At 43.0% G+C, this 576,716-nt stretch overlaps 2 protein-coding genes across 3 annotated transcripts; both read left to right on the top strand.

The window, feature by feature from the left end:
- The first annotated feature begins 105,158 nt into the window (after nt 1-105,158).
- On the top strand, nt 105,159-383,820 carry LOC126204359 (ubiquitin carboxyl-terminal hydrolase 2-like). Its single transcript, XM_049938734.1, has 10 exons — nt 105,159-105,277; nt 187,087-187,254; nt 262,552-262,963; nt 328,806-328,901; nt 331,321-331,447; nt 355,481-355,709; nt 358,162-358,408; nt 360,265-360,343; nt 368,044-368,272; nt 380,887-383,820. Exons 1-10 carry the CDS (start codon nt 105,159-105,161, stop codon nt 380,972-380,974), a joined length of 1,794 nt encoding a protein of 597 aa, XP_049794691.1. The 3' UTR covers nt 380,975-383,820.
- Nucleotides 383,821-408,724: 24,904 nt separating this feature from the next.
- On the top strand, nt 408,725-507,307 carry LOC126203376 (transmembrane protein 145-like). 2 transcript variants are annotated; one of them, XM_049937673.1, is made up of 12 exons: nt 408,725-408,870; nt 408,946-409,020; nt 409,216-409,290; nt 409,930-410,130; nt 421,016-421,100; nt 423,310-423,381; nt 459,209-459,358; nt 469,147-469,319; nt 493,731-493,903; nt 494,181-494,301; nt 495,400-495,657; nt 507,090-507,307. In XM_049937673.1, the coding sequence occupies exons 1-12, from the start codon at nt 408,772-408,774 to the stop codon at nt 507,231-507,233; spliced, it is 1,626 nt and encodes a 541-aa protein (XP_049793630.1). In that variant the 5' UTR covers nt 408,725-408,771; the 3' UTR covers nt 507,234-507,307. The 2 variants fall into 2 exon arrangements, with proteins under 2 accessions (XP_049793630.1, XP_049793629.1); XM_049937672.1 differs by having other exon boundaries at nt 409,924-410,130.
- The last annotated feature ends 69,409 nt before the right edge of the window (nt 507,308-576,716 follow it).

Below are 576,716 nucleotides of genomic sequence, written 5' to 3'. Positions count from 1 at the left end.
TCAGAAATTTGCCATCAGGGATCATATGCGCCATAACTAAATATATCTGCTTTGATGTTTCCAGAATGTTGTCTACCTCCTACATTAATCTGAAGCAGTAGTTTCATAACACATTGTATAAACGGTTTTTGAGGCAACATCAGGAGCGCTATAAGACTGTTCGCTGACAGTGTTAATGTGTAGAGAAAAAGTATCGTCCTTGGACGTTCTTAAGGAACTGGAGAAAGACCTGGCGAAAATTATCCCTCGGACTACTGAAATTCAGTTCACTTTACATGTGTATAGAGGTAAGATAATGAATATAACAAACAGCAGTACAGTATATGATTAGCCCGCCCGGCTAGCCGCGCGGTCTAACGCGCTGCTTCCAGAGGGGGAAGGCGTGCCGGTCCCCGGCACGAATCCGCCCGGCGGGTTAGTGTCGAGGTCCGGTGTGCCGGCCAGCCTGTGGATGGTTTTTAAGGCGGTTTTCCATCTGCCTCAGCGAATGCGGACTGGTTCCTCTTATTCCGCCTCAGTTACACTGTGTTGGCGATTGCTGCGCAAACACTGTCTCTACATACGCGTACACCATAATTTCCCATAATTTCTCTACCAGGCAATCATTTGCGGTTACACTCATCTGGTATGAGACGTTCCGCGTGGGGGGGGGGGGGGGGGGGGTCCACTGGGGGCCGGACCGCACAATAACCCTGGATTCGGTGTGGGGTGTGTGGACTGCTGTAGCCTGTTGTGGGGTTCTGAACCATCGAGGGCTACGGCGGGGACGACGCCTCTCTGTCGTTTCTAGGTCCCCAGTTCCATATTCAATACACACAGTATCTGATTACAAGATTAGTCGCCAACATGTTGAACACGCTACATCGTATAAGTATTTAGGACTATTATTAATAAGGATGTGAAATGTGTCGACCACGTAAAATCAGTATTAGTGAAGGAAAATGGAAGACAGGTTTATTGGCATTGTTGGGAAGGTTGTGTGAGAGTGCGGTGCATATGTTAAGGAAATGGCACACAAGACGAAAGCGCGATAAATTCTATTGTTCTAGTGTTTGGAGTCTTTATCCAGTAGGCGTGACAAACGACGGCGGACGAATTCGGAGATGCCCTGCTAGTCTCGCAAGCCGTCGGTACAAATCATAGGGAAGCGTAAGAGTGATGCTTGCAAAAGTTGAATGGGAATCTAAGAAGAAAGACGACATAGTTGTCGTCAAGCCCTGTTGGGTGAGTTTAGAGAGCCTGTGTTCGAAGGTGACTGTTCATCGTGCTGCCGTCAACGTATATCTCGCGTAGGGAGCGTGAGAAGGAAATGAAGTGAGATTATGGCGCCTACAGAGGCATACAGACTGTCGTTTTTTTCTCGCGTAATTCGCGAATGAATAGAACGGAAAATCGACTATATTTGTTCGATGTACTCTCTGCCACGCACCGTACTGAGGCTTGCAGAGTGTATACAGGATGTTCGGAAATTCCCGTTACAAAGTTCTAGGACTTGTAGAGGAAGTGAGTACATAATATTTTGAATAGGAACCTATGTCATTCGACAGGAGATCTCGTTGATTCCGTATTTCTAGATTTCCGGAGAGCTTTTGACACCGTTCCTCAGAGGCGACTTCTAATCAAGCTGCGGGTCTATGGGGTATCGTCTCAGTTGTGCGACTGGATTCGTGATTTCCTGTCAGGAAGGTCGCAGTTCGTAGTAATAGACGGGGGGACCTCTGCTGTTCCTGATCTATATAAATGACCTGTGTGACAATCTGAGCAGTTCTCTTAGGTTGTTCGCAGATAATGCTGTAATATACCGTCTAGTAATGTCATCCGAAGACCAGTATCAGTTGCAAAGCGATTTAGAAAAGATTGCTGTATGGTGTGGCAGGTGGCAGTTGACGCTAAATAACGAAAAGTGTGAGGTGATCCACATGAGTTCCAAAAGAAATCCGTTAGAATTCGATTACTCGAGTCAACTAAGTACCTGGGTGTAAAAATTACGAACTACTTCAGTTGGAAAGACCACATACATAATATTGTGGGGAAGGCGAGCCAAAGGTTGCGTTTCATTGGCAGGACACTTAGAAGATGCAACAAGTCCACTAAAGAGACAGCTTACACTACACTCGTTCGTCCTCTGTTAGAATATCGCTGCGCGGTGTGGGATCCTTACCAGGTGGGATTGACAGAGGACATCGAAAGGGTGCAAAAAAGGGCAGCTCGTTTTGTATTGTCACGTAATAGGGGAGAGAGTGTGGCAGACATGATACGCGAGTTGGGATGGAAGTCATTAAAGCAAAGACGTTTTCGTCGCGGCGAGATCTATTTACGAAATTTCAGTCACCAACTTTCTCTTGCGAATGCGAAATTATTTTGTTGAGCCCATCCTACAGAGGTAGGAATGATCATCAAAATAAAATAAGAGAAATCAGAGCTCGAACAGAAAGGTTTAGGTGTTCGTTTTTCCCGCGCGCTGTTCGGGAGTGGAATGGTAGGGAGATAGTATGATTGTGGTTCGATGAACCGTCTGCCAAGCACTTAAATGTGAATTGCAGAGTAATCATGTAGATGTAGATGTCGGGAAACATACTGTTTTACAGTTTGTAATTAAGATTTTATTTATGCCCATTGTTTATGAATAGGGGATTGTCTTACCAGTGGTTATGGTTGGAACGTGTGTAGCAGAAAGTCGCAGATGAAAAGGAATGTTCGGTACTGTTTCCGATCTGCGTCGGTTTCAATTCAGATGTGTAACGCTTCCGCATCTGATGAGAGAAAAAGAAAAGTCTCGGAGATGCTTGTGGTGGTATGCAGCAGGGTAGACGGCATGATGAGTACCGCGTCGGACCGTCCCCTGATGTCTTTTAACGCCTGCTCTACTGCGACACAGAGGAAGACCTGCTGGCACGAGTTCTGGCCGCTGCACTAAACACTGGAGAGACACCAGGTGGGGTGGGGAGAGTGCACCAGAACATGCTTCGGAGGTGCAATGTCCGTAACAAGGCTGGTAGTCGCCACATCGAGTAGGTACCATGTCTGCCACATCGAGCCAGTGTTGCAATGCATCAGTTCTGTTCTGTACGTACAGTGTGCTGGGTTCTTTTCTGTTTTCGAATAATGAAAACATGTAATGTTTAAGTGTTGATACCAACAAATGTTCTTCAGTGATAAATGGATGTTTCGTTATGTTCCCTTTCGAATTATTGTCTAATAACCGTGCTGCGTCACAGCTAATTCAGTTCGTGAAGCAGAAGTGGATGAGTTATACATCTGCACTGGAATGACAATAGAAGGGAAACGGTACGTTTCCGGACATGGCATCCTATTCACAATACTGTGCACTCACTGTCCTCTACATGCCCTTGAAGTTTGTAACGGGAATTTCCGAACACACTGTATGTAGATGTAGACGTAGAAAAACGCTAAGATGCACTTTGGTTCGGAGTCGACGTTAAATTGTAGGTCTCCTTACAACTAAATGACAGCGCAAGCCAGTTGAAAGGTGGGAGAAAGGTCAGGTGATAGAACCTGTGGAAGGAACTTGCCTCGTAAACACCTACCCTGTTCAGATAAACCTCCTGAATCAGACAGCTTCTAACATGGCGAGGCACTGCGAGGGCCTGAAGGCTGGCGTCACCAGTTGCGCGGCATTTAAAGCCCGTGCGCTGCTGCGTCATCTCAAATACTTCTGCACCGATTCAAGTGGGAGATGGCAGTTGCGCCTCCGAGTGACTCTCGGAAGACGTTGTGTGGACGACGCATCACCTCAGATATAGAGCAGCAGACTATTGCGAAGGCTCGGCTCGATAGCCTGATCCTCTGTACAGGGATGACGGAATTTGGTACAGCGTTACAGTACACGTCTCAATGGCCGTGACGATTGTAGCCGAAATGACTCTGTAGTATCTGTACATAACCCTACTTAATATTTACACTTCTTTTACAGGATGAACAAAAACAGGTCGATAAAAAGAAATTTAAAGTCAAATAATGTGAGTCAACAATGGCGGCCGGGGTGGCCGAGTGGTTCTAGCCGCTACAGTCTAGAACCGCGCGACCGCTACGGTCGCAGGTTCGAATACTACCTCGGGCATGGATGTGTGTGATGTCCTTAGGTTAGTTAGGTTTAAGTAGTTCTAAGTTCTAGGGGACTGATGACCTCAGAAGTTAAGTCCCATAGTGCTGAGAGCCATTTGAACCATTTTTTAAGTCAACAATATGGCGGCTGTTTTGAAAGCCGCCGTCTTGGATGCAACTCGTAATTTTCGAATTAAAAGCTGCTCATGTGACATGTCGAACATGTAGTATAACACGCGAGAAAAACAATGGTGTATTTCTTTCGAGCATAGCTTTGTTCATTCTCGAGTCATGTGACATGTTGCACAGAACAAAGTAAATACTGGCGATAACATCTACATCTACGTGAGTACTCCGCCATTGACAATAAAGTGCCTGGCAGAGGGTTCAGTGAACCACCTTCAAGCTGTCTCTCTACCGTTCCACTCTCGAACGGCACGCGGGAAAAACGAGCACTTAAATTTTTCTGTGCGAGCCCGGATTTCTCTTATATTATCGTGATGATCATTTCTTGCAATGTAGGTGGGTGCCAACAGAATGTTTTCGCAATTGGAGGAGAAAACTGCTGATTGAAATTTCTTGAGAAGATCCCGTCGCAACGAAAAACACCTTTGTTTTAGTGATTGCCGCTCCAATTCACGTATCATGCTGTGACACGATCTCCCCTATTTCGCGATAATACAAAACGAACTGCCCTTCTTTGTACTTTTTCGATGTCATCCGTCAGTCCCACCTGATGCGGATCCCACACCGCACGGCAATACTCCAGATTAGGGCGGACAAGCGTGGTGTAAGCAGTCTCTTTAGTAGACCTGTTGCACCTTCTGAGTGTTCTGCCAATGAATCGCAGTCTTTCGTTTGCTCTACCCACAATATTATTTATGTGATCGTTCCAATTTTGGTTATTTGCAATTGTAATCCCTAAGTAGCTGAATTTACAACCTTCATGTTTGTGTGACTTATCGCGTAATCGAAATTTAGCTGATTTCTTTTAGTACTCATGTGAATAACTTCACACTTTTCTTTATTCAGGGTCAATTGTCACTTTTCGCACCATACAGATATCTTATCTAAATCATTTTGCAAGTCGTTTTGATCATCTGATGACTTTACAAGACGATAGTTTGTATAGATCAGGAACAATAGAGGGCCGAAAACACTTCCTTGGGGAATGCCGGATATAACTTCTGTTTTACTCGATGACTTTCCGTTTATTACTGCGAACTGTGACCTTTCTGACAGGAAATCACGAATCCATTCGCACAATTGAGGCGATACTCCGTAGGCACGCAGTTTGGTTAGAAGACGCTTGTGAGTAACGGTATCGAAAGCGTTCTGGAAATGTAAAAATATGGAATCAATTTGACATCCCGTGTCGATAGCACTTATTACTTCATGAGTATAAAGAGCTAGTTGTGTTTCACAAGAATGACATTGTCTGAATCCGTGCTGACTATGTGTCAATAAATCGTTTTCTTCGAGGTACTTCATAATGTTAGAATACAGTATATGTTCCAAAACCCTACTGCAAACCGACGTTAGTGATATAGGCCTGTAATTCAGCGGATTACTCGTACTTCCATACTTAACCCACAAAGAGTACAAAAGGTTCAAAAATGGTTCAAATGGCTCTGAGCACTATGGGACTCAACTGCTGTGGTCATCAGTCCCCTAGAACTTAGAACTACTTAAACCTAACTAACCTAATGACATCACACACATCCATGCCCGAGGCAGGATTCGAACCTGCGACCGTAGCAGTCGCACGGTTCCGGACTGCTCGCCTAGAACCGGGAGACCACCGCGGCCGGCTGTACAAAAGGTGATGTCCAGCACGTTATAAGGTTGTTGTTATGTTCTCCGCACGTTACTCATGGAGTTTAACCAAAAAACGTGCTATATGCGAACACAAGAATCAGTAATCTGCTTCGTGATGTGTACAAGGTTTCTCATCTTCACCGCATACAGGATTGCCTTCACGTGTTCCTACAGATGGGCATGTAAGGGACTTAAATACGAGGAAAGTGGCAGCCATTTCATGTGTCCCCTATGATCGATACATTTCCGGGCAAGCTCGATATCCCAGCTATGTCTGAATAGCAAACCCACAGTGAGGTGGATCAGCAACTTCCAGAAACAAAGCTGGAAACGTCCGTATCGAGACAGCAGTGATTTCTGCACATCTCCGTCCAACAACTGCAGGTACCGGGCTGCTGTTATTAGATCCTGAAGCTGGGCAGCAACACGAGAAAACCATATTCCACACCAGACTATCACTTCAGTAACGCCAATTACCCTTGACTTAGTTTCATGACCGCACTATCAGTAACGGATAATCTGTGAGGGTGGCGCTGGTTGAAATCCTCTGCTATATCACGGGTCCTCCGCTCACCTCGTATCTGAATGCTTGTATTAACGCCGTCAGCTTTCACCTCGCCTGTAAGTAAGAAACGTTAGCCATAACTTGAGAATGAATGAAGCTGCGCTCAAACGAAAGACAGGATTGTATTTCTCGTGCGATCCTCTCTGTTTGATATGACGCATGACCCACTTTTCATTCGAAAGTTTTGGGATTCTCTGCACACTTTTGGCACAGTGGATCTCGGAATATTGAATTCTCTAACAATTTCCGAAATGGGATGTCCCAACGTCTAGCAGCAACTGCCATCCGCGTTCATAATCTGTTAATTCGCGTCGTGCGGCTATAATCACGCCGGAAACCTTTTCACATGAATCGCCGTAGTAAGCTTCGCCAATAGACAGTCCTTTTATACCTTGCATGCGCGATACTACCGCCACCTGTATATGTGCATGTCGCTATCCCGTGACTTTTTGCCACCTCAGTGTACACCTACATCACTGCTCTGCAGCCGGCCGGAATGGCCGAGCGGTTGTAGGCGCTTCAGTCTGGAACCGCGCGACCGCTACGGTCGCAGGTTCGAATCCTGCCTCGGGCGTGGATGTGTGTGATGTCCTTAGGTTAGTTAGGTTTAAGTAGTTCTAAGTTCAAGGGACTGATGACCTCGGCTGTTAAGTCCCATAGTGCTCAGAGCCATTTGAGCCATCACTGCTCTGTACTTCACAATTAAATGCTTGGCAGAGATTTCACAGAACAAATTTGACACTATTTCTCGACCGTTATACTCTCACTCAGCCCGTGGGAGAAATGAACAAGTAAATCTTTCCGTGAGCGATCTAATTTCTTTTATCTTACTACGGGTTTCGTATCTCCTTCTGCAGACGGAACGCAACAAAATATTTCCGCGTTCACAGGACAAAGTTGGTGATCGAAATTTTGTGAAAAGATCTCGCCACAAGCAGAAAAGCCTAAGTTTCAATGATTACCACCCTAGATCGGGTAAAATACTGCGAATGGCAACTTAGGTTAAGACATTGAACTGCACGGGATTAGATACTGCTGTTAACATTATGAAAGTTGTTACTGTTGGAAAAGCCTCGCTTATCCCAGTTAAAAATAAGGCCCGCATGCCCGTTCTTTCACCGCTGTGATGCTGCTTACATTTTGGTCGTCATGCGGGCCGACTGAATGGTATGACAACCCAGCGACGACGATTGGAGTTCACCGACCATCTGGGTTGTTACGACAGAAAATAGACCATTTTTATTCATGTTTTCTGTGGTATTTCTAAATCGACTCAGGCCGGTTCGTATCCTTACCCCCCTTCCCCTCCCGGTTCACCTCCAGAAGCGCTATTGCTTTGTGTGTTTTAACAAGGTATATTACATTATAACCTATTTTTCCTCGAATCGTGGAAATTTCAGAGGACAAGGTATACCTTTTCCTCAAGAAAGTTAACTTGTCTGATGTGTTGAAACTGTCTTCGAAGCAGACCACATATCCCAGTCTGTCTTCTGGTGAGAGATGTCGTCGGTTCAAAGCGTGTGTGATGATGACACTAACCAATACGACCACCACTGTTCCGTGGAACACATTTTCAGTTACCCTCAGACACGAATAAAGATGCGGCTTTTGAAACACGTCAGCAGTAAAATCAATTACGAAGCTGTAAAGCAGAAATGTTGACGGTCGACAACGTGTGGAATAAAGTCACTTAACTACTTAATTATTCCTGTTCCCCACAAATCTTTTCCACTCAACCTCAGTCACGGGTAATGATGGAATTTTTGAAACACAACGTGGACAGTAAAAGAAACTACAAAAGTACAACAGTAGCAGACATGTACACGACAGCAGCCACTCTTCGACCATCTACATCACATTACCGTAACATAAATGTAATATAATCGACTTAAGATTTTTCCAAACCGAAAGAAACCATGATACACACACAGAACATCTTGAAATTCCTGTGCAGAAAGCATACTATAGAGCTTAAAACGAGGCATAGTAGTTCCACAGTTGCTACGCTTAGTCCAGTCGCAGTCGAGCGGTTCCTGAAGCGTTTGGACTCTCATTGAACCATCTAGATTAGTTTTTCCGTGGACACACAAAATTACTTAAGACAAATGCCGGGATAGATCTGTTGGATACTCCAGTTGTAGCTTTTGTTTTGTCTTCGGAAACCTTGTTCTCGACTAGAATATGGGCCTTACACTATTCCTCCCATTCGTAAAGCGTTGACATTTGTTTTGGCGGCAACATTCTTCCCTACATTTTATAATTCTGCTTTCAAGGGTTCTTGAATGAAATACATATTTCGATTTCCAAAAACACAGCTGCTTTAATACATCGGCAGATAAAAAGGTACGGTCATTGACCATTTAGAAAAATATTCAATGTTTTGCGTAATGTGACTCGCCGCAAAACTTGTTTCGTGATCATCACGGTTCCGGAAATATCTAATGAACATTTATAGATTTGTAGATTTAGAATAATCTGTGGACAGTTTTGACTGGAATACAATCTTTAAAGTTCTGATGTTATCACGAATAAAATACAGGAATCAGATGTTTATGTACCACTTGTATAGAAATCAAACTGCAGTTACAAGAGGCCGGTGACATAGAAACGAGGTAGTAACTCGGAAACGAGTGTGCCAAAGCCCCACGTTATTCGATCTGTACCAGGCGAAAGCTAATGAAGGAAACCAAAAAGAAATGTGGACTAGGAATTAAATTTCTGGAAGAAGGAACATTAATGTTTGCCAATGATATTGTAATTATGTCAGAGACGACAGAACAATTGGAAGATCATTTGAACGTAATGAATGAAATTCTGAAACGAAGTTATAAGATAAAAATTAATAAATGTAAAAGAAGAGTAGTGAGAGGTAGTCAGATTAAATCAGGTGATAGTGAGGGAATTGGGTTCGGATATGAGACTGACTATATACGAATAAAATACAGAGATGTTTATGTACCACCCGCACAGAACTCAAACTGCAGTTACAAGAGGCCGGTGACATAGAAACGAGGTAGTAACTGGGAAACGAGTGTACATAGTTGTAGCCAAAGCCCCACGTTATTCGATCAGTGACGAATTAAAATGCAGATCGGAAATAGCAAGGAAAGCTTTTCTTAAAAAGAGAGATACCTTGACAGCTAATATAAATTTACATGTTGAGAAGCCTTATTTGGAACAAATCGTTCGAAACTTAATATCGAAAAGTGGGGAAACGTGGGCGATAAACATTTCAGACAATAAGAGGATATAAACTTCTGAAATATCGTGCTACAGAAGAATGCTGTGTGTTAGACATGCAGGTCGAGTAACTAATGAGGGACGACCTGGCAACGAGTTGTAGAGAAAGAATTTTACAGGATAGCCAGACTGAAAAAGGTGAACGGTTGGTAGGATCCATTCCGAATATGCTGAAATATTTAATTTAGTTTTCGATGAGGATGGAAGCTGAAGTAATGAACTAAAATTTGTGCCAAAGCTGGGACTTGAACCCGGCTCCCTTGGCTGTTAGACAGGTGTGGAACCACAGCAACACAGTAGCATTGGGGCGACCGCAGCTGCACCAGTCCAGTGCCATCCCTAACAGAAACTTCAATTCACGCCTTCAGCGCATATTCCACTCCTTCAATCGGAAGTATTGCCGAGGCTGTCCCATATTGGAATAGGACCCTAGTTTTGTACGTAGTGGGGAAATTCTACTGTAATCCCATCAGATCACCTACACCTCAGGTGCAGTCGGGATTTCCCCATTGCCTTCAAGACCTGTGGTGCTATTCCGATACCGGAGAGCGTCGGCAGTACTTACGATTTAAGAAGGGGAAAATGGGCTGAAGGCGTGAATTGAAGTTTACATTACGGAGGCCATTGGACTAGCGTAATCCGTGCAGCTGTGGTAACCACATTCCTACGGTGTTGGAGTGGGTAGCACGTTCAAGTCAGTTTTCGTTCATTATTTCTGCTTCTATCCTTATCAAAGATTCGTACGCCCCTGTAAAAATGTAACTCCATTAGATTTAATTTAGTTCTAGGGAGAGTATGTGGGGAAGTTAGTGTAACAATTGTTGACAGATATCGAGACTTTGAACGCAGTGAGCAGCTTCAGGTGGTTGTAGGTTGTGGTAGCTACGCAGGAATACATGCGGTCTTCATGTCGTCATTGATGTTGCGAAAATTTGAATATTTCAAATGTATTCGGTAAAGCAACTCGTAAATTAAACATTCATGTCACGTATTTTGTTTTGGTATGTCTGTAGTTAGCAACCGAAGGTCCTCAGACAACATCGGCCCTTGCTGTCTGCGACCAGCGAAAGAGCACGCCCGCCGTCGTATCGAGCTATTGATTTGACGCTGCTCGCCGAATGCCGGGACAGCACAGAATTATTGAAGTCGGTTTGGCGGACGTCCCCTATTACCTGCGGGAATGCCGTTAGGGCAGAAATAGACCTGCCCCGGTAGCAGCAAGGCTTCGAAGGAGAAGTAGTTTTATGTTTAGTCCAAAGGCAACTGCCTGAAGAGCATAACGCTCGTATTAATGGGTTCAGTCGTTGGAGCTTAGCAGAACCATTTAATTATTACAAATAAGTAAATAAACACAACTGCTGTGAGCCGAAAGACAGGTTAGAAAACTCCCCTGATTTACTAGGCTGACTGTTAAATTAGTGTACATTTGCCTCGCCCAACTTCACAAACTGTAAACACAACAATTATTAAAATGTAAAATCATCAGAATGAAGGAAACAGTTATATAGTGATTGTAGAATATTAAGCAGTCTTTGATCGCGATTTTTAGAATCTCGCGCACTATCTCTTGTTTCGCTCGAATGTGGAATGTTACATTATCACAATGAAGAACTTCATCTACAGCGGTCCACGATTGCGAAACTGTTGCCGGTGCAGGATTTTGTTCACAAACTGACCTCTGGAGTATGTCCCATGAATGTTCGTTGGGATTCTTGTCGGGCGATCTTGGTGGCCAAATCATTCGCTCGAATTGTTTAGAATGCTCTTCAAACCAGTCGCAAACAATTTTGGCACAGTGACATGGCGGATTCTCATGCATAAAAATTGCATCGTTGTTTGGGAACATGAAGTCCATCAATGGCTGCAAATGGTCTCCAAGTAGTGAAACATAATCATTTCATGTTAATGATCGTTTCAGTTGGACTAGAGGACCCTGTCTGTTCCATGTAAAAGCAACCGAAACCATTATGGAGCCAGTACCAGCTCGCACAGAACGTTGTTGATAACTTGGTCCATGGCTTCGTGCTGTATGCGGCATACTCGAACCGTACCGTCAGCTCTTACGAAATGAAATCGGGACTCATCTGATTAGACCACGGTTTTTCAGTGGTCTAAGGTCCGATCACTATGGTCACGAGCCTAGGACAGGAGCTGCAGGCGATGTCGTGCTTTTAGCAAAAGCACTAACGTCAGTCCTCTGTATGCATAGCCCATTAACGCCAGAATTCGCCGCACTGTCCTAACGTACAGTCGTACGTCCCACATTGACTTCTGCGGTTATTGCTTGTCTGTTAGCACTAACAACTCTGTCCAAACGCTGCTGCTCTCGGTCGTTAAGTGAAGGCTGTCGGCCGCCGCGTTGTCCGTAGTGAGAGGTAATGCGTGAAATTTGGTATTCTTGGCACACTCTTGACACTGTGGTTGTCGGAATATTGAATTCCCTGACGATGGAATGTCCCATGTGTCCAGCTCCAATTACAGTTCCACATACAGTCTGTTAATTCGCGTCGTGCGGCCGTAATCACTTCGGAAACCTTTTCAAATGAAACACCTGAGCACAAATGACGGCTCTGCCAATGCAGTGTCGTTTTATATCTTGTGTGCGGGATACTACCGCCTTGTGTGTATGTGCATATAGCTACCCCATTTTCATGGTGTTCAGTGCGGAAGTAATTAGTGTTCACCGATTGTAACGGAACTATTTGTGTAACCGGTAATGTGAATGTTTACAGTAATTGGTGGCGATATTGAACTAATAAATTATTGTATAATCAGTGACGCCACTGATCCACTGGCGACGTGGTGTCGACGGCTGATTTGTACATAGGCACGTGACGCGCACCCAGCAAGAGTTGTCGATCTTTGCCAAAGAGCCACTCGTGTAAAACGGGCTTATTAAGACTTGGCGGCCGTGGGGCTATTCCCAAGTAGCAGGCGAGGCGCTGCCCGGTGCCCGTGCGCCTGTAGCCTGGTATTTGCCGTGCGACTGACCTACAAAAGCCGCCGCGGCCGCCTGGTGGGGGTTGAGCGGTCGAGGGTGGGGGTACAGTTGGTAGGAATGGGGCGGGAGGGGGGCCGCGGCACCAGCGCTGCCTGCTGGAAATAGCTGTTTACTCACAGAGCGCCAGTGGCGTGCGACACACTGCTGCAGAGCTCGCGACATCGAGTGCCATGTGCGCGCTGTGATCGTTTGTGCGACGAGTGATATACTTCTGCCTTAGAGGTAAGCCTGGCCCACCCGCCTGCTTGCTGCGTCACGCTGGAGCGGCGCTGTGATGACGTGAGCTGCCCGCAGCCGTCCGCCTTCACTTGCTCAACGTCCTGCCGCCACTCGTTCCAGATGCGTTCCGTTTTACTTTCGGTGCGCTGAGGGTTGCTGTCGGGTGACGTCGAACTGCAGTAATGACTCGAGGCTCTGTGTGTGTGTGTGTGTGTGTGTCAGGATATTTATTTACCTGCTCCTCCACTGTTGGAAAAGACCTTGACGAGGAAATGCCTGAAGTATTACGTACTAAGTAGTCTTCGTATCGCTTTAGAAACGTCCGAAAACTAGACTGTAATTATACTGGTAATGTATGAACGACGCATTGCAAAAGCCGTGATAAAACAAGCAGGATCGTTGGTGCAAAACTCAAGATCGGATTAGGCGATTGACCCTGTTTTATAATAAATGTCTCACCGAAACACGTGTTGGCAACGAATTACCACAGTCATTGCTGTTTTTCTTTTTTTTTTTATTTCATAAGGTACGACAAATACAGAAGGTGTGGAGTGAAAATAGGCGTATAATTACTTCCTTGACCATAATTTTTTCATAAGAACGCACAGTTTCTAAAATACTGCATTCTCTCTGTAAATCAGCGTTTTCATGTTTTTCGGAAAGAAAAAGAGAGAACTCTGTTATGTTACAATGGCGAAATAAGTTTCAGCGTGGTGTGGTTTGCTTCAGATCGAACCCGCAAATACTGCACTGTTTTCTCCAGACACGGATCAATTTAGAATAGGTATGAAATGTATAAAGACACAACCGTTAGTACACTATTTATGACAGGGCTTCTGGCATCGTGCACTACCCAGAGGACAAGCGCCGCGGTTTGCGCACAACCTCCGTCACACTTCCAACTCTGTCGGAATGAGAGCAGCACGACCTCGGAGTAATGGCATCGTCTGAAACTCTGTTGCGCCGTTTTATGCATTGTATGCAATACCAGCCCTTAGGAATAACGTGGTTGGAATTCAGAAACTTACCAGAGTTAATTCTTACGCTGTAGCTGCTGACAGTCTGCTTCGCGCGTTATTCGTCAGGGTACAGGGAGCTCTTATGACGTGATGGTGCATGAAGTAACCGGTTCGCTTCTCAGAAGTGGTAGGTCGTCGTCGCCGCCTACGACAGAGGAAGGAGGAGCCGTCATCCAGCTGCTAAGATTCGCGAGCGTGCAAGTTTGGCTAAAGGCCACGCCTCGCGTGTCAGACGGCTGGCTTCGCTGCCCCTTACTGATCAAAGCGGTGAGTCGATTAACGCGCCGCACCAATACCGCCATGGAGCTGGATTCGAATAACTTGTTGGCAAATTTAATTCAATCGCACTTCAAATCGCTACTGACGAATAACGGGAAAGGCTGCAGTTCATTTTTTTTTCCTTGTGCTGTTTCCCCAAGACCGGCTTGTGTACTGTGTCTAATGATCTAAATACGGACGGACAATGAACTCTGACCTTCCTTCTTCAATTATCGGTTGCATTACCATGACAAGTGAGTGCCTATAATTTTTTTATATATGCCTAATTATTTTTTATACTTTACGACCTACTGTTGTTGCTACAAATGCTTCCAGCGTCGATAATTCGATATGAGGGACCTCTCCGTACGGTCAGCATGTTCCGCCGGCTACTTTGTTGTCAGTAGAAGGGTGTAAACTTTGTAGAAGCCCACACGATTTTGTAATTTAGTATTCGAATCTCCGATGGGCTTGTAATGCTATCAAATGCATCGGTTGCTCCTGTCGTACGTGTCATGCACGTAGAAAAATCATGCAGAGTTGACTACAGTGTGCAGCGTTGTCAGATGGCCGTGTACACGCTGGATTTATACTGGCAAGCTGCGGTTATAAGGGTGTTACCTTGTAAATACCTATGAGAGGATACAGTGTTGAGGCACTGACCTCGCCTCGTAGGTGAAAGTTCTGTGCCTTCGAATTCGCAGGTCTGACGTCAGAGAGAGGGGGGGGGGGGGCGCCAGGGCAGTAGTATTAAAGAGATTTTCTGCTCTCAGCGTGATGGGTGGTGGGCTGCCATGTACGTACCTCATCTGCTTGGTCGGCTACGTCTTCAGTCAGTGTTGTTCGCTCCTAGGACAGGGATTAGCCAGAAGTGTGGAACATCAGCGTGTTTTCTTCTTGCAGTGTTTCGTTTTGTTTTCGACTTTCCTGTCTGAAGCGAAACTTAAATGGTTCAAATGGCTCTGAGCACTATGGGACTCAACTGCTGAGGTCATTAGTCCCCTAGAACTTAGAACTAGTTAAACCTAACTAACCTAAGGACATCACAAACATCCATGCCCGAGGCAGGATTCGAACCTGCGACCGTAGCGAAACTTAAAATTTTACAATGAAATTGTTTGTGAAAGATGGAAATGCGAGCTCTATTCAAGCTCCAGCATCTCTGGAAGATTAGGAGTGCGTCAACGAGTACTAGATTATGGCCCCACATTTGCAGCAGTTTCGCTTTACAGATAAACCGATGACTATCGATTTGCTCGCAAAATATTACCAAATGCAGCCGAAGAAGTATTACACTGCTTAGTGGAATCGACCTCTGTTCAAAGACTCCGGCAGAGTTTGTTTGCCTCCCGCCCCCCCCCTTTCCTTCTCCTCCCCCTCCTCCTCCAGAGCGGCTCTTCACACAACCTCTCTCTCTTCCACTCTGCCTCTAGCCACCCATTATGGGTACAGCATCGGCCTTTATTGCGTCGAAGACACCAGGGAGGTGTTGCTTCTCAGTCCGGACCACCCAGATATTCGTCAGCAGAGACAACAAATGAAACACTCGCAGAGGTCCATGAAACGCTCTTACAAGGGGAGGCCGCCAATTGTGAAATTCAGATTGGATTCTTACTGCGCATAATAAAAGCTCATGGCCAGAGATGTAATGTGGCAAAGCACCAAGATGCACTTCTAAGCCGTTGTCGAGAAAATCGACAGTTAAAAGAAACCGTTGCGGTGAAATAATCTCTACGATTAATAATTTTCTACAGCGTCGTGGCGCAGCGGTAAGCGCTCGGGTTCGTAATCCGAAGGTCGCTGGATCGAATCTCGCGTGTTCCTAAATAATATTTAGATACGAAAGACGAGCGAGGATGAATTGGAAGAGATGGCCCCGACTGTTCACTAGATTAAGGTACCGTGCAGCCGGCGGAAAGTGGCTAAGTAGTGCCAAAGACAGCGGAGGAATGTCGTGTTGGGGGCCGCCGGTTGCCAGGCCGTACAGTATTCCTCCGCCTAACGAGAAAAACTGACATCCTTTTTACCGGCGTAGGCTTCCGAGGCAGCTCTTTCGCCCTTATTTCCTAATGTTCTGTTCATGTCGCATTTCATGCGGTGAGACTATCTGCTCTGGCAATTTACAATTAATATGTTTCATTGGCTTATTATTTCGATATTTAAACAATAACTTTTCAAATATAGGACGGCAACTTTTCTTTGGCACCCGTTTTAGAAACGAAGGGCTACACACTTAGCGACGTCGAACAGTTTACACGTAATTTCACACTTTGCCGAAACTCTTTTCTCGCTGACACCGTCCATAAAATACTGAAAGGAGCGTAAGTTTAACTCTTACTGCATTTTTGCTCTTCAAGCAGTGCACTTACAGGTTGAGGCACAGTGTTTTAATTTATTGCTTACGAGCCTTTTTCTCGTGTCTTCGCCCGCAAGCATGTTCGAAATGTATATGCCACACATCTCTTGGCTCCGCTCTCTCTCCTGGACCATCCCCTCCCCTTCTCTGCCCATCTCTTCCTCCCTCTCTATTTACCCACCTCCTCGTTCCCCCCTCTCTCCCTGTCCACCATGTCTTCCTGTCCATGTCTTCCTTCCTGTCCATGTCTTCCTTCCTGTCCATGTCGTCCTTCCTGTCCATGTCGTCCTCCATCTATCTTCTGCTTGGCCCTTGGCCCTTCTCTATGCATTTGGTCTGGCTCCTCCTCTCTCTATCCATCCCCTCCCGCCCCTCTATCGGTCCCTCATCTGTCCATCTCAGTCATTCAATCCACATGTGGAGCCTCTGTGAAAGTGATGAATAAAATAGGCCGATACTACTTCCACAACACTCTTTCGCACATGGCAGCCTACACAGCAGGGGCTGAAGGAACATGTATTTGCCTGGATCTCCGTTCTCATTGGAGCTAGGAGGTTCTAAACCTCACAGTGCTGATACTCACGAAGTTCGCTGTTCGTATGTCAGATTTCATTGAAATCGATGCAGGGGTTTGGAAAGAGATCTCTGACATACATACATAAATACATACATACAGTGATACGCCAAAACATTATGAACACTGCCCACTGAGATGTTGCATGCCACCTAATGGTGTTGTGGACACTTGATGCTGTAGCAAAAGTATGTAAGCAGAGCAGACATTGACAGGGGATCATCCTAGCGATGATATTGGCTGCATGTGGGGAAATCTAGTGAGATGAGTGACTTTGACAAAGAACAGATAATAATAATCTGTTGTACATTGTTGAACGTGGTGCTCCACAGCAGACTAACCCCTACGTGTTCATATGTTGACCCAACGACATCGACGACTGCGATTGCAATGGGCACGAGACCATCGGGATTCGGCCGTCGATCAGAGGGAGCGTGTCGGCTCTTTCTGTGATTCACATTTTTGTAACACTAGGTCGACGGTCGCCTCCACAAAGGCTGTCACCGACGTGAACGGCGGCTCGAAACGTGCAGCGCGCCACGGATGCATGCTGGTTGGAACAGTATTATTCTATGGGGGACATTCTCCTGCGCTTGCATGGTAGAAATCGAAACACGCTGACAGCTGTGAACGACGTGTATCCTTTCATGCTTTATGTCTTCATCGACGGTGATGTCATTCTTCCAGCAGTATAATTGCCCTATCTCGGAGCCAGAACCGGTCTACAGTGGTTTGAGGAGCACTATAGTGAATTAACGTTAATTTCTCGTCGACCAAATTCGCCTGATGTAAAATGGAAAGCATCTGGATCGCTGTCGGGAGCCATCAACGCGTTCACAAATCAACGGCCCATTATTTACGCGAATTACATGACCTACGCGTAGACATCTAATGCCACGTACCTCCACAAATGTACCAACACAGTCGGATCCCTGATGCGTAGAGTCATTGATGTTTTTAGTTCCAAAGACGGACAAGCAAGCTATTAAGTAGGTGGTCGTGATGTGGCTCATCAGTGTACATACTTACAGCGTGCTTTATATATCTCTGTAATATATATAGAAGTACCGGTAATTCTATTCGCAACACATTTTGCAGACAGTGATACTGTGTACCACAGAATGTACCTGCAAAAATATTTCATTGTCTGATATATAAATCAGGAGATATGACGTCAACAACAGCTAGGTGCGTGAAAAACTAGCTGCAATACGGAAAGAAGTTCGACTCGTTGAAGAGTAGGGGTATGGTGGAGAGGGGGTGTACTGGTGCAGTACGTGCAGTGTGATGGCGGTATTCTGTGTCAGCTACTGTGCGTTGACCTTTGTTGTTGTCTTTTTGACCTAATTTACGGAAAGCGCACGTGCAGAGTGCGAGCTGCACACTCAGAGTAGTGTACGCGGGATACGAACTTTGGAGGCAGCCGCCTCGCCGCGTCCTCGCCCACGCGGGCGACCTTGCGGCGCACGGCCGCCAGTCGAGGCCGGCGCGCATCTAGGCCAGCCCGCGCCTCACCTCGCACCGAGGCCGGGACCGACCCACGGCTCAGATTCACTTCAGCAGCGTCGTCTTTACCAAATATTCTCGTCGTCCAACATCGGTGTGGAGGGGAGATAACTCCGTACCGCAAAAGGTAGTTTCTTTTGTTGACGTGGTTCGCTAGCACACAGGAAGTAAGCAGGAACGTCACAACTAGGTTTCGGCAGAAATTGGCAATACATATTAACAGTACTTACCAGTAACCACTAGTTTATTAAAGGAAATAGCTGAGTGTCCAGCATTCCCCAGGCACGTATTTATTTCAGTCTTCTATTACTCCACCTCCTCCTTCCTCTTTTCTGTGTCCATCTCCTCCTGTAGCCCCCTCACCATCTTCCCCATCTGCTCCACTCCTTCTCTCTGTTCATTTGCTCCACTCCTTCTCTCTGTTCGTTTGCTCCACTCCCTCTCTCTGTCCATCAACTCTTCCTGTGCATCTCTGTCCATTCCCTCCCTCCCCCTCTCTCCTCTTGTCCCCTTACTTCCATCCCCTCCTCCCCCTCTATCTTCCCTTGCCCCCTCCGTATAATTCCCCTAATTTTCCCTACCTCTGTCTCTCTCCCCCCTGCATCCATCCCCTCCTCCACCTCTCTCTGTAACTCCCCCTCTATCTTCTCCTCCCTCTTTCTCAATCCGTCTGCTGCTCTCGCCTTCCCCCTCTCTGTCTATCACTCATTCCCCCCACCTCTCTCTGACCCATCTGCATCTTCTTCCTTCTCTCTGTTAGTTTCCTCCTCCCCTCTCTCTCTGTCCGTCTCCTGCGCCCCTATCTGTGTCCACCTGCTGCTTTCTCCTCCCTGTCTCTCCATCCCCCCCCCCCCTGATTCCTTTCTCTCTCCATCACCACATTATCTTCGCCACCCCTATAGGAAGTAGATCTTCGCCACCCCTATAGGAAGTAGATGGTCCTCACCCCTACAGTATTTATTTTCCCGACAGTAAGTAACATGTGTACCAAATTTGGTTGAAATCAATGCACCTCTTTGCCCAAGTTCGCACATGTCACATACAATATGCAATCACATTAATGTTACCGTCTGTGAAAAGCCTGAATTTGGTTCCCTAGAGGAAATGCATAATTGTGCTGATTCATAGTGCTTTCCAGAATGACGATATCACCAAAGGAATGCCACGGAAACATTCTCCAGACCATAAATCTCCCTCCTCAGGCCTCGACATTCTGACGATTGTTGCAGAGTGTTTTATTTATTTATTTATTTTTAGATGCTTCACACCGTACACGGCAAGGGGTATATGTCCAATGGAGTATAAAACGATTCATCTGAAAGTCCACTCGCGGTACGTCCAGTTCGGGTATTGGCGTGTAACGTCTGTTGACCGTTCGTCGAGGAGACACTACAGGTAGCCGCTCGGTTCATTTGCGCGGTTGGTGCTCAACACTTGCATGTCTGTTCGCCAGTAAACATCTGCGCAGACATCGTTCACCCCTGTGGTCTATGGTCCGGGGTGCACCTCAGTTGCTTCGGCGCCGGGTGTGGATAGGGCCATTTTCCCATGCACGGTATACTTTAACCACGAAGGCAGGCTAACAGTTTACAAACTTGACTGTTCCTGAATTGCTTCCACGCTTGGCCCGAAACCCAGTAATCATGCCCTTCTGGAAGTCAGATAAATCGCTCCGTTTCCGCATTACAACAAGTACTGCAATGTTTTACACGCCCCCCCCCCCCCCCCCCCCGTTCTCCAACGGCCCCTGCCCTCCCCCGACAAGCTTCCTACACCCTCCACTGATAATGCTGCCACCTTCCGTCTGTGAATGCTTATTGTACATTGAAATCTAACATAGACTGTGGTCACATTAATGTGACTGGACCGTGTACGTAGTAAGGGTGCATGTTTCGTTCCTGTACTTGATGGATCGAATCTACCCTTAAACGCTTTTTTGCTACAGCAGCAGAGTCGCTGTTAGAAGAGACAGGTTGGCGCTAGGAAATCGTTTGGCGCGAACGAGTGAGTCAGTTGCACCTGAGCCAACACGCGAGCGGGACGCATATGTATGTGAGTAAAGCGATCGTGGTTAATGTAACAACCTCGAAGCACAGGATTAATTTCGTATCAAGGGAGTTTTTGTATAATAAAAAGGCCACCGTATTCAAAGGAATCGGCATGCAATCTCGTCCCTGTAATTGTAGTGAGAGTGCGATCTGAACAAGTAGGAACGTGATACTTGACATTAAAGTAAAGTTAAATATATCGTACAAAAATGTTCACTTATTGCAACCTCTGCATTATTATTAAATATATTGGCAGATGATGAGAACTGGGTAGGCACCAATCTGCGACTAGTTCCTGACGACGTTGCAGTATGCGGGAAACTGTCGTCGTCGATTATATGTGGGAGAATACAGGATGACTTGGACACAATTTCTGTTTGGTGTGATGAATGACAGTTTGCTCTACATATGCAAACGTGTAAGTTAACGACGATTTGTAGGAAAATCAATCCTGTAATGTTCAAATGCAGTATTAGTAGTGTGCTCCTCGACACAGCAACGTCGATTAAAAATCTACACGTAACACTGGGAAGCAACATCAAGAGCAACGAGCACATAGGGCGCGTTGCAGGGAAGTTGAATGATCGACTTCTGTTTTTTTGGGGGAGAATTATATGAAAGTATAATTCATCTATAAATCAGACCGCATACAAAACACTTCTGCGGTCCATTTGTGAGTTCTGCTCGAGTGATTGGGATCCCGTCCTCCCCCCCCCCCCCCCGCCCCCCCCTCCCCTACGCGGGTCGGAGGAAAACACAGAAGCAATTCAGAGGCGTGGTCTAGATTTGCCACCAATAGGCTCACTCAGCGCTCCAGGGCTCCACAAGATCAAACGGTAGTTCGTGGAGGAAAGAAGACATTGTATTGTATGGAACTGGGGACCTAGAAACGATGGAGAGGCTTCGTCCCCGCCATAGCCTCAGTGGTACACAACAGGCTACAGCAGTCGACTCACCCCACCGGCGCCCCACACCGAACCCAGGGTTATTGTGTGGTTGGGCCCCCAGTGGACCTCCGCCTCTCGGGAACGTCTCATACCAGACGAGTGTAACCTCAAATGATTGCGCGGTAGAGTATTTATGGTGTTCGCGTAGGTGGAGACAGTGTATGCGCAGCAATCGCCGACATAGTGTAACTGGGACGGGATAAGGGGAACCAGCCCGCATTCGCCGAGGCAGATGGAAAACCGCCTTGTAAACCAACCACAGGCTGGCCGGCACACCGGACCTCGACACAGATCCGCCGGCCGGATTCGCACCGGGTACCGGCACGCCTTCCCGCCCGGAAAGTAGTGCGTTTGATCGCACGGCTAACCAGGCGGGGAAAGAAGACATACTATTTGCCAAACACTATTAAGAAAATTAAGAGGACCAGTGTTTGATATGTATTGGAGATTGACGCCACTGCCTCCGACGTATGTCTGGGGTAAAGATTACGACGACAAGATTTGAGGAACTGACCCTCGTACGGAAGCATGTACCTTGTCGTTTTTCCTCCGCTCTTTTGTGAGTGATAAAGAAAGGGGAACTAGTTGTACAGCTTCGTACACAATGATAAGGAGTGTTGAGCTACAAAGTGCTGTGGTAGCTGTCGTTGTAGGAAAGCTGGAAAGGAGCAGAAATGATCAGCGAACAAGTTAATGCAACAAACAGAAGATTTACTTGTATTTCTCCAAGCGAAACTGGACTGATTGCAAACAACAAAGAAACAGAGTCTGTGGCATACAATAGCAACAACGATGTAGTCGGAGCAGCGACTAGGCAGCTTCTGTGTAGTTTCCCATAGAGAAGTGGGTTGAGTCGCTGCCACGGCCATCCTATGTCGCGGTGGCAGATAACAATCGCAGTACGGAGCCCCTAGAGGCATGGCGCAGCGAGCCTGCTCCATTGGGTCCGACACGCACGACAACTGTCGGCGTCTGACGGTAACTTGCAGTTCCGTTTCTATGACGCCTGTGAGGTGGTACGGATATGCGGTACCGAAGGAACGACTAGCAGCGGTACGAGGTACCCTCAGCCGTGCACTGTACGATGGCACGTGGGAAGCGCACACATACATAGAAGGGCAGCAGGAATGGTCACCGTTTTCGACATACATAAGAGGTACAGAGAGATGCTGAAAGAACTCATGTGGCGGAAGCTCGAAGACAGACGCGGATTATTCTGTGAAAGCTTAGTTACAAAGTTTCAAGAACCAGATTTAAGTGAGGACTCTAGCACTATACTACTCGTATTACTCCCTACGCATCGCTCCCATAGGCAATGCGAGGTCAAGATCGGGGTAACTGCAGTGTTCATAGAAGCCTTTCAGCAATCATTATGCTCTCGTGCCGCGCGGGAAAGAAACGGGACGAAGGCCGTAACAAGTAATAGCGTCGAAAGTACGCTGTACCGTACAGAGTGTAGGTGCAGATGAAGAACTTGAACCTAGGATGAAAGTTTTGCTCAAATTACCTGTGCAAATCGCGTTCATTTCGTTGTGCGTGTTTTCGTATTTCAATTGCTTTCGCAGATTTTCTGAGGCAGGTGTGGAGAAACAGCGCAGCATTTGCGTGGCTGAATGTGGGCAGTCGTCCGGTGGGAGCCGTCGGGTGACGTGGCTGCGCTGGGTAATTGACAGCAAGCAGGGGCCGAGAGCTGGAACCGTCGCGTCGTCACACGGGGCGAGGCAGCTAACGTTGACGTGACGCGGACTTGGGCGGGCGGCGTGTCCGGCGATGCGAGATACACGCCACCAGCTGCTTGACGTCACTTTGAGCTCTCAGCGCTCCAGCGCTAGTTGTCAGCTTTAATTCGCTCACAGACAATACAGTTTGTTCACGAAAGTGGTCGCGCATAAAAATCCTACTCTGTTGTTGTTGTGGTCTTCAGTCCAGAGACTGGTTTCCTGTAACTCCCCACGCTACTCTATCCTGTGCAAGCCTCATCTCCGAGTAACCCACATCCTTCTGAATCTGCTTAGTGTATTCATCTCTTGGTCTCGCTCTACGATTTTTACCTTCCACACTTCCCTCCAGTAGTAAACTAGTGATCCCTTGATACCTCAGAACGTCTCCTACGAGCCGATCCCTTCCTCCAGTGAGGTTGTGCCACAAATTCCTTTCCTCCCCAATTCTATTCAGTACCTCATCAATAGTCACGTGGTCTACCCATCTAATCTTCAACATTCTTCTGTAGCACCACATTTCGCAAGCTTGTATTCTCTTCTTATCTAAACTATTTATCTTCCATGTTTCACTTCCAACGCTACACTCCACACAAATACTTTCCAAAAGACTTCCTGACACTTAAATCTGTACTCGATGTTAGTAAATTTCTCTTCTTCAGAAACGCTTTCCTTGCCATTGCCAGTCTACATTTTATATCCTCTCTCTACTTCGACCATCATCAGTTATTGTGCAACTGATGCATCATCACTTATAGCAAAACACAGCCACTATTTTAAGTGTCTCATATCCTAATCTAATTCCCTCAGCATCACCCGATTTACTTCGACTACATGCTATTATCCCCGTTATGCTTTTGTTGATGTTCATCCGATATCCTCCTTTCAGGACACTGTCCATTCCATTCAGCTGCTCTTCCAGGTCCTTTGCTATCTCTGACAGAATAACAATGTTATCGGCAAACCTCACAGTTCTTATTTCTTCACCATGCATTTTAATTCCTACTCCAAATTTTTCTTTTGTTTCCCTTACTGTTTGCTCAATATACAGATTGAATAACACCGGGGATAGGCTTCAACCCTGTCTCACTCCATTCCCAACCACTGCTTCCCTTTCATGCCCCTCGACTATTATAACTACCATCTGGTTTCTATACAAATTGTAAATAATCTTTCGCTCCCTGTATTTTACACCTGCCATCTTCAGAATTTGAAAGAGAGTATTCCAGTCATCATTGTCAAAAGCTTTCTCTATAGAAATGCTAGAAACGTAGGTTTGCCTTTCCTTAATCTATCATGCTAGATAAGTTGTAGGGTCAGTATTGCCTGGGTGTTTGTGTTGTCCTCATCATATCATCATCATTCATCCACGTGGCGAAATTGGACTGAGAAAAGGTTCGGTATTTGCACGGGCGCAGTGGAGTGCCCACAAATCAAACATCATCATCATCATCATCAGTATTGCCTCACGTATTCTAACATTTCTACGGAATCCAAACTGATTTTCCCCGAGGTCGGCTTCTACCAGTTTTTCCATTGCTCTGTAAAGAATTTGTGTTATTATTTTGCAGCCGTGACTTATTAAACTGATAGTTCGGTAATTTTCACACCTGTTTACACCTTTCTTTGGGACTGGAAATATTACATTCTTCTTGAAGTCTGAGGTTATTTCCCCTGTCCCATACATCTTGCTCACCAGATGGTAGAGTTTTGTCATGGCTTACTCTCGCAAGGCTATCAGTATTTCTAATGGAATGTTGTCTACTCCCGGGGCCTTGTTTCGATTCAGGTCTTTCAGTGCTCTGTCAAACACTTCACGCAGTATCAATCTCCCATTTCATCTTCATCTACGTCGTGTTCTGTTTCCGTAATATTGCCCTCAAGTACATCGCCCTTGTATAGACCCTCTGTGTACTCCTTCCTGCTTACCCTTGCCCTCAAGTACATCGCCCGTTTATAAACCCTCTGTATACTGCTTCGCCCTTCCTGCTTACTCTTCTTTGCTTAGGACAGGTTTTCTCTTGATATTCATACAGGTTGCTCTCTTTCTGCAAAAGTCTCTTAAATTGCCCTGTAGGCAGTATCTATCTTACCCTTAGTGATATATGCCTCTGCATCCATACATTTTAGCCATGCCTGCCTAAGCATTTTGCACTTTCTGTCGATTTCCTTTTTGAGACTTTTGTATTCCTTTTCGCCTGCTTCGTTTACTGGATTTTTATATTTTCTCCTTTCATCAGTTAAATTCTGTTACCCCAGTATTTGTACTAGCACTCCTCTCTTTACCTACTGGATCCTCCGCTGCCTTCACTATTTCATCTCTCAAAGCTACCCATTCTTCAAGTGAATTTTTCCCCCCATTCTTGTCAATCGTTCCCTATGGCTCTCTCTGAAAATCTCTACAACCTCTGGTTCTTTCAGTTTATGCAGTCCCCATCTCCTTAAAATCTTTTTGCAGTTTCTTCAGTTTTAATCTAGTTCATTCTACGTTAGCTGTATTAAAACACACATTTCGTCTCTTGTCCATATGCTAGTCATGTTGTTCTGTCTGTGGTGTACATAAATAAAAGCTTCAGTTTCCATGAACATGTAATAAGACAAAAAGAAAAGGTACACGTCCGGGTCAGTAGGGACATCAGCTGACAACATTTCACCAAACCGGACAGACTTACTCCTGACAGAGCGCACTTATATTTACATAACATTAAGCATTACAGAAATTATATCCATTAATTTCGTAAGAAAGTTCCATAACCTTTCGGAGAACGCGAAGGTGAAGGAAAAAACAGATACAACAGGACTCGAACCCAACAACAACCCAATTTCTGCAGCGTAACCTGGTGCTTCTACACACTATGCTAGGCTGTAGCTTCTTTATAAGAGACCTTTGTTTTTATCTTATTCGTCTGTAGGCTTTAATGATACATACGTTATTAATTTACATTTAATTATAACAAATCCTAACAAGAACTACACGTTTTTCATGAATTTTTAATGCGCCGTTGCCATAACACGGCTTACTGTAATAATGCGAGTTATATCGCGATAATAACTAAACAAGAAAATTCTTTAACTGCGGGTATGACGTTTCTCGTAGTTTTATTACTACAAATCGTACCAATAACGATTCGTTTTCGAGACATTCAGTCTACTAGAGCTTAGAAACAGTATATACTCATGGTGTGTAAGGTAAAACCCCCCGAATATGGGTTTCTGTTGAACAGGACAAGTACAATATGGCGTCTTGCTTTCTCCAGGGTGCAAGCTTTCTACTTGTGACGTCGCCGAAATATCGCAGAATGTATTTTGTGTTTCACGCGACGAAGTGGCTGCTCAACGTGAAACAGGAGGAAGTAATGCCGCAAAACTCGTTGATCGGCGGTTATGTGACTCGTCCCGCGTGCCGATGGCTTAAGCGCCTCTGCCGTACGGAGGTGCGGATTTCGATCCCCGATACCACGGCGGTGCAGGTAGCTGTCTCAGCGTCGTGAGGACTGTTGAAGAGGTTGTGACATTTTCATTGTCCACTCCATATTGACGGTGCCGTTTTTTTGCAGGTAATACGAGCAATTAATTTTCTTAGATACAACACCATCACGGGCGGAGAGAGATACACTGCAGTCGGTGAGAGAAGGTCCTTGACAGCTACCAGATATCAGCTCACATGTGAGATGCGAAGTGCAGAAGGCTGTCGCCACCTCTGGCTGGTTGCCTAACGGTTGCCCAACGCTGCGTCAGTGACGGAGCGTTGCCGTAAAAGGCAGAATCGTAATACGCGGTCGGTTGCGAGAGACGTCCACTCTAGTTGTCACGGATTTTCGCTGACTGGCTCAGTCGTTCGAGTATTGTCCACGAAAATCGAGTCGTAACACGAAAGGCGAACCGATTCCGCCTTTGAAAATTAGAAGGTTGTCGAACACTGTGAAGTACAATATATTTCCATCATTTTGCAATATTCTCGCGTAGCTGAGTGTTGCGTAGCGTAATGTTCGATTCTGTCTAAAAACAAGTATTCTCCTTCAGCTGAACTCTATCTTTACCATAGAATCGAAGTGTTGATTAAGAAATATTGAATCAAGTTTTTAATTACTGATCGCTCGGAAATGGATTAGAATTTTATACAAACATGCGCGCCCGCATCTCGTGGTCGTGCGGTAGCGTTCTCGCTTCCCACGCCCGGGTTCCCGGGTTCGATTCCTGGCGGGGTCAGGGATTTTCTCTGCCTCGTGATGGCTGGGTGTTGTGTGATGTCCTTAGGTTAGTTAGGTTTAAGTAGTTCTAAGTTCTAGGGGACTGATGACCATAGCTGTTAAGTCCCATAGTGCTCAGAGCCATGTGAGCCACAAACATGCGCAATTTGTTTTCTTTTCTATTTGATGTTTGACGTTTTGCACCAAATTTGAATACTCTCGTTTTGACATGGCCGTGGTAGCCTGGTTGGTAGAGCACAAGCCTGTGACGCTGGATGCCTCGGCGCTCAGTGCCTCAGCCCCGGGTCCACTCGCCTGCTGCCAAACTGAGAGGCGGCGAGCTTTCGCGGAGCGATGCGCTAACCCCCCGTCCCCCCCTTTCTCCCTGCCTTCTACTGCCGCGGCGAACAGTCAAGTCAATAAATAGGCTGTTCACTGGCGTGCGTCTCACATTTTACTTTTTACTCGCATTTACTTGCTACTTGTAATAAAAAAATAGAAATAGTGCAGACAATCTGGTCACGGGGCGATCTGCAGATTCTAATATTTAAAGAAACATTTCAGAGCCAAGATCGTATTTAAATATTTATTTTGAATTGATGACCGGTTTCAACAGTACTTTACTGTCATGTTCGGACCGTCCGCGGCTTGTGGTATTGCGGTAGCGTTCTTGCTTCCCGCGCACGGGGTCCCGGGTTCGATTCCCGGCGGGGTCAGGGATTTTCTCTGCCTCGAGATGACTGGGTGCTGTGTGTCTTTCATTATCATTTCATCCTCATTCACTCGCAAGTCGCGTTAAAGAAATTGTTGAGCGGGCGGCCGAACCGCCCCGCGTGGGGTCTTCCGGCCACCAATGCCATACGCTCATTATTTATCTTCGGATCTGCAGTACGACATTTGTACGCATTACATTTTTAAACATATTTTCTGTGCCAGTAGTAAAGAAATACGTAAGTATAATACATAACTAAATAACATTTTACACGCAGGTAACGTACCTCTTCTTTTTCAAAATTATGCCATATATTTTGACTGTGTTGAAAATTCAAACGGTTTGGAAGTACAAGCTCTACCAACAGCTAGATCACAACCAACTAGCATGTCATTAATAAAAATACTTCCAGAATGAGATTTTCACTCTGCAGCGGAGTGTGCGCTGATATGAAACTTTCTGGCAGATTAAAACTGTGTGCCGCACAAGCTCTACCAACAGCTAGATCACAACCAACTAGCATGTCATTAATAAAAATACTTCCAGAATGAGATTTTCACTCTGCAGCGGACTGAGCGCTGATATGAAACTTTCTGGCAGATTAAAACTGTGTGCCGGCACACAGTTTTAATCTGCCAGAAAGTTTCAATAAAAATACTGTTTACAGTCATGTTTCCATGGAACTTTCGTGGCCACATCCACATGCTCGTCTGCAGCTCTACTGAGTTGGGTGCTGTGACAGGCAAGCTACCTCTTATCTCCACTAGACGGCAGCGTGGTAAGAGATTTTACTGTTTGTATTTTCATTAGATAAATTATACAATTTGTATATTAGAAATTTGTATAGTTGCGATCTACCTGCCGGTAGAGCTCGTGTTTCCAGACTCTCTAAGTTTTCAACTCTGTCATAATAATGAAAAAGATGAAAGGTGTTACCTGCGGCATCACCACTGGTCTTCCCTTCATGGCAACAAGCTCCGGGTTATTAAACGTCTCCCAGCGGCTCGGACGACCTCCTCTCGGTCCTTTCGCCGCGTTGAGATCATTTTAACTAGGTTGCTTATTGGGCACTGTCTTTCTAGCCATCGCCATTGTTGAGTAGTGCTCCCCCAGCACTTTCTGCAAACTGACCTCAACTTTTGACGGTCCGCCATTTCCCGACGGAATGCCTTTTTTTAAAAAACCGGTTACATTCTCGTTTCTGTTCACCCTCTGAGTTATCAGCCGTTTTAGCGAACGACGCGCGGGCTGTCGACCGCGTTTTACATTTTATCCGCCGTAGCAATATGGGGAAGGCCATTTAATTTTTAGTTCTGGACCACTGTTTCTCTGTGGCGTATTTTATACACCTTTCTCAGAGTCCCTGTTTTTAGCTGTCTTCTCTTCCGTCGATCGGGATGGACGTGTAGTTGTTTCTAACTTGTCTCTTTTTCTTCGTGTTGTACAGTTTTGACATGGGCGCGTATGACTCTTGTTGATTTTGCGCCCTAGAACGAAACAAAACAATTACTACTGGCATAGAAATCTGGTTACAGATGCATTGTGTGTCAATGACGTATTATAGATCTGAAGATGAAAGCAAAGTAGTCTGCTCTTCAAACTGGTCATCATTTCAAAATAAATATTGAAAATCTTTGTTATGAAGAGTTTCTTCAAAAATAAAAAGTTTTTTCGTTAAACCTATAATTTGGTATTTGTTAATAAATATTACTGTTCAGTGACAAATATAGAGTTTAAATTAAAATGTCACTACTACGCGAATCGAGCCGGTGATCGTGCATTGACAAGACTGACATGCTTTGCACTTTTTTTAACTAAAATTTTTTATTGTACCAACTTTCAATGATTTACTGTGTTGTACTAAATTTGCTGCAAAGCCTAAGCACCAAACATATCGTTCAAAATACTGCATAAAGCAAGGAATAATTGAAAAATAAACAAACAAGAGAAAGTGGGCAATAGTAGTGTACTTTTGTATCCACAAGCATACGCCCCTTTTAACAACTCACATTTATTTTAAACATTTGTTGCAGAACATTTCTCCGTGGTACAGGTACCGACGACTCTGTTAAAATGGTAGAAATGTATTGTACTTACTAGCGCTCGAAAATCTTTTAATCTTGAAAGGCGCATTATTTCTTTTTTTTCTAAAAAATTGCATCGTACTACTTCAGTAAACTGATGGTCAGGCACTGACCTTTACATTCAGTAAGTATGTAAAAAAATCGAAGAGGGCCAGTCGGTAAAGTCGGCTTATTAAATCGCTGCCGAACGGTTGACGGGGTTAGTTGAGGTAGCGATTCCTATACTCTGCATCTGTTATGTAAGAGGGACTTTCAATAAGTAATGCAACACATTTTTTGTGAAAGCGGGCTGGTTTTATTCAGGATTGCAATGCAGCATATTATTAGCCACTGTTTTGATTTCCAAACCGTATTTCTGTACATAATTTCCGTTCAGTGCGACGACGTTACGTCACTTTGCAGAGGTGATCAGTATGGCCACGCAGTGCCGCCCTATTGGTCCACGTCGGAGCCAACGTCTTGTCTCACCAAAACCTCCCCAGCAACCACGTACTCCTTCCCGCGGAGCGCATCCTTAGTTGGACCAAATAGGTGGGAGTCGGAAAGCGCGAGATCCGGGCTGTACGGTGCATGAGAAACAAGTCCAGTCAAGTTTCGTGAGCATCTCTCGGGTGCGCAGACTTGTGTCGAACCTTGCGTTCACATGGCGAAGGAGAAGTTAGTTTGCGTTTTTGTGGCCCTTCTGGCAGGTGGAATGAGAGTGTACGCACGTTCCGGTATTTCAGCAGCCACACCTGTGTGCGGCAGGCTAGCACGCCGCAGTTCGGACAGGCTTGCGCGACCTTGTTGAATTGAGACAGACGCCTTACACAACTGTGCACCGTGCTTCTGTTCACTGCCACCTTTCCGTTGACATTGTGCAAGCAGCCGTGAATATTTGCGATGGTCGGGTTTTCCGCCAGAAGAAACTCGATGACAGCTCTCTGCTTGGAACACGTGTCTATTATAGGCGCCATTTTGAAGACTACGTATAGCGCGGCCACCTATTGGAACTTTACGAAACTATGAGGGTGAAACGGGAATATTCCACGATGTCCCCCAACAAGTTTCGCATATTTTCAATTGAAACTGACGAGATAAAATGTATTACATTACATATGGAACGCCCCTCGTGTTAATGGTTGCCAGATCCATGTGCTGACCACATGTCTCTCGAGTAGTCTACTTTGTGGCAGCTGTTCGGTATTTCGATACCTGTTTGTTATTTCTCGTTACTGTCCTTGAACCGTGCTGAAGACAAATAGTTCGAACAGAAAAGACTCTGCGAGCATTCTTCTCAGGAACTACGCGGCTGACAATCGTTCAATTTTTTAAACGATGTCATGTTGGCTTTTGGCTGTAACTTTTTTATGTTAATATTTCGATTTGAAAATTTGTTCCATTTTCGAGCATGAACTTTGATATTAGACCATGTCAGAACATGGTTTAAAAATGATGTTCTGGAAGGACTGTGTTGCTCTTCTACATGTCATCTCGTTGTCCCTGTAGAGCTGTACCGTGGGAAGCTAGGAGAGGGTGTTGTTTGGTGGCCGGTATCCTCTTTCTATAACACAAACTGCACGCGTATATTAACTGGGTTCTTTATTCATAAGAACAGAAAGTTACTTAACTAAAGATAGTCGTTGTGGTACAAGCAGTCTGTAGTATTCCCCTTAGCCTGACTGCTGGTGAAGTAGACAGTCCCGCTGTGTCCACTGTTCTGATCGCTATGTGCTGCCTGCCTCAGAGCTAGTGGCGACTCACAGTCGGTGGCTCCTGGATAACAGACTGAAACTCTCTCGCCGTAGCAGACTGCGACAGACTGGCCCTCCGGTCCGCGGCGGCGATCTAAATACTGGTGGCCGAGAGGGCGTTGGCGGCGCGTTTCCTGCGAGTCTGTCGTTGGCTCCTATCGATCTTCTCACACAGGTGACATGATGTACGCTGAGAAAAACAGCAACAGAAAAAACACAGAAAATATGCCGCAAACGGCGAGAATAGTTCTTAAAAACATGCCATAACCTACAATAAATAAGTATCCGTAGAAAACTGTATTTCAAAAAACGAACAGTAAAAATGTAATAAATGTGTCACTATGTCTCTATAACTATGCTATTTTCTGCATGTTTTACATTTTAAAAAACGCACTGATAACGATAATATTTGTCGCCGAAACTAGTTTGGGAAATAAATAACTAAACAAATAACAAGGTGTTTTGCATCAAGGCGGACTCGATTTCTGATACTGTTGTCTTTCTCACAACCTCTTTGCCACCTGGTGTGCTGGCGCCAGCTTACGCCAGCACACTCTTGACGATAGTTTAACCATTGGTTGTTTTTTGTATTTGACGACATAAGCAGATCTGTTGTTATCGTGCGCGTTGAAGTCAGTCAGCGTAGGGCAGACTTTTGCCTGAATGTCAGTGACAGGTCTGTCTTTGTCATTAATAACAACAACCGATGGCTGTGTTGCCACCCAGAGTAACAGACTCTTACTAGAAGATTTTTTTAACAAGTTGGAATAGCGAAGTGAAAGAGTACAGCTAAGATAAAAGCCAACATGATGACATAAAAAAAATTGTGGAAGCTGTGGACCCACATTGCAAGAAAATTGATTTTCCCACACATCGCCAGCACGAGCGGCTCGCGATGTGGAAGGTTCACCTCGCATCATTGCTGGTGGACTGTGTTCGACGGTTAATCATTTCTGAGACGTAATTTCCGAAAAGAATATCCCAAGCCAGCTCAACTAATTGGGGTCTTCACGGTCCAAACGATTCCGAAATAGGTTCAGGCGAGCCTTATTTTCCTGACTTCTGCTTCTCGAGACCATCAGTCGTTTACCTGCTTGTGCTGCGTTTGCTCAGTGTTATTTCTCTCTGTGTCAGCAATCGACGGAAGCGAGTGTGAATAGGGAATCCGGCGGCCTGTGGCCCGTGCGTGGCTGAGCAGCGGCCGCCAGACAGCGGGTAGCCCAGCCCAGCCCAGCCCAGCCCAGCCCATCGTCGCACTCTTACCGCTTGTTTCAGAGCTCCATAACGTGCGGCGACTTCCCGTTTCAAGCGGAAACGGCGTTACATTCCCGCGCCCCGAAGCGAGATGACGACGCCGCTTCGCTAACCCGAAAAGAGTGCACCGGGGCCGCAGCAGACCGAGGTACCACCAGCATGCCCGTAGACTGTCTGTGTAGCATGTGCTAGCCTCGCCTCTCTGACTCTCTCTCTCTGGCTCGCTACAGCTGCCTTGCGTCTTAGCTGCATCCTTACTTGTCGCCGGGTGCTCTCCTCCTGTAAAACACCTCTACCCATTACCGATAAGAAATTGTTCCGATTATTAGGTTGGTGCATACAAGTTCGTAGCATTTTTTGTTTTGCATGCCGGTATTGCGGTTGCTATGGGTTTATTTATAGATTGTCTTTTTTTATTTGTAGTCCAATGTTGCTGTTTGAGTTTACATATCGTCATTTTGTCATTTGGAGATAGTGAGTCGAGCTGTAGACGATGTAAAATAGAGTGCCACATGGAAAAATCGGAAATGTTCCGACATATTCTTCTGTTTCAGCTCAGTAGAGGACTGACAGCAGCGGAGGCACCCAGAAACATTTGGATGGGATTAACGCCATTCGACAGAGCCCGGCAAGGTTAAAAAATGGTTCAAATGGCTCTGAGCACTATGGGACTTAACTTCTGAGGTCATAACTCTCCAAGAACTTAGAACTACTTAAACCTAACTGACCTAAGGACATCACACACATCCATGTCCGAGACAGGATTCGAACCTGCGACCGTAGCGGTCGCTCGGTTCCAGACTGTAGCGCCTAGAACCGCACGGCCACTCTGGCCGGATTGACATTTAGTGTCAACAACTGAGATGTCTTGCAGACGGCATCCGAGAACAACGACCAAGGAAAGTGCTGAAGTGATGCTACTCCACGATAACGGCTCTCCGCATTCTGCTAGACCGACAAAACAGCACTACATAGGAGTTGGGCTGGGAAGTCATTATGCACTCACCTTATTCACCTGATCTTGCGCCATCAGATCTTCACCTTTTCCGCTCTCCAGGAACTTCCTTTCCATAAGAAAATCCGCTCCTAAAATGGCTCGTTGAGTTCTCCGCCTCAGGACCACCTGATTTCCACAGTCACGGAATCGAAAAGTTACCACAGCGTGGGCAGACTGTTGCAGTAATGAAGGAGAATATATTTTGATCATCAAAGTGTCATGTGTATCCGCTCAGTTTATTAAACGTAGGGGAAAATGGTACGAACTTATCCACCAACCCAGTAAATGCACTGATGAGCCAAAACATTAGCACCGCCTCCTTAATAGCGAGCTGGCCCACACTTTGAATGCTGTACTGCAGCCATTTTGCGTGTCGTGCACTCGACAAGTCGTCGGTTCGTTTCGGGAGGTATGTGGCACTACATCCCTACGCACAGGTCGCGCAATTCCTGTAAATTTCGAGCCCGTTCGACGCGGACCTGGCACTCCATAACTTCTCAGATGTCTCTGTCGGGATCAAATCAGGGGAATTTTGTGGCCAAAGCACCAGCATGAGTTCATTATCATCCCCCTCAAACCACTGTAGTATGACTACAGCTTTATGGCAGGGGCAGTTACACTGCTGGAAGAATCCATTTCCATCGGGGAAGTCATCAAGAGGTGGTCCGCAATAGTGCTCATGTAGTACACAGATATCTTGGTACCGTCGATTACTACCACAGGTGCCCAGGTGAATGACCCCTGTAGTACAATACTGCCAGTACCAGCCTGCGTCCGTGGCGTGTCACAAGCAGCCCTTCGCCTTCAAGAGACCATATACGATCATCGACCTCGTGTAACAGGAAACGTCGCTCATCTAACCAGGCGATACGTTTTGATTGATCCACGGGCCAGTCTTGATGATCCCTTACCCACTGCAACCGTAACGACGAAGACGTTGGGTGAACATGGAAAAACGCAGGCGTTGTTTGCTACGAAACCACATGTTCAGCAAAATGCTGTAAGTAGTGTGCTCCGAAACACTTCAGCCTGCACCAGCGCCATGTCCTGTCGTCACATTTTCGACAGATAGCTGCCTGTACTGATCTACAGACCGGGCAAGCCTGCGACCTCCACGATCTGAGAAGAAGCGTGGACTTCCAGAAGTCTGTCGCTTCGCCGTCCTTCAAACACTTGCCGTAGATGCTCACGACAGCAGCACGCCAGCAGCCAACGAGCTTTTCTGTACAGGGTCTGGAGCCTTCTGCGTAAGCAAGGCAGAGTCTCCAATAAACCCGGTCAGAAGCATGTAATTTCAGGTAACCAAATCGCTAACCATATAGTTGAAACATCTAGATCATTCCGTGACAAACAACATACTTCCAAAACAGCACGAGAACATACGTCTCTAAAATCTCAGTGCCCGAACGAATCCAATTTCCCTTCACCATTTACATTGACTGAATTGGATGGGACCTCGAAACAAATTAAACATGGTAAATCACCTGGACTGTAAACACACATTCGGATTTTTGTATAATGGTAGGAGGGAGTGCCACGAACAAGATATTAAACAAAAACCTGACTGGTGAGCGATATGCGTGGGGTGAAGGTGCGTTTGAAGGTGACTTTTGTTCTTGAATAACTCGAAAACTACTGTCTCCAGCGAAAACTTTTTCCGGTACAAAATTTAACTAAATTTCCTACTGAAGGTACTCTTCATTTTTTGTGTAGGACAAGTAGTTCGCGTGTAGCAAATGAGAGAATATGAAAATCTCGCTCGGGGTTTTTGAAGGCTAGATGTAACATCGCGAGTTCCATAAAATGACAGCTGGATCACTCTGTTCCTAGGCGCGAGGCGAGAACTATCGGCACTTTATCAGAGTCGCTTCTGGCAGTGTATTTCCCCACTTGCGGCGCGTATCGTCGCTAGAACGATTGCCCCTTCCTACGTTTATGTACTTTCCTTACCGCGTGACGTGTCCGCAAAGCCAGCGGGTGACTTTTACTCTCGCTGTGGGCAGTGATGATAATTTATTGGCTTATCCGTGTGCTTTCACAGCTATTAGCGTCATCGTTCGTCATTATTCACTTTTAGTCGTAGGGATTTGATGCTAATTCTGTTCAATAATATCAGTTTCTGTTTAGTGTACATTTATGAACATCACAGTAAATTACCGTGGTGCATGGTTGTATATGAACAGTGTATCATGGTAGAATTAGTAATGGTGTAAGTAAAGGTGTCTCCGACTTGCTCGGGGACCGGTACTCAAAAAAATGTTCAAATCTGTGTGTGAAATCTTATGGGACTTAACTGCTAAGGTCATCAGTCCCTAAGCTTACACACTACTTAACCTAAATTATCCTAAGGATAAACACACACACACATGCCCGAGGGAGGACTCGAACCTCCGCCGGGAGGGACCGGTACTCCCATAGGCAGTAGGCATAGGAGGTTGGTACACCACAGGACACTGCGGTTCGTTGTTCGGTCATTGTAGGCGGCGCCGTATCGGTTCTAACCGAGGGGAAAGAAAGAAAGAAAGAAAGAAAAACGCCCAGGAAAGAAGTCCATGAAAATCTTTGACCTGCTCACACAGCTGTGCACAAACGCAAAGTGAAGCCTTACACAGTAACGTAAGTCCATCGAGTGACCAGTTCAGATGCTTTTGCTCAAAGCCAACACTGCAGCCAGCTGCTGCAGTCTGAGCGCGATGGAGAGGTTGCTACTGAAATAATTTCTTCTTGTTATCCTGTCAGCAGCAACAGCGCGCAATACCGCTATAGAGGTTCTGGCGGTGCGTGCCCTTGATTTTCCTGGGTGAAATATCCGATGATATTTTCGTTACTCGTTAGCTTTTCGAGAAAACGTAGTAGTGTATTGTTAACAAGCCTATGGGATGTTTAGTTTGGTGGAAAAAGTTATTTTTATGGCGCTGGTTATACGCAACTATCCTGTTCCACATCACGGAGAGAACCTTGATGTATGTGATCGCGACTTTGAGAACTACAGCGTCGAATGTTCTGCGAGGTTATCTACGCTGATAAATGCAGGCGTGCTTCATCAGAGAAACTGAGAGCATTCTGGGGTCAGCCCCTGTATGGCGCTCAGATTGCAGTAGCCAGTGGCAGCCCTGGTGTGACGCAACGGTATCCGAGCTGGTGAGTCGGTGCTCTGCCGTCACTCTGCTAGGATTCAGTTTTACTTCGTGCACAGCTGTGTCAGCAGCCGCTGCTGGCTCACTAGTCTGGACTATTAAGTAGCGCGACGAGTCTCTCCGACTTCTTTTCGAGGCCATTCATAACTCGCGTCGGCTAAACCGAAACGCCACCTGCTACAGTGTCCGAACAATTATACGGTGACGGCTGCCTGCGCATCGCCGGAACCAGCGCTTGCGAAACGCCGTGCATTTTACTGACGCTACGCTGACAGGGAAACGATTCGAGATGTGAATGAACTAGGATAAGCGAGAGATCCGAAGAGTAGGATTATTTTCTGGGTTTTCGAAGTTTCTCATGTAACGGTTTCTCCTGTACATGGTAAAAAAAAAAAATCTCCTTTGGCACAGTATTTCGGAAAGTTAGTAATCCATCTTCAGGCATCTATTAAACGTAACTGTAGCTCTGAACAGTCGAGCTATAAAGTAAACGGAAATAATTAAGATTCACAGCTCGCCTGGAATCGCAATAGGGTTACATAGTTCCAAATTACAATTCATTCATTGTGAAGAGTCATAACAACATCTCGTAGGATGGATTACCTACGTGCAGTGGTACGGTGTGTGGCATAATTTAAGAACATCAAGGTATTTCGGCTAAGATGTTTTTCTTTTAACTTCCAAAGTAATAAGTGAGAGAAACATTTAATTCAAAAATGGTTCAAATGGCTCTGAGCACTATGGGACTCAACTGCTGAGGTCATTAGTCCCCTAGAACTTAGAACTAGTTAAACCTAACTAACCTAAGGACTTCACAAACATCCATGCCCGAGGCAGGATTCGAACCTGCGACCGTAGCGGTCTTGCGGTTCCAGACTGCAGCGCCTTTAACCGCACGGCCACTTCGGCCGGCAAAACATTTAATTAATGAGGTAAACTAAGAAACGTTTCAATTTCTGGGGGGTTTGAACATTGTTTATTAGCTATTTTCAAGAGAGTTACAACAACGAGTTATAATTTTTTAAATACAATACTATTTTCTTCTGTCATGTAACTAATGTATTTAAAAGAATTGGGTACAAATCAGTTTAAATCAAATTTTTATCAGTTTTAATTAGGGAACGCGAAACGTTCAAATTTTCACAGCTGGATGCTGTATGCTGTACATAATTGGCTGTGTTCAGATGAGTGTTCTGGTGCCATAATGTCATCTACGTGAAGTGTTCAGAGTAGTGTGGAAGCACAACTTAATGCGCCTGTATGCGGCCTGCAGACGAGATGTAAAGTCGCTGGTGTCACCGTGCGATAAGTTCCCTCAATGTGCAGTTGGAAGTCATGTTTGGTTACATTGTAAAATCTTTTCACTCCGGAGTGATTTTCCACTCTGCAGCGATTAAATCTGTATATCGGACCGGGACTCGAACCAAGGACGTTTGCCTTGGTCTGCAAATGCTCAACCGACTGAGCTATCAAAGCACGACCCACGCCCCCTTTCTCCACCTCACAGCTTTTACTTCCACCAGTACATAATTTCCTACCTTCCAAACTAAGCAAAGCTTTGAGCAAGGATCGTGAGTCGTGCTTGAATAGCGCAGTCGGCAGAGCACATGCCCACGAAGACAAAGGTCCTAGGCCGGACTCCTGATCCGGAACAATCAGCCAGTTGCAATCAGCCAGCAAGTTTCATTATCGTTAGAGTGCCGTATACAAGGTACGCCTGAATGCAAAGACAAATGAGGTTTAGTCTGCTACGTATATTGACGTGGAATAACGATGCCATACACGACCAATGATTGCGTTGACATGTTCATGATGCTCAAGAAGCTAATGAAGTAGCAATGGCTTATGGCGTGAAATATCATGTTCGAAGACTTCCATCAGCGATTTTGTTGTGCATTCAGAAACGTGGGCTCTCCTTTCAATACCCCACTTACATGAACATCCATCGTAAGTTAGCCATTATAAACAGCTTGTTGCACGACCCCTAAAACTATATAAACCATGTTCATACCTCCTCAGACTGATGACTTTTTTTACGTCTATCTGTCTAAATGATTGTTCCTTTTACATATTGTATTGCAAGTTTCGGAGAAAAACGCCTTATCTTATACATCATATGTACAATGCAGTTTACATCTTCAGTCTCCATAAGAATAGTAGTTCAGTCCGTTATACAATTACTAGCTGTAACTGCGAAGTTGTCACTTCTCTAAAGCACCATGACGACGTTACGGAATAACCATGAACATAAAGAGAGAACAATCAGAACCGTAAATTAAACGGTGTCAGTTTTTTTTTTTTTTTCTCTAAAGGCACCTGACGATTGACAGTAAATCTTCACAAAGCTGTAGCCTGAATGAACGGCATTGTGGCAGAGGCGAATTTTATTGACTGCGGCTACACTACTGTGCGAAACTGGAGGACACGGTGTGTCACAGTTAAGCAATAGAGCTCGTTGAAAATTGGACCATAAACAGAAAGACTGCTACAGTATATACAAAACCTAATTGAAAGAACGGTTTATCAAAGAAAATAATTACACCTTGATCATTGCGCGATTTGTGATGATCCCCTGACGTGTGATAACCGAGGACGGCAATTCGTTCTCAGCAACGAGCTCCCACGCTGGCACAAGGCAGGTAAGGAGTTGTCGAGGCAGGCCGTCGCACTGCGCCACCTAGGGGCGGTTCACAACAGCTGCATGGTCGTTGGCGCATGTGGACGTGCTGAGTACGTCTCCCCGAAGCAACCGTTGTTTCGAGACCTCCTCCACCTGCGGTCGCGCCTTGATATCCGTCAGAACAAAGTCAGGCCGAATGCAGTCCTGAAGAGACGGAACACGTGGAAGGACTATAGTGTCGCCGGCCGGTGTGGCCGCCGGTTCTAGGAACCACTACGGTCGCGTGTTCGAATCCTGCCTCCGGCATGGATGTGTGTGATGTCCTTAGGGTAGTGAGGTTTAAGTAGTTCTAAGTTCTAGGGGACTGATGAACTCAGATGTTGTCCCATAGTGCTCAGAGCCACTTGAACCATTTGAACTACAGTGTCACAATAACGTTGATTGGTGAGTGTACCGTTGGAGATGCACCATCATGCCTTCCCACGCCATAACACCTAGACCGTGAAAATGATCATGTTCGATAACTTTCCTGGATGCTTTTAATGTTCCCGCCTCTCGCGGTATGAGGATGCGTACAGCGTTGTCGAATATGATCGTTTTGGTGGACCAGCTGTTATGGTACTGGCGAAGCATTACGTTGCGTGGGCGTACTGAACTCCACATCGTGGAACACCGTACACTCAACGGTAAAAGTTATTGAGACAAGGGTCTCCTTCCTCATGTACGTCTTTTCAAAGGAGCCTTCAGCGCTGACTTCGTTTTTATGGATAAGAATGCACAGCTCTCGGAATGAGAGCACAAACGGAGCGGCCTGCCGGTTTCCCTCAACCTAAATCCCAGCGAGCGCTGGGGAGAGTCGTTTTGCAGCACGCCCACATGCATCAACAGCCATACAGCAGTTGTCAGTCTCGCTGGAGGAGGAATGGAACGCACTACCACAACAACTCCTTGCCAACTTTATGGTCGAAAGAGGATCGCGTTGCAGACCATGGACTGCCATCCGTGGTGATCAGACACGCTGAGAAGAACCGTGTAACGCTGTTCGTAATATCCAGGGGACCATCATAACTGACTTCATTCTAATTATTGTCTTTGAGCAGGTTTCATTTCTGTTCCTCTCATTGCGTATTTCTTTCGGTTATCATCTGCACCATACTGTAGCAGTTGTTTCTAAGTACGGTCCAAGTTTCATCGAGCTATGCTACGAGACAGTGACATGTCACGCAGAACTTTCCTTCTTAAATTTTGCACACCCCCTTCCCTCTCCCCCCCCCCTTCCCTCTCCCCTTAAAAGAATTCAGCGAGCGCCAATGGACCTTTGCGTAGAAATTTGCTGTTACATACGAGGGCAGTTCAATAAGTAATGCAACACATTTTTTTTTCTGAAACAGGGGTTGTTTTACTCAGCATTGAAATACACCAGGTTATTCCCCAATCTTTTAGCTACACAACACTATTTTTCAACGTAATCTCCATTCAATGCTACGGCCTTACGCCACCTTGAAATGAGGGCCTGTATGCCTGCACGGTACCATTCCACTGGTCGATGTCGGAGCCAACGTCGTACTGCATCAATAACTTCTTCATCATCCGCGTAGTGCCTCCCATGGATTGCGTCCTTCATTGGGCCAAACATATGGAAATCCGACGGTGCGAGACCGGGGCTGTAGGGTGCATGAGGAAGAACAGTCCACTGAAGTTTTGTGAGCTCCTCTCGGGTGCGAAGACTTGTGTGAGGTCTTGTGTTGTCATGAAGAAGGAGAAGTTCGTTCAGATTTTTGTGCCTACGAACACGCTGAAGTCGTTTCTTCAATTTCTGAAGAGTAGCACAATACACTTCAGAGTTGATCGTTTGACCATGGGGAAGGACATCGAACAGAATAACCCCTTCAGCGTCCCAGAAGACTGTAACCGTGACTTTACCGGCTGAGGGTATGGCTTTAAACTTTTTCTTGGTAGGGGAGTGGGTGTGGCGCCACTCCATTGATTGCCGTTTTGTTTCAGGTTCGAAGTGATGAACCCATGTTTCATCGCCAGTAACAATCTTTGACAAGAAATTGTCACCCTCAGCCACATGACGAGCAAGCAATTCCGCACAGATGGTTCTCCTTTGCTCTTTATGGTGTTCGGTTAGAAAACGAGGGAGCCAGCGGGAACAAACCTTTGAATATCCCAACTGGTGAACAATTGTGACAGCACTACCAACAGAGATGTCAAGTTGAGCACTGAGTTGTTTGATGGTGATCCGTCGATCATCTGGAACGAGTGTGTTCGCGCGCTCCGCCATTGCAGGAGTCACAGCTGTGCACGGCCGGCCCGCACGCGGGAGATCAGACAGTCTTGCTTGACCTTGCGGCGATGATGACACACGCTTTGCCCAACGACTCACCGTGCTTTTGTCCACTGCCAGATCACCGTAGACATTCTGCAAGCGCCTATGAATATCTGAGATGCCCTGGTTTTCCGCCAAAAGAAACTCGATCACTGCCCGTTGTTTGCAACGCACATCCGTTACAGACGCCATTTTAACAGCTCCGTACAGCGCTGCCACCTGTCGGAAGTCAATGAAACTATACGAGACGAAGCGGGAATGTTTGAAAATATTCCACAAAAAATTTCCGTTTTTTTCAACCAAAATTGGCCGAGAAAAAAAATGTGTTGCATTACTTATTGAACTGCCCTCGTACCTCCCGGAACTTACCAAGCATATCGCAAATCATATTACGTGGAATCGATGCTGTATTGTGTTTCAAAGGGTTGGCCAACATGCTGTTAAGCAGCTGGTCACAGTGTTTTGACACGTCGATATAATACAAGGTGCACAGCTTTGCTTCCGCCGTTTTTTCCTCAGCATTTGAGGCTTAAATGAAACAAATTGGTTACACATGCATCATTCAATATATTTTCCATCGCTGGCCATCTTTCGGGCAGTGTACGAATCCCCCGTCGAAAAAATTGTTCGTATTTAGAAGCGATCCACGAATCGATTCAATTTGTGACTTCTTCATGAGATCTGAAGTATGGATAAAATCAAAGATCGGAAGTGTTGGTCAGCCAGGCCATGCGCCATTGATCTAAACAGGTGATAGAGGGAGCAATGTCGTGGGGTTGGACGTCCCATTTTAACGTTTCCAAGTACGTTTTGACCTCTTTTGCAACGTGGGATTGAGCGTTGTCGTGCTGCAAAAACACTTTATCGTGCCTCTCGCTGTATTGCGGCCGTTTGTCTTTTAATGCTCTGCACAAACGCATTAATTGCGTTCGATAACGAGCACCTGTGATTGTTTCACTTGGTTTTAACACGTCATAGCGCACGCCGCCGAGCTGGTCCCACCAAATGCAGAGCATGATTTCGGAGCCTTGAATATTCGGTTTGGCCGTCGACGTGGAAGAACGGACGGGATATCCCCTTGATTTTTTGCGTTTAGGGTTATCTTAATGAACCCATTTTTCGTCCCTGCTCACAATGCGATGCAAAAATCCCTTCCGTTTTTGCCTCTGAAGCAACTGTTCACAAACGCCGCTCAACGTCTCCTTCTTTCTAAATCATGGCCATAGCGTCGCGACGTTTTGGAATGGCTTACTGTGTCACCCCCACTAATCGTGGCAATTGTTCTTGACGCGAGTCTTCACTCAGCAATGCCTCCAATTATGCATCTTCGGAAACATTCTCTCCTCCACCACTATGCCGGTCTACGACGTTACAATCACTGTTCTTGAAGCGTTGCAACCACCCACGACACGTTCTTTCACTAATAGCGTCCTCACCATACGTACTCGAGAGCATTCGATGAGACTCAGCCGCTATTTTCTTCATACTGGAACAAAACAGTAACACCTCCCGCAAGTGACGAGAATTAGGCTCGTAAACTATTTTCAATCAAGAACAACTTTATGATGCAGACACAAATCGACTTATGTTAGAATGAGATTATGTTGACCGAGGTCCAAGCTAATTGCCTGACGTCTGCGATCTTTCTTTCGACTGCTACTTACCGTTGTCGCCACTTATCGGCAAACGGCGGAAGTAAAGTTGTACACCTTATAGCAGCGACTCGAAAAGGAAACATAATCAGTGTGGGCTTTCGCAAACAACGACACGAAAAATATTCAAGTTTTCCGTTTTATTCGAAGAGTTTGGTATCCTTAAAGTGTGAGGAGTTTTTCTTAGACGTGCTGTTATACATTTGTTTTGTGCTATTCTTTGCTGACGCGCGCTTATAGTGGTAACTCTTAAACTCTTCTCGTGCGTATACGTACGTCGACGTGTGACGGAGGCGACAGAACAGACACGGAAGTAGGCGCTTTCTTGTGTAAGTGCCGTGCGTGGAGCGTACCGGTGGCTGCGTGATCAGTAAACAACTGTTTGTTTAATTAGTCACAGCAAGCGACGGAGCACACGAATCTGCATCTGTTGCGCAAACTGGTAAAAAATTCTGCCAATTCTGTATATTTAGGCGTATTTTACTTCATACAAATAGTTGTACCCGCGTGGGGCTCTTCATTTACTATATCTAATTTTTTTTCCTAGAACGAATGAAAGCCCTCTTGTTTCCACAACTAAGTTTATTTATTATTAAAGGGACTGTAAAAAACAGTATCTCTGAAAAAAAAACTATACTTAACTAACCAGTATGATTCACAAATTTTAATATCCTGCGCTCCTTTCCTGATTTCAACAGTACGCACTGAAAGAAGTTGAGACAAATCACACGACATAAACACGACTTTTTAACAGAAAATATTTTACAAGTAGTATGAGTCTTGCTATTAAAAAGGGAAAAATGATGAGGATTGAGCGTCCTGTCGACGACGACGACGAAAATCTCGCATAGGACAAGAATGGCCTGAAGTGATTTACGGAAGCAACGAGTAAAGGCAATCCAGGAATAATTTGTTATCTGAGCTTGCCAGAGGCTGTGCTTCACGTTTTTATTTTTGAAGAATACTGTGCCAGTTGTGTTGCGTGAATTTGTTTCTATCTTTTATACTAGTTCAGAATATCTCTTTGAAATTAGTGTAATTATTTAAGCCTTATTTATGCTGTTTTTTCGTATAGTATAAATGTTACTACTCTGGCAAATCTCGATTCATGCCATTACCTCCTGCATGCATCTAAATGAGGAGATTCTCTAGCAATGTTTCTTACGGTCACGTGCATGTATTTATGTGTTGTTGTTTCTCCTTGATCGTTTAGTATTTACGCATCTATTCGGAGGCCTTACTATTTTTTGTACTTGTTTTCTGCATGTGGCATGCAGGACAGCCATGTCATGTTAGTTTACAAATCATATCTGATACGTTCTGTTAATGATATATTTGTTGTGTCGCTTGTTTTAATCAGGATTGTTTTGAGGTAAAAAGATTAAAAGTCATTATTTTTAAGACCTACTTGCGGCAAAAGACCACAGCTATAATATTGGCAGAGGAGGACTTTGTATTCTCTATACATGTAGTACCTTTCTGTGAAATAGCTGGTTGGTTAATGTCAACAAACATTTCAACTTTCCGTTCATTTGTGCTTCTAATGTTTCGAGTGATTTTCATAGACTGTCTCTTAACAGTTTTTCCAGGGAATGTTTGATAGTCTGTGGTAGCTGCTAAATCTTTTTATTCATAATATAATGATGTCTGATTTTCATCGTGTAGATGGCACCGTCCAATGTTTATAATTAGCGGTTTGAATGCTGCTAAAAACGGGCTATAATAATGTAATTCCGGTTTGAAGCTGCATTGGTGTTATTTCGTTGTAATGTCGAGGTAAAATGAAACTGCTGAGTGTACTTTTTTAAACACACTTGTGAGCTTCACGTGCATTGGCAGTATGAAAAGCAAATGAAGCGCCTTGACGAGTTATTGGTGGCATCAAATAGTAACAAAATATTCTATTCTCATTTGAAATTGTGTATTAATTTAAAATCATTGGTTTCGTTGGAAAGTTTATTTTATTTGGCACTGTGCAGCTCGTGTCGATATCAAGTCGGGGCCTCTGTAAAGCTTTGCGTTACATGAAAAGTAGATGACTGGAGGTAGCTGTGTCGCCTCCAGCATGTAAATGATTTTTTATGAAAATCTAGTAAATTTTTAAATATTTGCGCTCGTCGATGCGCAGTAGTTGAGCGGAATGTGGTCCAGTTATACTGCGTAATAGTGGAGAAAATGTGTTGTATTCATTCAAGTACGTTTGGTTTGACGCAGGTGCCAACGTTAGTCTGCCCTACGAAAGCAACGCTGCCTCCTCATATCTGCCGCGACCTGTGTCCATTTTTAGCTGCTTATTGTGTTCGAGTCTTGGTCTGCCTCTACACTTTCTGCCGTTGTGTCACCTCGTATCTATCCATTTAATCTTCAGCTTCTATAAGAACACATTTCGAAAGATTCCTTTCTCTTCTTGTTCGAACTGCCATTCATCCAACTTTCGTACAAGACTATGCTTCGGAAACGACTTTTTAACAGATTTATATTCGATGTTAGCGCATTTTTCCTTCTTTCGTTGCCATTGCGTTTAATATACTCTGTACTTCGGCCATCATCAGTTATTTTCGTGCCCAAACAGCGAAAATCACCTACTTCCTTTCGCATCTCATTTCCTAACCTAATTCCCTCAGCATCGTCTGATTTCATTCGAATACAAACCAGTACCTTTTTCTTGAAGTCCATCTAGTAAGCTATTTTTCAGGAAAGCATTCATTCCGTTCACCAAATGTTTAATGACCTTAGCCATCTCTGACAGCTTGAACGTCATGGGCAAACCTCAAAATTTTTTGATTGCCTAATTTTGTAATTTTGATGCTCTTTGTAGTTGGCCACGTACCACGGTAGGATACCTCTGTCATTTCTTTTTTACCTTTACCACGTTCCATGATCACAGTTTTTTTTTAGATGTTGATGAATACCCCGCTTAACGTGTACAGCTGCATCGAATTAATGCTCGGACTGAAGCACACCGCTGCTGAGCAGTAATATGTGGCTACATTTTCAATATTTGGATGCCAGAATGTGGTGGAGGATATTGTCCGTTGAGATTTTCTCCAACTGTGTTGGGTTTTGGGTTTCTCTCATTTGGATTTGTCATGGTTTTTGATCTGAAGGACAATTACAGTGTACTTGAAGCATACTTAGTACAACGCGTATATTTCCTGTCTAATGAATAATTAGGGTCTTTGGTCTCTTATGTGTAAATTATCTGTGTTCATGTCGCCATAATCCGCTGATCAATTCGTTTGGGTAACGGCTTACGTGCACGTTCAACGATTTAGCAGTCATTTGAAATTCTTTGTCCAGTTTTTCGATGTCCGCGATAGGTCCTAGGTCGCCTGTAGTGAACCTCTTATCTACATGTAGTGCCCTGTGCAGAGCCCTACTCGGCACTGTTCGCAGCCTTTTTATGTGGGATTGTGCGGCGTATTCACACACGAGAATGTACATCGGTATGCATACGACAGCGTCGAGGTACCATTAGTTCATGTGCGGTTCCTCGGGAAATCCCCCAAAAAGCTTTTTTTGCACAATCACCAGCGGAACAAAACCTAGATGAGAATTCCAAGACAGATATGCACAGCAGATGGCTGAAATTTTCCCGATGGATTCCTAAGATACTTGTCTCGAATAAACTTGAAAATTTTCTTGATATCCTTGTCTGTTTCCACGACACAGAGGTTCAAGGTTACCCTACTTCTACTCTAAAATCCGTTGTGACGCGCAAGTTAAATAGTAAATAACAGCAGCAAATTACTCAATTTGTAACAGTATATTCGCTAGGCGCTTATCTAGAAAAGCCATCTCCCCAGGTTTCAAAAGTCCTTATCCGTTATCGAGAAACACACCAAAAACTTGTTTTTTGATTACCAAAACCCTACCGTGGACTCCGAGACGTCTGTGTACGGTAAATGACTGTTTTTAACATCCCGATCCTGGGAAACCTTGAGAATGTTCTTCATATCTTTACCCGTTTCCGAGATATGGAAGTTCAAACTTATTCTACTTGTGAAATACGCATGTAACAAGCTTTACGCCTCGCCTGGGCCCATCAACACCGACATTGGACTCTTGATGACTGGAATCATGTTGCCTGGTCGGACGAGTGTCATTTCAAATTGAATCTACCGGATGGACGTGTATGGGTATGGAGACAACCTCATGAATCCATGGACTCTGCGTGTCAGTGGGGGACTGTTCAAGCTGGTGAAGGCTCTGTAATGTTGTGGGGCGTGTGCAGTTGGAGTGATTGGGACCCGTGATACATGTAGATACGATACTGACAGGTGACACGTATTTAGGCGTCCTGTTTGATCACCTGCATCCCTTCATGTCCATTGTGCATTCCGACGGTCAGTTCCAGCAGGACAATGCGGCACCCCACACGTCGAAAATTGCTACAGCGTGGCACCAGGAACATTCTTCTAAGTTTAAACACTTCCGCTGGCCACCAAACTCCCCAGGCATGAACATTATTGAGCATATTTGGGATGCCTTGCGACGTGCTGTTCAGAAGAGACCTCCACCCACCTCGTACTGTTGCGGATTTACCGACAGCTCTGCAGCCCACCAGCACTACTTCAGACATTGGTCGAGTCCATGCCACGTCGTGTTGTGGGACTTGCTCGTGCTCCCAGGTGCCGTACACGACATAAGGTGGTTTCTTTGGCTTTTCAGTGTAAAAAGACCGAAGGAGACGATGGCGGTCTGAGAGAAATAGAGGGACACAGTGGCAGTGCAACATAGGTGACAGTGACAGAACAGCGCTAGAAAAACAGTGGAGGAGACAGTGCCGGCAGGGGGGAGGGGAGTTGAAGTGGGTGAGAGTCAGTATACTGAGAGACAGAGTACATGATAATGAGAGGAAGAGAGTGATAGAGAAGAGACAGCAGCAGCAGGGAGGAAGGAATGAGATATTAGCACCAAGAGAGAGAAAGAGGGGGACAGTGACAGTGAGAGGAAGCTGTAACAGTAGAACGAAAGGGATTGTGGCTGTGACACAGGTGACAATGACACAAACAGATAATGACAGTGAGTTGTGTTGAATGAGTGAAAGAGCAATTGGGAGTGGAACGTTGTAAGCGACTCACAGCGTTGGACTAGGAGGTATGAGTGAGTTACAGATAGCTGTGTTTGTCGGAATTTGATGTGAGTTTCATGTTTAAAAAAAGCGCGATTATTTTTGCATGCGAAAATTTTTGGGAAAATTTCTAAAGGTGGTGTGGAAGATTGTATGAGATAGCTGGTACCCCACTCTTCAATCAGAGTCTTTCAACTAAACAGGAAGACATTCAAATTTTTGATGGATGAAATATGGAGCAAGTTTTTTTAAATAAACAGGAACACATTCCCATTTTGGCTCGCTGAAACATGGGACAGGTGTGGCTGCAATGAACGCTCACTCCGACACTTGCTGCCAACACGCTGTTCGTGTTTATTATGGGGTAGAGTACGTTCAGCATCCATCTGGCTTTCCTTCGGAGCTTTTCTCTGTGCGTCTGTCGTTTTGGACGTCGGTGTATTGTGACCTAAAGTTAGTTGACTAGATGTGCCGTATAAGTTCCGACCTTGGAGCAATTGTGGGGGGCGGTGCTTGAGTGGTCGTTGCCGAGTTTTCCTCGTAGTTCCGCTGTTGAGTGTTGTGTTCCACTCATCTACGTTCAGACTGCCTCGGAGGCGGCTAACGCCGCGAGTCGGCGTCCGCACGCGCGGGGTCGCGGGCGCTCGAGTAATGACTGCCCCGGGCGGGTCGCCGTCTGACGTCACGCGGGCGGCCGCACTTGCGTGGGCGGCGCAGCGGCCTGCCGTGCGCCGTGCCGGCAGCCGGCGGCCGCGAGTCTGCTGCGCTTCTGCGGCCACTGCGGAAAGCGCCGTAGGGACTCGGCCGTGTAGCACGTGGGGAGGGTAGGTCGCTGACGGGGCGCTTCCGCACCGCGCTCTGCCTCTCCCGCAGGTGAGTCTCGCCAGGTGTCGGGCACTCGTGTAAGTGTAAGCTCTCGGTACCAACATCTTTTGCGTATAGCAGTGCTGCTTCATTTCATCGCTTTCGACGAATGATTGAAAAATAGTTCCGCATTTTGCAAGACTTTTTATTTCTTTTACTAGCACATATTTCAGTACTTCAACCTAACGTCAGCGCTATATTCATATTAACGTGTGACAAAACGTGTTGTACGTGATAAAAAATTGTGCACGTTGTAGTAAACTCGAAGCTCTATAAAGCAGTCACGGATTGATCTCAATTCACCTACGATACATATGCATTGTGTTTCAAGGCTCCTAGCGGCTGTAGAAGAGGTTATTAGGTAAGATCCTCATAAATGTATTGTTTCCATATAAAGTAAGTCCGAAGATCGGATCACTTTAAAATCCCCTCTTCACGGCACGCACACAAACTGGAAAGAGGCCGCTGTCGTCAGTGCGTGTTGTAATTACGACAGAACACACCATTTTGGTCCGACTGCGAGGAACTGGTACGTACCCGACCCGGAGGGTTGATTGTGGGACCCCGCACTACCGTATTGAAGATGACGCCTTTCGTCACGTAGACAACATCACGACCAGTACTCGCGACATCGCACGTGCCGTGAGCTCCTCTGGACCACACTGGTCAGAGCTCGTTGTATCCATCGTGTGCGTACCGTGAAACGGGACATGTGAAAGCGAATTTTATATTTGGACGGTACGTTTCCGGACATGGCATTCCTATTAAAACTGTATCTACTAAGTCGCCTCTACAACCCCTAGTGTCAAAAGTCCTGTATAGATACAGGTGTGACACGCGTTACATAGCATAGGTCTCTCTTGTTTATGTTCTACTTTAAGTATCGAATTTTGAAAATAGTATCGTAAGCCAATTTACACCCGGCGTGACATGTACGGATAGAAAGAGAGAGGAAAGAAATTAGATATAAATACACCTCTGACAGAGAGAGAGGAAAAAAAGAATTTATTATAAATATACCTCTCTGTCACTTTTGAAATATTACAAATGTCACAGTTCCTAGTTATCTGTATTTTTATTCAATAAATACATAGTCTCCTGTTCTTACGGCGGAAAGCTTCTCCAATATTTCCGAGCTACTGCTGTCTTCTTTCATGATATACACTGACCATCCAAAACACTACGTCCTCCTACTTGCTTAATAGCATGCTGGTCCACTTTTCTGCCCGGCAAGGGTCCGATAATTCTTTGGCAGGTTTCTGGTGATATCTGTGCGTGCACCCGGCTCCGAGACGATTCCCAGACGTGTGCGTCTACTTCAGATCAGGCGAGATTGGTGACCCGAGACATCAACACGAGTTCTCTATCGTGCTCCTCAGACAAATACTGCCCCCACCGGCCTGCCCGTCCCTGGTACGGTGCATACTTCCTGTTCCACTGGATGACGGCGTATATGGAGACGACCGTCGACCTTGTGCAACGAGGAACGACATTCGTCAGACCGGGCGTCGTTCCCATTGATCCACGGTCCAGTCTCGAATGTCGTGTGCCCACAGCGATCGTAACTATGTCGTTGGGTCGACGTGAGCTGCTGCCGTGTGCTCTGAAACATTTGTGCCTGATGCAAGACTACACTGTGTCGTCACAACTGCCACAGACCGCCATCTGTCTTGCTTTACAGGCTTCTACCTCGACGTTCAGTGACAGGGCGTCGACACGCAACACCTTGTCTGTGGCCCACTCGTGGTTTCAGCGTGCTTCAAGCTCTCTCCATAGATACCAACGACAGCAGCATGCCAACAGACGACCAGCTTCGTCATTTACAAGGCAATCGTTCCCAGATGCCAGTGGATAGCAATCTTCCCTCCGTCAGACTGGCTTATGTCAATGAATATCCCAATTTGCGGTTCCTGTCGTCGCTACAATGGTTAACCATTTGTCTCTACCTTCCTTGTATATCTTCCTTTCCGGCCGGGGTGGCCGAGCGGTTCTAGGCGCTACAGTCTGGAACCGCACGACCTCTACGGTCGTAGGTTCGAATCCTGCTTCGGGCATGGATGTGTGTGATGTCCTTAGGTTAGTTAGGTTTAACTAGTTCTAAGTTCTAGGGGACTGATGACCACAGCTGTTGAGTCTCATAGTGCTCAGAGCCATTTGAACCATTTGAACCTGCCTCGGGCATGGATGTGTGTGACGTCCTTAGGTTAGTTAGGTTTAAGTAGTTCTAAGTTCAATGGGACTTATGACCTCAGCAGTTGAGTCCCATAGTGCTCAGAGCCATTTGAACCATTTATATCTTCCTTAGTGCGTCACATGTCCGCAAAGTCTCCTGGCGGTATTCGCCGTTCACGACGGTGACGGTATTTTGAGTCATCATTGTATGATTTTAAGGAACACAGGCCGTCTTTATAGGCAAAACCGATTTCCTACCTTTTACTCTCCTGTTGTGACAGATGTCGTCAAAGACTGTGGATATCGGTGTTATAAGAGCCACATGTTTACGGATTCGGTACATTTGGTCGAACCGTTCACTCGTATTAATCGGAGAACTGAAATCTGTATCTCCAGTGGCCTCCTATGAAATTTCCTGCAACGGAAGACGAACTTTTAGTCGGAAAATTATGTCCTAGACCACTGCCTAACGCCGAAAAATCAGCGTGCACAAGTCCTAAATTATTCTCGTTGAGTATTTCTTACTGTAGTGCCCGTATCTTGGCTCACTAACGAGCCCATACTACTTTGCCAACGACTCTGACCGTGTGCCAAGCTATGAAGTCAGCTACAGCCAGCGGGAAGTGGACCTGACGGCATTCACGTATTTATGGCCATCCGAACATCCCTTCAAAAAATGTAAGAAAAATCTGCTGTATGCTACATTTGACTTTTTAGACACCTTCGGAGCGGACTAATCCATACAGTGCACTCACGTCTGTGTTACCGTTAGGACTACGATCGCACGAAAGCAACACTACTCTTGTGTCCGGGCTGTGAAATAGCGACGAAGCGGCCATCATCAGTGTTCTGCAAGAGGGAGCCAGCCGTCTGCGCATGACGTCATGTATTAAACAGAGTTCCGTAATGTGTGTATCGCGCGAGACGAGATGGTAGCTGCTGGAATAGCTTCCAAACAACAGACTGTTGTTTTCGTCTGGAAATTTAATGTGTTTGTCAATGCCATTGGAATGCCGGCATTGTTTGGTAGTGTCGGACGCAGCAGATAAAAGCACTATCACTGGTACCTGTAAACAGAATGAAGCTGGTACAAACACTTGTGCAATCCTTCGATGTCGGTGTCGAATTGCGGAGAATAAAGAGACGCGTATCATTCGTTTTATATTGCAATTAACACGTGACGCAACTTTCGAAGTCGCAGACAAATAGTTTAAAAAAGTGCCTGGAGAGCACCCGAAGCCGTAAATGGTTCAAAACTCTTTGGGACACATCATCGCTATACATGGAACAAGTGTAATCTTCCTCTTTTACGTTTGAAACATGTACAGTCCGTTAGGATGCTTGGGTATGTAATCTTCGTTTTAGGCAGTCACTATTATGCTAAAAATGTTCGTCTTGTTTATTTTTGTGTGTGTTTCGGTACGTAGTGAAACCAGGAAGATAACTTGCTATAGATAGCTTTATACACTCCTGGAAATTGAAATAAGAACACCGTGAATTCATTGTCCCAGGAAGGGGAAACTTTATTGACACATTCCTGGGGTCAGATACATCACATGATCACACTGACAGAACCACAGGCACATAGACACAGGCAACAGAGCATGCACAATGTCGGCACTAGTACAGTGTATATCCACCTTTCGCAGCAATGCAGGCTGCTATTCTCCCACGGAGACGATCGTAGAGATGCTGGATGTAGTCCTGTGGAACGGCTTGCCATGCCATTTCCACCTGGCGCCTCAGTTGGACCAGCGTTCGTGCTGGACGTGCAGACCGCGTGAGACGACGCTTCATCCAGTCCCAAACATGCTCAATGGGGGACAGATCCGGAGATCTTGCTGGCCAGGATAGTTGACTTACACCTTCTAGAGCACGTTGGGTGGCACGGGATACATGCGGACGTGCATTGTCCTGTTGGAACAGCAAGTTCCCTTGCCGGGCTAGGAATGGTAGAACGATGGGTTCGATGACGGTTTGGATGTACCGTGCACTATTCAGTGTCCCCTCGACGATCACCAGTGGTGTTCGGCCAGTGTAGGAGATCGCTCCCCACACCATGATGCCGGGTGTTGGCCCTGTGTGCCTCGGTCGTATGCAGTCCTGATTGTGGCGCTCACCTGCACGGCGCCAAACACGCATACGACCATCATTGGCACCAAGGCAGAAGCGACTCTCATCGCTGAAGACGACACGTCTCCATTCGTCCCTCCATTCACGCCTGTCGCGACACCACTGGAGGCGGGCTGCACGATGTTGGGGCGTGAGCGGAAGACGGCCTAACGGTGTGCGGGACCGTAGCCCAGCTTCATGGAGACGGTTGCGAATGGTCCTCGCCGATACCCCAGGAGCAACAGTGTCCCTAATTTGCTGGGAAGTGGCGGTGCGGTCCCCTACGGCACTGCGTAGGATCCTACGGTCTTGGCGTGCATCCGTGCGTCGCTGCGGTCCGGTCCCAGGTCGACGGGCACGTGCACCTTCCGCCGACCACTGGCGACAACATCGATGTACTGTGGAGACCTCACGCCCCACGTGTTGAGCAATTCGGCGGTACGTCCACCCGGCCTCCCGCATGCCCACTATACGCCCTCGCTCAAAGTCCGTCAACTGCACATACGGTTCACGTCCACACTGTCGCGGCATGCTACCAGTGTTAGAGACTGCGATGGAGCTCCGTATGCCACGGCAAACTGGCTGACACTGACGGCGGCGGTGCACAAATGCTGCGCAGCTAGCGCCATTCGACGGCCAACACCGCGGTTCCTGGTGTGTCCGCTGTGCTGTGCGTGTGATCATTGCTTGTACAGCCCTCTCGCAGTGTCCGGAGCAAGTATGGTGGGTCTGACACACCGGTGTCAATGTGTTCTTTTTTCCATTTCCAGGAGTGTATTAGAGGCGGAGTACAAGCTCGGATTGGGGAAAGTAGGAGAGAAAAGCGATCTTGTCCATTCGAAGGAACCGTCCCTGCATTCACCTAAAGCGATGTAGGAAGCGCACGGAGAACATGAATCTAGATGGCCGTAGGGAACTCGAACTCCGTCCTCCAGAATATGAGTCCAAAGTCTTGCCACTGCATTACGTAGTTTGGTGAGGACGAAAGCGCACCAAATACACTGGCGAGCAGAACTTAAAAGACGAAACTCGCTTTCGCGTGATGTGTCACTGCCGAGTAACTTAGCCCTATGAAACTTGGAGCATACATAGAAACAACTGCTACCGTATAGTACAGAAGATAACTGAAAAGATAACTTAAGGAAATAAGCAATAAAACGAACAAAAATAACACTTTTGTTCAAAGACAATAATTACATATAAGTCACCGCGAACTGTGATTGTCCCCTGGCTATTACAAAAGGCGCGACATGGTTCTTACTAGGGTGTTGTGATCACGACGGAGGGCACTGGGTACTGTGTAATGTGCTTGCATGCTGGTCACAAGGTCGGTAGGAGTCCTTGTGGGAGGGAGTTCCATACCTCAACCAGCGGGGTGACAACTGCTTGAATGGTCGTTGGTGCATGTGGACGTGCTGCAGTACGTAAACCCTCCAGAACGCATCCCGCATGTCACACGTGCTCGATGGGAGCGGGCAGGTCAGTCCAATCGTCGAATGTGACCTCGTTCCAAGAGCTGCGATGTTCGATGCAGTCGCGCATTGTTATCTTTAAAAGAGCCGAATCGCCGGCCGCTGTGGCCGAGCGGTTCTAGGCGCTGCAGTCCGGAACCGCGGGACTGGTACGGTCGCAGGTTCGAATCCTGCCTCGGGCATGGATGTGTGTGATGTCCTTAGGTTAGTTGGGTTTAAGTAGTTCTAAGTTCTAGGGGACTGATGATCTCAGATGGTAAGTCCCATAGTGCCCAGAGCTATTTTGAACCATTTAGAGCCGAATGCACCCCTGGAAAGACATACATGGGAAAGGTGTACATTCTTACAGTAACTTGGTCCGGTGAATGTAACGTGTTCGATCGTTTTGAGCTCAGTACACCAGTGAAACATTGCGCCTCCCCACGCCATAAGACCTGGAACACGAAAACTGTCATGTTCGACATGTTCCTGGTTCCGTTTTGTTGGAAAGTTGTGGTAAGATCTTATGGGACCAGACTGCTGAGGTCATCGGTCCGTAAGCCTACACACTACTTAATCTTACACTAACTTACGCTATGGACAACACACACACATACACACCCAGGCCCGAGAGAGGACTCGAACTTCCGACGGGGAGAGCCACACGGACCGTGACAAGGCGGCTAGACCGAGCGGCTTCCCCGCGCGGCGGTCCATTTTGTGTTCCGACCTGTCGTCACATGAGGGCGCGTCCAGGATCACTATTCAGACTGTCCGCTCTCATCCGAGAAGAGAACACTGCCCCACTGCTTGGCGGGCCAGTTGGTATCTCTTGGCATCATCGTAAACGATGTGCGGGTGTCACCGGAACACAACGTACTGGTCGTCGGGAAAGGAGACCATCCCTCATGCAGTCGCTTGCCACTGTGGCGAGTGAGACTGCGTGCCTAGCAGCCCTGTCAAATGTGGTTGCTATTGCACCCGCCGGTTTCTCTTCTTGCATGTTGCATAACATGGCCGTCTTCCGCTGCTGTAGTTGACCGCGGATGGTCATCTCCTGTTTTTTGTGCAGCAGTGTCTGTCGTTCGGAACTTTCCTTATCCACACGAAACAGTGCTTTGAGCAGCATCAAACTCCCAGACTACATCCTTCTTTCAGTCTGCCAATGATTCTGTCCCATTTAGCCACCCATCTGTTGTCTCCGGGCCATGTTGTGATGAAGAATACCACCACAGTGTACCGTAACCGCTCGCTGGTGGGCTCACACAGTCGTTTTCCAGTTCCTTCAGCTGGTTGCGCTGTAGCCACCCGTACTTTTATTCATCCGCTGAAATGTTAATGTGTTGCGGTACCGTTCCTATGTCGCCATCAGGTTCTGGAGAGCAATGTACACTGAGGTGACAAAAGTCACGGGGTACCTCCTAATTGATGTCGGAGCTCCTTTTGCCCGGAGTAGTGCAGAAACTCGACATGGCATGCACTCAAATCGTTGGAAGTCCCCTGAAGGAATATTGAGCCATGCTGCCTCTATAGGCGCCCATAATTGCCAAAGTGTTGCCGTTGTAGGAACTGTGCACGAACTGACTTTTGGATTATCTCCAATAAATATTGGATGCGATAGATGTCAGACTATCTGCGTGGCCAAACCATTCGCTTGACTTGCCCAGAATGTTCTTCAAACCACTCGCAAACATTTGTGGCCCGGTGACGTTGCGCATTGTTATCCATAAAAGTGTTTGGAAAAATGGAGTCGAGGAATGGCTGCAGATAGTTTCCATCTAGCCGAACATAACTATTTCCGGTCAATGATCGGTTCAGTCGGACAGTAGCACCCAGTCCACTGCATGTAAACGTGGCCCATCATGGAGCCACCACCAGCTTGCACGGTGCCTTGTTGACAATTTGGGCCCACGGTTTCGTAGGATCTGCGGCACACTCGAACCCTACAATCAGCTCTTACCAACTGAAATCGGGACTCATCTGACCAGGCTACGGTGTTTACAGTCGCGTAGCGGCCAACCGATGTGGTCAGGAGCTCAGGAGAGGCGCTGCAGGCGATATCGTGCTGTTAGGAAAGCCACTGTCTATTTTTCCGCCGTTGCCCTCGGTCGTTAAGTGAATGCTGTCGGCCACTGCGTTGTCGGTGGTGAGAGGTAATCTCTGAAATGTACGCTCTTGACACTGTTGATCTCGGAATATTGAATTCACTAACGATTTCTGAAATGAAAAGTTGCACGAATGTAGCTCGAGCTACTATTTCGCGTTCGAAGTCTGTTAATTTCCGTCGTTCGGCCTTAATCATATCAGGCACCTTTTCACATGAATGACCTGAGTAAAAATGACAGCTCTGCCAATGTGTTGCCCTTTTATACCTTGTGTACGCGACACTAGCGCCAGCCACGTAAGTGCATTTCGCTATCGCATCAGTTTTGTCACCTCAGTGACTATTACGTAGCTAGGGGCAGTCCTACATTGGGCGCCGTTAAGGTAGTGGTGACTGAATTTTTAGAGCCGGCCGGAGTGGCCGAGCGGTTCTAGGCGCTACAGTCCGGAACCGCGCGACCGCTACGGTCGCAGGTTCGAATCCTGCCTCGGGCATGGATGTGTGTGATGTCCTTAGGTTAGTAAGGTTTAAGTAGTTCTAAGTTCTAGGGGACTTATGACCTCAGCAGTTGAGTCCCATAGTGCTCAGAGCCACTTGAACCATTTTTGAATTTTTAGATTTATTCACAATTAGTGATTATGATTTTATTTTACGAGTATTTGCGGCTGAGTTCGGCATTTGCATAGTAAATGAAGGGAATGGGAGCGCCATTCGCAAGAACGTAGTTAGATTGTAACAAACGTTTATTTTGACGTGCAAAACTACACTATTTTGGAATGCTAATAGATCTCTTCCTGTTACAACAAGTGAAATAAAATACTAAAATACTCATTGTAAGCGAAAAATTTTTCAATGTCGTTACCGTGGTTTTAAATCTTGGTTATTAAGAGACAAACGGAACTAGCAGGCGGAGTTAGGTGGTAGCGCGGTGCTGTGTTCAACCCATTCACGTACTAGTAGATTGTCGCGCCGCTAGACCAGCACTGTAGCCTGCTGGCGGAGTTGACGAGGCGGCGTGTGAGTGTCTCGTATTTCGGCTCTTGCCAGAGCTGGACGTCCGTCGTTAGTAGTAGTGGCGCTGAGGCATCAAGCCACATTAAGGGCGCCGTCGAAGTCTCTATTCTGGATTCCAAGTCGAGGTCCCACCGTCGAGTCTCGCTGGGAATTGTTTGCCTCTCAGTCCCAACTCAAGTCCGCCCAGACCCAGACGATCTTTCTCCTAACGATCTGCAGAACACTCTCTCTCTCTCTCTCTCTCTCTCTCTCTCTCTCTCTCTCTCTCTCATGCACCCGACTGGCCAGCACGTGTTCTTCTTATGGCCCAAGTAATTGCTTTTGCTGCGACATCTTTGTTAACAGTTGCTTACCGGCCACAGTTCTCACGGCAGGACGACCCCACGCAACTGCCAAGGAAGTTATTGCTAGCAGGTATTTCCGTCGTTTTTCAGGTTGCGTGTCGTCCGATAAGTGTTGCCCTATATCATGTCGAGGCAAAGGCCTTGCCACAGTGGATACACCGGTTCCCGTCAGATCACCGAAGTTAAGCGCTGTGGGGCTTGGCCGGCACTTGGGTAGGTGACCATCCGGGCCGTCATGCTCTGTTGCCATTTTTCGTGGTGCACTCAGCCTCGTGATGCCAATTGAGGAGCTGCTCGACCGAATAGTAGCGGCTCCGGTCACAGAAAACCATCATAACGATTGGGAGAGCGGTGTGCTGACCCCACGCCCCTCCTATCCGCATCCTCAGCTGACGATGACACGGCGGTCGGATGGTCCCAATGGGCCACTTGTGGCCTGAAGACGGAGTGCTTTATGTCATGTCGACGTGTGCACGTGTTTGCCTCCAAATACTTCCTTTTGCACCGGCTTCACAATATGAGGTCAGGACCGCGTCCACTTCGGTACTTCTCCGGACATCCAGCAGAGGCTGGGTGGAATGCCTTGTGGCGTCCCTGGGCCTGGGACACCAACCTCCACAGCTGGTTGCTGACCTCTTGAGTCTTGATTCATTGTGGCTGCAAGATCTAAATGGTGTCTGTTTTTTTAGGCATGTCCAAAATAACAGCCACCACATATATAACAATGTTACCGACTTCTTCTCCCTGGATTTTAATTGGGTTACGAAACTTCTTTTTGGCTGCCTTTATTGCTTGCTCAGAATAGAAGGTGGAGCATATGATACGACTCCCAGTTCTCAGTTACTGCGTCCTCCCGTACAACGTGTGCCCGTGGCGTGCCGCTGCTGCTGACCCCGCTGCCCACAGGACGCCACGCCGCAGCCCTCGCCCCGCTCGTGTGTTCCGCGCACGGCCGGCGCTGCCGCTCGCCCCCCTGCGCCGCCTTCTGCCCGGCTGGCCCTCCTCTCGCCGGCCTTGCTGGCTGGAGCGGCAGAGCGGCCAAGGCCGCTTCCGCTTGTCGCACAGCTGCCCGCCCTGTCCCTGCAAGCAGTATCTGCTACGCCGCCGTTCACTGGCCTTCCACCGCTGCTGAGTCTACCGACAACATTTAGACCTCTGCATCAGCGACATTTACACAGACAGCGGTGCAGGAAAATTAAGTTGTGCGGGCTGTCTTCAGACATACTTGCAGTACTTATACACTAAGGTGACGCCGGCCGGTGTGGCCGTGCGGTTCTAGGCGCTTCAGTGTGGAACCGCTCGACCGCTGCGGTAGCAGGTTCGAATCCTGCCTCGGGCATGGATGTGTGTGACGTCCTTAGGTTAGTTAGGTTTAAGTAGTTCTAAATTCTAGGGGACTGATGACCTCAGATGTTAAGTCCCATAGTGCTCAGAGCCATTTGAACACTAAGGTGACAAAAGTCATGGGATAGCGATATGGATATATACAGTTGGCGGTAGTATCGCCTACATAAGATATGAAAGGGCACTGCATTGGCGGAGCTATCCAAAGTGATAGTGGCTGCACGAGACGACTTTGAACGCGGAATAGTAATTGGAGCTAGACGCATCGGATATTCCATTCCGACAATTGTTAGGGAATTCAATAGCCGAGATCCACTATGTGAAGACTGTACCGACAATACCAAATTTCAGGCATTATCACTCACAGCAGACAACGCAGTGGGCGACGGAATTCGCCTGCCGACAGAGAGCAGCGGCGTTTGCGTGTGGTTCTCAGTGCTAACAGACAAGCAACACTGCATTAAATAACCACAGAAATCAATGTGGGATGTTCGACGAACGTGCCCGCTGAGGGAGTCCAGTGAAATCTGGTGTTAATGGGCTTTGGCAGCAGACGACCGATGCGAGTGTGTTTGCTAACAGCACGACATCGCCTACAGCGCCGGTCTGGTATCCGTATCGCTGGGACCCACATGACTGGAGAAACCTTGGCCCCATTTCGTCTGGTAAGAGCTGATGGTAGGGTTAGAGTGTGGCTCGGACCCCACGAAACCAAGCACCCAGTTTGTCAACAAGGCGCTCTGCACGCTGTCGGTTGCTCTGTAATGGTATGAGGTGTGTTTACGTGGCACGGACTGGGTCCTCTTGTCCACCTTAACCAACTGAGACCATTTGCAGCCATTCACGGTCTTGATGTTCCCAAACAACGATGTAATTTTTTATGATGACAAAGCTCTATATCACCAGGCCACAATTGTTTAAAGAACATTCTGGACAATTCGAACCAATGAGTTGGCCACACACACATCGCCCGACATGAATCCCAGCGAACATTAATCGAGAGGTCAGTTCGTGCACTAAATCCTGCACCGGGAACAATTTCGGAATTATGGACGGCTGTAGAGGCAGCATGGTTCAGTTTTTCTACAGGGGACTTCCACCGACTACTGCCGGCTAAAGAAGGCCCGACACCATATTAGGAGCTATCCCGCCGGCCGAAGTGGCCGCGCGGTTCTGGCGCTGCAGTCTGGAGCCGCGAGACCGCTACGGTCGCAGGTTCGAATCCTGCCTCGGGCATGGATGTGTGTGATGTCCTTAGGTTAGTTTGGTTTAACTAGTTCTAAGTCCTAGGGGACTAATGACCTCAGCAGTTGAGTCCCATAGTGCTCAGAGCCATTTTTGGAGCTATCCCGTGATGTTTGTCGCCTCAGTGCAAACACAAACACTGATACAGTGAAACTAAGGTGTGCGCGCTGTCTGCTTACACATGCCTAGATTATTTATACAGTGAAGCCTCCGTGGATTGAATCGTGATGCGTGTTGCTTACGTTATCTAACCGTAATCTTAAATTTTTGTAGTTTAAAAGTTCACAAATTTAATATGTTACCTCATTGTGTTGGTCTTGTGTATTGGAATCCATCAAAGAACTACCTTGTTCGCACCCATCCGCGCACCTCCGTAACTAACATGACATGGAAGTGGGCGTCGTCCGCTGCTTCGGAGCTTCCGTGACGTCGTGAAGAGCCATACTGGCGGCCGTGGCCAGACCCCAGAGCGCTCTGGTAGGCGGTTTGCTGCACAGGCTCAGTCGGAAACGTTTGTAGGCGGATCCGGATTGTTTCTCTGCACTGACGTACGTGTGAAATGACTCTGAATACGGGTCAGCACTGTCGCTTTGACCCCGTGAGACTGGGTAAACTTCAGGCACTCCGAAATCGATAATTAACAACCGTGTGGCAGTTCGGCCGCCTTCAGGAAGCTTTCGAGATCCGGCCTCTGGGTTGGACTGTGTCCACCGTTAACATTTCAGTACACCGCCTCCATCTGGGCATTATTAGCAACTTCCGTCAATAATCTCCACAACAAAACACGAATACAGTTAGGCAGCAGGGGAGTGCTCACACAAAAACAACACCCTCAAATTTCCACGGAAACAAGTCATGTATATTGGCATCAATTAACTGGAGACTAGGGTGACCATACATCCGAAACCAAAATATTAGAAGTTGGAATGAATTGACATTTTGTGCGTACATTTGTTAGCACTATATCTATACAGTAGATTTTTATTACTTGGTTTGCGCTACAACTACGAAGATCAGAGTACCTCTTTGTTAAAATTCACACTAAAAAAAAAAAAAAGAACTCAATACCTTGCATAACTAATCGAGTAAATACTTTATTGTTTTGTTATTGTCACTTGCAAGCACAGTCAATTACTTTAAAATGTAACCTGCGTCCTAACTAGGTAGAAAATGAGTATTATTTACGTTTCTGACTCTCAATTGGCCTGGGAGTTTCGCCGTGGGTAGTTACTGAAAAATGTATTTTCTTGTATTTTACAGAAGAATGTATGTCATTCACAAGTTTGATATTGTCAAATAGAATTTTGTAAGAAATAACACACGAAGGATCCTGAAAACGAGACTTAGACCTTACAGGTTCCCCTCTACACCTATTCTTTTCATCAGTCCATAAAGCGTTTGTCTCAGACAATAGTGTTTCTGCTGTTGCATTACTGCCAGCTAGAGCTAGCACAAACACAGTAATGAGCTGTAAATTGAGAGGCATGGAAATTCAAAATGATTGATCTAGTCCAGATTGGTATTCTTTAGGTTTGACGATATTCGTTCTCCATTTGGCAGTGTTACAGATCACTTAAAACTGCGCTGCTTCAAAATAAACAGCGATGTTAATTATAAACGGCACAACATTCGTCCCGTACGTACTTTGTCGCGCAACGCGACACTTACGCTAAATAAGAGACGATCCCGTGAAACACGTGACGCCTGTCACCGCACTCCAGCCAGCTCCGTCACTTTTATCCAACACCACCCCCAGCTGCCTAATCCGTCCACCCCCTGCCGTGAGGCAAAGCACGAAAGTGACCAAGCAGAATTCCACTCCCTGGGTCGAGAACACACTTTGTTGTACTGAAAAAGTAACCTCGTTCATCACGAATTATCTGTAACTTGTGTTACCAAAATGATAACCATTTTGAAACAGAACGTACCCCCCACGGGAACCACGAATGGCCCGGAGCACTATGGGACTTAACAGCTGTGGCCATCAGTCCCCTAGAACTTAGAACTACTTAAACCTAACTAACCTAAGGACATCACACACATCCATGCCGGGGGAACCACGACTCGACACCTTAGTCCCACCAGGGCTCCTGGCCGACTTCCCAATTTAGTGAGCACCAAACAGCGCCACAAAATTGTTTAATCTGCTGGTCTTCCAGCCATTTAGAATGTAGGCATTTTCATTGGGCATTTCCTGCTACCGATTATATTTCTGTAAGGTTCTTGGGAGGTCTAGGGCAAGACTGAGCCATCAGACTTGGGCCAAACAAACACTCACTTCCTCCGGCATCCCGAAACAAGTCTATGCAACTGCGATAGGGAACAGGGCTGGCACACAGATGCGGCCAGGTAATGAATGATAAGTTACACGAGATGAGACCGTCCCGTTCCATGCATCTCCCTGACGGCGGCGTGTTCAAATGCACTTCCTTGCTGCGTCTCGCTCGTGCTGTGCGTGACTGTCATGCCGATGGCCAGCAGGGTGCGCACAAAATAACTGCTAGTACCTGTGCGTACGGCGCGCTGGGGGAGGAAGGTACAAAAGGCAGTGGCGGGGGCGGCGGCGGGGGAGAGGGGCGGCTCTGTTGCCAATGGCCGTGGCGCAGCTCGACAGCTGAAGCCGTCACACAATTGTGTATCTTACGTGAGTTGCAAGCTGAAGCTAGTGAATCTGCAGACAATTGTATTACCAGGTTATCTCAGTATGACCAATAAGTTGACAAGTATGGGCATAGAAAGTCAACAGTCCCTCAGTACAACAGCAAAATAGAAATAATCGCATGAACAAAGGATCAACCAGAGCAAAGAAAGATCAGCCACTCATGCCAGGAGGGAATTTCATTGAAGAAAAAAGGGGTAAAAATGTTGCGTATGGGACAGTGTCGCTTACTAAGATACTGACAGTGTAAAATAAAGTACGTGTGTCACCTGGAAATTATGTATCAGTCCTCAGATAATCCTTTTGGCAGTATTTCTTAAATATAAAATTTTGCTCTCCTCGGATAGTGAAACCATGGGAAGTTCAAAATTGCCTCTGAGCACTATGGGACTTAACATCTATGGTCATCAGTCCCCTAGAACTTAGAACTACTTAAACCTAACTAACCTAAGGACAGCACACAACACCCAGTCATCACGAGGCAGAGAAATTCCCTGACCCCGCCGGGAATCGAACCCGGGCGCGGGAAGCGAGAACGCTACCATGGGAAGTACTTAGAACTGTGTGTTCCCCATCCTTTTTCATTCTCTTTATTGTGTGACGGGAACAGCTAAGGATTCCTGTAGTCCTGTGAAGCACAGTTTTTAATTTTTCTTCCTCGTTTGTCACTTCAGCACAAATTTGAAGCCATTGCATGTAACCACACACGCCTAATTTGAGACAGCAAGGAGTACGCACATAGTGTGCAGGTCGGCAGGCGAAAAGTAAAAGCAAGTGAGGCAGTCGCCTCTTCACAGCAGCGGGGTGGGGACTCACAACGAGAATGTGTGTGTGTGTGGGGGGGGGGGGGGGGGGGGGCGGTGCGGGTTTACTGTGCGTAAGCTCTACAAGGTCTGGCCTTCAGGCGAGACGCCGATCTACTCTCTCGTGACAGGCCGTCACGAATGAATTGGGTTCTGCACAGACGATAAATGATATGATCAGTACACGCGTAAAATGTAAGAATTGTAGTATATTTACGCCACAGTGAACACTTATATTTTGTTATACAACTTGTTCTTCGCTGTGACTGTGGGTGAGAGCGTAAGTACATTGATATACGTTGACAGAACCAGTTTGACACTTGTAATTAAACAGACTGTCGCTGGTAATACAACTCGAAACACTGTGCTGTAGAAACTCTTTCTCGCAGCACTGTTCAAAGACAAAGTTCACAAACATATGCAAGGATTGCAGATTAACTTGAGAGCGTAATTGGTTGTTTCTAACTCTGCAGTCGCCGTTGCTGTGGACTCGACGGTGACTGGAACGTAACCTAGCGAGGAACTCTGCTCGTGTTCGTGCGTAGGTCTATTTCAAGGCAGGCCGCCGACGGTGTCACAGAGAACTGCTGTGGGCGTGTCTTGCTGCTTCCGTCCCAGTGATGTCGAACGCAGTGTTCCGATAGCACGGGACATCTTCGTGGGGTCGGTTGAAGGCGCCAGCTCTATGCTCATCGACTAATCACATACCCCATTTGCCGTAGGGTCAGTAGTGCTCTTCCTCCTATATGCTGAACACTACCACCAGTATGGCAAAGACACACCAGCCCTCTTCTGTTCCAGTCCTATGGTGTCATTTCCCAGTTTATTGGTCATAAGTCTCTTTTGTTTTTTCTGGACATTATTCTATTAGTTTCAGCAGTACTATGATAGTTTTACTGAGGGTCTTGATGACGATAAACCGCACAATAGAGTCTGTAAAACGGAATGGTGGGTCACAGATATTTGACTTTAGGCGCATTACTGCTACACAAAAAAATACATCTTGTGGAGTGTGAAGCAGACGAGATGCTGTTAAGCGAAATATCTATGTAACGAAAAATATTAGCCATCTGAAGAAGACAGTAAAATAAAACATTCAAAAAGTATTTGTGACTGGTGCGTCATTCATCAACTATCATCCCAACGGCCGCGGCGTTCGAAACATACAAGATGGATAAAATAATATTTAAATACATTACGAATGAAATATGGCGTAAGTCATCAGTTTCGATAAATACTTGCACTGGAACTTCAAGTTAACCAGGACTTGTGTTTAGGCACAGGTTCCTACTTTCAACAAGACACTGACCGTAAGCATACAGCGGAAATCGTTCATCTGTGGTTGTTATACCAAACTCGCCATATTCTCGCGTTTCCAGCACATAGCGCAGTCCTTAATACGCCTGAACATCTCTGCAGAACGCTTGAAAGAGTGGTCATATAAAATGAAATACCAAGTAGGACTGCTCTGAAGCGACGTCCACACCATGAATGGCAAAATACTACCGCACAAATGACCAACACAGGTCCACTCCATGCCAAAGAGGTTAACAGAATTGATACTAGAAGGGAAATGCTTACAAACTACTAATACTGTCATTATATTTCTGTAGTTTCTAATTTTTTTTGTACGAGTATGTATGAATACTTGTTTCCCCAGGTGTGGTGGTGGTGGTTAGTGTTTAACGTCCCGTCGACAACGAGGTCATTAGAGACGGAGCGCAAGCTCGGGTTAGGGAAGGATTGGGAAGGAAATCGGCCGTGCCCTCTTGAAAGGAACCATCCCGGCATTTGCCTGAAACGATTTAGGGAAATCACGGAAAACCTAAATCAGGATGGCCGGAGACGGGATTGAACCGTCGTCCTCCCGAATGCGAGTCCAGTGTGCGAACCACTGCGCCACATCGCTCGGTCCCCCAGGTGTGACGCCAACGGTTACAGAATAATAACGTCTCTGGTTGTGATGTTTAGTTTAGTAAATAAAGTTGTTTTACATGAACAGTGGTGTACGAATAATGTTTTCCACGACTGTAGTTGGCTCTTCAGGACGGCGGCTGTCTCTAGTTCACCGTCTTCCGTCTCTCGTTTTTCGAGCGCCAGTCGCTCACTTTTCTTGCTTCAATGCTCACACGCAGACGGGAAGTGTGGCGGCGATAATATCTCCCCGTGAGCTTGTTTACGAACTTGTTTACGTTCTGTTTTCTGGAGATATTCCAGTCAGGAAACGTCTGAATGGTGGCGTGCCGCACCCGCTAGTGACAAAGACATTCTACTTCCGGTAGCCCACAGTCGAGGTAAAGCGTCATCCCGGAAGCATGTGCGATTCATATTCTCTGGAGGCTATAACTGGGTGGTAGCGTGGTGGGAGGAAGAGGAGGGGGGAGAAGACGGTTTGACAGCGCCGATCTCGGTCTGCTGTCGACAGCCAAGGATGCGATACATGGTAGGAGCACGGAGCTGTCGCCAAGGCCGGACGCGGTCGCACTGGAACACAGTGGCCAGCAGCCTCATTGCGGGCGTACCGCACTACGCGAATCATCATCTGCCGAACATCCCTAAACAGATGTAGCTCTTTTTGCTCACAATGCGAGTATTCTAAATAAGCCTAATGCACTAACTCAAAACTATTTTCTTAGGAAGTAGTAACTGCTTCACTCCGGATGGACAGTCACTGAACAGACGTAGAACAAAACACACGCAGTTCAGTATTGCACAACGCCTCGCCAAATCAGTAGACATAACGCACGAGGGTCAATCAGTAAGTGAAAGAGAATATTCTAAATTCTTAGGCGTTTTTATTGATACGAGAGATGCTCAGTAAGTAATGCAACACTTTTTTTTCTGAAGCAGATTGATTGTATTCAGGATTACAATACACCGTGTTATTCCCCTCTCTGTTGGCTACAAAACACAATTCTCACCATAATCTCCGTTCAGTACGACGGCGTTACGCCGCGTTGCTGGAAGGGCCAGTACAGCCGCGTGAAACCACACTACTGTCGACGTCAGAACCAACGTCTCGCTGCATCAATAACATCCCCATGATGCAGGTAACGCTCCCGCGGAGCGCATCTTTCATTGGGCCAGACAGATGAAAGTCGGAAGCTGCGTGATCCGGGCTGTGGGGTGGACGAGGGAGAATAGTCCAGTGATGTTTTGTGAGCTCTTCTCGGGTGCGCAGACTTCTGTGAGGCCTTTCGTTGTCATGGAGAACGACAAGTTCGTTTGCATTTTTGTGGGGACGAATACCGTGAAATCGTTTCTTCAACTCTCTAAAGGAAGCATGCGGGAGATCGGACAGGTTTGCGCTAACTTGTTTGCGATGATTAGACATCTCGCCCGACGGCTAACCTTTCTTTTATTTCCTGCCAGATCTCCTGAGACATTCTGCATTCTGCATTCTGTGGTCATCTGAGATGTTGTGGTTTCCCGCCAAATGAAACGATGACAGGTCTCTGCTCGGAGCACACCTCCGGTACAGACGCCATTTTGAAGGCTACGTATAGCGCTGCCATCTATCGGGACTCCTTGAAACTATAGGGACTGATGCGGGACTATTCCACGATGTACCACGACTTTCCCGTTTTTTTTTTAACCGAAATTTTCCGAGAAAAACATGTGTTGCATTATTTATTGAACGCACCCACGTAAGAACTTGAACGGGAAGTCACGTGTTACACATCATCTTAAATGCCTAAGTTCTGCAATTTTTTCACTGTGGATAATATCAGAACTTGCAGATGAAAATCTAAAAAAGAAGTAGATTTCTTTCTCGTATTTCATTAACTGATGCCTTGCGTCATCATTTTCTGGCTAAGTCATCGTTGAGGAAAAAAGTGTTTGTTGCACAGAACAGTATAATAAGAATAAATTGTGGTGTCCACTCTGGAACGTCTTGCAGTCAACTGTTTAAACAGTTGGGCATACTGTCAACAGCTCTACAGTACATAGTAGATTATCTCAGTCTCTTGTGAAGTTTGTTGTCGACAACTAATCGCAGTCAGAAAACAACAGTAACATTCCTAAATGTAATATTAGGACGAGAAATGATTTAGACTAGCCATCACACAGTCGTAGTGTGAGACAAAGGTGTGACGTTTTCAGTCATAAAAATCTTTTGATGTATATGGTGAGCACATTCCCTATTTTCCGCTGAGAAGATATACCGTAACTGGAAGAGCGACTCGTTCCATGTCACAGTGAGAGGTCGCAATTCTGATGCACGGAACGTGCGAATAGCTAGTTAATTATGTAACTTATTTCACACGCGATCCCATAAGCACGTTCACTACGGGAGGACACCACGGTGGTGTCGCACCCTGTAGTCAAAAATGTTCAAATGTGTGTGAATTCCTGTGGGACCAAACTGCTGAGGTCATCGGTCCCTAGACTTACGCACTACTTAAACTAACTTACGGTAAAGACAACACACACACCCATGCCCGAGGGAGGACTCGAACCTCCGGCGGGTGTGGCCGCCCGAGTCGTGACATGGCGGCCACTCTGCGCGTCGCACCCTGTAGTCATTCACCGTCGTCCGTCCTCTTTCACGTGCAATTGGCGGAAAATATTTCAAATATTTTTGTGATCCTCTAGAGCCTTCAAAATAGCGCAGGTGTCAAAACAGCGCTATTCCGTGGCGATTGAGATATTTGGATGGTATGCTGAAGGTAATCGGTTCGAGTCTTATGCCATTTTCCTTTTTTTACTTATCGAAACGACTGTAATCATTACGCTTATTCAGAAAATTAGATTAATTTTTTGAATTTCAAAATCTTTGCTTCATCATTTTACTCTCCGTGTTATTTTTTTATTTGCTGTTGCATTTTACTTCCTTTATACTTTTTAATTTAGAATCTTAGTCCATATAATACAAATAACGATTAAAATAACATGGACAGAAATCGAAGTAAATACATAAACTAATTAAATCACATGAGCAAAGATAACAAATGAAAAAAGAATAAGAGAAAATTGAGCAGTTAAGAAAGTTAAAACGATGATTACAATGACGCCGCAAAGGATTAGAAATAAAAAAATGTACTTAACCCATTTACTCGAATAAAAGTAATGATCGCAGGAGTTTGCATAAAGATCTAAAAAGAGTATGTTGCAGGCGACTGCATTCGAACCCCCAACTCTCAGCATGTCACGCAAGGCTACGGCGCCGTTTTATTACTGATGTTATTTCGTGATTTATTTGGTCACAATAAATTCTGAAATTCTTTTTTCTTGATCAGTAACAAACTATGGCCCATCAGGGTAAATGGCTGAAGTGTCTTATACTGTCAGCCTAACCTTCATCATGAACGGACAATATTTTCAGCAACATCTCTAACAAGCAGTATTGATCCACGGTAGCTCTAATGACATATTTTGACTTGTTATTTTTATGTCATCATTTTGTCTATTTTTCCTCTGCCTTATATATGGGTACCTTCATGTACTTTTGGTACATTGGTTTGCATATATGTATTTTAATTTTGGTTTTACGTAGTTTTTGTATCTCGCCGGTGACGCGTACCACCTGGCCACCTCTTGTCGCACTACACGCGGGGTTTGCATTTTGATCTGTCGCAGCAATACTTGTGTGCTGCCGGCCGAGGTGGCCGAGCGGTTCTGGGCGCTACAATCTGGAGCCGCGCGGCCGCTGCGGTCGCGGGTTCGAGTCCTGCCTCGAGCATGGGTGTGTGTGATGTCCTTGGGTTGGTTGGGTTTAAGTAGTTCTAAGTTATAGTGGACTGATGACCTCAGAAGTTAAGTACCACAGTGCTCAGAGCCATATGAACCACTTGTGTGCTCGTGAAACGGACACTGCTGTGTGCGGCTCACACTGCGTTTACTTTTTTAACCGTGGTTCTATACTGCGGAATCAGCTGGTGTACTCAGGGTAACATGCTGTAGTAGATGAAATATTTTTCTACCACCTTCTTGTACATTCTTGATGATATATTAGCGGATTTCTTTTCTTTTAACTAGGTCCATCTTGCATCTGACATGTTTTTGTGACCGGTGGATTTTCTATCCAGTTATTATTGCGTCCATTTTGCATTTCATATGGCTTTATGGCGGATGGGTTTCATATACATCTACTTCAGCAGCCTAGTCGTACGAGACAGGACCATGTCCCTTCCTCTATTTCTTTAGAACTGACTGGTTTCTTGTCTTTGTAGGCAATCTGATGGTGTCCCAAAAGGGTGAAACGCGTCGCTGATATTAAATAACTTAGCAAGCAAGATGTTTTTATTCTGAAATGATTCGAAACTGCTTGCTGTAACACCCTGCCACAATGGGATGAAAATTTTTTTTTACATCCGCGGCAATTTGAACACCGTTTGTAAACATAACTTCCATCTAAAGCTCACGCACAATAAAAATTCACCTGGGGTAGTATTTTTGTGAGATAAATGGTGTTTCTTTGTGTCGTGACTGAATAGTCTAAAATTTTGTATACGGAGCATTTTCACACAGTCCGTGTAAAAGTAGTGGCTCGGCGACACAGCAGAGAGCCTAAGTGGGGTAGAGTGACGTCCAGAGGGTTTCTTCCTTGTGGTGGCAGATGTTGCGGTATGAGGCCCAGCAGAGGGGGGCGGAGTTGGCCAGGTGTGGCGGTAGGTAGCTGGCTGGCGCAGCTGCTGTCCTCTGTGGCGGGGCTCTGCTGTGGCGCAAACCGCGGTTTCCCAACAGCTGCCGGCTGCCGAGGCGGTGACGCACCCCGCCTCTGACTGCTGCAGCGCGCTGCTGCTCTCTGGCTCAGTGGCGGCGGCGAGTAAACTCTCCTGCCTACACAGTCATCTTGCAGGGCGTGAAGCCTCCTGTTGTCCCCGGGTTGGCGATTTTAATTCTGTTGAACTCCGTCTTCGCCAAGACACAATGTACACTGACGAAAATAAATGGCAACATCAAATAATAATTAGTGTACAGTAATGAAATTCGGCAATACGTTTGTCTAGGAAACGTGTAAGTAATTAACATTGCAAGACAACACGTTAACGTAAGCGTGCGATAAGCCTTGCAAATATGATATGATGGTACATTAATAATTGGTGCTAACTGCCAGCCGGCCGGTGTGGCCGTGCGGTTCTAGGCGCGTCAGTCTGGAACCGCGTGACCGCTACGGTCGCAGGTTCGAATCCTGCCTCGGGCATGGATGTGTGTGATGTCCTTAGGTTAGTTGGGTTTAAGTAGTTCTAAGTTCTAGGGGATTGATGACCACAGATGTTGAGTCCCATAGTGCTCAGAGCCATTTGAACCATTTGCTAACTGCCAGAAAGCAACCATGGAAACGTGCATGAATTGTGTTGTACAGGCGCCGGATGTCTGTTTGTGGGATGGAAATCCAGGTCTGTTGCACATAGTCGTTGAATACAGGGACAGTTAATGCTGGTTGTGGACGACGCTGAAATTCTCGTCCGATAATGTCCCATATGTGATCGATTGGAGAACCCATCAGGGTAGCCGAGAGCCCTAATGCGCTGCTTCCTGGACTCGGGTAGGCGCGCCGGCCCCGGATCGAATCCGCTCGGCGGATTAACGACGACGGCCGGTATGCCGGCCAGCCTGGATGTGGTTTTTAGGCGGTTTTCCACATCCCGCTAGGTGAATACCGGGCTGGTTCCCATGTTCCGCCTCAGTTACACGACTCACAGACATTTGAAACACTTCCGCACTGTTCCATGGCTTACACTGGACGCAGACAGCTGTGGTACACTAATTCTTTCGTGGGTGGGGGAGGGGAGGTGGTTCAGGCAGGCAGCAGGAAGGCCATCCCGCCCACCCTCTGCAACTAAAACTGCCAAATCAATAGTAACAAGGCCGACCCCGCCCACATTGCAGTGGGAATAAGGCCTCAAGAAAATGATAATCATGTGATCGACTGGAGACAAATCTGGTGATCGAGTAAGCCAGAGCAACATGTCCACACTCTGTAAAGAGTATTGGGTGCAACAGACGTACGATGTGGGCGAGCGTTATACTTGTGGAAAACACCCTGTGGAATGCTGTTCACGAATTGCAGCACAACAGGTCGAATCACAAGACTGACGTACAAATTAGCAGTCAGGGTGCCGTGGGATAACCACTAGAGTGCTCCTGCTATCATATGAAATCGCACCTTAGACCTTGTCTCCAGGTGTAGGTCCATTGAGTCTAGGACTCAAAAGGTTGGCTGCAGACCTTCGATTAGCCATCACTGGCACCGAGGCACCAACCAGCTTTCGTTAGAAAACAAGGCAGACGTCCACCGTACCCTTTAGTGACATCTCGCATGACACCACTGAAGTCACAAGTAGTGGTTGTATGGAATCAGCGGAATGCACGCACAGGACATCTGGCTCGAAGCTGTCCTTGACATAAGCGGTTTGTAACTCGTTGTTTCAGTGACGTGCCAGTTGCTGCTGCAGATGCAGTACGATCGCCAGAGCCATACACCTAGCACGACGTTCTTCCTGGCGTCCAGAGCCCCGTCTTTCTGCGACTTTACATTCCCGACCCCACGCTTCCCATCTGTCATGTACATTGGCTACTAGCTGCCAAGTCTTTCAGCAATATCGCAGAAGGAGCGTGCAGCTTCTTCTGTCCCTATTACCGACCTCGTTCCAAATCAGTGAGGTGTTGATAATGACGTTTTTGTCGCCTTAAAGGCATTGTTGACCAACATCAACTTACAGCGTCCAATTTCAAAGGTAACTAACGCTCACGACCCTTACACCGTGTATTTAAAGCAAAGCTGATTTGCAAAAAGTGGCTCTGAGCACTATGGGACTTAACATCTGAGGTCATCAGTCCCCTAGAACTTGGAACTACTTAAACCTAACTAACCTAAGGACATCACACACATCCATGCCCTAGGCAGGATTCGAACCTGCGACCCAGCGATCGCGCATCCTCATATTGATGCTACTAGCGCCACTCTTATGCGAATTGCGCGAAATTTGTATAGACATCATGTTGGAGGTGTACAAACGCGTCTGCGAACCTTTGTTTACGTCGCACAACCCCTTCTTGGAATTTTTTTCCTTCGTATCATCTTGAGAGGTCTCAATTTATTTCTGTAAGAATACTATACATAGTTCATTTTTTCTATTTTAGGCCTAAAATAAGCTGTTGGTAGATGTAGATTATGTCTTGATCACAATGGTATGAGAATAAACAAGCGAAAGACAAAACTGATAGTCTGCAGTAATGCTGGCAAATATGAGCCTTTAAGATTAAGAAATGGAAGAGAGGAGTTAGACAGAAGTGTCAATGGAATTTACCCATCTGAGAAGCAGATTCACAAGGAATGGCGGAAGCCGGAAAGAAATTGTGAGCGGAATAGAGCAGGCTAAAATCTGAATTAATTTCAAAAAGAACTTAATCACGAGCAAGGAGACGGATCATGAAAGCGTTTGTTTGAAATAGGGCTTTATATGGGTGTGGGACAATATGAGAACAAGGGAGAATACTGCTGGAAGCCCTAGAGGTACTACAGTCACTATGCAACCACCTGGGCGAAGCTTCGTCGGATTGTCGGGAAGGATCTCTCCTTAGGGACCATATCGTCTCCTGATTAGTACGGCGACATACATTTTCTACCAAATATCGTTCTTGTGTACGAATACGTGTGATACCGGGTGAGAATGGTGTGTAAAAAATAGTGTATGTAATTACGAAGCGAAAAAGAAAACACACCAAGATGTTCAAGAGAACAGAAAACGTAAGTGAGGGGGATACACCTAGCACTGCTCTCGCTAAAAGTATTTCAGAATTTATAACTCTTTAAGCAAATTCTTCCATATTTATTTATTCTCGTATCAGGAAAATACGCATTACACACACAGTTATGACTATATTACTTTTCGCCAAAACTTGGCCACTTCCAGTTCATTTTGTGCTCCTTGATCAAGTTCAGCTTCTGTGTAGCAGGCTGGACACAGTCGGCATTGAAGCATGTGATTAACATTCTGGTCTTCTCCACAGTCACACTGGATACCCTCTTGATCAGTGTTGCCCCACCTTGCCAAATTAACCTCTGAGTTGCCAACTCCAGATCTCAGTCTGTCCAGGGACTTGCAAGTCGTCCATTTCTCATCATAGCCAGGAGGTAGAGTTTCTGAAACTATTCCAGCCTAGGGGAAGGTAAGTCCTAGTCCCCAATAGTTGCAGCCTAGCAATAGTTCCAAACTTCGTCGGTGTTCTTAAGAAACTGCTCTTAGACTTCAGTCGTTGCTGGTGCGGTTCGTGTCCATACAGGGGTGCGTTCTCCCCTGTTCTGGTATCTTTCTCTCTTCATTCTTCCTTTATTCAACTAATAAGGAAGACATGAGCATACACAGGATGCTGACAGATTTGAAATTGACTGTTTGAATTACGATCGCAACAGGTTGGTATAGCCCATATGAAAGTATAACAGAGGGGCTCGGGTAAGTGAAGTTATTAAAATTCTTGGAAGGAAAGTGACACTGTTTTTGCGAATCACTGTTGGGTAAACTTACAGAATCGGTGCTCAAGAACGACAGTGTGACACTCACGCTGCCGACATCATCTACGTGTATTTCGCCTAGAGGTCTTGAGAAGAGAGAGCGCTTACAGAGCTGTATACAATAGATGGTCATTTCTGCCTCGCTCAGTACGCTAACAGGATAAAGAGTCCATAATATCGATAGGAATTACTCTCCCACAAACATCTTACAATAGGTTCCGAAGTGGATAGGTAAATGTGGGCTTTTCCAGCTAGACAAAATGAAGCGTCATTATCAGCATATCCCAGTAAAGGTCCAACAAGGAGTCCTTAGTGAAGTAGAAGAAATGACAATCTATTATAACAATACAGACACAGTTGTACGGTTGCCTCAGGCGAATAGACTGCAGTAATTTAGTTAAAAAGCTATTACTGCGATATACACCGGATTGTTGAGTTTTTGTGCGCGTTGCAATCTTGTGAACCAGCAGGGCTTTCATGCTCTTATTTTCTTCACAGGTCTTTGACCAGCAAAACCACACGGCATCTATAGGGATCTGAAGAACTTGCTTAGTACGCGTCGGATTTTTAGGAAGGTGTGCTTCTCGTGTTAAGGTGTCCGTTGGAATGGAGCATTGTTTTTGGAGAAGGCTGCGTGCGCAGTGTCCCATTCACAGTCCTCGTGAACATCACGTGGTGTAAAGCACGCCCCCCCCCTCCCCTCAACCTATATACATGCGTGTGGGCTCAGTGTGTTTAGCGGATCCATATGTGTGCTGTGATACCGAGCTTGAAGGACTTTGGACGCACTGGAAACCACGTGATCTTCATGAGGAGTATGTATGGGCCCGTGCGCACGCAGCTTACTCGGAAAACAATGCTCCAGACCAACAGGCGCTTTCACACGAGGTGTACAGCCTGCCAAAAACTCGACACATGCAAAGAAGGTTCTTAAGATTGCATAACGACCACCGCATACACCACTCTCCAATGCAGAGGCAATGAAGATTCACTGCGGCACTATTTATTTTGTGATTCGTTTCTAAATGCAAAGATACCTTTGGCAACCAGACCTTAAGTACCATGCATTACGTTAGTCCGTAAAAACCAAGAGGTGTTTTCGACATCTTACCTTATGTTCCGAGCAAATAGTCGTAATACTGCGTGCGTTTGTTGTTATGCGGCTTGTTGGATTGAACGCACCTGGGAACATTGTACTTGCACTGAACGGCGGTTCACAACTTTCTATCATCTGAGTGACACGAAGAGAAGTTAACACCTCGTGGCGTGCGTTTGTTACTTGACATCAGCACCGTTGAAGTTTGCAGGCTCTCCGTAAATCACTTGGGGCGAATGACGGGATACTTCATTCGAAAACACCCATCATCAAACATCCTCCATGCCAGAGACGTCAAATTCTAACCTTAGCTGCTTTTTTTGTAGTCTGCAAAATAATGTTCTGCTGTTTGATTCAGGTGTCTTCTGTATAGAAACGTAAGGGTTTCGGTCGCTAGTATGAAAAAGAAGTTCTTGTTCTTGAACCAGTATCTCTCCCATTACCTGTTAACAGCCTTACATTTTGAGCTATTTGCTCAGAGGGTATAAAAGTAAGATGTAAAAACTAAACTATCTGATTTCCACAGAACAGCGTAATGCATGGACTTGTTGCTATGGTTGCCATTGTCATTTTCGCCTTTGCCTACGAAACAAAGAATGCCGGAGTCAAGATTAGCTTCATTTCCTCTGCTTTTGTCATCTGTTACACCACAAGGAGAGTGGTGTATCAGCTTTGGAAGTAATAATCGAAATCTACTTTGTATTCAAAGAAGTTTGTATGATCAATAGTATCAGTCGATGGGATTGAAAGCGTCCACGGATTTCCGGACTAGGTCATGATTTTTGCCTGTGACCTGTCTCGTGGTAAGTTTTCAGTATTCTGAATTGTAACAGAACTCTTCATCGCAGCATTCCACATCGTCTAGGAGGATAGATTAGTAAGAAAACATATAACATATTGGACTAAAGTTTTATATAAACATTAAAGTAAATTTTAGTCCAAAATTATTTGCAGCACAGATAATATCTTCACCAAAAAAAATCTTCCTCAAGTTTTTCTTCCTTTTTTGCACTTACAGAAAAAAGTCGTTTCGCGCAGAATCTGGTGAATGGAGTGTACGGTAAACTGCTTCGCACCCCAGTTAGTCTTCATTCATCATAGCAACGCATTTCCAAACTCAAGCTTGAAGTGTCCTTTTTGGAAGTTTTTTTTTTGTCTGCAGTCAACAAAGAGGTGAGATCTGTAAGTCTGTCACGTTCGTCATATCTGTTTCATCAGTCAGAATATTATACATACCTTTACATTAGTCTTACCATTAAAAAAAAAAATACCGAACTCGTAATGCGACGGCCTTCTGTCGCAACGCCACGGATTTCGACCATTTCCATGGAAGTCTCTAATCGCGCATTTGGTACACGGAAGTTGTGTGGTGCTCGTAAGGCTGCGTTCGAACTCACTAATCCAGTGATTACCGGCCCTGAGTGATGCTGACAAGTCCCACGAGCTCTGAGTCTGTAGTACCTGGGTTGCACTGCTCTCTTTTTACATGTAGATGCTGACCACTACGAGATGCTAGTCTTATAAATTCCTCCGAAGTGCGGGACACTGGTAAATTAATACACCGATAAACCAAAAAATTGTGGCTGCTGCCCGCCGCGACGTTAGATGCCACCTGGTGGCTTTGCGGGAATCTGACTCGGTAACAAAATTATGTAAGCGGAGCAGACATGAACGGGGAATCACCTTAGCGATGATATGGGCTGCAAATGCATTGAGATAAGCGACTTTGACGAAGGGCAGATTATTATAACGCAGAGTCTGTGAACTAGTATCTCGAAAATGACGAAACTGGCCGAATGTTCACGTGCCACTGTCGTGATCATCTAGGGAAAGAGGCAGAAGGACAGTTAAATACCACTCGGCGCTAAATGGGTGGACATCCACGACTCTTCATACAACGTGGTGTTCGTAGGCTAGTCTGCTCTGTAAAGTAGGATAGATGGTGACCTGTGGCATCTATGTCGAAAGTACACAGTGCTGGTGCACGCACAAGTGTTACGCAGCACACCGTTCATGGTACATTGTTGAACATGGAGCTCCGCAGCAGACCATCTCTACAGGTTCACATGTTCACCCAACGACATCGTCAATTACGATTGCAGTGGGCACGGGACCATCTGGATTCGACCGTCGATCAATGGAAACCTGTCGGCTCTTCGAATGAATCACGTTTCTGCTACACCAGGTCGATGATCGTATGCTCAGTGACGTCATCAGGTGAACGGCGGCTCGTAACTTGCAGCGAGCCACGGACGGGATACATTCTCTTGGGCTTGCATGGGACCTGCGGTAGTAATCGAAGACATGCTGACAGCTGCGAACCCACCTGCATCCATTCATGCTTCATGTCTTCTCCGACGGCGATGTCATCTTCCAGCAGCGTAATTATCCATTTCTAGGAGCCACAACCATGTTATAGTGGTCTTAGGAGCATTACAGTGACTTCACGTTGATATCCCAGCGACCAAATTCGCACGATGTAAATCGTGTGTAACCCATTTGCGTCGCTATCGGGTGCCATCACCACGTACGAAAATCAACGGCCCACTATTTACGCGAATTACATGACCTATGCGTAAACACCTAATGTCACATACATCCACAAACCTACCAACAACGTATCGGATCCTTGATTCGCAGAATGAGTGATGTATTTCGTTCCAAAGACACCCAAGCTATTAAGTAGGTGGACAGACTATTAAGAAGGTGGTGTTTTGGCACAAATGGCAGTTAAACAAACTTCATAGATTTTGTCTGACTTTTTATGACACACTTGCTCTGAGGGTGATCATATTGTTGGGGCTAGTTCGGGGAGAGGTGTTGTGGGTGACACGCAGAAACATCTCGACCATCCCAGTGTGTCAAGTCTCGCCTTAAAGTAATCACACTGTACCTCGTCGCTTCTCTTCTCTAGACTGTATGCTGATGGTCGCGTGCTGTTGGTACGGTAATAAAGATAACGCAGACCTGTCGCCTCGCAGTGTTTGCCTACGTTAAGTGAAGTGGGCGGCATTCCCTGATGTTTGTGTGTCGGCTGATAAACAGAAGTGCAAATATTAACACGGCTACTCCTTCGTACGACAGTCATGAGGTAACGACGGCAGCTTTACGCCATCGTGTTCTGAGCTTCCATTCTTTCCTCAGTGTCTGGAAAAGAAGAGAATCTGTTATTTAATAACTTGTCCACGTTATTCTGCACAGCCGCAAGTAACTTAGTAACAGATAGATGCCGTATGGGCTTAGATGAGCAGTTAAAAGGAGTGGATCGGCTGTTGAAAATACACTCCTGGAAATGGAAAAAAGAACACATTGACACCGGTGTGTCAGACCCACCATACTTGCTCCGGACACTGCGAGAGGGCTGTACAAGCAATGATCACACGCACGGCACAGCGGACACACCAGGACCCGCGGTGTTGGCCGTCGAATGGCGCTAGCTGCGCAGCATTTGTGCACCGCCGCCGTCAGTGTCAGCCAGTTTGCCGTGGCATACGGAGCTCCATCGCAGTCTTTAACACTGGTAGCATGCCGCGACAGCGTGGACGTGAACCGTGTGTGCAGTTGACGGACTTTGAGCGAGGGCGTATAGTGGGCATGCGGGAGGCCGGGTGGACGTACCGCCGAATTGCTCAACACGTGGGGCGTGAGGTCTCCACAGTACATCGATGTTGTCGCCAGTGCTCGGCGGAAGGTGCACGTGCCCGTCGACCTGGGACCGGACCGCAGCGACGCACGGATGCACGCCAAGACCGAAGGATCCTACGCAGTGCCGTAGGGGACCGCACCGCCACTTCCCAGCAAATTAGGGACACTGTTGCTCCTGGGGTATCGGCGAGGACCATTCGCAACCGTCTCCATGAAGCTGGGCTACGGTCCCGCACACCGTTAGGCCGTCTTCCGCTCACGCCCCAACATCGTGCAGCCCGCCTCCAGTGGTGTCGCGACAGGCGTGAATGGAGGGACGAATGGAGACGTGTCGTCTTCAGCGATGAGAGTCGCTTCTGCCTTGGTGCCAATGATGGTCGTATGCGTGTTTGGCGCCGTGCAGGTGAGCGCCACAATCAGGACTGCATACGACCGAGGCACACAGGGCCAACACCCGGCATCATGGTGTGGGGAGCGATCTCCTACACTGGCCGTACACCACTGGTGATCGTCGAGGGGACACTGAATAGTGCACGGTACATCCAAACCGTCATCGAACCCATCGTTCTACCATTCCTAGACCGGCAAGGGAACTTGCTGTTCCAACAGGACAATGCACGTCCGCATGTATCCCGTGCCACCCAACGTGCTCTAGAAGGTGTAAGTCAACTACCCTGGCCAGCAAGATCTCCGGATCTGTCCCCCATTGAGCATGTTTGGGACTGGATGAAGCGTCGTCTCACGCGGTCTGCACGTCCAGCACGAACGCTGGTCCAACTGAGGCACCAGGTGGAAATGGCATGGCAAGCCGTTCCACAGGACTACATCCAGCATCTCTACGATCGTCTCCATGGGAGAATAGCAGCCTGCATTGCTGCGAAAGGTGGATATACACTGTACTAGTGCCGACATTGTGCATGCTCTGTTGCCTGTGTCTATGTGCCCGTGGTTCTGTCAGTGTGATCATGTGATGTATCTGACCCCAGGAATGTGTCAATAAAGTTTCCCCTTCCTGGGACAATGAATTCACGGTGTTCTTATTTCAATTTCCAGGAGTGTAGATTGTAAGATGAATATCAACAAAAGTAAAATAAGAGTAATGGAATGTAGTAGAACTGAATCAGACATGGTGATATAATTAGATAAGGAAATGAGACACTAAAAGTAGAAGATTAATTTTGCTATTTGACCAGCAAAATAACTGACCATGACCAAAGTAGAGAGGATATAAAATATAGACAGGCAATGAGAAAAAACACGTTTTGGACAGAAAGAACTGTATTAGCATCGAATATAAGTTTAAGGGGTAGTAGTACGTAATGTAGTATCGTACGGGATTCGAGGGCGACAAACAGTTAAGACAAGAAGAGAATAGAAGCTTCTGTAATGTTGTGCTACAGAAGAATATTGAAGATTAGATGAGTTGATTGGTCGAGTGACAAATGAAACGGAACTGAATCGAATTGGGGAAAAAGAAATAAGTGCCACTACTCGGCTAAACTAAGGGTTCGTTTGAGAGGACAAATTCTGAGACATCAAGAGATCACTAATTTCGTACTGGAAGTGTGTGTGTGTGTGTGTGTGTGTGTGTGTGTGTGTGTGTGTGTGTGTGGAGGGGGGGGGGTTAAAATTGTAGGGGGAGACAAACATTTAATCACAGTGAGCATGTTCAGATGGATGTGTACTGCAGTAGTTATGCACAGATGAAGGGACTTGCACAGAATAAAGTGGCGTGGAGAGCTGCGTCAAACCAGTCTTGTAACTGAAGACCACAGCAGCAACATTATTTGACGTTGTACTGACGGTCGACATGACTGCGGCTCGCAGGACAGACAATTCGCCCAGTGTAATAACAGAATGGATTCCGCAAACATCGCTCAAGCGATGTCCTGCTCGCGTTTTTATCACCCGACGTCCTGAAAGACAGCAGAGTGCAGTACTTCTTGACTCGCAAGCAGACGACGCGGCAGCGGCAGCCGGATTTTTGTATTTATTTTATATTTATGATACATGTAGTTCAGAACCCAGACACCAATATCGCTGAGCAATTCGATGCAACTTCCAGAAATTCTCGAGGAAATCGAGTTCGAAGTTTTCCAAGGAACTTGAGGTACCTGAAAACACCAATCCAAGGAACTTGAGGTACCTGAAAACACCAATCCAAGGAACTTGAGGTACCTGAAAACACCAATCAGTCTTGATCGCAAAGATTTATTAAAAACTAAAAATCACGCGTCAGATGGTAACGGGTTTCGATTTTCTCATAAATCATCTTCAGGACATGTCTCATCAGTTGGTGAGCGGACTCGAAGACGGAGCATTGGTAAATGTCTGAGGGCGCCGCTGTGACCAACCACTCCCTGCCGCCCGACACTTAGCAATGGTCCATCATCGTCTCTGATCATCACCTGATGGTTTTTTACAAAGTCGAAACCCGTTACCATCTTAGGTGTGATCTTTAGTTTTTAGTAAATCATTGCGATCAAAAGTGATTATTATTTTAATTATCTAGCAGATCGCCGTCAGTTTCCAACAATGTTTTCAATGTGTAATCTATTTTTGAGTTACTTTAATTCTTTAGAATGGAGGCGATTTTAACAAAGCTGATTATTCGATAGCGTTGGAGAATTGTATTCAGGTAATCAATGGATTGCTCGTTGCAGTCTAGTTATGGTCTCTTTCATTTTTTTCGAACAGTTCAAATACCTGAATCATTTAAATATCACATAGTAATCATTATTTTTATGAAATTGTACGACTTTTTGTTTCTGATTACTATCGCGTGCAAAGTATCAGTTTTTACTGCAAATATAAGTTCTTAATTAACGATATTTTATAAAAGATTGTTAATTAATCTATAATTTTTTAATTTAAACAATCTTTATAAACAGTATTTCATATAATATCGGTAGCTAAGATTTTATATTTGCAATGAAAATTGAACTATTGCATGCGTTTTGTAATTAGAAAGAAGAAGACGCGCACTTTTCATAACAGTAGTAATTAGATACGTGTTAATTAGCATATATTTGATGAATTTTACATTGAGTTATGTAGGTATTCGAATTGAGCAAAAAAATAGAATGAAAAAAAGGACCGGCGAAGATTGTTTGTCCACTTACCATTCTCCGACGCTGCCTACCAAGCCACACACACTGTCGTGAAAAACGCGTACATTGTAAGAAATTAAAGTTCCTGAAGTTCCTCGGAAAGCTTGAGAGTCTTATTTTCTCGAGAATTTTTGAGGGTTGTATCGAACGGCTTAGGGGGTGATTAATATTTGAGTTCTGAACTTCGCGTACCGCAAATATAAAAAATTACAAAAATAGGTATGCTGGGTGGTCCCTTTGTGGGTACCACAGCAACGCCTATTAACTATAGCACGATCATTTGGGGTGACCAACGACGTTTGTGGCTGGACTGAGGTATTTTAGCTAGGGAAGGTGCAGTGCGGTGTCTCGGATGGCTAGACAGCAACAGAGTTGAAAATAAACTCAAGATTGCTCACGCTCTTCATCTTTTACATTAATCACTCGGATATTGATAATATTTCTAAGTAGTGCAAGATTGACAACTTACATTTAAATGTTCAGAAACGTGAAGTGTTCAGCGTGGGATGAAATGGCAGCAGTGAACAGTCTCGCATCGTGTCCCGCCAGCAAACGACGCGGCAACCTACCGCCCGGCCACAGCGTCACTCAGCCGACCTGAACTCGTATATTCAGCACTGCGCAGACACCCCACCGCTACTGGCCTGTGTCAGGAATACCACTCGGTCACTAGGTGTGCCGCATCCCTCCTTGCGGGCCTCTCAGTGGATCACGGCATCACCGATCGAGGCATTCGCACGTTTGGACGCTGCTCGTATTCTCCCAGAGGCAACAAAAATTTGATTTTCAGTATTTCCTATAATTATACCGAATGTAAAATTTTAAAAACGCTGTCATAAGCTACTCATTTATACAGGGTGTTACAAAAAGGTACGGCCAAACTTTCAGGAAACATTCCTCATACAAAAAGAAACAAAATATGTTATGTGGACATGTGTCCGGAAACGCTTACTTTGCATGTTAGAGCTCATTTTATTACTTCTCTTCAAATCACATTAATCATGGAATGGAAACACACAGCAACAGAACGTACCAGCGTGACTTCAAACACTTTGTTACAGGAAATGTTCAAAAAGTCCTCCGTTAGCGAGGATACATGCAACCACCCTCCGTCGCATGGAATCCCTGATGCGCTGATGCAGCCCTGGAGAATGGTGTATTGTATCACAGCCGTCAACAATACGAGCACGAAAAGTCTCTACATTTGGTACCGGGGTTGCGTAGACAAGGGCTTTCAAATGCCCCCATATATGAAAGTCAAGAGGGTTGAGGTCAGGAGAGCGTGCAGGCCATGGAATTGGTCCGCCTCTACCAATCCATCGGTCAACGAATCTGTTGTTGAGAAGCGTACGAACGCTTCGACTGAAATGTGCAGGAGCTCCATCTTGCATGAACCACATGTTGTGTCGTACTTGTAGAGGCACATGTTCTAGCAGCACAGGTAGAGTATCCCGTATGAAATCATGATAACGTGCTCCATTGAGTGTAGGTGGAAGAACATGGGGCCCAATCAAGACATCACCAACAATGCCTGCCCAAACGTTCACAGAAAATCTGTGTTGATGACGTGATTGCACAATTCCGTGCGGATTCTCGTCAGCCCACACATGTTGACTGTGAAAATTTACAATTTGATCACATTGGAATGGAGCCTCATCCGTAAAGAGGACATTTGCACTGAAATGAGGATTGACACATTGTTGGATGTACCATTCGCAGAAGTGTACCCGTGGAGGCCAATCAGCTGCTGATAGTGCCTGCACACGCTGTACATGGTACGGAAACAACTGGTTCTCCCGTAGCACTCCCGATACAGTGACGTGGTCAACGTTACCTTGTACAGCAGCAACTTCTCTGATCCTGACATTAGGGATATCGTCAACTGCACGAAGAATTGCCTCGTCCATTGCAGGTGTCCTCGTCGTTCTAGGTCTTCCCCAGTCGCGAATCATAGGCTGGAATGTTCCATGCTCCCTAAGACACCGATCAATTGCTTCGAACGTCTTCCTGCCGGGACACCTTCGTTCTGGAAATCTGTCTCGATACAAACGTACCGCGCCACGGCTATTGCCTCGTGCTAATCCATACATCAAATGGGCATCTGCCACTTCGCATTTGTAAACATTGCACTGACTGCAAAACCACGTTCGTGATGAACACAACCTGTTGGTGCTACGTACTGATGTGCTTGACGCTAGTACTGTAGAGTAATGAGTCGCATGTCAACACAAGCACCGAAGTCAACATTACCTTCCTTCAATTGGGCCAACTGCCGGTGAATCGAGGATGTACAGTACATACTGACGAAACTAAAATGAGCTCTAACATGGAAATTAATCGTTTCCGGACACATGTCCACATAACATCTTTTGTTTATTTGTGTGTGAGGAATGTTTCCTGAAAGTTTGGCCGTACCTTTTTGTAACACCCTGTAGATATAGTCTTATTTTACAGATGTTAAGTACGTCAGGTATTAAAATAAGAAACTTTGTCCAGACTATACCCATCTAGCATTTGAGAATGAGAACAGTTACTTACTTCCAACAAACTTTGCACATAATTTCAAACCTTTCCGAATCTTTTTATCGCCTCCAGCTCCACAAAGTTTAATATTTAACGAATTCACTCATTTGTAAAGCAGTCAGGCGTTTGCAGTTGTTTTATACATGGCAACTCGATTCTATTAAGAATAGAGGGTGGGAGCTACTGGTTGATTGGAAAGAGTCTCCATCGTTTTCGTTGACTAGTGGAATCCACATGGCGACACGTCGCCGTCCCAGTAGGGCTGCTCTGTGGACGCCGCTGTTCAGCGTCTTCTTGCAGCAGTAACGATGAGCTCCACGCTCCAGATCTGGCGGACCGCTCGCTGTTCACCGTCTGCCGCGTCATCTTCTGTCGGAAGCGCTATTGCATGCGGTATGGAGTGCCGCACGGTCAGCCCTTTCGTCTCCCGACCGTCACAGACACTTCTCAGACCTTGGAGCCGCTACTTCCCATTCAGATATAACGAGTGCTGAAAAAGATTCCGTATGAGGGCGTTGCTGCAGCGTATATGCAACCCAGCGCGGCTGCGATGTGAGTACACAAGCACCGAGATTTAGGCCGGAGTTTACAGTGTGGCCTTCGTGCAGAAACATTTTGATCCTCACTTAGCATTACGAGGCCGGCTTCACTCCGTCCCAGAACCCCCACTAAGGAAACATCCTTGGCTGTACCGCCGGGAATCGAACCCGGTTTCTCCACGTGGCATCAGACACGATGACCACTCAGTTACAGAAGCGGAGTGATAACGCAAACAGTTGCAGTTATGTTCGATTAAGTATTGCAGAAAGCGCTGCTTTTGTGTCAAATTTCCCTATACTAGTATAGCCACAGAAGTATAATTCTTTCGTCAGTCGCAATAAAACACCTAAGATGAAGGTATTATTCGGAACTGGACGTTTTCAATATGTAATTATCGTAAATCATTACTGTACGTAAGACAGCACAAAATTGTGCTTTCTGGAGTTGTAGCGTGGTCATAATTGTCCTCCTTATTTAAGTAACATGCCAAAAAAGATCATAAAAGGGATGTGGTAAATGAGAACGGGGTGAGACAGGATTCTGGCGAATAATCCACGTTATTTAATTAGTATATTGAACGATCAGGAAAAGAGACTAACGACAGATTCAGGCAAAGACGCCAACGGATTTAGAGGATTACGTGAACGAAATGGATAATGTCTTGGAGAGGAGATGGAACGTGGTCATTAACAAGAGTAAAACAAAAGGATCTGATATAATGGAATTAATTTAGGTGAATCTGAGGCACCTAGAATAGATAAAGTAATAGGAATGGGTAAAGTAGTAGAAGAGTTTCGATATTTGGTCACCAAAATGCAACGACGATGACTGAAGTAAAGAGGGTATAAAATGCAGACTGGCAATTCCAAAAGAGGCGTTTCTGAAGAGGAGATATTTTTCTGAAAATATTTGGCTCGAGTGGAAGTAAAACGTCGACGACAAGCAACCAAAAGAAGAATATAAGCTTTTGAAATGTGGTGCTACAGAAGAATGCTGAAAGTTAGGTGGGTAGAGCGATTAACTAAGGACAAGGTGCTGAATCGAACTGTGGAAAAAAGAAACTTATGGTATAATTTGGATAAAAGTAGGTAGGTTGACAGGACACATTCTGAGGGTTTAAGAAATGTTTAAGGCCCAATCGGTCGCGAAATGGAAACGACAGTGCAAATCCGATGAAGTTTTGCACAAACATGTTGGGTAGTGTTACTAGTACGCCCGTATATCGCGTCACGTCGCATTTTTCAGTTCTGAGGGCACAGTGAGGTCTTAAAGATGCCCAGAAAATATTGTCTCTCGCCAATTATTACGGCCTGGTGAGACATTTCGCCTCATGTCATGCAGCCCGCATAACATAATTGTCATACGCTTCCTTCTTCATGACAGGCGCTCTGCATGGGCGATGAAGATGCTCCTGCAGCGTTTTCGATTTGGTTTCATCATCCACAATATAGCCTGTAATTGGCTCCCCCTGAGTTTTATCGCGGCCCACATGAACCCGCTGGCTATGAAGACAACGTTTAGACACAAGCAACGAACTGTAGACCAGCGTAAAGAATTGGCGTAAAGGATAGGCGGCCGCGTTCTATGACGAGGGTATTTGGAAGTTGGTAGAACACTACGTTATATATTGTAGCGGAGACTGTGTAGAGAAGTAGCTGAAAGATGTAGGTAATTGTTACAAATAAAACATTTTCACAGTGGTTTCCATTTCGTGACCAGTCGTGACCTCACTTTCCGAATAGCCCTCGTAGTAATGGAGGGAAGTATTTGTGTGTTGGTGGGGGCGGAAGTGGGGCAGGGGAGGGAGCAAGGCTTGAATAGAAGGAACAGGCTCAAGCTGATGTAGCCTGCAGCTTTTATGTTGAGTAGAACAGACTTGCGCAGGATTCACCAGCGTGCGGAACTACGCTGAACCAGTCTTATAAACCTAGACCATAGCATCAAAATCGTCATTTTACACCTTATTCTTCCACCAAACGTATTGCGATCATCTGAGATTTTCAGCCCTTTAGAATTACCGTGGTATTGCTTGGTTAGTTGTGTGCTTGTGCTACCAGCTGCCAGATGAATCGTGACTCTTGCAAGCAGATTGTGTTCGAAAACCGCTTAAATTATCTTGGACAGTTTCGCCTGTTGCTTCCAGAGGTTTCCACGAGGACTCCCCTCTCGCAATGGCCGCTAAGCACGCAGGCTGTTATTGATCACCTTGCGTGATTGGCGGAGCACTCAGTAAGGCGTCCGGTCGCTCGCTCTTCAGCACTCGGTGGCTTTGTGGCGTGCTGTTGCCGCAGCGTATTTTTATCTGGTGCGGTAATCTCACAAACAACGACAACTGACGGCAAGGCAGCTTGTTTGTGCAGCCCAAGGTGCGTTAATGACTATCTTGTATTCACAGAAATTGATTTCGGCCACGGTATATAATGCACGGGATAAACTGTCCCATATTGTTAGAAGAGATCAAAACGAGGAAGAAAGATCCTGCAAACGTACGTCTCGAAATAATCACTTGGTAAGAGATGATCCTTTCTGCTTGTGCCATAATCATCATCAGCAGCAGCAGCGTTATCAGTAATGAACAGGGGCTCGTGAAAGAAAAGCCAGTGCGCTTTGCGCAGCTACATTAACCACCAGTACACAGGGTTGAACTTTTTTTTTTTAATGGAGCTATGAGCTATGATACAGTTTTGTGCAGTAGAGCAGCAGATATGCATGAGACAAATTGATTATGTAACCAAGAAAAGCCCCCATGAACCATGGACCTTGCCGTTGGCGGGGAGGCTTGAGTGCTTCTGTGATACAGATAGCTGTACCGTAGGTGCTACCACAACGGAGGGGGGTATCTGTTGAGAGGCCAGACAAACGTGTGGTTCCTGAAGAGGGGCAGCAGCCTTTTCAGGAGTTGCAGGGGCAACAGCTTGAATGATTACCTTGTAACATTAACCAAAACGGCCTTGCTGTGCTGGTACTGCGAACGTCTGAAAGTAACGGGGAAACTACAGCCGTAATTTTTCCTGAGGGCATGCAGCTTTACTGTGTGGTTAAATGATGATGGCGTCCTCTTGGGTAAAATATTCCGGGGGTAAAATAGTCCCCCATGCGGATCTCCGGGCGGGGACTACTCAGTAGGAGGTGGCTGTCAGGAGAAAGAAAACTGGCGTTCTACGGATCGGAGCGTGGAATGTCAGATCCCTCAATCGAGCAGGTAGCTTACAATATTTAAAAAGATCGGTTAAAGTTAGATGTAGTGGAAAGTAGTGAAGTTCGGAGACAGGAGGAACAAGATTTTCGGTCGGGTGAATACAGTGTTATAAATACAAAATCAAATAGAAGGGACCGGTTGATAGGACATATCCCGAGGCAGATCTGGTACCGGAAAGAAGTGTGTCTTGACAAAAAATAAAAACACCTTCACCCGTCCTTATGATTTTATTTTATTTTGTCGCTACCGGTTACAACGCTTCATTGCGTCATCTTCAGTCTGTTTTTGATGCGGTAGAGGTTGATCTGATCCTGTACCGCATCAAAAACAGCCTGAAGATGACGCAATGAAGCGTTGAAACTGGTAGCGACAAAATAAAATAAAAAGGACGGCTCGAAGGTGTTTTTATTTTTTATCACGATAGTAAACGGCCGTCGTCCCAGAGATCTCCTGCTAAAAGGATGGACATACAAAGGAAGTGTGTCTGGAGAATGTGGAAGTGGAGGTTGGGGGAATAAAAACTGCAGAAAAATAGCAATGCTCGAATACAGAGACCACGTTCAAATGGATATAGACTGCTGTAGTTATTCAGAGATGAAGAAGCCCGCTCCGGGTAGACCAGCGTCGAGAGCTGCATCAAACCGGTCTTCAGACTCGACCATAATGCAGGAGTAGTTTTAATGATGTAATAATGAATTAAAAATTAGGAGCGCGGGTAAGCTACTACAAACAGCTTAGTGAACGCATAATTGTTCCCAAGATAGAGACGAAGCCCACGGATACCACAGTAGTACATGTCTATATACCAACTAGCTCTCAGATGATGAAGAGATGGAAGTGAAACTTGAACGATAGACAGACAGTGTAGACGAGAAGAGAAGCTTTCGAAATATGGTGCTACAGAAGATGGGTTAAATCAGGTAACTAATGGGTAGGTACTGAATAGAATTAGGGATAAGAGAAATTTGTGGTACAACCTGACCAAAAGAAGGGCTCGATTGGTAGGATGCCGTCTGAGGCATCAAAGAATCACCAGTTTAGTACTGGAGGGAAGTGTTGAACGTAAAAATCGTAGGGGAGACCAAGAGATGAATACACTAAGCAGATTCAGAAGTACGTAGGTTGCAGTAGTTACTCGGAGATGAAAAAGATAGTAGCATGGAGAGCTGCATCAAACCAGTCTCTGGACTGAAGACCACGACAACAACAGCCAAGAAAAGAAGAAAGTACATGGCTTACATAAATGATTCATTCGTTTTTAAAGCTGTGTATTTTCCAAAGTATTACATGTATAAATATGATTGATGCGCGAATAGAACCGTAAACATACCAAGTCTGCATTTTGCACTCTACAAATGTTCCACGAGTGCCCCACTCATCACACGATACACGTCCAAGCGGTAGTCAAGTTCGTTGCAAACCTTGACTAGCAACATCCTGTTAGTGCAACAGTGATGTGTTCCCTTGACCGTTGAATGTTGTTGGCAGTGACGGTACATAAACATGGTCATTAATATATCACCAAATGAAAAAGACAAAAGGCATTAGCTCAGGCGAACTTGGGGACGAGGGAGCAAAGCCACATCATCTTGACCGCTACGTCCAATCCGATGATACGGAAGTTCGTCATTCAGATTGCGACGAACTTCGATGCTCCATTTAGGGGGTTCCCTGTATCATTGTATCATTGGAACATGAAATTCTCGGAATTAGAAGTTAGTTGTGGAAACGACCACAACTACTGCATTGCAAGGTAAGAGGTACCCGTCACAGTCTTCTCACCGAGAAAAATGGCCCATACAGCCATAGGCGAATCTCGTTCATGCGCCACAATTTCACGAGGATTTTCGGCGCCCCCTCTCTCACATTGTGGCGATTAACCTTTCTACATAAATGGAAGGTCTCGCATATTCCGGTAAACAAAAGCTCTTTTCTTGCCCGGTCGTCATTTGTCAAGGAACTGCGCTTGTAACGCCGACTGGTGGGCACAATGCAAACTCGGTTAGATTACGATTCTGTTCATTTGTCGATCATTTGTGTACATGTAATACTGTGGAAAATATAGAACTTTGGAAACGAAGGAATCGTTTCGTAGTAGCCCTGCATTGTAGGCGATAGAAAGTGGCTACGAATAAAACTGTGCAATCGTGTGTCACATTTTTTGCCTCTCGGTGCGGAGCGCGGTCAAGAAGCAGTGATAGCTGCACTAATTACAGAAAGACGACGCACCGGCCCTGAACAACGCGCCCGTTTCGGCCGGGCTGAGCCAGGTCGCGCAATTACTGCAGAGCCAGCCAGCCTTAGCACTGAGCTGGAGTTGTGACCCGGTTGCCAAAGACCCCTGACGCCGCTGGCCGCGAGTCAACGAACTGTCCGGCGGGCCGCCGAGCGAAGAACGGGGCTGTCGGAGGCGAAGCCGCTCTCTACTCTAGCCTACTGCCCACTCTCACTGCGTCTGTCGGCCACTGGTCAAGTCCCAGGCGCAGCGGGCTGTGTCCTTGTCGTTATGGTCGAGTCTGAAGACCGGTTTGATGCAGCTCTCGACGCTGGTCTACCCGGAGCGGGCTTCTTCATCTCTGAATAACTACAGCAGTCTATATCCATTTGAACGTGGTCTCTGTATTCGAGCATTGCTATTTTCTGCAGTTTTTATTCCCCCAACCTCCACTTCCACATTCTCCAGACACACTTCCTTTGTATGTCCATCCTTTTAGCAGGAGATCTCTGGGACGACGGCCGTTTACTATCGTGATAAAAAATAAAAACACCTTCGAGCCGTCCTTATTATTTTATTTTGTCGCTACCAGTTTCAACGCTTCATTGCGTCATCTTCAGGCTGTTTTTGATGCGGTACAGGATCAGATCAACCTCTACCGCATCAAAAACAGACTGAAGATGACGCAATGAAGCGTTGAAACCGGTAGCGACAAAATAAAATAAAATCATAAGGACGGGTGAAGGTGTTTTTATTTTTTGTCAAGACACACTTCTTTCCGGTACCAGATCTGCCTCGGGATATGTCCTATCAACCGGTCCCTTCTTTAGTCATGTTGTATCACAAATTTCTTGTCCTCCCAATTCTGTTCAGTACCACCTCATCAGTTATTCGATCCGCCCATCTATCCTTCAGCATTCCTCTACAATGAAGCGCCAAAGAAATTGGTATAGGCATGTGTATTCTGATACAGAGATATCCAAAGAGACAGAATACGGCGCTGCGGTCGGCAACACCTATATAAGACAAAAAGTGTCCGTCGCGGTTGTTAGACCTGTTACTCCTGCTACTATGACAGGTTATCAAGAGTTAAGTGAGTTTGAATGTTGTGCTATAGTCGGCGCACGAGCGATGGGACACAGCAAATGGCTCTGAGCACTATGGGACTTCTGTGGTCATCAGTCCCCTAGAACTTAGAACTACTTAAACCCAACTAACCGAAGGACATCACACACATCCATGCCCGAGGCAGGATTCGAACCTGCGACCGTAGCGGTCGCGCGGTTCCGGACTGTAGCGCCTAGAAACGCTCGGCCACTCCGGCCGGCTGGGACACAGCATCTCCGAGGTAGCGATGAAGTGGGGATTTCCCCGTACGTCCATTTCACGAGTGTACCGTGAATATCAGGAATCTCGAAAAACATCAGATCTCCGACATCGCTGCGAACGCAAAAAGATCCTGCGAGAACGGGACCAAGATAATCGTTCAACGTGATACAAGTGCAACCCTTTCGCAAATTGCTGCAGATTCCAATCCTGGGCCATCAAGTGTCCGCGTGCGAACCATTCAACGAAACATCATCGATATTGGTTTCGGAGCCGGAGGCCCACTCGTGTACGCTTGATGACTGCGCGACACAAAGCTTTTTGCCTCACCTGGGCCCATCACCGCCGACATTGGACTGTTTATGACTGCAAACATGTTGCCTGGTTGGACCAGTCTCGTTTCAAATTGTTTCGAGCGGATGGGCGTAGGCACGTCGTGTTGCGGCACTTCTGCGTGCTCGCTGGGGCCCTACAGGGTATCAGGCAGGTGTACTAGTTTCTTTGGCTCCTCAGTGCACGACACCCCATTTCAATAGGTTCTATTCTCTTCTTGTTCTGAACTGTTCATCATCCACGTATCACTTCTGCACAAAGCTACACAGTAGGCAAATACCTTCAGATAAGATTTCGTAATATTTAATTAAGTTTGGCACTACAAATTCCTCTTCTTCAGAAATGCTTCTCTTGTTATGACCTGTCTGCATCTTCTGCGATCGTGTTAATTTGCTGTCCAAATAGCAGAACTCATCTCTACTACTTCTAGTGTGTCATTTAGTTTTCTAATTTACCCAATACGGGCTGTTTTAATTCGACTACATTCCATTACCCGTGTTTTACTTTTGTCGATATTCATCGTATAACTTTTCTTCAAGACGCTATCAATTTTGTCCAAATGCTCCTCCAAGTTATTTTGCCGTCTACTAGGGGATTACAGTGTTATTGGCCAAACTCAATTGTCTTCTTTGCCCTGAACTTTAATTCCCTTTCCACATTTCTCCTTGCTTTTCTTCACAGCTTGCTCAGTGTACAGATTCAATAACATCAGCGGTACGCTACAATCGTGTGACACTCGCTTCTCGGATACTGCTTCCTTTTCATATATTTCTACTTTTACAACTTAAGTCTGGTTTGTCTACAAGTTGTGATAATCTTTCACTTCCTTTATTTTAACCCCCTACGTTCATAATCTCACAGACTGCAGTCTAGTCAAGACAGTAAAACCGTTCTTGTAGATTTGATTTATGCAACGTATCTCCTAAGATAAGTCGTATCGTGAATATTCCCTTGCGTGTTCTTACATTTATGTTATAAGTGTTTTTTTATTCTCCTGATAACATTCCATGTTAGTATTTTGCAGCATGTCGTCTGGAAATGTAACGGCTGTAGCTTCGCGTTTTTTTCAGCCGATGGCAGCACCAACATAGCAAGGCCATTACTTCAGAAAGATTGAATTTCTTAGCCATATCGCTTGTAACCAATCTTTATTGTCGATTACCGGTTTCGGTAAGCACCGGTACCAGCTGTACAAGTACCTCTAAAGCATTGCCAGATACCTGTATGTGATGGACGATATGAACGAAGCATCGGCAAGTTAAGGTTCAAACCACAATATACAGGGTAGTGTAGTGTAGTGTAGTATATAGTATAGGACACGAGCACTTGGCGAATCACTCTACCTATTGCGGTTTTAACCTTGACTTGCCGATGTTTCATTCATCTCGTCCGTCAGATACCTGTCAGTGCTTTAGAAAGACTACTTGCGCGGCTGGTATAGCAGACATGCAGTAACCTTTTATCGAGATCTGAAGATGGTAATCATGCTTACTGAAACCGGTAATCGACAATAATGGTAGTTTGCAAGCATTCTTGGCTGAGAAGTTCACCTTTCCCCAGGTAATTGTGGCTGGTCGCCCCTTGCAACTCGAGGTGAGTAAACTAATAGCAAGGCGGTGTTTGTCGGGCACTAGGCCTAGTAACGTCTGTATGGGTTGCTGCCCTTCTGAGGAGCCACATATTTGTGAGCTCTCTTCACAAATGCCCCCACCCCCTCTCGTTGTGGTACGTCCAATTGTATCGATGAGTTGCGGAAGCCACTCCACAATGCGAATGTCCATGGGGGAGGCTGTAGAGACCTCTTTTCCGGAGCTTCTTTCCTGGCTCATCTCTGATACACGAGCTTGTGGAATGTCAGCTCCGAAAGTGTCCTGAGCCACCACTACAATTGCGATCGTCGTGAAGCAGGGAAGGGAGGTTACGGTTCAGCGTCCCGGCGTCGTTAGAGACGTGGCAAGGAAATCGGCCGTGCCCTTTTGAAAGGAACCATCTCGACATTTGCCTTAAGAGACTTAAGGAATTCGCAAAAAACATCAAAGTGGATGACCGAACAGGGATTTGAACAACCATCTTCCGGAATGTGAGACTGGTGTCTTGCGTTGATCGTTGTGCGGTGTTAATATACCACCATTTCGGACTTCACAGGGTTTCAGCGGAAGCAAATATTCCGACTCCACTTGGATCGGTCAGTCATATATTATTCTGTCGTCTGGCTCCCCAGTTTTCATTTTGACATTACTATAGTTTTGCTTCTTAATTATGTCACAGTTTTTCCTTTGGCCTCAAAAGGCGAACATAGGCCCGCTCTAGAACTTTGCGCAACAGAAAAATCTGAAATGGTCGCAGGGAATCGAATCAAGGACTACGGTATTTATAACCTGTAGACCGCGGAGGCGTACAGAGAAATCAGTCCAACACTAGCTGTGCCCTCCAAAAGATACGGGACGCAGCCTAGCTATAAGTGTTCCGGGTTGCATACGATTCAGGCGCAACGTAGTTTTAGGGTGTACTTGCGGCGTATGGAATTACAAATACCGAAGTTTCTACATGCCTGTTATGCACTGTGTCATGCGAAGACCGAGTAAATGTCACTGCAGATAGAAGGAATTCATGATCACAAATGTACTGTATCCATTACATGAGGACAAATGCAGGGGTAATTATTTATTCCATTCTTTCGTTTCTGTGGGTTGAAAGAACGACAGTATTTCGATAGCAACTGTGATTAATGTTTATTATATTCGCCACCAACAAATCTGATGCAAATGGTCAATTATGAAGATTAAACAAAAAGTTCAGAATTCGCATCCTAAAGTGGCCCTCCGCTGCCACTGCGAGTCTCTTGCACTGATGGTCAGCTTCCTATTGTGCTATTTAGAACAGCGTTTAGCGTTGGGAATTTTAACTTCATTGGTTGGTTGCAAATGCAACAGCTGTTAGTATTTGCCGAGCAGACGAGGGATAGTGAAATAGATTAAATTATGTGTTTCCTCCTATAGCACGGACACGATACCTATCCAGGAGTTTCCTTAGAACGTCGACGGCATTTAGAACCACTGGCGGGAAAGCTAGGTTGCAACTGTACGATCTAGCTTCCCAGCGGCTGTAAAAGAGTTCCAGGTGTCTTCTGCTTATGATGAGAAATGGATGACTTTGAACCCCTACACAGAGTGACATCTGGAGTTCGCAAATCAAAGGTTAATTTGGCAAGGTGGGGATACACTGATCGAGATGATATTCTGTGTGACTGTCGTGAAGACCAGACTGTTGATCATATGTTTCAATGCCGACTGTGTCCAGCCTGCTACACATAAGTTGAACCTCCATTAAGGAGCAGAAAATGAATTGGAAGTGGCCAAGTTTTGGGCAACAGTAATATAGTCATACCTGTGTATAATATGTATGTTTCTGATATGAGAATTAAATGAACAGCAGAATGCACCCTGGACGCCACATCAACCTTGCCGTTCGCAGTGTCCGTTCTCAGACGAGTTAGGCGAACTAGTGGAGCTTGTGAGGCATTGTCTGTAAGCACTTAGTTACGTTGGGAACTTTTCTTCGTTTGTGAGTTGCACACATTATGTTGATTCGTAACGGCAATGGGAGAAACAGTAATTCCATCTAGCAAAATTCAAACACGAGAAAAGTAAACTTAATTCTTTCAGACAATGAATGATTCAGATTATACCGACACGGATGACGTACAGCGACCCGACACTTGGCACATGTGATGAGGAAACATCAGGTGATCCTTCCTGCAGATGGGCGATATTCCGGATGCGACAGTATGCGCCGGTATCTCTTATCTCGCCAGTTGACTGCGCGACCCGTACCGGGAGGATCAAAGTCTGACGCATCAGCCTCACGTGCCACGCCGAACAATTCCATTTGTTGGGATAAAAGAATTAACTGGCGTGATGGAGACAGAGCGCAGCTAATTCTGTCGCTCTTGACAGCAGATAAGCTTCTAGATTCCTTTTTAAGCAGATTTATAGGTCTCGTCGTGATAACTCCCTCGTCTCGATTCACTATTAAGTAATGCAAGCGTAAGACAAAATAAAGTGAATGCGCACACAAGATTATCTGATTCTACTTTTGGAATACAAAACAGGCCAGCATTACCTGAGAAACGATGTTTGTAAATTGGGATTTTATACTATTCCCTGCAATGAATCTTGTTTAATGCAAATCATAGTTTATCAGAATCAACTGTTGTGTGAAGCCAATATTGCTGTTTTCATGATTGCTATCAGATGAAAGTATGCCCGTGTGGTAGATACCTCCATGTACATCTGTACCCTGCAAATCACTGTGAAGTGTGTGGCATAGGGTACGTCCCACTGTACGAGTTATTAGGGCTTCTTCACGTTGCATTCACTTTCTGAGCAAGGAAAGAATGACTGGTCAGAGGCCTGTGTGCTCGCCGTAATTCGTCTAATCTTATCTTCGCGGCCTCTCCGAGAGTGGTACGCAGTTAGTGTAGTGTACTGCTACATTCTCACTTAACGCTGGTTGTCGAAACTTTGTAAATAGGCTTTCGGAGGATAGTTGTGACCTGTCCCCAGCCGTGTGCCAGTTCAATTCTTTCATCATCTACGTGACGTCTCCCGTGAGTCAAACAAACCTGTGTCTGTTCGTGCTGCCCTCCTTTGTGTTTAATCAATACGACGGGTTTGTCCTGTTGCACCTATTTGGCATGGTTTCCAGAACGTTGGTCAGTATTCTAGAAAAGGTCGCACAAGTATTTTGCAAGCAATCTCGCTTGTAGAATGACCTCCTTTTTGCCGCATTCGTCCAGTGAACCAGTGTGTCAGCTGCTTCAAAAATGGTTCAAATGGCTCTGAGCACTATGGGACTTAACTTCTGAGGTCATCAGTCCCCTAGAACTTAGAACTACTTAAACCTAACTAACCTAAGGACATCATACACATCCATGCCCGAGGCAGGATTCGAACCTGCGACCGTAGCAGCAGCGCGGTTCCAGACTGAATCGCCTAGAACCGCTCGGCCACAGCGGCCGGCTGGAAATCATCAGGAAAAATGAAAAAAAAAAGTAATTTGGAATGCAAAAATTGTTAAAGAAGTAGATGCTTTGAAGTACCTCGAAGGTCAATTAACCAAGAGAGGAAACGTCAAGGATGAAATTTCCGGAAGAATACAAAATTGTAAATTTTATTGTTGTGCATCTGACATAATCAGAAATTGGAAAATATGTGCTTAAGCAAAAATCATATCGTGATGTGCAAGTCAGATTGTGTGCCAATTTTGACACATGGATCAGAATGTTGGACTTGGATAAAGAAAGATCTGAGGAGTATACAAGCAACAGGGATGCGCTAACTGGGAGGGAGTGCTGGGCAAGACGGGAAGGGACAGGATAAGGAATGAAACAATACGAAACACCCCTGCAGATCGAACCCGTAAAGCAAACTATGGAGACTAGAAAGACTTCCAAGAAGAGCCCTACGATGGACAGAATCTGGAAGAAGGCCAGGTGGAAGGCCGCGAACAAGATGGAGAGACCAGGTGATGGACGATGTGAAACGAGAGAACTGCATTGGAAGGAGATACTAAACGATACACCCTGGGAGAAAAGAGAAACTTGGCATAACCCTGCGAACGACCTGCATAAGCAGCAGCGTTTCAAGGAGAAGAAAACTGTATGCTTGTTTTATCGTTCTATACCTCGGGGAGGATCAGTTTGGATTCCGTAGAAATATTGGAACACGTGAGGCAATACTGACCCTACGACTTACCTTAGAAGCTAGATTAAGGAAAGGCAAACCTACGTTTCTAGCATTTGGAGACTTAGAGAAAGCTTTTGACAATGTTGACTGGAATACTCTCTTTGAAATTCTAAAGGTGGCAGGGGTAAAATACAGGGAGCGAAAGGCTACTTACAATTTGTACAGAAACCAGATGGCAGTTATAAGAGTCGAGGGACACGAAAGGGAAGCAGTGGTTGGGAAGGGAGTGAGACAGGGTTGTAGCCTCTCCCCGATGTTGTTCAATCTGTATATTGAGCAAGCAGTGAAGGAAGCAAAAGAAAAATTCGGAGTAGGTATTAAAATCCATGGAGAAGAAATAAAAACTTTGAGGTTCGCCGATGACATTGTAATTCTGTCAGAGACAGCAAAGGACTTGGAAGAGCAGTTGAACGGAATGGATAGTGTCTTGAAAGGAGGATATAAGATGAACATCAACAAAAGCAAAACGAGGATAATGGAATGTAGTCGAACTAAGTCGGGTGATGCTGAGAGTATTAGATTAGGAAATGAGACACTTACCGTAGTAAAGGAGTTTTGCTATTTGGGGAGCAAAATAACTGATGATGGTCGAAGTAGAGAGGATATAAAATGTAGACTGGCAATGGCAAGGAAAGCGTTTCTGAAGAAGAGAAATTTGTTAACATCGAGTATAGATTTAAGTGTCGGGAAGTCGTTTCTGAAAGTATTTGTATGGAGCGTAGCCATGTATGGAAGTGAAACATGGACGATAACTAGTTTGGACAAGAAGAGAATAGAAGCTTCCGAAATGTGGTGCTACAGAAAAATGCTGAAGATTAGATGGGTAGGTCACATAACTAATGAGGAGGTATTGAATAGAATTGGGGAGAAGAGAAGTGTGTGGCACTACTTCACTAGAAGAAGGGACCGGTTGGTAGGACATGTTCTGAGGCATCAAGGGATCACCAATTTAGTATTGGAGGGCAGCGTGGAGGGTAAAAATGGTAGAGGGAGACCAAGAGATGAATACACTAAGCAGATTCAGAAGGATGTAGGTTGCAGTAGTTACTGGGAGATGAAGAAGCTTGCACAGGATAGAGTAGCATGGAGAGCTGCATCAAACCAGTCTCATGACCGAAGACTACAACAACAACAACAACAACAACAACAACAACAAATGGTTCAAATGGCTCTGAGCACTATGGGACTCAACTTCTGAGGTCATTAGTCCCCGAGCACTTAGAACTAGTTAAACCTAACTAACCTAAGGACATCACACACATCCATGCCCGAGACAGGATTCGAACCTGCGACCGTAGCGGTCTCGCGGTTCCTGACTGCAGCGCCTAGAACCGCACGGCCACTTCGGCCGGCACAACAACAACAACTTATCGATTTCGTTTGTACCTATAATAATGAAACACCTTGTTTTAGGTTAATCATTAATAAAACGGACAAACTGCTGGGACGGATTCCTAACTGGAAATGGAGGAAAAAAGTTCCTCTGAACATGTGTCCGGAAATGCATCGATGTCGTGGTAGTTGGCACTGACGACTCAGACAATGTGCCGTGTGTTCCTTGTGTGTTACGTGCTGTGTGATTGACGCAGCGTACTGTAAGCATCAGAATGGCCCGGTATTCGTACCGGCAACAAGCCGAGATGGTGTTTTTATACAGCCAAGCAGAAGAAAACGGTCGAGAGGCATCACGGTTTGCACCAAAACAAGTACCCTCACAGACACCAACCTTATTACACGACATTTAAAGCCCTTTTTGGACATTTGTATGATCATGGGTCCTTTCAGACGGACGAACGTACAGGAAGGCGGTGGACCGTGCGTACACCACATTTGGAGGACCACGTTGTACAGGATATTGGGACGAATTCTAGTACAGGCTCCAGGGAAGTGGCCCGCCAACATGGTGTAAGCGAAAGTACGATTAATGTGTATCCTGCATGACAACCGCTTCTGTCCCCATCACCTGCAATCCCATGGAGACCACTTTGAACGTCTGTTGTTATGTGGATGTGGTGCAACTCTGTACTGTGTTCGGGGACGATTTGTTGTCGTTGTAGGCACACAATCCATTTCCGGACATATGTTCATAGGACATATTTTTCTACATTTCCAGTCAGGAGTTCATCCCTGCAGTTTCGGTTTTATTCTTGTTCGCGCTGTGTATCTACAAAGTGTTGTAGAGGTTGATTCATCTCAGCTGTGTCACAGTCCCTAGTCGTCACAGGTTCCTCTTCTGTCGTGTTACATCGTATACATGGGTTGGATAACGGGTAGTGGCAACACTGTTATGTCATACCAGACATTATTGGCAGACGTTCACCGTATTACATGCCCTCAATATAATCGTCCCGTATATCGTTCAGCTTCGCTCACAGAGGTAGAAGACGTCGTACATCGTCAGCGCTTTCATGTCTGTCGTCTCGCAAGGACCGCCCTATGGCACGAAGACGTTCAATGTGGCGAATGGGTCGTAATCGGTCAGACTCATATCGCATGAATACGGTGAATGTTCCAGCATCAGCCACCCCCACGTACGCAGGAGCTCATGCACGGAGTGCACTGTCATGAAGGATGATTTGATTCAGTGCTAGAAAGGAACACTGTTGTGTGCTGTGACCACGTGCCAATGCAATCTTGACCCACGGACGTTGTTCGTGTTTGCTAAACGGACAGTTAGGGCGCTCGAACTGGCTTCCCGGCTTTTCAGACTGTACGCACTGCAGCTGACTCAGAGCCATCGCCGCTCACTGCACCACTTCACCTGACCTTGCAACAGCTACAGACATGAGACGCACATTCTTCACGTTACGGCGCTGTTGCCACTAGTTTTTATCCAACCCGTGTACAGTGTGACATAGACTTTATAAATGCAAGCTGTATGTGATGCTGTACGTAGTGTAAGATGCTAGGAGAGTAATATGGGACGAGTGCAGACAGTCTCATAAGGTTACCCCAAAGTCGTACATACAATCAGTGGTGGCTGCTGTGTAAGAGCACGTGAACAACCTAACTTTTGACAGCTTGCGGATTTACTGGTAATTTTTCTTTGAATGCTGTTAAACGTAATGTAGATGTGGTAATCTGATATATACCCCGCACCAAATCCACCGCGCTGTGCTAGATATTGCTCCGCTAGACGCCGAAACTCGGTATCAGGATCGTGAGCACACCTTCACTTGTGCACGTTTTAAGGAGCTCCTGCGCATGCGCAACCAGAGTGACGTAATTGCATTACGGGCCAAATACTTAGGGATTTCATTTCCAATGGGCACGGTTCACGGCGAGCACTGCTAGCGCTTACCAATAAACTACTACTTTACGTCGGTGTCACCAGATGGTAGCACACTCCACAGATATGCGAATTGTCACTCTATATACGAAAATTAGATCGTAGCTCAGTATATGTTATAGCTATATTGAGAGAAAAACGTATTTTGTGGGATTCTGAATGAGATATGATACATAAAGTTTTGGATTTTGTCGTAATCTAAGCTGAGAACCACAAAGCACATCATCGCCGATTATAGCATTTATGTAGAGGTTTATCTGTTCTGCAGGCCCACCTTGTACATATATTTGAACATTCACGAAAATCTGGTTTTTCTGATGTTCACTTGAATGGGGGGGGCGGGGGGGGGGGGGACTCGAAGACGAAGACGGTATGCTTTCGGCCCTTATGGCTCTCAGCGCCTCATTTGTGTTCTAGTCAAGTGACCTTGTTGGTGGATAGTACAACTTGAATATAATAATTTCCGGAAACGGCACTTTGTGTTTGCCGTGCAAGAATCGGCTTTCCTGTGGAGTGTGAATATGTATTAAGCGCTAACAGCAAAGAAAATTACCAGTAAAAGTTAACTCCAGAGGAACTAGGGCATTCCAGACCAGATCCGTCGTGCGAGAAAGTGACTAATTTAAATCAGGGTGACTACAAGCGAACATTTAACGAAGAAGTATATAATAGCGTTGGTTGTTTTGTGGGTGCAACGTAAGAATGCCTGATTGTCAGTCCAGAAGGTAATTCTTTAACTGATATATGAATTAGGGATCTCGTACGTTTGTCCGAAAAAAATAAAGAAGTACGAAAACTACCACTTACACAAAAGTGCGAAACGGAGAGTAGCGAAAGCTTAAACATTATTTCGTTCATGTCATAAACGGTACTAAATTATGTAGAAAACAACAAAATTCCACAGAAACAATTCTTCCTTTTTTCAGACAAGTTATGCAGATTATTATTATTGTTATTATTATAATTATTATTATTTATGACATTTGAGAAAACCGACTTTATAACGAACATAAATTCACCACCAAGGGAGCTTGTAGTGGGTCAAGGCAAAATTAAGCGAGTTGAAAAGTTTAAATATCTCGGAGAATGGATAACAGCCACCTTATCAGAGAAAGAAGCCTTCATATCACGCACGAACAAAATGGAAATGGCATTCCATACAACCAAAAACATCTACAACAAAAGATCCGTATCGTTCAAGGCATTACGTCAGTGTTATCCGTCCGGAGGTCTTGTACGCTTCTGAATGCCTAGAAATGAACAAAAAAGGCGTAATCGAAAAACTGGAGGGGAAGGAAAGGAAGATTTTGAGAGAGATCATAGGTCCCAAGAAAGAGAATGGGGAATAGAGAAGACCTCATAATCATGAACTGTATTCCCATATAGAGAAGATAACCGATACCATTTGCAAAAGAAAGATTATGTTTTATGGACGTATGACCCGAATGAGCTCTGGAAGACTCACCAATCTATGGTCATGTACTTTCAGGAGAAGAAAACAAAATGGGCCTGGTTCACAGAGGTGGAAAGAGATCTTAAAGAAGTGGGGATCCGCCAGGATGACATCTTGGAGCGTGTCCCACTCGAGGAGAAACTTATGGCGTGGCAGGATTTCCAAGAAAAGCCAAAACTAAAAACAGGAAAGGCTTGGACCCAGAATAGGAAGGAGCAACACCGAGAGCGAATGCGAGAGGAATGGGCAAACATCAGAACACGTAAAGCAAGACAGTTGAAATAACCAGGTGGTGCAAAGATGGCCTATACGAAATGAATGAATGAAATGAATTATTGACAGCGGCTGAAGATGTATGAATATGTTGTGAGCATTACTGTTATAGAGCAGATGCTATTAATTTTGCACACTCGTATTTATCTGAATTTAAAAAAATTGTGAACATCCAGAATGGATATCTACGAGCCGCCACTACACACAATTAATTCACGCAAATCCATCGGAAGAAGCAGGTTTACACATTACAGTAAACTTGTTATTTCTGTCGATATCCTCGGGGCAAGGTCGAGCCTAATCGAAAGCGTCGGCATTTGAGGAAGAGTACTGGCTGTGACAGATGCGGTGTAATAAGCGGACGGTAGCGATTTAGCGATCTGCAGTAATCCCGCCGTCTCGGCGCCGCGGTTGCGTGGCAACAGGGTAACTGCGCCGGCAGGTGTCCGCGGCCGGGCCGGGGCTGGAGCAGAGCGGCCTGCGCTCACGTAACGCGGTTTTGCAACGCGCGCTGCGACCTGCGAATTGTCTCGCGCCTGCCGCTCGGCCTTGGCTCCGCGGCTGCGGCTGCTGCCGCTGACGTCACCACTCTTCGCAGTAGCACCCGGCATGCCCCAACCGTGACGTAAAAGGCTGCGCGACTGGCTGGAGCGGTGGGTGAGGGGGGAGGGCAGGCGTCGGCCGCGCAGTGTGCGAGGACGGCGTGCGCGTGCGGGATGTGCCTGCTGGCCGGCCTGTTCGGAGGGGACGCGCACCACGACGGCGACGGCGACTCTGCGCGGGCCGCCTGGAAGCCGTCCTGCGGGAACCTGGGGCTGCTGCTGCAGCGCTTCATGTACGTGCCGCGCCGCGCCGCTTCTCTGCGGCGTTTTCCGATAACGGCTGCCTTCAGCGAGTTGCTTCTGTTGTGTTGGTCCGCGTCTCCGATTTTTTCGTCGCTTCGTTGTCCGAAAAGTGTTCGCGTACTAGATATGACTCCTTCACCTAACCTAATTTTGTTTGCAATTGATTTCGGTCCTGCATTGCACCATCTTCCGGACCCTGAATGCAGTAGACTTATCTTTTGTCATACCTGTTCGAAATGCGGTATCAAATTTTTGTGTTAGCAGAAGAGACAACACCGTGTTACGAGTGGAGGCCGAAATGCACGCGTTTTAGCTCACGCAGGCTGGCGTGAGGAGGGAAGAACTATACTGACGTGAGGTCTGGAACATGACAAGGAATGAGAATTCATAAAGCGACCGAAATTAGTTTGATACTTTAATCCATTAATGATGAACGTCGCTGTTGACGGTACATGATTCACAATATTATCTGTTCAGAATACATTCTTGAAGTAATTATAGTAACTGAATATAGCGCCTTGCTAGGTCGTAGCAAATGACGTAGCTTAAGGGTATGCTAAACTGTCGTTTCTATGAATGAGAGCGTATGTAGACAGTGAACCATCGCTAGCAAAGTCGGCTGTACAACCGGGGCGAGTGTTAGGGAGTCTAGACTAAACCTGCCGTGTGGCGGCGCTCGGTCTTCAATCACTGATAGTGGCGACACGCGGGTCCGACGTATACTAACGGACCGCGGCCGATTTAAAGGCTACCACCTAGCAAGTGTGGTGTCTGGCGGTGACACCACACAAATTATCCACAGATACTTTAAAAGTTTGTGTCAGTATCACACTCCCCTCTTAAGGTTCATGTAGCCCAACATGGTTCTGCACGCTGTTAAATAAGCCCATGTACGTCTGATCAATTTGTGTGACTTCACTGCTCTAACCTTTTAATACGACGGGCGTTCAAAAAGTATTGCAACACATTTTTTTTTCTGAAAGCAGGTTCGTTTTATTCAAGATTCCAATACACTATAATATTAGAAAACCCTATTTTTCGACATAATCTCCGTGGAACGCGATGGTCGTACGCCACCTTACTGGGAGTCCCACTCTACAGGTGGACGCCGGAGCCACCGTTTCGCTGCTTCAGTAACCTCCTTGCCACCATCCACGTACTGCTTCCCGAGTAGTGCGGCGAACAGGTGGAAAGGGCGAAGGTACGCGAGCAATGCTGCAGGGTGGAGGAGGAAGAACAGTCCGCTATCTTGTTGCTATGATTGACGGACGCTTCGCTCAACAAGCCACCGTGCTTTGTTCAGTAGACATTCTGCAAGTGTCTGCGAATATCTGCAGTGCTCTGGGTTTCGGCCAAAAGAAACTCAATGACAGCTCTCTCCACCTCCGTTACAAACGCAATTTTTTAAGGTTACGTGTAGCGCCGATAGCTGTCAGAAACTTTAGGCGTCGAAGAGGGAATATTCCACGGTGTCCCACAACAAATTCCGCATTTTTCCAAACGAAATTGGCTGAGAAAAAAAATGTGTTGCATTACTTGTTGCACCTCCTCTTTACATGTATATCGTACGCTGTCTAATTTTAATCCAAATGATTGTAAATATGACTGGTACAGACATCATTCATAGCTCTTGCCTTTTGTTAAAGTTTGAACACTTCTGTCGTCATATGTATATAAAAGCACTCCGTCTTCAGGCCACGAGTGGCCTACCGGGACCATCCGACCGCCGTGTGGAGGATGCGGATAGGAGGGGCGTGGGGTCAGCACACAACACTCCCCGTCGTTATGATGGTATTCTTGACCGAAGCCGCTACTATTCGATCGAGTAGCTCCACAATTGGCATCACGAGGCTGAGTGCACCCCGAAAAATGGCAACAGCGCATGGCGACCTGGATGGTCACCCATCCAAGTGCCGATCACGCCCGACGGCGCTTAGCTTCGGTGATCTCACGTGAACCAGTACATCCACTGCGGCAAGGCCGTTGCCTCATATGTATATAAGGGCCAGTCAAACGAAAACGAGAAACATGCAGAAAATTAAGTCTAGTTATTATTATTTCAAAACTAGCCACCGTAACTGTTGATACATTTATCGCACAGTGAGACAACACGGTCACTGCCTCCATAAAAAATGGTTGCTTTTGCTCGCGCAACGATGATTGTACCCAACCTCGCACCTCTTCGTCCGAAGCAAATCGAGCGGTTCGACATGTTGCTGACGTTTCGAATACGTTGCAGAAGTTTCGCTGAGAAACCGTTTCACGTCGTCCATACATTCACGATCTCTCCCTTTCCGGTATCCATATTTTTGGAGCCATGAAGAAAGACATTCGTGGCCGTCGATTTGTTTCAGACGAACAAGTACACGCCTGGGTACCCGTAGTAACTGCAAACATTTGTCCATGAAGGCATTGACCATTTTGTCTCACAGTGGAGTAATGTATTAACAGTTATGGCGATTACTTTTGAAATAGTAAACAGTTTATTTACTTATCAGTTTTCTCGTTTCCGTTCGACTGCCCCTTATACACATGAAAACTGGAATTCTCTTAGCTTAATGGCTTTAAAACTAACCTTAGTTTCGTTCATACTGCATTTTGTGCAATTATGACAAAACGTATGTTTACTGTATTCAACGGGCCTAAAGGTGCTGTAATGTTAACCCCGAAACCAACCGCAAATAAGACATGAATGAAAGGAGCTTCTCTAAAAATTACCTGTACAGTTTTAGACTTGCTGGATATTTACGCCGTCATCAGCCGTCAAAAAGGCTACACGTGTTTTGGTAGTATAGTGTATTATTCATTTAATATAAAAGTAGATTACAGAATTTTCATTGAATTTTGCAGCAAAATCGGAATGAAATGCAGCGGAGTTTTAGAGCTGTTAAATATTCCATTTGGTGCGTCCGTTGTGGAACAAATCTTTCCAGGAATGCCGTCAAGTTTAATGTAAACTTGACGATCGCCTCGAACGCCCCAGCACATCGTTAACCGATGAAATTGCGAAAAAAGCTAAATAAATGATTACGAACGATCGGGGAAACACAACCGGAGAAGCCGATGATGGTCTTGGCGTATCAGTTGGTTCATACCATGAAATTTTTTCCGGTGTTTTATGTACGAAACGTGTCACAGCGAAATTTGTCCACAAAATTGCTGACTTTCGAACAAAAACAGCAGTGGTTGCATGTTGCTCAGGAGTCTGTAGATGAAGTCCACAACAATTCAGAACGTACTGAAACTTGTAACATGCAGCGAAACACTTGTTTACGAATATGAAAGCAAGGCTTAGTCATTCCTATGGAACTGTACTGGATCGTATATACTCAAAAAAGTGTGAGAAATGTGAAAGTTACGATCACGGAGTTTTTCGATTTTAACGGCGTAATGGGGCAAGAGTTCTTGCTCAAGGCTCAACGATCAATGATGAGTCCAAATTCAACGTCGTTTTCGTGAAGCGACACTTTTTAAGGAAACTCCTATCTTTATGTCGAAACAATTCATGCCTTTTGCACCATGATAATGCACCTGCTCACTCATTTTTGACAGAGGAACGATACTAAAATGATGGCCTAGACCACATATTCGCTTGATAGAGAACCCTCGTTTTACAAGCAGAGATGAGATTAAAAACAAAACGCTGAGAGACCTAAAAGCTATCCCAAGGATACAGTTCCAGATGTGTTTCAGGGACTGGAAAAAGCTCTGGCATAAAGTGTATAATATGTAATTGGTACTATTTCGAAGGGAATAATACTGATGTAGACGAATAAATAGAATTCTTTAAAAGACTGCAATTTTTTTCACACACCTGGTATTGACATGCAGGTTGAAATGCAATTGCATGTGAAAAGCACAAGTTTAGGCCCAGTTGTATTTTTTTCAGTGGTAACAGCTGATCCATACATCGCTATCCGGTTGGACGCGACCTTACATGAGCACGTTATGTATAACTTATGTCTGTACTGTGACATGGCATCGAACATCCATGCTTGACAGTGGCATAACGTCGAAACTGCAATAACATCAGAAAAACTTGTCCTGCCATAAGCGGAAAATGTCGTCCTTTAAGCGATTCATATAGCCTGAGGATCCGTATCGCAGGAATTTTACCATGCCACGCTCAAGGACGACCACATTCTTAAATGATTTCTGCCTTGCGGGAAACTGCTCAACGGAACTGCTCAACGGAACTATATAATGCTACATGCAGGAGTTACCAAACTTGTGTATACTCAGTTTGCGTTAAAGTCCACAACGCAGTATGACGCTCATTCGTGCAACAGGTGTGCCGTTCTCGTTACGCCATTCATTCAGTTTACCAGTGTCGAGGTACGGTACCAATCCCCATTACAATAGCGTCGCAACTTTGATTTATACATTGCTGGCTCGGACCAAGAGATATTAAAGCACAGTAATATTTTAATTATTACGCTCACTCAATTTCGAGGGGTGGGCTCATGGAGTTATGTGTTTATTGTTTGAAAGGACAAATGGCAGGCTGTCAGTAAGACGTTTTCAGTTGCTAGGGAAAATATGTGACTAAATTATCCGGAATTCCGTGATTCAGAAGCGCATTTCGCAGGTGATTTGCGTGGACACATTTTATTATTAACGAAATTCCTTAAGGCCTTTCACTCACAAAAATAATAGACATTTCTCGTGTAGACAAGTCACAAGCACAATATACATACAAATAACGTAAACGTCCAGCAAGCGCGTGTAGATGTGTGTGTGTGTGTGTGTGTGTGTGTGTGTGTGTGTTTGTTTGTGTGCGTGCGTGTGTGTCGGAGACGGAGGAAGAGCGGAGGAGGAAAATATTTTTTGTCATTAGTAAAAATGGTACTCACAAAAATCTCTTGTGATATTAACACCTGTGCCGCGGAGAGTTGCAAGCTGTATACTGACGTACTCGTATTGCATCCTTGACAATCTGTTATATTCTGTTCCGTGAACTAACCAGATTTGTTCTTTCAAAGAACGGCCGTTTGTCTACACTACCGTATCCCTATTGGAAATTCTTTTAGCGCAATAAATAAGATATACAAGTGACCGAAGGCCGATTTATTAACGCATGATCGAATTTGTTGCCGTCTGTTGGTGGAGAAATGAATTATTATCGTTTGCGTTCTATAGATTCCATGTTTACAATCAGTGACGGCTAGCGAGATGCGATACCCCTATTAGTAAGCCCATAAAGTGATTGTATTGCTCGGTATTCTCATTAATCGCCATAGCTTTCCATATAGTTGGCACACGGGATTTTTGTAGAATGCATCATTTAATTACTTCGAAGGCTCACAATAATGTGGTATATTAGTGTGTCTCGCAGGTTCGAATCCTGCCTCGGGCATGGATGTGTGTGGTGTCCTTAGGTTAGTTAGGTTTAAGTAGTTCTAAGTTCTAGGGGACTGATGACCACAGATGTTAAGTCCCATAGTGCTCAGAGCCATATTAATGTGTCGTGTGTAACCCCAAATTGGCCACGGATGCATTCTTTGCGTTTCAGATGTGTGACCCTGTACGCCATACACGACTTACGGTTATTTTTCATGTACTTAATCTGTGAGAAGGTGAAATGTTTGATTATGTCGTGATATGTGGTACCAAAGCATTTACTTCGTTGGGATTAGATAACTTTCTCGAATTAGATTGTGCAGCTCTGTGGATATTATTTCGATCTAACGGAGAAACCTGGCGTCGCCCAGGTGTTTGTTTACAGCTGGGTGTGCACGCCCGTACCACACAGCGTGTGGCCTTGAGATTTATCTCCTGAACTGTGTGTCGTACAGTCACATAATGTAGCATTCAGTAGTATCAGTCACATTCAGTGGTATACGTGAATACTGCCCGTAAAGCGTATCGCGAATACAGTTAGAAGTAATAAATTATAACGTCATGCCGCATGCGGTACTTTTACTGCTTGAACATCAGAAAAGTAGTAAGCGATAAACTTTTTTTCCTTTCATCGTTTTGCGGGGGTTGTCAGCAAGCAAAAATTCGTACAGGTTTGAAATTATGTGTAAAGTTTGTTGCAAGTCGCTAAGTGGTCCCATTCCCAAATACTGGATGAAGGAAGTCTGAGAATTCACGCATCGCGTGCTACGCTTTTTTTTTTTTTTTTCTTCACCTCCACTCTCACCCCAGTCACACGGTCTTATGCCCACGGCATTGTTGCCTGACAATAACCTATATGTGAATCTTCACAGCTATAGTTGCCTGACAGTAAGGTTGGTTTACAAGGAGCGTGGAACATACATACATACATACACATATCCATACATACAGTACATCCATTTCTGTAACATGAATGGATTCTGAGAACGTTACATTTGTTGAGGCCAGTTGCTGTTTGAAAGTCGTGCTCCATAGACGACAGTCAGAAGTCATTCTTGTAAGTGTGACTGTGCTTCGTTGTACGTGTGTGGTAACAAGAGGACAGCTGTCTCTCTTAGATCATGCTGGTTCTTCGGAGGCAGGGCTCTGAAGCTGTGGCGTTATTTGTAATTTAAGTGTGACAAAGGAAGAATATTATTGGACAATATGCTTCATTTGTTCTCATTATAGTTTGGGGCATATCATTTGCCTGTTCTAGTGGTAATATTACTACTACTAATACTAATAATAATAATAATAGTAAAATAGTAGACTGATGATACATGTTACTTGTAGTGTTTTGAGAGTACGTCGACGTCTGTCATGGGCGGAAAGTTTAGCCGTATTGTAAGCAGCAGTGTGCTGGCGAGCACATTCGTGGCGAAGCATTTATATGTGATGAGGGTGCGATCGCTGCATTCCAGCGATGATGTCACTGTTTCATTCGTGTGGGTGCTTTCAGTAGAATTTTGATTCGGAAGATGCCTTAATGAACCGCCAGTAGCCACTGCAACACAGTTGTTCAGTTGTCACGTACACTCCTGGAAATGGAAAAAAGAACACATTGACACCGGTGTGTCAGACCCACCATACTTGCTCCGGACACTGCGAGAGGGCTGTACAAGCAATGATCACACGCACGGCACAGCGGACACACCAGGAACCACGGTGTTGGCCGTCGAATGGCGCTAGCTGCGCAGCATTTGTGCACCGCCGCCGTCAGTGTCAGCCAGTTTGCCGTGGCATACGGAGCTCCATCGCAGTCTTTAACACTGGCAGCATGCCGCGACAGCGTGGACGTGAACCGTATGTGCAGTTGACGGACTTTGAGCGAGGGCGTATAGTGGGCATGCGGGAGGCCGGGTGGACGTACCGCCGAATTGCTCAACACGTGGGGCGTGAGGTCTCCACAGTACATCGATGTTGTCGCCAGTGGTCGGCGGAAGGTGCACGTGCGCGTCGACCTGGGACCGGACCGCAGCGACGCACGGATGCACGCCAAGACCGTAGGATCCTACGCAGTGCCGTAGGGGACCGCACCGCCACTTCCCAGCAGATTAGGGACACTGTTGCTCCTGGGGTATCGGCGAGGACCATTCGCAACCGTCTCCATGAAGCTGGGCTACGGTCCCGCACACCGTTAGGCCGTCTTCCGCTCACGCCCCAACATCGTGCAGCCCGCCTCCAGTGGTGTCGCGACAGGCGTGAATGGAGGGACGAATGGAGACGTGTCGTCTTCAGCTATGAGAGTCGCTTCTGCCTTGGTGCCAATGATGGTCGTATGCGTGTTTGGCGCCGTGCAGGTGAGCGCCACAATCAGGACTGCATAACGACCGAGGCACACAGGGCCAACACCCGGCATCATGGTGTGGGGAGCGATCTCCTACACTGGCCGTACACCACTGGTGATCGTCGAGGGGACACTGAATAGTGCACGGTACATCCAAACCGTCATCGAACCCATCGTTCTACCATTCCTAGACCGGCAAGGGAACTTGCTGTTCCAACAGGACAATGCACGTCCGCATGTATCCCGTGCCACCCAACGTGCTCTAGAAGGTGTAAGTCAACTACCCTGGCCAGCAAGATCTCCGGATCTGTCCCCCATTGAGCATGTTTGGGACTGGATGAAGCGTCGTCTCACGCGGTCTGCACGTCCAGCACGAACGCTGGTCCAACTGAGGCGCCAGGTGGAAATGGCATGGCAAGCCGTTCCACAGGACTACATCCAGCATCTCTACGATCGTCTCCATGGGAGAATAGCAGCCTGCATTGCTGCGAAAGGTGGATATACACTGTACTAGTGCCGACATTGTGCATGCTCTGTTGCCTGTGTCTATGTGCCTGTGGTTCTGTCAGTGTGATCATGTGATGTATCTGACCCCAGGAATGTGTCAATAAAGTTTCCCCTTCCTGGGACAATGAATTCACGGTGTTCTTATTTCAATTTCCAGGAGTGTATGATATGCGTGTAATTTTGATGATGTACAAACTACACACCGCTAACTATTGTACTTCTGGTGTGTATCGGAGTTGTTGTTTCCATTTTTACGAGGGTAATTCCAAAAGTATGGTCTTCTGTTTTTTTATAAGTACAGAACTCTGTTTTTGTGGCAGTTGGTCACACTGTTATGAAGAGTGCTTCACGCGCTATGTGTGTAAATATGCGCACGCCGCGCTGAGGCGCTGTTGGCTTGGCAGCCATTGAGAATGGAGCTCCCGTTGGAAGGTACCGCCAACTGGGAATTGCGCGCAGTTATTCCCTTTCTGAACGCAAAGAGTACTGGGCCGATTGAAATCCATCGCCAGTTGACGGAAGTGTATGGTGAGTCGTGCATGGATGTCAAAAATATTCGTAAGTGGTGTAGAGAGTTTGCAGCAGGTCGGACCGAAATTCACGCCGAACAAAGGAGCGGGAGACCGTCAATTTCTGAGGAGACAGTGTTGAAAGTTGAGGAAAGCATGCGTGAAGATCGGCGGATCACCCTGGATGATCTCTGCACTTTGGTTCCTGAGGTTTCCCGAAGCACCGGTCACAGAATTTTAACGGAAGCGTTGAACTACCGGAAGGTGTGCGCAAAATGGGTGCCACGCATGCTGACTGAGGACCACATGCAGCAACGAGCTGATGCTTCCCGCGTTTCTTCAATGCCTTGCAGCCGAACAGGACAACTTTCTGGACTTAATTGTCATGGGTGACGAAACCTGGGCATACGACTTTACACCTGAGACCAATCAACAATCACGCCTGTGGCGGCATCCTTCTTCGCCAAACCCGCGGAAATTCAGACAAACACAGTCTGCCGGTAAAGTCATGACAACCGTTTTTTGGGATCGGAAAGGGGTATTGTTGGTCGACTTTGTGCCCATTGGGACCGCAATTAACGCCAACAGGTACTGTGAGACCCTGAAGAAACTCAAACGAGCAATTCAGAACCGGTGAAGAGGAATGTTGAGCAAGGGCGTACGACAACGCTCGCCCACACATCGCTCGGCAAACCGTTGCTCTCCGGCAACAGTTTCAGTGGAACATAATCACCCACCCATCCTATAGTCCTGACTTGGCCCCCAGTGACTATCACCTGTTCCCTAGGTTAAAAGAACATTTGGCCGGAAAGCGATTCAGCTCCGGCGACGAGGTGAAAGAAGACGTTCATAACCTTTTGAACAGCATGGCTGCGAGCTGGTATGACATGGGCATACAAAAAAACTGCCACAGCGTTTACAAAAATGCATCGACAGAAATGGTGATTATGTCGAAAGATAGCTAAATGTTCAAGCTGTAAACTGATGTAGAAATGAACAGGTATATGTACCTATAAAGAAATAGGAGACCTTACTTTTGGGATTACCGTCGTACATAATATTTCGTCGACCGACCTTATCCAAGTGCTGCAGGCTGAGCTGTCGTATGCCTTCTCGCGGAGCATCACGGTGTGGTTGTGTGTTAAAATTGCCAGCTGGAGTGGCCGAGCGGTTCTAGGCGCTACAGTCTGGAACCGCGCGACCGCTACGGTCGCAGGTTCGAATCCTGCCTCGGGCATGGATGTGTGTGATGTCCTTAGGTTAGTTAGGTTTAAGTTCAAAATGGTTCAGATGGCTCTGAGCACTATGGGACTTAACATCTTTGGTCATCAGTCCCCTAGAGCTTAGAACTACTTAAACCTAACTAACCTAAGGACACACACATCCATGGCCGAGGCAGGATTCGAACCTGCGACCGTAGCGGTCACGCGGTTCCAGACTGAAGCGCCTAGGCCAGCCTAGGTTTAAGTAGTTCTAAGTTCTAGGGGACGGATGACCTCAGAAGTTAAGTCCCATAGTGCTCAGAGCCATTTGAACCAGTTTGAACTGTTAAAATTCCGTGAGCTGGTTGGATTCCACGCAGTGAGTACAAGCATAACAGCACAACTCGCAGCACGTGAAGAACACGGCTCAGTCGGTCATCGAGATATTATGAAAAAAAGAAAGATGCTGAAACAACAACTAGGCAGTATCACCGGAAATAAACAATTAATCAGTCACGCAGAGAAAGCCTGAGAGATGACGCTATCACCGCTGGTAATCGTCGTTCTTACTGCTGCTACAAGTCGAGGAGAGCTGCGAAGCTCGAGCCCGCTCTTCCGCTCCCGCCGCGTGCGCGCGATAAGTTAAGTAATTCTCAGTTGATAGCGGCCGGAGCCAAGGCCAGTGCGTCCGCGGTCGTGAGCCTGTAGGCGGCCGCAGCCACGAGAGACGCCATTGTGTGCCGTACACGAATTTGAATACTGTGTCTCGTTAAAGGTCGTACAGTCCACAATCGGTATACCACTCATGCAAAATCGCCGTGAGCACTGAGGCAATCATCACTCCGACGCACCGGGTTGAGGGCACCAGTCTGGTAAAACACCGGGTCCTGCTGTGTGGTCGCGCGGGGTAGTTGCACGGTCTCAGGCGCCTTGCCGCGGTTCGCGCGGCTCCCCCCGTCGGAGGCTCGACTCCTGCCTCGGGCATGGGTGTGTGTTGTCCTTAGCGTCAGTAGTGTGTAAGCCGATGACCTCAGCAGTTCTGTCCAGTATGAACTTACCACAAATTTCCAAAAATTTCCTTGTGCGTGAAGAAGTCCAGCAAGGATCGCCAACCCTCCGAGGCCTTTTTGAAGGCACCGAAGTCGTGATAATCGCATGCGGAGACACCAGGACTATAGTGCGGGTGCTCGAGTGTCTCGCACTTGAATTGGCGTAACGTCTGCGTTATGACACGTGCGATATGGGGACGTGCTTTGTCAAGAAGCAGCAGCACCTCTTGTCGCAGTTTTATCGGATGTTACGCCTTAACTGCACGCCGTAATTTCTCCATCGTTGCGCAGTACCGTTCGCCAGAGATGGAGACACCAGGTTCCTTATTGTTCATAGTGGATGGGGCTGGCCTCCCAGTTCGACTGGCGTCTTGACTCGAATCGTGACCAGCACTGAGCCTGTCGCACCAATCCACGACGGTGGTTTTCGACAAGCATGCTGCCCCACATAGATTCTTCATACTCCGGTGGTGGATGTCTACCGGTGTATCTCCTTCGAAAAGTTGCGTCTGTTCAGACACATTTGACGATAACGTCGCCGTACTTCACGTTTCCGCATTTACTGCACGCGCGTTGGAGGACGAGAATGCCACATTAATCCGTTGCGTACGTGTCGGTACCTATGCGGGGCAAACATTAATAAAACCAACAAACTGCAGGGACGGAATCTTGAAATGGAGGAGAAAAGGTCCTATGCACATGTCCCCGGAAATGGACAGTGTGCGTGTAACCACAAAAAAACGTCCCAGAGCACAGTAAAGATCTCCATCACATCCACGTCACAACAGAGCAAAGTGGCCTCCGTGGGATCGCATGTCATTGAGTTAGCAGCGGTTGTCAAGCAGGGAACGCATAATCGTACTTTGGCTTCCACCACGTTGGCGGTCCACTTGTCCGGAGCTCGTACTAGGCTTCGTCCCAATATCCTGTAGAATCAGGTCCTCCAAACGCACAGTCCGCCGCCTCCCCCCAAAAAGGGCTTTAAATGTCGTGTGATATGGTTGGTGACTGTGAGGGTACCGTCGTTCTGGTACAGCTTGACTACCTCTCGACCGTTTCCATGCGCGTGGCCGGCTTGTTCCCGACGTAAATATGGGACCATTCTGCAGCTTCCAGTGCACTGCGTCAATCACGCAGCTTGCAACACACGAGGAACACACGGCACGTAGGCGCCATCTACCGTGGCTACGATGCATTTGCGGACACTTGTTCATAGGACCTTTTTTCCTGCATTTCCATTCATGAATCCGAACCTACAGTCCGTCGGTTTTATGAATGGTCACCTTTCATACCCACATCGGAATCGTGCTACGTTGCATATATGCAGCAGCAACTTCCGTCAAACTGAAACTTTCTGATCTTCCATTGCACGTAATACCAAAAGCAATCCACTGCCATATATGATAAGTCACTTACTTAGTTTACCTCCAGTTTTGTAGAATGTTTGTACAAAAAGGGTTCAAATGGCTCTGAGCACTATGGGACTTAACTTCTGAGGTCATCAGTCCCCTAGAACTTGGAACTACTTAAACCTAACTAACCTAAAGACATCACACACATCCATGCCCGAGGCAGGATTCGAATCTGTGACCATAGCGGTAGCGCGGTTCCTGACTGTAGCGCCTAGAACCGCTCGGCCACACCGGGCGGCAAAGTTTGTACAGTTTGTAATTTTAGTAATTAAAACTTCGGGAAAGTGCTGGCCAAGTTCAGAGTTGAAACAATCTTCAGACCCACCAAGAAGATTAGTGAATGCTTAAGATCGGCGAAAGATGCACGACACCCTCTAGCTACTCCTGGTGTCTATAAGATTCCGTGTAGTTGTGGGAAGGTTTACATTGGAACCACAAAAAGAAGTATCAATACTCGCCTAACTGAACATAAAAGGAACTGTCGACTGGGACACACGGACAAATCGGCTGTAGCGGAACATGTTTTTGAAACGGGTGACCATGAAATAAAATTTAGTGAGACGAGCGTGCTAGCTAAGACATCGCATTATTATGCACGTATGTATAGAGAGGCTGTAGAGATTTTTAAACACCACAATAATTTTAACAGGAAAGAAGAAGGCTTGAAGCTAGATAAGATATGGCGATCGACTCTATACCAAAGATGTGACAATCGATTACCTTCGATCGAGAGTAATGACGCCAGCGAGAGATAGTTTTACTGTTGACAACACGTGACGAGTGGTGGCGCCCTCTACGCGCTCTATATAAACAGGACCTCCACGGCCTAGCAGCCAGTCGTAGACTCACCTCAGATGATGTTGCCCGCAGCTGGCAACGAAACGTCAGGGAGAAGTATTTCTACTATTGGACCACGGCCTCTTAGCCCGGAAGTTTTAATTACTGAAGACGCCGGCCGTGAAAGCCTACACGCTATGATTTGTAATTTTAATTCGCGGTGCGCTCTATTTTTCGACAGTGTACATCGACATGACTACTTCGCAATTCACATCCAGGTGCTTCGCATAAGGTTCACAGAACCAGTTTTGGACTATTTCTCCTACGTTCCACTCTCGAACAGCGCGCGAAGAAATCGAACACTTACATTTTTCCGTCCGAGTTCCGATTTCTCTTATTTTGTTACGCTGGTCATTTCTACCTATGTAGTTAGCACTCAGCAAAATATTTCGTATTCGAAGGGCAAAGATCTTCTTTAATTTATGACGTTATTCTGTCTTCTGTACAATTCTACATTTGATCTCAAATATATGTGCCCATAAATCAATCTGTTGCCTAAAATATTCCTTGGTATCCTGCGCTCTCTTTTGATTAATATATCGACTAGTCCCCGTCTATTCGTAGCCAAAGTCTCCGGAGCACATAATCCTTCCGGTTTGACAACCGTTCCGCAATGTTTTAATTTGGTTCCAGTGTTCAGCGTCTTCTTATTACAGAAGTTTTGTGTCAGGTAATATGATAGGTGCAATTTTCAAAATGTAATATTGTTGGTTTCCTGATCTAGGCTATTCTGTTCGATTACCTTAACCTAGGTACCTAAATTTCCCTTAGTTGAAATTCCGTCACCAACTCTTACCCACTACAAGCTTCATACCACGTGTCGACGCAATTAAGTTGATGACATTGCTTGTATACGTGTAAACAGTTCGGCTTGCTGGAGTCGCTAAAAACTGAAACTGCGATCCGATTCTAAATAGACTCTGATGATGTCTCCAGCTTTGGAGGAGAAACGTTAGGCGGAGAAACATGCGGCCTAATACCCATAAAACAAAAATCCCTTGGGTCAAATAAGAAACTGGAAGAAATCGTATTGCGTCTAATTAGACAACCTGTATTCCAATAAGATTTGACGACCATTATGCTGCCATCATCCTGCAACTCGTGTAGGGGTCATGAGAGCCAGAAGAGTAATATACAGGTGCAGAGGCAAAGTCAGTCGTTTTTCCGTCGCTCGCTGAATACCAGAAAATGATCACCATGGTTACGAAATATACTCCGGCACGCAGTATGGAGTGGCTTGCAGAGTCATGTATTTGTAGGTCCCGACATATTGGGAGACGTAGCAAAGTCACGGGAAACGTACTGTGTATTTGGACTGCCGGATACTGATTTGAGATCCGAATGCAAGTCCACTGCGCCACCTCACTTCGCAATGGATACGACGATATCTCTGTGCAGTTCACGTATCATGTACTTTGAGAAATAAATGAGAAAAATACAGTAATTTTTTCCGTGTGTCGACGTTTTCGAGTGTGCGCACTGCTAGGTTTTACAAGAAAGCGATAATGTCCGTACAACTCGGAGAGCAGTGAAGGACGGTACAAACTGACCAGCGGACAGATCACATTTGAGCGTGCATTCTGGCGCTGGACAGTTCGAGAGCTTTGTGTGCAGGAGGAAGCCAGTTGGTATTGATTGTCCGTCGGATCTTCCCTGCCAGGAGCGGGCGCCGCTCTTCGTGACTCATCCGAGGCTGCTTTATTCCGCTTTTACAACTCATAATATTCCGAGGCTCCGGAGGGCATCAGAGCGCTCGGTAACCCCACTGCACTCGCCGGAAGGTCCATTTCGGTGGCTCTGACCTCTATGTTTGCGCACATACTCAGCAAACCAGCGTCCAGTTCTTGGCATAGAGTAGTTTGCATTCTATTTCATATACATACAGTATAAGAAGTGATCAACATTTGCTGCGGTGTATGTGCAACATACCGCGAGTCCGATGCCAGTATTTAAGCACCGATATACCCTGAGGTGACAAAACTCGTGGGATAGCGAGATGCATGTATACAGGTAGCAGTAGTATCGTGTACACAATGTATAAAAGGGCAGTGGCTTGGCGGGGCTGTCATTTGTACTCACAAGGGAACCTCCCCATCGCACCCCCCTCAGATTGAGTTATAAGTTGGCACAGTGGACAGGCCTTGAAAAACTGAACACAGATCAATCGAGAAAACAGGAAGAAGTTGTGTGGAACTATGTAAAAAATAAATAAAATATACAAACTGAGTAGTCCATGTGCAAGATAAGCAACATCAGGGATAGTGTCAATTCGGGAGCGCCGTGGTCCCGTGGTTAGCGTGAACAAGTGTGGAACGAGAGGTCCTTGGTTCAAGTCTTTCCTCGGGTGGAAAGTTTACTTTATTTATTTTCGCAAAGTTATGATCTGTCAGTTCGTTCATTGACGTCTCTGTTCACTGTAATAAGTTTAGTGTCTGTGTTTTGCGACCGCACCGCAAAACCGTGCGATTAGTAGACGAAAGGACGTGCCTCTCCAATGGGAACCGAAAACATTTGATCGCAAGGTCTTAGGTCAACCGATTCCTCCACAGGAAAACACGTCTGATATGGTGACGGCATGTGCGTCACATGACAGGAATATGTTGTCTACCCACCTAACTTGTACACTTGGCGAATGAGTAAAAAGATTCTTCTACCTTGCCCAATTTAGGTTTTCTTGTGGATGTGATAATAACTCCCAAAAAAGTGATGAAAACATAAGAGTTTGTCACATAAACTGCAACATATGAATTCAACAGTTTCACAGTCACACAGTTTTCCCTGTGCTCTGTCAAAACATATGTTTTTAACGTTTTCCAATTTTTTCCGTGTGTAGACCGTCAAATCCTGCATATGTCCAAGCAAATCTGAACATGTCCTGGAATTTTCGAGAGCGAAGTTGATTATGTGTGAGTGCCTGAACTTTGATAATTGACACACGTCAATTGCTAGAAAATAAAAAAGTTAAAATTTTTACTCAAGGGAAGACTTGAACCAAGGTTCTCTCGTTCCGCAGTTGCTTACGCTAACCACGGGACCACGGCGCTACTCAGTTCGCATTATCCTTGATGTTGCCTATGTTACACATTGACTACTCAATGTGTATATTTTGATTATTGTTTTCATAGTTCCACAAAACTTCTTCCTGTTTTCTCGATTGATCTGTGTTCAGTTTTTCAAGGCCTATCCACTGTGCCAACTTATAACTAAATCTGAGGGGGGTGCGATGGGGAGGTTCCCTTGTCAGGTGATTCATGTGAATTGGTTCCGATGTGATTATGGTCGCACGACGGCAATTAACAAACTATGAACGCGAAATGGTAATTGGAGCTATACGCATGGGACAGTTCGGAAGTCGTTGGGGAATAACGACACAGAGCAGCGGGTTTGCGTAGAGTTGTAAGTTCTAACACACGGGAAATAACCACAGAAATCAATGTGAGGGAACGACGAACGTATCCGTTAGGACAGAGGCGAAATTTGGCATTAGTGGGCTGCGGCAGCAGACGACCGATGAGAGTTGCCTATCCTAACAGCACGACATCGCCTGCAGCATCTCTCCTGGACACATGACCACTGGAAAATCAATCATGGCCTGGTCAGATGAGTTCCGATTTCTGGTCGCATTAACTGATGATAGGGTTCGAGTGCCACAAAGCCATGGGCCCGAGTTGTGAACAAAGCACTATGCAACCTGTTGGCGGCTCCGTGATGTCGTGGGCTGTGTTAACATGAAATGGACCGTGTCCTCTTGCCCAATAGACTCGATCCTTGACTGGAGATGGTTATGTTCAGCTACTTGGAGACCATTTGCAGCCATTCGTGGATTTCATGTGCCCAAACAACGATGGATTTTTTATGGATGACGACGCGCCATTTCTCCGTGCCAAAATTGTTCGCCATTGTTTGAAGAACATTCTGGACAGTGCGAGCGAATGATTTGGCCACGCAGATGGCCTGACATAAATCCTATCGAATATTTATGGGACATTTTCGAGAGGTCAGTTCGTGAACAAAATGTTGCACCGGCACCACTTTCGCAATTGTGGACGGCTGTAGAGGCAGCATGGCCGAGTATTTCTGCTGTGGCTTCCAACAACTAAGGAGACAGGAGGAGAACGTCACGATTTTAGGAGGCATTCCGTGAGGTTTGTGACCTCGGTGTTTAGGCGTCTTTCCGACGTGCATGCGGTAAATGCTGAAAAGTGAACTATGGCGAAGTTATTACGAAATGCGTCTAGACAGGAAAAACGTGCTGTGTCCTTTTCTTGGCTACAGAAGGATAAACACCGGTAGACATCCAAAGCAGAATGAAGAATGTATATGGGGCAGCATGTCTGTCGAAAACCGTCGTGGTGGTCGCGACTCGAGACAAGACGCCGATCGACCTGGGGTGTTGGCCTCATCCATTTCGGACTAATTGAAGTGAGAGACATTCGAGCACCCGCCCTGTAGTCATGATCTCTTACCGTTTCGATTACCACGTCATCGTTCCCTTAAAAAAGGCCTCCAAAGCGTCGACGACTCCCGTCGGACGAAGATCTACAGCAGCCAGTTACCTACATTTTCACGCAACAGGACACGGTGTGTTACCAGGCGGGTAAGCCGGTGGGATGGTTCCCTCACTGCTCAAGACCATTTTAAGATACTGGCATTGCCATTCTGGACTGTACGGCCTTCGAACTGAAACTTCTTGGTAGCCGCTTATATAGTTTTGAAGTGCACGACGAAGGGTACTTCATATAACACCACGTATTAGGGTTTCTTGGCGTGTGATCGCTTGTCGAGTGTGGGAAGAATGACTGCTTAAACACCCTGGTGCGCGCCGTAAAGCCTGATCTTGTTTCCGAGCCCTTACGGGAGCGATCCGGAGGGGGATGTAGAATATTCTTCGTTTCGTCACTTATTTCTCGTTCTTGAAAGTTTGTCAGTAGATTTTCACTGCATACTTTGTGCCTATCATCGACAGTTTGCCAATTCAGATGTGCCAACATTACCGCGATGCCTTCCCTTGAGTCACACAAACCTGCGAACGTACGTACGGCCCTTCCCTGTACACGTTCTTCACTATCCTCCTGTTACTCCTATTTGGTACGGGTCACACAGTCTTGAACAGTATCCTGAGACGGAACACACAGCTGATTTCTAAGTAGTCTCACTGCATTTTCCCAGCATACAGTGAATAAACTGACGTGTGCCGCCTGATTTACCTGCTACTTAGGCTATGCGACCATTTCATTTGAGAATCCTATAAACTGTTACACCCAGGTATTTGTACGACTTTACTCATTCTACTTTTGAATCGTGTATATTGTAATCGTAAGATACTACGTTTCTACGTTTTGTGAAGTGCAGAATTGTACATTTCTGTATATTTTAAGAAGTTACTAATCTTTGCACCGATTGGAGATCCGACTGATCATTTTCGAGACAGTATTTCATTGCAGATAACCGCATAGTCTGCAGAGGTCACCATTAATATTGTCTCCCAGGTCATAAATGTACAGTGTGGACACCAAGTATCCCCCCCCCCCCATACACACACACACACACACACACACACACGTGTACTGGTGGACTGGGGCGGTCGTGCGTTGTGAACGGTGGTTGTAAAATATCGAACGGACTCAGCGGAGGGAACCGCTCGCGAGTTGCAAAGCGCTAGCAGCGTTCCAACTCGCGCAGTTGTTACGAGTAAGGCGTTAAAAGGAACGGCGTACAGCGGCCGAGCAGCTCGTCGTAAGCCACATATTTCTGTAGCCTGGAGACGAGAGTTCGCAGTGACGAATCACGCTCTACCCCGTGGCAGCCCGGGGAAACGGTTTCGGTTTGGCGAATGCCCGGGCAGCGTTACCTGCCATCGTTTGTAGTCTCCAACAATGAAGTACGGAGGAGATGGTATTACGGTGTTTTTTTTTTTGTCACGGTGTGGTCACTATATAGCCCTTAAGAAAACGGTAAGTGCGGAAGTATATAAACACATTTTACAGCGTAGTATATTGCCACCAGTAGAGGAACTGTTCGGAGGCGATGATTGATTGTACCAAGATGACTGTTCACCCTGCAGCTTTTGGGAGACAGTGGTTTCTGGACCATAACATTCCTGAAATGGACTGGCTTGCCCAGAGTTCCGACCTGAACACAACGGAACACCTCTGAGAAGAGTCAGAACGTTGACTTCGCTCCAGACCCTGACGTCCAACATCACTATCTTCTCCAATTTCTGCTCTGGATGAAGAATGGGCCGCCATTGCTCCACCTCACTGTAAGTGGACACAGCCCATACTAATGTCCACTAATAGCTCTCCTGAACCTTTTATCGGATATTCTATGTGCCTGTAGATTCAGGTTCACATTTAATGTTCTCTTCATTTCAAAGAACGCTTGTGAAGTACGCAGACGCTATCCCGGCCCTGGTAATTCGAGTGTAACACTCCGGACCGTATGACGTCGTAGGCTTCCCCGGCGTAATAAGTCTGCCGAGGCTTCCCCGGCGTAATAAGTCTGCCGGATCCTCAAATCAACTCAATTCAGTATTTCGGCTATTCAACTGTTCGCCATCTACAGGAGAATGCAACTCCTGCAGAGTCCCGCTGAGAACACATCGATTACACACACGCACGCACACACACACACACACACACACACAGACACACACCTCCCGAATCTCAGCGCCTATTCCTCCCCTCCAGCTTCTCTGCATTGACGCGGAGTGGCCGCGTGGTTTGAGGCGCCATGTAACGGATTGCGCGGCCCTTCCCGCCGCGGGTTCGAGTCTTCACTCGGGCTCGCGCGCGCGCGCGCGCTTGTGTGTGTGTGTGTGTGTGTGTGTGTGTGTGTGTGTGTGTGTGTGTGTGCGCGCGCGCGCGGGCGTGTTGTCCTTGGCATAAGTTAGTTAGTGTGTAAGTCTAAGGACCGACGACCTCAGCAGTTTGGTCCCTAAGGAGTTCACATTTCACATACATTTGAACATTTGTGTCTCGGACAGTAGCGCCGTCTAAATACAGTCCTACAGCGAATTTACTTGGGCGGGACTTCCAGTAACGACAGTCACTGATACTATGAAGAACAGCACACATTTGACATTGTCGCAAGTACGCAGAGCAGACGAGAACTGCAAGTGACGTTAACGTGGCAAAGTCTTGCCTACGACAGTTGCGTGTCAGTAATAGCACCATGGAAATTATTACTGAAGGGATTCTCTGATTATTATTCCGAGCAACACTAGCTCCTTTTTTTTTATTTAATTGTATATTTCAGTCACAAGCCACAAAACCCCTGCCTTTGTTTCACATGTTAAATAATTTTCATATCATAACGTCGATAAGTAAAGAACAACAATTATAATGATTCCGTACCTTAATCGGTAGAAACGGAAACCTTTGTTGGTCGTCTGTCCAACTGTTCACATACTTTTTCCTACGTCGAGTTTAAATTTGTGTCACATGTTAAAGTCTGCAATAGCTTTGCGATGTAAAAGGAGAAGCTTCTACGTCAGTGCAACCAAAAGATTCGGCTATTTATGCCACATATTTTCAAACTAGGAAATTGACTCATCAAAACCTGTTGGGTACTTCCCCTTGACGTAGACTCATGGGAAGAAAAAAGGTTTCACAGTACAAATAAAGAAAAAGAATCAGAAAATTGGCAATGTGTAATTATATAACACGAAAAAATATTTGTCATTTGTTAACCGAGTTCGTGCTACAAATTAAAACATCCAGTATCAGTGTCGATAACAAGCAAAACTCTTCGAGATGTCGATTACCGGAATGGATGAACTGTTTATACACGTAACTAAGTTTGTATGGAACGCTCAATGCGCGAGTCCTATTCACACCTGGCCGGTTTTCTATTTGTAAATGTCTCGGTCACCAGTCAATGTTCATAAAGGTACATCAAATGTTCGTAAAGGTACGTCTGCAGAACGTTCAGCGTAAGCATGTCTAGACGGTACAGGTAGACGAAAGATGCGTAACAGTGTAAAAAAAGCTGACGGTCAAATCTTCAGAACAAACTCCACACACACATAAGAAGAAACTAAACTGTATAGATATGGGCTTAGTAATCCTTTATATCAACTTTATAACTAACATTTCTGGTACATCGATCACGGGAAACACACAGAAACAGAATACTAGCATACCACAAGAAACTCATTCTTACAAGATAAGCTAACGATGCCCTCCACTGCTGGAGTACTGTGTATTGTTTCGAAGCCTTCTATGGATTTTGTGAGGGCCTCGTCGCTAGTGCTGTGGAGGCCGAGTTGCCACTGTTGTTACGGTAGGCCGAGTTTTTGGGTTCGAGAAACGGCTTCTGGTGCAGTACACCGCTAAGACAATTCCTCCCTGCCACTATTACACAGCTACGCCCGAGGGTCAGGTAACAGGATAGGAGAAGGAAGGTTCTACAACAGTGCAACAAATTAGTAACAAAGTCAGACAAATAATTTAAAGGTTTACTTATCTTTGTGACTACTTGAATCATTAAGTCTGCAACTCTGCTTGGAACATAACACAAAAAGGCCCTCAATGGGGAAGTGCAAATAAACGTACGTAAGCTTGGCAGTATATATCAAATACAATAACTGTCTGTTCACTAAACGACGTGGCCGGCCGCGGTGGTCTAGCGGTTCTAGGCGCGCAGTCCGGAACCGCGCGACTGCTACGGTCGCAGGTTCGAATCCTGCCTCGGGCATGGATGTGTGTGATGTCCTTAGGTTAGTTAGGTTTAATTAGTTCTAAGTTCTAGGCGACTGATGACCTGAGACGTTAAGTCGCATAGTGCTCAGAGCCACTAAACGACGCCCCCTGCCTAAGTCAGCCCTGGACGATCATCTGTAACTGTGGGCGAGAGCTGCTCTGCTAAGTTGGCTTCTGTCCGTTGTCGTCTGGTCGTTGGCGGATTGTACTTGGCCGGCAATTGGCCGAGGCGAAGTCGATGTCGTCATCCTCAGCACTGCCCGTTGCGCTGATGGAACTCACGCCAGTGGTGAGTCTCTAGGGCACTGGCACCAGCTGGCCTCTTTGCGCCGGTGGTGCTTTTGCCCTGGCTGCGTCTTGTTCGGGCGACGCATCAGAAACATCCGTATGTTATGCAGTCGCAGAGAAGGACGAACTGCTGAATCGTGTGCGTGCGCTACTTTTCACGCACGTGCTGTACATAATTTTGTGACGAAACGCTCGTTGTGCGAAATGCCGGCAACCTCGGATTCCGTAATCAAGCCTGGGTACACTGCCGCCAAGGTGAGCTGCCTGCGTTATCTCCGAGTCAAGGGCACGCGCACGAGTCGTACGTGGTGGTTTCCCTCGAGTTGCGAAACTGTGTGCGATCACTGAAAGCGGTCTGGAAGCGGGGGCTGGGAGCTTTATTCGGCTCTAGCAGTCATCCGGACCGACTCTGGGCCAAGGCTTTGAAGCACTTCCATCACTGGCCGAGCGCCACGCCGAGTGAAAGTTACACGGCCTGCCGCGGAATTTGGAAATAACGTGTGGCGAAATTAGAACTGCTCTGTTTTTCAGGGGCGTTTTCTTCTTCTTCTTCTTCTTTGAGGTTAGCGTTTAGCCTCTAAAAGGCCTTTCCTTTTACGAGTAAAACATTCCATTGCTGCTTCTTTTAACGCCCTCTGCCATTTTGATCTAAAATGTTGTGGCCGTAACACAGCATTGCGCTTAACTCTTTAGAAATCTGTGTTCCTGTTGCAGGGATCTCTGACAAACTTCCCGCCCATATTACACAACGCAGTTGTTAGCTGACCATCAAACTAAGAATCTACTCTCTCTCTCTCCTCTTTTTTTTTTTTAAAGATATTTCGTTGCTTAGTCGACGTCGTGACAGACGGCGAGCTGATTGACAGTTTCAGTGTCGTTAACGCCCCCTGGGAGGTAGTTTTGAGAGCTGTGCAACAACTTGAAACTTGCCTCAGATCAAGAATGACGCAGTCGCGACTCACCCATGTACGTGTTCATCCCGACGCGGCTGTGAAAATCAATCTCATGTATGTCATGAAAGAATTTGTTTTCCGAACTGTGGAAACGAAAATTACTTTCGGATATTGAGTGTAAATTGTGAAACAAAAGAAAAACATTCTAAAAATAATAGTTATAATAGCAAGAATGAAGAAAACAGTAAAAAGTCCAAAGTGCAGACTTTGTAAAGACGCTGACGAAACAGTCGACCATATCTTGAGCTATTGCAAAAAGATCGCTCAAACTGATTACAGGCAGTGGCACAGTGATGTGGCACGAATGATCCACTGCAACGTATGCAAAAATTACCGTCTTCCGGAGGGAAGAAAATGTTGTGGTCACAAACTACAAAAAGTTGTAAAGCGATCACGCCTCGTTGCTGTAAGACTTCGGACAGATCGAATCCTGGAACGCAGTACACCAGTCACCATAACCGTGGAGAAGAAATTGTGGATCGTTGACGTCCCCTTCCCAGGTAATAGCAGAATCCATGAGAAACAACTGGAAAAACTCGGCACATACGGGGACTTGAAAATCGAACTAGAACGTCTGTGGCGTAAACCAGTCGAAGTGATCCTATTGGTTCTCTTCACACTCGGAGCAAAGGATCTTAATGGTACTTCAAAACATTTCGCATTGATAAAATATCCGTCTGATAAATAGGAAAAGCGACTTTAATCAGTTCTGCACAAATTATCCGCTGATACATCTCGCAGTCCCAGACTCTTGGGAAGTGTCCAACTAATTACAAAATACTAAATCCAGGCCGGCCGAAGTGGCCGTGCGGTTAAAGGCGCTGCAGTCTGGAACCGCAAGACCGCTACGGTCGCAGGTTCGAATCCTGCCTCGGGCATGGATGTTTGTGATGTCCTTAGGTTAGTTAGGTTTAACTAGTTCTAAGTTCTAGGGGACTAATGACCTCAGCAGTTGAGTCCCATAGTGCTCAGAGCCATTTGAACCATTTGAACTAAATCCAGCACAGAGAACTTATTTTCTGTGTTCACTGTTATAATAATAATAATAATAATAATAATAATAATAATAGCAAGCTATTTCAAGAAGCTGTTAAACTGTGAGGAACCAGGAGCCAAGTTTCTAAAACTAAATCCAGGATGCACCAACTCAGAATGTTCCAGCATGGCTGGACTCTAAAGTATCATTTAACTTTTGAGGAATGACAAGGTCCTAGGGTAAGATTCGATCACTGCTGAAATGTGGAAATTAGCAGGAGCTGGAAAGCTACAGGGAGTCTTTCAAAAAGTCTGGGAAACAGTCGCTATGCCAGAAGATGGGAAAACAGCATTAATTCACCCAGTTCACAAAAAAGGAGATAAAACGAACCACAACAATTATAGAGGAATTTCCCTCCTTACAGCGACTTGCAAAATTCTTTCAAAAGGGTTACAAAACAGGCTGGAAAACGAACTGGACCAGCAGTAAGGAGAGTACCAAAGAGGCTTTAGAAAACGACGACCCTGTGTCGAGCAAATCTTAAATTTGAAATTTATAATCAGAAATAGAAGAATAAGAGTCAAAACCATTTATGTAACACTTTTAGACATCGAAAAAGTGTATGAATCGATTGACAGGGGAACAATATGTAACACTTTAATCTGGAAATTGAAGGAAAACAAGGTATATGACAGATGCGAAGGAGGGACTGAAATACAAAGAAACGATTATGGAATAATAAAAAGGACTACAAAATTTAAATATCCGGGTGAAATAATACTACCAGACCGTCTAGACAAAGAAGTTAGCAAGGGCAATGAAAATGGAAATGGGGCTTTTCAAGTAACAGAAACACTGTATAACATCCTGTATTACAAGAAATATTTACCCGTAAATACAAACTCCGCCACTACAACAGTGTCACTAAACCGAAACGCCTTTGTGGTTCAAAACACCTGTCATTAGTGCAGCCAAAGAACTAGGTGAAATAGAAAAGAAGGAAAGCGAAATAATCAGGGTAGTCTTGAGACCAATAAACGACAATGAGAAATGGTAGCAAAGAAGTTTATGAAAGAATAGAACGACTACTAGACACAGTGCGCAAGAGTTATATTCTGTGGCAACCAGAGAAAGTTAGATGAAGGAAGAATGACAAAAAGAATTTTTAACGTTTTTGACGGAAACCCACAAACATCAACGACCTTTATAAAAAAGTTAAAGCGGGCTTCATGGAAATGGAAATAACGGAAGAAGAAATGGGAGGAAGAGAAAAGTTGAGAGCAAATGTAAAAAGTTTCAACGATTTCCTGGAGAAAACAAATAAAAAGACAGTCGCAAAGTGGACGGAAAGAAGAGAACAACTATGGGAAAGAATGAGAATTACTGAAAAGAAAGGAAGAAAGTAGAAAAGGAAGAAAACATAAATTATTTCATGTGCTCCTCAGTACGCGAAACCAATAAAAAATGAGATGTAGTATTAAAATTTTTTCCTTTCCATTGGGGCAGGGTGGTACAGCAACTGGTTTTGAATTATTTCAGAGTAAAAACAGTCTTGGTTGCAAAGTTATTTAATATTAACCCTTTTGAGGCGTAATCAGTTGGTGTGAAAGTGGCTGACCATGTAACCCATCCGTCATACAGCCGTTTTGCATTTTATATGGCTTTACGACGGATGAGTGACATATCTAGTTACTGTTTTTTACACAATATGGTTACGCTCCAAAAGGGCGAAACGCGTCATTGATGTCAAATAACTTTGCAACCAAGAGTGTTTGTATTCCGAAATGATTTATTCATTGCTGATTTATATTGAAGCGTACAGTGAATATGAACTTCTCGAAAGTTTCCAACTATGTGACGCCTTTTTCAGAACTGAAACAACGAAATCGTTTCTAGGCAGCAGGGTCTGTTAAATTAGGCCCATATTTACGACAGTAATATTGATGATATTTTTCTCTTTGTCGAACATCATAGCACTGACTGCGTAACGCAGCTCCCCACTCTCTCGGTTTACATGTATGCTTAATTGTTTTGCTGAAAGGTGTGTGTGTGTCTAATTGACGTTAGACGAATTCAGTAAATAGATTTGCTTGCGCCCAAACGCCGCCCGCCCCCTTCCCCCCTCCCACACGCGTGCGCACAGACACACACACTAAGTAAATATCGGATGCAGGTTCGCGAAGCGTTTATCGTATCCGTATCCTGAGCGTGCTGCCTGTTCCAGCGAGCCCCGCCGCTACCGGCTGCCACTGGTTGCCACTGGTGGAGCGGCGCAGTTGCTCGCTGACTGGTAGAGACTGTAGGGACATTGGCGTGAAGGAGGCGACCTTGGCTCTCGCCTCGCCGAGTCCCGCTTTCGTTCCACCGCCGCTAAGGGGACGTGGTCTCCGCTTTGTCGCCAGCTGCCTGTTTTGTTTGCGTCCGGTTGCAGCAAACGTCATTTCACGTACCCGAAATTGCTCGTGTGCTCGAGATATGCGTTTACTTTTTCTGCGTACCGTATGTCATCTGCCCCCAGGAAGCGACGAGATGAGAAGATGGAAGATCGTTGGGGAGGGATGTGAAAGGAAATTGGCCGCGTCCGTTTTGAAGCATCCCTCTCGGTAAGATTGCGAGCTGCCGGGGCTAGCAGTGTATTTTAACACTAAATTCTTCTAGAATCTTCATATGGAAATGATTCTCTAAGCCGCCCCCCCTTTTTTTTTTTCTAACTCCGACTTTTGCTGTTGCACATGGACTAAGAAGAAACGCGAACTGACTGTAATCGACCCTGCAAGTGGAGTAGAAAAGAGTTTGGCAATAATTTAATTCGGTAGAAATTAATTTGATAAAGGAAAGTTTCATTAACGTAGTGAGAAATGAAAAGGTTGCTTTACCGATCCACAGAATGAAAGTTCTGTCCAAAATAACAATTTGATTTATTATGACTAAACTCAAAATAACAAACAAATCACATGAAACATTTACAATACGTCAAATCGGATACTCAAATAAATGTTGTGAAGGTGACGTTGTCCATAAACTAGCTTGTGACGTTTATGACCAAGTGGTATGTGGAGCCAATTCCTTGCAAGTCATATCTTAAGAGAAACACCCAGCCAACCTAACATTAATTGCTGCTACAGCAGTGAGAACTCAGACGATGAACATCCAAGACAGAACCACGTAAGAAAAGGCGAGAACAGGCTCGATCTGCAGAGCTCTGATTATCACAGAGCAAAATTCCCTAATCTGCCGCTGCTGCGTACATACATTACCAAGCTCTTCTTAACTGCAAGGACACGATCTGGCGTACCGGAGGCGATGGCTGGTTGCTTCGACGTCCCATCGTGGTGATGATAGTGTCGCGAGTATAGCCCGAAACAAATTATCCTGATCTGGTTGTTCCAGACTAAAGACTTCCTATCAATACAAATGCGCCTCTGAGGGCGAGGACGAAGGCTCGCCACACAATCACTGACGGTACAGTGATTGATTTTAACAAGCGAAATCACACAGTAACTCCGATACAGTCAACTTTAGCCAAAACTGCTCAACACGGACAACATAGGCCGCTTGTAACACGGAAAGTTTTCAGCAACTCCGTCAAACAGTTGCAATTAAATGAAAGTATATTAGATAGCCAACGGAAGGCAGGCTGTCCAGAGCAGCGAGAGCTCAGTCTTGTAACCTATACCGACCGAAAGACGAGAGCCGACTCTCTCAAGAGCACCTGTACCAGCCGAACACAGAACATTCCCGCCCCCACGTCAATGGCCGTGGTTAAACGTTCCAATCAGCAACTCGAAAACCGGCGGAAAATTCCACTCTATTGCCGACGGACTACTATTCTACCAATGAAGATACTTGGTGCCAATTTCTGCGCCGATTTTGCTACGTCACGGAGCTATCCCATGAGCAAGCCAATCACAGTTACGATTTTGCAGAAAACGCGGCGGGGACGGAGCCTCTCCGTCGTTTCTAGGTCCCCAGTTAACATAACATAACAGTAGAACCTTCCTAATCCGTCCTCTTAAGGGACGGGGAGAATTCGTGGAACACAAAACAGGTCGGATTATCAGAGGAACACCTTTATTGAGCCTTAACATCACAACACAATACTTTCATATTCAACTGGAAGTACTGTCTGAAAAACGAGAAGAAAACGTTCACACACTAAAAAATCTTCCAAGAAAGTGTAATTCACAGTGTGCCTGTGCAGTAAAATACGTCTGTGTCGTACAGTAAGATATTATTACTGTGAGTGAAAGTTTAAGATTTGTACATACCTTATTGCAGTACTGCATTGACACGCAACTTATTTGCAGTTAACTGTTTAAAACATGAGAAATCTCACGGTAAAAAACGTTCTGTTCTTAAGCTGGACGAGGAGTCTGTACTGTTCTGCTTAGCGGATGACTACTTTGCTTTTGCCGCAATTTCCTGGTCCACAGTATGTCTATTGGGGTAGACGTAGGGCTTTGCTCGATGTGTGGCCTATATCAAATGCATTTCTAGCATATGTATGTGATCCCGAGCCACGCACGTTTATCGTCTTTGTTGCCGTCATCTTCTTTCTCGTTGGTTGTCTGTTAATTCTGTATCCGTTGTCCAGTCATCGTCAGCTGAGTTCAACGTCCGGTTGTAGAGACAGCATCACATGTTTACGTTTATCTGGTGCCAATATTTTGTTTTACACACTTTAATATGCAAGAAGAACACTGGCCCTAATTTAGAAAACAAAGGCATGCCAACTAACACTTATGCATTGTGCATTTTTTCTTCTGACTGGTTTGATGCGGCTGCCAGGAGCTCCTCTCATGTGCCAACCTCTTCATCTCAGAGTAACACTCGCAACCGACGTCGTCAATTATCTACTGGATGTATTCCCATCTCTGTCTTCCTCTACAGTTTTTGCCCGCTGCAGCTCCAGTGCCATGGAAATCATTCCTTCATGTCTTAACAGATATCCTATCATTCTGTCCCTTCTCCTTATCGCTGTTTTTCACGTATTCCATTCCTCTACGATTCTGCGCAGAACCTACTCACTCCTTACCTTATCAGTCCACCTAATTTTCAACATTCGTCTTTAGCACCACATATAAAATGCTTCGATTCCGGTTTTCCTACAGTCCATGTTTCACCATCATACAATGCTGAGCTCCAACCGTACATTCTCAGAAATTTCTTCCTTAAATTAAGGCCTATGGTTGATACTAGTGGACTTCTCTTGATCAGGAATTCCCTTTTCGCCAGTGCTAATTTGCTTTGATATCCTCCTTGCTCCGTCCGTCACTGGTTATTTTGCTCCCTAGGCCGAATAATTCCTTAAATTCTTCTACTTCGCGACCTTCAATCGTGATGTCAAATTTCTCGCTGTTCTCGTTTCTGCTACTTCTCATTACTTTTTCCTTTCTTCGATTTACTCTCAGTCCATATTCGTTACTCACTACCCGTTGCCGGCCGAAGTGGCCGTGCGGTTAAAGGCGCTGCAGTCTGGAACCGCAAGACCGCTACGGTCGCAGGTTCGAATCCTGCCTCGGGCATGGATGTTTGTGATGTCCTTAGGTTAGTTAGGTTTAACTAGTTCTAAGTTCTAGGGGACTAATGACCTCAGCAGTTGAGTCCCATAGTGCTCAGAGCCATTTGAACCATTTGAGCCATTACCCGTTCATTCCATTCATCAGATCTACCAATCACATGCCAGAGCAGAACTTCGACCTGCCCAGTGGGGCGATAGAATGTGACGTCGGTAGGGACCTGACAACCGAAATAAGACGTTAGAATTGGACTGCAGACAGTCTCGACTGCAAAGCATTCATTTCTATGGTAACTAGTTTCGGTTAGTATTTGACGATCATCATACCATAGTGCTGGTGGCGCTGAATGGAACGGGTGTAATGACTCCATGAACGTCAACTTTTCTCCTCTCGTGGAGTCACAACACCCGCTTCGTTCACCGCCAACGCCTACACTAGGTCTGAAGCTAGTCAAATACTGACCGAAATTGGTTAGCATCGAAATAAGTGTTTTTACGGTCGAGACTGTTTATAATACATTTTTAAAATACTATTAGTCAGACCACTGTTCCTCTACGAGAAATGTTCTTAAAATTTATGAAATAAGATGGTGAGTAGGAAAGACCATCCCGCAGAATCTAGCGGTTAGTCGCTCTGCAAAGGACCGTTAGAGATACGGCCGAAAGGTCCGTGGAACAAGATGGAAAGGAGGGAAGACCATCCCGTAGAATCTAGCTCTTAGTCGCCCTGAAGAGGACCGTTGCAGAGACCGCCGGAACGTCCACGGTACAGTAGTTTTAGTTAGGCGCGGTGTAAGACACTGTTTTCGTACAGACAAGTTGAGTGCGCCTGCGTGTCCTTGACCGCGTGGTTGCGGTGAGTAACCGGACACCTCTCTGCCTGGTGATGGCAGCGCCGTCTGTCTATTTTGGAGGCGCCGACCAGCGGCCGCCATCGAGTCTGAGAGCGCCGGCAGATGTAGGCCGACAGACGCTGCTGCAGCGCGGAATGTTCTGCCTGCTTGCTCCTTTATACGCTGAAGCGCCAAATAAACTGGTGTGGGCATGCGTATTCGAACACAGAGATACGTAAACAAGCAGAATACGGCGCTGCCGGTCGTCAACGCCTATATAAGTCTAGTGTCTGGCGCAGTTGTTACATCGGTTATTGCTGCTACAAGCGCAGGTTATCAAGATTTAAGTGAGTCTGAACGTGCTGTCATAGTCGGCGCACGACCGATGGCATACAGCATCTCCGAGGTAGGGATGAAGTGGGGATTTTCCAGTACGACCATTTCACGAGTGTACCGTGAATATCAGGAATCCGGTAAAACATTATCCCACATCGCTGTGGCCAGAAAAAGATCCTGCAAGAACGGAACCAACGACGACTGAAGAGAATTGTTCAACGTGACAGAACTGTAACGCTCCCGCAAATTGCTGCAGTTTTCATTGCTGGGCCATCAACAACGGTCAGCGTGCGGATCATTCAGCGGAACGTCATCGATTTGGGCTTTCGGAGCCGAAGGCCCACTCGTGTACCCTTGATGACTGCGCGACACAAAGCTTTACGCCTCGCATAGGTCTGTCAGCACCGACACTGGGCTGATGGTGAGTGGAAACATACTGCCTGGTCGGACGAGTCTAGCTGCAAATTGTATCGAGCGGACCCTACATGTCAGCAGGGTACTGTTCAACCTGTTGGAGGCTCTGCAATGGTATGTGGGCGTGCGCAGTTTGAGTGATGTGAGACCCCTGATACGTCCAGTTACGACTCTGATGGGTGACACTTACCTAAGCATCCTGTCTGATTACTCGCATCCATTCATATCCATTGAGCATTGCGGCGGACTTTGGCAATTGCAGCGGGATAACGCGACACCCACACATCTACAATTACTACAGAGTGACTCCAGGAACACTCTTCTGAGTTTGCTGGCCACCAAACTCGCGAGGCACGAACGTTGTTGAGCATATGTGGGATGCTTCGCAACGTATTGTTCAGAGAAGATCTCCAACCTCTCGCACTCATACGGATTTATGGACAGCCCTGCAGGACTGATGGAGTCAGTTCCCTCCAGCACTACTTCAGACATTTGTCGGGTCCATGCCACATCGTGTTGCGGGACTTGTGGGTGCCCGCGGGGGCCGTAAATGGTATTAGGTAGGTGTATCAGTTTCTTCGGCTCTTCAGCAAGCACGCTACCGAGCTACGTGGCGCACTGAGTAAAGCACTCTGTTCGCATTTCAGAAGAACAGATCTGACTAAAATCAAGCGTCAAGCGCAACCATCCATACAAGGTGTGATCAAAAACTAACGGGATTTTTTAAAATTTTGCGGTATTTATACATCTTATTTTTAATTCTTGTTTCATGTTGATACGCATGTTTTGATGCACGTTTGCGTTTACAACTGTTTTCATTTTTAAATGTTGACAGTCTAAAAGGTCATACGTGCCTTCGAGTGCTCGGAGAATTTTCACTTTCAGAAAAGATGGCTCAAAGAGTTTGCGTTAAACTTTGCTCGAAAAGTGGAATAAAGTATTCTACCGCATTTCGAAATGTTGACTATGAGTAAGACAAAGGTGGTCGAGGAGACGTTGTAGACGCTCTAGCACATCAAGCGCTGACGACGATATGGAAGAAGTAAAGAAAATAGTTCATGCAAAATAGCCAAATCGCCATCAGAAGATTGCTGATGATGTCGGCATATCCATGTGCCTTCGACTGCTCGGAGAATTTTCACTTTCAGAAAAGATGGCTCAAAGAGTTTGCGTTAAACTTTGCTCGAAAAGTGGAATAAAGTATTCTACCGCATTTCGAAATGTTGACTATGAGTAAGACAAAGGTGGTCGAGGAGACGTTGTAGACGCTCTAGCACATCAAGCGCTGACGACGATATGGAAGAAGTAAAGAAAATAGTTCATGCAAAATAGCCAAATCGCCATCAGAAGATTGCTGATGATGTCGGCATATCCATGTGCCTTCGACTGCTCGGAGAATTTTCACTTTCAGAAAAGATGGCTCAAAGAGTTTGCGTTAAACTTTGCTCGAAAAGTGGAATAAAGTATTCTACCGCATTTCGAAATGTTGACTATGAGTAAGACAAAGGTGGTCGAGGAGACGTTGTAGACGCTCTAGCACATCAAGCGCTGACGACGATATGGAAGAAGTAAATAAAATAGTTCATGCAAAATAGCCAAATCGCCATCAGAAGATTGCTGATGATGTCGGCATATCCATGTGCCTTCGACTGCTCGGAGAATTTTCACTTTCAGAAAAGATGGCTCAAAGAGTTTGCGTTAAACTTTGCTCGAAAAGTGGAATAAAGTATTCTACCGCATTTCGAAATGTTGACTATGAGTAAGACAAAGGTGGTCGAGGAGACGTTGTAGACGCTCTAGCACATCAAGCGCTGACGACGATATGGAAGAAGTAAATAAAATAGTTCATGCAAAATAGCCAAATCGCCATCAGAAGATTGCTGATGATGTCGGCATATCCATGTGCCTTCGACTGCTCGGAGAATTTTCACTTTCAGAAAAGATGGCTCAAAGAGTTTGCGTTAAACTTTGCTCGAAAAGTGGAATAAAGTATTCTACCGCATTTCGAAATGTTGACTATGAGTAAGACAAAGGTGGTCGAGGAGACGTTGTAGACGCTCTAGCACATCAAGCGCTGACGACGATATGGAAGAAGTAAAGAAAATAGTTCATGCAAAATAGCCAAATCGCCATCAGAAGATTGCTGATGATGTCGGCATATCCATGTGCCTTCGACTGCTCGGAGAATTTTCACTTTCAGAAAAGATGGCTCAAAGAGTTTGCGTTAAACTTTGCTCGAAAAGTGGAATAAAGTATTCTACCGCATTTCGAAATGTTGACTATGAGTAAGACAAAGGTGGTCGAGGAGACGTTGTAGACGCTCTAGCACATCAAGCGCTGACGACGATATGGAAGAAGTAAAGAAAATAGTTCATGCAAAATAGCCAAATCGCCATCAGAAGATTGCTGATGATGTCGGCATATCCATGTGCCTTCGACTGCTCGGAGAATTTTCACTTTCAGAAAAGATGGCTCAAAGAGTTTGCGTTAAACTTTGCTCGAAAAGTGGAATAAAGTATTCTACCGCATTTCGAAATGTTGACTATGAGTAAGACAAAGGTGGTCGAGGAGACGTTGTAGACGCTCTAGCACATCAAGCGCTGACGACGATATGGAAGAAGTAAAGAAAATAGTTCATGCAAAATAGCCAAATCGCCATCAGAAGATTGCTGATGATGTCGGCATATCCATGTGCCTTCGACTGCTCGGAGAATTTTCACTTTCAGAAAAGATGGCTCAAAGAGTTTGCGTTAAACTTTGCTCGAAAAGTGGAATAAAGTATTCTACCGCATTTCGAAATGTTGACTATGAGTAAGACAAAGGTGGTCGAGGAGACGTTGTAGACGCTCTAGCACATCAAGCGCTGACGACGATATGGAAGAAGTAAATAAAATAGTTCATGCAAAATAGCCAAATCGCCATCAGAAGATTGCTGATGATGTCGGCATATCCATGTGCCTTCGACTGCTCGGAGAATTTTCACTTTCAGAAAAGATGGCTCAAAGAGTTTGCGTTAAACTTTGCTCGAAAAGTGGAATAAAGTATTCTACCGCATTTCGAAATGTTGACTATGAGTAAGACAAAGGTGGTCGAGGAGACGTTGTAGACGCTCTAGCACATCAAGCGCTGACGACGATATGGAAGAAGTAAAGAAAATAGTTCATGCAAAATAGCCAAATCGCCATCAGAAGATTGCTGATGATGTCGGCATATCCATGTGCCTTCGACTGCTCGGAGAATTTTCACTTTCAGAAAAGATGGCTCAAAGAGTTTGCGTTAAACTTTGCTCGAAAAGTGGAATAAAGTATTCTACCGCATTTCGAAATGTTGACTATGAGTAAGACAAAGGTGGTCGAGGAGACGTTGTAGACGCTCTAGCACATCAAGCGCTGACGACGATATGGAAGAAGTAAATAAAATAGTTCATGCAAAATAGCCAAATCGCCATCAGAAGATTGCTGATGATGTCGGCATATCCATGTGCCTTCGACTGCTCGGAGAATTTTCACTTTCAGAAAAGATGGCTCAAAGAGTTTGCGTTAAACTTTGCTCGAAAAGTGGAATAAAGTATTCTACCGCATTTCGAAATGTTGACTATGAGTAAGACAAAGGTGGTCGAGGAGACGTTGTAGACGCTCTAGCACATCAAGCGCTGACGACGATATGGAAGAAGTAAAGAAAATAGTTCATGCAAAATAGCCAAATCGCCATCAGAAGATTGCTGATGATGTCGGCATATCCATGTGCCTTCGACTGCTCGGAGAATTTTCACTTTCAGAAAAGATGGCTCAAAGAGTTTGCGTTAAACTTTGCTCGAAAAGTGGAATAAAGTATTCTACCGCATTTCGAAATGTTGACTATGAGTAAGACAAAGGTGGTCGAGGAGACGTTGTAGACGCTCTAGCACATCAAGCGCTGACGACGATATGGAAGAAGTAAAGAAAATAGTTCATGCAAAATAGCCAAATCGCCATCAGAAGATTGCTGATGATGTCGGCATATCCATGTGCCTTCGACTGCTCGGAGAATTTTCACTTTCAGAAAAGATGGCTCAAAGAGTTTGCGTTAAACTTTGCTCGAAAAGTGGAATAAAGTATTCTACCGCATTTCGAAATGTTGACTATGAGTAAGACAAAGGTGGTCGAGGAGACGTTGTAGACGCTCTAGCACATCAAGCGCTGACGACGATATGGAAGAAGTAAATAAAATAGTTCATGCAAAATAGCCAAATCGCCATCAGAAGATTGCTGATGATGTCGGCATATCCATGTGCCTTCGACTGCTCGGAGAATTTTCACTTTCAGAAAAGATGGCTCAAAGAGTTTGCGTTAAACTTTGCTCGAAAAGTGGAATAAAGTATTCTACCGCATTTCGAAATGTTGACTATGAGTAAGACAAAGGTGGTCGAGGAGACGTTGTAGACGCTCTAGCACATCAAGCGCTGACGACGATATGGAAGAAGTAAAGAAAATAGTTCATGCAAAATAGCCAAATCGCCATCAGAAGATTGCTGATGATGTCGGCATATCCATGTGCCTTCGACTGCTCGGAGAATTTTCACTTTCAGAAAAGATGGCTCAAAGAGTTTGCGTTAAACTTTGCTCGAAAAGTGGAATAAAGTATTCTACCGCATTTCGAAATGTTGACTATGAGTAAGACAAAGGTGGTCGAGGAGACGTTGTAGACGCTCTAGCACATCAAGCGCTGACGACGATATGGAAGAAGTAAAGAAAATAGTTCATGCAAAATAGCCAAATCGCCATCAGAAGATTGCTGATGATGTCGGCATATCCATGTGCCTTCGACTGCTCGGAGAATTTTCACTTTCAGAAAAGATGGCTCAAAGAGTTTGCGTTAAACTTTGCTCGAAAAGTGGAATAAAGTATTCTACCGCATTTCGAAATGTTGACTATGAGTAAGACAAAGGTGGTCGAGGAGACGTTGTAGACGCTCTAGCACATCAAGCGCTGACGACGATATGGAAGAAGTAAAGAAAATAGTTCATGCAAAATAGCCAAATCGCCATCAGAAGATTGCTGATGATGTCGGCATATCCATGTGCCTTCGACTGCTCGGAGAATTTTCACTTTCAGAAAAGATGGCTCAAAGAGTTTGCGTTAAACTTTGCTCGAAAAGTGGAATAAAGTATTCTACCGCATTTCGAAATGTTGACTATGAGTAAGACAAAGGTGGTCGAGGAGACGTTGTAGACGCTCTAGCACATCAAGCGCTGACGACGATATGGAAGAAGTAAATAAAATAGTTCATGCAAAATAGCCAAATCGCCATCAGAAGATTGCTGATGATGTCGGCATATCCATGTGCCTTCGACTGCTCGGAGAATTTTCACTTTCAGAAAAGATGGCTCAAAGAGTTTGCGTTAAACTTTGCTCGAAAAGTGGAATAAAGTATTCTACCGCATTTCGAAATGTTGACTATGAGTAAGACAAAGGTGGTCGAGGAGACGTTGTAGACGCTCTAGCACATCAAGCGCTGACGACGATATGGAAGAAGTAAAGAAAATAGTTCATGCAAAATAGCCAAATCGCCATCAGAAGATTGCTGATGATGTCGGCATATCCATGTGCCTTCGACTGCTCGGAGAATTTTCACTTTCAGAAAAGATGGCTCAAAGAGTTTGCGTTAAACTTTGCTCGAAAAGTGGAATAAAGTATTCTACCGCATTTCGAAATGTTGACTATGAGTAAGACAAAGGTGGTCGAGGAGACGTTGTAGACGCTCTAGCACATCAAGCGCTGACGACGATATGGAAGAAGTAAAGAAAATAGTTCATGCAAAATAGCCAAATCGCCATCAGAAGATTGCTGATGATGTCGGCATATCCATGTGCCTTCGACTGCTCGGAGAATTTTCACTTTCAGAAAAGATGGCTCAAAGAGTTTGCGTTAAACTTTGCTCGAAAAGTGGAATAAAGTATTCTACCGCATTTCGAAATGTTGACTATGAGTAAGACAAAGGTGGTCGAGGAGACGTTGTAGACGCTCTAGCACATCAAGCGCTGACGACGATATGGAAGAAGTAAAGAAAATAGTTCATGCAAAATAGCCAAATCGCCATCAGAAGATTGCTGATGATGTCGGCATATCCATGTGCCTTCGACTGCTCGGAGAATTTTCACTTTCAGAAAAGATGGCTCAAAGAGTTTGCGTTAAACTTTGCTCGAAAAGTGGAATAAAGTATTCTACCGCATTTCGAAATGTTGACTATGAGTAAGACAAAGGTGGTCGAGGAGACGTTGTAGACGCTCTAGCACATCAAGCGCTGACGACGATATGGAAGAAGTAAAGAAAATAGTTCATGCAAAATAGCCAAATCGCCATCAGAAGATTGCTGATGATGTCGGCATATCCATGTGCCTTCGACTGCTCGGAGAATTTTCACTTTCAGAAAAGATGGCTCAAAGAGTTTGCGTTAAACTTTGCTCGAAAAGTGGAATAAAGTATTCTACCGCATTTCGAAATGTTGACTATGAGTAAGACAAAGGTGGTCGAGGAGACGTTGTAGACGCTCTAGCACATCAAGCGCTGACGACGATATGGAAGAAGTAAATAAAATAGTTCATGCAAAATAGCCAAATCGCCATCAGAAGATTGCTGATGATGTCGGCATATCCATGTGCCTTCGACTGCTCGGAGAATTTTCACTTTCAGAAAAGATGGCTCAAAGAGTTTGCGTTAAACTTTGCTCGAAAAGTGGAATAAAGTATTCTACCGCATTTCGAAATGTTGACTATGAGTAAGACAAAGGTGGTCGAGGAGACGTTGTAGACGCTCTAGCACATCAAGCGCTGACGACGATATGGAAGAAGTAAAGAAAATAGTTCATGCAAAATAGCCAAATCGCCATCAGAAGATTGCTGATGATGTCGGCATATCCATGTGCCTTCGACTGCTCGGAGAATTTTCACTTTCAGAAAAGATGGCTCAAAGAGTTTGCGTTAAACTTTGCTCGAAAAGTGGAATAAAGTATTCTACCGCATTTCGAAATGTTGACTATGAGTAAGACAAAGGTGGTCGAGGAGACGTTGTAGACGCTCTAGCACATCAAGCGCTGACGACGATATGGAAGAAGTAAAGAAAATAGTTCATGCAAAATAGCCAAATCGCCATCAGAAGATTGCTGATGATGTCGGCATATCCATGTGCCTTCGACTGCTCGGAGAATTTTCACTTTCAGAAAAGATGGCTCAAAGAGTTTGCGTTAAACTTTGCTCGAAAAGTGGAATAAAGTATTCTACCGCATTTCGAAATGTTGACTATGAGTAAGACAAAGGTGGTCGAGGAGACGTTGTAGACGCTCTAGCACATCAAGCGCTGACGACGATATGGAAGAAGTAAATAAAATAGTTCATGCAAAATAGCCAAATCGCCATCAGAAGATTGCTGATGATGTCGGCATATCCATGTGCCTTCGACTGCTCGGAGAATTTTCACTTTCAGAAAAGATGGCTCAAAGAGTTTGCGTTAAACTTTGCTCGAAAAGTGGAATAAAGTATTCTACCGCATTTCGAAATGTTGACTATGAGTAAGACAAAGGTGGTCGAGGAGACGTTGTAGACGCTCTAGCACATCAAGCGCTGACGACGATATGGAAGAAGTAAATAAAATAGTTCATGCAAAATAGCCAAATCGCCATCAGAAGATTGCTGATGATGTCGGCATATCCATGTGCCTTCGACTGCTCGGAGAATTTTCACTTTCAGAAAAGATGGCTCAAAGAGTTTGCGTTAAACTTTGCTCGAAAAGTGGAATAAAGTATTCTACCGCATTTCGAAATGTTGACTATGAGTAAGACAAAGGTGGTCGAGGAGACGTTGTAGACGCTCTAGCACATCAAGCGCTGACGACGATATGGAAGAAGTAAATAAAATAGTTCATGCAAAATAGCCAAATCGCCATCAGAAGATTGCTGATGATGTCGGCATATCCATGTGCCTTCGACTGCTCGGAGAATTTTCACTTTCAGAAAAGATGGCTCAAAGAGTTTGCGTTAAACTTTGCTCGAAAAGTGGAATAAAGTATTCTACCGCATTTCGAAATGTTGACTATGAGTAAGACAAAGGTGGTCGAGGAGACGTTGTAGACGCTCTAGCACATCAAGCGCTGACGACGATATGGAAGAAGTAAATAAAATAGTTCATGCAAAATAGCCAAATCGCCATCAGAAGATTGCTGATGATGTCGGCATATCCATGTGCCTTCGACTGCTCGGAGAATTTTCACTTTCAGAAAAGATGGCTCAAAGAGTTTGCGTTAAACTTTGCTCGAAAAGTGGAATAAAGTATTCTACCGCATTTCGAAATGTTGACTATGAGTAAGACAAAGGTGGTCGAGGAGACGTTGTAGACGCTCTAGCACATCAAGCGCTGACGACGATATGGAAGAAGTAAATAAAATAGTTCATGCAAAATAGCCAAATCGCCATCAGAAGATTGCTGATGATGTCGGCATATCCATGTGCCTTCGACTGCTCGGAGAATTTTCACTTTCAGAAAAGATGGCTCAAAGAGTTTGCGTTAAACTTTGCTCGAAAAGTGGAATAAAGTATTCTACCGCATTTCGAAATGTTGACTATGAGTAAGACAAAGGTGGTCGAGGAGACGTTGTAGACGCTCTAGCACATCAAGCGCTGACGACGATATGGAAGAAGTAAATAAAATAGTTCATGCAAAATAGCCAAATCGCCATCAGAAGATTGCTGATGATGTCGGCATATCCATGTGCCTTCGACTGCTCGGAGAATTTTCACTTTCAGAAAAGATGGCTCAAAGAGTTTGCGTTAAACTTTGCTCGAAAAGTGGAATAAAGTATTCTACCGCATTTCGAAATGTTGACTATGAGTAAGACAAAGGTGGTCGAGGAGACGTTGTAGACGCTCTAGCACATCAAGCGCTGACGACGATATGGAAGAAGTAAATAAAATAGTTCATGCAAAATAGCCAAATCGCCATCAGAAGATTGCTGATGATGTCGGCATATCCATGTGCCTTCGACTGCTCGGAGAATTTTCACTTTCAGAAAAGATGGCTCAAAGAGTTTGCGTTAAACTTTGCTCGAAAAGTGGAATAAAGTATTCTACCGCATTTCGAAATGTTGACTATGAGTAAGACAAAGGTGGTCGAGGAGACGTTGTAGACGCTCTAGCACATCAAGCGCTGACGACGATATGGAAGAAGTAAATAAAATAGTTCATGCAAAATAGCCAAATCGCCATCAGAAGATTGCTGATGATGTCGGCATATCCATCGGCTCATACCAAGCATTTGTTTTTGGATATGAAACGTGGAGCAGTAAAGTTTGTTCCGAAATTGTTGAATTTCGGCCAAAAGTGACGTCGCTTGGACATCGCTCAGAAATCTCTGAGTGAAGTTGACACTGGCCCACAACTTCTAAAGAATACGCTATTGCAGTGCCCGTGTTATTCTGATTACGATGCAAATGCATGCATGTCCAAGGGAACTTTGCATCGTAATCAGGATAACACAGGCAGCGCAATATCGTATTTCTCTGCCGATACCGGGCAAGCGACTTCCAAGTACAACGTCTCACCTGAACGGGAATATACATAATGGATGTTCGAGTCCAGGTCGTAGACGCATGGTTGACCACATACGGAGGTTTGGGTTTGGCCCTGAGTCGTGCACGGGTAGCCAAATGGTAAGGCGACCGCTCGCTATAAGCGAGAAATTCGGATTCGAGTCCCAAATTCTCATTGTCGTCATTCCATCGCACAGCTGATGGATGTCATTATTCGCAATTGCGAATACATGTAATGTACTTCTGAAGAAGATTACAACAGATGACGAAACATGGGTATGTAGTCGAAACCGAGCCAAGACCGAAAAAATTTCGATAAATTCAATCACATCTGAAGGATTTTCTCGCAGTTTTCTTTGATTACAGTGGAGTAGTGCATCATAGCTTGTTGCCTTATCGGCGCACGGTCAATAAAGAATACTGCGTAGAAGTTATGTGTCCTTTGCGTGAAGCAACCCAAAGAAAAGGACCAGAATTGTGGCAAAACCACTAGTGCAGATTGCATCACGATAATGTGCCCGCTCACACCTCAGTGCTTGTTCGTGAATTTTTGGCAAAAAACAAAACCGTTACGTTGCCTCATCAACCGTATTCTCCACAAAAGGTCACTCCCACTTCTTTCTATTACCAAAGCTGAAGAGAACCATGAAAGGACGTCGTTTTGCTACCACTGATGCAATAAAAACAGAATCGCTGAAGGAGATCAGCATCATTACGAAAAGTGAGTTCCAGAAGTGCTTCCAAGATTGGGGAAAGTGTCGGCACAAGTGTATTATATCTGAGGGGGATTACTTTGAAAGAGACAAAGCTGATCTTAATGAATAAATAAAGATTCTTTAAGAAAAACCAGAATTACCGTTACTTTTTGGTCACACTTCGTATATAATACTTGGTGATCTGTGTTACACGGGAATTACACCGTGGTCCGAGACATGTTTATGTGCTTAACGTTAAGTCCCCTAATGCTGGAGACATAGTCAAAAACTATAAATAACCAGTTAAACAGCCTCAGCAAAACGAGCCGTTAAAACGTAACCACGCAACACGCGGGTCGTGACGTCAACAGACCGGTGCCTGTTATCGCGAATTCGCGCCAACGTGTGTTGCGGTGTTTCTGCTGCGGTAGGTTTGGCGCTGTGTGCTTTATTTAGCACCGAGGTCCACAACACGTCTGATTTGAATTATATGCTTTTCTTGTAGATATGAGTGACGGCTGTTCGATGAAAAAGTTCCAGTGCGGATACACAACCAACGTCCGACCTGCGACGGAAATCAGAAATCTGCGAGTAGGAGGTCGCTGCGTTGCGTTGGGGTGAGCGGGAAGTTGCGAATTTTGGTCTGATTGAAAGTGTGTCCGGATGGCCGAGGCGCTTAAGGAAACAGTGCTGGAGGAGTGGGGAATCCAGATGAAAGTGTGTCCGGATGGCCGAGGCGCTTAAGGAAACAGTGCTGGAGGAGTGGGGAATCCAGATTCGAGTCCCGTCCGGCACAAATTTTCAACTCTCGCCGTTGCATTACCGTAGTGCCCCGTGCGACTGGAAATCATTGTTTCCTTCCCATGTGTTTCCCATCGCCTTTCTTTTCCATTTCTTTCACCGCAAATATTCATGTTGTTCTTTCCTGTTAAAGTAGTTTCTTTTGCCCCCTCTGTACATCTTAGCTAGTATTTTTTGGAACTTGGTAAAACTGGAGTATCGGAGAAATGAATTTGATAATCACGTAGCCCTAACGCATGATCTGGTTCTGTCGATTTATTCTTGTTGCCCAGGCGGCAATCACTATTGTGTCCTTTAACCCGTTACAGTAATTCCGTGTCGCCCGACGGCCTTGTGCAATTCTTTCAATTGAAGGCCATATCGGCGACTTGCGTGTGCCTGACCTACCTCAATTAATCTTACCGGGGACGTCCAATTTAACGTGGCGTGTTCAGGTATTGAGAGGTGAAGGCTGGGTCAAGAGCAGACTGAAATATTTATCGTCCTACCGATCAGATCACGTGACCTTTGGGTTTCCAGACATGCACTTTACCACTACACCCGACGTTATACCGTTAAGCAGAGCGTCGATGCTTCCCTTGGTACTTTCTATGAACACTAGACAGCACGTGCAACAAATTTTCTGGTTGGCAGTTGATGGTTGGAGTGCTGACACATTATCTGCGTATCCAGTAATGCTGGCAACAGATGTGGTGTGCATGGGGATCATATCAACCTGTACCGCATCGAAAGCAGCCTGAAGATGACGCACTGAAGCGTTGAAACTGGTAGCGACAAAATAAAATAAAATCATAAGGACGGCTGTACGTGTTTTTTTTTACTTGTCACGATATGAATATGGACGTCGTATCTCTGGTCGTTTAAGGTGCTCTGTTTTTTTTCTGAACATGAGTGTACGCTCGGTCCATAAAACAGTCAGGTTTTGACAATACGGTGCCGACCTCTGATCTGAGTCGTCGACTGCTGCAGCTACGCAGAGATGAAAGATTATTTATAGGGTAGGAAGAAATGGAGTACGATTAGAGATCAATCGGAAGCCTGTATATATGAAAAAGAAGCAAGATTTCTTCTAACAGCTACGACTTTCGTGTCTTGTCAGTGCACTCGTACCGCGTCGCGTTCGTTTGTATGACGGCGTAGTTCGGCACACTTCGTATCGTTTAGAGGACGCGGGCGCTGTGGTGTATTGTGAGAAGCCTTCAGGGAATAGACAAAAGCGATTGGAGCGTCCGAGAAGCGCGCAGCGGCCATGTGACAGGTGATTTGCGTGTTACGCAACAGCACTCTCGCAGATTGTTGGCGAGGTTGACGGTCGGCCGGCTGGCACGGTTCCGCCCGCTAGTCGCTGCCGCGTGTACGGCGCAGAATCTGCGGAGACCTGCGAAACGTTTAAAAGGGGACGAGGTGACTCAGTAGCGGCCAAGTCTGCAAACATTACACAGACAAATGCGGGATCACACGGGATGGAGCATTTGCAAAGATACATGTGTGGATGGCTGACTAAGTCTCTGTGAGGTCACAGGATTTACACTCACAAGGGAAGGCCGCCAATTGTGAAATTCAGATTCGATTCATACTGCGCATAATAAAAGCTCATGGCCAGAGGTGTAATGTGGCAAAGCACCAAGGTGCACTTCTCAGCCGTTGTCGAGAAAATCGACAGTTAAAAGAAACCGCTGCGGTGAAATACTCTCTACGATTAATAATATTCTACAGCGTCGTAGCGCAGCCGTAAGCGCTCGGGTTCGTAATCCGAAGGTCGCCGGATCGAATCTCGCGCCATGCAACCTTTTTTTTAGTATTTGTTTTTTGTAATTCAAATGTGTGTACACACACACACACACACACACACACACACACACACACACACACACACACACACATATATATATATATATATATATATATATATATATATATATATATATATATATATAAATAATTCCCGGCAATCTGTTGCAACAATTATGCATATAATAAGTTGTTGAAAGTCGTTTGTCGTGGAAAAACTGACGACTTCGAACATCATTATGTTTTCCGCAAACAAAGTTGTATTTCATAAATGTTATTAATTGTCCTCATAATGTTAACCACGTATAGTTAACGGAAGACGTAGAAACGATATTCCGAAACGAATACGTATAGCGTAAGTCAAACGTTCGAATTAGAATAGAGACCCCACGAACACAAATTTGCTGTGGCAGGTATGAAATATAACTTCGTTACTCGCTCGTTACACTTGAGGCACAGATGTTGAAAGGGCCGAAACGAGCCGCCGCATAACAGCGTAGTTGCCTGCTAACTTCGAAAGAAGGTAGATGCGGTCCCTAGCGCAACTTATAACATCGTCGAAAATCAGTGCGGACGTGAGAGCTTTGGTACACCCTGTTAAACAAACGGAAAAATGGAGGCTGTACAATTGGAGAGCGATCCGCCTTCACCAACATGCATAAGCAATTCAAAAAACTAATAATAAAAAAAATTTGTTGGCGCGAGATTCGATCCGGCGACCTTTGGATTACTAACCCGAGCGCTTACCGCTGCGCCACGACGCTGTAGAAAATTGTTGGTCGTAGAGAGTATTTCACCGCAGCGGTTTCTTTTAACTGTCGATTTTCTCGACAACGGCTGAGAAGTGCATCTTGGTGCTTTGCCACATTACACCTCTGGCCATGAGCTTTTATTATGCGCAGAATCTGAATTTCACAATTGGCGGCCTCCCCTTGTCAGTTGACAGTCATGGGATAGCGATATGCTTATATACAGATGGCTGTAATATCGCGTACACGAGGTGTGAAATGGCAGTGCATTTTCGGAGATATCACTAGATATCATTAGCTGATTTATGTGCAGACGTTTCCGGCTTCGTTATGGCCACACGAGAGTACTAGATTTCAGACATTACCTCTCACCACAGACAACGCAGTGGCCGACGGCCTTAGCGACCGAGAACAGCTGCGATTGTGCACAGTTGTTACTGCTAACTGACGAGCAACACTGCGTGAAACACTCATAGAAATCAATGTGGGACGTACGACGAACGTATCCGTTAGGACAGTGCGGCGAAATTTCTATGTTCTATCCTAATAAAATCGAAACGCAAATCTTTTGTGAACGCCATATGCTGCAACTATGAAATAATTTCCAAATTACATTTTAACTACAAAATATTCGTGTTGAGAGCGGTACATAGCTTCAGGGTACTGAAACATCTAATTTTTTTGATGAAAATGTTTCGTCTGTTAATATCACCCATCAAAATAAATGGCGATGACTCAGTTAGTGAAAATATGAACTGCAATGGAGACAAAGTTATCTCTCAGGAAGAAACACTTGTTAAAATCGAATGCAAATTTAAATGTTTAGGAATTCTTTCAGGAAGGTATTTGTCTGGAGTATACCGATGTGCGGAACTGACACGTGGACAATAAAGAGTTGAGACGAGAAGAGAATAGAACCTTCTGAAATGAGGTGCTACAGAAGACTGTTGAAGATTAAATGGGTAGATCGAATAACTAATGAGGTACTGAATCGAATTAGATAAAAAATCAGTTTATGGCAGGAGTAATAGAAGATGGGGCACGTCCTGAGGCATCAAGAAATAGTCAGGTTGGTAACGGAGGGAAGTGTGTTTGCGAAAGTGTGATGGTGGGTGGGGGGGGGGGGGCGGGGATTATGGAATGAGATACACTTTTGTTACTTGACAGTAAGTTTCTGTGCGCCGAACTTTTACTCTTCCCCACCCCCATTCCCTCACCCTCACACAAGAAAGTACTGTCTTAGGCTTTTCATTATGCAAAATACTGGTACATTTTTCGGCCTGTACATGTGATGAGGCACGTGGAAAATAGAGTTCCGACTCGACGTTAAACTATACTACTTGGGAGCTGTTGCTTGATTCCACGAGGGCAAGCAGAAAAGCAGTGCCTCCGAATTTTTTATTCTGTTCTATGTGTTGGTTGAGGTATTACATGTCATGCATATTACGCGGTCGACTTTCCCGTTTCGTTGCGTGGGAACCAGCGTGCTGTAATCCCGTTTCTGACCCTAGAAAACGTGCCTTCACACATGGAGCTCCCTATCCTTCAGCATCACAATGCCAGACCACACACGAGCGCTAACTCACCTGCAACAATCCGACTCCTTGACGTCACTGACATCGATCGTCCTTAATTCCCGACTTGGCCATATCTGATTTTCATCGGTTTCCAAAACGTAAAGCACACCTTCGAAGACTTCACTTTGAGAGTGATGATGCGGTACAAGCAGAGGTGAGGTTGTGGCTCCGTCAACAAAATCAAACATTGTATTGTGATGGAATCAACGAAGTGGCCTCCTGTTTGGAGAAATGTGTTCATCGCCAGTATGACTGTGTTGAGAAATAAATATGCAGACATGAAGAATAAAGGTGTAGAATGTTAATGACGTTTGTTTTATTTAAAAAGCTGTAAGATTTTTTACATAAAAAATACGGACGCATTATTTTTCAGCACGCCCCCGTACTGGCTCGTAAGTGGCGGAAAAAGACTTAGCCATGGCCTGGTGAAGGAATCGTCCTGGCATTCGCATGGACTGATATAGCGGGAGCCACTGGAATTCGTGAACTCGACTTTCCCATTCAAACTCTTATGTTCAGTAATGCTAGATATTCCTATATTCTGGAGGAACCTTCAATAAAATTGATGATGGGGTTGTTTTGTATTACTGAGTAAGATCTGACCTTCCGAGTTTGAAAAGTATGCCCGTGCTCGATACTGAGTGAGAAGCAAGTTATATCGTCTCATGGCCTTAGTGCTTGGTGAATCAATGCTGTTGAATGTTGTAGGCGTTACATTAGCAGACAAATCATAAACAGCCAAAGAAAATATGCCACTGAGCTAGGAAATGACGTCAAGCAATTAACAAACAAAAGGTATGACTGGTCGATGAAAAGTATTGTGAAGGAGCAGGATTTCGACAGCTGATTATCACACACACACACACACACACACAGATTAGATTAGATTAATACTTGTTCCATAGATCATGAATACGACACTTCGTAATGATGTGGAACGTGTCGGTTGATAAAAGATGTCTGTACAAGATATTACATTACACAAAATATAAAATATTGCATGGCACTAATGTTTAAATTTTTTTCCCTTAATTTATATCTAAGAATTCAGCCAATGAGTAGAAGGAGTTGTCATCTAGAAATTCTTTTAACTTATTTTTAAATGTTAGTTGGTTATCTGTCAGGCTTTTGATGCTGTTTGGTAGGTGACCAAAGACTTTTGTGGCAGCATAATTTACCCCTTTCTGTGCCAAAGTCCGATTTAACCCTGCATAGTGAAGATCATCCTTCCTCCTGGTGTTATAGCTATGCACACTGCTATTACTTTTGAACTGGGCTGGATTATTAGCAACAAATTTCATAAGTGAATATATATACTGTGAGGTTACTGTGAGGATCCCTAGATCCTTAAATAGATTTCTGCAGGATGACTGTAGGTGGGCTCCAGCAATTATTCTGATTACACGTTTTTGAGCAATGAATGCTTTTCTACTCAACGATGAATTACCCCAGAATATGATCCCATACGAAAGCAGTGAATGAAAGTAGGCATAGTAAGCTAATTTACTGAGATTCTTATCACCAAACTTTGCAATAACCCTAATAGCATACGTAGCTGAACTCAGACGTTTCAGCAGACCATCAATGTGTTGCTTCCAGTTTAACCTCTCATCAATGGACACACCTAAAAATTTTGAAAATTCTACCTTAGCTACAGACTTCTGTTCAAAGTCTATATTTATTACTGGAGTTGTGCCATTTACTGTACGGAACTGTATATACTGTGTTTTATCAAAACTTAAAGAGAGTCCGTTTGCTGAGAACCACTGAATAATTTTGTGAGAAACATCATTTACAATTACATCACTTAGTTCTTGGTTTTTGGATGTTATTACTATACTTGTATCATCAGCAAAAAGAACGAACTTTGCATCTTCATCAATGTGGAATGGTAAGTCATTAATGTATATCAAGAACAGTAAAGGACCTAAGAGCGAACCCTGTGGGACCCCGTACTTGATAGCCCCCCAGTTTGAGGAATCAGCTGTTGTTTTAACATTACATGAACCACTTATTCCAACTTTCTGCATTCTTCCAGTTAAGTATGAATTAAACCATTTGTGCACTGCCCCCCTCAAACCATAATGATTTAGCTTATCTAAAAGAATTCCATGATTTACACAATCAAAGGCCTTAATACCAATGGGTGATGTCCGGTTATTCAGAGCATTTAATATTTGATCAGTGAAAGCGTATATAGCATTTTCTGTTGAAAAGCCTTTCTGAAAACCGAACTGACATTTTGTTAGTACTTTATTTTTACAAATGTGGGAGGCTACTCTTGAATACATTACTTTCTCAAAAATTTTTGATGGAGCTGTCAGAAGAGAGATTGGGCGGTAGTTGTTCACATCCGACGTATCCCCCCTTTTTATGCAATGGTTTTACAATGGCATATTTCAGTCTATCGGGGAAAACACCCTGCTCCAAAGAGCTATTATATACGTGGCTGAGAATCCTACTTATCTGTGGGGAACAAGCTTTAAGAACCTTGCTGGAAATGCCATCAATTCCGTAAGAGGTTTTACTTTTCAGTGAGTTTATTATTTTACTGATTTCAGAGGGAGAGGTTGGTGGAATTACAGTTGTTTCAAACTGCACAGGTATGGCCTCTTCTGTTAGTAGCCTTGCCTCCTCTAGTGAAGATCTAGATCCTATTTTCTCACACACAATAGATACTAACGTGAACCGTCTCCCGCTCATTGCATACCATTGATCTTAAAAAATAAACAGTACATTTATGACTATTGTGTTATGGAACCCAAAGCGCTTCCTGGCCCGTCCCCGATATTTAGGCTAAAACTTTAATTAATTCGTTCCCGAGGGAATGTTACTCATAACTAAGAGAATGTCATGTAAGATTTTAGAAACCTGCACAACACTGCGCTGTTGAGATGTCATTACGGTTATTAAAAAATTTTGTCACTTGCTAATAGTGACTCAGTGGCAGCTGCGATATCGACCCGATCCCGTTCACAGTGTGCGTTTAAAGAAACAGAGTTCTGAAAAAGCTGAAACTTCAGATTTTTGTTGGCTGAATTTTTTATCATTTCCGTAAGAGTGGCTGCAATCGCTTCGTTCAACTTTTAGTAATTATTCACCTTCAGGAAAGACTCTTCACAATTATTTGCTGAATTTCATCGCGTTCGCACTTCGTTCAGTGATTACTTTCGTGAAGGTCGACCAATCGAATGTTCTTCCGAAAAACTTCTTCTGTGCGCAGCGTTACTGATGTGGATTGAGAAGGAGTTTCCGTGATGTAAAGTCATCCTTAGGCATATTGGAGAGGCAATACATTCGAATTTGCTTCAACATTAGGTGTCAGAAAGACAAATTCCCTACGGATTGCGGATAGTTTGAGCAAAGCTCACTTGGTGTAAGGAAACGCTCAATAAAATCGACTGAAAAAATGCACAGTCCCTACACAGCATCGCAACGAGGGAGGAAACTAGGATACATTAGTACGAGCCGGACACTAATCACTAGTCAATTGTTTTGATGTTCCAAGACGAACCGAAAGTATCAATATCGTCTTTTCTTTCTCTTGCGAATCTGTTCGAAGAAAATGATCACATGTTTCTTTGGTTGGTTGGTCGATTTGGTGGGGGCCGGCCGCGGTGGTCTAGCGGTTCTAGGCGCTCAGTCCGGAACCGCGCGACTGCTACGGTCGCAGGTTCGAATCCTGCCTCGGGCATGGATGTGTGTGATGTCCTTAAGTTAGTTAGGTTTAAGTAGTTCTAAGTTCTAGGGGACTGATGACCACAGATGTTAAGTCCCATAGTCCTCAGAGCCATTTGAACCATTTGATTTGGTGTGGAGAGGACCAAACAGCGAGGTCATCGGTGTCCCATCGGATTGGTGAAGTTGGCCGTGTCCTTTCAAAGGAACCCGAAGAGATTTAGGGAAACCACGGGAAACCTAAATCTGGATGGCCGGACGCGAGTTTTAACTGTTGTCCCCACCGAATGCAAGCCCAGTGTGCTAACCGATGCGCCACCTCGCTCGGCGTGTCTTTGGTTACTTGGGCGACGTCGGGGCCATTGCTTTGGAGAACAGAAGATCTGTCAATTCAGAGTGATATACAGCAATTCGTTTGACACACTATACTATCAAGAAAAACAGCCGAAAACGTCGCACCATTCTACACAGTGGCAGTGCAAACTGTCTCAGAGCACGTCGAAAAAAATTATTATTTGACAGTGAGAAACATCAGATTGACGTCAGATCGCTAGTGTTCACCTGACTTATCGACCAATTCCTTTTGTTGCCTAAGTTCAGACAGACAGAATGATGGACAGTGGTTTTCGTCACCAGAAGAAGCTCTTTGATGACTCCAAAACCATGTTTTTGAGGCACTAACTTCAGACTAAAAAATGTTTCCAGAATTATTTCGAAAATTTTCAGAAGTGTATAAATTATAAAGGCGAATATATTGGAAAATTCAAGTGCTCTTGTAAAAACTGAAAGGGGCCCTTTGTCTTCGGCGTTGAGTCCTGTTAGATTTTCTCGTGTTGCATGTACGTTATAAGCGCAGGAGTTTCATATATACATATTGCAGAGCAAAATTTGAATACATGTCATTCTTCTTTTTTCGCGTCGTCTCGAGAAATTCTTACCTCGCAGCTTCGTCTCTGCATCAGTTCGTGTGGAAGTACATTGCTGATAATTTTTACGTTCCATCATTAAGTGATGGCGCTAATTCAAAAGTTTCGAATTATCAAATCTTTACAGCAACCGCGTTATTTACAAAGAGAGGTGAGTTAAACGCTGTAAGGAAGCACATCACAAACATAATCTTGTTAGCCGTAACAGATTTCCGGTGAAGAATGACGTCTTGCAGTTTCCGTTAGTGATAACGGATTAAAGATTCCGTTCATAAACACTTGGTATTTCGGAGATTGTCCTTGTCATGGCTAGTGCTTATCACGAGATGAAACAATTAAAGTGGTCGTCGTAATACTGTATGCGTAAAAGGATGGTTGTGGAGAGATTTTCACCTGCCTCGAGATGACTAGGTGTTTGTGTTGTCCTCATCATTTCATCATCATTCATGAATGTGGCGAGATTGGACTGAGCAACGGCTCTCTCTCTCTCTCTCTCTCTCTCTCTCTCTCTCTCTCTCTCTCTCTCTACCCCCCCCCCCCCCCCCCGCCAGCATCTCGTGGTCGTGCGGTAGCGTTCTCGCTTCCCACGCCCGGGTTCCCGGGTTCGATTCCCGGCGGGGTCAGGGATTTTCTCTGCCTCGTGATGGCTGGGTGTTGTGTGCTGTCCTTAGGTTAGTTAGGTTTAAGTAGTTCTAAGTTCTAGGGGACTTATGACCACAGCAGTTGAGTCCCATAGTGCTCAGAGCCATTTGAACCTCCCCCCCCCCCCCCCCCCTTCCCTCTTTGTCGCCACGGTGCCTGTCCCGCTGGTGACTCTTCTCTTCATTCGTATGCACGGCCAAATCCCGAATTTCGAAAGCTGCCCACTGCTCTTTCTTATGCCTCTCGAAAGATCGCCATTTATATTGCTAAAAAATTGAACAGGAAGTACACCTTATTTAAGAAGTCGTAGATTAGTTTCGTTTTACCCAAACGTTCTGTGCATCTTGAGTGGGTTTTATTTGTCGTTCTTTCTTAAAATTTACCATGACTTGTGGAGCTTATATTAATTTCGGCTTAGAGCTACTAGATTTCCAAAGAAGCGATAATTGTCCCATAAATTATACCTTGTTTTACGTATACAGCTGAGGACACGTACCACAGACGTCAGGTATTGAATTTTGTATGCTTATGTTATGCTGGAAATTACGCCTAGGATACCAGTTTGCAAATAAGATAGTTATACAGTAATTAACATACTTCACGTGGCGCTATCAGTTATTTATGTTGGTACATGCATTCTACAGCTGGTCATTTGCAAACAACAAAACGATTTCCGTAATTTTATTTTTCGTCCATTTCTAACTGAATATCATTATATTATATCGCATTATTTTTCGAGTTACCTTCGGTTTCTGATGCTCCTCTGGCTTCCGACGTGTTAGAACACTTAATCACTTATTTTGCTATTGGTGTTTTAGCTGTTATATACCAATTTCATATATTTTATCAGAAAACGATAGGTTTGTGTCCCCGTTTCCTCTGCTGCTAAGGATGTATGCCCCTCACTTGGTTCAGTGTTTCAGAATGTGAAGGCGCATCTCATTCTTGAGGATCAGAGTAACCCTTTTTTACTGGAGGAACATTGAAGCGGTACATGCTACAGTACAAATAGAAATACGGTTTTTTGTTGGAATTCTGCTTAGAAACTGTGAGGATGTGTTTAGAATGTTGGATAGATACCTGCCTTACTGGAAAACTGGAAACACATGCCCGGAGTCCTAGCGCGTCGGTGCTACAGCAACAGCCGCATTTCTCAGTCTCTGATGTTTCGTTGTTATGTAGGTTTGAACTCACGATGTCCTACGGATGCATATAGATGTTGTTCTTATTTTATCTCGGTGGAGTGACCAATTTAAATCAGTGTGGTGTCGGTGATGGCGGAGCAGCGCTGGCGCGTGTCTCAGGTCGTCCGTCAGCTGGAACCTCTGCCAGCGCGGCCTCTGGTATTCGGTAGACTTTCTCCGGTTCACAGAAGTTCCAGTTTCACCGTCGGAACGCCGTGTCAAGAACACACAGGTTCCAACAGTCTACGTCAAAACAGCGATGCTTTCTCCACTCGCGAGTAAGGCAATTCGTTCCAGTAGAAGACTTTATACACTGAAGTGACAAAAATCATGGAATACTTGCTAATATCGTGTCGGTCCTCCTTTGGCCTGGCGCAGTGCATCAGCTCGATGTGACGTGGACGTAACAAGTCGTTGGAAGTCCCCTGCAGAAATATTGAGCCGTGCTGCCTTTATAGCCGTCCATAATTGCGAAAACTTTGCCGCTGCAGGATTTTGTGCACGAACTGAGCATTCGATTATATCCCGTAAATATTCTGTGGTATTTATCTCTGCAGACCTGTGAGGCCAAATCATTCGCTCGAATTTTGCAGAATGTTCTTCAAACCAATCGCAAATGATTTTGGCTTGGTGGCTATGGTCCGGTGACATCGCGCATTGTCCTCCATAAAAATTCCATCGTTTAATGGCTTCAAATGGTCTCCGAGTAGCCGAACATAACTATTTCCACTCAATAATCCGCTCAGTTGGACGAGAGGACCTAGTGTATTCCACGTAAACATAGCCCTCACCATTATAGAGTTACCACCAACTTGCAAAGTGCATTTTTGGCAACGTGAGGTCTACACCACACTCGAATCCTCCCATGAGCTCTTACCTACTGAAATCGGGCCACTCCAGTCGTCAAGGGCGCAGCCGATATGGGCACATGCGCTACAGGCGATGTCGTCCTGTTAGCAAACGCTCTCCCATCGGTCGTCTGCTGTCATAGCGCATTAACGTCAAATTTCTCCGCACTGCGCTAACGGATACCCTCGTCTCGCACTGATTTCTGAGGTTATTTCACACAGTGGTGCTTGCTGTTAGTACTGACAATTCTGCGCAAACGTCGCTGCTCACAGTCGTTATGCGAAGGCCGTCGGCCATGCTCCATTGTCCGTGGTGTCAGCTAATGCCTGAAATTTGGTATTCGCGGCACACTCTCGATACTGTTACTTTCGGTACTAAATTTCTTAACTATTTATCAAATGGAACGTCCCGTGCGTGTAGCTCCAACCACCATCCCCTGTTTAAATACTGTTAACTTTCGTCGTGCGACCAAAATAATGTCCTAAATATCATAAGAAAGGTAGCTAAATTCCATTTTTTGTCGTGAACGATGTTAAAACGAGATGAGATAGATTTAGGAACAAATTAATTAGATAAGCTTACCGTAACGCTCTTGTCTGAACAACATGACACAAACACAAGCTGCCATCCGAGCAAAATCCTTTCTGCCTCACTCCATCGTTTAATCACTTTGATGTAGTGACAGGAACCCGACTGTGGAATAACCTCACGCTGTATATTAGAGAACTGAATAACGTCTCCAGCTTCAGAAGACTGTTAGTGAAGCAACAATAATAACTACCATTGTCGTTGTACGCACTCGTTACCTCTGTACATCATGCTTTCGAACTTTATCTTCCTTATTTCTCAGTATTCTTATCTACTAGCACTTTCATCTTAAATTTCCTTTCTCTTTTCTGTATCAGAACTCACCTACTTTGTACACCTATAAAAGTCTTTTTACATCTGGCACTATCATTATTGTTGTTATTGTCATTATTATTATTATTATTATTATTATTATTCTGAAGGTGGCAGGGGTAAAATACAGGGAGCGAAAGGCTATTTACAATTTGTACTGGAACCAGATGCTCTCATTTCACTGTGGGTTACGAATCTTTCAATTATTTGATCATCTTGTACTGCACAGTGAATTTTTGAAAAGGTATCGTTTGAATGAGAACACATATAGTCTGCGAAACTGTTGTTAACAATGTGCTGTCGGATGTTTCAGGGTTTGCCCGTGCTGTACGATACTGGTAGCAGGAGTTTGGATTTCTTCGCCCAGTAGGTCTTGGTCTGCGTCAGATTTCGTGATCGAGGTGATTTCCGTCGTGACGGATGATTGATAGAGAATCAGGCCGTGGGCGGTTTCCAGTGCGCGGAGACTGCAAGTGCGGTGGCAACTTCCCGCCGCGACACGCTCCGTGGCAGCTAGTGGGCTGCAGCTGCAGGTGTTTCGTCAGCGCCGGATTAGTCGGCGGGCTGCTTTACGGCCGGACCATTCGTCCGCTGACGGCAGGCTTTAAGGCCGGGGCCACACGAGCGAAATAGCTGCGGAAAGTCAGACGCGCGGTAAATGACTGCACCGCTATGGCGCATGGGGTAGAAGCAGCAGTCCACACGGGGCGGAACGACTGCGGCTGCGGAATTTTGCCGCTTGCCAGCCGCATCGCCCATAGCGAGGCGGAAAACCCGCTGCGGCACACGCAGCGCTATGGGTCATGAGAATCAATTGGGCATTTCACACGGGCGGTGCGACAGGTGTGCGGAGAAGGGCTAGCTGACAGCAGTCAGTGCTGGGAGCGGAGTAGAGTGGCCATTTGCAGCAGGCAGAGTGCCCCGTTCCGTGTGACTACAAAGTGACTTCCACGATGTGCCCACTAGACATTGAGATAATAGATATGGAGATTCTGATAATGGAAGTGGAAAAAAGGCCTTGTATTTGGGATGTAAGGACCGAGGAATACAAAGACAGACATAAGAAGGATGCAGCATGGCATGAAATCTGCTGTGCATTATTCGATGATTTCGCAGATCATTCAAGCACAGAGAAAAAAATCCGTTGGTAAGTTTTTCGTCCACTTTTAGAATAATACAATTGGTTAAAAGATCACTCTGAATTGTAACATAGTTGGTGAATTAGTTTTCTGGAACTCGTTAAGTATTTGTGTTTAGAGATTGCTGAACAATGATAAGTGTTGACAAAGTCCTGCATTTCTATTATTGTTGACATGTTACACATTGATAATGTAACAACAATGCACAAATATAACAATAGAAAAGAACAGCATATTTGGACAATAATATGTAAGAATTGGCAATAATGGTACCGATTCTTTTGCATCGCATGAATTAAGCCACATGATCGCCTTGGACAATTACAATATTGGATAAAGTGATAAATCACTAAAAATAAAACATTAAACAAACCAGGTTCAGTAAGCACTGCTCTCAAACGAGTTTCTGGATAGTGTATGAAAGAGTCAACAATAGCTGATTAGTTAGTTTTATTAAGTCTCAGGTGAATTTACAGGTGTAATTACCGATAATAACAAACTAGAACAATAAAATTAATAAAACTGTAAATATTAAGGAAAATGCATAAAAAGTCATTTTCTGCTCTATGTAACACCTCAGATTTTGCTGTCCTGCCAAGGCACTTTACCAGCCGCACTTACAAAATAATTTGCCATTACATCTCTGTTTCTTATTGCTGACACACTTCTTCTTCTTCTTTCATCCAAGTTTGTTGCAGTCTCAGATCCATTCACAATAAATGTGTCTTCAGTTTGGTGTCCATCTCTCTCGCGCACATAATTATGCAGAACACAACATGCTTTTGTTATGTCAACAGCAAAATCCAATTTCACATTCATAGCTCGCTGGAACACGCGCCATTTGTTCGACAATATGACGAAGGAAAATTCAACGCACCTACGAGCCCGTGGCAAACGGTAGTTGAAAATTCTCTTCTCGCGTGTCGACATTTTATCACCATATGGTCGTAGTACGTGTTCTGAGAGTCCAGATGCTTCGTCACCAACAAACACATACGGTGTAACTATCCCAGTGGCATTTGGTAAGCCAGAGGGCTCTGGTATACACAATGTATTTCCGTTCAGACGTTTCCACAGGGTAGTTTTTTTTTAAAAATTGTGCTGTCTGAATTTTCCAAACGAGCCAATGTGAACAAAAACGAATCTATAATCTGAGTCTGCCACCGCTAAAAGAACAATGGAAAAAAAGTCCTTATAATCATAAAACAGTGAACCACTCGTCTTAGGTTTGACCAACCGAATGTGTTTACCATCGATTGCCCCTATGCAATTTGAGAAATTTGCACGGATTTGGAATCCATTGGCAATATTCTTCTACTCCTCCTCTGTCGGCTGAGGCAGACACTTGTCACGCAGGCAGCCCCAAATCGCACAGCACACTTTCCTCACCATGTCACTGGCTGTTGACTTCCCTATTCTGTATGTATAGTGCAGATCAACTGACAACCAGTAGCTAAATACCTAAAACCAAAGATATAAATGTATAAAAATTACGTCCAATATTTAGTCATTATTTAATGATGTTAAAGATTTTAAAGTTACGTTAAATTTCCGTTTCTTTTTTTCTCCTTTGTAGGCCAGAAGGCACAACAAAAGTGGCGTAACATTAGGAACTATTATCGGAAATATGTAAGGAAAGTGAAGAAATCTGGTTCAGAAGCAGTAAGAATATTAAAATACGTGTACGCTGACCAGCTGGGGTTCGTGTCACCTGTTTTAGAAACAAGAGATTCAGTTTCAAGTCTACAGGAAAACGAAATTCAGCACTTGGAACATCCTTTGGAATTATCCCTGGCAGAAGACGACACCGGCAATCCAGTAACATCAAATGGTTCTGAGCACTATGGGACTCAACTGCTGAGGTCATTAGTCCCCTAGAACTTAGAACTAGTTAAACCCAACTAACCGAAGGACATCACACACATCCATGCCCGAGGCAGGATTCGAACCTGCGACCGTAGCGGTCTCGCGGTTCCAGACTGCAGCGCCAGAACCGCGCGGCCACTTCGGCCGGCCCAGTAACATCAGTTGATGCCTCAACACCTGAGCAGATTTCTGTAGGCTCATCAGTTCCACAAAAGAAAACGAAAGTGAGAAGCGTGAAAACAGATCTTGAAGCTACGTTATGCAAATTTCTGGATAGTCCTCCAATTCGTTCTCCGTCCGCTGAGGACGAAGACAAATCGTTTTTTGATTCCTTGTTGCCCACGCTGCGTAAGTTTGATTTAGATCAAAAACTAGAATTCCGTATGGAAGTTTTACGCCTACTTCAGCGCATCCGAAACGCAAAATCGCAACCATTTCATGGCTGTTATGCAGCGTGTCAGCAACCTATGCAAAATGCACCAACGCATGCAGTAAGCCCAGGACATTTCCAAACATTACACACACAAGGAAGTATGTACAACCAGCGTGCAGCTCCTCAGTTAGTGCAGATGCAGTCTCAACAGTATGGAGCTGAAAGAATTCTGACGTCTAGAGAACAATCGCCTTCTATTTCACCAGAGTTTATTGAATCTGACTCTTGAGTAGAGGGCTTTTGCAGAAAAGTGAATTAAAAGGAGTTACTTTCCCTTCTTGCTTGTTCATTCTGTTAATTTCATTTAAAGTTAATTGATGTTTCTTATCCTCAAAAGACAGATTTACATCTAACATTTCATCAATAAAGAAAAGAGAATTAAACGTGTTCGTTTATTGACCTAATCATTATCTTCTTTTTAATTGAAATGAAAGTGTGAAAGTGTTGTTAAAACTAGTGATAGACATTACTGGGTTTCTTTAATTTTAGCTGAGATAATTTTTGGCTGAGACAGGATACTTACACATTAGAATTCACTTACCTTAAAGTTATAGCAAGCATTTCCATTGAAGGTATAGCGAGTCTCATGTTCGTGTCTTGCTTCTGTAAAGCGTTTCTAAGCCTGTGATGTAATTCATCGAAGCTTGAGAAAGACATTCGGAAATAGTTGAAAAATTTCATTTCATCCTCTCGTAGATCGTTAAATATAACGTGAAACTATCCTTGCAACAACCGACTACTCACTACTGGATGCACCCAGTACTTTCGCTGTATTTTTCTCTTTTTCAGTATTTTTAACCCTACGTATGCCACTACTGCACAGTGTCGAGCATCCATCGCGACTACCAGATTTAAAAAAAAGGAGAGAACAATTCAGTCTATTTGCTTGGCCTCCTCGCGGCTACGAAGCGAACTATCTTCATTCTAAGAACATTTCGCGCTGTACTAGAATGAAAAGTGTATTTTTTTCTCGTCTCTATTGTCATTTAATCGCAAGGTAAACAGTTACCAGGTCGACTTTACTTACTTTCTTAAAAATTGCGTTGATAATAGTTATTTAATGTTTCGTGAATGAAACAGTGTAGACAAGAAAAAAATGACACATACAGCAAATCATAGACGACATGCGGAAAATAAACACGGCACAACTCTGCATTGTGAGCGAGAATACCCGCGAGCGTGGCGCGCCGTAGGCAGCTGCGGCCAAGCGCCAATATATATCACTAGATTACTCGAGACTGGAAAGAGATGTGGCTCTCCTTCCAGTGTTAAAAACAATTTCGATATCTTAGCTACAATTCGTACGCAGCATTGTTGTTGTTGTGGTCTTCAGTCCTGAGACTGGTTTGATTCAGCTCTCCATGCTACTCTATCCTGTGCAAGCTTCTTCATCTCCCAGTACCTACTGCAACCTACATCCTTCTGAATCTGCTTAGTGTATTCATCTCTTGGTCTCCCCCTACGATTTTTACCCTCCACGCTGCCCTCCAATACTAAATTGGTGATCCCTTGATGCCTCAGAACATGTCCTACCAACCGATCCCTTCTTCTGGTCAAGTTGTGCCACAAACTCCTCTTCTCCCCAATCCTATTCAGTAGCTCCTCATTAGTTATATGATCTACCCATCTAATCTTCAGCATTCTTCTGTAGCACCACATTTCGAAAGCTTCTATTCTCTTCTTGTCCAAACTGTTTACCGTCCATGTTTCACTTCCATACATGGCTACACTCCATACAAATACTTTCAGAAATGACTTCCTGACACTCAAATCTATACTCGATGTTAACAAATTTTCTCTTCTTCAGAAACGCTTTCCTTGCCATTGCCAGTCTACATTTTATATCCTCTCTACTTCGACCATCATCAGTTATTTTGCTCCCCAAATAGCAAAACTCCTTTACTACTTTAAGTGTCTCATTTCCTAATCTAATTCCCTCAGCATCACCTGAGTTAATTCGTGACTACATTCCATTATCCTCGTTTTGCTTTTGTTGATGTTCATCTTATATCCTCCTTTCAAGACACTGACCATTCCGTTCAACTGCTCTTCCAAGTCCTTTGCTGTCTCTGACAGAATTACAATGTCATCGGCGAACCTCAGAGTTTTTATTTCTTCTCCATGGATTTTAATACCTACTCCGAATTTTTCTTTTGTTTCCTTTACTGCTTGCTCAATATACAGATTGAATAACATCGGGGAGAGGCTACAACCCTGTCTTACTCCCTTCCCAACCACTGCTTCCCTTTCATGTCCCTCGACTCTTATAACTGCCATCTGGTTTCTGTACAAATTGTAAATAGCCTTTCGCTCCCTGTATTTTACCCCTGCCACCTTTAGAATTTGAAAAGAGTATTCCAGTCAACATTGTCAAAAGCTTTCTCTAAGTCTACAAATGCTAGAAACGTAGGTTTGCCTTTCCTTAATCTTTCTTCTAAGATAAGTCGTAAGATCAGTATTGCCTCACGTGTTCCAGTATTTCTACGGAATCCAAACTGATCTTCCCAGAGGTCGGCTTCTACTAGTTTTTCCATTCGTCTGTAAAGAATTCGTGTTAGTATTTTGCAGCTGTGGCTTATTAAACAGATTGTTCGGTAATTCTCACATCTGTCAACACCTGCTTTCTTTGGGATTGGAATTATTATATTCTTCTTGAAGTCTGAGGGTATTTCGCCTGTTTCATACATCTTGCTCACCAGATGGTAGAGTTTTGTCAGGACTGGCTCTCCCAAGGCCGTCAGTAGTTCCGATGGAATGTTGTCTACTCCGGGGGCCTTGTTTCGACTCAGGTCTTTCAGTGCTCTGTCAAACTCTTCACGCAGTATCGTATCTCCCATTTCATCTTCATCTACATTCTCTTCCATTCCCATAATATTGTCCTCAAGTACATCGCCCTTGTGTAGACCCTCTATATACTCCTTCCACCTTTCTGCTTTCCCTTCTTTGCTTAGAACTGGGTTTCCATCTGAGCTCTTGATGTTCATACAATTGGTTCTCTTATCTCCAAAGGTCTCTTTAATTTTCCTGTAGGCAGTATCTATCTTACCCCTAGTGAAATAAGCCTCTACATCCTTACATTTGTCCTTTAGCCATCCCTGCTTAGCCATTTTGCACTTCCTGTCGATCTCAGTTTTGAGACGTTTGTCTTCCTTTTTGCCTGCTTCATTTACTGCATTTTTATATTTTCTCCTTTCATCAATTAAATTCAATATTTCTTCTGTTACCCAAGGATTTCTACTAGCCCTCATCTTTTTACCTACTTGATCCTCTGTTGCCTTCACTACTTCATCCCTCAAAGCTACCCATTCTTCTTCTACTGTATTTCTTTCCCCCATTCCTGTCAATTGTTCCCTTATGCTCTCCCTGAAACTCTCTACAACCTCTGGTTCTTTCAGTTTATCCAGGTCCCATCTCCTTAAGTTCCCACCTTTTTGCAGTTTCTTCAGTTTTAATCTACAGGTCATAACCAATAGATTGTGGTCAGAGTCCACATCTGCCCCTGGAAATGTCTTACAATTTAATACCTGGTTCCTAAATCTCTGTCTTACCATTATATAATCTATCTGATACCTTTTAGTATCTCCAGGGTTCTTCCATGTATACAACCTTCTATCATGATTCTTAAACCAAGTGTTAGCTATGATTAAGTTGTGCTCTGTGCAAAATTCTACCAGGCGGCTTCCTCTTTCATTTCTTAGCCCCAATCCATATTCACCTACTACGTTTCCTTCTCTCCCTTTTCCTACACTCGAATTCGAGTCACCCATGACTATTAAATTTTCGTCTCCCTTCACTATCTGAATAATTTCTTTTATTTCGTCATACATTTCTTCAATTTCTTCGTCATCTGCAGAGCTAGTTGGCATATAAGCTTGTACTACTGTAGTAGGTGTGGGCTTCGTATCTACCTTGGCCACAATAATGCGTTCACTATGCTGTTTGTAGTAGCTTACCCACATTCCTATTTTCCTATTCATTATTAAACCTACTCCTGCATTACCTCTATTTGACTTTGTGTTTATAACCCTGTAGTCACCTGACCAAAAGTCTTGTTCCTCCTGCCACCGAACTTCACTAATTCCCACTATATCTAACTTTAACCTATCCATTTACCTTTTTAAATTTTCTAACCTTCCTGCCCGATTAAGGGATCTGACATTCCACGCTCCGATCCGTAGAACGCCAGTTTTCTTTCTCCTGATAACGACATCCTCTTGAGTAGTCCCCGCCCGGAGATCCGAATGGGGGACTATTTTACCTCCGGAATATTTTACCCAAGAGGACGCCATCATCATTTAATCATACAGTAAAGCTGCATGCCCTCGGGAAAAATTACGGCCGTAGTTTCCCCTTGCTTTCAGCCGTTCGCAGTACCAGCACAGCAAGGCCGTTTTGGTTATTGTTACAAGGCCAGATCAGTCAATCATCCAGACTGTTGCCCTTGCAACTACTGAAAAGGCTGCTGCATCCTTCAGGAACCACACGTTTGTCTGGCCTCTCAACAGATACCCCTCCGTTGTGGTTGTACCTACGGTACGGCTATCTGTATCGCTGAGGCACGCAAGCCTTCCCACCAACGGCAAGGTCCATGGTTCATGGGGGATGTACGCAGCATTAAACGACCTCAAATGCACCAAACGCAAAGTAGCCAGCGACGACATTTTTTACTGCAAACTTTACAAAATGTGCGCTGTATTTTATTTAATTATGAAGTATCACGATAACCATGAGCAGCAGCGAAAAGAAAACCAGTTCGTTATCAAGCTGTGATATCAGGCTATAACACGCGTAGTGGCCCCGGCCCGGCCCGTGCTGCTCATTGTGCGCGGCAAGGGGAGCCCCGTGCAGGCAGCGGCCGCGCCGCGCCGCGACCGAGACAATAGGCCTGTGGCACTTTGTACTACGTACCGGCGGTTGTTACAGCGGGTCCGCCTTATCGGTTTACTTGTTTATTCTGCGTAGTTAACGGCCCGTATCACCTCTGGCCCCGTTACAACTGCTTTTTGGTTCTAATGGCTCTGAGCACTATGGGACTTCTGAGGTCATCAGTCATCTAGAACTAGTTAAACCTAACTAACCGAAGGACACCACACACATCCATGCCCGAGGTAGGATTCGAACCTGCGACCGCAGCGTCGCGCTGTTCCAGACTGTAGCACCTAGAACCGCTCGGACACTCCGGCCGGCACAACTGCTTCTAATGAGGTACTGCGATGTTCTTAAAATACAAACTCCTCTCGAGCACTGTGATGTTTCGATTGAGATGGAAGGGGTCTCTTTGAATGACACAGCCGAACGTGGGAACGTTAACACCGGGCTGGACGCAAGGCTTCATACGAAATTTTAAAAAAGAAAGGTCTGCTTTCTCTCGACACAGCTATCGTATCTCATATTGACAGAACAAATGGCTCTGAGCACTATGGGACTCAACTGCTGAGGTCATTAGTCCCCTAGAACTTAGAACTAGTTAAACCTAACTAACCTAAGGACATCACAAACATCCATGCCCGAGGCAGGATTCGAACCTGCGACCGTAGCGGTCTTGCGGTTCCAGACTGCAGCGCCTTTAACCGCACGGCCACTTCGGCCGGCGACAGAACAAAGTGCATGCTCTCTCTTCAAAAGGGCCGCAATGAGAAAGATCAAAAGAGCTCCAACAGAAAAACGGTATTCACACTGACACCTCGAGAGTGCTTTCAGTGCTACAGCAGCCGGACTGTTTCCTGCGTGCGAGGTTCCACTGTGATTTTGGATTAGCAGGCACGCTGTTCACTACCTGTTTGGTGGCCGTTACAAACCAGCCGTCGATTTCTGACAGTACCTTAACGACCGACGCCGTGTGGTTGTCAAGAACCCAAAGTACCGACAGTGTTTCTCGAACTGTCTACGGGGTGCTTTCCGCAGTTGCATCACCCGCGCTAGGAGTAGCTGACTCACGTCCCTTCTTCCGATCCCCTCAAGGGTTAGTCGTGCACACTTGCGAGAAGACGTGTATCGACGATCTACTGATGTGTCGCGGGCTTCTCCTACGGATGTCAAAGGCGATCACCACTCTTTGCGAGGACGTGCTGGTGCGAAAAAAAAGAAAAAAAACCAGCTTCCGTATATCCTCCTTTCACGTTTTTGGTAAACGCTACTGGCGTCTTTATGAGCAAGGGACAAAGCCTGACGTGGTAGAGAATTTTGGGAGGATACTTCTTCGTACGTTTAGGGTACAAGTGGCGGTGGCATTAGCTTCTCTTATTTTTTACAGACTTAGGTACATTCAGCGGACTTAGTAAAAAAAAAAGTGGCACACTATAGAGAGTCGCGGCCTCTCATTTTTTGTGCCCTGTGACGGAACCCGATTATTGGTTTTATTTTATTTTATTTTTTCACTTATCTACACGTGTCCATAGAAGATTACTATACGGATGTTAGTTATCAGGTTACGGGTACAGGGGCGTTATAGTAAAATTAAAAATCGGTTTCACAGTGTCATACATTTATTATAAATGTATTATGGTATTTTCGGCCGATTGCCGTTTTTTTAAATTCTTATATTCTTGTATTTCATTCGTATATCAGTTCTTAAATCTTATGTTCTGTTCTTATGTTTATCTTTCACGGAGATTTGGTGAATACGATTATATGATATCGATCGTACAAACATTCGTAACACAGAAATTCCAAACAATTCGAGCATCCCGCGAAGGTAGGCTTGCCACAGCGACATTTTTTCGTACAAATCTCACTCGACAAAGAAACGATGTTAACATTACCGAACATTTCAGCCGTTGGTAACAGTTTCGCGGCAAAACACGCGTAACGAATGACTTTTCCGAAAACCGGTGCATGCAGTTGATTGTGAATCAAGATACATCACAGTAATTTCACCGAAAACAATTTCAAATAATTCTTCCAATTTTTTGTCTTTTTTCTTTTTAATTCATTTACCATACAATTAGTAGACGAATAAGGATAAAGTTATTTCAGTATGCATTGGAAAATATTCGTGTAGTACTCTTGTATGCGCATGTGTAGATAAATGAAGAACGAAAATTTAAAAAAAAAATAATAATTAAGTTTCGAATTTGGGGCACAAAAGTGTGAAGCCGCGCCGCTAACCATGTACCACCGCTTCGGTTGAACTACTTACCCGAAAAAAGGCACATAAAATACCTCAAAAGCTTTGACCGCCGGTTTCTCAGAAACGATAGTGCACCTACGGATAAGCCGAGAACAGTGTTCCCTTATTTTCACTCCTCTACCACTGAACGAAGTTCCTGGAAAATCGGATTATGTACTTGCCGTGTTCTCCTCGTGGGTGAACACGTTTATTAACGACTTTGAGTCCAGAAGTGTCTAGAAAAGAGCAATCCGACATAGGTCCACGTAAAAGGAACTCCTCAGTCTACATCCTTTACTCGTGAATAATGTGAATATGAAGTTAATCTAAAAGTGCTGTTATGAAGTTCCATGTATCTCAAAACGAAATATTCGTAGTCAAGCGGAATTATCAGTTCTTGTATTTCCTCTGCAGACCTCTGAAGATGCCGCTAATGATTTGATGAAATACGTTCAGTCAAAAATAAAAATAAAAATTCTATTGCACGAGACGATTAAAAGTTGTTGTCCTCTGTACAGCATAGGCAGCACTGAGACAGCTGGCTGGCATTGCTGTCTAATTATTCGTCGCGGCCTTTGGGCATCGGACCGTGTGTCGACCTTGGGCAGTGCCCTCGCGCTGTGACAAGTTCCTTCTGAGTCGACCAGTCCAACGCTGCTAGCTATATAGGGCACGCGTGACGTGTTGGAGCACTCCCAAAGGAGGCGGGAACGTCCACGTAACGCAGCACTCCAGCGTAAAACGAGTTTAGTCTGGCTTCATCGATCATTTGGACGATTAAGCGTAGCGATGTGTGACGAGTCATTTTCTATTCGTCTTACACATTCGCATAGAAATATTCCTACATGCTGGCCGTTTAGAATTCTTTACTAATATTACTGAAGTTAATTAATAAGATCTTGCCCATCACCCTTTGCATGCACATCTACATGAGTACTCTGCAATTCAAAATTAAGTGCTTGGCAGAGAGTTCATTGAACCACTTTCACTATTTCTCTGCCGTTGCACTCTCGGACAGCGCGCCGGAAAAACGACTTTCAGTGCTAGCTCTGATTTCTCTTATTGTGTTAAATTTCGTGAAAATACCTCGCCGCGTTTTAATGATTGCCATCGCAGCTCACTTATTATGTCCGTGACACTCTCCTCTATTTCTCGATACTACAAAACGAGCTGCCCTTCTTTGAACTTATTCGATGTCCTCCGTCAGCCCTATCTGATGTTGATCCCACATCGCGCAGCATTAGTTCAAAGAGCATCGACAAGCATAGTGTGGGCAGTCTAGTAATCTGTTGCATCTTCTAGGTGTTCTGCCAATAAAACATAGTCTTTGATTTGCCTTCCCCTCAACATTATCTATTTCATCGTTCCAATTTAAGTTGTTCGTTATTGTAATTCCTAGGTATTTAATTGGATTGACAGCACAATACAGATATCTTTTCTAAATCATTTTACAATTTGTGTTGATGTCCTGATGGCTTTACTCGTCCGTAAATGACAGCATCACGTTACATAAGTATGAATTTCTCTGCGGAATAGTCACTGTCACGGAGGAACGTTCTCAGCCTGTTCTTAGATGTAACTTTAGTGTCTGTCAGCCAGTGTACTGTAACGTTTGGTATACACTGACGCTTTCGTAAATTCGCCGTAATTGTCCCACGTACCAGTACACAATTTTATACATGGGGTACAAGCAAGCGATCTTCATCTATAGCCACGCCTACCGATCTGCCACACTGTCTGACTGTAACGCCTCTCAGGACATGTATTAAAACTGACCTATCTCCAGTCTACTTAGTTACGCCTTTTATAGGCTGGCACAGAAAACTTAAATAAATACGCGTAAAGGTGACATGTCTAACTCAGACAATGTCCAAACCACTAGTACTACTGACTCTGCTATTACAAAATTTCGTATATTACTCTGCTATTACAAAATTTCGTATATTGTGTCTTACATGGTAGCCTAGTGACGGTAAAACTTTTTCCTTTCATTTGTTACCGCACGAATAGTTGCGCATGTAGCGCATACAGCATAATAATTTAAATATGGAACACTTCCTTGGAGGATACCTTGTAGAAAGTGAAATTGCAGGCTTGTAACTTACGCTTTACCACATGGCTGTAATTTTCCACGATAAAAGACTGAAAACAGAGGGATCCCCCGAAACTACGAGGCCTGTTCAGAAAGTAAGCTCCGATTGATTGCCAAATTGAAACCACAGTGATCATCAGAAATGTTTTACTTGTAACAATTAGCTACACCTTTCAGCTACTTCTCTACGTAGTCGCCGTTCTGACTTAGACTTTTGTCATAACGTTGTACCAACTTTTCAATAGCCTCATCATAGAAGGCAGCCGCCAGTGCTTTCCTCCAATTCTCCACGCTGGCCTACACCTCGTTGTCTGTGTCAAAATGTTGTCTTCAAAGACAGCGGTTCATGTGACCAGAGATGAAACTCAGGGGGAGACAATTGCGGACTGTATTGTGGGTAATCTCACATTTCCATTTGAAAACGATGCAGGAGCATCTTCATTGCCCCTGCAGAATGCGGCTGAGAATTGTCTTGAAGAAGAAACAGCACGACAGTTATGTAATGTTAGCTGCATAGCTTCAGGCGAAATTTCTCACCAGGCCCTCGTACTTGGCGGCAGACACTATTTTCTAGACATCTTTACGCACTCACTGCGAGCTCAGAAATGAGAAGAGCGACGTGATGTTAACTGGGGTTATACTAGAGACACTACCCAACACATCTGTGCAAAGCTTTATCGGATTTTCATAGTCGTTTCCATTTCGCGACCGATCGGAGCTTACTTTCTGAACGCCCCTCGTATTTAAAAATGAAGAAAAATGTAATAGAGGTGGATTTACTGCATGCGATTATTAATATTGTGAAACATTTGTACTTAGCAGTTGCAAGCTGAACCTAAAGATCTAGACTGCGCAAGCCACCTTACGGTGTGTGGCGGAGGGTACTTTGTGTGCCACTGTTGCTGTCCCCCTTTCCTGTTCCGATCACGAATGGTCGGCGGAAAGAACCATTGTTCTTAAACCGCTGCGTGAACTCGAATCTCTCTGTTTTTACCTTGACGGTCATTTCGCGAAATACGTGTAGAAGGAAGCAATATATTGGTGGCTCTTCTAGGAACGTCCGCTCTCTAAACAGTAAACAACTCGATTGTTCACTACGCCTGTCTCGCAGCGTCTGCCAGAGGAGTTGGTTGAGAGTTCCTATGACACTTTCGCGCTTACTAAACGAACCTGTAACGAAACGTGCTGCTCTTCTTTGGATCTTGTCTGTTTTCTGTATCAGTCATACTGGGTACGGATCCCAGACCGACAAGCAATAGTCAGGCATTGGTCAAAGAAGGATTTTGTAAGTTACCTACTTTTTGAGTGGTCTGCACTTTCTAAAGATTCTTTCACCGAATCTCAGTGTGGCGTCAGCGTTTTCTGCCATTAGTTTTATGTGGTCGTTCCACTTCAGATCGCTCCGTACACGTATTGCTAAATATTTAATGGACGTGATTGCTTCCAGTGATTGTTCTGCTACAGTGTAAACATACAGTGAAGGCTCTTTCCGTCCGTTTATGCTCAGTACGTCACATTCGAGTGTGATGAGTATCAGCTGACGACCACCTCTGCGTTTCTTCCTGCATGTCGCTGCAGTTTTCTAACTTAACGATTTCTGTCTATACAGGGCGGTCCATTGATAGTGACCGGGCCAAATATATCACGAAATAAGCATCAAACGAAAAGACTACAAAGAACGAAACTCGTCTACCTTGAAGGGGGAAACCAGATGGCGCTATGGTTGGCCCGCTAGATGGCGCTGCCATAGGTCAATACGCTTTGTGGTAGATGGCGCTATAATAGTCACAAATGTATAAGTACGTGGTATCACGTAACATTCCGCCAGCGCGGACGGTATTGGCTTCGTGATACATTACCCATGTTAAAATGGACCGTTTACCTAGCCGGCCGCTGGTGGCCGAGCGGTTCTGGCGCTACAGTCTGGAACCGCGCGACCGCTACGGTCGCAGGTTCGAATCCTGCCTCGGGCATGGATGTGTGTGATGTCCTTAGGTTAGTTAGGTTTAAGTAGTTCTAAGTTCTAGGGGACTTATGACCTCAGCAGTTGAGTCCCATAGTGCTCAGAGCCATTTGAACCATTTGGACCGTTTACCAATTGCGGAAAAGGTCCATATCGTGTTGATGTGTGGCTATTGTGATCAAAATGCCCAACGGGCGTGTGCTGTGTATGCTGCCCGGTATCCTGGACGACATCATCCAAATGTCCGGACCGTTCGCCGGATATTTACGTTATTTAAGGAAACAGGAAGTGTTCAGCAACATGTGAAATGTCAACCACGACCTGCAACAAATGATGATGCCCAAGTAGGTGTTTTAGCTGCTGTCGGTGCTAATCCGCACATCAGTAGCAGACAAATTGCGCGAGAATCGGGAATCTCAAAAACGTCGGTGTTGAGAATGCTACATCAACATCGATTGACCCGTACCATATTTCTATGCACCTGGAATTGCATGGCGACGACTCTGAACGTCGTGTACAGTTCTGCCACTCGGCACAAGAGAAATTACGGGACGATGACAGATTTTTTGCACGCGTTCTGTTTAGCGACGAAGCGTCATTCACCAACAGCGGTAACGTAAACCGGCATAATATGCGCTTTTAGGCAACGGAAAATACACGATGGCTGCGACAAGTGGAACATCAGCGACCTTGGCTGGTTAATGTATGGTGCGGCATTATGGGAGGAAGGATAATTGGCCCCCATTTTATCGATGGCAATCTAAATGGTGCAATGTGTGCTGATTTCCTACGTAATGTTCGGTAGAATGTCACTACAAGATGTTTCACTGCATGACAGAATGGCGATGTACTTCCAACATGGCCGAGCGGTTCTAGGCGCTTCAGTCCGGAACCGTGCTGCTGCTACGGTCGCAGGTTCGAATCCTGCCTCGGGCATGGATGTGTGTGCTGTCCTTAGTTAGGTTTAAGTAGTTCTAAGTCTAAGGGACTGATGACCTCCGAAGTTAAGTCCCATAGTGCTCAGAGCCATTTGAACCATTTGCCTCAGATGTTGAGTCTCATAGTGCTCAGAGCCATTTGAACTTCCAACATGGTGGATGTCTGGCACATAGCTTGCGTGCGGTTGAAGCGGTATTGAATAGAATATTTCATTACAGGTGGATTGGTCGTCGAACCACCATACCATGGCCCGCACGTTCACCGGATCTGGCGTCCTCGGATTTCTTTCTGTGGGGAAGTTGAAGTATATTTGCTGTCGTGATCCAGCGACAACGCCTGACAACATGCGTCAGCGCATTGTCAATGCATGTGCGAACATTACGGAAGGCAAACTACTCGCTGTTGAGAGGAATGTCGTTACACGTATTGCCAAATGCATTGAGGTTGACGGACATCATTTTGAGCATTTATTGCATTAATGTGGTATTTACAGGTAATCACGCTGTAACAGCATGCGTTCTCAGAAATGATAAGTTCACAAAGGTACATGTATCACGTTGGAACAACCGAAATAAAATGTTCAAACGTACCTTCGTTCTGTATTTTAATTTAAAAAACCCACCTGTTACCAACTGTTCGTCCAAAATTGTGAGCCATATGTTTGTGACTATTACAGCGCCATCTGTCACAAAGGGAAAAAAGTGGTGCAACTAATACATTGATATTTCTTTACGTACTACACGAATATGTAAAAAAAGGGGGTTACTATTTTTAAAAAAACGCAGTTGATATCCGTTTGACCTATGGCAGCGCCATCTAGTGGGCCAATCGTAGCGCCATCTGGTTTCCCCCTTCAAGCTAGACAAGTTTCGTTCTTTGTAGTTTTTTCGTTTGACTCTTATTTCGTGAGATATTTGGCCTGGTCACGATCAATGGACCACCCTGTATAAACAGAACAGCAGCATCCGAGAGTAGCGTGTGTTATTTACATATATCGTGAAAAGTGGGGTGCTCCCGAAGGTACTTTACGTCGGAAAGTTTCTCTCCGCTGAGAATGACATGTTGCGTTGCATTTTCAAGGAATCACAAAGCTGTTCTGATACTTCGCAACGCTCATACTTTGTTCTCTTAGACAGAGTCCTGAGCCCTATTTTTGTTTCACCTGGCGCTTTAGCAGCACGAGACTATTTTGTGTTTTGCTAGTTGTACGATATGTGGGTCAACGGCACCGTTTCATTTTTGCACGGTATATGTACTGTATTTTACTAAAACAGGAGTGCGTTATTTGACCACGTCGAAGGTTGAGATCCGCCTGTCACCCGGAGCAGTGGATGCAAGCAGGATATGCCGTCAACAGAAGGGCACCAGTTGCCGAATAAAAGGCGAAAGTCTGTAAGTTAGTGACCCTACACGCGAGGAAGCAATATGTGTGCGTCTAGCTGTTTGTAGTTGCAGCATGTGGCGCCGTGCTGCTGCAGTCCGACAGCAGTCCGCTTACAGCGAGCGCTGTGGCTGGCGCAGGTCGAGAAACGCTTATCTGATACGAGATAAACCCTGTGAGTCACCGCTGAACGGAATCTCCCCATCAGGTTTCGCGAGCCACGTTTCGAGTGGCGAAACTCGGCTCTTACATGCCAGGAATTATTCACTTCTTAAAGGTCGTCGGTGCATTTCCATTGGTCTAAACGTGGATCACAGCTCTATTAGACAAGCACCATACGTATCCAGCACAGCTTCCTTTGCAATCTTTGTAGAGTGGTCGAGCTGACCGATGTCCCTTCTTTGTACAGGCCGTCGGCGTTGTCTCTCCACCTACCCGTTGTCTCCTCTGCGTCCAGTAGAGCGATCTCTATTACACTCTTAATGTCAAACTTTACTTCAAAATTCCGTGAAATTTGTTTCAACTTTTTATATAGTGGATCTCTTTTCCTGATGATGATGTGGGATAAGTACTGCGAACCACACAGCCTCCAAGACACAAGGGACTCACGGTATGTGGTCAGAGGAACTTTCATTCGTCAGCGCCATCTGCCGTGGCAACGCTGCATTTCCGGACACATGTTCGTAGGATCTTTTTTTCATCCATTTGCAGTCAGGATCTGTCCCTGTAGTTTGTCGGTTTTATTAGTTTTCACCCTGTATACCCTCCACTAGTAGTGTTGCTGCCTGCCGGCTGTGAGTTGTTATTGCACGTTGACGTCGAACATAAGCGGTGGTCACAGTAATGCGACTGGGCCGTGAAACTACTCTGACTAAAGCAATAAAATATAATCCGCTGCAGTTATATGGTGCAAACCGCATTCCTCGCCCTCGCTCCTACCCTCCAACGGTCCCAACGCCTTCTCCAGAATCACCTTGACCTTTTTGCTGCATGGTGTAACCAATGGCTCCTGAAACTCAATCCTTCCAAGACCCAGGCAATCATCGTAGGTCGTACCACTCGCTCCTTCCGGCTCCTGGATTTCTCCCTTACTGTCTGCGCACGTCCTGTCCGCCTCACCCCCACCCTCACCTACCTTGGCCTCACCATTGACCGTCACCTCACCTGGATACCTCATCTCCGCTCCATCCAATCCAAAGCCCGCAACTGCCTCCGACTCCTCAAACTCCTCTCTGGCCGGACATGGGGTTTGCACCCCTCTACCATCCTCCACACCTACAAATCCTTAATCCGTCCCATCCTCTGTTATGCCAGTCCCGCCTGGATATCTGCTCCCACCAAATTCTATAATTCCCTCCAGATCCTTGAGCGTCATGCACTCCGCCTCGCCTTCCGTATCCCCCTCCCGTCCCCCACGCGGATCCTCTATGATCTCATTCCTTTCCCCCATCTGCTCCTATTCCTCGAACATATCCGCATCCTCTACACCTCCCGCCGTCTTGAACCCCCTCACCCCCTGGTTGCTCCTCTCCTCTCCCATCCCCGCCCCCTGCCACGTCTTCACCATTGTGTCCCCCCTACCCTCCATCTCTACACCCTCCATCTCCTTTCCCAAGGTGGCTTCCGTCAACTCCCCCTCCCGGATGATGCCCTCTCTCCCTCCATTTATCCTTCCTATCAACTCTGATCCTCACTCCCCCTCCTTTCCTCTGTCCTTTCCGTGGGCTCCCTCTTCCCCCCCCCTTCCGTCCTGTTTTCTCCCCACTAAACCTCTCCCTACCTCCCTTCTCCCCCCCAGTCCTTTTGTATTCCCCTCCTCTGCCTACCCCACTCCCTGTCGCATCTGCCCCCCACCCCTCTTCTGGGTCCTCATCCTCCATCAGCTCCTTTCCCGGTTCCCCCCTTCGCTTTTACTCTCCTTTCCCCCCTTTCTTTTGTTTTCCCATCTTCTGTCCCGTCTCCCCCCACCTGCTCTCGACTGTGGTGTCACATTTGCCAACTTTTTAGTGCAGTGTTCCAGTGACTATTCAGTGTTGTTTGTCTTTCTCGTGTTGCGAACAGAAACCATGCTGTCGCTAGGTGTGAATTTTATGTCTTTTGCGAACAGAATCCAGACTGTCGCCGTGTTTTTTAATTGTCTATTGTTTTCCCTGTCTGCTTCGTATGTATTTTTATTAGCATCATCATCCCTCTGTTGTTGTTTTAAGTTCCACGATTTCTTTTCGCCTTGTTACTCTCTACGTCTCCGATTTTATCGCCTGTTTTGTTATTATTTGTTCTCTTGATCTTTGTCACAAAATCTGTCGGCTGAAGAGCGGCATACTAAGCTGCTGCCAGCCCGCCCCCTTCGGGGGGAATTGAAATTCAATAAAGGAAGAAAAAAAATAGGGTGCAAAGCACAGGATAAATTAGAAATCTATGGAGGAAGGGGGTGTTGCAGTGTGCTGTGGAGCTCGCACACGTGGGGCACCCCCACTCCCGTACTTTTGCGGCTATCGCAGTACTGCGGAGAAATTCCTGAGGATGCGGCGGCCGGGCCTGTGAGACCTTGGGGGCGGTCGGCCCCGCGCGTGGCGGCGGTCACGCGACCGCCCCACGTCACGGCCTCCTCCGCCTCCTCCTCCTCCTCCTCCTCTGCTGCGCCTGACACCGACGGTTACTGCAACACCCGCTGTCTGGGCGCGGTCTGCGCACACGGTACATCACAAGTAAGCAGCCCACACCCAACGACCTGTCGTTGTTTGCGGTGTGGCGTTTCCCTCATCTCACAACGAGCCTGTGCTTGCTCGTATTACATCTGAGTGATTAAGACGGCATTCACTCCTTATTACTTCTTCACTCGTGACATTCTGACAGCTGCAGGATGGAGTTGTTTAAAATGACTTGTTGCTCCCGCTATCAGAGTTCCTACATATTCTCATAAAGAAGGTCCTAACTTGTTCATATATTGTCGACTGTACTCAACTGACCTCCAACTCTCTCCAATCCCCCCCCCCCCCCCCACTCGTCTCTCTCTCTCTCTCTCTCTCTCTCTCTCTCTCTCTGTCTGTCTCCCTCGCTCAATAAAATGTAGAGTAATGAAATTTTGGGAATACATTTATCTACGTGACATATTTAAGTGATTAACATTGCAAGATCACAGGTGAATGCAAATTTGAAATGTTGGTACAATAACCGGTGCAAAGCCAGCTTCACACACACAACAAAAGTGTCGCCACAGCTAGTGGTATATTGTAGTTACAATGCAGTTGCATGTGTGAACTTCCGCATTTTAGTGGCGCAACTTGAGACGCAACTTTTTTCGTGCCACAAAAAGTTCAGGTTGGTTGTACTTTGTTGCCGTGCTTTCCTTATACCTCTGCTCCCTGGTGGCAGTATTGAGAAACACGAGCATTCTGTCACGGTGACGTACTCCATTCGATTTCAGCGTGTTTTCATTTCACTATTGAAGAAAGTGTAAACAGTTGTCGGCAGGTACGCTTTCGCAGCTTCTGGAGCTACCAGAATCCGGACCAACAGTCCCTTGATGAACTTGTGGATAGTATGCCATGACGAATACCAATACAAGAGGACGTACTACTGGGTATTAGAGGTACCGGTGTGTGCAGCAATCTGGACCTCCACCCCTCAAGGTCTCGCTGTAAGGTGGTACAACATGCCATGTTTTCACGAGCAATAAAAAGGGCGGAAATGATGTTTATGTTGATCTCTATTCCAATTTTCTGTACAGATTCCGGAACTCTCGGAACGGAGGTGATGCAAAACTTCTTTTGATATGTGTATTTTGTTTTCCGGTACTTTACTTTTAAGCCAAACTTGGATACTTTTTTTTACGAACTCCACAAATAACTGTCTAATCCCCGCTTCACTTCTTCCGATCAGTACTATATCGTCTGCATATGCTAATACGTTTATTTGGAGGATGCCAGCAGGTACTAGTTTGAGTTTCCGCCTAACTTTCTGCAAGGCTACATTAAAGAGGAGGCAGAGGGTCTCCCTGTCGTAGTCCAGTTTTATTCTTAAAGTGGTCATACTTTATTCCATTTAGCAAAAGTCTTCGTATATAAGCATCCATGGACTTTTATAAAGATTTGTAAGTTTAATTGGGAATCCCGTGTCCTTCATTTCATTTCACAGGCTTTGCGTGTGTATGAAGTCGGTAGCTTTCATAAAGTCGACTTGCTTTATACAACGAACGACAATTGCGTTTTTATAATAAAAGATTTTTTATACATTTCCCACTGCAGTTAGGACAATTAAACAACGAGAACTTTTATCACTCTGCGTATGGTGGGGAGCTGACGTTACAGGCCTAGTCACTCTTTAGCGTGGCATGATTCGATCTATACTGGATTATGGATGAGCCTTGTATGGCAATGCCTCGTCATATCTGCTAAGCATGATCGATACTTTGCAGTACTGCGCTGTACGAATCTGTCTTGGAGTTCTACGCCTGTGAACGCGCTTTTGGTGGAGGCAAGGGAGATGCCCCTTCAGTTCCGGAGGACTTTCTTGCCTCGGAAATTCGTCCTTAGCAGAGCAGCGCAAACAGTTCATCGTCTTCTTCAAAATCTGCTTCACCGAAGACAACGGATACCTCGATGGTATTCGAAGGTGGAGGGCACCTCTAATGGCTCATTGAGTTTCAGACAGCAGAGATATGCGATACCCCTCGTCCTAAAAGATGTTTTGCCTCCTGTTTTTATCTTGGAGTCCGAAGTACTGAACTACCGGCCCACAATCTTCTCTCAGCCGAGAAGGTCGGATCCAACTTTCACTACGTTTTTTGACGTTTTGCAACTGATTGCAAGTACGGTACCCTCATCGGTCAAAATATTCACTGATGGCTCCAAAATGAAAGGGCACCGGCTTTGGTTACTGTAAAGATCGGATATCTTGGGCTATGTTTAAGCTACTTACAGAAGCCAGCATCTTTACTGCCGAAGTTCTTGCAATTAAGTACTTCAAATGCCGATAATCAGTTACTGTCACGAGTTCGAGGAGTGCACTGGAAAAACAGCAGTGGGACTCCAGCACTCACCACTGTGTGCTCGATGTAATTAAGTTAAACCATTAGTGTGAAAGTCAACATACACTTTTCCAATTTATTATGGATCAAGGGACACTGATGTATCGAGGTGGCAGACCACCTGGCGACACAAAGTGTGGTTGATGGCCAACCTTACTTCACTTGTCTTCAACATACACATTATGCTGTTGCCGTAAATAAAAAGATCCATTAAGAATAGTTGCAGACGTGGGAGATCGCACGACAGTCCAACGGAAGACATTATGTCGCAATAGAGCCAAGTATTCCGCGAAAAAACTGGTTCTCCCAAATAAAGCAATCTAGACATCATACCCCTACCATAACGCGTATCCGGCTGGGCCACGGCTGTCATCCTGCGCATCTTTATAGGATGAAAATTCAGCCATCTCTACACTGCGAAGAACACTCAACTGAGATTGGATACCTCAGCTATGTGACACTAGGGTGTTCACGCAATGACACACAACGCTGCACGTTTCTTAAAGCCTTGATCAGAGCAAGAATTCGCCAACCTACATCTGTGAAGGACTTGTTTCGATAGCTGTCCACAACGAACTATGTCAGTATTGCCCAGCTTCTGCAAGAAGCGGATATCCAGTTATGAGTCAGATACGAAGGAGCAAACGTGGGAAATTGTGATGTAAGTACAATGTTGAGTGTGTTAATATACAAAGTGTACCAAGAAGTTTACGTGGCATTAATGTAATTTCCGATGTCTGCGCCGTATATATGACATTGTATACCATATCTGTAGTCATTACCTCCTGTGGCTAACTGGTTAATGCCAAAGGTCAATAAATGAAAGATAAATCTCGTATAGCTGTAGGGAGAGAAGGGGAGCGGCAGAGTAAGTCCCGAGTCACCCTTCTCTCGGGGGGCCTATAGCGTAGCCCGTTTGCTGTGCTGCTGGGAAAGGAGATTGTGGGAGTCATACGCGAGGCCCGCAGTCGATTTCGAAATAAGAAAACAACGCACAGCTCAGACAGTAGTGCAGTATCTGGTAGACGCAGTAGTAAAAGAAGCAGGTCAGGCATTATCTTTCGGAAACGCTCCTCACATAAAACTGCCTCATTAAAGCGTCTACACTATCCAGCGTTCCGTTGTCGCTCTACCCGTATTAGGCTGGGCAGGCGCTTTCATGGGCGTGACCTTTTCGTTTAAAGGTAGCCATCCCTTCTACTGTTCTCCAGTATCTACTTCAAATTCCACTTCCACCGTTCTTTTTATGCACGAAGTTCTCCACTAAAAGTGTGTCTGCTGCTGCACCGCTAGATAATGTTGTTAGCATATTGGGACAGTGCTCACAGATGCACCGCTTAAACCTACTTAATTCTTTGTAATAGTAAATAAATTGAATAAATTAATTTTACGTACATAAATTGAACTGTTTAAACATATTTGAATTTTATAATTTTTCGTTTAAAATTGTGGGGAATAAATTAAAATAAAATAATTATAAAATGATGGTACCAGCAGGAATGGAACCCAAGCCGTCGAAATGCCGGGCGTTGCACTTCACCACTTTGCTATCGTGCCATTACAAGAACCTTTGCTCGGAAATCTCTCATATTCTACTCGTTAAGCTTTAGAGAGCGTTTTACTTTTTCGTACGGCTCACTCAGGCAAAGTATTCCAGGAACGTGAAAGGGGCATCTACTTGCTTCTAGTCACATAGTTTGAGCCAAATAGTGAGCGCCGTCCCCCGCCCTCTTGTTCTTAGATGTACATGTGAAGTAGATTTACCTAACTCTTTAAATCTCATTTTCTCCTCCAAAGATGTACTGGGAAAGGGCCTCCTTAGCAGATGATCTACGGAAAACAATTTAATACTAAATTTCCTCGTACATTCGCTTTTTAGGACAGTCTATTGTCTTGTGATGTGCAAAGGTAGCAATCGTAACTAAATTGAATATATTAATTTTAGTTATGTAAATCGAACTGTTTACATACATTTATATTTTATGATTAATAGTCTAACTTTGCGAGGAATTAAAAAACGAGGCAGCAGCAGGAATTAAACCCAAACCGACGAAATGTCTGTCAGTGCGCTTGACCACGCGGCCGTGGCGCCGTTGCGTCAGCTGCTCTTGAAAACTGCCTCACACTCTACGCTTGCGCAATACATTTACGTATTTTCAAAGAGAAATACTGACCTGGTGCTGTCAGTAACATCGTACTCGTAGCGCCGGAAGGGGTGACGACACATCAGAGCACGTACAGTCGAAAACAGGCAGCTGCGTCGCTTCTCTGAGTTGATCGTGGCGTGGTTGACCATCGTTTCAGGACTAGATACAGGTTTCTAGTTATTTTGGAGAGAGAGCTACAAAACATGTTTTACTCCATTTTACTTGCATAACATAACGCATTCGAAGAGAAATGGCGTAATTTTAGTGCGATTTCCGGCTCACATTCGAAGAGAAATGGCGTGATTTTAGCGCATTCGAAATGGCACAATTTTAGTGTAAAATTTTCAGTCCTGTGTAGGACTGGCTGCCACTGGTATGGAGCGTCTTTGTCTCGATACAGACGGACGTTTGCAATTATGGAAGACTTTTAACTTGTGTGATCCAGTGCTGTCTGATATACTTTTACCAGTGGGAAGCAAGGGCAGCGTACTCAGACACAAATAGCGTTGTGATTGGCCTTTCAGCGAGACGAGTGACGTTGGCCAGCTGCCAGTCAGTCGCAGTTCTTTCTCAGGTGCCACGTGCTTGCTGTGTTGGCTGTTTGAGTGCTGTAGCCTTATCAGATGTGGCCGTCTGCAAGCCGCAAGCGATTCTCCCCAGTACCAGAGTTATTCTGTGTGCATTGAAAACGCACCACTGCTTGGCGAGGATGGCCTGCAGGTTGGGCTACACGTCGTTTTGAAACGTTACTGACACTGGGGGAGCAGCAGCGTGCATATCGTATTTACAAAAACGTGTTACTTAGATTTAATGCGTCTCATTGAGTAGTGTATTCAGTAGTAAATCTTAGGTCACTAAATGGTACTTTCATGAGACGTATAAGTAGATTGTCGCCGTATCAGCTGCAGGTCTTGTGAGATTCGCTGCACGTGACAGGTTTTAAGTTCAGTTTCGCTCCATTAAAGCGTCTTCTTTTCCCTGCCACTTCGTCGGTATCTTCAACGGGTCGGCATGTTATTCAGGATTTGATAGCGTTAGTGGTAGAGGGTTGGCTAGACGCACTCCCTGTTGCCATCCCTTCCCCTCCGCCCCCTGCCCCATCCCCTGCACCCTCTCCCCTCCTAGGGCAGAATGTTTCTATCCTATCGGTTTTCGCCTAGTGTAATCCCATATGAAAATGTGACAACGCATTCGAGATATTTGCGACTCGTGTAGGACGTGATTACCACCCAGGTATTCGCCTCGTCGGATGTGGAAAACCGCCGAAAACCACGTACACGGTGGTCGACACAACGGCCCTCGTCGTCAATCCGGAGCCGTCACGACTCGCAGAATCCCGGAAGCGACGCGTTAACGCGCAGGGCTACCCAGGCGGCTGTTCCATTAAACTATCGCCACGCGGTGGACATTCCTTCCAGATATTTGTAACGTATCGGTACACTTACACCCAGTCTCAGCGAGTTAGCCGGCCGTGTGGCCGAGCGGTTCTAGGCGCTTCAGTCTGGAACCGCGCGACCGCTACGGTCGCAGGTTCGAATCCTGTCTCGGGCATGGATGTGTGTGATGTCCTTAGGTTAGTTAGGTTCAAGTAGTTCTAAGTTCTAGGGGACTGATGACCTCATATGTTACGTCCCATAATGCTTAGAGCCATTTGAACCATTTAGAACTTACCGAGTTGTTTCTCTTATACCCTTGGTATTAGCCTCTTCAAATTTTTCCAACCAAATGTAATAGTATTGCTGATATTTATTGTTTGATTGTGTTGCATATCATTTCGATTGAATTTAGGTAGCAGTGTGAGCCAGGTAACTGCAGAGAAGAAACCGCACGTTGATTGATTGTATCAAAATACTCAGAAAATATCCTTGAACAACTTCTGATTTTCCAAGTGGTTCAAATGGCTCTAAGCACCATGGGACTTAACATCTAAGATCATCAGTCCCCTAGCCTTAGAACTACTTAAACCTAACTAACCTAAGGACATCACACACATCCATGCCCGAGGCAGGATTCGGACCTGCGGTCGTAGCAGCATCGCGTTTCCGGACTGAAGCGCCTAGAACCGCTCGGCGACAGCGGCCGGCTCTGATATTCCTTCGGGAGAGTTCGGGTTCAGGCTGTGTGAGAAGTAAACGTATAGCTTCATTTTGTCAGGTCAGAAAGAATCGAAATGTGACAATGAAACTTGGTGATAATGTTAACCATTTTTTTACCTACATATTCACCCTTCAGTGCGAAACATTTTTCGCAACAGTGGATGAGTTCGTGGTGACATTCGTTGTAAGAGTCTGCATTTCGGTTGTTTCGTAAATATTCTACGTCGGAAGTTACCTCGACGAGATCCTGCAAACGCCTGCTATTAACGGTTTCTTCGTGAGAAGAACGACTCACTAGATGTTTTGTGATGGGAATACTTGAGGTGCGGCAAAGTTTTATAGTGTAATGAAGCAGCACGCGTTGCCATGTCATGTGCGGAATGAGTTGGGTGATATCGTGGAACAAAACCGCCCTCACGGACAGCTTCCAGAGACGCGCCGTCGCTTGTGATCTCCTCAGGAGATTTCAGTAGCGTGGTCCTGTGAAGGTTTGCATCCTGATGAGCATAATCTGCTAGCACCACACTGTGACAGTACCAAAAAACCTTTACCATCGTTTTGCCCGATGGTGGCCGATGGTGGTGAATCGACGTGTGTCCTCTCTTGGTCACGGTGATACATTGTTGCCTCGATCCGGAGGGCTTATTGAATGAGTGTGAGTAGTTACGGAACCCAGTGTATGAGATGTTGATTACGGATTCACGACTGACATATGCTTTTTCCACTGTCGCCTCGATTGTGAGTCCAGATTCTCCACGGGGAGCGTTCATACTTGTTTGACGATAGTGCGATTGTGTCGTACGGTGGTGCACTGCTGCCGTACACTTCCACCAGCCCGTCATCCGTTTTTCAGCGCTGTTTACCTCCAAATACGGAAAACGTGTTACCGCACGATTCCATATCTAGTCGACCTTCTCAACCTTGTTTTGTCTCCTCTAGCGGGGGAACGAGGGTTTCCAGGTGTTCCGTGACTGCAGAAACTACCTGATGTGACTTTAGCTGCTCACGGCGACCGACTGACTCAGCCTCTCTCTGTTCGTGGCGTGTTGCAGGGAGCTCGCAGTGATGCCGTACAGCAGCGGGGCCGTGGCCACGGTCTCAGCGATGCCGGTGCCCTCGGCCAGCCGCTTCTCGGCGGGCTCCTACCGCCTCAGCTCCTCGCTCAGCAGTCCCAGCTACTACACGTCCGAGTACCGCTCCAAGTACAGCACCCCCTCCAGGTCAGTACAAACGTGCCACCACCGGCTATTGCCGTTGCGGTTTTCAATCTGAAGACTGGTCTGATCCGGCTCTCCGTGCTACTCGCAACCTACATCCTTCTCAATCTGCTTACAGTATTCATCTCTTAGTCTCCCTCTACGATCCCCCATCCGCCCCCCCCCACCCCCCCTCCCCACACACACACACACACACACACACACACACACACACACACACTTCCCACCAATACTAAATTGATGATCCTTTGATATCTCAGAATGTCTCCTGTCAGCAGATCCCTCTTTTGGTCAAATTGTGCCACAAATTTCTTTTTTCCTCGTTTCTATTCAGTGTCTCCTATCCATCTAATCCTCAGCATTCTTCTGTAGCACCACATTTTAAAAGCTTTCTTGACTAAACCGTTAATCGTCAAAGTTTCACTTCCGTACTTGGCTACACTCCACACGAATACCTTCAAAAAATATTCCTAGCACTTAACTACACTGAAGCGCCAAAGAAACTGGTATAGGCATGCTTATTCAAATACAGAGATATGTAAACAGGCAGAATACGCCGCTGCGGTCGGCAACGCCTATAAGAGACTACAAGTGTCTGGCGCAGTTGTTTGCTCGGTTACTGCTGCTACAAAGGCAGGTTATCAAGATTTAACTGAGTTTCAACATTCTGTTATGGTCGACGCACGAGCGATGGGACACAGCATCTCCGAGGTAGATGAAGTGGGGATTTTCCCCGTACGACCATTTCACAAGTGCACCGCGAATATCAGGAATCTGATAAAACGTGACATCTCCGACATTGCTGCGCCCGGAAATAGATCCTGCAAGAGCGGGGTCAATGACGACTGAAGAGAATCGTTCAACATGACAGAAGTGCAACCCTTCCGCAAATTGCTGCAGATATCAATTCTGGGCCATCAACAAGTGTGAGCGTTCGAACGATTCAGCGAAACATCATTCATATCTCGTTTCAAATGGTATCGAGTGGATGGACCCATACTGGTGTGTAGACAACATCACGAATCCATAGACCCTGCTTGTCAGTATGGGACTGTTCAAGCTGGTGGAGGCTATGTAATGTTGTGGAGCGTCTGCAGTTGGAGTGATATGGGACCCTTGATACGTCTAGATACGACTCTGATATGTGACACGTACGTAAGCATCCTGTCTGATCACCTGCATACATTCATGTCAATTGTGCATTCATATGGACAATTTCAGTAGGTTAATACGACATCCCACACGCTCAGAATTGCTACAGAGTTGCTTCAGGAACACTCTCCTGAGTTTAGACACTTCCGCATGGACATGCCTTGTAACGTGCTGTTCAGAAGAGAACTCCATCCCCTCTTACGGATTTATGGACAGCCCTGCAAGATTCATGGTGTCAGTTCCCTCCGGCACTACTTCAGACATTAGTCGAGTCCATGCCACGTCGTGTTGCGGCACTTCTGCGTGCTCGCGGGGGCCCTACACGATATAAGGCAGGTACAACAATTTCTTTGGTTCTTCAGTATATATTTCATGTAAACAAATTTCTCTTCTTCAGAACGGCTCTCCTTGCTATCACTATTCTACATTTTATATCGTCTCTACTTCATCCGTTATCTTGTATTTTGCTGCCCAAATGGCAAAACCCATCTACTACTTTAAGCGTCTCGTTTCCTAATATATTTTTCTCAATATCATTTGATTTAATTCAACTACATTCCGTTATCCTTGTTCTGCTTTTCTTGGTGTTCATCTTATATTCTTCTGTCAGCACATTGTTCATTCCGTTCAACTGCTCTTTCAATTCCTTTTCTGTCTGACAGAATTACAAAGTCATCGGAAAAATTCAAAGTTTTTATTTTTTTTCTATTGACTTTACTTCCCAATCCAGTTTTTTTTTAAATTTCTATTAGTGCTTGCTTGATGTAAAGATTGAATAACATCGTGGATAGGCTACAACCCTGTCTCACTCCCTTTCATGCCCCTCAACTCTTCTGACTACCGTCTGGTTGCTGTCCAAGTTGTAAATATTCTTTCGCTCCCTGTAATTTACACGTGCTACTTCCAGAATTTCAGAGGGAGTATTCCGACGACATTGTCAAATGCTTTAAGTCTGCAAATGTTATAAATGTAGGTTTGCCTTTCCTTAACATATTTTCTAAGATTAATCCTAGCGTCAGTATTGCCTCATGTGTTCCTACACTTTTCCGAAATCCTAATTGATTTTCCGCGGTTACGAAACAAAATCTGTATGTCTATTGAGTTTATTGGTAAGGTGGACGTGGAAACTACAGCATATTGGTTCGAGAGTCAGCGATACATGCATAAGTAACTTCAACAAATAAGTTAAAGTGTAAATACTTGACGTTAACCATTTAAAATCATTATGGTTTAAAGACGCACAACTCTAATTGGACAGCATCAGCTGTAACAATGGTAAGGGACAAATTGGTCTTTTTGAGAAACTGCGCTACTAAAAAGTTTCGATAAAATCTCATAATTGAAGTCCAGCAATTATGTTCAGATTAAGCTTCGTTTCGAAATATTTCTAATTTTCTTAAATCGTAAATTCTGTCAAAATTTTGTTCTTAAAAGCACGCCAGTGGGTACTTAGCATTCTTTACTTGCAAAGTTCGTGCGCCGAGCAAGCGTTAGCACTGACGTACCACTCTTTACTTGCTGGATGATTTAATGCAACATCACTGTGAAATAGTCGGAAGATTCCGAAATGTTTCTGCTTATGATACTAAGATTTGCATTACCAGTTTTTGTCGTAATAATCTGTAATAAAGTAATAAATAGCCGGCCGGTGCGGCCAAGCGGTTCTAGGCGCTACAGTTTGGAACCGCGTGACCGCTACGGTCGGAGGTTGGAATCCTGCCTCGGGCATGGATGTGTGTGATGTCCTTAGGTTAGTTAGGTTTAAGTAGTTCTAAGTTCTAGGGGACTGATGACCTCAGATGTTGAGTCCCATAGTGCTCAGAGACATTTGAACCATTTGAATAAATAAGAAGTAAGATTTGCATTACCAGTTTTCGTAGTAATAATATATAATAAAGTAAAAAATAAGAAGGAGTCAGCAAAATATAATGATTCGCACATCACTTCACTCTACGTTCCAGTGCACGAGAAGTTACGTAAACTTTTTTGCTCCAAGAGCGAAGTGCTGAAAATTCTTGCCGTTTGTGGCTCAGATATAGGAACGATTTAGGAATTGATTTCTTCTATGTTGGGCAACAGCTCTATTGCTTTTGCCGTTTTATTATCTCATCCTTCAATTATAGCTGTGGTGACTTCGTCGATATGTTACATGATGTAGGTATTTCATTGCATCAAGTGTCTTGCGCTTCACATTCACTTACTTGACTGGAAATGTAGTGAACAGAACTTCACGTTGTTGTGTAGATATACGATGTCTTTCTGCAAAAAGCCAGGTCTTCTGCTGTTTGTTAACCATGTTTTTGTTCGTAAAAGAAACCGACATTCTTCGGTAAATATCTGTATGTCACAAGAGAATCATTTTTAAATTGTTGTTTAATGTACGGTTTCGTACTTTACAGGATACTTAGAAAGCTAAAGAAAAACAAATGAAGTGTCATTTTGTAGTTATTGTCGAATGTTGCGGTACTGCATACACTCTCCGTTGTAAAAACTATGTTACAAATCGCTATGAATGATACTATTCGCATTCATCCGATATCGTATACAGAAGTGTTGTCCGCTGGCCGCCCGGAACGCTGCTGTCGCAGAGTATAACACCTGTTAGCGGGAGTGTCGCGGATGTACGCGTTTTCCTGCTACCGGCAGCAGTATTTTTGGCACTTACGCTGTATTCACGCGCACATCTCGACAAAGTTTCCATTAGCGAGAGACTTGAATTTCAGATACAACTGTCATTTCTCGTGGAATTATCGACTAATGGAATAAAGCACGTCACGCAAGATGTTTTACATGCAATGATTGTCTTTCTCAGCCACTGTCCGTTACCACTGTTTACAGCCGAGGTCTTCAATTGTGTTTTGAAGTTTGTTGGAATTCGCTAACAGTTCTCATTATCAAATACTGGATAAGAACGGTCTGTAAGCAATTTGCTCTTCTTTTTAAGAAAAGCTAGCATTTCACGCCTCCTAATGTTTATGACGTCATATGTCTTAAACTATGTGTCATACAGTGATTTATCTGTAATGGAATACTGTCTGAAAAAAGCTGCACATATACCTGCTTGAAAAAAATGGCTCTTAGCACTATGGGACTTAACATCTATGGTCATCAGTCCCCTGGAACTTAGAACTACTTAAACCTAACTAACCTAAGGACAGCACACAACACCCAGTCATCACGAGGCAGAGAAAATCCCTGACCCCGCCGGAAATCGAACCCGGGAACCCGGGCGTGGGAAGCAAGAATGCTACCGCACGACCACGGGCTGCGGACTACCTACTTGAATCTTTATAAGATTGCAAAGTGATGCAAAGATACGCAACTTGCTCCGAATATTCAGAAATGTAGGGTTATGCACTTCACAAAGCGAGAAAAACGTGTTATTCAATGGTTTCAATATCATTAATTCGCAACTAGAATCAGTCAACACATGCAATCATCTGTGTGTTGCAATGTGTGAGGATATGAAATAGTATGGTTATTTAGGCTCAGTGGTGGATATAGCAGATGGCTGACTTCGGTTCGTTGACAAGATACTGGGAAAATGCCATCCGTCTAGAAAGAACATTGCTTGAAAACGCTCATGCGACCCATCCTAGAATATTGCATTAATAGTCGCAAGTCTGTCATGCAGATGCTGAAGAAACTGAACTGACAGGCTATTGACGACAGATGACAACTGTGCCGTTTACTTACAAAGCTCTGTTACGGCCTCCTATGAACTCATAATTAGCCTTACTGCAGCACGCACGGAGGCACACACAGACACTCTGCGCGCGCTGCGTACGAGAATGCAACGAGAAGAACGCTGGTCTTGCTGCAGCGTACACTGAGGCGACAAAAGTCGTGGGGTACCTCCTGATATCGCGTCGGACCTTGTTATACCCAGCTTAGTACAGCATCTAGGCGTGGCATGGATTCAAGTCTCGAGCCGAAATATTGTGCCGTGCTGCCCCTTTAGCCGTCCATAATTTCGAAAGTGTTGCCGATGCAAGATTTTGTTCACGAACTGACCTCTCCATTATGTTCCGTAAATGTTCGGTGGGATTCGTGTCGGGCGATGTGGGTGGGCACATCGTTCGCTCAAACTGTCCAGAATGTTCTTCAAAGCAGTCGCCAACAACTGTGGTCCGGTGACACGCAGCATTGTCATCCATAAAAATTCCATTGTTGTTTGGGAAGACGGATTCCACGAATAGCTGCAAATGGTCCCCAGGTAGTCGGACATAACCATATCCAGAATGATCGGTTCAGTTGGACCGGAGGTCCCAGGCCATTCCATGTAAACGCAGTCAACACCAGTATGGAGCCATCCCCAGGTTGCACAGTGTCTTGTTGACATCTTGGGTCTATGGCTTCGTGGGGTCTACGCCACACTCGAACCCTACCATCAGCTCTTACCAGCTGAAATCAGGGCACGGTTTTATAGTCGTTTAGGGCCCAACCGGTATGGTCACTAGCCCACCAGAGGCTCGCGCTGTTAGCAAAGGCACTCGAGTCGCTTGTCTGTTTCCACAGCCCGTTAATGCCAAATGTCGCTACATTGTCCTAACGATACGTCCGTCGTACGTACCACGTTTATTCCTGCTGTTATTTCACGCAGCGTTGCTTGTCTGTTAACTCTGACACCTCTACGCAAAAACGGCTGCATTTGGTCGTTAAGTGAACGCCGTCGGCCACTACATTCTCCTTGGTGAAAGGTAATGCTTGACATGTGGTATTCTCGACACACTCTTGACACTGTGGATCTCGGAATATTGAACTCGGTGACGATTCCGAAGTGGAATGTCGCACGCGACTAGCTCCAACTACCATTCCGCGTTCGAAGCCTGTTAATTTCCGTCGTGCGGCCATAATCACATCGAAAATGTTTCCACACGAATCACCTGAGTACATGTAGCAGCTACGCCAATCATTGTCCATTTGTACGTTCGTTATATGTGCGTATCGCTATCCCATGACGTTGGTCATATCAGTGTATGTAAACAGTCATTCATTGCGCGGTTCGTACGAGAATGGAGGGGGGAGTATGCCGGTTTTGCCGCAGTAGACATTAAATGTAGTTCAGCAGATTCCTGTATGGGGCCGCAAACGTAATAAAATTCATCGTGAGCACGTACCAGACGGTTGAGTAATTTTGTTTTCGAGATAGTACCGCCAGCGTCGACGCGGCAGCCACCTGTTTGTTGTGAAACACAAGCAGCTTACAAACACGTGTGATGTCTCACTCAGCACCTCGCCATTCCTCAAGTATTCATGTGGGAACATGGGTTCTTCGCATCGAAATGCAGCAGTTCCTACCGTCTGTTATTTTGGCGCTAACCGTAGGGGGCGCTTCGTTTCTCGCAGATTGACATATAAGGGGTGACACAGTACGCACCACTGAATGTGGAATACCACACCGTACATCTGTCCTTCCTCTCTCTCTCTCCAACAGCTTATTGTATGAGGGCATGGAGGCTAGATGAATGGACACAAAGCTAGAGAGAACTAACTGTATTAACGAGGATGCATTTTATCACGTTCCTGTTTTACCTCATTTTCAAGATGAATCATAATACAAAAACGTGACTGATCCACTGCGGTTGGACAGAAATATCGAAACAGCGCGATAAATATGCTCTTGAACATAAATGCAGATTCTAGCCTAGCCTAAAAGGTGCGCTGTTGTATCTAATCACGAACGGTACCTTTGCTACGTCATCAATACTTTACAAGTGTCACTCGTGGTCAGAACAGTAATCGAGTCGGAGCTCGATGCATTCGAAAGTGGGCAAGTTGTCGGCGCTCGTGTGGTGATCGCTTCCGTAACCGAGATAGCGGAAGTGCCTGGTGTCTGAGGAGACACCGTATCGAAGATTTATACCGTATACAAGGAAAGCGAAAGGACAAAAAAATGGTTCAAATGGCTCTGAGCACTATGGGACTTAACTGCTGTGGTCATCAGTCCCCTAGAAACTAGAACGACTTAAACCTAACTAACCTAAGGACATCACACACATCCACGCCCGAGGCAAGATTCGAACCTGCGACCGTAGTGATCGCTCGGTTCCAGACTGTAGCGCCTAGAACCGCACAGCCACTCCTGCCGGCGCCGCATCTTCTCTGCCCCCCAGAGTGATCTGATCTAAATAGTGTTGAGCCTTTATGGTCTACTTTGGAGAGAAGGTTGCGACCTCCATCATCCTTACCTAGACTTGCCACTTTTTTCACGGAATGATGGTATAATAAAACCTTAGAGGTCCTGTGTTTATTCATTCCAAGACGACTTGAATCTGTTTGGAATGCCAACTGTTTTCGTACACCGTATTAAGTATGGTAGTGTGGCGTGTATTTCGGGTTTCCATATTTTTGTCTACCTCAGATGTGTTAAATTCTAACTAAAGTCAATGTAAACTGAAACGTAAAAATCGAAGATAACTGAGAAACGCAAGACCTTACAGCTGCATTTTCAGTTCGGAATCGCCACAATAAGGATTACCGAACACCATCCGTCATGTTTATGTCATTTTCTATCGTGTCACAGGCAACCTATACTCTCCATCGCAGCAAAATCGTAGGTGAAATCTCTTATTCAGAAATTATCGCTGTCAGATGGGCTCATAATACGAAATCAAGTAGATTAAGGTAGGGCAATCGAGCTGATTACACGACGGGGCCTAATCTGTCTTGAACGAAAGGAATTAACCACGTGTCTTCGCGCAGTGTTGCAACACTGCACAGTAACTCCATCATTCACGTGCTGCACGCTTACAGCATCAAGTAGACAACGTCCCGTGTACCGTGGCACTGTACATTGTACGACACATCAAACAAGTAGGATATCACGTCAATGCATATCCTACTGCTGAGGTCATCGGTTCCTAGACTTACACACTACTTAAAGTAAGTTATGCCAAGAACAACACACACACACACACACACACACACACACACACACACACACACACACACACACATGCCTCCGGCGGGAGGGCCGCGCAGTTCGCGACATAGCGCCTCAAACCGCGCGGTCACTCCGCGCGGCTATGAAGGAAGAACTCGACGTTTTACGTTGTTGGGTAGATACGCAATCAGTGGAGGTACTCTCCAAGATGTGGTGTTTACCATTTCATGAACAGCGCTGAGTGGCATTGTAGTGTTGCTAGAGGAGGCCGAAATGCACGCGTTTAATTACACGCAGACTGGCGTGAGGTCTGGAACAGGACAATGTCTTGAGAATTGCAAATAAAGTACGTAGATGATGTAATACTGAACTTTAATCCATAATTGGAGTACATCGCTCTTGATGATACAAAAGTATAATAAGCTCAATATAACTGGTAATGGCACCTTGCTAGGTCGTAGCAAATGACGTAGCTGAAGGCTATGCTAACTATCGTCTCGGCAAATGAGAGCGTATTTGTCAGTGAACGCTTGCTATGAACGTCGGCTGTACAACTGGGGCGAGTGCTAGTGCTCTAGTGCTCTAGACCTGCCGTGTGGCGGCGCTCGGTCTGCGATCACTGACAGTGGCGACACGCGGGTCCGACGTATACTAATGGACCGCGGCCGATTTAAAGGCTACCACCTAGCAAGTGTGTGTCTGGCAGTGACACCACAGGCATGCCGCATGCGCACCAGTGACACGCTACACGTAACTCGACTTGTTGGCGAACTATGCAGTTCCACAGATGCCCTCAACGTTATTTTCCACAGTATGGTGCCTTCCCGCCCCCCCCCCCCCCAAATACCATGGGGATGTTACCACATTCTCCACGAGACGTTTTCTGTGCGTTGGATTGGGAGGAGCGTCCCCTCGCGTGGTCCTCTCGGTCTCCGGATCTGCTTCCGCTGGATTTCAGGTTTATCGAGGACACTGTTTGCAGAACAAGGGTTCGAGATGTGATAGATTTGAGCCAACGAATCTGCGCCGCAGTAGAGGCCTTAACACATGTCCTGTCTATGAACATGCTTCGGTATCTGCGGATATACAAACGGTACCCGCGTTGAACCGTGCCAACATGCATAAAATGTTCCAAGTCCTGTGTACGATGTTGTACAAGTAAACGTATAACCTTATTACGTACTGAAATACAACCAAATTATTTTTGAATCCCTCTATCTCGGACACCGGGCATAATTCAAACTTCAACGTAATCAAAAAACGAAGCCTATCTGTGGTACGAAAACGTATTCCAGAGTTCAGATTCAATGTCGCGAAAGAAACTTAATGGTTATATACTGATTTAATAGTTGAATCAGATAGAATTATAATGCGCCAAAGACAGATCGACTAAGATCACTACATGACTTTTTTTGGTTTATGCAAATCACTAATTAATTATTGGTGTCCGATTTTAAGGACTGGGTTATTTGAAATCATATACGTTAAGACTATTAATTTCATCTAAACGCGGCCGTGCGAGGTAGCCGTGTGTTCTCAGGCGCCTTGCCACGGTTCGCTCGGCTACCCCGTCGGAGATTCGAGTCCTCTCTCGGGCATGGGTGTGTGTGTTGTCCTTAGCATAAGTTATAGTTAGAATAAGTAGTGTGTAAGCCTAGAGACCGATGACCCCAGCAGTTTGGTCCCATAGGAACATACCACAAATGTCCAAAATTTCATCCAAACGTCATTTATTCATAAGTAAACAGTACAGTCACCGTGTCTTTTCATATGGAGTTCCTTGCTTGAATAGTGGAGGAAGAGTTGGCTTTAGATATCTGAATACTGTTTCATTTAATTAATTGCTCTAGTGAGTCGGAAAGAATAGCGCATGGAACCCTAAATTCCTATGCGTATTGTGCCTCTTGGTGTCTTATCGCAAAGTAAGAGAGATAAAGCCTACGCCAAGCGCGCTCGTAACTTGGTTCATTATAACTGCATGTAACTGAGAAATGTGTGGTCATCTGAGTTTAATTCGTACTTGGAGTAGCTCTTAAAAATGTTTCAAATGGCTCTGAGCACTATGGGACTTAATGTCTATGGTCATCAGTCCCCTAGAACTTAGAACTACTTAAACGTAACTAACCTAAGGACAGCACACAACACCCAGTCATCACGAGGCAGAGAAAATCCCTGACCCCGCCGGGAATCGAACCCGGGAACCCGGGCGTGGGAAGCGAAAACGCTACCGCACGACCACGAGCTGCGGACGGAGTAGCTCTTATTCTGCGGTTTTTCTGTTGTTGTGAGGTTTGTCATTTGTAAGGGAAAACGGGAGGCAGGTCGACAGACAGAGTTTAAATGTCCCGTCGACGACTTGGCTAACACAGACAGAGTAAGTGCTCAGTTGAACAAAGAGAACAAAGCAATAGTCTGTGGCGTATGGAAAATAAATAGTCCTGCATCTAAACCTGTACTCCGCTAACTTTTTTACGGTGTACGGAGGAGGGAACTTGGTGCACCAATGTCTCGTCATTCTGACTGCAGTCGCGAATGGTCCGCCGCAGGAACCACTGTTGAAGCTGCAATGGGAGCTCGGATCTCCCTAATCGGGCCCTCACGGGCTTTTCCCGAGATGTATCTAAGAAGAAGCAGTATGTCGGTTGACTCTTAAAGGAATGTACACTGTTGGAATTTCAGTAATAGGCCTAAAAGCACGTCGTGATGCGGAACAGTTCTCTCGCAGCGCCTGGCATCATAGTTGGATGAGGTAGTTCGCGGCACTTTGGCCGTTATAGGACGATTTCATTACGAAGAGCGCTATTCTTGTTTGTGTGTCTCCATTTCCTCTTTCAATCTTACCTGAAATGAGTCGCTGACCGCAGAGCAAGACGGAGCGATCGTGAGGACTATTCCCATAGCTCTCAATATGGCATCTGCTTTGCCCTCGTCTTTTTCTTAGGTCTTCAACCAACAGGTAGGTTAGCGGCAGTTAGCCACGCTTTTCTGTGTTCGGCCTTCCTCTTGAGAGCCGTGTAGGTGGTGCAGTTGATATCCTCCATGATCTGGTTAATGGGTTCTAGTCCCAGTCTGCCTCTTGTATGTTTCCCTTCTACTGTCCCTTCAATTATACACTAATGGTAGCAGCATGTCTCAGCAGACGGCCGACCCGTGTGTCCCTTCTGTGTTCAGTTAACTTCAGGACACAAGGCTTCTCATCCTCCACTCTGTGGAGCACTTCTTCGTTTGATATCTTGTCTGCCCTTGAAATCTTGAGCATTCTACGGTAATATCACATCTCGAAGGCTGTTGTTCACGTTTTTCTGCGTCTCCGAGGGTCCATGTTTCATTTCTCTACAGCAGCACACTCCAAACAAGTGTCTTTTAGATTAATCCTGAGATATTTGTCTGTGAAAAGGTTTCTTCTCTTGTTAAAGGTAGCTTTTGCCAGGTGGATTCGGTCTGCAATATCCTTGCTTGACCTTCCATCCGATGCAGCTTTAGCCGTTAGGTAGGCAAAGTTGCTCGGTTTTAAGTGAGCAGCGTTTGGTTGAGCTGGTCTTTTGTCTGCTCACCACTAAGATTCGTGTTTTACCTTTATTAATTTTCATATTATAGGAGGATGGTTTCTGTCTGAGCCAGCATCACTTCTAATTGTTCTATATCTTCACTCAACGGTGCGGTATCATCAGCAAATCTCAGCAAGTCTATTTTCAAATGGTTCTGAGCACTATGCGACTGAACTTCTGAGGTTATCAGTCGCCTAGAACTTAGAACTAATTAAACCTAACTAACCTAAGGACATCACACACATCCATGCCCGAGGCAGGATTCGAACCTGCGACCGGAGCGGTTGCTCGGCTCCAGACTGTAACGCCTAGAACCGCACGGCCACTCCGACCGGCCAAGTCCATTTTCTTACCACGAATTTTAATTCCTCCTATAGCTCCTAGTTTCTCCCGCCCTTCATCTATGCTATCAGAATGTATCCATTGAACAAGATAGCAGAGAGTGAGCAGCCCTGTCGTACACCATGCTCAATAGTAGCATCTTCGTGATGCTCTCCACACCGTATCTTTCACACCTATTCCCTATACAGTTTTCTGTCTTTATATTTTGTGCCAACTCTCTCAGCGTCTTAAAAATCTGTCTCTAGTCTACCCTGTGGAACGCTTTTACTAAGTCGATGAAAGCAAAACAGGTGTCTTGACCCATTTTTAGTCTTAAGAGTACTGCTTCTCGTGTGCCTACACCATACAGCACTGGTCGTTCGTGATCACCGCATCTACCTGCCTTCTATCCGCCTTAGAATGATAGATCTTCTAAGCGTATTCTACCAAACTGAGCGTTCTATATTGTTTCTACGTGTTTGCAGATGCTTTCTTTTGGTATTGGCCACGTGGTATATTTTTAAAGTCTGTATGAGATGGAACAGTTCTTTATGAAGCTGTTGTTCAACAGCTTTGATGAGTTCTGCTGATATATCGTCGACTTCAGTGGCTTTCCCAGGTTTTAGCTGCCTGAATGCAAGGTCGAACTCACTGCGCAAGATATAGTCTCCCTCTTCTTCCGGATAGATTTTCTCAGCATCCTCCAGTTCCAGATCTTCATTATTTCCTGCATATAGTTTTTCAAGGTATTCTTTCCACCTTTGTACTATGTCTTTCTGCTTATACAGTTACAGTCCATCTTCAGTTTGGACTCTACTGCATTTTATTTGTCTGTTTCCACCAAAGAACTGTTTAATTCTTTCTTGGCAAATTCCAGTTTCCTCCTTTAATCATTTCATTCACCTCTTTGCACTGGTCCTCCAAGAATTGTTGTTTAGTGTTTTTTGACTCTCGATTGATTTCATTCCTCAGTGCATCATATTGTCTTTGTCCTTCCTCAGTGTTATCTTGTTTCAGCTTACGTCTTAAATTTATTTTTGTTATTATGCTTTCTGTCTGAGATAGGGCGGCTTCCAGTCTCTTATTTGACGCCGTGGATGGTGTTTAAACCATATGTTACATATTAATAATTGATTTTCTGGTTGTGCAGAATTCTGCTGATCTATCTCTCCGTTCATTTCGTTCTCCACGCCCAAGAGGTCCCACTATAGTGCCATCTCTTCCTTCTCTCATCGATGCATTCCAGTCTCCCACAATGATAAGGTTGTCTTGTCCTTTGACCGTCTTCACAACACCTTTTATCTCACTCTACGATCTTTCCACTTCTTCTTCATCGTAGGTAGATCTGGATATGTACACTTGAATTATCACTGTCTTGTTCAATTGTACAGTTAGTATTCTTTCGACTATTTCTCGGTAACCATTCACTCAAAGCCCCAGCGCTTTCCAGAGGACCTCTTCTACCCCCCTTTCTGCCGGTCTCTCCTCTATGCAGCCCGCTGAAGTCTCCATCATCTCGCCGTGCGGTTAAAGGCGCTGCAGTCTGGAGCCACAAGACTGCTACGGTCGCAGGTTCGAATCCTGCCTCGGGCATGGATGTTTGTGATGTCCTTAGGTTAGTTAGGTTTAACTAGTTCTAGGCTCTAGGGGACTAATGACCTCAGCAGTTGAGTCCCATAGTGCTCAGAGCCATTTGAACCATTTGAATCTCCATCATCTCGCTCACTCCTAGTACGTCAGTTCTCATTCTTGTCCATTTCCAGTTTGAGGTTCTCTAGCTTGCCGCATGTCAGAAGTGTTCGGACATTCGATGTTTGAATTCGTTGTCTCGTATTCTTCATTACCTTTATTTTATTGAAAGCGCAGACTTCTGGAAAGCCCCCCGGAGATCCGAATGGGGGAGTACGTTTGATATTCATTTTTTTCCTACGCTGCGGAAGTTTAAAGTGGAGGTTTCCCCTTGCCTTCCGCATCCTGTGCTGTTGACTCGTGAAGAGTGCTTCCGTCTTCCATCTGCTTTTCCTATGACGAATTTTATGTTATCGTTGCACTTTAAAACTTGGACTTTAAAACTCTCCGTGGACATACTCCTAGTTATCTAAGAGATGTGTCTGTTTCCACTGGTCATTCTGCCGTCGTCTAGTCACGCGATAACGAGTGTTTCCGTTTACTTAAGTGCGGTACGCTACATTTGTTTTATGTTGACGGCCACTTTACAACTCCTGCACTAAATGTCGATCGCTTGTAGGTCGTCCTGCGTTTCGCTACAACGTTCTAGCATAGAGATTTTTCTGCTTACGACTGCATCATACCCGAACACCCTCATGGACCTTTCTACTAAATGTAGTAATCATTCGTTTATTTTATGAACTACAATGCCCCTTTAACACTTCTACGTCTTACGAAAAGCACAGAGAACTTACATCTAGAGGTCCAGATACGGACACGAGTTGCGCTCCACTTGACTCTCCATTGCCGTAACCTCTCTGCCACCACAGTCATTGTCTTTTTGTACAGATTGTGCGCTTGCTTATTATTACTCTCTTTATTACTTACGACAGCAGTAAAAGGAAAGAAAGGTCTCCTGTTGACTAAGAGGCAATTGAGATGGAACAGAAGTTCGGATAATTTAAAGGGGAATGAGGAAATCGGTCGCTTCCTCTCCAGCCGAGCCATCTTGAAGTATAACAATTACGGAAAAGCAAAATCCAGCTGGCCACGCAGTGATTTGATGTCCGCTCGATTCGAATGCAAATGCCAGCTGACCTCTGGACCATCCCGCTCGACTACGACGGCAGCCGTACACAGGAGAAAATATTTACTTCGGAGTTAATCAATCAATCAACAGCCACAGAATAATGAACGTTCGCGTCCCTTGTTCTTACTCTTTGACGCGGCAGTTAGCGGCGGATACTTTGCAGCGGCTTAATCTTCTCCAGACAATCAGCGTTGAAACGGAACAGTGGAACTAGTGCAGTAGCTCAAGGATGAATCCCAGAAGTGGGGCACGTGGAGTGGCAGCCCGAGAAATTCCCAGAAGCCCTGCTCTTAGTATCTGCGTTACGTCCTCATATACTTAGCTGTCTTATGAGTGCCATGAAGCGTTGTTCTGTAACGACATCGACCCATTCTGGTAGCGTGACTGCTGCTCAAGAACAGGCTCTGCCAGAGCACCGAGTGACACATATCTTTGTGCAAGAAAACGATTACCGTTGGGAACTGGCCAAACTAAAAACTCTCTGCCATCACGAGATATACCATAAATTTGGTAAGTAACCGCTGACAAAGATTTGCGGTAAGTTTTTCCCTCACGCTTGTCCGTAATTTCACGGTTTTTCTCGCCACCTTTAAGGACAATGGTATACAGGAATTTATCGACTTTTTGTCATAGTAACACTGGAACCTCAACTGTCGTCTAAGGAACCACATACCCTGATCAGCCAGAACATTATCACTGCCTGCCTAAAATCCGGTATCTTCACTTTTGGCACGGATAACAGCGGCAACGCGTCGTGGTGTGCAAGCAGTGAGGCCTTGGTAGGTCCCTGGAGGGAGTTGGCACCACATCTGCCGAAACAAGTCACCAGATTCCCGTAAACTCCGGGGGAGGTTGGGGGGGGGGGGGGGGGCGTAGTAGAGAGCTCTGACGCTACGTTCTATCACATACAAGTTGTGTTCGATCGTGTTCAAATGTGGCGAGTTGGAGGGCCAGCACATCACTTGGAACCCGCCTCTGTGTTCCTCCAACCACTGCATCACACTCCTGGTCTAGTGACATGACGCATTATCTTGGTGAAAAATGCTACTGCCGTCGGGGAAACGCGATCGTCATGAAGGGGTGTGCGTGGTATGTAACCAGTATATGCTACTCCTTGGCCATCACGGTGCCTTGCACGAGCTCCACTGGACCCATAGATGGCCACGTGAATGTTCTCCAGAGCAAAATGGACCCACCGCCAGCTTGTGTCCGTCCCGCTGTACGGGTGTCAAGGAGCTGTTCTCCTGGATTCGCGCCCTCCCATCGCCATAATGAAGGAGGTATCGGGATTCATCGGACCACGCACCGCTCTGCCCCTGCGCCAACGTCTAGTCCCGATGGTCACGTACCCGCTTCAGTCGTAGTTACCGTTGTCGTGGTGTTAACATTGGCACATGTGTGAGTTGTCGGCTGCGGAAGGCCCATCGTGAGGAGTGTTGGGTGCACTGTGTGTTTTGGCGGACTTATACTCTGCCCTGGATTAATGTCTGATAGTTCCGCCACAGTCCACTCTACGATGTCCGACGTCTGTAATGAGATCTCTGGACGTGGTTTCACCTTGGTTTGGCCAAAGCACTCCTCGAACACCCGATAAGTCGTGCAGTTTCCGAAATGCTCGTGACGAGTCTTTGGGCCATCACAATCTACCCTCGGTCAAACTCAGATAGATCGCGCGCCTTCCCCAATCTACACTCAAACAGCACGCTCTCTGAAGCTACACGCGCCGTGCGTGTGTCTGAGTAGCAGTGTTTCCTCATCAGGTAACGCTGCTTTCTATTGGACGGGTTTATATCAACAGTAGCTCGGTGGTCACAATGTCCTGGCTGATCAGTGTACGGGCCGTCAGTGCACAATTATCTGTGTGACATTCTCAGTACAGGTTAAGAAGTGGAAATGATGATGAAAAACCTGCATTCAAGTCGCCGGCCGTTGTGGCCCAGCTGTTCTAGGCGCTTCAGTCTGGAACCGCGTGACCGCCACGGTCGCAGATTCGAATCCTGCCTCGGGCATGGATGTGTGCGATGTCCTTAGGTTAGTTAGGTTTAAGCGGTTCTAAGTTCTAGGGGACTGATGACCTCAGAAGTTAAGTCCCATAGTGGTCAGAGCCATTTGAACCTGCATTCAAGTCAGTATCCTAACCACCTACTGGAACAAGACAACTGTGAAAATCGTGTAAAATTAGAAAGAAAATATATTTAAAATGTGGATCGTTTTTAGGTTGCGTAAGAAAATTCAAAAGAGACCAATATCGTTCAAACAACTTACAGGCACGGAGCCGGGTGACGTCTTCTACAACTGCCGATATTTCAACAGGTGCACATGCTGTCATTTTCAAGATAGAAATGCAAGTAAGCGCTGTGCAAGTGAATTTAAAACCCCGGCTCTGTCTTTTAGTGTTTGATCGGGGCCGCGCGTGGGAACCGCGGGCTCTGAGGCGTCTTATCACGGTTCGCGCGACTCTGCCCGTCGGAGGTTCGAGTCCTCCCTCAGGCATGGGTGTGTGTGTTGTCCTTAGCCTAAGTTAGTTTAAGCTTGATTAAGTAGTGTGGAACCCTAGGGACCGATGACCTCAGCTGTTTAGTCCCGTGGGAACTTACCAATTGTTTGACCAGGGAGACAACAGGATTCCACGCAGAATTTAAGCAAAAAGCTCCATCTCTACGTATAAGATCTTTTGATAATTTAATTTCAGCTGCTTGCTTAATAACGCTATCTCAATACCTGAAGAAGTGGTAGCCACAATCTTCATATTGTTATATTTCATAGGATGACTTACGCGAACGCAGTGTTGCGCAGATTTTCTCGACAGTTGTGAGCGTGTGTGACGGTTATGCTCGGTACACGGGTCATCCACCGTCCTAATAGTCTGACCAATACATGACATGCCACAGCTGAAAGAAATATGAAACACCCGCCTTAAAAGGAACCTGGTGTTAGATGGTAGCCGTGAAACACGTATCACATTATATTCTCCCAGAATACAACGAACCCTGTTGAAAATGCTTCCTGCGTAAGGCAAAAAGTGGTTGACACGGGCTCCTTAATTTCTTGAGGGCAGCTTTCCAGTTCTTTTGCACCTAAGAAAAATTAGTGATTTGATTCCAAATACTTAACAATTTATCGAATAAATGTCAAAGCAGTAGCCGTTAAGAAACACACAAATGAATATTGAGTAAAGAAATGAAGGTGAGATAGAATTTTTTATGCACAGTTATCTTCACGTAGTCCAGGAAACTCTGGATAATCCTCCGCTTCTAATTCAGTTCCTGCAAGGGGAGAGTTATTGTAGCTGTTCTCGTAGTTCAGGCACATATTGGAACAGTTGCCTTCGTTTTTGCGTCCACAGTTGGTCTGACAGGTCTCCATGCATTTGCAGGAAATAAGTATTAAAACCGCGTCCGATGCTGGTGGCTGTAGCGTTGGTAATGGCTGCACACGCCCTTTGGTTTTCTTCCAGCCCAATCGCTCAGAACATTTTTCGTTCCTAAGTTGTTGTTGTACTTGAAAGTATACTCTCAACGAATGCTGCTTTGTTGCAACATCTGTGGTGGGATGAATCTCGTTTCTTGTTATACAAGGTCGTGTTCGAATACGCTGTTATCCAGGCGAACGGCTCCGCAAAATACGCACCGCGTCACGGACAGAGTTCGGTGGGGACGGTATTATTCTCTTAGGGACTTCACCTGGCCTTCAGTGGGAGTTTCACTTGTAATCGAAGACTATAACGTTTTGGACTACGTGAACATGCTTGATGTCTTCCCCGAGGAGGTTGGTATTTTCTACCAGGATTAGTGCCCGTGTCCCATGCCAGACTCAAGTTCTAGTGGTTTGAGGAGCATACTGGTCAGCTCACGATGATGTCTTGGTCAACCAATTGGTCTGATTCGAAACCGACGGAACACGTCTGTGACGGTATCTGGCGTCTGCTCCGTATCCACACACCACCGGCCGGCAGTGTACGTGAACTACGTGACACGGCCACACATCTCCGGAAGCCTATCAAAAACTCGTGGAACCTATGCCACGTAGAATAGTCGGGGTTTTGCGTTCAGTAGTTGTGGCCCATCAGTGTTACGTAGTGCGATACATAAATTCCAGTGGTGGGGCATGTGAAACTGAGACCTTCAGTGCTACAAAAAAGGATGTCGAGACAATATCAATATTCTAGCATAAATTTTGCAGCAGATCTTTAGTGCATTGTGAAATATTGATGGTTGGAGAAGAAGGAAGAGTTACGTACTGCAGGAAGTGATGCGACAACCTAACATTGTCCAGAGAATGAATCGAGAAGACGTAAAGGGGAAGGATATGGGATCGCATGCCTGCCTCAGTGTTTTCGAGCCAAAGCTGTGTTGGTGCGAAGGCCCAGGGATCACGTTCGTTTTGCGGACGCTGGAAAATCGTAAAAGAATTGTATTAGCACAAATAAAAAATGATGATTATCGGTTTGTGGGATATTCAACTGCGTGGTCATCGGCACCCGTAGAAAGTTCCAATTTTTACGCAGCCCAGTATAACCACTGTCACGAATGATGATGAGAAATGATGAGAACAAGACAAACACCCGGTCCCCGGGCAGAGAAAATCTCCAACCAGGCAGGGAATCGAACCGGAGACTCCGTGATCCAGAGGCAGCAACGCTAGCCACTAGACCGCGGGCTGCGGACAGCGCAAATAAAAGAAAACTGGTGGAAAAACGACACGGTTACTGGAGACAGGTTATGATGTCGGCACGCAATCTCCAAGATCAGTATAAACGCTGTCAACAAGCACCGATAATTCTAGAGAAATGCTCCTTCTCTACTCGTGTCAACAGAACACTGATTTACGCTTTTTGCAACCATCTGCTGTGTTGTCTGTAAATAGCAACAGCCTCCTGTTTACAACCTGCCTATCTGACCAAATATTATCTCGTGAATGTTATCAATCGGAGAATTCCTCCGCTTATCGTAGAGTCGTGTTGCGCTGAAACGCACTGGAGAAACGTTAGTGTGGGAGCGTGTCGTTCAGGATGCGGCAGTGCCGATTTTGCGCGCCACTGGAAGCTCTCCTGCGGCGTCTCTCAGAAGCCGCGCAGTTGTTCGTTCCTCGTGATGCGCTGGTTCGCGTGTTCTCGTCGCCGCTGGAGAAGCTGACCGCGTGTCACCTTCTCGTGCTCAAGTCAGTGAGTTAACGTGTGCCGTACGCACTCGTACTCGCCGTAAACGTAAATAATGTGCAACAAGAGTCCCATATGATTCTTATATATATGCCTGTGGGCTTACCATTTACATGTAGGGTGTTCCAGATAAGGTATTTTTCTCTGTAGCTTACCAAGTAATAAGAGAAAGGACGTTATTTAGAGAAGTAGACGTAAGAAACGTTACTCTATTTTCCAGAGAGTTACAGCAACGAGTTATAATTTTTTTTAGCGGGTATATTATTTTTTCTGTCTTGTATATGATTTAAATTTAAGCCAAATGCGTATAAAAAATTCAAATCAAAGCTCTATCAATTTTAGTTTGGGATGTGGAAGCGTCCAAAGTTTTAGGAGTTGGTGGAACAAGGTGTACATAATTGGCTGTGTTCCGATGGATGTTTCGGAGGCGGAATGTCTGTTTTAGTGAAGTGTTCAAATGCGTTCCCATTTTCCTGAATGAACAACTCTGTGCACCTTCTGAACGACCTTCGGGCGACATATAAAGTTGCTGTTGTCACAGGTGTGCTGTTGAAAGTCATGGGTTCGGTAGTATGGGTGATGGTGCTTTTCGACTAGGATATCTCACTGCATAATCCATTTCTGTTTCATTGGAATCGTGTGAGCATTCGCCGAGCATCAACATATCAGCGTACTCGGTGGAGGTACCCACCATGTTAGTTCCACGTCGCGGTGGTCTAGCGGTTCTAGGCGCGCTGTCCGGAACCGCGCGACTGCTACGGTCGCAGGTTCGAATCCTGCCTCGGGCATGGATGTGTGTGATGTCCTTAGGTTAGTTAGGTTTAATTAGTTCTAAGTTTTAGGGGACTGATGACCACAGATGTTAAGTCTCATAGTGCTCAGAACCATTTGCACCATTTGTGAAGTTCCACGTCAGTATTCGTGGCAGACCGAACCTCGTTTGTTTGTAAATTCCGACTCGTCTTGTATACGGCAGTGCATAGCTACAATCTAACCGAACATGACTTGTAAGAGCGCTTGTAGGAAGTTTTTAGCGCCGTGACGCCAGTAATTTTACATCTTGTCCGCAGGTTGTACAGAAGACGCACTGAGCACTAGTTCACCTGTCTCAATAAATAATCCTTTCGCGTATTATATGGTAAGTTACGAAGATAAACATTTCCCGTGAAACACCATTTGTACACTATGTGATCAAAAGTATCCGGACACACCCAAAAATATACGTTTTTCATATTAGGCGCATTATGCTGCCACCTACTGTCAGGTACTCCATATCAGCGACCTCAGTAGTCATTAGACATCATGAGAGAGCACAGTACATCGAAGACGGCTATCAGAGAGGAGAAGTAACTGGGGTCGCATTCCTGGATCTCAGTGCGGATATGACACAGTTAACCATAAGTTGCTTACCCAGAAAGTGTATAATGTCACTAAGGACTACAACCTTTCTATGTTCGTGCAATGCATGCTACAGAACAGACGCTACTATGTAACCTTACAATCTAGAAACAGCCGATGGAGGACACAGAAAAATGGACTTGCACAGGGTAGTGTCTTGGCTCCAATATTATTTTACATCTATACCAATGATCTTCCCATCAGCCACCAGACACGAATGTTCATATATGCTGATGATGCAGCAGTGGCCACTCAGGATAAAACCTTTGAACAAGTAGAGGAGAACCTCACAGGAGCCTTAACAGAACTTGCTACCTATTACGACCGCAATAATCTCAAACCAAACCCTAGTAAATCTCAAGTATCCGCCTTCCATCTTAGGAACAAACAAGCCAAACGGAAACTCCGAGTCATGTGGCAAGGGGAAGAGCTGAAACATACAAACAGCCCAAAATACCTGGGAGTAACACTGGACAGAGCACTTACTTTTAAGCAGCACTGCCACAACACTAAAAAAAAGGTCTGTGCCAGGAACAACATACTGCGGAAGCTAACAGGTTCATCGTGGGGAGCTCAACCACATGTTTTGCGCACCACGGGTCTGGTGCTGAGTATCTCAGCAGCGGAATTGCGGCGCCAGTTTGGAGGAACTCTGCTCACACTAAACAAGTTGACGTCGCCGTAAACGAAACTGTACGTATTGCCACAGGATGCCTCAAACCAACTCCCACAGACATCATTTATCCCATCATAGGCATAGCACCACCCACTATCCGCAGACAAGTAGCCGCCGAGATCGAAAGATCAAAACAAAAGAATGATCCTCGACACCCGATGCATATGCACCGAAAACAACGTGTCCGGTTGAAATCCCGCAGGAGTTTCATTGAAACTACTGAAGAGCTCGCCACCAAGCCCGTCGCAAGGCGGCTATCTCTTTGGGAAGAAATGGTGCCACACTCCACAATGGAACTACTTGAGGAGGGATCTGCAGGATTTCAACTACCTTTTACAACTTGGAGGTCATTAAACCGGCTGCGCACTGGAGTAACTGGGTGCAAATCAAACCTATTTAAATGGGGTTGAGAGGTGGCATGAGCCCCCTCTCATATTTCTATCTTACGATTCTCCTCTCTAGTTGCATGCGGTGGAGGGTTGCTTTTCCTTAACACGCGTACTTCCCACGCAGCGTCTCTCGTCACCCGGGTGGGCCGGTGACAGGCGGGCTCTGTGGAACAGGAGAGAGTTAAGCCGACGTGTGTGAGGCAGTCGAGTGAATGCTTTTCAGACGCCGACATTGTCAAGAGACACGCCCGCTGGGGTGTGAAGTAGCGGCTGGGCTAGAGGTTCCGTTACTTCAGAGAAACTTTGCGAAAACACTTTCTGGCGGGCTACCAGCGAGGCGTGGGAATGACTTGTGTACCCACGCAGTTGTGGCGGGAAAATTCCCGCACTTTCTGCAAAATCAGCACAGAAATTGGCGCCAAGAATCTCCATTGGTGGAATGGTAGTGCTCCGGCAATGGAGTGGAATTTCCGCTGGTTTTCGAGTTGCTGATTGGAACGTAACCACGGCCACTGTCGTGGGGGCGGGAATGTTCGGTGTTCGGCCTGTGCGGGTGCTCTGGGTAGTCGGCAGTCGCCTTTCGGTCGTGGACGTCGAAGCAGCCAGCCCTCGCCTGCGGTACGCCAGATCGTGTTCTGGGAGATAAGAAGACTGTTGGTAATGTACGTCCACAGCACCGGCAGATAGGGATCTTTCCTAGGTGATAATCAGAGCTCAGCAGAGCGCGCCTGTTCATCCTTTTCTAACTGTGTTCAGTTTCGAGTAACAGCAATTACTATTGGGTTAGCTGTGTGTCTCTCTTGAGATTTGAGTGGAAAGGAATTGGCTCCACATACCACTTCGTCTTAAACCTCAGGATCTAAGTTAGGGACAACTTCACCTTTATAGTGTTTGTATGAATCTCCAATTTTAGCCAATTTGATGATTTATAAATTTCCTGTGTTTCTTTTACTATTCTGTGTTTAAGCTTAATAAATCATATTGTTATTTTGAACAGAACTTTCATTCTGTTAATCGATAGAGCAACCCTATCATTCCTCACTATGCTAATGAAACCTTTGTTTATTTAACTTATGTATCAAATTAAATTATTGCAGGTGCCAAACTCTCTTCTACTCCACTAGCAGGGTTGATTAGAGTCAGTTCGCGTATTTTTTTTATCCTTGTGCAACAGCAAAAGTCGGAGTTAGAATAGGGGGGGCTTAGAGCATGATTTACACATGTGGATTCTAGTAGAATTTAGTGATAAATACACTACTAGCCCCGGCACCTCGCATAATATGGCGACCCTTGGCCTCGGATCTTTCCTGTGAATCTCTGATAAACAAACAGGATTCTTAGTAGGAACATTCAATTTTTTTTCTCTCTATTTTTTTTAATGATTAATACCCAAGGTTTTTTTTTTTTGTTTTGGTAGTTCCGCGTTTAGTTTTAAGTAGCGGCGCATGACTACAGTTTTTGTTTTCAGTGTATATATTTTTTGTTCATTGTTTTTTTTGTGTTTCGCTGATGTGGTGTCTGTACCGCATCGCACTTTGTCGGATTTGTGTGTGGTTTCTGTACCACATCATATTGTGTTTGTGATTACAGCGTTGGAACAGCGTTGTTGAAATTTTATGTTTATGTGTAAAAAATATATGGAGTAGATTAATTTTATTGTGCATTTTAGATGAATTTGTTTTTATGAATGATAACGAGAAGTAAGGCACGACTATTATCGGGCGAAGCTAAAACAAAAGAGGATAGCATAATGGATAAGGGGCAGTTTACTGACGGGAATAGGTTCGGAGATGAGATGGGCACATTTTTAGCAGGACAGGACGCCAGGGGCATTGATGAGGAAGGTGATTTGGACGCGATCTCAGAGCAGCGTTGCGGCCGTGATTATGATAGTGAAGTAGAGGATGAAACAGAGACAGGCACACAGGTCGAGACGGTAGCAGAAGTTTATAGTCAAACGAACGAGTGCAGACAGAGGCCAGCTCGGTCACGTCAGAGCTCTAGCGCCCAGGTGTCCAGAGTTACATCGCCCATGTTTGAAGAGGATCAAGAAGATGACGTAAACCCAATACTGAGCTTCCTACGATCAATGAAAGAAGAAGCTGACGAACAGCGTAAGAGGGAGAAGGAAGAAGAGGAGAAACAACGTAAGAAGGAGAAGGAAGAAGCTGACGAACAGCGTAAGAGGGAGAAGGAAGAAGAGGAGAAACAACGTAAGAAGGAGAAGGAAGAAGCTGACGAACAGCGTAAGAGGGAGAAGGAAGAAGAGGAGAAACAACGTAAGAAGGAGAAGGAAGAAGCTGACGAACAGCGTAAGAAGGAGAAGGAAGAAGAGGAGAAACAACGTAAGAAGGAGAAGGAAGAAGAGGAGAAACAACGTAAGAAGGAGAAGGAAGAAGCTGACGAACAGCGTAAGAGGGAGAAGGAAGAAGAGGAGAAACAACGTAAGAAGAAGAAGGAAGAAGCTGACGAACAGCGTAAGAAGGAGAAGGAAGAAGAGGAGAAACAACGTAAGAAGGAGAAGGAAGAAGAGGAGAAACAACGTAAGAAGGAGAAGGAAGAAGCTGACGAACAGCGTAAGAAGGACACGGAGGCAATAATTTCGCATATAGGGGAAATTCGTGGGGAATTATTAACAATAAAGAAAGAATGTGAAGAAGCAAAACAAATGTCAACGGTAGCACAAAAAGTAGCAGGCCTTGCCAAAACTGCAGCAACAGGGGCAATGAAAGTCGCGGAAGCAACTTCTAAACTCGCAGGGCGCTTGCGACGTACAACACAATCCCACTCAAAATCCCTAGCATTCTTAAAAACTCAAGGTAATATCGCGGTTGCGAACTCCACGAAACGAATGGAAGAAGTAGAGAGTCGGATAGCAAAACTAGAGCAAAACGGGCACACGAGCACTGCGCGTTCGGATACCCATGATGGAGTACACAGAATTGTGTCTCCGAGGAAAAGCCCGCCGTGCTCTAGCCCAGTGACAGAGTGCGGAACTAACAATGCACACGCAGAAACAGCAAGTAATAGCTCCAATAATTATAGCCCACTTAGGAGAGTGAATTCTGAGTGCCACTTCCACTGTGATACAGAGGTTGCACATCACAGTTATCAGCAAGATAGAACAGGACACTCAGCAGACGTGCAAGTATCGGAAACGAGTGACAACACCAGTGCGAGGATCAGACAGGATTTTGATCACAATCACTTCCTGTCGATACTGAAATTCCAGAAGTTCAAAGAAAATGGAGGGTCGATGCATCCGAAGAGCTGGGTGATGCAGTTTACAAATTCATTACCGGCATCATGGCCAACCCAGGCAAAATTAGAATTCATGTGTGGACACATCGAAGGCCAAGCCGCGGAAAAGATGCGGGGTGTGGCAGTGACGTGTCGGACTTATCAGGAATTTGTTGGTGCATTCCTGCGGACCTACTGGTCAAAGGAAACGCAAGATAGGATTAAAGAGGAAATAATATTTTGTCCTGAACTGGAAGTGTCCGGGCATAGGAGCGCAACCAAATTTCTTGATGATTTACTCAAGAAGAATCAATTTTTAGATAGTCCATATAGTAACGGAGAAATCATTAAATTTTGCTTTTCCAAATTGCCAGTTAGGTACCAACAGACACTTGTCGGCAAGTGTGGAGCTGACATAGAAGCATTCAAGATTCTATTGCGCGAACTCGAAGTAGTCTTTGATAAACAAGACGCAAAGGACAGGAAGAAGGGGCAAAGTAACAAATACCACCGGCCAGGAACAGAAGACGACAGCAGATTGCATAATCGCACTGGTCAGTTAGGAAACCAGGGTTACGGAAGTCAAGGTTACGCTATTCAAGGTTATGGAAACCAAAGACACGGAAACCAGAACGTCAGGGAGCAGGGTCAATCTGGACAAGGAATCTGGGATAGAAGGAATAACGAACGGCAAAGCGACCGTAATTGGAGAGAGCGAAACCAAGGACAACGGTGGAACCAGGAGATTGAAACCAGACCCGCAAATCCTAATGCACGTCAGAGGAGGGGGAGCCTAACTAGGGATTGACGCCAGACTAGTGCGAACACAGGCCGCCGGAATTTCGCACGTAATCTCGGACCTGGCCAACTACGGATGATACATTACGAAGATTTATCAGAAATCCTGCTCGAGGAACATAAAGCAACTCCTCGACATGATCGGCAGCCTCTTATCACAGTAGCAATAGCTGAAAAGAGTCTGAATGCGATAATAGATAGTGGAAGCTACATAACAGCAATATCTGAGGCAGCATACAAGAGGTGCTCTCAGGAGATGGACTGGCCTGTCCTATCGGTTAAGAAAACCAAAATAAAAGGGGCATTAGCGGGTAAATGTACGGAGGTCACCCAACAAACAAGACTGGAATTCTCCTGCCAAGGACACAAAATAGAGTCTAACTTCTGGATCGTGCCAAATCTGGCGATCGACATGATAATAGGAACGGACTTCCTAAATGAACATGAAGCGATAGTTGATCTAGGACGAGGTGAAGTGGTTTTGAGGAAAGGGAATCCCGTCCACATTAAGTTCGACGATCAGCTGATCCCAGCTCAACTACCGTCTAACTGTGTTCGGATAAACTATGCGTGTCTGAAAGACAGAAAGGAAGAACAGGACGACGTTGCGGATAGGGGAGAGGACACGGATGAGAATGAAGTCGGAATAATGGGAGAAATAAAGGAGAAAATAGGAGAAAAAGTGGAAGCAATAAAGAATATAAGGGGCGAACACCGCAAAGAACTTCATAAATTACTAGTAGAACATGCGGAGGTCTTCCTTCCCAAGACAGGATCAATAAAGAACTTCCAATATGAATTTCGTGTACGTCCGCACAACCAGTTTCGTGTGCCACCCTATCCAATCCCCTTGGCATATCGACAGAAAGTAGCAGCTGAAATTACGCGAATGCTGAGTGAAGGAATAATAGAACCTACGGCTTCAGCCTATAATAACCCGTTAAGAGTAGTCGAGAAGGCAGATGGTAGTATTCGTTTAGTCTTGGACTCGCGACAAATTAATACCATAATAGAACCCGAAACAGACAGACCGGAACGATTAGAGGAACTCTTACAAAACTTCCATGGAATATCAATCTTCTCATCAGTTGATCTAAAATCGAGTTTCTGGCAGATCGAGCTCCATCCAAATTGCAGACAGTACACAGCCTTTTTAGCATTTGGAAGATGTTACCGGTTTCGTCGTCTACCATTTGGTTTGAACGTTTCATCTGCCGCATTCATTCGGGGGCTGGACGGCATACTAAGCGATAATTTGAAACGTCATGTCACCAGCTATGTGGACGATTTGCTGATCGCGGAGAAATCTTGGGGAGAGCACAATGCGGTCCTCGGTGAACTCCTAGCGACATTCAAGGAATACGGTGTGACTATCAATATCGAAAAATCGAATTTTGGGACGTCCTCTGTGAAATTTCTAGGACATATCATCACGGGTGAGGGCATTGCGCCAAATCCCGAAAAGATCGAAGCGATTGAAAAGTTTCCCATTCCTACGACAAAGAAGCAGTTAAGGGGGTTCTTGGGGATCATAAATTTTTACAACCGCTTTATACATGTCAAAACTCAGAGCAGTCCTCGGTTGCATCAACTTACAGGAAAGAAGATTCCTTGGGAATGGGATGAGGCGGCCGAATCCGAATGGAAAACATTAAAATTCGCATTATTACAAGCACCCATCCTATCACACCCTAATTTAGCTGAAGAGCTTTGCATAGTAACGGACAGTTCATACTCCGGTCTGGGTGTCATGGTGTTCCAAGACTATGTACATGAAGGAAACAGGGTGTGGAAGACAATTGCGTTTGCTAGCAGAGTACTAGCCAAGAGTGAGAGGAATTACTCAGTAACCGAGTTAGAGGCGCTGGCTATTGTATGGGCGTTTGAAAAATTCAGATACCTTCTGTTTGGTCGCAAGACGAGGGTCTACACAGACCACAAGGCACTCGAGTTCTTGATGACTGCAAAGCTTAATCACAGGCGGCTCATTAGGTGGGCATCGTATCTACAGCAGTACAATTTTTCGATAGAATATATCCCCGGCAGTCAGAACATCATTGCAGACGCCTTATCACGGTCACCGATCGGATTTGAGCACAACATGGAAGAAGATCTGGAGGAAAATCACTACTGCCTTTACTATATGCAGAAAGTAGCCTTTGAGAATTTTATTACCTGTAGTATGCAGGACATCAAGAAGGAGCAAGACAAGGACCCTGCCCTAGTGTTATTGAAGCAGAAATGGATAGACAGAAGACACGCCACCATCAGGCAGTTCTACCTCTTGCGTAAAGGCATAATTTTCCACCGAAATTATACCAATGACACTGAATGGGGGGTATGCATCCCTGAACACCTAATAAACAAGGTTATATGGCATACTCACCTTAGCTATGGACACTTCGGACCACGCAAGTGCAATCTCAAGCTAAGGACCATGTGTTACTTTCGAAACATGGAGCGTCGAATTCGGAGGGTACTGTCGGTGTGTAAAGACTGCCAAAAGGCTAAGCACACCACTGTGAGCATGCAGGCACCATTATACCCAATCGTACCGACCAAATTAAGACAATTAGCAGCAACAGATTTGATGGGACCTTTGCCAAGAACAAGAAGAGGATATACTTACGTATTAGTGTTTGTTGAACTAACGTCCAAATACGTTACCTTTACGCCACTGAAGAGGGCGACAGGACGAACTGTATCACGAGCCCTCATCCGGGATTTCCTACCACAGGTTGGTCATGTGAGTAGAATCATTTCTGATAACGGGCCACAGTTTAAGTCAAAAACATGGAAGGAGACGTTGCGTCGATGTAAAATTGATCCCATTTTTATATCTTCACACCATCCGAGCTCGAATGCTGCAGAACGGGTTATTAAAGAACTCGGAAACTTGTGCCGGTTGTACTGTAACAAACAGCACACGACATGGGACGTTTTCCTTAAAGACTTCCAGGAGGTGATCAATGAGGCACCCCATGGGATAACAAAATTGGCACCCATTACAGTACTAAAAAACTGGATTCCTAAGGACTTGATAACCAAGGTCGTAAACTTCCCACCAAGGGCGCGAACGCAGCACCAAGCCATAGTGGATTTGGCTCTCAAGAGGATACGGGCTGCAGCAGAGGTCAGGAAGAGACGTGCCGACAGGGGAGCTCGTCTACGACACTTCCAAGTTGGACAAAAGGTGCTCGTTAAGTCTTTCCGACTTTCGAACAAACAAAAAATGAAATGCCAAAAATTCTATTCTGTTTACAACGGCCCGTACCGTATAAGGAGAGCAGCTCACCACAATGCTTATGAATTGGAGACGCTGAAAGGAAAGAAGTCCATAGGACTCCACCACATATCTCACATAAAGGAGTTCGTAGAATAGTAGTAGTGTAAGAAATGTACATAGTAGAATAGGCAAATATATGAACCTTTGTTCGGGGAACAATAATCGTTACATTAATAGATTAAGATTGCTAAAGTATTAACACGCTGCGTTGTCTTGCATAAGAATTTACTGCTGCTATCCTCTTTTTGTTTATGTTTGCGATCTCCAATGTCGATGGAGTAGGAGACACTACCTTTTCATGAGCAATGTTTTTGTCCTTTCCTATCTGGTGTCCATGTTAAGGGATAAGGATGAGTGACGAGACGTCGCACAAACGGGCGCATACAAGAACGTGCTCTTAGAAGCGTTCTGAGAGGTCGTGATACGCTCCATAGCGGCCACAACCAGTTCGTGAGACGTTCATACCAATGCTTGCAGGCACGCGTCAGTGCACTGCACGATTGTGGTATATTGCGCGATTTCGAGGGTGAAGATGGGCAGTATAGTTTTTGCAGAGCTGCGCCGGTATCGTTGTCTTGCAAGTCGGGGTGAACCTGTGAGCATTTGACTCTAATGGTGCCCTAGACGAGAGAAATGAGGGCATAAAAGCCTACCATGCTAATGTGCTGGTTGGGGATTTAGCGTGCTGCTCGTTTTTGTCACAGATGAATCACCAAGGAATTGTACTTGGATATTCGTGACATACTGTGTAGCTGGCGTGTGTTGGGTGTCTGAATCCTCAACAGGAACCAGTCCTGGCTTGGTCATATTACATTGCTTCTGGAAAGGTGTACTTCGATCGCGAAAACCGCTTCACATAGAGAAGGAAGTTGCAACTATAAATTTATTGTCGTGTATAGCCATGGCTAACCCAGTCTCTGGAGTTTCAGTGAGGCGTAATGAAAACTCGGAGGTCATGTCGTACGGCGCGCACATCACTGTCGTCAATAGCGGCGAGCAGCAAGACATCTCAGCGTAACAGGAACTATGTAAGGGTATTGTATAAGGTAAATAAAATAAATAAATAAATAAATAAATAAAATAAAATAAATAAATAAATAAAGGGAAAGTACGATACTAGGATAAGTTAAACTGTAGGATTTAACAATAACTAGATTAATATTGTGGGGGTTTTCTACCACAAGTGTGGCGCGCGCCTGTTGAGTTGCTATTTTTCAGGTCACCAAACCACAGACCCGAGATGGAGGGACGACGGGCGAGCGAAAGTAGCGTAGTTGCATGTTCTTTATAGCACAGTAAAACTTAGACCTGCATAACAACATAATTTAATTAAAAGACGTAGAATGTAGATCGTTGGGATATGGTAGTTAATTCTTGAAGCATGTCTACTGTCGATCTATATAATTAATAGTAATATTAGTGCGGGCCCGCACATTTAGTTGTTCATCCATTACAAAGCATCAGTTATCACACACCATGTACTTACTGAGATCGGTCTCTACACGTATATCAAAATAAATTATTTCCATGTCTAGATTAGATGTTATAATGATTGCCATAGATTAATAACTATAAAAGTAAAATAAGAGTGTCTGAAATGACAGACCATCAATGTTTCATTAGGTAAATTTATTATAACATAGAAGGTCATGGGAAAAAGTTAGGCATAAGACTTTTGTAAGAATTGTACAGATGACGAGGAACGTGGCAATGCAGAGGCCAGCCAGCGCAAAAACAAGATGTCTTCGGCTACCTGCTAGAGGGCGAGCGTCCCGTCCTACACGCTGACAGTCACCCGGCTGCCTACCTGAGGGATTACACGGGACCCTTGCCCCGCCACAAGCGAAAGTGGGGCTGGCCGTTGACCCTGACACGCGACAGCCTGCTAGCTCTCCGGACGCGGCAGCCGCTTGGAGGGATTCCCTGCGGCAGACCACGTTGTCGTGAGTACACGAAGAAGATCACATATCGTGTCAGAACCTGCGCCTCATGTGCCTCAGGACAGAAAGGGACGCTCTATACTCACCTGTTTGGGTTTTTACAACTCACTAGCATTGGCCGATCTGCATACACAAAGCAGTATCGTGCCACACTAACAAATGTATGGTCTCATGTCTTACTTCTCCTCTCTATTAGAGAGCAGTTTTTAACAATAGTCGCTCCTAGTTCGATCCTGTATGGATGACCTCACACACTTGTGGAGTCACTCCACGTGCCATCATCCCTCGTCGAACTGCAATATTGGGAAACATAAAGTTCTGTCCAGCGAGAGAAGAGACCTAGACTAGTGATGTATCCCAACGAGTAGACCTCAGAGACAATTAATCGACGTGAGGAGAGCCTATCACTGTGTCTTCCTACCATACGGCCGTGATCATATGCGTGGGTCTGACTACAATCTCAACAGCGTACTGCAGACACTCCAGAACTCCCTATTGCTGTTGCCACAACGTAGCAACTACAACCGACGTTTAGCCTTATGTGATGTCAGTACAGTGGAATCAGTGAAGTGCCACGGATATTTCTAACAATGTGATTTAGTGCCTCATTCTCAGCACAGTCGTGAACTTTGTGCAATGTGCACGCACAATTTGATGCCCCATGAACCTTGTTTTTTTTGTTTTTCTTAAATTTCTTTCTCTTATGTTGTTTCTGTAATGTATGTTATACCTTGTATGCGTTTGTGTTTTACACTGTAATTCTTATTACAGATTACTGTATTGTTCTCCACATCATGTTTTTTTTGTATTTTGTGTTTATTGTTGTGTGTATGCTAACAGTGTGCCTGAAGTCCCCATAAACTGAAGCAGATACCACCACTGTCATTGTGAATGGACCATCAGTTCAGGGAACATTTTGTAAAGGTTATTCTTGCTGCAGGGAGACAGAATGAATCGGAGGTTGTAACTAGATTCTGAAAACTCACAAAGAGATTGTTAACTTAAATATTATCATGTGTGGGTGAGGTCAGGTTAGTTTAATGATTAAAATTGTTGTAACATCTTGGGCATTTAATTGCGGAGCACTCCAACTCTGATTGTAAAGAATAAACTGCTCCATATTTGGCTCAGATGCCCGGGCCATGTTTAGAGCGTGAATGTCTGCGTGAATCGGTGTTTGGAAGGGGCTCCCTGGGTATGGATGTGTGATGTGAGTGTTAGTGTTCCATATTAAGAAGGTGAAGTTGGCTACATCATAAATAATCCTCCCTCTATGAGTTGCATTTTTCAGTTGCAATGATCTTTTTTATAGAGTGCGGTATGTGGAGTCACTTTGTAAGATTGTTCTTGGGCGATTGACTCACTACCTTGCTCCTAAGTGAGCCAACCGCTCACCAATTACAATCTAAAATGGCGTAGGGGCAATGAGAGGTGGCATGAGCCCCCTCTCATATTTCTATCTTACGATTCTCCTCTCTAGTTGCATGCGGTGGAGGGTTGCTTTTCCTTAACACGCGTACTTCCCACGCAGCGTCTCTCGTCACCCGGGTGGGCCGGTGACAGGCGGGCTCTGTGGAACAGGAGAGAGTTAAGCCGACGTGTGTGAGGCAGTCGAGTGAATGCTTTTCAGACGCCGACATTGTCAAGAGACACGCCCGCTGGGGTGTGAAGTAGCGGCTGGGCTAGAGGTTCCGTTACTTCAGAGAAACTTTGCGAAAACACTTTCTGGCGGGCTACCAGCGAGGCGTGGGAATGACTTGTGTACCCACGCAGTTGTGGCGGGAAAATTCCCGCACTTTCTGCAAAATCAGCACAGAAATTGGCGCCAAGAATCTCCATTGGTGGAATGGTAGTGCTCCGGCAATGGAGTGGAATTTCCGCTGGTTTTCGAGTTGCTGATTGGAACGTAACCACGGCCACTGTCGTGGGGGCGGGAATGTTCGGTGTTCGGCCTGTGCGGGTGCTCTGGGTAGTCGGCAGTCGCCTTTCGGTCGTGGACGTCGAAGCAGCCAGCCCTCGCCTGCGGTACGCCAGATCGTGTTCTGGGAGATAAGAAGACTGTTGGTAATGTACGTCCACAGCACCGGCAGATAGGGATCTTTCCTAGGTGATAATCAGAGCTCAGCAGAGCGCGCCTGTTCATCCTTTTCTAACTGTGTTCAGTTTCGAGTAACAGCAATTACTATTGGGTTAGCTGTGTGTCTCTCTTGAGATTTGAGTGGAAAGGAATTGGCTCCACATACCACTTCGTCTTAAACCTCAGGATCTAAGTTAGGGACAACTTCACCTTTATAGTGTTTGTATGAATCTCCAATTTTAGCCAATTTGATGATTTATAAATTTCCTGTGTTTCTTTTACTATTCTGTGTTTAAGCTTAATAAATCATATTGTTATTTTGAACAGAACTTTCATTCTGTTAATCGATAGAGCAACCCTATCATTCCTCACTATGCTAATGAAACCTTTGTTTATTTAACTTATGTATCAAATTAAATTATTGCAGGTGCCAAACTCTCTTCTACTCCACTAGCAGGGTTGATTAGAGTCAGTTCGCGTATTTTTTTTATCCTTGTGCAACAGCAAAAGTCGGAGTTAGAATAGGGGGGGCTTAGAGCATGATTTACACATGTGGATTCTAGTAGAATTTAGTGATAAATACACTACTAGCCCCGGCACCTCGCATAATATGGCGACCCTTGGCCTCGGATCTTTCCTGTGAATCTCTGATAAACAAACAGGATTCTTAGTAGGAACATTCAATTTTTTTTCTCTCTATTTTTTTTAATGATTAATACCCAAGGTTTTTTTTTTTTGTTTTGGTAGTTCCGCGTTTAGTTTTAAGTAGCGGCGCATGACTACAGTTTTTGTTTTCAGTGTATATATTTTTTGTTCATTGTTTTTTTTGTGTTTCGCTGATGTGGTGTCTGTACCGCATCGCACTTTGTCGGATTTGTGTGTGGTTTCTGTACCACATCATATTGTGTTTGTGATTACAGCGTTGGAACAGCGTTGTTGAAATTTTATGTTTATGTGTAAAAAATATATGGAGTAGATTAATTTTATTGTGCATTTTAGATGAATTTGTTTTTATGAATGATAACGAGAAGTAAGGCACGACTATTATCGGGCGAAGCTAAAACAAAAGAGGATAGCATAATGGATAAGGGGCAGTTTACTGACGGGAATAGGTTCGGAGATGAGATGGGCACATTTTTAGCAGGACAGGACGCCAGGGGCATTGATGAGGAAGGTGATTTGGACGCGATCTCAGAGCAGCGTTGCGGCCGTGATTATGATAGTGAAGTAGAGGATGAAACAGAGACAGGCACACAGGTCGAGACGGTAGCAGAAGTTTATAGTCAAACGAACGAGTGCAGACAGAGGCCAGCTCGGTCACGTCAGAGCTCTAGCGCCCAGGTGTCCAGAGTTACATCGCCCATGTTTGAAGAGGATCAAGAAGATGACGTAAACCCAATACTGAGCTTCCTACGATCAATGAAAGAAGAAGCTGACGAACAGCGTAAGAGGGAGAAGGAAGAAGAGGAGAAACAACGTAAGAAGGAGAAGGAAGAAGCTGACGAACAGCGTAAGAGGGAGAAGGAAGAAGAGGAGAAACAACGTAAGAAGGAGAAGGAAGAAGCTGACGAACAGCGTAAGAGGGAGAAGGAAGAAGAGGAGAAACAACGTAAGAAGGAGAAGGAAGAAGCTGACGAACAGCGTAAGAAGGAGAAGGAAGAAGAGGAGAAACAACGTAAGAAGGAGAAGGAAGAAGAGGAGAAACAACGTAAGAAGGAGAAGGAAGAAGCTGACGAACAGCGTAAGAGGGAGAAGGAAGAAGAGGAGAAACAACGTAAGAAGAAGAAGGAAGAAGCTGACGAACAGCGTAAGAAGGAGAAGGAAGAAGAGGAGAAACAACGTAAGAAGGAGAAGGAAGAAGAGGAGAAACAACGTAAGAAGGAGAAGGAAGAAGCTGACGAACAGCGTAAGAAGGACACGGAGGCAATAATTTCGCATATAGGGGAAATTCGTGGGGAATTATTAACAATAAAGAAAGAATGTGAAGAAGCAAAACAAATGTCAACGGTAGCACAAAAAGTAGCAGGCCTTGCCAAAACTGCAGCAACAGGGGCAATGAAAGTCGCGGAAGCAACTTCTAAACTCGCAGGGCGCTTGCGACGTACAACACAATCCCACTCAAAATCCCTAGCATTCTTAAAAACTCAAGGTAATATCGCGGTTGCGAACTCCACGAAACGAATGGAAGAAGTAGAGAGTCGGATAGCAAAACTAGAGCAAAACGGGCACACGAGCACTGCGCGTTCGGATACCCATGATGGAGTACACAGAATTGTGTCTCCGAGGAAAAGCCCGCCGTGCTCTAGCCCAGTGACAGAGTGCGGAACTAACAATGCACACGCAGAAACAGCAAGTAATAGCTCCAATAATTATAGCCCACTTAGGAGAGTGAATTCTGAGTGCCACTTCCACTGTGATACAGAGGTTGCACATCACAGTTATCAGCAAGATAGAACAGGACACTCAGCAGACGTGCAAGTATCGGAAACGAGTGACAACACCAGTGCGAGGATCAGACAGGATTTTGATCACAATCACTTCCTGTCGATACTGAAATTCCAGAAGTTCAAAGAAAATGGAGGGTCGATGCATCCGAAGAGCTGGGTGATGCAGTTTACAAATTCATTACCGGCATCATGGCCAACCCAGGCAAAATTAGAATTCATGTGTGGACACATCGAAGGCCAAGCCGCGGAAAAGATGCGGGGTGTGGCAGTGACGTGTCGGACTTATCAGGAATTTGTTGGTGCATTCCTGCGGACCTACTGGTCAAAGGAAACGCAAGATAGGATTAAAGAGGAAATAATATTTTGTCCTGAACTGGAAGTGTCCGGGCATAGGAGCGCAACCAAATTTCTTGATGATTTACTCAAGAAGAATCAATTTTTAGATAGTCCATATAGTAACGGAGAAATCATTAAATTTTGCTTTTCCAAATTGCCAGTTAGGTACCAACAGACACTTGTCGGCAAGTGTGGAGCTGACATAGAAGCATTCAAGATTCTATTGCGCGAACTCGAAGTAGTCTTTGATAAACAAGACGCAAAGGACAGGAAGAAGGGGCAAAGTAACAAATACCACCGGCCAGGAACAGAAGACGACAGCAGATTGCATAATCGCACTGGTCAGTTAGGAAACCAGGGTTACGGAAGTCAAGGTTACGCTATTCAAGGTTATGGAAACCAAAGACACGGAAACCAGAACGTCAGGGAGCAGGGTCAATCTGGACAAGGAATCTGGGATAGAAGGAATAACGAACGGCAAAGCGACCGTAATTGGAGAGAGCGAAACCAAGGACAACGGTGGAACCAGGAGATTGAAACCAGACCCGCAAATCCTAATGCACGTCAGAGGAGGGGGAGCCTAACTAGGGATTGACGCCAGACTAGTGCGAACACAGGCCGCCGGAATTTCGCACGTAATCTCGGACCTGGCCAACTACGGATGATACATTACGAAGATTTATCAGAAATCCTGCTCGAGGAACATAAAGCAACTCCTCGACATGATCGGCAGCCTCTTATCACAGTAGCAATAGCTGAAAAGAGTCTGAATGCGATAATAGATAGTGGAAGCTACATAACAGCAATATCTGAGGCAGCATACAAGAGGTGCTCTCAGGAGATGGACTGGCCTGTCCTATCGGTTAAGAAAACCAAAATAAAAGGGGCATTAGCGGGTAAATGTACGGAGGTCACCCAACAAACAAGACTGGAATTCTCCTGCCAAGGACACAAAATAGAGTCTAACTTCTGGATCGTGCCAAATCTGGCGATCGACATGATAATAGGAACGGACTTCCTAAATGAACATGAAGCGATAGTTGATCTAGGACGAGGTGAAGTGGTTTTGAGGAAAGGGAATCCCGTCCACATTAAGTTCGACGATCAGCTGATCCCAGCTCAACTACCGTCTAACTGTGTTCGGATAAACTATGCGTGTCTGAAAGACAGAAAGGAAGAACAGGACGACGTTGCGGATAGGGGAGAGGACACGGATGAGAATGAAGTCGGAATAATGGGAGAAATAAAGGAGAAAATAGGAGAAAAAGTGGAAGCAATAAAGAATATAAGGGGCGAACACCGCAAAGAACTTCATAAATTACTAGTAGAACATGCGGAGGTCTTCCTTCCCAAGACAGGATCAATAAAGAACTTCCAATATGAATTTCGTGTACGTCCGCACAACCAGTTTCGTGTGCCACCCTATCCAATCCCCTTGGCATATCGACAGAAAGTAGCAGCTGAAATTACGCGAATGCTGAGTGAAGGAATAATAGAACCTACGGCTTCAGCCTATAATAACCCGTTAAGAGTAGTCGAGAAGGCAGATGGTAGTATTCGTTTAGTCTTGGACTCGCGACAAATTAATACCATAATAGAACCCGAAACAGACAGACCGGAACGATTAGAGGAACTCTTACAAAACTTCCATGGAATATCAATCTTCTCATCAGTTGATCTAAAATCGAGTTTCTGGCAGATCGAGCTCCATCCAAATTGCAGACAGTACACAGCCTTTTTAGCATTTGGAAGATGTTACCGGTTTCGTCGTCTACCATTTGGTTTGAACGTTTCATCTGCCGCATTCATTCGGGGGCTGGACGGCATACTAAGCGATAATTTGAAACGTCATGTCACCAGCTATGTGGACGATTTGCTGATCGCGGAGAAATCTTGGGGAGAGCACAATGCGGTCCTCGGTGAACTCCTAGCGACATTCAAGGAATACGGTGTGACTATCAATATCGAAAAATCGAATTTTGGGACGTCCTCTGTGAAATTTCTAGGACATATCATCACGGGTGAGGGCATTGCGCCAAATCCCGAAAAGATCGAAGCGATTGAAAAGTTTCCCATTCCTACGACAAAGAAGCAGTTAAGGGGGTTCTTGGGGATCATAAATTTTTACAACCGCTTTATACATGTCAAAACTCAGAGCAGTCCTCGGTTGCATCAACTTACAGGAAAGAAGATTCCTTGGGAATGGGATGAGGCGGCCGAATCCGAATGGAAAACATTAAAATTCGCATTATTACAAGCACCCATCCTATCACACCCTAATTTAGCTGAAGAGCTTTGCATAGTAACGGACAGTTCATACTCCGGTCTGGGTGTCATGGTGTTCCAAGACTATGTACATGAAGGAAACAGGGTGTGGAAGACAATTGCGTTTGCTAGCAGAGTACTAGCCAAGAGTGAGAGGAATTACTCAGTAACCGAGTTAGAGGCGCTGGCTATTGTATGGGCGTTTGAAAAATTCAGATACCTTCTGTTTGGTCGCAAGACGAGGGTCTACACAGACCACAAGGCACTCGAGTTCTTGATGACTGCAAAGCTTAATCACAGGCGGCTCATTAGGTGGGCATCGTATCTACAGCAGTACAATTTTTCGATAGAATATATCCCCGGCAGTCAGAACATCATTGCAGACGCCTTATCACGGTCACCGATCGGATTTGAGCACAACATGGAAGAAGATCTGGAGGAAAATCACTACTGCCTTTACTATATGCAGAAAGTAGCCTTTGAGAATTTTATTACCTGTAGTATGCAGGACATCAAGAAGGAGCAAGACAAGGACCCTGCCCTAGTGTTATTGAAGCAGAAATGGATAGACAGAAGACACGCCACCATCAGGCAGTTCTACCTCTTGCGTAAAGGCATAATTTTCCACCGAAATTATACCAATGACACTGAATGGGGGGTATGCATCCCTGAACACCTAATAAACAAGGTTATATGGCATACTCACCTTAGCTATGGACACTTCGGACCACGCAAGTGCAATCTCAAGCTAAGGACCATGTGTTACTTTCGAAACATGGAGCGTCGAATTCGGAGGGTACTGTCGGTGTGTAAAGACTGCCAAAAGGCTAAGCACACCACTGTGAGCATGCAGGCACCATTATACCCAATCGTACCGACCAAATTAAGACAATTAGCAGCAACAGATTTGATGGGACCTTTGCCAAGAACAAGAAGAGGATATACTTACGTATTAGTGTTTGTTGAACTAACGTCCAAATACGTTACCTTTACGCCACTGAAGAGGGCGACAGGACGAACTGTATCACGAGCCCTCATCCGGGATTTCCTACCACAGGTTGGTCATGTGAGTAGAATCATTTCTGATAACGGGCCACAGTTTAAGTCAAAAACATGGAAGGAGACGTTGCGTCGATGTAAAATTGATCCCATTTTTATATCTTCACACCATCCGAGCTCGAATGCTGCAGAACGGGTTATTAAAGAACTCGGAAACTTGTGCCGGTTGTACTGTAACAAACAGCACACGACATGGGACGTTTTCCTTAAAGACTTCCAGGAGGTGATCAATGAGGCACCCCATGGGATAACAAAATTGGCACCCATTACAGTACTAAAAAACTGGATTCCTAAGGACTTGATAACCAAGGTCGTAAACTTCCCACCAAGGGCGCGAACGCAGCACCAAGCCATAGTGGATTTGGCTCTCAAGAGGATACGGGCTGCAGCAGAGGTCAGGAAGAGACGTGCCGACAGGGGAGCTCGTCTACGACACTTCCAAGTTGGACAAAAGGTGCTCGTTAAGTCTTTCCGACTTTCGAACAAACAAAAAATGAAATGCCAAAAATTCTATTCTGTTTACAACGGCCCGTACCGTATAAGGAGAGCAGCTCACCACAATGCTTATGAATTGGAGACGCTGAAAGGAAAGAAGTCCATAGGACTCCACCACATATCTCACATAAAGGAGTTCGTAGAATAGTAGTAGTGTAAGAAATGTACATAGTAGAATAGGCAAATATATGAACCTTTGTTCGGGGAACAATAATCGTTACATTAATAGATTAAGATTGCTAAAGTATTAACACGCTGCGTTGTCTTGCATAAGAATTTACTGCTGCTATCCTCTTTTTGTTTATGTTTGCGATCTCCAATGTCGATGGAGTAGGAGACACTACCTTTTCATGAGCAATGTTTTTGTCCTTTCCTATCTGGTGTCCATGTTAAGGGATAAGGATGAGTGACGAGACGTCGCACAAACGGGCGCATACAAGAACGTGCTCTTAGAAGCGTTCTGAGAGGTCGTGATACGCTCCATAGCGGCCACAACCAGTTCGTGAGACGTTCATACCAATGCTTGCAGGCACGCGTCAGTGCACTGCACGATTGTGGTATATTGCGCGATTTCGAGGGTGAAGATGGGCAGTATAGTTTTTGCAGAGCTGCGCCGGTATCGTTGTCTTGCAAGTCGGGGTGAACCTGTGAGCATTTGACTCTAATGGTGCCCTAGACGAGAGAAATGAGGGCATAAAAGCCTACCATGCTAATGTGCTGGTTGGGGATTTAGCGTGCTGCTCGTTTTTGTCACAGATGAATCACCAAGGAATTGTACTTGGATATTCGTGACATACTGTGTAGCTGGCGTGTGTTGGGTGTCTGAATCCTCAACAGGAACCAGTCCTGGCTTGGTCATATTACATTGCTTCTGGAAAGGTGTACTTCGATCGCGAAAACCGCTTCACATAGAGAAGGAAGTTGCAACTATAAATTTATTGTCGTGTATAGCCATGGCTAACCCAGTCTCTGGAGTTTCAGTGAGGCGTAATGAAAACTCGGAGGTCATGTCGTACGGCGCGCACATCACTGTCGTCAATAGCGGCGAGCAGCAAGACATCTCAGCGTAACAGGAACTATGTAAGGGTATTGTATAAGGTAAATAAAATAAATAAATAAATAAATAAATAAAATAAAATAAATAAATAAATAAAGGGAAAGTACGATACTAGGATAAGTTAAACTGTAGGATTTAACAATAACTAGATTAATATTGTGGGGGTTTTCTACCACAAGTGTGGCGCGCGCCTGTTGAGTTGCTATTTTTCAGGTCACCAAACCACAGACCCGAGATGGAGGGACGACGGGCGAGCGAAAGTAGCGTAGTTGCATGTTCTTTATAGCACAGTAAAACTTAGACCTGCATAACAACATAATTTAATTAAAAGACGTAGAATGTAGATCGTTGGGATATGGTAGTTAATTCTTGAAGCATGTCTACTGTCGATCTATATAATTAATAGTAATATTAGTGCGGGCCCGCACATTTAGTTGTTCATCCATTACAAAGCATCAGTTATCACACACCATGTACTTACTGAGATCGGTCTCTACACGTATATCAAAATAAATTATTTCCATGTCTAGATTAGATGTTATAATGATTGCCATAGATTAATAACTATAAAAGTAAAATAAGAGTGTCTGAAATGACAGACCATCAATGTTTCATTAGGTAAATTTATTATAACATAGAAGGTCATGGGAAAAAGTTAGGCATAAGACTTTTGTAAGAATTGTACAGATGACGAGGAACGTGGCAATGCAGAGGCCAGCCAGCGCAAAAACAAGATGTCTTCGGCTACCTGCTAGAGGGCGAGCGTCCCGTCCTACACGCTGACAGTCACCCGGCTGCCTACCTGAGGGATTACACGGGACCCTTGCCCCGCCACAAGCGAAAGTGGGGCTGGCCGTTGACCCTGACACGCGACAGCCTGCTAGCTCTCCGGACGCGGCAGCCGCTTGGAGGGATTCCCTGCGGCAGACCACGTTGTCGTGAGTACACGAAGAAGATCACATATCGTGTCAGAACCTGCGCCTCATGTGCCTCAGGACAGAAAGGGACGCTCTATACTCACCTGTTTGGGTTTTTACAACTCACTAGCATTGGCCGATCTGCATACACAAAGCAGTATCGTGCCACACTAACAAATGTATGGTCTCATGTCTTACTTCTCCTCTCTATTAGAGAGCAGTTTTTAACAATAGTCGCTCCTAGTTCGATCCTGTATGGATGACCTCACACACTTGTGGAGTCACTCCACGTGCCATCATCCCTCGTCGAACTGCAATATTGGGAAACATAAAGTTCTGTCCAGCGAGAGAAGAGACCTAGACTAGTGATGTATCCCAACGAGTAGACCTCAGAGACAATTAATCGACGTGAGGAGAGCCTATCACTGTGTCTTCCTACCATACGGCCGTGATCATATGCGTGGGTCTGACTACAATCTCAACAGCGTACTGCAGACACTCCAGAACTCCCTATTGCTGTTGCCACAACGTAGCAACTACAACCGACGTTTAGCCTTATGTGATGTCAGTACAGTGGAATCAGTGAAGTGCCACGGATATTTCTAACAATGTGATTTAGTGCCTCATTCTCAGCACAGTCGTGAACTTTGTGCAATGTGCACGCACAATTTGATGCCCCATGAACCTTGTTTTTTTTGTTTTTCTTAAATTTCTTTCTCTTATGTTGTTTCTGTAATGTATGTTATACCTTGTATGCGTTTGTGTTTTACACTGTAATTCTTATTACAGATTACTGTATTGTTCTCCACATCATGTTTTTTTTGTATTTTGTGTTTATTGTTGTGTGTATGCTAACAGTGTGCCTGAAGTCCCCATAAACTGAAGCAGATACCACCACTGTCATTGTGAATGGACCATCAGTTCAGGGAACATTTTGTAAAGGTTATTCTTGCTGCAGGGAGACAGAATGAATCGGAGGTTGTAACTAGATTCTGAAAACTCACAAAGAGATTGTTAACTTAAATATTATCATGTGTGAGTGAGGTCAGGTTAGTTTAATGATTAAAATTGTTGTAACATCTTGGGCATTTAATTGCGGAGCACTCCAACTCTGATTGTAAAGAATAAACTGCTCCATATTTGGCTCAGATGCCCGGGCCATGTTTAGAGCGTGAATGTCTGCGTGAATCGGTGTTTGGAAGGGGCTCCCTGGGTATGGATGTGTGATGTGAGTGTTAGTGTTCCATATTAAGAAGGTGAAGTTGGCTACATCATAAATAATCCTCCCTCTATGAGTTGCATTTTTCAGTTGCAATGATCTTTTTTATAGAGTGCGGTATGTGGAGTCACTTTGTAAGATTGTTCTTGGGCGATTGACTCACTACCTTGCTCCTAAGTGAGCCAACCGCTCACCAATTACAATCTAAAATGGCGTAGGGGCAATGAGAGGTGGCATGAGCCCCCTCTCATATTTCTATCTTACGATTCTCCTCTCTAGTTGCATGCGGTGGAGGGTTGCTTTTCCTTAACACGCGTACTTCCCACGCAGCGTCTCTCGTCACCCGGGTGGGCCGGTGACAGGCGGGCTCTGTGGAACAGGAGAGAGTTAAGCCGACGTGTGTGAGGCAGTCGAGTGAATGCTTTTCAGACGCCGACATTGTCAAGAGACACGCCCGCTGGGGTGTGAAGTAGCGGCTGGGCTAGAGGTTCCGTTACTTCAGAGAAACTTTGCGAAAACACTTTCTGGCGGGCTACCAGCGAGGCGTGGGAATGACTTGTGTACCCACGCAGTTGTGGCGGGAAAATTCCCGCACTTTCTGCAAAATCAGCACAGAAATTGGCGCCAAGAATCTCCATTGGTGGAATGGTAGTGCTCCGGCAATGGAGTGGAATTTCCGCTGGTTTTCGAGTTGCTGATTGGAACGTAACCACGGCCACTGTCGTGGGGGCGGGAATGTTCGGTGTTCGGCCTGTGCGGGTGCTCTGGGTAGTCGGCAGTCGCCTTTCGGTCGTGGACGTCGAAGCAGCCAGCCCTCGCCTGCGGTACGCCAGATCGTGTTCTGGGAGATAAGAAGACTGTTGGTAATGTACGTCCACAGCACCGGCAGATAGGGATCTTTCCTAGGTGATAATCAGAGCTCAGCAGAGCGCGCCTGTTCATCCTTTTCTAACTGTGTTCAGTTTCGAGTAACAGCAATTACTATTGGGTTAGCTGTGTGTCTCTCTTGAGATTTGAGTGGAAAGGAATTGGCTCCACATACCACTTCGTCTTAAACCTCAGGATCTAAGTTAGGGACAACTTCACCTTTATAGTGTTTGTATGAATCTCCAATTTTAGCCAATTTGATGATTTATAAATTTCCTGTGTTTCTTTTACTATTCTGTGTTTAAGCTTAATAAATCATATTGTTATTTTGAACAGAACTTTCATTCTGTTAATCGATAGAGCAACCCTATCATTCCTCACTATGCTAATGAAACCTTTGTTTATTTAACTTATGTATCAAATTAAATTATTGCAGGTGCCAAACTCTCTTCTACTCCACTAGCAGGGTTGATTAGAGTCAGTTCGCGTATTTTTTTTATCCTTGTGCAACAGCAAAAGTCGGAGTTAGAATAGGGGGGGCTTAGAGCATGATTTACACATGTGGATTCTAGTAGAATTTAGTGATAAATACACTACTAGCCCCGGCACCTCGCAGGGTTACAGTGACAGCGATAGGTGTGAATGCGGAGCAATACAGGACTTGGACCACCTACTGATTTGCCCAGATATGTCTATAACATGCACTAAAGGTGATATTTTGAAAGTCAATGACAAAGCAAACTACGTTGCTAAGTACTGGGAAGGGAAGATATAATTGGTGCATCCGGATACGGAAGAAGAAGAATGAGAGGTCCAGTTTCCGATTTGACAGTGAAGTAGAAACGCGAAGCGACACGTACAGCACAAAAGCGTACAGGTCAATCTCGTTTGTCGACGGACAGAGACCGCCGACAATTGAAGAGGGTCGTGATGTGTAATAGGCAGACTTCTATCCAACATCACACGGGAATTCGAAACTGCATCAGAATCCACTGCAAGTACTACGACAGTTAGGCGGGAGGTGAGAAAACTTGGATTTCATGGTCGAGCGGGTGGCTACTCATAGGCCACACATCACGCCGGTAAATGCCAAATGACGCCTCGCTTGGTTTAAGGAGCGTAAACATTGGACGATTGAACAGTGGAAAAACGTTGTGTGTAGTGACGAATCACGGTACACAATGTGGCGATCCGATGGCAGGGTGTGGGTAAGGCGAATGCACGGTGAACGTCATCTGCCAGCGTGTGTAGCGCCAATAGTAAAATTCGGAGGTGGTGGTGTTATGGTGTGGCCGTGTTTTTCATGGAGGGGGCTTGCACCCCTTGTTGTTTCGCGTGACACTATCACAGCACAGGCCTACATTGATGTTTTAAGCACTTTCTTGCTTCCCACTGTTGGAGCAATCCGGGGATGGCGATTGCATCTTTCAACACGATCGAACACCTGTCCATAATGCACGGCCTGTGTCAGGGTGGTTACACGACAATAACATCCCTGTAGTTGACTGGACTGCACAGAGTCCTGACCTGAATTATGTACAACACCTTTGGGATGTTTGGAACGCCGACTTCGTGCGACGCGTCACCGACCGACATCGATAGCTCTCCTCAGTGCAGCACTCCGTGGAGAATCGGCTGCCATTCCCCAAGAAACCTTCCCGCACCTGATTGAACGTATGCCTGCGAGAGTGGAAACTGTCATCAAGGCTAAGGGTGGACCAACACCATACTGATTTACAACATTACCGATGGAGGGCGCCACGAACTTGTAAGTCATTTTCAGCCAGGTGTCCGCATACTTTTGATCACATAGTGTATACAGTAGATGTCTGCCTTCTACTGCTCAGTAATTGATCTATTATATATAGAAATTTTTCAGCGACAAACAACTGAAATCTGCACTTGAAACAAAACTATTGCCTCTTGTAACATCAGTATCTATGACAGATTCTAGAAAAAAATCATTATAGATGTGTGTTTTACTGTTTTTGTTTTCGCCGAAGTTATATTGATTAGAGTGAAAAACAGATGTTTTTTCCGTGTAGTATCGTTTTTGTGATTGTAACTGCGATTACAAAATGGAATGGATTGTTGACAGCCAGTGTCGTTAAGTGTCTGCATGTGCTGCGATTCCATAGTTATTGTTCTGCTGCTGGCAAACATGGGACAAGACGCCATACCAGGAAGGATAGCACAGTGACTCACACATCCAGTGGCGCATTCTTGGCATGAAAAGGGGTCTATTAAAAAGGATGTACATGTTAGACAGAACACGCAAGGGATATTATCTGTGTGTGTTGGTGTTATTTTGAAGGGACTGACAGTTTATCATCAAATGAGTCCGAGCATTTGTAGAAGCAGTACGAGTATACTTAACACGTTGTCTAGAAGCTGGTATTGTGGACAAGTATTGTCGACACAGCCTATTTCTGGTTGTATGCAGTTTCTCTCAACATTCTTCATTTTTGTTAAGGTTCTCCAGAATTGTGTTAAACAACAGAATCGTTACACAAGTCGAATTATGAATTTAATGTGGTTCCCACATTGACGCCGGTGTTTCGATTTGACTCTACTACTACTGCGCCTTACGCGTCAAATTATCCGCCACTTACTAAGGAGCCGACACACAGTTCACTGCTGACTTATTTTTTGTTGAAAATAACGTATGTGGTTGGAATAGTTATACAAAGATATAATTCCACTGATCAACGTCGACAGAAACTGAAATGTTAGGTTTCATCTGTTATTTTTTTTTTCCATTGGAACGTTGTAACATTTGATTTTCAAACTGACTCATACTATGGATGATGGTGGTGGTGGTGGCGCGCGCGCGCGCGTGTGTGTGTGTGTGTGTGTGTGTGTGTGTGTGTGTGTGTGTTTTTTTTTTTCTCGTTGCCAGCAGCGTTGTACCTGACCATAACTGGTCTCTTCAGTTCGACGCAGTTGTGTTGTCCTCATTGCCCGCCTTTATCATTTCTTTTTTAACTCAAATATACTCCCAGATGCATCTCGTGCATTCCCATGGGATCTAAATGGTGAGTTTCTTGACTTGTCACCTGCATTCTGTTTGTCTGGTGTTTAAATTGCAAATATTATGCAGCCACAAACAATTTATAAATACGTACCTCGGACATTGTACGACCGAGGTTCCTCAGGATTTGTATATGAAAATAAAAGAAAAAGAAATAATAAACGTTTCTCCCTGTCCACACTTTCCTTACTATTTAGAATATGGCATTATTTGTGGGAGATAACATAAAAGTTTTGTAATGTTTTCTCAATAATTGGACACCATTAACTGTTTCTGTGATCACTAGCTCCTTCCTTCACATCTATTGAAAAAAAGAAATCATTGTACAATTTAGATACAACTAACAGTAAAAACGTTATTATATATATAGGCACGATTAATCACTATCACAGGCTAGGTCGACCATGATTTTCTTCTCAGGTTTAATATGTGCAGTATTATATTATCAACAACTTGCGTTCTATTTTGTTTAGAACCGCACGCTGCACTGACGCATGTTGAATTCGGTAGACTGTACCCCTGAAATACAAACCACTGAAGAACAGGAAACTGACAAAATAAACCACGAAAATGCGATTATGTAGCTGAGTAACCTGCAAGAGAAATTGACGCTGATGACAGTTATGGCACTAGATAAACAAGGAAGTTTCACGTACTACTGGCGTCTGAAATATGACCGTGTGAAGCAATTTATTCCAAAGCATATCAACGGTATGTAAAATTTCACTCCATTTTGGGAGCTATGTTAAAAACTACCATGTCGCTGCTGACGTCTCAGGAGATTTGATACCGGCGTTCTATCATCTGTCCGCAGCTCATAATTGTTACTATGTTTCAGGTTGCATGGTTCTTTGTAAATATGAAGCAACAACATTGAAGACGAATGCCGCTGTTTTGCCATACTTTCGACACGTGCAAACTTATTGCTTTTTAAGTAATCTCGGATTCTCATGCAGTCGGAGAAAGAATGCCGGAGCACCTCCCTTGTCAGTATTATGTTACGACGGAAAAAGATATACCCAACACATTAACTACCAAGGCACCGCTTTTCTTAATGAACAGTGTTTTTAAAAACGTTAACTCGTCGTTGACAAAATTACATACTGTTGCAGAAAGTACTGTGCTACATAATTATGTTAATTTATGGTATTTAAAATGTCATCTAAATCCTTTCCATGGGAGTCGATGATACAAAAATGTCGAAAGATATTCATGCCGCGTGTATGAATATATAATATTATCTTTGGTTGCTTAGAAAAGTAAGTCGCTGACAAATACCACAACTATCAAAATGCAGGAATACAACCATGGATAATACCTCTATGAGTACAACTTGAACAGGATAAAAATATCTCTGTTTTCGTATGAAGTGTGTGGCGATTTTGAAGAATAATAGGCGGAATATGTCAAGTAATTTCGATTCTATCTGCGAAATATCTTTGTGAACTGATATTGGCGTAGAGTTTGAAAATTCTTCGTATGGTATTAGAAATGTTGTCTACTGATGGCAAGATCTCCGAAAGAAGTCACTGCTTCGTAGAACTTCCAGTACTTCATGGTGTCATCTACGTAAAGGAATCAGTTTTTTCACGTAATGACAGCAAGCGGCCGTATGCATCCACGGTTTAATGGAACACAAAAGTATGGCCATAAAGAGCCGGGAGCTAGGAAGGAGGTAAAACGTCCACAGCTGTATTTCGAGTAAGTACGGCGTGTTCTGGGTTCAACCGTACTCGCATTTGTATCGTACATTGTACATACGTCTGTTAACAAGCAAAACTTTTGTTGTACTTTTTCCTTATGGGCAACCTCTCACAACTGTGTTAATGTTACTGAGTGTGAGCACTGCTTGTAAACGATATTATTCGTAATGCCAGCTTACAATAGCATTTAACTGCCGATACAACTTCTTATTACAATCGCATAGTAATTGAAGGACGTAATAATGTATAAATGATTTACAACAGCTGTTGTGCTAGAGAAAGATTTAGGCCCCCAATACCGTTTCGCGCGCTTTCCTGGTCGTTGTGCTCTTCGATTATCATATTCTGAAATTAATCTCATTTCCTATTTCAGAAATATTGTTAGCCATAGGTATGAATAACCCTTCAGTTTGAATGCGCATGCGCTTCAGTTCACATTTGTACTTATTTAATTTTGTGAGTTCCATTTTGTCACTCTTCAGCAGAGAGCTCACAAACGGAAAGGGGGTGATCGGTTAGCCTTCGGTATTTCTGACGAATAAATAATAAAGTAACATTTATTTTATTGCTGTAAGCGTGTCGCTTCTTTTATACTGGAGCCGAGAAGTTACCACAGTTTTCCTCGTTTATGCGTTTCTCTTTCCTTTTTGTTTTTTATCCAATATTCCGCATTTTGTCATTTAGGCATTTTTTTCGTTTACTTCGTCACGTGCTTCTTCGATTGTAGGCTATATTGGGAATGAGCAGCCCCTCTGTTATCTGTCACTTTCCTGACCACCCCTTACAAGTTATTGGCGAATTCAATAGTAAATGTTGATTCGTCTTATTCCTGTTATTACTTCTGTGATTTCTGTATCTCTTCTTTTATTCAAAAGTTGTAGCCAGCGTACTGTGTAGTTTATTAGTGCTCCGTCAATGACTTAATAGTTTCACGAATTTGTGATTGGTTGTTTTCTTTTCTGTAAATATCATTATGTTCTGGGGTGATGAAAAAATTTAGCGTAACAGCTTGCAGAAGCCCGTTACAAGGCCAGTCAGCGAACTTTTCTCCCTAGTGCTTCAAGTTCTCTGAGAAGAAATTTAGACGTTATTCAGCGTGTTTGGAGTAGCTGTTCTAAATTACGGGATGAGTTTTCTTGTGGGATGAATACATTTGAAAGTGTGATGGATTCATCCTTCCAACTGGTAAACGAAGTGAGTTCTTCATTCGCTGTTGTATACCAGTCGCTGAAGTACGCGTTATAGATGTTTTGCTACGTTTTTGATGTGTCGAGAATATTTTTCCTGGGTACTGGACAATTTGGTAGTTTTTTTCCACATGTTGAGATTTTATTATCTGTGTAGTATGTAAGATCAATAGATTGTAGAACACAGAAACCATGCAATTATAAAGGCAAATCGTTCTAAGTTTTACAAGAAAAATATTTATAGACTACCTGCATCACTCTTTCAAACCAACTTAATCGTAATAAACTAATACGTTTGCGTAATTTCTATCCATTTTAATTTTATCTAATACACCTGTTCAAACATTTGGTATCAGTCAAGAGAGGAGCATAAAACTGGAACAGTTCAGCTCATTGTAGTTTACCCAGAGCCTTACTTTTCACTTTAGATGTATTCAGCCGCGATCTGTCATGGTTGTGTAGCATTTATATAAACATATATCGTCTGTTCTCTTTATCAAAATAATAGTTGTGAAATTGCAAATATTGTAGAGCATTTCATTCTTACCTTTCTGACCGTTGCAGGAACCGAGTATCGAGTAGAGACAATATTTTAGACACTGGACAGTTTGTCAGGACGCAATGAACAAATCTTTCGCTCATCCTGCTTCTGATTTTCGTTATTTTCCTTAATCAGTTGAGAACGATTCCCAGATATTTCCTTCAGGAGATCAGGCTGACTACCTGTCCCAACCTTTCCAAATGAACTGGTTTTCGTATCTCGTTACGTTCGTGCTGACTAAATGTTGAACTGTTATGCAATTTATACTCTGCTTCGCCAAATATTAGAAATCTTAATTAACGAAGTTTTACAGGTTCATATTTCTTCTGATGTTCTGAAAGCAGTTGATTTTGTAGACCATGATACATTCGTAGACAATCTAAAATCTTATGTAATTGATGATTTTAGTGTACATCAAAAAATTTGAGTGGCTTGAAGAAACAAACAAATAATGAAGTCCCACAGGGTTCTGTTTTGGGTATACTCCTATTACTTACACACGTGAATATGCTCCCATTTAACAACCATCAACCACATTTGGCATTTCTTACATATTACATATCTGTTGTGATTAACCTTGTTAAGGAAACAGCAGATGAAGAAGGGGCGCGCATGCTCACTCTCCTCCTCCCCTCCCCTAATCCCTCTCTATGACGTCACATTTCATAGGTACACAGCAGACTAAAAAGTGGTAATAGCGAAAATTGACACAATTAAGTCAAATAAAAATACACATTCAGTACCTTTGAAATCAATACTATTTTGTATGGATATATAGGCATGATGCCAATAAAAGGTCCAAATTAGTTCAGAAGATATTTTCACCTTTAATCGCCTTTGGTTTAAAAAAAAAATGCAACGACGGAGCTCTTCTTTTGTTTGCCGTTTCATCACTCTCCCTAACAAGACCCCAGCAGTAGTCACCCATCATCGAAGGGTTCCAATGGCCTTGGTAACGGTGTTCTATGGTAAGAATGTCTTGGTGAAAGCGCTCACCATGCTCATCGCTTACGGTTCCCAAATTTTCCGGAAAGAGAATTTTAAGCGACATTCTACACCCCATGTTCTAATAGTTGTCCAACAGATCATTCACAATGGTAACATAGTTTTTGGGTCTTCTGTTACCCAAAAGGCCCTTCACAATTGCTTTAAAAGAAGACCAAGCAGCTAATTGGATATCTGTGAGTTTGGTATCAAATGTTATATCTTTCAGCAGTTGTCTTATTTGTGGTCCAACAAATATACCCTCTTTCAGTTTTGCCTCACTTAATTTGGGAAACTTTTCTTTTAAGTGATTGAAGGCCTCACCTTCGTTATCCAGAGCTTTTACAAAGTTCCTGATAAGGCCCAACTTGATATGAAGGGGACGCAAAATGATTTTGTCGGACTCAACCAATGGGGTATTGTTCACATTTACATTTCCGGGAACATATGACTTCCTTATAGGTCATTCATTGGCTGTATAATGGTTCTTGGGGTCACGGCTGTCAAAAGGTACGAAAAGGAGCAGCATTTCGGGAATCCAGCCTGTAAACCTGTAAGGAGTGCAACAACTTTTAAATCACAGCAAAGCTGCCATTCATGATGCTTATAAATTTGATTGCTTCTAGCAGCAAAGCCATGATTTCATAAGTTTCTTCCAAGTGTACTGCGTAAGCCAAAGGTACCGATGCAGATGCATTGCCATTATGCAGTAGTATTGCTTTCAAGCTGGTTTTACTGGAGTCAATAAATAGTCGCCACTCATTATCAGACCATTGACATCTCTACATACACACATTGAATTCTGTATATCGAAATACTGAGCGAAGGAAGCACCTCTTGATCTGAAACAGGAAATTTTTGTCCCTGGAACTAGAAGGTTTCGTTGTTGCAGTTTCAACCCAAGAGTTCAGCCTGCTGTTTCGGAAGTTGTAGTTCGCGAACCAAATCGTTCAGTTCCTTTTGATTAACGACCTGAGGCGAAGTGTCATTATATTAAGGGCAGTACTCTTCTATATGTTCAATACTTTATGATTCACGTGACATGGTGTCTGGTTCTGTGGCTTTCAAGATACAGACAGGAACAAGCAACTCCTCATCATGGGACACAGGCAAATGCACCGAAGATACATTTGGATACTTTATTTTATGTCTAGTTCTGCCTGAACGTCTCGAAATATTTGTAAGACAGAAGTAACAGTCTGAATAATGGTCTTTAGTCTCACACCACACCATCCGAATAGCGAATGGCATGGCTCGGCCTTTTTCCTTTCAACCACTCAGTTAAGCAACGCAGTACACGCTATGCAGGTGATGTGAGGTGCAAACTTTTTATCTTGATCACCAACAGGATAATCAAAATACAATTTATATGCCTTCTTAACCAAGTCAGCGATTGGTTTTCTTTGGGGTTTTGAAGTGAATTTCCCATACACACAACAAAAGTTGTCGGGGATGGTTTAGTCAGCAACGAGACTTACTAGTTGCCATTTTTCTTAGTGTAAGTTTTGAACACAAAACGTTTGCACTATCCTTCACATGAAACACTCGCTGAGGATCTGTTTCACACAACTGGATTACCGCACCAATAATTTTCTGACAATTTGTAGATCTTCTAGCTCTACTGTGCAAATAAAAAAAAAAAAATTAAACATCAAAACAGAAGAACAGCAGAAAGCGAAATACTGAATACGAAAAATAAAAAAACATTTAAAAACTCAAAAATGATACGTGCTTGGTATATTCGGATTCATCATACCAAAAGACATACTAGTTGATGTAAATGCAAAATGGCTGTTGACTAGTGTAATCAAGATAACAATTGATTTTTTAGCAAAGAAGATGTTCTTTATAACAAGCATGTCGGCTGTCATTCATTAACAATACCCGTATACTGTGCGGCGTATCAGCAGGGATGTTGGCTTTTAGCATCTCTAAATGAGATCAGTCGATCTCGGTAGACTTGCGACTTCAGTTAACGCCGTAACTAATAACTACACGGATTCAGGTTTGGGGACCTGGGAGGGGAAGCCGCTTTGTGGTAGGCCCACATTGACAACACCAAGTCTCTGCACCCGTGACGATTTGTTCCAGGAAAGAACTACCCGCATTTTTCATTTCAATCACGTCAAGGCAGGTATCCCTGTTTCGTTTTTGTTCCGGAGTCTAGATGGCCGGTACGGACGTTGAACACACTATTTCTCTTAAAGCAAAAAGTAAAGTGAAGTCCTACGGATGTATGTCTGGGAGACACCAAAGGCAGATTCAGCCGCCTAATTAGAAAGGTTTTCCTATCCTCTGCATCCACAGGTACCTTTGCTGCGCGAAGTATGAAAGTTGGGTATAGAAGTGTATGTATCAAGTGTAGAGGACTGTAACGGTGTGCGTGTAGTATAGTGTCGTGTTCGTGTTGGAGATGATGTTGGAGAGGTTGAAACCGGGTACAAACACATAGCCTCCTTCTCTGCGAAACCACCGAGGGGGCCGGACGCGTCACCATCAACATTGAGGCATACCCTCACTTCATCAGACACTGAGGAGAGGTTTCGAATACCCCTCCTGTCCCCTCTGCCAAGGGAAAATTGCCAGCAGCGCACGGTGTATCTATCAGAGTACTGGCTACGCCCGATGGTGCTTACCATCGTTGATCTGAGGGGAACTGGTGTATCCACATCGGCACGGCCATTGACACGTTTCTCTTCTGCAAAATATTCTGCAGAATGTCGTGAACACTTTCGTCAGAGATGCGGCTCCGTTGCGATCTGTGACACGACAATGTTGACATACTACGGCCGCACGTTCACGTCCACTACTAAACGCTGCTTGCTCACAATTGGCCGAATGCACGTCTGTTGTTTACAGTTATTACTTGAAGCTGCCAGCACTTACTTTGCTTATACGCCTCGAATAAAATAAGTCTCGGGACTTTTTGGACGGACGGTGTATGTTGTAGGAGTGTACAACAGAGGGACGTCAGTGAGCTAGGAGGTGAAATGGACTGCTGTCAGGTTCATCCCGTCACATACCGCGGAGTGAAAGTGCGAATATACGCTGGGGTAACAAAAGTCGTGGTATAGCGATGTGCACATACGATGGCGGTAGCATCGCGTGCACAAAATAGAAAAGGCCAGTGAATTGGCAAAGCTGTCATGTTTTTCTCAGGTGATTCATGTAAAAAGGTTTTCGACGTGAGTATGGTGGCACGATGCGAATTAACAGACTTTGAAAGCGGAAGGTTAGTTGCAGTTAGGCGCATCCGACGTTCCATTTCGTAAATTTATAAATTCGATATGCCGAGATCCACAGTGTCAAGAACACGAAATTTCAGGCATTGCCACGGACAACACAGTGACCGACGGCCTTCACTCAACGACCGAGAACAGCTGCGTTTGCGTAGAGTTGTCAGTGCTAATAGATAAGCAACACTCCGTGAAATAAGGGCAGAAATCAATGTGGGACGCACGACGAACGTATCGGTTAGGACAGTGCGGCGAAATTTGGCGGTAATGGGCTGTGGCAGCAGACGACCGATGCGAGTGCCTTTGCTAACAGCACGACACCGCCTGTACCGCCTAATTTCAAGAGGTGATGGTAGGGTTCGAGTGTGGCGCTAACCTCACGCAGCCACGGACCGAGGTTGTCAACAGAGCACTGTGGCACGTCACTGGATGATAGTTGTACCCGATTGATTTGAAGGACATTCTCAATACTTTGGTCACCCAGATCGCCCGACGCGGATCCCATCGATCATTAATACCACATAGTCGAGAGGTGCGTTCGTGCAGAAAATCCTAGATCGCCAAAACTTTCTCTATTACCGACGGCTGTAGAGGCAGCACGGCTCAGTATTTCTGCAGGAGACTTCCAGCGGCTTGCTGAGTGCATGCGATGCCGGGCTGCTGCACTACGTCGGGAAAAAGGAGGTCCGACACGGTATTAGGGGGTATCCCACGACTTTTATCAGCTCAGTATACACGGCGCAAGTGCATAGTACTGTGCTGCGGTGTCAGCGGCGTCGCCTAATGCAATAAGCGGGGGCCCGGCTAATGCTGTTAGAGCCGGGGCAAGCCAAGCCCTTGCAGTGCCGGCCAGCGGTTACCGCATACCACAACATGACGAACCGCGACCGCACGTGCCACTCCCCCTCCCCCCGCGTCTTCGCCGGATTTGCTGGCGCACCACTCACTTGTTAATACGTGCTAAGGAGGCAGCCGTACCGTGTGTACGCCCTCCACGCTTTCCTTGGCCTCCCAAAAGTAACTCACCCATTTCCTTTCGTCGTTACAAAATCAGTTTAATTGCGGCACCTTTACACGAACAGACACCATAAATTATATATTAAAAACACCATTACTCGTGTGGTTACTACTCGTATTTATGTCCCTACAAAATTAATCATAACGTCACTGAAAAAGAAGAGGGATAAATGGGAGAGAGAGAGAGAGAGAGAGAGAGAGAGCGGAGAAGTGAGAGATGAACTCGCCCTCTCAGCTTTCTGTACAAACGTATTCATGAATACAGGTTGTTTCAAAATGACGTTTTCAAAACTTGGGGACAGGTTCCTTACATGAAACTAAGAAAAAAAAAGTCCAGTTAAACTTGGGCTCTAAAATGCGTACTTCAGCAGCTACGAGCACTTGTTCACCCTGAACACTGTGAACCACACCTCTTCTGCTGGAAGCTTTTTGTTTTCCATGTATTGGGAGGAGGCAGGGCCCGAAACAAGAAAAAAATGTGTAGTACACGTGGACTCTAAAATGCATACCTTAAGAGCTACGAGTAGTTGTTCAGTAGAAGAGGTGTGTTTCACTGCAGCGAAAATGAAAAGTCCTCGTAACTCCTAAGGTGTGCATTTTCCAACCTGTATTTACTGAACTTTATTTCCTGCTTTGTCCCATACTCCCAGAATGTGGAAAGTACAGAGTTTGCAATAGTAGAGGCGTGGTTCACAGTAACGAGGCTGAAAAAGTCCTGACGACTCGGAAGGCAAAGAGATTGCAGCAGTAGGGCTGTGATTCACAGCGTCGAGGTTGAACAAGTGCTCAGGGCTCTTAAGGTATGCATTTCAGAGCCCATCTTCGCTGGACTTTTTTTCTTGTTTTTGTGGAAGGAACCTGTTCCAAAATTTTTAGAACGTAATTCTGAAACGCCCTCTAAAGATACACCATTTTTCTACAGGTTTTGACGAGTAAGTTTGCGAATATCAAAACATGTAACATAAATGGCCGTATGTTTTGATCGCATCTACTTAGAAGCTTAAATTTGTACACCGCCATGAGACCGTAGATCTTAGTATTTGATACCTCTATACGTTCCTGAGAGAAAACGGCCTTCACAAACGGACGAAACGACAGACAGACAACAAACTGATGCTGTAAGGGTTCTGTTTTTACCGGAACGCTAAAAGAGCCACACAAATGGCCAGAGATCAGTGTGACTTGTGGGAAAGCATCACAGAAATGTTGAAAAGATTAAAATGACAAATGTTGGATGATAGTCGATTGACACACACTGGAAGATAGACGATAATCATCCCGGGAAAACTTCAGAAGTTTCGAAGACCAGTATTGAATAAAGAATCTAAAGATATGCTTTACCTCACTACGTATCGCTCCCATAGGGACCGTGCAGACAAGGTGAGGCTAAGTACAGTCCGCAAAGAAGCGCGCAAGCAGTCATCCGTCCAGCGCTACACACGCGATTGGAAAGGACAGAAGCCGCGTAATATGATACCATGCTAAGCACCCTCTGCCATGCACTTCGCAGCGGTTTACGTTGTGTGTGTGTGTGTGTGTGTGTGTGTGTGTGTGTGTCTTTGATTACACGCATACCTCCAAGCTGCTGTTACGAGTTACATTCTCGACAGCCACTCCCGTCGACACATCGCAGACTGTTCTGTCCAGCACGGATGGTTTACAAACAGGTACCTCATATGCACTGCTCATCCAAGACTTCGTGCTGCCCGAAATATTCCTTTCCAACCATTCGTTCGTACTCAAACAATTCATTCTAAGATTCTGTACCGTCTGTACAATGCCTACCGTGAACGTTCGGGCACAACCAGTGTATGTTTCAAAACGCTCCACTGTTTTGCGGACACGCTGCTTATGTAAAAACCGTGTTTGATGTTGCGTTTATTCCGCAGTCTCACATTTTTTTCTTAAAATTAATGAACTCTAGGGCTCTTTTTAAAATTTTTGGTCACAAAGTCTTTACATTTATCTGCCGTTTGTTTCTGTCCTCATCTCTACATATTAAAACGGTGTGTTGCTTTTGTCATTATGGTTGAGCTTTGGAGTTCGAATACTGATCTCATACGACTCTCCACTGTAGTCTGTGTTGTCAAAGGATCTACATCTCTGCATAACTATCGCAGCGCACACGCATTTCAAACGGCTTAATGTAATTGAGTCTTGGTCTCGCTTTACAAGCTTTACTCCCACACTTTCGTCCAGTGCGAAACTGACACTTCCTTGATGTCTCAAGACTGTCCTATCAACTCAGCGCCGGTTCGAAAACGTTTTCCCACACAAGTGACTTACCATTTGGCGATTCCCTCCCCTCTTTTCCCTCGTAGACTTTGACTCGTGCCAGTTTTCGCTACTAACTGTGATGCACAATGTATACAAATCTTGCACTTGGGCGTCTCTTAGCTTGGCACCCCAAGCAGCTGCTACTAAATGTGGCACGTCCTTCAGAAAAATCTTACAGTTGTACCTCTGGCGTCCTTCTCATCTTGGTACCTCACACGACGGCTTGTGTCTCGTGGGCCATGAACCGGCCCTGTACCAACTGATACCATCTGTCAGACAAATTGATCCATAAATTTCTATTCTCCGCAATTCGGTTCAGCACCTCGCCATTAGTTATTCCGATTTACCCTTTGATCTTCTCGATTCTTCTATGCCGCCACATTTTAAAAGTTTCTGTTCTTTTCTTCTCTCAGCTGCCAATCGTCCACGCCCCTCTTGCGAACCAATCTACGCTCCACATAAATACCTCAAAAAAAGACTTCCCGTCACTTGACTTTATATTAGATGCTAACAAATTCATATGCTTTTGTTGCTACCGCCAGTGTGCACTTTATATCGTCTCTACTTCGGCCATCATAAGTTATTTTGCTTCCCAAATAGGAAAACTCATCTACTGCTTTTAGCGTACTGTATCCTAATGTAATTCCCTCAGCATCGCCTGATCTAATTCAAATATATTCTGTACTGTTGTTTTACTTTTTTTGATGTTCATCTTACAACTCTTTTCAAGACACTATCTACTACGGAAACTACTCTGCAAGTTCTTCACTGTCTTAGAATTACAAGGTCGTCGAGAAACCCTAAAAGCTTTAATTTTTTTCTACTTGCACTTTAATTCCCTTTACAAATTTCTCATCGATTGCCATCACAAGTCGCTCAGCGTGCAGATTGAATAACGTAGGGAATAGACTACAAATCCACGTCCCGCCTTTCTCGCTCACTGCTTTCCTTTTACGTCCTTTGACTCTCATAAGTGCCGTCTGGCCCCTGTACAAGTTTTGAGTAACCTTTCGCTCTCTGGACTTTGTACTTGATACATTCAGAATTTCAACGAATATATTCCAGTCAACATTACCAAAAGCTTTCTGTAAATCTACAAATGCTGTAAATGTAGATTTGCCTTTCTTCAACCTATCGTCTAAAATAAGTGGTACGGTTAGTATTTGGTGTGTATTTTTACATTACAACTAAACACAAAGGGATCTTTCACGAGTTTGGCTTTTGACACTTTTTCAGTATTCTGTAAATAATTTGTGCTAATATTTTGGAGACATGACAAAAACGGGTAGTTCGCAAATACACCTCTAGGGACGTACATTGTTCCTGACGTCTTTCTTCTGCCTCACATAATTATCTAGCATAGCAGGTTGCTCTCCCAAAATTCTCAGTAATTCTGAAAAATACTGTGCACTCCAGGGACCTTGTTTCGATTTAGATCTTTCATTACATTGTCAAATTCTTGTAGTATGATGTCTCCCATCGCATCTTCATTTACTTCCGCTTCCGTTTCTGTACTATTTTTTTCAGGTTCATTTCCCCAATACAACCTATTTGTATATTTTTTTACCCTCCTTGGTACTAGATTGCATCTTAACTCATTGACTATTAATAAAGTAATACCACATATTCCGAACTTTGTTTTTTCCTAATGTCCTTGACCGCTTATCTTACATCCACTCTGTGGTTAACAATTTTTTAGTGCTTAAACATATACTCCAGCCAGCTATCTCTTCGTCAAGTAAAACAGAAAGAAAAAGGAAGGTTATCGTCGTCCGTGGGTCATTAACTGATCTGAAAAAGGCGAATGAAGGGAATCATTAAATCTGTGCATATGATGCATTAGTTACTTCTACATAAGATTTTTTCTATCTGAGCAAGCCTTATTAGAGTTGATGGTGTAGCTGCTGTGGTATTGCTTTTATTGTTGTACCTGTGACGAACCGCAGCAACTACTTCGTCCAGCCCTGATAAGCGGGAGCGTGGTCACGAAGAAGGTTGCTTTCTGACTGAACAAACAGTTAAAACTGCAGCATCGATTTTGTAGACAAAAGGTGTGCGTCCTAGTGACCTACGGTACGGTCCTTCCGATTCGACCGCGTGCGCCAATAATGATGGATGCATCGACCACCTGTTTACTCGCGGAGGCGGGCGCCGGCCATGGCCGATGCTCCCCCGCAGCCGCCCGCAGTCCGGTAACAACAAGCGGCTTTACGTGAGGCTCGGAATAACAGGTTGCCACCCTTTCTTCTCGATGCCTCCTAGGAAAATATTTTCATAACTTGTTCAAAAATGATGGGTATCATTCCGGAGGGTCGTAAGATGTCTTTTTTTCTGGTGCTCTGGAAGAGATTTTCAATGCAGTCCTGTTATCGTGTTGGAAACAGAATTACAAAAACAGTAGGGGACCTTGTTGCAAATGAAATGAAATAATGGTTCAAATGACTCTGAGCACTATGGGACATAACTGCTGAGGTCATGAGTCCCCTAGAACTTAGAACTACTTAAACCTAACTAACCTAATGACAACACACACATCCATGCCCGAGGCAGGATTCGAACCTGCGACCGTAGCGGTCGCGCGGCTCCAGACTGTAGCGCCTAGAACCGCTCGGCCACTCCGGCCGGCTAGAAATGAAATAATTCCACTACCTTGGTAGCATAATAACCCATGACGGACTAAGTAAGGAGGATGTAGAAATCAGACTAGCTGTGCCAAAGAGAGCATACGTGTCAAAAATCTACTAGTCTCAGGCAGAAGCGTTAAGTCGAGAACAAAATTTCTGACAACGTATGTCTGGAGTATTCCGTTATATGGCAGTGAACCACGTACTGTGAGCAAACCAAAAAGAAGAGATTCGACGCTTTTAAGATGCGGTCTAACGAAAGAGTGCTGCAAAAATTAAGTGGCCTCATAAGATAAGAACGGGGAGATACTGTGCAGAATAGGAATATAGAAGACACTAACTAGAAGAAAGGATGGGACGATAAGACATCAGATCTGGTACTAGAAGGGGTTGTAGAGGGAAAAACTGTGAGGGAAGACAGCGATTAGACTACATACAACAAATAATAATTTAGGACGTTGTTGTGAAGAGATTGGCAAGAGAGAGGACATCAACGCAATCAGAAGACTAATGAAGAAAAAAAGAAGAAAAAGAAGAAAAAAAAGTGCAGGTGCAGTTCGCGAAAGGAAATACAGGGCTATTCAGAATGAATGTAGCGATTAAAGACAGCTACAATTACGTAATGAATAGCAATGAGTCAATAAGAATTAAATAGAATGTAAAAGAATATATATTTGCATACGAGAGGCGTTCAGTAAGTAATGCAACACTTTTTTTCCGAAAGTAGGTTGGTTTTATTCAGAATTCCGATACATCTTATTATTCCCCACTCTTTTGGCTACAAAACCCTGTATTTCATCATAATTTCCGTTCAGAGCGACGGCCTTACGCCACCTCACTGGTACAGCCTGTTATTTCCTTACGGTACCACTCCGTTGGTCGACGTCGGAGCCAACGTCTCGCTCCATCAGTAACCTCCTCGTCATCCACGTTCTGCTTCCCGCAGAGTGGGCCAAGCAATTGGAAATCGGGAGGTGCGAGATCCAGGCTGTAGGGTGGAAGAGGAAGAACAGTCCAGTGAAGTTTTGCGAGTGTGCAGACTTATGTGAGGCCTTGTGTTGTCATGGAGAAGGAGAGGTTCGTTTGCATTTTTGCAGCTATGAACACGCTGAACTCGTCTCTTCAGTTTCCTGAGGGTAGCACATAACACTTTAGACACAATACACTTTAGACTTGATCGCTACACCGTGAGGGAGGACATCAAACAGAATGACTCCTTCAGAGTCCCAGAAGACCCTTACCGAAACTTGGCCGGCTAAGGGTGCGGCTTTGCACTTCTCCTCCGGAGGAGAGGCGGTGTGGCGCCAGGTCATCGATCGCCATTCTGTTTCCGTATCGACGTGATGAACCCATGTTTCATCATCTTTAATGACGTTCGACAAAAAATTGTCACGATCAGCGTCGTAACGCGAAAGCAGTTCCGCACAGATGGTCCTTCGTCGCGCTTTACCGTCTTTTGTCAGACGACGAGGATTTCAGCGGGCACTCACCTTTTAGTACCCCAACTGGTGGACAAGTGCATCAGCACCACCAACACAATGTCCAGTTGCTGTGCGCGGCCGGCTGGCACGATGGATATCGGAGAGATCTGCGCGACCTTGTTGCAGTGATGACATATGTCTCGCCCTACAACTCACTATGCTTTTGTTCTCTGTCAGGTCTCCGTAGCCATTCTGTAAGCGCTTGTGAATATCCGCGTAGAGACAGCTCTCTATTGCAACGCGTCTACATTATCAGATGCCAATTTCAAGGCTATGTAAAGCGCCGCCACATATAGAAACTTCATGGAACTATCGAGGCTGAGCGGGAGTATTACACGATGTCCCACGACAAATTCCGCATTTTCTCGACCGGAATTGGCCGAGTCTGGGCAAGAGATGGAGATGTAGAGCTTGGAAGACACTCCATCTTGGAAGTAAAATCTGTTGAAAATACCCTGACCCCTTAGTGACAGTTCGTGCAGCCCTCGCTTGGGAAGCGCTTTTGAACTCTGCGTAGGCGGCGTGCGCTGGTGCACAGCAGCCACGGCGGGTCGCCTGCCAAGTCTGTGACGTCACCTGCAGCAGGCGCCTGCCAGAGCCGTCCCCGGCCACTGGCGACCTTCCTGGAAGCGAAACAGCGGGCGAGCTGACGTGCGAGAGTACCAGCCGCGGTGGGAAGAGAGCAGAATGGCAGCAGTCAGTCAAGCACAGACGAGAACATCAAGCAGAGGGTATGCGCTATTACTCCCTGCTTGAACATCAAGCAGAGGGTATGCGCTATTACTCCCTGCTTGAACGTTTCTTTCCGTCCCATTCATCACTGGAGCACGGCAAAGACGATGCTCCAGAAGGTTCCGAGGCACTACGATACGTCTGCAGGGAACACCGACATCGCAATGGCTTGCTGGCAGACCAATTAAGCGACTGCAGTAACGAAGAGGATGCCAGCCACATTTGCTTTAGCTGTCCGAACAGATAGTGATACTAAAAGACAACTGCTACAGCGTCTGTTCAACACTGCGTGGCGTTTGTCCACTTCGGTAAAAGACTTCGAAACGTTGTTGCTGTGGTCTTCAGTCCAAGGAGTTGTTCGATGCAGCTCTCCATGCTGCTCTATCCTGTGTAAGCCTCTTCATCTCCGAATAACTACTGCAGCTTCCATCATTCAGAATCTACTTATAGTATTCATTTCTTGGTCCCCTCCTACGACTGTCGTCCCCCACACTTCCTTCCAGTATTAAATTCCTGATCCCTTGATGTCTCTGAAAGTGTCCTACCCACCAATCCCCATTTTACTCAAGTTTGCCACAAATTTCTTTTCTCCCCAATTTTATTCACTACCTTCTCATTAGTTACATGATCTGCCCATCTAATCTTCAGCATTATTTTGTAGAACCACATATCGAAAGCATCTAATCTCTTCGTATCTAAGGTGTTTATTCCCAGTGTTTCATTTCCGTACATGGCTACACCCCAGGCAAATACCTTCAGAAAAGGCTTCGTAACAAATCTGTATTCTGTGTTTTCACATTTCTATTCTTCAGGCACAATTTTGTTACCATTGCCAGTTAGTTTTTATACCCTCTCTACTTTGGCCATCATCAGTTATTTTGCTGCCGAGATCGCAAAACTCGTAAACTACATTTAGTGTCTCGTTTCCAAATCTGATTCCTTCTGCATTACTTGATTTAATTCGACTACATTCCATTATCCGTGTTTTGCTCTTGTTGATCATCATCTTATATCCTCCTTTCAAGACAACGTCCATTCCGTTCACCTGCTGTTCCAAGTCATCGGGAAACCTCAAACTTTTTATTTCTTCTCCTTCAACTTTAATTCCTACTCCAAATTTTTCTTTGGTTCCCTTTGCTGCATGCTCAATGCGCAGACTAACATCGCGGATAGGCTATAACCCTGTCTTACTCCCTTCTCAACCATTGTTTCCATTCCGTGTCCCTCGACTCTTATAACTGCCGTCTGGTTTCTGCACAAGTTGTAAATATCCTTTCGCTCCTTTTATTTTACCTCTGTTAGCTTCAGAATTTCAAAGACGCTGTTACCGTCAACATTGTCAAAACTTTCTATAAGTCTGCAAATTCCGTAAGCGTAGGATCGCTACGCGTGTTCCTACATTTCTCCGGAATCCAAACTGGTCATCCCCGAGATCATTTTCTACCAGTTTTTCCATTCTTCTATCAGCATTTCGTGTTAATATTTTGCAGCATCTAGGCGCACAGTCCGGAACCGCGCGACTGCTACGGTCGCAGGTTCGAATCCTGCCTCGGGCATGGATGTGTGTGATGTCCTCAGGTTAGTTAGGTTTAAGTAGTTCTCAGTTCTAGGGGACTGATGACCACAGCTGTTAAGTTCCATAGTGCTCAGAGCCATTTGAACCATTTTGCAGCAATGACTTACTAAACTGAATGTTCATTAACATTCCCCTCTGGCAGCACCTGCTTTCTTTGCTTTGGAATTGGAATTACTACACTCTTCTTGAAGTTTGAGGGTTTTTCGCCTATCTCATGTATCTTGCGCACCATATGGAATGTCTGGCTGGCTCTCCCAAGGCTATCAGTAGATCTGACAGATTGTCGTATACTACAGGAGGTTTATTTCGACTCAGCGCCGTGCTTGCACCTGCGGTACGACTATCTGTACTATTGAGGCACGCAAACCTCTACACCAAAGTCCAAGTCCATGGTCGGGGTGCAGGGGAAGGGGGGGGGGGGGGAGACTTCAGAATATACCGCCTGTTATGTTAATTGCAACTGAAGTGGAAGTCACCTGTTAATATGATGCAACATTTTTATTTATTTATTTATTTATTTATTTTTAGTCGACGTGTGTAAGACTGCACCGATATGTTTATGGTACTACTCAGATGTCAAATAAATAATGATAAAATCAAGTTCTCCGCCCTTTGCGACGCTTCTTGTACCGGAATGACGCCGAAGCGATCGAATTGACGCATCTTTCCACTGGCATTGATACTTGGCAAATGGTCAAAGGCGACGTTCTCTTTCCCAACGCGGTTTCTCACTGTAATATTCCTAAGCTGACTATAAATAGACCAACATGTGTGACCACTGGGCACAAGCAAGTATCCGATACAGGAGAGGAGACCATTCAGACCACGAGAGACGTAGACTTCGTTCCTCGAATGCTAGATAGAATATCGGGCAACAAGTTTCCTTCAGCGAATTCGATCAGCTGCCAGTTTTTCAGCTTCCTTCCAGTTCATGTCCACGCATTGAAGACCTTTATAAAAGTTAATTTCCAGGTGCTACGACGTGTTCTCTTCTTTTGTATCCATCCGTTGGTTTCCACAACAGTGCTGATTTTCGGATTCTTCAATTTTTCGTGCGTAGAACATGCTCGCAAGCTTCAGTCTTCATTCACTTATTTTTGCTTATAACGCAGAAGAAAAAGTGTCATAGAAACAGTCACGGATCTCTGTACCCTCAATTCGCCTGATGAAAACATATTTGATTAAAATGATCAGGGCACCATCATTGTAACGCAGGGAAATCACCTATGACAAGGGATGTCTACTAGATAATGTACGAGGGTTATTTTTAAGTAAGGGCCGTTCGCGCGGACGCCGCAACAAGCCACTGCGCCACTTGCCGGCATCCTTCCCGTTCACACTGATGCAAGTTGCAGCTCTGTAGCTGACGTGTACGCATCGCTGTGCTACTTTATAATGTTTACGATTATTGAATCGCCCGCCCCGTGTGAGATACGGTCAGTGATACGTTTTTTGACCGCGAGAAGCCTATCAGCTGCAGAAATTCATCGTGAGTTAACAGAAGTTTATGGCTTGAATGCAATGAGTGAAGGTAAAGTGCGTCAATGGGTTAGAGAGTTTAAAAATGGCCGTCAAAACGTCCATGACGAAGAACGCTCAGGCCGGCCCTCTGTGATCACTGATGATTTGGTGGCTGCAGTCGAAACAAAGATTCGTGAGAAGATTCACAATTTCCACTCTTTCTTTGGAATTTCCACAAGTTTCAAGATCGGTTTTGTACAAAATTGTATCTGAAAACCTAAACTTTAAGAAACTTTGTTCTCGGTGGGTACCCAGACTACTCACAGAGGACCACAAAGGGAAGAGATTTGCCACTTCATTGGACTTTTTGATTCGTTACGAGGAAGAAGGGGATGTCATGTTGAGTCAAATTGTCACTGGAGATGAAACATGGGTATCCCATAACACTCCCGAAAGCAAGCGACAATCGATGGAATGGCGACACACAACCTCACCCGTCAAGGTCAAAGCCAAACAGACGCTGTCAAAGCGCAAGATTATGGCAACTGTGTTCTGGGACCGGCGCGGTGTTTTGCTAGTGGACTTTATGCCACGAGGAACGACAATCAACTCAGATGCCTACTGTGCAACTCTAAAGAAGCTCCGCAGAGCGATTCAAAACAAAAGGCGCAGCATGCTGACAAAAGGAGTTTTGCTCCTGCACGATAACGCTAGGCCTCACACCTCTCAAAAGACTCGGGATTTGATTGATTCTTTTGGCTGGGAAGTTTTGGACCATGCACCATACAGCCCCGACTTTGCTCCTAGCGATTTTCACCTTTTCCGGTACCTGAAACACCATCTTGGCGGGCAGCGCTTCAATGACGACGATGAAGTGAAAGCGGCCGTGAACTCTTGGCTGTCGGAGCAGGCGGCCGAATTCTTTGAAGAGGGAATTAAAAACTTAGTTGTACGGTATGACAAGTGCTTAAATAAACAAGGCAACTATGTAGAAAAATAGGTAAAAGTGTGTAGAATCAGAAAATACTTTTACAAAAGTATTTGTATCTTTTTTTAAAAAATAAAAACGGCCCTTAGTTAAAAAACAACCCTCGTATCTTGTCGTAATGTAAGGATCGTAATGTGTGGGCGAGGAATCAGAATGCACGTTTGGTGCAGAGCAGAAGGAAACAAGGGTTCGGAGAGACCAAGCAAATGACATTTGCAGATTACATATGTGGCCTCTCATCAGTTTCAGATTGACTGACGAAAAAAGATCCTGTATGAGGTGAACATGAATAAAACCGACAAACTGCAAGGACGGATTCCTGATTAGGAATGGAGGAAAAGAGGTCCTATGAATATGTGTCCGAAAATGCATAGTTACACGGTAGACGATGCTGACGAATGAAAGTTCCTCTGACCATGTGCCGTGTGTTCCATGTGTGTTGCAGGCTTAGTGACTGACGCAGCGTACTGTAAGCGCAGAATGGTCCGGTATTCGTACCGGGAACAAGCCGAGGTGGTGTTTGTGTACAGCCAAGCAGATGGAAGTGGTCGAGAGGCAGCACGGCTGTACCAAAACAAGTACCCTCACAGACACCAACCTCATCGCACAACTTTTTAAGCTCTCTTTGGGCGTTTGTGTGATCATGGGTCCTTCCAGGCAGTCGAATGTGTTGGCGGGCCGTTTGCATGGAGCTTGTACGAGAGTTCACCTCAATATCCTGTAGAACCCGGCTCACAAAATCTGTTGTACGCAGAGTCCGCTGCCTCCCCCAACGTTCGCCTATCTCAGAGGATCCATGATCTCACAAACGCTCAAAAAGGTCTTGAAATGTTCTGTGATTTTGTTGGTGTCTGTGGGGGCACTTGTTTTGGTGTAGCTGTGCTGCCTGTCAATCAGTTTCATCTGCTTGACCGAACACAAACACCATTTCAGCTTGGTCCCGAAATGAATACCGGAGCATTCTGGTGCTTGTAGTACGCTGTGTCAATCACACAGCCTGCAACATATCAGGAACACACTGTAAGTGGTCAGAAGATCTTCCATTCATCAACGCCTTCTTCCGTGGAAACGATGGATTTCCGGACACACGTTCATAGCACCATTTCACCTCATTTCCAGTCAGGAATTTGTTCTATTAGTGTTCACCCTGTTTAGGCAGCTGTAGTTGTGTTGAAAGTATCGCAAGCGAAATGTGTGTGTGTGTGTGTGTGTGTGTGTGTGAGTGTTGGGGTACTAAGGAAAATGGGGGATGCTTGCAGATATGAAGTGCAATTAACGAGGTAAGTTCACTAACTGAAGCTGAGTAAGAATTATTATAAAATACGGAGCTGATATGTGTCTTGCAAATTTTTAATTTTTTTCTTAAATTTTTTCCGGCAAATTGAGCGTTCGAAGAAATCTCGATGGTTCACCCGAGGATGCTACAGATAAACCTGTTCCTGCGAATATAATAGGTATCAGGAAATGGTTTCCTTTTGAAGCCAGCCTACACCTGTACTCCACTTGCCAGTGCTATCGATTCGTCAGTAATAATGGTTGCTTTCAAGTATTTTTACGTGTAGTCCCTTCTCAAATTCGTCACTACCTCTAATCCTGTGAGGGTTGTCGTATACCCACAGGACTTTTTTTCGCCGATTACCTAAAAAGGACTCGCTTTGGTTGGTCTTTTTATCCGTCTACTTTATCAACTGGAAAACATTTCAATTAATCATCTCAAAAAAATGGTTCAAATGGCTCTGACTATGGGACTTAACTTCTGAGGTCATCAGTCCCCTAGAACTTAGAACTACTTAAACCTAACTAACCTAAGGACATAACACACATCCATGCCCGAGGCAGGATTCGAACCTGCGACCGTAGTGGTCGCGCGGTTCCGGACTGAAGCGCCTAGAACCGCTCGGCCGCCCCCCTCCGGCCTTAATCATCTCATTTCAAACTCTAATGTTGTTAATGTGTGCAGGCAATCTTGCTCATTTGCTACGTAAGTTTTATCATGTAGAGAAGAGCAAGGGTTGCAAATGGAGGATAACAGTTATTCTTATTTACATAATAAACAAAATCACTCAGAGCATATTGTTATAAACTACACTTAGTATTTTGCTTTTGCACGCAAAGATGATTATTTTAAGCTTGCCCAACACGTGAACACGCTACGTATAGTTAGCTGTACAACAAACACGATTCCTTTAAACTGGCTCCGCAACATTGAATGTTTACCCTTGTGCTTCATTAACAGCCACACCGTACTCTAATCTTCCTGGAAATTGGAGCCTTTTAGAGCTAAATGGTGAGTTAGCTGAAATGAGTGTAATTCATGGTATGGGGATTCATTGCCTTTTTCTTTTTCGGTTAATATTTCCGCTTTTGTGATGTTATTTCGAAGCTTTCTTGCAAGGGCATACTGGGCACATTGAGCGAATTTACAAATTCTGTTCGGCAGTTTACCCTTTCCTCTTTTGAATCACACAACCGTTCTTTGTTTACGTATTTTCTCTCTATAAGCCTGCCGGCCAGTGTGGCCGAGCGGTTCTAGGCGCTTCAGTCCGGAACCGCGGGACCACTACGGTCGCAGGTTCGAATCCTGCCTCGGGCATGGATGTGTGTGATGTCAGGTTAGTTAGGTTTAAGTAGTTCTAAGTTCCAGGAGACTGATGACCTCAGATGTTAAGTCCCATAGTGATCAGAGCCATTTGAACCATCTATAAGCGTATATACATATTTTGGATGAACTGTTTCTCTGTCTTTACTACAATGTAAAACTCGTCACTTACGACGATTCTGCCAGAGTGCGGATTTGTGCGATATGTGCGGTTTTGAAGCTGTAGTCTAGAACTTTCGAAAGTATTCTAGAATAGCCGAAAACACTCCTTAACATTCTAGAATAGTGGCCAAAGCTCGAGAACATTATCGAAATATCTCGAATTCTTTTCCGTTGAAAGAGACATTGATACGAAAGAGACATATGGTTTCCTGGTGACCATCATGATATGGCGGCGACCGCTTCAAAGACGCGAACGCTCTCTCTCTCAATCACTTCAGAGAATGACGTATTTAAAATTCCGTATTCGTTTAATTCATTCTTTTGCCCATTCGCTAAAGACCTTGGCGTCAAGTCCTGGCCTTCTACGCGTTTGAATATGATTGGTCCTAACGAATTAAAAGATTCTTGTCCCGAATGATCATCCGTTAGCTTCGTGGTTAGTTCCAAAGAATATCCATGAAGTAAAGTCAACACCAAACGAATTTTGAGAAGGCATCTGTACGAAAGAAATTACGCGTCAGGAGGAAATTATAAGTAAGTGACATTTCCTTAACGGCAGACGTTAAATAATATGTCTATGTGTAAGTGAAGTTTGCAGTACATATTTGTCGTAGTAGTTTGTAATTGAGACTAAAGAGTTAAATTTAATTTTAGAACTAGAGCTGCAGTGGCACATCTGTATCTGTACTTTGCGAGTCACTGTAGAAGTGTGAAGCAGAGGGTATGCGCTATTACTCCCTGCTTGAACGTTTCTTTCCGTCCCATTCATCACTGGAGCACGGCAAAGACGATGGGCTGGAGATTGCTAATCTCTACCAGTGGAATAGTGCTGAGGCACGTAACAGCTGAGTGGGTTAGATTTGCTGTAGTCATCTAGGTCACGATTGATAAAAAGTTGGCCGCAGCACTCGAAACCTCTTCTAAACGAAACTTTGAAAGTGTCTATAATAGAAATAAGTGATTGGTAGATAGGTGGTATTCGGTAATCTTTCTTTAGTAGGTCGTATATTTATACAACTTGATTTGTTTTTGTTTTATATTATCCTGCCACGAACAACCTTATGATCGTGAGTTGTACAACGACGGACTTTTGACATAATGTCTATGTATTAAACTGTTGTCACTAGGATAAGTCTTGATGAAACAGTAATAAATAAATAAAAGATGTATTGAATAGGTGTGTACTCCCCCATTAAAAAACCTGCATTAATATTTCCCGGGCCGGCCGCGGTGGTCTCGCGGTTCTAGGCGCGCAGTCCGGAACCGTGCGACTGCTACGGTCGCAGGTTCGAATCCTGCCTCGGGCATGGCTGTGTGTGATGTCCTTAGGTTAGTTAGGTTTAAGTAGTTCTAAGTTCTAGGGGACTGATGACCACAGCAGTTGAGTCCCATAGTGCTCAGAGCCATTTGAATATTTCCCGCCGTATTTTCTTTCTGTATAAGAACACGCGACAAATTAACCGGAAGACAAAAGTTACGTTGAATAAGGTACGTCGGTAAGGAGCTGCCGGAAGTGCGGCATTTGTGATGTACGTGTCGCTTAGCACCGTCGTACCGTTTGTTCCAGTTGCGGTGGTTCGTTTCTCCGCGCGTCAGCAGTCGCAGGTACCCGCATTTCGTGTCGTATCGCAAGCCTCGCACTTACGAAAGCGTGCAGACACCTGTGTTATGCTCGCTGCTGTCGACACACACAATTCGGTTCAGCAGGTCTCTCTCGACGCACGTCTTGCTGGGACGTACAGGGGGGTGAAGAAAGTATGGAAACGGCAAAACCACGACACATTATCGCACTCAAAGTGGTGTAGGGAAACCGTTCGGCATTCAAAACAGCCTCCAATCGACTCGGAATGGATAAATACGGATCCTTTATTGTTCTGCATTCTTCCAGCAAATTAGTGGAAAGTTCCGGAAACGTCCGCATTGTTACTTAGCTAGCGGACGGTGTTTTTCCGCTTTCGTTGTATGCAGTGTGCGTTACGGTGCCTCTTGAGACACCAAACACATCGGCAACCTGTATACGGAAACTGCTATCATATGAACAGCGACAATTTATCCACGTTGGAATTTACTTTTCTCCGCTGGCATGTGCATTTATGTCCCAGCATGCATTTCTCGTGGTGTTGACGTACCTTTGTCCAACCTCTGTGTATGAAGTGTGTTTCGAAATTCCATTTACGAACTTCTAGAATATGCTGGTATCGCTGGTTTCATCACCAGTATTTGATCTGCAAGGGAAGCGTGGTTTTGGCGTAAAGTTCGTGATCATCAGACTTTACGTCCATGTCCGGGATTTAAGCGTCACAAAAATCGCCTGCATGGCGTCATATGTCATGTCTAAGCTTATGTAACTTCGTATCAGGGTATGGCTTGGCACTTGATGAATGCTCTGAATTGTCGCAACACACTGTCGTATCTGCCACTGCTGAGGTGGCTGTATGGGGACGTCCTGAAAGCCAATTAATGAAAAGAGAAAGAAAATATTGTGTCAGAGGCCCAGAATAGTGAGGAGCACGATAGTCAACTCACGTTTATGTGTTGGTCAACGAATGCCACTGATCTGAACCCGATAGAACACACGGTGAATGCTATCCAACGCCAGCTCCGCGCTCGTTTAATGGTGAACAATAATTAACCGGAATTGTGCGTAGTTATGTGGTGCCTCATACCTGTGGAAACATACCGAGGATTTGGCGAATCCAAGCCACGCAGAGTCCCAGCTGCATTGCGTTTGCAAAAGCAGGCAAACGCATTATTAAGCAGGCGTTCGTAATGTTTCGGGTCATCGATGTACCATTAGCGAAGGAAGGGTGTCAGCCTGAGCGAAGAAGGAAAGACTTTGCAGTTAGGCAGTTCAGCATATCCCTCTGGGTCTCCTACCCAACACTGTCGTGCGACCTTACGTGATTCACTCTCTTGGGCGTAATGGATGCCGACTTCTTCTTCTTTTTTTGTTAACTTTCGTGGGCTCTGAAAAGTAATTGGGGAACAGCAAACACTCCAGCACGACCAATGCTGCTTATGTTTCACAGAGCGGTCAGCTCGTGTAAACAGGATCGGGATGCAGTTGGTGTACGAGTTCACTAGCTTGTACTTTCCTGGAGAGTAAACCGTTTAAAGGGGGATGTGGTGATAATACTATGGCACAGTACAGTTTCGCTTCAAAGGATATTTTTAATTTAGAAAATCGTGCCATAAGTGGTCTGACAAGCAGACCAGTCGTTCTATGATGTCGCAGGGAACCTACTATCTCTTTAACAAGACGCCCTTATCGAAAATGTTGAGCGTGTTATTATTTCGTGTTAGAGCAGTGAATAATACAAACTTTTTTAATGCCCTCAGGCTCGCATTGTGTGCTCCAGCTTTTTCCGAGGCACTCCGTATGAACACGTTCACGTTGCCTTACTGGAGCCAACACGTTCACAGAGCGACCGACGTTTGTTTTCTCGAAGAGGACATGATGTCGCTGTATGTCGGAGTATAAACTTTTGCTCTAACAGCCTTTGGCGAACATCGATCTGCACTTCCACGGCTTCCCCCGCTAGCACATTCGTGGTAGTGGAATTCGTGGCTTCTAGACGTATCAGAAAGGTCTTCTGGTGCAGGATGAGGCAGAGGCGGGCAAATAGCGGCCTGCGAGTCACATGCGACTCGCAAGGGGGTTTTGTGAGCCGCGCCAAGACAGTAAGAAAAATCCGCCTCGAACCGAGATTTCCTTCCCGTGCGCTAGGGCGGCGATGTTAAGACGCATACGCAGTGTAGTTACAATTCGGGCAAAACAAGTTCACACTCGAAGCGTTCAGAGATGGCAGCGACTGTAAAGGCGTTTTTAATTTACGGTCGCCCTCATCGGCCACCACGCCGAGTGTCGGTATGGCTTGCGCAAACTGTACGATGCGCAGTGGTTTTTCGGTTGACATGGTTTATTTCCATTCTCTCTGTGCAACGGGAAATGTATAAATTTGCAACTTTCGTGAAATAAGGAACCCTTCAAAAAACTTAGAATAAGGGATGAATGTGTTAGAGCAATGCCTTGTTCTTATTCCTCGTGTCATCAGTTTTCTCACTGGTTTGATGTGTCCCGAAACTACTTCCTAACCTGTGGCGAACTCTTCATCTCCGAGTAACTCTTGCACGTAATGTCGTCAATTATTCGTTGGATATATTCCAGTCGCTGTCTTTTCGTATATATTTTCTAGCCCTGACAGCTCCCGCATACGTCCATTGACCCAAAAAAGAACCTCATCAGTCCTTGTCTTGTAAGTACACATAATTTTCAGCGTCTTTCTTTAAAGCCACGTCTCAAACGCTTCGATTCTCTTCTTTTACAGTTTTCTCGCAGTTATAGAGTCACTTCCATACAATTCTGTGCTCCAACCGCACATTCTAGGAAATATCTTCCTTAAATTAAGAATGATGTTTGTTTTTGGCAGGGAATACCCTCTTTACCTGTCCTAGTCTGTCTTCTACAATACATTCCCCTTGCTTCGACGACCACGTGTTACTTTATTTCCGGGGTTGCAGAATTCCTTCTCTTCGTAGCCCCCAATTTTGATGTTAAGTTTATCGCTAATCTCATTCCCGTTACTCACGGCTTTCGGCTTCAAATTGCAACCATAGTGTCATAGTTTACGAACGAAATCTTTTCTAGACTTGAATGTTCTGAATGGACTTTAGTGTCATTACATTCGACTTGCAGGGGGGAGGGGGGGGGGGGAGCGGTTTAGTGTCACTGGGACGTACCTTTTTCCTTTACTACATTGTAGCTACAGTTTGTCGAATGTTTGGATGTGTGATTTAGAACAGGATGTTGAGTGTTGTTGCATTGTAGATGTTAGGAGAATAGCACAAGCTCTTTTGAGAAAAAAAGGGAACGCCTACTTGACTGAAAGAAGGGATATGGGCATAGGACGTGTGCTGAGGGGTCAAGACTCAGTTCATTTCTTACTTGGAAATTTCTTGGGGTTGCGGATTGACGAGAGAAGCCACAGTTTGAGTACAGTAACCAGTATGGCAAACATTAAAGAATAAAAATGGTGCCCTGGCAACGTCAATCGTTATTACCGTGGCGTTATTTTTATTTATTTATTTATTTATTTTTTTTTTTAAGTTCATATGAGACCAAACTGCTGAGGTCATCGGTCCCTAGGCTTTCACACTACTTAAACTTACGCTAAGGACAACACATACACACACATAGACACACACACACACACACACACACACACACACACACACACGCACGAGGGAGGACTTAAACCGCCGGCGGGGGAGGGGGGGGGGCGCGCGAACCGTGATACGGCCCCTAAGACCGCTCGGCTACCCCGTTGTAGTATCAACTAGGTGTAAGGTGACGGTCGGCGGCACGCCACTGTGGAACTGGTGTGAGTAGCGCGTCGCGCGTGGCTGTTGCAGCTCGACGTCGTCGGTGGCGGCGTACGGCCGGCGGCACCTGAGCCTGTCGGAGGCGGACTCCGGGCTGGGCGCCTCGTCGCGCTACAGCTCCGCCTCGGGCTCCAGCTTCAGCCTCTCGTCGTCGTCGTCGCGCGAGCGCAGCGAGGCGCGCGAGCCCGCCTACTCGCGGGCGTCCAGCCGGTCGCGCGCCGACTCCGGCGCCACCTCGGCGTCGGCGTCTGCCGGCTCGTCGGCCGGCGTCTCGGGCGGGCGCGCCCAGCGCAGCTCGACGGCGGCCGCGCTCGACGCCGTCCAGGACCTGTACAACAAGTACTCGCCGTCCGCCTACCTCGCCGAGCGGCCGCCGCGCGCCACCGTCGCCTCGACCACCGCGCAGCGCTACGCGCCGGCCGTCGCGGCCACGCGGACAGAGGTAATTGGCCGCGAGCAGTCCCCGGCCTCTTCCTCGTCCGCGTCCTCTTCCTCGGCGTCGTCGGACGACGAGGCGGCGGCCGCGGCCGGCGCTGGCCCCGCGGCCGCGGGGGCGGCGGCGGCGGCTGCGGGCGCGGGGGCGGCGAGCGGCGGCGGCGACGAGCCCGGCCCCGTGTCGGAGGTGCGGCGCCGCCTGGACTCGGTGTCGGCGTCGCCGTCGCCGCCCCCGCAGGGCGCAGCGCCGTCCGCGGCCGCGCCCGCCCCCACGGTGAGCGTGATCCAGCAGAACGGTACTAGAGTCCGCAGGCGCATTCTCGTCACGCCGGGGCCTGACGACGGCGACGAAGGCGACGGGGAGCGGCCGGCGGCGGCGGTGGCGGCCGCGGCAGCGGCCGACGGCAGCGGCGCGTCCCCGTCGCGGGTCGCAAAGGCAAAGAGCAGGGCGGACTCGAGCGATGAGGAGAGCTCCGACGAGGAGGCGCGGGACCGCGTGGTCGCGGGGGCGGCCCGCCTGGGCACGGTGCGCCGCCGGCCCCCGACCCAGGCGGCCTCCGCCTCCTCCGCGGGCTCCGCCGCCCGCTTCGACAGCCAGCCGGTAAGTGCGGCCGGGACCTGCCCGGGCCAGGGGCGCTCCTCTCTGTCCGACCCGACCTCGCCCTGCTCCCCTCCCCTCCCCTCTCACTGCGCCCAGTCACCGGCGGAACACTACGGCAGATTGCTGATGTAAACTGCCTAGGCTTCCGCGACATAAATGTTTCCTGAGTATCGCACCACGTCATAATGAAACTATACTGGACAACCAAACATTTCGGCCACTGTTACAGCGACCTCGTTCAGGGTTTACTGATGAGATTTAGCTGTGAACAGTAGCTTGTATTTTGTCACGCCTCTCACTGAGCGTGACGTTACGTCATAGTTGTAAATGGTCTTTATTGTGACTGGTCACTCGATGTGCAAGGAGCGGCAACGTTACTACAGTAGGTTGCAATAGTGCACGGAGTGGGAACCAGCTGTTGTCTACCGCTTCTTGCATTGTTTGCTATGGGTGGTGCTCGTCGGCGGATGAGGTATGGTCTCCCGCCTCCCTACTGCTGGACGCAGGCGGCTACTCGCCGTTAGCGCCCGAGGATAGAGGTGGAGCCCCTCCACGCCCACACCGGCATGATGGCCAACACAATAGGTCTACTGCCATCTCTGCATAAGGGTTAGTGTCGCAGGATGTGGGTACTGCGATGTTTGCGTACGTCTGGTTAAGGTTAACCATTAATACGCGCTCATCTGGAGATAGATTGGGTCGAAATCGAACGAAGGGTAGCGGTTTGAAGGGCAGAGGAAAGAAAGTGCCAACGCAAGAGCCAAGGGAAAAAAACCTCTGCGATAGTTAGGTCGGGTGGTAACAGCAGTAACGGTTGTCTTGCTGCCTGCGATAGGTCGTGCAAGGATAGGCTTTGTTAGTAGTGGGTATCATGCATGTCGATACCTTGACGTCGTGCGGTTGTGCTGCTCGGAGGCTGGCGCTGGGTGCCGGTGTAGAGTCCTCGTTCAGCGTCAGCAACCTGCAACAGTTAGGTCATATGTCTGAAGCACACTGTAAGGTGATGTTGGCGGTTTGTTTGTGCGTCAGTGGGCGAGCTAGTCGGTGTCCCTGCTGTGGCCTGTTGGTCGGCTCTAATAGCAGCTGGTAATTACCGGCCAGAGTTGCTGATATGCAGGGGCTTGCCGACGTTTGTCGCTTGTTTGCGTTTGTTAGTTTACCGTAGGTGGCTATGCCCTAGCTAGCAGTGTATTTGGCCGCTTGTGCTTCCACCTATGGTTGTGATCGTAGTTTCCCAGAGTGAGGATGAAAGGATTGTTCGAGTGTCTCGAGTTCCTGTATAGTCGTGTGGTGTGTTTTTTGAATACTTCCTTGAGGGTATCATGGCGGTATTCATGGTGAGGATCCACGGTGCGTGTGTAGCGTGGAGCGTTGCTAATGATCCGTAGCACTTTGTTCTGTATGATCTACAGGCGGCGCAGTCGTGTAGGAGCTGCATATCCCCAGACGGGAGCTGCGTACGTCATCAGAGGTCTAATCAGTGTCATGTATATGGACCTCGACACCCTCCTATTCAGTGTGCTTTCCCTGTTGAACATTGGGTAGAGCTGTTTGAGCCTCGCGTGCGCTCAGTTGGCAACGTACTCAATGTGGTCCCCCCATGTAAGTTTCCGGTCCACCCAAACACATAGGTATCTGATTTTCTCTCGGAAACGCATTGGGTGTGTATGTAGTGTTATCGGTCTACAGTGTTGATGTTTGAGCAGTAGTTTCGGTCTGCGTGTGAACAGAACTGCTTCGCACTTGTCGACGTTTACTTTAATACGCCATCGCTCCAACCAAGGCTCAGCTGTTCTGAGTGCTGTCTGTATTCGTGAATTGATGTTCGACGGTTTCCAACCTTGCGCAAGGATGGCGGTGTCATCCGCGTAGATGGCTAACGTCGTGTTTTGGGTTGCTGGGAAGTCATTAATGTACAGGTTAAACAAGATGGGCCCTAGGATGCTTGCGTGGGAGCTTAATTAAATAAAATGCAAATAATTTTTTTAGTAGCTGTGTGTCCGGTTACGAAGTCTCGTAACCGGTTGGCCCTGACTAGTACGCAATCTGACTGCGTAGAATAACAATAAAGAATGAAAGGAAATTTCCGTTAACACAATTGATTAATTAAGTCCCCAGCAACTATAAAAGCTACGAAACAACAAGCACAAGTGTAACTGTTCTGTGTGTGGAAGTGTGATTCAACGTACACATCCGGCACGGTTCTTCCTCAATACGACAAGATATTTTCGACACCATTTACAATGAAGTAATTAAAAAAAACAGAAATACTATAATTGCATATAGAAACCAGAATTACAGTCTAATACATGAACACAAGTCAGATGCTTTGTTGACTGAAACTGTAACCAAGAGGCATTGTTATTCAGGAAATTTGAAATAAAAAATTTTTTTGTTACTTTCATATACATTGAAGAAAAATACACTGTGATCATTACAACATCCCCAATCGAACAGCATCTGCTGTCTCGCCCAACAGAAGAACTGCACACGACATGCCCTCAATTAGTACTGCTATCGACATCCTCTCAACAAGCACTGCCCACGGCAACCTCTGGACTACTACTGCCCTAGTGGAGGCGGCTGAATAATACTCTTAGGCGCAATCTCTGGCGCTGTGACTCAGTGTAGCCACCTTTCATGCTTCCTTGGGGTACTCCAGCTTGGATACCATGTTGTGTTCATTGTTTATCCAGCACGTTAGTGTTGAAACACCTGTTCGTGAGATATGAGTGTATGAGACGTACGAGTCCGACCGGGAAACCAGCTTCGCTTAGTTTGCGTAGGAGTCCGTTGTGCCAGAGACGGTCGAAAGCCTTTTCCATGTCCAGGAACACGGCCCCTGTGGCTTTGTTCATGTCGTAGGCGTGTGTTATATGGTCAACTACGCAGAGGAGTTGATGTGTTGTCGAGTGGTGATTCCTAAAGCCGAATTGCTTCGGTCTTAGGGTGTCATTGGCGATGCAGTGCCTAGTGATAGGTTTTAATATTACCTTCTCAACAATCTTACTGAGCGAACACAGCAGACTGATGCGTCGGTAATTTTGTGGGAGGGAGTGGTCTTTCCCTGGCTTCCTGAACATCAGGACCTTGGCCGCCTTCCAAAAGTCAGGGAAGTGTTGGTGTTTCGGGATGGCATTCGTTAAGTGTTTAATGTATTCTCCCCCGCGTCACATGGCGCTGGTGCGACCTCTCGGTCTCTGAAGGCTGGCAGCCACGAGGGGGCAGCTCCGTATCCCTCCTCTCTGTCCGCGTCGCTAGCGTGTTTCATTATTGCTACGGCTTCTCTCGCGTTTCGACAAGGCCGGCTGCTCAACGAGTACGCGGGCTTCGTTAAATTTGGTATCCTCGTCGGCGTTCGGCCACTGCAGACTCGGTGAGCTGCCCCAGACGAATGTAGCGCCGACGTCCTCGTATGCGTCATGCTGTCGGCCTGCCGGTCTCGCAGATGTTCTTCTCCACACTGACATTCCACCTCGTACACAACTGCAGTGTCCACGGAATATCACGATATTGCTGTCGAAATCATTTGCGAAAGTCCGCCATGTTTCACTCTCTGGACGCAAATTCGGCCAGAAGTTGAAAACAGTGTGTAAGACTCATCCGACCAAGTAAGATTCTTCCATTCCTCTCCAGTCCACGTTTTATATCTTCGGCATGACGGTTTGCTGTTACAGGCATATCACTGATGAAGGGCTCGCCCTGCAATTCCCTACTTATGGAGCTCCCTACGTGTTGTTTTGGCGCCGACAGGATTCGCGAGGGCGACATTCGGTTATGCAGTGACATTTGCAGCTGTCGTCCTCTTATTTTTCGTCACAAACCTCTTCAGTGACCGTCTGTCAACATTACACAACGCAGACTGACGTTGTGAAGTAGCGGATGACGTTCTATCGCTTTCTCTGTATGCGGTATAAACTTTAGATTCGGTGTCTATTGAAACACCAAACACTTCATCCCCCTCGGTTGACGATGAACACTCGTTAAGAACACCAACAACCTGCCCACGTTCGACCTTAGCTCCGATATAACGCACTCACAAGTACACAGAATACTGTTCTGACCACGACTGACGGTTGCAACGTATTGAGGACATTGCAAAGGTGTCCTTCGAGGGCAAGCTTGGCAAGCATACGAATATATGTTGAATTATGGACTTCTCGCGTTGATTCTATATGTTTGTCCATCCCGTGTTCGAAGTTACGTTATCGTTGCATACTGCAGACCACTGACAATGTATTACATCAAAAAAAACGAAACATATGTGGTGATGTAAATACACATTTTCCAGTGGACGTTTCATAATTGGTTATTGTGAGCTTATGTAGAGTACAAGAAAGTGACATTGCTACAGATGAGGAATGGTGTCAGTACGGGACGGCTACTGGGTGTGTCATACGTTACTGGAAGACGGCACGTGGACATTGCGTCGCAGCATCCGCAGATGGCGTGCTCGTGCGGCTTGTCGCTGTCTTTCGGATTTTGACGAACGTCGAATCATTGACATAAGGGAGAATGAAGCATCGTATGGAAAGATCACTAGGCAGTTGGTTGTTGCACAAAGACTGCAGGAGAAATGGTGGCAAGGTGGACTCGGGACAGCAGAGTGGGAAGAAGAGCAGGCAAGGATCCTTCCAGTCGGTCTGGCTCTGACGAACACACGGATGGCAACAGCTGAAGTCTGGCCGGAAGTGGCAGCAGAGCGTCACGACGAACCGACAGGAATCGATTTACTGAAAGCTGGTATCTCGAGTTGTAGAGCGTCTATTACTGCTGGCACCATACCAGAGTCAGGAGGGACTAGCACCGTGTAGAGTCATAGTGAATTCAGTGGCCTTCTGTGGTGCCCAGCAACGGATTTCGCTTCCGTTTATGGAGGACAAATCAAAATCAACGTGTTCGTAGCGACTTGGCGAGAGTTCAGAGAAATTAGCGAATTTCTAGACCCAAACCTCTGTAACTCCTGGAATTGTGGTGTGGGAGATTAATGGATATGACAACAAGACTGTTTCGGTAATTGTTGAAGATAGGGTGAATTCTTACCGGCAGACTTGTACATCTTGTTGCCACACCCCTCATTATCACAGTACGAAATGGCATATTGCAGCAGGATAACGCAACATCCCGCACTGTAGGTGACCCGAGAAACGCCTTGGAGAATGTGCGGACCCTTGACTGGCCTGCCAGGTGTACTAGTTTGTCTGCGAGGACATGTACTTCCACACGAGCCTCCAGCCAACAATACTGATGAACTGGTACAGCACGTACGATGAAATTTGAATCAAAAATTGCGAATCCAAATTGACTCCAGCAGCACTATTTATCGCTGACATGCGAAAATTTGTGCTGGACCGTGACTACAACCTGCATTCCCCGCTTAACGCGAGTGGTCGCCCTAACCGCTTCGGCTATTCCAGCACGCCTCCAGGACCGGCCCAAACCTCCATATGCCACACTCGTCCGTATCTAATAATACTCACACCCGCACACTTTGTGATTCCTGCCTGAGAGGGACATTCGAAATGATCGTCGTTCTAATCCGCCGAAGCAAGCAACACTCATGCATGCGTGTCTAAAGCAACATTGTATAACGTAAATTCTCAACAAAGACATTGTATAGTAACAAAATAAAATGATGTAGCTCCTGTTGCAGACACGGTAATAAATTTCTCAAGATGGCATTCGCCGGTAGTTTCTGTCCTGTTACACCGAATACATAAGAGTATTCGTATCCGTGGGGCTCACACGCCATGCTGATCTGGATAATGGACATCTACTCCGAATGGGATGAAATTATATGATGAACATCTCCTCAAAGTTAAGTCGACGTTAGATTGGTCATCCATGCTGTAACCATTTCCGTTACCGTCGGTACAGCTATTCATCCCTCAACAGAGCTTGTGATCTGCCGCTAACGACCTCGTCATCGATGGGACGTTAAATCTGAATCTTCCCCTCTTCCCAGTCTCAGAGCTTCGATCGCCCTGTTCCACGCTCCCACTTTCCAAATCCTTACGGAAACCTTCCTGCATACCTTATTGGGCTAGCACTCGTGGAAGAAATGACACCGTGGGTTGTGAGTCGCGCCTGGGCAGCTCAATCGGTAAGAACATTACCAGCGAAAGTCGAGGTTGCGGGTTCGTGTCTGGCCTGCCTCAGAATTCTGAATTTTCGAGGCAGTTTCTGTCCGTATTTGTCACCCAAGACAGACACGAAGAACACATTTAAAAAGTTGGGCACTTTCCGTGTGCCCAAACGTAGACATAGATACAGATAACTACCTAAAAAACTCTCGGAGCTACAATTGAATCATATTCCGGGGTGGTAAACAGGGAGAACCAGCAGGTGCTGGACAGGTGAGGGCGGCGTGGCTGCCACCAGCTGATGCGGAAGCCTACGCTATCGATTAACCTGCGGAGGAGTGGCGTGGCGGCGGTGCGAGTCGCAGACGCGGTCCGGACCACGCAACCTCACAAACCAGCGGCGCGCAATATTTAACGCCCACTATCAAACTGTGGATCTGACTGATCACAAGCAGTCTGGGTTTAGAAAAGCGAAAGGCGTCACAGAGGCAGCTCTGAAGCTGCGCTCGATAATAAAAACGAGACACACGTTCGCAGGATCTGTCGGCTTAGAAAAAGTGCTCGACAGAGCAAAGTCGTGCAGGATGCTCCAAACTCCTCAAGAAAATGGGTGTAAGCTACACAAAAACCGAAAAACTGCAGGGACGGATTACTGACTGGAAATGGGGGAGAAAAGGTCTTATGAACAGGTGTCCGGAGATGGACGGTGCGCTTGCGACGACAAGTCGTCCCGAAATGGAGCTGAACTGCACCCACATCACAACAGACGTTCAAAATGGCCTCCATGGGATTTCTGGTGATAGGGATAGTAGCAGTTGTCATGCAAGATACTCATAATCGTACTTTGGCTCACACCCTGTCGCCGGGGCACTTGCCTCGAGCCTGTACTAGGGGTTCGTCTCAATATCCTGTACAACCTGGTCCTCCAGACCTGGTGTGCGTACAGCCTGCTGCCGCCCTGCACGTTCGCCTGTCTGAAAGCATCCATGTTCACACTAATGCTCAAAAAGGGCTTGACATGTTGTTTGATGTGATTGGAGCCTTTGAGGGTACTTGCAATGGTATAGCCGTGCTGCCTCTCGACCGTTTCCATCTGCTTGACCGTACACAAACACCATCTCGGCTTGTTCCCGACACAAATACCGGACCATTCTGATGCTTACAGTACGCTGCGTCAATTACACAGCTTGCAACACACAAGGAACACACGGCACGTGGTCAGAGGAACTTTCATTCGTCAGCGCCATCTACCGTGATTACGATGTATTTCCGGACACGTGTTGATAGTACCTATTTTCCTCTATTTCCGGTCAGGGATCCGTCCCGGCAGTTTTTCGGTTTTATTAATGTTCAGCCGGTGTAGGGATGCGGAAAAACTTCGAAATAACCGACATTTTTAGGTATTTGTTTAGCCTCGGTTATAAAAGTTTTAAAAAAAATTCCGAGTATTAGCGTAAAAAACCGAAATGTCGTTTAGCCATAGCAGTGTTTACATTTCCCGTTTTTAAATAAACCTGTTTTGTAAAAAGATGTAACTTATATTCGTAAAATTTCCATTGCTCTAAAATGTCGCGAACGAGCAACCAACAAATGGCATAAGAATTGCTACAGCGCTCCTGAGACGATATTATACATGTTACCGTGTGGCGTGGACTATTAGGTGGCACGCGTGTACACGCAGTGTGCAAGAGCTATCCCATCTGGTCTGTACGTAAGTTTCTCTTTGTCCTCGTCAGACATCAGTTACATTACAGAATGGCGCCATCCTTAGTCTGGAAGTATTTTACGGACTGTGGTATCAGTGAAGTACAGTGATCCATTTGCTTCACAAGATTAAAAATGGCAGGAGCCACATTTTCGGCAATCACCTAGAAGATTTTTATACGAAATGTTGTCAGACACCCAGGTGATAGGGTCGATTAGAAAAAACAAAAAGTGGTAAATATATTCAACTTGCAACTCCTGGGGTCTCGACAGGATGAAGTCCGGAAAGCGCCGGAAACGTGGGGTGATAGTGACACCCACAAGAATGCCTAGTTGGTTCTGTGCAACGAAAAAGTACTTGGTGAGTTCCGTAACCGGTTATACGCCTCGAGATTTGCGAGGGAAACGGCTACACCTGTGTCCGTCTGGAAACACACTTTCTGCTTGATAGTTCCGAGCTGCAGGAAAAATGCGTGTGGACGTCTTTTCCCGGACGCACCGTTGCTACAATAGCGTGAACGTCCAATAGCGTAAACAAGTAACGGTCTCGCGGTTCACTATGTAAAACTAGAGCAGTTCCGCCTTACACGAAAGGGTGCAACTATCGTTGTTCCCGCGGCATCTGAGAATGGAAGCACGTTCCGCCACACCCACACGCTGTAAGGCGGGTAGACGAGTCGATGTGGAGTTTTACGAGGGGTTATTTTAAAGTTACACAGACCTAGTTAACGTTTTCCTTGTTGTCAAGTACATGCATGCGCTCCTAGTACCACGGCAATCCTCACGCCACAGTACCGCAGCTCGCCCCTAGACGGACCACCACAAAATGGCGCGTCCCATCAGCGATGTGGGGCATTTCGGCAGCAGCGGAAATGTTGCAGCCGTGTCAGCCCAATCCAGACGACTTCGACAGCCTAACCACCGTGGACGAGTGCTGGGTTAATCGCTCTGCCTGCAAGAGGAACGAGCAAAGCAAACATTGGAAACCTGTGGGTTCACCACCGGCGAGAAAGGCGAACACCCGACCACCAGAGCGAAAGGTGATGTTGAGTGATTTTTGGCGCGGCCACGGTACGGTGCTGACTTTATGCTCCTAAGGGGCAAACCATCATAGGAGCTTACAATAAAAGTGCGACACACTGCGGATTCGGATACAATGCGGTGTATAATTCTTATTACAGTCTTCATGTGGTGTTCCTTTAGCAACATTAACCACTAGACCCTTGAAGCCCTGTAAACAATAACCTGAGTTAGATACGGGTAACTAAAGACTACACTCAATGTCGGATCTGCCCAACTGTCATTATATCAGGGCCGTCGCTAAATAAAAGCCTAAATACATGTCTCACTGTTAACATTGCGTGGATGCAGGCGTAACGCAGTCGACAAAATGACTGTATAACAGTGTTTGACAATAACACACTGCTCAACATAACCAAAGGATCACCTTTTTGAAACGCCGTAATTGTCCCCCATTGCGAGGCAGCCATTTGAAATATGGCTCAAAGGTGCCCCTAAGCTACCCCTGTAACGGTGCAAAAGCCTGTCGGCCTCAGGCTCGGCGACGCTCACACGTACAAACAATAGGCCGGAGTTCACAAGTTCATGTGAGGTGCAAAATGGGTTCATGGTATCACATTGGCACAGATTTCATCACAGTTCTGCCCAACACCACTGTGGACGTGCCACGCGACGGGAAGGTGGCCACACCCCGTCTCACCCACATTTCACTCCTCCTTTGACGCCTCTGATAGACGTCAGAACCGCGACGTCCAATATTGAAATCACGCGATTTTATTGCGGGTTGCCGAGGGAAACTCTTGAGACACACCGCCGCTCAGGCCTCAGGCGGTGGCATAAAGCACATCAATGGAACAACTTCTTCCCCAGGTGCGTTCATTTTCAAACATTTCGTCTTAGAAAACGACAATTTGCAGCGCGATGTATCGAAGGACGACGTTTATGACAAATTTTGCCCCTGTTGACCTCTGAGGCAGGGCGCTACGCTTTTGCATCATTGCAGAGGACGGTTGGAAGCACCACTCACCCAAATTTCGAACATCTGGTCGCGAAGCAATTACGAGGGTTCAAAGAAGGGATTCTGCTATTGTGTTGGGCAGTGTAGAAATGAGCACAACCAAATTCGCATTACGCAATGCCCCTTATTAGTCTCGATTTCTGTCTTACTGTTCTGATATCGCAGAAACGGAAAGCGTATTCTGTGTGATAATGTAAAGAATTATTGACGGCGTGAAGAATGGAGATACCCAAGCAACTTTTTTTTAGAATGTGAATGTGGTGTACGTCGAGGAACAAGTCAGGAAATATATAGTACAACATCGCATTATGTGCTTTTCCGAACTTCCCACGCATCGTTTGTCGCTATAAGCTGCTATCCATATGCCGCGGTTAGGACGTAACTTGATGGGTAAAGCAATCGCGTTATATCGGGCTCCAAAGTGACACTCAGTCGCTGATGGGGCCAACTGTAACTGTGACAACCCTTTCAGCCGCCACGGCTGCTGTCAGCTCGGACTGCACTAATAGCACCGCACTACCGATATCTCCTGACGAGGTTACGGGAGTCTCTGAGAACGAGACGTCGCGGGAATCTGTACAAGGGGGGCATTTTTGCTCCGTGACATTGGCGCAATTCGCTGTGCACAGTGCACAGCCACACGTGGTGTAGAGAAAGTGCAGACTCGCCTGCTCGCTCTCGCTTGTATACACCGGACCCCTCGTAGACAGCTGTAGCATTTCTGGCTCTGGGAGACAAAGCATTCACTTGCAAATATCACAAACTAATCGTGCTGCTTCTGCGCAGTGACACCAGTACAAGGTAGCAAGTGTGTTGACAATCAGAACGTTTGTGGTGTGTCTCGATGCGGCAGAGCACAGCTACAGCCCCTCGGACGGTCTGTATTCGCAAAGCAAATACGAACAGGCGTTTGTAATCTGCAGCAATACAGAGGAGGGAGTTCGATGACGCTGGAGGTCCAGTAGCACCGAACACTCAGTGTCGTTCGCATCTGACTGCAAAGTTAATCAGTTCTCAGACAGTCAGCGTCCACACCACACTAGCAATCCCTATCGTACTGACATAAACGTTTTCTGAATATGGCACCGCGTCACGAGCTAAAAGACTACAGTGGACGAACTATCGTTCGGGCCACGGTTACAGCGACCACCTTGGTGATAGCCTGGCGTGCTTTAGCTGTGAGGAGTCGCTTATAATTTGTCATTGCCAATCACTGAGCATACACACGGACAGACATTTGCACGTCCAGTCCAATCACCAGGCAACGCAGAAGAACTCAGTCATCCGTCGTTTGGCTATCCGTGCGCAGCGCCAAAGCGATTGTCAAAACATAATATTTAAGCTCATAACGCTGCGTAAAATGTTTGCGGCTACAACAGTAAATGACTCCAAAGAACCGTGGCAACAAACGAAGGGGAGCGAGATAGGTAAACAGCGCGCTCACCTTTCGTTAATACTGTCAACTGACCGCACGGGTAAACTTCTTCGGCCGGCTGGTATCCATCCTGTCTACATCAGCCGCAAGATTCAGTATGTGCCTGTAACAGCAAACCGTCATGCCGAAGATATAAAACGTGGACTGGAGAGGAATGGAAGAATCTTACTTGGTCGGATGAGTCTTACACACTGTTTTCAACTTCTGGCCGAATTTGCGTCCAGAGAGTGAAACATGGCGGACTTTCGCAAATGATTTCGACAGCAATATCGTGATATTCCGTGGACCAATGATTACTCTGCGCGGTCGCAATATTGCCAAAGATTATGTGACGATTTTGACTGATCAGGTCTATCCCACTGTACAGTATTTGTTCCCGTTCCCAGAGGATGAGCTGCAGTATCTAATCAACAAGTTAGCACATGCACGTGGAAATGAAGACTAAGATCATGGCGCAGGGCACCACCAACCTTCCATCCATCAGCATTGACGGCCATGCCCTCCAGGTAGTTGACGATCTCACCTACTTGGGATCTACGATTTGTAGCAACTTGTCTGTGGACACTCAGATTACCAACAGAGTTGCAAAAGCATCGGCTGTCATGGGTAGATTGAAAAACAGAGTATGGAAGAATGGACTAAAAACTAAATTGCAAGTATACAACGCTTGTGTTATCAGCGCCCTTTTGTACAGCTGTGAGTCATGGACAACTCTTGCTAAACACGAATCCCGAATGAACAGCTTCCATCTACGGAGGATCCTTCAGATCTCTTGGAAGGATAGAGTACCCAATACCGAAGTGTCAAGGCTCGTAAGCACAACCGGCATTCGTGCACTCTTGAGCCACCGACGTCTAAGTTGGCTGGGACATGTCAGGCGCGCGGATCCTGAGCGAATACCGAAAAAAGTACTGTACGGAGAACTTCGGGAGGGTGTGAGGGCAGTAGGAAGACGACCGCACATTCGCTTCAAGGATGTCCGCAAGAGAGATCTGACAGAGGTCAGCGTCGATTCAAGGCAGTGGGAAAATAGAGCTGGTGACCGTGTCAAGTGGAGACAAGCTGTGCGCAGTGGGGTTGAGCTCGCAGAGAACGGACGCGTGCAAGAAGACACCGGGAAGAGGGCAAGACGGAAGGAGAGAGTAGCCTCTGGTGGAATTCATTCACATTTCAAGTGCCCAAACTGCAATAGAGACTGTCACTCTCGAGTGGGACTTTACAGCCATAGCAGATATTGCAGAGCCTGGACCAACTATGCTACACCATCATCTTTCGAGGATGGACGGATGCCGTGTGTGGTGGCGCTGTGTTGCAAGACGACAGAGTGAATCGTCAAGGACTCAGTGGTGTAAGATGCCCTCGAAAACTATGCAGGACCTGCATTTATCGATTCCGAGACAACTGGAAACAGTTTTGAATGCTGAGGGTTTTCCTGCATCCTATTACGCTGTAATGTGTTGTATTTTTTAGTCTTTCGATATTTTTGTCCGGCCCCTGTATCTCGCAGGCGTAGAATAACTGGAGTATCAGTTTGCCAGCGCTGGTTTCTCAACGCTGTCCGGGGTGTCTCCAGACGTGTCTTCGGCCTTCAGTCTTATTAACTGGAGTAGAACTGTCTTCAGTCACGAGTCTCGCTTCGAACGGAGCCTCGATGAGCAGCGAAACGAGATTCGTTGCTGAACGCCACAGAATGCCGTTGAATCTTCCAGTTGGGTATGGCTCTACACTATGCTAGTCTCTGCTATCTGTCGTTGAAACCCTTCCCAGTTTGTCAGTGCGATACTTTATAATCACTGACGACGATAGTGTATATGATCGTGCCTACTGTTATGCAGTAGTTGTAAAATGTTGTCCTTACGGTCATCTGGCAATTTAACTACCGACGGCAGTTATCGTGTGGCTGTCGGTCGAAGTAGGACGACGAAGAAGAACTCTGAGCTGATAATATCAGCGCCGTACTCGATGCGTGAACGGTATGTGCACGCACGTGCGTAACTGCTAAACACGCAACCGTATATAGGATACTCGATATCCTGTCTTGCAAACTGTCTATTTGGGCAATCGACTTTGTAATTTCTCTTAAGGGAGATGGGAGGGGCTGCAGTGAGCGAAGAGTGGTGGAAAGGCAATCGGGACATGTGGAGTTGCCAATGAGACGATGGGGCAGAGAATCGCTTTGCGAGAGACTATTGTACGGGAAGATCTGGAAATTACGTACCACCGTGATGTACACTCACTCCGTGAGATTCCACGACAAAGTTGAAGGAACTCTTGAAATGTCACACTTATTTTGGTATCCGGAAGTTCCGTTCCAAACGAACAAACGGCGCCGAGTCACGAATTTGCGCAGATGTTAACTAGCGGCACGCGCGGAACGAGCTTTAAGCGAAATCGTCACGGAACTCTCCACTCGCAGCCATTGCGCCATTTGCCAGGTTCGCGGCAGCAGAAAGCTCTCTCTCTCTCTCTCTCTCTCTCTCCCTCTCTCCCTCTCTGCGATCCGAGGAGCGCAGGCTTCCGTCGCTGGTGCGCCTGAGAACGGACATTCCGTCCTTTTCCCGCCCTCTTTTTTCTTGTTTTGTCATCACGTCTGTTGCAGTTTTTACTGTGTTTTTCAACCGTCCAACTATCTCCGTTAGATTACACGTGGGCCGCGACCCTTATAGGATTCAAAGAGCATATCGCTCCCACATAAGATGGCATCCTTCCCCGTTTGTACAAAAACACTGCAACAACGTAGTTTTACATACAATTCGTATTATAGATTCTCAAAATATTCGCCTTCAAAATTTATAAATACTTTTGCACAAGTTAGGATAAACTTTGGGATTTTTTCTCCCCACTCTGATGTTGGTACCTCACAAACATTGCTCAGGAAAGAACTTCTTGACTCGAGGTAATGAAAATGGTGGTCGACACACTTTTTGTTTGACAAAATAAAACAAGTCGTTAGGCGGCCAATTAGACATCAGTTCGTTGTTTCTCCACGCCAAATGATCGGTTGTTTGGTGTGCCGTGCTACACCTAGAGCTGTCAGGACGAAAAATGAATGCGCGTTATCGGTTTGTTTCTCCTGATTTCATTGATGACTTGTTGAAATAGACTGATGTAAACCGTTAAGCATTAACTGTTCTTCAGTCGGCTAAAGTAGTGATCACGACGCATCTAGTGTAAACAAAGACAAGCGATCATCCTATTGGAAGTGCTTCGCGAAAGAACTACAGTACTTCTCTTCGTTTCATTTCCTCTTGCAGCAGCCAGATAGTTGACTGTTACTCGCTTCAGGGTTCTGCAAATACACTATCTACTCAAAAGTATCCAGACTCCTATTAGTAGACATTAATATGCGCTGTGTCGACCCTTCGCCTTTCTACATCTACATGGGTACTCTGCAAATCATATTTAAGTGCCTGGCAGAGGGTTCATCGAACCACCTTCACAGTTCTCTATTATTGCGATCTCGTACAGCGCGCGGAAAGAATGAACAACTACACTACTAGCCATTAAAATTCCTACACCACGAAGATGTGCTACAGACGCGAAATTTAACCGACAGGAAGAAGATGCTGTGATATGCAAATGATTAGCTTTTCAGAGCATTCACACAAGGTTGGCGCCGGTAGCGACACCTACAACGTGCTAACATGACGAAAATGGTTCAAATGGCTCTGAGCACTATGCGACTTAACTTCTGAGGTCATCAGTCGCCTAGAACTCAGAACTAATTAAACCTAACCAACCTAAGGACATCACACACATCCATGCCCGAGGCAGGATTCGAACGTGCGACCGTAGTGGTCGCTCGGCTCCAGACTGTAGCGCCTAGAACCGCACGGCCACTCCGGCCGGCACATGAGGAAAGTTTCCAAACGATTGCTCATACAGAAACAGCAGTTGACCGGCGTTGCCGGTTGAAACGTTGTTGTGGTGCCTCGTGTAAGGAGGAGAAATGCGTACCATCACGTTTCCGACTTTGATACATGTCGGATTGTAGCCTATCGCGATTGCGGTTTATCGTATTGCGACATTGCTGCTCGCGCTGATCGAGATCCAATGACTGTTAGCAGAATATGGAATCGGTGGGTTCAGGAGGGTAATACGGAACGCCGTGCTGGATCCCAACGGCCAACGGCCTCGTATCACTAGCAGTCGAGATGACAGGCATCTTATCCGCACGGCTGTAACGGATCGTGCAGCCACTTCTCGAACCCTGAGTCAACAGATGGGGACGTTTGCAAGACAACAACCATCTGCACGAACAGTTCGTCGACGTTTGCAGCAGCATGGACTATCAGCTCAGAGACCATGGCTGCGGTTACGCTTGACGCTGCATCACAGACAGGAGCGCCTGCGATGGTGTATTCAACGACGAACCCAGGTTCTGTTTACAGCATCATGATGGCCGCATCCGTGTTTGGCGACATCGCGGTTAACGCACATTGGAAGCGTGTATTCGTCATCGCCATACTGGCGTATCACCCGGAGTGATGGTATGGGGTGTCATTGGTTACACGTCTCGGTCATCTCTTGTTCGCATTGACGGCACTCTGAACAGTGGACGTTACATTTCAGATGTGTTACGACCCGTGGCTCTACCCTTCATTCTATCCCTGCGAAACCCTACATTTCAGCAGCATAATGCGCGACCGCATGTTGCAGGTCCTGTACGGGCCTTTCTGGATACAGAAAATGTTCGATTGCTGCCCTGGCCAGCACATTCTCCAGATCTCTCTCCAATTGAAAACGTCTGGTCAAGGGTGGCTGAGCAACTGGCTCGACACAATGCGCCAGTCACTACTCTTGATGAACTGTGGCATCGTTTTGAAGCTGCACGGGCAGCTATACCTGTACAAACCATCCAAGCTCTGTTTGACTCAATGCCGCCGGCCGGGGTGGCCAAGCAGTTAAAGGCGCTACAGTCTGGAACCGCGGGACCGCTACGGTCGCAGGTTCGAATCTTGCCTCGGGCATGGATGTGTGTGATGTCCTTAGGTTAGTTAGGTTTAAGTAGTTCTAAGTTCTAGGGGACTGATGACCTTAGAAGTTAAGTCCCATAGTGCTCAGAGCCATTTGAACCATTTGACTCAATGCCCAGGCGTATCAAGGCCGTTATTACGGCCAGAGGTGGTTGTTCTGGGTACTGATTTCTCAGGATCTATGCACCCATATTGCGTGAAAATGTAATCACATGTCAGTTCCAGTATAATACATTTGTCCAATGAATACCCGTTTATCATCTACATTTCTTCTTTGTGTAGCAGTTTTAATGGCCAGTAGTGTATATTTTTTCGTGCGAGGTCTGATTTCCCTTATTTTATCATGGTGATTGTTTCTCGTTGTGCAGGTCGACATCAACAAAATATTTTCGCATTAGGAGGACAAAGTTGGTGATAGGAATTTCGAGAGAAGATTCCGCCGCAACAAAAACACCTTTGTTTTAATAATGACCGAGCGAGGTCAGCACACTGGACTCGCATTCGAGAGGACGACGGTTCAATCCCGCGTCCTGCCATCCTGATTTAGGTTTTCCGTGATTTCCCTAAGTCCGCTCAGGCAAATGCCGGTCCTTCCTTAATCCGATGAGACCGATGACCTCGTCGTCTGGTCTCCTCCCTCAACCCCCCCCCCCCCCCCCAAATGGAGGGCGCTGCCGATAATGCTCCAAACGTTCTCAGTAGGAGAGAGGTGGCGCAACCTTGCTAGCCAAGGTACGGGTAGGCAAACACGAAGAGAAGCCGTAGAAACTCTCGCCGTGCGCCGGTAGGTTTTATCTTTCTGAAATATAAGCCCACGATAGTTTTCTATGAAGGGCCTTGAAATGCCGTTGATGTACTGCTGTACTGTAAGTGTGCCGCGGATAGCCAACCAGTAGGGTACCGCTATGAAAAGGAAGGCACCCCAGACGATAATTCCTGCTTGTTGCACAGTAAGGCGGGCGATAGCTTGGAATCCCACCCTATCCAGGGCGTCTCCAGGCACGTCTTTGGCCTCGAATCTCATTGCCTGTAGTAGAACTGTCTTCAGTGATGGGTCTCGCTTCGAACTAAGCCCCGAAACTAGAGAAAGTGATTCTGGAGACTGTCCGGACAGTGTGGGTTACTAACCTATTACTCACCACCAGGCCCAACAGCCAGCAGTGATGGCGTGGGATGCCGTTTCATTTCATAGCAGGGCCCTTTTGGTTGTAGTCCGCGGCACCGTTACAGGACAGTGTGAACCGTAAAAATTTACTTTCAAAATCTTTTCTTAAAGAATTTACTTTATTTACTAGCGATTCATCAAGAACATTAACACACTATGTGAGCGTGGAAGTAGTTGCCAAGGAATAACTGATGGAAACAAATTAAATTTAACCAATGTTAACTTTATTCCTAAAAGCCTTTTCAAAACAGATTTAAAATTATAAGCAGAAAAGCACCCTCGAAATATCAAGTTACAATTATTCAGAGGCAGAATAATTTTTTTTCCGCTCCCTTTCAACACGGCCGTAGTCAAAACCGCTGACAACGACCTCTGAAAGACTACACTGGTGCAAATCTGCAACACACCAGATTACTTTAAACTAAAATTTTTAACAACTCACACAAACACATTAACTATGCGCCCCGTAAGAGGTACAAACACTCACACTAAGAACTTATTTTCCACCAAAAGTGCAATTTGTTTTTAAAAGGGCTCTTACGGTGGAAAGGTGGTAACTTTATAAAAATGACTGTTTAAATAAAACCCATAAAAATGCAGACTTACATAAAGTGTACAACATGCTCTACATTACACATATACCGATAGGCAAGATAAAAATATATTTCAGGAATTCGGCCCTTATCTTAATTCTATAAATTCGTTAACACCGAATAATCCTACAAACATGACAGAGGCAGCTATTAACGTACGGCAGACCGACCGACAGACAGACACTAACAGCCTAACAGGTGCGGACGAGAGACAGACTAGCAAGCTGGGGATGAGAGACTGACCCAGACTGACTCACTGGCGAGCTCATAGCGCCGCTTAAATGCACGTGAACAGTCAACCTTTCCCCTTTTCCACCAGAGTGAGACACAAAAGCTGCGATTGCCACAGCGGCGCCACCGCCAGAAACGGAGGGCGACTGCTTAACACTACGCGCTGCGGCGCGCTCTTCAAAACAACAAATTTTACTACGGCTCACAGTGGTACGTCGACGATATTCTACGGTCCGTTTTGTTGCCCGTCAAGGCAAGCGATCCTGGGCTTATATTTCAGCAAGATAACGCCCAATTGACAACGTTTTTATCGTTATGGGCTCGGCCCTCCAAGCAACTCAGGTTGACCTAACGCGTCAGTCGGGCAAAATTTGGCACGATGTCCTTCAGGACGACATCCAACAACTGTGTCAATTAATGCCAAGACGAATAACTACTTGCATAAGGACCAGAGGTAGCCGAACGCGTTATTGACTCGCTCAATTTGTGACGCTCTTTTTCTTGAGCAAATCATGAAATTTTTCTGAAATTGTAATCATTTGTTTGTCTGTACATCTACATTGCATATACCACTTTCCGTCCTATTCGAATAATGCCTTCGCGCTGCGTCGCATTTTTTGTCTTAAGAGCGTATATAAAAAGTAATAGACCTGTAGCATTCTACTGAGGTACTCTAGAAGCAACTTTTACGTACGTAGATTTCTCTACTTTAAGAATGACGTGCTGGAACTACCTTACTCCTCCGGCGTTTCGAGCCTACCAGAGAACTTCTATATCGAACAGTTGAACTGTGGTTCGTTTCCGTTCGTTATGTCTGTCTCGCAGACCTGAAGTAACAGTGGGCGGCCATGTGTGTGTGTGTGTGTGTGTGTGTGTGTGTGTGTCGTACCTGCAGGGACGACCTTGGGGCGCCGGCCCTGAATGGCGCTGGGCGGTCCCTGGAACTGCCGCCGGAACTGCATGACTCACTGGGCGAAGCGCGTCGCCCGCTGAATCAGCTTTCCGTAGCCGCGGCGATCTTGCGTAATTTCCCGGCGAGGCCGCTGTCGCCGGGCGGCCTCGGTACTACGCTGTTTTCACTTATGCCGTTGTCCAATCCGCGATACGTGTCTTCGATGACGATAGAAACTGAAGGAAAGAATTTAAAAAAAATTGTTGGTGGCGCAGAATATTGCTGCAGTTTCCTTCCGATACAAAAAAATTCAAGTGGTAAAACACTTCGGGCGAGAAGTGGTTGTTGCTTGTCTTTGTATGGTCATTTCCCTTAAAATTATTGCATTTCATAGCACGGTGGGAAAACTGTTACGGCCTGAGATTATGTAAAAAGAAATTGCCAAGTTTGTATCATGTACAAAAACAAAAAGAAAAAACGTTCAAATGTGTGTGTGAAATCGTTTGGGACTTAACTGCTAAGGTCATCAGTCCCTAAGCTTCCACACTACTTAACCTTAATTATCCTAAGGACAAACGCACACACCCATGCCCGAGGGAGGACTTGAACCTCCGCCGCGGCCAGCCGCACAGTCCATGAATGCAGCGCCTTTAGACAGCTCGGCTAATCCCGCGCGGCTAAAGAAAAAACGTGAAATTAATGTTTCGTTAACTTCCACACATTTTTACGAAACAGATGTATAGTAACCGTTATCATTAAGTTCATAATATTTGTACACCAAATAAATACTCCAAACACAAGAGCATGCGCATCTCTTCAACCTTACCTGTGCAACGAAGCATCACTTTCTTCGAGGTACATTGATGTCTATACAAATTTCGCTCCAGTTGCATAAGAGAGGCAGTAGTAGCACTAAAGAAGCTGGATGTTCCTTCTGCGATAGTGCAGGAAGACTTGGCAGGAATATGGCCACTGTACATGACTACTGGCAGCGGTGGTCACGAAAATGTACTAGCGCAAGAAGACTATCCATGGCACTACCGAGAGGGAAGACTACCGTGTTCGGTATGGGCTTTCGGACATCGTACTGCATCAGCAGTAACTATCTGAGGAGCTGTTGGCACTACAGAGACACAACGAACTGTTACAAATTAGTTACTCCAAGACAGCTCCGAGCCAGAAGTCCTGTAGCGCGCATTTCACAGACCCCGAACCACCGCGATTTGAGAGCGTATTGGAGGTCTGTCGTGTTTTCTGGTGAAAGCCGATTCTGTCTCGGTGGCAGTGATGCTCCTGTGTTAGTTAGATGGAGGCCAGTTGAGGACCTGCATCCAACCTGTCTGCCTGCTAGGCACACCGGACCTACACCTCTAGTTACCATCTGGAGTGCGATTCCGTATGACAGCAGGGACACGCAACCAGACTGCAGTGCGGTGATTCGACCTGCTGTGGTACCATTCGTGAACAGCATTCCAGGGGGTGTTTTCCAACAGGATAACTCTCGCCCTCACAGCACTGTTGTAACGCAACATGCTCTACACAGTGTCTAAAGATCGTCTTGGCCTTCTCGATTGTCAGCTGTGTCTCCAATCGAGCATATATGAGACGTCATGGGACGACAATTCCAGCAACATTCACAGACATTAGCCGTCCCTATACTGACCGACCGAGTGCAACAGCTACGGAACTCCATCCCACAAACTGACAGCCGGCGCACCTGTACGACACAATGCATGCACGTTTGCATGCTTGCATTCAGCTTTCTGGCGGTTACACCGGTTATTAATGTATCAGCATTTCACATTTGCAGTAGCTTGTGTCGCACTTAACTTTAACCCGTGATCTGGCTATGCTAGTCATTTCAATACGTTATAATACACTACTGGCCTTTAAAATTGCTACACCACGAAGATGACGTGCTACAGACGCGAAATTTAAACGACAGGAAGAAGATGCTGTGATATGCAAATGATTAGCTTTTCAGAGCATTCACACAAGTTTGGCGCCGGTGGCGACACCTACAACGTGCTGAGATGAGGAAAGTTTCCAACCGATTTATCATACACAAACAGCAGTTGACAAGCGTTGCCTGGTGAAACGTTGCTGTGATGCCTCGTGTAAGGAGGAGAAATGCGTACCATCACATCTCCGACTTTTATAAAGGTTTATCGTATCGCGACACTGCTGCTCGCGTTGGCCGAGGTCCAATGACGGTTAGCAGAATATGGAATCGGTGGGTTCAGGAGGGTAATACGGAACGCCGTGCTGGATCCCAACGGCCAACGGCCTCGTATCACTAGCAGTCGAGATGACAGGCATCTTATCCGCATGGCGGTAACGAATCGTGCAGCCACATCTCGATCCCTGAGTCAACACATGGGGACGTTTGGAAGACAACAACCATCTGCACGAACAGTTCGACGACGTCTGCAACAGCATGGATTATCATCTCGGAGACCATGGCTGCGGTTACCCTTGACGCTGCATCTCAGACAGGAGCGCGTGCGATGCTGTACTGAACGATGAACATGGGTGCACGAATGGCAGAACGGCATTTTTTCGGATGAATCCAGGTTCTGTTTACAGCATCATGATGGTCGCATCCGTGTTTGGCGACATCGCAGTGAACGCACATTGGAAGCTTGTATTCGCCAGTATGGGGTGCCATTGATTAAACGTCTCGGTCACCTCTTGTTCTCATTGACGGCACTTTGAACAGTGGACGTTAGATTTCAGATGTGTTACGACCTGTGGCTCCACCCTTCATTCGATCCCTGCGAAACCCAACATTTCAGTAGGATAATACACGACCGCATATTGCAGGTCTGGATACAGACAACGTTCGACTGCTGCCCTGGCCAGCACATTCTCCAGATGTCCCACCAATTGAAAACGTCTGGTCAATGGTAGCCGATCAACTGGCTCGTCACAATACGCCGGTCACTACTCTCGATGAACTGTGGTATCGCATTGAAGCTGCATGGGCAGCTGTACCTGTACACGCCATCCGAGCTCTGTTTGACTCAATGCCCAGGCCAGAGGTGGTTGTTCTGGGTACTGATTTCTCAGGATCTATGCACCCAGATTGCGTAAAAATGTAATCACATGTCAATTCTAGTATAATGGTTCAAATGGCTCTGAGCACTATGGGAATCAACTGCTGAGGTCATAAGTCCCGTAGAACTTAGAAATACTTAAACCTAACTAACCAAAGGACAACACACATAGCCATGCCCGAGGCAGGATTCGAACCTGCGACCGTAGCGGTCGAGCGGTTCCAGACTGAAGCGCCTAGAACCGCTCGGCCACCAGCGGCCGGCTCTAGTATAATATATTTGTCCAATGAATACCCGTTTATCATCTGCATTTCTTCTTGGTGTAGCAATTTTAATGGCCAGTAGTGTAATTTGATTATTCTACATTAATTACTTTTTGGTGTTGAGATTTTTTCCGTCATTGTATTTTCCGGTGCAAGCAAACCCTGCCGAAGACGTCAGCGTTACATTTTAAAAATTCGTTTACTAAAAATTATAGACTAAAGCAAAATGGATCCTTGTGGAAGAGGAAGGAAGGAAAATTAGGGTTAATGTCCCGCCGGCAACGGCGTCATTAGAGATGAGCGGAAGGTCAGATTGTTTCGTCATTTGCCTGTAGTGATTTAGGGAAATCACGGAAAACGTGTGACGATAGCCGGAAACGGATCCGAACCGCCGTCCTCGCGAATGCGACTGCGCCACATCGCTCCGTGCACTTACTCATCGTACGAGTGCCCGCTGTCAGCTGGTGCAGCTGCGACGCCCGGTCAGCCCCTGCGCCGCGCGCCGCGCGCCGCGCGCCCCGGCGGCTCCCGCTGACCCGGCCGAGTCAAGGCCGGCGCGGCGGCGGGTCGATGCGGTGACGTCACGCGGCCGCTCGGCTCCTGGCGCCGGCCGGCACGCGTCCCCTACCTGCCCCCAGCCCACGTCTTCCGTCCGCTCCACGTAAGACCCCCTCTCTAGCCGAGGTGTCGACGTCACCTCGCTATCTCGCTCCTCAGACGACTGCCGATTCTGACCTTGTGACGCAACAGCTGTCCTGCTGAAAGATGCCGTTGCCACCGGGGAAGATATCAACCGTGACGGCATGTAGGTGTTTCCTAATAATGTTCACGTAGTCCACAGCTGTCGTGGTGCGTTCGATTACTACCGCCGGTGCCACGGAGGCCCGCATGCTGCCCACACTGGCCTCTATCCGTGGGTCTGTGCACGTTTTCAGGAGTCGTTTGTCCGGATCGTGGCATATCTGGACACGGTGCAATAAGTAACGTGATTCGTCCTACCAGGCCACACGTTTACACTTAGTTGCCAAAAGGTATGGGATACCTCCTAACATCCTGTCTTAGAGCAGGAACTCGACGTGCCATCGACTCAACTAGTCATTGAAAGCCGCTGCAGAAATACTGAGCCGTACTGCCTCCGTGGCCGTTCGTAGTTGCGAAAGTGTTGCCAGTGCAGGATTTTATGCGCGAACTGACCTCTCGATTGTGTCCCATAAATGTTCGATGGGATTCACGTCTAGCGATATGGGTGACCAAATGATTCGTTCGAATTGTCCGAATTGTTCTTCAAACCAATTGCCAACAAATGTCGCCTGGTGACATGGAGCATTGCCAACCATAAAAATTACCTGAGTAACTTCTAATTAGTGATCGGTTCATTTGGACCAGAGTACCCAGCCCATTCCAATTTGTATCCCGCCTGGATAGGCGGCGCGTGGGTCTGCTCCTGAAAACTGAAGGGTAAGCCGAATGTAGGAAGCTAGGAGGAGCAGGTGAGGTAGAACACTTGGTACTGCAATTACTTTGACTGAGATGAGCACGTAGGTGCGAAGGCGTACAGGTATCAACGCTAACAGCTACTAGTTGTTGGACAAACTATCATTGAAGTAACAAAGTCTGTAATGGGTAGCCCTCTATGAAGTAGAAGCTAAGTTGCTCGGTCGGCGGCTCGGAATCAAATGGGCTGAATCTTCAGCGGCGCTCGTAGAGCTGCACAGCGCCGGCTAGAGGGCGCTGTCGTCGGTGTCGGTGTAGTGCCAACCTACGAACTTGCATCTACGCCGTGGCGTCGTAGCTATCGATACCACATTCCATGTAAACACAGCCCACACCATTCTGCGGCCACCAACAGTGTGCACAGTGCCTTGTTGACAATTTGGGTCCACGGCTTCGAGGAGTCTGCGCTGCGCTCAAACCCTTTTCATCTAACTAGGCTACCTTTTCCCAGTCGTCTAGGGGCCAACCGATACGGTCACGAGCTCAGGGGAGGCGCTGCAGGCGATGTCGCGTTGTTAGCGGAGGCACTCGCATCGATCGTCTGCTGCCACAGCCCATTAACGCATAATTTCGCCGCACTGCCCTAACGGATACACTACATTGATTTCTGCGGTTATTTCACGCAGTTTTGCATGTCTAGTAGCACTGATAACTCTGCGCACACGCCATTGCTGTCGGTCGTTAAGTGAAGGCCGTCGATCACTGCTTTACTGGTGGTGACAGGTAATGCCTAAAATTTAGTGTTCTCGGCACTCTTGACAATGTGGATCTCGGATTCCCCAACGATTTCGGAAATGGAGGGTATCATCCGACTAGCTGCAACTACCATTCCGCATTTAGAGTCTCTTAATTTCCGTCGTGCGGCCATTATCACGTCAGAAACCGTTTCACATGAATCATTTCAATACAAATCACAGCTCCTCCAATGCACTGACTTTTTATACCTTGTGTACTACCACCATCTGTAAATGTGGATGTCATCATCTCTCGACTGTTGCTACGTCAGTGTACGGTTAACGTTTTGTTCTGAAACACTAGAGCCTGCAGCAACACTCTAATCTGTCGTCGGATATGGCACAGGTGCGGCTTTATCGAGCGGGTAAGCATCCGATCTACACTTCGTGGCCGGCCGGTGTGAAGAGCGGTTCTAGGCGCTTCAGTCCGGACCCGTGCTGCTGCTACGGTCGTAGGTTCCAATCCTGCCTCGGGTATGGATCTGTGTGATGTCCTTAGGTTAGTTAGGTTCAAGTAGTTGTAAGTTCTAGGGGACTGATGACCTCAGATGTTGTCCCATAATGCTCAGAGCCATTTGAACCATTTTTACACTTTGTGTGATGAGGCGCGGACGTCCAACAGCGTGTCCCCAGCTGCTGGTTTCTCCGTCTTTTCATAGACTGTCACAACAGTAGCAGAGGACCAGCTTCGCTGTATCCGAGACGCTCGTTCCCAGGCGTCGGGCTGCAACAGTTTACTCTTTTCAGTGCCGCTCGTGTCAGTGGACTTCCAAATTTGCAGCTCGTATCATCGCTGAAATGATTCTCAATTGTCTCCGCTTGCCTTACGTACTTCCTTTACCGCATCACGTGCTCGGAATGGCCCCAGGCAGCGTTTAGTCTTTTTGTCTATATTGGTCATACACTGAAGCGCGAAAGAAACGGGTATAGGCCTGCGTATTCAAATACAGAGATATGTAAAAACATGTTGCCTGCTCGGACGAGTGTCATTTCAAATTGTATCGAACGGATGGACGTGTACAGGTATGGACACAACCTCATCAATACATGCACCCTGCATGTCAACAGGCGGACGCTCTGTAATGGTGTGGGACGTATACAGTTGGAGTGATATGGGACCCCTGATACGTCTAGATAGGACGCTGACGGTGATACGTATGTAAGCATCCTTTCATGTCCATTGTGCATTCTGACGGGCTCCGGTAACTCCAGCAGTAGAATTGCTACAGAGTGGCTTCAGGAACACTCTTCTGAGTTTAAACACTTGCCACGAAAGTCCCCAGACATGAATATTGTAGAGCATATCTGGGATGCCTTGCAACGTGCTGTTCAGAAGAGATCTCCACCCTCTTGTACTCTTACGCATGTATGGACAGCCCTGCAGGATTCATGGTGTCAGTTCCCTCCAGCACTGCCTCAGACATTAGTCGAGTCCATGCCGCGTCGTGTTGCGCTACTTCTGCGTGCTCACGGGGGTCTTACACGATATTAGGCAGCTGTACCAGTTTCTTTGGCTCTTCAGTGTGATATTTAAAGTCATTGTTATCGGTATCACCGCAGTAGTCGTCGTTGGTAGATAAGTGCTTGCCTGGCTAGTGCGGAGTGCAAGCAGATCGCAGGCGAAATATTGAACGTTAAAGAAAGTAACGTTAGTTTGACGTCCCGCTTAGCAGACGATATTTATCTATTAGTACGTGGCCATTAAAGGCATAATATTCACGGAGTCTGGAAACAGCGTTCGCTGTTATGAATTTGCGTCAGAAATACTCAGTCGTAAACGTTTTAAACAGTTTGTGGAGCTAGGTGGTGGTAAGCTAAGTGAGTGGTCAGCGTAGATGGCTGCCATGCGGAGCAACCTTGTTCGGTTCTCGGTGCTGGAAGTAGTAGCGGCTACACGCCTTGGGAAGTCTGCAAGATGGCCGGGAGAGCGGTGTGCTGGCCACATTCCCCCACCATATACCGGGTGATCAAAAAGTCAGTATAAATTTGAAAACTGAATAATGTAGATAGAGAGGTACAAATTGACACACATGCTTGGAATGACATGGGGTTTTATTAGAACCAAAAAAATACAAAAGTTCACTACATGTACGACAGATGGTGCTTCATCTGATCAGAATAGCAATAATTAGCATAACAAAGTAAGACAAAGCAAAGATGATGCTCTTTACAGGAAATGCTCAATATGTGCACCATCATTCCTCAACAATAGCTGTAGTCGAGGAACAATATTGTGAACAGCACTGTAAAGCATGTTCGGAGTTATAGTGAGGCATTGGCGTCGGATGTTGTCTTTCAGCATCCCTAGAGATGTCGGTCGATCACGATACACTTGCCTCTTCAGGTAACCCCAAAACCGATAATCGCACGGACTGAGGCTTGGGGACCTGAGAGGCCAAGCATGACGAAAGTGGCGGCTGAGCACACGATTTCTTTGCGTGTCCTGAAAAGACACCATTCGCAGTAAAGCAGGAAGAAATATTTCCTGTTCTGATGTCCTTACTCTAAGGTTGCGATTCCTCTATCTACTGCCTATGGGGTGGTTTTAATAAAACCCCATGTCATTCCAAGCATGTGTGTAAATTTTTACCTATCTACATTATTCTGTGGTTTATTAAGTTTTCAAATTTATACTGACTTTTTGATCACCCGGTACATCCCTGGGGCCTTCACGGCGTGGCGCGGAGTTCGTAACTGTGCCCTAGGAAGTCCTTTTGTGATCCTTCGTGATTCCTTCGATTGACGTTTAGAATCTACTTCACATCGAGGTTGCTACAAAGAAATATTTCAAAAAGAATATCCCTTCACTTACCAGAAGCGATTGAGAGAGCAAAAAAAGGAACTCTGAAATCAGGAAGCAAGATCTTCCACTAAACCAGTCTGTGTCTCTACCCTGTTCATTCAGTACTAATGTACCCGAGAGACTGTCTTAAGTTTGGTGGAAAATCTGTTACAGTCTATGAAGCTCCCATGTTTGGCATGACTTTTGCTGCAAGTTATAAAATAATTTATTAGAGACAAGTATAGATGGAAAACATTAATAAATTCATCACCACTTCAGCTCATCAAACCGAGGTGTAGACCGAGATCACATAATACACTGTATATCGCATTAACGATATGGACAATTTTGTTTTTAGTGAACAATGTCGGCGATGTTTTGAACAACACAAGGAATACTTCAGCTTTGCGAAAACTTCATAGCTTTTTTCGTTCAGAAATGTGCTGGATGAGTCGAAAGAGAACTCCAAGAAAACCTTGTAGTCTGTGGGCTTTAGTTTTAAAAGATGTCTGAATAAATGAGTCATGTGAGAACGAAAGGACTTACTTACAAAAAAGGCGTTCTACATTATACTGTTACGAAAACATTACGTGGCCAGCGGTTTCTCATAGCGAAACGCAAGAGTAATCGTTGTCAGAGCGTCAGTGTGCCAGGAGAGTTGTCAGGTGAAGTGAAGTGCCGGTTGGCGCTCAAGTCATCGTGCTACGCAGGGCAGCGAGTGGCAGTGCTCCACTTGGAACATTAGCAGACTGTACGTTGCTGCTGCCCCCTGCCCCCTGCCCCCTCCTGTTTATCGAGGATAAGCAGGTCTTCAAATCGCATTGCCCAGTAATGTGAATCGATTCGCGACACGTGAGCACAGGGTCGTACTTATCACTCCTTTGCGTCCAACCCGTAAATCTCGTGCCGCTTGCGCCTTTTTGTTTCTTTGCGTGTCCTGAAAAGACACCATTCGCAGTAAAGCAGGAAGAAATATTTCCTGTTCTGATGTCCTTACTCTAAGGTTGCGCGTCCTCTATCTACTGCCTGATAGCGGCGAAACGTCGCGGCATTTTTGTACTAACTAACTTGCCTTGTCTTATTGATTAGTGGAAATCTTTCACACTGAGGGCAGGCAGCGACGCGGGCGACGTCATCCCAGCCCTTGGCGCTCGAGAGATTGCGTGTCGGGCCCTCAGTAATTTCCCCAGGTGGCCGCGCAGAAATGAGACGGCGTTTCGCCTGCACGCCTCGGCGCTGCCATCACGTGCTGCGGGCACGTGACTGCGATACCCCGAGCCCACGTGACAGTACCGACAAAGCGAGGGCGTCTCTGTTGTAGCGGCTGCCGCTGGAGTTCACAGCGCATCTTCGTAATACTTTAGCGGTTACTGTACGAACCCATCCTCACAGAGGCGCGGCTCTGCTAGTAAGCCGACCTGGTGACGATCCCAAACTGACGAGCAGTACTCGAGACTCGGTCGAACGAGTGTTTCGTAAGCTCCGTCTTTCGTGGATCGACACGTACACGTACATACCAGCACATGTACGGACGCGCCGCAACTGTCGCTCGGAACCGGCAACAATGCAGTCCCCGTCTTTGTGTCGACCTGCGCGACCGCCATCGTTCGTGGGTCGGACTATAGTCGTTTCCTTTCCTGTCTCACTCGCAAATTGAGTTGAGAAAAAAGACTCCATTGGCTCTGTATGAGCCCTCGTTTCTCGTATCTTCGTGGTCCTTTCCGAAATGTATCTTACAAGGAGACGGCACGACCGTGGGGTCGGGGATTTGTCCGAAATTTTGTGTGGAGAAAGAGGACCCCTAAAACCTCACGTGGTTAAAATATTAGGACGCACTACCCGGAAAATCCCGGGAAAAATCGATCCAAAGTTTCTTACGTGCCGTATGAGTATAAAATGTTAGTGCATTGCCGAGCCGCCGTCTGTCCTAGATGTTTAGGGCTCGGACTCTTATGCCAGAGGTCTCGTGTTCGATTCCTCCTCCGGCACTTTTTTTTCTTCTGTTTCATTTTCTTTTGTTATTCCACCAATTATTCAGAAACTTTTCCAAACCTACATTATCTTTAACAAGTTAGTTACATTATTGAATAAAAATTATTTTCTTTTTGTCCAACAACACAATTCATGCCGGTAGGTTTTCCAGTTTTCATTGTAAAGTATATGAGGAGAAACATTGGGTTTTTAATCGTTTTTATCGTAAAAACAAACAAAGCAATAATTTTTGCGACATCTTGCGAAACATGTAAAAGCGGATTTTTTACAATCACAGGGCGTTTGCAATAAATCTGTACAAAAACATACCCCATTAACGTTTACGAAAATGTTTTGAGTTTCTGATAATTTTTAGGCAAACCAGGAATATTGAATTATGTCTCGGAATATTGGTGACGATAATTGATGGTGAGCGCGACTGCTACGGTCGCAGGTTCGAATCCTGCCTCGGGCATGGATGTGTGTGATGTCCTTAGGTTAGTTAGGTTTAAGTAGTTCTAAGTTCTAGGGGACTGATGACCACAGATGTTAAGTCCCATAGTGCTCAGAACGATTTGAACCATTGATGGTGAATTATAGAATGAATTTTTATACAACCTTCCCGGGAATTAATTTCACGATTCTCCTGTAACAATCCGCTGCAATTTTGCAAGCAACAGAATAAAAAAAAAGTGTCGGAAGAGGAATCTAACCCGAGACCTCTGGCGTAAGGGTCCGAGCGCTAACTGCGTCGGGCAAACGGCGGCTCGGCAACGGACTAACATTTTATTCTCATACGGCACCTAAGAAACTTTGGATCGATTTTTCTCGGGATTTTCCGAGTAGTGCGTCCTAATACTTTAACCATGTGAGGGGTTCGGGGTCCTCTTTCACCACACAAAATTCGGACAAATTCCCGACCTCAGGGTCGTGCCGTCTCCTTGTTAGCGGATCAACTACATTTCTTGATAATATAAAAAAGATGGCATTGTATTGCGCCAAAAGCTGTTTCCACATGAGCGTGTTCAGTCGACCGATACATACAATATAGGTATATAAAGTTTTAAAGTTATATAGTTATATAAGTTAATACATATTGCAGGCAGTAATGTCGTATACAGCAGTCCGTTGTGGCAAGCCTGAAAATAGTTTTACGCGTGAAGATTTCTCTTCGTTAAGAATGACATGCTGTGTCATATTTTCCAGGAACTCTTGAGACCAGTCACAAAGCTGGTCCGATAGTCCCTACGCTCGTATCTCGTTCATTAGGCGGCAGTATGGAACGCTTTCCGAAAGTGAAGGAGCGCGACAGCAACCTGGTGGGCGCCCGTGTCTTCTGCCTCCCTGCTATTGTGGACGAACAGAGCCAACTGTGTTTCACATTGCTAGATTAATTACTTTTTCTCTACACAAGTCATTCAACGATATTGCACCACTTATTCGCTATTGGGCGCAAATGACCGCATCGCGTACGTCACCCACTACGACAAGCACCATGGCCGCTACCAGCCCACCATCAGCAGGAGCAACAAGAAGAAGAACAACAATAACAATCACCAGCTACGGCAGAGGGTAGACGTAATGTTTTTGCTGATCAGTGTGTGTGTGTGTGTGTGTGTGTGTGTGTGTGGACAGGGGGAAATGGATGGGGTGACGTGAATAGCGAGACGTTGGCAGACCGCAGCGGCGCCCTTCAAGGTGACTGGCTGCCCGCACGCCAGGAAGACGACGGTAGGTCTCGCCCGCTACGGGTGGCGCAGAGGCGTCGATATCCGCAGGGCGCCGTCTTTTCCTCCCCCTCGTAGTGTCGTCGGTGCACTGCCCGCGAACCACGCACGTTTCGCGACTCGGCTGCTCAGTAGCCTACTGCGTACGCGAGGTCCAATCAGAAGACAGCGTGCAGCGTTCGCGGAGAGTGTACTGTGTGTAAGGCGGGACGACGACACCAGCTCACATTCGTACGCAGTCGGAACGGGACAGCCCGTGACAGGAGGCTGCGCGGAGATTGTAGAGCGCGGCGCGGACCCGTGCGGTGTTTTTGCGTCGGGCCAGCGGTACCAGACACCTCGCACTGCTCGCGTATAAATTTAGTGCCAGAGACGTGGGAACTACAGTCACCCGGCAGGCGCGCCGACGCAGTCTCTGTGAAACCAGGGCTGCGAGAAAGTCTGCTCCTACCGACGAGAGAAGGAAGGAAGACTGGGTTTTAACGTCCCCTCGACATCGAGGTCATTAGAGACGGAGCACCAGCTCGAATTGTGTCAGTGATGGGGAAGGAAATCGGTCGTGCCCTCAAAGCGATCATCCCCTCATTTACCTGGAGCGATTTAGGGAAATAACAGAAAACTTAAATCCGGATGACCGGACGAAGAGTTTGAAGCATCGTCCTCCCGAATGGGCATCCAGTTTGCTAACCACTGCACCACCTCGCTCGGTCCCTGATAAGACCGACAAAAGCAGAAAGTGACTTGCAACTGGACACATGCTCAGCTATTGTCCTTGACGTGAGAGCTGCTTTCGATACCGCACTGCTTCACGAATGAAGATGTGCTCTCGTCTCCTTCTGACCTTAAACCTGTCCGTCCCAGTCAGTTCTAGGGGGCCCGACAATTTAGCGTAGACGCTAACCGGAGCGTGCGGAAGTTTAAACGCTGTACCTTCGGAAGGTCGTAACTGCCTACTATCACGATTTTCTCGCGGGAACTATTGTCAGGACTGATACCTAGTGCGTTTTTCTTCTTAAAATACGAGGTAAAGTTGGTGGTGTTTCATTATCAGGTTTTACGTTACGGTGGGTGGCCATCCCTCGACTAAACGGGCTGAGCTACCGTGCCGGCGACTGAGAAATGAGACATTAACAGTAATTGACTGTTTTTCTCATTTGGGCAGCAAAATAACCCATGATGGACGAAGTAGAAAAGATATAAAATGCAGACTGCCAATAGCAGGAAATTTTTTTTCGAAAAATATGCATCTGTTAAAGTCAAATATAAATTTCAGTGCCGCGAAGTGTTTTCTGGGATGGAATGTAAAGCGTTCAGACGAGAAGGAAGTAGAAAGTCGTGAAAGCCGCGCAGAATGGACGCGCGGTTTAAGGCGCCGTGTCACGGTCGCGCGGCTGCCCCCGTCGGAGGTTCGAGTCCTCCCTCGGCCATGGGTGTGTGTGTTGTCCTTAGCGTTAGTTAGTTTATGTAGTGTGCACGTCTAGGGACCGATGACCTCCGCAGTTGGTCCTGTAGGAATTCACACACATTTTTGAAACTCGTGAAATGTTGTGCTACAGAACAGTACCACAGATCAGGTCGGTTGACGGGAGGTAACTGAGGAAGAGGTACTCAACAGCGTCGGAGAGGAAAGAAATTTATGGCACACCTCGACTAATAGAAGGGGTCGGTCGGTAAGGACACATTGTGACGCATCGGTGAATCGTTAATTCGTTACTGGAGGAAAGTGTTTGTGTGACGATGGTGGAAGAGGAAGGGGTGGGTGGGGTGGGAATGTATAGGAAGATCGTGGCTTTGACGCAATAGTAAGGTTCGAGACGGATGTAGGTTGCGGCAGATACGAAGACATTAGCAGAGAATAGAGTAGCGTGGAGAGCTGCGTCAGCCCGCATCTCGTGGTCGTGCGGTAGCGTTCTCGCTCCCCACGCCCGGGTTCCCGGGTTCGATTCCCGGCGGGGTCAGGGATTTTCTCTGCCTCGTGATGGCTGGGTGTTGTGTGCTGTCCTTAGGTTAGTTAGGTTTAAGTAGTTCTAAGTTCTAGGGGACTTATGACCACAGCAGTTGAGTCCCATAGTGCTCAGAGCCATTTGAACCATTTTTTGAAGAGCTGCGTCAGACTAAAGAACAGAACAGTAACTAGCCGTAAATCGCTTAAGCTACATGCCGCGGAGATTCCTTTGCAATGGACGTAGCCGATTTCCTTCCGCAGTCCAAGTTTGCGTTCCATGTCTAAAGACCCCGTAACGTGCAGGCAGATTAAAACTGTGTGCCGGGTCGGGCCTCGGACGCGGTACGGTCGCCCTTCGGGGACGAGTGCTCTACCGACTGGGATGCCCGAGCACCGCTCACGGCCCATCCTCACAGCTTTACTTCCGCCAGTACCTCGTTTCCTCACTTCCAGACTCCACGGAAGTTCTCCTGTGACTATCGCAGAGTAGCACTCCGGGAAGAAGTGATACTGCGGAGATATGGCATACCCGCAGCCTCAGTGCTGGTTGTGGTGGTAAGTTCCTGTGCGACCCAACTGCTCAGGTCATCGGTCCCTAAGCTTACACAGGACTTAATCTAACTTAAACTACCTTACGCCGAGGAGAACACACACACACACACACACACACACACACACACTCACACAGGGCCGAGGGAGGACTCGAACCTCCGACGGAGCCGCGTGAACCGTGGCAAGGCGCGGCCAGCAGCCTGCGGGATTGTTTCCAGAATGGTTCGCTACAGAGTGAAATACGTTCTGGACACTAACGACTTCGACGGGACGTTAAATCCTAACGTCCCATTTTTTTTATGGCGTATACCGCTGTACACAGGGTTTGTGAGAACTTCAGCACAGTCCGGGAGGCGGTGCTCGGCGCGTGCGTGATTTGCTCTGTGGGCCAGCTGGAAAAGTGGAGTGTCCGCTTATTTTGAGAAGACGCTGCCACCTGGCGCCTCAGCGGACACCAGCGCTGGCCGACCGTAGCTTGTTTGCTGAACTAACTCGACGCGTGCACACTCTGTGCTGGCGACCTGCTTTAAAGTGGTCAGTGTGAAGGAGCCAGTATGGGGCAGCAGACGCTCAGAGGAGTGTCTGCAGCCGGACTGAAGCATCTGAGTCAGAGCTGGGAGTGCTCCTCGGTTTAGATTCGTACTCACTCAGCTGTTGTGAGAATGCCTGCGTAGAGGTCGGAGCAAACTAGTGTACAGACTCTGATTCTGGGAAGATACAAATTCTCTGGAGACGTAGTTCTCTCCACGGAATTCTGAAGTTAACAAGAATAAAATGCAGTGACCGAAAGGTTATGTGCAACGTACCAGGTGTAGAAGTATGAAACCGGAATTTCCGTTTGATAAACAATATTTTATTCAAAATAATCGCCATTGCTACTTATACATTTCTGCCACCTCGACGGCAGGCTATGAACGCTACGCAAAAAAAAAAAAAAAAAAAAAAAAAAAAAAAAAAAAAAAACTAGTACTTCTTTTGGAGTGAACCAGTCAGCGAGCCATTTTCGTAGATCTTCATACGAACTGAAGACTTGTGCAGCGCCGAGCGTGTGCCAGTGATGCAAATAGATGATAATCGGATGGAGCCATGTCTGGAGAATAAGCCGCAGGCCCTAGTATTTCCCAACTAAACGCCTCGATCGTTTCCCTGACCCATTTTGCTCTATGTGATGGGGCGTTATCATGACTTCGTGTTGCGTTTTTCCGTATTCCGGTCGTTTTTCACGTAGTGCTCGATTTAAAACGATAATTTGCTGTTGGTAGCAATGAGTGTTAACGGTTTCACCAGCTCATAATAGATGACACCCTTGTGATCCCACCAAACACAGAGCATTGTCTTCTTTCCCAAGCGATTTGGTCTTGCAGTGGATGTCGATGGTTTGCCTGGCTTCACCCATGATTTATGACGCTTAGGATATCCACTTTTAGCCGGCCGTTGTGGCCGTGCGGTTATAGGCGCTTCAGTCTGGAACCGCGTGACCGCTACGGTCGCAGGTTCGAATCCTGCCTCGGGCATGGATGTGTGTGATGTCCTTAGTTTAGTTAGGTTTAAGTTGTTCTAAGTTGTAGGGGACTGATGACCTCAGATATCAAGTCCCATAGTGCTCAGAGCCATTTGAACCATTTTTGATATCCACTTTTCGTCATCTGTCACTATTCGATGGAGAAACAACTTACTTTTGTATCTGGCGAGCAGCATTTCACAAATGGTCTTTCGATTTGCTTGCTGTCTTTCATTCAGTTCTTGCGGAGCCCATTTTCCCACCTTCTGCACCTTTCAACAGCCGAAGAGAAACGGCTTTCTGCGTCACATTCAATTGTTCCGCGAGTTCCTGTTGAGTATGAGTTTCATCTTCATCCAATAAGGCCTGCAATTCGTTGTCTTGGAACTTTTTCGGTGGTTTCCCGCGCTCGCTATTTCTCGCTTCAAAATCATCACTTTTGAAGTTTTTGAGCCACTCGAAACATGTTCGCCGAAAGCTTCGACAAGCATTCGATGCGATTCTTCAGAAGTTTTCTTCAAATGATAACAGAAAACCAATGCTGTCCGCAAATCGTAGTTCGCAGGCACAAAACTCGACATGTTTACGAGTTTGAAACAGATAGCGACGTATGGAACTTGGGTTACTGTGTGTAGATATTCGTTGTCAGCCGTCACAGGAAGCAGATGGCGCTGCAGACGCTGTCTCACGGGCGTTACACCGACGGGTAGCACCATCTACAGGGAAATTCCGGTTTCATACTTCTACACCCGGTATTCGTAAATCCAACTGCAATTGTAAGGGACCAGAGTCACGAAAGGGAGTCGGTAGCTAAGGGTCCGAGACGAGGCTGTAGCCTGCCCCCACGCTATTCAGTGTGTACTACAAGCAGTAGTGCTGTAGTGTACGAGTTCATTCCGTAACGGTAAGGAGAGGTGGGCTACCGGGTGATGAAGAAACTGCCGTCGTAGGAACGAGATAACACAACATTTACATAACTTGTATTCCTCTAGGTGCAAGACGACTCATTACAGAGCCCAGCTATCACAATGTCAACAAGGATGAAGTACGAAGGGAAGTGTCGTAGCGTAGTGATTTCGAGCGCACGTGGGCTGTGTGGCAGCTGAGGGTACTCGCAGTCCACAGCTGTCGGTGGTGTGGCTCAGTGGACACGCTCCATTGGGTCCGCCCCTACACGACCACCACCGGCGTCGGACGGAAACTTGCCATTCTCTTACCAACTGTGGAACGCCCTTGGGGTGGTATCGATATGTGAGACCAAAAATAGATATAAGGATAAATTTGGAAAGGGAATTAAAGGTCATCGGGGAGCAATAAACACTCGGAGGTTTGCCGATGGGTTTGTAATTCTGTCAGAGGCAGCGAAGAACTTGAAGGATAAGTCCAGCAGAAAGGATAGTGTCTTGAAAAGAGATTACAACTAGGTGCAACTAGGGCACCTGAGTGTAGTGGTTGGTGGTGGGGATATTAGGTTACGAAACGAGACGCTCATAGTATTAGACGAGAATTGATATTTTGGTAGCGAAATAAATGACGGCGGCTAGAAACAGCTTCAGTGAAATAAATAAATATCTTGAGATCTAATATAAATTTAAGTGTTAGGAAGTATTTTCAGAAAGTATTTCTTTCTATGAAAGTGAAACGTGGACAGTAAACCGAACAGGCAACAATACAATATAAACCTTTGAATTGTTCTGTAACGGAAAAATATTGCAGATTTCATGACTTTTTATTAAATGATTACATCGATAAGAATTTAAGTGTGTTGTCACCTATTTTCTTGTTGGGGGTGCACAGTTCTTATCGTCTCTCGATATATATTTGTTCGGATTATAGTGAAGTTTTGAAACCCTACCTCTACTTCATACTGTAACATTTTTTGAACATTGCTTAACTTCCTCATAAATAAATGATATCGTCCATTGTAGGTGCGTGGAAATGCTCAGTTATTCGGAAAAAAGGAATGGATTAATATTTTTAATTTAGCTGAGACCTCTTTTTTCAGCTTTTTTCATTTGTTTCATCAGTATCAAATGCTTCTTAAGTGCTTTCCCCGGCGACAGAGAAAGAAGTCTCCTACATTAAGATCTTTGTCGTTTGTTTCGTCAAGAAAGCCAGCTACAACAATTACTCTGGATAAACATTACGCAGATCACTAACTTGCAGTACCCAGCTGTCAATGATAACTAAATACATTCCAGCAAAACGATAATAATAATAAAAATAATAAGCAATCGATTCCTGTCGTAGTGGAGTAGAGGTGTGTGAGAGATTACAATACCGCACTATCTTTAGTTGTTACTGTCGTGTACGAGAAATATTGCAAATGCATTTCCGATACTTTCGTGGGGCGTTCGAACACCTTACCTTCACTATTCTATAGACACGACACCCAGTCTTTTGTCCATTCTTATTGGTCTACCCGCGTGAAACGTCTGGATGCTTGCTTACCGGCTGCTAGTTCCGATGAGGCTCGGAAAGGAATTTTATGGTACGTACGCACCACACCGACGAAGGCCAATAGACGGCGGCCGATAGATTCGGCCGAAAGTTGGTCGCCAACGCATTGGCGTTCGGCCTCTTACCCTAACCAAACCAGGAGTTTGGGGCAAGCGATTCAGCCATGCGGGATCACAGTTGGCTCTGGCAGCTTGCCGATGTTGTTCCCATTCTGTTATTATTATAAAATAGCGTTTTAACTGCAGTGCCACCGGCCGATGATGTAAGGGAGGAAGAGGATTTAGCATCCGTCGCATGTGCATCACTTTCTTTTACTGTAAGAAGCGGGTGGAAAACCTCTTTTAAATAGTAGGGATCAGCGTGGTGGAACCAAATTAATGTCTGACCTTAAAGGTGAATTGGAATGAGGAATATATGATAATTTTTCCGAACGAATTTTACAGATGTCGATACAGACTTCATTCTCTTTTCGACATCGTGGAAATTACTTACTAACTGCTGCAACCGTCTAATCTTTTCAATTTGATTTCATAATTGCAGTTCGTTGAGTCACATAAAGATTCACTTTCACGATACAAATGTATCAGCTTGAATGTTGTCTCCGTATTCGACTTCATAGTCTAGTATTTTTAACGCAATAAATACACACCCGTTCAACAGACACGGCAAATCGCTTCTCAACCGACAAACATTGGACCCGGCGTCCACACTAGGAGAGGGTTTCCAAGACCAGCCCACCGCCAAGGTTTGATGTTACCGCGGGCAGTAAGAAAGCCAACCGCGCCTTTACAAGCAGCTGTTCGCATGAATTACGCCATATGGGGACACGACCATCGACATTGTGTAACAAAACACGTGGTTCATTCGACATTAAGCCATAGTAGCGCGAGAATAGCCGACCAACTTCGGCGTCTGCGAGATGTTCTTTCCTATTCCATGACAGTTTGCCCTTTGTCATAGTCGCTCATGTGATTGGATTTCCACATAATCGTCTCGCGTCCTCGCTATAATGGTCGCCCATTTGACTCTCTTCCGCTTCTACATTCCTTTGCGACTAATGTGCCCGCGTCGTCACCAGCTGGCATTCAGCCCCGCAGTGGCCATAATGGTTTTCCCCATGTCAGTAGAGCGCTTAGAATGAATAGTATGAGGAAGTGCTGAATAGCAATGCCAACGAATTTCTTATGTGAAAACTCTGAAAGCTTTTTAAATAAAACAAACGTTACTATCATTCTACGTCTTTATCCCTCAGGTGTACATATTTATTTCTGAAAGTAGTCACTCTGCAACGAACACATTTCTCGCAACGAGACATTAGTTTGTCTATACGTCACTGTGGAATATTTGGCTTTGTTACGAAGCCGCAGCTTCACCTCTGCTTGCACCGCATCATCACTGTCAATGTGAAGTTCTCAAACGTATTATTTTACGTTTTGGAAAGAGCTCAAAATGGAATGGGGCCATGTGGGACTGTATGGAGGATGATCGATGTCAGTGAACCCGATGTCGCAGCGCTCGTGTGTGGTCCCGCATTGTCATGCTGAAGCAGAAGGCACTGTACTCTCTGTATGAACGAACTCTTCGAATGCGAAACTCGATTTCAGCAGGTCGTTCTCAGACACCGACATACACTGAAGGAAAAAAAATCGCAACGCCAAAAAATAGTTGATGCAGAGTAATGAAATTTTCGGAACACGTTTGCTAGGTAACATATTTAAGTGATTAACGCTGCAAGATCACAGGTTAACTTAAGCGCGAGATCGCCCATTGATAAAGTGAAATTCTGGTACGTTAATAACAGGTGTAACCGCCAGAATGTTGAGTGGAAACATGCAAATGTGCATGCAACGTGTTCTACAGGTGCCGGATGTCAGTCTGGAATTCCATGCGTGTTGCAGTTGTTTTGTCAATACAGAGACAGGTAATGCTGTTTATGAATGAATGACACTGGAGTTGTCGTCCGATGATGTCCCATGTGTCCTAGATTGGAGACGGATCTGATGACCGATCAGGCCAAGGCAATATGTCGGTACTCTTCGGTTACAACAGCAGTGTGTGGAGAAGCGGTGTCCTGATGGAAGACTCCCCCTGGAATGGTGTTCATCGTTGGCAGTACAACAGGTCGAATCACAATATTGACGTACAATTTTGCAGTGAGGAGTCGGGGATAATAACAAGAGTGCTCCTGCCGTCTCACGAAATCGCACCGTGGACCGTAAGTCCAGGTGTAAGTCCAATGTGTTTTGCACGCAAACATGTTGGTTGCATGACCTCAACGGGCCTTCTCCTAACCAACAGTCGGTCATAACTGACACCGAGGCAGAACTAGCTGTATCAGAAAACACAACACACGTCCACCCTGCCCGCCAGTGAGCAGTCGCTTGACAGCACTGAAGCCGCAGATTGTGTCAGCGGAATACACGCTGTAGGACGTTTGGCTTGGAGCCGTCCTCGAAGTATCCGATTTGTGCAGATGCAGTACGATATGCCAGAGCAATACGCCGAACACGACGTCTTCCCTCTCGGTAGTGCGACGTGGTGGTCGGGAGCCTGGTCTTCTGGATACAGTACATTCTGGTGACCACCGCCGCCAGCAATCGTGTCCAGTGGCTACATTTCTGGGTTGGGTTGTTGGGGGAGGAGACCAGACAGCGAGCTCATCAGTCTCACAGTCTCATCGGATTAGGGAAGGACGGGGAAAAAGTCGGCCGTGCCCTTTCAAAGGAACCATCCCGGCATTTGCCTGGAGCGACTGAGGGAAATCACGGAAAACCTAAATCAGGATGGCCGGACGCGGGATTGAACCGTCCTCCTCCCAAATGCGAGTCTGTGTGCTAATCACTGCGCCACCTCGCTCGGTCTACATTCCTACCAAGTCTTTCTGTAATACAGCACAAGGAACAGCCATTTTCTCGTAGCCATATTTCACGACCTCGTTGAAACTCAGTGGAATTTTTGTCGGGTTAAAGACTTTTTGACTGCAATAAACGCACCACGTCCATTTTCAAAGATAACTACCTCTCACGACAGTTACAATGCGTATCTAAACCGAACCTTATTTGCATCGTCATAGTGGCGCTAGTAGCGCCACTCTTATGTGAATGGCATGAAATTTCGGAAGCGGTAACACACCTACCAACTTTCGTTTATGTCGCACAACTCCGTCTCGATTTTCTTATCCGACCCTGGAGTTACGTTACACACCGCTATGTTGATCGTTACAGTTCGGAGCCCTCTAGCGGCAGACGGTTGTGACTTGCGCCAGCGAAGCGACAAAGTCGACCGAGTAATATAGGCGGGACATGTGATACTGAGAACATTCGGCACGCCCTCGCAGTTACACGGAGCGGACGGTCAGTAATGCGAGTGTTTGTGCGCGGCGGCTGTCGCCCCTTTCTATTGATAGCGCCTGCTGGAAGCTGGCCACGGCCGCAGTGGAGCAATCGCCGCGCCTGGACTCTGCGAAGTCCGGACCCCGGCCAGCAGACTGCCTGGGCTTTGAAGATTCCCGAGTCGTGAAGCGGTCTGAGACCGGTTCCCAGTGAGGATTCCTTGCCCTCGATACTAGCGGATGACGAAAGCATAGATGAGCAGGTTTCTACGACCGAGAGAGTGCGTTCTGTCCCCTCCTCTGAACACTTTGACTGTACGTATGTGATCAGGGGCGGGGCGACTCGGGAACGGACGCCTTCCGCCGCACGCTCAGCCCTGTGCGACTGCCCCCTGCTGCAGCTTCTACATCTACACCTTGTTCTGCTGTCGTCTGTCTTCTCGTGTCCATTCTGCCTTACCCTTTTCACTTTTGTGAGTCTCCTCTCCATCCGGCGTGAAGGAATTGTTTTCCCGTTATTGTTTTACCCCGGTATCGGATCGACGGGAAGTTAGGGGTGGGGGAGCTACCTCATAACTGGCAGCAATACTAGTATCAATGCTTCGATTATACACCTACTACACACTGTCACGAGCTTAGAGAGAACAGAATTTTTTCAGATGGGATGTCACAGAAGAATGCTGAAAATTAGATTTTGTTATCGAGTAACAGGTACTGAGTCGAACTGGAGAGAAAAGAAATCTGTGGCACAACTTCCACTGAAAGAAGTGTACACTATACAGGGTGTTACAAAAAGGTACGGCCAAACTTTCAGGAAACATTCCTCACACACAAATAAAGAAAATATGTTATGTGGACATGTGTTCGGAAACGCTTAATTACCATGTTAGAGCTCATTTTAGTTTCGTCAGTATGTACTGTACTTACTCGATTCACCGCCAGTTGGCCCAATTGAAGGAAGGTAATGTTGACTTCGGTGCTTGTGTTGACATGCGACTCATTGCTCTACAGTACTAGCATCAAGCACATCAGTACGTAGCATCAACAGGTTAGGGTTCATCACGAACGTGGTTTTGAAGTCAGTGCAATGTTTACAAATGCGGACTTGGCAGATGCCCATTTGATGTATGGATTAGCACGGGGCAATAGCCGTGGCGCGGTACGTTTGTATCGAGACAGATTTCCAGGTGTTCCGACAGGAAGACGTTCGAAGCAATTGATCGGCGTCTTAGGGAGCACTGAACGTTCCAGCCTATGACTCACGACTGTGGAAGACCTAGAACGACGAGGACACCTGCAATGGACGAGGCAATTCTTCGTGCAGTTGACGATAACCCTAATGTCAGCGTCAGACAAGTTGCTGCTGTACAAGGTAACGTTGACCACGTCACTGTATGAAGAGTGCTACGGGAGAACCAGTTGTTTCCGTACCATGTACAGCGTGTGCAGGCACTATCAGCAGCTGATTGGCCTCCACGGGTACACTTCCACGAATGGTTCATCCAACAATGTGTCAATCCTCATTTCAGTGCAAATGTTCTCTTTACGGATGAGGCTTAATTCCAATGTGATCAAATTGTACCAAACAATCAACAGGTGTGGGCTGACGAGAATCCGCACGCAATTGTGCAATCACGTTATCAACACAGATTTTCTGTGAACGTTTGGGCAGGCATTGTTGGTGATGTCTTGATTGGGCCCCATCTTCTTCCACCTACGCTCAATGGAGCACGTTATCATGATTTCATACGGGATACTCTACCTGTGCTGCTAAAACATGTGCCTTTACAAGTACGACACAACATGTGGTTCATGCACGATGGAGCTCCTGCACATTTCAGTCGAAGTGTTCGTACGCTTCTCAACAACAGATTCGGTGACCGATGGATTGGTAGAGGCGGACCAATTCCATGGCCTCCATGCTCTCCTGACCTCAACCCTCTTGACTTTTATTTATGGGGACATTTGAAAGCTCTTGTCTACGCAACCCCGGTACGAAATGTAGCGACTCGTCGTGCTCGTATTGTGGACGGCTGTGATACAATACGCCATTCTCCAGGGCTGCATCAGCGCATCAGGGATTCCATGCGACGGAGGGTGGATGCATGTATCCTCGCTAACGGATGACATTTTGAACATTTCCTGTAACAAAGTGTTTGAAGTCTCGCTGGTACGTTCTGTTGCTGTGTGTTTCCATTACATGCTTAGTGTGATTTGAAGAGAAGTAATAAAATGAGCTCTAACATTGTAAGTGAGCGTTTCCGGACACATGTCCACATAACATATTTTCTTTGTTTGTGTATGAGGAATGTTTCCTGAAAGTTTGGCCGTACCTTTTTGTAACACCCTGTATAGGACACATACTGAGCCATCAAAGTTTAGTCTGTGGCGTAAAAATTGTAAACTGGAGACCAATGCTCGAACAGGCAACAGATCAAAATGCATGTCGGTTGCAGTAGTTATGCAGAGTTTATAAAAGACTTGCACACGATAGAGTGGCGTGGAGAGATGCTTCAAACCAGTCCGGGGCTGAAGAGAGCAGCAGCAACCACAACAAAAGCAAAAGCACCGTAATATCACGAATTGATGAAATTTCTTGCTAACTTCACTGATTTCAGAGGGCTATCTCAAGGGTCTATAACCTCAACGTTTAGTCCCTTATCCCCCATCCAACCGACCGACCATTTCCGAATCTGGGGACTATCCATTCTTTCGCTCCCGTTCTCGTATTGTTACACGCTCACGTGAGAAATTCCTCATCTTGTGCGAACGGTGTGAAACTACTTAACTGGCATTGGTGACATCTGCGTTTCGCTATGGCACGGCCTGCACAAAGTTCAGTTAGTCGGAGACATTCACTCTTTAACCATTCCTATCGCAAGGACTCGGGAAATATTGAACATGTGGAGACCCGTGACCTGTGACCCGTCATCAACATGGCGACCATAAATCACTTGTTGAAATCCACTACGAGTGAAGTACGTTAACGTTATTCTTTTGACATGACATTCGTTAACTTTGCAAACTTACAGCCTACACCGGTGGTGGTGGGGGGGGGGGGGGGGTTATAACGATCAGTCTGTCAACTCAGCTTACACTCCACAAAATAAGACAGAACGGAAATAAATATTGTCAGTGTGACGTGCTACCTCTTTTTCCGCACGGATGTCAGAGGCTATTATTGCGTCACGGTTCGAAGCCGACGGCCGGTATCGGTAGATTCGTCAAATCCTCCTGCGGCGTACTACGAACACAGTGTCGCAGGTGGTTCCTATACGTGCACGGTCACGATACTTCGGACCGAATAATGCGGTTTTAGTCGTTCTAGTTGGGGTCTCTTGGCTCACTTTAATTGGTCAAATTTGCGGACACGAGGGGCAAAGGTCTCTTGCGTATAACACTGTTCCAATATCGATGCGATATAATAATCTCCGCAATTAGTTCGGGAAGAACAGTGCCGTCGTCTTGTAGCGATTCTTACTGACAAGTAAAGAGACACTATGATCGGATTTGGGCCGATTGCTTATTGACCACGAAGGGTGCCGCAGCCGATAAACTTGTAGAACAGCTGACGGCGCTGCGCCCGAGGAATGAGCCGCTTATCTTACAGTGCGACACTTCGTCAGGGGCCAAGAGATGTGAAGTACGAGTCCTAGTTCGGCCGTCTACGCTTCTCTGTTCCTCGGTTTCCCCAAATCGATTATAGCAAAGTGCTGGAAGGTTCCTAGAGAAAAGTTCTAAGCCGTTTTCCCCCCCCAGTTGGTGTTCGGGACGAGGTTGCTCTCCCTCGCTAATATCCTCGTCGTTAAAGGGATTTTAAACCATATGCCTTCTCTCCGTCTCAGATGAAAGTTGAGAGACGCGTGTGCGGTAGCCGTCGCACTTTAATGATGTCTGCAATTACGTTCTATGTAAATCGGGGCCAGTCTTAACACATTATCTTGGCGTACCAGCAGATTACTATGTGATCTCACCAATCTTCGAGAGACACGCACCTTTACAGTAACGTGTTTTTGTGAGAGCTGCGTAGCACGCCTCCTAGCGAATATTTTGAGAGCGATTTTATAAACAGGTTAGACGCTACCACCCTCTTCATCTACGAGACTCAGGAGGCAATAGATACGGGCATCCAGTTTGACGCCGCGTTCCTTGACTTCCAGAAGGCGTCAGACACAGTTGCGCTCTGCCGCCTAATGAACAAAATACCAGCGTACTGATACGGAGTAGTTGGACTGAAGAGCTGCTAGCAAACAGGATGCTGTATCGCATTTTCGACGGAGATTAATATTTACAAGGGAACCTCCCCATCGCACCCTCCTCAGATTTAGTTATAAGTTGGCACAGTGGATAGGCCTTGAAAAACTGAACATAGATCAATCGAGAAAACAGGAAGAAGTTGTGTGGAACTATGAAAAAATAAGCAAAATATACAAACTGAGTAGTCCATGTGCAAGATAGGCAGCATCAAGGATAATATGAGCTCAGGAGCGGAAAGAGAGGTCATTGGTTCAAGTCTTCCCTCGGGTAAAAAGTTTAATTTTTTATTTTCAGTTTATGTGACAAACGCTTATATTTTCATCACTTTTTGGGAGTGATTATCACATCCACAAGAAAACCTAAATCGGGCAAGGTAGAAGAATCTTTTTACCTATTCGCCAAGTGTACAAGTTAGGTGGGTCGACAACATTCCTGTCATGTGACGCACATGCCGTCACCAGTGTCGTATAGAATATATCAGACGTGTTTTCCTGTGGGGGAATCGGTTGACCTATGACCTTGCGATCAAATGTTTTCGGTTCCCATTGGAGAGGCACGTCCTTTCGTCTACTAATCGCACGCCCGCATCTCGTGGTCGTGCGGTAGCGTTCTCGCTTCCCGCGCCCGGGTTCCCGGGTTCGATTCCCGGCGGGGTCAGGGATTTTCTCTGCCTCGTGATGGCTGGGTGTTGTGTGCTGTCCTTAGGTTAGTTAGGTTTAAGTAGTTCTAAGTTCTAGGGGACTTATGACCACAGCAGATGAGTCCCATAGTGCTCAGAACCATTTGAACTAATCGCACGGTTTTGCGGTGCGGTCGCAAAACACACACTAAACTTATTACAGTGAACAGAGACGTCAATGAACGAACGGACAGATCATAACTTTGCGAAAATAAAGAAAGTAAACTTTTCTCCCGAGGGAAGACTTGAACCAATGACCTCTCTTTCCGCAGCTGCTCACGCTAACCACGAGACCACGGCGCTCCTGAGCTCATATTATCCTTGATGTTGCCTATCTTGCACATAGACTACTCAGTTTGTATATTTTGCTTATTTTTTCATAGTTCCACACAACTTCTTCCTGTTTTCTCGATTGATCTGTGTTTAGTTTTTCACGGCTTATCCACTGTGCCAACTTATGACTAAATCTGAGGGGGGTGCGATGGGGAGGTTCCCTTGTTAGAAGTGAAAGTAACTTGGGATGTACTTAAGGGAATGTTCATATTACACAGGGTGGGGCAAATAAAAGTGGCCTGGCGAACAGCGTTGCCGGATACAAAGAAACACAGCAGAAGAATGGAAATACAGCGCCGACTCTGACTATAGATGTTGAAAGTGACCACCATTCGTCTCTCGGCACTTCTGGGTGCTGTTCAGTAACCTGCTGAAGGCGGATCGAAGCTGGACTGCTGGAATTGCTGCAGTCTCATCCGAAATGTTCTGCTGCAGTTCTCGAAGACTATGAGGGTTGTTGCGATACACCTTTGAATTGAGAGCCCCCGTCACAAAGTAATCGCACACTGACACATCAGGTGACCTGGGTGGCCGCTTTAGCGCCGCGATCAGTCTCACCTCTGCTAACAACTCTGAAGACCGTGCAAATATGCTCAGAGTTTCGGCTGCTTGTGTGCGTAGTTGCTCTATCCTGTTGGAAGTAACTGTAAGGGGGTGGTTCTACGCATAAATTCACGTCCAGTCGTATCCGATCGTCGGGGCCACTTTTGTATGCACCACCTTGTACGATGCGGTTGTGTACGAAGAAGTCGTAACGCGAGCAGACTGTAGCGAAATGCAAGAAGAACTGTAGAGAAGTGACACAGCGACTGGCAGTTGACCTTCAACATTAACAAATTTGTGTCACATGTCTAAATACTTGTAAACTCACGCATAGAAATCTACTGACTCATCAAAACCTATAGGGTACTTCCCGTTAGCCTAGAATCGTAAAATTTGCCAAAAAGGAGGGTTCCACAGTACAGCAAAGGAAAAATTCGAAAACTGTAAATTTGTAATTATATTCTTTGTCCTTTCTTACCTGACGTTGTCTGTTCGTCAGTTTGTTAAGATCCTTTTTTGTTGGGAAACGGGTAGACATATCGCGCTGAAATGTGCGTTATATACTAAGACCTACGGTCTCTCAGCGTTGTAAAAAATTGGAGCTTGTAAGACAGTCCACTCAAAAGATAAGGCCATATATGTAACATATTTTGATACTCGCAAACTCTCTCATCAAAACCTATAGCATTCTTCCTGTTGGCCTAGAATCATTAAATGCGGCAAGAAGGAATGTTGCACAGTACAGTCGTAGGAAAAAAAATCCGAAAACTGTAAATTTGCAATTATATCGCGCGAAAAATATTTCTTTTGTCATTTGCCATGTTGTTGTGTTGTTGTGGTCTTCAGTCCTGAGACTGGTTTGATGCAGCTCTCCATGCTACTCTGTCCTGTGCAAGCTTCTTCATCTCCCAGTACCTACTGCAACCTACATCCTTCTGAATCTGCTTAGTGTATGCATCTCTTGGTCTCCCCCTACGATTTTTACCCTCCACGCTGCCCTCCAATACTAAATTGGTGATCCCTTGATGCCTCAAAATATGTCCTACCAACCGATCCCTTCTTCTGGTCAAGTTGTGCCACAAACTCCTCTTCTCCCCAATCCGATTCAGTACCTCCTCATTAGTTATGTGATCTACCCATCTAATCTTCAGCATTCTTCTGTAGCACCACATTTCGAAAGCTTCTATTCTCTTCTTGTCCAAACTATTTATCGTCCATGTTTCACTTCCATACATGGCTACACTCCATACAAATACTTTCAGAAAAGACTTCCTGACACTTAAATCTATACTCGATGTTAACAAATTTCTCTTCTTCAGAAACGCTTTCCTTGCCATTGCCAGTCTACATTTTATATCCTCTCTACTTCGACCATCATCGGTTATTTTGCTCCCCAAATAGCAAAACTCCTTTACTACTTTAAGTGTCTCATTTCCTAATCTAATACCCTCAACATCACCCGACTTACTTCGACTACATTCCATTATCCTCGTTTTGCTTTTGTTGATGTTCATCTTATATCCTCCCTTCAAGACACCATCCATTCCGTTCAACTGCTCTTCCAAGTCCTTCGCTGTCTCTGACAGAATTACAATGTCATCGGCGAACCTCAAAGTTTTTATTTCTTCTCCATGGATTTTAATACCTACTCCGAATTTTTCTTTTGTTTCCTTCACTGCTTGCTCAATATACAGATTGAATAACATCGGGGAGAGGCTACAACCCTGTCTTACTCCCTTCCCAACCACTGCTTCCCTTTCGTGTCCCTCGACTCTTATAACTGCCATCTGGTTTCTGTACAAATTGTAAATAGCCTTTCGCTCCCTGTATTTTACCCCTGCCACCTTTAGAATTTGAAAGAGAGTATTCCAGTCAACATTGTCAAAAGCTTTCTCTAAGTCTACAAATGCAAGAAACGTAGGTTTGCCTTTCCTTAATCTTTCTTCTAAGATAAGTCGTAAGGTCAGTATTGCCTCACGTGTTCCAGTATTTCTACGGAATCCAAACTGATCTTCCCCGAGGTCAGCTTCTACCAGTTTTTCCATTCGTCTGTAAAGAATTCGTGTTAGTATTTTGCAGCTGTGGCTTATTAAACTGATTGTTCGGTAATTCTCACATCTGTCAACACCTGCTTTCTTTGGGATTGGAATTATTATATTCTTCTTGAAGTCTGAGGGTATTTCGCCTGTTTCATACATCTTGCTCACCAGATGGTAGAGTTTTGTCAGGACTGGCTCTCCCAAGGCCGTCAGTAGTTCCAATGGAATGTTGTCTACTCCGGGGGCCTTGTTTCGACTCAGGTCTTTCAGTGCTCTGTCAAACTCTTCACGCAGTATAGTATCTCCCATTTGATCTTCATCTACATCCTCTTCTATTTCCATAATATTGTCCTCAAGTACATCGCCCTTGTATAGACCCTCTATATACTCCTTCCACCTTTCTGCTTTCCCTTCTTTGCTTAGAACTGGGTTTCCATCTGAGCTCTTGATGTTCATAGAAGTGGTTCTCTTATCTCCAAAGGTCTCTTTAATTTTCCTGTAGGCAGTATCTATCTTACCCCTAGTGAGATAAGCCTCTACATCCTTACATTTGTCCTCTAGCCATCCCTGCTTAGCCATTTTGCATTTCCTGTCAATCTCATTTTTGAGACGTTTGTATTCCTTTTTGCCTGCTTCATTTACTGCATTTTTATATTTTCTCCTTTCATCAATTAAACTCAATATTTCTTCTGTTACCCAAGGATTTCTACTAGCCCTCGACTTTTTACCTACTTTATCCTCTGCTGCCTTCACTACTTCATCCCTCAAAGCTACCCATTCTTCTTCTACTGTATTTCTTTCCCCCATTCCTGTCAATTGTTCCCTTATGCTCTCCCTGAAACTCTGTACAACCTCTGGTTCTTTCAGTTTATCCAGGTCCCATCTCCTTAAATTCCCACCTTTTTGCAGTTTCTTCAGTTTTAATCTACAGGTCATAACCAATAGATTGTGGTCAGAGTCCACATCTGCCCCTGGAAATGTCTTACAATTTAAAACCTGGTTCCTAAATCTCTGTCTTACCATTATATAATCTATCTGATACCTTTTAGTATCTCCAGGGTTCTTCCATGTATACAACCTTCTATCATGATTCTTAAACCAAGTGTTAGCTATGATTAAGTTGTGCTCTGTGCAAAATTCTACCAGGCGGCTTCCTCTTTCATTTCTTAGCCCCAATCCATATTCACCTACTACGTTTCCTTCTCTCCCTTTTCCTACACTCGAATTCCAGTCACCCATGACTATTAAATTTTCGTCTCCCTTCACTATCTGAATAATTTCTTTTAATTCATCATACATTTCTTCAATTTCTTCGTCATCTGCAGAGCTAGTTGGCATATAAACTTGTACTACTGTAGTAGGTGTGGGCTTTGTGTCTATCTTGGCCACAATAATGCGTTCACTAAGCTGTTTGTAGTAGCTTACCCGCGTTGCTATTTTCCTATTCATTATTAAACCTACTCCTGCATTACCCCTATTTGACTTTGTGTTTATAACCCTGTAGTCACCTGACCAGAAGTCTTGTTCCTCCCGCCACCGAACTTCACTAATTCCCACTATATCTAACTTTAACCTATCCATTTCCCTTTTCAAATTTTCTAACCTACCTGCCCGATTAAGGGACCTGACATTCCACGCTCCGATCCGTAGAACGCCAGTTTTCTTTCTCCTGATAACGACATCCTCTTGAGTAGTCCCCGCCCGGAGATCCGAATGGGGGACTATTTTACCTCCGGAATATTTTACCCAAGAGGACGCCATCATCATTTAATCATACAGTAAAGCTGCATGCCCTCGGGAAAAATTACGGCCGTAGTTTCCCCTTGCTTTCAGCCGTTCGCAGTACCAGCACAGCAAGGCCGTTTTGGTTATTGTTACAAGGCCAGATCAGTCAATCATCCAGACTGTTGCCCTTGCAACTACTGAAAAGGCTGCTGCCCCTCTTCAGGAACCACACGTTTGTCTGGCCTCTCAACAGATACCCCTCCGTTGTGGTTGTACCTAAGGTTCGGCTATCTGTATCGCTGAGGCACGCAAGCCTCCCCACCAACGGCAAGGTCCATGGTTCATTTGCCATCCGATGTCAAATTTGAAATTGAAACATATAGCATTCTTCCTGTTGGCCTGTTCTGCTTTCAGGCTGATTGGGCCGCAGTGGTAAAAGTCAGGCTTCAGGCAAGAAATGACTTTATTGCTCATATGACTCGTTTTGGAATGTATCCGTCACCAGATATCCGGGAGCGATTACTGCACATAGACGTGGCGTTTCAAGCTGTATATATGACAAACATTCGCAGACTAGCATGACTGATGCTCGATTTTTCCATTGCGATCCAGTCAGTTTGAATGGAGAACTGCTGATTATAATAATAATGATCGCGTGCCTCCTGCACGATTTTACGTCACATTTATATTATAGAAATTAGAACATTCTCGAAAATTTGAGAATCTCTGGGGTAGATATCTTGCCAGTATCAATGTCGATAACAGGCAAAAATGGTAGAGATTCTCGATTCTGGGAATGGACGAACTGCCTATATAGGTAATTAAATTTCTACGGAACTCTCAGTATGAGACACCTAATCGCGCCTGGCCAGTTTTTGTTTACCTAGTATCGTAACATCTAAATTTTTCTGCCAAGTTGGACGGGTTTCGCTTGTAATCTATACAGTTAGGTCTGAGGTCGGTTCGTGTTGAACCGTACAGTTTATTTAAAATAAAAGCAATCGGGAATAAATAAAGGAATTCTTTTACAACCAGTGATTGCGGATTTTCTCCGAGGACATTATGTTAGTTTTTATAAAAAAAGGACTCAGCTGTCCTCCAGATCTCCGGTTTCAGAGTTTCTGTGATTTAGAGAAGTCCGCTGCCCGCCGATGTTGAACGGTCGCCAAAACCTCGTTGCTCGTAGGAGAGATGCCCCGCCCACGAGGAGCTCGTTTTAGGTGGGACATTAAACTTGTGCAGCACGCTAGAAAGCCGGCCGCTCTTTCGAGAGCACAACGGCCAAAAAAGTAGGCCAACTTATGGACGGGTGCGCTGGTGCAAGGTTAGAACGGAGGCTGCGCAAGGGCGTGAGTTCTTAGGGGTTTAGATTCCCACAGTAAACAAAATGAGAGAGTAGAGAAGGGAAGAAAAAAGGGAGACAGACGTAAATAGGCGAAAACAGAGCAACACGGCAAATAGTAACCCACAGAAGAAGTTGATGAAACCGTTACCCTCAATACTCGAAACAAACTGTTGTTAGGTCAAGAAAAACTATGTACAGGAAACGTGAGTGTACGTTGTCCTATCGTTATTCTAGTTATTGCACCTCTTCTTGCTTAGTCCCGTTACTCTTTCTTAGACCCGTTACTGAACCGACTGAGTAGTTACGCACAAGATAGATTAACGTGAACAGCTGCATCAAATCAGCCTTCGATCACATCATCGTCATGATCAACAACAACAACAACAACAACCACTACCACCACCACTGTGACACCTGTATCTGTAGAATGTAAATTTGAATCGCTTTCTTTCCCGCAGACGTGAACTGATGTGAAGTTCTCGGGCTTACAGGCAGGTGAGCTCGCGAAAATGGCGCTGTTTTTTTCCATTTTCACTTCGGTACAAGGTGATTCAGTCCGCTGGAAGATTATGGGAGTGACATTTGTCGTAACGTCGCGTCGTATCGACGAACTAATCCGGCAGGTAACCGGAGAACTGTACATCAATTTTTAATACTTTCTTGGGTACATAGCATGCCCGGAAAGAGCTGAAAATGACGGCTCTGCCCTCCTCAAAGAAGCAGTCGTTTGTTTAAGTCACTCGAGAAACGAAGGGTAGGAAGCGATGGAACGAAAGTCGTAGGACCGATACCCGTACTTGCAGGCCCATATCGCTGATCGCACTAGTACGGGACGTGTTTTATGTTCGCCTGTTATGACGTTTTTGGAGAACGAAAATCTCTTCGACCAAAATTAACACGGATTTCGCGAACAGAGATCTTGCGAAACCCAGCTCGCGCTGTTCATCGACGAGAACGCCGTAGTTGAAAGTGACGAGGTCGATGCCTCGTTCGCTCGTGGTCGTGCGGTAGCGTTCTCGCTTCCCACGCCCCGGTTCGATTCCCGGCGGGGTCAGGGATTTTCTGTGCCTCGTGATGACTGGGTGTTGTGTGATGTCCTTAGGTTAGTTAGGTTTAAGTAGTTCTAAGTTCTAGGGAACTGATGACCATAGATGTTAAGTCCCATAGTGCTCAGAGCCATTTGAACCATTTGATGCCTCGTTCCATAAGGAATTGGGTACAGTTTCGCACTGTCGTGTAGTGATTAAAACACGAGCTTACCGAGCATGTTACTGGGTTCGAGACTGTCTTGCAGAGATATGTCAGCTCGTAGATCTGAACGGAACGAAATCGACAGACAAAAGGTAATGTCAGGAGCCCGCAGGGAAATAGTGTTATAGAGTAGTTACTGATTATATACAGTAGATGCCGACAATTGATCCTGAAAATAAATATACGTAACGCATTGCGCGTAAATAGGCGAAGATATCCTCTACTGTCCGATTCCACCATTGGTGAGAAGTCGCTGGAAACAGGAATTATCATAAATACCTGGAGCGACCTAAAGTGGAAATTGCCATATACAACGAACATTAGGAAAAGCAAGTGCCAACCTCAGGTGTATTGGGAGAACCTTAACGAGGCGTAATTCGTGCACGAAAGAAGTGGCTTACAAATCGCTCGTTCGACCGGTTCTTGAGGACTGTTCATCAGTCTGGGACACTTACTAGGTTGGATTAACGGAAGAGATGCGGAAGGCCCGACGAAGAGCGGCGCGTTTCGTCACGGGATCGTATACACTGCGCGAGACCGTCACGGAGATGCCGAACAAACTCCAGTGGCAGACGAGTTGTGTTATCACAAAGAGGTTTACTGTCGAAATTCCGAGAGAGCGCATTCAGGGAGGAGCTTGACAACATATTAGTACGTCTCACGTATGTCTCCCGAAACGACTGGAGCGGGAAAATCAGGGAAATTAGTGCTCATACTGAGGTTTGCCGACAGTTTCTTCCGACGCGCCGATAGCGAATTGAACGGGTAAAGACAGTGGTCCCTCTACATGTACGCGCGATTCCTCTGTAATATACACATAAGTGTTTGGCAATTTTATGATTGACGTCGCGTGGAGGGACCTCGCTGCAGCGAGAAACGCCCTCATTTTAACGCTACCACCTCCAACTCGATTATCACACCTCTGACACTTTGTCCAGTTTCACGGTAATACAAACCAAGCTGCCCTTCCTCGATCTGTTTTCGTGCCCTCCGTTAGTACTAACTAGTAACAATTCCAATACCGCGCAGCAGTGGTCCAGAAGAGGGTAGCTTAGTGTAGACAGTCTCTTTAGAAGACTTCACCTTCTAAGTGTTCTGCCAATAAAACACAGTCTTTGGGTCGCCTCCCATACATTTTTTGTGACTGTTACAATTAAAGTTGCAAAAAATGGTTCAAATGGCTCTGAGCACGATGGGACTTAACATCTGAGGTCATCAGTCCCCTAGAACTTAGAACTACTTAAACCTAACTAACCTAAGAACATTATACACAATCACGCCCGAGGCAGGATTCGAACCTGCGACCGTAGCGGTCGCTCGGTTCCAGACTGAAGCGCCTAGAACCGCTCGCCCACACCAGCCGGCTTAAAGTTACATGTAACTATAATTCCTAGCTATTAGTTGAGTCGTCAGCTTTTAAATTTGTATTACCTATAATGTAACCGAAATTTAACGTGTAATATATATTCGCGACGCTCCCTTAGGGAAACTTCTGCTTCACTAGATGACTTCCGGAACGTTACTATGACCGACGTGACTTTTCTGACAAGGAAGACACGAATGTAGTTGCACAGGTGACACGATACTCCGTAGGAACGCAGTTCGGCTAGCAGGAGCGTGTGAGGAGCTGTGTCAAAAGCCTTATGATGATTTAGAAGTACGTAATCAACTTGAGGTCCCCTAAAATAATGTCGTTTGACTAGGGCCTCCCGTCGGATAGACCGTTCACCGGTGCAAGTCTTTCGATTTGACGCCACTTCAGCGACTTGCGCGTCGATGGGGATGAAATGATAAAATCTCCGGCCCAGCTGGGAATCGAACCCGGGCCCTTAGGATTGACATTCAGCTACCGGGGGCGGACAGGTCACCTGTAATTGGCACTCATTACTTCGTAAGACTATCTACAACAACATGTGTTCTCTGCAAGCCACTGCGAAGTGCGTGGCAGAAGGTACTTCCCGTTATACCAGTTATGAGGGCTTCTTCCCGTGCCATTCACGTAAGGACCGCGGGAAGAAAGGTTGCACGATTGCCTCTGTGTGCGCTGTAATTAGCGTAACCTTGTCCTCACGATCTCTGTGAGAGCGATTCGCAGGAGATGCTAATACATTGCTAGATTCGTGACTTAAAGTTGCTTCTCCAAACTTGTAAGTTGGCTTTGTCGGGATGGTCGAACGTGAATCTTCGAGCGTCTCTCAGTACAGTTTCTTTATAATATCCATGACACTGTCTTGTGGGTGAAACAAGCCTGTTACCAGTCGTAGTGCACCCTTTTTTTCCCCAGCTAGGGTACGGATCCCACACACGTGGCGAATGCGGGCTGTCCGTAAAAAAATTTCCCCATTCCACTGGTATGTAATAACAGTGAAACTAAGGCTCTTTACATCAAATTGAAAGTAAACAGATCTATTTTTTTCTTGTAGCGTTCGATATGTGCACCTCGAATTGGACGGCACACATCCATCCTGATATCTAGTTCTTCCCACACTTTGGTTCACAAGTCAAGAATAGTAGAAGGAGCAGCCTCTTCAGCTCTTTGTGTCAGCTCTGGCTGAGTACTAGGTGGTGTTTTCTTAAAACCTCCCACACTGTCGTCTTTGGCAACTGAATTTCAGGACTTGCTTTGCGATCAGACTTCTCGGGACTACGAAGGTAAGGTGTCCTGACACGGTCTACGTCCTTTTCGGACACTTTTGTTCGTTCCGTGATTTTCCCTTTACACACACACCCAATCATTTCAATTTGACAGTAGCCTCGGCGAATGTTTTTGTCACGGGGGGAGGGGGGAGGGGGACAGAAGTAACCGAAACGCACATTGAACTGAAATTACAGATTCACTCTTGACAAACTGCAGGACACAAAACGTTTTATGTTCAGAAGTGTCCGCAGCTCGTGGTCAAGTGGCTAACGTTGCTACCTCTGGATCAAGGGCTTCCGGGTTCGATCCCCGGCCGGGTTGGGGATTTTTTCTGACCGGGACTGGATGTTTGTGATGACCTCATCACTTCGTCATCATCATTCGCGACAGTGGCTAGATTGGACTGTGCAAAAAAATTGGACTGTGTAAAAATTGGGACTTTGTACGGGCGCTGATGACCGCAGTTGAGCGCCCCACAAACCAGTCATCATCATCATCACGTTCAGAAGCCGCTACTTCGCGTGTGTGGCGTAAGGCGGGAAAACAGCAAAGCAGTACTCGCGCGTGTGCCTTATCTAGAACTCTTAGTGTCACTCTTTAATTGGGATCTCGAACCAACTGCTACGCTTACAGTTGATACTATTGAAAGTTATAACTGTGGCGTTCTATTATGGACATTTTGTCCATTGTGGAATGGGTCGGGGGGGGGGGGGGGGAGGTTGTATGCCAGTATCCTTTTGTAGACTGACTACATGTCCCTGTGGGCTGCCAATGAACCATTGTGCAGCCTGCTTTACTTGCGATTGTGCCTATGTGATGGTTCCGGTTCATATTCTTACAAACTGTTACATCCACATGTTTGGTATGAGTTGACAGAATCCTACTGTGAGTGACTGCTATTGTATTTTGTGAAATGCTCAGTTATACATTCGTGCAGATTTAAGCTAAATCGTGTTGACAAACTTTGCACCGCGTCGAAATTTATCGAGATCTGACTGAATATTTGTGCAGCTTCTTTCACACATTATTTCACTATACATTGATGGAAAAAAGTCGCAACACTGAGAAAGTGATTGTGCGACATAGACGAAAGTTAGTAGGCGTGTATCCACATTAGAAAGATGACGTTTGTTCTAATTTACGCCAGTCACATAAGAGTGGGCGGTAGTAGCGCCACTGTGAGGACGCAGATCACGTTTACTTTAAATACACGCCGTAATGGTCGTGAGCGTTAGTTACCTTTGAGATTCGACGTGGTGAGTTGATGTTACTAAGAATGCCTCTAATGTGACAAAGACGCCATTATCAGCACCCTGACTCCAACTTTGCACGCCAATGTGGCGATTCGACTTATTGTGCTGCCATTCGTGAACAGCATTCCAGGAGGTGTTTTCCAACAGGATAACACTCGCCCATATACCACTGTTGTAACCCAATATACTCTACGGACTGTCGACATGCTGCCTCGGCCTTATCGATCACCAGATCGGTCCCTAATCGAGCACATACGGGACATCACCGAATGACAACTCCAGTGCGGTCCGCAACCGGCATAACCGTCCCTGTACTGACCGATCGAGTGCAACTGGCGTGGACCTCCGTCGTACAAACTGACATCCGGCAGCTGTACAACACGGTGCAAGCGCGTTTCGTGTTTTCGTTCGACATTCTGGCGGTTACACCGATTATTGATGTACCGGAATTTCACATTTGCTGTGGCTTATCCCGCGCTTACACTAACCTGCGATCTCTCAGTAAGTATTGCCGAAGTTTCATTACTCTACATTAATTGGTTTCTTTTTTGGGATTTTTCCCGTTATCGTAGCTCACTGCATCATCTGTGAAAAGACTGAGGTTATTATCAATATTGTCAGTAAGGTAATTGACATAGAAGTGTCGTGTGTGGGGAGCGTCGTAGGACCGTTGCTATTCACAATATACATGAATGACCTTGTGGATGACATCGGAAGTTCACTGAGGCCTTTTGCGGATGATTCTGTGGTATATCGAGAGGTTGTAACAATGGAAAATTGTACTGAAATGCAGGAGGATCTGCAGCGAAATGACGCACGGCGCAGGGAATGGCAATTGAATCTCAATGTAGACAAGTGTAATGTGCTGCGAATGCATAGAAAGAAGGATCCCTTATCATTTAGCTACAATGTAGCAGGTCAGTAACTGGAAGCAGTTAATTCCATAAATTATCTGGGAGTACGCATTAGGAGTGATTTAAAATAGAATGATCATATAAAGTTGATCGTCGGTAAAGCAGATGCCAGACTGAGATTCATTGGAAGAATCCTAAGTAAATGCAATCCGAAAACAAAGGAAGTAGGTTACAGTTCGCTTGTTCGCCCACTGCTTGAATACTGTTCAGCAGTGTGGGATCCGTACCAGATAGGGTTGATAGAAGAGATAGAGAAGATCCAACGGAGAGCAGCGTGTTTCGTTACAGGATCATTTAGTAATCGCGAAAGCGTTACGGAGATGATAGATAAACTCCAGTGGAAGACACTGCAGGAGAGACGCTCAGCAGCTCGGTACGGACATTTGTTGAAGTTTCGAGAACATACCTTCACCGAGGAGTAAAGCAGTATATTGCTCCCTCCTACGTATATCTCGCGAAGAGACCATGAGGATAAAATCAGAGAGCCGGCCGAAGTGGCCGCGCGGTTCTGGCGCTGCAGTCTGGAACCGCGAGACCGCTACGGTCGCAGGTTCGAATCCTGCCTCGGGCATGGATGTGTGTGATGTCCTTAGGTTAGTTAGGTTTAACTAGTTCTAAGTTCTAGGGGACTAATGACCTCAGCAGTTGAGTCCCATAGTGCTCAGAGCCATTTTTGATAAAATCAGAGAGATTAGAGCCCACACAGAAGCATACCGACAATCCTTCTTTCCACGAACAATACGAGACTGGAATGGAAGGGAGAACCGATACAGGTACTCATGGTACCCTCCGCCTCACACTGTCAGGTAGCTTGCGGAGTATGGATGTAGCTGTAGATGTAGAGAACACGAACAGGACACTTCCCTGGGTCAAGTCTGATAGTACTCCTAGATCCGTCGACGAGTCTCCAAAGAACCGGAAATACCCTCCGCCACACTCCGTAGCGTGGCCTGTGCAGTGTAGGCGAATCCGTTTCGCAGCGTACAGTAGATGCGGTCGGCTGCGTTGGCGAGGCAGGAGCGGTGCCAGCGAGGGGATGCGCCAGATTTAAAATGGCGCGGCCGGCCAGCGTCTATTTGCGTCCGGGAAGGCGAGGCCGGCGCGGCGCGTCGCGGCGCGGCGCGGCGGCGTCGCCCCGCGGCGGCCAGTGAGGCGCCGCTCGCCGCGGTCCGTGCTGCGCGCTGCGCCCTGCCGCGCGCTCCCGCGTGTCGAGCTTCCGCGACCTCGGCCGAGCCGCGCGCCTTCTCGGGTTGCCGCGGGCCGCGCCCCCTCCCCGCCGCTCGGGTCCGGCCGTCGCCGCGCTCGCGACGCGCGCCTCCTCGCGGCCGTCAGCCGGCATTCCCTCACCACGTGTCCGGACCGGTGTGACGTCAGACCGGGGAAGGATCGCCGACTACCCTCTGACGGAGCTGACATTCGCCGGATTCTACAAATGCCGCTACCGCGAGTTGCCAATATAGCTGTCAGATGTAGTTTTCAGTAACTGCAGACCACCGAGAACCGAGTGGTCGTTATCGGACATTTAGGCAGTAAGGTGGAACTGTCCGTACATTATCCCGGTAGAAAGTGAGCGATTGTACGGCCTCCCTTTAGCGATTTTTCTCTGGTAGTACACACAGGTACGCGATTTAGAGCCACAGACTCTCGGCTACGAGAATGCCGACACGCGCTGTCGGGTCCTCTCCGCTTCTCCCGACCCGCCCCGTTGCGGCGCGTATCCGACTGTGGAAAATGTCGCGTTCCCGTTACACGGGCAGGTGACTGCTCTGCGAGACCTGCGATACTCGTGGAAAGCCGACTCCCGTTTCTCCACGTGTTCCGCCCCTCTGACACTTGCGAATAGTTCCGTTTGGAGACAAAAGGTCTCACCGTCAAAATATCTCCTACGATACGGCGCACGTAACGGAAACGCCGCCCCACTCGTCTAGAGTACGACAACTGAGACGAGAGTTTTAGAAGTGACTGGACCTAAGATTTTGTCATTTTACCTGCACCGTTTAGTAGTTTACTGAAAAGAACTGCAGACACTGTAAGTGTGCCGGAGACTGCCTCTCTCTGAGGGAGGTTTTCGACTGAATGTGGAGTCGTGAGACTGTTACACGTGAACACTGAAAGGTAGTGATCTGAAGGTAGCAGATGTCCGTCTTCTGGCTGCCGGAGCTGGAGTGTCGACACTGTGTGGAGAAATGTCTGCCCTCGACCGGTTACTGCCGTTTCGTGATAAGAGTCGTTACGCAAACTTTGTGCCGGTAGAGTACCGGTCGGTGCAGTGTGCCGAATGGATAGTGAGACCGGTACTTTGTGGACTGTGGCGTACGGGATCGTAGGGGCCGTGTGGGGGCTGTTGCTGATCGCGTCACTGATTTCTCTGCTCTTCGGCGCACTCGAGCCCTTCACCCGCTCGTGTCCCCGTCGTTCTCTCGCCGGCGTCCGCTCCTACTGCCGCGTCGGCTACGTCTCGAAATGTCGCGGCATCTCGGTGTCTCCGGTAGCGTCGTGTTTTGTCGCTTCGGAGGTACGGTCGTGGCCTTTTTAACTGAATCTGTTGTGTGGGCTGAGAATGTAGACTTTACCCTTTTGTCCTTTCCGGAATCCTCTACAGTCCCGAACGAGAGGAGTGACCCACTCGCTGCACAATATTCATCGGACTGCTTTGTGGGGGAATTAACCACTTCCGAATAGATCGTCTGTGTGTAACACACGTGTGGCAGTACACTTGCTTACTGTAATTTACCGCTGTCATCCTCAGTTAATATCTCACACATTGTCTCGATGAATATTGCCGATGTTTGTTGCTAAATTAATTGTAATAGTGTAGTGACATCCTTACTGAATTTCAGTTTTTACAAATTCTTCATTTTCTCTGTCTGCTTTTAGCAATTCCCACTTCTGCTGTTGTTAGTGACTGTCCACCAGTTTAAGTTGATATTGCTTTAACACACATTTGAAATTGGTTCATACTTTTGAATTTTTAGGAGTTGTGAGAGTGAAACTGGGATATGTTCATTCTGAAAAGTGGAAAGTGGCAAAACCACCAACTCTGCTTAAGAAGTTGAGCATGACCCATTCACCACTCTTACACATTTTTGTTCACTATATAATATGTTTTATAATTTTAATTTCAGTTTTTAAAGCTTGATTAGTAATTAGTAATAGCTGTTCTATTTTTACTTTTTTATTTTTTACTTTGTTTTCAAAATCTTGTACTTGCAATGTCTCTACAGTGTTAACAGCTTTTTCACTATTTTTGAGTTTTTTTCTTTGTTTACATACAATGCTTGTGTACATGTGGCATTAACCAGCATTATTCCATTGTGAGTGTACTGTCAGCAGCTATTGAAATTTAAATCATCTCTCATGTCTGTAGTGTGTTCCTGTGCTTCTTAACACCTGTTTGTCAGACTGTATATTTTTTTTAATTTTTTTTTTTTTTTAGAACTGACTGACAAAAATATTATTGAATTCAATTCATGTGCTCAGCTACACAGCACCAAGAGAGCTGCTATGGGACAGCTTTGTTTCAATGTGCAGAAATGCTGAGGTTTCTTTGTTTCACTTTGGATCTATTGATTTCCACTCTTAATTGATCTCTATTACAAATTTGCTAATTTTATTCACTCATCAACAATTTAGGTGTAGAATATTTTTCCCTTGTGCACTTTGTTGAACCTTAGAATTGAACATCAATTCTAAGCCATTTTTATGTTGAATTAAAACATATATATTATTCCAGGTTTAGAAACAATTATGCTTAGTCAAGGGAAGGGATAATTCTTTTATATTTTAACACTCACCATTATATATGGTATTGTTTTAAAATCATCCCAGTTGTTAACAACAACTGAAGCACTGAGAACCATAAGGGCCCAAAGCACTGATAGAAAGCTTCAAGGAAAAATAAATGTTTGCAAAAATCAAATTTCTAGACAAACCACCAGTCTCATAGGTCTGACTTTTTCAACCAAGTCTCAACATCCTGTATTTCCTATGAAAACATAATACATATACTTAATTTTATGAAATATTAATTAATATTTAGGATTATACTTTGGTTGGTTGGTTGATTTGGGAGAGGAGACCAAACAGCGTGGTCATCTGTCCCATAGGATTAGGGAAGGATGGGGAAGGAAGTCGGCTATGCCCTTTCATAGGAACCATTCTGGCATTTGCCTGAAGTGATGTAGGGAAATTACAGAAAACGTAATTCAGGATGGCCGGATGCAGATTTGAACTGTCGTCCTCCCATATGTGAGTCCAGTGTGATAACCACCATGCCACCTCACTCATTAGGATTATATTTGTTATTAACGTTAAATCTTAAAATTTCCATATGGACTAGTGACATATTGTCTGTTCACAGTTGTGAAGTTTATAATTAATGTGAAACGAGAATCACAACATAAAAGAACAAATACTAAATGCACCACATCCACAATTATAACCTATTCCAACAATTAATGGTCCTCATTACCATCATTTTCAATAAGGACATTCTGTGGCTTGAGGTTCAGATAAAACTGCCGATATACCTCTGATTATCAAACACTACTTACACATATGTGATGTAGACACTAAATTCAGAGCAAAACAAATTATGATCTGTGTTTCTGTCCCATATGGAAATGAATATCTGAGACATTGGTGAGAGTTTTTCATAAATGTTCATATGTACCATGGGGGCCTACAAATATACATGTAGATAAAGATGGTTCAACTGATGGGAGCATGCACACGTGCTAAAATTTCGTAATTGATGACAGAAGGTTTTGCTTGAAAATCTTACAAAATGTCTAGCATCTAAATGTTTGTATTGGAATGATGATTGGATGAAAGAGAGAAGAAACAATCCAAATTCTGAACTGTAGCTGAAGTAGCAGAATTAAGAAACATTGCTACATTAAACTGTCATTTCACAAATATTTTTCTTTGTCCTGCTGAGCTATTAATTTGCTTTTGACAATAATGTTGTAGAATCTATTATTTTGATACATGTGCTCACAGGATTTTGTAGATTAAAAATATTTTTGTCAGTCAGGGAAAGCTCTCTTCATGCAAGTAGGTTGTGGCTCGTAGTTCAGTGTGGTCACTCTGTAACCATGATGGATTCAGCCAATGCAGCAGTAACTTTCAGGTAAGCATAATACAAAGTTATTTGTCATCAGAATCTAATTACCTATAGCAGGTGCAGAGGATCATAAGAAGACGTACATCAACAACTAACAAAAAAGGTAATGTTTCAGAAGAATTCCTTTTTTAAAATTTTAGATAATCCAGAGGTAAAGTATATGCTGAATTGTAATGGTGCTCTTATTGTTATTATTTTACTATTTAATTTAATTTACTTGTTATGGCAATAATTATCTGATACGATTTTATGTTGGAGCTATAACTCCAAATAAATAAGTTGGTGTATGTAAGTTTGTGTGTGTGTGTGCACGCGCGCGCGCACGCGTGCGCGTGTGTGCATACACACCTGTTTGAGAGAGAGACTTAGAGAGCATGGATTTCCTTCGTTCTCCATAAATCCTGTGTACTGAATTGAAAGCTTTTAAATAGTGCAGTCCCCCACATATTTGCAGTTTCCTCCCCCTGATATTTCAGCTGAAATGTGACCTATAAATGAGTTGATAGTACAAAGTATGTCATCATCAGTTCTGTTTATAGTAAATGAACTGACCAAGTAAAACGAAAGCAACTGTGAACAGTTTTCCAAAAACTTATGGAGAAATTACTGGGAAAATCTTGTAAGCTTAAAGTAAGTGATGATAGTTTGAAATAGTAGTATAGTTATTATAAACTAAACAGATTTTATAATCACTCTGTTTAAAAATTCAGAAGTTAGGAATTATATAAGGTGTAAAAAGCTATTTTAGAATGTTCAGAGGAGGTAAAGAGAATTGTTTTTTTATGTGACAAAAATTTCACAGGTGAACTGTTTACCGAATTGGGGTATGTAGAGGTTTTGATACTAGTAATGTTTAGAGATGTTACTGAAATTGTTGTCCATTTACATTAATGTACAAGTGTTATCTGCTTGTACTGGTACTATTTATGACCCTCTGATTGGAATGTATCATCTGGCTAAATGGTTATGGAGAAAATTATCAAGTTTTTCTTTATGCAGCACTACCGGAAATGTTGGAGAATGTGCCTCTACCAGGAAGGCAATGAATATTGTTCCAGCATGACAGGGCCCCATCACGCTTCACTGTTGATGTTAGAGTACGTTTGGACAAAGTTTTCCCCAGTTATTGGAGTGAGAGGAGTGGGTCAGTACCATGGCTATCACTTGCTCCCAACCTCACTCCAGTGGATTTCTTTTCGTGGGCATAACATGAAGTGTTTGATGCACAAGGCACCAATAGACACACCAGTAGAGCTGAATGCACATTCGACCGAAGCTGCAGTTATTACTTGTGAAACTACTGGTTGTTTTGAACATGTTAGACAAGTATCATCTTACAGTCCATGTAGATTTTCACATCAGCTGTGAAATACATGAAACTACTCCTCATTCTCTCTCTCTCTCTCTCTCTCTCTCTCTCTCTCTCTCTGTGTGTGTGTGTGTGTGTGTGTGTGTGTGTGTGTGTGTGTGTGTCTTGTACATCTGTGTGATAAGGTTCAGTTGTGGAACTGTGCTTAATTGTGTAGTAATCAGTTTACTGGTACATTACACCATATAACAGAGAAGTTGAATAATAGATTTCTTGCTTTTGCTATTGAATTGTGTAAGTTTTGCTTTTTTAAGTTATGCTTCTTAAAAATGTCTAAATCAGAATCTTATTTTTCAGGCTCAAAAATAGGTTTAAGTTAGATTTTTGTAATTTGAGTTTACTGCTTTATACATAAGGTTTTAGTACCTTATTGCCTGTGCTTAGATGTAATGAGATTCAATCCACTCATGTCAGGCTGTTTTCAGAATCATTTCTTCAAGCAGAATTACTATTTGGCAGGGCTTTGTAAATACATTATTTATTATATAAGTCTTTGCTCTATAATAATAACCTAAAAATATTTTTTTATGAAAATTTTCTGCCCTAATTTTCCTCATCTTAGGTTTCTTTTTTGTTAAATTAGGTAACATACTTCCTTTTTAGGCTATAGCTAGGGCTTTTCAGTGAGGGTTGAAAAATTTTTGCATAGTTGAATTGTTTCTGTCTACAATGAGTAGAACATTGAAATAAACAGAAGGTTTCTCTATAACTTTCTAGCTGCAGTTTGATGTATTAGGGCCTACCTGGTTAATGCCACGTTTATACATGATTGTTGTATTTTGTATTCCTTATCTTTATGCATTATATTCTTTACCCTTGTAACTGTAACAAGGAACATTTGCAGGAAATCAGTGCTTCTCCACGTCTCTTGCGTGGCTATTCACGAACTCCAGGAAATGAACGCGGTGGTCTTGCTGGCTTGCGTAACATTGGAAATACAGTGAGTACTGTTCAAAAACTGTAGTTTTATTAAAGCTCACTTTAATTATAGAATCAAAACAATATGAAGGAAAATGAGTGATAATGATCTTCTTCTTGAAATAGTTAAGGCCCTCCAGGCTTTGTATGGATGAGCAGACTAGTATAAAGGGATGCAAAGGAATTACAAACATTGGCTGCAAGTGGTCATTGATTTAAATCAATGGTGAAAGTTGAAGATTTGTGCTGGACTGGGGTTCAAACCAGGGTCTCTTGCTTAGTGGGCAGATGCTATGACCACTAAGCCATCCAGACACAGTGATCATCGCAGCTGTTGGGACTACCCTAGCAAGCCTCCCATCAGATCCAAATTCTCAACTTATCCACACACTACTAATGTAGTGCCCCTTCCCCATTATCCTCATCATTCACGGTCTTTCACCGATTCCTGTAAGAGTTCGAACCTGATGTTCATCTGCACTGAAGAGATCACTGGCCTTCCGCACCTTAATTATGTTTATGTGGTGTCTGTTCTTTCATACGTGACCCAAAGTTCACACTGTGTATGAGGGACAAGGGATCCCATAACAAAACTAAAATTAAAATAATTTCTAAACTATATATGCATCTTGGGGTTTTACAGCAAGCATTCCTTCATTTGGTAACAGGGAGGAAAGTGTTGAAAGAAGCAGAACTCTTTAGTGATTGAAAAAGCTACGTAGGATCCCGACCTAAGAACTCCACAGAACAGTACTTGCAGTAAATCAAAGATGAAATTTTAAAACCTGACAAACTGCAATTTGAAGAGAATGTTGTGCATGTGATCACAGGTAAGAGATGAAAAGAGTGATAAAGGAATTTAGATGAGATGAAGATTAAATGTGGCCCTGTGAAAGAAAGAACATAAATCAAATAGTGGAGAAAAAGCAAAAAAGGAAAAGTGAATGCATGCACACTTGTGTGCACGTGCTCGTGCATGTGTGCCCCCCCCCCTCACACACACACACACACACACACACACACACACACACACACATGTGGTTTCTGCTGGTGTCTGGTCACTCAGTGTTATGTGATTTTAAACACACACCATTGTGGCACCAAATCTCAGCAGTAAGTGCTGTTTTGTGATCTCCCTACTCTCTTGGCAGTGGCATTTATTGAATTTTCTTTTGTTTTGCATGATCCTTCTATTATGCATTCTCTTTAATGTGGCTGTTTTAAATTACGGGTGTTTTGAACCATGGTTGTGTAAGACACCAGCAGAAGTCATGCTTGAACTACCACATTTACAACTCTACCATCATCAACAAATTATTGCACTGTAGTTTTGTGTACTCTCTTTTGCTTTTTGTTGTTTAAAGCACATTGTTTTCTATTCTTAATTTGAAATTAGTGAAGAGACTAATCCTGGTCCATTATTGCATTCAAGAACCAGTCTCACAATGCCACAGGGATTGGCAGTCCCTATGATCTTTAATGTCACTTCTGCCCTTTCACAGAAGTACCAAACATGGATATAGGCCGCCTGCCCTGTGAGATAGAGAGGTGCTACTTGTTCCGCCATACTGCTACTCTCCCCTGGGGTGATGTAGTTTCTCGATTGTTTATACTCACCACTGAATGCTGCGTTTTAATGTCACCACTTTACTTATTTTCATTTTTATCTTTAATATCCTGTAGTTTACTTCACTGATGCACGCTAAATAGCAAACAAGGAGCTGACACTGCCAAAGTCAGCTACTCAATTGTGCATCTTTAGTTACAAACATCATCCTTTCTTTTGATGTTGTGTTCTTTCCACACTGCCCTCCTTACTTTATAAACAATCTGAATCTGCTATTTATTTATTACTTGTGTATTAATGAAGAGCTACAAAAACTCAAATTGCTAAATATTAATGAAATCAGAAGGCAATTGGAATTGAGAAATTGAGAAAGAGAATACAATGATGAAATTCTGGCAGGAGCGATATTTGGAAAAGAGAGTGAGGAGGTAAAATTGAGGCAGGCACAATTTTGCTTGGGGAAAATAGTTAGCAGAAATAACAGCATAGTGTAGAATTCCCATGCATGAAGTTCTGAGACATTAATTATGGGAGAAATAGCCAAACTGGTGGTGAAGGATGCGTCAAGGTCCAGCTGCAGTGCAGGGCATTTTGTATGTCGGGGTATTGTGTGTTATCAGTATAGACACATCACAGTGTAGACTCCATCATTAAGGACAACTTAGTTGTCATTACACTATCAAAGAAGTGTAACATTATTTGCATTCACCTAATATGTAACATGTTTACTTTCCCTTTCAGGTCATACCAGTAATAGGTTTCAATACAGGTAACAGTGGGGATGAGCGAAGTAATTTGAGCTATAAGATATTATGATGCTCCAGAATCTGAATAACTAGTTTATTGTTACCTAATAAGTGCATATTTGTTACAGTGCTTCATGAATTCTGTGATCCAGTGCCTCAGTAATACAAAACCTCTGCTGGAATACTTGCTCAATGATGGCCACCTGACTGACATAAATACAACTGTTTCTGGTATGAAAGGAGCCCTCATTAAAGGTGGGTGAATTCCAAATTGTGCCTCACATTATGATAATAGTCAACCAAAATCAAAATAAGTTAACAACTCCAACAGGATGTTTGAAGATAGCAAAATAGTCTCGACTTAAAACTGACCGAGTCTAATGTAACTTCATAGAAACTAAAATTAAAAATCTAATAAGTATGGTAAGGGGGTCATTGTAGGAGTTGTCTCTTCTCAAAGCAACAGCCTGTCAGGCCTCTGCTTTCAGATTTTTCCAGTTTTTATTACATAACTAGCCGTGTCCAGCATGTATTGCAATGTCTCTTTTTATTTCTAAGTAGGTCCACATATATAAAGCAGACACAATTACATGTACAAAATTAATGAAACTCAATTATTTTTGTGCATTGAATTAAATTTGAAAAAGTTTATACAAATGCTTAGTGATGTACAATATTTTCAGTATTTCCATCTTATACAAAAACATCTCAGCATGTCCCACTTGTGGACATGCAACATATAACTGACCATTTGGAACACTAATATTTTGCATATGTAATCCACACACTTGAAGCTATTGGCACGTGACTTTACCCAATGTATGCGTATGAAACATATATTTCACATATTCATGAATATTTCACATACATTTCACATATTTCACACATACTTGTACATATATTTTATCCATATCTCTAGTGAATTTTGACTTGCAGTTTCATCTCAATTCTGAGGAAACTTTTTTGGCCAGTAGCTTATTGTTGTTTCATGATAAAAGACAGTCATTGGCAACTGTCAGATTCTGTGATGATTTACACGAGACTCTATAAATGATGTTAAATGTATCTGTGGCATGATCTCTGGCTCCGAAACATGCTAGACAAATTATTGGTTCAATGCAGTGCTCATTCTCAGAGTGCAGTTCATGCACTGAACAATGCAAATAAGAGACAGGTAGTACTTTAAAGTGTACTTTTCAAAGTATAATTGTAAAATATTCCCACTCAACTAATTGCAGGAAAGAAATATCAACAAGTCATTTTTGTTTGTTTCTACACTGGCAGGGTTTCAGAAAATAGTAGAAATGTGAATGGAGGAAGTACACTTTCAAATTCTTGAAACGACCTTTTTTTTTAATTTTTACCAACATATTTCACAGTACTCACTTGGGGCTGAAGTCCTTGAAGTCTCCTCTTTTGTGACAATTTCACTTTTCATTGCAGGTACTTCATCACTAAAATGTTTCTTAATATCTGAACTAACAAAACCACCACCTTTCATTTTTTCTGACAACACAAGAGTTTAACACATATGTGTTTAAAATGTTCACTGTCCTTTGAAAAGTCTCAAAAAATTGTTTAGTTCATGTCAATATAAAGTGAAGACAGAGGAACAGGTCAACCAAACTATTGTGGGCTATAAACAAGGATGCTTGCTTACTGTAAAATCATTGTTAGAGATCAGCTGCAAAAACAGAATACACTTTATGTTTTGTTCCAAAATATGTTTAATACACTTTCTTCATTAACTCAGCAACCTTTCTTTGCTGTTTCTTGAGTGTGAAGCTACCGCAGATGCAACAAAATTTTTCAGGTGAATTAAGGAAACTTCTTGAAGTTATAGTTGTACACACAACTAAATGGAGCAGTTGTAACAATATTAAAATCTTCATAACACAGTGAGTGTACACATCTATGTCAAAAATCTGTAACTGAATCCAACTAAGTACAAAAATGAAGCAGTTTATGATATAAATTCTTTATACTGTGTCAATGTACACTGAAGTGACAAAAGTCATGGGATACTACCTAATATCATGTCAGACCTCATTTTGCATTGCGTAGTGCAGCAACTCAACATGGCATGAACTCAAAACAATTTGCTGGAATTCCCCTGCCAAAATATTGAGCCCTGTTGCCTCTATAGTAAAAATGTCACCTGTTCAGGATGATGTTGTACTGGTTGTTACCTATCTCATTTCTTGATAACTGAATGATTGTGGAATCTTACGCGGTATATTGTGATAGGACCACATTCGCACCACGTGTTTGTAATTGAGAATAATACGAGTAGTTCCAGCACACTTTCAGCAAGACTTATCTATTAGTAGCTGCTGATAGATTACACACTGCAGATCTCGTTTGTCTAGGGGTCTTCGAAGTTTTGTCTGCAAAAATAATTACTCCAACAAGCATAGCCTGGGTTTTCTTCTTGTTTGAAATAAACACTACCGGATTCGAGATACTTTCAGCTAAAAATAATATTTATTCGTACTTTTTGTTTAGTAACTACAACATTTTCACTATGAACATTAATACTCTAAAATACATTATACTGTACTGGTCACTTAAACACGTCCATCTCCCTCTAATACCGACAAAGAAGTGGCGGGCAAGCCAAAATGTGCCCGGAAGTTGCAGACATTCCTGCATTCCAGATTCTTTGGTTTACTGACCTTAATAAACTCCAAAGATACATATAAATAAATACATATAAATATACAACATTTAACATCTCAAACGAATCCATTATTTATCATAAAAGAAAATATTCATAATTAAGTAAATTAAATACACTTTCTGGCAACATAATGAAGTTACCTTAGCTCTTTACTGTGGGCATCGTACTTTTCGCATGAGATAAACTTCATCTCCGACAGTTAATTACATTACAATAGCCCACCAGGACTTACAAGTGTACCCTGGTCCACTTGTCAGTCCGATACAGAAATTGCATCATTGTCTTGGCTTGTATACAACTTTTTATCACAACTGTAGTAAACTGTTTATTCTTTCATCAACCATTGACTTCCTCCTTTGTCTCACAACATCAATACATATGTCGATTTGTTGCCCAGAAATTTACTATAAAATAATACTAAAGTTAAAACATTTTCTCATATTAGAACAAACATAGTACTAACTCCTATATCATCAGTGAGGTTGCAAAAGTATTTCAATTCAACAACACTATTCTCTCATGAGCCTTGTAAATTATGTGATATCAAAATTAAGAGGCAAAATAAGCCAACAAAGTATCTGTGTTGTGTTATAAACGGAGCTGAATAAAAACAGTTATGGTGAGCATGATGTAAAACAAAAGCACACTTGCATTTACAAGAAAATATATTCTATTAACTATACAATTTCTTAAGCATTATGGTCTATTTAAGTGAAAGAACAAGATTTCAAAATTTATAAGATTTGCTATTCTCAAACTGTGGGGGTGGGTAACATGTCTTGTCTCCTAGCATCATCAGTAAAATAAAATCCCTTATTTATCAAGTTTACATATTTTGCAATTCATTAAATACTGTACAATTACTTAAACAATCACATAGGAATCATGAAATCTAATCTTATAATAGAATTATGTGACAATCAGTCTAGGTACAACATTGTTTTGCATGAGATATGTTACATGGCATAGTATGGTGACTGCATTTATTTATTTATTTTTTTTTCTTCCAATAAAATTGTTTCCAGATAAAGGCATGTTTGTAGGCTCACTTTGCTCTTTTCTCAATATACGGCTTCAAAGAAACAACATTCCTAAGACCAAACAGCTTTCTCGACTTGGGATATCGGTACGCATTTGGGTGGGGGTTCTCAATAATCTCAAATGGCCCAATGTAAATGTCAAAGAACTTCTTGAGTTCTGCTGTTAGTAACTTTGATCGTTCGTGGGATTTCACTAAGACATGGTCACCTACTCTGAATGTGGTAGCCTTTATTTTCCTATCATGTCTGTTTTTCCTAGCTTCACCTAGTTTCTTCATGGTTTTCTTTACAATCTCTTCACGTTCTTTCATTGATATTAAGCTACGTTGTGGAAAGTCTATTAATTCAGAAATAAGATTTGCTGGTCTGAGATGAAACATAATTTCATATGGTGAAAACCCAGTAGAGCTATGCTGCAAGCTGTTAATGATATCCTCGAAGTTGTTTACATGGTCGGACCAACTAGGGTGTTTGTGACTACAATACGTCCTACAAAGTCTCCCTATTTCTCTCATGTGCCTTCTGCTGGGTTTGAAGATGGGTTGTACACGGATATCAAGATATGTTTTGTGTTAGTTTTTTCCATGAATGCTTTCCAGTTTTTTGAAACAAATTGTGAACCATTATCAGATAGTATAGCTTTAGGTTTCCCTACACTCTTGAAGTAATCTCTCTCAATCTTTGAAATAATCTCTTTACTTGTAGCTTTTCGAACAGAATAAAGTTTAATTAGTTTGGAAAATACATCAACCATGAAGAATATAAAACAATGGCCACCTTTGCTTTTAGGTAAAGGACCATAAAAGTCTACAGCTACTAAATCTAATGGCTTATCTGGAATGATGTTCTGCATTTCTCCCTGACATGTTCTGTTGCTTACTTTTACTCTTCGACATTTGTCACATGTTGATATTTCGTTCCTCACCTTCTTTACCATGTTATAAAAGTAGATTTTTCTTGTAACTTTTTTACACATTTCTGTATTCCACAGTGACCATAACTCTCATGGGTGTACTTTATTAACTTTTCTGCCTCACACTCTGGCCAACACAGCTTCCAATTGTCAGAGTCCACATCTGTTCTTCTAAAGAGTGTTCCCTTAAAGACCTTATAGTACTTGTCAAGTTTATCATACCCTCTTTTCCCTAAACAGTCCTTAACCAATTTCCAATTAGGATCGTTATTCTGTCCCCTCCTGATGTTATTGCAAAGTGTCCTTATGAGCTTTTCATCTTGGATTCCCTTCATGTATCTTATTTTAAATTCCTTTTCTTCCTCTTGATCAAACATTTCCTGATCTCCTCCTACTGGTAACCTGGATAAAGCATCAGCTACTACATTTTCTGATCCCTTAATATTCACAATTTCGTAATGAAACTGTTGCATGAACATTGCCCACCTGGTTAATCTACTGTGATACAGTCTACACTCCTGCAAGTAACTTAAAGCTTTGTGGTCTGAATAGACTTTTATCTTGTGTCCTAACAGGTATGTTTTAAATTTTGTAAACGCCCAGTGTACTGCGAGTAATTCTTTTTCTGTGACAGTGTACGTTCTCTCATGTTTAAGTAACATTCTGCTGGCAAATGCAATGGTACAATGAAGATTTTTTCCATTCACAACTTTCTCCTGAAATAGTTCTGCTCCTAGTCCATAATCACTACTGTCAGTGTGGAGACAAAATGGCAAACTAAAATCTGGTCTGTGTAAAAGACTGTTCTTACAAAGTTCATTCTTAATTTTATCGAATGCTTTCTGGCACTCTTCAGACCAATTCCATGTAGCATTTTTTCTAAGTAAGTTGCTTAAACATGTTACATTAAGGCATTGTCCATTTACATATTTTCGATAGAACCCACAGAGTCCGTAGAAAGACTTTAATTGTTTTCGGTTTCTAGGTGATGGAAAGTTTACGATGGATTTTTTTTTCTCCGGATCTGCACTTATCCCTTCCTTAGTAATGACATGACCTAAAAATTTGAGTTCTGACACACCAAATTTACATTTTTCCAGTTTTAATGTCATACCACCTCTTCTGAGTTTCTCATACACCTTTTTCAGTAACTTCAAATGATCCTCCCAACTTTGATTTGAAACTAATATATCGTCTACATAAATTGTTAATTCTGACACAACTTCTTGGCCAAGTACATAGTCTAGTGGCCTTATAAATTCGGCGACTGATGAGTTTAATCCGAAAGGCACTACACAATACTGGTAACATCTCCCATTGTATAAGAAAGCAGTGTAGTTTCTAGAACTAATTGCAAGAGGTACTTGATGAAAACCTGAAGTTAGGTCAAGGCTTGACATAATTTGGATATTTTTAAATTTATATAACAACTCATCGATGTTCTCTGGGTGGTCAGTTTCTCTGTATAAACATTTGTTTAACTGTCTGGAATCCAGTACTAATCTGACTTGTCCATTAGGTTTATTTACAGTGACTAAGGGATTATTATAAGGGCTTATACTCCTCTCAATGATTTCACACACTTCCATCTTTTGCAATTCTTTCTCCACTGCTACCCTTTTCGAGATTGGAATACTGTATGGTTTTGTAAAGAAAGGTTCATGTGGCTTCAACTGTAAAGTACATTGGTATCCAGTTACTTTACCTGGTATATTGCTAAATACATCACTATATTCCCACAAAAATAATTTCAAATCTTATTTTTGGTTCTCAGTTAGTTCTCTAGCTTCGGCTACTTTTTCATTTACCAACTTTTCAAACTCTATCTCGTCTGTATCAAAATCTGTGACATGGCTTTCAATGTACTTACCTTCTTGTGTAACTTCAATACTGTTCACAGTCTTATTCATACAAAACACATTTGATTGAAGAAGTTTCGTAGTGATGACTTCACCACTTGGTAGAGTCATCATTAATTTCTGCCCTGCCCAATCAAATGCTGCACTTACTTTTGTTATCCAAGACATGCCTAGGATAAAATCCTCTGTGAGATCAGGAATGACAAGACACCCATGTGATCATGGTACTCCTTCAATTTCAAAAGTAATAAAAGCCTGACTCCTTATTGATTTACTGTGCTTCCCAGTAGCACCTCTTATTTTAATTCCTACTACAGGTAACTCAACATAATCCTTATTAGTTTTCAGTTTTTTACTTAATGTTTCTGATATCCCAGATACTTGACTTCCTGTGTCCACTAAACACTTTCCTTTCCATGATCCTATCTGCACATCGATAAACGGACTGCTTACATCAAAGTCAAATTTTTTGTTAATATTCTCATGTAATAAGTCATCTTCAATTTCACTAAATCCCTATCCCTTTCCAGTGTCCTTACCTGTATCATTACCACCAGAGTTATATGCTGTTATTACCCTAATTGCATTTTCTTTGGTCTGATTACTATTCCTGAATATTTCAGTAATCCAACTACATTCATTTGTGCTATTGTGTGTCTCTCCTTTATATTTATCTCTTAACACTTGTGCAATGTGATACTTAATTCTATGCCACCATTCTGGATACAACGTTTCACATATATCAAGTGTTACCTTTCTGAAATTTTCATCATCCTTAATGGCACTACTGTTAACCCATAAGTTAAACAAAAATTGCTCACTATCTGACATTTCATCATCTACTCCCATAATGCTGTTAAGATTACCTGCTGTCAATTCCTTCTCATTTTTCTTACATGTATCAAGATCAAATAACTCACTGACTAAAATTCTGGCATCCTTATCATTCAGATTGTCAACTGTTTTCATGTGTACCTCACTAACTTCATTACTATCCTCTTTTATATTAGTAATCCCTAAAGCTTCAAACTCCTCACTTACACCAATAAAACATCTTTCTTCACTACTATCCTCAATCTCCTGTCCTTCCCAATCAACACCACAAAAATTATCCTCTTGATCCTCTGCACCCTTACCTTCAGTATGCAGATACACATTTAAATCATCCTTACTAGGTGCTCTTTTCATTCCTAGCCCACCAGACTCTTCCATAAGTTCTCTAATTCCTAATACACTTGGATCATTTGAACAACTATTTTCCAGTAAGGTGCCCCTCTCAGCCCACTCATAGAATGAATCTAAGTTTAATTCTTCACAGTTTTCTAAGCAATCAGTGTCTTTAAATAACTTACCTTTTGTTTCTGGTTTATTTGTATGATATATATTATTTGTAACAGATACTACATTAATGGGATAACACTTCTCTTTAAAATAATTACTCATTATGTCACTGGTATCTTTCTGTTTAGTTAGACAGTTTGGGTTGGCCCTTTCCATTTGTGTATAAGTAGCTCCTACCTTGCAGACCGCCAATGGAGCCCTATTCAGTTTTTTAACTCCTGTTCAGTTCTCCCCATACCATTATGACTATTCCACTCCTTTGGTTTATTTCCAAAGTGTCTATTACCAAATTGATTATGACTATTTCCATATTGACCCTTGTAATGGAAATTGTGTCCTTGTGATCCCTTGAAGTTGTACTGGTGATTTCTCTGATGAGAATCACTACTTCCAAAATTGTGTGTTTCCTTTTGATCATGTTGTGTGTTTCCCCAATTTGTATGCCCTGTCTTTTGAAAATGGTTTTGACTATGGTGTGGTGGTTTACCCATTTTCTCAGTAATTCTGTCTAGTTTGTCAACATATTTCAAAAACTGATCAATTGTGTCATCTGGACCATAAGCTAACTCCCACTGTAGTTCACACGGTAGCCTCCTTTTAAGTGTATCAATTTGAGTGAGTTCATCAAAAGGTTTGCTTAGGTGAGTGAGTTTCCTTAACTGATTTCTGCAAAATTGCATCATGCTACCTGTTTATAAACAGGTCCATTCAAGAATTCGCTTTTTATTCTTGCTTGTTCAGTCTCTGACCAGAATTTACTTAAGAACCTCTCCTCAAACTCTGCAAAAGCCATTCCCTCCGTACAATAATGATTAGTCCATGACAATGCTTCCCCTTCTAGAAATCTTTTCACAAATTTAATTTTCAAATTATCATTCATATTTGGAAAAAAGTTATCTTTGCAATGCTGCAGGAAATCTACCGGATGCATACTGCTCTCATCTGAAAAGTTTTTTACTGGAATGTTGCACCACAAAGTGCCAATATTGTTCCCCAAACTATTGGTGAGCATATTGCTACTAACACTTTCAAGTTTCTTAGTGATGTCATTAATACTACTTTCTAAACTCTTGACTTCATTTTTGTTTATCTGATTATTTACATCTATTTTTTCAGTAATAATTCCTATCTCTTGTTCAAATTTGCTTTCTACTTTAACAATTTTATCGTCTACAAGAGAAATACGATCAGATACTGTTTCTTCTACATGTTTGATATCTGAATGCACAACTTTAAATGCATTATGGATTTTCTCTCTACCTGTATTAACTTCAGTTTTCAGATTTTTTACATTTGCATCTACATTTTTAACTTTCCTCCCGACATAATTGACCTTACCCGTAATCTTAACCATATTACAACTCAAAACTGGAAATTTTTGCTTCTACTTTTTGAAAGTGATCGTCATTTTTCTTTTCATATTCTTTGAACTGTTTTTCAAATTTATCACTCATGAGCTTAAGAGTCTGGTCTAACTGAGCAGTGTTGTTTTGCTCCATTTGATCCAAACGAAGCTCATTAGCATCGAGTCTGTCTTTAATATTTCCTAACCACTGTCCGTTTTGTCTGTTAGTGTCATCAATTGCCTTAAATTTTCCCTCCATATAATTCATTATTTTTGATAACATGTCTTTAACTTCATTCTGTCTTTCCGTACGAGTTTCAACTTTGTCTACAGGATTCGGACTATTACTGTTGCATTCACTTTCGTATGATAAATTTACATTTGTACTAGCGTTGGCGACAGCGTCGTCAATACTTTCCTCTTTCACAATAGTCATCTTTTTACACAGGAATAAACAAAACACAACAAATTTATCTTTTATAAAGGATACTAAACTATCTTACTCACAGTTTACTAATTTTCTTATCTTATAACATCTTCTTTGTTGATTGGTGCGTGATGGAATTCACAACACTGAAACACTACACTTATATGAATATTGCTTTTTGTTGCACAACACTTTACACTTTTTTCTTCTTTCTTGAGTTATTGCGCCGTTATTCTTGCTCCAGTAACTGCATTCCGTTGCCTTGAAGAATCAGCATTTGACTTCCTTTGTCTTGGAGGTATCAGCATACGACTTCCTTGAACATTCTCATCCAGGATGTATGAATTCTGTCGTTTTCTTCGCAATCTCGGTGGTAATTTATTTCGGTAAAGTTTTCAATAATCCCGGACGATGCCACCATGTTGTACTGGTTGTTACCTATCTCGTTTCTTGATAACTGAATGATTGTGAAATCTTACGTGGTATATTGTGGTAGGACCACATTCGCACCACGTGTTTGTAATTGAGAATAATACGAGTAGTTCCAGCACAATTTCAGCAAGACTTATTTATTAGTAGCTGCTGAAAGATTACACACTGCAGATCTCGTTTGTCTAGGGGTCTTCGAAGTTTTGTCTGCAAAAATAATTACTCCAACAAGCATGGCCTGGGTTTTCTTCTTGTTTGACATAAACACTACCGGATTCGAGATACTTTCAGCTAAAAATAATATTTATTCATACTTTTTGTTTAGTAACTACGACATTTTCACTATGAACATTAATACTCTAAAATGCCTCATACTGTACTGGTCACGTAAACATGTCCATCTCCCTCTAATACCGACAAAGAAGTGGCGGGCAAGCCAAAATGTGCCTGGAAGTTGCAGACATTCCTGCATTCCAGATTCTTTGGTCTACTGACCTTAATAAACTCCAAAGATGCATATAAATAAATACATATAAATATACAACATTTAACATCTCAAACGAATCCATTATTTATCATAAAAGAAAATATTCATAATTAAGTAAATTAAATACACTTTCTGGCAACATAATGAAGTTACCTTAGCTCTTTACTGTGGGCATAGTACTTTTCGCATGAAATAAACTTTATCTCCGACAGTTAATTACATTACAATGTGCATGATCTGACCACTCGATTATGTCCAACAAATGTTTGATGGGATTCATGTTGAGTGATCTAGGTGGCCAAATCATTCTCTAGAATTGTGTGGAGTGTTCTTCAAACCAGTTGTAAACAATTGTGGCTCTATGACACGACATTGTTGTTTGGGAACATGAAGTACATGTATGACTGCAAATAGTCACCAAGTAGCCGAACACCACTGTTTCCAGTCAATGATTGGTTCAGTTGGACCAGAGGACCCCGTCCATTCCATGTAAACACAGCCCACATGATAATGGAGACACCATCAGCTTGCACAGTTCCTTCTCGACAAATTGGGCCTGTGGTTTCATGGAGTCTGTGCCACGGAACTCTACACAAATGTCACTGCTCTCAGTCATTAATAAAGGCATTTGGTCTCTGCATTGTCATCAGTGAGAGGAAATAGCTGAAGTTTCATATTCCATAATGATTTCTGAAATGGAACGTCCCGTGTGTCCAGCTCCAACTACCATTCTGCATTCAAAGTCAGTTAATTCCCATCGTGCAGCTATGATCGTGTCAGACACCATTTCACATCAACCATTCCAGTACAATAGACAGCTACAGTAGCTCTGCCAATGCACTGCCCTTTTATACCTTGTGTACTCGATACCGCCACCATCTGTAAATGTGCATATCACTATCCCGTGACTTGTTTCACCTCGGTGTACATTACTGCACTCTCCATTTGTTGGCAAGAGGTATAAATGATTACATTTTAAAGCCTCATTAGTGTTGTATGCTTTCTAAGACACTAAAAGAAAAAGTGATAATGTAAGAAATAGGTGAATGATGTAATTTTTCTGCAATTTTTACTGAAATTACCATCGAAAAATTATATAGTAACTAACATTCAGTTACTTGCCACAAACAGGATAAACCTTATATTTTTAAACGATATTTGCAAACTATGCTCCATGTCTTAACATAATCAAACAGATAAGGTAATTTTCAAACAGTGGAAGCTCGAGGAAAAATACCAGCAATGTAGTTGCTACTTACTGTAAAGAAGACAGGTTAAGTTGCAGACAAGCACAATTAAAAGACACTTACATACAGCTTTTGGCTGCAGCCTTTATCAGCAAAAGAGAGACACACCCCATTCATACACACAAGCAAAAACACCTCATCCACACATGACCACTAATTCTGGCACCTCGGACATTTCACCCCGTATCTAACTTAATGTGTCTTTTTTATAGTAAGTAATGAAGTAATTTTGTTATTTGTAAAAATTTGTCTTCAACGGGCACTATTTCTTCTACAAGTCTAGGGAAAACTTGCAGAAATCATTTCATTCAATATTAATGTCTGTTAGTGCACACTAGGGAAAGAGAGCGAAATTATTATGAAAATGATCAGAAATTTATTTCTCATGTATTTATCAATATTTATTCCAGACTGCTGACCATTAAAGATGCAACACCAGGAAGAATGGCAAACAACAAAGTTTTACTTATTACATGTACACAGTACAGCAGAAACAATAAATAATTAAATTTGTGGATGAATTAGAGGTGCACATGGTGTGAAATTCAGTATACAGAGCTGTCATCTCCAGCCAGACATCACTGACTAGGGACACGAAAAAGTCGTTTTATTTTACGGCCAAACTCGTGTCTTTTTTGCCAAATTTGATGTCAGTTTTAATCAGATATGATGTTTCTTTCCAGATTTGTCATTATTTTTGCAAAATTTATTGTTGTTCTTGTTGTTCTGGTATTCGGTCCTGAGACTGGTTTGATGCAGCTGTCCATGCTACTCTATCCTGTGCAAGCTTCTTCATCTCCCACTACTTACTGCAACATACATCCTTCTGAATCTGCTTAGTGTATTCATCTCTTGGTCTCCCTCTACGATTTTTACCCTCCACACTGTCCTCCAATACTAAATTGGTGATCCGTTGAGGCCTCACAACATGTCCTACCAACTGATCCCTTCTTGTGCCACAAGTTTCTCTTCTCTCCAATTCTATTCAATACCTCCTCATTAGTTATGTGATCTACCCACCTAATCTTCAGCATTCTTCTGTAGCACCACATTTCGAAGGCTTCTATTCTCTTCTTGCCCAAACTATTTATTGTACAGGTTTCACTTCCATACATGGCTACACTCCATACAAATACTTTCAGAAATACTTTCAGAAACGACTTCCTAACACTTAAATCTATACTCAATGTTAACAAATTTCTCTTCTCTTCTTCAGAAACACTTTCCTTGCCATTGCCAGTCTACATTTTATATCCTCTCTACTTCGACCATCATCAGTTATTTTGCTCCCCAAATAGCAAAACTCCTTTACTACTTTAAAGTGTCTCATTTCCTAATCTAATTCCCTCAGCATCACCCGACTTAATTAGACTACATTCCATTATCCTCGTTTGGCTTTTGTTGATGTTCTTCTTATGTCCTCCTTTCAAGACGCTGTCCATTCCGTTCAACTGCTAATCCAAGTCCTTTGCTGTCTCTGAGAGAATTACAATGTCATTGGCGAACCTCAACCTTTTTATTTCTTCTCCATGGACTTTAATACCTACTCCGAATTTTTCTTTTGTTTCCTTTACTGCTTGCTCAATATACAGATTGAATAACATCGGGGAGAGGCTACAACCCTGTCTCACTCCCTTCCCAACCACTGCTTCCCTTTCATGTCCCTTGACTCTTATAACTCCCATCTGGTTTCTGTACAAATTGTAAATATTCAATCGTTCCCTGTATTTTACCCCTGCCACCTTCAGAATTTGAAACAGAGTATTCAAGTCATCATTGTCAAAAGCTTTCTCTAAGTCTACAAATGTTAGAAATGTAGGTTTGTCTTTCCTTAATCTATCTTGTAAGATAAGTTGTAGGGTCAGTATTGCCTCATGTGTTCCAATATTTCTGCGGAATCCAAACTGATCTTCCCCGAGGTCGGCTTCTACCAGTTTTTCCATTCGTCTGTGAAGAATTCGCATTAGTATTTTGCTTCTGTGCCTTATTAAACTGATAGTTCAGTAATTTTCACATCTGTCAACACCTGATTTCTTTGGGATTGGAATTATTATATTCTTCTTGAAGTCTGAGGGTATTTTGCCTGTCTCATACATCTTGCTCACCAGATGGTAGAGTTTTGTCAGGACAGGCTTTCGCAATGCTGTCAGTCATTCTAATGGAATGTTGTCTACTCCCGGGGCCTTGTTTCGACTTAGGTCTTTCAGTGCTCTGACAAACTCTTCACACAGTATTATATCTCCCATTTCATCTTCATCTATCTCCTCTTCCATTTCCATAATATTGTCCTCAAGTACATCGCCCTTGTATAGACCTTCTATATACTCCTTTCACCTTTCTGCTTTCCCTTCTTTGCTTAGAACTGGGTTTCCATCTGAGCTCTTGATATTCATACAAGTGGTTCTCTTTTCTCCAAAGGTCTCTTTAATTTTCCTGTAGGCAGTATCTATCTTACCCCTAGTGAGACAACCCTCTACATCCTTACATTTGTCCTCTAGCCATCCCTGCTTAGCCATTTTGCACTTCCTGTCGATCTCATTTTTGAGACGTTTGTATTCATATTTGACTGCTTCATTTACTGCATTTTTGTATTTTTTCCTTTCATCAATTAAATTCAATATTTCTTCTGTCACCCTAGGATTTCTAGTAGCCCTTGTCTTTTTACCTACTGGATCCTCCGCTGCCTTCACTACTTCATCCCTCAAAGCTACCCATTCTTCTTCTACAGTATTTCTTTCCCCCATTCCTGTCAATTGTTCTCTTATGCTCTCCCTGAAACTCTGTACAACCTCTGGTTTAGTCAGTTTATCCAGGTCCCATCTCCTTAAATTCCCACCTTTTTGCAGATTAATTCAGTTTTAATCTACAGTTCATAACTAATAGATTGTGGTCAGAGTCCACATCTGCCCCTGGAAATGTCTTACAATTTAAAACCTGGTTCCTACATATCTGTCTTACCATTATATAATCTATCTGATACCTTCTAGTATCTCCAGGTTTCTTCCATGTATACAACCTTCTTTCATGATTCTTAAACCAAGTGTTAGCTATGATTAAGTTATACTCTGCGCAAAATTCTACCAGGCGGCTTCCTCTTTCATTTCTTAGTCCCAATCCATATTCACCTACTATGTTTCCTTCTCTCCCTTTTCCTACTCTTGAATTTAGGTCATCCATGACTATTAAATTTTTGTCTCCCTTCACTACCTGAATAATTTCTTTTATCTCATCATACATTTCATCAATTTCTTCGTCATCTGCAGAGCTAGTTGGCATATAAACTTGTACTACTGTAGTAGGTGTGGGCTTCGTGTCTATCTTGGCCACAATAATGCGTTCACTATGCCGTTTGTAGTAGCTTACCCATACTCCTATTTTTTTATTCATTTTTAAACCTACTCCTGTACTACCCCTATTTGATTTTATAGTTATAACCAAAATTCTTGTTCCTCCTGCCACCGAACTTCACTAATTGCCACTATATCTAACTTCAACCTATGCCTTTCCCTTTTTAAATTTTCTATCCTACCTGCTCGATTAAGGGATCTGTCATTCTACGGTCCGATCCGTAGAACACCAGTTCTCTTTCTCCTGGAAACGACATCCTCTTGAGTAGTCCCCGCCCAGAGATCCGAATGGGGGACTATTTTACCTCCGTAATATTTTACCCAAGAGGACGCCATCATCTTTTAACCATACAGTAAGGCTGCATGCGCTCGGGAAAAATTACAGCTGTAGTTTCCCCTTCCTTTCAGCTGTTTGCAGTACCAGCACAACAAGGCCGCTTTGGTTAGTGTTACAAGGCCAGATCAGTCAATCATCCAGACTGATGCCCCTCTTCAGGAACCACATGTTTGTCTGGCCTGTCAACAGATACCCCTCCGTTGTGGTTGCACCTACTTTACGGCTATCTGTATCGCTGAGGCACGCAAGCCTCTCCACCAACAGCAAGTCCATGGTTCATGGGGGGAGGAATTTGTTGTGAAAATACATGTTATTATTACAGATTTAATTTCACACTGTCAAATGTGGTTGTTTTTTGGCCAAATTTTGTGTTTTTGTCATATTTGGAGATAGTTTTGTAGAATTTGGTGCTATTTTTACCAAATTCCTTGTTATTTTTTGCCAAAATCGATGTTTTTTTGCCACATTAGGTGTTAATTTTTTCGCCAGATTTGATGTCCTTTTTTGCCAAATTCTGTTTTCATTTTTGTCAAATTAAGTTTTGATTATGCCAGATTTAGTTCTGTTTGTGCCAAATCGTGTGATTTTCCCCCTAAGTTTGTTGCTATTTTCATCATCACATCAAAATTTGCTAAGTGTGAAATGAATTGTCATTTTAACATTATGCACAAACCTCTGCCATGAGGAGATTAGGAACCAAAATTCAATTTTATCATTCAATAACTATCTGTTATGAATATTAGTAAACTGTTGTCCTCAGATTTATAAAAGTTTTGTACAACAAAGCACAGATTTTGAGATATCTGGTAAAAAGTTACTGACTGCACTTTGTTTCACTAAAAACCACTAATTTTGCATTATTTTTTGTGTTATCATTGTCACAAAATTTTCCTGTCCCTGTTGATGACAGATATGGTTGCTTCCTTCCATGTTGCTTTGACTCTGTGCGGAGCTCATCATTGTAGTGACGGTGTGTCAGTCTTTCAGCAATGCACGGTAGATTGGCTTGGACAACACGTGATCTCGAATTATCGTACTGAAAAAGAGTTCCGAGGGGACACTTGTGTTAACACATCTGAATTGTAGCACCTGCAGTCCAAATTACTAACTATGCAAATGAGCGGTACATACACAGTGGCAGCAAATACCGTAACACCAGGCGTAGGGCCGGTAAAGTGACGCCAAATGCGATCTGACAATTTTCATTCTCCTCGAAATCTCGACATGCAAAACTGTTTTGTGACACTGTACTAAGGCATGGGACTCATCTCAGAATATGACAAGACACCTCTCCTGTGTCTTGTGTCCCGTGTTGTTGTCAGGTGCACCACTGTCTCTGTAGAGTAGTGTCGAGGGAAACTTTGCCAGTGTTCACATATCTGACAGCCTGTGGTGTGGTGCTCCAGGCATCATCTTACTCCTGTGGATACTTGTCTTTCTGCAAAGAAACCCATTTCCTGACGACAGGTACGTGATGTGGCTCTACGATCCTGTACAGCCGAGTGAACATTATGTCTGCCCTCTCGGGCACTAGTCATGTGTTGCCACTGATATCCTGCACCGTGTCAAGTATGGCACTCCTGAACCAACTGATTTTGTATTTTCACGATAGTCACAGAGTCCCCACTGATGGGGACATAGATAGAGATAGAGACATTCTGAATGAAACACTTTTTCCTGTCAGGACAGCAGAACATGATGTCATCAATGACTATCATAGCAGAGTATTCTCAAATCATATTTCGCAGAACCCAAAGAAATTCTGGTTGTATGTAAAGGCTGTAGTGGCACCAAAGTTTGGGTCCAGTCCTTAGTGAATGAAATGGAAACGGAAACTGAGGGTAGCAAATCAAAAGCTGAAATGCTTAACTCCATTTTCAAATGTTCCTTTACGAAGGAAAATGTCTGTGGACTGCCCCTCTTTGAATCCTCATACCACTGAAAAGATGAATCAAAAAAGTATTGGTATCAGTGGAGTTGAGAAACAGCTGAGATTGTTAAAACTGAACAAAGTTCCATGGCCCGATAGAATTCCTATGAGATTCGGTACTGAAAAAAGCACAGGTCACAACATCTACAAGAAGGGTAGTAGAAGTGATCCACAAAACTACTGTCCAATATCTTCGATTTGCTGAAGAATCTTTGAAGATGTTCTGAGCTCAAACATAATGAGGTATCTGGAACAGAATGACCTCCTCAATGCCAGCCAGCTTGGATTCTGAAAACATCGATCATGTGAATCTCAACTTGCACTTTTCTCACGTGAAATACTGAAGACTTTGGATCAAGGCAGTCAGAAACAATACTTCTCCATTTCTGAGAAGCATTTGATTCAGTACTACACTTACATTTATTGTCACAAGTACAGCCATATGTGGTATCAAGTGAAATTTGTGACTGGATTGAGGACTTTTTGGTAGGGAGCATGCAGTATGTTGTCTTGGATTGAGAGTCATTGTAAGATGTAGAAGTAACTTCAGGTGTGCCCCAGGGAAATGTGTTGGGACCCTTCCTGTTTATGTTGTACATTAATGACCGTGCAGACAATATTAATAGTAACCTGAGACTTTTTGCAGATGATGCAGTTATCTATAATGAAGTAGCATCTGAAATAAGCTGCATAAATATTCGGTCAGATCTCGATAAGATTTCAAAGTGGTGCAACTTCCTTTAAATGTTCATAAATGTAAAATTGTGCACTTCACAATATATATATATATATATATATATATATATATATATATATATATATATATATATATATATAAACAAAAGCGCTGGCAGGTCGATAGACACACAAACAAACACAAATCTACACACAAAATTCAAGCTTTCGCAACAAACTGTTGCCTCATCAGGAAAGAGGGGAAGGAGAGGGAAAGACGAAAGGATGTGGGTTTTAAGGGAGAGGATAAGGAGTCATTCCAATCCCGGGAGCGGAAAGACTTACCTTAGGGGGAAAAAAGGACAGGTATACACTCGCACACACACACATATCCATCCACACATACAGACACAAGCAGCTGCTTGTCTGCTTGTGTCTGTATGTGTGGATGGATATGTGTGTGTGTGCGAGTGTATACCTGACCTTTTTTCCCCCTAAGGTAAGTCTTTCCGCTCCCGGGATTGGAATGACTCCTTACCCTCTCCCTTAAAACCCACATCCTTTCGTCTTTCCCTCTCCTTCCCTCTTTCCTGATGAGGCAACAGTTTGTTGCGAAAGCTTGAATTTTGTGTGTATATTTGTGTTTGTTTGTGTGTCTATCGACCTGCCAGCGCTTTTGTTTGGTAAGTCTCATCATCTTTCTTTTTTTATATATATATATATATATATATATATATATATATATATATATATATATATATATATATATATATATATATATATATAATGAGGGAAACATTCCACGTGGGAAAAATATATCTAAAAACAAAGATGATGTAACTTACCAAATGAAAGCTTTGGTATGTTGATAGTGACACTAACAAACACAAACACACACACAAAATTCAAGCTTACGCAACCCACGGTTGCTTCATCAGGAAAGAGGGAAGGAGAGGGAAAGACGAAAGGATGTGGGTTTTAAGGGAGAGGATAAGGAGTCATTCCAATCCCAGGAGCAGAAAGACTTACTTTAGGGGGAAAAGGGACAGGTATACACTCGCACACACACACATATCCATCCGCACATATACAGACACAAGCAGACATATGTAAAGGCCTAGATGGGAACTTTAAGTGTGAGGCCTTTGGGGGTAATGCCAAATGTCAGACAAGCCTGAGTAAATAAAATATGAGAGCGTAATCTGGCTAGGGTGAAGGCATGTTTGCAGAGGGAATGTAAATAAATCTTAATGGGGTCATTGTGGGGATGTTGTGAGGGTGACATGGTATTAGAAGGTGGAAAGTGTAACATGAGGCTGAAATGAAAATGAAAATAAAAATGTATGGGGAGAGAGAAAGGTGAACTAGAAAGCAACTGGAGATCTGGTGTGAAAAAAGTCGAAAAAGTGTTGGTTAAAGCTGAGCTTTGTTGATCCTGTGGTGAACTTGGGTTGGTAAACAACGATGTGCACAAAGGTTAGGTGGTTGTGTTACCTCCAAAACACATTAAAGGGTGGAGAAATTCGGGAAAATTTCGAAAATCTGCGTGTAAATGTCTTATTAGGAGTGGTTTTGTGGTGGCAGATTATGAAAATGAGGCTAAAAACTGTCTGATGAAGAAATAATGACATTAAAACCTGTGGGAAGCAGCTACAAATGATCAGTGATGTGGGAAAAACGGAAATGGAAATAAAGCGAAAGTTGGTAGAACTAGCTGAAATGGTTGTTTAATAGGTGAAAGGAACTGTTTGTGAGCTGGGAACGGTGGATTTTATAGCAGCGGTAGTGTTGAAAGCGGTAAAAAATTTTTTGGTTATGGTTTGGAAGTGGGTTACGTATTATTGAGTATATATAGGAAGGATAAATTTGTATGGTAGATTACGCTAAAAAGGAGAAGGTGAATACAAAGTGAAACTACGTGCGCAAACAAAAAGAGAAAGTAAGATGACAGAAAATATTTCGAAATGCAGCAGTGACAATAACAAACGTAATTGTTGGGTTCAAATTAATGATATGAATATGATAGAGGGAAACATTCCATGTGGGAAAAATATATCTAAAAACAAAGATGATGTAACTTACCAAATGAAAGCGTTGGTATGTTGATAGTGACACTAACAAACACAAACACACACACAAAATTCAAGCTTACGCAACCCACGGTTGCTTCATCAGGAAAGAGGGAAGGAGAGGGAAAGACGAAAGGATGTGGGTTTTAAGGGAGAGGGTAAGGAGTCATTCCAATCCCGGGAGTGGAAAGACTACCTTAGGGGGAAAAGGGACAGGTATACACTCGCACGCACACACACACACACACACACACACACACACACACACACACACACACACACACACACATATCCATCTGCACATATACAGACACAAGCAGACACCTGGTATAAGTGGTGGTAGGAAGGTACATAGGGAATAGGAGCCATAGAGTAGGGAGTTGGGTGCAGAAAGAGCATAGGGTGTGACAAGAAATATCACTTTGCAGCCCAATCCCAAAACCTTTCCAACAGTAAACCCAACATTGGACCCTGCCTTGAACAGTTCCACCCACAATCCCAACTTGATTCACCTCCACCACCACCACCGCAAAATCATCCATTATAAGCCTTCCAAGAGTTCCTCACATCCAGCATTGCTTCACAACACTTCCTCTTGTCCCTAAAACATGCGCTGGTGGCCGAGCGGTTCTGGCGCTACAGTCTGGAACCGCGCGACCGCTACGGTCGCAGGTTCGAATCCTGCCTCGGGCATGGATGTGTGTGTTGTCCTTAGGTTAGTTAGGTTTAAGTAGTTCTAAGTTCTAGGGGACTTATGACCTCAGCAGTTGAGTCCCATAGTTCTCAGAGCCAGCCCTAAAACATGACCCTAATCTGTCCTCTGTAGAACTCCAGGCTTTACGTTCCCTAAAAGCTGATGACTTCATTATTATCCTCCCAGCACAGAAAGGATCTACCACTATAGTACTTGACTGAAAGGAGTATGTTAATGAAGGTCTACACCAGCTGTCTGACACCTCTACATACAATGTATGCCATATGTATGCCATTGAGATCCCATCCTAGTGATTCAAACTGACTGGCAGTCCCTCCTTAAAACCTCAGGCTCCTCACAAGGACTAACACCTCAGTCCATAGAACTTCTCACCCCACCCAAACCATGCATCCCCACCTGTTACAATTTTCCTAAGATCCACAAACCCAGTCATCCAGGCTGTCGTATATTTGCTAGTCATCAAAGCACCCACAGAACATATATGTGCCTTAGTTGATCAGCACCTGCATCCCATAGTACAAAGACTTCCATCCAGTATCAGATATACCAACCATTTCCTTGTTTGTCTGAAGTCCATGCCCGTCCCACTCCCTCCACACACCTTGCCTATCACTATTGATGCCATCTTCCTCTATACCAACAGCCCCCTGTGCATGGTCTGTCTGCTGATGAACATTTCTTCAGTCACTGCCCACCTGATTCCAGATGTATGACAACCTTCCTACTCACCTTAATCAACTTTATACTTACCAACAACTACTTCAATGTTGAGGGGCAGACATAAAAACAGATCAGGGATACGGCCACAGGAACTAGGATGGCTTCTTACTATGCCAATCTTTTCATGGGTTGCTTGGAGTATGTTTTCCATCCATAAGCCTTGAGCCCCTGGTTTTGTTTAGATACATTGATGACATCTTTACCACATGGACTCAAGGTGGGGCTGACCTGTTAAAATTCCTGGAATCTCTGAATACCTTCTCCTAATTAAATTTCACATGGTCCTATTCGGAAACCAGTGCCACTTTCGTTGATGTTGACCTCGTCCTCACTAAAGGCCAGCTAGACACTTCTGTCCACATTAAACCTACCAACAAACAACAGTACTTACTTGCTTTCCATGTCAAATGTTCCCTCTCATACAGCCTTGGCATTCGAGGCAAACATGTTTGTTGGGTAGCAGACTCTTTAGAACAATACACCACCATTCTCAACTCAGCTTTTTTTGGATGTAATTACCCCACCAGCCTAGTACAAAAGTAGATTTCCCAGACCATCACATCCAAGCCTGGTACTGTTGATCCCTCCAAAAAACAACTTTTGAGCACGCCACTGGTCACTCAGTATTATCATGGTCAAGAATGTATTAATCAGTGACTTCGACAAGGCCATGACTTGCAGAAATTGTACCCTGAAATGAGATCCATTCTGTCTGAGGTTTTGCCCACCATGCCTAGAATAGTTTTTTGTTGCCCTTCCAGTCTCTGCAATGTTCTTGTCAAACCCTATGCCCCTTCTGCACACATCTCCCTACCCCACTGCTCCTACCATACAGCTCCTACCCTTGTGACTGTCCCCGATGCAAGACTTGCTCTATGCACCCTCGTACCACCACTTATAGCAGCCCTGTAACTGGCAAAACATATCCCATCAAAGAGAGAGCCACCTGTGAAACATCATGTTATATACCAGCTGTTATGTAAACACTTTTTGACCTTTTAATCCGAATGACTACCACCAAATTATCAATTAGGCAGAGGGTGTATACTGGCAACACACAATATCTTGTTGCAGAGCATACTATACAACATGACAATCATAGCATACTATACAACATGACAATCATGACCTCGATGCCTCCCTCGATGCCTGTTTCACCGCATGCACCACCTGGATTCTTACCCCATACACCAATTTCTCAGAACTAGTGCTACAACACATACTCGCTTCTTGCCATCCACTTGGCAATAGTTTACAATAATTTTGTCTTTCTTAGAATTTCTTCACAGTAACTACTCCTTTCTTCACTCTGTTTTAGTTTTCTACATCTTTCATTGTGTTACCCATCTATTTTTCACTGCCCCCTCTCACCTCTGTTATGTACAGTGTACTTAGCTTTTACTTCTTATTAACTCGTGCACAATGTTTAAGCAGTAATCTCTCTTGCATATTATCTTTAAGCTCTCAGGTTTTCAAGTATCATCAGATGCAGTCCCCAACAATCAGTCTTTCCTTCTCATCCCATCCGGTAAGCCTCTCCTGACCCATGGTTGTGGGTAACTTTCCTGAATTCTACCCCTTTTTGTAGACCTGTCCAATCCTTTCCCTTCACCCCTCTTCCTTCCCCTTCAATCCTTCTGCCTGCAGAAGGACCCACTGCTCCGAAAGCTTGTCAAATTATAACCTTCTTTTATGTGTGTATTCTGCTGCCATTTGGTGAGTAGATTTTTATCTGTACAATTAAATTATTTTATCGAAAATTTGTTGTTCTGGTTCTTATAACAGAGGATGTTGAATGTATACAGAGAAAGGCAGCATGAATCATCACAGTTTACTTTAATCCATAGAAAAGTGTCCAGAGGTACTGAGGAAACTGAACTGGAAGACTCTTGAAGTTAGACACAAACTATCCTGAGAAAGTCTATTAACAATGTTTCAAAAATTGGCTTCAAGTGATGACTCTTGGAATATACTGCAATCCTTTACATATTACTTACATAGGGACTGTGACGATAAGATTGAAATAATTACTACACGCAGAGATGCATTCAGACAGTCAATTCTTCGGATGTTCCATATGTAAACGGAACGGGAAGAAATCCTAATATCTGATATAGTTGTGCACCTCACAGTGGTTTGCAGAGTATAGAGGCAGATGTGAGCAACAGTATTGCAGGACTATAAATTGCAGTCTCAGTAGGCCACAAACCTGATATGCTGCTAGGTGTTTCTCCTTCTCGGAATCAAATGATAGCACCACCTTCAATTTTATTTTTGATCACTGTGACTACGTTTTGTCACCGAGGACATTTTTGGGTGGTTTTAAGTTTACCATTGTGGCAGTAAACAGATAATCCCCACCATTGTGTTCCATGAGCTGTAATAGAACCTACTCACAAGCAACCAACATTGAAATGTGATCTCTGAATGGGAAATGTTATGTGTAATCTTTTCTTATACACAGAATGTTAATGCATTACTTCTTCTCACTTTGTTTGGTTGCATGGAAATGCTAATCATTTATTTGTACAGGCATATATCCTTCATGGCAATTTGACATTTGCTGTATTCTGACCTCATAGTGTTGTTTTCTTAAATACCAGCAATGTATCTTCCAACTACTGCCCTCATGTAGCATAGTCTTATTCCTTTATGGCCAGATGTGATAATTCCTTTAACAATTTTAACAAACAGTTGCTTAAAATACTTTTAATTCTTTGTTTTCAGCATTCACTACAGTAATTCAAGAACTATGGCACAGTGACAGTAATGGCACAGTCGTAAATACTACAGCACTGAAATCACAAATCCAACGATTTGCACCACGTTTTATGGGCTACAGTCAACAAGATGCTCAGGAATTTCTGCGATATTTATTAGAGGGGCTACACGAAGATGTGAATCGTGTTACTGTCAAACCTAAACCGATTCTTACAGAAATTGATGAGACATTAAGGTAAAGTTAAGTAGGTTTATGTTGTGCAATAAATTGTATTGAAGTGTTTGTATGTTTCAGTATTCAATATAAGGTGCAATATTTAAGTAAGCTTTTAATTTTTGTCATTATTAAAAACAAGAGAACAGTAGAGACAAAAAAGAGAAAAAAAAGTGCATTCTGTGCTTGTAGCTTGCCAATACTGATCACGTTTTTGAGAGCCTCTTGATGTAATCAGTACTGATAATGGCACTTTAGTTTTAAGTATTTTTTCCCACTGGTAGATCAACATTTCAGATCTCAGTTTAGTTCTGCATCAGAAGGAATCTCATAATTTGATGAAATAATTCATCCTTTTTCTTATTTCCTGCTCTTTTCGTTATGAGAATTAAACTTCTCTTATGACTGAGTGTATTGTGCAGAAATTCATTTTTTCAGTGTCATCTTGAAACTTCCCTTTTGGTGTATGCCACTGAGTTCCTGTGGAGTCACAAAAAAATGCACTTGTAACCACAGCCAGAAACTGTACACTCTCAGCTAATTTCAGTATGTGATACAAAATACACGACATACTGCTCAGCAGATTTAGTCAGAAATGTTTATTAATGGAGTTAAATTGATGCTCATCTCTACTGCACTACCAGTCACTTTAAATAAGAGCCATCAACTCATTTTGACTCATGGGACAGAAGTAAACTGTTCACAACTCTGAAGTCAATAATTAAAAACTCTGTAGCGATGTAACTACTTTCAGGGAAGATTCTGAAATCCGACTAACGCACTCGGATATGTGCATCACTAACAGTTCATCACACCACCTCCACCTGGCTGCTAGCAGCTCCCACTCACAATTACAAAATAGAAATACAGTTAAAATTCAATAGGGGAAGAGTCACACAAAAACACCACTCTCATATTTGAATGGAAATAACTATTAGTTATCAGCTTCTATTACACCTCACCAAGTCCATCTCCTTTACTGAAACACCACTGTCCAGTTAATTACTGGCTTTGCGATCTGATATAAGGGGTCTGAGTACAGAGTGTGTGTGCGCGCGCTCACACACACACACACACACACACCAACTGAAAGGCAACGCTAGACTAGAAAAGAGGAAAGTGCCTGAGTAAAGTTCTGTGGTGGTTCACAGGAACCCATTTTTAAATGCCTCAATTCTTTCTTTGCTAGAAAAACAGCTGTGTCGGTCATGTGGTATCACCAGCTACTGCCTGCAGAAACACACTTTAGAACACTGTCCCTACCCTAGAGGGCACATGATACCACCTACACCTACAAGGACTGCTGGCTGACTCCTCTGTTTTGCCGGCTCCTGAATGCTCTGTAAAATTATTTAACATAGGGGTCTTCCAGCCAGTTGGAATGTAGCCGTTGGCTATTTTGTGCTCCCACTAATAACACTTTTTGAGGTGTTGCTTCCCGAAGGACCTTTAGAAGTTTCTCTGCAAAGGGTGTTGGCAAACACCCACCATCACGGGGAAATCATTTGATCTTGAGCTGACGTCATAAGCACAGACCACTACCTGTTAAGGGGATTAGGGAAAAATCAGCCAATTATCTCCAGGGAACACACGTGATGGAGATGATATGTTACAATCTTGCAGTCTGTAAGGTAGACTGTTTGTGCTAACTACTTGAAGGAATGTTGTAAAATACTAATGCCTGAGGATGAAACAGACTACTAGCTACGTTTACAGGAAAGAACTTTTGCATATATGTTCTATTTGTTTATTTATTTGAAATTAGTGCACAAGAATAATTTAATCAATATATTTGTTTACAAGTTTGGTGCAGAGAAGTCTTACAACCAGCTAATGTTTATTATACCTTATAGTTTCTTTTGGATGTCTAGTGACAATTATAGACTCCAAATTCTGGTTTTCAGGGTGAGTCATACCTTTCTTTAATTGGAACACACATATGTAGTCAGTCACTGTAAGTAATAGTTTGATGCATGGAAATGGAAAATATTCAGAGGCTTTCTACTATGCCACCCTTTATTAATTTGTGAATTCATGTAGTGCCATGCTGTCTGTTAAGAAAATGAGGGTTCGAACTTTATTTTAGTGTTTTGATATAGTTTATTCAAGAGAAACATATCAAATGAAGCATGACTGACATCACAATACCTTTCACTGACGTTTCTCCCCATACTCACAAGAAGTGGATCACTCCCATCCTGGGCTCTCAGTGACGTGCCGTTCCTTTTCAAAGTTCCCAAGCTGATCCCTCTTTCCTCCCTAAGAACCAAACTAACCGTTTCAAATGGTAGGATAAGTGTTTTCACTTTCATGTGTGTGTTTTGGTGGTACTGGAATTTTGTCTCCCAAAGGTTTGTATGGGCCAGTCATTCTGTTAAAAATTCTCAGTTGACCTTTCTTTTTGGTATACTCTTTCATTTTGATAGCAGTGAAGTATATACAGTATAACAATGCCAACTTAATGATTTTGCAGTGACCAGCAGAAATCAGCCGAAGCTTGGAAACGGTACCTTCGTGCCGACGACAGCAAGATAGTGGACATCTTTGTGGGCCAACTCAAATCGACACTGCGATGTACGGTGTGTGGTCACTGCTCTGTGACATTTGATCCATTTTGGGATCTCTCTCTGCCTATCCCCGTGCGTACGGGGCAAGTACGTCTCCAGCAGTGTCTTGACAGTTTCACACGGGAGGAAGTCCTCGATGGTGATGAGAAACCTGTAAGTTTCTTCTGATATGTTGTGATGTTGTATTTTTATGCTCCTTTTTTGGTGGGTTGTAAGTAGCCAGATATAATACAAAAACATTTTATTAATTTGAAATAGAGTAAAATGTCTTTCAAATGCAATTTAGGTAGTTACAAATATTCTTTTATTTTAACTTATTAAGTACTCCAGATGATAGAAAGAAAAGAAGTGACTGATACACTGTAAGCCATCTTAAGTAAAGTGAAGAATACTATAGATATTGAGAAAGGGGCAGTAACACAAAAATTTTCTTATTCAAGAGTAATACTTATTCACAGAGATCCAAATCAAAATTACTGTAATGGATGCATGGCATTCTTTTGTAGAATTACCCTTCTTGAAAGTAAACTGAGACTGACTCAGAATCTTATTTTTGCAGACCTTCTCAGCTGTTATTAAATTTATTACCACTTTTATATATTTGAAAAATATGTTAATAGTGAAACAGATTGATTATGATAGATGTGTTACAATGGGGTTTAACAACAGTGTACTTTATTTTGTTTGTTTGAGAAAATAGTATGTGAGTGTGGTATGTTATGTGTATGACTGGATCCAGAAAATGTACTTAGACCAATACTTAATTACTTTTCTGGAAGTTGATGTGTCTGCAATTTCAGAATATGCCAACTCCTCGTGCCTCCATGTTGCATCCATACCTAATTTTATAACCATCTCATTGCAACATCAGTTTTCTTCTCTTTCAGTAGTGTTTAGTCACCTACATCACATTGTACCTTGATCTTAATTTTCTGGTTGATTTAGGAAGACAAGAAGGACACGCACTTTCTTTAATACCTCTAATAGTGTGATGCGTTATTCTCATTGTGTTTACTGTTTCAGAAATTTTAGTTATCATAATCTCTCTCAGAATTGCATATTTAAATTAAGAAAACAACCTGAAAATGAACCACCTGACAACCAGTTGTAATAGGAATTTTGTCTGTGGCCATACTATCTTCACAGTTAACAAACTTAATATTCACACCCTTATTGATGCAGAGGTCATCTTTTTTGTAGCTCTGTCTCCTCTTAACACTAGAATGTACATAAATGTGAACCTTTTCAGAAATAAATTGCCAGCTTCTTAATTCTCTAAAATCTTATTACAAATCTTCATAATGTCACTTTAGCGATATTCACATTTATGTGCGCAGTTGCTGTGCATCAGATGTATGTTTTACACCTTACTGATAAGACAGACATCAGCACCAGCAGCAACAGACATCAACTTGTATCATTTGGTATTTATTTACGACAATGTAGCTTACTAATTGTTCGATACATAATAAATACCTTCCTAATTCTTCCAAATATGGAATCAGATGTTGTGAACTCAAGCTGGTTCTAGTGAACAATATCCTTCGTTTTTTTTTATTTTTATTTTTTTTATCCCACACATATTAGAGTCAGGAAAGTTGGACACTCCTGGCTTGTCCTTTGGCTCCAGCTGTGCAGGAACTTGTTCATGAATACACAATATTGTTTGCTTTACATAAAAGTTCTCTGAGCATGGTACCACATCATGACTCTGGAGGAGGCCACAGTTACCATGACCAAAATATTGGTTTCATCAATGATAATTACTTAGAACAAGACATGGTATCATACCAAGATAACTTTTATATTAACTGTCTCTGGCTGTGGAAACTTATGAAATTATATTGTTTGGTTTGTTTGTGTGTTTATTTTAGATGGTTAACACAAAGATATTTTGATAGTTTTAAAAAGTAATTTCCTAATTTGACATGTTATAGGACATAATTAAAAATTGGTGCATATATATTCGAAATTAATATAAGTTGTCAAGTTATTTTTACTTGTTGCAGACATGTTCAAAGTGCCAGATGCGTCGAAAATGTACAAAAAGTTTCACTATCCAGAAGTTTCCGAAGATTTTGGTGCTTCGTATCCTTTCAGTCAAAAAGAAATTCTTCCATTGAGTAACAAATAAAACATTATTTCTAATGTAACAATTACATCTATTGCTACAACAGAAAAATTAGAACTGGTTTTTGTATCAAGAATTAATTGAAAGTGACAGCTGTTCTGGTAGAACTAGAAAAAATATTTTTCTTTTCATCTTGCAGCTGGCAAAGAATTATTTACCCCATTTGTGACCTAGATATATTGATTTCTTAAAGTAACTGAACTAATCAAGTACTGTTGGGGTGACATTAATAAAATTTTTTAAAACATAAACTGTTTCAACCACACCACAGCCTGAACATGAGTAATGAGCAATTCACCAAAACAGTGCAGCTTAGGATTAATTTCATTAGATTGTCTAATGAACCAGATTTGACTGATTCTTTGCATACAGTCATTGTGTGCTTCACAGTATAGCTTGGGCACTAAACCAACAATGAAAACCTGGAATCAATGTTACTAGGCCCTTTGTCAGTGATCTAGAAGTATATGTAACAACCTCCATTAAAACAGCAATTCTCCTGATGTGACAGAAAATTCTCTCTCACGACTATCACAAATACCCTTTTTTTATCTGGTTAAACAACATTGTGTTCTTTTATCATAGTGTTGCCAGAAATTTTCTTGTTTTTTCTTGCACTGTGTTTACCTTGTCTATTCATCAACCACTAACTCTGCTTGTTCAAAACTTCCCATATCTTCTAACTGCCTGTACTCACAGTATCAGCCATCTATGTACTTGTTGAACCTCCTGTTAATCCTCATCTCATTTTTTAGCTTATCTTCTTGTTATCTTCTTTGATACTAAACAGTGCTTTATGCTTCTCTTTTAATTAGCCTTTTCAATCTTTGTCCACTGATCTGCTCTTGTAAAAATTATATATTCTGGCAATCTTTATCAAATAGTGCAGAACTGGTATAACCAGTGCTTTGGTGTGATGAAACAATTTGATTTGTAAGCCAAGTTAATATCCATTATTTCAAGAAGTTGCTTACTATCAGCATTTATGCAGCATGTAGAAGTAAGATGCCAAACTTTTGTTAAAATTGAAAAGTTCCATTAACCTTACTATCAATGGCACATCAGTGCTTAAAAATGGATAGATCTTGAATATTAATGAACTTACTTTTCAGTTTTTACTTCTGCATGGAATTGTTCCCCATATTGTCCAAATCTTCCAAGTTGCTGTATTTATTCCTGCTCACATGAACAAGCAAGTAAGATGCATGATAGATATTGTTACAAATGGCATAGACACCAAAAATTTATCTACATTTATTTTGCATTGAAAAAAAAAAAATGGAAACTACATTTAATGATTCCATATTTATTTGAACTCATATGTGCAAGAAATTCAGATACAGAATACAAACAGTGTTCAAGCTGCAAAGTTTCCAGATTTGTGCTAAAGAAAGATGTGTGCCCAGTTTTCCTTGTATCTGTTAACAAGTTATTCTGTCATTTCAATTCTGTGATATAAAGGTTTCATTTTCTGAAACTTACAGGCAGATTAAAACTGTGTGCCCGACTGAGACTCGAACTTGGAACGTTTTCCTTTCGTGGGCAAGTGCTCTACCAACTGAGCAACCGAAGCACGACTCACGCCTGGTACTCACAGCTTTACTTCTGCCAGAATCTCGTCTCCCACCTTCCAAACTTTACAGAAGCTCTCCTGCGAACCTTGCAGAACTAGCACTCCTGAAAGAAAGGATATTGCGGAGACATGGCTTAGCCACAGCCTGGGTAATGTTTCCAGAATGAGATTTTCACTCTGCAGCGGAGTGTGCGCTGATATGAAACTTCCTGGCAGATTAAAACTGTGTGCCCGACCGAGACTCGAAATCGGGACCTTTGCCTTTCGTGGGCAAGTGCTTTCAGGAGTGCTAGTTCTGCAAGGTTCGCAGGAGAGCTTCTGTAAAGTTTGGAAGGTGGGAGACGAGATACTGGCAGAAGTAAAGCTGTGAGTACCGGGCGTGAGTTGTGCTTCGGTTGCTCAGTTGGTAGAGCACTTGTCCGCGAAAGGCAAAGGTCCCGAGTTCGAGTCTCGGTCGGGCACACAGTTTTAATCTGCCTGTAAGTTTCATATCAGCGCACACTCCGCTGCAGAGTGAAAATCTCATTCTGGAAACATCCCCCGGGCTGTGGCTAAGCCATGTCTCCGCAATATCCTTTCTTTCAGGAGTGCTAGTTCTGCAAGGTTCGCAGGAGAGCTTCTGTAAAGTTTGGAAGGTGGGAGACAAGATACTGGCAGAAGTAAAGCTGTGAGTACCGGGCGTGAGTCGTGCTTCGGTTGCTCAGTTGGTAGAGCACTTGCGCGCGAAAGGCAAAGGTCCCGAGTTCGAGTCTCGGTCGGGCACACAGTTTTAATCTGCCTGTAAGTTTCATATCAGCGCACACTCCGCTGCAGAGTGAAAATCTCATTCTGGAAACATCCCCCAGGATGTGGCTAAGCCATGTCTCCGCAATATCCTTTCTTTCAGGAGTGCTAGTTCTGCAAGGTTCGCAGGAGAGCTTCTGTAAAGTTTGGAAGGTGGGAGACGAGATCCTGGCAGAAGTAAAGCTGTGAGTACCGGGCGTGAGTCGTGCTTCGGTTGCTCAGTTGGTAGAGCACTTGCGCGCGAAAGGCAAAGGTCCCGAGTTCGAGTCTCGGTCGGGCACACAGTCTTAATCTGCCTGTAACTTTCATATCAGCGCACACTCCGCTGCAGAGTGAAAATCTCATTCTGGTTTCATTTTCTGTTTGAACTGTGAATATGAACTTTCAAATTTTTACTTAATTCATTTATATTATTTTTGATGATTTTAGACACTTACAATATGTAGACAGTGCCATGACATAAATCAGTTAAATTTTGGAAGAGAGATCTGCATGCATCTTTTGGCTCTGGAATGTGCATTGCTCCATATCTCTCTCCTGTGTGAGAGGAACGAGTGCTCTAGGTAGAAATGTTCCTCAAATTATGATACCATATTTCATTATTGCATGAAATTTAGCACAATATGCAGTATATGCAATCCTGGCTTGTGCCGTGTCAAGCTTGTGTAGGGCATAGCATACTTTATGCAGCTTGCAAATGTTTATTTGCCACAAGTGTAGAAATTATAATTTCTGATGTAAAAATATTTTCAAGTCACAGTGTTTCATATCAGTTCTTTTATGAAAGTTTAGGAAGACAGTTTTTTATATTGGTTATGACATTATTTTGTACCACCAGTCGTCCCATTTTCTATTATTTCATTTATGGTTTCTTGTACCTCATAATTTTTTTTATTCTACTGAGAATATCACCTGCAAAGAATGTACTGGTTGTGGCACTGATGTTTTACAATGTGTCATTTATTTACAAAAGGAATAAGACTAGATTAAGTATTGAACTTTGAGATATGCATTGTAGAATCTCACTCTATAACCAGTTGGCCGTAGGAGAACACAGATGAAAGTTAAGAAAATCTGCTATCTATAGGCGCCAGTGGCTCTAAGAGGTTGCAAATTTCCTCAGTTTTCACACATGTTCTCCTGCCACTTGTAATCTTCCACTTCCTTCCTTTTTCCAGCTATTGTCTACAGTAGGCAATGTCTTCCATGAAAAATTTGAGAGGAGCGAAGATTACAATACACTTTCTAGTTTACTCCACTTTTCGTGTAGTGTTAGCTCCAGTTGTTTTTGTCTAAGAGTCTGATTCTTGGAACTGAAATTCTCACATTTTAGGTCCTAATGATTAAATTGATCTAAATAAATTTGAAGATTGTTGTTGCAGAATTTTTGTTGTTGTTGTTGTCTTCAGTCCAGAGACTGAATGCAGCTCTCCATGCTTCTCTATTGTGGGACAGCTGGTGGAAATTATTTGTTGTGTTTTATATAATGTTTTGTGATGTAGAAAAGATGCATTTCCCGGCCGATTAACCATATGTGCGGCAGCGGGTGGAATTAATTGTTATATAAGTGTTCCTATTATTTATGCTGTTATTTTGCCGTTCTCAACACTGGCTCTCTAACTACAATATTGGCAACCAGAAAGTGATTAGCAAAACGTGAAGCCTGTAATTAGAATTCCTAGTGCCCACTTCATCTGAGAAACACACTTATAGCTGCAGCTTATAGCTCTGAGGAATTAGGAGATTGTCTGGGATTCATAATCAAAAATGATTTTCTAAAATAGTTGAGTATATTCTGAAAGTCACAGGTAAAAAAAAAAAAGAATCCACACAATCTGACTAACAGAGCAGTTCAGAGTCTAATGCGCTGATGCAACTATAACTGTCCAAATTAAATATTTAAATGAATGCTCGCCATAATTTGATGATTAGGTTCATCAAACGCCACACTAAATAATGGTAGAATGTTTGTCCCGCGGCGGTACGTGAAAATACGACACGCGCAAACTGAAGATAGATAATTAAACTTATCCCAGAATTAACACTTCACTCGAAAATGATTTCATGATTACGCGTATCCCGAGTAACTTAATACGGCATCCGAGCCTGTTTATAGCAATGATACCGACGCGATGCGACTTCCGACACAGATGGTGTGCTATTCAGCGTCTGGAGAGAACTGGGGCCTTGCTTCCTCGCACAGCATTCTTATATATAAAGCTGCGGTGCGGACGGCTAAGGGAACACCTGATCAAATCGGCTCTCCCGACTAGCCGCTGGGCTAGTAATGCACCACTTTTAAGTTACCAAAAAAATCATAGCTTCTTTTGCTGATGGCCCATGAAGCTCTCAATTTAAATGTGCATTCAGCACACAGGTACGTAATCATAATAAAAGTTTGACGTGGCTGAGTTAAATATTTTGGGCGAGAGAATTAATTTAATTACACTACACGCAGTAGACGAGCTCTGAACTTGCCCTTTGGAAATATGCTATCGCTATAGTTTTATAGTTATTCAAATGAAACTTCTCACATCTTTATACTGTAGTTATAGCGGATCTCCATTCTACTTAAATATAAACATCCTAGCCTTATTTATTGGCCTACTTAATCTATCTTGCTTCCTTAATTTTTAAGACAAAAACCAGAAAATTATGAATTTCAACTAAAATCTTAATTTGTGAGATTCAAAGTACTGTTTCTATTAAATTATTATGGAAAAGGAATCTAAATATAAATTTTTAAGTCTCTAGCTCTTTTCTGTTGCGCCAATGATTTTTACAGAAATACGTCCAAATTTCGAAAATGGTTAAAGTTATCGAACTGATATTCAGCACATATTAATTTAGTATTACTCCTGACATGCTAGAACCGTTTAAGGTTATTTACTTGATTTTAAAAGTGTTGCGCAACATTTATGACGTCAGAGCTAGTTACAGCGGACTGGCTGGCACACATTGAAAAGACTGATGTGAATTTACTATGGTGTGAGTAGGCTGCTTCCCTACACTATCCTGTGCAAAATTCATCTCCCAGTACCTACTGCAACCTACATTCTTCTGCATCTGCTTAGTGTATTCATCTCTTGGTTTCCCTCTACGATTTTTACCCTCCACGCTGCCCTCCAATACTAAATTGGTGATCCCTTGATGCCTCAGAACATGTCCTACCAACCGATCCCTTCTTCTAGTCAAGTTGTGCCACAAACTTCTCTTCTCCCCAATTCTATTCAATATCTCCTCATTAGTTATGTGATCTACCCACCTTATCTTCAGCATTATTCTGTAGCACCACATTTCGAAAGCTTCTATTCTCTTCTTGTCCAAACTATTTATCGTCCATGTTTCACTTCCATACATGGCTAAGTTCCATACAAATACTTTCAGAAACGACTTCCTGACACTTAAATCTATACTCGATGTTAACAAATTTCTCTTCTTCAGAAACGCTTTCCTTGCCATTGCCAGTCTACATTTTATATCCTCTCTACTTCGACCATCATCAGTTATTTTGCTCCCCAAATAGCAAAACTCCTTTACTACTCTCTCATTTCCTAATCACCTGACGTAATTCGACAACATTGCATTATCCTCGTTTTCCTTTTCTTAATGTTCATCTTATATCCTCCTTTCAAGAAACTCTCCATTCGGTTCAATTGCTCTTCCAAGTCCTTTGCTGTCTCTGACAGAATTACAATGTCATCGGCAAACCTCGAAGTTTTTATTTCTTCTCCATGGATTTTAATACCTACTCCGAATTTCTCTTTTGTTTCCTTTACTGTTTGCTCAATATACAGATTGAATAACATTGGGGTACGCTACAACCCTGTCTCACTCCCTTCTCAATCACTGCTTCTCTTTCATGCCCCTCGGCTCCTGTAACTGCCATCTGGTTTCTTTACAAATTGTAAATAGCCTTTCCCTCCCTGTATTTTACCCCTGCCACCTTCAGAATTTGAAAGAGAGTATTCCAGTCAACATTGTCAAAAGCGTTCTCGAAGTCTACAAATGCTAGAAACGTAGGTGTGACTTTTCTTATCTAGCTTCTAAAGTAAGTCGTAGGGTCAGTATTGCCTCACGTGTTCCCATATTTCTACGGAATCCAAACTGATCTTCCCCGAGGTCGGCTTCTACCAGTTTTTCCATTCGTCTGTAAACAATTCGTGTTAGTATTTTGCAGCCGTGGCTTATTAAACTGATAGTTCAGTAATTTTCACATCTGTCAACGCCTGCTTTCTTTGGGTTTGGAATTATTATATTCTTCTTGAAGTCTGAGGGTATTTCACCTGTCTCATACATTTTGCTCACCAGATAGTAGAGTTTTGTCATGACTGGCTCTCCCAAGGCCGTCAGTAGTTCTAATGGAATGTTATCTACTCCCAGGGCCTTGTTTCGATTTAGGTCTTTCAGTGCTCTATCAAACTCTTCACGCAGTATCATATCTCCTATTTCATCTTCATCTACATCCTTTTCCATTTCTATAACATTGCCCTCAAGTACAACGCCCTTGTATAGACCTTCTATATACTCCTTCCACCTTTCTGCTTTCCCTTCTTTGCTTAGAACTGGGTTTCCATCTGAGCTTTTGATATTCATACAAGTGGTTCTCTTTTCTCCAAAGGTCTCTTTAATTTTCCTGTAGACAGTATCTATCTTACCCCTAGTGAGATAAGCCTCTACATCCTTACATTTGTCCTCTAGCCATCCCTGCTTAGCCATTTTGCACTTCCTGACAATCTCATTTTTGAGACGTTTGTATTCCTTTTTACCTTCTTCATTTACTGCATTTTTATATTTTCTCCTTTCATCAATTAAATTCAATATTTCTTCTGTCACCCTAGGATTTCTACTAGCCCTTGTCTTTTTACCTATTTGATCCTCCGCTGCCTTCACTACTTCATCCCTCAAAGCTACCCATTCTTCTTCTACTGTATTTTTTTCCCCCATTCTTATCAATTGTTCCCTTATGCTCTCCCTGAAACTCTGTACAAATTCTGGTTTAGTCAAGTTTATCCAGGTCCCATCTCCTGAAATTCCCATTATTCAAGATATTGTGTGCAGAAATGGGAAAGCTGATCCAGCTGTACACTTGAAAAGAAATCCATCCTTGATTCTCTTTGAGTAAACTTAAATATTGAAATATTATGGTACATTTAGATTGTAAGCATTTCAATATGTGAATGTGCAAATGATTAGTTCTAATTAGTGGATTTGCATGTAAACGTCTGTGATTGTTATTATTTATGATAAATGGTAAGATTAGCACTGTCGTACTGTGTTATCCTTAATGAAGAATTTCAGATTTGAAACGGTTTTCACCTACTGAAAGGTTCCGTGGTAAATTGAATGTGACTGTTGACTTTCCACTAACTGGCCTAGACCTGAGTGCGTATGCTGCTAACAGGGGTCAGGGTTGCACCTACAACTTGTATGGAGTTGCAAACCACTCTGGGACAACTTACTCGGGACACTACACTGCGTACTGCAAGCATCCTTATACGGGAGAATGGCACGAGTACAATGACTCGAGGTGAGTCTTACATAATTTATTTCACTTTTGATCAAGAATGAAAAATAGAAATATTTTAGTCCACGAGTTAGCGAAATTTTTGTTGTGGAAGATGGTAAGAGATGGGAAACCCCACACTAATGCCATACCCTGTAAACTAGTTTTTGGGTGTGGCAGAGGGTACTTTGTGTACAACTGTCACTTCCCTCATTCTTGTTTTTACTAATGGTCCACACAAAAAACAATTGTCAGTAAACCTCCGTGTGAGTTCAGTTCTCCCTGATTTGACCTTCATGGTCTTTTTGCGACCTGTGCATCGGAGGAAGCAAAATGCTCATTGACTGTACTAGGAACACATTCTATTGGAATTGTAACAATAAACCACACAGTGATGCATAATATGCCTCTTGTAGCATCTGCCACTGGACTTGAGCGAGCATCTCTGTGTTGGTTTCACTCTTACTAAATGAACTACTTTTCTTTAGATCTTTTTCCCCACTCAATGCTATATGGTACAGGTCCCAGACTTGGCGAGCAGTATTCAAGTATTGGTCAAATGACAGTTTCGTAAGCCATCTGCTTTGTGGGTGAACTACATCTCATCCTTCTCATGACTCTGTCTGTCTCTGCCATACCTGCGATCAGTTTATGTGGCTATTCCACTTTAAATCATTCTGAATACATACTCCAACCCATGTGGGAGGCACAAACCACATTCCACTGAACCCACCTGTAGCCACAGCAAAGCCACAAAGATGCCAGACCTTAACTCCACCATCACATTTCCAGCCCCATGCTGCTTGAGTTTCAGGCAGCTGCTGTTCTGGGCGTTCATTGCACCCTGTGGTTTTGTTCATTGTTTTTGCTGTTGGAGGAGTTATTACTTCGTTTGCTGTTACTGTTATTTATTTTGTGGTACTGAACTATGCCAGAAAGGAGTTCATCAAAAGCTACAAGTGGAAATGTTCCTCGTCATTCTCTCGTCTGGGGAGAGGCATACAAGGTCAGTCAAGAGAAATGATTTGGTGCATTACGTGCCTATTCTGAGAGTGAAAGACATAATGGTGGCCTACTGCTCTCTGTTAATAGTGTTAACCGATAGAACTGCTGCAGCTCTGTACATAACCAAAAAGACTTTTGTGAAGATCAGCAAGGATATGTTTGAGAAATAAAAAGATCCTGGAAAAACATAGAAACTTGAAATTCTGGGGGAGGGGGGAAGCTGTATGGATAATCAGATTACCAACACAGACTGATCTGCATGTAGCATTGCATGATCTACAATTTTACTGTGGGCATTTTTGTGGCCATAAGCTGTTGATGGAGTGGGAGAATGTAAGTCCATGGTGATGCCGATTTTTTTTTTTAAGACAGATCCGTAGCACAAATATTGATGAAGTAGTGTGGATTGATGAGATGTGGTCTGTTCTGGTCACATTGTCAAGCAGAACTGTAAAGATGACACAAGTAAAGGAGCACTGGAAATGTCTTCCAGCAAGGGGAACAGACTTCTGTTTTATGATGCAGGCACCTCTGTAACTAAGTGGTCAGTGTGGCTGATTCCTGGGGTGGGGGCCCAGGTTCAATTTGTGACAGGGTCAGAGATTTTATCTACTCATGGACTATGTGTTTCATTGTCCTCATAGTCATTTCGTCATCATTGATGTGCAAGTCACTGAAGTGGTGTCATATAAAAAGACTTGCACTAGGCAGCTGAATAACACCAGATAGTGTCTCCCGGCCAGTAATTTCATTTCAGTGGTGATCTGTTCAGTACAGATGTAGATGTGTGAAGAAATTTATTCTGAAGATTGGATGAGAGTATTTAATATTTAATTTTTTTATTACCATGTAGTACATGGATCCACTTATATTATTTATTTAATCATTCTAATCCTACATGTATAGAATATATACAAGGATATTCGACGTGCTTAAGTCTTTACAAGATAAAATACAGTTTGTATTGGATTCCGGAGGACTAGATATTTAAGTAATTTAGCAAAGAACCATATATACAACAAACATTAGAGACAACATACAAAGTAGAATATTTGTAATGCATCTTTATTTTTGTTGTTTGGTTTCTAGGTACTCTGTCAGACTGTAAAAGCAATGACCAATCAAATATGCCTTTAGTTCAGCCTTAAAACTACTGTGTTTACTTACTGACTAAGTATGGTTTGGCAGATTATTGTAAATTTTTATCCCAATATGTAGAGTGCCTTTTTGGCACAATGATGTTCTCACCTGTTTCATATGAAAATCAGATTTTTTTTCTTGTCTTGTATGCATGTATATCTTCATTTTTAATAAGATATCTGGGTGTCTATCAATATATTGTTTTATGAAAACTGACATTTTGTAGATAAAAATCCAATTAAGAGGAAGAACTGACAAGTTTTTGAATATGAGTCTTCATGATTTCCTGTTATTTACCCATTCAATAATTCTTAATATTCTCTTTTGCATCTTGGGAAGTTTAATATTTGTTGTTGTATTGCCCCAGAAGATTGTGCTATATTTAATTACAGAATGCACGTAGGAGTAGTGTACATTTAACAGGCTGGCTTTGCTGCAACAAGTTTTTAAGATCCTTATCATTTAGTAGGTTTTGCTTAGTTTTCTTTGCAAATATTCAATGTGTACCTCCATTTGGTGTTGTTCTGGAGCCAGAGTCCCAGAAATTTTGTGCTGTAAACACTTTCAAGAACTCTGTCCCTTAGTTCTATTTGTATGTTTAGGTGGTGCCTTTCTTTTAGATTATAGAAGTTCAGTGCTACTGTCTTTTCTTTGTTTATAATTAGCGTGTTATAGTTGAACCACAGTTCTACACTGTTCATTGTTTGGATGGCAGAGTCTTTCACTTTTTCTTCTGTTTTCTCACTAATAAGGAAGCTTGTATCATCTGCAAATTGGAGAGTAGTTTGGCAATACTTGTTGTATGTAAGATCATTGATATAGAGGAGAAACAGAATGGATCCTAATACACTGATAATTGAGGAACACCATATTTCACATTTTCACATCCTGAATAGTAGTAGCTGATTTTGTTGTGATCAGTATATTGCACTTCAACAAACTGTTTGTGACCACATAGGTATGTCCTGAGCCACTCATTGGATATACCTCTAATTCCTAATTGGTCAAGCTTCTGCAGTAGGACATTATGGTCAATGGTGTTGAAAACTTTGGATAAATCAAGACAATGCCCATCACAAACCCACTCGCATCCAGTTTAGCATAGATTTCATTAAGAAATTCAAATATTGCTCTCTCAGTTGAGTAGCCTTTCCTGAAATCATGCTGTGAGGGAGAGCGAATTTTATGTTTATTCCGGAAATCAGACAATCTCTTATAAAAATTTTTTCTAAAATTTTTGAAAATACAGGCAATAGGGCTATTAATCTATAATTTGTAACACCTCCTGGATTTCCTTTTTTGAGCAGTGGTTTCAGTTTTGCTGTTTTTAAGCAAGAAGGGCAGGTTCCTGATGCCTGTGAGCTGTTGCACGAGTGTGTCAAGGGTTCAGCTAAGGCAAGACAGCATTTTTTAATTATTGCATCTGGTATTCCATCAATTCCACATGAGTAGCCTGTTTTCAAGATTTTTATAACTGATAAAATTTCTTCAGTATATGTGGGTGAAAGTAACAATGATTTAGACACATTTCTCATGCTATTCGATGATGGAGGTGATATTTTGTTGTGTTCTTCCAGTCCACTCACCAACTGTTCACTTATGTTTGCAAAATATTTGTTGAAGGTCTCTGTAGTTTGATTGGACAAGAATCAAACATTTATATATTGTTTGGTTTCACTTGTTGTTTGATTTTTTTATAACTTCTCATATAGCTTTAGATTTGTTTTTTGAGCTTTCAATGTGTTTGTCATTTGCCATTAACAGATTTCATATTTGATAGGATACTAGCTGACAGACGGGGCATTGTCCTGATATTCATTTTGCCAGTTTGATCTCTGACCAAGATGAACATCTTCCTTTCGTTCATTATTACGCAGAATGTACCCTTGCAGTAGGCTCGGTGTGAGATGATCGTGGATAGTTTCTGTATGCGCGACACAGCTTCTTTGCATGTCTACAATACAATTTTATCAATGTTTCTACAGCAACAGTTCTTCACATATCCATAGATGGCTACTGTTTTCTCCTACAGCCATCTGTACTTCACAGTTGAAAGCTGTCAAAAGCACTATCAGATCTCACAGATTTCCTTAAGTTGACTTGATTGTAGGAGTGACTTAGTAAGAAAGAATATGTGTATTAAAACTGTATGTATGATGCAGCATTTTTTCACACATCTCAGTGTTTGACATCACATCTCTTGAACTGTGTGTTGGTACATTCAGCATCACATGTGGATACTGTCTGCAAAATGTGTTGCAAATAGAGTTACTAACAAAGAAGTAATAAATTTAAACAACATGCATGATTGTGCATGATGCGGAAGTTTTTCATGTATTTCATTATTTATGACATTATATATCCCAAACTATAATAGGTATGTGGTTCTTATACCAATAGCAATTGTTGCCTGACAGAAAGGGATATGTGTACCAAGTTTGATTGAAACTGGTTCAGTGGTTTTTTAGGAGATGTGGAACATACACGTGTGCACTCTCTCTCTCTCTCTCTCTCTCTCTCTCTCTCTCTCACACACACACACACACACACACATGCACGTACATTTTTATAGTGGATTCAATTGCATCATCCATTTTGAATGGCTACTGTATGGACAAATGAGAAGCAATGTGGGTTTCTTGCTAGTCCGACTCTTATTATACACGCCTGCTGCAAGAGTCAATGAAGCGACTGCTTTGTTCCTTCTTCTACTTTCCATGCCTCCTTAAAATTAGTCTTACTTCCTTGTACATCTCAAACCTTCCCACCAGTCGTACTCTACAGGATTAGCTCTTCAATCACACTGAAAATTTCCTTGAATTTATCTCCTACCATTGTTTTAGTTTGTCATTGTATTATATTTACATCATTTGTATTGCACACTCTGACATGCCCAAAATCAGTTTGAGCAGTCCAGACTGTGTTAGTATCAATAAAATTTTCTTTGCATATTAAATGAATATTGTCAGTGTTCTATAGGATTTTTTGTTACCAGAATAGTACCACAAAATGTAGAGAAAATGGGGGCACATTTAATGCAACACTTTCCTTTGAGTGCAGTGTGAAGCAGTGGTCAGTATGCCGTGCACTCATCACATACAAGAATATACAACGTATCCACTGTGAAAGACTTTGCCATTATATTAAGTTACGAGAATGCCATGTGGAGGATGCACAACAGCATCTGTCAACAACGAGATGCAGTCTTGAGGCACAAGTTGTGCTCAATTTCAGTTTATGCATTCAATTGAGGTGGATTTCTTCTTGACATCATTATAAAATTATTTAAATACACTTTTCAGGAATGGGGCTGTTAGTCACTTGCATGTTCCATGGATCATAATTTTGACCTCTCGCTGTGATACAGAATGGATTCGTTTTAAATTTCAGTACATTTCTCGGTGGAAAATATGGCAACATGCTGACTATTTACAAGGTTTTTTAAGAGCTGTAATTTTTTTATATGTGGACAGTGATTTACATTAATGTTTAATGTCTCTATCCCCCCTTCCCCAACTCTCTCTCTCTCTCTCTCTCTCTCTCTCACACACACACACACACATACTACTACTACTACTATTACCACTATTACTACTACTACTGCACATTCAGAAATTCTTCTGTGGAGTTGTCAAGCAGATGTGATTTCAATTTGTATTTGAACTTAATTTTATTATCCACTAAGTTCGTTACATCACTGAATGTGTAGTCAAAGATTTTTGTGGCTTATTATGCCACTCCTTGTGCCACACACAGGTTAAATGATGGATTGTGTAAATAATTTATTCTTTTAGTATTGTATTTATGGATGTTACCATTGTTGTCAAACTGTGTATGATGGTTCATAACAAACTTCATAACAGAGTAAATGCTCCGTGTGACTGTTGTCATTATGCCAGACTGTATAAACAGCTGTCTACAAAAAGTTCTACAGTCTATACTAAACATTATCCTTATTAAACATTTTCATGCAATGCACTCCCTTTTTCCTTAGTGATGAGCTACACAGAATACAGTGACATAAGACATTAATGAATGAAAGCAGGAAAAGAAAGTCAACTGTTTGACATTTTTATCTCCTTAATCTGATATTATCCATAATGCAAAAAGTTGCATAGCCTCGACATTGAAGATGCGCTGTAACGTGTGGCCTCCAGTTCAGACTCTTTATCAGTAGAAGCACCTAAGAACCCAGAACATCTTTCATCTTTTTTGATTTAACCTCATTTATAATTTCTAATGGTGTGGTGAGGCCTTGGGCAATATCGAATAACATTTACGGAGTTTTATCTAAATTTAATGACATTCTATTTCCAGAGAATCAATTATTAATTTTCAAAACAATACATTTTCAGCTTTGGAAGTTGCTCTGCTAGACTTGATTATAATACTTGCTTTATCAGCAAACAGAACTGCTGCTGGGTATGCAATGGAAGATGGTTAATATATAATGAGAACACAAGCGGAGCCAACAACGAGCACTGTGGTTCACCTCAACTTAACTGTATTATATTCTGAAAGCATTGTCTCACCAGGAGGCCTCTCGTCCAGTGTTAAGTATGTTCTATGTGAGACAGTGTGATCAGAGGTGCAGTGGTTGACACTGTGCTACAACTGACATGCTCCCGTATATTTTCCATGTTAAGAAAGGTTGCCAAATCTACTCTGTTTCTCCTAAAATTTCATTGTTAGGATCTGTAGTTTTCTGCATTGTCTCAGTTGATAAGTTAGTCCTTTACAAACTTCTGTATGGCTGTTTGGCTTCAGTTGTTCACAAATTGTTCCAAGAAATTTCTGGGATTATGGACATGCCTCAAATGTTTCCTAATTATAGCACAATGGCATTCAGGAATTTTACTTGCGATGTTGCAGTTACCACATTGTTCAGTGAGATGCGTTATTCTTATTTATAGATTCTTCCATCACTTCTTGTTAGGACAATTCTACTGATCAGTACAATAAAAACAGTTTACTTGTTATTCAACCTCAATAAAAAATGTTTTACTTCTTACGGGTTCCGAGGGTTCTTTAGCAAATGGCTTGTTTTATGTGGATCATTGGGAAGGCGTACAGACCACAATATTTTAAGCACATAATTGAGATCGTGTCATATGATGATTTGATAGTAATGTTTTGTTGAACTTTGATGTGTTCATTTGTCTACACATTTTTTTGCACCTCTGTGTATACTGTGAATGACATGTGCCTTCCCACAATGACAGGAACATGACTTGTAACTGGTTTATATTGCTTCTGCCATACCTTTGTTCATTCCACAACTTTTGGGGCTCTCCTTTATGATGGATGATGTGTGAATGAACAGACAGAATTTTGGCTCCCGTGACCGCATTCTGTGTGACCTCATATTAGCTACCAGCTGGCACTAATTTTTTTTCTTCAAGAAAGAACTCTCTCTGTTTTCTTCTGAGTGTTGTTCCCTTATGGGCATCCCTGCTGGCTAGTTTTCTATTCTGCACAGTGTAGTGACATTGACATTTTGTGTCTATGGGAACGTCTTTCATTGTTTTTTGTATTTGTTTCATCTTCTCTTATGCCCCCTTACTTCTTTGAGCCGAAGGCAAAAATGTAATTTTTAAATTAGATTGTGCTTGGATTCTCTTATTAATACATTTGATATGCTACCTCATTACAAGTGCTGACAACATTTGTAGGCTCATTCTAATAGATTTAAGGGAGTGCAGTGAATGCCCTCTGCCATTGATAAATGTTGAATGGGATGTTGAAGACTGGGAAATTGTCCTTGTTTTTCAATTCTGTCATTAACATATCTGGATATTGAGTGTTCAAAATATATAAGATACATTTAAAGTGTGGCACAATAAAATCTTGACAATAGGTTTCATCACTGCAAGTTTAGGTACTTTTCTTCAAATCTCTTCCTGAATTTGAGCCTGCTGGGGGCATAAGACTCAATAACTGTTGGAGATTTTTGGTCAGATGTTTGAGCTGAGTGAAAACAAAGATTCCCTGTAAATTACATAATAAATTTTTGCCTGGATATTAATAGTCAAATGTAGAGTGGAAAATCAACAAATGGGCTATCAAATTGACCAGCATGAACTCCAGCTTTGCAAAAGACTTTTTTATTGAAACTCATGCTGGTCAATTTGATACTCAAACCCCCCCCCCCCCCCCCCACACACACACACACACCAGCATTCTTTTTCTCCCTCTCCTCTCCCACATTTTCAACCACTCTCCCTTCTCTTTCCCCTTCCTTTCTCCCTTTGTCCCACTCTTTCTTTGGCTATGAAAAGTTGAACAAAAATCCATTGTGTAATTTATTGGGAGTCTTTGTTTTCAATCCAATCAAACATTTGACCAAAAATTTCGAGTCTAAGAGCAGCATTTGGCTAAAGTTTGCTTTTTGGTTTCCACTGTGAGAGAACTGTTGCTTCTCACAGTTTAATACAAAAAATGGTTTGATTTTAGTTGGTATCTGATGACAAGATTTCCTACTGCTTCACTTAGTGGGAAAATTTAAATCTGGCCACATTATGTGACTAAACTATTAATATTTGAAAAAAGTTTCTCTACACTAATAGTTAAGAGTTAAAACAATGTATTTAGAAAATAAAAGCATTTCAATTACTGACTGAAGTCAACAGCACACTCTTCCATGTTGCATAATGATTGGATTCACAACCTCACACCTATGCCACAGTTTTTAGAAGGGGAAAGGCCTTAGCAGTGTAGAAAAAGTTGTTGCATGATACAATTTCCTGTCCTTGCATCATGTGTTAAAACCATCAACACCTCACCATTTGGGGAGTAACCATGCAATACATTATTGATAATGTTTCACCACTGAATGGCAGACAAGAAATGTGGCATTCAGTTTATACATTAGCAGAATAATTGGCTGGTTTCCAGTTTCAGCTGTAGTATTCTCTGTTTTTACCCATGTCAACACAGTGGCATCATCGTTTTACACTTCATTAATGTAAGCATGTTGATATTTATTTCAAGAAGTATAAGTTGATTTCTCCTTTAATAAAACCAGATGTTGGTGTTGTTGCCATAGTCTCCAATCCAAAGACTGATGTGATGCAGCACTCTAAGCTAGCTGTGCAAACCTCTTCATCTCTGTATAACTATTGTAACCTGCTTACCGTAGTCAAGTCTTGGTCTGCCTCTACATTTTTACCATGCACACTTTCCTCCATTATCAAACTGATTATTCCTTGATGCCTAAGGGTCTGTCCTACCAACTGATCCCTTCCTTTAGTCAAGTTTTACCATAAGTTTCTTGTCTCCCAAAGTTGATTCAATAGCTCTTCATTAATTTTCCAATTTACCCATCTAATAAACAGCAGTTTTTTGTAATGCCACATTTCAAAAGCTTATATTTATTGTTATGCACTGTTACTGTGCAATACCACTATTCAAATAAATATGTTCAGAAAAGATTTCAAACACTTAAATTTATGTTAGATGTCGAAAATTTTCTCTTTTTTTCAGAAAAGCTTTTGTTGTTACTGCCAGTCTGAATTTTATCTTCTCTTCGTCTGCCATCATCCCTTATTTTAGTACTCTTGTTTTACTTTTGTTGATGTGCACCATGGAACTCTTTCCACAGGACTATTTGCTCCAGTCATCTGCTCTTCCAAGTTCTCTGCTGTCTCTGGCAGAAGTGTAAAATCATTGACCTCCATCACATCCTGTGCTCTCACAATCCCCCCTGGCCTAAACTTCCACTAACATGTTCCCACTGCCTCATCTTGCTTTTTCCCTTCTCTCTTCTGTCTCCACTGCTCCTTCTCCATCCAAATCATGCACCGCCCTTTCCCACTTTCCTCTCCAACCCCCCCCCTCCCCCTGCTCCCCCTACACACACACACACACACACACACACACACACACCAGCATTCTTCTTCTCCCTCTCCTCTCCCACCTTTTCAACCACTCTCCCTTCTCTTTCCCCTCCCTTTCTCCTTCTTATCGTCATCTTTCTCTCCTTTTTCCCACTTGCCCATTTTACACCTCAGTTCCCCTTTTCCCTCTTCTTACATCTCCATTTGTTGTGCCCTCTGTATTCTTTTCATGTAATTGTTCACATGCAAAGCCATTCGTCCAGAGATCTGCCTCTTTCCTGCTATTCCCTCCTTGCGTCCTTCCCTACCAGATCTCCACCTCCATCAGCTCAGGAAAGAGCTATCAGTAGTGAAGAAGTATCAGTAATTAGTCTTGTCATGGCCATGAGAGTGAATGTTTGGGTGCCTGTGAATGTGTGTACTATTGCTAGAAAAACAAGTAGTGCTCGAAAACTAGTGTGTATGCTGTCTCCTGTCACCTGTTTCTGTGCTATGTGCATTGATCCACAATGAGTGACTGCCTTTCCCTTATTTTACAAATTTAGTATATTGTATGTTATTCAGTGATTTTTACTGGGCCTTGGTTTTTGCCTATTTGATACTCTACTGCCTTCACTATTTCTTCTCTCAAAACTACTCTTTTATTTTCTGTTGTTTTGATTTCCCCTATTTCTGTCTGTTGTTGTATAATGCTGCATTTGAAACTACTAGCAGCATCAGGTTCCATTTCCTACATTCCTCCAACTTATTCAGCTTTACTCTGTAGTTTAACCAATAAATTATGTTCACATCTGCCACTGGAAATGTTCTATAATTTAAAATTTTGTTTCAGAATCTCTGTCTTACCATTATATAATGAATCTAAAATCTTGCAGTGTCTATGCAGATCTTCATTGTATACAATGTTCTTTCATGATTTCTAAACTAAGTGTTAGCAGTGATTAAATTGTGTTCTGTGCAAAATTCTACAAAGGGTCCCCTGTTTTTCATTTCCCGCATACCTGTTTCACTATGGGTTTTCCTTCATTTCCTTTCCCTACTATCAAATCCCAGTCTCTGCCCCCCCCCCCCTCCCAAAAATAAATAAATAAATAAATTGCCACAATTACAGCTTCATCTCTCCTATCTGAATACTTTCTTTTATCACATCATAGATTATATTTTTGTCATTTGCAAAGATAGTAAGATATAAACTTAAACTATTATAGTGGGTAGTGGCCTTTATTTATCCTAACTATGATAATCCAGTCACTTTGTTGTTAATAATAGATTACATTCATTCTTATTTTCTTATTCTATATCAGACCTACTCCTGCATTACTGCTATTTGATTTTGTAGTGATAGCTCTGTCTCTCCTGCCACCACACTTCACTAATTGCCAATATATCTAAGTTCAGTCTATCTGTATCTCTTTGTAAATTCTCTAAATTACCTACTCAATTAAGGGATCTAACATAGTACCATCTGACCCACGTAATACCAATTTTGTTTTTCCTAGTTACCAGATCCTCCTGAGAAGTCTTGCCTGGAAGTCCAAATGGGGGAATATTTTATCTCTGGAGTAATTTACTCAATCATCATTAAGCTATGTAGTGAGCAGCAGGAAATGCAAAATTTGTAATTGACCCTTACTTTCAGCTGCTGATAGTTACAACACAGCAAGGTTAAGGTAACTGACGTTACAAGGCTGAATCAGTCAACCGTCATTACTTTTGCCCCTGAAACTACTGAAAGGGCTGCTACTCCTCTTCAGGAACCATAGTTAGTCTAATATCTCCATAGGCACCCTTCCAACATGATTGCACCTATGATACTGCTGTCTGTATTGTTCAGGAATGCAAGCCACCTATTTCAATGAGAACAACATGCTTCAAAGATATTATTTTCTTGAGCTTCTGATACTTGGTTGAAAGTTTAAATAGAGTCAAAACAAGAGAACAAAGAAAGACAGTTTCAGGAAAGAAAACTATTAAAGTTGTTGCAAAAGCAAACTTTTCAGCCAGAAAACTCACCAATCACCACTTTTTTTTAAACAGGTAATTTCAAATCACTAAGGCTTTATCTTCAGGCACATAACATGACAACATTTTAAGTTTGTATGTCTAATCATTAATAAACAAAAACATTTGAATGCTAATTTTACCAAAAACAGATGTGAGTTCTGCCAAGAATAGATGTAAATTTTACCAAAAATAGATGCTAAATTTTAAATTTCCCAGTCAAAATGGGACTTAGCCTCCTTATTTGTATGACTAAATCCTTAAACCTGAGGCACACTGCCCTGCATCTTAGAAAATGTTATGAACTATATTTTACATTTGTGAGTGTTTTAAATTATTTTCTTCTCAGTTTTGTTGTCCCATTGCTCAACATAAATTAATTTATTTCTTGTTGAGACAAAAAACTGCTTTAGCTGTAAAATCATTTTATTCTTTATTTTCATGTGAGCACTTCTAATTTGAATGACACTGAAATATGTAAAATAATTAAACTCTTAAGTTTACCTTTGGTTTTTTCCCTTCTGTTTTGCTGTTTTAGAGGTGGTTTGCTGAATATTTGTAACATGTTACCTATAGAACTGTCATGTAAATGTTGAACTCCAGTGAAACAATGTTGATTGTCTACTAATCTCCGATCATTGATGATATTTGTTACAGGGTATCAACCATTTCATCTAGAAGTATCATGTCAAGTGAAGCCTATGTCCTATTTTATGAACTTTTTGGACACACCTCACATTTATAATCTTAGTGTGCCTCCATTATATTGTGCTTCACCAGTTGAAAAGTGAAAGAACACTTAAAATCTCAGATTTTATACAAAATTTGACATTGATCATGGTATTATTTATTTAATTTTGAAATTAACTGAGGAGGTGTTGCCTGTTTTTTATTGCTGGAAAGTTTTTTAAATTATATGTTTGTTTTAAAGCAATGTAACAAGCAAATTGTGTGAAAGAGAAAGTGAGAAAGACACGTCAGAAATCTTAAGAAAATTGTATATTATTAAAATAAAAGAGAAACTATCAAACTTCTCATAATATTATGAACAAGAGTAATGAAATAATTTCATTATTTGTCATAAAATAACCTGCATGATGCACTAGTACAAACAAAATGTCCCTGTTATTGTCATTGTGCATCACAGCTAACTATGTTTAACAACTGAGTGGATTTTTTTTAAATATATGTAAGAATCATTATGCCTGTGAGTATTTTTTTAATTTTAAAAATATTTTATAAGGGTATAGAAATGTTACCATAAGCAATGTATTGCAAATGTTCTCTTTTGACTTATATATCACGAGTTCATCTTTGGTACTTATGGTTAATATGACTTGACCAAGGATCTAACAGTTTATCTTTAATTTATTTTACAAGTGAATCATTATTTTTACTATTTCATGAGTAATGTTAAGCTGTTTAGTTTCTTTCAGCATGATACACTGTACATAATTTACAGGCTGAATCATAGATGATCAACTTCTTCCCTCTTAATAAATGGTGCCAGGTATATGGAATTCAGTTTTTAACTGCGTTATAGGTATTCCAGTATTTGTGTGGAGAAAAACCTTATTTATTCTCAACATAAATATTTCTGTTCATGAATTTATATCATCTAAGATGTCAAGGATAGGTATATGTGTAATACATCTGGAAGGTACACAAATAATAATTTCATAAGAAGCTAAGTGGAAGTAATGAGAGAGTAAAATTGGGCGGGGGAGGGGAGGGGGGGACACCCTGAAAATTAATAAGAAAACATAAAAAAATAAAAAAAGATTTCAACTATAAACTTAAACTTGAACCATTCATTCTTCCTGTGCATGTATTGCTTCTCTGTAGAAGAAGATCATTACCATAATTTAAGAAATATTTATTGTTGTTACTTGCCATGTGGTGTCTTTTGTAAATATACCAGTGTCCATAAGAAATACTCTACTTTTGGCCATAACTATCAACAATAAATGTTGATGGTTTCCTTAAATGGCATGTATCTTTTTATTGCACCTCTATGAAGGTGGGTTGTGAATACAGAGCTCGATTGTGATTGGTGTTGATATTTCAAGTAATTGTTGTGATTATAATTGTGATAAGTAGCACTGTGATGAAACTTTATAAGCTTACGTCAGCAGACAACAATGAACAATTCATGGACTAATATAGATTACAGAAGATGGCATTGTGTCATATAGTAAACATTGTTTTAGGGTATATTGCGTTGTACACTGGCAAATAATAGTGGAAAGCATTGTTGGTTTCTAAATGACAGTCATGTTGGAAATTAATTTAGTCTTAGATTCACTGTCAAATATCATTTTTCTATTCATTCCAACATATTATTTATTAATATAAATGTTTTGTTGTACTCTTATTGTCTAGAAGAATTTGTTTTACTAGACATAACCAGCAGTAGTTGAAGCATTGCAAACACAGTGTACATACATTTAAACAGCTTATCATTTGTGGAATTTCTCAGATGCTTATGTAATTTGTGACCATGACTGATGCAGGGAGCACAGTCCTAATAATCTGTGATGCAGATTAATATTGTAGAAAAAAGCTGAAGAATCTCAACATGGCCCAAATAAGTCATATTTTATACCTAAAATGGGAATTTTGTCCTTTATTAGACCTGATGTCTCCCTGGATCAATCCTTCTTCAGCTCACTTTGCAAGGGAAAAGGAGAATTCAGTGGTCCTGATGACTGTCATAGGAATATTGCTGGCTCTGCCCATTTTCGGTGTTGTAGTGTGTGATGTTTAACCTCATTTAGTAGCCAAAGAAATGTTACTTGTTTACTGTAAATACCCAAATTTGTTGCCCACTTCCACATAACTACACACAGCCATAGAACGTACATTTAAAGCCTAAAATGAGATTAAAAGAATGAACAAAGCAAGAAAATTTGACATTTGTGTTAGATGTTGCTGTTACTCTTGTTTCTTATAAAATCATATTTTAGTGCTGTTGTTGCAGTAAATCTGTGGTCACCAAGGTACTGTACTTTGGGATGTAGTTTAGGTTCAAACCTCAGAAGTAATATTGAGATATGAGTTACTGTTGCGTAAGGCTGTGCACAAAATTATGCTAACAGAAATCATTTTCGTAAGTAATGTTTTGGTATGTAGCATAGTAGTTATTGTAAAAATACAAAATCTGTTAAATTTATAAACACTGTGCATAGACCACAGAAGGATAACATTATGAGTTAACAGTATGCATAACAACCAACCAATGAAAGATCAGCTACACATTTTTGAATTCTGTGAGCTACCTGCAGTGTCCTTTGTTGTTTTATATAAGTAAGCTATATAACTTAAATATTTATTTATTTATAAATTGCCTGAACATAAATTAAAATCAGTTGTACATAAAATGGCTCACTATTTAAATAATTCAAACAGCCTCAACTTGAGAATGAAAAATTACATATGTAGCTATTTGTGTACATATGTTCTCTAACGTGGAGAGACATGTATCAAAAATATTTTTCTGCAATACAGCTACCATGTAGCAATAGTTCTGGAATACCTAACATGTATAGCTTTCTGAAATTTCACACAGATTACAAAATGCTTTATGCTTTAGTATTGCATTTTTATTGTTTCACTGTCTCAGATGTGTGCCAAAGAAAGTTTCACGAAAGTTGCTGACTAAATGATATTCCTTCCACAGGCCTGATTCTACAGTGTGGAATAAATATGCATGATGAGTAAGGAAATTATTGTATGGGAATTTGGACTATGGAAATTTTATAAGAAGTAATTTCAAAATTGACATTGTCTTAAAAAAATGGTGCTAAATGTTACAGGGAAGTGTGGCATGAACTGGGGTTTGTTAGAGCAATAGTTGAAGTCATTGAGAGAGACTGAATGCTAATTTGAAACCTAATGTGTAATGTTACCTTGCGGCACTCAATTTATTCCATAGGCAAGTGTGGAGCCATTCAGTATGGTACATTATTTATTTGTGAATACTGTTGCAGTTTCTTTTATTTTTTATTTTTTATTTATTTATTTATTTTTAATGTTATCAGTATTCTGTCAATAATGCAATGACTTATTCCACAACCACTAACTTTGAGTCACATAGTCACACTGAATTCTGAAATATGGGTGAACATCTGAGGGGCAATGAGAAATGAAGAAAAACTGGAGCATAAAGGAATACACATAAGGAAATATCAGGAAAATGAAAAATATTGGTAGGGAGAACTTTAAGAGGAATAAAAATGGGTGGTAACAGAACTATGCCATCTTTTATGACTTTGCTATTGATGGAGTGTTGTATCTAGCAACAAAAGTAAATTATAAACAAGGAGTTGGTAAAACGCTATAATCGACATATTTTTCATTATTTTCCTTTTCATGTTATTTTTCATGCACATCCTCTCACTTAAAACTGAAAAATCTTTATGTCCTTTATCACACAGCTGGTGCTCAGTTAGCTGTACAAAATCCGTGGTTTACCTGTCTCCATCAATAAATAAGCCTGAATTTAAACTCGGAAGTCAGTTACTGACTCACCTTGGCAATGGAGCTAAAGCTCTCGCTCAACATATCCTGAAAAGAATTTATGTGATGTACTTGCATGCCAGCAAATTAATTGTCTCATACCACGTAAGTTTAACACAAACACAGCGCTGATCCTCATAACACGTTGCAGTGGAATACGGCTTAGACGATTGAGCATTATTTAAGTTATCTATGCTGCAGCTGAAACGTGTATAAACTATAGTAGTTTATCCTTACTCACCTGCAAATAAAGAGTTGCGGTTACTATTTTCTCCAGGTGTTTGGTATTTTAATGTGCTGTGGGGTACTGGGATAATATCTTTTTATAGAAATGAAAGTTTTTAAATGTATCTTACATTAATATGGAAGTTAATAATCTAAGGCAAAAGTATGTGGGTACTGGATACTGTATTGCTGACAAGGGAACATTCCCCAAGACTCAATAAACAATCTCCATGACACTTGGCAGATGTGTAGAGGGGGCAAAATAGTGCAATATGTAATTTTTTATTTGTGTGTCTTCAAAACACTCATATATAAAAAGTATTTTTCATATAGAAGTTGATATGTAATTAATGTTCTTGAAAACTGTATAATCAACATTTGTAATAATTTGAAATTTTGCAAGATACCCGACCACCATTAATTAATTCTGAAATATGAAAACTTTTGTTACAATGTAAAGAAGCTTTCAAGCCACATACATCCATGTGTAATAAAGCTGGTTTCTGAAATATCATTTTTGGAAAATATGGTGTGCACTGTGTGCTATAGGGGTATTTTCAACATGCCTAATTAAAATATCTAAACATTAATTACTATTCTAATTATTTATTTTAGTTATATTTGTTTCATGTTTTAAATTGTTATTTTTAAGTGACTTGTTATTTTAGAAAATAATTATAATAGTGATATGTGTTAGGAAATGATTAAAACATTACACTTTTTACACCATGCTCATAAAATGAACAAAATTTCTTCGTGTGATATACATGATGGAGAAGACAATACAAAATGAAATGCAACAAGACTTCAAATTGTCGTGGGTGATCCTCCAAACATCTTGATTTGTATCAGGCATATTTCGGTACATCGGTAAGCCTTGGTGATGAGAATCGATTCTACACTTGTGACTGCAACTTGAGCATATTGTTTCTCAAGTAGAGATTGACTTTGTAATCACTTGACAGAACTAGATCTGAAAATCTTCTCCCAAAGTTCTTCTAACATCGAAAGCTGTATATGTTACACAGTTGTGCGTGTACTGTCGAGCCCTTAGGGATCACCAGATGTTTCTTGTTCTCAGGTTTGATGCTCGAAACAGTTTCTTCACACTCACCTCCCTTGTTTTCATAGTTTTAAAAGAAAATAATTGGGAGTTTGGTCTGAGAATTTGTGAATCTCTTTCTGAAGCCCCAAATAGCCTTGTGACAGCATCTAAATTCTGGTAAACAAATGCTGAAGGTCAAAAGGTACTTTAAAACTTGTATTCTTTTGCATTGAGGGAGAAATATCTGTGTTATTATTGGATTCTTGTGATGGTCAATGTGGAAGAACTATTTAGAGCATTATACATGAACACAAGGAACTTGTCCATCTGGTGATCCCAAAGGGCTCAATAGCATACATACAGCCATCGGACACATACAGCTTTCAATATTGGAAGAACTTAGTGAGAAGACTTTCAGATTTAGTTCTGTTGAATCATCATGCTGTCAATCTCCTCCTGAGAAACAATATAATCAAGCTGCAGTCATTAGCAAATGAACAATTCTCTATTCTGAGGCTTACAAATGCACTGAAATATGCCTGATACAAATTAGGATATTGAGAGGATCACCCATGACAATTTGAAATTCTACTGAAATTTGTTTTATATTGTCTTCTCTGTTGTGTATATCCATGGTGTAAATAACATTATGTTTTAAGCTTTTGCTTACAGATTATCATTACTGTCATTATTTTCTATCATAATATTGAATTACTTAAAAATAATTTAAAACATAAAACAAAGTTTGCCTCTTAAGGGCTGAATGCACCCCGCTTGCTAACAGCACTCGCTCGGCAAACCGGATGGTCATCCATCCAAGTGCTAGCCCAGACTTGCCTCTTAAGGGCTGAATGCACCCCGCTTGCTAACAGCACTCGCTCGGCAAACCGGATGGTCATCCATCCAAGTGCTAGCCCAGCCTGACAGCGCTTAACTTTGGTGATATGACATTAACTGGTGTAGCCACTGCAGCAAGGCCATTCACTATTCAATTTGAGGAACATATAATTATGTGTAAACTTTTATACTGAAAACATTTTTTACTCAGCATCATTTCGAACATATTCCACCTAAACCTAAAGTTCCAAATTACCTTTTAGGGTGTGTTTTACCCCTTAAAAGTAAAATTAGGCACAAGGAAGGAAAAAAAAAGTATTACCGTACTTTGACCCCTTTGCACACCCAAAAAGTTTCATCAAGATCGTTTATTGACAGTTAGGAATGTTCGTTTGTAAGTGGTATGTAAATGAAGGATTAACATTTGAAAACAGGAGTGCCTGGATAGACCAATGTGGAGAGCTGCGTTGAACCAATCTTTGGACAGAAGACCACAACTATGTCATCATATCAGGCAACTTAGGTGTACTTTCGAGTGATTTTGTGGCAATTTCTTGACACAAATTCTTGTTTTCTCCATTTATTTTTAGCAACAAAATAATTACAAGAACTGTTACTGTATTTAATAGGGGCACAAACATGTCATCCTGCCCTCTCTTCTCCCTCCACAGCTCTGCTGAAACACTTGTAGAGCTATGAAACACAAAACACCTATAGTTAGGGATACAAATATATTTATCAGTTCTGTACAAAAACGTAACTCAATCTAAGACTTTCCGGCTTGGTTGGTGTAAAATGGCTCACTATCATCTTAGACTCAACTTGTCTGTGGGACAAGCAAAGAAGCTGGGGCCATAAAGAAAGGGAAAAGTCTCAGTAAATACAACATGTGTGACTAAAGATTATGACATATAGTGGACATACTAAAAATTTTGTGTATGGAAAAAAGTGAGGGATAACAACAATTATTGTACAAAAGTATATATATGTGTTCTGTGAGTTCTCAGCTGGTCATGATTACAGCTTCCAAACATTGGGGCAAGAATATAAAAATATGCCTATCAGAATACTATTCCAAGGCTGGCAATAGAATATAAATTTACACAGAACAAAATCCTGACACTTGAAATATTACTTAGTAATGTCTGTTCATATAGCTCAGCAGTATTTCAATTTGTTATTCAGTTTTAAAGAGGTGAATATCTAGCAAGGAGGCTGGTTAGGCAGTGGGCTGTAGCAAGATTTAGTTTAGGTTTAATTAGTTTCATGTTCCATGGATCATTTGCATGAGAAATCATAATGATCTGCAATGAGTCATTTTACACTCACATCACAAATGTAATTTGTAAAAATTGCTGTGATCTGAACAATTAAAATTTTTTAAAAATACTCTTTGTTAGTGCACTTACGGCGGATTGGTTTGCTACTGTAGCGTTCATTAAGGTTTACATAGAGGAAATACAATAAATGTTACATGAATAATCAAGAACAATACTGTTCAACGTAAATCAGTGTATCAAAAAAGAATCGGAAGCAAAAACAAAAATGGTTCAAATGGCTCTGAGCACTATGGGACTTAACATCTATGGTCATCAGTCCCCTAGAACTTAGAACTACTTAAACGTAACTAACCTAAGGACATCACACAACACCCAGCCATCACGAGGCAGAGAAAATCCCTGACCCCGCCGGGAATCGAACCCGGGAACCCGGGCGTGGGAAGCGAGAACGCTACCGCACGACCACGAGATGCGGGCGGAAGCAAAAACAATGCCTCCCGGTGTAGCAGTGCCTTGTGTTGCCAGTTGATGGAACTGCTGGAGTGTGAGTTCCGTGGGGCACAGACAGATCGCGAACAGCTGCCATCACAAAGTATTCTCTTTTTTACTTCTGTGTAGGATACATCATGCTTCAAGGCTTGTTAATGTGTATGATTGTAGGGGATATTCATTATAACATGCTAAAAATTTTTGGACTCTCAGTCTGTGGATTTTTCCTACTTTAGTTGAATTGGATGTATTTTTATGCAAAAATTTCTGCTTATTTGTTTCCATACATGAAGTATTGCTTAGTTGTGTGTTGATCATTTATAGCCTTCTAATTGCACCTCAAAATTTCTCTTCCACAAGGTGCCTCAACACAGAAATGATTACCATCTCCAAACAATACTGTTGGGAGATGTATGTTAGGAACAGTATTATAAAGAATACAGTTCCTTGAGCAACATCTATGTTTACACATTCTTGTTTATCAGGTGAGGCGGCACAGTGGTTAGCATACTGGACTCGCATTTGGGAGGATGACGCTTCAAACCCGCGTCTGGCCATCCTGATTTAGGTTCTCCATGATCTCGGTAAATTGCCAAGGAACTACTGGAATGGTCTTTTTGAAAGGGCATGGTTGACTTCCTTCCCTGCCCTTCCCTAACCTGGTGGGACTGATGTCCTCACTGTTTGGTCCCCCCCTCCAAATTAACCAACCAACAAACATTCTTGTTCTGAATAATGGTACTCTAATGTGTCAAATGCTTTGGCCACATGAAACAATATGAGTGTTACACATCCTCCTTTATCTAGTGTTTCTGGAACTACACTTGTGAACTAGACTACTGAAGGTCTTGATCTTTTCTCACCCTGAATGCAACTGTTCTAGAGAAGGAAGGGCATATTTACTTAAGTGCCTCCAACATTGTTTTTCATAATAGTTTATAATGTTTTTAACTTGTCCACCCAATTATGTTTTGTGTAGATGAAGAACTTTGCCATTACACAGAAACAATTGGATGCAAATTTCCATTCTAACATTTTTGTTGACAGAGTGTGTGAAGTGTATGTGCAAACTTCCCACTTCTCTTACACGAGTCGACTTACTTGGTGTACACAGCCGATCTTCTTCTCTGGATAACCGGCTTCTGGAATCTCTATAAACTTCTTCTCTGAAGAATGATGCTAATTACAGGAACCTTAAAGACCCTCTACTCGCGAAATAATTAGGTACTCGAAAAATACTTTTCAACAAATATTTGTATATTTGAGGTTCACAAAGAACAAAATTCATACTTTGCACATAAACATTAGACTTTTCTTGTAAGTCACTCGTATTGTCTCACATTAGAAACAGATTTAAGTACATTTAGCAAAGATTTGGCCTAACAACCATAAACCTATTACAAACAAATTGTAAACTACGTCTTACTGCCAGCAAGCCCAAGATAAGAGTTTTTTTTTTAGGCTTCAGAATCTCAATTGTTCTTGTTATTTATAACAATGGTCACTGATACAATTAGCACAGAATAACCTAGAAGTTCCACAGTTCTTCCATATACTTTCACTAGAACTTCCATGGATCGCCCGACAAGTACTTGTCGGTGCATTTGTGTGCCCCGTCTACCTCCTGCTCACGACGGATTTCACACCTGCACACACAAACATGTGATGCACAGTAGGTAGGATTCTGGCATCGCACTCTCACGTCTAAAATATGGTGTGTTCAAGATGGTAGAAGGCCGAGTGGTTCTAGAATTTACGCAGAAATTCTCGAAACATTACATATCCCCCCCCCCCCCCCCCTCAGATCAAACACGCAATATTTTTTAAATAATCATTATGTAAATAACATCATCCATAACAACATTACGTATCATAATCACATACTTTTCTTCTACATGTTTATATACATATTTTTTTCAACTACAATTCTTTTTACTCTCTCAACCAGGCTTCTGCTTACATTCTTTCGACTGTTTTCTTGCTCTACTTTGTTTAGATATGAGCATATGTGCAAGGTTTTACTCAACTTTTCTAATATTTAGGAATTATGAGGGCCCCAATTGTAAACTCCAGGTATTTGTGACACATGGGTAATCTACTTTCTGTTCTCATCTATTGTACTACCTTTCCTTAGTATGTACTATTTTACTATTCTTCATAGTTCGGAGGAACTCCGGTCAAAATGAAATTGTTCTCTAGACACTCGTAAACTTCCATGAAACACATTAATGCTCGTTGTGAATAGAATTCAAACTTTCTAGAATAATCCCTACAAAATTTTGTGAATTTTGTCACGATACTGTCCCTTTCCCCTAGGATCAGTACCTATACTTTGCTTGTGGTTAGACCTTATGAGAGTACTTCCTCTTTCCGTTCTGGTAGGTATGCCCCTTTATAAAACATTCCTATTTTTTAGGGCACAGGTTGTCCTACCTCTACGTTGATACGCCTGTCCTTTATAGTTAGTAAATGCCAGGTACGTCCCCCTTTACCCTTTCTGAGTAGGCCTCACAGTTCATTACCCTAGTACACGTTTCTATGTATACTACAATTAAGTATTTTATGGTAAAGCTACAAATCTACTCTACACTTCGGATTCACTTCTTAATATATCATTTAATCCCTAGAGTCCTCCTCTACTTCTCAACTTCTATACTCATAGTAGATACTATGTCTACCTATAATTCAAGTCCTGCTATCCTACTATTCATCAATTTTCAGAGTATTTATTATAATGACCTTTCTTAAAAGACTATCACAATCAATTCCACTCTTGTTTGCGTTCTTTTTCTTTGCTCATGCCTCCTTCTTATGTATACTCGATGTAGAATTGTCCTAGTTTTTATATACTTATGTATATGTATGATGTAGAATCGTCATAGTCTTTATATATACAGATGTATGTGCATGTGTGCATATTTTCTTATATACCCACAATTTTTCCCTACAACACCTGGCGGTTCTCACATTGCATCAGGTTTCTAGTCTGTAATTTCATTGTTTGTGTATAAGGGTATTCTTGTGTGTATGTGGATGTGTGTTCGTGTAGACTGAATCTTTGGCCTTCTTATCTAAAGATAAGATGTAGGTTATTAGAAACCACGGAAACGAGGAAGGACTTCATTGATAGAAGTTTGTGAATATGGAAAGAGGGAAAAAATAGATAGGTCCTCAAATGAGAAGTGAGAAAGGAAAAAAATAGGTATGGTTGCTAAGACCTAAGAACAGAAAGTAGATAGCCCCAAAGACAGGAAGTCCTTACCACTCCCCTTCCCCAGGATCCCTACACCTCAAGTACTTGAGTGAGACCACGGAGGAGGTTTGGTGTTCAGTTGTCTTCAACAGAGGGGGCATTCCCACCTCCAGCCTTGTGGTCCCCGAAGGAAATCTTAGCAGCCCTATGGAAACAGCAAATGGTGAAGAATCACGCACACTTGTTTGCAAGGGTTGTCTGAAAAGTGTGATGTGTGTTTTGTGTTAGCCATAGTTTATTTGCTCTTGTAAACCATGCTTTTATCTACAGCACCCACCCCTTTCAAACTTAATACAAACCCTCCCATTTATATCACATCTCACAAAAGGTATAAAATATTCTATACAAAATAGAAAAATCTATATACTATGGTATATTAGTTGTTTAAGTAGTCACACAATATTATATTTTCAACAAACATAATATTTCATTCAGTTCACTTTATTTAAATATCACTTTTTACCTGTGATTCTGTAGGACTGTTTTTTATTTGACTGTCATATCCGGTTTTCTAAGATATAAGATTACAGAATAGTTTAAGATTTTAGGAACAGATGACAGAATAGTTTAAGATTTTAAAGGAATTCGGTGCAGGGGAGCTATTTTGGAAGAAACACTGAAAACAACTCGGGATTCAATGGTCGTCACTCCGTCCATTAACTCAAAATGTTAACGTCCCTGGGGATAAACAGCTTTACGTCTTTTACTTTGTACTTCCCTTTCTCTGATCCAGTTGAAGGATCTATTAAAAATAAGGTCTAAGGATGGATCACTGTTTGTACCTGATATGGTCATTCATATTCTGGAAAATTTTAAGGAGTCTCCTCCTTTAGCATCGAGCTTTGAAGATGTTGTTTTATGAGAACCAGGTCATCAACTTGGTATTGTGGTTCTATAGCCTTTTCATTATGCTTACTTAATCTTTGTTGTGCTTTTTCAATTAAATTTTTAAAAACTAATTCGTGATTCATTTCATAATTGACACTCGGTTGTTCAGGCCAATTAAAACATTTAATTAGAGGTTCTCCTATGAAAGGGGTATCTATAACTTTTAAAGGTGTTAACCCGGTCGATAAATGTGGTAATTCATTTAGAATAGGTTCAAAGCCTTTAATTTTCATTGCCCATAAAGTATGTTTTTCATGGCAGTAGGTACGGCATAGTTTTCCAATTTCTTTCCTTACTCATTCACACGGGTTTGATGACAGGTTATAGTTGGATATTAACACTTGAAAAATACCTCCCCACACTAGAAATTCTTTAAAATTGTTACAAATTGCGGGCCATCATCCGTTAGAAACTGTTTTGGTTTACCTACTTCCAGAAAGCATTGTTGTAAACAGTGTATAACTTTCTGCGTATTGACTCTTTTGATTGGATATAGTTTAACATATTTCAACCAGCACTCTATGATGACTAAAATGTATGATACTCCTCCTTTTCCTTGTGGAATTGGTCCAAAAAAAATCTGCTGCTGTGAGGTCATGTAATGACTTGGGAATAGGGTACATTTTGTACTTCACATGAGTATTATTCTCTTTCACCTTCTGACAGATTTCACAAGTTCTAACCAAAGATGCTATCTAATACCCTAACTTCTTAAAATAATATATGGGTCATACACTTTGTGATTCTGAAGTATCCATATCCTGTATGAACATACCACACAAGTATGTCTTCCATTACCTTCGGAATGCATAAGTGCCAACATTGCGATATTACGCAATCTCTCCAAAACAAATTATGACCTATAATTTTCCATTTTCCTACTTGATTAGGAGGGAAGGAATTCAGGATACATATAGAAAACATTTCTGTAAAGTAAGGATCATGATGGATATTTTCAGTTATTCTTTGCACCATTTTCTTTATTCGGATATTCTGCTAATATGAAATTAATGACAAAAATAATGCTGGGTCCTTCCGTGTGTTTAAATCCTTCCATTCCTATGGGTAACCAGGGGCGGTGGCAAGAGGGGGAGGGGGGGAGGTGAGTCTATGGGCTCTACACCCCCCCTCCCCCCCCTCCCTCCCATGGAGCATCATATTACTCTGGATAAAATGATTTCGGTAATCAGTGAATATATTACTCCAACAAATTCAATCATTTTTTAATATAATTACATAGCAATATAGGTTACAATGTATTCCAAACACATTTTAACAAAAGAATAAAAGTGGCAAATAGCTTACTATCTGAACCAATAAATATCATTTAACTTACAATGGGCATTATTAATACACATTTTTTACCTTGAACTCGAAAACAGTTACCAAAAACTACTTTAAGCAACACTGAATTTTACCAATTTGTTGGTAGAGGACCCAAACTCTCCTTTTGATAAGCCATATTCCATTCCCCCAAACCCTCCCCTCCCCCAGCCCCCCTTGACCGACTTCTAGAATCGCCCCTGTGGGTAACCTTGACAAAGCATCAGACACAATATTCTCGGAACCTTTTACGTACTGTATCTTAAATATTGTATTCTTGTAGGAAAAGCATCCATCACATTAACCTACTATGCAGTAAACGACTGCTCATTAGAAAGGATAAAGCTTGATGGTCTGTATAAATGTCGATTTCTGATCCCCATACTAGTGCTTGAAATTTTTGAATACTCCACACAATCAGTAATAGTTCTTTTTTGGTAGCCATGTAATTTAATTCATGCTTATTTAGACTATGAATAGCAAAAGCAATGTTCGGTGTTCTACATTATTCAGATCCCACTCTCCTTGGAAAAGTTCTGCAGCAATACTGTAATCTGATGCATCTGTCAAAATTTCAAATGGTTCGCCCATAATTGGATGATGTATAATCGGTGATTCAACAAGCCCACTTTTGACATTTTCAAACTCATCATTGGCACCTTGATCCCAAGTCCATGGCACTCTCTTCCTTAATAAATGTAAAATTCTCGGGTCATTTAGTTCTTGCCCTCATATGTACCGACGATAGTATCCGGCCATCCCTATAAATCCTTTTAACTGTCTTACATTTCTGGGCTGTGGACACTCTTTGATAGCTTTGAGGCATTCAGGGTCTGGTCTAATTCCTTGTACCCCTATAATATGACTCAAGTTCTTGGTGCGCAAAATACGATTTAGACAGTTTCACCATAATACATTTTTCTTTAAATTTTTTCAAAGTTTTGCACGAAGTTGAACAATGTTTTTCCCAAGAAGCTGATATTATCAGGATATCGTCTACATATATTATCAAAACCTTCAATAACTCTCTCCCTAGTGCCTCATCTAACGCGCGTATGAATATGGACACAGAGATATTAAGTCCGAATGGCAATACATTGAAATGATATGATTTACTATCAAACAAAAATACTGCACACTTTTTGGGTTCTGGGTGTAATTTTATTTGCCAATACTGCGTGGTCGGATCCATAGTTCTAAAGAATCTTGCCTTTCAATTTTGTGTAACAATTCGTCAATATTAATTGGTCGGTCTCGCTCTGTCTCTATATACCGATTCAGTGTACGAGTGTCTAATACTAATCCTACTCCATCTGTAGCTTTCTTTACCACAACCAACGATGCTAGAACTTCGTTCTATAATATTATTATCAATCATTTTATTTATTTCATCCCTAATTTCTTCCTTCAAACTTACCGGTATTGGGTATGGCTTACAGAAGAATGGAGTGTCATCTGTGATTTTAAATTTACAAATGTAGTTGCTGATATTGCCTGGACGATCAGAAAATACTACTTCATACTCCATTAAAATTTTATATAAATCTTGCTTTTATTGATCGGTTAATATTAGGGACTTGTTAACTTTGTCTTGTATGTCAGTTCGATGTGTTACTTGATTTACATTATCGATCTTTGGTGACTATTTTGCTGTAGCTGTTAATCGCAGACACTTACACTCAGTTGTTTGTTTCCCACTGCAGTTACCTGTCACAAACGGTGTCCAATATTTACTGTCCCTTTTACCAGAACAAAGAAGACTCTCGTCAGAGTTTAAGATGACTTTAAATTCTAATAACCAATCTAAACCAAATAATACATCTCTATTAATATTTTCTACTATTAATAGTGTTTGCTGAAATAATATACCTCCAATACAACAGTTCATTTGAGTTTCGTATTTTACGATTTTACTCTTCGTACCTGTTATCCCGACTATACTACTTCCTGGTCTATGCCCTTACTGGCAATAGTGGTAAGTGCTGTTGAGTCTGTAATGAATTAAAGAATGCATTGGAGATGAGTGATACCTCACTCTCTGAACCTATAAATATGTTAACCAATGCAGTTTCCACTGTCCCTGCTATTATAGGTTGTGGGTTATTGGTATCTAAACTCGGTTCTTCAATTAGTAACCATTCCTTTGTGGGTAAAGTTAACATACTTATATGGAACAAGGCCTCCTAATGTATCTCCATGACATGGGCCCCGGCCCTGGATCCAGATGGCATCGCGTTATCCTCATTACTAATTACAAGCTGGTTATCGAAACGAGATATCACACTTCCATTTTGTGCTCTATTGTTACTCGGTACAAATTTCTGAGAAGTTACTGGACCTAAATTTGAAGATAGATGCTTCTGATAATTGTCGTTATCATTTCTCCTGTCTCTTGGTGTACTCTTACTATGTTTGCCTCATGTTTTTTGACATTATGACCACTATTCCTTTTGTAGTTTGGATTTTCATTTTGGTGCAAGTTTTCCTTGTGCCCCTTTTTAAAGGCATCAAGTGTGTCTACAAAGGACAACAACTCTTCTACTGTCTTCCACCCACTGCATAAGATATCTTTCCTCGCATATATGGGTAATCGTCTAATAAAAATCTGCACTAATCCTTCTTCCTCCATCAGCTTATCTAAGTACTTTGCATTGCGTTAGATGTTAATCAGAATACTTCCTCATTGTACCCCAAGTATTATTGTAATATTTTGGGTCCCACAAATTTGATTCTCCTGGACACTTGCAGACTAATACTTCTCTCTAAATTTCTTTTTAAAATCTTCCCAAGATGAAAAGTTCTCAAAATTTACTGTTCCCATTCGGAGGCTTCTCGTAGAAGGTAACCCACAGAAAATTCAATCTTTTTAGAATCTTCCCAATTTTTGGGTAAAGCTTGATTAAACCTTTTCAAAAAATGTGTCGAATGTACCTCTCCATCAGGCTTAAATTTAGGGAATCGTCTCAATAACCCCGAATGAGCTCCCCATTGCAAATCAGTAACTAAATCACTGTTTAACACCACATTAGGTGAAGTTACTCATTTTTCTACTTGTTCCTGGATAGGTTTGAATTCTCTCCAGAGTTCATCTATGCCCTTCCTGGTATCAGTAAGTTCGGAAGAAACCATAGGTGACACATTCTCTTATGTTATTCTCTCAGTAACTTTTCTTTCTATAATTTCTTCGACTTGTTCTTCCAAACTACTTAGATTTACGATATCAGAGTTTGTTATTTTCTCTTTAAACCTTTGTTCTACGTTATCTACATTTATCTACACTTCCTTTTAAAGTACTCAGTCCCTGCTTTACAGCATTAAATTTAATGATGCACACATTTTTGAAAGATCCTAATTTTTCATCGATTTCTGATTCTACGTTATTGCATCTATCCTCAATCTCACATTCTAACTTTTTTGATAACTCCTCGTAATTACCATTCTGTTTACTACTAAGGTCAGTGAACATTTTATTTACGTGAATGCGGAGGGACCTAGTCAATTCATGCTTTAAATCTATCTTAAAATTCTGTACTTTAGTGTTTAAGTGTCGCATTCAGTCTTCAAATCTCCCACACCTTCACATAGATTACTAAATTCTTTACTTTGTGAATCTGCCTTGGCACTTAACAATCCTAAAGTTTCATTCTAAACATCCAATTTAGCATTTAAAGTTCCACTCTGAGCATCTAATTTAGCATTTAAAGTTGTACTCTGGTCATCTAATTTAGCATCTAAAGTTATACTCTGTGCCTCTAATTTAGCATTTAACTGCAGACTCTGAGCATTTAAGGCTTCATTTAACTGAGTTTTGATTACATTTACCTACTCAGACCAGTCTGGCCCTTCTTTACTAATTTTCATAGCCATGACTGGTTCTGAAGTTTCCCCAACTTGCTGTTCGTTATCCATATCTTTGCAAGCTTTAGACCTTGTGAGCATTTAAAAATTATCTTTAAGTATAATAACTACACTAATAAAATTCACTCAATAGTTTGTATCACTTCTCGGTAAGATACTAAAGTTTTGTTTTGCGCTCACCCGGCGTAGACTTCTCGCAATGTAGGTGAGTGCATGTGATGGCAGGTCAGTACCAGTGAACAGCAGCTGGTGCTGGCGATGTCGGATGTAGGCTGGTTTCCACGTCTGCATCCCCGCGATGCGTGCGAGAGCTGTATACTCCCTGCCCCAGATCTTCTTAGTCGTATCATTCTAGGTGTATCTCTGCTTAGTCTAATATGTCGAGATCTTCTCTCCGGTTTTTAACGTTGTGACTTTCTAATGTCTTCTCCTTTTTTACATTCACAAATTTTCTCCATCTGATACTTCGGGCTTGATTCAATTTCTTGGAATGATTCTTTTGTCTCATTATGCTTTGTTGCTACGGCAACACGTGATATCTTCTTATCTCGTTTTTGTCTCAACATTCCTGTTTTCTTCTGTCCTTTCACACCGGTCACCATGTTTTAACATTTTTGATGACTAAGAGTGTGTGAAGTGTATGTGCAGACTTCCCACTTCTCTTACACAAGTTGACTTACTTGGTGTACACATCCGATCTTGTTCTCTGGACAGACGGCTTCTGGAATCTCTATAAACTTCTTCTCCGAAGAATGATGCTAGTTACAGGAACCTTAAAGACTGTCTACTTGCGAAATAATTAGGTACTCGAAAAATACTTTTCAACAACTATCGTCATATTTGAGCTTCATAAAGAACAAAATTCACATTTTGCACATAAACAGTAGACTTCGTGTAAGTCACTTGTATCGTCTCACACTAGAAACAGATTAAGTACATTTAGCAAAGAGTTGGCTTAACAACCATTAATCTATTACAAACAAATCGTAAAATATGTCTTGCCTCCAGCAAGCCCAAGATAAGAGTTTTTTTTTTAGGCTTCAGAATCTCAATTGTTCCTGTAATTTATAGCAATGGTCATTGATACAATTAGGACAGAATAACCCAGAAGTTCCACGGTTCTTCCGTATACTTTCACTAGAACTTCCATGGATCGCCCGACAAGTACTTGTCGGTGCCATTTGTGTGCCCCGTCTACCTTCTGCTCACGACGGATTTCACACCTGCACACACAAACATGTGATGCACAGTAGGTAGGATTCTAGCATCCCACTCTCACACCTAAAATATCGTGCGTATCAGATGGTAGAAGACCGAGTGGTTCTAGTAATTACGCAGAAATCTCGAAACACTACACCGTACATCCATCTTCTGGCAGATTTTGGGACAACAGCTGTTATATCTTATAGATAATAATAATAATACCATAATCTGTATTTAGTGATTGTATTTGCATGCCAGCAGTTTTGGTGTGACAATCCATCAAGATTCTGCGACTCTTGGTGGTCACATTGAGAACATCATCACCATACTTTTTTTAGAAGGTCCAGAAAACAGTGGCGGCCACTAAACGTTTTTTCAACTGTGGTGCATACAGTGGCAGCACATGAAGATGTTATCGAAAGTGGTAGACGAGTTATGCTATTTGAGTAGGAAAATAACTGATAATGGTCAAAATGTGGAGTACGCTAAATGCAGACTGCAATACCAAGAAAAGCATTTCTGAAGAAGATGAGTTTTGACATCTAATGTGTATTAAAATTTTATGAAGTCTTTTTATGAAGGTATTTGTTTGAAATATGGCCTTGTGTGGTAGTGACACATTTGACGATAGACAGAGTAAAAGTTTTCTTTCAATGTGATGCCAAATAAGAATTTTGGGAATGAGATAGAACAAAGGAAAGTCCAGGATGGAACAACAACAGTATTATGGAAAGCATAGACTGATACTCACCACACAGAGTAGACACTGAGTCACAGACAGGCACAGTGAAAAGACTGCTAAACATTTAAGCTTTTGGCCACTGTGGCTAGAGAGTGTGGCCACAAGTGTGTTTTTTCTATTTCTGAATAGGCCATTTGGCTGAAAGCTTAAATGTTTAAAAGTCCTTTCATTGTGCCTGTCTGTAACTCAACACCTCCTCTGTGTTGTTAGTAGGAATCTATCATTCTCATAATATCCTTGAAAATTAGATAGGTTACATCAAGTAACAGTCGATGGGGTACTGAATCAAATTCGGGAGAAAATAAATCTGTAGCACAACTTGACGAAAATAAGGTACTGTTTGACAGGAAAAACTCTAAAGCATCAAGGAATTGTCAATTTGGCAATGGAGAGAAGCTTGGGAGGTAAAAATTGTAGAGGGAGAGCAGGGCATGAATACAGTAAGCAGTTCAAATAGATATATGTTGCAGTACTTATGCAGAGCTGAAGAAGTGTGCACAGGATAGCCTATCATGGAGAACTGCGTCAAGCCAGTCGTGTTATTCAAGTCCCTGATGACACTAACGATGTTATGACCTTTCTTCACAGTTTTAGTCTGCAACTACCTCCCTGTTAGTTTCTGTATGTCGTGGAGGTTTCCTCACATCAGTTATTAGACCAGCATTCTGTTTAGAAATGCCATTCTAGCCAAATGGCTTAGCCACTGCTTTGGATTTGCTTTCTAATAAATCTCTTACTATGCAACAAAGTGTGCACTGTTTTGAAACTAGCAAAGAAAAAGGGTGTGCTGAAATGGGATTCAAACCCAGAAGCTTTTGATATTCTCTTTGATATTCTTTATTCAAGGAATGCTAGTCAAACAAGGTATGCAGGAGTGGCCAGAGTTTCCCAGTAAAAAAGTTTTAATTTACTCTCAAAAAACTAAACTGCACCTGAACGGGTCTCTGAAGACTCTACTGACTGACTGCCACGTCATCCTCAGCCAAGAAGAATCACTGAATGTGAAAATGGAGGGTCATGGAGGCAGCACACTGCTCTCCTGGCCGTTGTCACTTTTCGTAACCAGAGCTGCTACTTCTCAAGCCAGTAGCTCCACATTTTGCTTCACAAGGGCTGAGTGCACCCCACTTGCCAACAGCACTCCACAGGTCAGATGGTCACACACCGAAGTGATAGCTGAGCCTGACAGCACTTAACTTTGATGATTCTATGAGGCCCTGTGTTATCACTGTGGCAAGGCCATTGGCGCTGCCAAAAAACTATCAAATAAGTTCTGATTAGTTGCTGAATACATTTGTATATCTGTCTCGTTTTTGTGCTTATTTTGACCCTAGAGGTTGTTTTTGGTCCTAGTGCCAATAGCCATCCTTTGTCATATTTTTTGAGAAAAAGGTATTGATAGCAAAAAGGGACAATAATGAATATATGTACAGTGAAACATTTTGTCGAAATACCCTTTTTTTAGAATTTTTGTTTCATTTATTTTATTTTATTTTTTTGGTAATGTTGTTCTACAACAAACAGCATAGAGAATTCTTACAACGTATGAGGGTTGGAACTTAAATAGTGACAACTATTTATTCACAACCAGTACAAAAGAGTTACATGTTTACACCTGTTACTGTCCTTCAAAGTAGTCACCAGCATTGTGTAGAACCCATTGCCAGCGATGTGGAAGGCATAGTATACTGTTAGCAGAACCTGCTCTGTTGATGGTGCGAATGGAGCAGTCTACTGTCTATCAAATCTCTGGAACAGTTCTGAAGTAAATGCCACAAAGTGGTTCCTTCGTCTTTGGAATCAAATCAAAGCCACAAGGGCTTAAGTCTGGTGAGTATTGTGGATGGTACAGTACTTCCCAGTCCCATCAACTGAACAGAGCAGCCACAGCTTGCGCTGTATGCGCCCACGCATTCTCGTGCAAAATGATGGGTGGGTTGCGCAGAAAGTCTTGCCGCTTCTTTCACAAAGCTGGTCGCAGGTGACACTCCAAAAAACGAACAGTAATACTGTGTATTGACGGTCTGCCATGGAGGAACGTAATGCGTTACGATAACACCATCGCAGTCGTACACAAGAATCACCATAACTTTCACCGTACAGGGGCTCTGACGCACATTTGACTTTGTCAGCGACCCATAATGACGCCATTCATTGGATTGGCGTTTCAGTTTTGGCTCTTACGATGTGGCCCATGTCTCATTCAGTGTTACGATACGGCATAAGAAAGCCTCTCCTTCACACTCACAGCGCTCAAAGTGCATCTGAGCAGCGTCATAATGCATCCATTTCTGCATTTCCATCAAGTCATGTGGAACCCATTGTGATGCAATTTTTCGCATGCCCAGGTGTTCCTTCAGGATGTGAAGCACAGCAGTATGCGCTAATATGGTTTTGTGGGTGAGCTCACGAACCGTATGGCATCGATCACTGTCCACTAACATGTCAACAGAATGCACTTCTTCTTCAGAGATGCTAGGACAACCTGACCGATGCATATCTGCCACAGTTTGCTGGCCGTCGTTGAAGGCTTTTCCCCAACATGCCAGTGTTGTGTGCAGCAGTGCCGATTCCCCGCATGCCTCTTGAAGACCTTGATGACACTGTTGTGCTGTACGACCCCTGGCACATTCAATCTTGATCCAACTCCATTGTTCCTGTTTCAAAAATATAGTGACACCATTATGTTAGACCGCTCGCTCACAAGTGACTGTGTTTCCCTCGATTGTGCGCACACCGGTGACGTGGGACAGGTGAGTCCATTTGCTCGGAGGTAAGGTAGGTATGTCAACAACGTGTGCTATCAGTGACAACAGTAGATTCCATTGCATAGTGTCTCCACAGCAGTGTTGCCACTATTAAAGTTCCAATCTACATACTTCCTTATTCTGAAAAATGTATGCATGTAAATTTCTAAAAAATTATTTTATAACTCAGTAATGAATGCACTCTGCAAAAAAAATTAATTTATTCATTTTTAAATTGTGTATAACTGTAATAATGAAACTTCCTGGCAGATTAAAAGTGTGTGCCCGACCGAGACTCGAACTCGGGACCTTTGCCTTTCGCGGGCAAGTGCTCTACCGCTGAGCTACCGAAGCACGACTCACGCCCGGTACTCACAGCTTTACTTCTGCCAGTATCTCGTCTCCTACCTTCCAAACTTTACAGAAGCTCTCCTGCGAACCTTGCAGAACTCTCTCTCTCTCTCTCTCTCTCTATTCGTTTAGTCGGTTCCGACTCTTCGTGACCCCATGAACCAAATCACGCCACTTTTTCCTGTCTTGCACTTTCTCCCGTAGACCTTCCAGGTTGGAACACATTGCTTCTGTGATGCCATCGATCCATCTCATCCTCTGACGTCCTCTTCTTCTAGTTCCTTCAATCTTCCCCAGCATTAATGTTTTTTCCAGCGAGGCATGCCTTCGCATTGTGTGTCCAAAGTAGGTCAGCTTTTGTTTTAAGATTAGACCTTCCAGGGAGAAATCTGGTTTAATTTGCTCCAATATTGATCTGTTGGTTCTCTTTGCCGTCCATGGAACTCTAAGAAGTTTCCTCCAACACCACAATTCGAAGGAGTCCATTCTTCGCCGTTCAGCCTTTCTAATGGTCCAGGTCTCACATCCATACATCACAACTGGAAAGACCATAGCCCTCACAATACGGATCTTTGTTGCTAGTGTTATATCTCTGGACCTTATAACCTTGTCGAGGTTTGACATCGCCTGTCTACCGAGCAACAGGCGTCTCCGGATTTCATGGCTGCAGTCACCGTCAGCAGAGATCTGGGAACCGAGATAACTGAATGTGGTCACTACCTCCATGGTTTCTCCTGCTATATCCCATGAATTGGTAGGTGTAGTTGCCATAATTTTCGTTTTCTTCACATTCAGCATAAGACCAGCCTTTTCACTTTCGTCTTTCACCTTCAGTAAGAGTGTTCTCAATTCTTCTTCACTTTCTGCCAACAGGATCGTATCATCCGCGTACCTGAGGTTGTTTACATTTATTCCAGCTATTTTAATTCCTGTTTCTCCTTCATCTAGCCTCGCATTCCTCATGACATGTTCTGCATACAGATTAAATAAGTACGGTGACAGTATGCAGCCTTGCCGGACCCCTTTCTGAATCTTTATCCATTTCGTTGCTCCATACATAGTTCAGTTCATAGTTGCAGTACATAGTTGCAGAACTAGCACTCCTGAAAGAAAGGATATTGCGGAGACATGGCTTAGCCACAGCCCGGGGGATGTTTCCAGAATGAGATTTTCACTCTGCAGCGGAGTGTGCGCTGATATGAAACTTCCTGGCAGATTAAAACTGTGTGCCCGACCGAGACTCAAACTCGGGACCTTTGCCTTTCGCGGGCAAGTGCTCTACAACTGAGCTACCAAAGCACGACTCACGCCCAGTACTCACAGCTTTACTTCTGCCAGTATCTCGTCTCCTACCTTCCAAACTTTACAGTGGTAGAGCACTTGCCCGCAAAAGACAAATGTCCCGAGTTCGAGTCTCGGTCGGGCACACAGTTTTAATCTGCCAGGAAGTTTCATATCAGCGCACACTCCGCTGCAGAGTGAAAATCTCATTCTGGAAACATCCCCCAGGCTGTGGCTAAGCCATGTCTCCGCAATATCCTTTCTTTCAGGAGTGCTAGTTCTGCAAGGTTCGCAGGAGAGCTTCTGTAAAGTTTGGAAGGTAGGAGACGAGATACTGGCAGAAGTAAAGCTGTGAGTACCGGGCGTGAGTCGTGCTTCGGTAGCTCAGTTGTAGAGCACTTGCCCGCGAAAGGCAAAGGTCCCGAGTTCGAGTCTCGGTCGGGCACACAGTTTTAATCTGCCAGGAAGTTTCATATCAGTGCACACTCCGCTGCAGAGTGAAAATCTCATTCTGGAAACATCCCCCAGGCTGTGGCTAAGCCATGTCTCCGCAATATCCTTTCTTTCAGGAGTGCTAGTTCTGCAAGGTTCGCAGGAGAGCTTCTGTAAAGTTTGGAAGGTAGGAGACGAGATACTGGCAGAAGTAAAGCTGTGAGTACCGGGCGTGAGTCGTGCTTCGGTAGCTCAGTTGTAGAGCACTTGCCCGCGAAAGGCAAAGGTCCCGAGTTCGAGTCTCGGTCGGGCACACAGTTTTAATCTGCCAGGAAGTTTCATATCAGTGCACACTCCGCTGCAGAGTGAAAATCTCATTCTGGAAACATCCCCCAGGCTGTGGCTAAGCCATGTCTCCGCAATATCCTTTCTTTCAGGAGTGCTAGTTCTGCAAGGTTCGCAGGAGAGCTTCTGTAAAGTTTGGAAGGTAGGAGACGAGATACTGGCAGAAGTAAAGCTGTGAGTACCGGGCGTGAGTCGTGCTTCGGTAGCTCAGTTGTAGAGCACTTGCCCGCGAAAGGCAAAGGTCCCGAGTTCGAGTCTCGGTCGGGCACACAGTTTTAATCTGCCAGGAAGTTTCATATCAGCACACACTCCGCTGCAGAGTGAAAATCTCTTTCTGGGAACTGTAATAATGCTTACTACAAATGTATCTGAATTGTAATGCTTCATTAATTCTAGTATGTGGGTTTTCCAATTCAGGTGCCAATCTAGCTAAAGCCCCAAAAACTGAAGAGTATGTACTGCTTCAGTTGTTTCAATAGATTATAGCCATAGGTTCTGTAACAAATGTTGTAGTGTAAGTACTGAATTGTGATGGCATCTCGGGAAGGTCACAGTTCATAGTAATTAATTGGAAGTCATCAAGTAAAACAGAGGTGATAACTGGTATTCCTCTGGTATTGTCTGCAAATGATGCTGTCATTTACCATCTGGTAAAGCCATCAAAAGATCAAAATCAGGTGATTTAGATGAAATACCTCTATGGTGTGAAAAACAATAAAAACTGTGATGTCATCCAGGTGAGTACTAAAAGGAATTAATTAAATTTTGATTACACAATCACACAAATTGAAAGACTGTGATTTCAGTTAAGTACCTAGGGATTACCTTTATGAACTACTTATACTGGAGTGAGCACACAGATAATATTGTGGGGAACAGAACACTTAGAAGATGCAACAGATCCACTAAAGAGACTACCTACAATACACTTATCCATCCCCTTCCTGAGTATTGCGGCGCAGTATGGGATTCTTACCTGATAGGATTAACAGAGGACACAGTAAAAGTTCAGAGAAGGGCAGCTCATTTTGTATTATCCTGAAATAGGGGAGTGGGTGTCACAGATGTGATACATGAGTTGGAGTGGCAAGCATTAAAATGAAGGTGTTTTTGTTGAAGTGGTACCTTTTCACAAATATTCAGTCATCAACTTTCTCATTCAAATGCGAAAGTATGTTGTTGACACCAACCTACAAAGGGAGAAATGATCATCATGATAAAATATGAGAAACCTGAGCTCTCACAGAAAGGTTTAAGTGTTAGTTTCTCTCGTGTGCCATTCGAAAGTGGAATGGTAGAGAAATAGTTTTAACGTGGATGATGAACCTTCTGCCAAAATTAAATGTGAGTTGCAGAGTAGTCATGTAGACTTTGACTTAGATGTGTCCCAATTTAACAGAATCCTTTTGCCTTGGACAAACTGTTGATATTTTCAAATATATATTTAGGTCCCTTTTCAACGAAAAGTCTGGAACTGTTTTATATTACCATACTTGTGTAATCTTTGAAAAGCACAATGTAACTTCTTACACTGCAACCGTAAAATCATTTGTTACAATTTATGATTTATCAATTCTGTTATACCATTTGTTAACATAGATATAGCTTATTCATCATTTGAGAGTCCTTTTTGAAATACAGATTGCTTGACATGAGTATGTTGTTATGCTACAGATTTACATGATTTTTTTTCAAAATTATTGAATATTCTACCAATAACGAGATAAGTCAATACCTCTTTCTTATCATCTCCATCTTCGAAAAGCATCAAGACATCAGCATACTTTAAGCCTGTCAGGGAAAAGTGTCAATATGAAAATATGCTTGAATAGATGCATCATTATATAAATATGTTAGAAACTGCATATGAACAATATTTAATTATATTACTGCCAATTTCCCATCACCGAGAGTAGCATAGCATGTCCTATTAGCTAGGAAGTCCTCATTTCAGTAAGAAGGTTGGTCTGATACTCCACAACCTTTAATTACATTCACTAAGCAACAGGGCAGAGTTGTAATGAAAACCTTCTAAAATCCTGGAACATGGCATCAAGCACATACAGCTTCTGTGTCTCATGGATGAGAAACTCAGCCTTCTTGGAGATATAAAGAAAGATTATGTGTCATCCTTCTCACAACACTAAATCTCCAGGGAAAAAGTGTACTGACAGTTCATTTTAGCTGAGCAACAATGAAAACAAATGTACACACTGAGAAGAAATATTTATGTCATGTAGAACAGATAATTTTTTATTTCAGTGACTATGAAGCCTAAAGCATTAATTATTGTGGCTTGACAAACAATTTCAAATTTAAGATCATCTTTAAACAAGGAACTGTTGTTGGTGCCTTATTCACATGAAAAATAGATGGGTAAATCACTTAAATCATGCATTGGGGCTTGTCAGATCTTGCTATCACTATACTCTACATATCCTTCATATGATCTAGAGTGCACATCTGTCTACACAAAAAATAAGATGCTGACTTAATCTAAAAATCAAGAATGTTGGAGTATGACTATAATAAGGTTTTATACAGGGTGTATCAAAAAGGATGGCACAAACTTACACAGCTGAAAGTACACGATAATAGAAGCACAAATGTCAAGTAAACATGGACTCTAAAACACACACCTTAAGAGCTATGAGATATTCTTGATTTTCAATATCTCTTCTACTGAAAGCTCTTTGCTTTCCATATTTTGGGAAGTGGTAGTATGGACCAAAACTAGAAAAAAGTGTCCAGTAGACATGCGCTCTAAAATGCATACCTTAACAGCTATGAGCAGCTGTACTTTGGAACACAACTCTTCTAATGAACAAGTGCTCATAACTTTTAAGGTATGCATTTTAGAGCACATGTTTTTTGAACATTTTTTTTCTTGTTTTGATCCATACTACCACTTCTCAAAATATGGAAAGCAAAGAGCCTGCAGTAGGAGAGATTTGTTTCTCAATATTGAAAATCAAGAATATCTCATAGCTCTTAAGTTATGCATCTTAGAGCCCATGTTTACTTGACATTTGTGCTTCTATTATTGTGTACTTTCAGCCATTTAAGTTTGTGCCATCCTTTTTGATACACCCTGTAGAGATAAAAAAACATTTCCTACTTGGTAGTAAAAGATTTTCAACACTTAAAGAAATAGAAAAAAAATTCAAAAGTACTGATGGTATTGTGAAATTTGAACTATGTTTAGAAAATCATTAACCAGCTGATTTCGTCGATATTCCCACATGGACAAAACCAATAAGGAATACATTTTGTAGTAAACAATGAGAATGATATGTGCAACTTCAGTTTTATCATGAGAATGTAAACTAAAATTTTAGGTATTTTATTCTAATAGAAGTAACATATTATTACATAACACCCTTGCACAATTATTCACAGAGCATGTTTAGTTCTACCTTGACATCAAATATGTAGAGCAGCAGTTCTTCTTGTAAAACAGTAGTTTTATGATCTGGAACTGGCTTCAACGAAGCTTTGATTATATTAATAAATATGAAATTTAAATCATAACTAGAGAAACAGATGTGAATAGCTATTTTTATAGATATATTGGTCTGCACACTACTATGAGAACAAGTTGCATGTACCACAGTGTTTGTTGTGACCTTAAACTATGGTTGCTATGGAGACTTGTATTGATCACTGTGAGAAGGAAAGTGTCAAATACCAGAGGCACAACATGTGGGAGATATACGTAGGTGAAAATGATCAGTATTTTCATTTCTGTTTTCTTTACAATTCTCCTCTTGAAAACAAAGTATGTCTGGAGTAAATATGAAGAAGGAATCCTCATCACATCAGAGGTTTGTTGTGGGATGTATGTGTGTTAATTCTGTCTTGCCTAGTGTTGTATCAAAATACTGGACATTTCTTTACAGAAATGGGCTTTTGTGTCAAGATTTTGCTTCCTTTCTGACAAAGGGGTTTTTCAGTATACCATAGAATATGATAAGGTAAGGTCTAGTAATTATTTATGAACATCTTATATAAATTTACAGAAAATCATTGAAAGAAACTTTCATAATCATTCCTATGTATACTATAAACAACTGGTATTTCATCACCATCTACGCTCTCTGAGCAATGCTACTATGTTGGAATAAACTGTCTTAACAGACATATAGAAAGCTGATGTCCATTTTTTGCAGGAATATGCAGTGCAAAATCTTTTACTCTATTATGATACACCTGACCAGTGGCCATCAGTATACAGGCAAGACAAGGTAATGTTAATTTTATTACTGTGGACTTTAATACCAGAAAAAACAAATGTCTTCATTTTGCCATTAGTGAGCAATATTTTTCACATTTGTTATGATTAATATGGTTCAAATTCACCAAATATGTGTACAAAGATGGAGATTTTATTTCCTTCACCTAAATATGTACTGCATATATACTAAGTTAACCAATAAATAAAAAGCTCTACTAATGGAAATGTTGTGGAACCTGGTCATAAGGATGTAAGTAAATAAAACAAAATATTGATATTAATTGGAAATTTACCCAATTCATATGGTTATTCCACTTCAAATTTTGCACTGTTTAAATGAAATAAATGTGTTTCATTTGAATTTAACAGCACATATTGTATTTAACACTTCATTGACTTAGATTGTTCATGCACTGAAAAACTGAATACCTATTGTAAGACAAGTTCTTTAATTGCTATGCTGAATATGTGCAAACATATTGTACACAAAGTAAAAATGATGCACTTTCAATAGAAGCAATTTATTACATGGCTAAGCCACAGAATTATGATTTATTTTCAGGTCAATTTGAAATCTTTTTGCTATTAATAACTTATTCAATTTGGAATTTTTAACTGTGTGTTAACTGTTTTTCATGTTGAGGAGCAGACATGTGAGGAGCGGGAGTCTTATCTGAATGTGAGCCTCAATCAAGTGGTGAATCTAACTGAAAAATATACCAACTCAGGATGCAGGCTGCGCACTCTTTCTGACCGAAAGAAAATCTATGCATGTCAGAAGAAAAATCTTTTTATCAGTTCACGACCACGGTGGTGGTTCCTGGCCATCAGTAACTGCAAATCAGTGAAGGTAACACAGCTTTCAGCATAGTGTTTGAAAGAGTAGACATGATGTGATTGTAATTGTTATACAGGAATACTAGAAGTAAATTGTTTTGTTTAAATTTATCTTAAGTCACTTGCTGGAAATGAGAATTAGATATATTCCACACTGGGAAAGAGATTACTTACATTTGTTGCCAGTGGAATGTACTATTATCACAGCAGTATTAATTCTCTGGTTTTCATAAATAGTCAACAAGAAAGTCATTTATAAATAATTATCCTACTTACATTACCATACAGAAACACCAATCAGTTTGACTCATTTTATATGAAGAACTGTTACCTCCCACTTGCCTGATGGAATTCTGCTGAGGCAGGCAATTGTGCTACAAGCAGATGAATTGGAACTGAAATGAAGTTCTTAATGATTAAGTAGACTAGCCTTAAATGTCAATTACCATTTATAATTTTTATTTAGCACTACTCCGAACTGTATTTGCCAAGACAGAAAAATAACATTAAAACTGAAACTCAACACTTATAAAGAAGAATGTTGACTCTTCTGACTTCTTAAGCAATAGATCCCAGCGTGTTGTCCCTGATGGCGAGCATTCATCAGAGACAAGGATATCATAAGAAGTGCCCCAAGTAAGTGTGACAGGGCTGCTCTTATTTTCTACGTATGTAAAAGACTTTACAGACATGGTCAGCAGCAATTTGTGGATGTTTGCTGATGAAGCTGTGGTGTGTGGAAAGGTGTTGTTATTAACTGACTGTAATAGGATATAAGACGACTTAGAGAAAATTTTGAGTGGGTGTGATAAATGGTAGCTTGTTCTAAATGTAAGAAGTGTAAGTTAATGCAGATGAGTAGGAAAAACAATACCATAATGTTTGAATACAGCATTAGTAGTTTGCTGCTTGACAGTCACATTGATTACATATCTAGGTGTAACATTGTAAAGCAGTATGAAATGGTACAAGCATGTAATAGGGAACCCAAATTTTCAACTTTGATGTATTGGGAGAATTTTAGGAAAGTGTAGTTCATCTGTAAAAGAGATTATGTATAAAACACTAGTGCAAACCATTCTTGATTATTGCCCAAGTGTTTGGAATCCCCACAGGTTGGATTAAAGGAAGACATTGAAATAGTTTAGAGGCTGGCTGCTAGATTTGTTACTGATAGGTTCGAACAGCACGTGAGTATTATGGAGATGCTTTGCCGTTTTCAGTGGGAATCCGTGGATGGAGGATGACATTATTTCGATGATTCACTACTGAGAAAATTTAGATAACTTGCATTTGAAGTTTACTGCAGAACAGTCTACTGCCCCAACGTATATTTTGCACAAGGACCACAAAGATAAGAGAAATTAAGGCTCCTATGGAGGCATATAGAAAATCATTTTTCCCTTGCATTATTTGTGAGTGGAACAGTAACTGAAATAACTAGTAATGGTAGAAGGTACCACTTGCATTGTACAATATCACGACTTTTTCATTTAAATCTGAATAAATTAATTTGGGAAGGAAAACAATTAATGCAGCATTCACAAATGTGACAAGGAAGCAATTTTTTGGTCTTGTCTAACCCTTCTGTAACTCCTTACATCACTGTTATGTGGCCAAGTAATGTGGTTCAGCTGTTAGTGCACTATTGGTGATTCAGCAAGGTGGACACAATGTCAATTGAGTGTATTTCCTGCATGCTATATTGTACTAGAAATGTGTCAAGTATATTTCAAAGTGGATATTGTAAAGTTTTGAATACTACCCCTAGAGTGCTCCAACACCACACTGCATGTAACATACACCGTGTCATTTCTAAAAAAGATGGCTACTATGCGACACGAGATTTTTTCATATGTTCATATGTTTATTTATTAGCTGTTCAGCATGTTTACCATGCAATTGGCTTCATCAAAATACATTATACATTATGCATACATATACATACATCTTTTTAGTAGTTAGTAATTTGTACATTTTACTCACATCATCATTTTACATATACATAAATACATATAAATACATAAACTTCTTACTAATCAGACAATTTCAGCAATAATCATTATACAGTTTATGTTCAAGAATTAATTGTATGGTTTTACACATTTAGTTACTGATAGTTACATTATTTCATTGCTTGTACATTCCTTTCAAATTACTTCCAAGATATTCTTCAATTGAGTAATATGCTTTATTTTTGAGCCCTATGTCTAATACCTCCATAAATTTAAAGTGGGTGAGGGTTTTGACAGATTGTGGCAGTTTATTATATAACTTTAGACTTAGGTGTTTGTGACTGTTATGTGTCAGTGACAGCCTAGAATACTGTATATCAAGCATACAGTTGATCTGAGTGCTGTGCAAATGTAAATTCTTTCTCTATGTAAATTGTTGTATATTTTCTTTTATGTATATTAAGCAGTTATACATATAGAGACTTGGGAATGCCATTATTTTTAATGTACTGAAGTGCTCCTTACAGCTTTCTCTTGGACCCAATGCTTGTAAACATCAAATTGCTTTTTTTTTTTTTTTTTGCCATTTGAATACACAGTTTGTGCCTGGTGAATTACCCCATAACAGAATCCCATATTGTAGCTGTGACTAAAAGAATGCATAGTAGCAAAGCATCAATAAACTTTTACTGACAGAATATCTTACTTTATACAGCAGGAATATTACGCGTGCAAGTTTGCCTGTCAGATAGCTTATATGGTTATCCCATGAGAGCCTTTGGTCTATTTTTAGTCCCAATAGTTTGACACTGTGATTCTCTGCTTTTCGTACCTTCAGATTAAAATAAATTTCCTCTGTTTTTGTGTTGTTTATACATAACTCATTAGCAATACACCACACCCTACATTTTTAAAAAAGTTCATTATTCTTGTTTAGCAACTCTTGCATACTCTCACCTGTGGAGATCATAGTCATGTCACCAGCATATAAAACATTTTTGCAGGCTGTATAGTTTGAGAAGTCATTAACATAGATAATAAAGAGGAAGAGTCCAAGAACAGAGCCCTGTAGAATTCCTCTCTTAATTTTCATTAGATCTCACCTTTCATTGTTCACATACACTGACTGTTACCTGTTATTTAGGTATGACTTAATCAGATTAAGTGTTTTGTCTGCAATACCATACTGATGAATTCAGTGAAAGTGAGTCTGCAACTGTGGTGCAGAGCACATTTTGGCATAATTTAACAGTGAAACTCCTGTGAGGAAGACCCTCATTGGAATAAACAATTTGATGAAACTGGTTCTCTCTGTAAATGAAAAGCCCAGGCTGACTGTGTATAATGGAGGAGCATGTGGGGCACATTTTACTGAGCTTTGAATACATCCCAATGAAATCAACCTGCAGAGTGAGTAGAGAACTTGGACTTCCCCAAACAACTGTGTGGCATGTATTGAGGTATTAATTAGTATAAAAGCCATACCATATACAACTGATACAGGCTGTTCGCCGAGGGGAAGATCAGTTTGGATTCCGTAGAAATGATGGAACACGTGAGGCAATACTGACCCTATTACTTACCTTAGAAGTTAGATTAAGGAAAGGCATACCTACATTTCTAGCATTTTTAGACTTTGAGAAAGCTTTTGACAACATTGACTGGAATACGCTCTTTCAAATTCTGAAGGTGGCAGGGGCAAGATACAGGGAGCTAAAGGCTGTTTACAATTTGTACAGAAACCAGATGGCAGTTATAAGAGTTGAGGGGAATGAAAGGAAGCAGTGGTTGGGAAGGGAGTGAGACAGGGTTGTAGTCTATCCCTGATGTCATTCAATCTGTATACTGAGCAAGCAGTAAAGGAATCAAAACAAACATTTGGAGTAGGAATTAAAATCCATGGAGAAGAAATAAAAACTTTGAGGTTTGCCAATGACATTGTAATTCTATCAGATACAGCAAAGGACCTGGAAGAGCAGCTGAATGGAATGGACAGAGTCCTGAAAGGAGGCTGTCAGATGAACATCAACAAAAGCAAAACGAAGATAATAGCATGTAGTCAAAGTTAATCAGGTGATGCTGAGGGAATTAGATTAGGAAATGAGACACTTAAAGTAGTACATGAGTTTTGCTATTTGAGGAGCAAAATAACTGATGATGGTCGAAGTAGAGAGGATATAAAATGTAGACTGGCAATGGCAAGGAAAGTGTTTCTGAAGAAGAGAAATTTGTTAACATCGAGTATAGATTTAAGAGTCAGGAAGTCGTTTCTGAAAGTATTTGTATGGAGTGTAGCCACATATGGAAGTGAAACATGGACGTTAAAAAGTTTAGACAAGAAGAGAATAGAAGCTTTCAAAATGTAGTGCTACAGAAGAATGCTGAAGATTAGATTGGTAGATCACATAACTAATGAGGACGTACTGAATGGAATTGGGGAGAAGAGAATTTTGGGGAGCAGATTCAGAAGGATGGAGGTTGCAGTTCGTACTGGGAAATGAAGAAGCTTGCACAGGATAGAGTAGCATGGAGAGCTGCATCAAACCAGTCTCTGGACTGAAGAGCACAACAACTACAACATCCTCCTCCCCATAATTCTTCCTTCCCCCTCTCTCTGTCCATCTCCTGCTCTTTCCTTTCTCCATCTGTCTCCTCCTACTGCTCTCTCTGTCCGTCCCCACCTCTTCCCTTTTTTGTCCATTCCCCCTTCCCTTTGTCTGCCCATCAGCTCCTCCCTCAGTATCCTTCCATCTCACACTCCCCATCCCCCCCTCCTGCCCCTCTCCAGGATGCTGGTTCTTACCCACACAGTATTTCTTTCCAATAATAATAAGTAATATGTATACCATGTATGACTGAAATCAATCCAGGGATATAGGAATAACTTTTTACCAATGGTTTGCTCATATCACACATGCTTCACACCTGTTTGTACACATATTTTACCTGCAACTCTAGCAAATTTTGCGTTGCCATTCTGTTCTCATGCAGACCAAAATTTATAACATCATATTACCTGCACTATGCGTAAGAAAATGATATACTTTTGCATGTACTTCCAGTGGTATATGTGGACACTGTCTGCAAAATATGTTTTGAAATGAGTGAGAAGTAAAGAAGTAATAAATTAAAATGTTATCCATGAAGCAGCAGTTTTCCTCGCTTTCAGTGTTTATGACATCATACCTCCTGAACTGTGTGTTATACAATAATTTGTTGTTGCATGTGCATTCAGTAGTATATGTGAATACTGTCTGCAAAATATGTTGCAAATAGCATGATTATTAAAGAATTAATAAACTTAAAGCTCATGGATCCTATATTTGAATGTTTATTAGAGCCTTTTGTATGATTTTGAAGTAAACTGGTCAAGAACTTTAATATTTTTGCTAACAAGTGTTACACACACACACACACACACACACACACACACACACACACACACACACACACACTGAAACACCAAATAAACTGGTTTAGGCATGTATATTCAAATACAGAAATATGTAAACAGGCAGAATACAGCACTGTGGTCGGCAGCACCTATATAAGACAACAAGGATGTGGTGCAGTTGTTAGATTGGTTATTGCTGCTGCAATGGGAGGTTATCAAGATTTAAGTGAGTGTGAATGTAGTTTTATAGTCAGCGCATGAGGGATGGAGCACAGCACCACCGAGATAGTGATGAAGTGGGGATTTTCCTTTACGACCTTTCACAAATGTTCTGTATATATCAGAAATCTGGTAAGACATCAAATCACCAACATTGCAGCAGTCAGAAAAATATCCTGCAAGAATGGGACCAATGATGACTGAAGAGTATTGTTCAGTGTGACAGAACTGCAACCTTTCTGCAAATTGCTGCAGATTTCAATGCTGGGCCATCGATAAGTATCAGCATGCGAACCATTCAATAGAACATCATTGATATGGACTTTCAGAGCAGAAAGTCCACTGGTGTACGCTTGATGACTTCATGACATAAAGTTTTACACCTCACCTGGGCCTGTTAATACTGTTGATGACTGGAAACATGTTGCTTGGTCAGACGAGTCTCGTTTTAAATTGTAATGAGTGGATGGAAGTGTACGGGTATGGAGACAACCTCATGAATCCATGGACCCTGCATGTCAGCAGGGGACTGTTCAAGCTAGTGGAGGCCCTGTAATGGTGTGGGGTGTATGCAGGTGGAGTGATATGGGACCCCTGATATGTCTAGATACAATTCTGACAGGTGACATGTCCATAAGCATCCTGTCTGATCGCCTGCATCCATTCATGTCCATTTTGCTTTCTGATGGATTTGGGAAATTGCAGCAGGACAATGTGACACCCCACACATCCAGAATTGCTACAGAGTGGCTCCAGGAACACTCTTCTGAGTTTAAACTCTTCCGCTGGCCACCAGACTCCCCAAACATGAACATTATTAGGCATATCTGGAATGCCTTGCAATGTGCTGTTCAGAAGAGATCTCCACCCCTTTGTACTCTTACAGATTTATAGACAGCCCTGCAAGATTCATGGTGTCAGTTCCCTCCAGCACTACTTCAGACATTAGTTGAGTATGTATATGTATATACACAATGAAGAATCCAGAATGGAGTGTAACAATATTATGGAAAGTGTTGTTGCTACTCACCAGGTAGCGGAGGTGCTGAGTCGCAGATAGGCACAAAAAGAAGAGACTATTGGAAAGTGAGCTTTCAGCCAATAAGGTCTTTGTTGAAGATAGACAACATAAATATACACACTCATGAAAACACAACTCACACACAAATGACTACAGTCTCCAGCAGCTGAGGCCACGCCATGAGCAGCAACACATGATGAGAGAGGCAACCAGGTAGGAATATGGAGGAGGCTGGGGGGAGGAGGGGGAGGAATATTAGGGAAAGGGTGGGGGATGGTAAAGTTCTGCTAGTGGGAGCACGCAGGGATAAGGTGGAGAGAGGGTAGGACATCTAGGTGCAGTTGGGATGTTAGACGGAAGGCGAGGGAGAGAGGGGGTAGTGGAATGGGAGAGAAGTAAAAAGACTGGGTGCATTGGTGGAATAGAGGGCTGTGTAGTGCTGGAATGGGAACAGGGAAGGGACTAGATGGGTGAGGACAATGGCTGACAAAGGTTGACACCAGAAGGGATACGGGAATGTAGGGTATATTGCAGGGAGAGTTCTCACCTGTGCAGTTCAGAAAAGCTAGTGTTGATGGAAAGGGAGGATCCATATGTCAGTGGCTGTGAAACTGACATTGAAATGAAGAACGTTGAGTAGAACAGCATGCTCAGCAACAAGGTGGTCCTGTTGTTCCTTGGCCACAGTTTGTTGGTGACCATTCTTACGGACAGGCAGCTCGTATTGGTTGTCAAGCCCACATAGAATGCAGCACAGTGGTTGCAGCTTAGCTTATAGATCACATGACTGCTTTCACAAGTAGCCCTGCCTTTGATGGGATAGGTGATGCTTGTGACCTGACTGGAGTAAGTCATGGAGGGAGGATGTTTGGGACAGGTCTTGCATCTAGGTGTATTACAGGGATATGAGCCATGAGGTAAGGGGTGTGTAGGGATGGATAAGTAGACTGTGTAGGTTTGCTGGACAGTGGAATATCACTGTGGGATGGGTGGGAAGGATAGTGGGAAAGATAGTGGGCAGGACATTTCTCACTTCAGAGCACAATAAGAGATAGTCGAAACCCTGGTGGAGAATGTAATTCAGTTGCTCCAGTCAGTGGTACTGATTAACAAGGGGAATGCTCCTCTGTTGCTGGACAGTGGGACTTTGGGAGGTGATGGGTGAATGTAGCAATAAGGCATGGGACATCTGTTTTTGTACAAGGTTGGGAGGGTAATTATGGTCTATAAAGGCCTCAATGAGATACTTGGTATATTTCATGAGGGACTTCTCATCACTACAGATGCAGTGGCCATGGGTGACTAGGCTGTATGGATGGGACTTCATGGTATGGAATGAATGGCAGCTGTCAAAGTGGAGGTATTTCTGGTGGTTGGTAAGTATGATATGGACAGAGGTACTAACACAGCCAGCTTTGAGATGGAGATCAACATCAAGTAAGGTGCTTTTTGGATTGAGCAGAATCAGGTGAAGTGTATGGGGGAGAAGGTGTTGAGGTTCTGATGGAATGTGGCTATGGTGTCCTCACCATTGATCCAGATCACAGAGATGTCATCGATGAATCTGAACCAGGTGAGGGGTTTGGGATTCTGGTTGTTTAGGAAGGATTCCTCTAGATGGTCCATGAATAGGTTGCATAGCATGGTGCCATGTGGATGCCCATAGCTGCACCACAGATTTGTTTGTAGATAATGCCTTCAAAGGAAAAGTAATTGTGGGTGAGGATACGATTGGTCATGGCGACTAGGAAGGAAGTTGTGGGTTTGGAATCCATTGGGCATTGGGAAACCCAGTGTTCAATAGCTGTAAGGCCTTCGACATTAGGGATATTAGTGTAAAAGGAGGTGGCCTCAATAGTGACAAGCAGGGCACCACGTGGTAGAGGAACAATGTGTAGCCTATGTTTGTCCAAAAATTTATTAGAGTGTTTTTAACAAATTGAAGTAATTTGGTCAAGAATGCTTTGAGATATTTGGTAACAACATTAAGCAACATCTTGTCCTTCTACAGTAGTATAGAATATGTATGTTCCAATTCAGCAAAGCAGCTCAGTTTATTTTTACATGCATGATTGTTTCAAATATATAAAGTACAGAAACAGTAAATGTATTTAGTTTTACGAATGATTTTTTTCCCAGGGTTATCTGGTAGGCAAATTAGCTATGCTTCTAATTTATTTCTTCCATAGTTTCTACCAAATCCTCATATTAGGATACAATACGATAAGTGTTGGTTGATTAGTCTGCAGATGAGTACCTTGTCTGTGGTGTATCTACATTGACATGATGCTATTTGTGTGACCTGAAATATATAATTAAAGAAGTGTGGTGTACGTACAGTATGAACAGGAATGGTCCCATGACTGATCCCTGTGGTAGAACGCACTTTACTAGTTTAAAAACTAAGTACACACTTTTAGCAGTATTGTCAGAATACTGTATCTTCACATACCCTTTCTCTATTTTTCAAGTATGATTTTATAATGTTGCACATTTATCCCTTATGCCATAACTCCTATGGAACAATGAACTGGTTAATACCCTGATCAACTAGTACATTATGACCATCTACACAGAAGCCAGTATGTCCACCTTTGGCATGGATAACAGCAGTGACATGTCATGGCATGGGAGCAGTGAGGCCTTAGTAGGTCACTGGAGGCAGTTGGCACCACATTTGTACACGCATCTCACCTAATTCCTATAAATTCTGGGAGAGGGTGAAGAGCTCTGGTGCAATGTTCAATCACATCCCAGATCTAGTGAGTTGGGGGATGCCAGGTTAGCCGAGAGCGCTAATGCGCTGGACTCAGGTAGGTTCCTGGACTCAGGTAGGTGCGCCGGCCCCGGATCGAATCCGCCCACCGGATTAACTACAAGGGCCAGTGTGCCAGCCAGCTGGGATGTGATTTTTAGGTGGTTTTCCACATCTCTCTATGTGAATAACAGGCTGGTCCCCACATCCCACCTCAGTTACACGACTCACAGATATTTGAACCATATCTGCACTTTTCCACGATTTACACTGGGCGCGGATGGATGGGGTACTCTGATTCTGTCCCAGGGGGTACGAAGTGGCGGTAGGAAGGGCATCCGGCCACACCTTCACATTAACCTGCCATATCCGATCTAACCGTGCCAACCCCGCGCACGATGTGGGACAAAGACGCAAGTGATAGGATCTAGTGAGTTGGGGACCAGCACATCAATTGGAACCCACCACTGTGTTCCTCAGACCACTCCATCATACTCCTGGCCTTGTGACATGAGCATTGTCTTGTTGAAAAATGCCACTGCCATTGGGAAATGTGATCATCACGAAGTCGTGTATGTGGTCTGCAACCAGTGCACGATAGTCCTTGGCTGTCAAGGTGCCTTGCACAAGTTCCACTGTATCCGTGGATGCCCACGTCAGTGTCCCCCAGAGCATAATGGAGCCACCACCAGCTTCTCTCCATCCCACAGTACAGGTGTCAAGAAGCTGTTCCCCTGGAAGGTGTCTGATTCACTCTCGCTTTGGCACGATGAAGAAGGTATTTGGATTTGTCAGACCTCGCAATGCTCTGCCACTGTGCCTACATCCAGTGCCGATCGGGACCTGCCCATTTCAGTCGTAGTTGCCAAAGTCATCGTGTTAACATTTGCACACGTACGGGTCAGCGGTTGCCGCGTCCCATCTTTAGGAGTGTTCAGTGCACTCTGCATTCAGGCACGTGTACTCTGCCCAGCATTAAAGTCTGATGTCAATTCTTCCACAGTTTTCCACCTGCCCTGTTTTACCAATCTGCCCAGCCTACGATGTCTTACATCTGTAATGTGTTACTGCCCAACTCCACAATGTCTGTACATGATTTCACCTTTATTTCACCACACGTTGAAGACACTCACTACAATACACACTGAGCACCTGAAAGGCGTGCAGTTTCTGAAATACTCTTGCCGAGCCTCCGAGTCATCGCAATGTGCCCTCTGTCAAATTCAGATAGATTGCACACCTTCCCCATTCTACACACAGGCAGCATGCTCAGTGATACTACATGCACTGTGTGTTATCTGACACGCAGTCATTCCTCATTAGGTGGCACTGCTGTCATCTGGATGGGTTTGTATTGATAGTAGGTTGGTAGTCATAATGTTCTGGCTGATTGGTGTATGTATGTTATACACTGCTTAATTTAAAAGGATGGAGTTCTACACATTATCAAACTAAAGTCAGTTACTAAATTCGTAAAATTTAATAAAATATTTTGCTCTAACACTTTACTTCTGTCAGTCCAGCAACAACTTAGTAAACATTATTTAATTCTAGGGCCTAAACCTGAAGTACAAATTTTTGATGACAAATGGGCCTGATGGAGATTTCTGGCATATGCATTTTTCCGCAGATGAATTTTGTAAGTAGTACATCAGCTTGCAGAAATGACAATGACTGGAAATATAAATAAAACAGTAATATTTAACTAACTTTTATAATCTGAAAAACATAGTTTGTAGTTCTTTTAACTGGTGTGATACAGCTTGCCACAAACACCTCTTTTTTGTCGACCTCTTCATCTCGGAGTAGATTTCATTTTCAGTTTTCATCATTGCTTCTTTTATGGGTCAAAATATCCTAAAAAGATGTCGATTTTTCTTATGTGTTGCTTCCATTATTAAACCCATTATAACTACCTTTAAGGTACCTTTACCTCTTCTAATGCCAGACTGGCTGTCATCTAACATATCCTCAATTTTTTCCCCAGTCTTCTGTGTTATTATTCATGTCAGTAACTTTGAACCACGAGCTATGAAGACGAAGGTGGTTCTATGAACCTCCGCCAAACACTAAGGTGTGAATTGCAGAGTTATCAAGTAGATACGTGTGCAGACTGGGGAATAGTTCACACATTTATCTGTGATCTTCAGGATTGTGGGAATGATTTTCTTCCCGAAGTCTTACGGTATGTCTCCACTCTCATATTTTCTACACATTAACTAGAATAATCATATAGTTGCTACTTCCTCCATTGATTTTAGAAGTCCTAAGCAATGTAATCTTTCTCTTCTGCCTGGTTTGTTCACAAGTCTTCCAAAGCTTTGTCAGACTCTGAATATATTACTGAATTCCCTGTCTTGCAAAGTGACATCAATTTCTTCTTCTGTCATATCAGTGGACAGTTCCCCCTCCTAATAGGGGCTCTTAATGTAGTACTCTTTCCACCTATACCACTCTCTCCTCTGTAATTAACTGTGGAATTCCTTTTGTGCTGTTAATGTCGATACCCTTACTTTTAATTCCACCCAAAGTTATTTTGGATTTTTTATATGCTGCATGTCCTTCAAATGACTATTTCCTGTTTGGCAACTTCATATTTTCCTGGAGACATTTCCCTCTAGATTCCCTGTTTTTCCTATTGATTTCATTCCTACATGACTTATGTTTCTGCGTTCTTTTAATTTCATTCACATTTTGTTCTTTCTTTCTTTCATCAATAAATTGAAGTCCTGATATTTCCACTGTAACCTGAGGTTTCTGTGCAGTTAGCGTTTTTTGGTTATATTTATCGATTCAGTTCTGTGACTGTTTTTTTAGGGATGTGAATTTCACCTTAGAGAACTTCTAATGCACATAATTATTTCTTAGCACTTTAGTATTACACTTCCTTACACACTGATTGTTCTTGACAACTTCCTTAAAATACAGTCTCCTCTTCATTCTTACTAAATTGTGATCCGAGCATATATCTAGAGCTGCATACAACTTATACTGCAATATCAGATTTCAAAATCTTTGTCTTACTTTGATGTAATGGAACTGTTTTCTTCCCATATTTCCAGGGTTTTCCAAAGTATATTTCCTTCTTTTGTAATTCTTGAATGTGTATTTGCCATTACTAACTGAAATTTGTTGCAGAACTCTGGAATTATTTTGTTTTACTAAGTTTGTGTACTCTTGTAACTCTATTGTCTATAGCTTCCAGTTCCATGGCATTTCAAACCCCCATAACTGTTAAATTTTCATATCTCCTCACATACAGAATTACCCATTCAGTGTCCTCATGCACTCACTCTTTTCATCTTCTGCTGGTGATGTCAGCATCTATCTATATATGAACTATTACTGTTGTCACTGAGTTGCTGTTGATTCTCATGAGAATAATCTTATAATTGAACTGTCCATAATAATTAACTCTGTTCTCTACCTTCCGGTTCATCCAACTTCCTTTATATTGTTTTATGGTGTTGTTGATACCACCCTGTATTCAGTGGGCCAGAAATCCTTATCTTGTTTCCATTTCACTTCTCTGAAAGAAATTATGCTGATGCAGGAATCAATACAAAAGATGGGTACTTTCTTTCAGATTTCATTAGTTGTATTCATCCTGCACTTCGGGTGTATATCTACACCAAAACACAGTGAGTGTTCCATGATTTTTCTTTATTGTCACCTAGGTGTGTATCTCTAGTCACATTTTGGCTTCCATAGTGTATTATGTCTTTATTCTTGCACATTTTACATCTTTCATGACAAGATCTACAAATTGAAATTCAATAATTTTATAACAGTATGTTAAATGTTGTTATTGGACCTTTCAATACTTAAAGAGATAAGTTCTATTTCAGATGTAATGCCCCAGCTCATTGGATACTTCTGCATCTATATCATGCTTGTGGTTGCCGTAACTGTATGTTCAGGTGGGTATTACTGTTACATAAACAATTCATTATTTTGGTAATTTAAATTCCAGGATGGACACAATAAACAGAAATGAGGAGCAGCATCCATTCACCTTCTGATAACTGCAGGATGGCCAATAGAAACATACAACCACAATAGCTTTACAGTTATGACCCTCTTCATGTGTAAGTACACCATTACCCCCTGTCCCTATCTCACCCACCCATCCACCCAGCCATCCTCCCACTCACTCACCACCCACCCTGTTCTACTAAAGAACCACAATTTGCCACCAGTTTTATCTATGACTGAGACTAAATGAGCATTCCATTTCATTTCCTTACAAACAAATTGTTACTCCCAAATGCTTATATGTGCTGACTGATCCTAACTGTGACTCAGTGATATTATAATTATAGGATACTATGTTTTTTCATTTTTTTAAAGTGCACAGTTTTACACTTCTGAACATTTAAAGCAAGTTGCTGAACTTTTTCACCACTTTCAAATCTTATCAGGATTGGCCTGAATATTTGTGCAGCTTCTTTCAGGCAGCATTTCATGACAGATAACTGCATCATCTGCAAAAAGTCTGAGGTTACTATTAATATTGTCTGCCAGGTCATGAATATACAACATGAACAGCAAGTGTCACAACACATCGCCCTGGGGCACACTCAAAGTCGGTTCTACATCTGACAAGGATTCTCTATGCATTATAACTTGCTGCATTCTCCCGACCAAAAAATCCTGAGTCCAGCCACAAGTTTTGCTCAATATACTATTTGATCGTACTTTTGATAGAAAGTAAGTGGGCCAGAGTCAAGTGCTTCATGGTAATCAAAAAATATTGTTTGACTTCCTTGATCCATGGCTTTCAGGATGTCATGTGAGAAACGTGCAAGTCGGGTTTCACATGATTCATGTTTTTGAAATTCATACTGGCTGACATCAAGGAGGTCATTCTTTTGAAATACCACATTATGTTTGAGCTCAGAATATGTTGTAAGATTCTACAACAAACTGATCTCAAGATATTACATTGTAGATGTGCAGATCACTTTTGCTATCCTTCTTGTAGACAGGTGTGACCTGTGCTTTCTTCCAGTTACTGTGCAGTCTTTTGTAACAGGGATCTGCAGTAGATTATAGTTAAAAGAAGGGCTAACTCCACTGCAAGTTCAGTAAAGTATCTGACAGGGATTCCATCAGGCCACGGAGTTGTGTTCTGTTTTATTAATTTTAGCTGTTTCTCAATGCCACTGACAATAATATCTATTTCACTCATCTTTTGAGTCATGCAAGAATTAAATTTGCTGAGTGCTCCCATGTTTTCATTTGTAATGGTACATTTGAAAATGGAGTTACGCATTTCTACTTTTTCTTTGCTACCCACAATTTTAGTTCGTGTTTCATCTGTGAGTGAGTGGATACTAACTTGGATGCCACTAACAGCCTTTACACATGACCACAATTTTTTTGGGTTTTTGTCAAAGATCTATCAACAATATTCTGCTGTAGTAGTCACTGTAGGATTCACTCATTGCTCTCTCAACAATCAAACAAGTTTCCTCCAACATCTCTCTGTCTATAACCCTATGCTTTGTTTTACACCTATTATGCAGTAGTCCCTCTTTCTTTAAAAGTTTCTTTGCAATGAATAACACCATGGAGACTCGCTCCTATCATGAACTATTTTACTGCCCAGTGCATAGTCAACTATTCTTTTAAACAAAAGCCATAGTTCCTCTAAATGCTCCTCTCCTGAGCTGAAAGTTTCAGGTTCCTCCTTGAGATACAGTACTACTCCTTCTCTATCTAGTTTAAAAAACACATGAATCTTTCTGCTTGTTTTAGTTGTTTGGTAATAATTGTTGTAACAACTGGCTCATAGTCACTGGTACCAATTTCAATATGGACTTCCTCAAAAAGGTGAGGTCTGTTTACCAAATATTTTTCCATCATGAATGGGATTCTGAACAATCCGTTCTAGATAATTTTCAGAGAAGGCATTTGGTAATGATTCACAGGATGTCTTGCCACACCCATCACAAACAAAACTTTAATCATCCTGATTGACAGTTGCATGCTTAAAATCTCCTTCAGTGATTACAGTATGGCTGGGGAACTTATGTATTAGCAGATGCTTTTTCTGGAGATGATTCAGTTAAATCCATTTCAATGTCTTTATTCATCTGTTAACAATAAAATTTCTTATATTTAAGTTCCCACCCACGAACTATGGACCTTGCTGTTGGTGGGGAGGCTTGCGTGCCTCAGCAATACAGATAGCCGTACGGTAGGTGCAACTGCAATGGAGGGTTATCTGCTGAGAGGCCAGGCAAATGTGTGGTTCCTGAAGAGGGGCAGCAGCTTTTTCAGTAGTTGCAGGGGAAACAGTATGGATGACTGACTGATCTGGCCTTGTAACACTAACCAAAATGGCCTTGCTGTGCTGGTACTGTGAACAGCTGAAAGCAAGGGGAAACTTCAGCCGTAATTTTTCCCAATGGCATGCAGCTTTATTGCATTGAGAGCAGCATCAGACCAGCCTCTGAACAACAACAACAATATTTAAGTTTTTTACATTCTTACATAGAAATAAAATCATGTTACATCAGTATATGTAAATAATTTTACCTTTTTGTATTCAGATATTCTTCAATGGTATAAAAACTATCCATATAAAAATTAGTTTTGCTCTACTTTGAATTTACGAAATTCTTCAATTTTCTTCATTGTAGCAGGCAGGTATTTTTGGTCGATAATGTACAGTTTTTTTGGCAAAGGGCTTTTTTTGTCAGTCTCTGTGAATGTCATCTCTGTTTTCTGTTTTGTAGCCATGAACCTGATTGTTCAGTGTTAAAATTCATGGTGAATTTTCAGAAAGCACATGGACACATACACTCATAAATGTATAAGCTAGGAAGTGTCAGTATTTTAAGTTCCTTAGATATTTCCCTGCATTGCTCTCGGTAATGAACTACTTTAATTATTCTGACAACCTTTTTCTACAGTTTGAAAATTTGTTTTGCCATACCTGTATTTCCCCATAAGATCACACCATATCTAAGCAAGTTGTGTAAATAAACATAATAGGCACACAACAGAGATTCAGTGCTGCAGTATTTACAAAGCATGCTTAGCGTATAACAGTATTTACTAAGTTTTTTATTAAAAAATTCTAGATGCTTCTCCCATCTCAAGTGGCCATCCACCCATGTGCCTAGAAATTCAGTGGATAGAGCTTGTGCAATAACTTTGTTGCCTAACTCAGGTTTTATGCTGCTTCTAGCATTATTTCCAATATTACTTAAATCCACCTGTACCATTTTTTCCTTATTTATGACCAACACAATATCCTTAAATCATTTTCCTGCCTCATTTACTGTCTTAAGAGACATACTGCTGTAGGTCGTCATCTGTGAATCCTTTTATAAAAATGCTCATGTTGTTGGCAAATATCACCATGTTTGCAGGACATAGAAAAACCTGTCAGTAATGAGAATGGTCTATAATTATTTATGTCACGTATACTGTCATTTTTGTAGAGTGTTGTTATTATGGATAACTGTAGTTTTAATGGAAATAACCCTGTCCTGAAAGAAGAGTAAACATCAGCTAACTGAGAATCTATACTGGTTGACCTATGTTTGATTATCTTGTCCCAAATTCTATCAACACCAATAGACATTTTATTTTTTAATTTATTAATAACATTTCTAACCTCAGATTCTATTACTGGGTACAGAAACATTCTTTCCACAAGTAGGTACTTTTATATTCTTAGCATTTGAACTGCATGTACTTTTAATTAGGTCTAGTGCTCTCTTTACAAAATGTTTATTGAATATATTGGCAATTTGTTCAGCATCTTCTATCACTTTACCCTCACTTTTGATTTTGAAGTAATTGGTTTTAGTTTTGCATTTTTTATGTTATTGTTTATAACCTTCCAAATCAATTTTGATTTATTGCTTCCTCTTTTGATATATGAATCATTGATTAGCCTTTTTACTGCTTGTAAAATTTTTCTACAGACACATTGGTATTTTCTGTAGTATGTTCTTGCTGTTGCGTTCATTTTGGCATGTGTGCTTAAGTTTCTAACAATGATCACTGACACAAGGGATTAAAATCATTGTGTTACCCATATGTTTGACTTCTATTTGACTTGAATTAATTTGAATGAGAATGCCATATCATAGCAATAATTATAATCAGTGAAAAATGTTTCATACTTCTTGTCTGCATCATCAGTTCAGTTAAAAGCTCTTATGTTGTTATCATTAGTAAGTATTGTCTGTAGATATTTTTCAGTGACTGTATAGTCCTTATTGTTCCCACTCTGTATCATCATTTTTAAAGCCATGTTGTCAGAAAAGTGAATATCTGTTACATCATTATTATACTCACAGTCTTGTTGTTGGTAAATATTTGATCAAATGTTGTTTCAGACTCATCTCCATATCTGGCAATTTCCTGAACCATTGGCTACATGCCATATGAGCTAAACAGATTTAATAATTTCAGCTTTTCCCCCATTACTTTTGTTAAAATTAATGGTAAAGTCACCAAGCACTGTTATGCATTCTGATCTACTTGTCAATTCATTTGAAAGATAATAATATAATAGAGGGAAACATTCCACGTGGGAAAAATACATCTAAAAACAAAGATGATGTGACTTACCAAACTAAAGCGCTGGCAGGTCGATAGACACAAAAACAAACACAAACATACACACAAAATTCAAGCTTTCGCAACAAACTGGTGCCTCATCAGGAAAGAGGGAAGGAGAGGGAAAGACGAAAGGATGTGGGTTTTAAGGGAGAGGGTAAGGAGTCATTCCAATCCCAGTAGCAGAAAGACTTACCTTAGGGGGAAAAAAGGATGGGTATACACTCGCACACACACACATATCCATCCACACATATACAGACACAAGCAGACATATTTAAAGACAAAGAGTTTGGGCAGAGATGTCAGTCGAGGCGGAAGTGCAGAGGCAAAGATGTTGTTGAATGACAGGTGAGGTAGGAGTGGCGGCAACTTGAAATTAGCGGAGATTGAGGCCTGGTGGGTAACGGGAAGAGAGGATATATTGAAGAGCAAGTTCCCATCTCCGGAGTTTGGATAGGTTGGTGTTGGTGGGAAGTATCCAGATAACCCGGAAGGTTTAACACTGTGCCAAGATGTGCTGGCCATGCACCAAGGCATGTTTAGCCACAGGGTGATTCTCATTACCAACAAACACTGTCTGCCTGTGTCCATTCATGCGAATGGACAGTTTGTTGTTGGTCATTCCCACATAGAATGCATCACAGTGTAGGCAGGTCAGTTGGTAAATCACGTGGGTGCTTTCACACGTGGCTCTGCCTTTGATCGTGTACACCTTCTGGGTTACAGGACTGGAGTAGGTGGTGGTGGGAGGGTGCATGGGACAGGTTTTACACCGGGGGCGGTAGATCCATCCTTCATGAAATCCTCCCCACTCCACCAAGAGTGTCTTTCCGCCGTCCACCTAACCTTCGTAACCTGTTAGTTCATCCCTATGAAATCCCCAAACCACCTTCCCTACCCTCTGGCTCCTATCCTTGTAACTGTGTGTGTGCGAGTGTATACCCGTCCTTTTTTCCCCCTAAGGTAAGTCTTTCCGCTCCCGGGATTGGAATGACTCCTTACCCTCTCCCTTAAAACCCACATCCTTTCGTCTTTCCCTCTCCTTCCCTCTTTCCTGATGAGGCAACAGTTTGTTGCGAAAGCTTGAATTTTGTGTGTATGTTTGTGTTTGTTTTTGTGTCTATCAACCTGCCAGCGCTTTCGTTTGGTAAGTCACATCATCTTTGTTTTTAGATACATTTGAAAGATAATCTATATGATCTAAGAATAAGATAAAGTCACCTGATGGGGACCTGCAGATGCAAGCAATAATAGTTTGACAGTTTGTCAATTCACATATGCAATATTAATTTTTTAATGCACACTGCACCTTGCTAAGTTTTACCTCTTTAGATTTAACATGTAGGTGCATACACTTCCACATTTATAAGTTTCTCTGCAAAAGCTGCTTATCAGGTCAAAGTAGAGTATTTTTTTCTGCACAAATCTGTGTGTCTCATATCGAGTTCTCATTAATACCCTACACAGAAATCTCCTCAACATTACAGTTTCACATTTGGTTGCCTAATCCTTGCACATTTTGGTACAGCGAAGTTAAGGGATTGACATCTAGATTTGGTGAGTTGCTCACTTTGGTGACTCCTTCAGACTGCTTGGCAGAAAAAATTCCTTCAAGTGTGATGGTCATGTCACTCTTCTTCTGGTTGAGACTCGTCTAATTGCTTCTCCTGGACTAGATGCTGTTGCTGCAGCTGATGACAGATCTACTGATGGTGGTGATTCTGGTGCTGCTGCTTGTTATTGTTGTTGTTTTGCTGCTGTTTCTGGTAATGACAGCCACTGATAATGGTGATTCTACTGTTGCAGATGACTGTTGTTTTGGTAGAACTGGTATTGGAATCCCCTTGCACTACAAATGACTTGTTAAAGAATTTAAATATTTTGGCAGTCATAATTTTTTTCTTGTGTTTATGTGGAGACATCATTCTGTAAAGTATAGTTTCTAAGACTTGCATGGTGATTTGTTGTCATCTCATTGAATCGGGTGTACTGCCGGTGGTCTGCGTCTTCCCAACACGATATTTCAATGTCGTAACTCGGAGTCTTCATCACGTGTTCCCTGAGACTGCCCTCTGAACCCAGTATGCGCCTATGAGGTGTGCTTTCTGTGGCATCCGGCTGCTGTTGGAGCTGCATATTATGACGGCCATCCTCCAAGGAGCTTGCTGCCGCCTGGTATCGTGTATGCCATTCTGTTCTGTTACTTATGCACTTGGACGTCTGTAGTTCATTCCGGGCAGAGACGGACCCAATAGGGAACGCCTTGGGATGTCTGCTACCTCAGAAGAGACCCGCAACAGGCACAGACTGAAGACGGAGCATCTAGAGACTGATACCACCGCCAGAAATGGCCACAGTGGGCGCGTACGGCATAGGGAGCGCCACACACCACCCAGGCATAAATATGGGACTAGGTCAGCTCGTCAACAGTCTCGGGGAACACCTGATAAAGACGCCGAGTTATGATGTCGAAATATCGTGTTGGAAGATATGGACCACCGGCAGTACACCCGATTCTATGAGATGACATCCTGTAAAGTGCTCCTGGTTCTCAATGTTTATCTCTATAAATGTCACATTCAGGCAACCTCAACAGATTTTCTTAAATATCCTGTTTGCCATCACTGTTCCAATGTTTACCATGAGTTTTCTATCAGGTAATGCCTCCATGGAATACTGATAATGTAGAAATGCATTTGAGGAATTCTTTTGATTGTTTCCTTCAGGAGTCTCATTGCATATGAAATTTTGCAGCAATAAATCGTTTGTGCCTCCAATTGCAATGCAACTGTTATCATTTGTCAGTAAGTTATTGAAGCTTTTCAAAACTTTGTGTAGTGGCATGCCTGGCTTGATAATGCCTGTTACATTAAGGTCTGGGTGATTATTTTTCATAATTTCTGTAACTCCTCTTTCATGCCTGTCAGTAGAGATATATGTTTGTTGCTTGTACCCTTGTTTGAAGATCTCATGGCTATTTTGCTTTCTTTGCCTGAAAATATTCACTTTGTCTTTTTCTGCATTTAATTCACTTGTATTTTTTTGTGTGACTAGATATGAATTATGGATAGCAGCAGTTCACCACCGTGACACTCAATCTCTGATGATTGATAAAAGGATACAGTTATAATTTTATGTGTATCCCCGATACTGAGTCTTGCCCAAACACTCGCACATGCAGCTTCAATTTCTATCTCTGTGGACTTGAGTATCTTCTCTACTGCAACAAATATACCACCTCTATTTCTCATTAGCCTGTCTTTTCACTAATGCTTAAATTTTCCCAAAAGATCTCACTGCTGATGACTTTGGGGTTAAACCAGCTTGCTGTACACAGTATTAGGTGAGCTTCACAGCTTTCTAGGAACTCTTCAAACTCTGGCACTTTGTTGTGAATGCTTCTATAGTTGACTACTAGAATTTTAATACTCTCACCTGTGGGGGTATTTCTTTGGATGTTGCACTGATACTTCTGGGTCTCCTACAGATCTTGCTATGTGTACTTGATGGAGAGTCACATAGTCTACCTGGGTAGCTGACTGTACATCTGACCCATTTGGGAGGACCTTATAGTTCTCAACTCCACTTAAACTGCTGATCATTAGCAGGTGCTCACTCTTTTGTGTTCATCTCCCCTTTATACAGGACACAACATGTTTGCAAGAGGTGAGGTGAGTCTCGGAAGACAGCATGTCAAATGTGTTGGTTGAAATATGATGAGTTCTCTGTGGTCTCTGACTCCCCTGTACGTGTCAACTAGGCCTGCCATTAATACGACAATCACTGTCACTTCCTACAGATAATCCATTGACAGCAGTCAATGTGACTTCAAGCTGATTACGGACAGCAGCTAGCTTGTCCTACTCCTAAGAACAGCATGCCCATCGGAGCTGGATGGTGTTTTGTGCATTAATTTGGAGAACAGAAAATAAATAAATTTAGACCAAGCATGCTTATTCTCTTTTAATTTGTGAGTCTGGTGCACTTCAAATATTTCCAGTAGCCATTTCGAACTGAAGTGATTTACAGTCAAAATGGCATATCTGTAATGACAACAGAGAAACTTGGACCAAGTCATACTGTTTCTGTGAAACATGTTTCAGGCTATGGTCATTAACAAATTTGAAAAAAGATGTAATAAATACTGACAATACAGTCTGTGCCCCTGTTAAAATAGAAAACTAATGTGACACATTATGTTATTTATTTATAGTAACAGTATATCAAAAACACTAATTTTCTATGAAATAGATTTTTGCATAACACTCATAACTTATGAAAATTCTCATAATTATATGCATGCGAGCATCCATAAATTCTCAGAAACATACACCTTTTCCTGTAAATATATAATTAAATTAGAGAACAACTGCTTTTGAATGAGTATACTACGGTCAAAAATTTCTAAATAGTGCAAGTCAAGTTTACAATTGACAGGATAGCAACACATTATCATGGCACTCACAAATCATGAGAAGCATGCAATATATGATGATACTCATGAGTACTGAAATAATCAATTAAAATAATGTGTAAATGACGTGAATTGTATAATGGTGGACTCTAAAATTTTGAATCAGATATATCTTGCACACACAAACTCACACAAAGAGAAATTTGAAAGTCAGCTTATACAGGGTGAACATTAATAAAACTGACAAATTGCAGGGACATTTTCCTGACTGGAAATGGAGGAAAAGGTCCTGTGAACATGTTTCTGGAACTGCATCATTGCCATGGTAGATGGTGCTGACAAATGAAGGTTCCTCTGACTGTGTGCTTGTGTTCCTTGTGTGTTGTAGGCTGTGTGATTGTGCAGCATACTGTTAGCAGCAGAATGGTTCAGTTTTCACACTGGGAAAAGTGCTGAGATGGTGTTTGTTTATGGCCAAGTAGGTGGGAAATGGTTGAGAGGCAGAACCTGATCCTTCAGATCAGGTGTGCACACAGGCTGCCACCTCCCTGCAAACGTGTCTGTCTGAAAGCACCCATGACCAAACACCAAAAAAGGGCTTGAAATGTTGTGTGATGTAATTGGTGTCTGTGAGCATACTTTTTTTAGTATAGCTGTGCTTTCCCTCAACCATTTCCATCTGTTTGGCTGAACACTGTGTCAGTCACACAAAGAACATATGGCATGTGGTTAGAGGAACTTTCAATCATCAGCACCACCTACTGTGGCAATGATGAATTTCTGGACACATATTCATAGGACCTTTCCTCTTCCATTTCCAGTCAGGAATCCGTTCTTGCAGTTTGTTAGTTTTATTAATGTTCACTCTTTATATGTAAATGAACATGTAAATTGCAATGATTTTTTACTTAGATGAATTTGTGACATCTTCTACACTGGCATGTCGAAGATGAAGATTAGATTAGTACTTATTCCATCTTGTTCCATAGATCATGAATACAACACTTTGTAATGATGTGGAACGTGCCAGGTTAATAAAAGGTGTCTATACAAGATATTACATTAGACAAAATATTACATGACACATTTTTTTTTTTTTTTTTTTTTAAGGAAATTACCCACTTACTATATCCAAAATTCATCTAATGAGTAGAAGGAGTTGCCATTAAGAAATTATTTTAATTTCCTTTTAAATGCTATATGGCTATCTGTCAGACTTTTGATGCTATTAGGTAAGAGACCAAAGACTTTTGTGGCAGCATAATTTACCCCCTTCTGAGCCAAAGTTAGATTTAACCTTAAGTAGTGAAGATCATCCTTTCTCCTAGTGTTGTAGCCATGTACACTGCTATTACTTTTGAATTCATTTGGTTTGTTAATAACAAATTTCATAAGAGAATATATATATTGTGAGGCTACAGTGAAGATTTCTAGCTCTTTAAATAAGTGTCTGCAGGATGATCTTGAATGAGCTCTAGCAATTATTCTGATTACACACTTTTGTGCAACGAACACTATTTTACTCAATGATGAGTTACCCCAGGATATGATGCCATACGAAAGCAGAGAATGAAAATAGCCGTGGTAAGCTAATTTACTCAGATGTATACTGCCAAAATTTGCAATGACCCTAATAGCATAAGTAGCTGAACTCAAACTTTTCAGCAGATCCTCAGTGTGTTTTTTCCCGTTCAGCCCTTCATCAATGCATACACCTAGAAATTTTGAATATTCTACCTTAGCTACCGATTTCTGATCGAAGTCTACATTTATTAATGGGGTCATTCCATTTACTGTGTGGAACTGTTTATACTGTATTTTGTCAAAGTTTAATGAGAGCCCATTTGCAGAGAACCACGTAATGATTTTCTGAAAAACATCATTTACAATTTCACCAGTTAATTCTTGTCTGTCGGGTGTGATAGCTATACTTGTATCATCAGCAAAAAGTACCAGCTTTGCATCTTCATGAACATAGAATGGCAAGTCATTAATATATATTAAGAACAGCAAAGGACCCAAGACTGAACCTTGCAGCACCCAATTCTTGATTGTTCCCCAGTTGTTGAACTCTGCAGCATCAACTTATCACAGTTAAAATTGCAAAAAATTTGCATTTGTTTCTTAGAAATGGTGTGGGAAATAGTTTCTTGAAAACTACTGGGTCAATATATTGTCTATCTGCAGATAGTCTAACAAAGTTACCAGCATATTTGCCAAATTCCAGTTTCCCACAGCAGACATGGTGCTCACAAGTGCCAAGGAGGGGGAGCTTTTCATATAAAATAAGTGATTATCAAAATGGAAGTGTTATTGATAACTGGTATGTTTTATGTGGATGGAGGTTCTTATGCAGTCATCAGAGAGAAAGTTAGCTTGTTTTATTGAGAAGGAGCAACTAATGTAAAGTAGGTGTTGAGGTTCTGGAGGAGAGAGGGTAAAGATTATCCTTGCCATTGATCCAGGTCATGAGGATGCCATCAATTAATCTGATCCATTGATTCCTCTGTGGGCCCCAATAAGTCACTGTCATAGATCAATACCATTTTCTTCTTCTTCTTCTTCTTCTTCTTCTTCTTCTGTTACACCCTCTGTATGACCATGTAATCTTACAACAACATTGCAACACTAAACTGTAGAAATAAATACAGGGACAAGGTATATTACTAGAATTACAAATTGCAAGTTTACATCTATAGAATCACACCTTCAAAATCTTCAATAGTGAAGAGAAAAAAATTCAGAGCCTAAGTGTACAACAAGAGAGGCAGCTCAAAAAACTCACAACGATGGGTACAGACCAGAAGAATATACTCAATTATGAGTAGGAATATAGCACAAAGTCAGTTAGCCACATAAACCAGAGTATTTAAGGAGATGTTGACTCATGAAAGGACAAAATAATGAAAAACTATTAGGGTCTAAGCTTAAAATGTGCGGACCAACCCCTTGATCCAAATGACACCTGGTGCAAACCAGCAAAAAATGTTTCGACACAACAAAATGAATAAAGTTCAAAATCATATCAATAAGTTCAATCATGTGTAAAGAGTAATTATAAGAAGCATCCAGCCTCAGTCAATAGTTGTACACTCTCCTTGAACAAACACACACACACACACACACACACACACACACATACACACAGTCGTAATTACCAAGGGTACCCAAAACAGAGTTAAGCATGAGTTTGCCCACAACCCAAGTTCTAATCAGATACAATATTGCAGTACTCAGGATAAATACAAGTGAACAGAGTCATAATTACCTTTGAATGATGACATAATCCAGTAGCCTGAGGACCAAAATCAGTGTATGAAAGCAGAGACGTTTACATCTTGTTATATTGTCTGTACTACTAAATGTCTTCCACACTATTTGCTATGTGCCCATACAAACTAACCTACATACATATAGACCTAGAACATTCATTTAGAATTGATAAAAAAATACAGTCTGATATCAAGTTACATAATGTATTGAGATGTCAATCCCCCTACTTGAAAAGACACACATTTATGTGAAATAACACTGTCTTTGGCAGTGTTGACTAACAATTTAGAGATTTCAGTCACAACTCTGATGTAATTAACAGATGCTTGAGTACATTAACCAGCACCTATGATCTCTTGTAAGTCGACTGGTCCAGCAGGGTACAGCCCTACAACAGTGTGGGAGTGGATCTTCCCACATTTTTCAGTTTCCTCCCTAGAGTTCTGATCACACACTCCAACAGATAGGTAACTTCCTGTCTAGCATTCACATCAAATGCTGAAACCTTGTTTTGTGTACTAAATATGCTGTTCAATACCTTCTTCACATCACACGGCATATGCTCTCCCTGTTTATATTATGAAAGCAGTTATGTATGATTTATGTCAGATGAGATTAAAAAGTGTTCACGTATGAAACTTTAATGAACTGAGTGAAATGCAATGAAAAAAAACTAATAAGGTGATACATGCAGATATACTAAGATACTATTGTCCCATTTAAAATGGTAAAAGGATCTACTCATTTAGTCTCATGGCATGTATGTATCAAATTATAAGCACAAATCTATTATAAAACATAATTATATAGTGTATCATAGATTTTAACCCAGTCAATAGATAACACAAAACTTTAGAAATCACATCATCTTACATACTGCATTCCTGATACACAAAACACAATTGTATGGTCTTATGAATCTGCAAATGCATTTAACTTGAGTCAATAGAACTCTTGAGTCAATAGAACTCTAGAAATCACACCACCTTACGTACTAAATTCATGACAATCAAAACACAATTATATACTCTTATGAATCTACATATATAGTGTATATTTTCCTCTAGACTGGGTGGCATTGTGCATCCATGTTCAACTGTCTTGTCCTCTATACTAAACGTTAGCAGTACTTGACATTTTACATACTTGTTTTGCTTACCAGTAGCTCTTCTTATCTTTACACCTACAATGGACATTTCCACACAATTCTTACTATACTGGATATTGTCTCTAAATTTTTCTGATACACCACAAATCAGGCTACCTGTATCAGTCGGTTACTTTCCCATTGATCAATCAAAATCTTAATATAAGGACACCCAAGATCTGGATCAACATGTCTGTTATTAGACAATTGATGTAAAATATCACTTTCAATTTCATCAAATGCTACATTCACACTACTTTTAGGGATTTTTATCAACTTTACTGGTATCACAGCATTACTTTGGTTACTTAAGTTGTCAGGTAAAGATTGAACACCATGAATGGAAGCCATAGCACAACTAACATCACTTATTACAGAAGGAACACAAAATATATTACTGTCAAAGTTACTCTTCCTACTTAGATCTTCCTTCACTTTATTCCACCAATCTGGATACAAATTTTGACTAACCACAGCTAACTTATTCCAGAATGCATATTTATCTATGTTATCATCAATCTAGTCTCAAACAGACTTCAAAAAATGTTCACCTTTATTCTCTAGGCTTACAGATAACTCACCTTTACAGTCTGGATCGTTATTCTGCATGACATTAATCAAAAACTGCTTTGACTGGACTGGTATACTTTAACTCTCACTTACATCAACACATAAATCACTCACCTTATCTGTATTGTCAACATCATTCACAAATAACTCTGAAACTTCATTATTCTTACACTTCACAAATACTTGACGCTCATCATCATCATCATCATTATTATTATTATTCTCATCATATTCTTCCAAAATTACTTCATCAATGACATCATTAGCAACACAAGTCTCATCTTCATCAAAGTCACTTACCTCACCTACATTCATTCGCAATAAGTTACTAGTCTCAGACTTACCAGTCTACATTATTTCACAGCTCTCATTCACATCTACATAAAAAAATACCACCTAATTCAGATCCATTATAGTCATCACCTGATTTACATACATCAATAGCATTTTTTTTTTCTGACCAAGAGAAGAAATCATTAGTACATACTACATCAAAAGTCTCATTACTTTCACATTCTGGTTTGTGATTAGTACCTACATCACCATAATTAAACGTAGTATCCCAAAACTTTTGATAAAACATAAATGAGAAATCTGATATTCATGCTGTTCAATTTCAGATACCTGTGCCACTTTATTAACACTGTTATTATTGTCTAACTGCAAGGGTAAATTGGGGGTCCTATGGTTATTGTGCTTCCTCACCCCGAAACTGTGGACCTTCATTGAGGCGGGCTACCATTTTGCAAGTAGTTACCTCTATGATGGTTGTTTCTATTAAACTGCCCATGTTTCTCCCGATTATTCCTGTTATGGTGGTGTTCATTTCTGTCTCTATTAATGTTTTGATTTTTTGATTGTCACTCATACCTGACACAAAACTATTTCTGCAGTGGTGCAGAAAAACCACTGGATGTAAATTGTCTGATGGAAAACTGTTGATAGGAATGTCGGACCATGCAATACCATTGTTTGAATATAGATTTTTGTTAATACAATTTTCCCAAACAGCTGTTTCTCTACTGAACCATTGGGATCTCTATCATTTTGATTAGTATTGTACATCCTTCTTTCTACTTCCTATCCAGCCTGTCAACATATCATAAAAACTGCTCAAGTAAATTGTAAGGTCCATATACTAAATACCACTGCAACCTTTCTGGTCATCTCCTTTTAAGTGCATCAATCAATATCATTTCATCAGATAGTTTGTCAAGGTGTTTTAATTTCTTAAGTTGATTCTTACAAAACTCTTTCAGAGTGCTGTCCCGATTCCTATAATTAGGACCATTCAGAAATTCACTTTTAATTCTCTTCTGTTTAGCTTCCAACCAAAATTTATTTATTTATTAAAAAAAAAAAAAAAACTTTTTTTTAGAACCTTAATATGTTTCCCACTGACTTAAATTCAAATATACCCAAGACAGAGCTTCACTTTCAAGACATCTTTTCACTCATTTAATTTTTTGATTGTCACTCATACCTGACACAAAACTATCACTACAGTGGCGCAGAAAAACCACTGGATGTAAATTGTCTGATGGAAAACTATTGATACGAATGTTGGACCATGCAATACCATTGTTTGAATATAGATTTTTGTTAATGCAATTTTCCCAAACAGCTGAAATTTTTTGATCTAAAACATTTACATTAGTTTGCATATTATTTTCAGCATTTAAAATTTTTGATCTAAACTACTAAAGTTCTGTTCCATTTTTTCTGCTATGGCCTTCTGCTCAACTCTGATGTCATTAACATTCTTCGTCTGTCTTGAAGATTTAGCAATAAACTCATTTTCCAAAACAATAAATTCACTTTCTAAGACATCAACTTTTTGGTTCAAATTTTGTAACCCCTCAGACAACCCATTGTTTAGTTCTGAAGCCTGATTATTAAGTTGGTCTATTTGGTGTGGTACCTTGTCCATTTTACTATTGTTTTCAGTTTTCAGGTCATTTAATTGTCCTTGTAGAGAAGCAAATTTTTCAGTTAACTATTCATTAACTGCACTAAATTTTCTATTGTTATCCGTCTTCATTTCCTATACTTTTGCCAAAATTAATTGTAAAATACCAGTTTTTACTGATTCTTTGCTGACTGCAGTTTCACTCGGCTCAAACATGTCCTGACTGTGTCCAACAGCTTTCACTTCTACATCACTACTACCCTCATTTATATTCATTATGTTAAAAATCACACAAGTCCACAAAAAAATTAATTTCACAAATGGTTTGTACTTATATTTCCTTTTTGATGTCCCTCATGATAGTTGTAAAATCCTCTTTCAATTGATCCAGTCCGTCATTGTTGGTAGTATCTCGTCACTGTTGGTATGACTTTGTGTCAGCTCTTGGTCTTCTTTCTTCAAGTGATCTGAAATCCATTTATATATGAACTGCAGAAGACACAAATCACTGTCCCTACTTCTTCTGCAACAGACAAAACTTCAATATCAGTCAGATGACACCGGATGATGCCACCAATTGTAATCTTACTTTCCCTCACATCAGTTTTTGATTGTCATTCTTTAAAATAAATTCATTTAATAAGCTTTGAGAGGAGTAAGATTTACAAATAACATTTTTACTTACCTTCTTTTCTCATAGATGGCTCCATTTCTTCACATCTAGGGGTTGATTCTTGAGGCTAAAATTTTTGACACTGTATGTTCCAAATGACATAACTACTTAAGAGGTACCTGTTTTTATCTTGATTTTTATTTTTTCACGTTTTTCAATATCACATCATCTTTACAATCTCCACCTTTAAATCAAAAATTAAATTGCTATTGCCAAAATTAAAAACATGGTTGATCATGTCAGAGGCATGCCCACTACTACTACTAATCCATTCTGTGGTACTAACAATATTCCAAAGTGTTTACAAATTTTCTTGACATGAGTTTATGTCATTATTTTATAAATGAATCCAGAAATAAATTTAATAATTACCATCATATTGTGTAATTAATAATAGGAATTTTTAAGTGTGCCAGATATTTTGCAGTTTCAAATGTTTCTGAAAGAAGAGTAATTTTAACTGTATATACAGAGCTAGTACATATTGATTATAACAACAAAACTAAATTAATTTGTTTTTATACATTTTAGCATGAAATTTACAACATTGTGTACAAAAGCATATGAAATTCTTTTAGAAAAACAGGTGGGGTATTATTAACCTGTTTAAAAGGTAGAAAGTATTTTTGGTACCTTCTGTTGAAAAAAGGTAATGTTAAAGGAGGGTGTCCCTTTACAACCACAAGTAGCCCCTTCATGGATTGCATTTTCTTCTTCTCCTCCCAGACTAACTTAATCCTTTTTCTTCTTCTCTCTGTTCTTCTAAGATCTCCAGTATCTCCTCTTGTCTGCTCCACTGGTGGCTATCTTCTTCCTGTATCCTCCTCAAGACTGCACCATCAAAGTAAATGTTGCAGCCTGCTTGTTTGTTTGTATATTTGACTTCCAAAGGTTTGATAATTATGGGTCAGAGTGTGGTTCACTGATTAGTTCTGCATTTGGTGTCAGGATCACACTTTAAAAATAGTGTCCATGTCAGCAGGGCCGCGGGGGATGTCAGTCGACAGTGAAAATTGAGCACTCTGGTCGGTAGGTGGTGTAGGAAATGATTAGTCTCTCTGATGCAGGAATGTAGACTACAGACAATGGGGTTGAGGTGCTCATCATCTTGAGCAGAGGACATTTCAATCAGAGCTTTGTAACTGATCACAATTGGATGAGGAGTGCAGTTGGATTTGTGGAGCACAGGGTGAGTGTGGAGTGGTTGGCAGTTTGATGATGTTACTGATGCAGGTGACAAGATTTGTAATAGTCATAATGTTTTGAGATGCTGTTGAAAGTCATCTAGGATTCATGGGATGCAATCACTGTGTCAAGTAAAAGTATTGGAAACTGGCTCAGACCTTTAGCTATGCAGTCACTGTGGTTCATAACCACAGAGGCAGTGTCCTTCTCAGTGAGAAGTGTGAGAAGGTCAGGACTGCATTTTAGTCATTACAGCTATTCATTCCATAGCTCTGAAATTGGATTCACTAATGAGTGGCTTGAGGATGAAAGCTGGATGAATGGAATTCAGAATTCCTTCAAAGTTACCAGGGGCTGGATGGACTGGAAAAGTAAGATTGGGGGGCTCATAACTGCAGGGAAGCTGGAACTAGTTAAAACAAAGTTAAACGTGTGCTTTAGGTTGGTTGGTTGTTTGGGGTAAGAGACCAAACAGTGAGGTTATCGGTCTCATAGGATCAGGGAAGGATGGGGAAGGAAGTCGGCCGTGCCCTTTCAAAGGAACCATCCGGGCATTTGCCTGGAGCGATTTAGGGAAATCATGGAAAACCTAAATCAGGATGGCCGGACGCGGGACTGAACCATCGTCCTTCCATGTGCGTTAGGTTGATAGTGATTAGTAAAGAGAAAAACAAAGAAATGCTTGTACTAAAGGGAATATGAGGTTGAATGAAAGCCACTGACAAGTCCAACATACTTAAACTTGGGTTTGAGGAAGAAGGCAAGGAATTTTCAAAGAACTGTAGAGGTCAAGGCTTGAAAGGTAGATTACAGTACTGGCAATATGAGAAGAGTGTTTGAGGGTCATCTTTCAAAGAACTAGGAGGAAGTGTTTGCAGACAGGAGAGGTGGAGTAGATCAGCAAGGCAGGGCTCATGATTTATGAGGGCTACAGAGAGAGGTGGGAAAAGGGGTTAAATGGGACTGATAGAGTCATTGTCTTTCAGGTGGGAGGAAGACATTAGTAGCTTAAATAGTTTCCTCAGACAGTACTGCCAGAGAGCATGATCTTGATCTTAGAGATGGGATACAGGATATTATTTTCATAGAGTAAAATTATCTTTCACAAAGAGAGGGTTAAGTACAACATAGGCTTGTATGGTATAATTATGCAGGACCAGAATGGTGGGCAGCCAGGGATTACAATTTTTATGCTAGATTCATGAAAAGCAATTAAACAAATCATAGTAAGAAATATAGACATTTATTGTTCACAGATTAGCTCAACATCAAAATTTTCATGTTTATGCAGATAACATAATGTAGACAAACACATGCACATTTGCTTGCACATTAAAAAGGAATACTATTCATAATAACAATGCCTTGCACTATACTAACAATATATGAAATGACTGTATTTCCTAGACTAAGACATTCAAGTAGAAGCAAAACTAAAACCAAAACTGTTACAGTGCTGAGATCCTAGAATGTTTGGTATCATGTTATTTACACATGTGTACAATATATCACCAAAATAAATACAAATAGTTTGTGGGAATTGGTTTCAGGAAAGTCCTTTGTGGAATAATGGAAAGAGTAAAGGTAAACATTCAGCATGTAGTTGAGGTAATGAACAATTCACAAGCACACAAACAAGACAGAAACTGTCACTGAACTTCCAGACAATGTTCTTCCTCTGAGCTAAGAGACTAACAATAAACCACCTTCCCTACCCTCTGGCTCCTATCCTTGTAACCGACCCCAGTGTAAAACCTGTCCCATGCACCCTCCCACCACCACCTACTCCAGTCCTGTAACCCGGAAGGTGTACACGATCAAAGGCAGAGCCACGTGTGAAAGCAACCCACGTGATTTACCAACTGACCTGCCTACACTGTGATGCATTCTATGTGGGAATGACCAGCAACAAACTGTCCATTCGCATGAATGGACACAGGCAGACAGTTTTTGTTGGTAATGAGGATCACCCTGTGGCTAAACATGCCTTGGTGCACGGCCAGCACATCTTGGCACAGTGTTACACCGTCTGGGTTATCTGGATACTTCCCACCAACACCAACCTATCCGAACTCCGGAGATGGGAACTTGCTCTTCAATATATCCTCTCTTCCTGTTATCCACCAGGCCTCAATCTCCGCTAATTTCAAGTTGCCGCCACTCCTACCTCACCTGTCATTCAACATCTTTGCCTCTGCACTTCCGCCTCGACTGACATCTCTGCCCAAACTCTTTGTCTTTAAATATGTCTGCTTGTGTCTGTATATGTGTGGATGGATATGTGTGTGTGTGCGAGTGTATACCCGTCCTTTTTTCCCCCTAAGGTAAGTCTTTCCGCTCCCGGGATTGGAATGACTCCTTACCCTCTCCCTTAAAATCCACATCCTTTCGTCTTTCCATCTCCTTCCCTCTTTCCTGATGAGGCAACAGTTTGTTGCGAAAGCTTGAATTTTGTGTGTATGTTTTTGTTTGTGTTTGTTTGTGTGTCTGTCGACCTGCCAGCACTTTCATTTGGTAAGTCACATCATCTTTGTTTTTAGATATATAATACATATATACAGTTTAACATGATACTCCATGTGTAGGTTTCTGTGAGCAACTGCAAAGGATTCCCTATTCCTTTATGCTCAGCACCCACTGCAGGTAATACCAAGCTACACTATGCATACAGTACACAAGCACAGCTACAGTGATATGGTTTGAGTCCTGTACTGTATCATCAAGTTGTTTCAGGTACAGCCAAACTGTTGCTGATCATAAACTTGACAACCCTATTGCTGCATTAAACATGAGTGCCTAATTGCTGAATAGGGTGCAAACTACAGCTGCTTCAATATTACTGCTTATGACATTTAAATCCCACTCTAACCCCTCCTGCATAAGTTTCTGTACATGGTAAACGTGGGAAATGTGTCCCCAATATACCTACCATTCCCTCAGTTTCCTGGTGGAAACATCCAGTAGTCCCTATTCTTTTCCCATTTTCTTTTCCTTGAATTTACCCTTTCCTCTCCAGGCGTGATACTGTTCTCCACTTTGCCACTGCTCCTCCCTCTTTCTTTTTTTCTTAATGTTGTCAGAATTAATGCACCTTCTGCCACATCTTGCCTTTTTCTCTTTCATAATAATTCCCTTTTTCTGTGTGTGTTCAAATGGCTCTGAGCATTATGGGACTTAACATCTGTGGTCATCAGTCCCCTAGAACTTAGAACTACTTAAACCTAACTAACCTAAGGACATCACACACATCCATGCCCGAGGCAGGATTCGAACCTGTCACCGTAGCGGTCACGCGGTTCCAGACTGTAGCGCTTTGAGGAGGAGGAGGAGGAGGAGGAGGAGGAGATTAGCGTTTAATGTCCCGTCAACAACGAGGTCATTAGAGACGGAGCGCAAGCTTGGGTAAGGGAAGGATGGGGAGGAAATCGGCCGTGCCCTTTCAAAGGAACCATCTTGGCATTTGCCTGAAGCGATTTAGGGAAATCACGGAAAACCTAAATCAGGATGGCCGGAGACGGGATTGAACCATCGTCCTCCCGAATGTGAGTCCAGTGTGCTAACCACTGCGCCACCTCGCTCGGTGTGTAGCGCCTAGAACCGCACGGCCACACCGGCCGGCATGTGTGTGTGTGTGTGTGTGTGTGTGTGTGTGTGTGTGTGTGTGTGTGTGTGTGTGTGTGTGCGCGCACATGCGAATGCACACTCATTCACGTGTGTGTGTGCGTGTGCATGTGCGCGCACATCTGGGAGGGAGTTTGCGCTTTGTAAGGTGTGAAAGCCCAAAAGTTACGGTAATTACCTTATCTGGTTACCCTCTATTCAGAGGCTGTTGCACGCAGCAATTGTTATTTTTATTTGTAAATAATAGATTTCAGTTATCAGTCATCCTTTGGAATTTTTATTGGCAGATCTAGATTTCAGCTAGAAAATAGCCATTCTCAATGCACTATCATTTTCGATCAATGCATGTATTGCCTGTTGATCAGGCTTCATCCACAGTTCATTGAATACTCAATTCAATGAACTGTGGATGAAGCCCGACCAACATGCATTACATGCATTGACTGAAAATGATAGTGCATTGAGAATGGCTAGTTTCTAGCTGAAATCTAGATCTGCCAATAAAAATTCCAAAGGATGACTGATAGCTGAAATCTATTATTTACAAATTACCATATCTGTATACCAGGTGTACTGGTATGAAATGAGCATTTTTGTTGTTGTGAAAATGAAACATAATTTTGAATTGAAAAGTAAAAACATTTTATTCAAAGTACTGACCATTGTTTCTATACATTTTGACCACATTTCTGGCAATTTGTGGTCACCATGCCAATAGAAGTGTTCGTCTTTTGAAGCAAACCAATCAGACACCCAATTTCGACTTCTTTGTAGGAATTGAAGTGTTCCTCAGCCAATGCGTGTCCCATTGATGAAAACAAATAGTAGTCGGAAGGGGCCAAGTCTGGTGAATACGGCGGGTGGGGTAACAGCACCCAGACAAGTGCTTTGATTGTATCCTGAACCAGTTTTGCTTTGTGTGCAGGTGCATTGTCATGTAAAAAATATACTTTTCCGTGTCTTCTGGCCCATTCTGGTCTTTATTTGATCAATGCATAGTTTAAATTGATCATTTGTTGTCTGTAGCAATTAGTATTCACAGTTTCACTGGGTTTTAGAAGCTCATGATACACCACACCTTTCTGATCCCACCAAACACAGAGCATTGTCTTCTTGCTTAATCGATCTGGTTTTGCAATTGATGTTGATGGTTGTCCCAGATTAACCCATGATTTTTCCCATTTAGGATTCTTAAAATAAATCCATATTTTATCACAGTAACAATTCAATGCAAAATTGATTTTCTTTCATGTCTTTGAAGCAAAATTTAACAAATGGTTTTTCAGTTTTCCATCTGTCTTTCATTCAATTCATGTGGCACCCATTTTCCACACTTTTGGATCTTTCCCATAGCTTTCAAACGGTCAGAAATTGTTTGTTGTGCAACATTTAGCATTGCTGCCATTTTCTTCTGACGCAAAGTATCATCTTCATCCAATATTGCTTGCAATTCGGCGTCTTTGAACTTTTTTGGTGGTCTTCACATTCTTCATTTCTTACATAAAAATCATTATTTCTGAACCATTGAAACCATCTTTTGCATGTTGCTTCTGATAGAGCATGATCACCATATGCCTCGACAAGCATTCGATGCGACTCTGCAGCACTTTTTTTCAAATGAAAACAAAAAAATTAATGCTTTCCGCAAATCATCACTTTCTGGTACAAAATTTGACATTGTTAACATGATGAAAACATATGATGATGTTTGTTCCATGACTTGATGTATACTAAATGTCTTTGACAGATGTCATATGAACCAAACAAAAAAAAAATTAAGGCTGTTCACAACAAATGTTCCCTATCGACACATTTGTATCTTAACGCTCATTTCATACTGGTACACCTGGTACTGCCTTATCTACCACCTATCAACCCACCATACACCTACAGGTGAGTGGCTGCCTTTCGTCAGTGATGTTTCTTGTTACCATCGAGGAATTTCAATTATCCTTTTATGTTACAAAAATGTTTTGCGCCAATTCACAGGAATTGTGAAATAACTAGGAATATTAAGATCCACAGAAATGATTTAGTAATCCCATGTGCACAAATGTTGTGAACTACACTGAAGAGCCAAAGAAACTAGTACACCTGCCTAATATCATGTAGGGCTCCCACGAGTACGCAGAAGTGCTGCAACATGATGTGGCATGGACTCGGCTAACGTCTGAAGTACTGCTGGAGGGAACTGACACCATGAATCCTGCAGGGATGTCCATAAATCCATGAGTATGAGGGGTTGGAGATCTCTTCTGAACAGCACATTGCAATCCATCCCAGATATGCTCAATAATGTTCATGTCTGGGGAGTTTGGTGGATATCAGAAGTGTTTAAACTCAGAAGCCACTCTGCAGCAATTATGGATGTGTGGGGTGTTGCATTGTCCTGCTGGAATTGCCCAAGTCAGTCAGAATGCACAATGGACATGAATGGATGCAAGTGACCAGACAGGATGCTTATGTGCATGTCACCTGTCAGAGTCGTATCTAGACATACCAGGGGTCCCATAGCACTCCAACTGCACACACCCCAGACCATTACAGAGCATCCACCAGCTGAACAGTCCCCTGCTGACATCCAGGGTCCATGGATTCATGAGGTTTTCTCCATACCCGTGCATGTCCATCCACTCAATACAATTTGAAACGAGACTCATCTGATCAGGCAACATGTTTCCAGTCATCAACAATCCAATGTTGATGTTGACAGGCCAAGGTGAGGTGTAAAGCTTAGTGTCCTGCAGTCATCAAGTGTGGGCCTTCAACTCCGAAAGCCCATATTGATGATGTTTCATTGAATGGTTTGAACACTGACACTTGTTGATGGTCCAGCATCAAAATCTGCAGCAATTTGTGGAAGGGTTTGTACTTCTGCCACATTGAATGATTCTCTTCAGTTATCATTGGTCCTGTTCTTGCAGGATCTTTTTCTGGCAGCAGCAATGTCCTGGATCTGATGTTTTACTAGATTACTGATATTCATGGTACACTCGTGAAATGGTCGTATGGGAAAATCCCCACTTCATCGCTATGTCAGAGATGCTGTGTCCAATTACTCATATGGTGACCATAATATCACATTTAAACTCGCTTAAATCTTGATAACCTGCCATTAGAGCAGCAGTAACCAATCTATCAACTACGCCAGACACTTGTTGTCTTATATAGGCATTGCTGACTGCAGTGCCGTATTCTGCCTGTTTACAGATCTATGCATTTGAATATACATGCCTATACCAGTTTCTTTGGTGCTTTAGCGTATTTCAGACGGTCTTTTCCTCATCTGCAAATGTATGTTATTATGGTGGAAATAATGTACATACTGAATGAAATTTCCATCCTTACATTACATACTAATTGCTTACCATAGATAAGTATCAAGTAATTACATAACAACAAAAATAATCAATTTTTGACAATGGGATAGATAAAAGCTTACATTAGTAAAATCTTTATTGTATATGTGTGTTCTCCTGCTGCCCCTTGGTGACTATATTTTTTAACCTATCCAGTTACATTATACTGTCAAGTAATTACATAGGTGTGAAGAAATAGTGACAACTACGTAGCAGAAAAAATTTCTAATCAGGTGGCTGAGCCCAACCTTCAGGACTTCTCAGACAGTAAGGATGGATTTTTTTGTGTTAAACAGTTTCAAAGGAATACTTTTATTTGCTATGGCATGTATTTCTTCACTTCACAACTGGACACACTCCATATTTTGAAGAGATTGTATATCAAGATATTTACTAGCACAAAAATGCTCCTGTCACATTCTTTAAAAAAATGTCACAAAAATGTTGGGAACCAGCTTCTGCTTTCCTCGCCAAAAATTTTGGCATGCAAACATATTCACACTGAAACTTCCTGGCACCTTAAAACTATAAATAGACTAAGACTTGAACTGAGGTCCTTTACCTTCACAGGAAAGTGCTCTGCTGACTGAACTACCAAAGTATGAATCACGACCCATCCTCACAGCTTTACTTCCACTAGTACCTCATCTCCTACTTTCCAAACTTAATTCTGGATATTCACTCTCTTTCAACACAGGGCATTCTAAATCCCTTTACCCAGGCCCTCTTTATAGTTAAACGTTCATGCTCAGCATCTCCCTCTCACTACCTCAGCCTGTACATGTATGTCTCACTTCCACTGTCTCCTGTTTCTCCCACTGAGTTACAGTACATCCCACTGCCACACTCTCCTCCCTCACTTATACTGTCTCCTTTTGTCCTCCTTTCCTTCTTACTGTCTCCACTATACTGCAGCAACTCAAAAACTGTGCAGGTCCAACTTATTTTTCTGCCGTACCCACGTGTTCCTTCCCTATGAACCATGGACCTTGCCATTAGTGGGGAGGCTTGCGTGCCTCAGCATTACAGATAGCCACACCGTATGTGCAACCACAACGGAGGCCAGGTTGAGAGGCCAGACAAATGTGTGGTTCCTGAAGGGGGGCAGCAGCCTTTTCAGTAGTTGCAGGGGCAACAGTCTGGATGGTTGACTGATCTGGCCTTGTAACACTAACCAAAATGCCTTTCTGTGCTGGTACTGTGAATGGCTGAAAGCGATGGGAAACTACAGCCATAATTTTTCCCGAGGGCATGCAGCTTTACTGTATGGTTAAATGATGATGGTCTCCTCTTGGGTAAAATATTCTGGAGGTAAAATAGTCCCCCATTCGGATCTCTGGGCGGGGACTACTCAGGATGACAATGTTATCAGGAGAAAGAAAACTGATGTTCTGCAGATCGGAGCATGGAATGTAGATCCTTTAATCGGGCAGGTAGGTTACAAAATTTAAAACAGGAAATGGATAGGTAAAAGTTAGATATAGTGGGAATTAGTGAAGTTTGGTGGCAGGAGGAACAAGACTTTTGGTCAGGTGAATACAGGGTTATAAATACAAAATCAAATAAGGGTAATGCAGGAGTAGATTTAATAATGAATAGTGAATGCATTATTGTGGCCAAGATAGACTCGAAGCACACACCTACCACAGTAGTACAAGTTTGTATGCCAACTAGCTCAGCAGTTGACGAAGAGATTGATGAAATGTATGATGAGATAAAAGGAATTATTCAGACAGTGAAGGGAGACAAAAATTTAATAGTCATGCGTGACTGGAACTCGATAGTAGGAAAAGGAAGAGAAGGAAATGTAATAGGTGAATATGGAATGGAAGTAAGGAATTAAAGAAGAAGCTGCCTGGTAGAATTTTGCACAGAGCATAACTTGATCATAGCTAACACTTGGTTCAAGAATCATAAAAGAAGGTTGTATACATGGAATAAGCCTGGAGATACTGGAAGGTCTCAGATAGATTATATAGTGGTAAGACAGCAAATCAGGAACCAGGTTTTAAATTATAAGACATTTCCAGGGGCAGATGTGGACTCTGATCACAATCTATTGGTTATGAACTGTAGATTAAAACTGAAGAAACTGCAAAAAGGTGGGAATTTGAGGAGATGGGACCTGGATAAACTGAAAGAACCAGAGGTTGTAGACAGCTTCAGGGAGAGCATTAGGGAATGATTGACAAGAATGGGGGAAAGAAATATAATAGAGGAAGAATGGGTAGCTTTGAGAGATGAAATAGTGAAGGTAGCAGAGGATCAAGTAGGTATGAAGACAAGGGCTAATAGAAATCCTTTTGTGACAGAAGAGATATTGAATTTAATTGATGAAAGGAGAAAATATGAAAATGCAGTACATGAAGCAAGCAAAAAGGAATACAAACGTCTCAAAAATGAGATCGACAGGAAGTGCAAAATGGCTTAGCAGGGTTGGCTAGAGGACAAATGTAAGGATGTAGAGGTGCCTATCACTAGAGGTAAGATAGATACTGCCTATAGGACAGTTAAAGAGACCTTTGGAGAAAAGAGAACCACTTGCATGAATATCAAGGGCTCAGATGGAAACCCAGTTCTAAGCACAGAAGGGAAAGCAGAAAGGTGGAAGGAGTATATAGAGGGTCTATACAAGGGCAATGTGCTTGAGGACAATATTATAGAAATGGAAGAGTATGTAGATGAAGATGAAATAGGAGATATGATACTGCATGAAGAGTTTGACAGAGCACTGAAAGACCTAAGTTGAAAGAAGGCCCCGGAAGTAGACAACATTCCATTAGAACTACTGACAGCCTTGGGAGAGCCAGGCCTAACAAAACTCCACCATCTAGTAAGAAAAATGTATGAGACAGGCGAAATACCCTCAGACTTCAAGAAGAATATAATAATTCCAATCCCAAAGAAAGCAGGTGTTGACAGATGTGAAAATTACCAAACTATCAATTTAATAAGCCATGGCTGCAAAATACTAACACGAATTCTTTACAGAAGAATGGAAAAACTGGTAGAAGCCAACCTCGGCAAAGATCAGTGTGGATTCCGTAGAAATGTTGGGGCACGTGAGGCAATACTGACCTTATGACTTATCTTAGAAAATAGATTAAGGAAAGGCAAACCTATGTTTATAGCACTTGTAGATTTACAAAAAGCTTTTGATAATGTTGACTGTAATACTCTCTTTCAAATTCTGAAGGTGGCAGGGGTAAGATACAGGGAGCGAAAGGCTGTTTACAATTTGTACAGAAACCAGATGGCAGTTATGAGTTGAGGGGAATGAAAGGAAGCAGTGGTTGGGAAGGGATTGAGACAGGGTTGTAGTCTATCCATGATGTCATTCAATCTGTATATTGAGCAAGCAGTGAAGGAAACAAAAGAAAAATTTGGAGTAGGAATTAAAATCCATGGAGAAGAAATAAAAACTTTGAGGTTTGAGCTACCGAAGCACGACTCACGCCCGGTACTCACAGCTTTACTTATGCCAGTACCTTGTCTCCTACCTTCCAAACTTTACAGAAGCTCTCCTGCGAACCTTGCAGAACTAGCACTCCTTAAAGCAAAGATATTGCGGGACATGGCTTAGCCACAGCCTGGGGGATGTTTCCAGAGTGAGATTTTCACTCTGCAGCGGAGTGTGCGCTGATATGAAACTTCCTGGCAGATTAAAACTGTGTGCCCGACCGAGACTCGAACTCGGGACCTTTGCCTTTCGCGGGCAAGTGCTCTACCACTGAAACCCAAGCACGGCTCACGCCCCATCCTCACAGCTTTACTTCTGCCAGTACCTTGTCTCCTACTTTCCAAACTTCACAGAAGCCCTCCTGTAAACCTTACAGAACTAGCACACCTTGAAGAAAGGATATTGCGGAGACATGGCTTAGCAACAGCCCCCAAGCTGGTTTTGCAAGGTTCGCAGGAGAGCTTCTGTGAAGTCTGGAAAGTAGGAGACGAGGTACTGGTGGAAGTAAAGCTGTGAGGACAGGGCATGAGTCATGCTTGAGTATCTCAGTTGGTAGGGCACTTGCCTGCGAAAGGCAAATGTCCTGAGTTCGAGTCTCGGTCCAGCACACAGTTTTAATTTGCCAGGAAGTTTCATATCAGCGCACACTCTACTGCAGAGTGAAAATCTCATTCTATTTGTGACTGGTTTGAAGAACATTCTGGACAATTTGAGTAAATGACTTGGCCACCAAGATTGGCAGACATGAATCCCATTGAACATTTATGATCCATAATCAAGAGGTCACATGCACAAAATTCTGTACCAGCAATACTTTCGTTAATATGTATTTCTGCAGTATTTCTTCCAAGAACTTGTTTACGCCAAGCCACATCAAGCTGCTGCCCTGCAACAAGGAAAGGAGGTCTGACACAATATTACGAGGTATCCCATGACTTCTGTCACATGAGTGTATTGTCTCTACACAATGGGCACTTCACACAATTAATTTAAAGTATATAAATGCGTTGAAGTATACAAATAAACTTTCAAAACTTTAATGACCCATATAATTAATTCCATATAAGCAGCACACACTGTGGTAGCAGTAAAAAGAAGGGAAACAATTGAAAAATGCTCCTGTCAGGGAACAGTAAACATGAATATGTTCCTCTTTAGAAGAATGTGACAGAAAAGTGGGGAATCAGTTGCTTCAATCCTCATTCCATTCCTAACCAAAAATTTTGGCTTGTGAACAGATTTTCACTTTTTAGTGTTGAAGGAGAGTGGAATATGTTCCTCTCTAAAAGAATGTCTCAGAAAAAATTGGGCACCAGCTGCCTCAATCCTCATTCCACTACTTAACAATAATTTTGGCATTTGAAGACATTTGCACTTTTTTGCATTGAAAGAGAGTAGCATAGAGACATTGATAGTCAGAGAGGGAGGAGACAGTACCAGTGGAACAAAAAAGAACAGACCGAAGACAGAGATGGTAGGAGAGAGAAAGTGGCAGTGAAAGAGAGAGAGAGATGGGCGGAAAAAGTAGTGGGAACTGAAGACAGATGAGATATTGATGGTCAGTGAGAGACAATGGCAGTAAAAGAGAAAGAGAGGTGGGTGAAGATAGACACAGTGGCAGTGGAATCAAAAGTCTGCAGGGACAGAGGAAGTGCAAAAGAGAGGTGAGTGGAAATTGTACACAGGCTTGGGGCATTTGGACCACTCCTCGCAGACTAGTGAACTTTAACGTGTAGTTGGGGGCGGGAGAGGGGGGGGGAGGGGAGGGGGGGCTTCTGGACCAAACTTTTAAACACACGGGTTGTTGTTGTTGTGGTCTTCAGTCCAGAAACTGGTTTGATGCAGCTCTCCATGCTACTCTATCCTGTGCAAGCTTCTTCATCTCCCAGTACCTATTGCAACCTACATCCTTCTGAATCTGTTTAGTGTATTATTCTCTTGGTCTCCCTCTAAGATTTTTACCCTCCACACTGCCCTCAAATACTAAATTGGTGATCCCTTGATGCCTCAGAATATGCACTACCAACCAATCCCTTCTTCTAGTCAAGTTGTGCCACAAATTTCTCTTCTCTCCAATTCTATTCAATATCTCCTCATTGGTTATGTGATCTACTCATCTAAACTTCTGCATTCTTCTCTTGCACCACATTTCAGAAGCTTCTATTCTCTTCTTGTCTAAACTATTTATTGTCAACGTTTCACTTCCATACATGGCCACACTCCATACAAATACTTTCAGAAACGACTTCCTGACACTTAAATCTATACTCAATGTCAACAAATTTATCTTCTTCAGAAACTTTCCTTGCCATTGCCAGTCTACATTTTATATCCTCTCTACTTCGACCATCATCAGTTATTTTCTCCTCAAGTAGAAAATCTCATTTACTACTTTAAGCATCTCATATCCTAATCTAATTCCCGCAGCATCACCCTATTTAATTCAACTACATTCCATTATCCTCGTTTTACTTTTGTTGATGTTCATCTTATATCCTCCTTTCAAGACACTGTCCATTCTCCAGAATGAGATTTTCACTCTGCAGTGGAGTGTGCGCTGATATGAAACTTCCTGGCAGACTAAAACTGTGTGCCCGACCGAGACTCGAACTCGGGACCTTTGCCTTTCGCGGGCAAGTGCTCTACCAACTGAGCTACCGAAGCGTGACTCACGCCCGGTACTCACAGCTTTACTTCTGCCAGTACCTCATCTCCTACCTTCCAAACTTTACAGTAGCTCTCCTGCGAACCTTGCAGTACTAGCACTCCTGAAAGAAAGGATATTGCAGAGACATGGCTTAGCCACAGCCTGGGGGATGTTTCCAGAATGAGATTTTCACTCTGCAGTGGAGTGTGCGCTGATATGAAACTTCCTGGCAGATTAAAACTGTGTGCCCGACCGAGACTCGAACTCGGGACCTTTGCCTTTCGCGGGCAAGTGCTCTACCAACTGAGCTACCGAAGCACGACTCATGCCCTGTCCTCACAGCTTTACTTCTGCCAGTGCCTCGTCTCCTACCTTCCAAACTTTACAGAAGCTCTCCTGCAAACATCCCCCAGGCTGTGGCTAAGCCATGTCCCGCAATATCCTTTCTTTCAGGAGTGCTAATTCTGCAAGGTTCGCAGGAGAGCTTCTGTAAAGTTTGGAAGGTAGGAGATGAGGTACTGGCAGAAGTAAAGCTGTGAGTACCGGGCGTGAGTCACGCTTCGGTAGCTCAGTTGGTAGAGCACTTGCCCGCGAAAGGCAAAGGTCCCGAGTTCGAGTCTCGGTCGGGCACACAGTTTTAGTCTGCCAGGAAGTTTCATATCAGCGCACACTCCACTGCAGAGTGAAAATCTCATTCTGGAGAATGGACAGTGTCTTGAAAGGAGGATATAAGATGAACATCAACAAAAGTAAAACGAGGATAATGGAATGTAGTTGAATTAAATAGGGTGATGCTGCGGGAATTAGATTAGGATATGAGATGCTTAAAGTAGTAAATGAGATTTTCTACTTGAGGAGAAAATAACTGATGATGGTCGAAGTAGAGAGGATATAAAATGTAGACTGGCAATGGCAAGGAAAGTTTCTGAAGAAGATAAATTTGTTGACATTGAGTATAGATTTAAGTGTCAGGAAGTCGTTTCTGAAAGTATTTGTATGGAGTGTGGCCATGTATGGAAGTGAAACGTTGACAATAAATAGTTTAGACAAGAAGAGAATAGAAGCTTCTGAAATGTGGTGCAAGAGAAGAATGCAGAAGTTTAGATGAGTAGATCACATAACCAATGAGGAGATATTGAATAGAATTGGAGAGAAGAGAAATTTGTGGCACAACTTGACTAGAAGAAGGGATTGGTTGGTAGTGCATATTCTGAGGCATCAAGGGATCACCAATTTAGTATTGGAGGGCAGTGTGGAGGGTAAAAATCTTAGAGGGAGACCAAGAGAATAATACACTAAACAGATTCAGAAGGATGTAGGTTGCAATAGGTACTGGGAGATGAAGAAGCTTGCACAGGATAGAGTAGCATGGAGAGCTGCATCAAACCAGTTTCTGGACTGAAGACCACAACAACAACAACCCGTGTGTTTAAAAGTTTGGTCCAGAAGCCCCCCCTCCCCTCCCCCCCCCTCTCCCGCCCCCAACTACACGTTAAAGTTCACTAGTCTGCGAGGAGTGGTCCAAATGCCCCAAGCCTGTGTACAATTTCCACTCACCTCTCTTTTGCACTTCCTCTGTCCCTGCAGACTTTTGATTCCACTGCCACTGTGTCTATCTTCACCCACCTCTCTTTCTCTTTTACTGCCATTGTCTCTCACTGACCATCAATATCTCATCTGTCTTCAGTTCCCACTACTTTTTCCGCCCATCTCTCTCTCTCTTTCACTGCCACTTTCTCTCTCCTACCATCTCTGTCTTCGGTCTGTTCTTTTTTGTTCCACTGGTACTGTCTCCTCCCTCTCCGACTATCAATGTCTCTATGCTACTCTCTTTCAATGCAAAAAAGTGCAAATGTCTTCAAATGCCAAAATTATTGTTAAGTAGTGGAATGAGGATTGAGGCAGCTGGTGCCCAATTTTTTCTGAGACATTCTTTTAGAGAGGAACATATTCCACTCTCCTTCAACACTAAAAAGTGAAAATCTGTTCACAAGCCAAAATTTTTGGTTAGGAATGGAATGAGGATTGAAGCAACTGATTCCCCACTTTTCTGTCACATTCTTCTAAAGAGGAACATATTCATGTTTACTGTTCCCTGACAGGAGCATTTTTCAATTGTTTCCCTTCTTTTTACTGCTACCACAGTGTGTGCTGCTTATATGGAATTAATTATATGGGTCATTAAAGTTTTGAAAGTTTATTTGTATACTTCAACGCATTTATATACTTTAAATTAATTGTGTGAAGTGCCCATTGTGTAGAGACAATACACTCATGTGACAGAAGTCATGGGATACCTCGTAATATTGTGTCAGACCTCCTTTCCTTTTTGCAGGGCAGCAGCTTGATGTGGCTTGGCGTAAACAAGTTCTTGGAAGAAATACTGCAGAAATACTGAACTATAGCCATCCATATTAACGAAAGTATTGCTGGTACAGAATTTTGTGCATGTGACCTCTTGATTATGGATCATAAATGTTCAATGGGATTCATGTCTGCCAATCTGGGTGGCCAAGTCATTTACTCAAATTGTCCAGAATGTTCTTCAAACCAGTCACAAATAGAATGAGATTTTCACTCTGCAGTAGAGTGTGCGCTGATATGAAACTTCCTGGCAAATTAAAACTGTGTGCTGGACCGAGACTCGAACTCAGGACATTTGCCTTTCGCAGGCAAGTGCCCTACCAACTGAGATACTCAAGCATGACTCATGCCCTGTCCTCACAGCTTTACTTCCACCAGTACCTCGTCTCCTACTTTCCAGACTTCACAGAAGCTCTCCTGCGAACCTTGCAAAACCAGCTTGGGGGCTGTTGCTAAGCCATGTCTCCGCAATATCCTTTCTTCCAGGTGTGCTAGTTCTGTAAGGTTTACAGGAGGGCTTCTGTGAAGTTTGGAAAGTAGGAGACAAGGTACTGGCAGAAGTAAAGCTGTGAGGATGGGGCGTGAGCCGTGCTTGGGTTTCAGTGGTAGAGCACTTGCCCGCGAAAGGCAAAGGTCCCGATTTGAGTCTCGGTCCGGCACAAGGTATTAATCTGCCAGGAACTCTCAGTCACAAATAGTTGTAACCTGGTGACATGATGCATTGTCATTCATAAATATTCCATCATTGTTTTGGAACATGAAGTCCATGAATGGCTGCAAACTGTCTCCAGCAAGCTGAAGATAACCATTTCCACTCAATGATTAGCTCAGATGGACCAGAGGAACCAATCCATTCCATGTAAACACAGCCCACACCATTATGGAGCCACCACCAGCTTCCATAGTGCCTTCTTGACAAGTTGGTTCCATGGCTTCATGTGGCCTGTACCACACTTGAACAATACCATCAGCTCTTACCAACTAAAATAGGGACTCATCTGACCAGGCCATGATTTTCTAGTTGTCTAGGTCCAACCAAGCCCAGGAGAGACACTGTGGGCAATGTTGTGCTGTTAGCAAAGGCGCTCACATTGGTCATCTGGTGCCATTGCTCATTAACACCAAATTTCACAACACTATCCTAACGGATACATTCATTATACATCACACATTGTTTTCTGCAGTTATTTCATATAGTGTTGCTTGTCTGTAGCCCCTGACAACTCTACTCAAATGCAGCTGTTCTCAGCTATTAAGTGAAGGCCATTGGCCACTGCATTGTCTACGGTAAGAGGTGATGTGTGAAATTTGGTATTCTTGGGACACTCTTGACACTGTGGATCCTGGAGTATTAAAATTCCTAATGATTTCTATAATGGAGTGTTGCATGTGCCTACCTCCAGCTACCATTCCACATTCAAAGTCTGTCAATACACATCTTGCAGCCAGTGCACTGCCCTTTTATGCCTTGTGTATGTGATACTACTGCTATCTGTGTATGCAGATATCACTGTCCCAAGACTTGTTTCACCTCAGTTTAAAGTTTTATTGGTGAAGAAATTGAACCTCTGGATCTCGGCTATAGATAGTGACAGTGAAAAAATTTCAAGATTCCATGAGAATGTAATTTTCAAAACAAATGGTAAAAATTTCAATGATTTGCCATGAATGGAAATTATAGGAGTGGTCATACCCCCAGTTGGACTTTTGGTACTAAAAAATCACCTCTATCTTGATAGTGAATACATACTTTCAGAAATGTGAAAATGGTTTTTCTAAATGAACTTTTAAAAACCATATAAATAAAATTTCATCCAATTGCTGTGGTGAGTTGCTTAGATAATTGCAGCTCGTGGTGCAAAAATGGCTAAAAACAGGTTTTTGTGGTTTTCTGCATGGGTGCAGTAATTTTGAACATATGGATCTCTGTAATATATGTTGCTGTAAAAAACTGATGTTGCTGGAGAACATCACCTTAAGAACATAGAGTAAAAACCTTGATTATCTGCCATTAATGGGAATTATGGAAGTAGCCATCGTCAGTATTAGTACTTTCTGTATTAAAAAATCATGGTTTTTGGGCTTTTCTCAGGAACTTTCCATGAACAAATAATGCTTCCTAAGGTCGATTCTAGACCGTATCTAGTGGAAAATAACCAGCCAGTTTACTCAATTTGCCTCAACTGCAAGAAGTGTGTAATGTTTAAATTATGACCAGGTGCTGTAGGGTTGCTACAGGATACCCATTCTTCTGATAGCTATGTAAAAGGTCACTAGGGAAAGGGCTATCCAAAACTATTGATTCATTATCTCTGTAATCAATAGCACCCCAGTAATTACCCCAAAAAATTCCGTTTACACGCATGACGTTTTGGAATATATTAGTACTGTCCACTGTCATGGGCAGACTAAGATGTAAAGATAAAATGCACAATCTAGAATTAATAAATTTGATAATGTAATAATTATTTATTGAATGAGTAGATGTTTTACTTGATGTGGGCAGAGCTTACTCACATTTCTACTCATTTGTTTACAGTGCGACTGAAATCCCGAAAATTGTACCATTCTACCTACAAACTGTTTTATGCATCAGTGGTCCTCCAATTGTTTGGGATAACATTCCTAATGTGTGCATATGCACAATATGGTTTACATGGTATAAACTGTCCAGGAATGAAAACCATAGGTAATGTATGCTATTTAATATCTTCATAAATTATATGTTCTCATAACTTTTACTAGTGTTATTTACTTTTATTACTACACTCAGTTAAGACCATGTTTTCAGTTGTACAGTCCAATAATTTCTTTTTCTGTCTACTATCCTAGATCTCTATTTAAGCCAACTGACAATTTTTGGTAGCAAAAAGAATGAAGGATAACACAAATGATGAAAGGAGTGCACAATAATGCAGTAGATTTTAGTTAACACTAAGCATTGTCACAAATAAGAAACTTGTGAATAGTATGCATTTCATAGAGTAAAAATCTGTTACAGCTTGGCACAGATAATTAGTGTTTTCAATTAGTTGACCCCCTGAAGATGTACCATGTCAGATGCAGAGTTCCTGAAGACAAAACTATAAAAATCTCTTAATTGTAGTTGTGAAAATGGATATACATAATATCACCTACAGAGGGTGCTGCAGATGCAGAACAGAGCAGAGAATCAGCATTCGAGATGACAGCTTACTTGCCCCACATTCCACTAGAATATGCAGAGTACTGAGGAAACACCAGGCTAAAGTGATGCTTCATCATCCGGTTAAAACTTTGTTGCCCCTCAGATTGATAAAATGTGAATTAGCTCTACATGAGGCAGAGCTTTACAGTGTGCTGTATGAATGTGGGAAGTCTTATACAGGGTACACAGCATGCATCATTTATGAACGTATTTTGGAGTGCCATCAGCATACCTGCCTGTTTTAAGTGAGCAAATCTGCTGCTGTAGAACAGTGCATTTCTTCAGGTCATTTGTGAATTATAATAAGGCAGTAAATCTGTTGCATGTATCCTATATCCAGTACTTCCATCACCAAAGCATCAGGATGTACCCTCTTATATCAAATGCAAACAATATTAAACAATGGAAAATCCAGGATGAAATGTAACAATATTATGAGAAGGAAAGTTGCTACGCACCATGTAGTGGAGATGCTGAGTCACAGATAGGCACAAAAAAGAGATTTTCATACTTTCAGCCAATGGCTTTTGTCAACAATAGACACATTTACGTGCTCATACACACTCACGCAAACACAACTCACACACACGACTGCAGTCTCAGGCAACTGAAACCACACTGCGAGCAGCAGCACCAGTGCACGATGGAAGTGGTGACTGGGTGGGGGAAAGGAGGAGACTGGGGTATGGAGGGAGAGGGATAGTGTGGTGGGGATGGCAGACAGTGAAGTGCTGCAGGTTGGGCAGCGGGCAGGAGAGAAGTGTGTGGGGGGGGGGGGGGGGGGGGAAGTAGCGGAAAAGGAGACACATAGAGAGAAATAGAGAGAATGTAATCAAATAAATAAAAAGACTGGGTGTGGTGGTGGAATGACGGCTGCGTAGTGCTGGAATGGGAGCAGGGAAGGGGCTGGATGGGTGAGGACAGCGACTAATGAAGGTTGCTACTCCCAATCTCTTACCTCGTGGCTCATACCCCTCTAATAGACCTGGATGCAAGACCTGTCCCATACATCCTACCACCACCACCTACTCCAGTCCAGTCACGAACATCACCCATCCAAACAAAGGCAGGGCTACCTGTGAAACCAGTCATGTGGTCTACAAGCTAAGCTGCAACCACTGTGATGGATTCTATGTTGCCATGACAACCAACAAGCTGTCTGTCCACATGAATGGCCACCAACAGACTGTGGCCCGGAAACAGGTGGACCTCCCTGTTGCTGAACTTGCTGCCAAACATGGTATCCTTCATTTCAGTGACTGCTTCACAGCCTGTGCCATATGCATCCTTCCCACCAATACCAGCTTTTTTGAATTGTGCCTCAACCTTCATTAGTCGCTGTCCTTACCCATCCAGCCCCTTCTCTGCTCCCATTCCAGCACTACACAGCCATTATTCCACCACCACACCTGGTATTTTTTTCACTTACTTAATTTTTTAAATTTATTTCTCTCTATGTGACTCCTTTTCCGCTATACCCCCCCCCCCTCCCCACTTCTCCCCTGCCCGCCGCCCAACCTGCAGCACTTCCTGTCCACCATCCGCACCATACTATCTTTTGTATCCCACCGGGAAGGCGGTACATGGGTTTGCTCCTGAAAACTGATAAAGAAGCTTAATGAAAGGAAGCGAGTAGGAGCAGGTTAGGTAAAGCACATCGGTACTGCAATTTAGGTAAAAGAGGTTCTGACTGGTGCATGAATGTATACATAACTTTGTACAGATGAGCACGTAGGTGTGCAGCCAAAGTCCAGATAAGAAAGTCTCAATAGCAAGCTAAGCTAAAGTGATGGTTCTCGGCCACGTGCTCTTCATGAACTGGGCAAAAGTGGAGCTGTGCTCGTAGTGCTGCTCAGCATTGGCTAGAGGCTGCTGTGGTCGTTGAATATTATCCCCCCTCGTAGTGCCAACCTACGCTGTAGCATCGGAACTATCGAAACCACATCCCTCCCCCCTGAAACGGTGCACTGTCATTGAGTACGGCTTCTAGTGGCGGGTGGAGGGACCCAGGGGCAGCATAACTGCGGAACGGCGGAACTGCCATCCCCGAATTGCTCACGAGGGGGCGAGGAAAGTGCCCCGTTTAAAACCTGCCCAAGATGCACACCTCCACTGGGTATGCTCGGATGAGGAGGCGGAGCAACAACATCCGTGGGCAACGACGGCGGCAGTGGCAGCGTGACGTCAGCCTCAGTGTCCATTGGTTCTGGGGTCTGGCACTGCGGAGGAACGTGGTGGTGGTGGCAGCTGCGGGTGGGGCCGTGGCGGCGGCGAGAGGTGCCCGCCCAGCACAGGAGACTGGACCAGTGGTGGTGGCAGGAGTGCCCATGGCAGAGGCGCTGTTGGTGGAGCCATGGGCTGAGGCAGCAGAAGCCGCGAGGCCCCCAATTCTGCCGGAAAAGAAACAGTGGCATAAAACTGAGGGCGGCACAAATGGATCTGGTTCCAGTGTCACTTTTTCAGTGCCGGAGGGACCAGAAATTAAAAATAAGTTGTGGCCAAGCTGGCGAAGAACGCGCCCCTGCTCCCAGCGACACCTGCCGGAGAAAACACGATAGAACACCAAAGAATGCTGCACCAAGCCAGAACGAGGTGAAGCAGTGGGAGAGCACAACAGCGGGTGCAATAGCTGCAAGAGTGACCAATGGGCATGGCCATGTAGCAATTCCACCGGGGAATGGGTGCCACACAGCTGAGAGCGATAGGAAGCAAGGAAAGACCGTAGCGCATGCTCGTGAGAGTGCGTGATGCACAATTTGTTCATCTGCAACTTAAATGTAAGCACAAAGCGTTCAGCCTCGCCATTCGACTGGGGGTGGAAGGGGGCTGAGGTGAGATGGCGAATGCCATTAACAGCACAGAACAATTCAAACTTGGAGGACACAAATTCAGGGTCATTGTCAGAGACAATAACTTCAGGAAGGCCGTCAATGCAAAAAATAGATGTCAAAGCCCAAATAGTACTGGCAGATGTAGTAGAAGACGTAGGCACAACAAAAGGAAAGTTGCTGTACGCATCAAAAACTATCAACCAGGGAAGGACCTGCAAAATCAATATGAATGCGCTGCCAAGGCACAGTAGGAGTTGGCCATGCAAAGAAGTGCTGGTGTGGAGCAGATTGATGCTCTGCACAAGAGAGACAATTAGCAAGCAATTTCTCAATTTGTTTATCAGTACCACCCAAGTGCAGTGATGACGCGCTAATTGCTTCATCCACACTATACCCCAACGACCAGCATGCAGTAATCAGAGTATTTCCGACTGCAATGAACAAGGTGAAACCATACGAGACTGATCATTGTCAGTTCATAAGAAAATAACACCATGGTGTACAGACAATTTGTGACATTGCGCAAAGGAATGTCGAACAAGGGGATCACGAATCTGCATAGTGGACGGAGGTCATTGAATAAAAATATATTGCAAAAGAATCTGCAAAGAAGCATCAGCAGCTGTTGCAGAAGCAATGCAATGAAACTCCACTGGAAAACCATCAGCTAATTCCTTATCTTGTGAATCAACAAATATGCATGACAATTTGCAAGAATCAAACACTTCGTCAGGACCAATAAGCAGATGAGACAGAGCATCGGCATTGCCATGCTGGGCTGTAGGCTGAAACAAAATTTCGTAATTGCATTTAGACAAAAACAAAGACCAACATTGCAACTTGTGTGCAGCATGGGCTGGAACTGGCTTCGACTGGTGAAACATCGATGTCAAAGGCTTATGGTCAGTGACCAAATAGAACTTGCGACCGTACAAAAAATCATGAAACTTTGTCAATCTATATACAATAGCTAAAGCTTCTTTCTCAATTTGAGTATAGTTTTGCTGGGCAGAATTGAGCAACTTAGTCGCAAAAGCGATCGGGTGATCGACAGAATTAATGCGGTGCAAGAAAACCGCTCCGATGCCCTTGAGAAGATGCATCGACAGCCAAAAAAACTGGTTTGGAGGGATTGAAAGGAATCGAACAGTGATCCCTCAACAAAGCAGATTAGAGCTTGTGGAAAGCAGCATCACATTTTGAAGACCAAACGAAAGGAATGTTCTTATGCCTAAGGCGATTTAAAGGCGCTGCAATCTTCGCTGCATTTGGTATAAACCAATCATAATATGTAATTTTGCCCAACACAGAATTAAGTTCTTTCAAGTTCCTGGGTGCTGGCAAGTCTCTAATTGCATGGATATGTGATGGTGAGGGGTAGATACCCTGTCTGTTAATCATATGTCCTAAATACGGAATCTCAGTTTGAAAAAAATTTGCACTTGTCTCTGTTACACTTGAGTCCTGCCTGCAAAAGTACAGTAAATAAGGCACACAAATTCTGAAAATGTTCATTAGGGGTGCGCCCTGATATGACAATATCGTCGAAATAATTGGAACAAGCAGGGACAGTGGCACACAACTGCTGCAAGTAAGACTGAAAAATAGCAGGACGCGAAGCACAACCGAATGGAAGGTGGCAAAACCTGAACAATCCAAGGTGGGTGTTGATCACAAAATAGAGCTGTGACTGTCCGTTGAGTGGAATTTGAAAGTATGCATCCCGCAAGTCAGTCATGGAAAAGAATTTTCCCACACCAAATTTATCAAAAATGTCTTCAGGACACAGAAAGGGAAATGTACTGACCACTGTGTGGGGATTTACTGTAGACTTAAAGTCAGCACAAAAACGGAGATGACCATTTGGTTTTTTCACACACACTATAGGTGAAGCCCATTGTGAAGTAGAAACAGGTTCAATGACACCACTGTCTTGCAAATGTTTAAGTTCAGCAGCTACAATGTTTTGTGCAGTATGGGCGGTACCGGGCATGTGTGCTGAAAAATAGGCATGGCACTGTCTTTAACTCAACATGTGCTTCAAAGTCCATGGCACAGCCAAGGCCATCAAAAAAAGAGTTCAGAAAAATCATTGTGTAGTGCAGCAACACTGTCTGCATGGCCACTAGAGATGATGCAAAGTACATTGTCCCGAATTGCGAGGCCAAAAAGTTCAAATGCATCCGTGCCAAAAATGTTTGTAGTATCACTAGAGTGGAGCACATGAAAAGACACTGTATGTGTCATTGCACCATACATGACTTGCAAACTACACATGCCAAGCACTGAGATTTCCAGTCCAGTAAATGCAGTCAGTGTGGAATGTGAACAATGAAGCGGGGGCGAACCAAGCAAGTCATATGTTGATCTGTTCAGTAAAGAAACTGATGCACCAGTGTCCAGCTGCATGGAAACAGAATGTCCACAAATGTCCAAAGCCACAAAAAGTTTCCTCGCATCACACTGAATGCAAGAGGAAGTGTCTGGCAAAACTTGTTTATTCACACGACGAGCTGTTGAAGCACGGAGAGCAGAAGACTGTGAATAAATGGCATTAACGTCCATAGGCTGATGTGAATCATGATTATGGCAGTTTCCATTGCAGTGACATCCACACGAGTCACACAAATGGGAGACAGGTCGTGAATTAAAGTTTCTCTTATTACACACAGCTTGCACATGTCCTTTCTTATTACAAAAATAACACTGTGCTTGATGGGATGGGCAACTGTCCCATGGGTGGGCACAAAAGCAGATCGGACATGATTTCAGTTTCTTAGTGGGTGCCTGGCTTGAAACTTGTTTACTTGCACATGAGCAGGGTGGCGTGACTCGCTGTGCCAGGGCAAGGTGGGAGGGCCCATGTTCTGCCTCACTAACAGCACACACACCTGTGGTCATGTCAAATGGAGAAGTAGCCATATCTAATGTATCATGTCTGTCTAGCAAGTCCACTACTTCCTGTAAAGACGGGTTTCTAAATCTTAAGATTTGCTCATGGATGCGGTGGTCCGCCACATTCTGCACAATAGTGTCTCTAATCATGATATCCACATACGAGCATCCACATGAGCAATTAAAGTCACATTCAAATGTTAGTCCCTGAAGGTCCACTAACCATGATTTATCTGACTGAGTAGGACCGTGCTGGAGATGAAGAATTGTAGCGTGTAGCTACCACATTTACACTGTCACGGAAGTGGGAGTTCACTGCAGCAATCGCTTCGTCATAAGGTTTAGTTTCTGGGCAGGTGGTGGGAAACAATTTTATGAGCACACAGTATAACACAACAGCCACGCTGGCAATGAAAAAGGCAAGCTGCTCTGTACCTGGTATGTTGTATGCTGTGAAGTGTGCCTTGAGCTGGGCGATGTATTCTGGCCATTGTTCAACGTCCGGATTGAAGGCACGAAATGGTGGTGCCGGAGGTGTTGTCGGTGCTACAGGCGGTGGCATCGGAGGTGCCACAGTAACTGCAGTTTCTAGTGTGACCAGTCCATTTACAGATGCAAGCAGCTGCGTCATTTGCTGAGCCTGAAACCGCACAAGATTGGACAGCAAAGCCTGTTCCTGTGGTGAAGCCATTGTTCACAAAAAAATGTCTTATAGCGAAAAGTGGGAGCACTTGTACATGCAGTCATACTGGCCTATCACAAAAAAATAAAGCAGTACCAAGCAAAAAGTACAAAGAGGAAAAAAAAAAAAGAAATTTATCCCCTGATGGTTTCCGTTTCTCATCACCAATAATTTTGTATCCCGCCTGGAAGGCAGTGCATCGGTCTGCTCCTGAAAACTGGCAAAGAGGCCAAATGAAAGGAAGTGAGTAGGAGCAGGTGAGGTAAAGCATGTTGGTACTGCAAGTTAAGTAAAAGAGGTTTTGACTGGTGCATGAACATATATAAATGTATACATAATTTGAATATAATAGAGGGAAACATTCCACGTGGGAAAAATATATCTAAAAACAAAGATGATGTGATTTACCATACGAAATCGCTGGCAGGTTGATAGATACACAAACAAACACATACATACACACAAAATTCAAGCTTTCGCAAACAATGGTTGCTTCGTCAGGAAAGAGGGAAGGAGAGGGAAAGATGAAAGGATGTGGGTTTTAAGGGAGAGGGTAAGGAGTCATTCCAATCCCAGGAGTGGAAAGACTTACCTTAGGGGGAAAAAAGGACAGGTATACACTCGCACACACACACATATCCATCCGCACATATGTATGTGCAGATGGATATCTCCCTTAAAACCCACATCCTTTCATCTTTCCCTCTCCTTCCCTCTTTCCTGACGAAGCAACCATTGTTTGCGAAAGCTTGAATTTTGTGTGTATGTATGTGTTTGTTTGTGTATCTATCGACCTGCCAGCACTTTCGTATGGTAAATCATATCATCTTTGGTTTTAGATATATGTATACATAATTTTGTACAGATGAGCACATAGGTGTGCAGCAAAAGTTCAGATGAGAAAGTCTCAATAGCAAGCTAAGCTAAAGTGATGGTTCTTGGCTGTTTGCTCTTCATGAACTGGGCGAAAGTGGAGTGGTGCTCGTAGAGCTGCACAGCATCAGTTAGAGGGCTCTGTGTTTGGCAAAGATCTTCTGCTCTCATAGTGCCAACCTATGCTTTGGCTTTGGAACTATCGATACCATATTAACCCTTCCCCTCCCCACCCCAACCTCTTCCTTTCCCCCATCCAGTCGCCACTCCCATCATGCGCTGGTGCTGCTGAGTTGTGTGTGTGTGTGTGTGTGTGTGTTTGTGTGTGTGTGTGTGTGTGTGTATTGTTGACAAAGGCCATTGATTGAAAGCATCAAGTGTGAAAATCTTTTTGTTGTGTCTATCTGTGACTCAGCATCTCCACTATATGGTGAGTAGCAACCTTTGTTCTCATAATATTGTTACAAATAGTATTAAGAGAGAACAACTTAGTATATACTGTCTAACTGAAAAAAAGAGCAAAGATGCATATAATGGACACAATATATCAAAAGAATGGGGAAGACAGATTAGTTAAACAAGTAATGCATTATAAACCAATAGGAAACAGAGCTGTAGGTTGACTAAGGAACAGATGGCTTCAGTGAAGACAGGACAGGTTGTCAGCCTATTCCAGACAGTAAAGAAGAAGAAGAGTAAGAAGATGAAAAAGAGATCAGTAGAAATTTGTCTGTCAGACCTAATGGCTTATGATGGTGGTTATCTCTTGGATTCCACATGGTATCATGCCATTAAGCAACTATTTTTCTCTATACAAAGGGTGTTTTTTTACTATTTCAATGGACAAGCATGGTCAGTCTGACACCAAAAGCTGAACTTAGCAGGGAGGACACTTGAATAACCTACATTTTACAGTAAATGCACATGCACTCATGTAACACCTGCTCAGCAACTTGTGAGTACACTATACATGTTCTGATTCAAGTTTAAATACAAAGACTCAGTGTACTGTTCATGTATGAATATGACCAGAAGAGTCTCAGCAGAAAACATATGGCAGCAGTTGTGAACATCTGGCAATTTTATGCAACACATCACATCCATTTCAGTTCTCTTCTCACTGTGACACATATCAGTTACTTTGACGGTAAACAGTTGCTAAATATGCAAGCGAGCAAACTGAAAATGAATGCTGATACCAAGAACGTATATCTTAAATTACTCCTGACCCTTCCCTATTCTCTTTTAAATACTACAGCAATGGAACAACAGTGAACAAACCCATCTTAACTACAAGAGGACCTCTCCCTACATCTCACCCTCCGTTCTCACAATCTCCCTGGATGAAACTGCAACTACTTTGTCTGCGAGCACACTTATTCTTAGTCACATAACCCTGCCCTGCACTGCTCTTCCCTTTCATAACTTTTCCATGCCAATCCTCCCTCCATTGGACTTTGATCTTTCCCTTGTCTCTTTCTCACATTCTACCGTGTGGGGTTTGTTACTGTTTACTGCTTTAATTCACATTTTGTCACTGACACTAACAGCCATGTGTGTCTCCATCACATTCCTGCTGCTACAATACTTTCCACTGGCCCCCTCCCCCTTTTGAACTGTTTCTCCAGACCTTCATTCAAAAACAGTCAGTTTGATCAGTGAACGAACCTGTTATCCATCTGTAATTCATCATATTACATTTTAATACTCATCTGTATCTATATGTCTACATTTGCTGTCATGCTCAAATTTAAGTAATTGATTTCTACAACCTTCCAGAAATAAAAATATTAATTCCTATAATCTTTCCAAGCTTAAAAAAATCTCTAGAAATTCTTTATCTTTTTTTCTTTTTGAATAAAATGGCAAAATGAGTGGAACTGCTAAGAAATGGCTAGGTGATGTGCCAACATGCACTTATATAATATCTACTTCAAAGTGATTACAAAACTGAAAATTAATAAATCTTGAAGTCTAATACTGTATTTTTTTCTTTTCCATAAAAACAGGCCAGATGCTGGAGATAGCTAGTGAAGTGGTGTTCCTCCTACTCCTTCTCCTCATTGCGAAAGGGTTCACAATCACTCGTGCAAGACTGAGACTCCCTGGAGCTGTCAAACTGACAATCTTCATGAGTGTTTATGTTGTTGCCTCAATTGTGCTTTTTGTTTACAAATTACTGGTAAATATTTAACACACTTTATTTATATTAGTCTGTCTTAATTTTTTCTTTTTATGTATGAGTATTAAGTACTTATTTTTGTGCCTCCATGTGTTGGGTATACCTCACTCCCCCAATTCAATATGCAACCAAGGTTACAGTAATTGACAGCACTGCTATTCGTAACATTCTTATACTCACATCAACAACACTAAGTTACATTGTAAGTCTTCAGATCACTATGTCCAAATGTTGATGCTTAATACCACAGCCTGTAACACTGATAATCATAATAAGTTGGAAACACTCAGGATAACAAATGAAAACATGAATTTATGAATTATTTTTGAAACACAGACTGGAAAAACACGCACAATATTTTGAATAAAGGAAAGAATATAATGTATTTTGAAAGATAATCCTACAGATCTTATTACAGTTGTAGTACCAGTAGGTTAAATGATTGTAACCCCTTGGTTCCAAAGAACATCATAATATCATGCAAAGTTCCAAACAGACTACATCTGACATTAAGAAACCATGATGATTACAGAATTAAATGACACAATAACTTTATGTCACCAGAATCAAAATATGTGCATGCTAAAAACATCCACCAACCAAGGTCACATAAATATTTCTTTAATTAAAACAACTAGTTTAACAGACTTTTCTGTGATCTTTGAGTCTTAAAAAATATTTTTGTTATGAAATGTGTTCATTTATGCTGGACCTTGTGCCAAGTTGCCAAACAGATAAAAATCAGCACATTATAAAAGTTTTGTCATAACTAAAATATTTGAAACTATAAAGCACCCTGTGCAAATGGCCCACAGGGATGAATGTGCGAATGCGTTATCTTGATGCAAGAGCCATGAATTTTCTCACCACATTTCAGGCCATTTCCTTCTTACGTTTCCTTGGAGGCATTGCAGCACATCCTGATAGTACCATCAATTAATTGCTTGCCCCTGTGGCATAAATTCATGATCAACTAATCCTTCAAAGGCAAAGAAAACAATCAGCATGATCTCAACATCATAACCATAGACCCATATCTCCTCACCAATTATGACTCTCTTAAGGACCATCTCCTTCTCATTTGCATAATCTAAAAGCTCTTCACAGATTTTGCAAGGTGAAGGTCTTTCTGGTCTTGACTCGTGGGACATTTCCTTGGAGGCATTGCAGCACATCCTGATAGTACCATCAATTAATTGCTTGCCCCTGTGGCATAAATTCATGATCAACTAATCCTTCAAAGGCAAAGAAAACAATCAGCATGATCTCAACATCATAACCATAGACCCATATCTCCTCACCAATTATGACTCTCTTAAGGACCATCTCCTTCTCATTTGCATAATCTAAAAGCTCTTCACAGATTTTGCAAGGTGAAGGTCTTTCTGGTCTTGACTCGTGGGACAAAAGTGCCAGCAACGTGATGCATTCCAAGATGATGTTTCAGAATTTCATTACTTGATCCAGCTGAAATGTTACACATTCCACTGCAATCTCTCAGACAATCAGTCTTTGATTGGCACACATAATTTCATTGACATCCGTGGCATAAGCATTATCAATAGACAACAAAGAGCATCCTGAACAAGGGTCATCTTTAACTTCTGTCCAGCCATTTTTAAACCAGGTGAACCATTTGTAACACCAAGTATGTCTTAAGCATTCATCACAGTAGGCTTCCTGGATCATTTTGCATGTCTCTGTAAAGGTTTTCTTGAGTTTCACACAAAATTTAATGCAGACACATTGCTCCTCTAACTCTGCCATCTTGAAATTTGCAAACTTTGCAGCACATTGGTCTACTCAATACAGCACTGAACAATAACTAATAGATATACGACAATGAAACTTCTGTCAGTTACACATTAACACAGACTTGTACAGGGATGCCAACTGCATTTCACTCCAACACACCATTGACATGAAATTACCAATGTCCTGGAATGTTTTGAACAGACATTGTGTATATAGACATGGTCATTTGCACAAGAACAGACCTTGTGTATGTGGACATGGCCATTTGCACAAGGTGCTTTACATTTTTAAATATTTTAGTTATGACAAACCCTTTATAATGTGCTGATTTTTATCCACATGACAACTTGGCCTGGCAATGTTAAGTATTTTGGAGGGGGGTGGGAGGTTTCACTGTACTCCATCTCACACTTGTGGTGTTACATAATTTGTGACATCATAAGGCAACCAGTGTATTATTGTACTTTGTTACTGAAGCACATTAAGTATTGATCAGCTAACAAAAATAACTAAAAATAAATAATACCATATCCAGGATACTACAGGTCAGAAGATCTGTATCTGAAATCAGTGAGCTGCCTCTCTTAATGAAATTCCAAGTGAAGAAAAATGATGTCTCCCAGATGGATATACTGCTGTGACAACAAGGATTAGGATATATTGCTACCCACCACACAGAGGAGGCACTGAGCAGTAAGAGACTCATATTCTGATCTGAAAAGATGCTTCTCCATAATTTCTGGGCATTATCTGAAAATACATAAACATACAAAAGTCATACCCCAAAGAAAATATGTTACCTTTGCTAGGTATTAGGGTAAGATGCAAGTTGAAATGTATGTTCCACTAGGGCAGCAAATGGGAAGTAACTGGATGCACACATGGCTCAAGATAAGAAGTACATGATAAACGCATGGCTAGAATTGGTGAAAATGCACAGAAATCAATCTTCTTGTTTTTAAACATGTCTGTGATTATTTTACAGCATAAGTTTTCGCACATACCACAGTTTTTTGGCTCTCAGGGTCCTGTGCTCTCTTGACAAAGTGAAGTAACACATGCAAATAGGCATCATATACAGATTACCATCTTCCCCAGATTCACTCTATGCAAAGCGGACAGTACCCCGAGACACAGTGTGTATGGTACAGCCACACACACTGATTTGTATGTCCCCACTTCCCATTACCATCTTTCTTAACAGCATGACGGTGTGCTACACACACTTGTCCACAGGTCCAATCAGTTTCAGAAAGCCTACTGAGACATCTCAAGTGCCTTAATGACGTATTCAGGAGGAATGGATATGGCAGGAGACAAATTTGATATGCTTTCAGCAAAAGGTATCAGCTCAGCAAATACAACACGTTCCTGAGGATAAGACAATGGCATATCTGTTGTACACTGGCAAAGTATAAACAAATCTGGCAGAAACTTGACTCGATGTAAAATTGTATTTTCTGTCTACCTCCAAAAACACCAGCACTATAAGATACAGTGAAAGATGACTTGAGGCTCCATAAACCAGCGTCTACCATATTTCATGCCATACAGACTGTGCAGATTGCCAGGGAAACATGCCAGGTGCACAGGAGACACACTGAACTCAAGTAACCAAAAAATCTGCTGCTGCAGAACATTGCGTAATCACAGAGGTCTCAATGAAATATGGAGTGCTACAACAGTTCTTGTCATTTTGGGACTGTTTTCTAAAGGACTCCATCAAAGTACGAGTGGCTGATGGCCTGATAAATAGGGACAGTGGCATCACTCTTGCGGTAAAATGTGAGACTCACCACTCAGCCAACTGAAGTCACAGTGTCAACCAAGACTGACTTCTGTGCCCAATGGGAGAGGCAGAAGCACTGATGGAGCAAAGGCCGCACCTGGCATTTGGCAATTGCATCCCCTCACCACTCCAGCTGATGAGGTGTGTGACCAGGCAGTGAGGGAACAGGTGAGAAGTGGCAAGAATACAAAGGAGGCACAAGGTATCAAAGATATTCATTTGACAGGCATCACCTGAAGATGACAGCAAGGCACACTGTTGAAACATCATGTTAAGTAAATGACAGTACCTGACTGCACACTTGAGAGCAATACCAACAGCTGATTTACTGGCAAGGCTTAAGAACACATGAGTCTACTTTCATGCTCAAAAACCAATAGAGCAACTTGCAGCAAATGTGTGGTAAGCACTTACTCATTCATTCATTCATGACCTTTGGCAAAACAAAAACTATGGAGACTCTACATATGTATGATGAACAGTGCTCTCCTCAAACCTGCAAAACACTTCTTGGAAGCCTCCCCTGTAGTTTTCCTCTTCCCACATACAAATACATATTTAAATATATCGTAAAGTTTCATTATTCCTTCTTAAGCAAAGCAAAAATTTTTTCTCCTGTGTCCACTTATTAGTCAATGCAACAACCATTACTCTATACTCCCACTAATGTCAAAACTCCATAAAAAGGAAAAACTTTTGGACTGTTCATGCTCCTCACATACGTTTTTACAATCATAAATGCTGTTTTTCCTTATCTTATTTTTATATCCATTTAAAGTTAAAAAAGCTTGCTTTTGTCACATCATCTTCCTTCTGCCTTTTCACTCAGCTTTACTGCTTTTCCATCCTCAGTATATAAAACCAGTTCTACCTGTGTGTGTTTTTACAACAGTCACTCTTAGAAACATTATCCAAAATAAATCTGTCATGGATTTCTCCTTTCTAATATATAACTTTTCAAAGTTCTTGCCCTTGCAAAGGTTCCACCAACCACACAAATTCAAGAGGAACTCCTTTTTCACACAGATAAAAACGGGCCTAAGACTATCCTTGTAAAGCATGTTATGTATGCTGTGTGTTGTATATTTTGATATATTGATTTGCACTGTATTACCTTGACAGATCCTATATCATTGTGAGATGACCTCTGGATGAATGAAGAAATAAATTAAAAAAATAAGGAGCACTATAACAATTCCCTAATAACTACTATTACACCAACTTCTTTCTAGTAAATGCACTGTACACAAAGGAACATATGAAATTGCTGTTAGCTGATTTCTTTAATTTACAGACAAACAACAAATCATATTTCATATTTCCAAGGAAAATAATCATCTTTATACAGTACAATGACCTTTAAACAACCTTGTATTTCCACTTCAGTTACATATAATTTGAGAGTAAAAAGAAAATGAAAAATAGTTACTTTCCACTATACTGCTCCTCCTTACATATGATTTTATCCATATATGACTTATTTTTCTAAGGCTCTCACTACTGTGAAACATATTCACACAATTAAACAATAGGAAGTCCAGGTTGGAGTATCAACAATATTATCAAAGGATGGACTTACTCATCGTAAGGACGACAAATTGACTTGCAATTAGGCACAGTGAAAGGACTGTTACACACACACACACACACACACACACACACACACCACGACCACTCTCTCCTGGTCACATTGGGCACAGTGGCTGGAGAGTGGTCAGGTCATGTATGCCTGACATTTGGTTGCTTGTGCTGTGCTAGATTAATACCATTTTTTTTGAATAAGTTTAGATTCACTCTGTTTTGTGGGGGAATGTCACTGAGGTTCTAAAACAACTGAACTGGAAGACTCTTGAAGATAGACATAAACTATTCTGAGAAACTCTACTAACGAAGTTTCAAAAACTGGCTTTAATGATGATTCTATGAATGTACTACAATCCCCTATGTACTGCTCACAGAGGGATCATGAGGATAAGATTAGAATAACTACAGCATACACAGAGGCATTCAAACAATCATTCTTCCCATGCTCCATAAGTGATTGGAATGGGAAAAACCCCTAATAGCTGGTGCAACAGGTTGTATCCTCTGACATGGACTTGACGGTGGTTTGCAGAGTATAGATGTAGATGTAGGTGTGGATAGAGCCAGTCACTTTCAAGTATAATCTGTGGCCTCACACTTGTACCACTAACATGTCTTGCAAAAATTCTTATATTTCTGATCCAGAGGTTTATGAAACTTCTAACTGATTTTGGCACAGTTTCATCCAGTAATATCCCTCACATATGAAATGTTGCAGGTTCCTCTTCTTTTAACTTTTCTCATAATCCTTCATTACTGAGGCCAAGAGTAACACTGTTTCTCTTCCACCAATCCTTCCTACTAAAACTGGCTGAAAGAGGTTTCCATTTTCATAATCTTCTCCAGTTTACTTCCTGTTATTCACTATTAACCAGCATGCTCATTTCACAGGTTTGTCTCTTACTGTAGGTTTATTTACAAATTGCTTTGCATCTTCCTCCCCTGGGTGTTAAAACTGAATGTCCTTAATAATATACAAACTCTCAACATGTTCAGTGGCTGTGTTCCTCATTAATAATGCACAACACTACTTTATTTCTGTGACCACTAATAGTTGCTGATACATAAGGAAATTTTTTAAAATAATTATGCAACCCTTATTGAGTCTTCTCTGAGTTCTCATATTTTCACCCACTTGAAAATTTGGTACAGTACTTCAACTATGCCTCTCCTGATAACCTTAAGCCCTTCATTTTAAATTATTTATAACAGTTTTAACTACTAAGATATTGTTGTTTTACTCTATCCAGGACCAATCAGTCTGCCTTAGGATATTCTCCCCATCATACTTAATGCCCACAGGTCCCTTTGGCACAATTTCAGTGGTTGTTGTGGTCTTCAGTCCAAAGACTGGTTTGATGCAGCTCTCCATGCTACTCTATCCTGTGCAAGCCTCTTTATCTCTGAGTAACTGCTGTAACCTACATCCCTCTGGATCTTCTTACTGTATTCATCTCTTGGACTTCTTCTACAATTTCTAGCCCACACGCTTCCCTTCAGTACTAAATTGATGATCCTTTGATGCCTTAGAATGTGTCCAACCAACTGATCCCTTCTTTTGGTCAGGTTGTACCACCAATTTCTCTTCTCCCCAATTCTATTCAGTATCTCCTCATTAGTTATGTGATATACCCATCTTATCTTCAGCATTCTTCTGGAGCACTACATTTCAAAAACTTCTATTCTCTTCTTATCTAAGCCATTTATCATCCAGAGTGACAGACAGAATTGGCCATATATTGCGCAAACATGGCGTAAAGACAATTTTCAAACCAACAAATAAGATCAGAGCATGTCTTTGATTGGCAAAGAAGAAAAAGGACCCACTTGAGTGTCGGGAATGTACTGCATACCATGCACATGCAGAAAAGTTTATGTCGGAATGACTGGATGATCAATCAACACCATGGTAAAAGAAAATACTCAACATTGCAAGTTGGGGAAAGTGGAGAAATTGGCCATGGCAGAGCATGCACTGTGTGAGACCGATAACATAGTAAAATTCGCCAACATGGAAGTTCTGGCTGTAGAGAAGCACTATCACAGCTGCTTGTTCAGAGAAACTATAGAAATACAAACACATGGGAATAGCTTCAACAAGAAAGAAGAAAGCTTTGAGGTAAACAGATCCTTGCTTCCCCGTGCTGCAGTGAATGACCATTGCAGGTAGCAAGAGGAGAACCACACCAGAAATGACAGCAGAGAAGCCCTCAGACTTTGGCGTGCCAGGTACATATAGTCTGCGGCTGTGAGCTTGATTCCAGTTCACCACCAGCAATGGAGAGTGAAGCTTTGACAATTCCAGCTACTCATGCTGGCAAAATGTCAGTCAAATCATCAGAGGAACATCAGCTGAAGAAGCCAAGATAGAAGCCAGTAGTCAATTAGTCAACAAGTGTCTGTGAAAGCCTTAACAGTTTTGTAAATTGTAAATAGCCTTTCACTCCCAGTATTTTACCCCTGCCATTTTTAGAATTTGAAAGGGAGTATGCCAGTCAATACTGTCAAAAGCTTTCTCTAAGTCTACAAAAGCTATAAAGATATTTTTGCCTTTCTTTAACATATCTTCTAAGATAAGTTATAGAGTCAGTATTGCTTCACGTGTTCCTAAATTTCTCTGGAATCCAAACTGATCTTTCCCAAGGTTGACTTCTATGAGTTTTTCCATTCTTCTGTAAAGGATTCATGTTAGTATTTTGCAGCCATGACTTATTAAACTGATAGTTTGTAATTTTCACACCTGTCATTACTTGCTTTCTTTGGAATTGGTATTATAATATTCTTCTTTAAGTCTGTATTTCACATGTCTCATACATCTTGCTCACCAGATGGAAGAGTTTTGTCATGGATGGCTCTCCAAGGCTATCAATAGCTATAACAGAATGTTGTCTACTCCTCAGGCCTTGGTCAAACATAAGTTTTCAGTGCTTTCCCAAATTCTTCATGCAGTATCATATCGCCCTTCTCATCTTCTTCTATGTCCTCTTCCACATAATATTTCCCTCAAGTGCATCTTCCTTGTATAGCCCTCTATATACTCATTCCACCTTTCTGCTTTTCCTTCTTTGCTTAGGACTGGTTTTCCATCTGACCACATGATATTCATCCAGGTGACTCTCTTTCTCCAAAGGTCTCTTTAATTTTCCTGTAGGCAGTATCTATCTTACCAAGAGTGATATATGCTTCTATGTCCTTGCATTTGCCCTCTATCCATTCCTGTTTAGCCATTTTGCACTACCTGTCAACCTAGTTTTTAAGACGTTTGTGTTTGCTTTCACCTGCTTCATTTAATAAATTATTATATTTTCTCCTTCTGTCAATTAAATTCAAAATCTCTGGTGTTACCCAAGGGTTTCTACTAGACCTCATCTTTCTACCTACTTGGTCCTCTGCTGCATTCCCTATTTCATCTCTCAAAGCTACCCATTCTTTTTCTATCGTATTCCTTTCCCCTTTTCTTGTCAATCATTCACTAATGCTCCCTCTGAAACCCTCTACAACTTTTGGTTCTTTCAGTTTATCTAGGTCCCATCTCCTTAATTTCTGCCTTTTTGCTGATTCTTCAGTTTTAATCCATGGTTCATAACCAATGGGGCAATGGCCTTGCCACAGTGGATGCACCGGTTCCTGTCAGATCACCAAAGTTAAGTGCTGTCGGGTGTGCCCAGCACTTGGATGGGTGAGCATCCGGCCTGCTATGCACTGTTGTCATTTATCGGGGTGCACTCAGCCTCGTGATGCCAATTGAGGAACTACTCGACTGAATAGTAGTGGCTATGGTCAAAGAAAACCATTATAATGACCCGTAGAGCAGTATGCTGACCACGTGCTCTTCCTGTCCGCATCTACAGCTGAGTATGACACGGTGGTAGGATGGTTCCGATGGGCCACTTGTGGCCTGAAGATGGAGTGCTTCATACCCAATAAACTGTGGTCAGAGCCCACATCTGGCCCTGGAAATTTAAAATATGATTCCTAATTCTCTGCCTAATCTGAAGCCTTCCAGTGTCTCCAGGTCTCTTCCACATATACAATTATTTCTCGTGATTCTTAAGCCAAGTGTTAGCTATGACTAAATTATGCTCTGTGCAAAATTCTACCAGACAGATCGCTCTTTCATACCTTTCCCCCAGTCCATAATCACCTACTGCTTTTCCTTCTCTTCCTTTTTCTACTATTGAATTCCAGTCCCCCATGACTATTAAATTTTCAGCTCTCTCTTTTATCTCATCATACATTTTCTCAATCTCCTCCTCATCTGTGGAGCTAATTGGTATATAAACTTGTGCTATTGTGGTGGGTGTGGGTTTCATGCCTATCTTGGCTACAATAATGCATTCACTATGCTATTCATAGTAGCTTATGCACATTCCTATTTTTTCATTCATTATTAAACCTACTCCTGCATTACCCCTGTTTCAATGTTATCAGGAGGTAAATCATTCAATATCATTTCAAATGCTTGAAGATATTTCACTCACATTGTATGTCTCAAATTGCAGTATATTCTAAATAGCCTCTCCAGTTCAGATATTATGCATTCAGTAAGGTTCCTTGTAGGTGGAATTGTGAAATTACGATCTTGTGAAGAAAGCACCTCAGTCCCTCATTTTTTTTAAAAAATTTTGAGCAATAAATTGAATGTTGTTATCTGATAAAATTTTTAGTGGCTTGCCTCCATTAACAGAACAGTCATCTCTATGTATGTGCACAACCAGTTTAGTGGCCACTTCCATGACAAAGTGCACCTTTGTTAGCTTTGACCACAGCACATTTCTCCCTATCCTCAGTGAAGAGGTCTATACAAAACTACTGTGATGAAGTTCCATGCTTGATTTGACATGATACAGTAACAGGGGTACTCTACTTCACTTGTTCCGACATAAACCTTGAGGCAAGCTCCCACTATTAATAATAATAATAATAATAATAATAATTTTATTGTCTTTAAGCCATTACAGCAATAGACAAAGTCATACATATAATACAATACAGTACAGTACATGCTATAAAAGGACAGAATTGTTAAGAACTTTACAGTTTAATATCACAGGTCATGAAATCCTTTACATTGTAGAATGGGTTTAAAACTAACCAGTCATAAAGTGTTTGTTTGTATTGTTGCTCTGGTAAATTTTGTATACCTTGTGGAAGTTTGTTAAATAATTTGTGGCCCATATGTTCATAACTGTTAACTGATTTTGACAGTCTGTGGTAGGGCGTATAGATAGAGCTGTTTGTCCTAGTGCTGTAACAATGTATATTTGCCCTGCGTTTTACTTTAGGTAAGTTCTTTTTTGTGTAGATTAAAACATAATAAATATATAGGTTTATTACTGTCATGATTTTTTGTTGAGTAAACAGAGGTTTACAATGAGCCTTGTATGGTGAGCCTGTAATTATCCTAATAGCTTTCTTTTGCAGCAATAGTATATCATGCACACAAGTGGAGTTTCCCCATAAAATAATGCCATAGGATATGATGCTTTGGAAAAATGAGTAGTAAGATACTCTAACATAATTTTTAGGTACACAGTGCATTAATCGCCTTAACAAATAGATTACCCTAGACAATTTACCGCTAATATACTTAATATGTGGATTCCAAGAAAGTTTATCATCCAAATATACCCCCAAAAATTTAACACAACTAGGATCATCTGATGGAAACTTGTCTTTTAAACTAAATACCATCTGCTGGGTTTTGCTTTCATTAAGCAAGAACCCATTTGCTTTAAACCAGAGTGAAGCTTGCTCAATTGTCTCTGTAACACATGTTTTAAGGCTATTAAGATCATTACTGCTGTTCAGAAATGTTGTATCATCAGCATAGAGTACTGTTCTGGATTTGATAAATGATGGCAGGTCATTTATCATTATTAGGAAAAGGAAAGGGCCCAGCTCGGATCCCTGCAGAACACCTACCTCAACTTATTCTTCATATCTTTCTACTACCATCAGATCCTCTTGATCACCTACACACACACACACACACACACACACACACACACACACACACACATGCACACACACCAGAATAACAAAGTGTCTGACAGTGAAGCACAGTTCAGTGTGGAAGGGGGTGGTGTTGACAGTTTCCTGGTGTGTGAGTGCACAGTATGGCCATAGCAACAACAGCTGCACAATTCCTTACTGGATTTCCTTCTCATGCCACATTTTAATGTGCAATGTTGATTTCACTTTATACAATAGCCTTGTGGCTTAACAAATGCATTGCTGTGTAGAAAATGATAGTGTTCCTATTATTTTAATATCCCAACAAAAGCAACAAGAAGCACGCTGTATTTCACAATGAGCAGAATGATTCAAATTCAGTTGTTATATTCAATAGAAAAGGGGTGTTAAAATGGACCTAAATCATTCATCTAAACACATTAAAATAATATAAATAGCCTGAGTACTTACCAGTCACTGTAGTGTCCATATACAGACTCATACCTGTGCACAGGAGTATTCCTTAATCTGTGCCCAAATGTAGTACACACCATTCACCCAAAAATATGAAACACAGACATAAAATTAAAGATTAACTATGGAAAAGGGTAAATGCCACTCGTTCAGAATCACTTTCTTCCACAACAGTGTCATTATCTGAGCTGTGGCCAATGGAAGAGTCACTGGAATTGCCCAAGGATATGATTATATTTTCAGTATTACTTTCTACACTCAATTCACTTTCTGTGCTTTCTTAACAACTGTTTCTGTGTGACATGTAACATTACTCCACTCCTTTCAGATGATTTGTGCCATTGCTTCCTCTAACAGTCTTTGAACTTCTGCCACAGTGAGGATTTTGTAATTTGTTACCCGTGATGTTTAATCTGTGCCCAAATCATTTGAATGGCATTGAAGGGGCAATAGTATAGTGGAAGTCTAAGAGACCTGTGACCATATTCTTTAGCTTCCTCATCCAGAACATACTGCTGAAATGGTCTTTTTTTCTTTTGTTTCCTCCATAGTGTCCATGAGCTCTGTCTCACATAAATGATCCTGAATTTTCACATTGTGTTGTTTCAGTCATTCAACAATGTTGGCTTTTTCCATTGCCATCGTCGGAGCTTTATCTTTAATGAGTGAGTGGTATGGGGCATTATAAATTACAATGGCAGACAGACAATTTAAGTTTTCCAATAGCTGCCCCTTGAACCACTTCAGAGAACTGTCATGGTTCATCTCCTTGTGGTAGTCACTTATTTATCACAATAAGCACTTCAGAGAACTTTCATGGTTCATCTCCTTGTGGTAGCCACTTATTTATCACAATCTGTAGACAAGGAGACAGTTAAGTACAAAACCAGCTGCAATTCCAGCATTCAAGACAATAATTCTTGTGCCCTTTCCCCCGGGAACAGTAGAACTTTCACATGTGCTGTCATCTATCCAGTCTTTTCCAATGGAACAGCTAGTATTTATCCAAGTTTTGCCAAGCCATACAATGTCTCCAAACAGCACTTTAGCCATATTTTTTAAAAATCAACAATGTCATGCTATGATGTCACCTGTCTCCATTATAATTTCCTATCCATTAATTTTTTGCACCAAAAACTGAGGTCTCTGACAACTGTTAACATAGAACTGTTAACTGAATGACTCTACCTATCAAAGAGTAATGCACAGCTTTTTTATAATTGGATGTCCTTTTCTTTCGTAATATCCATGTATGTAATGACAAACATCATTTTGTTAAAAAGAGTCAAAATTTGTTAAATGTGGTTCTGTCCTCCCCTTTTTACAAGGCCTCTTCTTTTTACCAGATGTCCACAGTTGGATGAACCAGGATCTTCCTCTTCTGCACAGTATTTCTCTTTGCAAATTTTGATGATAGTATTTTTATGTATCTCAGATCATCTGCAGTTCTTTTGAATACCTTCATTAGAGGCAATGAGGTTGCACTATTGTCTCTCTCCTTCTCACACTGAGCACACAAACTCACATGTCTGACCATGCAAAAAATGAGCAAATCACGGAACTTTCCATTAACGATGCACACTTTTTTGTACACTTCCACTACAAGTTTAGGACATTCTACATTCTGTAGTGTAAAACAAACTCACCAAACAGAGGAACAAATGCACACAACAAAATGGTCCATAACTGTTTATGTTTCCACACATGAGCATCATCTGCAACTGGCTACAGTAGCTACTAGCTGCAGTAGAAGAGAGATTTGGCAACAGTGAATGCACAGTAGGTGCTGCCAAGTGCATTTTCTGATTGGCTGTTGCAATGGTAGCTGCCCTGTAAGCAACTAGATGTCCGTTGTTGTTGTTGTGGTCTTCAGTCCTGAGACTGGTTTGATGCAGCTCTCCATGCTACTCTATCCTGTGCAAGCTTCTTCATCTCCCAGTACCTACTGCAACCTACATCCTTCTGAATCTGCTTAGTGTATTCATCTCTTGGTCTCCCTCTACGATTTTTACCCTCCACGCTGCCCTCCAATACTCAGCTGGTGATTCCTTGATGCCTCAGAACATGCCCTACCAACCGATCCCTTCTTCTAGTCAAGTTGTGCCACAAACTTCTCTTCTCCCCAATCCTATTCAATACTTCCTCATTAGTTATGTGATCTACCCATCTAATCTTCAGCATTCTTCTGTAGCACCACATTTCGAAAGCTTCTATTCTCTTCTTATCTAAACTATTTATCGTCCACGTTTCACTTCCATACATGGCTACACTCCATACAAATACTTTCAGAAACGACTTCCTGACATTTAAATCTATACTCAATGTTAACAAATTTCTCTTCTTCAGAAATGCTTTCCTTCCCATTGCCAGTCTACATTTTATATCCTCTCTACTTCGACCATCATCAGTTATTTTGCTCCCCAAATAGCAACACTCCTTTACTACTTTAAGTCTCTCATTTCCTAATCTAATTCCCTCAGCATTACCTGATTTGATTCGACTACATTCCATTATCCTTGTTTTCCTTTTGTTGATGTTCATCTTATATCCTCCTTTCAAGACACTATCCATTCCACTCAACTGCTCTTCCAAGTCCTTTGCTGTCTCTGACAGAATTACAATGTCATCGGCAAACCTCAAAGTTTTTATTTCTTCTCCATGGATTTTAATACCTACTCCAAATTTTTCTTTTGTTTCCTTCACTGCTTGCTCAATATACAGATTGAATAACATCGGGGAGAGACTACAACCCTGTCTCACTCCCTTCCCAACCACTGCTTCCCTTGCATGTCCCTCGACTCTTATACTGCCATCTGGTTTCTGTACAAATTGTAAATAGCTTTTCGCTCCCTGTATTTTACCCCTGTCACCTTCAGAATTTGAAAGAGAGTATTCCAGTCAACATTGTCAAAAGCTTTCTCTAAGTGTACAAATGCTAGGAACGTAGGTTTGCCTTTCCTTAATCTAGCTTCTAAAATAACTCGTAGGGTCAGTATTGCCTTACATGTTCCGATATTTCTACGGAATTCAAACTGATCTTTCCCGAGGTCGGCTTCTACTAGTTTTTCCATTCGTCTGTAAAGAATTCGTGTTAGTATTTTGCAGCTGTGGCTTATTAAACTGATAGTTCGGTAAGTCTCACATCTGTCAACACCTGCTTTCTTTGGGATTGGAATTATGATATTCTTCTTGAAGTCTGAGGGTATTTCGCCTGTTTCATACATCTTGCTTGCCAGATGGTAGAGTTTTGTCAGGACTGGCTCTTCCAAGGCCGTCAGTAGTTCCAATGGAATGTTGTCTACTCCGGGGGCCTTGTTTTGACTCAGGTCTTTCAGTGCTCTGTCAAACTCTTCACGCAGTATTGTATCTCCCATTTCATCTTCATCTACATCCTCTTCTATTTCCATAATATTGTCCTCAAGTACATCGCCCTTGTATAGACCCTCTATATACTCCTTCCACCTTTCTGCTTTCCCTTCTTTGCTTAGAACTGGGTTTCCATCTGAGCTCTTGATGTTCATACAAGTGGTTCTCTTATCTCCAAAGGTCTCCTTAATTTTCCTGTAGGCAGTATCTATCTTACCCCTAGTGAGATAAGCCTCTACATCCTTACATTTGTCCTCTAGCCATCCCTGTTTAGCCATTTTGCACTTCCTATCGATCTCGTTTTTGAGACGTTTGTATTCCTTTTTGCCTGCTTCATTTACTGCATTTTTATATTTTCTCCTTTCATCAATTAAATTCAATATTTCTTCTGTTACCCAAGGATTTATACTAGCCCTCGTCTTTTTACCTACTTGATCCTCTGCTGCCTTCACTACTTCATCCCTCAAAGCTACCCATTCTTCTTCTACTGTATTTCTTTCCCCCATTCCTGTCAATTGTTCCCTTATGCTCTCCATGAAACTCTGAACAACCTCTGGTTCTTTCAGTTTATCCAGGTCCCATCTCCTTAAATTCCCACCTTTTTGCAGTTTCTTCAGTTTTAATCTACAGGTCATAACCAATAGATTGTGGTCAGAGTCCACATCTGCCCCTGGAAATGTCTTACAATTTAAAACCTGGTTCCTAAATCTCTGTCTTACCATTATATAATCTATCTGATACCTTTTAGTATCCCCAGGGTTCTTCCATGTATACAACCTTCTATCATGATTCTTAAACCAAGTGTTAGCTATGATTAAGTTGTGCTGTGTGCAAAATTCTACCAGGTGGCTTCCTCTTTCATTTCTTAGCCCCAACCCATATTCACCTACTACGTTTCCTTCTCTCCCTTTTCCTACACTCGAATTCCAGTCACCCATGACTATTAAATTTTCGTCTCCCTTCACTATCTGAATAATTTCTTTTATTTCATCATACATTTCTTCAATTTCTTCGTCATCTGCAGAGCTAGTTGGCATATAAACTTGTACTACTGTAGTAGGTGTGGGCTTCGTATCTATCTTGGCCACAATAATGCGTTCACTAAGCTGTTTGTAGTAGCTTACCCGCGTTCCTATTTTCCTATTCATTATTAAACCTACTCCTGCATTACCCCTATTTGACTTTGTGTTTATAACCCTGCAGTCACCTGACCAGAAGTCTTGTTCCTCCCACCACCGAACTTCACTAATTCCCACTATATCTAACTTTAACCTATCCATTTCCCTTTTCAAATTTTCTAACCTACCTGCCCGATTAAGGGACCTGACATTCCACGCTCCGATCCGTAGAATGCCAGTTTTCTTTCTCCTTATAACGATATCCTCTTGAGTAGTCCCCGCCCGGAGATCCGAATGGGGGACTATTTTACCTCCGGAATATTTTACCCAAGAGGACGCCATCATCATTTAATCATACAGTAAAGCTGCATGCCCTCGGGAAAAATTACGGCCGTAGTTTCCCCTTGCTTTCAGCCGTTCGCAGTACCAGCACAGCAAGGCCATTTTGGTTATTGTTACAAGGCCAGATCAGTCAATCATCCAGACTGTTGCCCTTGCAACTGCTAAAAAGGCTGCTGCCCCTCTTCAGGAACCACACGTTTGTCTGTTGTCTGGCCTCTCAACAGATACCCTTCCATTGTGGTTGTACCTACGGTACGGCTATCTGTATTGCTGAGGCACGCAAGCCTCCCCACCAACGGCAAGGTCCATGGTTCATGGGGGGGACTAGATGTCCATCACATTGTTATTCTGATCTGGGTATAATGTTTTCTTTTCTGTGATAGAATTCCTTCGCTCATATGAGGTAAGCAACCTACTGGTGAATGCTGTAGTTTTTTCTCCTCTTCATTTTCCAACTGATAAACCTACACTGCTGTTACATATCTACATGTGTCTATTATGACATCAAATATCTTTGACAGGCCAGGATGGCCTAATACTTTAGAAATTTGCAATACTTCCTTTTTCTTTTTCAAGTGCCTCCTGACATTCTTTTCCCAGTTCCGTTCCATTACTTTCATTAACAAACTTGCCACAGTTACACAGTTCAGGATTTCTTCTGATATATATTGGTTATAGATATGGACAATATGAGAAATCCTTTTTTTCTGTCTGGTGGGTCATGGATGAGGGGGGGGGGGGTGCATTTAGCTATTCTAGGACATAGAAATTTGAGTTTCACACAGCCAAAGTTTGCCTTTACAGTTTAATTGTGATATTTTTCTCCTCCAGTTTTTTCAGTACCAGCTGAACAGTATCTTGAAGAGAATAACACCCTCCATGCCAAACAGCGTGGATTCTGAACAATTTTGGTCATATGTTTTATGTTTGTTGTACTACATTTACAAGAAAGTTCAACAGTTTTATTTCTGGAGGAAGTAGTGAGGGACCCACAACGCACATAAAGAACATTAGTTCACTTTAGTAAAACGTTTTACTGTCAAATACTTAATTTGAATACAATCCCTGTCCACATTTAATTTCATTTTTATGTATTTACATTTTTTGCATGTAGATCGTCAAGCTGATGGCTTTTGCAAATGTCATACATAGGTTGAGTAGATCACTATAGATAGCACTTACATACAGTAATGGTACATACATTTGTCTTAGTATTCTAATTATACTACATGTTAGAAGAGAGTACAAGCAGATTAGAATTCACTGAGTGAATATAAACATTTTTTTACTAAGAAGGCTTTTAACTTCCTTTGAACAGCTTTGGTTCACAAGTTTTCAAAGCTTGTGGCAGCTTGTTGAACCATATCTACCCATTAATATAAAGACTAATGTTAGTTATGTTTAATTTTGTCCTCTGCCTGAAATAGTTTTCTTATTTCTAGTATCATAATTATGTGTATCACTGTACTTATTTATATCTAAAAACACAGATGATGTGACTTACCGAACGAAAGTGCTGGCAGGTCGATAGACACGCAAACAAAGACAAACATACACACGAAATTCAAGCTTTCGCAACAAACTGTTGCCTCATCAGGAAAGAGGGAAGGAGAGGGAAAGACGAAAGGACGAAACCCACATCCTTTCGTCTTTCCCTCTCCTTCCCTCTTTCCTGATGAGGCAACAGTTTGTTGCGAAAGCTTGAATTTCGTGTGTATGTTTGTGTTTGTTTGTGTGTCTATCGACCTGCCAGCACTTTTGTTCGGTAAGTCACATCATCTGTGTTTTTAGATATATTTTTCCCACGTGGAATGTTTCCCTCTATTATATTCATATCATTAAACTGTACTTATTTAGTTTGTTTTGACTATTCAGAATTAATGTAATAAGTTTATACAAATACAAGGAGTATACTGTTAGATATTTATAAAAGTTTCATGTCTGGAGTCTCTGGGCTTTAGTCCATGCATTAACCTAATGACTCTTTTCTGTAACACTAATATTCCATTCTGGTGTATGTCTGTTGCACAATCCCATGGTTCAATACCAGAATTCAGAAATGGATAAACTGTTCCATAGAGAACAAATTGGATTGGCACTATTTTTGCCAATTGGCTCATAAGATACAGGCTACTGCTGATTTTTTCACACACAGAAGTAATGTGGTTTACCTAACAGAGATTTTTGTGCAGGTGGACACCAAGAAATTTAATGTTATCTGTTTCTGATGATGTAATACCACAAATATTGTTTATTTCAGCTTCATGAGAACCAGTTGTTTTAAATGTTAGCAGCTGATTTTTACTGATGTTGGTTTTCAGACCCTGGTGTAGAAAATAGGTGGTTACTTCTGTCAAACTCAGCTGCAACTGAGTGTAATGCCTCCAATTCTTTTTCATAAAATAACAGGGAGCTGTCATCAGCATAGATTATTAGATGTGAGTTGAAACATTGTGTCAAGTCATTGACATCAACCAAGAAGAGAAAGAGACCAAGGATCAATCCATGTGGTACCCCCTGGATTACTATATCTCCAGAAGATTGGAAATCTATTACCTTATTACCTATTTTACATGAAAGTTTAGTACACTGTTTGCTATTTGTCAAGTATGTGGTCAGTAATTGCATAGATGAGTCCTCAATGTTGTAAGCCTTCAATTTCTTGATGAGCAACCCATGGTTGACTGAGTTGAAAGCCTTGGAAAGATCTGAGAATATGGTAGCTTTCTTCATACCTTGGTCGAGGAGAGTGTACACTTTATGGAGAAATTCAGCAACTGCAGTCCAGAATGAGATTTTCACTCTGCAGCGGAGTGTGCACTGATATGAAACTTCCTGGCAGATTAAAACTGTGTGCCAGACCGAGACTCAAACTTGGGACCATCGCCTTTCGCAGGCAAGTGCTCTACCATCTGAGCTACCCAAGCACAACTCACGCCCCATCCTCACAGCTTTGCTTCTGCCAGTATTTCGTCTTCTAGCTTCCAAACTTTACAGAAGCTCTCTTGCAAACCTTGCAGAACTAGCACTCCTGAAAGAAAGGATATTGTGGAGACATGGCTTATCTACAGCCTGGGGGATGTTCCCAGAATGAGATTTTCACTCTGCATTGGAGTGTGCACTGATATGAAACTTCCTGGCAGATTAAAACAGTTGTAATCTGCCAGGAAGTTTCATATCAGCGCACACTCTGCTGCAGTGTGAAAATCTCATTCTGGAAACATCCCCCAGGCTGTGGATGAATTTCTCATCAACTATCACTAGCACTATAGCACACGTTGAAATATGAACCTGATACACACAATTGGAATATAAGGAACTGAAGTAATTGGCATGTAGACATGGCCCCTTATCTAGGATTCTGAGTAGAGTTCTGTATTTTGGCATAATGTTCTTATAAAAGCAAATAGAAGACACAAAGAAAGAAACTGATAATGTTTAAAAATTCAAAAGTGATTTAAAAGTGTATCTTTTTAGTTTCTTCTTTTACAAATATCTGATTTTATCTATTCTGAATAACTTGTAAACACATTTTGGCTTTATGAAAAGTTGGAAATGCCCAATGTGAAGAGGCTTCTATGCTCACAGTATGTAGGTAGCTGTTATGCTCTGAGAATTGTCACAGTAATCATATACAAGGTCTTTTCAAAAAACTCTGCAACTTTCTCCACAAAATTTTTCTGCATTTATCTTGTACTTATTGAGCATGATCTCCTTTGAAACACTCTCGTCCACAATTGATACACCACTCCCAATGCCGTTTCCACTTTCAGAAGCAGTCTTAGTAGGCCTCTTGTGAAGCACCATCTGCAAATTTTCTTTTATCTTGTCTGTTGTTGCAAATCTTCATCCTGTCAATTGGGTTTTCAACTTCGGAAGTTAAAAAAAAAAAAAAAAGAGTCCACAGGGACCAAGTCAGGAGAGTACAGAGGATGAGGCAGCACAGTGATTTTGTTTTTTGGGGCAATAGTTACTCACTAACTGAATGTGCATCTGCATTATCATGATGCGAGAGCCACAAAATTGTCTCACCACTTTTCCGGCTGTTTTCTTCTCACATTTTCTCCCAGTCATTACAATATGTCCTGATAGTGCCACTGATTAACTTTTCCCCCTGTGACGTAAATTTGTGATTAACTGATCCTTCGAAGTCAAGGAAAACTATCAGCATAGCTTTGACATTTGAGTTGAATGAATTGCATAAAGTAAACACATCGTCGCTAATTGATTCCTCAAGTATAAAAATTGGAAAACGCAAGAAGATATGTGTTTTAGGGGATAGTCATGCCTGGGGAATTTCCACAGTGTTAATGGAAAAATACAACTTCAAGGCATCTGGATCTGTGAGCCTGGGGCCCCATTACGAGAACTAACAAACCTAACAAAATCTAATGAAGTAACTAGCTTCAAAGGGTGATTTTGTTGTATCCAAGGTTCTCAGGTGTCCAGCCGATCGTCTTATGAGTTATATGCAGTTGTAAAACCCCTTTTCAAGAAAGGTGACAAAACCGAAGTCACAAATTACAGGCCAATTTCCCTCCTAACATCCTTTTCTAAGATACTGGAAAAGCTTATGTATTTGAGAATTTTGGAACATCTAAATAAATATAACATTCTCATCAAAAGTCAATTTGGATTCTAGAAGGGATGGTCAACTGAACAAGCAATTTATGCTTTCACAAATAAAGTTCTGGAATCAATTAATGACAAAATGGTAACAATTGGATTATTTGGTGACTTGTCAAAAGCGTTCAACACTGTGACCCACCAAATCCTACTACAGAAAGCAGACCTATTAGGAATAAGTGGCTTAGCAAATAAGTGGTTAGAATCATACCGCAAAGATAGGAAGCAGAAAGTAGTAGTAGATGGTAGCGATGAGATCCATAGTGACCTGGTCTCATCTGAATGGAGAACCATTAAATGTGGAGTGCCCGAAGGATCCATTCTTGGTCCTCTACTATTCCTCATATTTATGAATGACCTACCTTAATGTACAATGTTACAGTGCTTTTTTACCATTTTTGCAGATGACACCAACATTGTGATTAATGGTCATACATGTGAAGATCTTCAAGGATCTGTTAAGAATATTCTTACTGATTTAATGAAATGGTTTAGCTTCAATGGACTCCCGTTGAACTTTAATAAGACTAATTATATTCAGTTCACTGCAAGTGCTAAAACGGAGGAACTTTAAGCTGTGAAATGTGGAACAGAGTCAATAGAAAGAGTTGAATCAACAAAGTTTTTAGGCATTTTAATTGACTCCAGAGTAAACTGGTCTCATCATATAACAAATCGTCAGAAGAGACTCAGCTCATTGATTTTTACCCAATGTGTTCTCTCTGAGAGTGGAAACATACACACAATGAAAGTAGAATACTATGGATATTTCCATTCTCTTATAACATATGGTATTATATTTTGGGGAAACCAAACACTAGCAAAGAAAATACTCTTGGCCCAGAAATGTGTTATTAGAATAATGAGTGGCATAGACTCCAGATGTAGTTATAGAAACCTTTCCTGGAAACTAAAAATTCTTACTGTCGTTTCCCAGTATGTATTTTCTCTTATGGGGTTCATCAACAAAAATGTTGAATTTCATAAAATAAATAGTGAATACCATGGACATATCCACCAGGAGAAAGCATGATTTCCACAATGAATGTAAAAACCTGACCATGGTGCAAAAGGGTGGGCAGTTCTCTGGTGCAAAAGTTTTTAATGCTCTCCCTCCAGATATTAAAAACAAATTTGATAACCATTCCTCCTTTAGGGCGCATCGGAAGCAATTTCTACTGGAAAGGTCATTTTACAGTTTATATGAGTATTTTAGCCACAATGATAAAACCACCTAGGTCTGTGGACCAGATATTTTGAGTGTGATACACCATAGTTTAAGTAATGATGTAGGTACCATACCCATGTTACATTCATAGTAATTTTCACTGGTGTTTAATTTGTTTTCACTTTCTATGTCTAATGTTTGGTGTAATCTGTCACTCTTACCACATATGTGTATACCAACATTCAAACATGTAGTATTACTTTTGTGTGTTTGAGTGCTTTACTACTACCTTTGTATTGATTGTTTACTGACACTATATCCTTTTGACTTTATCACAGTTGGATTAATGCAGTAAGAAATAAATAAATAAAACAAATAAATAAATAAATAAATAAATAAATGAATAAATAAATAAATGACCTGACCAGATGAGCTGTTTTTAGTCTTGGAGAACCTTTCCCAACCCATTCTGAAGATTGAACCATAGTCTCAACATAATAATCATAGACACATGTCTCATAACCAGGAATGGTTCTCTTACAGAACACCTTGTTCTCATTTGCATGATACTACAGCTCTTCACAGATTGTGAGGCAAAGATCTTTCTGGTCTTTACTCATGAGCTGTGGGATGAACTTGGAGACAACACAATGCATTCCAAGATGCTGTGTCAGGATTTCATAACATGATCTAACAAATGTTACACTCTTCTTCAGTCTCTTGGACAGTCAGTCTGCAATTGGCATGCACAATTTCATTGATGTTCCTGACATGAGCAGTGTCAGTAGATGCTGAAGCGCATCCTGAATGAGGGTCTCCTGTCTGGCCATTTTTAAACAGAGCAAACCGTTCATAACACTGGCTATGGTTTATTGTATTGTATTGTATTGTATTTTATTAATCTGGGCGATCATAGTACTGTACAGTTGTACATATGATATTGGACATGTCAAGAGAGCATATTTACAAATAATTTTTACATTATTTTGTAGTGAGGAAATTATCTATCTTAAACAAAACAGTCAATACAAATCATAGAATTGTACAGTTGTTCATATGATATTGGACAGGTCAAGAGAACATATTTGCAAGTACTTTTTAATAAATTGATTTTACATTATTTAAGTGTTTTACATTATTTAAGTATTCATCACCATAAGCTTCCTGCACCATATGTCTCTGTGGAGGTTTCCTTGAGTTTCATGCAAAATTCAATGCAGGCACTCTGCTCCTCTAACTCTGTCATCTCAAAATTCACAAACTGCATGTCACAATGCTCTATTCAGTACAGCACTAAACAATAACTAACAGACATACAACAATCAAATAACAGGAAACAACAGAAAATCCAGGATGGAATGTAACAATATTGAGAAGGAAAGTTGCTACTCACCATATAGGAGAGATGCTGAGTTGCAATACACGACTCAACATCTCTGCTATATGAATATAATAATCGCTTGTTTCAGTTCTTTGATCCAGGAAAAGTCTTGTACTTGTATGAATCCCCTGCAGGGTACAGACTCATAATGTTACAAATCTGTGCCTGAGGAATGTTTGTCTACTCCATTGTTTTCACAGTAAAATATAATCCTGCAAAAGTTGCTTTCTATTATCCACTTAATATGAACTACAGTGGAACTTCGAGCATTACACATTAAATGCAGGCATGTGAAGGGATGCCAACTGCATTTCACTCTAACACATAACTGGCATGAAATTATGCTCTGACACTTTTGCAACAGACCTCATAAATAAAAAGCAAGTAATAGATGAAAAACAGCAGTCACTTGTGATAATTGAGGAAGCAGCATTGTTTCTTAAAATAGCAGCTTTCCTTTCAATATTATTACATTCACTAGTGTCACAAATAACTACATACAGAAAATACCAGTTTAAAATTAAAAGAATTATTAAAGGTGTAACACAAAATGTAAACACAACTATTACAGAATTTGTTTCTCACAACCACATCTTCCTTTTTGTATTAGCTTATTTCATTCTTCGTTCTCAAAGGTTCTTCTTTACAATGTGATCAACAAAACATGATAAACATATTGCTCAAAATAATTTCTTGAATCTTTTCAGTGCTTGAGAAAAAAAGCACAACCTTGAACTTTCATGATGAACTTTTCATAAAATCAGTTTTCTCAGATGAAAGGTAAATGAAGTAATTTAACTAAGTACCCAACAATCTTACACTATATTTCACAGTTTATAATTGCTTGTTTCAGTTCTTTGATCCAGGAAAAGTCTTGTACTTGTATGAATCCCCTGCTGGGTATGGACTCATCATGTTACGCATTTGTGCCTGGGGAATGTTTGTCTACTCCATTGTTTTCACAGTAAAATATAATCCTGCAAAAGTTACATTCTATTATCCACTTAATATGATTGGAACTTTATGGTAAGTAGAAAATTAAAGACAGATAGATAATGTTTTACAGTAAACTGCAATACAATGATTACGTGTTTGATGTTAATTCATGTATGAAGCTAAACAGTTCACTTTTCTTTTTATAATATCAGAATTGTATTTAATTAGTGATGTTGGAACACTATAGTTGATGTTTTTTGGCTTATTTGCCCAAAAGTAAGCCAGTTAAATTACTATATTTTGATAGCTAAAAAAATATGTTATAGATTGACATTACCAGCTCTTACTTCAAATTTTATGCCAATAGGTTTGTCTCTGGCCCTGTATTCATTCTGGCAGCAAACAGCCTCATCGATAAATGGGTACGAGAGAGTGTTGTCTGCGGTGTTCTACATTTTGTTGCCCTCTTAGGACACGTTCTCTTCTTGGTCAGTGTTTCATTTTTATTAATTTCTGCTACATTCTTAAATTTTATTAAACATGCAATAAGTTTTATGAGCTGTGTCAGAAGCAATAATTTAAAAAATAGTAAACTCATATCCCCACTTTTTGCTATCATTTAGTGAGTGATCCTGAATTTCCTAATGAAATATTGTGTTGTTTTCATGTAAATAGTAGACTGTACATAATTTACTTATAATTGGGTACATGAAATTGCCTGTAACATGCCTGATATCATAATGCAACTAAAATATTCATGGCTTGCAACTTCAGAAGTTCCTGTTCTTTTGTGCGGATAGAGTATTATGCCCACATTTACTGCACAACAACAAAAACTATAGGTATATAAGCTCATGTTGTTGACAATCAATAAAATATATATTTCCTATACATATGCATGTATTGACAGATAGTCAGTGAAAGTATAGATGCTTAGAAGTTAATCTTTGTACAGGTCAAATTAAACAACTGCCACTCTAGTTTCATTTACACTGAGATGAAAAAATAATGGGATACCTCCTAATATAGTGTTGGACGTCTTTTTGCCCAGCATAGTGGAGGAACACAACATGGCAGGGACTCATTCATCATATGTCACACATTGATTTCTGCAGTTATTTCATGCAGTGTTGCTTGTCTGTTAGGACAGGCAACTCTACACAAATGCTGCTGCTCTCAGTCATTAATTGAAGGCCATCAGCCACTCCGTTGTCCGTAGTGAGAGTTAATGCCTGAAATCTGGAATTCTCAGCATGCTCTTGGCACTTTGAATACTGCATTCCCTAGCAATTCCTGAAATGGAATATCAAGTGCATTTGGCTCCAACTACCACTGAAGTCTGTTAATTCCTGTCATGCAGTCATAATCACTTCAGAAACCTTTTCAAATGAATCACCTGAATACTAATGACAGTGATACAACTGCCATCTGTATATGTGCATATCATTATCCCATGACTTCTGTCTCCTCAGTGTATAACTACTACAAATTGATTTAAATGTTTTAGAAATTTTTCCTGATATTCTTCTGACCTGAATATTTCACATAATACTTCAGTTATTGAAATAACAAAATTTTGTTTTCAGATTACTACCCTACCATCACACGCCAACAAGATGTTCCCATACCACGTGCGGACGACTCAGGTCGGAGTAATGTCAGTGATGCGAGCGGAGGATCTGCCATTTGTACCGCACGCTTACGCACCTTCAGCTCCTCCACTGCCAGCACCACCACCACCACAGCCACCACTGCCACAACATAACAGGCCCCCCGGGCAAGTGGGCGAGTGGAGAGCATCCAATGTTCCTGTTGAGCTGTTCTGTGTCAGCAGAAATGTAGAGGTATGTCACCACAGCCATAATGCACGAATAGAGGGTTGTGGGTGGCAGGGAATCCTATTAGATTATCACACTGTGGAATACAAGTTCACAGAGCAGCTCACAATAAATGCCCTGCTTCTGAACATATTGACTTATATGTTAAATAAAGATGAGAAATAAAACCATATTATTAATAATCAATAGGACAACTACAAATGGTTTTGAAGTCCTTAGTGTTGTCTCATGACAAACATTAGTATATTGGTGTATGGTGATACTTTGAGCATTTATTACTTTGTAATTAATAGAGGTAGCCAAAGTTGGTATGTATTCTCAAAATGTCTTCTGTAGATTGTACATGAGAGGGGGAGAGAGGGAGAGAGAGAGAGAGAGAGAGAGAGAGAGAGAGAGAGAGAGAGAGAGACAGTCAGGCAGACAGACAGAAGGAAAGAGGGAGGCTGATGGAGAGGGGAGAGATGGAGAGGGAGGGAGGGAGAGGTCACTTTTTTGAAATTTAAAATTATAGCTATAGCTATGTGCATGATTTTTTATTGTTAAACTAAAGCTTCACAGCATAATTCAGTGTAAACATATGCCAATATTATCATAAATACAAGAAACACTGTCTTTCTGCATCAATTAAATTAGTTACATAATTCCCAAAATGTATCTGTTACAGTAACCATGTTTGCAGTAATCAGTATCTTCTGTATCAAAAGGAGAATTCACTCAAGAAAAATATAACATTATGTAACAGAACTGCTGCCCAGTTTTCATCCCCATGTTATGTGGATCATATTTGTCACCTCTTCCGATGATATGGAATGAATCAGTTTTACAGTAATTACAGTACATCTTCTCTGTGGAAAACATGGCAATTATGAGGCCTGTGAGAAAACTTATGAGATTGGCAACACTGCGAGAAATGTAGCAATGCTGTGCTGTTCTATTTGTGTAGACCAGTGTGTTCAACCCTTAGTGTCCAGGACTGGTGGGCGACGAATTTCGTAACCCTCGCAAGAAGTGCCTCACAACTCCAACTGCCTGTGCATGCCACCAGTGGCTCCAGCCTGACTATGCACCACAGAGACTTCCTTGCTGCTCTGCCCCAACCAACCAACTGCCTCACACATGGAAATGGTCAAAAGACCAAATACACATTGGCCGATGAGACGACCAACCATATGACCAACTAACAGTTATTCCCGCTCCAGTATCCTTCCATTGGACACTGCATGTGAGTCCCCAGTGGTTGGCAGGTACTGTCTGTCAACACCTCACTGCTGATCCATCCCTGATGCTGATCTGTGCCCGACTGCACTCCTGGTCCATTTCCAACTGCGTTCCAGACACACGACAACCCGGAAATGCTATCGGTCGCTCCAGAGATGGTACAACAGTGCCCTTATCGATAAGTGCTGCTCCTGCCACTCACAGGCAAGTAAGACAGAAGTTAGTGACACCAGTAAATGGAATAAGAAAACAAGGTGGCAGTACCCTAAAAAAAGATGACCTACAATAAATGGCATGAACACGAGCCATGCACGGCTCAACTTGTTCATCTCAGAAAGTACACATTTATGGACCCTTCTTTATTGGACTTATTTTTGTTGTTTCAGTGAGTACTAACACCTCTCAAAGTATTCAACATTTCTTTCTAGACAACCAGCACAAATGACATATCATTTAAGAGAGACCTAACCTTAGCAACGATTAGGTATGCATTCACTGTTGTATGATGCTAGACTTGTACGATTTATATTATGCGACAGAGCAAGCTGGGATAATTTTACTTCCCCTCTTGTTTTGCCATCTGCCCCCTTAAAATTCATTTTTTCATTTTTGAATTAGTTACCATTAACATACATGAGTGTAATTTGCATTATCATGAAAGAGAAATGTTGGCCCTCCATTTTAAAGAATATAACACCAGATCTAAATTTGTGCTTAGTTTTGTGTATGTAACTGATTTTCTAATTTATTTCAAATATTCCTAGTTAGTATTTTTTCATTATAGGGTGAAATCAGTAATTGTTTTGTAACTTAAATTCCCTCAGTACCTGTTATTACAAGGATTTATAAGGGCCCAATTTAGGTCCTGAGACTGGCAGAGTTTTAGACAAAGAACCTGTGTTGGTTAGAATGACAACAATGCATCAACTTAACAGTCAAATAAGTGTTACACCAATAGGCAGTGTGTTAAAACACTGACAGTGTCTGCTCCATATGTATCTTTCTATTTCTCAAGAACTATGAACTTTGTGGTTATGTTTTTACTGCTTGTAGATGTTCAACAGTAATCTATTGTAGCAGTATGTGGATGTTTGCCTGCAAACTATTAATGAGACTTATCAAAAGCAAATGTGCATCTGTCGGATACATCATTTACAGTATACAGTAGTTGCACTTCCACCCCCAATTTTTTCAGCCACTATGTCAAAACTGAGGACAATCAACAAAGAGATAAAGCATGTGATCATCATCACAATTACCAAACTGATCTGTACAACATTTGCAGATCTGTGACAATTTTGCTAACAATGATTACAATTTTATGAGAAGGAAAAGAATTCACTTGTGAAAACTTGAAATTTTGTTGAGACTGGATTTCTGTACAGTACTTACCTTTGGCAGCTGAAATATGAGTACTGCTGATAGACATGTGTAAAACTACAAAAGGAAAGGCGTGTGTATTTTCAGATAGTGTGTGTATTTTTATATGTATCTGTTTTCAGTACTAATATTTTTCTTCCTGCATGTAATTACTAGCCAAGAATTCTGTATCAAAAATTTGTACTGACTGCTTTTTCTTTGTTTGAGCAAATGTTTCTGTGTCTCGCAGCTTTAACAAATCTGTGAGCGACCATTTCACCTTTTTCTCCTTTGTGTATCCTTCCCATTTCCCATCAGCCACCTGCGTAATCTATCCTAGTAACCATAAGTTTCAAATAATGGAAAATCCAGGTTGGAATATTGACACTGACCTTGGCTGCCAGAGACAGTGTTCATATGTGTGCGATATGTATTTGTGTATGAGTGTGTGTGTTTATGTTGTCTAATTCAGAAGAAGGCCTTTTGGCTGAAAGCTAACTTGTCTGACAGTCATTTTGTTAAGTCTGTCTGTGACTTAACATTTCTGCTGCATGGTGAGTACCAGTCTACCCTTTTCATAAGCATAAGTTTCCTGACTAATTAGAATTTAGTACCACAGTGGGACTCAAAGCTTGGTCTTTGTCTTTCTAGTACACAGTTTTAATTAATAAAGACAGATTATTTCAGTGCAGCTCTTATAAAGAATGAAACTCGCAGTTTAGTTAGAATGAATGTTTGAGTGATGCTAAGTCAGAACAGTTGCTAGAATGAAAAAAATGACTCTACGTAATACAGAAGAAATTATGAAGATAGTGCCTTGCAGTATTCCTCAGTATTAAAAGGAAAGCCTTCAACTGAGGGAGGATAAGCAGATGAAAAGTGTTGAATCTGCCTTCACATGGTTTATCTAAATGAACCACTTGGAAAAAACCAAAACAGATCTATACAGATGATGATGTTAGTTTACTCAGAATGATAGGATTATGTGTTTGATATCCTCACATGGGAGACATCAAAAGGAGAACAACACGTGTCACATCCAAAATTGTTTTTAAGTCATACTACTGCGAAAAACAACAAAACATGGCTTACAAAACCCAGAAGCCAAAAAAGAAATAGAAGGAAAAGTACAGATCCCAGAACTTCTGAGAAATTATTTAAGGCAACCACGTAAAAGGTTAAATCAGGCTATGAAACTATGATTTGACTCGAGTCCATTACTGTATCAACATCTATATTCTGCAAACCATTGTGAAGTGCATGGCAGCTGGTATGTCCCATTATACGAATTATTAGGACTTTTCCTGTTCCACTCACATATTGAGCCCAGGCAGAATAATTGTGAAAGTGGCTCTTTGTTCACTGTAATTAGTCAAATCTTTTCTCCATGATCCCTACAGGAGCAATATGTAGGGGGTTGTAGTGTCTTCGTAGATTCATCACTCAAAGGAAACTTCTAAGTGGGTTTCCACAGGATTGTTTGCATCTGTCTTCAAACACCTGCCAATTCAATTCTTTCAGAATTTTGGTGACAGTCTCCCATGGTTCAAACATACATGGGACAATTTGTGCTGCCCTTCTCTGTGTACATTCAGTATCCTTTGTTAGTCCTACCTGGTGTGGGTCCAACATACTTGAGCAATATTCTAGGAAGACTTGCATGAGTGTTTTGTATACAATCTCCTTTGTGGAATGATCACATTTCCCTAGTATTCTAGCACTGAACATTATTATTATGTCTCATATTCCTACAGATTGTTACACTGTAGTATTTGTAATGACAGTATTATGAAAGGGATAAATTGCTACTCACCATAGAGTGGAAATGTTGAGATCAAGACAGACAGACAGGCAGATGGTGGACAAGGATGGGGAGAGGGTAGCAGAAAAAGACAGAAGTAAAGACTTGCTTTGGTGGAATAGAGGGCTGTGTAGTGCTGGAATGGGAGCAGGGAAGGGAATAGGTGGGTAAAGAACAATGACTAATGAATATTGAGGCCAGGAGTGTTATGGGAATGTAGCATATATTGCAGGGAGAGTTCCCACTTCTGCAATTCAGAAAAGCTGGTGTTGGTGGGAAGGATCCAGATGGCACAGGCTGTGAAGCAGTCACTAAAATGAAGACTGTCATGTTTGGCAGTGTGCTCAGCAACAGGGTGGTCCAGTTGTTTCTTGGCCACAGGTTGTCAGTGACCATTCACGCAGACAGACAGCTTATCAGTTGTCAAGCCCATGTGGAATGCAGCACAGTGGTTACAGCTTATCTTGTAGTTCACATGACTGCTTTCACAAGTAGCCCTGACTTTGGTGGGACAGGCGATGCTTGTGACTAGACTGGAGTAGGTGATGGTTGGAGGATGTTGGAGGATATTTATTTATTTATTTATTGCAATATGTTTTCCATAGATCCATTTTTGCATGGTAATACTTGGATGTGGAATGAATCAAAACATTTAATTCATTATTACATTTATTTCCATCAGGATAATAAACAAAGATTAAGAATGCAAACTGAAAATAATAATACAGTAACACAATCAGTAAGTTCTCTAATTACACTCATAAACAGAGGTTAAGATACAGTTTTCAGATATTATTGAAACAACTTTTACAGAGTAAAAATGACCATCTTCTTGACTTACAGATCACCAGTTAATTTAACTGAAGCAGCAAGATATGTTGAATCAAGAATACACAATAATACATAGTAAATAATCTTAGCTATCTCAGCTTTAGAATTCTTCTAGACAATAGAAAGTTTTTTCAAACAAGAACTCCTTTGCTTTACTTTTAAATAGTACGTTATTACCTCATAGACACTTAATATTACTTGGAAGTGCATTGACGATTTTTGTGCTTGTGTATTTTAAACCTTTTTCACTAGAGACTAATTTTTCAGGTCACAATGTATGTCACATTTCGTTCTTGTTTTATTTGTTCCATATTGAGAAGATTTGTGAAGCATAAGTGTCATGACTGAAAAGAAATATTGTGAAGTAGTGTTGTCCAAATGTATGCCTAAGAATTTCAAACAAAATTTATTCTCTGTATCTGCTGACCCTCATGTGCTATGTCTATCTCCTGTGGGTTTCATAAGTTGGGCTTCACATATCAATGTTTAGGGATCTCTGCTGTTTGGCATGGTCTTTCTGTTGAAGATACCTCATTAATTTGACCTCAACAAATGGATATCAAGGATACTGGACAGTACTTTTGTGGATCACTTCTACTACCCTTCTTGTTGATGGGTGTGATCTGTGCATTCTTCCATCCACCAGACACAGTTTTTTGTATGAGGTGTCTTTGGTATATTATGTTCAAAAGAGGTGCTAACTCAGCCACTAATTCAGGACAGAATATGATAGAGATTCCATCATGCCCTGAAGTTTTGTTCAATTTTAACGACTTCAACTGTTTCTTGATGCCACTGACACTAATATTTATTTCACTCATATTTGCAGTGGTACAAGATGAAATTGAGTCATTACTTCTGAGTTTTTCTTTGTGAAGGAAGATTTGAAAATGGAATTAAACATTTTTGCTTTTTCTTTGCTATCCTTGATTTCAGTTCCTGTCTTGTCCATGAGTGTCCGGCTTTGGTGCCATTAACAGTCCTTACGTAGAACAAGAATTTCTTTGGGTTTTGAAAAATATCCTTCAATAATATTCTACTAGGGTTGTCACTTGTGACAAAGCAAACTGAGATATTTTTACTTCCTCTCTTGTTTTGCCATCTGCCTCCTTAAAATTAATTTTTTCTCTTTTAACTAATTACCATTAACATATGTGAGTATAATCTGCATTTTCAGAAAAGAGAAAGGTTTTGAAAAATATAACACCAGGTCTAATTATGTGCTTAGTTTTATGTATGTAATTGATTTTCTTATTTATTTTGACTATTCCTAGTTACTATCTTTTGTTAGAAGGTAAAATCAGTAATTTTTTGTAACTTAAATCTATTGTTGACATATAAACAAATATAAATCCCGTACTAATTATAAACATTTGGAGGAATAACTAATAGTATTCTTAAAGGATCTATTTGCCACTATTCAAAAACATGTTAGCAAAGCCAGCCCTTATGTAATTCCATAGTGTTTAACAGTTTTGTCAAAAGTATTGTTTCAATAATGATATATGTTAATTTTATCATTTAAACAAGTAATTCAGCTTAACTCCTGTAGTAGCAGAAACAGTTAAAAAGATGCAACTTTTTGATGTATTCGGTTAACTGAACGAGTTATGTTTTAATTGTAATTTCTGTAAATTAAACTTTGAAGAATGTGTAGTTTCAGTGCCCATTATTGTGAGGATATATAAGTGCCCAATTTTTGGTTCCGAGACAGTCAGTCCACAGCAGAGTTTCAGGCAAGAAACCAGTGTTGATTGGAACAACAACAACACATCAGCTTAACTGTGAAATAAGTGTTACACCAATAAGACATGTGTTAATGACAGTGTCTGTTCAGTTTATTTGAAAGACTGTGAAATGTGTGGTTAGGCTTTTACTGCTCATAGATGGTCAACAGTAAACTGTTGTAGCAGCATGTGGATGTTTGGCTGCAAACTATTGAGACTTGTTGAAAGTTAAACAATTGTGCACTGGCCATATAACTGTGTAATATTGGGAGGGGGGGGGGAGGGGGGGTTGTGAACAGTGAAAGTAAAGAATTGTGAAATGCATCTGTGCAACTGTCGGCTACATCATTTACGTAGTCATTGTCAAACTTCCCCCCCCCACCCCCACCCCCCCACCCCCCACCCCCACCTCCCACCCCCCTCCCCGTTTTTCAGCCAGAATAGCAACACAGTATGTCAACACTGAGGACTAGCAATGAGAAATGAAGCAGGCGAACATCACACACGGAAGGCTTCATGCATTGCCTTCTTAGCACCAAATGTATTTCATTCAGCATCTGTCTACTTATAGCCCTGTGCTTTGTTTTACACTTAATACAGAGTAGTCTGTGTTTCTTTAGAAGTTCCTTTACAGTGACTGTATACAATAGAGGATACCTCCAAGCATCAACTGATCCACTGGGTACATACCTATCCTGTGGATAGTAAACTATTCTTTTAAATCTGAGCCATAGTTCCTCTACAAGCCCCTCTCCTGAGCTGAAAGTTTCAAGATTATCACTGAGATATGACTCTACTGTCTCTGTATCTAGTTTATTGAATATGTAAGTCTTTCTATTTGTTTTACATGCCTTTTGTACTTTGGCAATCATTGTTGCTACAATTACCTCATTGTCACTTTAACCACCCTTAAATAGGTTTTGTCTATTTGTTCTAAACTATCTGTTCTATTTAGTTTTCAGATAAGGTATTTAGTAATGTTTAACAAAATTGTAATAATTCAGTTGACTATTAATCAATTAAAATTTTCTTCAGTGATTACAGTATGTTTGGGGAACTTACATACTAGTGATCCGAGGTTCTCTCTTGAAGTTTTGGGGTACATCAGGTGATGAGTCTGGCAGTCAGTAGAAGGATCCAATTATACTTTTACCCCCTCTACTGATCTGAGTCTTGCCCAAACAGTTTTGCTTGCAGGTTCAATTTCTACCTTGGTAGATTCGAGTTTCTTGTACACTATAAGTACAGCACCTGTATTTCCCATTAACTTATCCTCCCATTAATTGCTCGAATTTTCTGCAAAAATCTCATTGCTGTCAATTTTGGGTTTTAAGGAGCTTTATGTACCCAGTATTATGTGCACTTCACTGCTTTTTATGGGTGCTTAAATACTGGCATTTTATTACTTTTGCCTGTGATTTTATTACTCTTACCTGTGAGGTGTATTTCTTTGAAACTTACTCCAAAACTTCTGAGTATTCTACAGCTATCATTACCTGGAATGGATGGAAAGCCACTTAATCTAAAAGATCTTTGTGTGTGTACCCCACACACAGTCTGCTGCCTGGGTAGTGTCCTCTGATGTGTAGTGAGAGACTGACCCATTTTGGGGGCCAGTACAGTTGTCAGTACTGTGGCTCAATTCTGGGAATTCACAGCTTAGTTTGTCACAGAACCTTCACAACCTTCCACTTGACTCAGAAACAGAGAGCTATGATCTTTTCTGGGGACAATAAAACACATTGTAAGCTTCTGTGGCAGTTGCTGGAATGATGCCAGATGACCTCAAAGCCTAGCTGCAGGCATCATGTGTTACAACATGCACCATAGTCTGAAGCTGTTTGCACAAAGTTCCCTCAATGACTGCCAGAACAGACTCTTCAACAAATTGAATGAGTCTGAGTGCACATAGTTTCCTTCCAAACAGATAGAACGTACATAGAGAGACTGTGGCACTTTATTTTGTGCTCACTGCAGTGCCATGCTGTGCTATTTTCCACCATGTTTTTGGAAGTCACTGTGAAGGAGTGACTGAAATGAGGAAGTACCACAGTGTGCAACTGGCTTTCAGCCAAAATTGGAGATTGTTCGCATGTAGTTCGTCACTCACTGTGTACTGAAATCTTTGCCTCAACGGCCAAATTTATTAGAGTGTTTTAAAGATTCAATTGTAGCTAAATATCTGTGACAAGCAATACTATCAACATGTTTGCTGCTCATTTCATTTGCAGCAATTTTAGCTGTACTCATAATTCCTGACCAACCACACGCTCAGAAATTGCGACATATTCAGAAAAAAAGTTGAAATATTTGTGCAAGAAAGAATATAAATGTCATTTCTGGGTCTTTCACTTGCAGCAATTTTATCTTTAGATTTTTAATCAGACTGAAGTCTCTTATTCCTGACAGAAAATGCTCTTATACATAAATATCACTGAATATTGCAGAACATACATCAGAAACATGAATAAGAAAGTCCCAGAATGTGTTACATTTGTGAATGTATTTACTTCCACTTTGTAACTGCATGTGTCTAACTATACAACCCCAGTGATCAAATACAATTTCAAACATTATTTTTTGTGTTCATCTTAGAAGCTCAAAAGCACTTTTACAGTTGATGTGTCTTTAACTGACATTTAATTATAACAGATCATACCTAGAGTGACATGTTTGTGATTAATGTCATAATGTCATAATGTGCAAGTTATAATACAGAAATAACGAAATGTGATGAATCCTCCCAAAAGTAGAGAATGAGGGACATGATGTAATGGATTTCTGATTTCAGCAGAATGCCAGCAAAAGCGATTATGGCTTCATTTTAGTCACTTATCATTCTGGAGTTGTTTCGAAAGTGAGATGGTATGTGAGCAAATTTGTAAGATAGCAACTGCCAAATTCTTTTTCAAAATCAGGTCTAATGTTAGTACAGAATACAAATTCATGCACAAAATCAATAAAACTATGTGTACATTTTATTTCAAGTGTGTATTGTTTAAAAATATCTGTTAGTAGTTTTGTACATTTGTGTTATACACCAGCACAGAAAAAAAATCATGTGTTTAACTTTTCATGAATATACATATATATTATTGTACTGTTGGTTTCATAATATCCTTACACACTGTTACATATTGTGTCCCTTTGTTTCTACTTCCAAAAATGTGGTGGAGGGTTGTGCAGTTTTCTTCACTCTGGTTGCAGTGTTGTCTCTCTGTGGTAATCTATCTCTTTGGTTCCTTCCCATCCCTTGCTGCCATCTCTCTAAGGGGTACCATTATTCACTGTACTTTTGAACTGCTGGCAATTAATAGACCCCTACTGTTTTGCATCTGCCACCCTTTGATACTGCACACAGCACATTACACAACAGGTGAAGTGAGTCTCACTGGCTCACTTTCAGTTTCAGTGGAAGACAGTACCTCAAACTTGTTAGCGAGGGGGATTGATACAACAATCTGAGTTTTCCCTGGCCCCTGTCTGCCCTGCACATCATGCCTAGCCCTACCTCTGACATGCCATGCACAGTCAAGTGGATGAGTAGCGACAGAGGAGACAGGATTCACAGAAGAGGATAGTACTAGGGAGTATGTTTGGTATCTCTGGTATCTGCTCACAAACAGCAACTAACTCATCTCGTGCTTGAGAACAGCATACACATGGGGCTGCATTCTGGTGCAGTATTTTACAGAATAGTAAACAAACATCTCTATACTAAGTTAACTGATTCTATTTCAGTTTATGGGTTTAATATGCTACAAGTATTACCAGTGGCCTTGTAAAACTGACTGATTAACAAACAACATGAGATGTCTATTACAACAACAAAAAGACTTGGTATAGACTTTTCTTTTTTATTTGAAACATATTTGTGGTTGCAGCTACCAACAATTCAACAAAATCATTAATTTAAAAAAAGACAAAATAGACTCTTGTTAAATGAAACAACAAATGTGACACAATATGTTAGTTATTTATGGTAAGAGTAAATTACAAATTCTGATTGACTATGAAATGTGTTACGCACAACATATGCAACTTAAGAAAATTCTCAGAAATATACATTTGCAAACTCCTGAAACTTACAAAACATATAGCATTTTTTTATGTAAATATATTATGAAATTAGGGAAATATTGTTTTTGAATGAGAATATCCATAGTGGGACTGTTGTATGACTTGGTCAGTTTTCTGTTGATATACTGTAGATTCTGAGGAGGCTGTTGTGACGATTCAGCAGTACGAATTAGGTGCTCTTTTATTTGGCTCTTCTGCTTTCTTTATAATCCTGTTTCCTCTCTTAACTTTCCTTCACTTCGTAATAAAGGAGACTCAGCCCAAAGGATCTAGATTAATGTTAATTTCAGAGCATGCTCATCAGAAGTCTGGCATATGCAACTATTTTAGCTGGTGTTATTTGTGCTGAAGAATATAAGGTCAATTGAAGTTGCTGGTGTTCTAGTGCTGATTTTACTATTGATAACTCTTTCTCACCACAGGTTCCTCAAAGGCCACTGGAACCTTCCAAAGATGTAACTCACATTCCTCTCCACGATTCCTACGACTCGTCGCCAGAACACAATTACAGAAGAGTACCTGAAGTATTCCAAATAAACACTCAAAGGGACCAGGTAAACACTTAGAAGTTCTGTATGAAAAATGTGTAAAATTCCTGCAATTGAGAAACAAACATCTCAAGAGAAAATTATATGTATACTCCAAGAACTTTGTTATATTTTATTTGAAATAAATGCATATTCTTGTGCTTATGTTTAGTTTTCTTACCACAGTTGTATCTTTAGTGAAAAAGTTGGCACACAAAGAAAATCCACATTTCTACAAACACATTTCCACTTAACTCATTGATATATGCAATGTGAGAGAAAATGCATGACTACCAGTGCAACATCAGTACATTCATTGGAACATTAATTTAACAGATGGAAGATGTATCTGTAATACAACTCATGTGCAGGACACTTGTAATGGCTTATCAGCTTTCTGTGCTGGAGTATGTCAGTTAAACCATCATTAAGTAGAGGTTGACTAATGCAGAGATCCTGTATCAGAAGTATACAATAGCCTTTCAATGAAGATTCTTCACAGTACAATATTTATGACCTAGAACTAACTCCACCAGTTGGATGACTAGGATTCTTCCTCCTAGAATCAATACCTCTCAGTTTTCAGCACGAGTACTTCATCAAGAATAAACATTTAGTCACTGTTTAGTGCGTTTAGTTATCTACTTTCACCTCCCATTCCCTACCTCCTTTTCTTCTTTCTGCCAGTGTCACATCCTGTTCACATTTCTTTATTTTCATCACATCAGTTTCGCATTTTGTGCTATCTGTTTCATCTTTTTTTGTCTTCTTTCAATTTTCTATCAATATCTCATTTATCCAACTGTTTCCTGCACTTTCTTACCTTATTTCTGAAATACTAATGACCACTCCTATCTTTGAATTTATCTAGTGTTCAGTGTTGGTGAAATTTTGTTGCATCTTTCTTTCTTGTTCTGTTTTATTAAGAATAAGCTTACTTTGATCTTGGTTATAGGTTATTTTCTGCTTAGTAGCATCATTTTTTCAAACCCTTCCCTCCATTTAGTCACGTGAAGGAAATAATGATTCTGAATGACAGAGTTTATTTTTGGTGGTACTTTTACTGGAATCTTTTCATTCTAGCTCTATAATATATGATTTGTATTTGTCATGATTTCAAGGAAGAAAAACAGCTATTATACTATTGGTTATTATATCAAGTCAACTAGAAAACACACACACACACACACACACACACACACACACAGTCAATCAAGCAAGCACCCTCATGTATACATGACCACCAACTCCAGCTTCTTGGGTCAGAATGCAACATCATGTGGGATGCAAGCAGCAGTCTGGAGTGGGTGGGGAAGGGGAAGGGATGGTAGTGTACAGGTGGAGAGAGAGATGAATGCTGTCTGGTGAAGTTTGTAGGGACTAGACTACCAACAGGCACAGTGTCAGGAGGTTGTGGGGCAGGGAGGTGGGGAAAAAAGAAACAAAAAAGGAGAGAAGCGGTGAAAGACGGGCAGATGCATTGGTAGAGGGCTGGAAATAAAAAAGGTGGGAGATGAGAATGCGGAAGACTTGATAGGACAGAGGGGGTGGAAACTGAGGGGACAATATGTTACTGTAGGTTGAGGCCAGGATAATTGCGGGAGCAGAGAATGTGGTAGAGAAAGGGTAGCTCCCATCTGCACTGTTCAGAAAAGCTGGTTGTCAAAGGAAGGATCCAGATGGCTCACGTAGTGAAGCAGCCATTGAAATCAAGTGTATTATGTTGAGATGTTTTGTGCCTCAGGATGGTCCACTTTGCTCTTGGCCACAGTTTGCCAGTAACTGTTCATCCTGGTGGACAGGTGGGTTGGTAGTCATACCAATATAAAAAGTTGTGCAATGATTGCAGCAGAGCTGGTAAATGACATGGCCAGTTTCACAGGTGGCCCGACCCCTGATGGGGTAGGATAAACCTGTGACAGGACTGGAACAGGAAGTGCTGTGTGGGTGGATACGGCAGGTTTTGCGCCTGGGTCTTCTGCTGGGATATGATCCTTGTGGCAGGGGGTTGGGATTGGGTGTCGCATGGGGACGGACTAGGATGTTGCAGAGGTAGGGTGTGCGATGAAACTCCACATTAGGAGGGGGTGGGAAATATCTCAGGTAGGATGTCCCTCATTTCAGAGCACAATGATAGGTAATCAAAGCCCTGGTGAAGGATGTGGCTCAGTTGTTCTAGTCCAGGGTGGTACTGGATGGCAAAGGGGACACTCCTTTGTGGCTGGTCTTTTGGTCATGGGAGGATTGAGGTTGTGAGGCGAAATGGCACAGGAGATCTGTTTGTGGATTAGGTCTGGGGGATAGTGTCAGCATACTGAGCAAGGGAGTTTTTGCCACTGCAGATGCGCTATCCCCAAATAGCCAGGATATATGGGAGAGATTTTTTGGTGTGGAAGGGATGACAGCTGTCAAAATGCAGGGGCTGTTGATGGTTGGTGGCTTTAATGTGGTCAGAGATGCAGATGGAGCCATGAGAGATTAAGAGGTCAACATCTAGGAAGGTGGCAAGCTGGGTTGAGGAGGACCATGTGAAGTGAGTGGGAGAGAAGGTGTAGGAACCAAGATAGTTTGTCTTGTGCCTGGGTCTAGATAATGAAGAAATCATCAATTAACCTGGACCAGCATTGTGGGTGGCTACAAAGGTCTCCTCTATATGGATGATAAAAAGGTTGGCATAGGAGGGTGCCATGTGGGTGCCCAGGGCTGTGCTGTGAATTTGTTTATATACCTTACCTTCAAATCAGAAGTAGTTGTGGATTAGGATAAAGTTAGTAAGGTGTATGAGGAATGAGGTAGTAGGTTTGTAGTCTGAAGGACATCGGAAAAGTTAGCGTTCAATAGTGGTAAGACCATAGGCATGAGGGATGCTGGTGTATAGGGAGGGGACATCAACAGTGATGAGTAGGGATCAAGGGGGGCTAAGGGGTGGGGATGGTGGAGAGTCAGTGAGGGAACTGGTTGGTGTCTTTGACATGGGAGGCTAGATTATGGGCAATTGGTTGGTGGTGTTGGTCAATGAATGCCAAAATTCTTTCAGTGCGGGCACAATAACCAGCCACAATGAGGCATCCAGGATTTTTGGGTTTGTGGATTTTGGGGAGCATGTAGAAGGTGGGTGTATACGGTGTCAGAGGTAAGAAGGGAAACGGATTCAGGGGAAGTGTTTGGGGAAGGGCCTGAGGCTTTAAGCAGGGATTGCAGTTTGTTTTGGACTTCAGAGATGGGATCACTCTGGTAGAGTTTATAGGTAGAGGAGTCAGATAATTGGCGGAGGCCTTATGCCAGGTAATCACTGTGATTCATAATAACAGTGGTGGAATCTTTGTTTGCAGGTAGGACGATTAGGTCAGGATTTGTTTTGAGATTGTGTACAGCTGTTCTCTCTTCTACTGAAAGGTTGGTGTTCTGAGGAAGGGACCTGGGGAAGGATAGTGAGGCTCAGTTGGAGGTAAGGAATCCCTGGAAAGTGACCAGTGGGTGGTTAGGTGGGAAGGGGGGGGGGGGGGGGAGGGGGGAAGGGGGGAATCACACTTGGCTAGTGGTACGAACTGGAAGAATGTTGGCATTAAGGTGACTTTGGTTGGAGGAATTGGCGGCAAAGAAGTGCTTCCATTACAGGGCTCAGGAGAAGGGGAGAAGGTCTGTGACAAGTCCAGCATGGTTAAATTTGGGTGTGGGGCTAAAGGTGAGGCCTTTGGATAGGACTGAAACTTCTGTGAAGCTGAGGGTTTTAGTGGAAAAGTTAACAATAGTGTCATAGAAATGTTTTGGCTCTGCATTTGGTGGAGGATTGGTAGGTAGTTTTGGGGATGTGGTGAGTTGAAAAGGTCAGCTAGGCAGCGTTTCGCTGCTTTGAGGTTTGGATGAAGAGGGACACTGTGGGTATGGTAGCGATTGGATAGTGGTGCCCTTAGGTGGCAGTAGGATGTCAGCAGATTAGATAATTTATAGGGGTGGTGTCTCAAATGCTCCTACAGGTGCTTGAGAGCAAGGGAATCAATTTCAGAGATGTGATGTATGGAGTAGGGATTGCAGAGTAATAGTATCTTGTGGAGGGAGCAGAGGTGGTTCTGGGATGCCTTTGCCATGGAGCTATGTTTTTGCAGTACCAGGTTTGTGAGGGCCAGGAATTGGCGGAAACTGAAAAGGTATAGGTCATTGTGAAAGGTGGGGTGGAATCCAGAGAAAGAAATCTTTACAGTTAGGTCATTTGGAAGGATTCCATGGTTCAGGCAGCATTTGAGAAACAGGATGTGGGACTGTGTTTTAGCCAGGGAAAGGGATACTTTTCTGAGCTGCTGCAGAAAGGTGGAGCAAGGATCCTTTGTGGTGCAAAGGAAATGTGAATGACATAGAAATGGGCAAAATAGGTGTTGATGGTTGTGAGAGGATCTGGATAAGCGAGAAGATGCATAAAGATGCGTAAAAAAAATACGCAAAGACACGCAGAAACACATACAGATACTCAAAAATAGGCACAGATATGTAAAATTACGCACAAATACGTAAAAATACGCAAAAATGCGTGAAACCACGAAAAACTACACACAAATACTTTAGAAACATGCAGAAACGTGGGTGAAAAGGAAATATGAAGTATGGAAGTGTGTGTGTGGGTTTGTTGTAATAAGCGAAGAGAGAGGGATATGGGTTAGATTGGGGATCAAAAGTTCATGTGGCATGGGAAGGTGTGGAAATCAAAAGTCTAAAGTAAGTCAGGATGAGGGATAAAGTGGGCTCGGAAGTAGATGCAGATTGGAAGGCGGTAAATAAACACGGGAATGAAGAGAAAGAATGGACACTGAGAAGAGTAATGCTATAGAGAAGAGTAACGAAGGAAAATATCACAGGGTTGTAGGGTGGAAGAAAGCCGTTCAGCTAAAATAAAACAATGGAAACTCCAGATAGGAATATCAGCAATGTAGGAGAAGGTAATTTGCTACTTACCATAAAGAAGGCACACCAAGCTGCAGACAGGCACCATTAAAAGACTCTCACATGTAGCTTCCGGCCACAGTCTTCATCAGTCAAGACACACACACACACACACACACACACACACACACACACACACCAGCTCCAGCTCCTTGGGCGTGAATGCAACATCATGTGGGGTGCAAGCAGAAATTGGGGGGGGGGGGGGGGGAGGGATAGTAGTGTACGGGTGGAGAGAGAGATGAACGGTGTCTGATGGAGTCTGCAGAGATTAAACTGCCAACAGGTGCAGCATCAGAATGTTGTGGGGCAGGGAGGTGTGGAAAAAAGGAACAAAAAAAGGAGAGGAGCAGGGAAAGAAGGGCCACTGCATTGTCAGAGGGCTGCGAATAAACAGGGTGGGAGATGAGAATGGGGAGGAGATGACAGGACAGAGAGGGTGGCAATCTATCTTTATTGATAGGTGGAATCTATCTTTTCCTACATTGTTGATATTCCTACCTGGAGTTTCCATTGTTTGGACACTCTGTAGGAACAGACTGCTGACTGCAAAAGAAGGAGAAAAGGTACTGTGAACATGTGTCCTAAAATGGACAGTGTGTGTGTGACAACAAATCGTCCTGGAACACAGTACAGAGCTGCATTGCATCCATGTCACAACAGGTATTCAAAGTGGTCTTCATGGGATGCAATGCACACGTTCACACATCGCATCATGGATTGCCACCCTCTTTTGCACCTTCCAGCCTCTCTTTGAATGGCGTCACAAATGTCATGAAAGTGCTGCACTTCAGGAACTGGTTCAGCATACATATCCTTTTTCAAATGCCCCCTTAAGTCCAGTGATCTAGAAGACCATGCTACAGAGCCTCCACATCCTATCCAACATCTGGGGAAGAGGTTGTCAATGTGTCTGGAAAACTGTAATGTGCAAGTGGGGAGGTGCTCCATCATGTAGAAACCACATAGCCTGTCATACTGTCAAAGGTAATTTAATTTACAGTGACAATCCTGCATATAGACTATTGCAGAGCAGTGAATAAACTCAGTTTATGTGATCACTCTAAGCTTGTTAATACCAGTGCCTAACAATTTTAATTGTATCTTACAGCACTGAGGATAATAAAACAAAAAAATACGACCAAGGCTGTTTCTCCTTCCAATTATATCCATTATCTGGTCGTGTGCACAGAACACTCCATGGAGTCGCCAATCAATAAAGTTAATACAGTATGCCTAATACTTTCAGTCAAAAAGTATGTAAGTAGTGGGTTTTAATTGGGCCTTACACCCTAAAAATATTTAAGTATTTGAAAACAACTAATACAGTACTATAGTAATATAGTACTAAACTAGTACTAATATTTCGAAACTGAAAATTTAACGTTATGTATGTATTTAATTCTCCATTTTATAAAGATGTTTAATATTGCTCTAAATGCCATTAGTAGAGCTAGAGTGAATTTAGAAAGGTGCAAATGTCAACTGCCTGACTGGATTACTGAATATGAAGTCGTTGATGACAGGTCGGATATCCAATTCATCCAAAACATCTCAGTGGGCATGAAGAACAGCCAAGTTGTTCAATTGCTTCTGTCTTATTGTCGATCAGAGACATGTCTTCAGATGTCAAATGGTGCTAAATGACCATTCTGCTGTTGCTGTCATGATTGGAACTACTTGGAGAAGCTTAATGTACTTAACTGCTTCACATTTCCCCAGCTGCAGGCTCTTGTGTAATGTACTTTCTTACATCACACGTTTTTAAGACCACTTGTTTTTTATTAGTGATATTGGCTAACATATTCAAGTGTAAGTGCAGTCACTCAATACCTAGGTCATTTTTGAAAAATTCAGTTGATTTTTCCAAATTTGTTTCACCTCTGTTTGCTAAAAGCAAGCACTCTTGTTCAACTGCCATGACCTGTATGAGTCCAGTTGAAGCAAACCGCTCAGTCATGCAAGATTGCACCATTTTACAAACCTCAATGTCAATAGCTTTATATTATTCCTTTGGGGTTTTGAAAGTGTGCTGTTAACTGGCTTCATTGTTTTCATACTTCTTTGGTATACTTCAGTTCCAAGGAAGCAAATGATCATCAACTTGTGAAGGTTTTTCTTTTAAACACAATTCCCAAAAGTGTTCAAAACTACCAGGGCCTTCCGTTCAATATGCAAATCAAGCCCTCATATATTATTGCAGATCAGCAACACTTAGATGAGGGCACTGAATTTTTTTTATTGACATCCTCTACTGGGATCTTTGCATAGCAATAAAGATGTAAAAAGAAATAATTCTTGAACTGTAACATTGACACAAGGTAGCCCGCACATTTGTAACCTGCCTCTGTTTTGTCCTCTGCAGAAAATGTTTCAAAAACTCTAGAAGTTCTTCAAAGTTTTTCAGTATTCTCAAGATACTAGAAGCTCGCATAGTCCATCGAATTTGGCAAAGGGGTCGTAGACCATCTTGGTCATTGGTGCTCTCACAGTGTATGCTTCTGAAAAGTCCCATCCTCTTGTTGGAATCCCTTAAGGTGTTTATTAAGTCCTTGGCTAAACCATAATATCACTCAAAGATGTAAGATGACAGAGCCTTTCTACAACTGCCAAGTCTAAACTGTGAGCAGTGCAGTGCACATAACGTGCTTTTCATTGTATATCCAAAACTAACTTTTTTAGTGCTTTGAACTTACCTCTCATATTCGAGGCATAATCATAGCACTGTCCTCCTAGATTATCCATTGACAAATGAAGATAAGCATAAATGTCTTTTAAAATACTACACAGAGTTTGTGATTCAGTGTTGGGGGGTCTTGTATAAGCCAATAAAGTCTTTGTTGATGATTAAGGAATCATACCTTTCTCAACACCGACTTTCCTAGTAGATCAGTGATCTTGCTTTCAATATTGTGGGATGCCCACTTATACCCCGAAACCCCTAACCAATCTTTAAACTCAGGTATGTTATTGTTTTGGGGTTCCAACAATTGAAAAAAATTCGAGTTTACATCTTTGTGCTCTCTAATTGCTAGTCCTTGTTGGCATAGAAATTGCAACGTAGTAAAAATTGTCTCAAGAGCTAAACGGCCTTTCTTCATATCACTATCTAACCACACTTTGGTTAGTGATAGATAGCTTCAGAACACCTCCTTTATGCGTAAACATATTTTCATGAAGACAGAATTTCTCCAAGGCCTTTTTACAGTTAGAAAACCCTACGGAAGTAAATGCATCTTCTTTTTTTGTAGGAAATTGTAATAGATTTTTAGCATCTGCCTCTTTGCAGGTTTTCAAAAAACTTTTTCAGTAGATGCTTCATATTCTAGCCATGTATATTTGATCAACCAAGACTTCTGAAATGATCTTCCCTTACTGGATTGTCCAGGTTTCAGCTGTGAACGGTTCTCACCTGAAGATGACGAAGAAATTGATGACATAATAATTGTTGGAGGTTGACTTGCAGTATCATCAACTTCCAAGCACACCTTTTTGGTAACAAATTTATCCACTGAAAACTTAATCTACAATACACTATGAGGCTAAAGTAAACAAATAAAATATAGTCATATAAAATAGTCCACTAGACACTAAAGTCGGACTGTACCCGAAGGTTCGCGCATCGGAACAAATTCTAAGTGTGCCCGCAGCACCGTAACACTATCATGATTCACTCCACTCGTTTTCATTTAACCTCCTTACTACCATAATAATTATTTGTTTTATGATGACGAAGCAATTGACAACATAATAATTGTTAGAGGTTCACTTGCAGTATCATCAACTTCCAAGCACACCTTTTTGGTAACAAATTTATCCACTGAAAACTTAATCTACAATACACTATGAGGCTAAAGTAAACAAATAAAATATAGTCATATAAAATAGTCCACTAGACACTAAACTCGGACTTTACCCGTAGGTTCGCGCATCGGAACAAATTCTAAGTGTGCCCGCAGCACCATAACACTATCATGATTCACTCTATTCGTTTTCATTTAACCTCCTTACCACCATAATAATTATTTGTTTTAAGATGACGAAGCAATTGACAACATAATAATTGTTAGAGGTTGACTTGCAGTATCATCAATTTCCAAGCACACCTTTTTGGTAACAAATTTATCCACTGAAAACTTAATCTACAATACACTACGAGGCTAAAGTAAACAAATAAAATATAGTCATATAAAACAGTCCACTAGACACTAAAGTCGGACTTTACCCGAAGGTTCGCGCATCGGAACAAATTCTAAGTGTGCCCGCAGCACCGTAACACTATCATGATTCACTCCACTCGTTTTCATTTAACCTCCTTACTACCATAATAATTATTTGTTTTAACTCATTACTGAACGTATTTTAAAAGGTAACTACACAAAATGGGATACATACTACTCCTATGTGCAGTCTGTAATTAAATATGGGATAATCTTCTGGGGCAACGCAACATTGAATATTAAATTTTTGGGATGCAAAAGAGAATATTAAGAATTATTGCAGGGTAAACAATAGGAAATCATGCAGACCTATGTTCAAAAAAATGTCACTTCGTCCTCTTCCTTGCATTTTTATCTACAAAATGTCAGTTCTCATAAAACAATATATTGATAGACACCCAGATATCTTATTAAAAATGAAGATATATGTGCATACAATACAAGACAAAAATCTGAGCTTCATATGTAGCAGGTGAGAACATCATTGTGCCAAGAAGGCACTCTACATATTGAATTAAAAATTTATAATAATCTGCCTAACCATATTAAATCAGTAGGTAAACTCCATAGTTTTAAGGCTGAACTAAAGGGACATTTAATTAATGATTGCTTTTGCAGTCTGAGAGAGTACCTAGAAACCAAACAACAAAAATAAATATGCATTATGAATATTCTACTTTGTATGTTGTCTCTAATGTTTATTGTATATATGATTCTTTGCTAAATTACTTAAATATGTTGTCCTCAGGAATCCAATACAAACTGTATTTTATGTTGTAAAGACTCAACCATGCCCAATCCTTGTATATATTCTATTCATGTAGGATTAGAAGGACTAAATAAATAAAATAAATAAAATAAATAAACTAGTAGGAAATAAAGGAAAAAAATAATAATAAAATTAAGTGTTAAGAATACATTAGTTTCCAAAAATTATGCTCTTATTACAATTCTACTTTCCATTTCCTTGCCATTTGTTGTTGTTGAAGTCAAATTTAGCAGCTCTGTCATATTCCATTGACAAGATAGCTGAATTTGACAATCTGCTTCACCCAAGGTCAACCATAAGTAGTTTTTTTTTATCATCTACAATTTGCTGAAGCTGCATTGAAATTGTCATAAATATACTCAAAATTATTTCAATGTTTGGATAAGTACCTCACAACTGATATACAGAAAAGAAAAAAATTTAAATATCCAAATGAGAATTGCTGTTAGTGCTCTCAATCAGCTCTTTCTACTGGAATTTGAAAGCAGCTATTTCGTTAACTAGCTGTGCTCTGTTGATATTTTTGTTATATTTGGCACCAAAATCTGCTGCAAATTTTTTCAAAATAACATACCCCTTCCTGGCAGGAAATTAAAGTGAGATGATGATATATATTAAATGTGAGATCTGTTTCCCATTTCACATATTATGGTACCAAATGTTTTGAAGTAGTCTAGCTTAAACAGTTTCACTCCAGTCCACAGTTGAAGGAAAACAGGAAAAATAGGAAGCCTATGGTTAAACAGCATATTATTTGCTTCAAGCCACAGTGACCAACCTTTGAGATCCAACAACACTATAGCAAAGTTCCACAAAACTCCATCATTGAAATGAGTTAGCTGTGTAGGTGAATTAAGCACACAGCTGATACATAGCCAAAGTGTCGTATGTTGGTAGCAACTGAGGGATTACGTCAAATAACTACTTGTTTCCAAGATCAAGGTTTGAAAGTTAATATCAGTAAATCTCAGTTATTGCCATTTAAACTTACAAACTCACACCAAACCTGTATCAGTAACATAGGTGGAATTGAAGTAGTGGACACGGAAGGCTGCAGATTTTTAGATATTCACCTAGATGAAAATCTAAAATGGGTAAACCATATCAAATTTTTATGCAATAAAATCAGCAGTTCTTACATCTAATCAGCCAGTTATCAAAAGTAGTCCCACATCAGACATTAAAAACAATTTATTATGGAACCATTTTTGCACAGATTAATTACATTACGGGATAGAGATATGGGGTTGTGCTGCCGACATACATATGAACAGAATATTAACTGTACAGAAAAGAGCAATCAGAATTATCCATGGATTACGGTATAGAGATTCATGCAGGGAAATCTTTGTTCATCACAAATACCTCACAGTCTACTCACTGTATCTTTACAAATTAATTATATTTTTTGTGACACATCAAAACAAAGCAACAAAGTGCTCTGATATGCATGCCTATAATACAAGAAATAAAGACTGCTACTACAGACAAAGAACAAAATTAAAAACAACAGACCATAGTCCATGCATTAGTGGTCAAATATGGTACAACAGATTACCGAGCTCTATAAGGTGCCACAAAGGGAACTTATTCAAAATGAAACTGAAATTGGCATTACCTGTTGCCTTAGGTACCAATTACAGTGATAGCATTATCTGAAGATGGTTGTTTGTCAACCAATACTAGTTATCACTGGGTTGTTATTGGATTTGATTATGATTGAGATGAGATGAAGAAAGCTGGAGTCTAATCTGTCTGCTATGTTTTATGCTCCCAAGAAAATTTAAAATTTTTTTCACTTTTCATTATATGTCTGATGCAGTTGCACATGTAGTAGGTAATGTATACAGGAATATGCCAAATTCTTATTTAAGCAAAAACCTTTATTAAGTTTATATTTCAATTGTTTTTATTTATGTTCATGTGTATGCTAGATTGTGTTAAGCTTGTAGTAATTGGATAACATTTATGTGTTAGTAAAGTATGAGCGTGGAGTCCATACTGTTAATATCTCTATTCCCAACCTCATTGCTCAGTCAACATCTGTGTATCACTTCATGTGTGGTTTGTGGAGTGTTATCATTATGTTCACATTTCTGTATCAGCTGAAGTGAAATACTGAATCTCAATGTAATACACGTAACATGTATATTCACACATCAAAAAAAGTGTTGCATCAGCCCAGTTACCAGAAGTTCTGAAGATAGACGTTGGCTGTGGATGTAGTATTACAGACACAGTCCCTTTGACTGTTCAGAGGTGTCACTAAACCAACCCAAAGATGTAAACAACCATGCACGAGCAGTGCTTATTAGACAGCCAATCAGTTCCAGTCATTCCACCAGGAAGAAGGTACACGGCCCATGTTGTCTGTACTTCACCCATGTATAGATGGTCAACACCATGGTTCGATCATGTCTGCATTGTTATTTTGTGCCACGAAGGGCTCTGAACAAGGGAAGTGTCCAGGTGTCTTGGAGTGAATCAAAGTGTTGCTGTTCGGACCTGAAGGAGATACAGAGAGACAGGAACTGTCAATGAGATGCCTTGCTCAGGCTGCCTGAGGGCTGCTACTGCAGTGGATGACCACTGCCTACTGATTATAGCTCAGAGGAACCCTGACAACAATGCCACCGTGTTCAGGGGTAAGAATAGGCCCGTGGTATTCATGCCTGTCATAAGAGGTGACTAAAAGGAGTATCAAATGTTTCGGCCCTTATGTGATGGTGCCCTTGTGGGTTTGACCAACATATTTCAAAATTATTCTGAAGAGTGAGCCAATTGGCGAAGGGCGTCTTACTTGGTGCATTGTGTCCATTGTGCATTGAGACCTTTAGCCAGCTTATTCGTCATTGCATTGCAGACCCGCTTGCTCTCCATCTCTTGGGCGAGGATACATTCCTGGGTACGATTTCCACCATGCACTCTGCAGTGTTGCTTTCTGCACTGACAATGACCACTTGCCACCTAATATCCAGCACGGTAGCCTGTCCGTTATGGTGGGGCTGCCATGTACCCTGTTGGTTGTAGCCCCCTGACAACACACTGATTGCTCTACTGATGCCTGCACTGTTAACTCCCCACATATGCCAATGAGTAGATGCCCATCTCCCTGGGGCATCAGGACTCCCGGCAATGACCATCCTGCCAGGTGGCCCTTGCTGTGGCTGGGTGGCGCCCGTGGGGAGGGCCCTTGGTCGGAGTAGGTGGCATCAGGGTGGATGACATGCAATGAAGTGTGGCACATCTTCTCTTGCTGGTGGCCAACCACCAGCAATCTCTAAGCATTCGAGGGCTCACTTTAATGCAAACATGTATGACCCCAAATCATTCCCCTCCCTGGCCACACCATGGGAGATACGAGAGGCTATGAATGACAGCGAGACGTATTTACCCCAGTATCTAGTCTGTACAAGAGATGATGGAGAATCCTTTGTGTCCATGAAGCCTCAGTTCTTTGTAGAGCATTTAGAGGACAAGTTCGGGGAGGTGGAGGGCTTGTCAAAAATGCGGTCCAGGTCAGTCTTGATAAAAACAGTATTCTCTACCCAGTCAAGGGCATTACTCACTTGTAAGAAGCTGGGGGATGTTTCTGTTACTATTACACCCCATAAAAGCTTACATATGGTCCAGGGCATTATCTTCTACAGGGAACTTCTTTTACAGTCCGATGATGAGCTGCGCGCCAACTTAGAGCAACGAGGTGTCCATTTTGTCCGGTGCTGTCACCAGGGTCCGAGGGATAGTCAGGTTGCCACTGGTGCCTTCATCATGGCCTTTGAGGGTGACACATTACCCGAGAAAGTGGAGGTGATGGTCTACCGCTGTGATGTCAAGCCATATATCCCTCCCCTGATGCGGTGCTTCAAGTGTTGGAAGTTCGGCCATATGTCTTACCGCTGTGCTTCCAGCCTCATATGTCGCGATTATGGACATCCATCCCATCCTGATACTCCATGTGCCCCACCTCTCATCTGTGTCAACTGTGGAGAGCACCATCCCCCTTGCTTGCCGGACTGTAAGATTATACAGAAGGAACGGAAAATAATGGAATACAAGACCCTGGATGGACTGACCTACACTAAGGCTAAACAGAAATTTGAACAGCTTCACTCCATGTGCATGACATCATTTTATGCCACCACTGTCACTCCTGTCACAGCTCCATCTGTTGCACCACATACAGACAACTCTCAGAGCCGAAGGACCACACCTGCCCCCTTGATGGTGGGGGCCACTTACCTCCCTGTTGCTTCCGCACCATCTACCTCGGAGGCAGCACCCAGCCAACCATCAGGGACACCAGTCCCCACTTCTAAGCCGGAGAAGCGTAAGTCTTCTTCAGATTCTCTCGCTAGGAAGGGATATCCCTTGGGTCACTCCCTTCCCAGGTTCCTACCAATGGCAAGCCAGACACACACCAGGGGCTGAAGAAGCCCCAGGTAACCGGTCATAGGGCTTCACGGTCCTCTTCAGTCCCAGAGACTGAATCAAAGAAGCCCTTCCTGCAAGGGCAACGAAAGGAACAGCGTGAGAAATCAAAATCGAAGACCCCTAAGACCAAGGAAATTGTGGTGGCACCCACTCCACCGCTACCTACAAGCTCTGCGTCTAAGGATGCGGTGGAGATTCTGGTGTCCACTGAGGACCTAGATTTTGCCGGTCCCTCAGACATGATGGATGTCGCTCCTGTCGGTACTCAGTCGGTGGCAGCAGGTGACCCAGTGGCATAATCTGCCTTCTCGGTCCCTTCACAGTCATTCTCCAGTGGAACTGCAGCGGTTTTTTCCAACATCTTGCTGAGCTCCGACAACTTCTCAACCTTCACCCTTTCCTCTGCATTGCTCTTCAGGAAACATGGTTTCCGGTGATGCGAACCCCCGCCCTCCCTGGCTATTGGGGTTATTGTAAGAACCAGGCAGCTTATGAGAGGGTATCTGGTGGCATCTGCATCTAAGTCCTGACTGCACTGATAGCCCAATTGCTGCCACTTTTCCTGTTACTGGGCGACTTCAATGCCCATAACCCTCTGTGGGGTGGATCAGTGGCAAGGGGCCGAGGCAGCATCATTGAGCAAGTAATGGCACACCTTGACCTTTCTCTTTTAAATACTGGTGCCTTCACACATTTCAGTGTGGTGCATGGCATGTACTCAGCCATCGACCTTTTGATCTGCAGCACTAGCCTATTGCCATCTGTCCAATGAAGTCTGCATGATGACTTGTGCAGTAGTGACCACTTTCCAATCTTTCTGTCACTGCCACAGTGTCACTCTTCTGGGTGCCTCTGCAGATGGGCTATGAATAAGGCTGACTGGGACTTGTTCACATCCATTGCCACTATTGAGCCTCTTTCCAATGACACCATTGATGCAGTTCACTCAGTCACCACTGGCATCGTTACTGCCATTCCCTGTTCTTCTGGGGCCCCTCGGCGGAGAACTGTGCCTTAGTGGTTTCCGTAGATCGTTGATGCAATTAAAGATCGCAGGCAGGCACTCCAGTGCCACAAGCAGCATCCCTCATTTGCACACCTCATCGCCTTTAAACGGCTCCATGCGCAAGCCCAGCGCCTCATTTGCCAACGCAACCAGGAGTGCTGGGAATGGTACGTCTCCACCATTGGCCTCCATACCTCTCCATTGCAGGTTTGGGCCAAGATTAGGCAACTCTATGGCTATCGGACCCCTGTCAACATACCTGCACTTTCACTGAATGGAGCAGTCTGTACTGACTCTGACACAATTGCAAACCGTGTAGCAGAGCATTTTGCTCAGAGTTCCGCTTCTGCAAATTACCCACTGGCATTCTGCTCTCTGAAAGAGTGGTTGGAACGTCAGAGCCTTTCATTTAACACACGCCACCCTGAATCGTACAATGCTCCGTTCAGTGAGTGGAAATTCCAAAGTGCCCTAGCCGCTTGCCCTGATATGGCTCCCGGGCCAGATCGCATCCACTGTCAGATGCTCAAACACCCCTCAGTGGACTGTCAGTGACGCCTCCTAGACCTTTCCAATTGTATTCTGTTGCAATGGTGGGAAAGCATCGTAATCCCTGTGTTGAAACCTGGCAAGAACCCACTGGAGGTGGACAGCTACCGCTCCATTAGCCTCACCAACATTGTTTGCAAGTTGCTCGAACACACGGTGAGCCGGAGGTTGAGTTGGCTACTCGAGTCTCGGGGCCTTCTGGCTCCATCTCAGGGTGGGTTCTGTAAGGGCTGCAGTGCCGCCGATAGTCTGGTGTGCCTGGAGTCTGCCATCCGTTTGGCCTTTGCCCACCGTCAACATCTGGTCGCTGTCTTTTTTGACATGCGGAAGGCATACAATACGACATGGCGACATCACATCCTCTCTACGCTTCCTGGTTGTCGTCTTTGGGGTCCACACCCGATTTTCATACAAAATTTTCTGTTGCTTCATTCCTTCTGCGAGCGAGTTGCGGCCTCCCATAATTCCTCCCGAGTTCAGGAGAATGGGGTACCACAAAGACCTGTCTCAAGTGTCTGCCTCTTTTTAATTGCAATTAATGGGCTTGCTGCGGCAGTGGGAACATCTGTCTCAGCTTCCTTGTATGCTGATGACTTCTGCTTATGCTTTAGCTCCACTGGCATTGCAGCTGTTGAATGACAGCTGCAGGGCGCTATCCACAAGGTGCAGTCTTGGGCTGTAGCACATGGCTTCCAGTTTTCAGCTGCCAAGACCTGCGTTATACAATTCTGCCGGCAATGCACTGTTCACCCTGAGCCACGGCTTTATCTTGGCAGCGAACCTCTTGCTGTGGTGGAGACACATCAGTTTTTGGGATTGGTTTTTGATACCCAGTTGACTTGGCTCCCTCATATTCGGCAGCTTAAACAGATGTGCTGGCGGCATCTTAACGCTCTTCATTGCCTGAGTCACACCAGCTGGGATGCCGATCAGTCCAGCCTTCTACAGCTGTACTAGGCATTAATTCAGTCCTGTCTAGATTATGGGAGTCTCGCTTACAGTTCAGCATCCCCTTCTGCATTGTGGTTGCTGGACCCCATCCTTTACAGCAGGATCCGACTTGCCACTGGAGCTTTCCGAACAAGCACTGTCAACAGCATATTTGTGGAGGCAGGTGTCCCTCCATTGATGTTCCGGCGCCAACAATTAGTGGCTGCTTATGCTACACATGTTTGTAGCTCGCCCAGGCATCCAAATTATCGTCTCCTGTTCCCTCAGTCGGTCGTCCATCTTCCGGAATGGCGGCCCCAGTCAGGGTGTACGATCGTGGTTTACGTCAGAGCTCTCCTCTCTGGGCTTGAGATTTTTCCTCTTCCACCTCTGCATGTACCCCTGTGGTGTGTGTCCCACTCGTGCCTTCGGCTCGATTTGGCACAGGGCCCGAAGGACTGATTCCCTCCTGAGGCCCTCCGCTGCCGCTTTCTTTCAATCCTTGTCACATTTCAAGGCTCTGATGTTGTCTATACTGACAGTTTGATGGTTGCTGGTCATCTTGGTTATGCTCTTACTCTAGGGGATCATTATGAACAACACTCATTGCCAGCTGGCTGCAGTGTTTTGACTGCCGAGCTGGTCGCCATCTCTCGCGCCCTAGAGTATATCCGCTCCTGCTCAGGTGAGTCCTTCGTTATCTGTAGTGACTCTCTGAGCGGTTTATGAGCTATCGACCAGTGTTTCCCTCACTCTCATCTGGTGATGGCTATCCAGGAGTCCCTCCATATTCTTGCCCCTTGCGGCCACTCTGTGGTCTTTATGTGGACCCCGGATCATTTCGGCATCCATGGAAATGAACGTGTTGACACACTGGCCAAACAGGCTATCGGTGCACCAGCCTTGGAGATTGGCCTTTCGGAGAGTGACAGGTCAGTTTTGTGGCAGAAGGTACTTCACACCTAGGGTGAAGAATGGCACACCCTTCCTTTACCCAACAAACTTTGGGCCACCGGGAGGCTACCGGTGTGTGGCACTCCTCCTTGAGGGTCTCTCGCAAAGACCCTGTTGTCCTCTGCCAGCTGCGCATTGGCCACACCTGGATAACACACAGCTATTTATTGCACCGCAAGGAACCACCTTTATGTCACTGTGGGTCAGCTTTGATGGTGGTCCACATCTTGTTAGACTGCCCACTTTTAACTCTGCTCAGGCAGATGTTTGCACTGCATGATACGCTTCCTGCCCTTTTATCAGATGACGTTGCAATGGCAGATTTAGTTTTGAGTTTTATTCGTGCAGGGGTTTTTTATCACTTGATGTAAGTTTTTGTCCTTTTTTGTGTTGAGTCTGGCCTTTGGCCTATGATTTTAGACTTGGGGTTTTAGTGTGTTTCCTGATGGTTGGCTTTTCCTTTTTTGTTTCTATGGTCACCCAACCACTGTCACACTTGGTGTGATTTTAATTCCTTTTTTCTGGTCTCTGTCTGTGTCTTTCTTGTCCTATGTCATCTCTATTGTTTGTTTTTGTTCTTTGTGGGTGTTTCAAGTTCGTGGAAAAAGGGACCAATGGCCTTAGTAGTCTGGTCCCTTCAATCCCTCAAACCAACCAACCAATGCCACCATGTTGAATAACACTTTTTGTGCAGCTACAGGACATCCTCTTATGAGTCAAACTGTGTGCAATAGACTGCATGATGCACAACTTCACTCCCAACATCCATGGTGAGGTCCATCTTTGCAACTGCAACACCATGCAGCACAGTACAGATGGGCGCAACAACATGCCAAATGGACTGCTCAGGATTAGCATCATGTTCTCTTCACCGATGAGTGTCACATATGCCTTCAACCAGACAATTTTCAGAGGCGTGTTGGGAGGCAACCCAGTCAGGCTGAATGCCTTAGACACACTGTCCAGTGAGTGCAGCAAGGTGAAGTTTCCCTGATGTTTTGGGGTGGCATTATGTGGGGTCAACGTATGCCCTGGTGGTAATGAAAGGTGGCGTAATGGCTGTACGATACCTGAATGCCATCCTCCGACTGACAGTGCAACCATATCAGCAGCATATTGGTGAGACATTCGTCTTCATGGATGACAATCCGTGCCCCCATTGTGCACATCTTGTGAATGACTTCCATCAGGATAATGATGTCACTCGACTAGAGTGGCCAGCGTGTTCTCCAGACATGAACCGAACATGCCTGGGATAGATTGAAAAGAGCTGTTTATGGATGATGTGACCCATCAACCACTCTGAGGGGTCTACACTGAATTGCTGTTGAGGAATGGGACAATCTGGACCAACAATGCCTTGATGAACTTGTGGATAGTATGCCATGATGAATACAGGCATGCATCAATGTAGGAGGATGTGCTACTGGGTATTAGAGATACCAGTGTGTACAGCAATCTGGACCACCACCTCTGAAGTTCTCACTCTATGGTGATACAACATGCAATGTGTGGTTTTCATGAGCAATAAAACGGGTGAAAATTATTTTTATGTTGATCTCTATTCCAATTTTCTGTACAGGTTCCAGAACTCTCAGAACCAAGGTGACACAAGAAATTTTTTGATGTGTGTATTACCATTATCTATCTGGTGTCTGTTATTCTGGACATGTCCAAAACAACAGGCACCACACTGTTATAATTTTCAGCCTTCTATATACATAATGAAAGAGAAATGTCAGTATTAGCTCCATGAGGGCATTGAAATAATTCACTGGCAACAAGTTAAACTTTGTGCCAGACTGGGCTTGAACCCAGATTTCCTGCTTTATGCAAGTGATCACCTCAATTCCTTTGGCTATCTCTCTTGCGATAATTGTGTGAGATGCTATGTCCAATGAAGAAAATGGAAAGGGTGGTGGTACGGCATTAGTGTGTGAAAAGTTGAGAATCTAGGTGCTTGGATAGTCAAAGCAGTTAACCTGACTGCTTGTGCAAGTTGGTAAATCCAGTTTTGAATCATGGTCTGGCACAAATTTTTGCTTGTTACCTTTGAATTATTTCAATGCCCTCTTGTGGCTCATCTCGTTATTTCTCTTCTGACAAGCTTATCTTGGCAAGAGCATGAAACTGTGTATCTGCCATTTGTGTTTAATGAATCTCAGGTGAGACAATAGATATCCAGCCTGAAGATGTTAATGATCTGCAAACTTTGTGTGCTAGACAGTGTTACTTTGGCTGGTAACTGATGTATTTAATTATGTTTGGCAGAAAATCACAGAGTGAAATATGGTATATTGGACTAACAATTACTTATTGCTCCTTTCTTTATTGCAACCAAAGTTACACTGTAACCATAAAAAAAAAATGGAAAACAAAGATAGAATTTTATAACGTCACAGAACATAGCTGACACAGAATGAACATAGATATCTGGTTCACTCACACCACGAAAACTGAAAATGAAGCCACTAAAGAAAATACATCTAGCTCACTGCTGTCAACACTACCACCCTTGTTTTTTTGAGTTTGTTTTGAGATCATTGACAGAGCTTTTCTGTTTGATATGAATTTGTCTCTAGTTAAAAGTTTTGTGAATAAGTCTGCCAACTGTTCATTAGAGTAAACATAATAGACTAAAATCTCATTATTGTCAACATGTTCATGTATATAACGATATTTAATTTCAATGTGCTTGTCATGTTCCATGTTTTTAATCAGGTGAATAGCACTTTGATTGTCAACATGGAGTGTTGCTGGTTTGTGTAATTGAAAACCAAGTTTACTGAGAAAATTACACAACCAAACAACTGCAGTAGTTTGCATCTGAAGCTGCTATGTATTTGGCCTCTGTTGTCAATCTGCTTCCACATTTCTGCTTACATGAACACCATGTCACAGGCCCACCTGCTAATGAGCTCACATAGCCAGTTGTTGATCGATGAGTGTCACAGTCACCAGTAAAGTCAGTGTCTGAGTAGACCACCAGTCTAGTAGCATCAGCTTTGTACCTTACGGTCAGGTCCCTGGTCCCCTTTAGATACTTCATAATCCTGTTAACAGCATGCCAACGATCAACACCCGGATTATGTAAAAACCTATTCACCGTGCTCACAGCGAACATGATGTCTGGCTGTGAGACAGTTGCTGCAAACATTAAGCTGCCGACTGCTTGCTGATAAGGTTTGCTTTCCATCTCCTTTACTTCATGTTGGTTTGCATGAGACTGCCCACTGTGAAACATGGTTCCAACATCAAAAGGAGTTTGGTTTTGAATCATCCATGTTGAAATTCTGAAGTAAATAATTGATGTATATTTGCTGGCCTATATAGATTTCTTTTGTAGAAGGGCTGTGTTCAATTTCCAATCCACAGAAGTATTTTCCATTGCCCACAGTAATTTCAAACATTGATCCCAGTGCTGTCCAAACATTTTCCAGTATTTTTGGAGACATACAAATAAGCAAGCCATCATCCACATAAAGCGCCACATAAACATAAGTGTCATCTGTTAAAGCATGAAAAACACATTTGTTTGCATTCAGTTGCACAAAGCCAAACATTGTCAGAAACTGTACAAATTTTTGATTCCAAAAATGTGGTGATTGTTTGAGTCCATATAGACTTTTCTTCAGTTTGCAAATCAAATCAAATTATTTGAACCTACTACAACAAAATCTTTTGGTTGATCCATGTAAACTTTTCCTTTCAAATCCCTATTCAGGAATGCAGTCTTAACATTAATTTGCCTAATTTCCATATCTCGTGAAGCTGCTATGGCTAATAAAACTGATTGAATCATATCAGACAACAGCAGAGAATGTCTCTTCATAATCAATGCCCTCTCATTGTGAAGAACCTTTTGCACATAATCTAGCTTTAAAGTGATCAATTATTCCTGCAGAATTCTGCTTTACATGATAGACCCACTTACATCCAACTACCTTGCAGTTGTGTCGTAATGGTACTACATTTATTTATTTATTTAGCATCCAATAGATCACACATGTGATATTGGATTTGTCATTTGATTACACGTAACACATAACAATACATACACATAATGAATGGACAAACATATACAAACAGCAAAACAAATTACATACACATAGTACATAAGTAGTGTACAAGAACTTATTACATAAAAACAAAAGTATGTGCTCATGTTAAACAATTATAGATCATGAACTATGCCTTATACACAAAATGTGTTACGGATATTTAACAGATTTTTCATAAGTACCATAATTATGAAGTTGAAAACATAATTAAATTAGTTTGAATTTTAAAAAAATAAGTACAGGTTTCAATCCACAGTCTGAGACAAGTATTCATTTACACTGTAGAAGCATTTTTCCATCAAGTATTTTTTTACTTCACACTTGAAATTATTTTTGCCTTTCAATTCTTTAATTTGAGATGGAAGTGCATTTAAAAGCTTTATTCCTAAGTGGCTAACATGTTTCTGACTTCTAGTTTTTGCTACATAGGGAATGTGGAAGTCTTTACAATGCCTGGTATTGTGGTCATGGTAGCTTGAGTTGATTTGGAGATTGCAGTTATTTTTACTGATCATTCCAGGCATTTATATATATATATATATATATATATATATATATATATATATATATATATATATATATATATATATATATATGGTATTGTCAGTATCTTAAGTTGTCTGAATAAGGGTCTACAGTGAGTTTGTGGTGGGCTGTGTGTCATGATACGAATAGCTCTTTTTTGCATAATAAAAATGTCATTTAGTCTTGATCTGGTTTATCCCCAAAAACTTATGCCATAGGTTGCAACTGATTGGAAATAACTAAAGTACACCACTCTGATACATTCTTTGCTACATACCTTGGATATTATTCTGAAGGCAAAACATGGTGAGCTAAGTTTCTGAGTAAGATATACACTGTGTTCATCCAGTTTAAATCTTGGTCAATTCGCATTCCCAGAAACTTTGTGGTGCACACTTTTTCTATTTGTTTGCTATCCAGCATAAGGCACATATTTTCCTCTTGACACTTGCTTCCATACTGTATAAAGTTTGTTTTATTTGTATTTAATATCAGCCTTTTTGAATAAAACCATGACTGTATGTATGAGAGCATTTTTTTCTGCTGTAGTACACAATGATTCTTTTACATCACTAATTATGATACTCGTGTCATCTGCAAATAGTAGAATTTTGGCTGAGCTGTCTGGAGCCTGTATATTATTGATATAAATTAGAAATAACAGTGGGCCCAGAATGCTGCCCTGTGGAACACCTATTTCAATTTGTTTTGGTTCAGATATGAGTTTAAAATTGTGAAGATTGTTGGATGACCTCAGCTCAACAACTTGTGACCAGTTTTGCAGATAAGATTCAAGCCATTTTTTAACAGTACCCCTGATGCCTATTGCTTCAAGTTTCCCTAGTAACATTACATGGTTCACAGTAGCGAAGGCTTTGGATAAATCTAGATTAATTCCAACAACCTGTTTATTTGACTCCAAATTTCTTACTATTTCCGTTGTGTAGTCCAATATTGCTGTTTCTGTACTGTGCCCTGCTCGAAAACCATGTTGACTGTTATTTATTAGTTTATGTTTTTCTAGATATTTTGTAACCCTGATTTTCATTAATTCCTCAAGTATTTTGGAGAAGGCTGGGAGGAGAGATATAGGTCGGTAATTTTCTATTTTATGTCTGTCACCATTTTTGTATAGAGGTATCACTTCAGAGATTTTAAGTTTATCTGGAAATATTCCTTCATTAAGGGACAAGTTTGCTATGTGCACTATAGGTTTGATGACACATGGAGCAACTTTCTTAATTATTGATACAGGTACATCATCCAACCCAGAGGACATTTTGGATTTCAAGCATTTCATGACTTTTAGAACTTCATGCCTATCTGTTGGGATTGCCACCATGCTGGTATTTACCATTGGAGTCGTCACTGTTGGTTGTTGCTTAAATTTACTACTTAAAGTAAGGGGAATATTTACAAAATAATTGTTCACATAGTTTGACATGGCATCTTTTTCTATGGGGATATTTTCATTATTTTTAAGATTGATTTCCTGTTCTTTAGTTTGACCCCCAGTTTCTTTTTTTACCATTTTCCACATCATTCTGGACTTGTTACTAGCCTGCCTTATTAATCTATCATTACTTAATAATTTTGCTTTTGCTATTAATGTGTGGTAAGTCTTTTTGTATGTCCTCACATACTCAACAAATTGCTGATCATGACATGTTTTTAACTTTAAACTTAGTAATTTCATGGTTTCACTTGACTTTTTAATTCCGGGTGTAATCTAGTTCCCTTTGGATCCAGATGATCTATACCTCAAAAGCGTTTTTGGGCAACACATTTCAAAGTATGTCATAAAAGTGGAAGCAAATATATTGTAAGCATTATTTGTGTTTGTTTGTGCCAAGACCTCTGACCAAACTGCATTTTTAAAATTATTTTTGAACTGATTACAATTTTCAGTAGAGAAAAATCGTTTGTACTCCTTTTTATTTTCCTCCTCTTGGGAGTTGCAGTGAGATTAAAGGTTAGTGCATTATGATCTGATAATCCTATATTCACATTTGTAACTGCAACTTCATGTGAAACAACGTCCGAGTGGGTAAAAGTGTCACTCAAAGGTAATCCCTTATCCACTAAAAGAATAACAAACTCCGTAAAATCTGTCACATTTTGCGATAAAAACAAATATGACATTTTGCAACAAAGTGAAAATACAAATAAACAAAAACCGATGTGTGTGACAAAGAAGAAAGAATCAAAAGTCGACGCCTTTGGAGACAGTCACGCCAAAGGAATTTCTCAAGAACTGCAAGTAAATAGTAAATCAACGACAGTCACAGGCATGGTTAAACCATGTGCTGGTTTCAAAGAAGTGATGAAAAACATCGTAAAATATAACGATGACAAATAGGACAGTGTTGTAATTTGCACTGGAGCTAAAGACATTTACGAAAACAATGATATGAAAATGTATGAACAGCTCTTGAGTGTTTTGCTAGTACTGTCAAATAGAAACATTTTACTGGTGAACTTTACCCACAGGCATGATTTACCTGAATGCTCATATGTGAATATGGAAATTCACAGAATTCATGCAAAACTTAAGAGTAGTTGTAGGCTATTCAGCAATGTGGAATTAATTGACTCAAGCACACTTGGTAGAGAATGTTTTACGAAACATGGGCTTCACCTTAACAGAAATGGGAAGACCAGGTTAGGAAATTTAATAAGGGAAGCAATTAAATGCGATTCCAAAGTGACAGCCACTGAACTGGGATGGTATAAATCTCCAGTAGCAGAAACACCAGCACAAACATCAGCAGCATGCAAATGGACCATCCAAAAAACAGCAGCAACAGAGGAACCTACTACTGAACCAACATTAGCAGCAGCAGAACTTACATCAGAAGCAATAGTTACAGCATCAAAAACCATCCAACCAGGATCATTAGCAGCCACAGCAACATCAGAAGCAGTAGTTCCAACATCAATAACCAAGCAACCAGAATCACTGGCATTCGCTTCAACAGCACACAGCAGCAGCAGTGGTAATAGGAGCAGTCATCACACCAGAAGAAGGCAGCCACCCTTGAGAAGCCAGGATTTTTGCTGGGGCAAAACAGTGAACAACAGCACATAACAGGGAAACAGGTAAATGTTTGCAAGCAGAGGAATCTACAACAAGGTATGAAATCTTGTAACAGTGTAAGAGAAAATGCATCAACAGAGTGTAAAGTCGCAGGTCAGTCGGATTGTTCAAATCAGCTAAGAATTATGAGTCTGAACATTCAGTGTCTTAAAACAAGTACCTTGAACTTGAGGTAGCAGCAAATAGTGACCATATTGATTGTTTATGTGTTATTGAACATTGGTGCAGGGACAGTGAACTAAACAGCATAAACTTAAGCCAATATAAACTTGCCAGTCAGTAGCTGTAGGCAAAATGCCAAAGGTGGTGGTGTATGCATTTATCTAAATCCCAAGCTTAAATTTAAATTAAGATACGAGGCTAAACCATTAATCATAGAAAAGGATTTTGAAGCAGTAGCCAATTAGTTATATCATCCCAAGTTTTGTTCTTCTTCAAGGATGTCATTTCCTCTTCCATTGGTTGTTTCCACTTTGATGACTCTTTTGATGCCATTGCTTCTTCAAAAGTCTGAGGTTCAAGAATGGCAGACCAAGCTATATCTTGGTCCCAAAAATGAGCAGGTGGTCACAGATTAGACAGATCTCTCAGATTACTCCTTTGATTTTCTTTCATTTGTTCACCAGTATCATCCTCTTCAGATTCCTCTTGAACATCTTCTGCAGCATGGTCTCCCAGGTAATATTCAATATATCTTTGTTGTATGTTTAAACTATGTGTTTGTTCTTCATTGAAAGAGACATTGCAGGAGAGTGTAATTTTCTTTGACTTAGAATTGTAGAGGCAATAATTGGTACTATACCCATCATAGCCAATCATGATCAATTTCTTTGATGTACTATCCCATTTTGATCTAAATTTATCAGTAACATGTATGTATGCTGCTGATCCAAACTTCCTCATGTGTCCTAAAGAAGGAGGTCTTCCAAACCATCTTTAATATGGTGTAACATTGTCATTTGCTTTACATGGTCGGCAATTTAAGATATATGCAGCACAGTTTACGGCCTCAGCCTGCAATTCATGAGACAAGTCAATACTTAATAACACAGTGCATGTACACTCAGCAATGGACCTGTTTTCTCGTTCAATTCAGCCATTTTGCTGTGGTGTGCAGGGACTTGTTTTCTCATGTATTATACTATTTTGCTTGAAATAATCTTCAAACTGCTTATTTATGAATTCGGTCCCATCGTCGCTTCTCAGAACTTTAATTTTGTTTCCAGTTGAGATTAGATTAGATTTACTTTCATTCCAATTGATCCGTAGTGAGGAGGTCCTCCAGGATGTGGAACATGTCAGAAAAATAACAATACATGACAAATATTTACAACTAAAACAAATAAGCTATTGTACCATTCCACAGGTCCCAAGTGGAATGATCGTCATTTTTTAATAAACACTATATGAAAGTCATTTTACAAATACTAATGCACTGAACTTAAAATAAAAAAGTTTTTTATTTATTTATAAGGTAATAAACATGTAACACAACTACTATAATACTTATTTACAATGAACACATTACTGCACTGAAATGGTGCAGAAGTTAGAATGTACTTACACACACACACACACACACACACACACACACACACACACACACTTACAATGAACACATTACTGCACTGAAATTGCGCACCAAATCAGTTGGTTTTACTGAGAAATTCATCAATAGAGTAGAAGGAGTTGGCCACAAATAAATCCTTTAGGCTTCTCTTAAACTGAATTTCATTGGTTGTTAAGCTTTTTATGGCTGCTGGCAAGTTATTGAAAATGTGTGTTCCTGTATAATGCACACCTTTTTGTACAAGACTAAGTGACTAAATCCTTGTGAAGATTATTCTTATTTCTAGTATTGATTCCATGAATTGAGCTGTTGGTTTGAAAAAGTGATATATTTTAATGAAAAATTTCATAAGGAATAAATATATTGGGAAGCAGTAGTTAATATCCCTAGTTCCCTAAACAGGCTTCTGCAGGATGTTCTTGAGTTCACACCACATATAACTCTCACTGCACGTTTTTATGCCCAGAAAACTTTAGCTTGGCTTGATGAATTACCCCGAAAAATAATCCCATATGAAATTATGGAATGAAAGTAAGCATAGTGTGCCAGCTTTTTAATTTTTATATCCTGTATGTCTGACAAAATTCGCATTGCAAACAGAGAGTTGTTAAGATGCTTCAGCAGTTCTGTGGTGTGCTCCTCCCAGTTGAATTTATTATCAAGCTGTAATCCCAAGAATTTAACACTATCTTCTTGTCATCGTATGTTACACATATACTCGTGGGACACCCCTTACAAGTTCTGAACTGCATGTAGTGTGTTTTTTCAAAGTTTAGTGACAAAGAATTGGCTAGGAACCAGTGATTAATGTCCACAAATATTTTATTAGCTGATCTTTCTAAGACTACACTTGATTTGCTATTTATTGCAATGTCTGTATCATTGGCAAACAAAACGAACTTGGCATCTGGTAATGTTACTGATGAAAGGTCATTGATATACACAAGAAAAAGTAAGGGCCCCAAAATGGAACCTTGTGGGACCCCACATGTAATTAGTTCCCAGTTGGATGATGCCTGATAGCGTGATACATGTCTCTTTCCTAATAACACCCTTTGTTTCCTGTCAGAGATATAAGATTTGAACCATTTTGCAGCATTTCCTGTTACACTATAATACTCTAATTTACTTAAAAGGATATTGTGATTTACACAGTCAAATGCCTTTGACAGATCACAAAACATACCAGTTGCCTGCAATTTTTTGTCTAATGAATTAAGCACATTTTCACTGTAAGTGTAGATAGCCTTCTCAATATCAGAACCTTTTAGAAATCCAAACTGTGACTTTGACAGTATGTTATTTGAGATAAGATAGTTATAAAGCCAACTGTACATTACTTTTTCGAAAATTTTTGAGAATGCTGGCAACAGTGAAATTGGACGGAAATTTGATGCTATTTCTTTATCTCCATTCTTAAACAGTGGCTTAACTTCAGCATATTTCAGCCATTCAGGAAATATTCCACTGATAAATGACTGGTTACACAGATAGCTTAATATGTTACTTAGCTCAGAATCACATTCTTTAATTAACTTTGTTGATATTTCATCATACCCACTAGATGTTTTTGATTTTAAAGATTTTATGATGGACATTATTCCTGTTGGGGTAGTGAGGGTCAAATTCATATTATGGAAGTTGCTTGAAATTTCTGGTCTGAGGTATTCCATAGCAGCATCTACTGAACCTGACAACCCCATCTTTTCAGTAACAGTTATAAAATGTTTATTAAGGATTCTATTCTATTTGTGTTTATCTGCTCTGCATAGAAACTAACAGTTCTTGATCGTTAGGAGAGAAATTTATTTTGTACTTATTTGCTGCGCTTAGCTTTTAAATAGTTTTTCTGGGAAAACCTAGCGTAGTTTTCGTGTCTCGTATTTCATTGAGTGTTTCTTGATTATCAGAGTAGCTCATCAGAAGATTATCTTGGGAATTTGTCACCGTATAGAGTAGGGTAAACATAGTCATGTGTAGGGACTGTGGTTGTTGTGAGCGGACGCAAGGAGAATTGGCCACTCTTCGGGGGCAGGTGGAGGCTTTGTCTGTTAGGCTCATCGAGCTCGAGGTGCAGGTGTCAGCTCGTAGTGGCGTTGGGGCAACTGTGGTGAGACCTATGCCTACTTCGGTGGCCTTGGAATCACATTGAACCCCTGATGTCGCTGCGTCTTCTGGCAGTGAGCATCTTACCGGTCAGCCATCACTCCAGGGTGAATGGCGGACAGTGGTGGGCTCGCGTGTGCCTGGCCGAAAGGCGAATGTGGGATCTGGCCGCGTGGCAGCTGCCTTACCCCTTTCCAACAGGTACGGGGTGCTTCCTAGTGGTGATGACATCGTTTCCGAGCCACCACAGGATGCCTCGCCTGTTGGGCCAGTGGCCGATTCTCCGGCAAGGTCCCGACAGTCACAGAGGGCGGGCCTATTAGTTATAGGGAGCTCCAACGTTAGGCGGGCTATGGAGCCCCTCAGGAAAATAGCGGGTAGGTCGGGGAAGAATGCCAGTGTGCACTCGGTGTGCTTGCCGGGGGGTCTCGTCCGTAATGTGGAGGAGGCCCTTCCGGCAGCTATTGAACGCACTGGGTGTGACCGGCTGCAGATAGTAGCACATGTCGGAACGAATGACGCCTGCCGCTTGGGTTCTGAGGCCATCCTTGGTTCCTTCCGGCGGCTGGCTGATTTGGTGAAGACAACCAGCATCGCACGCGGAGTGCAAGCTGAGCTTATCTGCAGCATAGTGCCCAGAGTCGATCGCGGTCCTCTGGTTTGGAGCCGTGTGGAGGGTCTAAACCAGAGGCTCAGACGACTCTGCGACTATAATGGTTGCAAATTCATCGACCTCCGTTATTGGGTGGAGAACTGTAGGGCCCCCCTAGACAGGTCAGGCGTGCACTACACACCGGAAGCAGCTACTAGGGTAGCAGAGTACGTGTGGCGTACACACGGGGGTTTTTTAGGTTAGAGGGACCCCCCCTTGGGCGAAACGATAAAATACCTGACGGCTTACCAGAGAGAACATCAGCATCGTTGATAAAGAACGTCCGTCCTCAGAGACCAAAAACAGGAAAAGTTAACGTAATATTGGTAAACTGCAGGAGTATCCAGGGCAAGGTTCCTGAATTAGTATCGCTTATTGAAGGAAATAGTGCGCATATAGTATTAGGAACGGAAAGTTGGTTAAAACCGGAAGTGAACAGTAACGAAATCCTAGACACAGAATGGAATATATACCGCAAGGATAGGATAAACGCCAATGGTGGAGGAGTATTTATAGCAGTAAAGAATTCAATAATATCCAGTGAAGTTATTAGCGAATGCGAATGTGAAATAATCTGGGTTAAGTTAAGTATCAAAGGTGGGTCAGATATGATAGTCGGATGCTTCTATAGACCACCTGCATCAGCAACCGTAGTAGTTGAGCGCCTCAGAGAGAACCTGCAGAACGTCGTGAAGAAGTTTCGTGATCATACTATTGTAATAGGGGGAGACTTCAATCTACCAGGTATAGAATGGGATAGTCACACAATCAGAACTGGAGCCAGGGACAGAGACTCTTGTGACATTATCCTGACTGCCTTGTCCGAGAATTACTTCGAGCAGATAGTTAGAGAACCAACTCATGAAGCTAACGTTTTAGACCTCATAGCAACAAATAGACCGGAACTTTTCGACTCCGTGAATGCAGAAGAGGGTATCAGTGATCATAAGTCAGTGGTTGCATCAATGACTACAAGTGTAATAAGAAATGCCAAGAAAGGAAGGAAAATATATTTGCTTAACAAGAGTGATAGGGCACAAATCGCAGAATATCTGAGTGACCACCATCAAACGTTCATTTCTGAGGAAGAGGATGTGGAACAAAAATGGAAAAAATTCAGAAACATCGTCCAGTATGCCTTAGATAAGTTCGTACCGACTAAGGTCCAAAGCGAGGGGAAAGATCCACCGTGGTATAACAATCATGTACGAAAGGTACTACGGAAAGAAAGAAAGCTTCATCATAGGTTTAAGAGTAGTCGAATCATAGCTGATAAGGAAAAGCTGAACAAAGCGAAAAAGAGCGTAAAGAGAGCAATGAGAGAAGCATTCAACGAATTCGAACATAAAACATTGGCAAACAATCTAAACAAGAACCCTAAAAAGTTTTGGTCATATGTAAAATCGGTAAGCGGATCTAAATCCCCTATTCAGTCACTCGTTGACCACGATGGCACCGAAACAGAGGACGACCGAAGAAAGGCAGAAATACTGAATTCAGTGTTCCGAAACTGTTTCACTGCGGAAAATCGTAACACGGTCCCTGACTTCAGCCGTCGCACGGACGCCAAAATGGAAAATATTGAAACAAACGATATCGGAATTGAAAAACAACTGCTATCACTTAGTAGCGGAAAAGCATCTGGACCAGATGAGATACCCGTAAGATTCTACAGTGATTATGCTAAAGAACTTGCCCCCTTTCTATCAGCAATTTATCGTAGATCTCTGGAAGAACGTAAAGTACCTAGCGACTGGAAGAAAGCGCAGGTCGTTCCCATTTTCAAGAAGGGTCATAAATCAGATGCGAATAATTATAGGCCTATTTCGCTTACGTCAATCTGTTGTAGAATAATGGAACATGTTTTATGTTATCGTATTATGACGTTCTTAGATAATACAAATCTCCTTCATCATAACCAACATGGATTCCGCAAACAGAGATCATGTGAAACTCAGCTCGCCCTATTTGTCCAAGAAATTCACAGTGCCGTAGACACTGGCGAGCAGATTGATGCCGTATTCCTGGACTTCAGGAAGGCATTTGATATGGTTCCGCACTTACGTTTAGTGAAAAAAATACGAGCTTACGGAATATCGGACCAGGTTTGTGATTGGATTCAGGATTTCCTAGAAGAAAGAACACAACATGTCATTCTTAACGGTTCAAAATCTTCAGATGTAGAGGTAATTTCGGGAGTACCGCAAGGAAGCGTGATAGGACCTTTATTGTTTACAATATACATAAATGACTTAGTTGACAACATCGGTAGCTCCGTGAGGCTATTTGCAGATGACACGGTTGTCTACAAGAAAGTAGCAACATCAGAAGACTCGTACGTACTCCAGGAAGACCTGCAGAGGATTAATGAATGGTGCGACAGCTGGCAGCTTTCCCTAAACGTAGATAAATGTAATATAATGCGCATACATAGGGGCAGAAATCCATTCCAGTACGATTATGCCATAGGTGGTAAATCATTGGAAGCGGTAACGACCGTAAAATACTTAGGAGTTACTATCCAGAGCGATCTGAAGTGGAATGATCACATAAAACAAATAGTGGGAAAAGCAGGCGCCAGGTTGAGATTCATAGGAAGAATTCTAAGAAAATGTGACTCATCGACGAAAGAAGTAGCTTACAAAACACTTGTTCGTCCGATTCTTGAGTATTGCTCATCAGTATGGGACCCTTACCAGGTTGGATTAATAGAAGAGATAGACATGATCCAGCGAAAAGCAGCGCGATTCGTCATGGGGACATTTAGTCAGCGCGAGAGCGTTACGGAGATGCTGAACAAGCTCCAGTGGCGGACACTTCAAGAAAGGCGTTACGCAATACGGAGAGGTTTATTATCGAAATTACGAGAGAGCACATTCCGGGAAGAGATGGGCAACATATTACTACTGCCCACATATATCTCGCGTAATGATCACAACGAAAAGATCCGAGAAATTAGAGCAAATACGGAGACTTACAAGCAGTCGTTCTTCCCACGCACAATTCGTGAATGGAACAGGGAAGGGGGGATCAGATAGTGGTACAATAAGTACCCTCCGCCACACACCGTAAGGTGGCTCGCGGAGTATAGATGTAGATGTAGATGTAGTTCTGCAACACTATACACATCTGTCACCAATGTATCATTTACTCTTAATGCTATTTGTTCCTCTTCATGTCTGGTTCTACTGGTCTCGTCCTTCACTATATCCCATATTGTCTTTCAATCAGTCTCCGAAATTCCAGAAACACAGGGAAAGTATCTGCTTACTTTAAAGAAAAGACACAAACTTGTATGAAGTACAATCGTCCTTGAAAACTATGTAGAATTGTGCATCTCCAAGAGATGGTTTTCTCATCCATCCACTCAAATCTACATGGATAAATTCACCAGCAATTTTCGATCTTGGTTCCAAATTTGAATTAAAATATTTTCTTTTCATCTTGCCATACTGACATGATTCACTACGGAGAGTTTAAACTTTCTTCATATTGAAACCAGGTATTAAGTTCAGATCAGCCATATTCCTGAGGCCACTGAAATTAATGTGCCCAAGTCTCTCACACCAGATCATGGTGAAATTCAGGGAAGCAGGATTTACCTGTAGTACATTTGGACATTTAAACAACATTTGATAACACTGATTGTCCATCTTAATTCCTGCTGCAATTAGACCTGAACTGCGAACTCCATTCTCTTGTCATCAAAAATAACTTTCATTCTTCTTTTTGTGACTGCTCCCACTGAAAATAAATTTTTCTTTAGCTTAGGAATATATAATGTGTTTTCCAAAGTGCGAGGTTGCCATTTTCCCTTAACTAATGACAATACTTCAATTGATCCAGTGCCTTCTGCTTTGATGATTGAGTTGCCTCCAATTTGAACAAATGATTCATCTTACTGAATATGCTTAAATGTTTTGAACCACTCCTTGTGTGACATCATATGTTTTGATGCAGCACTGTCAGCTAACCAAATATTTTCGCAACCTGAAGCAAATATACACATGTTCTGTACTCGAAGCTTGGTGCTCAAACATGTCAGTTTTCATATTAAGTTTTGCTAGAAGTTTTCTGCACTCAGATTTAAAATGTCCCTTTTTGTGACAGTAATAACATTCAATGTCTTTTCTACTGGCCATGTTAGATGCACTAGAACTGAACTTGCGTGTTTTGTACACATTAATTGCTGTGAAGGCTGTTGAGTTTTCATCACATTGTAAAAGTTTTTGTTCTTCTTTCAATAACCTTAAAGTCAAATTATTGAACGTTTGTTGATCTTCAGCACAAAAGTCCCACGCAGTTGAAAAAGTTGCAAACTTTGCTGGCCGACTTCCCAAAATTTTAGCTATTTTGTCAGGTTCAGTAACAGGTTTCCCAATATCAGCTAATGCTTGTGTGAAGGACTCAACTTGACTGATGTGTTGTACAATTGTTTCTGTTGACGACATTCTGTAATCAAAAAATTTCTACTTCAAGGCCATTTTATTAACTGTGGATTGCTGTTCATGAATAGTCTTTAAACTGGCCCATATTCCTGCTCCATTTGTGCATGTCATAACAGATTGTAATTGGTCAAATTCCATCGCAATATATAGAATGAGCATCACCTTAGCATTTAAGTCATCCCAAGCGGTTTGACTCTCACCAGCTTCATTTGGCCTCGGTTCCCCCTCAACGATATCGAGCACGTTTTCAGCACGGGAAATAATTTGCAACTGATGTTTCCACAGTTGGAAATTTTAGCTGTCAAATTTTTTGATACTGTATGTTTTCAATTTATCCATCTTCATGTAGGCTGAATGTAAGTCAAACTTATAATACTCAGTTCAAAATGAATACGAAGGTTTTCTGCAATAGACCAATGAAATACGATGGTTCCAGAACTTGAGTGTCATAGTTCACATGAATAAAACTCAAATAAAAAGCAATGAATTCACAGAACAGAAACAAATATTGTATATATCCATTTGCCTGGCCCCTTACCTGATGTCTTTAATTAAGTTTGGCAGAAAATCACAGAGCGAAATATGGCATATTGGAGTAAAAATAACTTATTGCTCCTTTCTTTATTGCAACCAAAGTTACACTGTAACCATAACAGAAAAAAAACAAAAAACAAAGATATAATTTTATAAGATATGATTTTATAATGTTACAGAACACAGCTGCATGCAGAACGAACATAAATATCCGGAGCACTCACACCATGAAAACTGAAAATGAAGCCACTAAAGAAAACTCAATATAACAAGCTCCGCTGTCAACAATAACAATACTGTGTGCACTGATACAATGACAGTTCTGCTGTAATATATTCTACAACTGTGAGCCTTAACCAAATCTGCGATGTTGTTTAGTAGTCGGGGGATTCTCCTTCATTATAGGATTACAAAGGAGATGTGATTCCATTTATCCACATATGCTGTAAATTGTGAAACCATAACTGGTCACCAACTATAATACAGTGCAAATATATTGGGATGAACCACCTTTAAAACTCATTTCATGTCCAGTTTCTGTCATTTGAATCTCTCTTTCCTAATGTCATTTCTCAGTATGCTATTTCAGTTCAGTGAGATATGGGAGTTCAAGATTGTTCACAATCGAGCAGGAAAACGACTGGTAAGTGGAATAAATATAAAAATTTGTAACAAATAATACAAACAAGGGAAAAATCCAGGATTGGACAATGACAACATGGGATAGAGTGCTACTTACCACATAGGAGAGGTGTTGAGTGGCAGACAGGCACATTGAAGGAAGACTGTCAGACATTATAAGCAACTGATCAGAGACCTTCTTCAGATGCAGGAAAAAAAAGAAAAAGAAACAAACACACATACATCCATTGTGATCTCCATGTGCTAAGGCTGAGCAGTGATTTTGGCTGGGATGGTTAGGGGGTACAGAAGAGGCAAGGATAGGTACGGCAAGGGATAGCATGATATGTGTGGGGGAAGATTCTGTAGTCCTCCCTGTGGCAGAATGCAGGGGCGTGCTGGGAACAGGATAGTGGGTTGGTAGATTGTGCTGGAGAGCCAAGAAAGGGGGGGGGGGGGGGGAGGAAGTTGAGTGGAAGAAGACAAGCACAGAAAGAGAAGGGACCATGCAGGTGTACTGGGGGAAACAGGGCATTTATGAAGCTGGAGTGGGGGCAGAGAAGGGGTATGTATGTGTGTGTGTGTGTGTATGTTTTTCTACATCTGAAGGAGGACTCTATCTGATAGCTTAACACATCTTCTCTGTGGTAAGTAGCAATATATATTTTTGTTAACAAATAATACAGATGGTTGTGACTCCTTCACCTGAGGCTGTCAGGTTTTACAAAATCACAAAGTGATAACCACATATCTGAACATGTTCATATACACTGAATTTGGTTACTTTATAATTTCCATGCAACCATGTATGTTGTGTCTGTGTGTGTGTGTGTGTGTGCGTGTGTGTGTGTGTGTGTGTGTGTGTGTGTGTGTGTTTGTGTGTGTGTGTGTGTGACCTATATAGTTCAAGTTCCCAATTTCCTGCTTATATGCCTACTGACTGCTCCGTGCATCCACAATATTTCTTTGTATTCAGTTATCTGCTGTTTACATTTTCCCACTAAGTGATGTGCTGTCAGCAGCCTTTGAACAAAACAATTAAACATACATTGATAAAAGAAAAGCTGATCTAGAGTTTAACTAAATGTGTGTAGTCTTTCATTTGGTTAGGACTATGGTGCTGTGGACTTCTGGAAACATTCTCTTGATAAGGGACTTGACTGCAGATGCACTGGAGGGGAGGTGCAGTGAAAAATAATGTGAGATGGGCATTGGGAAGGGTGAGGAGATAGGAGGCAGACAATAGGATATGGAAAGTGAGGCATAGGTTACGAAATTACTGTATTCGGAGGTTATGGCATGACTTGGGGGTGAGGGGTAGAGAGCTGTGTAAGTCTTGTAGGTGTGTATGATGGTCTTGAGATTATTCCATTATATGGTAAGTGGTTGTCTTTATTTCTGATATGTAATTTATTCATCTTGCAGCATACATTTTCAAATCATTTGATTTTATGTATAGAAGACATGTCAAGATTTAAAATAAGAAACTTTCTTAAAGAGAAATACTGTAGTTTACATTACTTTACATACATTTCTGAGATACTGTTACACATGCACACTGCAGTTTCCAACATACAAAAATAACATGTATAATTACCTTGTTCAATCTGTGAAACTGTACTCAATGTATTCTTCAATAGAAGAACAATACTTTTCCACCTGAAGAATAAAATATAATCTTTTAAGTCAGCTAAGCTTCCTGTTAAATGTAATATTGCTTTTTATTTTATCATAAATTATAAACGCCATATAATCCAGTGTCTAGGCACAGAATTTTAAGTGTTATGTCAGGAGTTTAAAATTCTCTCTATGGCAGGTGTTGTAGTTGTGGTCAAAATGGAAAGAGTTTATTGTATGTAGATTTTTATATAAGAATAACAACACTTTTGTAAATGGAGGAAATAGATACTGTAGTATTTTTAAATCTTTTAACAGTGATCATCAGGATACCCATAATTTGGCAACTCACGCGTTGCTAATCATTTTCCTTTGTAATACTAGGAGCCTTGCCATTGGTGGGGAGGCTTGCGTGCCTCAGCGATACAGAAAGCCGTACCGCAGGTGCAACCACAATGGAGGGGTACCTGTTGAGAGGCTAGCCAACCATATGGTTCCTGAAGAAGGGCAGCAGCCTTTTCAGTAGTTGCAGGGGCAACAGTCTGGATGATTGACAGATCTGGCCTTGTAACATTAATCAAAACGGCCTTGCTGTGCTGGTGCTGCGAATGGCTGAAAGCAAGAGGAAACTACATCCGTAATTTTTCCTGAGGGCATGCAGCTTTACTGTACGGTTAAATATTCCAGATGTAAAATAGTCCCCCATTCAGATCTCATTTCAGAGAGAGCATTAGGGAACGACTGACAAGAATGGGGGAAAGAAATACAGTAGAAGAAGAATGAATAGCTTTGAGAGATGCAATAGTGAAGGCAGCAGAGCATCAAGTAGGTAAAAAGACAAGGGCTAGTAGAAACCCTTGGGTAACAGAAGAAATATTGAATTTAATTGATGAAAGTAGAAAATATAAAAGTGCAGCAAATGAAGCATGCAAAAAGGAATACAAACATCTCAAAAATGAGATCCACGGGAAGTACAAAATGGCTAAGCAGGGGTGGCTAGAGGACAAATGTAAAGATGTAGAGGCATATATCACTATGGGTAAGATAGGTACTGCCTACAGGAAAATTAAAGAGACCTCTGGTGGAAAGAGAACCACTTGCATGAATATCAAGAGCTTAGATGGAAACCCAGTTCTAAGGACAGAAGGAAAAGCAGACTGGTGGAAGGAGTATATAAGGGCGATGTACTTGAGGGCAATATTATGGAAATGGAAGAGGATGCAGATGAAGATGAAATGGGAGATATGATACTGCGTGAAGAGTTTGACAGAGCACTGAAAGACCTAAGTTGAAACGAGGCCCCGGGAGTACACAAAATCCCATTAAAACTACTGATAGCCATCTTGTGAGCATGATGTATGAGACAGGCAAAATACCCTCAGACTTCAAGAAGAATATAATAATTGCAATCTCAAAGAAACAGGTGTTGACTGATGTGAAAATTACTGAACCCTCAGTGTAATAAGTCACAGATGCAAAATACTAACACAAATTCTTTACAGACAAATGGAAAAACTGGTAGAAGCTGACCTTGGGGAAGATCAGTTTGGATTCTGTAGAAATGTTGGTACATGTGAGGCAAAACTGATCCTATGACTTATCTTAGAAGATATATTAAGGAACGGGCAACCTACATTTGTAGCATTTGTAGACTTAGAGAAAGCCTTTAACAAAGCTGACTGGAATACTCTCTTTCAAATTCTAAAGGTGGCAGGGGTAAAATACAGGGAGCGAAAGGCTATTTACAATTTATACAGAAACAAGATGGCAGTTATAAGAGTTGAGGGGTATGAAAGGGAAACAGTGGTTGGGAAGGGAGTGAGACAGGGTTGTAGCCTATTCCTGATGTTATTCAATCTGTATATTGAGCAAGCAGTAAAGGAAACAAAAGAAAAAATTGGAGTAACAATTAAAATCCATGGAGAAGAAATAAAAACTTTGAGGTTCACCAATGACATTGTAATTCTGTCAGAGATAGCAAAGGACTTGGAAGAGCAGTTGAACGGAATGGACAGTGTCTTGCAAGGAGGGTATAAGATGAACATCAACAAAAGCAAAACAAGGATAATGGAATGTAGTCGAATTAAGTCGGGTGATGCTGCGGGAATTAGATTAGGAAATGAGACACTTAAAGTAGTAGATTAGTTTTGTTATTTAGGAAACAAAATGACTGATGATGTTCGAAGTAGAGAGGATATAAAATGTAGACTAGCAATGGTAAGGAAAGAGTTTCTAAAGAAGAGAAATTTGTTAACATTTAGTATAGATTTAAGTGTCAGGAAGTCATTTCTGGATGTATTTGTATGGAGTGTAGCCATGTATGTAAGTGAAACATGAACGATAAATAATTTAGACAAGAAGAGAATAGACCTAGCAATTCTGCAGAACAACTTGACTGAGAACCACAAAAAATTCATGGTAATGACAAACAGCTTGGATGTTAGGGCTGCTGCTATAGTCACAGATGTTATACCAAAACCACCACAAGAACAGTATATAAATCCAAAGAAGAGAATAATCAACTGGTTGGTGAGACAGTAGAACAACAGGTGCTGCAAGTACTGCATAGCAACTAGATAAAGACATGATGCCTTCAGAGTGCTAGTAGCATTTGCAAATCATCATTCCAGTTGATTAAAAAAGAAGTGCAACACTAACTAAGGTAATCATAATCGCCTTACAATAGTAAACAGTTTACAAATAGCAGTGTACTGAAATCACAAAGTGGAGTTGTATTTGGGATTTAGCAGGAAGTGCATATGGAATTCATACTAGCAGATGTAGTACAGCCCTTACTGGGAGTGGATTTTGTCAGCAGAAAAAAAGCATCAAACAGACCTTAGTGCAGCACAGATAAAGTTCGACGTAGACATTGTAACTTTGTCTTTAGACTGAAGTGCTGTGACCACCATGGGTATTGGGGTTGCACAATGCAGTATACCACATCGAGACTACACTGGGTGAATTGGTCTCACAACAACTGAGAAGGTTAGCACCTGACCATTCTGCAGCAACAAAAGCAGAGTTTGAGGACATGCTACAAATGGGCATTGTACACAAGTCAGGCAGCCTGTGGGCATGCCCCTGCATTTAGTCAAAAAGGAGGATGACACCTGGAGGTGCTGTGGGGACTACCATGATTCAGCAAATGTACACTTCTTAATTGATATGCAGTGCCAAATATTAAAGACATCAGTAATGTCCTAGCAGGAGCCACAACATTCTGCATAATTGATTGCAAAAAAGCATACAATTAAATACCAGTGGCAAAAGAAACATACTAAGGACTGCAGTAATAACTTCATCTGGAATGTTTGAGTTTTTATGAATGCCATTCATGTTGAAGGACACTGCACAGATGTGGCAGCACTTCTTCAGAGGGCCAGAATACTGTTTTGGATGGCATATTAGTATTTTCAGGACTGCAACAGCACATGAGGAACTCCTCAAGACAGTATTTGACCAAATATTCAAGTAAGGCATAGTGGTCAATGAAGTGAACTGTACTCTGTAGCAGATACAAGTGAACTTCCTTAGCCATGCAATTTTGGAAGCTGGTATCCACATTTTAAAAGACAGAATCGACATAATTGAGAACATACATTCATGTTCAGAAGAAAGCAGAGCACTTTGAATGACTAGGGATATGGGATGTTCATATTCACAGGGCATGCATATTAATATGTTCTGCAGAAATGATTAGCATTTCAGTCACCTTGGTTCAGCATGTGCCCTGTTGGCCAGCAGGCACAGGGTCTGCTGTGGGCCATGATAACTTGTTCCATGCATGATGGAATTGATGTATATAAAGGCAGAAATGAAATCCAGGGGTTCAGCCATCCATACTTCATTCACCTGGTTCCTAAGTTCACTTGTGGTGGTTGGCACTGGGTCACAGTGCTGCACCCATCATTTCACCATAGCCCACACATTTTTGATTGGAAAAATGTCTGGTGATATGGCAGATTAGGGCAAAAGGCTGATATCCTGTGACACTAAGAAGGCATGTGTTCATGCCACAATATGTGCTCGTGCACTATGTTGCTGAAAAATGGTGTCTGGGATGTAGTGCAGAAAGGATACGACTACGGGTCGCAGAATATCATTCACGTAGGTCATACTGGTCAGTCATCTGACCGTGCACCAACTGTGATTTGTGGTTGTATACAATAGATCCCACATCGTAAGGCCTCGATTTGGTGCTGTATGTCTCGAGTGAATTCAGTCGCTGTGATATCAGTCCCTCCGTCTGTGGCAGACCAAAGTACAGCCGTCATTTTCAAACAAAGTGAACCTGAATTTATTCAAAAGCACTATCTCATGCCATTCCTGTCCCCAGTGACATTGTTCCATACACCATTGTCATCTAGCATGTTTCTGCACATTTGTTAACGTTAGGCAGAGAAGTGGACGACACGCACATAACCCATCCCATAATAAACAGTGATGGACCTCGACCCCTGATAGTGTGTGAGGTGTTGCACTGTTCGACTGTTGTGCCAGAGCCAAGGTAGATGCAGATCTGTCCTGCAATATCATTCAGATGAGATGTCAGTTTTCTTGGGGGGGCGGTCTGGGTTGTCCGACCTGACCCATCTCGTCACGTTCTACAGTCTTCCGTGAACCATTCTACATACACCTGTTGCACTGCTGAAACACTCCACCCATGCAAGCAGCAATTTCCCAGAGGGATACATCACATTCTCTCATGGCAATAAAACACCACTTTAAAACTCCCTGATTTGGTGGTCCGGTTCATACATACATCTGCTAGGCATCCTGCATGTCTGCTCAAGTAATACTGATCCATTATTTTCATTTCTAGCAATAACGTGAGCTGCAGGCACATTTTACCTGTAGGTGGTGTTGCGCTGTGATATCTATGTTGACCTTGAACCTGAGGGCCAACATGGTTCAAATGCCATTGATTTCTGCAAAACATACAAGTACCAATGTACATGTCCTGTGAATATGAATGACCTATTTCTAGTCATTCAAGGTGTTCTGTTTTCTTTCTGAACATGAGTGTATTTTATCTGACAGATTTTTGTCAATTAGGAAGATTCCTAGTAGTTATAAATTTCTACCATTAGCATCTGGCACCGCTGACAGCAGCACTAGCCTATAAGGATGCCACATGTCGATTTCCACTGCAGTGGACACCCAAGATGCAATTGAAAACAGCTATTCTTTGAGCCCATCAGGTGCATGACGCTCTGTTAGCAATTGTCATAGATGCCAGCCCAAAGACAATTGGAGCCGCAGTTCACCAGTATATAAAATGTTATTGACAAACCTTAAGTTTTTATTCTTGCAAGCTCACAGCATAGAATTCATAATTTAACCCATCCTAACACAAACACAGGCATCAGGCTTATGATAGAACAATTCATAAAGCCCAGCTTAAGGAAGTACTGTTGCAGATGGGCTAAAACACATGTGGCACGCCAACACTGTAAAGTGAACAGACACGTCCACAAGCAAGCGGCAGAAATTCCACAAATGACAGACCGTTCCTCCCGTGTACATTTGGACATTATAGGACCACTTCCCCCAGCATAAGTTTACAGATCCTTGTTAACAGCCATCAGCTGATACACTCAGTGGGCAGAGACAGTCCCACTCAAATACATCTTGGTGGAGACTGGCTAATTGTTTTTAGTACATTTTGGCTGTCTGTTGCATGTTACCACAGATCAGGAGCTACACTAAGAGTTGATGCTGTTCCTAGAGGTGGCAAACATGTGTGGGTTCTAGCATGATCATACAACCAGCTACAATCTGTAAAGTAACAGAATGGTGGAACATTGGCACAAGACACTGAAAACAAGATATAGGAGCTTCAACTGCAGATATTGCATACCCAGAGACTTTACGCCTACTGTCAGAGTTGTTTTTGGTACAACCAGAACCAAAAGTGACCAATCTGCTGTTCTTACTACAAGTGCAAAACCAAATATGTAGGCTATGCCCAATACCTGCATCACAGCATGAATAACTTTAGTGTTTCATCCAAAAAAATCTGAGAACATAGTCGCATATGAGAATGAAGTCTTTCGTGATGGTACTGATATGTAAAACATTCTCAGTTTTCTTTCCACATCAATTTGGGATAAAATCTCAAGCTTTCAGTTATAGCCTCCATCATCATCATCAGGAGCAACTGACTGTCTTCACTGCTGCTACGGTGGCCTTATATAGCCTGTGGACGGCTTCTGATTGGTTGGCTTGTGATTAGTCAGCGATTACGTACTGCTGTCGTAGACGGTGTCAGTGTCTGAGCTGGTGGCGCCACTGCTTCTGTGAGAGCATAAACCCTGCAAGGAATATCTCTGCTGCTTCTCTGCATTGAGCACTTGTTTCCATGCACCGCTCAGATAATGTCCACTATCACGGTTAAAGTTCTTATCGCTCATTCTTATTTCGACAGCCTCCTTAATAACAGAATACCAGTATGTGGAGCCATGGGATAAAATTTTTGTTTCATCAAACAGTATTTTATGTTTGTTCATGAGGCTGTGCTCCGCAATTGCCAATTTCTCCAGTTGTCTGTTTTTAATATGCCTTTGGTGTTCTGCACAGTGGTCAGGAATGGTTCAGGGACCCTGAGGCCAAGACTGCCCTTAACAGGGTGCCTCATCTCCTTAACTTTCTTAGGATGTAAAACTGGTCTTATACCCCATCTACCCAGGACTCTTCCTATTTTGCTGGATATAGTACCACAAAAAGGAAGAACTGCACTCAATGTTTTATCCTGTGAGTGTGCAGCGTTTTCAAGTTTCCTTTTATTGGAGAAAACTGCTTTTATATCATGTGCACCATAGCCATTCGTTTGGAACACGTACTTCAGATGGTTAATTTCGGACTTCAAGTGCTCGTTGTCAGAAACAGTTTTTGCTCTATATACCAATGTGCTCAAAACGGCTCTCTTCTCAACAGGATGATGGAAACCCTGTACATTAAGGTATAAATTGGTATGTGTTGGCTTGTGGTACACAGAGTGGCTGAGATGCCCGTCTGCCTGTTGTTGCACTAAAATGTCTAAGAATGGCAACCTTCCTTCCTTCTCCAATTCGATAGTGAAGCGGATATTTGGATGTATGCTGTTCATGTGTTCCATGAATTGCTTGAGTGCTTCTGTGCCGTGTGGCCAGACCATAAATGTATCGTCAACATAACGGTAAAATAAGGACGGACGGAGGGGAGCCAAATTTAATGCACATTCCTCAAAATTCTCCATAAAAAAGTTAGCCAATGGTGGAGACAACAGAGAGCCCATTGCCGTACTGTCCATCATTTCATAAAATTTATCACCATACAAGAAGTAGGTGGTCATCATCACAAACCGGAACAACTTTACAGTTTCAGAAGGAAAAAGATCTGGCAGCATTTTCAAAGTGTCCTCCGCAGGAACTTTTAAGAACAGTGATACCACATCCAGGCTGACTAAAATGTCATTTGGACCAACTCTAATCTGTTTGATTTTCTAAATGAACATCTGGGAGTTTTTGATGTGGTTCACATCGGCCAACTATAGAAGTCATCAACTTTTTTAGGTATTTGGCCAGCTTGTAGGTAGGAGAACCAATTACACTGACAATAGGTCTCAAGGGAACATTATCCTTGTGGATCTTTGGTAGTCTGTACAACCTGGGAGGTCTAGGAGCTCAGACTCTGAGATTTTTTGTAACATCATCTGCAGACTGGAATTCTTCAGTAGCTCCATGGTTTTTCTGGTGTATGTCAAAGTTGGGTCCTGTTTAAGACATTTGTATGTACTGTCCTTCAACAGTGATGTCATTTTGCTATGATATTTGGTAGTATTAAGAATGATGGTGGCATTTCCTTTGTCAGCTGGTAATACGACAAGATCTTCATCTCTCCGTTTACTTCAGAAATGTGTTGTGCTGATGATATGCAAAATCTGGCACTGATTTACTGTGTGGGTGAAACTATGATCCATGATACTCAGAAAAACAAAGACAAAATTATATAGCCCACTAGCAGTTCCGACTCATCTAAAGATTTGTCAAAGCAGAAGGCTATGAAAATGTCTACATTCACAGACTTGATAAAGCCATGTTGGAATGGTTTCAGCAGAAGAGAGTAGAGGGCACACAAGTACCTGGCCCAATATGTCTCAGAGGCCCATTTCTTCCTCAGTACCCTGGAGACTGAAGGCAATATTAATGCATCTTCTGGCTGGCTAACAAGGTTTAAACAAACTACCGTCCAAGGAGAAAAGTTATGTGCAGATAATAAGGCTGCTTCTGAATTTTTTGATGATTTCCAGGAGTTTATTGTATGAGAAAATTTAGAGCTGGAGATATAAAATACAGATGAAACTGGGCTGTTTTGGAAGTGTCTACTACAAAAACTTTTTGCTCTCAAAGCAGAACATAGTGCACCCAGTTATAATATAGTAAAGCAAGGATAACTGTGTTGTGCTAATTGTGCGGGATCAACCTTGCATGTGGAGTTTCAATGAAGCTCACAATTTGCAGCATTGTCCCCAGAACTGATTTTGTCTCTTTGGTTCTTAGTCAAGTGGAAGGACTGAACCAGAGACTTCGAAAGTTCTGTGACACTGTAACTTCCTGGACTTGGGTCATAGGGTTGAGAACTGTAAGGTTGCCCTAAATAGGTAAGGCATGCACTATACATTAGAGGCTGCTACTCAGGTAGCTGACTGTGTGTGAGGTGCACACAAAGGTTTTACAGATTAAGCAACTTTCCTCCAATCCAGATAATGTTGGCTGTAGGAAACCCAAAACTATCAGTGTAAGATTGAATGAAATGCCTCCCACAGGTGAGAGTATTAAAATCCTAATGGTAAACTGCCAAAACGTTCATAATAAAGTGGCAGAGTTTGAAGCACTCATGAAAAGCAGTGAAGCTCACATAACACTATTCAGAGAAAGTTGGTTGAAACCTAAAATTGATAGCAGTGAGATTTTTGGAGAAAATGTAAGTATATCGTGAAAGGATAGGCAAATGGGAAATTGACGTGGTGTATTTGTTGCAGTAGACAAAAAACTGAAATTCCTTGAGGGCTGCACGTGAGATTGTTTGGGCAGGAGCCAGTATCAAGGGTGGGCACAACATGATAATTGGATCATTTTATTGCCCACCAGACTCATGTGATGTAACCAAAACTTTCAGACAGAACCGCAGTTCACTTGTATGAAGTTCCCCAACCTTGCTGTAATCATTGGTGGATACTTTAATTATCCAACAATTAATTGAGAAAATTACAGTTTTATCCTGTGAAACTTTATAAATGCCTTCCCTGAACACTACCTAGAACAGATAGTTAGGAATCCCCTCATGATGGAAGTATAATGGATCTATTGGAAACAAATAGACCTGACCTCTTTCAGGATATCCACATCAAAACTGGTATCAGTGACCATGACACAGTTGTGGCAACAATGGTTACCAAAGTACAAAGGACAACTAAAACAAGCAGAAAGATATATATGTTCAGTAAACTAGATAAAAAATCAATAATGTTTTATCTCAATGAGAAACTTGAAAACTTTCAGCACAGCTCACAAGTATTTAGAGAAACACTGGACAGATATGTTCCCAGTAGAACAGTTCATAATGGGATGAAACGTCCATGGTGTACAAACATTATAAAGAAAGAGCAATGCGTGATACCATCAATAACTGCCATAGCAGATTATTGTTAAATGACATTTCACAAAATTCAAAGAAATTCTGGTCATTGTAAGGGCTGTTAGTGGCACCAAAGCTAGTATGGGATTCTGGATAGAGATCGTAATATACATAATAAACAGTTTCCAAGTTTTCTATATACACATATATTTTACCATAAGACTGATACATATGAACAGTGCATGAAGTACAAAGGCAGACTGAATTAAACATGGAGGCTCATCAGAGCCGTTTATGTTCCAAAGATTGTAATTTGTGTGGTTGATGTAACCTATCGACACCACACAGCCCCCCCCTCCCCCCCGCAGTATGAGCCTTGAGGGGGGGGGGTCATGTGGGTGTCAGCATTGGCGTGAGAGGAGCGAGGCGGCAGGCGCACAACCGGAAACTCCATCTCCGTCGTGTCGGCATGCAAAGGTGTGGCGTGTGGCCACCAGTCCAACTCATAATCTGAAAACCAGCAGGGGGAGACTGATGTGTCGGCCAACTCGGGAGTAGCAGTATGGGAGAGGAGGCGGCATGTGAGCGTGCCTTTCCCGAATGCATACTGAGCCATCTGAAGAAATGAAAACTCAAACACATGACGGGTCGCACTCTTGTGGGAGGGACGAGCTGTGCACTATCTTGATGTTGAGTTCCTTGGTGAGGGACGGGTCTGTGCTGTCGGTGAGCAGTACAAGCACACGATTATCTAACACCATAATCGACACGTCGTCGATACGGTCATGTGGTACGTTGCAGTGCAAAACGAATGACGGGGCGTCCGTGTCTCTAGTACCTGAAATGTCTGCAAAACCTGTGAATGGGAATGATGATTACGTGCCTGAGGAACCTGTGAACTGCGGTGGTGACTCGTTGGATGGAGAAAATCCAACCGTAGGTTGAACGGACTCATTAGAGGGTTAGTCAAAAGGACGTTTACTTGCGCAGTCCGACTGGGATGGCAGAGGGGTGTCGGAGTCTACGAAGGCAGGCTTGAGCCTGTGTAGAGAAGCAGTTTTCAGGCAATCTTTTATCATAATGTCGGATGTTGTCTGCCCCCCCCCCCCCCCCCCAAGAGTACTTCGAAGGAGCTGAGGTAAGGGGTTGTAAGGATTGTCTGACAGAGTCATCCCTGAGCATGACGTATGAGAAAGTGCTGAATGCGGTCGGTATGTAAGTGTCAGATGGGGAATGGCTGACAGGTGGGTGTAGCTGGGTGTTTCTAAAGTGTGCACGCATCCTTCAGATAAAGTGTGGGAAGGAGGGGGAATCCCTGGGATCTTCGGGGAGAATTAGTTCCCCAGGCAAAATGGTGTTTTCGTCGAAAACGAATTCGGAAATCGTCCCATTTAAATCTGGTTTAAATGTAGAAAGTAGGGCCAGCAACACCCAAGGAAGTGCCTCGGACCAGAGAAGTCATTGCCCCTGAGTGCAGTTATAAGGGTGCGGTGCCATCGTTCCACCAACCCGTTGCTTTGCGGGTGGTAGGCTGTTGTATGGATCTTTTTAATACCTCAAAGATTACAGAGAATTGTAAAAAGTGCAGATTCGAACTGTTGACCCTGGTCGGTTGTGATGATGGATGGGCAGTGTAAAACCCCAAGAAACCCGAAAACCCAAATAAGAATGTCATGGTAATTTAAAGTAAGGAACAGTATTATCCTGACAGGTACAACAACTTTGTCAATAATTTAACACCTTAAAGTTTTGAACTCCAATTTCAATAATTACTGAGTATGTCATGATATAAAGCTAGAAAGAAAGAAAGGTTATTTTTAATTAGCTATCAAACGTCTTAGTAATAGCTGCAAATCAGCACGATGAAAGTTAAGTCCAAAGTAATACGTCGGTCAGAGATAACATTTATTGTGAAAGAGAGGTGTAAACGTGGCGAAAAGGAAATTCAATGCGTCTACAATGCTCGATCTTGGAAGAGTTAGTCGCTTGCTAGCTTGCTTGCTATCAAGTCGAGAGAGAGCACCGTTTGTTATTGCACTACAAATGGAACGCTACGAGATTGTATTTTTTTTTTTTTTGTTTAAGTAATATGGTGTGATAGAGATGCGCGGACTTTGTTCTCAGTTATTCTGACTTGAGAACTGAAGTGGGATTCTGATACTGCACGGCGAGTTAATGAACTTTATTTATTGGAGATATTATTTCTGGACTCAACCTTCATCAAAGTTAACAGGTACAACGAAGAATGGACATAGTATCGAAGACTGCAATACCTGATTAGCCTGGAGTAGGAAACACTAATACGAACACACGAAGATAATACAAATACGCCGATTGGAAAAGTTGTCGTAATTGTCACGATCACCGAATTAAAAAGAATCGTAATTGATCTGATCCATCGGTGTGGGTGTGGTGTGGTGATTATAAACTAACTGCTAAGAAGGAACAATAAAATTGGCGTCAGTAATGACAATTTCAGGTGTTGGCTCTATCACTAATTGAACTGTGTGACAGTTGATAATCAAAATTAATTAACTGTGAACATTTTAATTGAAAGAGTGACTTGATGAACATTGAGCATTGAAAGGAGTATTTTGTCAAAATAATATCACGACACACGAATCAAGATAGCATTATAGATTATCTCTGGATTTGCGTCGTGCCGTAGTGAACAATTCTGCCTAGCAACGTAACAACAACTAGTGATACTGAACCGCAAATGAATTTGTCCTCGCTTCAGTGGTGTGAAACGACGCCGGTGGTGAATGATTCACTCAATACTGCAATATAACTAACTAACCGGGCATGGCAAATCATCATAAAACCATAACAGACAATTAAAATCAGCAGTTCGCATCGCTGAGAAGACTGTGCAGACTCGCAAACGGACTTTCATGCATTACGCGAGGAACAATTTTATTTAGAGATTTTCAGGTGGTGTTCCGCGTTATCTGACGGGGACAACCATCACTGCGCGTCGCGTCTCCATTCCACCGACCGAGCTGTAGCAGTAGCGGCTCAACATCGACAGCGACAACAAAAAGGAGAGAGGGGACGTCACATCATTCTGGCGCCTACGACGTGGGCCCGACAACGCCAGCTGCCATCTCATCTAGCAGACGACGCAGAGCCTACGCTAGCCGACAAATTATCGAGCAGACGACGTAGTATTCGAGGACTACATTTATGTAGTGTTTGTCCACAGAACAGGATTCAACGACGCCGGACGACACATTGTCCGACGCTTCACACTAATTACGAGAACAGAGACAATGTGTGGAGCTGTCGCCTCTACAGCTGCAACGTGAGGGTTGACTCTTCACGACTTCGAGAGTTCGACAGGGCGACGCAGTGCATCGGAGAGCTGTTCGAGACAACGACAGTAGCTGCCACCAGAGACGAGAACAATGCCCATGACAATCTCAAATAAACGAGAAACCGTAAGCACTCAACAGAATTAAGTGATCATTCAAGTATCGTAGAGTTGAGTATTGCACCATAGTGGTAATATTGAAGGTTCATTGTGCTTGCATTACATAGAAGTAAAATAATGGTTGAAATATTGTAATAATAGTAGACTGTAGCAAACAGGGGTTACCATCATGTCTAAAAGAAAGATAAGATTATGTAGTGAGACTGATGAAATCATTCCAGAATCGGGGGAGGAATTAAGTGATTTGTCTAAACAAGAGGGAACTAGTAGGACAATAGTCAATGTAGGAGGAGGAGCCTTTAGAGAATCAGATAAAGTAATTACCCCTAGTGTATCGGGTGTTGGAATGGGAAGTAAAGTTATGGAGTTAGCAGATAATAATAATTCTGATACTAAGGAGGAAGTAGGTCACGAATATATGATGAGTGTCGCACACACTAGTTTCGGAGGTGTCAATGTACTCAGTGTCATATTAGCAAAATTAAATATACAGGGTGGTCCATTGATACTGACCGGGCCAAATATCTCACGAAATAAGCATCAAACGAAAAAACTATAAAGAATGAAACTCGTCTACCTTGAAGGGGGAAAGCAGATGTCGCTATGGTTGTCCCGCTAGATGGCGCTGCCGTAGATCAAACGGATATCAACTGCGTTTTTTAAAATAGGAACCGCCATTCTTTATTACATATTAGTGTAGTACGTAAAGAAATATGAATCTTTTAGTTGGACCACTTTTTTCGCTTTGTGATAGATGGCTCTGTAATAGTCACAAACATATGGCTCACAATTTTAGGCGAATAGTTGGTAACAGGTAGGTTTTCTAAATTAAAATACAGAACGTCGGTACGTTTGAACATTGTTCCAATGTGATACATATACCTTTGTGAACTTATCATTTCTGAGAACGCATGCTGTTACAGTGTGATTTCCTGTTTCCTACACCTCCTTCTTCAATAACAACAACCTCAGCTTCTATCTTCCCCTCAATTGCACTTATTCTATTCTCTAGCCGATTTTGGTTAAGAGAAATAAGTTTCTGAGAGTCCTTTAATTCCCTTACAACCTTACCGAGTCTTCCCTCAAGATTCTTAAATTTCATGTGGGTGTACATGCGAGCATTCTGTCTATGCACACCTAACCTCTCAGACTGAGCGTTCGCCATGCGTGACAATTTGTTCACGGTGTAGTGTCTACTGACGCACTCAGCTATTTTGTACGTTTATATATGGAGAAACTCCTGGAAGTTCCATCTGTACCTACCGTCATTCAGTTTCCGACTTTTATCAATAACGAGGAACTCGTATTGTGAGTGGTTACAACAATCAGCACATATCTTTACAAAGTCATTGTATGACATGTCGGTCCCTACATGAGCCTGGTAAATGTGTTTTAAATTGAGATTGTCTTGTTTGAAGGCGATAATGAGGTTGGCGTTATCCCTCACCAACTGTTTTGGGATCCTGGAATATGTCTGACTCAGATAAAATACGTCAACACCCATATGACGACCAAAGCTGAAATATCTACGGATTTGATCCTGCTTTTCAACAGCCACATCGCCAAGTAATAAGACAGTGTTAGGCTTTACCTCTTCAGGTGGGGGGATGTCGTCACTTTCACTGAATGCTCTGTACGTTACACCATCTCCCCCATCTAATATTTTCTGCAGTATCTGGTACTTGGGTTGAAAGAGTGTTTTGGAGAAGACGAAAAGGTACTCGAAGCAGACTCCGTCTACGTGCGTTAACAGAGCCATGGGGACATTTGTCCTACCACAGTTGGAAGGACCTACAATTATCACTCGTATGCTGTTGGGAAGCAGTGCTCCATTCTTCTTCTTCTTATTGGTCTTCTGGTCTTGGTCATCATCACAGGACCAGTCACCTACAACAAAATCCTTGCGGCGAGGGTGCTTCACCCAGCCTGCCATCATACCGACTGTGCTAGGTGCTGGCGTGCAACAGGCTTTTATATGATAAATAATATGTGTGTGTAGCCACTATAGCGCCATCACCTAACCAACTGAGCTACAACGGCTACACGATAGAATGAACTCCAAGTGGTACATTTAAAGGGAAGAGTGTCATATACACTCCTGGAAATGGAAAAAAGAACACATTGACACCGGTGTGTCAGACCCACCATACTTGCTCCGGACACTGCGAGAGGGCTGTACAAGCAATGATCACACGCACGGCACAGCGGACACACCAGGAACCGCGGTGTTGGCCGTCGAATGGCGCTAGCTGCGCAGCATTTGTGCACCGCCGCCGTCAGTGTCAGCCAGTTTGCCGTGGCATACGGAGCTCCATCGCAGTCTTTAACACTGGTAGCATGCCGCGACAGCGTAGACGTGAACCGTATGTGCAGTTGACGGACTTTGAGCGAGGGCGTATAGTGGGCATGCGGGAGGCCGGGTGGACATACCGCCGAATTGCCCAACACGTGGGGCGTGAGGTCTCCACAGTACATCGATGTTGTCGCCAGTGGTCGGCGGAAGGTGCACGTGCCCGTCGACCTGGGACCGGACCGCAGCGACGCACGGATGCACGCCAAGACCGTAGGATCCTACGCAGTGCCGTAGGGGACCGCACCGCCACTTCCCAGCAAATTAGGGACACTGTTGCTCCTGGGGTATCGGCGAGGACCATTCGCAACCGTCTCCATGAAGCTGGGCTACGGTCCCGCACACCGTTAGGCCGTCTTCCGCTCACGCCCCAACATCGTGCAGCCCGCCTCCAGTGGTGTCGCGACAGGCGTGAATGGAGGGACGAATGGAGACGTGTCGTCTTCAGCGATGAGAGTCGCTTCTGCCTTGGTGCCAATGATGGTCGTATGCGTGTTTGGCGCCGTGCAGGTGAGCGCCACAATCAGGACTGCATACGACCGAGGCACACAGGGCCAACACCCGGCATCATGGTGTGGGGAGCGATCTCCTACACTGGCCGTACACCACTGGTGATCGTCGAGGGGACACTGAATAGTGCACGGTACATCCAAACCGTCATCGAACCCATCGTTCTACCATTCCTAGACCGGCAAGGGAACTTGCTGTTCCAACAGGACAATGCACGTCCGCATGTATCCCGTGCCACCCAACGTGCTCTAGAAGGTGTAAGTCAACTACCCTGGCCAGCAAGATTTCCGGATCTGTCCCCCATTGAGCATGTTTGGGACTGGATGAAGCGTCGTCTCACGCGGTCTGCACGTCCAGCACGAACGCTGGTCCAACTGTGGCGCCAGGTGGAAATGGCATGGCAAGCCGTTCCACAGGACTACATCCAGCATCTCTACGATTGTCTCCATGGGAGAATAGCAGCCTGCATTGCTGCGAAAGGTGGATATACACTGTACTAGTGCCGACATTGTCATGCTCTGTTGCCTGTGTCTATGTGCCTGTGGTTCTGTCAGTGTGATCATGTGATGTATCTGACCCCAGGAATGTGTCAATAAAGTTTCCCCTTCCTGGGGCAATGAATTCACGGTGTTCTTATTTCAATTTCCAGGAGTGTACATTAACGTACATAAACGTATACAAACATGCATTAATGTATGTGACATTTTTGTCTAGAGAAATAAAAAAGATAAACAGAAATTTAAGATCATCAATATATAAATTTATTCAAGATACACAATTATGATTGGCATGGAAAACAATAAATTCATTCTTTTTTAACTGGTGCAGCAGAAGTACAGTATTTCGAAAACAGCTGCTTTTATATCCCTAAATTCAGCACGTATATCTCGTAATGTTATAGGCGCATTGCAATAGTCTGGTATTCAATCAGTAAATTTGAGTTCAACATTTTGAATACCTATTCGAGGAATAGCACAAGACTTCGGCACTGCAGTTATACAGGTACTAAACCAACGACCTATATCTTCTAGGTGAATACAACATGTGTGAAGCCAGTTAATGATGTCACTGTATACAGCTTGAACATATGGGCGCCATCTATTTAGTCTCTCTATTGTACTAGTTACTGCCTTGTCTAGAGTGAAATAAGTTATCAATAGTCGAGTCCTGCATGAAAATACTATGACCGTCAGCACTTTTAATTCTTAGTGTATCATCGTCATACATTGATAGAATACTCACAGTTAGACTGCCGCAGTACATGTCCTGGCACGAGTGGGATGGAGTGTATACGGTAGTCATGTGCTTCTTGATGTATGTTTTTACACGACAGAGTTCATCCCACTCGCAGTCAGAAAACTTAACTTTAATATTTTTGGGCACATTTTCGAGCACTAAGTTGACAGGCTAACGTCTTGTGAAACTTCAAGTCCTACATGAAGACGCTTTGAACCACTAACTGTTAACTCGTAGCATGAGGTGAACAGTAATCTTCTCAACCACAACATCGACACCAGTGCCGTTAGATGATCAATGGACGGCGCGTACGAAGGAATCCAGTACTGTGAAGCCGCCTCAGACGCAGCTTCTGGCACTGACATTAGCGCCTCGCTATCCTGCTCCAGCATGCTGAGAAGCTGCACTACAGGATCCTGCGTGGAAGAGTCCGAGGCTGGAACCTGCTGATGCTGATGTCACAGATGAAGCTAGCGAAGGAATCCAGTAGTGTGAAGCCGCCTCAGACGCAGCTTCTGGCACTGACATTAGCGCCTCGCTATCCTGCTCCAGCATGCTGAGAAGCTGCACTACAGGATCCTGCGTGGAAGAGTCCGAGGCTGGAACCTGCTGATGCTGATGTCACAGATGAAGCTAGCGAAGGAATCCAGTAGTGTGAAGCTGCCTCAGACGCAGCTTCTGGCACTGACATTAGCGCCTCGCTATCCTGCTCCAGCATGCTGAGAAGCTGCACTACAGGATCCTGCGTGGAAGAGTCCGAGGCTGGAACCTGCTGATGCTGATGTCACAGATGAAGCTAGCGAAGGAATCCAGTAGTGTGAAGCCGCCTCAGGCGCAGCTTCTGGCACTGACATTAGCGCCTCGCTATCCTGCTCCAGCATGCTGAGAAGCTGCACTACAGGATCCTGCGTGGAAGAGTCCGAGGCTGGAACCTGCTGATACTGACGTCACAGATGAAGCTAGCGAAGGAATCCAGTAGTGTGAAGCCGCCTCAGACGCAGCTTCTGGCACTGACATTAGCGCCTCGCTATCCTGCTCCAGCATGCTGAGAAGCTGCACTACAGGATCCTGCGTGGAAGAGTCCGAGGCTGGAACCTGCTGATGCTGATGTCACAGATGAAACTAGCGAAGGAATCCAGTAGTGTGAAGCCTCCTCAGACGCAGCTTCTGGCACTGACATTAGCGCCTCGCTATCCTGCTCCAGCATGCTGAGAAGCTGCACTACAGGATCCTGCGTGGAAGAGTCCGAGGCTGGAACCTGCTGATGCTGATGTCACAGATGAAGCTAGCGAAGGAATCCAGTAGTGTGAAGCCTCCTCAGACGCAGCTTCTGGCACTGACATTAGCGCCTCGCTATCCTGCTCCAGCATGCTGAGAAGCTGCACTACAGGATCCTGCGTGGAAGAGTCCGAGGCTGGAACCTGCTGATGCTGATGTCACAGATGAAGCTAGCGAAGGAATCCAGTAGTGTGAATCCACCTCAGACGCAGCTTCTGGCACTGACATTAGCGCCTCGCTATCCTGCTCCAGCATGCTGAGAAGCTGCACTACAGGATCCTGCGTGGAAGAGTCCGAGGCTGGAACCTGCTGATGCTGATGTCACAGATGAAGCTAGCGAAGGAATCCAGTAGTGTGAAGCCTCCTCAGACGCAGCTTCTGGCACTGACATTAGCGCCTCGCTATCCTGCTCCAGCATGCTGAGAAGCTGCACTACAGGATCCTGCGTGGAAGAGTCCGAGGCTGGAACCTGCTGATGCTGATGTCACAGATGAAGCTAGCGAAGGAATCCAGTAGTGTGAAGCCGCCTCAGACGCAGCTTCTGGCACTGACATTAGCGCCTCGCTATCCTGCTCCAGCATGCTGAGAAGCTGCACTACAGGATCCTGCGTGGAAGAGTCCGAGGCTGGAACCTGCTGATGCTGATGTCACAGATGAAGCTAGCGAAGGAATCCAGTAGTGTGAAGCCGCCTCAGACGCAGCTTCTGGCACTGACATTAGCGCCTCGCTATCCTGCTCCAGCATGCTGAGAAGCTGCACTACAGGATCCTGCGTGGAAGAGTCCGAGGCTGGAACCTGCTGATGCTGATGTCACAGATGAAGCTAGCGAAGGAATCCAGTAGTGTGAAGCCGCCTCAGACGCAGCTTCTGGCACTGACATTAGCGCCTCGCTATCCTGCTCCAGCATGCTGAGAAGCTGCACTACAGGATCCTGCGTGGAAGAGTCCGAGGCTGGAACCTGCTGATGCTGATGTCACAGATGAAGCTAGCGAAGGAATCCAGTAGTGTGAAGCCGCCTCAGACGCAGCTTCTGGCACTGACATTAGCGCCTCGCTATCCTGCTCCAGCATGCTGAGAAGCTGCACTACAGGATCCTGCGTGGAAGAGTCCGAGGCTGGAACCTGCTGATACTGATGTCACAGATGAAGCTAGCGAAGGAATCCAGTAGTGTGAAACCGCCTCAGACGCAGCTTATGGCACTGACATTAGCGCCTCGCTATCCTGCTCCAGCATGCTGAGAAGCTGCACTACAGGATCCTGCGTGGAAGAGTCCGAGGCTGGAACCTGCTGATGTTGATGTCACAGATGAAGCTAGCGAAGGAATCCAGTAGTGTGAAGCCTCCTCAGACGCAGCTTCTGGCACTGACATTAGCGCCTCGCTATCCTGCTCCAGCATGCTGAGAAGCTGCACTACAGGATCCTGCGTGGAAGAGTCCGAGGCTGGAACCTGCTGATGCTGATGTCACAGATGAAGCTAGCGAAGGAATCCAGTAGTGTGAAGCCGCCTCAGGCGCAGCTTCTGGCACTGACATTAGCGCCTCGCTATCCTGCTCCAGCATGCTGAGAAGCTGCACTACAGGATCCTGCGTGGAAGAGTCCGAGGCTGGAACCTGCTGATGCTGATGTCACAGATGAAGCTAGCGAAGGAATCCAGTAGTGTGAAGCCACCTCAGACGCAGCTTCTGGCACTGACATTAGCGCCTCGCTATCCTGCTCCAGCATGCTGAGAAGCTGCACTACAGGATCCTGCGTGGAAGAGTCCGAGGCTGGAACCTGCTGATGCTGATGTCACAGATGAAGCTAGCGGACAAAGAAGAATATTCATAAGCATAATATACTGCAGCTAGTGAAATAATAATAATAATAATAATAATCCAATATTGACCTACTCATTTGATGTAGTGAAATGGAGTAACACAGACCTAGAAGCACTCAATACACTTACACGATCACAATGCCACAAATATAGAATACATCACATACATTCAGCAACAGAAAGATTCACATTAAGCAGAAAGAAAGGAGGAAGGGGATTTATCGATATAAAAAACCTACATTCTGGACAGGTAGACAATTTAAGAAAATTCTTTCTAGAACGAGCAGAAACTAGCAAAATACACAAAGCAATCTCATATAAATACATCGGCTACACCACTGCAATTTCATAACCACCTCTACAACCCTTTAGATCACATAACATCAACAGATACGAAGAAAGTAAATTGGAAAAAGAAAACACTACATGGCAAACACCCGTATCATCTAACACAGCCACACATCGATCAAGATGCATCCAACACATGGCTAAGGAAAGGCAATATATACAGTGAGACGGAAGGATTCATGATTGCAATACAGGATCAAACAATAAACACCAGATATTACAGCAAGCATATTATTAAAGATCCCAATACCATAACAGATAAATGCAGACTTTGCAAACAACAAATAGAAACAGTAGATCACATCACAAGCGGATGTACAATACTAGCAAATACAGAATATCCCAGAAGACATGACAATGTAGCAAAAATAATACATCAACAGCTTGCCTTACAACATAAACTTATAAAACAACACGTTCCGACATACAAGTATGCACCACAAAGTGTACTGGAGAATGATGAATTCAAATTATACTGGAACAGAACCATTATAACAGATAAAACAACACCACATAACAAACCTGACATCATACTCACCAATAAAAAGAAGAAATTAACACAACTAATCGAAATATCCATACCCAATACAACAAATATACAAAAGAAAACAGGAGAAAAAATTGAAAAATACATCCAACTGGCTGAGGAAGTCAAAGACATGTGGCATCAGGATAAAGTTGACATCATACCAATTATACTATCAACTACAGGAGTCATACCACACAATATCCACCAGTACCTCAATGCAATACAGCTACATCCAAACTTATATGTACAACTACAGAAATCTGTAATTATTGATAAATGTTCAATTACCCGAAAGTTCCTAAATGCAATATAACACATACCATACAGTTAAAAGGAAGTGACGCTTGATCAAGGTCCGCGTCACTTTCCATTTTTAACCAGACTTAACGTCTGAGAAAGTAAAGAAATAATAATAGTAATTTGCGAAATAGATGCTTACTGTTCTGCTGCTTCCTCCTCCTATTCTGCTGCTGCTGCTGCTGTGGTGACTGACACTTCAGCTTGACTGACTGACTGACCCGAACAGAGATCAAGCAGCTGCTGAGTCCTCCTTATATACCATCCACGTACGTCATCACGATGCCGTGTTCATATTGGCTGAATCGTGTGATCACATGACCTATCTAAGGGCTCTCTAGCGGTGATCTCGTGAACTAGATCAGTTCTTCGGTCTGCTGGATCGGAGGCAGTCATCTCTTGTGGGCTGGGAGCTTATATGGTGCTTTTAGAAAAGGCAGACAGTTCCAACAATAGCAGATGTTTCCATGAGATGGGTAATGCATCTTTAAGGCATCACGCTGCAACGCATTTATTTGCAGGATGGTATTCTTCCTCTTCATATGTTCGAGCATTAATGTGCGCTTCCATTCCGCATGTAGGAGGCTATGGGGGCAGTCCTCGACTGTATGTTTACAAACAACATAGCCGTTAAACTCATCCCGCTCAAACACCAATAACTCATCAATAGAACACGTTCGGCCAGCCACGAGGATGGTGGGGTGAGCAGCTGATCATCAGTGGTGTATACGGAGTATATGAATATGCTTATACCGAAGCAAATTGACATCAACTGGACGTCTCTTACGTTTTGCGAGAGTGAATACTTCATGAAGAATATCTCGGCAGTTTTCGCATGCATATGAGCATGTGCTGGTTATGATATGCATCCTGGCTCCGTCCCTCTCCATTGCCGAAATCTGCTGAACAGAATTCTTGTACTTATTCCTCCTACACTCCTCCATTATCATACTCTTCCATACTTGTTGTTGTGAACTGTGGCTAGTCCTCCCTCGAATGTCTACATGTAATGCAGCTATTGAAAGCTGCTGTATCCTTCACCTTCATCTCGATGATCGAACACATGACGGTGGTTTGACTACGACAGCTCAGCTAAGACTGAATGTACACCACCAACTCCGGTCATCTGAGTGGCGAAAAAAAGAATTGTCGCCATCTTGGATAACGGTAATGTAGTCATCAGCTGACGTCAAGACAGCATCCTCTGTGTACCAAGAAACGTGGTGGATACACTGGGTGCAGCCATCTCGAATAACGGTACTCGCGTCATGATCTGATGTCACAGGGCGACCTCTGATGGCACGGATATGAACTAAGTCAGTTGCAGTGGCGAACACACATGCTTGAAACTGGTTAAATAACTAAGACAAGCCCATTTTTCCCGCCATTTTCCTAGGTGTGATGCATTATCATGTTGAAATTTGAACTTACCGCCATTTCCTGGGGGGGGGGGGGTTAGGTTACTGGAGGTAGCCCAATTGACCTTCTTCCCGCCAAATTCAAACTTCCCGCCAAAATCCGACGTCTTGGATGACATCACGGTGGCGGTCTCTGGTGGCAACGATATCAACTAAGCCAGTTGGGCTCTAGAGCTTGTGGCGAACACGCATGCTTGGAACTGGTTAAATAATAAAGACATGTTCCTTTTCCCCATCATTTTTCTTGGTGTGACGCATTGTCCTGTTGGAATTTGAAATTCGCACCATTTTTGTGAGCGAGGGGGGGCGTGGCAATTTACCGCCAAAATGTAAACTTCCCGCCAAAATCCGCCATCTTGAATGACGTCACGGCCGCTATCTTGGATGACGTCATTACCGCCATCTTTGATAATGGTACTTTGTGCTAGAGACCCTGTTGTCCGAATACTGGTGTGTATATTTTTACAGTCTTCTGGACTTCGTGTCAGCGTGTTCATTCTTGTTTTCGTCTTTGTTTAGTGTAATTTCCCTCTTGAACACATATACCACAAATATTTCCTTTCGTACAAACTTAAATCTTTTGACTTCGGTCGTCTTACTGGCCTTACTGCAACACCAGGAAGTATAGTAAGGAATGCAAGAGTACCGTTGTTCCTGCCTGTTACTTGAGCACAATTCGAGTGACTAAATTTTACTCTGTCTTGAATCACCCAACGAGTCGTTTCCTGACTCTGGTGATTTAAGCTTTCATTAATGCTGGTACTCTCGCTACGCCGGCAGGCGTGGCCGAGCGGTTGTAGGTGCTACAGTCTGGAACGGCGCGACCGCTACGGTCACAGGTTCGAATGCTGCTTCGGGCATGGATGTGTGTGATGTCCTTAGGTTAGTTAGGCGTAAGTAGCTCTAAGTTATAGGGGACTGATGACCTCAGCGGTTAAATCCCATAGTGCTCAGAGCCATTTGAACCAACTCTCGCTACGATCCTTGATTCAGTGCTTGGTAAATAATCATTGAAGGGACAGCAAGGATTATTTTATCGGTTAGTAGGTTTAATGAAGATTCAATAAATCTATTTCGCAACAGATAACGCAAAGACGGGAATCGAGCAAACAATGCATCCACATTGGCGAGAGCATCTGCACCGTTGTCAGACCCGATATACTCTCACACGGGATCTTTACTTCCATTAATTTCTGACTTCACATTACTACATTACGAGGGCTCATTTCAGGATTACATTTACTGGGTAAGGAACAGGGAGTGGAATTACTGTTCTATACATGTAAGATTTTCATTTAAATGTCACTTGTATTGAGCCACACAGTCCTGTTCTCAAATCTACACAAAATAACAATCATTAAGGTACAGGGACATGATGCGCACTCCCTCTAATCTAAATGGTCTCTTAATTCAGTGATATGCACAAAATGGGAAAGAATATTACATTGCTCTTCGGATTTCCGTTCCCGTACGAGACTCTCATTCTGATGCCACAGATGAACTGAGTACCCACTACTGTTTAGTATAATCTATTGAAAACGAATTTCGGGACCCTCTTCTGATTTCAATAAGAACAACGTAGTAAACTAGGACGCTATCTTATAACGAGGGGTAGGGTGGTATTCAAGCAGACTCAAATACGCAGATTTAAATGAATTTCTACAAGAACGATCGTATGCAATGACGAACCAACAACAAAATTTCGTTAACATATTGTCATTTCAAATAAGCTTACTCACCATTTTCAGTCGTTTTTGGATAGTGTCACGTATTCACACGAAACACTGTATTTCCACTACAACGATCGTTAGGTCGCCGACTTGAGAATCAATGGCTCCAAATTACTTACAATCTGTGATCGTTCTTGCAGTTTGCATAGTAATTTCGCACGCAAAGCAAAAGCCAACTAAATTAAATTTAGGCTGGTGGTGGTACGGCAATATGGAAAAGAGAGGGGGAGAGAGAGGGTGATACATACATGCGTATCATAAACTCTTTCTCTAGAAAATTTCTCTCCTTCACACCTCCTCTGTTTTACCACAGATGACGTGTCACTGTGAGAAGGAACAGTTTATTCCATCTCATTAGAATTAGTTTTTTGTTGCATTATATTGAATATACTTTCAACATTTTTTAGTTTAAATAATGTGATATCTCGAGTGAAGGGGAGGACTATCTGTTTATTTAATTGAATTCATAATTACAGTAAAGCACTTCCTTTCCCTAATCCCACTACGTTACCTTGGGCTGATTAAGTTTGGGGTTTGTGTTAAGAGTTCGTCTGCTGGTAGTGCCAAGGCAGAGATGTGGTCACCCCGTAGGTCGGTTAGTGCCAACCTAAGCCTGGAGTAAAGACAGAGATGATGCACCTGTTTGCCAGGGGGTAGTCCGTGGTTGGTAACAGGTCCCCCTCCCCTCCATCTAAGGGAACGGCCGTTGAGGGCCGCCATGACAGTCACTCTTGGGGTAGTGGCTGAACTGAGCGGACGGAATCGAGGACAATCTCCGTCTTTGCCGCCAATTTCATCGTGGGATGAGGTATTATGTTTTACACTGTTACTAATCCGCCCTTTTCTTCATTCTTTTGTTTTTTTAGAAATTTTGCCTTTGCAATTAACGTTTTCAGTTAGGGTTTCTTTTTCAGAGGCGAGCATGGGGACTCGCATTATCACTTGGTGCCTTCAGCAAACGAGAGCAGCAATAGCTCTAAAAAAATTGTATAGTTTTTCTTTTAGAAGCAGAATTTTTCTTTTTTTTTGCAATGTTAAAGCAACCTGGTGGCCTCACCCCGCCTAGTTCACACGTGGTCGTAACGGCTGATGAGTAATTTGGATGACGATTCCGTGTGAAACCTGGTAGGAGGTGCGTGTGTGACATACTTAAGGTTCTAAGCGTGTGACGTAACATTTTTCTAAGCCATCTCATAAATTTTGTTCACAGTTAAAAACCCCCATTTGCAAGCAGCACGTCCTAACTACTTTGATAAAGAATAGGTTGAGAGTGTGAATGATTGTATAGTATGGAAAGCAAGAACGAACAGAGGGGTGAGTACAAAAAAACTAACTGATGGTATTGGTCACCCACGTGGTGCCGAATTGCACTGCCAGCGAGCTTCCAGTTCGTTCTTGGAAATTAGTTAAGGTGAGGATGCTTATGTGTGCTGTTAATTGATTATTTCCGTCTGCCGTATTTCACAGGATGTTTTATTTTTTAAGAATTTGCTTTCTTATGGGAATATGGGAGATGTTCTTGTCTTTGTTCCCCCGTTTTTCCGCCAAAGAGAATTTTTGTTATTCGGTCCTAGTAGTAATATTGGGTGCGAATTTCGATCACTGTCCCAGCAGACGGATCCCAAGGGCAGCAACGTAGTCCCATCCTCTTTCCCAGTGCTTAAGTAGAAACGAGATGCCTCTCAGTTTAAGCACCTTCAGTGCGAGACAAAACTAGAAGATATTTGACTTGACTCTATTTGCTACAATTATAAATTTTTAAATTTTTGGGGTATATAGGTAATAAATGTCATATTAAGTCGGCAAGACTCAGCGGAGCAGCGCCTCTGAGGAGGTCCAGCGCAGTTCTGGACGAAACGTAAGGAGCAGAAAAGTTCTTGGACCACGACCTCACATCCCGGAAAGTATATCAACAGCCATGTCACCCGGTCGTGAAAGCCTTCATTCTACTGTCATATTAAGTTTGTAAAATTTCTGGGATCTAGACAATAAATGACCTATAAACTGCATGTCATGGATTCAGTGCTCATTACAAATCCCAGTCCTGTGTCGAGAGCAATGTCACGAATTTAATGATCATTACAAATCCCAGTCCTGTGTAGAGAGCAATGTTACCAACAAAGTGGTGTCCTTATAGATAATGATAGAGCGTGGCCTTTACAGACTTCCCCAATTGGTTGTTTGACTCCTACCCCCCGTTATCCGTTGCACAATATTAACATAATAATCATCAGATCATTTAACTAAACGTTGGGCCGGCCCCTTAAACTCAATCCTTCCGAGCAATGTATCAAGTGGGCAACCACGTGTCAATGAGGCGACTGGGCCACACACACATGTCCGGCACGCTCTAGCATAGACAGAAGGAAACGGAGGAAGAGAGATACAAAAAGGTAACGATGCGTAAGCAAACAGAAGGAACCTTTCAACTGACCTTATTTGTACTAAGATTGCTGTACACGTGAGGTGCCTATTTGCTTCCACTGCCCTGAGTGGAAAGCAGAAGATCTAATAAAACCTGCAGTCTTCTACAGTTGTTGTCTCCTGCGCAGAAAACAGGTCATAAATCTGTTATCTTGAGGCTGTAAGAAACTCTTAGCGATTAATTAAATTTCCAATTAGTTTGTTTGTATGGAACGCCACTCGCTTTTTATTGGCAGCACACAAGAAACCGCGCAATTACATTCCACTTTGTTTTGGCGTATACACAAGCGCCGGAACGAGGATGCAGAACGCAAGACCAGAGAAGGCGGTGAGGAAACGTCAGCCAACGGTGCGCGGAATTGGACCGCGCCGCTCCAGGGGCGCCCCCTGCAAGATGTGAATAAAAGCGACGCTCCTGCCTGACTCGGCTGCTAAGACAGGCTCAGCACACGGGCCGTTATTAGTGTAATGTGTGTCAACTTGTCTGAACATTTCACATATCACAGGACTCTGAATTATATTTCATGTCATCCCTCGTTTGTCCGCAGCTCGTGGTCGTGCGGTAGCATTCTAGCTTCCCGCGCCCGGGTTCCCAGGTTCGATTCCCGGCGGGGTCAGGGATTTTCTCTGCCTCGTGATGACTGGGTGTTGTGTGATGTCCTTAGGTTAGTTAGATTTAATTAGTTCTAAGTTCTAGGGGACTGATGACCATAGATGTTAAGTCCCATAGTGCTCAGAGCCATTTGAACCATCCCTCGTTTGTGATAACGTTTTGTAGATACAAGTTAAGTATTGTCAATCTGCTTTATAGAAAAAAAACCACTAATGTTATTTGCTTGAATTGTTCAAATGGTTCAAATGGCTCTGAGCACTATTGGACTTAACATCTGAGGTGATCAGTCCCCTAGAACTTAGAACTACTTAAACCTAACTAACCTAAAGACATCCCACACATCCATGCCCGAGGCAGAATTCGAACCTGCGACCGTAGCAGTTGCGCGGTTCCAGACTGAAGCGCCTAGAACTGCTCGGTCACCACGGCCGGCTTGAATTGTTGTATAGCATTCTGGGAATACAGCATTCCTTAGGGACTATATGCGATGAGTGGGCAAGATCCAACACACGTTAGAGTCACAAATAATTTCCATTCTTCAACAAAATAGTGAACTACACATTTCCATAATTACTATCACAATATTCTTGCCTATAAGCCTAAATAACCATACATTGCTAACAAAGTCTTAACCTGACGCCGAACGTGGCAGACCACATGTCTGTCCACCGACACTGCCGAACCAGCTCTGATCTCACAGCCAAACAACGTCGTCTGCCATCCAAGTTAGGCCGATTCGAGGATCACTGAAGTGCTTTGTCTGCCTTTTTGTTTAGCAGTTGTTTATTATTCTGGAATGAAATTTTCACTCTACAGCGGAGTGTGCACTGATATGAAACTTCCTGGCAGATTAAAACTGTGTGCCGGACCGAGACTTGAACTCGGGACCTTTGCCTTTCACGGGCAAGTGCTCAACCAACTGAGCTACCCAAGCACGACTCAGGCCCCGTCCTCACAACTTTACTTCTGCCAGTACCTGCCAGGAAGTTTCATATCAACGCACACTCCGCTGTAGAGTGAAAATTTCATTCTAGAAACATCCCCCAGGCTGTGGCTAAGCCATGTCTCCGCAATATCCTTTCTTTCGGGAGTGCTAGTTCTGCAAGGTTCGCAGGAGAGCTTCTGTAAAGTTTGGAAGGTAGGGGACGAGATACTGGCAGAAGTAAAGCTATGAGGACTGGGCGTGAGTCGTGCTCCGGTAGCTCAGATGGTAGAGCACTTGCCGGCGAAAGGCAAAGGTCCCGAGTTCAAGTCTCGGTCTGGCACACAGTTTTAATCTGCGAGGAAGTTTCATATCAGCGCACACTCCGCTGCAGAGTGAAAATCTCATTCTGGAAACATCCCTCAGGCTGTGGCTAAGCCATGTCTCCGCAGTATTCTTTCTTTCAGGAGTGCTAGTTCTGCAAGGTTCGCAGAAGAGCTTCACTAAAGTTTGGAAGGTAGGAGACAAGATATTGGCAGAAGTAAATCTGTGAGGACGGGGTGTGAGTCGTGCTTGGGTAGCTCAGTTGGTAGAGCACTTGCCCACGAAAGGTAAAGGTCCCGAGTTCGAGTCTCGGTCCGGCACACAGTTTTAATCTGCCAGGAAGTTTCGTGTTTATTGTTCTGCTGGTTGTCAATATTTTTGAAATAGTGGAATGATAGTGCGCTACTGAGAAATGCTTTTATTTGAAATGCAAGTAAGTACACTGCTTAGATTGTCCAATATTAATGACAGAAGACAATCATTTTGGCACGCAACTTCCAAACGCAGCAGCCAATCGCAGAGAAGGACCACAATTTAGGCTGCGTTTCTCAAGATACCCATACCTAGCAAACCACCTGTCATCGGTAGCTCACACCACATTACGTCATCTTGCCACTGCTGCCTTCTCAACTGCTCTAAGAAGGGCTTCTAGTAACTGAATATGAATACTGGAAAGCCAGGAATATTACAGTGGACGTTTCTGCGCACAGTACTACACACTTATCTCCGCGCAGACATAGACCAATAACGAAAAAATTAGTTAAATCAAGTGACTTCACACATAAAGTTTGTTAAACATTTCACACTGTACACATTCCCAGTTCCTAAACTGAAAGTACAATAAGAAGGTTATTACTCTTTGTTAAACGATTACGACCACATGGTTGAAGGTTGCACAATAAAAATTAATTAACTGAACCCTCTCTAACTAAACAACCAACTGGAACGCTATTGTGGATGCTGAAGGCACCACAGAATTAACAGCTTAAAACTCTGTTAGAAAGCTCCCCACGCACACGTTACAATCGTGAATGCTCATTATCCAGTATAGTAGAGGAAGAATTAAAAAGGTGGTCGTAACGCAAGCCTAAGCATGAAGATGCTGGAAAAGAACGGATTAGTGACCTAGTGTATGAGATCCCTCATCCTTTTGTTAAGTCAGCAAACTGCTTGACGGAAACCAGCACAGGTTCTGTCCGTACTCTCAGCCACCCGGCACCCGAGCGACGAGAAATGGCGGAGTATGCCCGACAGTGGTGAGAGGTGAACTTGCTGCCAACCCCTACGTACTTTGCCATGCATCTTTGCCATTCTACCTACCATAGTTAGGTTGGCACCAAACCAAACAAAACATACATCCTTGCCACTCTACCTACCATAGTTAGGTTGGCACCAAACCAAACAAAACATACATCCTTGCAATACATGTGTCCTACTCATAGACTGACGTCCAAAACAGACATTCACGCCGGTCGGAGTGGCCGAGCGGTTCTAGGCGTTACTGTCTGGAACCGCGCGACCGCTATGGTGGCTGGTTCGAATCCTGCCTCCGGCATGGATGTGTGTGATGTTCTTAGGTTAGTAAGGTTTAAGTAGTTCTAAGTTCTAGGGGACTGATGACCTTAGAAGTTCCATAGTGCTTAGAGCCATTTGAACCAAGCAAACATTCACCCTCACATTTAAGAGCAACATAACAGGAGTGGGATGAGGATGTGCATTGTCACATAATCAAATAAACACAGTGGCGTCCAGTTCCTGATCGGTCATTACTAATAAAGGAATTTTCGATACCTTGAGATAACGTAATTAGATGGGGCAAACAGTTCCGTCTGGGTTACGAAAATTTCCTAATTGTGCGTGTTTAATATAGAAGACGGAGTTCCTGAGAAAGTTTCGTGATGGTTTGGAGTTACGAGGTGCGAAATGTACTACACAAAGCTCTAACCTCCCGCAGAACTGAGCTTCCATGACAGATGAGGCGTGAAGCTCCGTGTACTGTGTCAGTATTAACCACTCATAGTGGTAGTGAGTGGTGACATCCCATCTCCCAACATCCCGTGACAACATATTCTCAACAAAGATCTGGAGGAGGTACTAGTACCGGCCTTGACAGCAGTAAAATACGATTTGTAACGAGGTAGGTAAATAACATTTAGTCCTTCGTTAAAGTGTGGAAAGATAATGTTACATAGACGTCAAAAGTTGGGCATGCCGTCAACCAGAAGTGTACTGCCCGCTGTCCATATTTCCAGCAAAGTGAACTAAATTGCCTTGTGTACCCAGTGTGGCCCCACAATGTTGGGCCTGGATGATGATGACAAACGCAGTCGCGCAATGTTTTTTCTCGTTGCAGGATCCACACACGCATACATCAGTCGTGATGCTGTATGCAGAACTGTAACTCGTGCATAATGAGACAAGGGTGCGGCTACCGTTCGTAGGTCTGTTGACAGGCTCACCACCATCTTTGTGCTGTTGCGGCAAGGAAAGCTGCAGCAATGGCCGCTGTCTTGACAGTCAGTGGAGCTTCAGACTCGTCACATTCTCCATGTGGGTAGTTGTCTTGCTCCAAATAAACACGTTTCCTCGACTCGACTGTACGATGCAGTGCGGCGTAACAAACAGTGTCACTCTTCTGTTCGGCACTAATCGCGTTGAGTATAAGGATTCTGGAGCCGTAAAGCCACGTTGACACGACACGGAATGCTGTCCTGCAACCGCTCTGGGGGCGCTGACTGCAGGCACGGGGCACAGGCTAGGGCTCGCACAAACGTGGCCGCCTCCGCCGGCGCTGTCCCAGGTGAGAGGGGAGGGGGCCCATCTCCCTGTCCTGGCTGGCGACGTGGCCGAGCGGCGGTTCCGTGTCAGTGTCGGGCTGAGCAGTCTTCCATACTGTTATTATTCGACATGTTTATTTAACCTCTCCTTCATAAACCTTAAGAAAGTACACTACTGGCCATTAAAATTGCTGCACCACGAAGATGACGTGCTACAGACGCGAAATTTAACCGACAGGAAGGAGATGCTTTCATATGCAAATGATTAGCTTTTCAGAGCAATCACACAAGGTTGGCGACACCTACAACGTGCTGACATGAGGAAAGTTTCCAACCGATTTCTCATACACAAACAGCAGTTCACCGGCGTTGCCTGGTGAAACGTTGTTGAGATGCCTCGTGTAAGGAGGAGAAACGCGTACCATCACGTTTCCGACTTTGATAATGGTCGGATTGTAGCCCATCGCGATTGCGGTTTATCGTATCGCGACATTGCTGCTCGCGTTGGTCGAGATCGAATGACTGTTAGCAGAATATGGAATCGGTGGGTTCAGGAGGGTAATATGGAACACCGAGCTGGATCCCAACTGCCTCGTATCACTAGCAGTCGAGATGACAGATATCTTATCCGCATGATTGTAACGGATCGTGCAGCCACATCTCGATCCCTGAGTCAACAGATGGGGACGTTTGGAAGACAACAACCATCTGCACGAACAGTTCGACGACGTTTGCAGCAGCATGGACTATCAGCTCGGAGACCATGGCTGATGTTACCCTTGACGCTGCATCACAGACAGGAGCGCCTGCGATGGTGTACTCAACGACGAACCTGGGTGCACGAATGGCAAAACGTCATTTTTTCGGA

This window comes from Schistocerca nitens, chromosome 9 (assembly GCF_023898315.1).
Source record: "Schistocerca nitens isolate TAMUIC-IGC-003100 chromosome 9, iqSchNite1.1, whole genome shotgun sequence".
In the NCBI taxonomy this organism is placed as follows: Eukaryota; Metazoa; Arthropoda; class Insecta; order Orthoptera; family Acrididae; genus Schistocerca; species Schistocerca nitens.
Note: the sequence above shows the minus strand (reverse complement) of the source record. Positions and strands in the feature narration are given on the sequence as shown.

Excerpts from the sequence above, each read along its gene's own strand:
- LOC126203376 (XM_049937672.1), top strand. The coding sequence starts at position 408,772 with ATGATCAGTATTTTCATTTCTGTTTTCTTTACAATTCTCCTCTTGAAA. Across the intron at positions 421,101-423,309 it reads TTTTTCCGCAGATGAATTTT|ATGTAATGCCCCAGCTCATT; the intron begins GTAAGTAGTACA and ends GTTCTATTTCAG. Across the intron at positions 423,382-459,208 it reads TGCCGTAACTGTATGTTCAG|TGCGACTGAAATCCCGAAAA; the intron begins GTGGGTATTACT and ends ATTTGTTTACAG.
- LOC126204359 (XM_049938734.1), top strand. The coding sequence starts at position 105,159 with ATGTGCCTGCTGGCCGGCCTGTTCGGAGGGGACGCGCACCACGACGGC. Across the intron at positions 331,448-355,480 it reads GAAAGGAGCCCTCATTAAAG|CATTCACTACAGTAATTCAA; the intron begins GTGGGTGAATTC and ends CTTTGTTTTCAG. Across the intron at positions 368,273-380,886 it reads CACGAGTACAATGACTCGAG|GGTATCAACCATTTCATCTA; the intron begins GTGAGTCTTACA and ends TATTTGTTACAG.